The sequence below is a fragment of the Cydia splendana genome, chromosome 27, assembly GCF_910591565.1.
Source record: "Cydia splendana chromosome 27, ilCydSple1.2, whole genome shotgun sequence".
Classification (NCBI taxonomy): domain Eukaryota; kingdom Metazoa; phylum Arthropoda; class Insecta; order Lepidoptera; family Tortricidae; genus Cydia; species Cydia splendana.
The window spans coordinates 2,820,182-3,329,006 of NC_085986.1; the positions used below are offsets into that span (position 1 = coordinate 2,820,182).

General features: G+C 38.1%; 5 protein-coding genes and 1 long non-coding RNA gene across 7 annotated transcripts; 3 read left to right on the forward strand and 3 right to left on the reverse strand.

Moving 5' to 3' along the window:
- Positions 1–1,908: 1,908 nt before the first annotated feature.
- Positions 1,909–352,919, forward strand: LOC134803809 (uncharacterized). The gene is made up of 16 exons (XM_063776646.1): positions 1,909–2,949; positions 36,072–36,204; positions 330,649–330,796; positions 333,337–333,404; positions 335,498–335,645; positions 336,198–336,310; positions 336,904–337,018; positions 338,082–338,209; positions 338,693–338,808; positions 339,224–339,333; positions 339,862–339,998; positions 340,265–340,363; positions 340,966–341,085; positions 343,131–343,253; positions 345,173–345,274; positions 346,023–352,919. Exons 2-16 carry the CDS (start codon positions 36,147–36,149, stop codon positions 346,112–346,114), a joined length of 1,677 nt encoding a protein of 558 aa, XP_063632716.1. The 5' UTR covers positions 1,909–2,949; positions 36,072–36,146; the 3' UTR covers positions 346,115–352,919.
- LOC134803828 (uncharacterized) lies at positions 73,033–107,425 on the forward strand. The gene is made up of 2 exons (XR_010146027.1): positions 73,033–73,085; positions 107,374–107,425. It is a non-coding gene; the product is annotated as an uncharacterized LOC134803828 (long non-coding RNA).
- Positions 352,920–354,426: 1,507 nt separating the features above from the next.
- Positions 354,427–356,493, reverse strand: LOC134803873 (uncharacterized). Its single transcript, XM_063776698.1, has 3 exons — positions 356,431–356,493; positions 355,499–355,942; positions 354,427–354,550 (listed from the first exon to the last, which is right to left on the reverse strand). Exons 1-3 carry the CDS (start codon positions 356,474–356,476, stop codon positions 354,474–354,476), a joined length of 567 nt encoding a protein of 188 aa, XP_063632768.1. The 5' UTR covers positions 356,477–356,493; the 3' UTR covers positions 354,427–354,473.
- LOC134803647 (uncharacterized) lies at positions 356,484–401,177 on the reverse strand. The gene is made up of 12 exons (XM_063776431.1): positions 401,102–401,177; positions 399,774–399,909; positions 363,660–363,731; positions 363,066–363,155; positions 362,548–362,610; positions 361,169–361,273; positions 359,812–359,895; positions 359,401–359,427; positions 358,871–358,993; positions 357,720–357,910; positions 356,794–356,900; positions 356,484–356,490 (listed from the first exon to the last, which is right to left on the reverse strand). The coding sequence occupies exons 2-12, from the start codon at positions 399,886–399,888 to the stop codon at positions 356,484–356,486; spliced, it is 984 nt and encodes a 327-aa protein (XP_063632501.1). The 5' UTR covers positions 399,889–399,909; positions 401,102–401,177.
- LOC134803810 (putative fatty acyl-CoA reductase CG5065) lies at positions 366,877–440,695 on the forward strand. The gene is made up of 13 exons (XM_063776647.1): positions 366,877–367,164; positions 408,895–409,093; positions 418,224–418,340; positions 419,033–419,155; positions 419,539–419,664; positions 422,283–422,436; positions 423,601–423,702; positions 424,518–424,710; positions 425,389–425,495; positions 427,337–427,469; positions 439,279–439,428; positions 439,904–440,011; positions 440,418–440,695. Exons 2-13 carry the CDS (start codon positions 408,983–408,985, stop codon positions 440,563–440,565), a joined length of 1,572 nt encoding a protein of 523 aa, XP_063632717.1. The 5' UTR covers positions 366,877–367,164; positions 408,895–408,982; the 3' UTR covers positions 440,566–440,695.
- A 12,157-nt stretch (positions 440,696–452,852) lies between these two features.
- On the reverse strand, positions 452,853–471,008 carry LOC134803736 (uncharacterized). Of its 2 annotated transcripts, XM_063776553.1 has the most exons (14): positions 470,922–471,008; positions 469,684–469,787; positions 469,280–469,443; positions 465,163–465,336; positions 464,412–464,571; positions 463,525–463,592; positions 460,036–460,087; positions 459,432–459,527; positions 458,599–458,717; positions 456,830–456,929; positions 455,946–456,076; positions 454,969–455,088; positions 453,967–454,121; positions 452,853–453,241 (listed from the first exon to the last, which is right to left on the reverse strand). In XM_063776553.1, the coding sequence occupies exons 2-14, from the start codon at positions 469,769–469,771 to the stop codon at positions 453,172–453,174; spliced, it is 1,497 nt and encodes a 498-aa protein (XP_063632623.1). In that variant the 5' UTR covers positions 469,772–469,787; positions 470,922–471,008; the 3' UTR covers positions 452,853–453,171. The 2 variants fall into 2 exon arrangements, with proteins under 2 accessions (XP_063632623.1, XP_063632624.1); XM_063776554.1 differs by lacking the exons at positions 465,163–465,336; positions 469,280–469,443; positions 469,684–469,787; positions 470,922–471,008 and adding an exon at positions 465,015–465,041.
- Between the last annotated feature and the right edge of the window lie 37,817 nt (positions 471,009–508,825).

The window sequence follows — 508,825 nt, forward strand, 5'->3', positions numbered from 1 at the left end:
TTAAATCCCTCCCAAGAGGTAAATAGCATACCTAAGTAATACCTTCCTTTCTCGGTCGCTCTCAGCGGAAAGTACGCCCGGCGACAGGATATTAATCTAATGACCTCTTCAAGCACACTTATTTTTCGAACTGGCAATGGCACTAGGCCACAGACAAGAAAAAACTAAACTTTCTACAACAGACCAAGATCACCGTAATTTTCTTTCCATAAAGCGTTCTTAAGGGGCTACCCGAGGTTTTCATCGATTTTTGACACGTTTTGAATCGTATCTCCTTTTTTTGCACTACAGATAGAATTATAAGACAAACGGTTATCGGTTTTTCAATCTTCTATCTCCGGTTTTGTCCACCGGATTTTAAAAGAAATGAATACTTATTTTTTTATGATTTTTTTAAACATTGTCTAAAAAACACTTTTTCGTATCTAGTTTGCAGTGAAGGCTTTTACATGTACGAAATTTACATATTTGGGTTCATCTTTGACGCCTCGAAGAACGTGGCCAGGGTTTTAATTTTAAACTAATGAACACAAAAGTTATGGCTATAAAACTGGTTTTCTACCAGTTCTTTAGCCTGAAATTGTTCAAATGCCAAATATCTCGAAGAGAATGAACTTTGAAGTAAATATGGGATACTATATTGCTTAAAGCCGTTGCTGTTAATATAATAAGCTACAAAAAATATTAGAAACCTAAGGGATTCAGATCGAAGGTCATTGGCGTGGGGTAGCCCCTTAAGTCCCGTTTCAGTTTAAAGTTAATTTTTACAAGACTCGAACCCCGAGGCGGGCGCTTTGTGGTGCGATTGCTTTCATTCGCTCACTGGGTTAATTTCTGTGATGTTTCCAACAGACTTTGCGAGAAAAATGCTTTTTCTATATTTGAAAAAGTGATATTATATCACAGATGTTTTTATTAATGAAAAAAGATGGTAAAGGTTGTTTAATAAGGAATTTAGGCTAATATAATAATATAACGACGTTTTCGGAAGATAATTACCACAGATTGGCCAATGTCTATCACTGGAGCAGGTGCTGGTAATTAAGTACCCATTTTTATTTACAATAAAATTAAATTACTCGATAAGAATTTGTATAGATTTTTTTTGTGACTGATGCTTCGAGCGTATTGTTACTTTATTGATAAAAACAAAGAAAGAAATAAACAAACATAATAAAACTTAAAAACCTATTATTGATTTTTATTCTTATGGTATTCATTTGCGCTGCCTAATCTAACAATAAATTATTTATGTCTTATAGAACATTTAATTCGTGAAATAATAATAAAAAAAAAAACATTAAAAAAAAAACAAAAAAAAACATAAAAAAATTCGATTTGATTTAATAACTAACAAACACTGTAGTACGTAAGTGAAATAAAACATCGCAAATACGCAAGTTTTCGAAGAAAATGTGTGCCTTCCGTATCAGATATCAATAAAAACTTTATTAAAGTTAAGTTACAATACCGTCAATAACTAGGGTACCTACCTACTCAAAAATGCGCGATATTCTGCAGTTTATTTTCGAGTTATATTTTATAACAAAACTTCCGTGAGACTGATGTTTGTTTTATTTTATTTTTCTTATAAATAATAGTAAGAAATATTTTTGAGCTGGAATGCCGCTATAACTGAGCAGTTATTTTCTTTGTAAAAATATACAGGTTGATCTAATAATGTTTATCGCTCTCACGTTCATATACCTAATTGTCAAAATTTGACAGGTGTTTTATGTTATCATTTTATCCACAGCGATAAACAGCAATAACGGGATAGGCTCGACGTCAGTAATAAAATATTGCGTTCTTTTTATGATCGGAAATAAAATATCTACAAATTAATTGCCATGCCTCTAAGCTAAAATTCTTTATTGTTATACTAAAGCTTTATACGGCACTGTGTTACTGTTGGTAGTTGAACAATAAAAATAATTTGATTAATCACTTGGATATGGCTAATTACAACATAATCTATATGTCTTATCACGACGTCTTAAGGGCGAACATGCTGTAACGACATTATAGACGAAACAAATTGGACGAGCTTCGCGCACGCGTACTTAAAATATACACGCCTCTCTTACACATATGAGCTAAAACTTGGAGAGAGCGAGATGTAAGAAAATTATAGTAACACTCGAAAAACACATGACACGCTGCTCGTAACAGAAGTGGTTGCGATGTTTTTAAATTAGTCGTGTTATACAATCGAAAACTTCTATAATGACCTAAGGCTGATATTGCAGTTTCAACTGTATTCGAATAAGTTATGGTTGAAATTAGTTTGTCGTGGTTTGACGGTTGGTGTCGGTCGCCATTTTCTATAATGGCGGCGAGTAGTGCGACATCTATCTCGACTTTAGTGTCATCGCTAACTCGCGTAGCGTGCGGACGTCGCGGTTTCCCGTCGTTTCTTATTGTTTGATATATAATCATAGAAAAATGACAACGGAAATTGTTCTAAATACTGAAAAAATGATAAATAACACTGTTAACTCGTTATAAAATGTGTAGTGGCCGTAGCAGGTTATAATACACGACTATTATGTAGTAAAATAATGAATTTCACACACCACCGCAGTCTTGAGTTCGAATTGTAGTGAACTGTGTTGTGGAATCGATTTTTAGGTGTTATTAATGAAATTACGAAGGTGCTTGTGGTTATATTGTTACATAAAAGATCCTGTTGGTTCGGACAACGATTCACGAGCTTTACTTTTGTGGAGGCTCGACTCGCGTAGAATCGATATAACTTAATAAAAAATGCATATTTTCCCTATGGTTTCATAAAGGCTCGGGTCAATATCGTACCGGTTATTGCAATACGAATGTTTTTTTTAATAAACAACGTGTTTCCGGAGGCAGTTAAAGTGATTTTATTTTAGTGAATAGTGTTTGTACTGGAATATTTGTTGTGCATTCAAGTTTTCAATACATCAAAAGCAGGTTAGTAAACAAAACATTATTTAACTTTTATTTATTCATTCAGCTACTTACCTTATCATTATCACATTTTGATTGTCAAGACGTTTGTAAAAAAAAATTCTAAATCATAGATTATAATCTCGTCAGTGTCAGAAAGATGTTTTTTTTTACTAATCTAATTACTGTGTCTAGGTAATATTATAAACAGCCATTGTAACCAAGTAATAAAATAATCGACGTCTTTCGTGTCCCTGTTTTATAAAATAATGAATAAACCCATTGTCACAAAACATGAAATGTCGTGTCTACAATACAATAAAATAGATAAAACACCATTGTGTGTACAAAATCGCGTGAATTTTCTTTTTTATCACAGATTTACATCTTTCTATTGTGCTTTGACATTTGATCGGGACAGCCAACTTTTTAAATACTGTTATTATCGTAGGTGTTTTATAATGTCAAATTCTCAATTTCGTAATCAGATATTAATAATTATCATTCGTTTTCGTCGTATTTAGTGAGAAAGTTTCTCAATGAAATATACGTAAGTCAGCGAACCGGGTATAGCAAAAGGACCTGTCTTGAAACCTGAATAGTTGAACAGGTTTTAAATGAAGCATATTGAATTACATTCCACAGAGATTAGACTGTGCTCTTTATAAAAGGACCTTTTATATCTTTGCCCTTTGAAAAGAAAAGTAATTTGATGCTTAGCAATGAGATTTAAATTAATTTCTTAGTTTATTATCAACTTCCTTATTATTTGTAATGATAAAGGAAGTATTTTCATCTTTATTTTCCTGTCCTTTTAATTCAAGTGTTTTGTTTTCTTTTTTGTATGCATCTATTGTTTTATTATTTGGTTTATATGTTTAGCCAAATTAGGCTGTTCTTTTTTGCCTTGAAATTGAATGTAAACCTTTTTATAAGAAACTTGGAACATGATAAACTGTGTTGCAGATGTTTTTTGCTTGGTTATATTTTATAATGCTTGCATTGTGGATTTTTTCTCTGTCTTGGTAACACAAAACAAATGCCAGTCGGACTCGCACACAAAGGTTCCGTACCATTACGCAAAAAACGGAATAAAAATCACGTTTGTTGTATGGGAGCCCCACTTAAATAGTTATTTTATTCTGTTTTTAGTTAGTTTAGTTATTTAGTTTGTTGTTATAGCGGCAACAGAAATATATCATCGGTGAAAATTTCAACTGCCTAGCTATCACGGTTCATGAGATACAGCCCGGTGACAGACAAACAGACGGATAGACGGACAGCGGAGTCTTAGTTATAGGATCCCGTTTTTACCCTTTGGGTACGGAACCCTAAATAAAGAAAATGATATACAATCTAGATACAGTGAGCTGCAAAATTGCACGGAGAAATAATGAATGAATTCATTAATATAGATAGTCGCCTGAATACAATTCACATAAATATGCCAAAGAATGACTAAACACAAATCTAGAAAAAACTGACTTGGCGGGAGGACAGAACCATAAGCATACCATGAAGTTTGGTACAGAACACTGGACATGTATATTTTGGTGTTCCATTTTATTTTTCTCTCTGACTCTTCATTTAGTCTCTGTCCACTTTAAGCATAATTGCAGCAGATACATAAGAATTATAATTGTTTGTGCAATGGACTTTCATTTGTCATTGCGTGAGATTGGCTTGTTGTACCTAGGTGTAACCTTTTTTATCACAAGTTATCAGTGTTATAACCAAATTGTTTCCTTCTGCTATACTTCTATATAAACAACTACAATTTTAAACTGAAATAGATGCCATAAATAAAAGAAAAGTGATTGAGGCGTCCAGAGCTCAGGGTTGGCAGAACTGTCTACTAAAGGTAGTATGACGGCCTCCTTGCCTAGTCGGTAGTGACCGGGCCTTCGAAGCAGGTCCCGGGTTCGAATCCCGGTAAGGGCATTTCTTTATGTGTTTATCACAAATATTTGTTCCTGATTTATGGATGTTATCTATACTCTGTATCTTTAGGTATTTCAATAAAAGTAAACAAACAATTTAAGGATAATTCAAGGATAGAGAGGAATGGAGAAGGTTGGAGGAGGCCTTTTGCCAATAATTGGCACACAGACAGGGAAAAAAAAATACGCAAGAACTGTAGAAAAAATGAAATTTACTGTCTGAAATAAAGGATTATTACATATTACATTAAACAAACAATTTGTACATTTTCGGGTAGTTATTAACATTTATTGGTTAACTAACCAAATACAAAACCGCTTGGATCAGTCACTGAATGGCCTGACTTTAACCTACATTATTTATGATCATGTAATGTTTTCCTCTACCCTCACCTGGCTTAGGGAGAGGGTAGATTTTGTTTACTTACTTTTATTTAAATACCTTAAATACAGACTATATTTTACTTATATGTATATCATCGCCCTAGTACCCATAGTGCAAGCTTTGCTTAGTTTCGGGCTTGGTTGATCTGTGAAACATTGTCCCCCCCAAATACCTATTTAAGTCGGTCCAAGTTGACTGCACTGAGTTTTATTTATTTATTTTATTAAAAACAAGTTAAAAAGCATAACAGTAAAAATACCAAACCAGTACTAACTTACAGAGAAAAGAAAAAGAAAAAGAAAACAATGGGGTTGGCAACTGTCAAAGGTTTGCCTAGATGGCCCCATCATAGCTCGCCCCTTTTTCTATGAGATTTGGCTTAAAGAGCTGGCATCCAGGGTATTAAAAAAACTAAAATTTGACACAATTCTAGGGATTGACGGGGCAAGCTATGATGGCGCCATCTGCTAAAAACTTCCACCGGCCAACCCCATTAGGCTTTATTTTTCTTCTGGCTTACTCCCTGCAATTTTGCACAGGGTGAATTTGCCAATGTCGGTGTTGACTTTCACACGTGAGGAGAATGTTCGGTATAATAATTTTGTATTTTTGGGAGGATGTAGTTGGGAACAATTAGACTTTGACGTGACAACGTGTATTTTATATAAATACAATTGACGTTTGTGATGATGATGACATTGGCGACATTTCCGCACTTGCAATATCGGATCGGATGGTTTCCAATTCCGGAATTCCGGAACTGGTTCCAAATTAGAATTCATCATGTTTTTTTCCATTATTTAGTAAAAAACAACAAAAAAATTACTTTATGTTGTATACTTTATGTTTATTAAAGCAAGTATTTATTTTTATAGAGGAATTCAATTTAATTTGAAGTATGTTTCATCCAAAATTTTCAAGAAATTGAGTTGTGCCGTCTTTTAACCTCATATTTTAACACCTTATTAATTACTATGGTCTCTTTTATTCACTTATATGATACGGCGTATTTATTTGGGGCAGCTGAGGTTGCTATTTGCAAAGTCTCTGCAAAATCGCCCGCCTGTAAACTATCTCAGAGTACGTAACTCCCCTTTATCCCGAATCGGGTAAAGGGGGTAAAGGTAACGACTTCTACCCGCGTCAACTGTCAAAATGAAACGTGTTCCGTTTCATAGTTACATTTTAACATGTCATTACATGTCGTTTTAAATTTAAGTTGGGATACCTATCGTTGACATGTGAATAGGGAATATTACGCGAAACTATGCGTAGGGGGCGCCACTACCACAATCCATCACAATCTGGGGGTCTACCGCGAAACAAGAAAATCGAAATTTCGTTGTCTAACCTCTCTACCACTCTTGCATATTCGAGCGATAAAGAGGCAGATAACTAAATTTCGATTTTCGCGTTTCCCGGTAGGCCCTTATAACAAACCGCCTTGATTCATCAATGTCATATTTTATTGTCTGTGAAAACTTGTCAAAAACAGTTTAAGGCACAGTATGTATAAGTAACTCTATGGTTTACTACAGGCGCTAGTGCTGCACTCTGGCGGCAGAACATTGCAGTAATACCCCCCTATTGCGGGCTGGTAACACGAGTTAAATTAAGTTTTTGTCAAAAATGTTTTTGTCAGCTAAACGGGAATGAAATGTCGCCCGCGGTACTTTCGCACCGCTACGACCTTAACAACTTCAAGAAGAAAGCGTACTCCCATGTTAAATTCCGATAACGCATTTGTAACCCCTTTGATATTGAACATTTCTGGGGTCCATGGGCGACGAATATTGCTTACCATCAGGCGATTCGTCTGTTCGATTGCCTCCTATATTGTAAAAACTAGTATTAATAATAGGTGATCTTTTAAACAGACTTGTACTTTTCAGTGCCATCATTAAGGTAGTACCTAATTTTATTATTTAACTTCTCCATTAGGTACCAGTAATTCTGTCCAGCACGTAGGCACCTAACGTCTAACTTTAATAATAGATTTCAGTGAAAACGCATCCACCTGGGATTCGAACCCGACGCATTAGCGCGGTATCTGCTTACATTGCATTAAGCAACGCTGTTCAGAATGCTCGCCGAGCGCATTTCCAACAACTATAAAGGCGTCTACACACATGCCGGGCTAGCACATGATAGTCGCGTCAGTATGTCGCCGCGAGATAGACTACCCGTCCCTCTTTAATTAATACTGTTAAAAAAAGACGGGTTGTCTATTTATGTCTATCTCGCGGCGACATACTATCGCGCCAATCATGTGCTAGGTCTTCAGGGCCTATACGGTCGTAAGTATTAATTTATGACCCATTTCGTACCTTGTCACAGTGACAATCAATATGAAAGTCGCTAGAGACTCATACTATTGTCACTGTGACGAGGTACAAAATGGGTCATAAATTAAAACTTTACACTGTATATCGAAAAACGTCAATCGAAAAGTAAAAATGGATCGGGATGACAGATGTATTCGCGTATATCATCATTTCTTAGGCTATACGCACAGATAGGCGGCTGGGCAGGGCACACCGGCTGCGTGCGCTAAAATGTCGGAGCCGCACACGCACACGTCACGCAAGCAGTGTGCCGTCTCTCATAAAGATCTGTATACTACAACGTGCACGTCTACGCACACGCATCCGGTGTGCACAGGCCTTTAGGGCTCTTAAGTACCTTCATCCTTATATAGCATTAAAGCAATGTTTCTCAGAATGCTTACCTTAGAGAGGCAACAACGGCGCCGCAACAGTTATGCAGCTGCAGCTGATATCCGAATGTCACCTTTATACTCATACTCATACTCATACTCATTTATTCATAATATTCTTAAAATATTACATGTCAACATCAGAAAATAAAATACACATTATTATCACATTATTGAGAATAATAAAAAATGTATGTCTAGAATTAAAATTACAATAATCATTATGTTCATTAGATTAAAAATACAATTGAAATAGTATGACAAGATTAAAATAGGTAACATGTCATGTTAGTAGATAGGTACATATTAGTTATAGTTAGGTAATAATTAATTAGTTATTGCATTTTTCAATTTCAAATAATTGCATTACAGTATAAAAGGTTCTATCAATAAGCCATTTTTTAAGTTTGTTAATAAACATATTAGTACTATCTAACATTTTGATGTCATTGGGCAGTGCATTATAAATCTTCGGACCTAAGACATGCATGGTCTTTGAAGACTTGCTTAGTCTGTGGGGTGGTGGAAGCAGTCGTTCCTTGCTACCTAAACGGGTGCGTGTGAGTTTGTTGGTAACAAAAGTGTGTTTGTGTGTGTGTACGTGTTTAGCTATGTTGAATATGAATTGAGAGGGTAATGTGAGTATCTTCATGTCTGCAAATAGATGTTTTGCTGACGTACCTGGTGAGGCTCTGGCTATGATTCTTAGGGCACGTTTCTGAAGTACAAAAACTCGATGCCACTCTGCCGCTGTGCCCCATAGTTCCAGGCCGTAGCACATTATAGAATGGAAGAGTGAGAAGTAGGTTGATCGTAGTTCTTTATAAGGCAGTACGTGAGCAAGCTTACCTAAAGCAAAGCATGCACCGGAAAGCTTCTTACAAAGGGTGTCTATGTGTTGGTCCCATTTGAGGGCGGAGTCCAAAGTTAGCCCCAGAAATTTTGCGTGTTGAATTTGTTCTATGGGAGTGTGGTCAATGTGAATTGATAGAGGCCTAGGAGGTCTACCACCTAAGTTGATGTGCATTACTTGTGTTTTCACAAGGTTAAGGACTAGGCCATTGAGGATGAACCAGTTTTGCATTCGATTGATGTCCTGTTTTACGAGTTCCTCTAGGTTTTGTATGGAGGGTGCTGTCAAAATGTCACAGGAGTCATCAGCGAATAGGTACATGTCACCTTGGACGTATAATAGGGGGTATTACTGCAATGTACTGCCGCCAGAGTGCAGCATAAGCTAGCTAGTAATCCATGGAGTAACTTATACATACTGTGCCTTAAACTGTTTTTTGACAAGTTTTCACAGACAATAAAATATTTAAATATGTCATTGATGCATCGAGGCGGTTTGTTAACAAGGGACTACCGGGAAACGCGAAAATCGAAATTTAGCTATCTGCTTCTTGATCGCTCGAATGTGCAAGAGTGATAGAGAGGTTAGATAACGAAATTACGATTTTCTTGTTTCGCGGTAAACCCCCAGATCGTGGTAGTGGCGCCCCCTACGCAGAGTTTTGCGTAATATTCCCTAATTTGACCGAGTGAAGCTTCAGCTAGCATTTTTGCACAAGCTGAAACGGGGACGCTTCCCACTCGCTCGGTCATTAATTGTGTTTTAAAAATACACAATCTCCTTTTAGTTGAAAAGACAACATTATATAAATTGAATCTATATAAGCCATTAAACATCAGTTTCGTACGGGACCCCTAATTACAATAATTACGGACCCAAATTACCGGATCGATTTACATTTAAATCGGATAGGGTCGGATCGGGTTGAATCTGATAAACAATGGATTTACGTAGGGTTTAAGACGATCTGTTTGTGTTAAATAGTTTCGTCACGAACAATCTACCGTTTAACTCAGGCGGTTGGTAAGAAGTTACAGATTGGCCATAATTTTATTGTTTTCCATCGCATTTTCTCGGAAACGTTCGTATTTGTCATGCTACTTCAGTCAACCTCAGTACTTTTTGTACCGAGACTGACTAAAATAGCAAGACACGTTCGTACGTTTCCGTGAAATCAGTTTTTGGATTTTTTCAAAATGGCAGAGCCATAGGTGTTCTACAGCTCATATTAGAGCCACTAGTACGGCGTACGGGTATTTATATCTATACTCTGTATCTTTAGGTATTTAAATAAAAGTAAACAAACAATTGTACATTTTCGGGTAGTTATAACATTTATTGGTTAACCAACCAAATACAAAACCGCCTGGATCTGTCACTGAACGACGTGACTTTAACCAACATTATTTGATCGTGTAATGTTCTCATCTACCCTCAACTTGGCTTAAGGAGCCATTTGAGGGTAGATTTTGTTTACTTTTATTTAAATACCTAAAGATACAGAGTATAGTCTAGATAGATGTACCTAAAGGTCAAAACTATTCCGTTTTAGCACTCCAACGGAATAACCAACACATGTCGGCTACAGTCGACCGCGTAATAGCTGCAATTAGGCTCAATCTCGCTTATTAGTGGCGTAATGGAGTCGAGTGTACTTGCAACTTTAATGGTGAGATGCGGGGGGTTTCGTTAAAATACTATGAAATACGCTTAGTCTAGGTACAAACCTTAGTTATAACCTATTTTATATTTACTGACGTGTTCGGAAAGGCGTCGTCCAGAAATCAACCTAGCCCCAAACTAAGCGAAGCTTGTACTATGGGTGCTAGGCGACGATATATATATGTAGATAAATATATACTTAAATACATAGAAAACACCCATGACTCAGGAACAAATATGGAACCAGGACCATCGGCTTCGCAGGCAGGGTCATTATCCACTAGGCCAGACCGGTCGTCAAAATACGTTTAAATTTGTATTATTTAATGTAATAAATGTTTTATATCATCATATATTAAATAAAGAAACAACAGTGTCAGTATTAAAAAAAAATGAAAACTAAGGTGTTTAATTCGATTGAGACACAAAAAAAATGTCGTAATATACGAGTGTTTTGCGTCGGTGTTCTAATACGCCATTGGGCGCACGCACACGGGCCTATCTACTACAGTTAGATAATCGCAGTTTCGCGACGTTATAAAAACGACGAAATTTTGAAATGTAGGTACATATGATAATAGATATTTACACGAAAAAAGGGAATTTTATCGATAACTATACAGAGTCTATCCCGCTGCGAGATAAGGTCGCGCCAATCATGTACTTGGCCTACAGTAATGCTAGTGTTAAGGCTTGGCCACACACAGAGCGCGACGCAGCGCCGCGTCCGCGCCGCGTGATGCCGACGCGAAGCCTGGTCAAACAGGGCGCGCGCCGATCGCGCCGGCCTCACGCTCTCAACACGCCCTCAGGGCGCGCGTGAACGCGGCGCGGCCGCGCGGGAACGCGGCGCACCGCTCGCTGCCTAACGTCCGATCCTACTGATGTGACCTTGCGCGACGCGGCGGGCCGCCGCGTTCGCTCGGCGCAGCGCTGCGAACGCGCCGCGCGGACGCAAGGGGCCGCGCGGCGCGGGGCGCGACAGAAGCGGGGCGTGATACCGGCGGGACGCAGTCTGTTTGACGTCGGTAACCTGTTAGCATGTGCCGCGGTCGCGCGGCGTGGACGCGGCGCGGACGCGGCGCTGCGTCGCGCTCTGTATGTGGCCAAGCCTTTATTCTGAATCAGAACGTAAAGAATATACGCCGTAAACATTTTATACGCCATTGGGCGCACGCACACGGGCCTATCTATTACAGTTAGATAATCGCAATTTCGCGAGGTAGGGGAAACGTAAAGATGACGAAATTTTGAAATGTATGACATCATCATATCAGCGCTTTAGCATAGGCCTCTCTTCTAGTACGCCACTTATTGTTCCGGTCCTGAGCTAATCTCATCCAGGTACCTTCTACCTTCAGGTACATCTATCTATCTAGCTAGACTATAGTCTGTATCTTTAGGTATTTAAATAAAAGTAAACAAAATCTACCCTCAAATGGCTCCTTAAGCCAGTTGAGGGTAGATGAAAACATTACATGATCAAATAATGTAGGTTAAAGTCAGGTCGTGCAGTGACAGATCTAGGTGGTTTTGTATTTGGTTGGTTAACCAATAAATGTTGAAGCTACCCGAAAATGTACAAATTGTTTGTTTACATTTATTTAAATACCTAAAGATACAGAGTATAGATATGAATACCCGTACTTATGGCTCTATAAGCTGTAGAACAACAATGGCTCCGCCATTTTGAAAAAAAAAAATTATGACTATAGATCATCATCATCTTCCTCGCGTTGTCCCGGCATTTTACCACGGCTCATGGAAGCAGGGTTCGAAATTATCCACATAATTATAGTATGTGATAATTATCCCGATAATTATCCGATAAATATCGGATAATTATACCAGGTATGGATGGTACAGTCGCCATCATATATATCGGAGCGGCCAAGGTGCTCACAAATATCGGAACACGCCTCTATTGTCAGGGCGTTAGAGCGCGTGTTCAGATATTGTGAACACCTTGGCCGCTCCGATATATCTGATGGCGACTGTACTATATTTATTTTCTTTGAATTTTTTGACAGTAAAAAATAATTATTGGGGCGTTAAGGCACAGAATAAATAGTACTACCGTACAGAAAGGAAACTTCCTACAAAACCGAAGTTTGACAGCGGTTCAGGGTCGAATCATGCTGTCCCTTTCTAATATACGGCACTATCCCTTTCGGCTATTTATAGTCTGTATCTTTAGGTACCTATTTAAATAAAAGTATACAAAAAATTCGTAAATTTTCGAGTAGTTATTTAACCGACCAATTACAAAACCTGGATCTGTCACTGACCGATCTGACTTTAACCTACATTATTTGGTCGTGTAATATTTTCTTCTACCCTCAACTGGCGGAGCCATGTGAGGGTAGATTTTGTTTACTTTTATTTAAATACCTAACTAAAGATACATTGTACATGATACCATGATATCAGTCTGAAAATTCAAATTACATCCTGTGTCAACAAGACCAGTGGACTTTGCGGATGATGAGTGAGTACGCGTACCTACCTACAAAAGTGGCTTCTTCTAAACACACAAGTCTCTGCATTTAAGACAAAGTGTTGTAATACTAACGTAAATACATATTTTAGTTGAAATGTTTTTCTTCTTTGATTGTCACTTAAAGTATTAATAAATAGAAAATGATGTAATTATTTTAATTAAAAAAATATATTAAAATTGGCAGTTCCTTTAGTGCGACGTCCGGTTAGTACGACGTAATATCAGCGGTCCCTTGGGCGTCGTTATAACCGGACTCTACTGTACATACAATTGTAGCAAAGTCTGTCATGTTTGTAAGTATTTCTATAGAAAATATTTTATAAAATTGTAATATGTCACCTGTCGCTTGACAATTGTCGCTCGACATATGTCACTGACAATTGTGGCCGTGGTGAAATTGGGACCTGTCGCGCGGCGTGTCCTCCGCTCGGTGACGCGCCGCTGACTTCGACTGGTATTTCATAGAAATACATAAAAAAGCGGTCGTGTCGCCGCGACATGTCGTCTGCAGTCGCGACACGTCGCCTGGTTCCAAATTGTACCTAGGCAACTGCGGATTAGCGAATAACGATTAGCGAGCTTTTCTTTGTGAGTTTTGGAAAAAGATCAGTCGCTGGTTTGAGGCCCGTTGGACATAGTTTGAGACCCAGGACATAGGATAGTTTTTATCAAGCACCATCATTCCACGCAGACGTAGTCGCAGGCAGAAGCTATAGTTCGTTTTTTTTAGCATTAAAAAGAAGGTAAGCGATCTTGACACGTCTTTTAATCGAAAAACGCTTTTTAAAAATCAATAACTATTACATATGAAAGCAGAAGAATATAAATGATCGTATTAGATTCATAATTGTTACATATTTGCCGCGTGACTTATTTTTCAAGAGTGTTTTTCAATTAAAAGACACGTCAAGATTGTTTACCTTTTTTCTAATGCAAAAAAAAACGAACTATAGTAACGATATGTCTGTAACAGTGAACGGCCTAGTTCGTTCTAGAACGTTATAGCCACAGCCACACTAATGTCGGTTAATTTGAACTAAAAGCTATTTAATTAATCGTAACAACTATGAACCCTTTACGGTAACATGAAAGGAGGTGACCTTCAGGCTATTTAAAATAGGCCATTGTTTAATGACCCTAAGTTATCTACATGGTATAATAATATACTCCGCCTGGTACTCCATTCCCGTCTTTTCTAGGTCACCTAACTGACACAAGCCTACGTCATCATGCGACAGCGCTATATGATAATATGCGATAGTGCTTTATATAGCGGCCATGTTATTGTGACGTAGGCCTGTGTCACTCTGGGAATAGAAGACCGTGATTTATTAGACTATGGTTATCTATAACTATAAGAAATGTGGGTGCAGGTAGTTTGCCGAGGTATAGTTTAATCAGTACCGTCTTTGTCATAAGGGCACATGGGGCCCGTGCCCAGGGCCCCCATCCTCAGGGGGGCCCGAAGGACAGACAGTAACAGTATATTTGATTACCCATAATAAATAGAAGATAATAGTAGAAAAATGTTAGTTTGATTCGCTTTCTTTACTTTCCAAAAGGGCCCTAAATTCTTATCTCAAAGTTAAAGATGGCCCTCTGTTTAATAAGGGACCTTTACTTTAAAGCAGGTTAATGAAACTACAAATAGATAAAATATTTTAATGGAATTGTTATTTTAATGAAATTTTCCGATTGGTGACGAAATAGATAGATAGAATACTCTTTACAGTACATATGGTGCTACTTTACCGCCCTAGGGCGGGATTAAGGACAATACGTGCCTATGTTAAAAATTTAAAGGTCCATTTGTACTATAAAACGTTGTATAATACACGTGCGAAAAGGTAATTCGCACTTGTGTCGTAATATACTATTATTGGCACACTTCAGTAAAAGATACAGCTGAAACAAAAACAATCAATTAAAGATAGAGGCAGACAACAGGCGGTCTTATCGCTAAAGAGCGATCTCTTCCAGACAACCTGAATTTTCGTCACAAATTGGAAAATTTTACATTGAACTTCAAAATAGCCTAAAATAAAGTATGTTTGCGTAAAAATGCTCCCCGGACTGGACTGACATTGTATGATAAGAACCGAGAATTCCCGGTAAAAAGAGCATACCCAATTCTTTAAATTATAAATATATTCAATATTTTAAATGGGATTTAATAAAAAAATATCAACCCGCCCTTGTCCTCAAGTATTATGAATTATCTTTAAACTCTAGTCGCCTATGCCTACTCGTATATGCACAGAAATATGAATATAAGCCTATATGCCTATTTCATTCCATTGTATTTTTTATTACATTTGTCAAGACATAATCATGGGTTTGTTTGTGCTGTAGAGCGTAGGGTATTATTTACCCTGCACTCTATTTTTCCGGTATTGTGAGTCACAATTCGTGACGAGTCATTTCCATTTTGTGACGAATTTCCAGGTGTGTGACGACCGTTAAACGCTCTAACTGTAGAAGATTTTCAAATCTAACTAGACATAAGCTCTCGAAAGCCATAATCCCGATATTAGCTCGGAACTCATATCAGCTGTCGTAAAAGCGTACTATGTCTATAAAAAATATCATAACCCGGGCATATAGCTATAAATGCGCCGTTTGTGAAGATTCCCCGCTAAATATGCATGGATTTTGAATTTTTCAGTTTTCAGAGAGATTTTGGTTGGATGTACGGTATGTATATGATTAGAAACGGTGTGAGCTTGGATGTTATAAGCTGTGTCTTAACTTTTAAGCAACTAAGATTTCGAAGGAAATTCTCAATTCGTCGAGGATTTTTTAGGTACGTTCCTTGATTTCTGTAGAGGGGGTTAACGAAAATATCCTGACAAAATTCCGGACTTCACTCAAGTTCTGATATTTCCTGGATGGACATACATACATACATATATTCACGCCTATATCCCGGAGGGGTAAGCAGAGACCACGGATTTTCACCTGCTGCAATCCTGACATACCTCTTTCGCGATAGATGGACATTTCTCCTAAAATCATACACTTTTGGCTAGCTTGTAGTGGACAGTTGAGGTTTTTTTAAAACCCTGACACTTGACATTTCGATAAGTCCCCCCCTCCCAGAATCCTGACAAAGGACCAAAAATACTGACGTCAGGGGAAACCCTGACATATCAGGCTTCTTGGCAACCCTATTCCCATTGAATACGGATCCGCACACCGCTCCCGAATAGCTATCTCGCTCACACCACACGTAAAGGATTAAAATGATATTCAGTATCACAAAAAGGCAAACGTTCCACTTGACATTACCATGCACACCGAAGTTTACCCTCTGCTAAACGCGAGACACGGCAAGCCTAGTGCACTCAAGGGCCCTTCGAATTATACAGGTGAACAACTAGGGTTGTCCTATTACTAAGTAAATATATCGATATATTTGTCGATACCTTTAGTTTTATAAGCACGTTCGTTCAATTTTCTACTGTCATATTGTATGGTTTTGAAGCGATATCCGTTACGTTACAAATGTTAATACCTAAATTTGATTAAGTGAGCTAAGTTTAGTCATGCTTTATTTACACATAACCATAGTGTCACAAAAAGGTAAACCTGTCACTTGACATTTACCGTGTACCTACACACTAAAATCCTTCTGCTAAACGTGAGACACAGCAAAGCCTAGTGCACTTAGGGTTGCCAGATGGTCGGGATTTGGCGGGATTCTCCCGATTTTTAGCAGGTGTTCCCGATTCCCGACAAAGTGTAAACTATCCCGAAAAACAGCTTCACGTTATAAAACAATAATTTCAAGTTCCGAACTGTCGTCGAGCGAGCGAGCTGACGTAGTGCCAATAATGTAAAATATCGTTGTTTTTAATACAATTACTTTAATTTGAATGTATTTTTTTAGAGATGCCCCGAATAGTGATTTGGCCGAATACCGAATACCGAATATTCGGCCCCTCTCTCGGCCGAATACCGAATATTCGGCGACCGAATATTCGGCATGACATGCGAACATTTTGAGTCACAATTATTATGCAAACTGTTCGCCATCAAATAAAGCACTACGTTTGCTAAGATATATTTTTATGTTGAACAGAATTAATGAATATATATTAGAGTCAATCAAATCAGACCCATGATAAAAATAAAATATTTCGTAATCGATAAATGCTCAAAAACGTGCCTTAGTATTTAACTACTTTCCAAGAATACATTTTAAATATTAAATATACCTAGTTTTGGTATTTTGTTTTGTAATTTTTCTTTTAAGTAGATGCAACAGATATTCGGTATTCGGCCGAATAGTAGGGAACATTCGGCTGAATACCGAATATTGGGCAGTGTCCGAATAGGCCGAATACCGAATAGTTGCCGAATCATGGCATCGTGGCAATCGTGGCATCTCTAATTTTTTTTTCCCGACTTAAGTCCCAAAATCCCGAAAAATTGATATTGTTTCCCGATAATAGCGCCTTTCGATCTGGCAACCCTAAGTGCACTGCAGCGGGCGCAGCATGGTTCAGGTCTCTATGTCCGTCACTTTTGCACTTGTCGATAACTGTTAATCACCACTGATTTGATTCAAATGTAATTGTGCTATGAAAATTTTGGTCTAAATTCCTTCGTTCACACACTACAGCAACTACATTGACAATAATCACATTTAAAGCACAGTTATCCTTACTCAGCGCGCGTAAGGAAAAAAACGACAATCCCATTTCATCGATAACCGCTCCCGCCCCTAGCCACTCGGGCCGGTCGCGATTTTTTCTGCTTACACCGCTAAAAAGGAAAGGTCATGAGGTCACCCGGCTTTCGGATCGTGTGTTTATGCCTTTATAGTTCTAAGATTCGTAGCCGGTTTAGCGGGTACTTTTTGTTTTAATTGTCGCAATGAAAAATGTTTAGTAGGTATTAACCATTATATGTACAATTCATTGCAATAGAGTATTATACTGTATTTAAAATAAATTATTTTACACCATGCATGAAATAAAGCAACAGATAATTATTAGAAAAAAACACAGAGAGGAGTTATTTTTAAACACAAGTTCTATTTAATAAATCGGATAGAAATATAAAAAGTAGGTGAGTTGACCGTGACGTCACGTCACGATGTGTTTCATATAAATTCCATATTAGCAAATCGTTTTGACAGTTCTAAAAAAGTAACTGATTTGACTAGTAGGAAAATACATACAAACTTGACATTGTGTTCATATTTAATTGCACAAACGGGTCTACCGCGATATAATTTCATTGTTTTTACCTTTAATTCCGACGTTTCAGCTGAGTTGAACCAGCTGTGGTCACGGAAAGACTGACGTCCCAGCAAATGTCAACAGAGATATTAATAAAACAACACTAAACTACCCGAAATTAGTTTATAACATCAACATTTGGATCACTGGTCCCCAAGTAGACAATAATTTGTACCCGTCCTCTCGGTTGAAATTTTTAGGGTGTTTTTTAATTTCAATCGCCTCTCTCACGATCCGCGGATAATAGCAATTAAATATGTGTACAAAACGCGAGAGTTTAAAGTGTTATGAATGAATGAATGAAAACATTTATTTTCAGGCAACTATTGGCCCATAGATAAATACCTTAAAACTAGCATACATATTATTACAAAATATATCTTAAAACTAAAAACACAATTATGGCTGCGATGCAGTTCGCAACCCCGCAGTGTCAGTGTGTTATATTGACATTGTGTTGTTTTTACTAGAACCCCTAGTGTGAATTTCATTCGGTAGCGGGACGAGTTTTCACGTTTGTGTTAATGTCTATTTTTGTATGGGATTTTGAACAGCGCGCCAACGGAACGTCTTGCAAACTCAAAATCCCATACAAAATGACATTTAACGCAAACGTGACGTCGCGCTATCGAATGAAATTTACAGTGGTCCGACGGTTTTTGACGGGTACCGAGCTAGCTAACAATGGCGATGACAGCGATGTATGCAGCTCGGGTGCGCGCGATTAAATAGAAATTGTGTGTAAAAATAACTGCTAGAGTTAGACCAAGATAAGTCTGCAACGATTTTGATAGCACACGCAGTGCAAGTGTTATTTTAAACGTCAAACTATGTAATTATGACGTATAAATAACACTTCCGATGCGTATGTTATCAAAATCGTTGCAGACTTTTCTTGGTCTAATTCTAGCAGGTATTTTTAAACACAATTTCTTTTAATAAATCGGATTAAAATATAAAAAGTAGGTGAGTAGACCCGACTGTGACGTCACTATATTCGTTTTCATATAAATTCCATATTAGCAAATCGTTTTGCCAGTTCTAAAAAAGAAGCTGATTTGACTAGGACTAGGAAAGCACCCAATTGTTTATTGTACAGTCAACGGTAAAAATATGGGTGTACAAATCATTTCAAAAATATGTCCCATAACTCTTATGTCAGTGAATTAAGAACTATGGGACATATTTTTGAGTAAGTTGTCTACACCCATATTTTTACCGTTGACTGTACTACATCAACATCTAAGGGCCACCCCACATCTGGCGTCTTTCGAGCGTCGACGTCGCGTCGACGTTGCGTCGAGCAGGGCCATAGAGTTGTAGACGCCGACGAGACGCCGACGCTCGAAAGACGCTAGATGTGGGGTGGCCCTACCGTACCTAGATGGTCATTTACACTTAAACTGCACCTTTAACGGCCGGTTAGGAATCGTTACAAAACTGACGGTCAATGTCAAACCCCATACATTTTGTCAGGAATGTAACGGTTAGACGTTACTGAAACACGACTTAAGTCGCGCTCTAAAGTACAAGTTGAATGAAAATCCCCAGATATTTAATTGTACTTACTTTTTTTAGACCTCAAACTATCAGATGACTCTCCGATTTCGAACTCATCAATATGATATCAAGTACCCTTTTCAATACCACTAAAAAACCCATTTAATCACAATTTATACCAATAAACATTCAAAATTTCAACCTACATCAATATCTACTATTAGAATAACTAAACTTTCATTCGAAAATAAACTCTACTTAACTTGAATTAAAGTTCAAAATTCGTAGTTGCTTAATTCGCTTATAAAACTGTAGTAATCGTCGAAAAGTCGTATCAGTGTAGGATTTTTTATTCAAAAATAAACTATATTTAAATCATTTTAAAGTCCAAAATCCATTGGGGATCAATTCGTCTGATACAAATGTAGTAATTGTCGTAAAGTCGTATCTGACTAGGAGTTTATTAGTGAGATAGGATTTTTTGACAGTTCAATTGGCTCTGATTGGTTAACAATGGGACTGTGATATAGGGTCAATGACAAACAGCTATGAACTCATATAGTTTAAGCCAGAGACTAGTGAATAATAATAAATGTCAATCTCCATAAGAAATTTAGTGATCGCTGACCGTACAGTCAGCAGCGGAAGTTGCTAAGCGGGTGAGGTGTTCAAAATGATCTTGACGCGACTTTATTCTTAAGAGAATAAGAGCGTGTCAAGGTAATTTGAACACCTCGCCCGCCTAGCAACTTCTGCTGCTGATCGTACGTGGCACCAGTATATTTTCTAACGCATTGACTTAAGCAACACTGTAACGCCGTTTTTAGGGTTCCGTACCCAAAGGGTAAAAAAGAGGGTCCCTTTTTACTAAGACTTCACTGTCCGTCTGTCTGTCCGTCTGTTTCTCTGTCTGTCTGTCTGTCTGTCTGTCCGTCTGTCTGTTACCAAGCTGTATCTCAAGAACCGTGATAGCTAGACAGTTGAAATTTTAAATTTTCACAGAATATGATGTATTTCTGTTGCCGCTATAACAAATACTGAAAACAAAATAAAATAAATATTTAAGTGAGGCTCCCATACAACGAACGTGATTTTGTTGCAGTTTAATGGTACAGAACCCTTCGTGCGCGAGTGCGCGAGCAGGTGATCCTGTACGGCTACCACCAGTTTTGACATTGACATAACGCTCACGTTTACGTAACTTACTTTCTATGCATCTCGCTCGTACTCGCATATGCGAGCAATAGTGGAAGCGAGATGTACAGAAAGTAAATTACGTAGACGTGAGCGTTATGTCAATGTTAAAGGCTTGGCCACATACAGAGCGCGACGCAGCGCCGCGTCCACGCCGCGCGACCGCGGCACATGCTAACAGGTTACCGACGTCAAACAGACTGCGTCCCGCCGGTATCACGCCCCGCTTCTGTCGCGCCCCGCGCCGCGCGGCCCATTGCGTCCGCGCGGCGCGTGCGCAGCGCTGCGCCGAGCGAACGCGGCGGCCCGCCGCGTCGCGCAAGGTCACGTCAGTAGGATCGGACGTAGGCAGCGAGCGGTGCGCCGCGTTCCCGCGCGGCCGCGCCGCGTTCACGCGCGCCTTGAGGGCGTGTTGAGAGCGTGAGGCCGGCGCGATCGGCGCGCGCCCTGTTTGACCAGGCTTCGCGTCGGCATCACGCGGCGCGGACGCGGCGCTGCGTCGCGCTCTGTGTGTGGCCAAGCCTTTAAACTGATGGTAGAGGCTCTGGTGTAGATACACAACCTTGCCATCCGAACGTCACCTTTAAGCAAACTCATCTTGCGGCTCAAACCTTGCCAAGCAAAATGAAATTTTATTTTGTTAACACAAAGTTCAAATTAGAATGGAACAGGAGACCTTTTTATAGGTCTCTGGGCGGCTAGAGGTTAAGCAAACTCATCTTGCGGCCCGGGGCTACAAAGGGAAAATCGTCTTTGTAGCCGCCATAAAAAACCGGACAAGTGCGAGTCAGACTCGCCCACCGAGGGTTCCGTACTTTTTAGTATTTGTTGTTATAACGGCAACAGGAATACTTCATCTGTGAAAATTTCTGTCTAGCTATCACGGTTCATGAGATACAGCCTGGTGACAGACAGACGGACAGTGGAGTCTTATGGCTCCTCTACACGATGGGCCAGCGCCGGCCACTCCAAGGGACGCATTTATGCGTTAGAGGGAGCAAGTGATATTGCTATCTCATTCTACCGCATGGCTGCGTCCCTTGGAGTGGCCGGCGCTGGCCCATCGTGTAGAGGAGCCATTAGTATAGGGTCCCGTTTTTACCCTTGGGGTGCGGAACCCTAAAAAAGGTTGAGCATGGCCAGTGGCGTGCACTTCATAAAGGCAAAAAGGCACTGCCTACCCTACTATAATTCCGATGTCTATCCTCTTAAACTACTTAATTTAATTTATACCTGATCGTACTATCAGTAATCGATATAACTTAAAACATTCTAAAAATTAATAAGCGCTCCATCTACCGGTTAAGCTTTGTCATCAAGTCATCATCTATAATAATTCTACGCGACGAAGTTTACACCACGCGGCACTAGCGCCGCTACGTGCCTTGCACGGCAAAGACAGAAAACATTTCCGTCTAAATCTTTCTATGTGTGCCTCCCCGTGAGTCGTCGTTACGCGGTTACAGTGTAGTGGGCCTTCCTATAAGTACGAGCACACAATTATACAAGTAACGCACACATTTAGACGCAATAGGCAGTGTCTTTCGTACCAAACATAAACGAATGACGCCCGAAAGTTTCCGAATAGTTCCGATGTTTACGTGACTATTTTAAAAAGTAGCATTTGCTATGGTAATTTAGTGCAAAAACGAGACTATTTTTTTATTCGTTTACAGTATTTGGTTAAGTTTATTTACATTTTTTATTCGGTCGCCATTGTTTGTTTGTTTTGGTGAGTTTATGAGATAACAGTTAACAGTTGCCGGAAATTATAAAGTGCGATTAGTGAAAAAATGGATAATTTTATCTGTGAAAGTTGTGGGTGTGGGTGTGGGTGTGTGTGTGTGCAAACTATTAAAAATGATGCGTTTTCGAAGCTTTCGTTTAGCCAAAAAGAAGTAATTGAAAAGACTTGACAACAAAATGAAAACCATCACGCAATTTTTTTGGTGAGTTAGTAGCTCTCATTTTTTAAGGTTCCGTACCCAAAGGGTAAAACGGGACTCTATTACTAAGACTCTGCTGTCCTTCCGTCCGCCCGTCTGTCATCAGGCTGTATCTCACGAACCGTGATAGCTAGACAGTTGAAATTTTCACAGATGTATTTCTGTTGCCGCTATAACAACAAACACTAAAAACAGAATAAAATAAAGATTTAAGTGGGGCTCCCATACAACAAACGTCATTTTTGACCGAAGTTAAGCAACGTAGGGCGGGGTCAGTACTTGGATGGGTGACCGTTTTTTTTTTTGCCTTTTTTTGCATTATGGTACGGAACCCTTCGTGCGCGAGTCCGACTCGCACTTGCCCGGTTTTCTGATATAATTTTGCCTACCCAGTCCCAAATCTCTGTGCACGCTACTGGCATGGCTGGCTTAGACGGTCTCTACCAGTCGCTCTTATTTATGTGTCTCTGGTTCACGCACCTTATTGATGGTATGGTATTGATTGTAGATTTATTTTGTATGTCGGTTTATGAATTACTTCTATTTTAAGAGTGTCAGATGTGTTTATGCTTAATTTAATTTTACTATTATAGTCCGGAATTGGGATTTTAAAGTTAATTTCATAATATCATAAAGTTTACGTGTATTGTATTGTAATGTAATGCGCGTTTTCCCAGGATTGCAACCTTGCTAGATCGATTTTTCCCTCCCGAAAACCCCCATGTAGCAAATTTTATCGAAATCATTAGAGCAGTTTCCGAGATCCCCGAAATATTTTTTAAAGTTTAAAGGTATAAGATTTTTAATCAGTGAATTTATAGTTTCATGCAGAAAATCACTATCATCACTACACCTTCATATAAAACAAAGTCCCCCGCCGCGTCTGTCTGTTTGTGTTTGTTCGCGATAAACTCAACTAGGTACTGAACCAATTTTCATGCGATTTTCACCTAACAATAGAGTGATGAGGAAGATTTAAGTGTATAACATGTTATGGTTTTATGAAACCCGTGCGAAGCCGGGGCGGGTCGCTAGTTATGAATAAAGGCCTGTGCACACCGGCTTGCGTGTGCGTGTGCACGTGCGCTGGCGCTAAAATGTTGGAGCCGCACACGTCACGCAAGCGGTGTGCCGTCTCTCATAAGGATCTGTATACTACAACGTGTACGTGCTCGTCACGCACACGCAGCCGGTATGCACAGGCCTTAATTTACACCAGGAAACTATCGGCTTACTCCTTACAGTAGCTGAAACTCAAACAGCCAACAAAAAACGAATATCAACCATAAATAAAATCAATTTCACCGTCGCCAACAATCATTTAACTAGCGATGTCGCGTCAGTCAAAACGAATGATTTATGTAGCCGCCATTTTCTTTTTATGCTGTCATGGCCCTTTCGAGTAGCCGCGGGAAGGATTGTCATTATTCAATTGCTTTTTTTTTATAGTCTGCCCGAGATATGTCCAAACATTTCCGTTACTATAAGAGTGGTTTTGAAAAACTGGACAAGTGTGAGTCGGACTCGCCCACCGAGGGTTCCTTACTTTTTAGGGTTATGAACGGGGGAGGTTGTTCACCTACCTTCTATTCCAAATTTCACTGAAAGCCAAGCTGTCAAAAGTTATAGTCTGTGAAGCCATTTCCGTCAGTGTAAAAAAGCGGCAAATTTAAAAATGTAGGCGTAAAAGGTTATTGTTCCATAAAAAATTAAATATCGCGCCTTTTTCTACTTACAAAGTTGTTTGACCGGCTATAGTTGAGAACATTTGTATAAAAACCGGACAAGTGCGAGTCGGACTCGCCCACCGAGGGTTCAGTACTTTTTAGTATTTGTTGTTATAGCGGCAACAGAAATACATCATCTGTGAAAGTTTCAACTGTCTAGCTATCACGGTTCATGAGATACAGCCTGGTGACAGACAGACGGACAGTTGAGTCTTAGAGTGAGACCAAGGAAAGTCTGCAGCGATTTTGATAGCTCACTCAGTGCGTCATTTTAAACGACAATCTTCTATGATATTATGACGTATAAAAATAACACTTGCACTGCGTGGGCTATCAAAATCGCTGCAGACTTTTCTTGGTCTAACTCAAGTGCCCAATATGGTCCCGTTTTTACCCTTTGGGTACGGAACCCTAAAAACCACGTTTCCATTTTACACATCAATAATTTTGTTGATAAGGCCACCTTCCGAAACAGCACAGATCAAAGTAACGTAATATCACGCATTACAGCACTCCTATAATAAAATCAGTTAATCTTCAGAGCAAAGGAAACCACCATAAATATGAAATATCCGATAGATCTGAGGGAAAATTACCACATTAAAATTACTCTTAACATGGCAACACTTGCTTACGGAAATTCAAGAAAATCCGTCTTTAAGAAAAAGCAATACAGTTGAGTGTTTCAATTCTATGATTTTTGACGAAAAAAGACATAAAGGTGTTAATAAAATAGTATAAATACGTCCTTTTAAAAATATAATGCTAGAAATGCGTTCCCAGAACTTGGCTAAAATACTAAAAGCATATGTCCTTATAAATCAGTTATGCATTTACGTCTTTCCTGTATTCGTTTTACAAAATGCGACAAAAAGGACTTAAACAAGATTAAAAAGTAGTGTAGGTACGCCCTTTTAAAATTAACGGTTAAAACGCGTTCCGTTCTCAGAACGCAACCGTAAATTTAAATTACGAACATAGGCGTGGACACATCAAAGATGTCTGGGCGGAAAAAAAAACAAACAAGACCATGGAGTTAGGAACGGCGGAGGAGGCAGTATTTAATTTGTTGATTTAGTGAGTTGGGTAGTGAGTTTCGTTTGAGGTAGTGATTCAGAGGTGAGGAATTGAGGAATGAGTTTGCGTTGGCTGTATTGAGTTAACGGACGGATTAAAATTGGGGCCGAGCTGACACATACTTCGCTGAATGTGTTATGTTTATAATTTTATATTGTACACTTAGCCGCAAAAATGCATGGATTCTGCCCATAATGTGTCCATGCAATTATGCAGTTCGTTACGTACATATTACGCTCAATGATGTCGTGTTTTCAAAGTCTCTCATTACGATTTACGACAAGAATTAAATTAAACACCTAAGACATCAAATTACCCCACTAGAAAAACGATCCTAAATAAGATTTTTCTTTACAATCCTAATACGTAAAAAAATATTGTTTTGTTATACATATCTTAAAGAGAACAATAATACACTTCTGTATACCCGAACTGTACAATAAAAAACAATTAAACAAACAGAAATAAATGCCAACCCTTTCACGGCTCCACGAAAGGGCGAAGTAAAAACAAAAAACAAGATGGCGGCCCGATAAATCATCCGTTTGACGGCCGTCGGTGGTTAAAGAATCGGTTTTGACTTCGCCGTCTTTATACTTATTAGGTAAATAGAGTTAGACTAAGTCTGCAACAATTTTGATAGCACACGCAGTGCAAGTGTGTGTGTGTGTTTTTTTGGCTTTCCCCTCTTGTGTGTATTGGCAGGGGTGCGAAACTCCTGACTTCGGCCAAACTCGGCTCCGCTCGGCTCAGCATTGCTCCGAGCAATTATTAGGGTTGGCACCACTTGACGTCCTTTTGCGTGCACGACCACAGATAAAATAATCACTTGAATTTTGACAACCCTAAATAGCCGTAAGGGATAGCGCCATATATTAGAAAGGGATAGCATGATTCGACCCTGAACCGCTGTCAAACTTCGGTTCTGTAGGAAGTTTCCTTTCTGTACGGCAGTACTATTAAACTTGGTCAAGCAGATCTTGTCAGAAGAAAAGGGCGGCAAATTTGAAAAATGTAGGCGCGAAGTGATAGTGTCTCATAGAAAATTTGAATATCGCCCCTTTTTCTACTGACAAGATTTGCTTGACCATCTAGATATATTTATTCTGTGGTATTGGCAGGAGGGATTTTGCCAATGACGACGTTTTAAGACGTACCACGCACGATAATAATGTTCGGTGAATAAATTTGATTTGATAATAGGAATTGTGCTGGGAACCTAAACAAAAACATTTATTGTTATGGACATCACAGACAACACATGACATATGTACAGTTTATTAGAAAAAGAGCGGGAAAGGCGATAGTTTTGACAGTTAGGTAGCATGTCAACATAAGGAGAAGTGCAAGTGTTATTTATACGTCATAATTTCATAGAAGTTTGACGTTTCAAATGACACTTGCACTGCGTGGGCTATCAAAATCGTTGTAGACTCATCTCGGTCTGACTCTAGGTATCTACAATTCTACATTAGAAAAAAATTGCAAATTTATCATTCATTTAGAAAAAAATGAAATATTAACATTTTTGGGCTAACACACTCATAGACAAATTTAGAAAAAACGTCAAAAAAAAGGTTAATTACTAATTTTGAAATTACTTTGCCTGTAATCGAGTAAATATACTTGGTCAAGCAGATCTTGTCAGTAGAAAAAGGCGGCAAATTTGAAAAATGTAGGCGCGAAGGGATCTCGTCCCATAGAAAATTTGAATTTCGCGCCTTTTTTTACTGTCAAGATTTGCTTGACCAGCTATAAGCATTTTTTTTGCGTTTCTCTAAATTTGTCCATGAGTATTATACACGGTGGCTAAAAAATTACTACATTCCCGTTGCCAGGGAGGTTTTGGGATTATACTGAGCAATTTTACTATGGGACCAACCCCGAAATCGCGATAAAAAAGAAATTACCTTCCCATAGAAAATGGACCAGCCAAAATGTATGAAACAGACAAAATGTTTTTCGCGATTTCGGGGTTGATCCCATAGTAAAAGTTGCTGAGTATAATCCCAAAACCTCCCTGGCAACGGGCATGGACTTATTTTTTGGCCACCCTGTATGAATAAAAACATATTCTTAATAATGTTCCATGTTACATTAGTTTACTACAGGATACAATATTAACAACCAATAACGAGATTGTTAGATAAAAATGGCGTCCAAATGTCCAATTTACTTCAGTTTGAGTCCACGTGTCTGTGAGAGCCTTTTCATATTGTGCGATCCGATATCGGATGTCGGATACGACTACAAAGAGCAAAGAAAAAAAAATCCTTTTTATACATTTAATTATCGTTTGTTATACATGGTTATACCAAGAACGCGTTACTGCAAAAGTAATACATAAGTTTTTGGCAAAAATTTCATTTTTGGTACAGTCGCCATCAGATATATAGGAGCGGCCAAGGTGTTCACAATATCTGAACACGCGCTCTAACGCCCTGACAATAGAGGCGTGTTCCGATATTTGTGAGCACCTTGGCCGCTCCGATATATCTGATGGCGACTGTACAAGCTTTTATCGCTGACTGTACTTTTTTCCCCAAACACACACATATTGCATTGTCATTCGATTTACATATGTAGGTATGCAAAATTTCAGGTCAATCGGAAATCGGGAAGTGGGTCAAATTTACAGTAGAATTCGCTTATAATGACATCGAAGGGAAGTGACAAATACGTCATACTAAGTGGATGTCATATTAAAGCATAGTTTATTAACTTCTTCTTTTTGTTAATTTTTCCAAATTAATCTCAAATTCCTTTGTGAGAGATGAGTTTTATTAACCTTGTACCAATTATCAACTTGTTACCGAGAATCAAAACTAGAACAACTTACACGTCACGCACGCACTAACGTCCTCGCAGGGAAAGACGTGGGGACGGCCACGAAAACCAGCTAATGTGTCAGTATAACCGGACATAATTTCATAAATATAGGATTTATAGGTCATAGTAAGCGGTTTGTCACTATTAGCGAAGTCATCTTATCCGAATTTGTCACAAAGAGTTTTATATGAAAGCCAAACGTTGCACAGTAATTTCGTCATAGTAAGCGGTTGGTCAGTATAATGCCGGCTACATACGTAACGATAAATCGTTGCGATAAAACTGTGCAGTCCGACTGTGCGATAAATCGAACGTTCCTAGTGCCTCCACACGCCTCCGATATCGGAGCCGATCGTCAGTTCTCCGCAAAGCTCATCAGAAACAACATGTCATCCACAATGGCACTGCTTTGGAGTTAGATTTATGATTTCTCTATTATACAGATGTATAATGTAGGTAAAGCCATACGATTAAATAAAATTATAGTATGAGCGTAGGAAAACATGACAAATCCCGTAAGTACATAAATAAGTTTTTGCCAAAAATTTCATTTTTGGTACAAGCTTTTATTGCTGACTGTACTTTTCTTACAACTGACAACTAATACTCATCAATACAATTATAAAAACCCCTAACACTATTAGGTTGCGTTGTTTTATCACAGAGTTCCTATGGCCACCTCCTGTCTCCATCCTCAGATCAGCTCAATGGTGCCATAATATTGGATTGTCATCCGATTTATACATGCAAATTACAAATACAATGCAAATACAAAAAAAAATCAGCTCAATCGGAAACCGGGAAGTGGATCAAATTTAACTTGCTAGATTTGATTACAGACCGACAAACAGACAGACAACAGTCAGGTGAAACTAAATAAAAGCTTGTAAAAACAGCGACTACGAACAGAGAACCCTACTATAGGGTCACTGGCACTAAATGCAGTACCGTCTTGACCATAAGGGCACACGGGGCCCGTGCACACAGGGCCCCGTTCCTCAGGGGGCCCCGAAGGATAGACAGTAACAGTATATATATTTGATTACACATAATAAATGTTAGTTTAATTCACTTTCTTTACTTTCCAAATTCTAAAGTTTATTTTTTTCATTAATGTACTTACTTGAATAATAGGTAACCCACGTGCGCACACAAGCGAGCGACGTGAAGTACTGCCGAAATGAACGGTCGCCATCCACACGCAACGATAAAACTGTGCAGTTCGCTTCGACAACGATTTTTCTGATATAATTTGCAACTGCCACCGATCAACGATTTATCGTAACGATTTGTCATACACACGGTTCGATTTATCTGCACAGTCGGACTGCACAGTTTTATCGCAACGATTTATCGTTACGTATGTAGCCGGCATAAGCGGAGTCATAATAAACGGATTCGACTGTAGCTGTACAAGATTTGACCCTCACTAACAAAATAACATACAGTAACAGGGCAAGTTAATATAAAAAATACAAGCTTGTAAAAAGACTCGATGCCATGGACTCTTTAGGAGCTTACTTTCTCCAAGGGTCATCCGACATCCGATATCGTACCGGACAATGTGAAAACACTCTTAGGAGAGTTAGGGGTGCCTCTAGGCAACGTTGTAGGTACACTAATGATGTCATGTCGAAATTAATGGTGAAAAATAAACGGTATTTTTACTACTGATATTGAGTCCGGACAAGTCTGGACATGCTTTAAAGGATGACTCACGTTAGACCGGGCCGTGTCCGGGCCGGAGCTTCCGGCGCCTCGTTTTCTATGGAAAGCATCACGTGATCACCTGTCATGTCATAGAAAAGTAAGCCCCGGAAGCTCCGGCCCGGACACGGCCCGGTCTAACGTGAGTCATCCTTAAGGATCTTGTAACGGAAATCTGTAACAGTTTTATATAGTATCAAAAACTATACTCTCTATCTTTAGGTATTAATAAAATAAAAGTAAACAAAATCTACCCTTAAATGGCTCCTTAAAGCCAGTTGTGGGTATAGGCCTCGAGGCAATGTTGTACAAAAATGATCCTTCATGTCGAAATGAATGGTACGAAAATGGATGTTTTTACTACCGTACATCAGTACGGTTACCATCAGTTTCTCACTGACATAAACGCCGTCGAGAACGTAATTTACTTTCTATACATCTCGCTCGCACTCGCATATTAGTGCAAACGGGATGTATAGAAAGTAAATTACGTTCTCGACGGCGTTTATGTCAGTGACAAACTGATGGTAACCGTACAGGTAACTATAGTCCTTAAGTACAACTATGGTTCAGTTGTTAAGGGGTCATTAATTACGTCACACGAATTTCTAGGTTTTTTTACCCCTCCCCCCCCTCCTTGTCACACTTGGTCACATTTGGCAAACCCCCCCCCCCCTGGTGTGACGTCACATTTCTTCAACGAAATCGGCAAATATTTATTTAATAATTTATCAAAATATTTTTGACAAAAGAAATATTAGTAATTTTATAACCCAAAACTGATTAAGAAATAAAATTAAACGAATGAAAACGATTATCGTTTAAAAACCTTGTTATTTAAATGATAATTAGCGTATAAAATAATTTAAATACATTTTCGGTTACTGATGAAGTTAAAGTGACGTCACAAAGTTTATGACCCCCCCTCCCCTTGTCACAACATGTCACATTTTCTTGACCCCCTCCCTCCCCCTAAACGTGTGATGTAATTAATGGATGACCCCTAACGTTGATTCTTAACGAGCCTTTATGATTTGTACTAGTTACATTTATTTTGGAGCTTAGATACACTTTATGCTCTTTCTATATTATATACTCAACATAATTTGGAAACTAATACTTATACATATTTTACTGGAATTTTAATTTGGGCCATAGTTGTAAGTTGTGGACTAAAGTTACCTGATTTTACGGTACTGTAATTTTTGTGTCTGGGCATGCTTTTCATAAAATAGTAAAATAATAAGTTTTTGGCAAAAATTTCATTTTTGGTACAAGCTTTTATCGCTTACTGTACTTTTCTTACGGCAGACAACTAATACTCATCGAGACAATTCTAAAAATCCCTAACACGATTAGGTTGCGTTGTTTCATCCCAGAGTTCCTATGGCCACCTCCTGTCTCCATCATCAGATCAGGTCGACAGTACCATATTATTGTATTGTCATCAGAACTACATACAGTTGCCAATTTTCATGACGCTACGATCCTTGGAAAATGGTTAAATTAGTTACCTTAGATTCCATTACATCGACCTAATAAAAGCTTGTTAAGGCCACCTCCTGTCTCCATCATCAGATCAGCTCGATGGTACCATAATATTGCATTGTCATCCGATTTATATTACATGCATGCAAAATTTCAGCTCAAGCGGAAACCGGGAAGTGGATCAAATTTAACTTGCAAGATTTGATTACATAGTTACATACAGGTCGACCTAATAAAAGCTTGTTAAAAAAATAGAAATATTTTGAACTTTGCTGGTTTAAAATCATTGAAACCGTAAGGATGCTTTTGCTTGCGGTGGTTCTTAGCTGTGTTCGATCCAGCGGTTTGAATAGTATCAGCTCTTTTCCAAAATGATGTAAAGCATTTTTGGCATAAAATGGATTTTTTTTGGCATATAGCGAAGGTTTTTTTTTTATTTCATAGTTATTATTTATAAGTAGGTATAGTAAACTAACCTATTGAGTTATCGGGCAATGCCAGATTATTTTTTTTGTAGAATCCATTGTTTCTACCTATAATTTGAGGTAGAAATCTTTGGTTCTGCCAAGGGAAGATAATTAAAGTTGTATCTGCCTCGGGGACAATACTGGAACCGAGTTTGGTGATTACTGCATTAGCTCGCCCTCTGTTATAGTCCAAGAGCTAGTATTTAGTACAAGTCCAGAGGCAAATTTAAGAAGAAAAAGAAAAGAAGAAAAATATTTTATTTGCCAACACACATAAACACAAATAATAAGGTATAAAACAATAAATTATCTAAGTGTGCCAGCAAAAAGGCTCAAGGTCAGCATAGTGCTATAGTACGGAAACTAATAGAAATAAACCCTATGAAGAAATACAAGAAAATAAGACCGTTTCAAATTTAAATAACTTTCAATGCGTTGGTTACTAACGTTGCCATTTTAATATACTAACGTATTAGATTAAATTTGAAAAGGAATCTTTCTGTTTGTGTTTTTACTCCTGCATATTTACGTTTGTGTATCAAAGCTAAACGATAAAACGCCTTTTTTTTAGTAAAATGATCCTAGTTTTAATTTTTAATTACATTTTGTACAATACGTGTGAGAAAGAAAAATATTCATTAAAATTCTTCGTCAACGTATTTTTGGGGCACTCATACTTAAAATTTAAAATCATAAATTAACTATTAAAAGAATAAAGAATATTATAAGTAAACTAGAAACTTTTCGTTTGTTTTATTGTTTTCTTTTTTTTTTTAGCGCCGTTGATACAGTACGGATGTCTACCATCTCCAATTCTCCCTCAATTGCAACGTTAACTGGAAGAGATCCCTTAAAGGGATAAGTTCGCCTTTGTACTAATGACGAATGTTATTTTCTTGTTTTGCTTTGATTTTTGTACAATAGTGTTTTACTACTGCTACTACTAAAAGAGTGAAAACAGTTAATTCTTTATATTATTCATTATTCTTTATTCAGACAAACAATAGGTATAAGTTTACAGCTGCAGGATGCCAAGACACTTATAATGTTAATACATAGTCAGTATCATAAACATGTATACACTTTTCGAACTACATAGAATCTTAATTTAAACATACATATGTATTACCGTAAAACGGGGTGAGTAGGTTTTGCGGGGAGCTATGGGTTATGAATGGGGAGAGAAGGATTGAGAGGGGGGTGAGGTAGGTTTTTAAGGCTACTGCTACAAAAATAATGTATTCCAATTTAAAATGGAGCTATAGTAATATTCATTAATAAAAAAAAATTGATCCAACAATCTTCCAAAATCACCTTTGTATGAAAAACCCTCTCACCCCAAATACGAGGCACTACGGGGTGAGGTGGGTTTTCCTCTTTATTGTCTAAGTTATGAAATGAACCTACCCAAAATAAAATACAAACTAAAATACAAACGTCCGAACCACTTATTATATACACCATTCAGTTTTCACATGTAAAAATAAAATTTTATCGAGGTTTCAATCAATCAAACAATTCATCTTTATTACAGATAACAATGATCCATATTACATTAAAATCACAAACACAGTTAAGATAATAATAAATAGGTAGGTACATTTAAAAAAAAAAATTTTCAAACAATCAAATAAAAATAAAATAACAATATTAGTCAGATTAAATTAAATTAAGATATTAATTATAATATAACATAGTAAGGCTAAAATTCAGTCAAATCACTACATGAAGGCTATTCCAGTGTCTCGCTATGGGGGAGTCCAAACTGCTAGCGATCACGCCCAGAATGGTTTGAAAGTCAAATTTCACCCAACTCACCCCATTTTACGGTACGAAGTTAAATGAATCCAAGCGCTAGCTCTTGGCCTACCCATCACTAGCAGGCTTATAGGGATACAAAAGTAACTTGATACAAGTATAAATACTCGTTATTCATTCCCTAATGTGGCCCTAAGTGACGCGAAAAGGTATATTTATTGAATTATATTAGTATGTTTGGCATTTGGGGTGAGCTGAAGGGTGCTTTATATCTGTTTGGTATGTCAGTTGGGAGGATTACTATAATAGTATATTATTGATGATTTTTAGGGTTCCGTACCCAAAGAAAACGGGACCCTATTACCTTAGTCCGAGTCTTAACTCCGCTGTCCGTCTGTCTGTCAGCAGGCTGTATCTCATGCTAGCTAGGCAGAATATACTAAATATTTAAGTGGGGCTCCCATACAACAAACGTGATTTTTTTGCCGTTTTTTGCGTATTAGTTTATTCAAGAATAATTAATTACAACTCTAATTATTTTATTAAGAGGGAAGAATAGCTTTGCGAATTTTGCGATCCTAACGAAATAACGGTACCTACTTTTTCTATGAAGCTGCATTTCAGGCGAAAAAGGTTTCCACTTACTAAATCTTAACAAATCACTTTGATATTGATCGTTTCATCATAATATATTCAAGGTTTCACTGGCCTTTGCGTCTATTGCAGACGATTTATGGTGTAACATACATTACACCGCCTGGGACGGAATTAACGAAACGCAGGGATGCCCAGTACCTGCATTACCCTCTCGGCTTCACTGTGTTATCCCACAGGAAAGGCGAGCCAATACGTGTGCCGACCTGTCTCCACTAGAGATGCACCGGATATTCGGTTACTATCCGGTATCCGGCCTATCCGGCCAAATAACTATCCGTTGCATATCTAGCCTCCACACTGCAGGAATCTGCCGCTTATTTCAGGTTGGGCCCTACTCGCGTCTTACGGTAACTCCATTCCGGGTTTTATTTTGGAGTATCCTTCTCCTAGATCAGGGGTCTCCAAACCCCGGCCCGCGACGCGTTCCAATCCGGCCCGCCGACACCCAAAGCGAGTGCCCACTGTCCGGCCCGCGGGAGCCAGGCTCCAGGGGTTCAGCATTCATTGAGAGTGGAACTGTTCCTAACAGCAGCAACCAGACACCCTCCCCCGGCGCAAAAACCGACGGTGGCCCACGCGAAAGTTTCTGAGGCGCAATATGGCCCTTAGGTAAAAAAGTTTGGAGACCCCTGTCCTAGATGGATTGCAAAACCGATGCTACGAGGACCATCTGTCCTGTTCCCTGTTCTAGGTTATGGGTTATTTTGGTATTATTGGGTATTATGACATACTTATCCGTTTTCGTGATACACTCACTGCCGTAATCATAACGGTCTTTGTATAAAAATAGTTGGGTTAGTATTTTCTAATTTGTCTTCTACGACCCTTTCCCAACCTACGCCTACGTATGCTGAGCTGACATTTAGTCTAATACCCCCAGACATTTATAAATCAATAAAAACCGGACAAGTGCGAGTCAGACTCGCCCACCGAGGGTTCCGCACTTTTTAGTATTTGTTGTTATAGCGGCAACAGAAGAACATCATCTGTGAAAATTTCAACTGTGAACTGTCTAGCTATCACGGTTCATGAGATACAGACAGCCTGGTGGCAGACAGGTGGACAGTAATGGAGTCTTAGTAATAGGGTCCCGTTTTTACCCTTTCGGTACGGAACCCTAATAACTTAGGTTTCGAACTAACTTCTACTTTCAATCGGACAACACAAGTTATACAAACTGCCCAGTGACGTTAAATCAAAAACTATTGATCTAGGTTTAGATATTTACTCTCATAATATGAGAGATTGCGATCAATCATCATTTCATCAATCAATTATCGTATAAAAATACCTACCAATTTAAAGATAGGGAAAGCTCCGTTCGAGAATTTAAAAAACTCTCATGTCCGGCAGGTATATTTATACTTACCTACTTAACTTAGTGATTCTTTGACTCTTTACCTATTTATTTTTAGGATTTCTTCAACTCAATATGAACTCATGATGATGATGTATGTAAAACATCATTAATTTCCTAATTTCCTCTTGTTCCAGGTCCCGGCGAATGTGTTCGCCCCGCAGGACTAGCCGTTATGTGATAGTGCCCTTACCGTCGGCCATCTTGTAACCATGGCCGCCATCTTGAGCGCGGCGCTGCTGCTCGCGTTCGCTGTCTATTCCACACAAGGTAATGATTCTAATACTGACTATTTGTGTTTTCTACAATAGTTTATACATACATATGTACATACATACTATCTTGTAACCGGGCATTTTCATTTAATTTGTACTTTAAAGCGCGACTTAAGTCGTGTTTCAGTAACGTCTAACCCTGACAAAATGTATGGGATTTGACATTGACCGTCAGTTTTTAAACGATTGCTAACCGGCCGTTAAAGGTGCACAGTTAAGTGAAAATCCCCAACCATGGCCGCCATCTTGAGGGTTAGTATTATACATTAACTATAACAAAGCCAACGAAAATAGATAAAATATAAGATTTTGAATTCATGAAAGTTTGTTTACATAATTGTGGGTTTCCATCAGAGAAGAGTTCTAATATTCTTTATGCATCGTTATCCCGGCATTTTTGCCACGGCTCATGGAAGCCTGGGGTCCGCTTGACAACTAATCCCAAGGATTGGCGTAGGCACTTAGTTTTTACGGAAGCGACTGCCTTCTGACCTTAACAGACAGAGGGTAAACTAGGCCTTATTGGGATTAGTCGGGTTTCCTCACGATGTTTTCCTTCACCGAAAAGCGAATGGTAAATATCAAATGATATTTCGTGCAAAAGTTCCGTAAAACTCATTGGTACCAGCCGGGGTTTGAACCCGCGACCTTCGGATTGAAAGTCGCAGGCTATTACCGCTAGGCCACCAGCGCTTCTAAACAAAAAAAAGGTGTTGAATACTATAAGTTATTATAAAGAAATGCGTATCAACAGGATAAACACAAGAGGCTAAAATGCTGATGATGATCTTGTAAAATATGTCTGTAGGCAGACATGAGCAAAATTCATTCCAATAACGAATAAGAATAACAAAATTATTCACGAATGGTCATTCGTAGTAGTGTAGTGTGCACCATATATGACACGCACACTCTCTCACATGTACCCTATATATACCCTAGCATTAAGTATCATATATCAGAATAAACCTATACTCCTGAGATAGTGTTTGTCTTTACGTCCCACTTCACATGGCGACTGCCAGGATCGCCATGTAAGGTGTGGCGCCAATGATACTACTTGTTGGTTGGAAGTATAGTTTAATTCTGATATATGTTCCTTAATCTTCGGAATATATAGAGACAAATGTGAAGGTGTGTGTAACTAAACGTACGTAGCGCACACTACAGACCAATAACATTGTCGGATGATTATTTTTATTTGAATAAATTTGTGGAATAATTTATTCGCGAAAAATTTTTTCGTCGACCGATAATTCGAATAATGCCCTATGTCTGCAGGTTTATTTATAGGTATTTTATTATTGTTTATTAGTCTTATTACTGTTTTAGACAAAACATATTCTGTCATAAAAGTGGCTCGAAGCCCCCGTCAGAAATTACATACTTTAACCGACTACAAGTACTACAACTAAGTAAAATGAGTTATGGTTTCAACTTGAAGCGAATTCTAGTTATAATGGACAGGTTTAACAGAAACTGCAAGGTTTTAATTAGAAATTAGCTCCGTCAAACGGTTTTTACTGTTTTTAGTTGGTTTAGTTCGTGGAAAATTATAGTTTTTACACTTGTGGTCGGAGTTTAAATTAAATTTCACTATCTTTGTAGAAATGTTGGAGTTCGCTTTCATTGTTGGTTTTGTAGTTATTTTTATGCAGGGTGTTTTTTTAGTAATGATGCATGTGGTGAATAATGAATATATGTAATTATGTATTACATTTTGGCATCAACAAAACATCTTCAATCTTCGGAATATATAGACAAATGTGAAGGTGTGTGTAACTAAACGTACGTAGCGCACACTACAGACCAATAACATTGTCGGATGATTATTTTTATTTGAATAAATTTGTGGAATAATTTATTCGCGAAAATTTTTTTCGTCGACCGATAATTCGAATAATGCCCTATGTCTGCAGGTTTATTTATAGGTATTTTATTATTGCTTATTAGTCTTATTACTGTTTTAGACAAAACATATTCTGTCATAAAAGTGGCTCGAAGCCCCCGTCAGAAATTACATACTTTAACCGACTACAAGTACTACAACTAAGTAAAATGAGTTATGGTTTCAACTTGAAGCGAATTCTAGTTATAATGGACAGGTTTAACAGAAACTGCAAGGTTTTAATTAGAAATTAGCTCCGTCAAACGGTTTTTACTGTAAAGTTGGTTTAGTTCGTGGAAAATTATAGTTTTTACACTTGTGGTCGGAGTTTAAATTAAATTTCACTATCTTTGTAGAAATGTTGGAGTTCGCTTTCATTGTTGGTTTTGTAGTTATTTTTATACAGGGTGTTTGTTTTAGTAATAATGCATGTGGTGAATAATGAATATATGTATTACATTTTGGTATCAACGAAACAACCTGTATATGGCCGAGTGGGGTAAAAGGAACACTGGACAAGGAATATGCCGTGCGATGCCCCTTTGCCCCAGGCAAAATTAAAAAAAAAATCTTACTAAAATATACGGCAAAATACAGTTTTGATTTAAATCACAGAGAAAAAAATACATAGAGTGCTCACTCCATACATCAGTTTTGGTACCAAAACGACTATTATTTTCGTAGTCGACATCTAGCATCGCGTAGCGGAATTATCAGTACCTACTGCTATACTTGACAATAGATGTTCCGACGACCGAAAAGTCTAATGCTCAACAATTTTCAGCTAATATTATAATATTAGCTGAAAATTGTTGAGCATTGAGCAGCATGAGCAACCGGATTAACCGGAACTCTATTTTCAACTCCTCCTTCTTTAATATTAGTTGTAAATTGTTGTTCAATATAATTTTCGTGAGTCGCGACACTAGTAAATTCTAGTATCAAGTAGCGGTATTGATAATTCCGCTACTCGATGCTAGATGTTGACTGCGAAAATAATAGTCGTTTTGGTATCAAAACTGATGTATGAAGTGAGCACCAGTGGCGGCGCGTCAAACATATCCATAGGCAAATTTGGCTTACATATTTCCTTTACAACTCTGCTCAAACGTCCAATAACAGGCAAGCCGGTGGGAATCGGCTTTTATGGACGCCCCGCCACTGGTGAGCACTCTATTCTTACTATATTTCTCTATGGTTTAAATTAGGGATGTACCGACTAGTCGGGAAAGCCGACTATCCGGCCACATTTGTAGTCGGCGATTAGTCGGCGACTAGTCGGCAAAAATGGCCGATTAGTCGGCACTTTATTAGTGAAAGAAAAACAGAAAAAAAAGAAATCAACAGTCAATACTCAATATTTACCATATGTTTTATGTTTATTTATTATTTTACTAAAATACCTATGTAGGTTTTTGTATGCACACGAAAACTTTTGTTCATATAATTGACCGTTTAATCGTTATCGTATGTTGGTGGGCTGGTGTTATCCTCTACAGGTTGATCTCAACTGATTCTCGTGTAATTTCATGTGTAAGTTCGGTATTATTCAGTATTTGTTTTTTTTAATGGTGGAGCCATGAGGAACTATTAACGTTATTGCAAAATTTAGAGACAGACAGGGCACGTTGCTCGTAAAGATGCTGACCACAGGGGATAGGTTCTTAACTGGCGACTACGTACGGGAAATAGAGCCTTGGAAATACCTCCTACAAGCTGTAGGTACTGACGGTCTGCTCAGGATCGCAAAATAAAAGAACTAAAGACAGAAATTGAACGAGGATTCTTGTGATAGGCCTTTGAACCTGTAAATAATACCTTTTAGCCATGCTAATATGATGAATAGCACAACCAAAGGAGCAAAACTATTGTTTTTCACCTGAACTTATACGAAACTAATGATCTGGCCGACTAGCCGACTAATCGGCCATTTGAGCGCCGATTAGTCGGCTAGTCGGCCAAATCAATAGTCGGTAGGTACATCACTAGTTTAAATATAAAACGTAAAACCTTACCTGTTGATTACTGTTAGCAAAGACATATGTAACTTCGTATAAGACGAATAAAGTCTAAGGAAAAAACGTGCCTCGGAATTCAAGTAAAAGTCATTCTCGAATAGATGGCGCACACACCTTTAGCCTATCCTCGGCTAGATGGCGTGACGACACCGTTTCATATTTAACAATTTTAACACATAGATATCAGTGAATGAACATGGATCAAAATGATATAAAAATAATAAAATCATTTATCCATATATATACATTTTTTGATAACTCTATACGTTTTCATTTTGAGTTTTAGTCGTGTGTCGATAGATGGCAGTAAATTTACAGTGACTACAAAATTTACAATGACAGGACCCCTCTATACTATCTATTCTTTTTGCTGTTAGGTATATTCGGTCCACATAACATAATAGTAAATTCGAAGCCATTAGAATGCAGTCAAAAACGACCACACGCTAATAAATACCGTGGAGCGTGATGAGGGCAATAAAATAAATTAGGCGGTGGTGATACTAGGTATAAATACTTCGAGTAAAAATACTAGGTACAAAAATACCGGGCCTGTAATATGAGCAAAAAATTAAACAATATGCTGTACTCCTCATACTGACCAACGTTTGTTCAGCGACTTTTAAAAATAACTTGGGGTTTGATTTTTAATACACTTTAAAGTTTATTCTAAGACGCAATGTATTGCGAATTTAGTTATGTTTAAGGCGTGACAAGCAACGTCAATCACAATGATATGGCGTGGCGATGGCGTCCATTGAAGATTATATTTATTTTGTATGAAAAAGGGAGTCTAAATACTTCATTATTTTTAAAAGTTGTTGAACAAAAGTGTCACCGCTTGAGGAGTACAATCTATGATTTAATTATTTGCTCATGTTACAGGCCACACCCGGTATACTACCAGTAAGAATACTAGGTAGAAATACACACAAGTCAAAAATTCATGATTCTATGGGCCGGTTGCACCAAACCGTCTGTCAGCGTTAAAGCGTTCGCTAAATTTTATTGCATGGGAATTTTCATACTTTACTGTTCTTTGACGTTAATCGGTCTGTTATGGCTCCTCTACACGAATGGCCAACGCCGGCCAATCCAAGGGACGCAGCCATGCGGTAGACTGCAATATCACTTGCTCCCTCTAATGCATAAATGCGTCCCTTGGATTGGCCGGCGTTGGCCATTCGTGTAGAGGAGCCGTTAAATGTGGTTGGTGCAACTGGGCCTTAATATTCTTAATTCAAGTACTAGCTAGCTCTTTCGAATAGCACGTCGTAAGAACCCATCAACGTGCACACTAGCGCCACTGCGAAATAATCGTGATTATTTAAATTTGACGAAAGATATTTAAAAATCGGGGCCGCTACGTACTGTATTTTGTATTTAAGTACCTCTTGAATACATCGAACTAGTTTTTATGTTGCTGGATTCTATCTATCTATGCGTCCAAAGTTAAAACGGCCGTTTTTTGTTTTGAGTTCATAGATCGACGAATCCCGCAACATAAAAACTAGTTCGATGTATCCAAAAGGTACTTAAATACAAAATACAGTACAGTCGCCATCAGATATATCGGAGCGGCCAAGGTGCTCACAAATATCGGAACACGCCTCTATTGTCAGGGCGTTAGAGCGCGTGTTCAGATATTGTGAACACCTTGGCCGCTCCGATATATCTGATGGCGACTGTACGTAACGGCCCCATTTTTTAAATATCTTTCGTTAAATTTAAATAATCACGATTATTTAGCAGTGGCGCTAGTGTGCACGTTGATGGGCTCTTAACCAAATAACTAGTATTTTTCCCTCTTCTGTTTCCACGACCCGTTCCTATCATACGAGCGCCTACAATTTGTAGACTATTACATATTATTTGTGACGTTATCTATGAAAAGGGACCTTATTGTCGATGGCGCTTACGCCATTATTATCGATGCTCCGATATAAATACAATGCCGCGCTACGCTGTGCGGTGCGGCGTTAGCGCCATCGACAATAAGGTCCCTTTTCATAGACAACGCCCCAAATAACAAGTATTTTTCCCTGTTCCGTTTCTACTACCCGCTCCTATCATACGAGCGCCTACAATTTGTACACAATTACATATTATTTGATATAATTTGGTTCAAGATTTCTGTTTTTCGGAGAGCTAATGGGGCTGGGAAGAGGTTTTGAAGGAATTTTTGGTTCTGATTCACTTCAGTCTGACTTTTTATTTTTTATACTGGGAGTGTCCAGAACGCCAACAATATACAGGATGTTTTTTTTGTCGCCTTCATTAATTTACGGGGTGAGTCATACTGAGCAGCTTTTACTATGGGACCAACCCCAAAATCGCAAAAAACAAATTATTGAGACAGACATTTTTTGGTTAACGGTTTAACCCCTGGTTAGTGAGTGCAAGTGGCGCTTAGGGGCTGTCCATAAATTACGTCATCGTTTTTTGACGATTTTTGACCCCCCCCCCCCCCCCTAAAATCATCCAAAAATCATGCTTCGAATGACCCCGTTTCCTCCTACGTCATGCTACCGTCATCCGATGTCCAGACCCCCCCCCCCCCCTAATTTGAAATGACGTAATTTATGAATAGCCCCTTAGTTGTATCGCGTAAATTGTGTAGTTTTGAACCTACTTTTTCAACTTTACAGTATGTACAGTTGAAAAAGTTGAAAGTTCAAGGTTTATTCGGCTCATTAACGATGGAACTAGTCACAAAACTTCCTACTGCCATCGCTAAAGTATAACTAGTATAACTAGACCCCTGGATTTACCTTATAGTAGAGGTGATACAACCTTTGCGGTCAAAATAATTCCCACAAAGACGGGGTTTGACGTTTTTAGTTCTTATGAAAATTTATAGTTATAATTTATATGAAAATTTGTAGGTGGGGGTCAAAATAATTCCCACCAAGACGGGGTTTGATGTTTGTAGTTCTTTGTGTGTATCTTTTTGACATACTAAAAATAGTTAATAGTTAAAATTTTTGGCGCAAAAAAACGCGTTTAGCATACTTATATTTTAATATATTTTTAGTATGTAAAAAACATACACAAAAAGAACTAAAAAAATCAAACCCCGTCTTGGTGGGAATTATTTTGACCCTCACCTACAAATTTTCATATAACTCCTCTACTATTAAATGTACATATCTTTATTTAAGTGGCCGCCATTACATTTTTATTTTTTAAAACTCTACCTATGTAACTTTTAGTAATACATACTTATGTATGTTTAATTTAAGATTCTAAAGATAGTTCGAAAAGTGTATACATGTTTTTTAGGGTTCCGTACCCAAAGGGTAAAACGGGACCCTATATATTACTAAGACTCCGCTGTCCGTCCGTCCGTCTGTCACCAGGCTGTATCTCACGAACCGTGATAGCTAGACAGTTGAAATTTTCACAGATGATATATTTCCGTTGCCGCTATAACAACAAATACTAAAAAGTACGGAACCCTCGGTGGGCTAGTCCGACTCGCACTTGTCCGGTTTTTTTGTCACGATAATGTTTTGCAATAAAGTTTTTATCTATCTATCTATCTTTATGATACTACTGTCTAGGCATAGGTAGCTGTAAACTTATACTTGTTTTTGTATGAATAATAGTAGTTTATGTTACAAGGGATCAAAATGATATATTTCCGTCAAGGGCGTACATTGAATCCTGAGCGTAATGAGGGATTCAAGTGTTAACGCCCAAGACGAAATAATTTTGATACCGTGTGACACATACTGCTTTTCACATCAACTATGAGGAAAATGAAAAAATCTTAGTGTTGACACAATCTGATTCTTAAACAATGTGCAAAAAAATGTAAAAATAGTGTGCTAGAACAGAAAAGTGTTACTTTGATCCCTCCTAGCAGGGAAGAAAAGTGCCACTTTGATCCCTCCTAGCAGGGAAGAAAAAGCCCTTTTCCGAATAGGTGGTGTGAAAAGAATATTACAATATTTATATTCACTGATTAAAACACAAGATTTCAATATGAAATGTAGCTTTAAACTTTGTTACCCCTTTATTCAATAAAACTTTACGGGCCTGATTTAGTTTCGCCGACCACTGACTAACAGGACGATATCGGCCTGTCAGTTAGAACAAAAATTTGACAGCTCCGAACAACTGACAGGCCGATATCATCCGGCGTACTGGTAATCAGTGGGCCCCTTTAGTTACAGACTAATCTTAAATTGCGTCTAAAGCGCCTTTGTATATGGCTGCTATTTAACTGATCACCAGATTTAGTAAAATTTAATACCAAAAAAATCTATTTTACCACCCTAAAATCATGAATGATCACCAAAATTATAACACCATTTTAATGTGAAATGATTACCAATTTTATTACATTTTACTATCCTTTTAAAGGAAATGACACCAAACTAATCATTATTAACCCAAAAATAGTTCATGATTACCAAATTTCAAACCCCATTTTAATGTGAAATGATAACCAAATTTTTACATCTTGCTATCCTATTAAAGAAAATGACACCAAAATAATCATTGTAAACCCAAAAATAGTAAATGACCACCAAAATAAGAACTCCATTTTAATGTAAAATGATAACCAAATTTTTAAATCTTGCTATCCTACTAAAGCAAATGACTCCAAAATAATCATTGTAAACGCAAAAATAGTAAATAATCACAATAAATTTAACCACATTTTAATTAAAAATGTGCAAATATTTAATAATATATCGTTATCCTATTAAATTAATTAATCCACTTCGTCACCTTTTTCTAGTAGCATTTTATTTCTGTAACAGTCGCAGTTCTAACCTAACCTAACCCACTTTTCTAGTAGCATTTTGTTTCTGTAAGGGTCGCAGTTCAAACCTAACCTAACCCACTTTTCTAGTAGCATTTCTTTTCTGCAAGGGTCGCAGTTCAAACCTAACCTAACCCACTTTTCTAGTAGCATTTCGTTTCTGTATGGGTCGCAGTTCAAACCTATCCTAACCCACTTTTCTAGTAGCATTTCTTTTCTGTAAGGGTCGCAGTTCAAACCTAACCTAACCCACTTTTCTAGTAGCGTTTCGTATCTGTATGGGTAGCAGATGAAACTAAACCTAACCTACTTTTCTAGTACCATTTCGTTTCTGTAAGGGTCGCAGTGCTAACCTAACCTAACCCACTTAACTGATAGCAGTGTAACTTACTTTTCTAGTAGCATAACGAAATGCTACTAGAAAAGTAGATTAGGTTAGGTAGGTATACTAGGTATGCGGTGCGGGCTACGGGGGGTTGAGCGGGAGGGGGCTAGTAATTTTGGCATCAGTTTACTTTATGTGGTAATATGTATAAATTTTTTGGTAATCATAGTGGTTTATTTAGGTGAAAATATCGCATTAATTTGGTCTTCAAGATTTGGTGATCATTAATGATTTTTGGTGATCATTCAATATATTTGGTATTTGAATACAATTTGAAGTGCAGTCGTAATTAAAATGGTGGTACTTTTGTATTTTTAGGCCTTATTTTTTTGGTGTTCAGTAATTTTTTTTGGTAAGCATGATTTTTTTATTTAGGGTACCAAAGTATTTTTTGGTGGTCATTATATTTGTAGCCTTTGTATATTGCAACTTTAACTTCGCCGTAATGTGTTTTGGATGACGCTGAGAACAGTAAATTCTAAAAGGCAAAATTTCTATGGTTTTTAAAGGCGGTTATCACCTTTTAAATATGGAAAGTAGAAATGTCCAGAACTAAGTTGAGTGGACAATTATGTGGCTCAAATGGGTTCACACGTTTAGTGACGGACGCACGGACAGACAGTTACCGATAGCAAAGATATATATAACTCCGTATAAGATGTGGAAAGTTTAAGAAACAAACGTGCCTCGTAAATTACAAGTAAAATTGACACTCGCTCAGATGGCGCTAGTACCTTTAGCCTATTCTCGACTAGATGGCGACCTAGGTGATACTTAACACATTTCAGTGAAAGAACATGGGTTCAATTTAGTCACAAGGCATTCTTAATGTTTTAGGTCTGTATCGAAAGATGGCAGTAAATTTGAAAATGTCATCGTAATGATTGAAGCGTCGATAGATGGCAATTAATTCAATTAGTCGTGTAAATGAATATATAACCTATTTTTATATCGTTTCGTTTTAAAACTATGAAAACAGGAAAAAGGTTTTTAGCTTAATAGTAGCGAGTTAATGGTAACCGAACTACAGCTTGGCAAAAAAGAGTATTAGAAATTCAAAAGTGGCAACACTGTAGTGTCGTCCCGTTTTCTTACATAAATTGGTTTGAAAGGGACGACATTCCAGTGTTGCCACTTTTTAATTTCTAATCTTTTTTGCCAAGCTGTATTTGAGTGTTGAGAGTATGAAACCTGAGACTAAGATAAGGACAAATGATAATAGCGCTATCTCTGCTTCTCCTATTGAAAGTTCGAACTTCGTATTATAATCGGTCAAGCAAATCTTGTTAGTAGAAAAAGGCGGCAAATTTAAAAATTGTAGCCGCGAAGGGTTATCGTCCCATAGAAAATTTGAATTTCGCGCCTTTTTCTACTGATAAGATTTGTTTGACCGAGTATATTATTATTACCTTATCTTCTCTACATACATATTTCTATAATACTTACTTGTTTTTAGGACTAGGTAGACGGTTACTAATGCCCTTATTCATGTTACCTTGAAAATTGTAATCAACGCCAAGCAACAAAATGCACGTAAACAACCCATATATGTAAAGCCCCCTCCAGACTATGCGCGTGAATCGCGGGCGAAGCCGCGAACGCGAGTGTGGAGTCGATTTCGCTGTCTGCGAAAATCGACTCCACACTTGCGTTCGCGGCTTCGCCCGTGATTCACGCGCATAGTCTGGAGGGGGCTTTACATAATTATCAAGTCGTGGCATATAGGGCATAAAATGTAGGTAAAGCGAACAGGGTAAATAAAACATTATACACCGAAGAATATTCTATTGCGTTAACAATTTATTTAAAAGCTTTACTTCAACTCCATTTAATCATATATATGGTACAAAAAACAAGTAAAAAAACAATAAATAAAAATAACATGACCAGGTTACCTCGCTTAACGCTTCAGTCTGGCAGTTCAGCGGGGTAACGCGGCCAGAGCCTCTTGCCTTTTTTAGATGTAGTTTAGTTTAATTTTATTTTATTTTAGAATAGTTTATTTAAAATAAAATAAATAACCTACTTGCAATAGTTTTTGTCAGTCATTTTACAATTTATGTTAAAATTAAAAGGGATCTAACATACCATTTATTTCACAAAACAACCTCTTAATTAAAACTTTTTACAAAAACAAGAAAACCGACTTCAAAAATGGTCAAATAAAATTTTATCCTTTTTAGGGTTCCGTACCCAAAGGGTAAAACGGGACCCTATTACTAAGACTCCGCTGTCCGTCCGTCCGTCCGTCTGTCCGTCCGTCTGTCACCAGGCTGTATCTCACGAACCGTGATAGCTAGACAGTTGAAATTTTCACAGATGATGTATTTCTGTTGCCGCTATAACAACAAATACTAAAAACAGAATAAAATAAAGATTTAAGTGGGGCTCCCATACAACAAACGTGATTTTTGACCGAAGTTAAGCAACGTCGGGCGGGGTCAGTACTTGGATGGGTGACCTTTCTTTTTTTGCATTATGGTACGGAACCCTTCGTGCGCGAGTCCGACTCGCACTTGCCCGGTTTTTTAAGTCTATGCGTTACCAACTGATATGTTTGAAGTCGGTGCCGTGCCAAATTTCGAAGCATACCATGATTTTGTTGCGATTCGATAAGGATGTACGTTGGATTATTGCCTTAGGCCAAGCGCGCACCACGATTTTAATTTTTGCGACACGATTTTAGAATCGCGCTGTAATATATCGCAGAAAATTCACTGCGCGCTCTGCGATGAAAAAGTCGACGATTTGTTCATTCTCAACATGGATTTCGTACCAGTCGTTTGTCAGGAAACGTGTCTTTAATATGCGATCGCCGTATAACTTTGAGTATTTATACCACAAAGGTGATCTCCTTCTATTTCCATAATTAAATGGTCAACATCTAGCATCTCATCTTCAGACTCCATCGGAGAAGCAGGTTCCGACATGTTGAGGCTTGGAGAGCGAAGTGCCGACTGAGGTCCGGGGTGCGATTTTATTATCGCAGTGCGCGCAGTGCCATACAACTCCTAATGCTGCAATTCACTTTGCGACAATCGCGTCGCGAGCAGTCGCGGAAAAATGTGACAAATCACAATTTTAAAATCGCCGCGATTTTTTTGTCGCATATGCGCGCACTGCCATATAAACACATACGTTACATTTCTGCGACTAAATTATCGCGCGACAAAAAGTCGTGGTGCGCGCTTGGCCTTACACGACGACAATGAACGTACTTTCTGTAGGTACAGTCGACGTTAAAAATATGTTTACACTTAACGCCTTATTACAAAGGAGGAGAGAGGAGAGGGAGGTGCAAAAGTGTAAACATATCTTTGACGTCGACTGACCTAAGAACGCACCTCAGAACACACGATCAAACCTTCTTGGCGCAGTCCGTACCATGTTTGTCAGCACATTAGTGTAAATCCAATGCATTTTTTGCCGTCGTATTTTTTAAAGAGCATTTCTTACAAATACAAATAACTTTATTTTGCATGAAATATGGTACAGAAGATGGTCAGACAATATTATACATAGGTAACACATATTTCACGATGGAATGCAAAAAACTAAAATTACAACTAATACTCAGTTTAAACAATCATAATATTCTAATACTCGAACAGTCTATAGCACGCATAGTGTGGGATTGGGACTGAGTTATTTCCCGTCCCTTATCCAATGTAGTCCACATTTCAATTTCCCTATTTGAATAATCCTCGTGTTTAATGATTGCTCTATTTTTATTCGGTTACACTTTAAAATGAATAGATAATAATCTTATAATATCTCTGTTTACGACATTTACTTTTGTGTGACAGTACGTAGAAACAACAGTTGCTAAGTTACAACTGCCACGATGAATATTTGCTATTCACATTACAATCTAAGTAGCCAATGTTCTTTAATATTCCAGATACACATAAAGAATAATGACAAAACATTATGAACTCTAACTACTAGAATTAAAGTTGAATTTTACTAACGTACATATCTTTATGCATCTTTATGTATTTTGACTGATTCTATTTGAATTTGACAGAAGCCACACCGTATTTAAGGTTAATAAATACACCGTATACATAGTTTAATGCAATGAGATTTTATAACTCCTTAGTGAAAAAACCTCACGGTTTGTGTAAGTTGAGCTTTATGTCAATGCTAATAAAGATGTTGACGACAGCAAGGCTTTTGTTAATATATAAATTATAATACATTGATTTACGAAAATGAATAATATAATATCTTTTAATTATGTAGGTATTTCTAATTCCCGTTTTATTTTTACGCAATATTATATTTATTTCATTAATAAAATGCGTATATAATTACTGTAATAGTCTATACCATATTCGTGATGGTTTACTCCGGGCCCAAAATCGACGATCTCCATTGTGTATGAAATTACAAGCAAAAATCAGCCTTAATTAATGAGTTAAGTATTGGATCCGTTATGTTCTTAAATGTAAAATTAAATGATGTTAAACAACTTCTTCTGCAACGCGACATGCTAAAAAATTTGGGGCGATAGAGTCGGACCAAGAATAGTCTGCAGCGGATTTGATAGCCCACGCAGTGCACGTGTTATTTTAAAACTCAAACTTCTATGAAATGATTACGTATAAATGTCACTTGCACTGCGTGGGCTATCAAATCCGCTGCAGACTATTCTTGGTCCGACTCTATCGCCCCAAATTTTTTAGCATGTCGCGTTGCAGAAGAAGTTGTTTAACATCATTTAATTTTACATTTAAGAACATAACGGATCCAATACTTAACTCATTAATTAAGGCTGATATTTGCTTGTAATTTCATACACAATGGAGATCGTCGATTTTGGGCCCGGAGTAAACCATCACGAATATGGTATAGACTATTACAGTAATTATATACGCATTTTATTAATGAAATAAATATAATATTGCGTAAAAATAAAACGGGAATTAGAAATACCTACATAATTAAAAGATATTATATTATTCATTTTCGTAAATCAATGTATTATAATTTATATATTAACAAAAGCCTTGCTGTCGTCAACATCTTTATTAGCATTGACATAAAGCTCAACTTACACAAACCGTGAGGTTTTTTCACTAAGGAGTTATAAAATCTCATTGCATTAAACTATGTATACGGTGTATTTATTAACCTTAAATACGGTGTGGCTTCTGTCAAATTCAAATAGAATCAGTCAAAATACATAAAGATGCATAAAGATATGTACGTTAGTAAAATTCAACTTTAATTCTAGTAGTTAGAGTTCATAATGTTTTGTCATTATTCTTTATGTGTATCTGGAATATTAAAGAACATTGGCTACTTAGATTGTAATGTGAATAGCAAATATTCATCGTGGCAGTTGTAACTTAGCAACTGTTGTTTCTACGTACTGTCACACAAAAGTAAATGTCGTAAACAGAGATATTATAAGATTATTATCTATTCATTTTAAAGTGTAACCGAATAAAAATAGAGCAATCATTAAACACGAGGATTATTCAAATAGGGAAATTGAAATGTGGACTACATTGGATAAGGGACGGGAAATAACTCAGTCCCAATCCCACACTATGCGTGCTATAGACTGTTCGAGTATTAGAATATTATGATTGTTTAAACTGAGTATTAGTTGTAATTTTAGTTTTTTGCATTCCATCGTGAAATATGTGTTACCTATGTATAATATTGTCTGACCATCTTCTGTACCATATTTCATGCAAAATAAAGTTATTTGTATTTGTAAGAAATGCTCTTTAAAAAATACGACGGCAAAAAATGCATTGTATTTACACTAATGTGCTGACAAACATGGTACGGACTGCGCCAAGAAGGTTTGATCGTGTGTTCTGAGGTGCGTTCTTAGGTCAGTCGACGTCAAAGATATGTTTACACTTTTGCACCTCCCTCTCCTCTCTCCTCCTTTGTAATAAGGCGTTAAGTGTAAACATATTTTTAACGTCGACTGTACCTACAGAAAGTACGTTCATTGTCGTCGTGTAAGGCCAAGCGCGCACCACGACTTTTTGTCGCGCGATAATTTAGTCGCAGAAATGTAACGTATGTGTTTATATGGCAGTGCGCGCATATGCGACAAAAAAATCAGCCAAATATCAGCCTTAATTAATGAGTTAAGTATTGGATCCGTTATGTTCTTAAATGTAAAATTAAATGATGTTAAACAACTTCTTCTGCAACGCGACATGCTAAAAAATTTGGGGCGATAGAGTCGGACCAAGAATAGTCTGCAGCGGATTTGATAGCCCACGCAGTGCAAGTGACATTTATACGTAATCATTTCATAGAAGTTTGAGTTTTAAAATAACACGTGCACTGCGTGGGCTATCAAATCCGCTGCAGACTTTTCATGGACTGACTCTAGAATAAAAATGACACTTTAATAAATAAATATATATACAAGAATTGTTCGTTTATAGGTGATATATGACATGTATAAGGCAAGATTCATATATTGGGTACGTATATCATATATTATGTCTTCATCATCAGACCCACTTCATCAAATAGGTGGTTTTCGAGACAAAATACATCCATCAGGCGGGCCGTATGCTTGTTTGCCACCGACGTTGTATAAAAAATGCAACCAAACTACCATGCATTTCTTTAAAATGTTAGGACCTTCACAAAACAATTCCAGTCATTAAAATCATCTACGACTAGGTAATGTAAGTATAGTAGGGCCTGTCAGACGGACGGGATGGGTCACTATTACTTAATATCGAATGATTCCTGTGTTTTTCTCCATCCGCAAGTACCTACAATCTCGATGCATACATACAAACATTCATATAGATAGACAGACGGACGGGATGGGTCGCTGTTATTATCGAATTCTTCCTGTATTTTTCTACATCTGTAAGTACATTAGCATCGCAATGCATACATACAGACAAACATACATATAGATATATAGACAGACAGACAGCCGGTAGGAGTCGCTGTTAATATGGAATGCTTTCTGTATTTTTCTACAAAGCAAGCTACCAAGCTTCCTGCAAGTAAAGTACATTAGTACCTATCTCAATGCATACACACATCAAACATATATATATATATAACTAGCTTTTGCCCGCGACTTCGTCTGCGTGGAATTAGTGACAGCGGCTAAAGTAAGTATAGCGCTTGGCTTGGATAATGCTAATAGCAATCATTCAATTCGCGCATTGCTTACTTCAACTATTAGGCAATTCATTTACTCTTTCAATTCGACCCCCCTTTGCACTCTATTCAGGGATGATTTTTGACATTAAAACTATCCTACGTCCTTCCCTGGACTATCTCTATACCAAATTTCAACTCAATCGGTTCAGCGGCTTAAGCGTAAAGAGGTAACAGACGGACAGACAGACAAACTTTCGCCTTTATAATTAGTATGGATAGATAAGTGACAGATAGACGGACAGACGGACGGTGGGGGCACTGTTAATATCAAATGTTTCCTGTATTTTTCTATGTTCTTCAAGCGTAATAGCATACTAATGCAGACATTGAAACACACAAACACTTATAGCACATTTTTTTCAAGATCGCTTACCTTCTTTCTAATGCTATAATAAGTTTTTTGGCAAAAATTGCATTTTTGGTACAAGCTTTTATCGCTGATTGTACTTTTCTTACGACAGACAACTAATACTCATCGTTGTTTCATCACAGAGTTCCTATGGCCACCTCCTGTCTCCATCATCAGATCAGTTCGACGGTACCATATTATTGTATTGTCATCAGAACTACATACAGCTGCCAATTTTCATGACGCTACGATCCTTGGAAGTTGGTTAAATTAGTTACCTTAGATTCCATTACATAATTACATACAGGTCGACCTAATAAAAGCTTGGTAAAAACGAACTATAGAAAGACATTAGACAGACAGACGGACAGACTGACGATATGGGTCACTGTTAATACTCGTATCGAATGTTTCCTGTATTTTTCTATGCTTTACAAGCACAATAGCATATGTATACATAGGAGTGATTACAGAGCTTCAAGTATTCGGTAGTTACCTAATTGCTAGAATTGGTGTTAGGTAAAGTTAGCACAGCAAACCGTGCTTTCGAGGCCGCCGGTAGCAGTGCGTTCTTACAACTTCAGACTGTATAATTTGGTTATTTTTGCAATTTATATAGGTACGCACATTTCGATGAGATTTTCTCAAAATGTGACAATGACACTTAATGTCTTGGTACCTAACGTCAAATTTAACAAATCATTTATTTTACTATCTATGAAATTGGTCACATTTTAAACTTAGCGCCATCTGACAAAAGTCATTGTCAATAATTGGCTGGGTAAAAAGCTACCGTAACGTGGTGAACGCATGTGAATTCTAAACGCAAAACGCAAACCCAAAAGGACGTAACTCCACAAAAAAGAACTACTAGGGTCATCTAGTGAACTCAGAGCAAATTAAATTGACAGCTACAAAAGTTACTTTGACTTTCGTCCTCTATTACCCTATATACTTTCTGCCGATAGAGAATAGTTATATGTGCAAGAGAGCAAAGTTCGTTTTTGCTGCGAGCGTAAGAGCGTTTTCACATTGTCCGATCCGATATCGGATGTAGGATCCTACATCCGCGTAGGGGCTGTTAATAAATTACGTATCTATTTTTGACGATTTTTGCCCCCCCCCTAAAATCATCTAAAAATGCTTTGCTTCATGCTTTGAATGACCCCTTTTCGTCCTACGTCATGCTACCATCATTCGATGTCCAGATCCCCCCCCCCCAATTTGAAATGACGTAATTTATGAATATCCCCTAGTCAGGCCGGGGGGCGCGCCCGGGCGCCGTCTATAGCGGTCACGCACACTACAATAAACATTATGCCTACACATACGCACACAAACAACTTGTTATGAAAATAAATCTAGTGATTCTTGAGGGTTACCTAAGTAAATGTACTTAAAAAAAAATCTCACATATTTGTATAACAATTATCTATTTATTAATTTGTGTCGCGACGAGAACGACAATAAACATTTTAAAAAGAAATAAAAACGTTACTAATCCGCGTTCCCTCTACATCAGCGGTCGGCAACCTTTTAGCAGCCAAGGGCCAAATAGTAGTTACCGAAGTTGACGCGGGCCGCACTTTGTTAATATTTATGACTTTATCAGACATTGTCGTTTGTTAATATTACATACAAAATAGCCAGGGAGGCTCGCGGGCCGCAACTGAGAGGTACGCGGGCCGCATGCGACCCGCGGGCCGCTGGTTGCCGACCGCTGCTCTACATTGTCGATAACATAAAACACAAAGCGACCATAAACCAAATTACCGCCATCATTAACTCGACCGTTCCAAATTTAAATTTAGAAACTACCGTCTATAAATTAAGTTCTCAAACACTTAACGCCTCGTCGTTTACACACTAGATGGTGCATTTCACGACTCGTGCTCCCTGAAAAACAGGAGCGTAAATAATCGACCGAGAGAGCGCAGAACGAAGGCAAATATACCTATTTAATGACATCATTCGTAATGACTAATGAAACAGTTGATAGAATTGTATAATCACAGAGAGAATAATATGTAGAATAGTATAATATTAAAATGTATATTCACATCAAAATAATACCTACTGACAACACTATTAGCACGTAAGGTTTATCTGTAAGTGCTGATATGTATAAAATAAACAAATAAATATGTGGCTTTAAATCACAGGAGGGTCCTTATGCTTCATGTGCAATAAGGACCATATTATCTGAAATTCAAACAGAAATTCTGATACAATAGTCTTTATTGCACATGAAGCATAAGGGCCTTTCTGTGGTGAATAGCCACATATTCTTTCGTATTTCTGTCCGGATCGGCTGTTCAAACTGTTACCTTCTACGGGTCGCATTTCTCGAACGATTCTCGTGAAGAATTGTAAGCAGATCTTTTTAAATGACTGTTTTTTTTATAGTTTTAAGTTGTGAAAAAATAAGACTCGTTAAGGTGCACAATCTCCTGAAGTCCTGATATACGCGAGGACACAGACACTAACTATACGGACACTAGTTTAATTGTTATTTTCCTAAGTTTTTTTAGTCGCGACCAAAAAGTTCGTTAAAACAGTACGCCGTTAAATGGACTGAATAAATTATTTCCAGAGACAAACTAAGTTATTATGTGATCTAAAATGGTGTAGGAATCAAAATGAGAATGGTTCTGTTCACGATGTGGGTAGTAAATAAGTTCAGTATAAGTGCATAGTAAAAAGTTTAAGTGCGTCTTCGTCATTAATGCGGAATCTATATGAGGACATCTCCCAACTCCTCCCAACCCGTTCTATTTTGAAATTACGTTCTATTTTCAAATTAACAACTGTCATTCGCGATGACAGATGGCGCTAGCGGGCACGTTTTTTGGATTAATTCGTTGTTCAAAAAAACTCGTTGACATTTTTGACACGGCCGTAGGAAATGGTTGGGATTAATCACAGATGTGGTTTAATGATTTATAGTTTTGAGGAAGGAAATTCTGTGTTTGAGAATTTTGACAATTCTGTCTCTGGAAATTTTGACAGTTGACACTAGAGACGGAAACTTGACGCGTGAGAAATGTGCTTGTCAACGGGTTCGGAAATGTTTGTATTTGACGGATGTAGAGTTTTTTAAGTTTAACTTTAATTTCTGTGTTCCTTTGTTAGTTACGGCGCCGAAAATAAACAAATGACTACCAATTGCATTAACTTTAATGATTAATACAATTTATTATAGGACCTAACACAAATATTCCAAATATAAACAGCGATTTTCTTATATTTCCATAATTATAGACGACTAATACATAAAGGTGACGTCACATCTATGTATCATTTAGTAAGACGCGTTTAGATTATGGATTACGTCAGACTTTGACTCTCAATAGGGTATTTGACTACTAGTCAAATCAGTTTCATTTTTCGCACTGTCAAAATATGTTATACCGTGTAACTAATTTGAATAATAAAATAAAAAATTTAAAAAATAAAACGATTCTGCTACTATGGAATTTATATGAAACACTAGCATGTGACGTCACAATCAAATCACCTACTCTTTATATTTTTATACGGGTTTTAAAATAGAAATTATGTCTAAAAATAACTGCTGTCTACGTTTCTTTATTAATCTTCTGGTGCTTTATTTGTTGCATGGTGTAAAGTAAAATAATTTATTTTAAACACAGTCAAATACCCTAATTCAGTCAGTTCTAACTTTTGTATACATTGTTTTAATGCAATTAATCTCATATATGTACACATTTGGTCCTTAATAAAAGGATCAATTGACAAAACTAAAAAAAAGTCAACATATTAAATTATTTTGATAGAAACCAGGACTCAAACCCATTTGTTGACCAAAGCAGTTTAAATAAAGAACATTAATCTTTCACATACAATAAAGTTAATTGTCATACCTAATTATACCTTGTTTAGCTAAAATTACACCAACATTCTACTTCTTTACTAAACGGGGTAGTTTCACACAAAAAGCATTACACTTACGCCGTTTCGTAAATAAATTACGTTTGACAAAGTCGTTGAAATCTGTCGTGTTCTTTTTTCAAATTTCAAATCTGTAAGAACAAAGTAACAGTACGTCTTCCTCAGTAGAAAATGAACAGTGAACTTTGTCCAACGAGCGTTTACTTAATTATATGGCTTAATGTAATTATTTTAAAGTCGCTATTTCACCCAGGAATATAGGATATTTCTCCCGACAACAGTTTACAAGCTTATCTGAGATTTTGTCATTGGATAATAGACTTTATATGAAAGTGATAAGAGTTACGATGGTGTTGTAGTTATGGTGGTGTAACTTGAGTTGTGATTAATATGAGTCATCTTTGTGCGTAATGTCAGTGTCAACATGCTCTTTTGTTAGTTTTTCAGAGATGTTTAGTTTTTCAGAAATAACGCTCACAGTAAGTTTACTACCTACGTAATAAATTAGTAATATTACGCTTTAAACAATAACTCCGAATTTGTGCAGCAATGAAGGTTTATACTCAAATTTCGTCAAGTTACAGCCGGACAAAAACTAGCGCAATGACCCTAAATCAGTATTACCCAAAAGAAAATCTCGAGACGGCTTCGTCATTTGGAAGTTGAACCAGAAGTCCCTGTCAAAAGTTAAACGCGCCATATTTTAACGAAATGTCGTTGCGTGCCCTGTCATTACGTGTTGGCATTAAAAAAATATTCTTAAAATATCGTCAAGCATAATGTTATTTATACATTCATGTTGAGAAAGATTGTCGTGTATTTATACAGGGAGAAACTAAACCGGGGTCAGAAATAGCAAAACAGTAAGAAAAAATATTTAAAACTGAATGCATCAGGTATTAAATTTGCGGCACTGTCCGATAATTGTTGTATAAATTTTAATATAAAGAGATATTAGCAAATATTTAGGCGCAACGTAACTCGTCTCAGTAGATATATGTAGTTAGATATGCATAAAACCCCAGTAAAACTTGGACCAAAACATTTAATAGGTAATTTATTTGTGTGATAAACGATCATGGATCTATTATAGGTAGGTATTTATTCCTGAATTATGGAAATTTTTATTTTGTATTACCTAATACCTACCTATCGTCGGCGTGTAACGCACCTAAGCTTACGTAATCACTAATCATGCACCTTACTGTACAAATATGTAGGTTGATTTGCGTAAGATGATCTCATAAATATTTATTTACTTTAGTTAGATAGTTATTTGTTTTTAGGGTTCCGTACCCAAAGGGTAAAACGGGACCCTATTACTAAGACTCCGCTGTCCGTCCGTCTGTCTGTCACCAGGCTGTATCTCACGAACCGTGATAGCTAGACAGTTGAAATTTTCACAGATTATGTATTTCTGTTGCCGCTATAACAAAAAATATTAAAAAGTACGGAACCCTCGGTGGGCGAGTCCGACTCGCACTTGTCCGGTTTTTTTACTTAATTAATGCAACAAAATTTGTTTCACTTAATGTCATTTCATTACTGGCTGAGCTGTGGAGGGTATCATTTATAAATATAGAAAAACTATGGAAAATGGCGGCCGAAGCGCAATGAAATGGCGTCTATCACTGTCGAGCGAGGACTAATATGGTTTTATATAGTATTTATATTTTTTATACTTACCTCTGTCTATTTTTCATTATAATGTTTTTACATTTTGTTTTCCAGTTATCAGCCGGCTTTTTCGTTCGCTCCCATATTAGCTATCGAATTGGTTGTAAATGTCCTCAATTCCGGGACATGCACATTGTGGTCAAAATTAAGAAATAAAGCCTATTTTAATATAATCTTATGAATTTCCTACGTTCTTTTCCCCGCATCTGGTATTACCCCAACAACAACACTTACGTTTCGAAAATTCGAAATTTACCCTGTATATATGCTTATATGTAGTTTGACATCGAACGTCAATCTGATATATCTACCGAACTTTCCGAAATTAATGACAAACCCCAAATGTCCCAAAACACACCTTATGCATATACAAATTAAGTTCAAAATCTCTTAAATCGATCTGAAAACGTTTATGGAAATAACTTTAAATAAATCCGTGGAGTTAAAATGCAGTTTTAAAAGAACGGGGAGATGAAAGGAGTTGCCTCTCGGTTTGAAGTTTAAGTTTCAAAATAAAAATGGATTGATGGTTAAACTGATACAAAATAGTGTAAATAAGTGGAATGATAAATGGTGTGGGAATTTGAGGTTCCTATTTCGTTTTTTAGGGTTCCGTACCCGAAGGGTAAAAACGGGGCCCTATTACTGCCCCCCTGTCCGTCTGTCTGTCACCAGGCTCTAACTCATGAACCGTGATAGCTAGGCAGTTGAAATTTTCACAGATGATGTATTTTAGTTGCCGCTATTATTAACAAATACTAAAAACAGAATATAATAAATATTTAAGTGGGGCTCCCATACAACAAACGTGATTTTTTACCGTTATTTGCATAATGGTACGGAACCCTTCGTGCGCGAGTCCGACTCGCACTTGGCCGGTTTTGTTTGCTTTTCCTTTGGCTATTCTGACTGCATCATCAGATATAATATAACCTACTGAACTTAAATTATTTTAGTCTGATGCTGTATGTGTGATGCTGCAACCTTTTAGCAGCCAAGGGCCACAAATAGTAGTTAAGGAAGTTGCCGCGGGCCGCACTTTTGTTAATATGTTTGACTTTATCAAACATTGTTGTTTGACAATATTACATACAAAATAGCCAGGGGGGCTTGCGGGCCGCAAGTGAGAGGTTCGCGGGCCGCTGGTTGCCGACCGCTGCTATCCTATGGCGAATATTACAGTTATATTAGGATTGCATGCTAATTAAATATATTACAACTGGTCACTCACGTATTTTAAATATATGAGTGACTCGTTTTAATATATTTAACATGAACACAGAAGTTTATTTAAAAATAAATTAATATATGATTAATTGATTATACATAGTTTAAATATAAAAGTCTCCACATCTTTCTCTGTCCTATTGATTCATTACGAAGCGTGTCTTACAATTTATGACATCGCGAACTTACCCTAAGCTCTACCTTTTCAAATTCAAAATGGCCACCTTCCCAACCTTACCCTCACGGCTTACGACCTTTTAGAAATACGTGCGACACATTAAATATGCATTATGTGACTTAAATACTAGTGAATAAGATTCAAAATCGTGTAATTACGAAGGAACTAATAAACAAAATGGCCGCGTTGTCAACCGTCGCTCTAAGACTTACGACGTTTCGAAAGTTAAGTTCATTATGCGTTTGTGTAGCGAATAAGAGTCAAAATGGTGTAATTATTGAGAAGGTAAATAAAAGTTTATAACTAGGCTTTAGGTTGATTTATTTCTGTTTTTAAAGTGCCGGATTAGGGCAGAAGGTTTCGAGGTTTAGTACTAAGCCTTAATGGTGGATGTTTTAAAGGTAATAAGGGGTAATTTTATTTAAAGTTCATTATAACCTCCTTTTTGTTATTGAGATTCTTAAAAGCCATTTTTTACCCGTATACAGCGAAGCAAAAGGAGGGTTGTGATTTTTACCGGTATTTTTTTTGGAAGTTTGGTAAATGTTAAGTCTTCAGAGTACAAGCAATTGGTAAGAATGTAGTCACACAAGAGTGTTGGTGACCGTTAAGGCGCTGTGAATAGACAACGGCCTTGACAATTCAGGCCTCTGCATTCACCATCTAAAAATCCGATTGCAACGTTAGTCTATAGTCTGTATCTTTTGGTATTTAAATAAAAGTAAACAAACAATTTGTAAATTTAGGGTAGTTCTAACATTTATTGGTTAAACAACCAAACACAAAACCACCTGGATCTGTCACTGAACGACCTGACTTTAACCCACATTATTTGATCGTGTAGTGTTTTCATTGGCTCAAGGAGCCATTTGAGGGTAGATTTTGTTTACTTATATTTAAATACCTAAAGATACAAAGTATAGATTTGAAACTTTAAAAATACAACATGGTTGCTAATAGGATATATTTAAAATAAATTATTTTTCACCATGCATGAAATAAAGCACCAGAGGATTAGTAGAAAAACATGGACGGCAGTTATTTTTAGACACAATTTCTATTTTAGAACCCGTATAAAACTATAAAGAGTAGGTAATTTGATTGTGACGTCACATGCTTGTGTTTCATATAAATTCCATAGTAGCAAAATCGTTTTGACAGTTCGAAAAAAGAAACTGATTTGACTAGTAGTCAAATACCCTATTGTAGACTATGTTTTCTTGTATAGGCGTTTGTGTTTCAGTTTTACAGAAAATTCGCCAACAATAATAGCTAATTTTGAACACATCAGTCGTTTAGTAACTTACGCTTTATTTAGCAGTAAAACAATACCAGCATAAGAGAAGGACCGCATTCCCCGACGTTTATTTTCAGTTGCCACTTGCCATCAATTTTAGTCCGTTCTGGATAATTTGCTACGACGCGAGGGTGGTGATCAAATACTGGTACGCGATATACTAGCTACCGTAAAACGGGGTGAGTAGGTTTCGCGGGGAGAGTTGGGTTATGAATGGGGAGAGAAGGTTTGAGAGGGGGGTGAGAAGGGATTTCAAGGCTACTGCTACAAAAATATACTTAAAATGGGGCTATAGTAATACGCATAATAAAAAGAAATCGATCCAACAATCTTCCAAAATCACCTTTGTATGAAAAACCCTCTCACCCCAAATACGTGGCACTACGGGGGTACGGGGTGAGGTGGGTTTTCCTCTTTATCGTCAAAGTTATGAAATGGAACTACCCAAAATAAAATACAAACGTCCGAACCACTTATTATATACACCATTCAGATTTCACATGTAAAAATAAAATTTTATCGAGTATTGAAAGTCAAATTTCACCCAACTCACCCCATTTTACGGTACTTTGAATATATACCTGGTATCACTAGTATATTTTCTATAATTACAGGTAAGTACTTAGTTTTTTTAAGGTTCCGTACCCAAAGGTAATTTTAAACGTCTAACTTCTATAAAATTATGGCGTATAAATAACACTTGCACTGCGTGGGCTATCAAAATCGCTGCAGACTTTTCTTGGTCTAACTCTATCAAGAGAGAAAAAAGGGACTATGTATGGAGAAAACGTCCTCCGCTTCTTAAACATAACTTGCGAGCTTATATTCACCCAGAATATCTGTATTTACATGAATATTAAGACGCCTCGGGACATTTAGTCCGTGATAATGATATGTCCACACGTGTAATTATATAGTTCATTACCTATGTACATATTCATAGACATATGGTTATCAAAATATTATCTCGAGGACACTGTTTCGGCTGTTTTCGTATATTCATGTATTCGTAACGTTCCTCATTGACTGAGTCCACATATTCTCTTCTAAAGGGGCCCACTGATTAACAGTCCGCCGGACGGTAGCGGCCTGTCAGTTAGAACAAAATTTTGACAGTTCCGAACAACTGACAGGCCGATACCGTCCGGCGGACTATTAATCAGTGAGCCCCTTAAAAGTTACAGGGAATGTTGAGCCATTTAGGGTTTTACATTGTACATTTCATACTGTTAATATTGACAACCAAATTACCTTGAACCCTCAATAACGCAACAATTTAAGTCCGTAACTGTACTTACTTAAAACCTTTTTTTAAATCGAGCATATAAGGTGTCCCACTGCTGGGCAAAGGCCTCCTCCCTAGATTTCCAATACTCCCGATTAACTGCAGCATCCGTCTAGTTGCTGAGAAATGTGTCCAGGTCGTCCCGCCATCTCCTCTTAGGCCGACTTCTGCCGGCGTTTACATTGTGGCACCCACTTCGTGGCTAGTTTACGTCACCCCTGTGGGTGCATACGTCGTACATGGCCTGCCCAGTCCCACTTTAGCCAGGCGGTCAAAAACTTAAAACCTACGATATAAAAAGCAGTCTTCGCTCAAAATGTTTTATGAACGGAATTTTTATAGGTACTGAATACTAATGTTAAACATACCACACTCGAGCCGCCAACATCAATTTCCTTCCAAAATTCCGTTAGAATTAACAATAAACTTGTCTCCGTCAGCCTTGGCTTATTGCCGTAATTCCTTCCATTAAGGCAATTTGATAAACAAAAAAAACTTCCCCAAACTCATTCACAATCTTCGGAAACGTTCTATTTTTAAATCGTCTCACTGTCAACTGTCAAACTCGATGACAGATGGCGCTAACTGCGCGCCGCGGGATAAGGCGGGGATTTGTGGAATCCGCCATTTTGAACATTCTATATTTGAAAAGCAAGGAGGCACGTTTCGGCTATTAGGGCTTAAATATGGGGTTTGACGTTTGGTGCTTTTTAATTTTTTGTTTTAAATATAAAGTGTTGCCAGCGACTAAGTGGTGACTATTAAAAGGAAACGTTAGTTTAATATGTAACGTTTTAAACATGCTTTTCAGCTAAATAGTAATAAATAAACACCTGTTTCTGGAATGGTGTTATGTTACTCCAGTACGGATATGATGGTCGTTCTTCTCTACGTGACAGCGTGATAAAGCGGTGTCCGTCACTTTCTATCCCGCGGTGTTAAAAAGTGACAGCTATTTTATCACGTAGATAAAGCTATCCATAATACGCCGGCTGGTTTAGTAGTTATTAGTGATTTTCAAAATTACCCAATTATCAAGGTTATACCAATGCAAGGTATAGATATATACGTACAATAAATGGCAATATAATCGGTTCCTTAAAATAGATAGCACACAAATTACGTATTTTGACATTGGAAATGTCTTTTCGTTCGCTCCAGTATACGGTCCGATTTCACGAAAAAGTGCGATCCCCTTATATCTCGGAAAGTTGTGAAGATATGATATTAAAAAATAGGCTCAAAAGACGCATAATCACGAGAGCTGTAAGGTGCAAAAATAATTATTCGAGAAAGTCAAAAACAAAAAAAGTTATGGTCGAAATAGTGAAAATAAAATTCAATTTTTTCCGATTTTTTGATTTTGGTGCTCGATAATTTGGAAACGAAGAATGATATCAAAAATTTGAGAAAAACGGCTCTGGACAATTTAGTCAGCTACAATTTGAGTCTAAAACAAAGACGATCGGGTTAAGGGTTTGCCCTGTCGCCTAACCTTAAAATAGTCAAAAAGTAAAACGACATTTTTCACAGGACATTTATGACTTCATGTTTCGCAGAGTTCGTTATCGGTGTTTGTTGTGAATTATCGGGATTATGACGGCAGAATAACACTTGCACTGCGTGGGCTTTCAAAATCGCTGCAGATTTTTCTTGGTCTAACTCTATCTATCCTGTTTGAGACGGGCGTAGATAACGCACTATTCGACAATCTATGCATTCTTGTGGTGGTGGAAATAGAAATAGAGATAGAGGGAGAGGGAGAGGGAGAGGGAGAGGAGAGATAGCTGATGCTAGAACCCTGGCAGTACCTAGTGGAGCTCGGGTTTAATACAACATATACACACGCTGTTTTGGTCATCGGACTCGTCTCGATGAGCACTTAGGTGAGTAGTACCCAAGATAGAGCTGATGCTGAACCCTGGTTGTACCTAGCGGAACTCAGGTTTGGTGCAACATAGGCACACGCTGTTTTGGACACCCGATTCGTCATGATGAGCATTACCCAAGATAGCTGATGCTGAACCCTGGTAGTACCTATTGGAACTCAGGTTTGGTGCAACATAGACAAACGCTGTTATGGTCATCTCTCGTCGCGTCAAACTGCTGTCAAGAAAATTTCATATCTTGCAGCAAATGGGCCGCTGGCGCCGCTGCCGATCACCACTTCTCGAGTTGACTACGGATTTGCCGTGTAATAATTTTCTTGTACTTTGAACATTATATCCTGCTTATTAATCGAAAAATGAAATATGTACCTATACTTATGCGCCACGGCGACAATTATTCAAACTTGGATACGCGTGTGGAAATTTTGCAATTTGTTTGTTCACATGCGTTATGTCCAGGATACTTGTGTTAGTCTAAGAATAAAATAATTATCATTCAACGTTGTAGTTTTATTTTGTAACTTTTTCCTTATCCAGACTTTCTCGTCGCTCAGCGACAATATTTTTTCGAATTCCGTAGATTCATTTCCAATGTGCTCGATAGTCGTGTGAGGCACGAAATCTGTGAATTTTTTCTGACATTCTCATAATTCATTACACGCCAAGGTCACGGCTAAATACATTTGTTTAAAGTTAGGAAAATGGGTTTTGTCATTACGTTTGTTCAAACGAAGCGGAAAGATTACAAACTGTCTCACGCGACGCTTTTTCAGCAATAAAATAATAAATCTTACTATAAAATAAAAACGGTGAGTAATAATTGAAGGGCACAGGGCATTTTGCGGTTTAATAAGGTTTAAAGTTAGTTAGGATTTCCTTAGGGTAAGATTTCCTTTCCAGATCGTCACATTTTTGTATGAAAAGTTTTTTTATTTGTATGAACGTGACGCACTAAAAAATATTTTTTCATACAAAATTTTGAGACACATTTTTTCATGTATGAGGCGTGAATGTACAAATGATTCTGAGTAAAATGAGCCCAAGAAGTCGATATTTTGAAGACATGAATGAAATGTAAATTTTTTTTGGAAAACGCTCAAATGATACCTGAATCCTGATGCATCAATGTCATAGTGAAAACTTGTCAAAAAACTGTTTAAGGCCTAGTATGTATAAGTCACTCTATGGGTTTACTAATGTGTTGCAGAAAGATTTTTGACATATTTTTGTATTGCATAATGTTACTTGGCAGAAATGTCGTTTGGCAGAATTACCTTTCCCATATATCATTTAGCATACAATCATTTCGCAGAGTTTCAAAATCCAGAACCATATTTTGGCATACTGTTGATGATCATAATAGTCTTTTAAACGAGTATTAATTTCGCAGATAAATGTATTGCATAATATTTAGGTAGCATAAAGTTATCAAGATGTAGTCGGGTAATAAAATAATATTATAAAAAAATTGCTCCATTTATTTATAATAGCCAGTACGTATATCAATATTATGCTCTAACCTAATCAATTCTTCTGGCAGTTGTTCGTTTTTGTAGGAGGTCGCAGTTCTAACCTAACCTAACCCACTTTTCTGGTGGCCGTTCGTTTTGTATGAGGTTGCAGTTCTAACCTAACCTAACCCACTTTTCTGGTGGCCGTTCGTTTTGTATGAGGTTGCAGTTCTAACCTAACCTAACCCACTTTTCTGGGAGCCGTTCGTTTTATACAGGAGGCCGCAGTTACAACCTAACATAATCTTCTTATCTAGCACAGGTTCAATTTTGTTTGGGGGTCACAGTTCTTACTTAACGTAATCCACTTTTCTGCAAGTAGAAAAACATTATGCCATAATGAAAGTATGCTGCAGGATGATTATGGTGCATACAATTGTGCTAAACCAAAGTCTGCAAAAGTAATCTTCTGCTAAATAATATGCTGCAAAATGTATTGTATACTTAGTAATAATAATGCAAAGTACCGCCATGTGGGATGTTGACTCGACGATCATTGTTCCGATAGTTGTGTCAGCGAACGGTCGCATAGCGAAGAGTCTCGACCAACACCTAGAGAGACTCTCGCTGGGTGGTTGGATCAAGGGTCAGATGCAGAAGGCGGTAATATTGGACACGGCGCGTATAGTACGTCGGTTCCTCACTCTGCGGCCCTGACCACCGGCAGCTTGGGCCAAGCTCCGCTGCCGGCGGCACCCTAGGTTAGGTTTTTTATAATGTGTTTATATGTATTTTTTATTGTTTTGTAAGTGTTTTTATATTTTACTTTTATATTCATATTATAACAAACCTAACTTAAGACGAAAAATAAATAAAGAGAATAAAATGCAAAGTAATATTTATGCCTAATTATCATTCTACTAAAAGTGTTTCTGCGATACATGTTATGCGAAGTGTATTTCTGACAAACAATATTATGCCAGAAGAGGGGAACCCCACTCTATGGTTTACTAGGTGCACTAGTGCTGCTCTCTGGCGGCAGAACATTGCAGTAATACTCCCTATTTTAAGTTGTATAGGTATAGAGTTACACAGAGACAGACATTGTAGAATTAAATGGCGCTTTTACTTGAACGCGATGTCACGCAATATTATCGTTCCGTTGGTTTCGTCGTGTTTTACAAAGGTTCTATAACATGTAAATTTATGTATTCATTATGAAATTTATTTACAAGGTCGTGTCAACTTTTAATTAATGAGGGCAGCGAAACAGCGTGTTTACCTGAGTCAACTTACAAAGGAGTGTGAATGGGTTTCTAGTAGAAATGTGCATGTTTATGATATCTATGAAAAGGGACCTTATTGTCGAAGGCGCTTACGCCATTATTAACAATGCTCCGATATAAATACAATGCCGCGTGACGATGTGCGGCGTAAGGGTTACATTCCATTTCTGACCGCAGCTGCAGAGCTGGACTACAGAGCTGCAGAGCTGTAACACAAACCTTCATAAATTATACACCTAAACCTTCCCTTTCTATTGATCGGTGAAAACCCCACGAAAATCCGTTCAGTAGTTTTACAGTGCAGTAGGGGGTAAGGTGAAGTGATGTTTGGTGTGAGGACGTTATCCATACTTATTTTACATTCAGATGGCCCTGCAGCAGGTTGCTGTTGCAGACTTGCAGTACATATCTGTATATGACCTGAAAAATTGCGCTGCTGACGATGCTGTCGTTATTGCAACGTTCAACTCGTTCCTTATCGTATATTTTAAACTCTGGAAGTCTGTAGGGATATGATGGTCGTACTATATCTACGTGACAGTGTGATAAAACGGTGTCCGTCACTTTCTATCCCGCGGTGTTAAAAGGTGACTGTTATTTTATCACGTGGATAAAACCATCGGCTGGAGTCGGTTATCTTTGTGTTAAAAGTTATTATTTCTTATTCATCAATGAGTCAGTATTGACAGCTATAAATACGCGAGTATGTATGTATCCCTGTTCCAAAAGTCTCGACTGTATTTTACTTTTTATATGAAGTGTTGTGTTGTGACATCAATAATAGTTCGCCGCATTATCGCAAATTCAATATGGCGTCGATATCGGCATATCTTGTTACTTGTATTTATGTTTTCGAGAATTAAATGTGACGTCGGTTATGGCGTTATGGCGGTTGGCGCTTACGCTATTATTAACGCCGCTCCAGTATTATTGCGGCGCTATGCGACGTAAGCGCCAGCCGCCATAAGGTACCTTTAGCCGTGGAACGTCACAAATTTTGTTTGAGGAAAAATATGACAAAAAATATGTTAAGTCATCGTTTTATTTTGCTGATTAAGAACGAATTGCATAAGTATTTTATTTTTACTAGTTTTACTACCTATCGCTTTTCGGTGAAGAAAATCATCGTGAGGAAACCGGACTAATCCTAATAAGGTCTAGTTTATCCTCTGGGCTGGAAGGTCAGATGGTAGTCGCTTTCGTAAACACTAGTGCCTACGATAGTTCTTGGGACCTAGCCAAGCGGACTCCAGGATGAGCCGTGGCAAAATGCCGGGATAACGCGAGAAATAAGAAGTGTTAGTCTTTTTTTTATTTCAAAATTAATATGTAGGTATATTCATTTAAAAAAATGTTGTTCATAGCTCAAATGTTATAATAATCTTATTGTATAAAATAACAGTCTATACCTATAGTCTGTATCTTTACGTATTTAAATAAAAGTAAACAAACAATTTGTACATTTTCGGGTAGTTATAACATTTATTGGTTATCCGTATTTCTGACAAACAATATTATGCCAGAAGAGGGGAACCCCACTCTATGGTTTACTAGGTGCACTAGTGCTGCTCTCTGGCGGCAGAACATTGCAGTAATACTCCCTATTTTAAGTTGTATAGGTATAGAGTTACACAGAGACAGACATTGTAGAATTAAATGGCGCTTTTACTTGAACGCGATGTCACGCAATATTATCGTTCCGTTGGTTTCGTCGTGTTTTACAAAGGTTCTATAACATGTAAATTTATGTATTCATTATGAAATTTATTTACAAGGTCGTGTCAACTTTTAATTAATGAGGGCAGCGAAACAGCGTGTTTACCTGAGTCAACTTACAAAGGAGTGTGAATGGGTTTCTAGTAGAAATGTGCATGTTTATGATATCTATGAAAAGGGACCTTATTGTCGAAGGCGCTTACGCCATTATTAACAATGCTCCGATATAAATACAATGCCGCGTGACGATGTGCGGCGTAAGGGTTACATTCCATTTCTGACCGCAGCTGCAGAGCTGGACTACAGAGCTGCAGAGCTGTAACACAAACCTTCATAAATTATACACCTAAACCTTCCCTTTCTATTGATCGGTGAAAACCCCACGAAAATCCGTTCAGTAGTTTTACAGTGCAGTAGGGGGTAAGGTGAAGTGATGTTTGGTGTGAGGACGTTATCCATACTTATTTTACATTCAGATGGCCCTGCAGCAGGTTGCTGTTGCAGACTTGCAGTACATATCTGTATATGACCTGAAAAATTGCGCTGCTGACGATGCTGTCGTTATTGCAACGTTCAACTCGTTCCTTATCGTATATTTTAAACTCTGGAAGTCTGTAGGGATATGATGGTCGTACTATATCTACGTGACAGTGTGATAAAACGGTGTCCGTCACTTTCTATCCCGCGGTGTTAAAAGGTGACTGTTATTTTATCACGTGGATAAAACCATCGGCTGGAGTCGGTTATCTTTGTGTTAAAAGTTATTATTTCTTATTCATCAATGAGTCAGTATTGACAGCTATAAATACGCGAGTATGTATGTATCCCTGTTCCAAAAGTCTCGACTGTATTTTACTTTTTATATGAAGTGTTGTGTTGTGACATCAATAATAGTTCGCCGCATTATCGCAAATTCAATATGGCGTCGATATCGGCATATCTTGTTACTTGTATTTATGTTTTCGAGAATTAAATGTGACGTCGGTTATGGCGTTATGGCGGTTGGCGCTTACGCTATTATTAACGCCGCTCCAGTATTATTGCGGCGCTATGCGACGTAAGCGCCAGCCGCCATAAGGTACCTTTAGCCGTGGAACGTCACAAATTTTGTTTGAGGAAAAATATGACAAAAAATATGTTAAGTCATCGTTTTATTTTGCTGATTAAGAACGAATTGCATAAGTATTTTATTTTTACTAGTTTTACTACCTATCGCTTTTCGGTGAAGAAAATCATCGTGAGGAAACCGGACTAATCCTAATAAGGTCTAGTTTATCCTCTGGGCTGGAAGGTCAGATGGTAGTCGCTTTCGTAAACACTAGTGCCTACGATAGTTCTTGGGACCTAGCCAAGCGGACTCCAGGATGAGCCGTGGCAAAATGCCGGGATAACGCGAGAAATAAGAAGTGTTAGTCTTTTTTTTATTTCAAAATTAATATGTAGGTATATTCATTTAAAAAAATGTTGTTCATAGCTCAAATGTTATAATAATCTTATTGTATAAAATAACAGTCTATACCTATAGTCTGTATCTTTACGTATTTAAATAAAAGTAAACAAACAATTTGTACATTTTCGGGTAGTTATAACATTTATTGGTTATCCGACCAATTACAAAAACCGCCTGGATCAGTCACTGAACGACCTGACTTTAACCTACATTATTTGGTCATGTAATGTTTTCATCTACCCTCAACTGGCTTAAGGAGCCATTTTTATTTTATTCTGTTTTTAGTATTTGTTGTTATAGCGGCAACAGAAATAGGTACATCATCTGTGAAAATTTCAGCTGCCTAGCTATCACAGATGACGAGATACGGCCTGGTGACAGACGGACAGACGGACGGACAGCGGAGTCTTAGTAATAGGGTCCCGTTTTACCCTTTGGGTACGGAACCCTAAAAATTACCATCATATAAAATAAAATTTATGAAAATTAATATTATGCTATGAAATACGATTTTTTAATATCTAGCTTTTATTAATTTTTAATTAACGAAGAATTCCCGCTATTAGAGGATCTTTTTATACAGGTAGAAAAATTTAATTTTCAATATTAGTCGTATAATTAAATTAATTACTTCTAAACGAAATGAATCAAGCTTTATATGTATTATTTATTACTTTTCTGGTGGCCGTTCGTTTTGTATGAGGTTGCAGTTCTAACCTAACCTAACCCACTTTTCTGGGAGCCGTTCGTTTTATACAGGAGGCCGCAGTTACAACCTAACATAATCTTCTTATCTAGCACAGGTTCAATTTTGTTTGGGGGTCACAGTTCTTACTTAACGTAATCCACTTTTCTGCAAGTAGAAAAACATTATGCCATAATGAAAGTATGCTGCAGGATGATTATGGTGCATACAATTGTGCTAAACCAAAGTCTGCAAAAGTAATCTTCTGCTAAATAATATGCTGCAAAATGTATTGTATACTTAGTAATAATAATGCAAAGTACCGCCATGTGGGATGTTGACTCGACGATCATTGTTCCGATAGTTGTGTCAGCGAACGGTCGCATAGCGAAGAGTCTCGACCAACACCTAGAGAGACTCTCGCTGGGTGGTTGGATCAAGGGTCAGATGCAGAAGGCGGTAATATTGGACACGGCGCGTATAGTACGTCGGTTCCTCACTCTGCGGCCCTGACCACCGGCAGCTTGGGCCAAGCTCCGCTGCCGGCGGCACCCTAGGTTAGGTTTTTTATAATGTGTTTATATGTATTTTTTATTGTTTTGTAAGTGTTTTTATATTTTACTTTTATATTCATATTATAACAAACCTAACTTAAGACGAAAAATAAATAAAGAGAATAAAATGCAAAGTAATATTTATGCCTAATTATCATTCTACTAAAAGTGTTTCTGCGATACATGTTATGCGAAGTGTATTTCTGACAAACAATATTATGCCAGAAGAGGGGAACCCCACTCTATGGTTTACTAGGTGCACTAGTGCTGCTCTCTGGCGGCAGAACATTGCAGTAATACTCCCTATTTTAAGTTGTATAGGTATAGAGTTACACAGAGACAGACATTGTAGAATTAAATGGCGCTTTTACTTGAACGCGATGTCACGCAATATTATCGTTCCGTTGGTTTCGTCGTGTTTTACAAAGGTTCTATAACATGTAAATTTATGTATTCATTATGAAATTTATTTACAAGGTCGTGTCAACTTTTAATTAATGAGGGCAGCGAAACAGCGTGTTTACCTGAGTCAACTTACAAAGGAGTGTGAATGGGTTTCTAGTAGAAATGTGCATGTTTATGATATCTATGAAAAGGGACCTTATTGTCGAAGGCGCTTACGCCATTATTAACAATGCTCCGATATAAATACAATGCCGCGTGACGATGTGCGGCGTAAGGGTTACATTCCATTTCTGACCGCAGCTGCAGAGCTGGACTACAGAGCTGCAGAGCTGTAACACAAACCTTCATAAATTATACACCTAAACCTTCCCTTTCTATTGATCGGTGAAAACCCCACGAAAATCCGTTCAGTAGTTTTACAGTGCAGTAGGGGGTAAGGTGAAGTGATGTTTGGTGTGAGGACGTTATCCATACTTATTTTACATTCAGATGGCCCTGCAGCAGGTTGCTGTTGCAGACTTGCAGTACATATCTGTATATGACCTGAAAAATTGCGCTGCTGACAATGCTGTCGTTATTGCAACGTTCAACTCGTTCCTTATCGTATATTTTAAACTCTGGAAGTCTGTAGGGATATGATGGTCGTACTATATCTACGTGACAGTGTGATAAAACGGTGTCCGTCACTTTCTATCCCGCGGTGTTAAAAGGTGACTGTTATTTTATCACGTGGATAAAACCATCGGCTGGAGTCGGTTATCTTTGTGTTAAAAGTTATTATTTCTTATTCATCAATGAGTCAGTATTGACAGCTATAAATACGCGAGTATGTATGTATCCCTGTTCCAAAAGTCTCGACTGTATTTTACTTTTTATATGAAGTGTTGTGTTGTGACATCAATAATAGTTCGCCGCATTATCGCAAATTCAATATGGCGTCGATATCGGCATATCTTGTTACTTGTATTTATGTTTTCGAGAATTAAATGTGACGTCGGTTATGGCGTTATGGCGGTTGGCGCTTACGCTATTATTAACGCCGCTCCAGTATTATTGCGGCGCTATGCGACGTAAGCGCCAGCCGCCATAAGGTACCTTTAGCCGTGGAACGTCACAAATTTTGTTTGAGGAAAAATATGACAAAAAATATGTTAAGTCATCGTTTTATTTTGCTGATTAAGAACGAATTGCATAAGTATTTTATTTTTACTAGTTTTACTACCTATCGCTTTTCGGTGAAGAAAATCATCGTGAGGAAACCGGACTAATCCTAATAAGGTCTAGTTTATCCTCTGGGCTGGAAGGTCAGATGGTAGTCGCTTTCGTAAACACTAGTGCCTACGATAGTTCTTGGGACCTAGCCAAGCGGACTCCAGGATGAGCCGTGGCAAAATGCCGGGATAACGCGAGAAATAAGAAGTGTTAGTCTTTTTTTTATTTCAAAATTAATATGTAGGTATATTCATTTAAAAAAATGTTGTTCATAGCTCAAATGTTATAATAATCTTATTGTATAAAATAACAGTCTATACCTATAGTCTGTATCTTTACGTATTTAAATAAAAGTAAACAAACAATTTGTACATTTTCGGGTAGTTATAACATTTATTGGTTATCCGACCAATTACAAAAACCGCCTGGATCAGTCACTGAACGACCTGACTTTAACCTACATTATTTGGTCATGTAATGTTTTCATCTACCCTCAACTGGCTTAAGGAGCCATTTTTATTTTATTCTGTTTTTAGTATTTGTTGTTATAGCGGCAACAGAAATAGGTACATCATCTGTGAAAATTTCAGCTGCCTAGCTATCACAGATGACGAGATACGGCCTGGTGACAGACGGACAGACGGACGGACAGCGGAGTCTTAGTAATAGGGTCCCGTTTTACCCTTTGGGTACGGAACCCTAAAAATTACCATCATATAAAATAAAATTTATGAAAATTAATATTATGCTATGAAATACGATTTTTTAATATCTAGCTTTTATTAATTTTTAATTAACGAAGAATTCCCGCTATTAGAGGATCTTTTTATACAGGTAGAAAAATTTAATTTTCAATATTAGTCGTATAATTAAATTAATTACTTCTAAACGAAATGAATCAAGCTTTATATGTATTATTTATTACTTGGTCTGTGGTTATTACAGATGACTTATATACCGCTTTAAAAAACAAATATATTTATAGAAATAGATTTATTTCTATCATCCGTGTTAAACTATAAAAATTGTTGCCATAAATGTTACATTGTATATGTTTAGTTCTATATGTAAGCGATCAGACCTTCGGTATAAATGTTTTAACTTGTGTATACTTCCCAACCAACCTTTGGTGCATTGCTAGAACTAGCGGTGGTTTAATCCCTGATCCCTATAAGCACAGACTACATATATAGATGAGGCTGATATATTTACTTTATGCTATAAGACAGGTTTACCTAGTTTAGGGCTCAGGACACTATTCCTAGGCTGTCTAACAATATAATACTTTTAAAAATGTAATGCCCTTCTACTATGTAATAAGCTGCATTTTTGATACCTAAATAAATCATTTTTCATTTTCATTTTTCATTTTCAATATGTACAAAAATAAACCGGCGCCGAGCGTCGGCGTCTAGTCAACTCTATGGCTGCTGCTCGACGCAACGTAGGCGCAACTACGCAGCGACGCCATTTCCCATTGACTAGACGCCGACGCTCAAAAGACGCTATGTGAGGTGGCCCTTATCGCTCTACTAATAATATTGAAATTAGTACGGAAGGGCGTTTTGTCCAATCCGATATCGAATGTGGGATACGACCAATAAGTAAAAATGTATAAACCTCCTTATTAAATTTGCCTTATTTATTTATTAATGGTTTTAGGGCACTGTCTAGCAGCTGATTTTCTCCAAGGATCAATATTCGATATCGGATCGGACAATGTGAAAACTCTTTAAAAGATGTATCAAATATTAACAGAAAATAAACATATGCAAGGGATGGAGCTACCCTGTCAAGTGTCATTCTATGGAACTTGCTAACTATGTAAACGTACTAGTGCTCGACATGCTAATGCCCAATAGATGACACCTTGCTGTCACCTCTTTTGACAATGACTTAAGTTTCAAGATGACATGTACTGGGACCGCGTCGAGCACCAGTACGTTTACCTTATGTAAACAAACCGCCATATTAAAATTGTCTCTGAATGATGAATTTACTAGTGACTTATAGTTAGCAAGTTCCATAGAATGACACTTTAAGCAAAAATATGCCCGTGTTGGGTAACACCGCTCTTCCCTAAGTAATATAATGTAGTTATATAATGAAATAAAATGTAATACTTTATTTACACTAAAAACATTGATAAACATTGTTATCTTATTGAAATGTTTGTTTTTTTTAAGGTAAACAACATTACATTCTTCAATACTCCATTCCAATCTGAAGGGAGGTAAGTGGAAAATATTAAACACTTTTTCGAACGTATGTAAATACTCGTATATTATAATGTACTAGCACAGAATAAATAATAGTACTAGGTACAGAAGACTCACTCTCTAACAAAACGCGTCTGTTACGATCAGGACAGATATGGCCGCTAGGTGGCGACAGCGCCACGCGCGGTCTATGGCTAGCCATAGCCACCAAAATTGGTGTGGAACGGATGTACTTTTAGCTACCTGTTGCAAAGCGACGAAATCGCGGAGTGAGCCACGCCTGGTACTAGCGACCCGCCCCGTCTTCGCACGGTTAGTTCAACCAATTTACACAAAACCTTAACAAATTATACATCTAAACCTTTCTCAAAAATCACTATTGATAGGTGAAAACCGCATGAAAATCCGTTCAGTAGTTTTTGAATTTATTGCGACAGACAGACGCGGCAGGACTCTGTTTTTTAAGCTGTAGTGATTCGCCGTTGTTCTAATAGTTCCAGTAAGTACCTACGAGTGTAGCGAGTGGTTCGATAAGTGGAATCTTGAACGTTGTGAGGGTTTCAAGGCACGAGGGTTAAACAAATATTGCCACCGAGTGAAACACAACATTTTTCAAAATCCGCCTCGCGACACTAGTCGTAAAACGCCAATTACGCAAGGAAAGACCCTTAGCACAGAATAAATAATAGTACTAGGTACAGAAGACTCACTCTCTAACAAAACGCGTCTGTTAGGTCGCGTGTAAACGATCAGGACAGATATGGCCGCTGGGTGGCGACAGCGCCACGCGCGGCTTATGGCTAACCACCAAAATTGGCGTGGAACGGATGTACTTGTAGCTACCTGTAGCAAAGCGACGAAATCGCGGAGTGAGCCACGCCTGCCCTTAGGTCTTACCCTCCTACGTGTATATGTACAACACAGCCGGTCAACTCTACTGCCGTGAATGTGACAGAGTTTTTAAGAACAGGTTTGGCCTGGCCAGCCCCATAAGAGCTCATATAAGAGGAAAAACCCTAGATTGCTGAGGTCGCCGTCATCGAAATCGATGTGGAGGACTATACATATCGAAGGTTTGAAGGTTTATAAATTAAAACTTCATCATCATCATCTCAGCCATAAGACGTCCACTGCTGAACATAGGCCTCCCCCTTGGACCTCCATACGTGCCGGTTGGAAGCGACCCGCATCCAGCGTCTTCCGGCGACCTTAACAAGATCGTCTGTCCATCTTGTGGGTGGACGTCCTACGCTGCGCTTGCTAGTCCGTGGTCTCCACTCGAGCACTTTTCGACCCCGAATCGACCTCGAATTAAAACTTAAACCAATCTTTTACCAGCTAACCTGACAGTTTTAACATGTTATCTGTAAACCGGTAAAAGTTCTAAATCAATGTCTTATCAGTCCATAAGATTAAAAGTCGCTAAGTGAAAGGAAATTCTTACTGATAACGTTTATCAATTGGAAAGCCATTAAAGTACACGGCTTGCGTGTTAGATTATCGATACATTTGGTTGTTTATTTTATTAAATTATACTTAAAATACCGATTAAGTTAAAATAGGATAAGTATTTTAACTAGAGATGGGCCGAATATGGACTTGAATACGAATATTCGGCTCAGATCGTACCGAACCGGATATTCGGCCGAATATTCTATTGGGCTAAAACCGCCTAAAACGCTGAAAACAAGTTCACACAGGTCCGCGATCTGCACTACGCACGTGTTCGAACGGAACTATTCGGCCGAATACGAACATTGAAAAATATGCCGAATACCGAATATTCGGCCGATCTCTAATTTTAACCTTTCATATGTGTGAGCTGGACAAAAATCGAGGGTTCCTCCGTCACAGCTTATTATAAATAATAGTACCAACTAGTACTAGGTCACAGAATAAATAATAGTACTAGGTACAGAAGACTCACTCTCTAACAAAACGCGTCTGTTACGATCAGGACAGATATGGCCGCTAGGTGGCGACAGCGCCACGCGCGGCCTATGGCTAATTGGCTAGCCACCAAAATTGGTGTGGGACAGATGTACTTGTAGCTACCTGTTGCAATCGCGGAGTGAGCCACGCCTGACTAGGTACAGAAGCTTCACTCTAACAAAACGCGTCTATAGACCGACAGATATGACCGGTAGGTGGCGTAAGCGCGAGCAGGCGTCCGTTCCGTAGCGGTGCGCGGCAACTACTACTGCTAGACACCAAAATTGGTGTGGCCCGCATCCCGCATGTACTTATAGCGACGCGACGAAATCGCAGAGTGAGCCACGCCTGCCTCCGTTGCGCTGTATAGAGCAGAAAAAATATTTCTCGAAAATCATACAAAAAGGTGACTTAAAATTCAGTCAGGATCCTAATACCATTTCAAATTAAGGCTCCGTCACACAGGCGCGTTTTGCAGGCGGCGCGTGAGCGGGGCGCGCCGCTTTTACATATAAAACGCTCACGCCCCGCCCGGAAAACGCGCCTGTGTGACGGAACCTTTAGATTCCAAATTTCATTACTGTATCTATGGTTTCTGAGTAAAATGGCTGTGACATACAAACGGACAGACAGACATGCATTGATCCATGGCGAAACTATAATGGGTTATACGGAACCCTAAAAACTGAACTCTGACATAAATCAAAATCACGGAACACATGCTAACCCCCCACCTTTTTAACCCTAAAATGAATCAGGAGAGAACGTGATTCATATATTTTGTATGCTATTAATATTTCATTGATATCCTTTCTACGGTCGTGTCTGGTATACACGTGCTAACCATGTGTTGATATAGAACAGGGATGTGTAGAGTAGCTATTAGATAAAATTTATTTTAGATTTATTTCAATAAACTTTATTGTGATATTTAAATAAAATAAAGAGTTTTTATTATATGTTATCACATATATCAGCAGTATGTGATTGGTTTAGGCCAGAAATGCTCAATAATATGAAGATGGTATGAAAAACCTAGACTAAGCATTTAATTCTCACCAAAATTGAAAATACTTAACGGTATGCCAAAAACTGTCTAATAAATCATTTTATTGTACATAAGGTGCTAATTTACCACCCTAGTGCGGTAACTAACACTATACGTGCATATGTCGAAAATTTAAACGGCCATATGTACTGTAAAACGTTGGACAATACACGTACGAAAAGGTAATTCGCACTTGTATTGTAATATGCTAAAATGGCTCACGTTCATTTCCGAAAATACCACAATGACTTGTTCCTCTTATATGACAAAGTCATTGTGGCATTTATTGTTCAATATTTTCTAAGAAACTACGATTATACCTACATAGTTCTGTTCTCAATATCATTCATCCAATTCAAATAAGGTATAATTTTAATAGTGCAATTTTAAAACTGAAAGTCATGCCTCATTTTGTTACATGAATCATTCGATGACTCCTTTTTACATGAAACATCCGTCACCAGCGATTTCGCATATTTTATAACAGTCATATTTTAAAGAACACTAGAGCATATTTACAATTTTTGGTTGGAAAGGTAAAAAAAGGTAGTGTACTTGATTATTGTGATATAGGAAAATTTTATATTATAGATAGGTGTGTCGGATAATAAGTCTTATCGCTTGTGCGGAATAAATAATGATATGTCATATTATATATCAATAAAATACCCACCGTATAGCAGATATTTTATGCTACGTGTAACTATATTTTATAAAAACAAGAAATAGCCAAACACTTCACTTTAAATTGAGACTCGAACATATTAAAAATGTTACATTCAACTATTACAATTGTCGAAACAAACTGCAGTAACCATTAAAAAACCGTTAGCGACTCCACATATTTTAGAACACAGTAATATTTTAATGAACACTCGCGTAGACAGATATAAAGAGCGGAATAACTAATGGGTTAGGGATACATTTTGTTGTAAATTCTTTGATGATGTTTGATTTACGTGCTAATTTAGCTTTAAACATATTATAATGAGGTGTGAAATGAGTTTTATAGCTTGAAATGAAAGTCTGGTATGTGAACGGTAAAGGGGCCCGAAGTTCTTATGTCTTATATTACTTACCCAGTGTGGGGCGGCCCTTAGAAGCCCGCCTTAAGGGGCCCACAGATTACCAGTTCGCCGGGCGATATGAGCTTGTCAGTTGTTCGGAACTGTCACCTTTTGCGTTTAACTGTCAATGACAGGCTGACATCGTCCGGCGAACTGGTAATCTTCGGGCCCCTTTACCGTTCACATACCTACCAGGGTTTCATTTCAACCTATATAACTCATTTTACACCTCATTATAATATGTTTAAAGCTAAATTAGCACGTAAATCAAACATCATCAAAGAATTACCTCCTTTTATAAGAAAATGGGGTAAGTAATATAAGACATAAGAACTTATACTATAATATTTATATTATACAACATATTGTATAAGTTTGTTTTGTATACAGCAATTATGCATATTGGTGTTAGATGTATTGAGTAATATACATTATAAATCTGAGATATTATGAACGTTATACATAATGATCGTTATGTACAATTATATTATACTTAAATAACGTTATACTTAACAAAAATAGATATTTTGATGTTATATCTAACGTTCGTTATACACCTTGAACGGTATACAAAACAAACTTCTACAATATGAGCGTATAATAAAATAAATAAAATAAAATAAAATAAAAAATGTCTTATATGTAGTATTACCTATACTTACCCATAAATACGTCTGCCAAATCCGTAGATGGATCTTGGCGTATATATATGTAGTTATTTTTAACATTACCTTATCACATCACTACACCTTATAAAACAAAGTCCCCCGCCGCGTCTGTCTGTTTGTGTGTATGTATGTTCGCGATAAACTCAAAAACTACTGAACGGATTTTCATGCAGTTTTCACCTATCAATAGTGTGATTCTTGAGTCAATATCAATAGTGCCATTCTCTAAGTGTGTTCCGCGGAACCCTAGGGTTCCGCGACACCCCTGCAGGGGTTCCGCAAGAATTTAGAACACTATGCTTTAGTCGCCTCGAAAAATTTTACTATGCAAAAAACACACTTCTAAAAACTATTGTTTTATTGTAGGGTTCCATCAAGTATTTCGCTTTCCAAAAGGGTTCCGTCAAAAAAAAAGATTGAGAACCGCTGGTTTAGGTGTATAATTTTAATTTGTTAACCCGTGCGAAGCCGGGGCGGGTCGCTGGTTATGAAAAGTAAAACTTCAGTTGAAATTTTAAATAGGTATCCTGCCATGTTTAAATCTCTAGTAACAATACGGGTAGGTATTTCTAAATAAATAAAGCTTTACATTTTAACTAGAATTACTATATTTGTTTATACAAAGAAATAAACACTCGACCTTTCGTGAACTTTGTTGTCATACACAACAAAGTCTTTGTTCTGACAGGCCTTTGTTATTTTAATAATTAAATACTTGTGGATACTTTTTAAGCAGTATCTAGTTATTTTTTACTGTCTAGGTATAGCATTTTTGGTAAACAATTTCTTATAAGCTCTTAAATGTCATACGAATCTAGCCGCCTCCATACAATCGAATTTACACTCTCATTTTATAACGACATTCTGAATTAACATGATTGACGTAAACATAAAAGTATGACACGACATAAAATAGTAGAAATTGAATAAAATGGAACTAAAAAAGTTCCATGCTAAATTGTTGCCATGTTTAAGCATTTTACGTCAAAAATGTGACAGCTAAGTACTCTTAGTTAATGTAATCTGGAGCAGGCGTGGCTCTCTCCGCGATTTCGTCGCTTTGCTACAGGTAGCTAAAAGTACATCCGTTCCACACCAATTTTGGTGGCTAGCCGTAAGCCGCGCGTGGCGCTGTCGCCACCTAGCGGCCATATGGCGGCTGTTCTGATCGTAACAGACGCGTTTGGTTAGAGAGGAGTCTTCTGTACCTAGTACTATTTTTATATTATTTATTCTGTGTCTGGAGTTAGATTTATGATTTCTCTGTATCTGTAAATATAATATGATGCTATACGATTAAATTAAAAAATAATAATAATTTGAGAATGATAACTAAATCACTAAACATAATCAATCCATGACAATCCATGTTTATTAAACCTTTATCTAAAAATAACCTATTATTTTCCCTAATACCGATCGATTTCAATCTGGCAATTCGCATAAATTAATTTATATTCCTTTGATGACTTGAAATAAAGACATGAAAGAAATACTCGAGTAGCAATTTAAATCGGAGGTCGCGTTACCTGTCGTTTTTAGGATTCCTTAAGGTACAAGTTGGAAGCCGACCGCAGACAGAAGCAGCAGACCATATCACAGAAAAAAGTAATAGTATTGCACCGCCCCGCCCCGACTCGCATTACCTCGCCCCGCGACTGGCCGCGACATGAATCTGGCGGACTTCTGACGTCCTCTCAGTAAAGCTACTTACCCACACATATCCGTCTGTCTCTCTGTCACCAGGCTGTACCTCATGAACCGTGATAGCTAGACAGTTGGAATCCGACGTAGACAGCAGTACCAGCAGACTGCGACAATAACATTCGTATAGTCTGTCTAAAGATACAGACTATTTAAAAAGAGTCAACAAAATCTACCCTCAAATGGTTCCTTAAGCCAGTTGAGGGTAGATGAAAACATTACATGATCAAATAATGTAGGTTAAAGTCAGTTCGTTCAGTGACAGATCCAGGCGGTTTCGTATTTTGGTCGGTTAACCAATAAATGTTATAACTACCCGAATACTACAAAATAGTACAAATTGTTTGTATTATTTTATTTAAATACCTAAAGATACAAACTTATAATTAGCGACACAAAATTAATATATATACAGAGAAACAAGTAGGGTTCTGCTTTGTATCTTTACCCCCTTATTCATAAACGCGCTACAAACCTCAATTAGCTAATAATCATTTGTCTTTATCTGTCATTTTGACTTATGTATTTGTAAGAAAGGGATAAAACATAAGGGGGTTAATCTAGCCATGTCCGTCTATCTGTAGTTCTGGATCTGTACTGTATTCTCTGTGAGCTTTCCGGGCATCTCGGACAATCCTATTAGACCGCGGGTCAGGAGCAAATATCGTCAGTCATCGCCTCCCGCCTGATGTTAGTTTAGATGCTATCATGGATTAAAAAAATAGTCAACCGGTTGTATCGCGGTGGAAAGACCGTCAGTTGATCAAATGAACATGTAAAAAAAAATCAGTCATCGCCTCCCGATTGATACTTTGCCAGATGAGAGTTTAGATGCTATTATAAATAAAAAAAACCGGGCAAGTGCGAGTCGGACTCGCGCACGAAGGGTTCCGTACCATAAAGCAAAAAACGGCAAAAAAAAAACGGTCACCCATCCAAATACTGACCACTCCCGACGTTGCTTAACTTTGGTCAAAAATCACGTTTGTTGTATGGGAGCCCCATTTAAATCTTTATTTTATTCTGTTTTTAGTATTTGTTGTTATAGCGGCAACAGAAATACATAATCTGTGAAAATTTCAACTGTCTAGCTATCACGGTTCGTGAGATACAGCCTGGTGACAGACGGACGGACGGACGGACGGACGGACAGCGAAGTCTTAGTAATAGGGTCCCGTTTTACCCTTTGGGTACGGAACCCTAAAAAAACCGTCAGCCGGTTGTATAGCGTTGGAAAGACCGGCAGCTACTTGCATGACCATGTAATTCGTTTTATATGATTGGCATTGAATACTTTATTTGAGGACTTCAGGTAGAGAATCTAACTTTTTCCCCGCAGTCGGTTGAACGAGCTGTGGGCGGAGCGCTGATCTAGTGCAGTTTTTGTCCTTAGGAAGCCGCGAGCCGATATTTCAAGAGGGGGCGGAGACGGCGCACTACACAGAGTTTTACAGTAGGACAGTTATATTTTTGTACTAAGATCGTCCGTTCATCATTATTTGATAGATGAGCTCGAAATAAAGTAACATTTACTAATTACAGTATTTATATGGTTCATATTCATGAAGCCTGTTCAGAACGCATCTTATGTGACGTCATGGACGGCCGATTGCGTCCGAAATTCGAAGATCGGCAACGATCGGATGCGTATATAACGTCCGCCGACAGCAGCCAACGGCAATCTTCCAAAATACGTTGAACGACAAACTCTTACTTGTATTAATTTAATTTAATTTTACAAATATATCTTGTACACAAGTTAAAATTATAAGTCTTCATTGAAGATCCACTTAGGCATCCCTGCACCACTAGAAAGGAGCCTAGGCCTCAACAACTAGGAGATAACACGTTTTGTTATCTTCAAAGAAAATACCACCTTGATTGTTCTCTGAGTGATCTGTCACATAACTTTGAACCATGTTGAATTTATTTTTAAATAACAAATTAAGTAACATTTATTAAATTTTCCTGATTAAATAGTTATAAAAGTTGAACAGGCGTCTAATTTGTTTCGTGATTTTCAGTTTTAATTATAAACTGTTCAAGTTTCCAAACTAACTAACTAGCTAATATGGCTCAGCGATCCAAAGAGGATCTTGGCCTCCGAAACGAGAGCATGCCACTTTTCCCGATTCTGCGCCGTTTCCTGCCAATTATCGGCTTGAAGCTGACGCAGATCCGCTTCCACACAGTCTCCCCAGCGGTATCTGGGCCGACCTACCGGGCGGCTACCAGTCGGTCTTCCCAGGTACGCCCTCTTGGCAGCCCGATCCTCTCCCATTCTTAATAGGTGACCGAACCAGCGAAGTCTGCGGGATTTCGTTTCGCCGATGATATTGGGTCCGGCCACCAACTCCTCCAACAGCTATAAAACTATGGACAGAGTTGGCTGTCGCTAATGCTATACTTTCGGTTTATTTTCTGGGAAACACGATCAAAATTTAGGTACTGCCACTTTTACAAAATTAGTGTCCCCGAAAAATTATTCGTAACAAAAGAAGTGTACTACCATTTTTCTTGTAGGCTGTCCATAAATTACGTCATCGTTTTTGACGATTTTTGACCCTCCCCCCCCTAAAATCATCCAAAAATCATGCTTCGAATGGCCCCGTTTCCTCCTACGTCATGCTACCATCATCCGGGTGTCCAGACCCCCCCCCCCTAATTTGAAATGACGTAATTTATGAATAGCCCCTAGGAACAATAACAACTTCTAACAATGTCTACTTAAGTATGAGCGAGCGCTTGGACAGCGAATCATATGTAATATAATTTAAGAAATTATGTACAGTCAGCAGCAGAAGTTGCTAAGCGGGCGAGGTGTTCAAAATTAGGTACCTTGACACGCTCTTATTCTCTTAACAATAAAGTCGCGTCAAGATCATTTTGAACACCTCGCCCGCTTAGCAACTTCTGCTGCTGACTGTATAAGATGTAAACCTTTTGACCTTAATAAACTTTATCTTATCTTATCTTTATCTTAGATTGACCTACTGTCAACCCTCTGTGCACTGCGCCGGCTCTATCTTTATCAGCGGCCGCCAGTGTAATTTAGTTGTTTGAGAAAAATTGTGAATTCACCACAGCCCCAACATTTTACACTATCTGTCGTGTGGCATCTACGGATACACTATCTGCCAGATAGGTGGCTTAGGACTGGATAAATCAGTGAATATATGGATTTCTAACGTTTTAGATCAGGTATATTTGATACGTAAGCAGGATAGTTGCAGAACGCTTTTTTTTTTTTTCGAAAAAAAAGGGATTGCCTGCCTCGCGTTTTAAACGGCCTCGCCTACAGTGAGGACCTTTTGGCACAAATATTTATGTTCTAAATGAATTTTAGTTTTGTGTTATTTATTATTTGTGCTAATAAACATTTCTTATTCTTACAGTATGTTTAAATTATATTCTATTGTGAATTCCCACAACCCCAACATTCGTTTACACTATCTGTCGTGTGATATCTATGGATACACTATCTGCCAGATAGGTGGCTTAGGACTGGATAAATCAGTAAATAAATATATGGATTTCTAACGTTTTAGATCAGGTATATTCGATTCGTAAGCAGGATAGCTGCGAAACGCTTTTTTTTCGGAAGAAGGGATTGCCGGGTCTCTATTATTTCCCAAATAGTTTTAAGTCATAATGTATTGTTTGTCCGAATTTTCGTTAGTCATAATTGGTTTTTCTCAGAAACGCGTAACTTTTCAGGATTGCCATAAAACAAACCTAACCTAACCTATCCTATCTATAGAATAGCCTTACGAAAATCCTGAAAAGTTAACGGTTTCAGTTTTATGACGAACAATAATATGACAAACAATACATTATGAGTTAAAACTTTATGGGAAACAAAGGGACCCCGGGATTGCCTGCCTCGTGTTTTTAACGGCCTCACCTACAGTATGTTTAAATTATATTCTATTAAGAATTCACCACAACACTATTTGTCGTGTTGCTATCTAGATATGTGGCTTAGGACTGGATAAACCAGTAAGTAAATAAACATATGAATTTCTAACGTTAATAGGTCAGGGTGCCTAGCCAAGGTGACAAACGCTTGCGCTACGACAACGAAACGCTTTGTCTCTCTATCACTCTTCCATATTAGTGCGATAGTGATATTAGTGATAGATATATAATTCACTAGCGACCCGCCCCGGCTTTGCACGGGTTAACAAATTATACACCTAAACCTTCATCAGGAATCACTCTATTGATAGGTGAAAACCGCATGAAAATCCGTTCAGTAGTTTTTGAGTTTATCGCGAACATACAAACAGACAGACGCGGCGGGGGACTTTGTTTTATAAGGTGTATTATAATTAATTGTATAAAAACTTATAAAAAGACTCCTTTTACTTTTTGCTTCTTTGTCGTCGTATCCGACATCCGAAATCGGATCGGACATTGTGAAACGTTATGCGCTATCTATCGTGCGGTATCTGCCAGATAATGTAATGTGGGTAGTGCGTTACGTGGGATTTAGATAAAGGGGAATTATAATGGTGTGATAAAGTCGAAGAAAAATTGGGATGTGAATGTAAAACATATTCGCTAGATACAGTACAAATATACTTACATACAGGTATGCATACAATTTTATTTAAAGTGTAAGGCATATCTTTCAGATAATGCAATTTTGCACAAATAAGACAAATCTGTATATTCTGTATATAGGATAAACTTTTTCCTTCACCTTACTTTTTTGCACGAAAGAAAAAACGTCGTACAAAAAGCAGGCTTAATGCTATCTATAGGCATTCTCTACCAGTCAACCTTTAGTTTATGTCAATGACTGACATGTCAAAGGGGAGTCATCCCCGTCTACGTTAGCAGGTTCGATTCCCGGCGGACCAATGGGGTGCCTGCATCGCAAATGAATTACTAATTAACACGCGTTTGTATAATTTGAGTGTTTTTCGTTAAAGGAAACATTTACGCTCATTTTACGATGTACGGTACATACAATAAAAGTAATAAAACTACATAATATATAAGGGGCTATTCATAAATTACGTCATTTCAAATTAGGGGGGGGGGTCTGGACATCGGATGATGGTAGCATGACGTAGGAGGAAACGGGGTCATTCGAAGCATGATTTTTGAATGATTTTAGGGGGGTGGGGGAAATCGTCAAAAATCGATGACGTAATTTATGGACAGCCCCTAAGACGGGTAAAGGTACCTTATTTGTTTATTTTATTTAAACTTTATTGCACAACAAAAATAACTAAAAATGGCGGACCTTATGGAGCTTAATTATTAACGGCGACGTAAGCGCCAACTGCCATGAGATACCTTTACCCGTGGAACGTCACATATACAACGAAAGGGTCCTCGCACACATTAGTCTAAAACAGAAAGGAATCGTCACTTAATTCAATAACGATGGACTGTAACGAATAGCCAGTATAGCCACGACTGTTAACCAACGCTGACCAAACACTCACTAATGAAACTTGAGATTAGGCGGGCGGCACAAGGGCGACTAGAAGGATGCGATTGTAACAAGTCGACAAAAACGCAAGGAATCGTCACTCAATTCAATAACGATGGAATGTAACGAATAGCCAGTATAGCCACGACTGTTAACCAACGCTGACCAAACACTCACTAATGAAACTTGAGATTAGGCGGGCGGCACAAGGGCGACTAGAAGGATGCGATTGTAACAAGTCGACAAAAACGCAAGGAATCGTCACTCAATTCAATAACGATGGACTGTAATATATAGCCATGACTGTTAACCAACGCTGACCAAACACTCACTAATGAAACTTGAGATTGGGCGGGCGGCACAAGGGCGACTAGAAGGATGCGATTGTAACAAGTCGACAAAAACGCAAGGAATCGTCACTCAATTCAATAACGATGGAATGTAACGAATAGCCAGTATAGCCACGACTGTTAACCAACGCTGACCAAACACTCACTAATGAAACTTGAGATTAGGCGGGCGGCACAAGGGCGACTAGAAGGATGCGATTGTAACAAGTCGACAAAAACGCAAGGAATCGTCACTCAATTCAATAACGATGGACTGTAATATATAGCCACGCCTGTTAACCAACGCTGACCAAACACTCACTAATGAAACTTGAGATTAGGCGGGCGACACAACGGCGACTAGAAGGATGCGATTAAAACAAGTCGCACAGACGCAAGGAGTCGTCACTTAATTCAATAACGATGGACTGTAATGAATAGCTACGACTGTTAACCGACGCTGACCAAACACTGACTAATGAAACGGGGGCCCTTTAATCATCAGATGTGAGAGATTAGGCGGGCGACACAAGAGCGTCTGCCACGAAGGATACGATTGAAAAACGCAAGCCGCACAGGTACAAGTTAATTTTTACCAGAACGAGTGCAAATCTTCAATTTGTCGTTATATATTTCTACCCTTAAACTAATAACGCATAGACAGATAGTCCCCATACGGCTAACCTGCCAAAAGTGAAGCCGAAACACGATCGATGTGTGCGCGGGAGGCTCGTGTTTTACGCTCAGCAACACACACACATATACAAAAAAGTATATAGATATTTCCCTCAAAATGGGGGATTTAACAACATCCTTAACACTTGGTTATTAATAATTTGTGTGTAGATTTAATAGCAAAAGCTTTTTATGTTTATTTAAGGAATTTTTTCCATTTCCCGCCTTTGTGAAATAAGGTTTAAATAAAAAAATTGATATATTTTTACAATTTTTTATTTATAATGTGCATAAAATTACTACATAATTTGAAAAAAAATAATGAAATATTTAAAAATATGTAATTTTTATATAATTATACAATGAACTTCAATTAAGCGTATTCATTTTAGAATGTAAACGTCTTGTCCCATTTTGAGGAAATAATATTCACTACACTGTCAACATTTATAAGAAATGGCGGCTGGCGAAACATTGGATTTTTGTAGTTACGATTACGGAAAAATATCACATTAAACTCTATACTTACGCGTGAAATGTAATGTAAGTCGGTTTGTTTTTATGATATGATGCGTTTTGACACCTATTCAATGCACAAACAACCATTTTTCCTGTGTTTTTGATTTTTAAACGGGAGGTGTACACAAACCGACGTGACCTTGAGTACTGCCAGGGCCGATCGAATACGGTGACACGAGTGCGACGTGACGTCGCACTTGAAATGGCTTCACTAGGGATGTACGAACACTCGATCTATGCCTTATAAATCTATGTTTCTACCTATATAACTACCTATACAGGTTGGCTAAAAAATAAGCACATTTCCGTTGCCAGAGGGAGGTTTTGGGATTATACTGAGCAACTTTTACTATGGAACGAACCCCCTTTTGTTTATATGGATAGTTTTGTCTTGCCAATGAGCCACAAATGTATAATTTGCATATCATCTGTAATTTTTATGTGTAATTAGCTTGTTGTTTGTAAATATTCTGTGTTTTTTCCCGTGCGATTGTGTAATATACTGTACAGCCAAAGTTTAAAGTGGTTTTATTAATTATCGGCGGTCTGACAGCGTACAATGTGGTTAATGATGTCTGTAATAAATAATTTCATAGGTGAATCAACTTTTTCTTGTCACTAGTTGCCATGGTTACGATCTCCTCTTAAAATAATAGTTATTTCGTATTTAAATGAACCAAACGCACAGCACGTTTGTAGAACATGGTATAGCAGCTCTTCTAAGAAACCATGCTACTATTGTCTCCTGGCTGATGGGACAGAATAACAACAAGAAATAGTTGATCGACTGAATGATGAAATCATTATTTATGATCAAAATAGCAATATCTTGTTTTTTCAATACATCTTTTGGAATTGTCACTTATTCTCAAGTCGTTCGCTTGCGGGCGGCCTAATTCCCACCCCTGTAAATGATGGCCGCAGGGATTGGATTCGGTGAATTTATGTGCGTGAGATTGAGACGGTGCACTGTAATTACTTCACTACGTGTGTTGAAACAACAGAGCCGAGTTCACAGAGAAGAGAGCAGGGGTTAGACTCTAAGATGCGCAAAACGCTTCACTGAGTTGAATAGATTGATTCATATCTTTCGCTCGCGGTGATATATATCACTCATTTCGCTCATTTCGCTCAGTGGATCTGTGGACTATATTGTTCAAGAGTTAGTAGAGGGAAATGTCAATCATTCAGATACACATTCGAATCATGAGTGGGAAAGAGCGCGCAAGGAAAACTGAGATAGATGAGCGACTGAGCGAGTTCAATCATCAGTGAGTTTAAGAGTGAGCGAGTTCAATCAAATCACTCACTCGTGAACGACACATGGCTATAAAGGGGCCCACTGATTAACAGTCCGCCGGACGGTATCGGCCTGTCAGTTAGAACAAAATTTTGACAGTTCCGAACAACTGACAGGCTGATACCGTCCGGCGGACTGTTAATCAGTGGGCCCCTTTAGACTCTTTAGATAGTAGTACACCAAACGAAAACCAAAAATTGCCAATCGGGGGAAATAATTTGTGTATAACCGTATTTTAGCAAAGTTGTAGGGAATGGTGTATTAAACAACATACTAAAAGTACCGGAGGGTGGGGGTGAAGCTAACGGGTAGAAGGGGGTTTAAAGGTCCCTTTTTATAGTTTTACGTAAATACGGGTAGGGTAATTTAGTAATGACAAATACGAACGTTTCCGAGAAAATACGATGGAAAACAATTATGCACTGCTGTAATAAATGAATGAAAACAACTTTTTATATAAATGTTTTAACAAGATTCCTACATGCCAAAATACAAATCTTAGCATAATAATTTCCTTTCTATTAACTTAACTAAAGCGCTAGAAAGAAAATGTTTCACATCAAATGTTCTTAAATTTTACGAAGAACGTCGTAACTACTACTTATAATATATTCACTTACGACGTTTTTGAAACGCGTAACTCGAATGTACTCATTAGTAATTCTGTTTAGGAACAGTTTATTATGATAGAATCCCAGAGGTATGGAATTATACAAAATTATATGAATTATACGTTTCTTCGTCTTTGTTAAACAGACAGGCGCAATTTTACTTTGTACACTTGAGAGATATAAAAACCGGCCAAATGCGAGTCGGACTCACGCACGAAGGGTTCCGTACTATTATGCAAAAAGCAGCAAATCACGTTTGTTTTATGGGACTTAAATATTTATTTTATTCTGTTTTTAGTATTTGTTGACCCAGTCTGTGATTAGCTTGGCCTACCGTCCCGGGTGCATTAGTGTGCATTAAGAATAAATGTTTCAAATTTTAAGCTCTTATACCAGGCGTGGCTCACTCCGCGATTTTGTCGCTTTGCTACAGGTAGCTAAAAGTACATCCTTTCCACACCAATTTTGGTGGCTAAGCCATAAGCCGCGCGTGGCGCTGTCGCCACCTAGCGGCCATATCTGTCCTGATCGTAACAGACGCGTTTTGTTAGAGAGTGAGTCTTCTGTACCTAGTACATACTATTATTTATTCTGTGCTCCTACCCTCAAAGGTTTAGACATTGTCTCTGTGCTTGCCTTTTTTGCCTTGCCTCCTTAAATAAATCTTCCACCCCAAAACCGAAAGTATATATAAAAGCCGCCGGCAAAGACAATTCAATTAAGTAGATTAAAAGTACACGAGTGATTTAATTATTCATTTACATTAATGTTAGGATTCTGAATAAAAAATCATTCATTAAGCTTTGAAGTCACATCTGAAGTAATTTCTTCTCCGAATTTATAAGGATGGTAATATTATTTACTTTGGGATAATATGTATCATAATTTCACATTGTTTTGGACAGATATTAGACTAGATTGTAATAAAATTTTGTTTATAGGGTTCCGTATCTCAAAAGGAAAAAACGGAACCCTTATAGGATCACTCGTCCGTCTGTCTGTCTGTCCGACCATCCCCCCCCCCCCCCCCCCTTTATCTCCGAACTACTGGGTCTAAAATTATAAAAAAAAAACATAAAATAGTTATTTACCTATAGATGACAGGAAAACCTATTAGAAATATCCAGTCAAGCGTGAGTCGGACTTAATTACATCGTTTTTGATCCGACCCCTACGGGTTTTTTTAAAGACATTTCATTCACGTTCCATATAAAACATACATTGTTAAAATTTGGGTAATGTACGGAACCCTTGGAACGCGAGCCCGACTCGCACTTGTCCGGTTTTCATTTTTCATATTAACGCCGCGTGCCAAAAATTTACAAACGTAAATTTAGTTTGTAATTAATTTTATTTTATTTATTTAAATACAAAAAAAACTTTTTGGTATTTAACTAAAAGATATCTCTGAACTACAAAGTAATTGAATGGCTACAAGAAAAAAAATACTTATGCAATATATTAATAGGTACAGTCAGCAGCCGAAGTTGCTAAGCGGAAGAGGTGTTCAAAATTAAATACCTTAACACGCTCTTATTCTCTTACCATAAAGTCCCGTCAAGATCATTTTGAGCACCTGGCCCGCTTAGCAACTTCTGCCGCTGACTGTACAGGTATATTAGTAACCTGTGTTGATGTTTTAAAGTTATGACGTATATTAACAAACCAATTTTTTCCAGGTATGTTCATTTGACGACATCGCGTATGATATAAGAAGAAATTGTAAGCTTAGTAAGTAAAAAAAAAGTGGCTTTAAGGATGACTCACACTAGACCGGGCCGTGCCGCTGACGTCTGATCGGTGATCTCGTGGTGCTTTCCATAGTAAACTAAGCGCCGGAAGTTCCGGCCCGGCCCCGGCCCGGTCTAGCGTGAGTCATCCTTTACAGTACCTTCGCAGGCAAAGAATTGAACGCAGTGGGAGTTCAGAAATATGTTTTAATTTTAATTTTGCATTCAGAAATCCTTCGGAAAATATCTAATTGTCAATTTGGCTGTTTCATACATTTTGGCTGGTCCATTTTCTATGGGAGGGTAATTTTTCGCGATTTCGGGGTTGGTCTCATAGTAAAAGTTGCTCAGTATAATCCCAAAACCTCCTTGGCAACGGGAATGCAGTTATTTTTTAGCCACCGTGTATACCTAGTAGAGATTAGAGATGTGCGCCGATGGCAAAATCATCGGCGGCGGCGTCCGATGATTTTTTGACCGGCGGCGGCGGCGCGATCGGCGTGAAATCGGCGTGGCATAATATTTGATACTGCATGAGAACGTGGCTGTAGAAACTCTACATTAAAGCCCTCTGAGTATTTACTAGGCTATCTAAAACATATTATGTGTGTTTTCTAAATTATTGCCGAAAATTATATCCCATCATGTCACTTGGCAACCATTTATTACCAATACCAACCTAACGGTTACCAATGGTATGTTTAAATATTAAAATAAAAAAGATACTTTAAAACGCTACATTTTAGGCAGTATTTTTACTTACTTTGTAAGCGGAATACAAATAAAACTCAAAAAAATTCTTTATAAGTCTTAAATCTATATTGACTTTTCCCAGCCACTGTCGCTTCACTTAGGATTTGTTACGGTTACGAAATAATGATGAACTATACTTTACATTTGTCTGGACTGAAGTTTAACAGAAATGTATGTTAGAATAAAGATGTCATCGTTTTCGAAAGTAAACGTCTCTGGCAGGTTGATTCGCTCAAAAGAATGTCTTTGAAGTGTCCCGTTTTATAGAATATTAAGGTCTACTTAGTTTTCTTTACTGCTAGCTTAGTGATGATACTTGGTGATTTAAGTTCCTATAAGTAGGTATAATTGTTAAGGTATAGTTTATTACGAAGCTTTTACCTGACTTTGATAATTTTGATTGAAATATATATTGTTAAATAAAAGAAGCTGATAATCACCATAAAATGACTATGTATTGAGTGTGTAATTTTAAATTAAATTGTATATTTATTTTTCAATAAAATAACGTAAAACATTTAATCCTTAAATTATACATAAGAATAAAAAACCCTAAAAATAATTCAAATAAAACTTAACCTACACTAAGCTTAAAATAACCCACCCTGCATCGTACCTGGCTCAAAGGTCTCCATAATGCCTGCAGCATTCCCTCGCTGAACTGCTATAGAGACCTGTTGAACTAAGTACGACCCAGAGCGAGGATCACCACCTCTCTCCCGCAAACGCCGGCCTATTTCCCCAAAAAGTCGGCGAGCTTCCACTCCCCACGGCCCCGCTGTCTCTAGTGCTACCGGCACAAAATCGTAAGCAGATGCCAGTGCGGAGTATTTAATGTGCTTTTGCTTGGCAGCAGTCTCCGCCGCCGAACCAGCACAACGCATGGTCTGCCCCAAATGGGATGCAGCGAACGTGCTCACGCAAGTTGCGTCCCACAAGAGGCAGCGTCCTCTCCGCCACGGAACCAACGTAAGGCCGTCCGGCCTCTTCCCATCCGTGCGACTGAGACCCGGCGGCTCCAACACACAGGGAATGTTTTCCGAAACCATGGTCTCCGCACAATCTCATTTATAGAGTGGTGTTTCGGAAAACGGCCAGCGCATCGTCGGCAACTCAGGCCATGATGCCCGTTCTACGCCACCCATGCTCCACACTCCACAGCGAAAGCGGTGAGGCTCACACACTTTTGCCCCCATCTGAGTGCCACAGCTATTCTCAGCGAGTCATTGTCTAGCATGGTACCCAGTTGAGGTGAGGGCAATGCATGGAGCCACACCCCTGATTCTGGCTTCGCTATGGCCTTGAGATGCGCCAGATCTGCTCCCGAGGCACCAGATACCAATGAGCTGTATACGTGTTTGCTCCACACGTCGTCCCATTCCCGCTGGCAGGGTTGTGAGGCCGCAAATCGCCCGGGACTGTGACCGACCATCTTGCCAGCGCTTCAGCAACGAATGGGACCGGGGAAATGCCACCATTCAAAGAAAAAATGCGAGTGACAAGACCCTCAGCTCCAAACGAAGACGCAAGAAACGCCACTAGTCCCACATCCTCCACGCGACGAATCCCCAAACCACCGTACCGAACAGGGAGTGCCGCCTGAACCCACTGTGCTTGACTGAGCTCCACGTTCAGAACTAGCTCCATTTCAAGGTCAACTTCAGCTGTCCATCTAACTCCCTCGCGTCGTCGACAAAAAGCCACGACGGCGACGTCCGTAAAATATAAGTCATCCGCGGAGTGGCAAAACAATTTCGCAACAATGTTAAAGCGTCATCGGACGACAGATACCCCAAGTGCGGGGTGCACTGCTTCAAGAGCCTCTTTTTTAGTCTGCAGAGCCGCACTGACCCCATCAGGAAATATTGGCGCCCCCAGCAAAGAAAGAGAAGCTTTATTGACCTTCTTAATACCTGGTAGCAACTCTTCCAGAGATCTTGACGAGGCATCCGGTACGAGACCACAAGCGTAGAGCTCACACTTTGTTGGGTTTACATCCAACCCAATCCTCAAAGCTGGTATAAGCTTCTTTAGGTCCTCGATTACCGCTTCAGGCGATCCACCAATGGTACCATCGTCGAGGTACCACACATTAAGAGGCGAGTTTAATGCGACAATGGCCTTTTGTATCGCCAAGCAATAAATCAAAGGACCCAAAGGATCGCCCTGTTGAGCCCCAACTTGCGACAAGATTAAGCTGTCCTTGAGATACAAGTTGCTAGCAATTGTATATTACATATGTGATAAATAAATCAAATCATATCGATCATATGATGACCCTTATGCGTGTCACCAGCATCATACGAGAAATCATAAAATACGCAATTATAATCGTGATATGAACCTGCTATTTTCTTGACTTTAGTTCATTGATTAAATTGACAATCAAGAGAGTATTGATGTAAAACAAAATGCGTTCTACAAAAAAGCTGTGCGATAAAATATCAAATAATAACCTGAGATCCAGAAACTAGATCTTGTTTAAATTCACGATAAATCGTTATCACAGCTAACACCGCAATAACAAAAATGATGCTAATTTGTTTAACAGCATAAGGATCTTTAAATTATACCTCTGACACTATCTACTGTATCTACTCACTACGCAACATGGAATAAGACACGATAGGTATCAAAATTTCCCACGCCGATTATACGCCGGTCAAATTCATCGGCGGCGGCGGCGTGGAAAAATCGTCGGCGGCGGCGGCGCGGCGGCGCGGCGCACATGTCTAGTAGAGATGCGCATAATCGTTCACTGAGTTGAAAAGAGTGATTCATATCTTTCGCTCGCGGTGATATATATCACTCATTTAGCTCATTTAGCTCATTTCGCTCAGTAGATCTGTAGATTAAATAGTGAGTAGAGAGAGATGTCAATCAATCAGATTGATTGAATTGTTTGGTTTGATTTGTATTACCTACGCACTTGATCGTTAAAAAATATGCATTATTAGTGTTATATAAGCTATACTATACATACATTTACTACAATATACATATTAAGCAGATTTTCCTTCATACTTGGACAGGCTTAGGACTGTCAATCTAGATTTTTTAGGTTAATAATAAAACGACGGAAAAGCAAAGTTTCTCCTAAACGTACCTCATATTAAACATAAACCCCTCTAATCTAGATTGGCAATTATGATGAAAATCTGATACTATATAGTGTACATTTCATAAAAATATTAGACTATCATTACATTAATTACACTACCTAAGCCCGTCAATTAAATCTTAAACTAAAATTGGTCAACAAACGACAGCCGTAGTCTGCTCTCTCGACATCCAACAGTACTCTGTACATAAAAGTGCGTAAATGGGATGGTTATATAATACGCACAGCCATAAGTGCGACGAAGAAAGCAAATCACACGGTACGGATCCCGCCATGTTTTCCCGGCACCCTCCGAATTCATCCGAAACGCTCCGAAACAGTCACTCCGCATCGTCTCACTCGTTTGGCTGGGCCCGCTCATTCGATCATGAGTGGGAAAGAGCGAGCAAGTAACACCGATATAAAAGAGTTACTGAGCGAAATGAGCTAGTCAAATCTGTACTGAGTTGAAGAGTGAGCTAGTTCAATCAAAAGATACAGTTCATTTGAATCACTCGCTCGCGAACGACACATGTCTAATACCTAGGTAACTTGAAGGTTTATTATCAAATATCACGGATACACAAATGATCTGATTCAAGTATAAGTTAGCAAATAAAGCAAGAACCGCCTGAACGGTAACTTCTGAAACTTGTATTGATAACTCTGTAGGGTTGACACCAGGGAGCGGAACCGGTTTTTTGCAAAAACTTCGAAATAACCAAAAAAAAACGCAAAAAAAACACGCAAATAAAAAAAAAAATATAACTAACTATAACTAACTATGTAAAAATACGCAAGTAAGTATAACGGGTTAGCATTAATTGACTAGCACGTTATCTTTTCGCGGACTAGCAAAGTAATATTTTGGTTCTAATGAATTATTCTACAATCGAAATGTAGGAATCAGTTGTGTATTTAGGTAACCGCTTCTTATTATTAGATTGCCCAATTAGAAATGAAATAATTAACAAAGAACGAAAATAATACCGTTTTCGTTTCCGTACAAAAAATACCGGTATCCGATCCCTGGTTGACACTAGTGTAGTAGTATAGAATGGTATACCCCTTTCTTCAGTGATGAGAATATATTATTTTTCGTTCTATATTGTTTTTGTATAATATATAGTACAATTTACTTAAATATAGTACGATATTATATTATAGTACAGGTGGCAATCTGTAGATGTGTAAAAGAAATTTTAAGACTATCCTTTTTAACAGCCTCCTAGCCAAGATGCACATATGAAATAAACCGTCAGTCAATCATTTTAAATCAAGTGATTTTTAATTAGTCCTATACAGAGATTTGTCCTCGATGTTTCTTGGGCCTTTTCTAAAATAAATATCGAAAACCTGATTCTCACAGATCCTGGTGTTTTTGGGTTCTTTCAACTCAGGATCACTAGCATATTCAATTCTGATGATAAAATAAAATGTCCCAAAAATTCGTATGAAAAGTGTACGTTCCACTACGTCACGCACATACAAGTGAATTTATTTTCATACTAAAACGTGACGTAATGGAATGGACAGTTTGGAGCATCTTTTTTTAATGGTGGGATGGAGAATGCTATTGATTCTGAGTAGAATAGGCCCAAGAACGTCCAGATTTGAAAGAATCAGGTTTTCAATATTTTTTTTAGAAAACGCCCGTCTTATTCAAGCCCCTAGCAACCCTGACACTGTTCATCTCTCAGCCCTGCTAACTCCGAGCCGGTTTGATCCAGTTAAAATCGTACACTAAGAGCTAGCCCCGGAAAACGGTAAGCGATTTCAAGAGCAACGAAACCTGGCGGCCTAGCCAAGGCACAGAATAAATAATAATACAGAAGACTCACTCTCTAACAAAACGCGTCTGCTACGACCAGGACAGATATGGCCGCTAGGTGGCGACAGCGCCACGCGCGGCTTATGGCTAACCACCAAAATGGGTGTGGAACGGATGTACCTTTAGCTACCTGTAGCAAAGCGACGAAATCGCGGAGTGAGCCTCGCCTGGCTAAGGTGACAATCGCTTGCACTTCGCCATCGAATCGCTTACAATGACAAAGTTTGGCAATATCATCATTAATGTCAATTTTTTATGAAAATATGACGTTTATAATGACACTCTCTCTCTTCTCACTTTGTTCTGTTTAAGTCGATGCAAAGTTAGCTTAGACGGACTAGTACTAGGGCCACGGGGAGTTTAAATCATCAAATAGCCTACCGTTTGTATTTATTTGAATCTTCTATTAAGAATGTCGAAAAACCTATAAAAACTAAAAAATCCGCGTTTTCCCGGAGATAAGCCCTAGATAGATTTTTCGCCCCCGAAAAGCCCCGTATTGCAAATTTCATCCAAATCATTGGGTGCATTACATTTGTTATAATTACTTTTCATATATTATAGTTTGCTATATTGTTATTTTGAATAACGTTATAAATGGCATACTACCGTAATACCTACTGAACGGTATATATAATGTTATTATTGGTAAAATGGTCATAAGGTATATTTACGTTTAGTCTAATATACATTGCCATAATTATTACATACTCTAAAGCATATTATTTGTTATAACAAGTGACATCACATAATTATTTGTGTGGCATAATAGTTGCATGACATAAATGAGTTAGGTTAGGTTGGAACTGCGACTCCGCACAAACGAATAACTACCTAACAAAAGGAGGGTTAGGTTAGGTTAGAACTTTGACCCTCCATAGAATAAAATACTCTAGCAAAAAAGGGGTTTAGGTTAGGTTAGAACTGCGGCTCCCGCAGAACGAAAACTGTGAAAAAATTGGTTGGTTAGGTTAGAACTGCGACCTCCCTAGAATAAAATAGCTAGCAAAAACAGTAGGCCTGCGTACTAGTTATAAAAAGTGTGTAAAACTTTACGTTATCCGTAAATGAAATATTACAAAAAATGTTATACAATATATGTATTTATACTTGATAAAATTGTATGAAGTATTACGTTATACAAAAATATAATATAGAGTCTGGCTACTGAAATATTACCCAAAGTTTTGGCGGGAAATTAAAAAAATCTTGGGCTGGTCACACTGTGTGTAGTAGGAATTATAGTTTTGATACTAGAAAATATTTTTTATTTTCTGTGCACACGTAAGGTACCTAAGGAAATAAGTTAAATATACGTTGACTACACTCAAAGTCAGCTCACATTAATTTCTACCACTATGTAAAGTATAGTCAACGACAAACACATATGATTACGTTCCAATGTTTTGTTTTTATTGATATTTTCTAGAACTTCTAGTTTATCCGTTTCTTTTACACACTTGTCCTGTTTATGAGATTCAGGTATTAGTAATTCACATACTTAATCAAAGTTATAGGGAAATGTTAGAAGTTTAGAACTAGTACTTAAAGTATCAAAATATTAATAGAGCACCAACCTACGAAATTGTTTCCGACTTGTAAACATTGCAGTTTTTCGTTATAAAACGCTTCACGTCGACTTTGCACATTGTCGTAATTATTTACGAGCTTAAATAATAGGTTGCGGACGTCACTCGGTATAGTCATTATTAACATTATTTAAGTATTATTAAAAATAAACGCCTTATAAACCGCGAACAATTTGAATGAATGACATAAATTGACAACAGACTTTTAACTTTTTTTAAAAGCATAGACAATTGGTGATGCAACAAGGAAATATCTGTCAACAAAATTTGGCTAGCCAGACTCTAACAAATGTCATTATAAAACATGTCTATATACTATTTGAAAATTATATTACATTAGGCATTATATCAATGACAGTTTAGATGAAATCACAATATAATAAAGGAAACGTATAATAAAAATTACATTATAACATACAATAATATATCAAATGGCGTTATAACAAATGTATGATAGTTTTTTTATAATTATATTAAGCATTACACACCCCAAATCATTAGAGCCGTTTCCGAGATCCCCGAAATATATATATGAATAAATAAATTATACAAGATTGCTCGTTTTAAGGTATAAAATTACGATAGCATCACTGTATAACGTTAATAAGTACTAGTTAGTACGGACTAGTTTAAGCTAAGTCTACCATCCAAATACTTTACTCACCTATACGGTTACCATCAGTTTGTCACTGACATAAACGCCGTCGAGAACGTAATTTACTTTCTATACATCTCGCTCGCACTCGCATATTGGTGCAAACGGGATGTATAGAAAGTAAATTACGTTCTCGACGGCGTTTATGTCAGTGACAAACTGATGGTAACCGTACTAGCCACGGCCCCTATAGTTTCGTTTATCTGAAAACCGTTAGCAATTTTCCGACGCTAGCTCTCTGAACCGGTAGCGACCAATTAAACTGCTGCTAACTTTCCTCCGGTCCCTGTCAGGTACCTTTTGTGACGTTCTCGAAGAAAATGTTACCTGGAAGTTAAGTGTAATTAAAAAGTAATCTTTGAAGCGAGGCTAATTGTTGTCTGTTTCGGGGTTTCAATTAATATTGGTGAAAAGCTTGATTTAACTGTAGTTTAGTTTAAAATATTGGCGACCTGTAGAATACAACTGAAAAAAAAGCTTGAAATATTGTTGTCATTCTGTCGACTTTTGTGTAGTTAAAAGTTTGATTGACCGAGCGAAGGCGACGGTCTCCGTTTCTTGGGCAAAAATCCTTTCATATGTCCGGATGGTCTCGTGTACAGGTTGTATTTTTTAATCGATTCACGTGAAATTTGACGTAAAACCTACTCAATGTTTGATAATTATATGAATTTATTGTTGATTCAGGTTTTGTAATTTTTAAAACGTCGGAGCCATAGGGGATTGCCAGTTGCGAGGTCTACAGCTCACAGAGCCCCTAATATATGACATTACGTAACTATTTACTAGTCATTAGGATCGATGAAAAAACTTGATACTATTAGAGGAGTTAAAATCATCAAAAACCTACTGTTTGATTTAATTAAATTTTTGTAAATGATAAAGAGCCGACCAGCTTAGCCCTGCAGGACCGAGTAAAATGGCGTGCTCTTGTGTTGGAGCCCAAGACTCATTTTGGGTCAAAAGTGCGAAACTAGTAAGTGCCGTAAAATGGGGTGAGTAGGGTTCGCGGGGAGAGTTGGGTTATGAATGGGGAGATAAGGGATGAAGGGGGGGGGGGTGAGATGGGATTTTAAGGCTACATAATTATGTATTCCAATTTAAAATGGAGCTATAGTAATACTCATAAAAAAAATCGATCCAACAATCTTCCAAAATCACCTTTGTATGAAATCCCATCTCACCCCAACTACGAGGGACTACGGGGTGAGGAGGGATTTTGTATTTATCGTTAAAGTTATGAAATGGAACTACCTAAAATCATAAAAAAACTAAAATACAAACGGCCGGAACATTTATTAATAAAGTTAAGTTTGCGTAAAATGTAAAAATAAAATGTTATCGAGGTTTGAATGTCATTTTTGTCCCTACGGGGTGAGTAGGGACAAAACTGATTTTACGGTATAGTAAGTATGTAACAATAACTGTATTGTATTTCCAAAGAATCCCAGGCGGTTTCATCTTAACCTCCGATTTAATCGTATCTACTACTTAAACTTGATAAGTTATTAACTTATTCATTAAGGACATAAGGACGTTTGTTAATCGTGAAACCGTATCGAACACTATACCGGGTGTGGCCTGTAACACGAGCAAATAATTAAAACATAGATTGTACTCCTCAAACGGTGACTTTTGTTCAACAACTTTTAAAAATTATGACGTATTTAGAGTCCCTATTTTTCATATAAAATAAATATTATCTTCAATGGACGCCATCGCCACGCCATATCATTGTGGTTGACGTTGCTTGTCACGCTTTAAACATAACAAAATTCGCAAATACATTGCGTCTTAGAATAAACTTTAAAGTGTATTAAAAATCAAACCACAAGTTATTGTTAAAAGTTGCCGAACAAATGTTGGTCAGTATGAGGAGTACAGCCTACAGTTTATTTTTTTGCTCGTATTATAGGCCACAGGCGGTATAGCAATGTTAGTTTAAATGGTACACCACTCGTTTTAAATTTGGGAATTTTCATATTATTTCTACTCAGAATCACGAACTCTTTTGTACCTGACAGGAGAAAAAAGTGAGGTTTTTCCCCATTCCGTTACCATCTTTCACAGACTTTGTATGACTTTTTAGTTTTTTGGAAGCCTAAGAGTTAAATATAGTGGAACTGTACTTATATATAATTAAAACACTTGCTTGCAATAGTACATTTCAATGCAAGTGTGAAAAGTATGTTATTATTTACGAGTCCCGAGATGTATTTTATGAGCCGTAGCCGAATAAAAGACACGGGACAAGTAAATAATAACACTTCCACACGTACATTGAACGACGTTTTTTAATACATTTGCGAAAAAATCACAGCAAAACAAATATTGGAAACATGAGTATTACACGTACATTTACGAATTTTCCCTTGAACTTGAATGATATTGCAGTAGCGTGCACAGAGATTTGGGACTGGGTAGGCAAAATTATATCAGAAAACCGGGCAAGTGCGAGTCGGACTCGCGCACGAAGGATTCCGTACCATAATGCAAAAAAAGGCAAAAAAAAAACGGTCACCCATCCAAGTACTGACCCCGCCCTACGTTGCTTAACTTCGGTCAAAAATCACGTTTGTTGTATGGGAGCCCCACTTAAATCTTTATTAAATTTTATTCTGTTTTTAGTGTTTGTTGTTATAGCGGCAACAGAAATACATCTGTGAAAATTTCAACTGTCTAGCTATCACGGTTCGTGAGATACAGCCTGATGACAGACGGACGGACGGAAGGACAGCAGAGTCTTAGTAATAGAGTCCCATTTTACCCTTTGGGTACGGAACCTTAAAAAATGAGAGCTACTAACTCACCAAAAAAATTGCGTGATGGTTTTCATTTTGTTGTCAAGTCTTTTCAATTACTTCTTTTTTTGGCTAAACGAAAGCTTCGAAAACGCATCATTTTTAATAGTTTGCACACACACACACCCACACCCACACCCACAACTTTCACAGATAAAATTATCCATTTTTTCACTAATCGCACTTTATAATTTCCGGCAACTGTTAACTGTTATCTCATAAACTCACCAAAACAAACAAACAATGGCGACCGAATAAAAAATGTAAATAAACTTAACCAAATACTGTAAACGAATAAAAAAATAGTCTCGTTTTTGCACTAAATTACCATAGCAAATGCTACTTTTTAAAATAGTCACGTAAACATCGGAACTATTCGGAAACTTTCGGGCGTCATTCGTTTATGTTTGGTACGAAAGACACTGCCTATTGCGTCTAAATGTGTGCGTTACTTGTATAATTGTGTGCTCGTACTTATAGGAAGGTCCACTACACTGTAACCGCGTAACGACGACTCACGGGGAGGCACACATAGAAAGATTTAGACGGAAATGTTTTCTGTCTTTGCCGTGCAAGGCACGTAGCGGCGCTAGTGCCGCGTGGTGTAAACTTCGTCGCGTAGAATTATTATAGATGATGACTTGATGACAAAGCTTAACCGGTAGATGGAGCGCTTATTAATTTTTAGAATGTTTTAAGTTATATCGATTACTGATAGTACGATCAGGTATAAATTAAATTAAGTAGTTTAAGAGGATAGACATCGGAATTATAGTAGGGTAGGCAGTGCCTTTTTGCCTTTATGAAGTGCACGCCACTGTGATATTGTATATTATATATTATTCATCACTATAAACTACGTTCGGCGTTGATTGCCTCAATTAATCACATTAACTCATTTAATACAAAAACACTTTTACACTTACAATTTAAGACAATTATTTTGATACAACTAAATTTCAAGTGAAAATGGCAGGCGCCGGTTTTACTTTTTAATTTTTTCTGTTAACGACAGCCAACGTGGCAATGATAGTTCCATTCAACCATATAATAAAGAAGTTTTTTTGTAAAATATCGTATTTTATAACGTTTTATTTATATAATAACAAATAAATATTTACTTTATATCGTGTAACAATACTTTTACGTACGTAATAAATGTCCAATGTCAAAATAAAAATATATTAAGTTTTTGAACATCCAAACTCTTTGGTGTGGACGTATCAAATACGGTCAGCATTAAATTTAAAAAAGCTGTAAAAGTAAAAAGCACTAGTTCGCGAAAAACAACTTTGCGAACGCTAAACAGCTACGTAAAGTAGCACTTTTTGAGCAGTTGCTTTTTAAAAATTAATTTCCAGTACATATCGTGCTACTTTACCGCCATAGGGCGGGATTAAGAGCAATACGTGCCTATGTCAAAAATTTATAGGGCCATATGTACTGTAAAACGTTGTAAAATACACGATTTAAAACACTCCCTTCGGCCGTGTTTCAATTTATCGCCACTCGTTGTGAATTTCCTACTTTTCGCACTTGTATCGTAATGTTCTATTGCGTACATACAATTCTCGCTCGCTACGGTGTAACAGAAGCCCCTAAGTCCTCAAACGTTTAATATTAAATAACATACCCGAGTATGGTTGATCAAAAATTCCCTTAGACCCGTCAAGGCTTTATAGAGGATTTCATTATTTGCGAGAATAGTGGGATTACAACATTCTAATTTTGGTTGAAATATACAGGGTGGAAAATGAATTGGGAAATATTTAGTATTTTTTTTATTGTTATCAAAATCAAGCTAGTTTTAAACATTATGTTATTTATTATAAAATATTGTTGTATTAAATTTAAATCAAGATTCATTGTAGTGAATACGACGTCTTATAATCAAGTTATGGCTTATATTTTTTTCTAACAAATGCTGTGTAACATTTACACATTACAGTAAAATGAATTAAAAAAATACAACAGATATTTCCATTATTCCATTATACAAAACTAAAATTAAAAAACACAAATTCACTGACTTAATAAGGTGTATATTTATTTATTTAAATAACACAAAAGAAAAATTGTACAACGCGAGGCATATCGGTTCATCAAAAATTCCCTTAGGTACCATACAGAATACGAGTAAGTAAAGGTAGGAAAGCGAGAATAGTGGTATTAGGTAGATAAATTAAGGTGTTTTGTAGAATGATTTTCATGAAAGATTCAGGGTGTGTTTGTAATATGGGCGGATATAGTATTCATTCTAAAGTAGGAAAAAAGCTATCTCTTGTGTTAAGATATAATTCTAAATCATTATTAATTTCCGTGAAATTCACATCGCACGAACTCTCACTAGGGCACAATTCCGCGTCGTGACGACAATCGACAACACACATCCGCAATTTTATTTTACAAGTCGCGATTTTGCCTCGCTTGTTGTCGTATTAAAAACTTCCAAATCAAAATGTCTAAAGCTATCCAAAATATTTCTAGAGCCATCACAAATTCGGCTATATATTCCAATGTCATTATAACAAGTCGAATTCACCCATAATCAGTCAAACACATTCAAACAGCCGTCGGCCATCTTGAATTTTTCCATTGTTTTTCTCGTCTGTTGACACGTGCCTAATGAAAAGCTAACTCTGAAGGCGCTAGAAATTATAATTAGCTGACAAATATTTGCCGACCCCTTGGGGGTTGTTTTTTTCCAATTTCAATTTGCTATCGACGTCAGGGTGGTTTTTTAAGCCGATCCGGTTCGAAGGACCAGTTCGTTTTTTACTTTAAAATATGACGACTAATTTGGATCGCGTTTTGTAATAAGCTAAACAAGCTGTGCTGTATTTGTTGTTATAGCGGCAACAGAAATACATCATCTGTGAAAAATTCAACTGCCTAGCTATCACGGTTCATGAGATACAGCCTGGTGACAGACAGACAGACGGACAACAGAGTCTTAATAATAGGGTCCCGTTTTTACCCTTTGGGTACGGAACCCTAAAAATCATATAAGACTTCTTGCTAAAGGCAATATTGTTGACATTGCTTGAGTGTTTTACTAAGAAATGAGATGAGTGAAGCCGCAATTAGGTAACATCATTAATGGGTGTCACTTAGGATAATTGACCTTGAGACTCCACTTTCATTGATACTGTGTACTTTGTTATATAGGTATAGGTTGGCAAAAAAAATTTGGCTGTTTCATACATTTTGGCTGGTCCATTTTCTATGGGAGGCTAAATTTTTTTTTCTCGAGGTTGGTCCCATAGTAAAAGTTGCTCAGTATAATCCCAAAAACTCCCTGGCAACGGGATTGCAGTTATTTTTTAGCCACCGTGTTCTAGCAATCTTTATGAGTTACTGGAACCATTTATGTAGGTCTACAACTTATCACTGGCGGTTAATAATTAAGAGAGGCGGCCAAAAAATACGTTGTCAAATATTTTACATGCGACATTTTTTTAATAGCCTATATTGTGTCCCACTGCTGGGCAAAGGCCTCCCCTGTCTTCCGCCACTCGACACGGCTTTGTGCATGCTCCCGCCAGTCGCCACAAAGTGAGTTTAGGTCGTTTCGCCATCTCGTTGATTGACAATTTTAACAAACCTTTGCATTTTGCATTTGTGTATCAAACCTAAAGAAGATTTTTTTGAAGATAACACGTTTTAGATTCGTTATAGTTTTTCTTTTATAGTAATAGCTATGTTAAATAGTAAGAAAAAAAATTCTATAGCTTTTTGTCAACGTATTCTTGTGCCAGCCTGTATTATAGCAGAATTGACAATTACAATCTCATTTTATGTAAGTATGTGAGCGTTTCTTTTATTTTTTGGCATTTTTATATATTGTGGCCTTTTTTGCCACTTTTGTGTTATGTCTAGTCAGGATCGCGAGCCCTTTTCATCCTTATAGGAAAGTGTCCTAAAATATCCATACATTTTTCAAACTTTCCTTTTTGTTACCGCCATACAAAGTATTTGGCGAAATGGTAACACAATTCTTTTATCCCATTAGGATCGAAAGAGCTCGTGATTCTGAGTAGAAATAACACAAAAGTGGCAAAAAAGGTCTTAATATATAAAAATGGCAAAAAAATAAAAGAAACGCTCATGTAGACCGATAGGTGAATAGCTGAATGCTACACATAGAAAAATGTATATTTCCATAATTTACATATTTAATACATACAAGTAGGTACAAATTAAGCGCTGGTGGCCTAGCGGTAGGAGCGTGCGACTTGCATTCCGGAGGTCGCGGGTTCAAACCCCGGCTCGTACCAATGAGTTTTTCGGAACTTTATGCTGTATGAAATATTATTTGATATTTACCAGTCGCTTTTCGGTGAAGGAAAACATCGTGAGGAAACCGGACTAATCCCAGTAAGGCCTAGTTTACCCTCTGGGTTGGAAGGTCAGATGGCAGTCGCTTTCGTAAAAACTGGTGCCTACGCCAATTCTTGGGATTAGTTGCCAAGCGGACCCCAGGCTCCCATGAGCCGTGGCAACATGCCGGGACAACGCGAGGAAGATGGAAGTAGGTACAAATTACCTCGAACACGAGTTTCAAAACATTATTGAAATTTCTAATTCAAGCCACCATTTGGAATTAACATTTTAAAACAGGAACGAATAATAAGTTATAATAAAAACCTGGATGCTATTGTCGTGACTTAGCGAGAGAGAGCATTTTTAGACAAAAGCAGTATATTAGGTTGACTCACGCTAAACCGGGCCGGGGCCGGGCCGGAGCTTCCAGCGCTTCGTTTTCTATGGAAAGCACCATGTGATAACCGATCAGCCGTCATAGAAAATGACATGTTGGACGCCTCGGCCCGGGCACGGCCCGGTCTTGCGTGAGTCATCCTTAAGTCTTTTTTGTCGACGAATAATCAAATATTTAAAAAAATCGTCTATACTTGTTACAAGAAATGATACTACTTAAGAGTTAGAGATGACTCATTTTTAAACTGCGCACACCTTCAAAGCACTTTTTTTATGTAATTTTATAGACAAACTTTTTAAGAGCCAGCCAGAACAGAAATTACCAGCTTTAGAAATCGCAAAGAGTCGCAAAGTATGTTTTTAGTAGTGTAAGAACAAATAGTGAGGATTTTTTTATTTTGAGCCGCTGTTAGCCGACTTTTACACTACACCAACGGAGCGGCAGCTGACGTCCACGAGGCTTCATTCTCCCCTAACCCCGTTTTTATCGCCAGTTCTAAGAAATATGGGAACGCCAAAAAATGCCCTCTGCGATGGTTGCCATTCGGAATATGAATGAGCTTTATTCGTTCGATAAACACGACTTTTGATTTTTATTTCAAGTTATTCAAGTATACAATCCTAATTTTTTTTAATAATATGTATTTTCTGTGGGTTAACAACGCACCAACGGAGCGGCGGCTGACGGTCACATGTTTCATTCTTATTAGTTGTCACCGGAAGGACCTTGCGTTTCATTGGTCGCCGAAGCCATTCGCTCGGTCCAATGGGAACACCTAAAATGCCCTCCGCGATGGTTGCCATTCGGAATATGAATGAGTTTTATTCGTTGGATCAACTAGATTTTTTCCTAAATCAGGAGTGGAATTCGAATTTTAGAAATCCGTTTCAGGTATAATAACATAGCTAATTTAACTATACCTAAACAACGTTGAAAGTGTTGAAATGTTGTGAAGTACCGTTATGAATTTAGTTTAATACTAACACTGTGAATACTATAAGACAATTTTACACAGATCGACCTAGTCCCACAGTAAGCTCAATAAGGCTTGTGTTGTGGGTACTAGACGACGATATATATAATATACACACATGTATAAATACTTATATACATAGAAAACATCCATAACTCAGGAACACATATTTGTGATAAACACACAAATAAATGCCCTTACCAGGATTCGAACCCGGGACCTCCTGCTTCGTAGGCAGGGTCACTACCGACTAGGCTAGGAGTTTGCAAGTAGAGTGCGGGCCCTAGACGTCAAAATGAGATCAAATTTAACTTACAAATTGATCCTCGAAACGGCCTCCAGAGATGTTTAGGGTAGACATGTGCGCCGCGCCGCCGCGCCGCCGCCGCCGACGATTTTTCCACGCCGCCGCCGCCGATAAATTTGACCGGCGTATAATCGGCGTGGGAAATTTTGATACCTATCGTATCTTATTCCATGTTGCGTAGTGAATAGATAGTATCAGACGTATAATTTAAAGATCCTTATGCTTTTTCGCTTATTATTTGCCGGTGAACCAAATTAGCATCATTTTTGTCGTTGCGGTGTTAGCTGTGATAACGATTTAGTGTTAATTTAAACAAGATCTAGTTTCTGGATCTCAGGTTATTATTTGATATTTTTTCGCACAGCTTTTTTGTAGAACGTAAATGAAATTGTATATTGTGGAATAAATAAATAAATGATATTTATTAATTTATATAGATTTATATTTAGATATTTATTCTCATAATATTAAATTACATTATAAATTATGCTAGACTAATCTACATGAATTTATATTATGATCGTCATTCATATTTACATAATATTATTATAATAATATACAATATTATATATACAGGATTCTCTGCCTCTGGCTTGCCTTAGCCGGCCGGCCAGAGTGGAGTCGTTAGAGCTATAAGCTCCAGGGGTGGAAGTGAAATATGCATAAGACGCGAGTTGGCACAGTGGCTGTTAACAGCCACTGGGTAGAAAGCGGCGCACACCTCTCGACACCCCTGAGCCGCTCACACCGGTGTTGCCCTTGAGCCATCCTAGATGTCGCTTTTTGTGGGGGCCCATCTTGTGAGGGCGAGTCACCGTCTGCCGGAAATAAAATTGCATACCGTTTTATTAGGCAGGCGTCCGGTTTTTTACCCCATAGCTCAGTTCTTAGTCCATCGCTTTCACCCAATAACCTAGTTCATTTTAGATTCCATCAACTCTCAATAGTCCTTACACCCTGGCGGGTGCTGCCTCTGCGTGCGTCCCATGACACGGGCAAGGGCAGCCTCCGCTCGGTGTACCCCTTACATTTCATTAAAGTGTCAAAAGGGCCTCTACGTGTTGGCTTCGGCTCCGCGCACGCCTCCCAAAGGTCCGGAACACCATTGTTCCGTGATGGGAAAGACATACAATATTATTATGTTATAATATACAATTTCATTTAAAATTACACACGATCAATTCTTAGTCATTTTATGGTGAATATCAGCTTCTTGTACTTAACAATATACAATATTTCAATCAAAATTATAAAAATCAGTCTAAAGCTTCGCAATAAGCTATACTTAAACAATTATACCTAGGTACTTATAGGAACTTAAATCACCAACTATCATCACTAAGCTAGCAGTAAAGAAAACAAAGTAGACCTTAGTATTCCATAAAATGGGGCACTTCAAAGACATTCTGATGAGCGAATCTACCCGCCAGAGACGTTTTCTTTCGAAAACTATGACATCTTTAATCTAACATTACATGTATTCTGTTAAACTTCAGTTCAGAAAAATGTAAAGTATGTAGTTCATCATTTTCGTAACAAATCCTAGGTGAGGCGACAGCGGCTGGGAACAGTCAATATACATAGATTTAAGACTTAACTTATAAAGATTTTTTTTGTGTTTTTTTGTATTCCACTTACAATAGTATTTTATGCAACCGTTGTTTAAGAGAGGTCAAAAAAGGCGAGTGGCGTGAGTAACAATTTGAGGCGAAGCCGAAAATTGTTAATAAAGACGCCACGAGTATTTTTTGACTTAGTTAAACAACGTTGCATACAATACTTTTTCTACGACCAAGCACTTACTTTGAAATAAAATTGTAAATTTAACAAATATTTTTAATTCAAGAAGTAGCAAAAATGGAGGGTACGGGCGGGAAAAGAATGAATGAACGAATGAAAGTAAAAAAAAATGTATATGGTTCACTTATTTGTCAGAGATGACATTTAAAATACGGTTGGCTACACTGTATTTCATTCAATATTTTTTAAGTGGTCATTACACGAAGTATCGTAAAATCGCCAAAAAGATACTGCGTGTATGCACAAATTCTTTTTTGGGGAATAGACTAAAGACTTGTCTTGACAACTATAAGGTAGGGTTTTAAAGGTGTGTGCACGACCCTTTAAATGACAAATAAAAGTACGGGAGTAGAAAAAGTAAGTAAAAATACTGCCTAAAATGTAGCGTTTTAAAGTATCCTTTTTATTTTAATATTTAAACATACCGTTGGTAACCGTTAGGTTGGTATTGGTAATAAATGCTTGACAAGTGTTATGATGGGATATAATTTTCGGCAATAATTTAGAAAACACACATAATATGTTTTGGATAGCCTAGTAAATACTCAGAAGGCTTTAATATAGAGTTTCTACAGCCACGTTCTCATGCAGTATCAAAAAATATGCCACGCCGATTTCACGCCGATCACGCCGCCGCCGCCGGTCAAAAAATCATCGGACGCCGCCGCCGATGATTTTGCCATCGGCGCACATCTCTAGTTTAGGGTGAGGATTAATCAATAACCTTCGCTTGATAGAATTATAACGATATGCAAATTACTCGGGGAATTATAATTTTTTGTACGTGACATTTTTCAGTTTGTCACCGCGGTGCATTGAAGAACTTTGGGCGTTTTCTAAAATAAATATCGAAAACCTGATTCTCACAGATCGTGGTGTTTTTGGGTTCTTTCAACTCAGAATCACTAGCATATTTCTGATGATAAAATAACATGTCCCAAACATTTGTATGAAAATTGTACGTTCCACTACGTCACGTACATACAAGTGAAAAAAATGTTCATACTAAAACGTGACGTAATGGAATGGACATTTTGAGACATCTTTTTTTAATGGTGGGATGGAGAATGCTGTCGATTCTGAGTAGAATGAGCCCAAGAACGTCCAGATTTGAAAGAATCAGGTTTAAAATATTTATATTTGAGTGATTTTAGAAAACGCCCATTTATGTTGTTGAAAATATAATGATACGATAATACTTATATTATGATATTGTATTAATGTATCATCAATACAGGGAATATTACGCAAACCTCTGCGTAAGAGGCCCCATTACCACTATCCATCACAATCTGGGGGTCTACCGCGAAACAAGAAAATCGAAATTTCGTTATGCTATCCCTTTCTAATATGGCACTATCCCTATCGGCTATTTAGGGTTGTCAAAATTCAAGGAATTATCTTATCTGTGGTCGTGCACGCAAAAGGACGTCATGTGGTGCCAGCCCTAATAATTGCTCGGAGCAATGCTGAGCCGAACGGAGCCGAGTTTGCCCGAAGTAAGGAGTGTTTCCCCACTGGCGGAGTTTCACGTCTATATGACTTGTGTCACTTGTGTGGCTCTAAGCCAGGGGTCTCCAACTTTTTTACCTGAGGGCCATATTGCGCCTCAGAAACTTTCGCGCGGACCACCGTCGGCGCCGGGGGTGTATCTGGTTGCTGCTGTTAGGGCTCGCGAGCCGGACGCTTTGGGTGTCGGCGGGCCGGATTGGAACGCGTCGCGGGCCAGGGTTTGGAGAGCCCTGCTCTAAGCTATAACCGCGAATACAAGTTTCCATTTTCCCATTTCCAATTTTCTTACAACAAAATATTTTATTCATCGCCCACCTGACCAACACGGTTTGGCTTTTAGCTTCTGAGTCGGTATTTCTCGGTTTGTAGGGTTCCGTACCCAAAGGGTAAAAACGGGACCCTATTACTAAGACTCCGCTGTCCGTCCGTCCGTCCGTCCGTCTGTCACCAGGCTGTATCTCATGAACCGTGATAGCTAGGCAGTTGAAATTTTCACAGATGATGTATTTCTGTCTAAAAGTACGGAACCCTCGGTGGGCGAGTCCGACTCGCACTTGTCCGGTTTTTTCCTCATGCCGCTCCGTCGATGACTATACAGTGTGGCCAAACAATAAGTGCATTCCCGTTGCCAGCGAGGTTTTGGGATTATACTGAGCAAATTTTACTATGGCAAACCCAAAATCGCGAAAAAAATTTGGCTGTTTCATACAGGCTAGTCCAATTTCTATGGGAGGGTAAATTATTTTTTCGCGATTTCGGTGTTGGTCCAATAGTAAAAGTTGCTCAGTATAATCCCAAAACCTCCCTGGCAACGGGAATGCACTTAATGTTTGACCATCCTGTATTGTATAGGTATAGGTAACAGTTAGACTCCGCAGTATGACAGATTATGAATGTTGAATTAAACTAACAAGAATTTAACTCACACTCGTAAATCTCATAATTCTAAAAGTGAAACGGGACTAGTGGGACTACGCGCACTTAAGGTGACAGTCCATTTCCAACGACAGTAGCACTACAAAGATCGGAACATTTATGGAAAATATACCTTAATGACTTTTTTTTGTGTTGGTATATAAATATCTTTTTTTTTTATAATTTGTTAAGCGACAACCCTGGAAACACCACCAACATCACCAACCTACTAACAACCACCAACAACTAACTTGACAATATTTCACGAAATCGGCACGATAGCGTGATATCAAAGCTATATGACATGTCATATTCCAGCGTTCGTGCATTCGGGCCATAACGCTTTCATATTTCTACCCTAAATCATAGAATGCGGACACCACAAACAAACAGGGAACAGGACAGCCCTGCGTTTCCCAGGACTATGGAATTTAATAGTGGTGGGATAAGTCGATATTCAAACTTATCGATGAAAACTTAGATATTCGATTGACACAAGTATCGATAGATAAAAAATAAATATAATTCAGCCTATATGCGTCCCACTGCTGGGCACAGGCCTCTTCTCATGCGAGAGAGGGCTTGGGTTATATAGTCCCAATGCGGGTTGGGGACTACACATATACCTACTCGGGACTATACTATACATACACATGTATATCCATGTTCGTGCATTCGGGCCAGAACGTTTTCACGTATCTACCCTAAATCGTAGACTATGGACGCCACAAACAGAGGACAGCCTTTCGAATCCCAAGATTATGGAATTAAATAGTGATGGGAGAAGTCGATCGTTCTGAAAGTATCGATAAATGTAATAATCGACAGTTTTGTGTTGTAGGTTTAAGAGTCAACTCCGCCCAAACAAAGTCGCCGCCAAATTGCGACTCCCATATAATGAAAGAAAGAAAAAAGAAAATACATTTATTTAACGCCACAACATATTACATCCGGTTGTCTGTCACCACTCACCAGGCTGTATCTCATGAACCGTGATAGCTAGGTAGTTGAAATTTTCCCATATGATTTATTTCTGTTGCCGCTATAACAACATAGACTAAAAACAGAATAAAATAAATATTTAAGTGGGGCTCCCATACAACAAACATGATTTATTTCCCGTATTTTGCGTAATGGTACGTGTTAGAGTACTTGCTAACTCTAACAGTTACTTGATGAATATCTTGATAGTAATTTGGAACACGAAAGACGATTTCTTGAGATAAACTTGATTTATTATAACTTGATAGGTGTGCACACTTATAGAATAGCGAACGTGAATATGTTTTTAATGAATAGGTACTTATTGACTAATTACGAAACTTTTATATAAAACTAAATGCTGATGGGGCAAATGAACAATATGATGCATGTGCAATTTACTTGTACAGTACGGAACCCTTCGTGCGCGAGTACAACTCGCACTTGGCCGGTTTTTTGGTATTAATCTGATATTAATTTAATAAAACCTTCACTAATTACTAGAGTCCAGTTTGTCATGGATTCCACAAAGTAACGCCAGATCAAATAAAATTCAATCATACTCGACCTAGTTTATTTTTATCTTATTAATTAATTGTCAACTTTGACCCAATCCGCGAGGGATGATAAAAACTCGGGAATTGGTTCAAACCGTCTATAAATAATTAAATATATACTAGCGATCCGCCCCGGCTTCGCACGGGTTGACAAATTATACACTTAAACCTTCCTCAAGAATCACTCTATTGATAGGTGAAAACCGCATGAAAATCCGGTCAGTAGTTTTGAGTATAACGCGAACAAACATACAAACACATACACAGACGCGGCGGGGGACTTTTGTTTTATAAGGTGTAGTGATGATTATATATACAGAGTGGCTAAAAAAATAACTGCATTCCCATTGCCAGGGAGGTTTTGGGATTATACTGAGCAACTTTTACTATGGGAACAACCCCGAAATCGTGAAAAATAAACATTTACCCTCCCATAGAAAATGGACCAGCCAAAATGTATGAAACAGTCAATTTTTTTCGCGATTTCGGGGTTGGTACCATAGTAAAAGTTGCTCAGTATAATCCCAAAACCTCCCTGGCAACGGGAATGCAGTTATTTGTTTGCCAACCTGTATATATATATTTATTTAAAGACGTTTGTTTAAAGGATAACTTACGTTAGATCGGGCCGGGGCCGGGCCGGAGCTTCCGGAGCTTCGTTTTCTATGGAAAGCGCCACGTGATCACCGATCAGCCGTCATAGAAAATTACATGTCGGATGCCTCGGTCCGGTCACGGCCCGGTTTAGTGTGAGTCAACCTTTAAGGGCATTATGTCTAAACTGCGTTTATTTACTAATACGCAGACAAAGCCGCGGGCACAAGTAGATAAAGAGCAGATAATGCCGACGCGGCACTGCGTGTTAAAGAAAATACGGACCCGCCCACATTTAATCTACTTACATCAGCGTCGTATGAAGAGAGGTACGGTTAGTGTTGGTCCCTACTTGAGCAGTGTTTTCTTTAACCTTTCAACCGCCGTAGACTGATATACAGGTTGGCTAAAAAATAACTGCATTCCCGTTGCCAGGGAGGTTTTAGGATGATACTGAGCAAATTTTACTATGGGACCAACCACGAAATCGCGAAAAAAAAATTTGGCTGTTTCATTTATTTTGGCTAGTCCATTTTCTATGACGTCATTGCGCGGGAGAACGCATTCGTATAAAAAAACCGGCCAAGTGCGATTTGGACTCGCGCACGAAGGGTTCCGTACCATTACGCAAAAAACGGCAAAAAAATCACGTTTGTTGTTTGGGAGAGCTTAAATTTTTATTTTATTCTGTTTTTGGTATTTGCTGATATAGCGGCAACAGAAATACATAATCTGAAAATTTCAACTGCCTAGCTTTCACGGTTCATGAGATATAGCTTGGTGACATATAAACAGACAGACAGACAGGCGGACAGACAGACCGACAACGTAGTCTTAGTAATAGGGTTCCGTTTTTACCCTTTGACCTAACCTAACCCTAAAAAACGATTATAAAATTAGATAGGGACCGTGCCCGTTTTAGGGTCTGCCATCTTGTGGCCTGAATCGGAAACATATGTGCACATGTACATTGCCAAAGCAAGTGCTACCATCTACCGTTCTCGTCGGTCTACTATGCACAAGGAAACGTCCTTGTGCATAGTAGGATTAGTAGGTTCTGCCATCTTGTGGGCTAGATCGGTAGCATAAACGACACTTTTACGCCTCGCGCCAAAAATCTGACGGCTCCTATGCTGCCCCCTATAGTTCATGCACGGGGCCTATTGTTCAAATGGCGACATGGCTTGCCACGGCACCCCACCTTTCCACCTATCACGTGCTCACAAAGGGCCCGCTTTGACTAAACTTCCTAATTGGCGCAATTCTAGATATGTGGGTGGACTACGTGTACTTAAAATGCGGTTCGGGATTCTAGACTGACGGCTGTGGATTGGATTTTAGGGTTCCGTACCCGAAGGGTAAAAACGGGACCCTACCCTATTACTAAGACTCCGGTGTCCATCCGTCTGTCTGTCAGCAGGCTGAATCTCATGAACCGTGATAGCTACAGTTGAAATTTTCACAGATGATGTATTTCTGTTGCCGCTATAACAACAAATACTAAAAAAAATGGGTATAATGTAACAAACGTGATACGTTGCTAGTTGCAGTTAGTTGTGTTTTATAATTGTTTATGTATTGTTCTATTATTTTTGCTTGTATGTAAATTCAATGTTCAAAGGCCCTAGATCACGCGGTAGGCCTAAGAAACGCTGGCTGGACGTCGTGACAGCGGACATGGGGGAGAACAATCTCACACCCGAGGATGCCGAAGACCGGGCAAAGTGGAGAAGACTGAGCAGGAAAGCGGACCCCGGCGCCAGGCCGGGAAAACGCTAGGTCGAAGAAGAAGATGTAAATTCAATGTTGACGTGTAAAAGTGGTATATTTGAGCGTTTCTTTTATTTTTTGCCATTTTATATATTGTGACCTTTTTTGCCACTTTAGTGTTATTTCTAGTCAGGATCGCGAGCAGATATTCATTCTTATAGGAGAAAAAAAGCTGTCCTAAAATTTCCATACATTTTTCAAACTTTCCTTTTTGTTACCGCCATACAAAGTGTATGGGGAAATGGTAACACAATAGGAAAAAAACCTCTGGGACATTTTTTTATCCCATTACGATCGAAAGAGCTCGTGATTCTGAGTAGAAATAACACACAAGTGGCAAAAAAGGTCACATTAAATAAAAATGGCAAAAAATAAAAGAAATTTCTATTTGCTGTATAAATGTTGAAGTTTGTAGCTTGAATCGAGCATCGTGTGACCGTGGCCATAATTTTATTCGCCCAGCCATTGCAAAAGTCAAAAATAATAAACGGTGGGCTAACAAGCAATGAAATAAAGTTTTATTAATATTTGATCTGCTATTTATTGCCTTCCGGCTCGGAACGTTTCGAAATACAGTGTTTAATGTTATGGTATGGCATACCTGATATTATTGTACTTATGTCATGTTTGGTAAAAACACAGAAAGAAATAAACAAACACAATAAAACTTAAAACCTTACTTACTTCACTGCTGGCTCAGCGGCCAGGAGTGGATCTTGGCCCCCGACACTAGACTTCGCCATTCGTTCCTGTCCTGTGCGATTTGACGCCATTCAGCCGCTTGGATGTCACACAGGTCTTTCTGGACCTCATCGATCCATCGGTACCTACCGACCGGACGCCTTCCAGCTGGTCACCCCAGATGAGCTCTCTTGGCCGCACGATCCTTTCCACATGGCCGAACCAGCGAAGTCGAGCAGGCTTGCTCTCGCCGATGATGGCTCACCCACCAGTTCTTCCACCTCTAAGTGGCCAGCCCTGTATTCACCCTCACCAGAAGCCTCTATTAGGCGCGTCGACAAGTCTTTGTACAATCGAGGCGCACTTGGCCCGGATTAGAACTACAGTGTGTAAATTCAATACCTATGGGCGAATATTTAAATGGTATTTAGCATATTAGGACCTAAGAAATATACCTATTGAGATAAATTTTGCTTAGAAATACATCATCATTTTCTTTCCCGGTGTCCCATTCCCTTGGGGTCGGCGCAGCATGTCTTTGTCTTCCATACCTCTCTCTCGCCCATCATCTCATCATTCACTTGCGTTCGTTTCATATCATCTCACACAGTCCATCCACCTTTTCCTCGGTTATCCTCTCCCGTTACTTCCCTCCACATTAATTCGTAGTACCTTTCTCGTCACATGACTTTCATCCTTCCGCATCACATGCCCGTACCACGCTAGGACATACTTGCTTAGAAATACAATGAAAGTATTAACCATACAAATTAATTCGGCCCGCAATGTATGACAGTTATTGCAGGCAACTCTACCTACAGAGAGTACAATAAACTGTAGTATCAAATTATCGGGCCGTTATGACATTTGACAAGTGAGATTGTCAAAAGATCGTATTCTTTGGAAACAATGGTTGCTCAAGTTACCATATTTACTTGTTGACCTAAAAATGTATAATAAATTGTCATTGTGTTTTTATTTATTTGCTGTCACTGGTATATTAACTGTCAATTTACACTGTTTACTACAAATGTAAACATACAAAATAGGTATTTTCTTATACAGAGTAAATAACCGATAATGGCAACATTATGGACATTCTTGGCCGCATTTACCTACAATTATAGGGACCGTGCGCGTTGGAGGGTCTGCCATCTTGTAGCCTGAATCGCAAACATATGTACACATGTACATTGCCAAAGCAAGTGCTATATAGTTGCTATCATCTACCGTTCTCGTCGGTACGTTTCCTTGTGCATAGTAGGTTCTGCCATCTTGTGGGCTACATCGGAAGCATAAACGACACATTTACGCCTCGCGCCCCCTATAGTTCATGCACAGGGCCTATAATCTACTAAGAACTACAAATAGTTCTTTACCTGTCCAAAAATCACTTTCTACCAAAAAATATTGGCGTCACATACCAACTTTTCTAATAGTTTCCTTATAGTTTTTCACATTCTTGGTTAAATACATGCCTTTGTTAATCTGTACCTCTGCCCTTGAGGTACGTATAAGGGGATACTCTGACCCTATGAGGTCATCGTCTCACCCCATCCCGAATAATGCCTGCGGCGGCGCGTGGTATCATCCCAATCCCACCCCAAATACATCCTGAGGCGGCGCGTGCAGCGAACACATGATAATCCATACATTGTCCATGTGCAGTTTAATTGTGTACTAACGGCAAAACGTATTTTTCACATCACCTAATCAGAAAATGGATTTTTCTTCCCTGCTAGGAGGGATCAAAGTGGATTTTTCGCCCTGGCGTTGTCTCTAGTTTTAGGAGCCGCTTCCGTTAGCGAGACGGATATATTCATCTAAAATATTTAAATCTCTGCTCCCGTATCCTTTTAAAGGGTACACTACATAATTCCGAAATATTTTATGCCGAATTTTAAAATATCGAATTTTATTATTCCGATTTTTAAATGCTCGACCCATCAAAATTCCGATTGTCGTAATTACCGAACGATGAAAATCACGAAATGTTATATTTCCGAATAGCAAAACCGACGATTTTTTAAATTCCGAACCACATAATTCCGAATATAACAATTCCGATAGGGAGAAACACCGAATTTAACATTTACGATTTTTGATATCACGAATTCCGAATTGTCATTATTCCGAAATTTTGAATTCCGATTTGACGTGATTCCTATTTTTTAAATTCCGAATAACGATATTCCGAAATTGTTGTTAATAAATAAAGGTACCTACGTTTCTACGGGGGGTAGCAGTTCTAACGTAACCTACACCTACTTTTTTAAAAACAGTTATTGACTGTAGGGGTCGTAGTTCTAACTTAACCTATACCTACTTTCCTGTAAGCAGTAAGTTTCTAGGGGAGGGAGGGTCGCAGTTCTAACCTAACCTACACCTACTTTTCTAGTAACAGATGGTTTCTGTAAAGGTCGCAGTTCTAAGCTAACCTAACCCACTTTTCTAGTAGCAGTTGGTTTCTGTGAAGGTCGCAGTTCTAACCTCACCTAACCCACTTTTCTAGTAGCAGTTGGTTTCTGTAAAGATCGCAGTTCTAAATTAACCCAATTTTCTAGTAGCAGTTGGTTTCTGTGAAGGTCGCAGTTCTAACCTAACCTAACCCACTTTTTTAGTAGCAGTTGGTTTCTGTAAAGGTCGCAGTTCTAACCTAACCTAACCTACTCTTCTAGTAGCAGTTGGCTTTTGTGAAGGTCGCAGTTCTAACCTAACCCACTTTTCTGGTAGGTAGCAGTCTAACCTAACCTAACCCACTTTTATAGTAGGAGTTGGTTTCTGTGAAGGTCGCAGTTCTAACCTAACTTAACCCCTTTTCTAGTAGCAGTTGGTTTCCGTAAAGGTCGCAGTTCTAACCTAAGCCACTTTTCTAGTAGCAGTTGGTTTATGTAAAGGTACAATTTTTTTTTTTCGCAGATCAATTTTAAAAACGGCTGACCATTTAATTACTTCCCTTTTAAAAATCACGAATTTCATTATTCCGAGTTTACAAAAGATCGAATTTCTGAATTCCGAATTCTTTTATTTCCGATCGGTCAATGATTTTTCAGAATAGACAAATTCGGAAAAAATATTTTCGGATTTTTTAAAAATCGGAACTTTAAGCTTTCGTTCATATGACAATCGGATTTTAAGTATTCGGAAATAGCGCAGTCGTAATTTTCTTCTTTCGTGGTTTTCAAAGTCGTAATTTCGATATTTCGGACATATAAAAAATCGTGATTATGAAAATCGAGGTTATGAAAGTCGGAAAAACATATTTCGGAATATTTGGGTGTTCCCCCTCTTAAAGACAGCACAATTTATTCTTTATTTAAACAAGTATATACTTTTCAAAGTATACACTTTTCAAACTATCTCTAGGATCTTAAATTAAACATATATGTATATTATTAAGTTACATAGGTAGAGATTACAAAAAATCCTGACACTACGTTGTAAGGACGACCACTTGTCTGCGAATATGTCTGCGTTTTGGACTATAGCTATGAAGTTATTTAGTAATTCTATTGCTCGGTACGTGGGTGCGTTTGATCCGTGATATGTTTAATTGGCAATATAAAGACCTCTAAATAACTAGCAGTACCCACGGCTCCGCCCACGCAGGATTGGGCCTGTCAATTCACCTCCCCCATCGGGGTGGGTTTCCAAAAATAGTTCATGTCCACCTAGGGATGTAGGCTTAAGCCTATACCGTAACAGTTCAAGTGTGTAGTTAAGTATTTCTTATTAAAAAAAAAACCGGGCAAGTGCGAGTCGGACTCGCAAACGAAGGGTTCCGTACCATTATCTATAAAAACGGTCACCCATCCAAGTACTGACCCCGCCCGACGTTGCTTTTAACTTCGGTCAAAAATCACGTTTGTTGTATGGGAGCCCCACTTAAATCTTTATTTTATTCTGTTTTTAGTATTTGTTGTTATAGCGGCAACAGAAATACATCATCTGTGAAAATTTCAACTGTCTAGCTATCACGGTTCGTGAGATACAGCCTGGTGACAGACAGACGGACGGACGGACAGCGGAGTCTTAGTAATAGGGTCCCGTTTTACCCTTTGGGTACGGAACCCAGGCCTTATTGGGATTAGTCCGGTTTCCTCACGATGTTTTCCTTCACCGAAAAGCGACTGGTAAATATATAATATAAAATGATATTTCGTACATAAGTTCCGAAAAACTCATTGGTACGAGCCAGGGTTTGAACCCGAGATCTCCAGATTGAAAGTCGCATGCTCTTACCGCTAGGCCACCAGCGCTCTTAAGGTATTTAATAGTTATGAATCTTATGATTAACCTTTTCGACGCCGTGTCAAACACAAAAGCTGTCACTCGGACGCCACGTCACCCATGACCCAAGTGTCAAAACTGAAATTGAACTTTATGCATATGCACGTAGGTCTATGTTGCTCTGTGTTCTGTGACCGACTAATCGATCTTTGGCGTTGAACCTGCGGTGCGGATATATCGGTCATTGGGGTCCAAAAGGTTAAAATAATTTAATTTGTGCTCTCAAAAGCTCAATGTAGTTCAAGTCCTGCCTATACCTATCATTAGTAGGTACGTAGGTAAGGTTTCTATATGATATTTCACCCTAGAACGGTCTCGGATCGGATATCACTCGGCTCGCTATTTTCTATGAAGCCTTACGGGAAATTGACAGAAAGCCGGTTTGGATGGTAATACGATTAAAATGTAAACTAGGTTGGAAAGTATATAATCCTAAAATAATTTTTTAAATCATTTATTTACATACAATATATATACAGTGGTACTACTAAACGAAATTAATAACTAGCTTAAATCTAAAATAGGCCCTTGAGGCATTGTACCAAGGATGCTGGCGGCATTTCCTCGCTGTATCGCAATGCTGATACGTTGTGCGAGGTAGCCGCCAGCTCTTCGGCCACCAGTTACGTCAACCAGACGCTTCGCGATTTCTGCGAACAACTTGTGCGCGCTGGGACCCCATGGACCTAGAGTTTCAACACCAAATGGTACAAAATGGTACTCTCTACCGAGGCTCTTATATTTGTTACGTTTTAGAATTTCGGCGCTTTCCGCCGCTCCGCCCGCTTTTACAGTAGTCCGTTGGAGGTGGGAATAAAATAATAATTTCAGCCTATATACGTCCCACTGCTGGGCACAGGCCTCCTCTCATGCGCGAGAGGGCTTGGTCTATAGACCCCACGCTAGCCCAATGCGGATTGGGGACTTCACATACACCTTTGAATTTCTTCGCAGATGTATGCAGGTTTCCTCACGATGTTTTCCTTCACCGAAAAGCTAGTGGTTAATATCAAATGATGAGTTTTTCGGAACTTGGTACGAAAATCCTATCGCAAAAATCCTTAAGAGTCAAAATAGTTATTTACACAAGTGCGAATTACCTATTCGCACGTGTATCGTACAACGTTTTACAGTAGGTAGTAGGTACATACTTAATGGCAATTTAATTTTTCGACGTAGTTACGTAATGTGCTTATTATGGCACAGTGTGTCGTAATGGAGCACCAGATGTACTGTAATATATTTAATAGTCACACAAACCTAGCCACCGCTAGTCACGCTAGACCGGGCCGGGCCCGGGCCGGAGCTTCGTTTTTAGGGCTCTGCACCTCAAAAGGAAAAAACGGAACCCTTATAGGATCACTCGTGCGTCTGTCTGTCTGTCCCACCATTCCCCCACCTTTATCTCTGAAAATACTGGGTCTACAATTTTGAAAAAAATACACAAAATAGTACTTTACCTATAGATGACAGGAAAACCTATTAGAAATGTGCAGTCAAGCGTTAGTCGGACTTATGTACGGAACCCTTGGAACGTGAGTCCGACTCGCACTTTTTTTTAAAGAAAACACCGCGTGATCGCCGATCAGCCGTCATAGAAAATGACATGTCGGGCGCCTCGGCCCGGTCTAGCGTGATTCATTCTACGCTCTCAGTTTAATACGTTGTTCTCAGTTTAATAGTAAAGTATCTGTAACGACAAGAAATGCGACATTTTCTACATTTCTGCGATTTTTACTTTTTTACTTTTTCAAAATATGTTTTCACTATATTGTAGCCGTCTTCAAGACGCATCTTTTGAGACCTGGACCATGCACGAAGCCACAAAACTCACGAGACCAGGGCGATGTCTCACTCTGACTGAAATTGGGAGGCTATTACCAGAGAGAATAAAATCTATAGAGACGGATTGTCAAAGTAAATGATGTAGCCACAGTAAATTTACTGCCATCTTTCTACAGAACATAAAACTGTTATAACGCCATTTGACTTTGATCCTTATTCTTTCACTGATATGTGTTAACTTATTAAATATTAATATTCACGCCATCTACTCGACTATAGGCCAAAGGTATAGTTCCATGTTTTCGAGCGATGGCGCCACAACCTTCAGCCTATGCTCGAGTAGATGGCGTAAATATTAATATTTAAAAAGTTAACACATATCATTTAAACAATAAGGATCAAAGTCAAATGGCGTTCAAACAGGTTTAATCTTCTGTCGAAAGATGGCAGTAAATGATATGTACATAATTTACCATGACAGTAACTTTCTACTTTAAATCCTCTTTGGCTATACTGAAGCCAAAAAGAATAGATAGTATAGAGGGGTCCTGTCATTGTAAATTTTGTAGTCACTGTAAATTTACTGCCATCTATCGACACACGACTAAAACTCAAAATGAAAACGTATAAAGTTATCAAAAAATGTATATATATGGATAAATAATTTTATAATTTTTATATCATTTTGATCCATGTTCATTCACTGATATCTATGTGTTAAAATTGTTAAATATGAAACGGTGTCGTCACGCCATCTAGCCGAGGATAGGCTAAAGGTGTGTGCGCCACCTATTCGAGAATGACTTTTACTTGAATTCCGAGGCACGTTTTTTCCTTAGACTTTATTCGTCTTAAGTTACATATGTCTTTGCTGAAGCGATCGAAAAAACATATTCAATGTTAATAAAACGTCCCGTGTGACATTGTTTTATTATTTATTGTTGGTATTAGTCTGTTTCGATAAAATGACTTTAATTTGACACTTTGATTTCTAAATTACACGTTAGACTGTCTTCAAAGTTTGGAAACTTAGAAAACTGTTATACATTTTTAATACAATAATTTAATACCCATTAATACTTTAGGTCCTGCGGCGGTAGCGTGGTCGCATTTTTATCGCTTGTCACGATGCCTGTCACGTTCTAACAAGTTTGTAAGTGCGAAAGTGGCGGGCATAGTGACAAGCGATAAAAATGGCACCATGCTGCGCCCGCTGGATCGGTTTTGGATATTTCTTATTTTAGCCATTTTTTTTTTATTTATTTTTTTTTAAACATTTATTTACATACAATATATATACAGTGGTACTAGTAAACGAAATTAATAACTACATAGCTTAAATCTAAAATAGGCCCTTGAGGCATTGTACCAAGGATGCTGGCGGCATTTCCTCGCTGTATCGCAATGCTGATACGTTGTGCGAGGTAGCCGTTTTAGGCATTTTAACCTTAGATTGCTTAATTATCTAATAATTAAATAAGTGTATTAAGACGACCGGTTTGGGCTAGTTGGTGACCCCGCCTGTGAAGCCGATGGTCCTGGGTTCGAATCCCGGTAAGGGCATTTATTTCTGTAATGATACGGAAACTTTGTTCCCGAGTCATGGGTGTTTTCCATGTATTTAAAGTATGTATATCGTCGCCTAGCACCCATACGTACAGTCACCTGCAATAATATGTTACTCTTCGAAGGCCGCAAAAATATGTGACACGCTCTTATGACACTACAAATAAGATCGTGTCAGATATTTTTGCGGCCTTCGTTGTGTAACATATTATTGCAGGTGACTGTACTAAGTAGTACAAGATTTGCTTTGTTTGGGGCTAGATTGATCTGTGTAAGATGTTCTCTTATATTTTTAGGGTTCCGTACCCAAAGGGTAAAACGGGGACCCTATTACTAAGACTTCGCTGTCCGTCCGTCCGTCTGTCACCAGGCTGTATCTCACGAACCGTGATAGCTAGACAGTTGAAATTTTCACAGATGATGTATTTCTGTTGCCGCTATAACAACAAATACTAAAAACAGAATAAAATAAAGATTTAAAAGGGGCTCCCATACAACAAACGTGATTTTTGACCAAAGTTAAGCAACGTCGGGAGTGGTCAGTACTTGGATGGGTGACCGTTTTTTTTTGCTTTTATTTCGTTTTTTTTTTGCATTATGGTACGGAACCCTTCGTGCGCGAGTCCGACTCGCACTTGCCCGGTTTTTTTTAAATTGGGTTCACAATATTTCTATTTAGATAGAAAGTTTTAAATATGTGTCATACTTCGTTACTATTCAAAGATATTTTATATGCGACATGTTTATGCGAACATTAATTAACAAAAACCAAATCATTCATACTTACTATCATACAATTTACAAAGTACACGTATAACGGAAATTAGACGGAATAATACATTACGATACAAGTGCGAAAAGTAGGAAATACACGTGCGGAAAGGTAATTCGCAACTCGTGTCGATTTAAATAAAACACTCCCTTCGGTCGTGTTTCAATTTATCGCCACTCGTTGCGAATTACCTTTCCGCACGTGTATTGTACAACGTTTTACAGTACATATGGCCCTTTAAATTTTTGACATATTGTCCTTAATAAAAGTAAAATAGCACCATAGGTATGTAATTTTTAACGCTTTTCTGCAGGAACTTCGGAACTAATCAAAAATAAAACGTGAAAAGACAGTTTATTTTCTTTTACGTGATCGAGTTTCCCTTTAATGTCCGAAAACCATGTAAAAAATCATCCGAAACTCCCAACGTCCATTATCAACGGCAAATTAAACATAAAAACCAGAACACCCGTAAAATTCCCTTTCAGATATCAAAGGAAATCTCCAAAATGTTTTGTTTACAAACAGGAATACTTAACTATTCATTGTGGACCTTATTACAGAAGGCATAAGGTACACCCATGGACAGTTAGTTAACAGTGTGGGATGGTACAAATGTGGCATTTCGGACGTCTGAAGCCGTCCTAACGGATCGCTCGTGACGCTAAGAGTGTCAACAAATAATATTTATCTTAAATCAACGCCATCTTGGACGCGTCTAATTTTGAAAAGCGCGCGCGCGTCAAAGTGTTTTTTTTTTGTGGCGGTGTAGTTTGAGCGTTCAGTCTTTTTTGTCATGATTTTGAATGACAAACCTATAAAGGATAATGAATTCTGATTAAGTGGTCAGTTATACGTACAGCTATAGATGGTCAAGCAAATCTTGTCAGTAGAAAAAGGCGCGAAATTCAAATTTTCTATGAGACGATATCCCTTCGCGCCTACATTTTTCAAATTTGCCGCCTTTTTCTACTGACAAGATCTGCTTGACCAAGTATAGTAATCTCCTCGTGACGCTAAGAGTGTCAACAAATAATATTTATCTTAAATCAACGGCATCTTGAACGCGTCTAATTTTGAAAAGCGCGCGTCAAGATTTTTTTTTGTGGCGGTGTAGTTTGAGCGTTCTTTTTTAGCCATGATTTTGAATGACAAAACTTTAATAAAAGATAATGAATTGGGATTAAGTGGTCAGTTATACGTACAGCTAGTAATCTCCTCGCGACGCTAAGAGTGTCAACAAATAATATTTATCTTAAATCAACGCCATCTTGGACGCGTCTAATTTTGAAAAGCGCGCGTCTAGTTTTTTTTTCTGACCGTGGGGGTTTGAGCGTTCTGTCTTTTTAAGCCATGATTTTGAATGCCAAAACTTTATAGTTCGTTTTTTTTTAGCATTAGAAAGAACTTGAAAGAAGGTAAGCGATCTTGACAAGTCTTTTAATTGAAAAACGCTTTTTAAAAACCAGTAACTATTACTTATGAAAGCAGAATAATATAAATGATCGTATTAGATTCATATTTGTTACACATTTGCCGTAACTAATTTTTAAATGTGTTTTTCAATTAATAGACACATCAAGATTGTTTACCATATTTCTAATGCTAAAAAAAAGATAATGAATTCTGATTATCTTATTAAGTTTTCCGAGCAAAGCTCGGTCTCCCAGATATTAGTAGTAAGAGTAAATATCTATTTACAAAAGTCAGTTTTTAGGGTTCCGTACCCGAAGGGTAAAACGGGACCCTATTACTAAGACTTCGCTGTCCGTCCGTCCGTCCGTCCGTCCGTCCGTCCGTCCGTCTGTCACCAGGCTGTATCTCACGAACCGTGATAGCTAGACAGTTGAAATTTTCACAGATGATGTATTTCTGTTGCCGCTATAACAACAAATACTAAAAACAGAATAAAATAAAGATTTAAATGGGGCTCCCATACAACAAACGTGATTTTTGACCAAAGTTAAGCAACGTCGGGAGTGGTCAGTACTTGGATGGGTGACCGTGTTTTTTTGCTTTTTTTTTGTTTTTTTTTTTGCATTATGGTACGGAACCCTTCGTGCGCGAGTCCGACTCGCACTTGCCCGGTTTTTATTGGAAGTCCATAAAGAATCGCCCACACTGACGAACCCCTTAATTAAAGTAGGCATAAAATAGCATAAAAAAACTCCAAGAAAATCTCTCTTATGTTAAAAATAAGAGTTATCCAATACACGTGTTTCGTACTTTTATGCTTTTTATATAGGTATTGTTTAATTAATTATATTTGTTGTTGTTTTATAGCGAATGATTTTATTCATGAGCCTAAAAAATATACAGTACCTAACCGTGTAATCTTTAAGAGCGCTCTTACAAGAAAAGTCGAAATAATGCAAAATTGATGATACTAGTCGACGAAATTCAGGACTTTGCGCTCATTATTAGAAACAATGAGTACGTGTTCCAGTAAAAGCGTCTTCTTATCTTTATAAATATCGTTGTAAATATTAGAAAAAGGACTTATTAAATTAGTAATGATTTTTTTTCTGATGGTCGTTTCCGAAAAACCCCGTGAAGCACTGAATGGCGAGCTCTTATTTGGAAATGTTGAGAATTTTACTCTGCTAAACCTGGCTATTTTGTATTACTAATACCCTGTACTTTAGGCATATCAAACTATATTTTTCCTACATACCTTTGAGAAAGAGAAAATCAAAGTAAAACGAACTCGATTTTCTCTCCGAAACAAGTGTCAATTCCTACGAAAATCTACTTAATATCGAAGTCATTTTCATACTCAAGCAATCTGCAACGTTTGCTTATACTGTTGGTATACATTAGTGTTTATGAAATTCTACTATAATTTTTTGGCAATTTTTTGAAAACTACTCTATATTACCGATGACGCGCGCTGCGCCAGCTCAGTGCCGCGGCAGAGCTTGTAGAGGCAGGACGTGTGTCGGTCGGCTCCGCACATTTTCAACGGCGACGACGAGGTTTTTTATCATTGTGTGCGGCGGGCGCCGTGTAAAACGCTATACTGTGTGCGTGTAAACCGCAACGAGAGACTTTGATCCTAGCACCGTTTTTATAGTATTATAATTTATAATGATACAGTTTAATAAACTACCGGACAGGATTAAAAATATTTGAAACGACCTGACATTCTATATGTATTTATTTGACTCAAGATAGTTTGACTCAGGGTCTGATGATGGAGCCGGAAGGTGGTCACCGGTATCAATCAACCATGCTACTAAACCACTTCGTGTTTGGGCTCGTTTGATTCGGCTCAACAAGATCTTTGACTTAAGATAGTACTCAGGGTCTGATGATGGAGCCGGAAGGTGGTCACCAGTACCAATCAACAATGCAACTAAACCACTTCGTGTTTAGGCTCGTTTTATTCGTCTCAACAAGATCTTTGACTTAAGATAGTACTCAGGGTCTGATGATGGAGCCGGAAGGTGGTCACCGGTACCAATCAACCATGCAACTAAACCACTTCGTGTTTGGGCTCGTTTGATTCATCTCAACAAGATCTTTGACACAAGATAGTACTCAGGGTCTGATGATGGAGCCGGAAGGTGGTCACCGGTACCAATCAACCATGCAACTAAACCACTTCGTGTTTGGGCTCGTTTGATTCGGCTCAACAAGATCTTTGACTTAAGATAGTACTCAGGGTCTGATGATGGAGCCGGAAGGTGGTCACCAGTACCAATCAACAATGCAACTAAACCACTTCGTGTTTAGGCTCGTTTTATTCGTCTCAACAAGATCTTTGACTTAAGATAGTACTCAGGGTCTGATGATGGAGCCGGAAGGTGGTCACCGGTACCAATCAACCATGCAACTAAACCACTTCGTGTTTGGGCTCGTTTGATTCGTCTCAACAAGATCTTTGGCACAAGATAATACTCAGGGTCTGATGATGGAGCCGGAAGGTGGTCACCGGTACCAATCAACCATGCAACTAAACCACTTCGTGTTTAGGCTCGTTTGATTCGTCTCAACAAGATCTTTGACACAAGATAGTACTCAGGGTCTGATGATGGAGCCGGCAGGTGGTCACCGGTACCAATCAACCATGCCACTAAACCACTTCGTGTTTAGGCTCGTTTTATTCGTTTCTATAAGATCTTTGACACAAGATAGTACTCAGGGTCTGATGTTGGAGCCGGAAGGTGGTCACCGGTACCAATCAACCATGCAACTAAACCACTTCGTGTTTAGGCTCGTTTGATTCGTCTCAACAAGATCTTTGACACAAGTTAGTACTCAGGGTCTGATGATGGAGCTGGACTGTGGCCACGGGTACCAGTCTACCATGTAACTGAACCACTTCGTGTTTGGGCTCGTTTGATTTGTCGCAACAAGATCTTTGACACAAGGTAGTACTGAGGGTCTGATGATGGATCCGGAAGGTGGTCACCGGTACCAATCAACCATGCAACTAAACCACTTCGTGTTTGGCTTCGTTCGATTCGTCGCAACAAGATCTTTGACACAAGTTAGTACTCAGGGTCTGATGATGGAGCTGGACTGTGGCCACGGGTACCAGTCTACCATGTAACTGAACCACTTCGTGTTTGGGCTCGTTTGATTCGTCGCAATAAGATGTTTGACACAAGATACTACTCAGGGTCTGATGATGGAGCTGATGATGATAGACAGGTACCCGTCGCCACCTTCGCGCTCCATCATCAGACCCTGAGTACTACCTTGTGTCAAAGATCTTGTTGAGATGAATAAAACGTGCCTAAACACGAAATGGTTTAGTTGCATGGTTGATTGGTACCGGTGACCACCTTCCGGCTCCAACATCAGACCTTGAGTACTATCTTGTGTCAAAGATCTTGTTGAGATGAATCAAACGATCCTAAACACGATGTGGTTTAGTTGCATGGTTGATTGGTAATGGTACCTTCCAGCTCCATCATCAGACCCTCAGGACTGTCTTGTGTCAAAGATCTTGTTGAGACGAATCAAACGAGCCCAAACACGAAGTTGTTTAGTTACATGATAGACTGGTACCCGTGGCCACCTTCCAGCTCCATCATCAGACCCTGTGTATCTTCAGTGTCAAAGATCTTGTTGAGACGAATCAAACGAGCCTAATCATGTTACTACATGGTTGATTGGTATCCGTGACCACCTTAATCATCATCAGATCCTCAGTACCAGTTCGTTTTTAAACCCTCGTTGATACAAACTTTACAACCTATAGGTACCAAATGCAATGACGAAACATGTAAATAAGCGAGTAGGTACCTATAATTTCTTTCGAGTAATATACCTTCATAAGTACAAGTATGGGGCTATTCATAAATTACGTCGTTTCAAATGGGAGGAGTGGGGGGGGGGGTCTGGACATCGGATGATGGTAACATGACGTAGGAGGAAACAGATTCATCCGAAGCTTGATTTTTGGATGATTTGAGGGGGGGGGGGGGGGGGGGTCAAAAATCGTCAAAAATAGATGACGTAATTTATGAACAGCCCCTATATACATTTGCACTGCATTTAGTATTTTCGTACTTACCAAATAACAGTTTTAGAACTTTAAAAGTTAAGTACAGTTAGTGTTGTTATGGTTGATTTCAATATGCTTCGCGAAGGATCAAGAATGTTTAATCCATCATTTTAGTGCGAGTGTGGTAGAAGGGATCGGCGTACTGAGCTCGCACGGCCTGCCGCAGCGCGTAAAATACCTAAACTCGCTCAACGCCGAAATGTAATAGCGCTCTTAACTTTGCCAGTAAGATTGTTCAGAAATATTACTTTGAATAATGCTACTTATTTTCTTGAAATTATGTCTGACGTCTTCGTGCGTCTAGGAGTCAACATTTTCAACCCCATTTTCACCCCTTACCGGACCGGGCCGGGGCCGGAGCTTCCGACGCTTCGTTTTTCTAATGGCATCACTTGATCACCGATCAGCCGTCATAGAAAATGATACGTCGGACGCCTCGGCCCGGGCCCGGCCCGGTCTAGCATGAGTCATTATATGGGTATTATTATTGTAGTGGTGTGGGCCTTATTAAGTGCCACATCGACCAAGCTTTGATCTATTGTGGCGGCCCTTTAATATATAGTTATTTACGATACAAGCGCGAATTACCTAATCGCACGTGTATCGTACAACGTTTTACAGTACATTTGGACCTTTACATTTCGGACGTAGTTACGTTATGCGCTTATTATATCACCTGGTGTCGTAATGGAGCACCAGGTGTAGGTATAGTTCGTAGGTTTCTAATAGAGCCCGACGGCTAATCCTATTGTCTATTGTTTAGTAAAACCGCACGTGCTACTTGCCTGCAAAAAAGGGTCTTAATTATTCTATTTGGCACCTGAGCGCGGGCTAGTCCAACGCTCAAAAAACCAGTGTAGGTGCGCTCTCCGATAACGCGCCTTTGTTACGCATCTCGATGACACATTCTAGACTGGTTCTGTAGCGTTCGACTCGCCGGCACTCAGTAACCGAAGTACTGTACTTCTTATGCAGGTGGTTGTGGCACGTGGCACGAGCGGTTTTACTTAACAATAGACAATAGGATTAGCCGTCGGGCTCTATTAGAAACCTACAAACTATACTGTAAAGTTCTTTACTAATACCCGAATCTAGGAAATTCGATATTAGGCCGTAATGTTTATTATTATATGATATAAATAATATATAATGATATGAATAAGTATTATGATGTAAAATAGTTCGTTTATATTTAATACTGAGATATTTTCCAAAATCGATATATCACTATTTGTCATCAATTCCCAGCTCGGCCGTTAAGATTTCCGCCCGGAAATGCCGTACGTTTCTGGAGATTAGTCGGAATTTTTATAGCTTCCCATGCGTTTGAAGTTTGATCGATTTGGTGGCAATCGTGGATCGCATCCGCTAGATGTAGCATATATGACTCAATTTCACTATGCCTCTTGCGTCGTAAGTTGGTCCTATGCCAGTAAATTTTAAATGGAGTATATACCTAACTGTAAACCTATCAAAATGCAACTCTTGCCTTGCAAATATTTTAACTAAAAACGTAATAATAAAATAAACACGATCGACCTACTTTGTAGATATTATAGTAGACACTGACACAGCAATACTTGGTTACTAAGTGTAAGATAATGCAATGCATATTTATGTCTCTATGTTCATGATTTAAATTTGTTTTAATGTTCTTTAAATTAGTACATTATCTGTTTGTCTGAAATACAGTATTATATTCCTAGTTCAGGCGCACGTAACAATGTACGTAATATGTAACATTAACTTAATATAACGTAAACAATGTACCATTAGCAATTAGGTTTTCTCAATAAAATATTCTTATTTTTAATAAGTAATAAAAATAAGGTAAAACACGTATCTTTCATTATGTTTTTAAATAAAGGCCAAACCTAAAGAGACTTGTAGGAACTGTCATTGGTAACATTATCATTAAGGTGACAGTCCATTTCCAACGACAGCAGCACTACCATTCATTTTACTATGGAAATTGACAATAACACCGACGCGTTCGTACTAGTAGTTTGTAGTGCAGCTGCGGTCAGAAATGGAATGTTACCCTTAGAGAGTATTAGGTATAAGTCTAGTGAGCGCTCTTCAAAATGCGGAATCTACACGAGGTAATCTGCCTCTTTCACAAACTTACATTTGCCGTCGACGCCTATGATGTTAAAGTTATGTGGCATCAAACGATTTTCTCTTCTCCGTTAAAATAAAAGATTTATTTAAACGATAGAAGGTTGACTGGTAGAGAATGCTATGTAGCATTAAGTCCGCCTTTTGTACGTTTGTGTTCTCCTTGGGCAATAAAGATTAAATAAATGTAAAGAACAAAGGGACTGAAATATTGATATTTTACAATCAGGTGCTGATGTGACTGAAGGAAATACCAAACATGCAATAAATATCTTGTAAATACATCAAACAATACAATAATAAACTGTTAATCTCTGTTTTGCTCTGAAGAGAGACTTAAGAATGCTATAAATACTTCTTCTTCTTTATATTTAAGAGCTGTGCTCTTGTCGGTGGAGCAATCTCCAACTCGTCCGGTCCTCTGCCAACTCCTTAACCTTCTGGTATGACACGACCTGAACCTTTTCTTTTATTTGGTTCAAATAATTTATTCTCGGTCTTCCCCTTCTTCTTTTTCCCTCTATTAAATACAAATAAACAAAATAATAATATACTTATCTTTGTTTTATCTATTTAAGGAATTGACTGGTAAAGAATTTCAGGTATTAATTTTGCCTTAGGTACACTTTTTGTTATGCAATTAAGTTTAAATTTGTACCAAAATAAATAAAATCATGGGCCAATGATGACGATGATGATTTTAAATAAAAAACCGGCCTAACTAATTTACATATGTATACCAAATTGCAACTTTATTGGTCCAGTAGTTTCCGAGAAAATGGGCTGTGACAGACGGACAGACAGACAGAAGCACGAGTGATACTATAAGATAAGGGTTCCTTTTTTTCCTTTTGAGGTACGGAACCCTAAAAATACAATCTTATTTTTTGTCGAAGTTGTTGTATGAATATTTCCCCACACTACATTGCCTTACTCGACCCAACAGCAAACATAACCGTGGTAACATTTGATTACTCGCCGGTTTTATATAGTGGTTTTTTACGTGTTTTCAAATAGTCATAAATCTGCGGGTTTTAGTGCCTTGTAAATTATTTTGGATTAGCTAGCCAGTGGTTAATTTCTTGGTATTTGAATCAGATTTGAATGATTAGTAATAAACTCCGTTTTTTATTTATGTTTAAAGCTTTGCTGTTGTCGGTGTGGTTCAAAGTAGAATGATTTAACTGTTTAATTTTTTTTTTGCATAATATACAGGCTGGCTTAAAATTAACAGCATTCCCGTTGCCAGGGAAGTTTTGGGATTATACTGAGCAACTTTAACTATGGTACCAACCCCGAAATCGCAAAAAAAAATTGGCTGTTTCATACATTTTGGCTGGGGTGGTTAATTTTTTTTTCGCAGTTTGGGGTTTGGTCCCATAGTAAAAGTTGCTCAGTATAATCCCAAAACGGCCAAAACCTCCCTGGCAACGGGAATGGAGTAATTTTTTAGCCACCGTGTATATTCCGATCTCATAAAGGGGTAAAAATTCGAAATAGTCAAACGTAGGGGGTTTGTCTATTTCGATTTTATATTATTTTAAAAATTAGAAGCGATTTGATACAAAATTTTAAATGCTCCTAACTCTTATAAAAATAATAATAAATCTATAAAAATCAATCAATTTCGTAGGGGTATACTCGTAGCTGTGGTTGATATACAGCAAATTGTGTCAAAAATATTTTCTTTTTTGCGTCAATCATCATTCGCTTGCCCTTATCCCATTCATTTGGGGTCGGCGCAGCATGTGTTTTACTTCCGTACCTCTCTCTCGCCCGTCATCTCATCATTCACTTGCGTTCGCTTCATATCATCTCTCACACAGTCCATCCACCCTTTTCTCGGTCTTCCTCTCCCATTACTTCCCTCCACATTCATTCGTAATACCTTTTTCGTCACATGACTTTCATCCCTCCGCATCACATGCCCGTACCACGCTAGGCGATTCGCTCTTACTTTTTCTACTATGGGTGCAACTTTTAGGCTTCCTCTTATATACTCATTCCTTATCCTATCCATTCTTGTCACACCACACATCCATCTTAACATTCTCATCTACGCTACATGCAACCTCTTTTCATCCGTCACCTTTAGGGCCCAACACTCCGATCCATACATGACGACAGGTTTTTGCGTCAGTGTCATATTTTATTTACATACCATTAACATTTAATCATTCAAATTTTACAAGGACAGCAAGTTTAATTAAACTAAAGGTTAGATGGAGGGAGGTTTGATGGAGCTCTGGGTTAGGGCTGCGGTAGCGCTGGCCCATTGTCAATTGTGTCAAAATATATTCAATAATGTCAGGAGTGGCTCACTCCGCGATTTCGTCGCGTCGCAATAAGTACATGCGGCCTACACCAATTTTGGTTTCTGGCCATAGTGGTTGCCGCGCACCGCTACGGAACTGACGCCTGTTCGCGCTTGCGCCAGCTGGCGGTCATATCTGTCGTAATGGACGCGTTTTGTTAGTGAATACTTCTCTAGTACTATTATTTATTCTGTGATAATGTTAATATCCAGAGGAAAATGAGGACTACGTTTGTATGAAAAGGCTTTCGCGCGGGTCCTCCACTTTCGTCTTAACTTAACTTAACTTCCGCAATAATGTTTGCATAAACAACCTTAGAAACGAGAAGGGTCGTGACACCAACGCGGCAGAGAGGCTTAAAGGTTTACCCGCCCTGTTTGTTTGGCTGACTATACCTATTTACTGTGGAGGCTGACTGTACAGTCAACATCAAAAGTAAAGGATCAGACTAGGCGACAAAAATTTCTGGGCGTATCAACTTTATGAGTAATACAAATCTGTCCACAACTAAACTTCGTTGTAAAATTTTATATAATGGCTTTCTGTTTTAGTTTATGGTGTATGTTTCATTCTAGGACCCAACCTTTACTCTGTATCTTTAGGTATTTAAATAAAAGTAAACAAAATCTACCCTCAAATGGCTCCTTAAGCCAGAGCGTTGTTTCATTCGCTACTATGTACATTTTCACTTAAAGGTGTACCATTTGTATTCGAAAATCTAACTTTTGGGTTATTTATTTCTACTCAGAATCACGAACCCTATCGATTTAAAAAGAAAAAAAAATGTGTCCAAGAAAGTTTCAGTTTTGTAACACATTTTTCACGTACATTTTGTATGGAGCGTTACAAAACTGACACCCAAAATTTGTATGAAAATTGGGGACACTTTTTTTCTTTGTCTCATTCAATAGTACTCGTGATTCTGATTCTAAATAACCCAAAAGTTGTTGGTTTTTCGAAAAAAAAAAGTAAATGGTGCCATTTTTTCTGAACACTGTATCGATGCTTACTGTACGTAATTGCAGAAAATTGTGTTGGATATACACCTACAGAATGATTTGGGAGATTTGATCAGGTGCCTTTCTCCATGTCTGTATTTATATAATTAATCGCCAATTAATCTGAGTGTGTTGATACGCTGGCCCCATCCCACGTCCTGGGCTCTGCCAGGAGGCCGGGGACGGCAGCAGACGACGCCCAAATTACCAAGTGTCGCAAATACGCATTCTTGAAACCGAATTATGTATTTGCGGCACTTGCAATTGAAACTCTCGGTCCCTGGTCGTCAGACACCAAAAAACTAGTAAAAGAAATTTCTACCAAACTAGTCTGGGTGTCTGGCGACCTACGAGCTGCCCCTTTTCTTGCTCAAAAACTCAGCCTCACTGTGCAAAGGGGGAACGCGGCCAGCGTCCTGGGAACAATGCCACAGGCTAATTTAGGGCTAGATCTATGATTTATATATTTTGTATCTGTTTCTTAATATAAAATGAAAATATAATTAATAATAAATGTAAGGGAGCTCATAAAAAAAAAAAAAAAAAATATAAGCTCTGCTACATTTATAATAAGCAAATTAATCTGAGCGAAAACAAATTTAAGTTTGCAATTATTGAAGTCGACTTTTGTAAACGTAAACTATGTAATTTTTCTATTATTTTCAGGTAAGGGGCTATTCATAAATTACGTCATTTCAAATTAGGGGGGGGGGGGTCTGGACATTGGATGACGGTAGCATGAAGTAGGAGGAAATGGGGTCATTTGAAGCATGATTTTTGGATGATTATAGGGGGGGGGGGGTCCAAAATCGTCAAAAATCGATGACGTAATTTATGGACAGCCCCTAAGCACTTTGAAATATCAGAAGAAACAAAGAAGATGGTAAGTTTTAGAACTTTTTTGAAGTGAAAACTTCTTTAGCGGCGCTTGAGCACTTTTTGTGATGGGGAAAAAATGTTAAACTCGCGAGAGCGTAAGACGTAAGATGTGACGTCACGTGTGACGGACACTGTTACAATGTCATTGAGTTTTTCTTTTTTGATTAAAATGCCATCTAGTGAGTTTCCCTCAAACTGGTACTAATATAACTCTAGTACTCACAGTGATGTGCTTAGAGGTTTCAAGTAATGCGACGAAATAACGCTAGATGGCGGTAACCTCAATTATACATAGTGCTGCAGACATTTTGCACTAGATGGCGCTGTTATTAATATTTTGAGTTACAATGTCATTGAGTTTTCAATTCTGCCGGCACTCCCGGAGTGCAACCCGTTATTTTTATATTTGAAACTAGGGACTCGCCCCGGGTTTTCACGATACATACAGACAGACGCGGCAGGGGACTTTGTTTAATAATATGTATTGAATTAATTGTAGTCGTAGTTCTTGTTTTCCATTTATTAATGAAAACATGGCAGACTAGATATATTTTAAGAGCAATTTTATTACACTTACCTACTTATATGCCACTGCACTACACTTACTTATATCAGGCGTGGCTCACTCCGCGATTTCGTCGATTTGCTACAGGTAGCTAAAAGTACATCCATTCGGCCCCAATTTTGGGGTTTGCCATAAGCCGCGCGTGGCGCTGTCGCCACCTAGCGGCCATATCTGTCCTGATCGTAACAGACGCGTTTTGTTAGAGAGTGAGTCTTCTGTACCTAGTACTATTATTTATTCTGTGCTTATATGCCACTTCGCTACAGTTACACTACACACTTATATGACATTTCTATAGCAAAAGATTCTGTTTTTACAACCTTTACTTACTTCCCCAACTTTAAGATAGTTGAAAGCAGTTAATAACGTTCATGTTACATTAATGAGTCAGCTGTAAGATACTTAACATAAACACTTATGAGCATATGTTTAAATATGTTTTAAGTAAACATTCAGAGCGTTCACCGAGATATAATTAGATTAATAGCCTAAGTAAATTAGAAAAATCTGCGGAAATAATTCGTGTAGTTTTGAAAATTGGTACAGGTATACCTTGTGGTGTCCAGATAAACATACTAAAAGTCCTCGGGGGTAGGGGGTGTGCTGAGGGTGTAGAGGGGGGTTGAAGGTACCTTTTTTCATATTTTTGCTCATATCTCGAATATCTGTACGAATAGCACTATAATTTCTTCGGATAAAAGTTTTAACATAAAATTTACTACAAATTTGGTTATGTTTATTTTTAGTCTGCGATCAATACTTTACGAGCTACAGGTTGTTAAAGTTAAGTAAGTGATAAAAAATAGACGGTTTAAGAAAATGTCATTTTTTTGTATTTGTTCATCATAAATAAAAAAATTAGCTTAGAGTAAGCAAGCTAAGCGACCTGCTGATAAAATATAAAATATAGCGTACCTAATTGGTCTAGCAGTTTTTGAGTTTTTGCAAATAGTCTATTTTGACGGACGGGTAACTACGGAACCCTACACTGAGCATGGCCCGACATGCTCTTGGCCGGTTTTATTATATTTTATCAGCAGGTTGTTTAGCTTGCTTATTTTAAACTAAAATTTTTATTTATGATGAACAATTATGAAAATACGACGTTTTCTTAAACCGTCTATTTTTTTATCTCTCATTTAACTTTAACAGCCCTGAAGCTCCTAAAGTATTGATCGCAGAGTAAAAATAAACATAACCGAATTTGTGGTAAATTTTATTTAAAAACTTTTGTCCGAAGTAATTATAATGCTATTCGTACAGATATTCGAGATATGAGCAAAAATATGAAAAAAGGTACCTTCAACCCCCCTCTACACCCCCAGCACACCCCCTACCCACGAGGACTTTTAGTATGTTTATCTGGACACCACAAGGTATGCCTGTACCAATTTTCAAAACTACACGAATTATTTCCGCAGCTTGCCCAAATTTGGCTTAATTTGACGTGGCTATAAGTAGTGTTCAGAAAAGTTTACTAAACTTACAAAATGGCGGAAGTTCTCAATAGGGTAATAATGGTATTATACTGTATTTAAAATAAATTATTTTACACCATGCATGAAATAAAGCACCAGATAATTATTAGAAAAACACAGATAGGGGTTATTTTTAAACACAAGTTCTATTTAATAAATCGGACAGAAATATAAAAAGTAGGTGAGTTGACCGTGACGTCACGATGTAATGTTTCATATAAATTCCATATTAGCAAATCGTTTTGACAGTTCTAAAAAAGGAACTGATTTGACTAGTAGGAAAATACCCTATTCGTCAAGTTTTTTACTGATAAAAACAATTAGCCGAGCTCATTGAATAATTCAAAAAACCGGCTAAGTGCAAGTCGGAATCGCGCACGTAGTAGGTTCTGTGCCATTACGCAAAAAACAGCAAAAAAATCACGTTTGTTGTATGGGGGCCCCACTTAAATATTCATTATATTCTGTTTGAGTTTACTGGACAATTTCTAAATGGACGAAGTTCTGTGATCTCGCTCAAATCTCTAGGTATTTTTGATCAATTTCAACAAAAGGTGAAATGGTTTGAGAAGCTTTTAATTTGGCGGTTTAACGGTATTTAGTTTAATAACCAAAAAAACCGGCCAAGTGCGAGTCGTACTCGCGCACGAAGAGTTCTGTACCATTACGCATCCTTTTATTACAGACAGAGGCAAAAGTAGCTTAACGTGCCATATGTCTAAAATTTTCTGAGCATTGATTTCTGAAAATAAGAACGTGTCCAGATCATTTTGGACACCTAGCCCGCTTAGGTACTGATGGTGACTACAAAAATAAGCAATATCAATGCATTTTAAATATGTATACACGGTGGCTAAAAATAACTGCATTCCCATTGCCATGCAGGGAGGTTTTGGTATTATACTGAGCAACTTTTACTATGAGACCAACCCCGAATCGCGAATAAAAAAATTTACCCTCCCATAGAAAATGGACCAGCCGAAATGTATGAAACAGCCTAAATTTTTTTTTCGCGATTTAGGGGTTGGTCCCATAGTAAAAGTTGCCCAGTGTAATCCCCAAAACCTCCCTGGCAATGGGAAGGCAGTTATTTTTTAGCCACCCTATATACTTTTTGTGTAATTGCTCAATATCAAAGAATCTCAATGCCCGATAACGAATTTATTTTCAATATGAATATTTGATGAAAGTTTAAAAGTACAGAAAATCTTTAAAAGATTGCTCTCAGATCCTATTAGTATTTTCATAAGTTAGAAACAGAGTACCTAAATATTTTACTAGAAAATCAAACTAAAAATATTTTCAGCAAAAACTAGACAAAATAAGTTAAATAAGTCTAGATTGAAACGAAAACATGTCAATGCTGAGGAACTTTATGGAGCGAGGGAGATTAAGGGCGGCCGCAGACGAACGACTATATGTATTAAATATATTAAGAACGGGTCACTCACGTATTTTAAGTCGAAAAACGCTCGATATGTTTCACTCCGTACCGAGGAGTGTCAACAGGAGCTAGCGTCCGTCACCGTAAACGCAAGCTCCTGATGACACTCCTTGTGGGAAAATACGTGAGTGACCCGTTCTTAATATATTTAATTTGTCTGTGTCTCACGGAAGTTTTTTATTAGAACGATTATCTATTATTAATTCCTCTTTTATTTACAACTACACGCCTCTTCCCGTGACTTTGTCCGTGGCGAGGTCCTTAGGTTAAAACATGAGCCAACCACATGTGAAACTATCAGATCTAGGATTATCAAAGAGCATAATGAGTTGATTTTACTAGTGGTGTTCTAAAAGTGTTCAATGTTTGGGTGCCTTTAACCCTTATTAACCAATATTTAAAAAATAACACGATGCAAGCCTCATCGCCGCCTTATAGTCCTAAAAAGTGTACATAAGAAAAATACATAGATGTTATAAGCGCGTCATATTTGCCATATAAATTATTAATATAAGTATAATAAATAATACATAGGCAAATATACCTACATTGAAAAATTTAGGGTAGAAAAGGGGTCTCAATCGATGTGTGGAAGGGCGGCACCGTCGTCGAACCCAAGCCACCTGGCAGTGGACCTAAAACGGTGGCGTGTGCCTCGGATGCACATGCTGGTGGCGCGTATAATGGCGATACTGATCCCGCAACTCAGCCAGCCAAGTATGGTGCTTATTTGCCATATAATACCTAAGCGCCACTTGCACCATCTCACTAACCCGGGGTTAACCCGCTGAACCGTTACCCCAGTGTCAAATTATACTGGTAAATATGGTAACTCCAGGTTTAACCGGTTAATCCCGGGTTAGTGCAATGGCGCAAGTGGCGCTAAGTGTGCCTTATAAAGGGTTAAGAGTCTTAATTGCAGGTCCAAAGAGCCGAACTATGACCTACATTTACCATTTCGCAGATAAAACTGAACGATGAAAACCAGCCAAATATTTAAAGAAACTTTGAATTAACATAAAACGTACGATAGTACAGAAAATAAACCCGTCAAGTGCGAGTCGGACTCGCGTTCCAAGGGTTCCGTACAATCCGTACATTAACAAATTTTTAACAATGTATATTTTATGTGAAACGTGAATGAAATGTCTTTAAAAAACCCGTAGGGGTCGGATCAAAAACTAAGTAATTAAGTCCGACTCACGCTTGACTGCACATTTCTAATAGGCTTTCCACAGGCATCTATAGGTGCTATTTATTTTGTGTATTTTTTTCAAAATTCTAGACCCAGTAGTTTTGGAGATAACCGGGGGTGGGAATGGTCAGACAGACAAACGCACGAGTGATCCTATAAGGGTTCCGATTTTTCCTTTTGAGGTAAGGAACCCTAAAAACGCCATTCTGCGCCGGCTCTAACGCCCGGAGCGTCTCATGACTCGACAATCTTCATATCATATTCTAAACGCAAATTTCATGAAAAAATACAATTCTGCAGTACCTAGGTAAAATAAAGAGGTATTTGAGCAGCGGAACAGAAGGTTTGAAGTTATTTGAAGGTTGTTCTCTCTATACATATTCGTACATGTTTATGAACGTCACAAGAACATGTATTTTATCTTCAAAATCATTTTTAGACAGACAGAGATAAATCTCAGCAACAAAGTTTAATAAAATAAATGAACTAGTATCAGATATCTTTACCGATATAAGATATTGAAGCCTCAATTTCTGCAAAATGTTTCATATCTCGAAGCTAAATGGCTTGCAACGTGCACAGATGTGGTCATTTGATGTTTGACATCGAGTATGATATACAATTTGTGGCTTTCCATCAGAAATGGGACCTTATGCCTTATGTATAACTAGCGACCCGCTCCGGCTTCGCACGGGTTAACAAATTAAGGGTAACATTCCATTTCTGACCGCAGCTGCACTACTAGTACTAAACGCGTCGGTGTTATTGTCAATTTCCATAGTAAAATGAATGGTAGTGCTGCTGTCCTTGGAAATGGACTGTCACCTTAAGGATGACTCACGTTAGACCGGGCCGTGTCCGGGCCGGAGCTTCCGGCGCTTACTTTTCTATGACATGACAGGCGATCACGTGATGCTTTCCCTAGAAAACGATGCGCCGGAAGCTCCGGGTCGGACTCGGCCCGGTCTAACGTGAGTCATCCTTTATACACCGAAACCTTCCTCAAGAATCACTTTATTGACAGGTGAAAACCGCATGAAAATCCGTTCAGTAGTTTTTGAGTTTATCGCGAACATACAAACACACAAACAGACAGATGCGGCGGGGGACTTTGTTATACTCGTATTAGGTGTAATGATGATAATAACTTCTGAATATTAAAACTGGGTAAATATTTACTGACAGATACTCCAAAAAACCGACAATACACTCAAATATACTCAAAAACGGGTCTTTTTGTATAAAAACTCTACATCCGTATTAACCGTTACCAACTTCTAAATGCATGTTGGTAACACTAGAAGCCGACTACCATTAAACTTTACCGATATCTGCTCGCACTCATATGAATATCGGGAATTGATTTTAAACTTATATGAGCCGTTTTTAGTTTCAAACTAGTTCAGTTATTCTCCTAGTTTAATGAGAGAACTATAAGCGCTCAGAATAAGGCGGTTATCACACTGATGCGGTGTTCGGATGCGGTAAAGTTGGAGTCGGACTAGCGCACGAAGGGTTCCGTACCATTACGCAAAAAACTGCAAAAAAAATCACGTTTGTTGTATGGGAGCTCCACTGAAATATTTATTATATTCTGGTTTTAGTATTTGTTGTTATAGCGGCAACAGAAACAACCACATCATCTGTGAAAATTTTCAACTGGCTAGCTATCACGGTTCATGAGGTACAGCCTGGAGTCAGACAGACGGACAGTCGAGTCTTAGTACCTAATAGGGTCCCCTTTGTCCGACTCGCACTTGGCCGGTTTTTTCGATTTAATAAGTACACAAAGAACTGCGATGGTGACCTAGTAGCTGAATCACTAGGTTTCTTAGTACTAATCTATCATAAGTATGAATAAGTAGGGTAGATAAGAAATTACTCGCACCTGAGTATACAATATAAATATTTTACTGTTGTGCTATTTTTAACCAATTATGGGGGCAGGGACCAATACAAGTAGCCCATGTCTGGAAGAGAAGTTCTTAAGCGATAAGTTTTAAAATTAAAAACCTGTTGTTACCTCTATTGTCTTTTGTTTATGTTACTGTAGGTACATTTCGTCAGGTGACAAGCAAAACTCACTAATAACTAGCACAAGTTAATAGCTATAGTTGGCTATAGTGAACCATATTAATACCGGAATAAGGTTGATTTTTGTCAATTTTTTTTTAGTAAAACTTCGAGTATGTGAGGTGTGCAATAAAGATAATTGTATGGTATTTTTATTATTTTTAACCGGCTAGTGACTTTTCAAATATTTTACAAAAACAACTTTATTCAGCTTTCACGTACCACTTTTAAAAACTTTTCATGTCTCTCCCCCTAGAGAATTCGTATGACGGCAAAATATTTTCCGACACTTAAAAGGGTTAAGCAACACGTGACAGACGTTTTGGATGATACGCGGCGGCAGGGGAAGGGTTAAGATGTGGTGAAACTGGTGAATAGCGTTTTAAAGGCTCCGCTTTTTGAATATCTTATATACCTTTAAACGAGCATTTCTTGTATTTTTATTTATTTATATATATTTATATATATATATCGGGGATCTCGGAAACGGTTTTTTCGATTTCGATGAAATTTGCTATATGGGGGTTTTGGAGCGAAAAATCGATCTAGCTAGGACTTATCTGTGGGAAAACGCGCATATTTGAGTTTCCTAGATATTAAATTAAAAGTATAATTGATCAAAGTAAGTAAATATTCTTTAATGCTCCAATTTTCCAATAACAATACATTTTACATCTAAAATTTACAATGAAAAGTGTGTTTTGTCGTCGGACTTTTTGACCGCAATGTGCAGTCTTTGTATTAAGGAAGGGGGGGGGGGGGGTTATAGCAATCGATTTAACCGATGGAAAAAAGAAACTGATTTGACTAGTAGTCAAATACCCTATTTTGCGTCAGCCCTCTAGTGCATGTCATAAAAAAATATTTGTTTAAATTTGAACTTTAACAGTTGTCAATAGAGTTCAATGTTATAACTGTCATATATTATTATGGCTTCGTATGAACTAAATATAGGGTTAAGAGCTACCTATTCGACCCCCGTGTGTGTTCGTTTGATCCTGAACACGTCTTGTATATGCTAGACGTATATATATGTTGTAGACGTGTATATACGTCCACAGACGTATATACACGTCTATACGATCACGTGCAGCTGGTAATGAAATAAGTTGCGAGAATATAGCGCGGCACGTGCCAGGGTTGGCGCATGAGTTTTAATATTTGTTTGATAAAAAAAAAGATCAATCAATCTGTTTTATTTTATTGGAAACGGTTAGGTAGGTACCTATACATTAATAATTATATTTATCAACAGTTTAATTTTGTATTTTTGAAATTTAAACTTAATTAACCTAAAACTTCGTCTATATGTATTTAAATCTACTTAAAAATGACTTTATTTTATACAAAAACCGTGGCCCAATAAGATTTACATTTAAGCGTAATTTAGCGTAGCACCTAACATAGTTACTTATTGTATGTTCTAATAGTAGAAACATTAGAAACAAAACATTTTGTTTCTTATACACGATATATCTACTCGAGAGAGTTCCGTTCAAGGGAGCTTTTAGGTGTGACAACCAATTATGTCATAACTTCCTAAGGCAAAATATTGCCTGAATGCTTTTAGGGTTAAGTTAAGTTCTTTAAACCTAAGTTTGTGTTAATGAAAATTTGTTAAAAACTACGAGTCGTTTTTATTAATACTTAAGTGTTCTGTCTCTAACGGTTAAAAATGGCGAATAAAATAGTAAAACAAAAAAAAAACTTCTTGGTGTGAACCCTAACCCGTCCGCCGCTCAAGTAACCCGTTTCGGCAAACCTTGCGATACACTTTGTTTATTTGACGTGTGATGCCGCGCCGGGGAATACATTAATATACAACCCCAAGGAATACTAGACAGGCAAAAATAAAATAAAATAAGTTTTTGGCAAAAATACCATTTTTGGTACAAGCTTTTATCGCTGACTGTACTTTTTTTTACATAGGCAACTATAGCTGGTCTAGCAGATCTTGTCAGTAGAAAATGCGGCAAATTTGAAAAATGTAGGCGCGAAGGGATATCGTCTCAGAAAATCGTAAAATTTGAATTTCGCGCCTTTTTCTACTGACAAGATTTGCTTGACCGTCTATAATACTCATCTAGACAATTCTAAAAACCTCAAAAACAATTAGGTTGTGTTGTTTCATCACAGAGTTCCTATGGCCACCTCCTGTCTCCATCATCAGATCAGCTCGAATGGTACCATAATAATGCATTGTCACCCGACTTACATTCTTCTCCGTCGAATTACTCTTGACAGAGCAGTCGTGGTCACGTTGAACGACGAACGATTCTACGCCAGTTCTCCCTGGCAGATGCTTCTCTGGCACATGTGTTAAGTGGGGTGTTGGTAAGGGCTTTTATCTGATCCGTCCAACGCATTGGGCAAAAAAAAAAAAACAAAAAAAAAAAGCAAAAAAAAAACGGTCACCCATCCAAATACTGACCACTCCCGACGTTGCTTAACTTTGGTCAAAAATCACGTTTGTTGTATGGGAGCCCCATTTAAATCTTTATTTTATTCTGTTTTTAGTATTTGTTGTTATAGCGGCAACAGAAATACATCATCTGTGAAAATTTCAACTGTCTAGCTTTCACGGTTCGTGAGATACAGCCTGGTGACAGACGGACGGACGGACGGACGGACGGACGGACGGACGGACGGACGGACGGACGGACGGACGGACGGACGGACAGCGAAGTCTTAGTAATAGGGTCCCGTTTTACCCTTTGGGTACGGAACCCTAAAAAGCTTGTAAAAAATAGAAATAAAGACGTTTTTCTACTTCATAACTTATGAAAGTTATAAATCACATGTTACAATAGTGTGAAAACAACGATTAAATAAAAATCTAACAACCGGCCAAGTGCGAGTCGGACTCGCGCACGAAGGGTTCCGTACCATTACGCAAAAACGGGTAAAATCACGTTTGTTGTATGGGAGCCCCACTTAAATATTTATTTTATTCTGTTTTTAGTATTTGTTGTTATAACGGCAACAGAAATACATCATGTGTGAAAATTTCAACCGTCTAGCTATCACGGTTCATGACACAGCCTGGTGACAGACGGACGGACGGACAGACGGACAGCGGAGTCTTAGTAATAGGGTCCCGTTTTTACCCTTTGGGTACGGAACCCTAAAAAAACGAATGATCATATAGGGCATTATCCATGAAAAGGGACCTTATTGTCGATGGCGCTTGCGCCCCACAGCGTCGTATATTGTATTTTATATTTTTATATCGGACCACCGTTAATAATGGCGTAAGCTCCATCGACAAGGTCCCTTTTCATAGATAACGTCACATATTTGTATGTTACGTTCATATTAAGAAATAGTATATATTTTGGCGTGCGAATTTGCGAAAGTGGAACGAACATTATTTTGACATTTATGTATGAGTTGGCTGTATTAATTTAAATAATTTCACTAATGACTTGAACTCCAGACGGGGTTTAATGTATCAAATAATGTGAGGTGATTAGTACTTATGATGTTGGTGAAAATAAACTTTAGACGGTTTTTTGTTAGAAATTAACTGCCCGATTCGAACTATAAGATACGTCAATAGATGTCGTCCATTAATTACATCACACGTTTAGGGGGGGGGGGGGACCGGTGTCAAGAAAATGTCACATGTTGTGACAGGGGGGAGGGGGGAGACAAACTTTGTGACGTCACTTTATAACTTATTTAAATTATTTAATTCGCTGTACAGTTAAATAACAAATTTTTGGAACACTAATAATTTTTATTCGTATTTTCTTTCCTTATCAGTTTTGGGTTATAAAATTACTAATAGGTACAATTGAGGGGGGGAGGGGTAAAAAAACCTTAGAAATTCGTGTGATGTAATTAATGGATGTCCCCTTAATAGATTTAGAAACGATATGGATTGTCAAAAGTGACGTTTCTGTTTGAAGAAACGTCACATTAGACACTGACATATCTAATCGATATCCTTTCTAGAACTATTAACTGACGTAAGTTCGAATCGGGCCGTAAGTTATCAAAGAAACAGTGGTTGCCAACCTGTTGTCAGATTGGTGGATTTATAATCTACGATAGAGTTAGACCAAGATAAGTCTGCAACGATTTTGATGGCACACACGGTGCAAGTGTTATTTTAAACGTCAAACTTCTATGAAATTATGACGTATAAATAACACTTGCACTATGCTATAAAAATCGTTGCAGACTTCTCTTGGTCTAACTCTATTTATTATTTGGCACGTTTCCACGTGCACATTAGACTGCGATTATTCCGCGATCATTATTTCGCACACGTCACGGTAAAAATGATAAACTCCCGTATTCCTGAATACGTCGATATGAGCGCGGGCGTGACTTGCATTGTCTAACGGTTAGGTCTGTAACACACAACAGCTTTTTTTTTCATTTATGTAACGATAAATGGAAAAAAAACTTTAATTTCAATTCAACGTAGGTAATGAAAAATTCTTTCTCGTCATTTATGTAAAATCTTAAAATAACTTCTTATCCTTAGTCATTTGTGTGACGTTGTGCTATTTGTTCTAGATCAAACATTTACGTTACACAAAGAAATCTACGTACGGTTATAATCGTGCTCAAATATGGAATTTAATTTTTTTTTTATTAGCCTATAGGAGTGTCCCACTGCTGGGCAAAGGCCTCCCCTCTTTCCCGCCATTTGGTCCTATCCGAATTTAATTAAATTAAGTTTTTTAATATAAAAAATGTAATCAGTTTATGCGTCTACAATTACATTATTTCCTTATTCTTTTGTGTAACGATAGTTTCCCGTTAAGTTACAAATTTTAAACATAAACAAATGTTAAGTTACACAAAGGAATCTCAATCGTGCAAGTTTATGCTCAAATATGGCTTTCACTGTGTACAAGAAATGACAACTTCGATTTTTTTTAAGTATTTTTTTTAGTCGGTAATGTCGGTATACCGATACCCTTACATCAAACATCGATATATTATACACGCGTACTCTGTTATGGGTTTACGTGTAATGTATGTTAGTAGCTGTAGCTATTAGTGCTCGAGTGTTATGGCCCTTATTGAGAAATATTACAGTTTCTAATGAACTTAGAACTGCGACCGAAAGTGTAAACATTAAAATAAATGCACTTATACTCGACTGCATTATGTGTTTATTGTATTGTGTCACGAAAGGTTCCCGTTAGGTTAAACATTTACGTTACACAAAGAAATATTTAGTTATTTTAATTGTAGTTAATTTTAATTTTATATTCATTTTATAACACTTATTATACAATAAAGGAGTTCTGATTATAGCAAAGAAATCTATCTAAATCGTGCTTAAGTTAACGCTCAAATATGGATTTTAATTAATTTAAGTTTTTTAATTTATTAAAATGTGTTTATTGTAACTAGTGATCCAAAAGACTCGAGCCTTTGGAGCTCTTTTTTTAGGGCTCGCCTCATCTCTTGACACCTAAAAGGCTAAAAGCCTATTTAGCTCTTTAGCCCCGAGCCTAGTTCTATTTAAGAGCCTAGAATCTTGGGGCTAATAACCTTATTAAGCCCCTAAAAAAAGCCTATTTAGCTCTTTAGCCCCCGACCGGCTCCCCAATCTAGATATTAAATAGAACTAGGCTCGGGGCTAAATAGGCTTTTAGCCTTTTAGGCGTCAAGAAATGAGGCGAACCCTAAAAAAAGAGCTAAAAGGCTCGAGTCCTTTGGATCACTAATTGTAACGTAGTTTTATTCGTCTAAAATTAAATTATTTCTTTATTCTTTTGTGTAACGTAAGTTTCCCGTTAAGTTACACATTTTCGTTACACAAAGGAATTTCAATCGTGCAAGTTTAATAAGCTCAAATATGACTGTCTCTGTGTACCAAAAAATTCGAATGCGGTCTTTACTACGATTTTTTTTGTATTTTTTTAGTCGGTATACCGACACCCTTATATCGAACATCGATATATTATACACGCGTACTCTGTTATGGGTTTACGTGTAATGTATGTTAGCGGCTATTAGTGCTCGAGTGTTATGGCCCTTATTGAGAAATATTACAGTTATTGAACTCATATGAACGATTTGCCAATAGGTACAGATGTAGCGCATAATTGTTTTCTTTCGTATTTTCTCGGAAACGTTCGTATTTGTCATGCCACTTCAGTCAACCTCAGTACTTTTTGGACCGAGACTGACTGAAATAGCATAACACGTTCGTAAGTTTCCGTGAAAATACGATGGATAATAATTATGCACTAATACATCTGTATGTGTTGTTTTTTTAAGCGAAATAGATTCTGCAAGAATGTTAAAAAGGAATTAGAATCGTTTACTTCAAATCACGAAATAATTAATTCATATTAATTTTAACCGATGTGTAAATTTTACATCTACATAATATAGTCTCAATAGTCTGGCAAACACGACTTGTCAGTCATTAAGAACCAGGAAAACTATACTCATCCCTTTATTTCAGGTGCTAGTACTAACTAGCGTAAGACAAAGACAATATGATTCTCTCTGTCTATGTTTGAAAGGATGTCCTGGGCCAAACTATACTATATAATATTTTTTTTTGTTTCAGGTATGTTCAATGCTAGCGCATTCATCGAGAAGACGAAAGTAAAGTAAAATACGTTCGCTTATTTAGTTATTAGCAAGCGGTGGTGGCCGAGTGGATATGACGTCGGACTTTTAATCCGGAGGTTGCGGGTTCAAATCCTAGCTCGTGCCAACGAGTTTTTCGGAACCTATGTACGAAATATCATTTGATATTTACCACTAGCTTTTCGGTGAAGGAACATAGTGAGGACACCTGCATACATCTGCGAAGAAATTCAAAGGTGTATGTGAAGTTCCCAATCCGCATTGGGATAGCGTGGGGACTATAGCCCAAGCCCTCTCGCGCATGAAAGGAGGCCTGTGCCCAGCAGTGGGACGTATATAGGCTGAATTATTATTAGGTATTATTATTTATTATTTATAGTTATATTAGCGCGCACTACGATTTAAATTTTTGCGACACGATTTTGGAATCGCGCTGTAATACATCTTTTTTGACGTATATACGCGTACTGACATATAAACACATATAATATGTTGCATCTACGATCAAATTATCGCACCACAAAAAGTCGTAGTGTGCGCTTGGCCTAATTTCTTAATTGTTTTCAATTTATTTGGGACAAAAAACAGTAACACACAGGGTTCAGACACAGAAATAGAGTACAAAGGATAATAAGGTGTGAGACCAACAACATCGTCCACAGATTACTAGATTACCTACTGATAAATCTACAAGAAATATAGCGCAAGGTAACAATACAAATGATATACCGGGTGTGGCCTGTAACACGAGCAAAGAATTAAAACATAGATTGTACTCTTCAAACCGTGACACTTTTGTTCAACCACTTTTAAAAATATGAAGTATTTAGACTCCCTATTTTTCATACAAAATAAATATTATCTTCAATGGACGCCATCGCCACGCCATTTCATTGTGATTGACGTTGCTTGTCACGCCTTAAACATAACAAAATTCGCAATACATTGCGTCTGAGAATAAACTTGAAAGTGTATTAAAAATCAAACCACAAGTTATTTTTGAAAGTCGCTGAACAAATGTTGGTCAGTATGAGGAGTACAACCTACAGTTTAATTTTTTGCTCATGTTACGGCCACACCCGGTATGTAAAAGTAAAATTTCGCAACACAATGGAGTATATAATTTTTTTGGGGAATTTCAAAGTCCTTGGCTATACAACTGTATGTCTGTCTGTATATCCCATGGGATAACCTTATACTCGCGAGAAGCAATGCAAACTACTCAGCTATATATCACCTGTCAAATCAAACAGACGTCAAACGATGCTTCATGTCAAAATCTACCTTACTGCAGTCATTTTAAAGATGGATTCAGTTTGGCAAAAAATATGTATTAGGGTGAAATTTACTCTACTTGCTTACCGTGTATGTGTGTTCGCCTTATAATGTATTTGATAGAATAAAATTTTTGTTTCGTAATGGATTCATATAAGAGAAAACCTTTTATTTACATAATTAAATGTACAGAGTGAACTACAAAACAAATACTAAACTAAATTAATTTGTCGACAAAAAAAATTTGGCTATTTCATACATTTTGGCTGGTCCATTTTCTATGGGAGGGTAATATTTTTTTCTCGATTTCGGGGTTGGTCCCATAGTAAAAGTTGCTCAGTATAATGCCAAAACCTCCCTGGCAACGGGAATGCACTTATTTTTTAGCCACCGTCTATACTATAACGGGCTATACTGTTTCATGTATGTATAGATATCATTAATAATAGTGTTAGCGTACTGCGGTCCCCTTTAACTGACAGTGACACATATTGAGGAGGCCTTTTGATGTCAAATAGGGGTTCGGTGTCACTGTCACACCTTGTTTTTGGGTATTGGTAACCGATCAATAGTGATTTGCATATATGTATTTCCTTACTTACAGGCCTCATTTAGGCAACTCAGTCGGTGCTGTTATGGGTGGTTCAGTAAAAACCGTTGAAGTGCGAGTAAAACTCGCGCACGAAGGGTTCCGTACCATTGCGCTAAAAACGGCAAAAAAATCACGTTTGTTGTATGGGAGCCCCACTTAAAATATTTTTTTTGTAGTAAGTATTTGTTGTTATAGCGGCAACAGAAATACATCATCTGTGAAAATTTTAACTGTCTATAGCTATCACGGTTCATGAGTTACAGCCTGGTGACAGACAGACGGACGGACAGACGGACAGACCGACAGCGGAGTCTTAGTAATAGGATCCCGTTGCAAATTAATAAGAAAATAAGCATCGATTTTTGAGGAATAGGGAGTTGATTTTTTAACGCAAACAAGAATTTTATAATATGGTTGGCAACCTTAACAGAAGATGAAAGCGTTCAGAAATGATTTTACGATTTTTGTGTTTCGCGGTAGGCCCTCCGACCCGATCGCATGTATGAAGTGTGTGACTCACACTCACTGCTAATGATACTAACAAGATGTGCGGATGTAATAACGGATAAGCTTCATTAGAACTCCAGTGCTATGTTTGGAGAGAAGGATTAATTTGGACGCGCTAATGTAGCTGAGTAATATGACCTACTCTCCACAATAAATAACTATGAGAAAGATCAGACCGAAGAAACCGATAGTTTTTTAGGGTTCCGTACTCAAAGGGTAAAAACGGGACCCTATTATTGACTCCACTGTCCGTCTGTCTGTCTGTCACCAGGCTATATCTCATGAACCGTGATAGCTAGCCTGTTGAAATTTTCACAGATGATGTATTTCTGTTGCCGCTATAACAACAAATACTAAAAACAGAATATAATAAATATTTATGTGGGGCTCCCATACAAAAAACGTGATTTTACCGTTTTTTGCGTATTGCACGGAACCCTTCGTGCGCGAATCCGACTCGCACTCATCCGGTTTTTAGATATTATTTAATCGTTGTTTTCACATTATTGGAACATGTGATGTATAACTTTCATAAGTTTTGAAGTAGAAAAACGTCCTTATTTCTATTTTTTACAAGCTTTTTATTCAAATTGCAATGTACCTATGTAAATATTTAGTATGTAACTATGTTTGTACGGTTCAAATCTTGCAAGTTAAATTTAAACCAATTTCCGACTTCCAATGAAGCTGAAAATTATACATAGGGGCTGTCCATAAATTACGTCATCGATTTTTGACCCCCCCCCCCCCTATAATCATCCAAAAATCATGCTTCAAATGACCCCATTTCCTCCTACTTCATGCTACCGTCATCCGATGTCCAGACCCCCCCCCCTAATTTGAAATGACGTAATTTATGAATAGCCCCATACGAGTATGTAAGTCGGGTGACAATGCAATATTATGGTATCATCGATGGAGATGATGGAGACAGGAGGTGGCCATAGGAACTCTGATAAAACAACACAACCTAATTGTGTGTTGGGGTTTTTAGAATGGTCTCGATATGACTTGATATGAGTATTAATTTTCTGTGGAAAGAAAAGTACAGTCAGCGATAAAAGCTTGTACCAAAAATGGAATTTTTGCCAAAAACTTATTTTATTTTATTTAGAACTTCGGCGTAAGTAAGTACCTACACCTAAAACAACCCTCCATTTTACATAACACCCTATTTGTAATAGATCCAACTAAATATTCATTGATACCTTTTTCCCTTCTAAACTACAAAGGAAATTAGTATCTAAGCCTTTAAAGCCTTTAAGGCTGCGTAACACCTTTATTCAAAGCAAGCCTGTACAGTCAGCAGCAGAATTTGCTAAGCGGACGAGGTGTTCAAAATGATCTTGACGCTACTTTATTAGAATAAGAGCGTGTCAAGGTAATTTTGAACACCTCGCCCGCTTAGAAACTTCTGCTGCTGACTATGTGTTCATATTATAAGGATGACTCACGCTTAGGGAATGCAATCCCGCATGAGGAACTCAATTCCGGTATTCCGCGTGATTGTCATTTTCAGTCCCGCGGGATCCTGGTATTTGCGGGATCCCGCATGTTAGTATACAATTTTACAAATTGGTACTAAATCTGAGGGTTTAAAACAAAAAGTAAACTAGCATTAGTAATATTACATTTTGTATTAAAGGAATACGGTATAATTACGATAATCAAGAATTTTACTAATTAGTGTAATGAAATAAATTGACAAATTCGGGCGAAATGCTCTTCCGTGTCATTACCCCGCCCTTCCTCCCTAGATGCATTTTAGGCTCCGTGAAGAATTTTCATCAGTAGGCACGTGCCCGAGCACATGTAACTTGTAGTAACACGTAAGAACCACGTCGTTCTTCAATCCCGCAAATCCCGCGGGATCCCGCTTAATTTACGAGCGGGATTAATCCCGCAAATTGCATGCGGGATCCCGGTATTTCGGGATCCTGGTATCCCGGTATTGCATTCCCTACTCACGCTAGACCAGGTCGGGGCCGGGCCGGACCTTGTGGCGCTTCGTTTTCTATGGAAAGCACCACGTGATCACCGATTAGTCCACCTTTCATTGCTTTGCTCAAAATCTCGCGAATTTCGAATCTGCTAGTTATACACTTACAAAAGTCATAGGTACAGCCCTTAGAGCATTTAGTAACTGGAGACGCCTTGGCTGTCATTTACTGTACAATACAGTCTGCCGATTTTTGCGGGGGATGGGCACGTCCAATGTATGGCTATTTGTACATGATTTGTACGTAACGTACAAATAGCCATGTCAGATAAACGTCAGTACATACAAAAGTTTGCACAATTGTGCAAGGTTTTCGCCAGAGTACCCCTCTTAAGGGGCCCACTGATTAACAGTCCGCCGGACGGAATCGGCCTGTCAGTTAGAACAAAAAGTTGACAGTTTGAACAACTGACAGGCAGATACCATCCGGTCCGGCGGACTGTTTAATCAATGTGGGCCCCTTTAAAGGCGACTCCGGGTATTAAATGCTCTAAGTCACTAAGGTACAGCCCCGTCTTTGACGCTTACGCCATTATTATATCTTAATAGGGAGTATTACTGCAATGTTCTGCCGCCAGAGTGCAGCACTAGCACCCATCGTAAACCATAGAGTAACGTATACATACTGTGCCTTAAACTGTTTTAATGACATGTTTTCACAGTTTTCAATATGACATTGATACATCAAGGTGGTTTAAAAAGGGCCTACCGGGAAACGCAAAAATCTGCTATCTGCCTCTTTATCGCTCGAATATGCAAGAGCTATGGAGAGGTTAGATACCAGAATTTCGACTCTCTCGTTGACCCTCAGATTGTGAGTAATGTGGTTGGCCGGTGGAAGTTTTTAGCAGATGGCACCATCATAGCTTGCCCTGTCAATCCCTAGGATTGTGTCAAATTTTAGTTTTTTAGGGTTCCGTACCCAAAGGGTAAAACGGGACCCTATTACTAAGACTCCGCTGTCCGTCCGTCCGTCTGTGACCAGGCTCACGAACCGTGATAGCTCGACAGTTGAAATTTTCACAGATGATGTATTTCTGTTGCCGCTATAACAACAAATACTAAAAACCGACTAAAATAAAGATTTAAGTGGGGCTCCCATACAACAAACGTGATTTTTGACCGAAGTTAAGCAACGTCGGGCGGGGTCAGTACTTGGATGGGTGACCGTTTTTATAGATAATGGTACGGAACCCTTCGTGTGCGAGTCCGACTCGCTCTTGGCCGGTTTTTTAATACCCTGGATGCCAGCCCTTTAAGCCAAATATCATAGAAAAAGGGGCAAGCTATGATGGCGCCATCTATGCAAACCTTTGACAGTTGCCAACCCCATTTGTTGACAACCCCAGACGACCGGTCTGGCATAGCGGGTAGTGACCCTGCCTATCAAGCCGATGGTCCCGGGTTCAAATCCCGGTAAGGGCATTTATTTGTGTGTTGACACGGATATTTGTTCCTGAGTCATGGTTGTTTTCTATGTGTTTAAGTATTTATATATTATATATATCGTTGTCTGAGTACCCACAACACAAGCCTTCATGAGCTTACCGTGGGGCTTAGTCAATTCGTGTAAAAATGTCCTATTATACCTATAATACCATTGTGATGGTAGTGGCGCCCCCTACGCAGAGTTTCGCGTAATATTCCCTATTGTAAGCAGCAATATCACTTACATGTCCATCAAAACGTTGTTTGCATGTATAATTTGATAAGAGGCTTTGCAATCTTGAACGAGTTTTGAGGGGAGCATTACGGAGGGATATTTTGGAATAAACGCGTCGTTTATCTTGGCTCATTTGCGAAAATACTGTATAGTCTGTCGATTTGTAGCTGGCCCCGAACTGCTAATCCTTTGTATATTGTTAAGTAAAACCGCACGTGTTACTCACCTGCAAAAAAGGGTCTTAATTATTCTAATTGGCAACTGAGCGCGGGCTAGTCCAACGCTCAAAAAACCAGTGTAGGTGAGCTCTCTGATAACGCGCCTTTGTTACGCATCTGGATGACACATTTTAGACTGGTTCGACTCGCCTGCACTCAGTAACCGTAGAGAATTACACGACCCTTTTTTTAGGGTTCCGTTTTTTCCTTTTGAGGTACGGAACCCTAAAAAAAGGGTCGTGTAATTCTAGGATAGGATCACTCGTGCTTCTGTCTGTCTCTCCGTCTGTCACAGCCTATTTTCTCGGAAACTACTGGACCAATTAAGTTGAAATTTGGTACACATATGTAAATTAGTGACCCAAATTAGTGATCGAAGTTATTTAAGAAAATAGCCAAAAAAATACCATTCCCTCCCTTTTATCTCCGAAACTACTGGGTCTAAATTTTTGAAAAAAATACACAAAATAGTTCTCTCTACCTATAGATGACAGGAAAACCTATTAGAAATGTGCAGTCAAGCGTGTGTCAGACTTATGTACGTAACGGAACCCTAGAAACGCGAGTCCGACTCGCACTTGTCCGGTTTTTTACAGGCAGAGGCACGTGCGGTTTTACTTAACAATAGACAAAGGATTAGCGGCTCGGGGCAGCTACAAATCGACAGACTATATCCCTAGTGTAAATTTCATTCGATAACGTGACGTGACGTACGCGTTTGCGTTAAATGTCGTTTTGTATGGGATTTTGAGTTTCCAAAACGTTAAGTCGATTACGATCACATACGGACCAAGCGCTGTATATTCAAGCCTTCATTACGGGTTTATATTGTTACGCCCACTTGCACCATTCCACTAACCCGGGGTTATCCGGTTAAACCTGGAGTTACCATGGTTACCAGTTCAATTTCACACTAGGTTAACGGTTTAACTGCTTAACCCCGGATTAGTGGGATGGTGCAAGCGGCCCTTAATCTACTTTAAAGAAATATTCGTCTATCGTATTAAAATATATCGGAGCAGTGTTCCGGAAGGTCGCAAGTTGTAGTCTTGCCGGAAACGGTGAATACTTCCATAGTTCCTTAAATATAAAATAAGCCACTGTAAATTTACTGCCATCTTTCGACAGAAGATAAAACTGTTAGAACTAGAACGCCATTTGACTTTGATCCTTATTCTTTCACTGAGGGGTCATCCATTAATTACGTCACACGTTTAGGGGGAGGGAGGGGTCAAGAAAATGTGACATGTTGTGACATGGGGGAGGGGGGAGTCACAAACATTGTGACGTCACTTTAACTTCATCAGTAACCGAAAATTAATTTATATTTTTTTATTCGCTGTACAGTTAAATAATGAGTTTTTGGAAGTAATTTTTGTTCCTAATTGGTTTTGTGTTATAAAATTACTAATATTTCTTTTACCAAAAATATTTTTTCATTAAAAAAAATAATGCCGAGTTACTATTACCGATTTCGTTGAAAACAAAATTGCCTAAAATGTGACGTCACACCAGGTGGGGAGGGATTTGCAAAATGTGACTAAGTGTGACAAGGAGGGGGGGAGGGGTCAAAAAACCTAGAAATTCGTGTGACGTAATTAATGGATGATCCCTGATATGTGTTAACTTATTAAATCTAGACACGCGGTAGCGTGTCCAGCCAAGTTCAAAGAAAAAGGAACTGGCGACGCAGCAACCGTGTGTTAATATTAACGCCATCTACTCAACTATAGGTCAAAGGTATGGTGAAATCTTTTCGACCGTTGACGCCATAACCTTCAGCCTACTCTCGCATAGATGGCGTTAATAATAATATTTCACAAGTTCACACAATGTCAGTGAAAGAATAATGATCAAAGTCAAATAGCGTTCAAGTTTAACAGTTCAACAGTAAGTTCAACAGTTTTAATCGTCTGTCGAAAGATGGCAGAAAATGTACTGCAGCTACATTTTACCATGACAGTAACTCTCTATTTCATATTCTCTTTGCTTTTATTTTTGTATAATGCCCCGCCACTATTGCCAACGGTTTTTCGTGAGTAAACTTCCCGTGTGTCCTCACCAAAGTCGGTCGAACTTACCCGTCCCGGGATACAAACTTAGGTTTAAGTCGATTACGGTCACTTACGGACCTAGCGCTGTACAAGCCTTCATTACGGGCTTACATTCTAAACAATTATAACAATTTAACACTTAGTAAATAAGTAACAACCCAGATCTATACCTAATTCAATATTAATCCCAGGTTAGTCTAATAAGCTGTTTGTCGATTACAAAATCAAGATCAGAATTATTTAGAATTGATTTATTTCATAACTAAAATAACACATACCTAATCTAAACATAAAAAGAATTAAAAACTTATTAAATAATAAATAGTAACCTAAAATTGAAACTATGTACCTACAAAACTCAACTTAAATATAAATATAAACTAAATATGTATAAAATAATTACCTACTGAAGCCCGTCCCGGGCTGCCCCCGACGCAAAGGTACCCATCACGCTCGCTGCCTTGCCGCGTTGGATTGCGAATTGATTTATTGATTCAAATAAGCTTACTTCCGGGATAGAATGCGATTGTAGTTTTGAGCCTTAAATCGTCTCGAAGAGTATAATTAAAAAAAATTGTTACTGTCGCCGATAAAAACTTGTGTCAAAAATAAATTGGTTACACTCATGGACAATTAAAAAGGCACGCAAAAAAAAGTTTTATTACTAATTTTCAAATAACTTTAGGTGCTGTAATCCAGTAATTAAACCTTTTATTGCGTTTCTCTTAATTTGTCCATGAGTATATTGAGTATAGTTAAAAACCGGCCAAGTGCGAGTCGGACTCGCGCACGAAGGGTTCCGTACCATTACGTAAAAAACGGCAAATAAATCACGTTTGTTGTATGGGAGCCCCACTTAAATATTTATTTTATTTTGTTTTTAGTATTTGTTGTTATAGCGGCAACAGAAATACATCATCTGTGAAAATTTCAACTGCCTAGCTATCACGGTTTATGAGTTACAGCCTGGTGACAGACAGACGGACAGGGGAGTCAGTAATAGGGTCCCGTTTTTACCCTTTGGGTACGGAACCCTAATCATCATCGAGCTAGATCACGGATCATGAGTTTACCGCCTGGTGACAGACAAACATACGGACGGACAGCGGAGTCTTAGTAATAGCGTCCCGTTTTTACTCTTTGGGTACGGAACCCTAAAAAGGACCAAAGATTTTACTACTGCCAATTTCCACCCAACGCAAACCTAGTGCGGGTTAAGGACTTCACACAAGAACATTTGTGTATGCCGGTAGCTTGTTCATATATCACACCCCTCCGCGGCTTACAATTGTCAATTTACAATACAACCAGGGGGCAAAAGCAATATATTATTCGTAATTATATTTACAATAAATATTAACTGCATTATTCGACTTGTCGGTTTTTAATATCAAGCGACAACCCTAAGTCATATGTTAAAATTTACGCGTCAATTGAAATGCAACTTTAACCCCTTGTAATACGGTTGAAAATACATTAAAACAACATGTGACGTTGATTATAGTCGACTTAGTTACAAAACGTCGTATGACACTTCAACTAACATGTCATTTACGACCTTTTGTGAGTTAACGTACATTTGATAGGGTTGAACAATTATTTGTTAATATTAAGAATTGAGTTTTATGAGTCGATGATAAAGTTCATATTTGTATAACATCGTTTTTAATATGAATGTGGGACAAGTATGGTTTTTTATTAAGTTCATTTGTATGGAAGTAGTAATAACGCGGGTTTACAGTTGTTTGAATTCATGCTCTTTCATTTAAATTATAAGTGCAAAATATCTAACGGAATTTGTATAGTTTTGAATTTATAGAAAAAGTGCTTAAAATTTTGTCAGGTTTGTGAAAAAGATCTAGATTTTTGATACCTACTTTAAATTTGTCTATCTGAAATCTAAAATATTTATTTATGTTTAATCATCATCATCATCATCATAACTTAAGACCTTTGCTCTTGTCGGTGGAGTAATCGCCAATCACACTTCCTTTTTGTGCCAGCCTTTTAATTTCCTCATAGTCTTTTAATTTTTAATAGACGTAGAAAAAGGGTTGTTTTGCTCATAATTATGTTATTTGTCTGCAAAAATTATCATAAATAAAATAATAGCCGAAGGTTTTATTCGCCCAAAATATTACGCTGCTATAGAAATACACTTTACTTTATATCTGGGGTTCGCAACCTTTTATGCTTTCAACCCCCTTTGGAGAAAACATAAAATTGTGACGTAAAAAACCAAGAAAATCTCAGGGTTTTTTGATGCATGTGCCTTGTATTTGTCAACCTTTCATGGCTGGTGTAAAACGATAAAATGTTTCAATCGTACGTTTTTAACCTCTTTTTCAACACGAATGAATTATATTCGGGCTGTTTTTTTTTATTTTATTTTCGAATTGAATTTCACAGATTTCGTTAAAATTTTCCTATTCTGCACAATATAAGTGCAATTTCACTGTATATCCTAAAAAAAACATCCTCTGAGTTAAGAAAACGCGTGGTAATTTCGTAATACATTTTTTTTCTGGACAAGTTTTGTATTCGTATTAATTCCGTCCAGTATGAGGAACTCTTCAAACCAGCAGAATTTTATCAAAATCTTACAAAAAACCGGACAAGTGCGAGTCGTACTCGCCCACCGAGGGTTCCGTACTTTTTAGTATTTGTTGTTACCTATAGCGGCAACAGAAATACATCATCTGTGGAAATTTCAACTGTAGCTATCACGGTTCATGAGTTACAGCCTGGTGACAGACAGACGGACGGACGGACGGACGGACGGACGGACGGACAGCGAAGTCTTAGTAATAGGGTCCCGTTTTTACCTTTTGGGTACGGAACCCTAAATATAAAAATAGGCATATTCAAAGTATTTCATGAGATGAGGAATCTGATCTATACTCTGTATCTTTAGGTACTTAAATAAAAGTAAACAAATAATTTGTACATTTTCGGGAAGTTATAACACTTATTGATTAACCAACCAAATACAAAACCTCCTGGATCTGTCACTGAACGACCTGACTTTAACCTACATTATTTGATCGTGTAATGTTTTCATGTGTGTATTTTGTTTAATCTTTTTTAAATACCTAAAGATACAGAGTATAATACACAGTTGGAAGGGAACGGGATCTAAAGTGCCCGCATCAGTTCAATTCTGATTGAGGTACATTGACAATAGACCTATCAATTAATTTATAGTATCCGTTACGGGACAATTGTGTCATGTTATTGAAAAGCGGCCGAAATGGTGGCCGAGTGGATCTGAAGGCCTCCCTGTCACACTTACGTACGAATTTACAAGTCGGAAGTCGGACAGAGAGGCAACACGTCGAACGTGGTTCGCGGTAGGCCCTCAGACGTCCGTCATTCGAGGAAAAGTGTCTCAAGATTTTTATTTCAATTCCGTTACCATTTTCCATAGACTTTGTACCTATTACGGTAACGGAAAGGAAAGAACGAAATATGTATGGTTACTTTGCGTCATTTATTCCTATTAGGATCGAATAAGCTCTGAGTAGAAATAACATAAAAAAACCCTGAATCTGAAAAGAGTGTACAACTTTACATAAAATGGCTCAAATCAGATAAAACTTTGACCTAACCTTAAAATTTTTATGCATGCATGCTTGTATCTTGTTAGGGTTCCGTACCCAAAAGGTAAAACGGGACCCTATTACTAAGACTTCGCTGTCCGTCCGTCCGTCCGTCCGTCCGTCTGTCTGTCACCAGGCTGTATCTCACGAACCGTGATAGCTAGACAGTTGAAATTTTCACAGATGATGTATTTTTGTTGCCGCTATAACAACAAATACTAAAAACAGAATAAAATAAAGATTTAAATGGGGCTCCCATACAACAAACGTGATTTTTGACCAAAGTTAAGCAACGTCGGGCGTGGTCAGTACTTGGATGGGTGTACGTTTTATTTTTTGCATTTATTTTCCGGTTTTTTTTTCATTATGGTACGGAACCCTTTGTGCGCGAGTCCGACTCGCACTTGCCCGGTTTTATTTATGTATGTGTGTATGTTTTGCGAAGCTCATATCCCCAGACACGCATCCGCACGGCAGCAATTATTGGCGCAGCGTTCGACAATCAAATAATACATCCATATATCTTGGGGACTAACCTAACGGCTCGAATTACACAATTTTATGGGCCAGTGCAGTGTAATGTGTCGATATATCGATATCGAGTGTTCTAACGCGTCGATGACAAATAATAAAACCAGACAAGTGCGAGTCGGACTCGCCCACCGAGGGTTCCGTACTTTTTAGTATTTGTTGTTATAGCGGAACAGAAATATATCACCTGTGAAAATTTCAACTATCTGACTATCACGGTTCATGAGATACATCCTGGTGACAGACGGACGGACGGACGGACGGACGGATGGACGGACAACGGAGTCTTAGTAATTGGGTCCCGTTTTTTACCCTTTGGGTACGGAACCCTAAAAATGAATGATAAATAAATATTATAGGACTACTTCACACCAATCAACAATAACCTCAAGGCTTGTGAACTTAAGACTACTTCACACCAATCAACAATAACCTCAAGGCTTGTGAACTTAAAGTGAAATAGGGTAAAAACAAAGGGATGAAATTATATTCGAAACGCATAAAATTATTTTACTGGGACTTTAAGAGTCACGGGAACCCACCGCCAAAAAGCCACTCCCATACAATCGATGTTACGCTTACGCACTCATTTTAAAACGACATGCTTAAAATACATGGCACTTGGCATGAACATTTACGTGACATTTGTCTGATACCTACTAGTTTTCGTTACCAAAAATTGGTACATACTTAAGTAAAATAGAGTGCTCGCTGTGATTGTCCCATATTTTTGCGCACAGAAAAAGTAACTGGCTATACAAGCAAAAAATATATTACGCTATAAAAGTTAATTCAAACTTTTATAAGACGCCTAAAATTAAGACTTTACAAAGTTAAAAAGATAATTTAACTTTTGTACCTAATTGGCTAAAAAAACAATTAACATTATATATGTTCGGCATTCTATATATAATTGTAGATATATAGATGTATATTACAAAATAACATAAAATTACTGTTGTAGATAAAAAAAAGCGTTACTTTAGGACCTGCGGAATGTCTGCAATTTGGTTGGTAAAAATGTATGAATCCTTTTTTCTGTCATTTATGTACCTATGTCTAATGGGTGTGTAATGCTTAATATAATTATAAAAAACTATCATACATTTGTTATAACGCCACTTGATATATTATTGTATGTTATAATGTAATTTTTATTATACGTTTCCTTTATTATATTGTGATTTCATATAAACTGTAATTGATATAATGCCTAATGTAATATAATTTTCAAATAGTATATAGACATATTTTATAATGACATTTGTTATATTATATTTTTGTATAACGTAATACTTCATACAATTTTATCAAGTATAAATACATATATTGTATAACATTTAATGTCATATTTCATTTACTGGTAACGTAAAGTTTTACATACTTTTTATAACTAGTACGCAGACCTAATGCTTTTGCTAGTTATTTCATTCTAGGAAGGTCGCAGTTCTAACCTAACCTAACCAATTTTTTCACGATTTTCGTTCTGCGGGGGCCGCATCTCAAACCTAACCTTAACCACTTTTTTTCTAGAGTATTTTATTCTACGGAGGGACAAAGTTCTAACCTAACCTAACCCTCTTTTTGTTGGTTATTCGTTTATGCGGAGTCGCAGTTCCAACCTAACCTAACCCATTTATGTCATGCAACTATTATGCCACATAAATAATTATGTGATGTCACTTGTTATAACAAATAATATGCTTTAGAGTATGTAATAATTATGGCAATATATATGTCGGACCCTGATACCAGAAAGGCGTATTGCAGCGTTATAGTTCATTATTTTAGACGCCTGTATAAAATCGATTAGCAATGTTGAGCTACATATTATTTGGTTGTAACGAAATAAATAAAGTTGCGTAGAGAGTAACGCCGTCTATTGGCGCATTATTGAAATAAAGTTGCGTAAAGAGTAACGCCATCTATTGGCGTGTTGTTGGACTAAGATGACAGGTAGAAGGCTTTGGAACGTCAAGAGGTTTCTCTTGGGGGGAGCGTAGGCATGAGTTGGCATTTTTGTTGTTATGTTGGTAGACTGGTCGAGCAGGTTTGCCAACTTGATTGAGGCGGGAGCGGAGAGGCTCCGCCGCTGGTAGTTCTTCTTGATCGGACCGCGCTAGAGATCGGACGTACTCGTTAGCCAACCTCGTGCCTAACTCGCTACGTTCCTGAAGGCTTATACCTAAAGGATTATTCTGATAGCTTATAAAATCCCGCGTTCTTTAACCATTTAGCTAAGTGTTTTATTTCAAGTGTTATTTTGATTTCTTATGTTTCATTAGAAGCTTACTTTTGTGAAATAAAGAAATGATGTGTTATGTGTTGTTTTAACTTGTTTTGAAAAGATTTGTCCCTCTGAGTTTGTTGCCGGTCCCATATAGGGCTAAATCTTCTCAGGTCAGATATGTAGGGTTGGAGCCGGCCTAGTTTGACTTGAATAAAGATTTAAACGTTTACTTTCATATCGCTCCTTTGAGTTAAACATAGCAATTAGTTCTTTTAAACATTTAGTACGGAAGTATAGTAGGCACTAGTATGGTTAACGAGTCCTAATGTTTATTTCATGCATTGGTAGCATGGTAGCATACTGGTTTAGCTGTGAAGTAATACATTATCGTACTACCCCACGCGCCTACCGCCTTTTAGGACCATCGGTCTCCGCCATCAGCAAGTGGGATGGATGCAGAGTTTCATGTATTGCTTGCACAGCCACCTGGGAGCGTGGTGTATTTCCGTGTGTTTTGGTAACCTACATTCCATAATCTGGACACGTGGCAATGGTAAGCTCACGTGTCTAACCTTCATTGAAAGGTGAGTGCAATTCATTATGTTATTTGGTGAGAATTATTGTGAAATTGTGAATTATGATTGAGGCAGTCTAGCATAACGGTTGTGACGTGACGTCATCTCTGGGATCGTTACGTTTCTTTGCAATTAATTTTTGTAATCCATTTAAATCGAAGCGATCTTGAGTTATTTTGATTTGAAATCCATACTGTTAATTAAAACCAAGTATTAGCTATCACGATGTGATATTATTTTATCGCTCACTTGTGAATCTACCCTCAATAATTGATTTTTTATGAAAATACAATTAATTTTTATAATCCATTTAAATCTAAGTGATCTTGAATTATTTTGAAGTGAAATCCATGTTGTTAATTACAACGAAATATCGGCTATCACGACGTGATATTATTTCATCGCTCACTTGTGCTTCTACCCTCAAAAATATTTTTTTTTTGAAAATACAATGCACCGTTAGAAATTGATCCTGTAATTCCTCTTGTAATCCTGTTTAGTAATTAGTAAAATTGCTACAAATTATTGCCCGTAATGCCGTGATAGATCACAAATCGTGCATACTATGAAAACATGAGCTACGCATATGAAAATTAATGTTACAGTGTCCTGCAGCCCGAGCCGAGCCAACTTACAGACACCATTACGCATGTGACACAGAAGCAGCTGTGCAGTATCGTCTGTTCTGGAGATTTGGAAATAAAAGGACAGGTTTCGTTCCAATTGTTTATTAGTGAATTTTATTTTGAGTGTAATGGCGAAGCATAACAGTCTAACGTAACTAATTAGCTGTCACTTTTCGTATTGGCCCATTTTACCGTGTTACTTATTTTTGGAACACATGTTTGTTTGTTCATAGAATGAAATAAAACGCACTCATTGAAGTTTAAATTTTATTCTGAGATTTTTGAAGTCCCGTATACATTGGAAACATGTTTTTTTTGTCTGCTACATTGCATTTAATAAACCTTTGAGTTTATCCTGCTTACATGATAAACCTGATGCCGTGCTAATGATGATTTCAGTAACAGCCAGCTATGTTAAACTACATCGTGCATCTCGCCATCTGCCGCAGCAACGGCAACTGCAAGGCGGAAAGCATCAGCCTTCGTGCTTGGGTTGGACTTCACCACCACCTTTGACTGGGACGCGTGCATCGTGCTTTATTAATCTGGTGAGCAGTTCCCATTTTGTTGGGATTATTTTGAGAGGATTTACTTCTGCATAGAAGTTTTGAGCGAGTTTCTGTTGTTAAAGCTAAAGTAGAAAGCTGAGTTTCTGTTGTTAAAGCTAAAGTAGAAAGCTGAGTTTCTGTTGTAAAAGCTAAAGTAGAAAGCTATCTTTAGTGATTTTGATCAGTGATGTTCAGTTTCAGTTGATCAGTTGACGCTGATAGTACCAATGGTTCTGAGTAACATGATTTAAAGAACCGTTTTTATTTTGTTTTTTTTGGAATTCACTCTTAACATTGTTTTTGCTTTCGATGGACTGAAAGCTTGTACTTTCGAAGGACTGAAAGTACGCCCGATGGACTGGGCACTACTGTTTTGCTTTCGATGGACTGAAGGCAAGCCCGATGGACTGGGCACTACTGTTTTGCTTTCGATCGACTGAAGGCAAGCCCGATGGACTGGGCACTACTGTTTTGCTTTCGATCGACTGAAGGCAAGCCCGATGGACTGGGCACTACTGTTTTGCTTTCGATGAACTGAAGGCAAGCCCGATGGACTGGGCACTACTGTTTTGCTTTCGATGGACTGAAGGCAAGCCCGATGGACTGGGCACTACTGTTTTGCTTTCGATGGACTGAAGGCAAGCCCGATGGACTGGGCACTACTGTTTTGCTTTCGATGGACTGACGGCACGCCCGATGGACAGGGCACTACTGTTTTGCTTTAGATGGACTGGGTATTGTTTAGTGACCGCATCAGAAGTGCCGGAGCATGTAAGAGGTGCACGTGGTCTGCTTTTTATGTGCAGAATGCTCTTTGCGAGGAGTAGCACTTACGCGGCTGAGATGGTTACTTCTGACGAGGGTCTGGTATCTACTGAAGGACTGGCAATGCACCGAAGGACTGGTGTTGTTTTGTTTATGTACTGTGTTCATATGAGTAAAATTGGCATTATCAAATCAGAATATTATTTGTTTTAAGATGTCTTACAAAAATTTAGATCACATATGACCAAAGATTTTTTTTTAATGCCAGATAATTTCCCCGTAAATTGATATTGATGACAATGGTAGTGATACTGCCGAGCAATGAATTAGAGCTGTTGTGATTTGTGTTTTTGATGTTTGAGATTGTTCTCTTTTCACGTAAATTTGAGAGTATCCGCCAGATGGAGGCGATGATTATTGAAGTGTATCCGCTAGATAGCGGCGATGATTACTGATGACTATTTTTATTTAGTCGTTGCTCGATGGACTATTTTTGACTAGAGAAATGAGGATTGTTTAATGACTTTGAACTATTTTCTGGTTTGATTGATAACAAAGTTTGATTTTAATAGTAATTTGAGTGAGACCCAAATTGTGGGTCAGGAATGACCGAGCGATGAGATACTGTGCTGAGTATTTTGTTACAGAATCAAATGCATACACCCACACACGAGGACGTGTGTAGCGCAGGACGGCCGTGTCGGACCCTGATACCAGAAAGGCGTATTGCAGCGTTATAGTTCATTATTTTAGACGCCTGTATAAAATCGATTAGCAATGTTGAGCTACATATTATTTGGTTGTAACGAAATAAATAAAGTTGCGTAGAGAGTAACGCCGTCTATTGGCGCATTATTGAAATAAAGTTGCGTAAAGAGTAACGCCATCTATTGGCGTGTTGTTGGACTAAGATGACAGGTAGAAGGCTTTGGAACGTCAAGAGGTTTCTCTTGGGGGGAGCGTAGGCATGAGTTGGCATTTTTGTTGTTATGTTGGTAGACTGGTCGAGCAGGTTTGCCAACTTGATTGAGGCGGGAGCGGAGAGGCTCCGCCGCTGGTAGTTCTTCTTGATCGGACCGCGCTAGAGATCGGACGTACTCGTTAGCCAACCTCGTGCCTAACTCGCTACGTTCCTGAAGGCTTATACCTAAAGGATTATTCTGATAGCTTATAAAATCCCGCGTTCTTTAACCATTTAGCTAAGTGTTTTATTTCAAGTGTTATTTTGATTTCTTATGTTTCATTAGAAGCTTACTTTTGTGAAATAAAGAAATGATGTGTTATGTGTTGTTTTAACTTGTTTTGAAAAGATTTGTCCCTCTGAGTTTGTTGCCGGTCCCATATAGGGCTAAATCTTCTCAGGTCAGATATGTAGGGTTGGAGCCGGCCTAGTTTGACTTGAATAAAGATTTAAACGTTTACTTTCATATCGCTCCTTTGAGTTAAACATAGCAATTAGTTCTTTTAAACATTTAGTACGGAAGTATAGTAGGCACTAGTATGGTTAACGAGTCCTAATGTTTATTTCATGCATTGGTAGCATGGTAGCATACTGGTTTAGCTGTGAAGTAATACATTATCGTACTACCCCACGCGCCTACCGCCTTTTAGGACCATCGGTATTCGATATATATTAGACGAAGTGTAAAAATACCTTATGACCATTATACCAATAATAACATTATGAATACCGTTAATTAGGTATCACGGTAGTATGCCATTTATTACGTTATTCAAAATAACGATATATCAAGCTATAATATATGAAAAGTAATTATAACAAATGTAATGCACCCATGTCTAATGTTTAAGTAAGTCTTATACACACTGACATACGAAATCCAATGGGTGTTTGCCCTCCAGTCTCATTCCTCTCAACTTCTTAATTCATCTGAGAAAAAACTGCTTTTATCGATATTTTTCGCCACACTACAGCGGTCCGGTCGCATTATAATAGGCGTTTTGTTTACAATACCAACTCAAGGGGAATCCTGGCACCCTATCGACAAAACATCGTACATACATACCACATTTCACTCAAATCCCAACCCTAAGCTAAACAGCCAAGGTTCAATTTTCATCAACTCAACGCGCACTTTTAGAAAATTACAATCGTCCCTAAATTGAAACGAGTGTCTTTTTACCACAAACCGATTACGATTCTATTGTTTAGATGATAGAGTTGATTTTTGCGTAATGTTTACCGGCTGATACGATCAAATAGTGTTGTGTACAGGGTAAAAGGATCGATAGCACAAATTGAGTTCCTGTCACCTTTTCGTAAGGGTTTTTTAACATTTGTTCTGAACGATTGGATCGAATTTGTTCCCCAGTAATTTTATTTTGTCTTGCGTCGGATGCTAAGTGGATTGAATTTTCAAATAATGGCATTGAAATATCGAAATACGACACTAATGTTTCCATGAAATTCTCAAGTTAATTGACAAATTGACATTAGACATATAAAAAATATTTATTATTTTACTATTGTGATGATAAAACTCGTTTAATATATCCTTACTTACTCTTATTTAATAGTTAATTTACTCGTATTTATTGTGTTAAAACTGTTAAAAGGAGAATCAAAATCGATAATTTTGTAATTTTTCATTAAAGAAGCTTTTCATTAAAGAAGGAATATTGATCATATATGGAAAATATTTTCACATAATTTATTGTATGTTAACCGAATTCGATTTTTTGATTATTATAATAGAGTTAGGAGCGAAAAACGTTTCCCATACAAATTTTTAAATGCTTCTAACTCTTATTAAATAGACATAAAAAAAAAATCAAACGAAGGTACATAGCCGTGGTTGATATACATCAAATTGTGTCAAAATATTTTCAATAAAGTTTATATAAATAGAGGAAAATGGAATGGCGACTACGTTTGTACATTATGGCAGTATGGGACACAAACATACGTAGACTGCTAAAATGATAACCCTTCCCATACATGCCTAAAAAGGGGCTTTTAAACCCAAACTGTACCAGAATTCCCATGACATTTTAGTCTGAAACATTTAACAGTTAACATTAATTATAGTTCCGTCTGGACGGCAGGTTGCCGACCTCTGGTCGTTTTAAAAATTAAAACTGTTCCATGCTTTGTAACTTTGAAAAACTCATATCTATATCCAAAGCTACATTTAAAAATGAACTTTAACTGAGAACCATTATGGTTGATTTTTGTGATGGAATAGTGTATTATGATTATAGTTATAGTGCGTGATAATTTTCGCATGCTCGTATCTATCTTTATAGTCGCATTGAAAAATGTACTTAATACTTAATGTGTTAAGGTCGAATTTGCAAGGGCTGAATGTTTTATAATACGAGAAATATATGCGGCGAACAGATCCCATGATTCCACGTTTCTGAGGGATTTCCCATGGGGTACTTAATCCCAATGTTTTGTATGGAAATGTTAAAAAGACGTATTTTCATACGTTTTGCGTGGCGCTTACGACGTTTTTGAGGGGAAAATGGGCATGTTGTTAGCTTAAAAGCTATGGAATTCTTTAGCGATGCCGAGTGGCTTGGTTTGGTTAGTTTCTGTTTTTGGGTCATAGAAAAGCTAAAAAATAAGTGTCAAATACTAGAAATTTACACAGAATGACCTCTACACGGTGGCCAAAAAATAAGAGCATTCCCGTTGCCAGTAGTCATGCTTGTTATGAAAAAAAAGCTGCACTTTAGGAGGAAATCAAGCCGCATTGCACGATGATAGTGGAGGTCCATTAGAAATTTTTTTTTCGAAGAACCCGTAATTTCGTCCCTTAAAAGTCGAGGTGAAGCGAGGTCTATTAAAAACAGAAAAAAAAATTACAAGTTTCATGGATCATCCGATTTGGTTAAATTTGGTGTCAATTGAAAGAAAATTACATTGTTTGTTATAAAAAAAAATTAAAACTAATTATTTAAAAAAAAGAATAATGTGTAAAGATTTAAAAATATTTTTTTTCCTTTTACGGTTTATTTATGCAAATAGTGTCTTCCACATTGAATGTTTAAAAAAAAGTACTATGCCATAAATTTAAACACATTTTTCATCATATACTGAAAACCGCATCAAAATTGGTTAAGCAGTTTATGAGATCCATGTTTCAGAAGTTGGCTTAGTTTTATTTATTAATTTTATAGATTATTAAGCATGTAAATCATAAGTATTTTGTGGGTATTTACTTAATCTATTTTAAAAATATGTGTATATATTCACAAAAAACCGGCCAATTGCGAGTCAGACTCGCGCACGAAAGGTTCCGTACCATTACGCAAAAACCGGCAAACAAAATACGTTTGTTGTATGGGAGCCCCACTTCAATATTTATTTTGTTCTATTTTTTATTATAGCGGCAACAGAAATACATCATCTGTGAAAATTTCAACTGCCTAGCTATCACGGTTCATGAGATACAGTCTGGTGTTTACCAGTTCTGTCCGTCTGACAGACGGACAGACAGCGGAGTCATAGTAATAGGGTCCCGTTTTTACCCTTTGGGTACGGAACCCTAAAAACGAGTCACATCTTTGCAAATCATAAAAGGAGAGAAGGAGCGGAGGAGGGAGGAGGTCTATTCGCCTTCATTCGTATTTGGCTCACATGGTACGCTGCACGCAACGTATGTTTGTGAAGTGCAGCTTGAGTTGAGGGAAGGTTATAGTTACAAGTTTGTTCTTTACTGTAGAAAACTGTTCTGTGCTCTGCATGTACAACATCATACAATTTAATAAAATGGTTTCTAGAGGACCAAATAAGCTTATAAAGGCAGGAGGTACTTCAGGATGCTACTGGACGCTGGACATCCGACATATGCGTGTTGGAGTCTCAGGGCTGACGAAAAAAGGCCAGATGGTTTGACACTGCTTCCGTGAGCGCGAAAACGCAGCCTCATTTGGGACGCGACGTGTGTAAGCACACGTGCCCCTTCACACCTCAGCCACAGGGCGCGTCGGAGCAGCCGCCGAAAATGCAGCAAAACTTAAATTAGCGAAATATTCCAATTTGGAGCTTGCCTACGAATTTGTACATAGGTACCAGTAGCCGTAGAGACAAGCGGCTCTTAGTGTGCTGAGGCAAAAAAAAAAACTATTAGGACAATTACAATTTACAATTTTGTTGACGAATACACATGGGCCAGATGACATCCTTCGATAATAGGCAGTCCAAGGAATTCGATCGACGCATCGAAAACGCCTGGAAGAGCTTCTGGTCCATCTTCCACTGCTTATCCTAACAACCTACAGCGCATAAATTTGGTCAGTAACAGAAGCCCATCAAAAGTCCCGACTCAAGAATATGACATTACTAAAAATCGCCATGTAAATACATAGTCCAATTCTAAATCTTGAATCTCACAAACGGCTTAACCGATTTTGATGCGGTTTTCAATATACGATAATAAATATGTTTGATTTTATCATTTAGTGTTTTTGTAGACTTTTTTCTATATGGAAAACACTATTTGCAAAAATAAAGTGTGAAAGGAAAAAATAGGTTTTAAATTTTTTTTACATTATTTTTGTATTGACCTATTTTGTTTTAAATTTTTTTACGATAAATAAAGTCTTTTTTTTTTACTATTGACACCAAATTTAACAAAATCGGAGGATCCGTAAAACTTGTAGATTTTTTTCTGTTTTTACAGAATTCGCTTCACCTCGGCTCCTAAGGGACGAAATTACGGGTTCTTCGAAAAAAATTGTTCTAATGGACCTCCACTATCATCGTGCAAAGCGGCTTGCTTTCCTCCTAAAGTGCAGCTTTCGAGCAAAAAATCTTCATAACCAGTATGACTACAGGGAGGTTTTGGGATTATACTGAGCAACTTTTACTATGGGACCAACCACGAAATCGCGTTTTTTTGTTTTTTTTCGGAAAATATATAAACTAAGTGACATTGTTTTGAATTTTTCCGGGCTTTTTCAACCCTAGTCCCTCTATTCTAAAACAACTACGTGCAAACGGAGCCCTAAACTGAGCCGGATGTTAAATCGAGTTTGAAATTGCAAGCTACACTACAAAGTCCACTGGGCAAACAATTACTATTCAAACTAGGAATAGTTCCGACGAAAAAAACACCCTGTTATGTACAGAGCTGCGAAACTGTACGGAGAAATAGTGAATTAATTCATTGATAAAACCGCCATGCACTTTTGCGGCTGATAGTACCTATACAAACTGTTTGGTATTATACTCTGTATCTTTAGGTATTTAAATGAAAGTAAACAAATTCTACCCTCAAATGGCTCCTTAAGCCAGTTGAGAGTAGATGAAAACATTACACGATCAAATAATGTAGGTTAAAGTCAGGTCGTTCAGTGACTGATGCAGGTGGTTTTGTATTTGGTTGGTTAACCAATAAATGTTATATAACTACCCGAAAATGTACAAATTGTTTGTTTATTTTTATTTAACTACCTAAAAATACAGAGTATAGTTGCGTTAAGGGGCCCACTGATTAACAGTCCGCCGGACGGTATCGGCCTGTCAGCTGTTCGGAACTGTCAAAATTTTGTTCTAACTGACAGGCCGATACCGTCCGGCGGACTGTTAAGTCTGTTAATCAGTGGGCCCCTTTAGACTGCACGATTGGCTCGAATTCGTGAGTGACACCGTTGAACTAGCGCCATTTTTAGTGCCCGTAAGGCCAGTCCTGAGATATATATTAATGTATCATCCCCACTCCTTTCAATACAGGTACTGGGTCCAGTTCGGCCCCCAGGGGCCGCAATCGCACAAACAATCTAACTTGTTATTAGTGCATACTGACGCACACAACTTTGTTCATTATTTCGTACGTACAACACAACACAGTTTGATAACAGTAGGACAGATAAAATATGCGCAGTGGCGCTGGGTCAAACGAACTCGTAATTAACTATCGCTTCATATGTGGGTAGCACGATACATTAAGGGGCCCACTGATTAACAGTCCGCCGGACGGTATCGGCCTGTCAGTTGTTCGGAACTGTCAAAATTTTGTTCTAACTGACAGGCCGATACCGTCCGGCGGACTGTTAATTAGTAGGCCCCTTTACACAATACATAGACTATGGCGCTTAGGAGATGTGCTCAAATATAAAATGTTGTTGTTATTATGTTTCTCCATTTTGAATTTCACAGGCCTATAAATCCCGGTCTTTTGATAGGCTTGTGGGGGGATATAATTCCAACACGTAGAGGCTCTTTGGAGAGTTTTAATGAATGCTTTTTGTTTGTTACTTTTACTTGTCTTGTGTATTTGTAAATTTTGATTTTGTATGTTTGACAATTGGCATGTTTTTTCCCATGTCCTTGCGTGGTCTCGGCTGTGAGTCGGACATTTGTTTGAAAAAATAATAATACGTAGATACAGTGGTCCTAAATAGTCCTAGTCAGTCTATATGATGCCTTTCGACACATATTACTATGTCCAGTTCGGCCCCCAGGGGCCACAATCGCACAAACAAACTAATAAGTTATTAGTGAATACTGACGCAGCCAACTTTGTTCATTATTTCGTACAGACAACACAGTGGCGTGATTATAAACAGTAGTGTAAGATATATATTGTTGAGTTAAAGCTGCTTTACCACCAGAGATGTGCGAGGATGCGTAGCGAGTGATGTGTTTGAGAACCAATATAACAAAATCGATTGCAAGATTTGAAACACACATGTGTCAATCTAAATCAGGGCTCTCCAAACCCCGGCCCACGAAGCGTTCCAATCCGGCCCGCCGAGAGCGGTCCAATCCGGCCCGCGAAAGCCAGGCTCCAGGTGTTCAGCCCTAACAGCTGCAACCAGATGCAACCCCCCCTAGGGCGCCGACGGTGGCCCGCGCGAAAATTCTGAGGCGCAATATGGCCCTCAGGTAAAAAAGTTTGGAGACCCCTGATCTAAATGAAACCGTTTAAAATGACGATTCTCGCAGTGCGGAATGGGAACCCCCATTTTTCTTTATTTACTAGACTTTGGTATAATCAAGGTTAGCATACTGTTTTCAAAGTATGAGCTACATTTAAAGTTGCCAGAGTAAAATAATTAACAACGCATTCAAACGAGTACTAAACTAACGAATTTGTTTAGTGTAATTAAGTTTAATTAAGTTTAGTTTAGTTCAGCGCTGGTGGCCCAGCGGTAAGAGCGTGCGACTTTCAATCCTGAGGTCGCGGGTTCAAATCCTGGCTCGTACCAATAAGTTTTTCGGAACTTATGTACAAAATATCAATGATATTTACCAGTCGGTGAAGGTAAACATCGTGAGGAAACCCGACTAATCCCAATAAGGCCTAGTTTACCCTCTGGGTTGGAAGGTCATGGCAGTCGCTTTCGTAAAAACTAGTGCCTACGCCATTGTCTCGGGGTTAGTTGCCAAGCGGACCCCAGGCTCCCATGAGCCGTGGCAAAAAAGATGTGAATTAAGTTAATTACCAATAAATCATAACAAACTACCTACTGAAACCCGTCCCGGGCTACCCTCGACGCAAAGGTGCCCATCACACTCGGTGCGTCGCCGCGTTGGATTGCGATCAGCCTTTGCATCAATTACTAATTCTATTGTTTGTTTTTTGCAGGTAAGCGGACGTGTAATACTTACTTGGTATGTAAGAAGCATGTTAGCAGAGCGAGGGTTGCTTGTTACATCCTGTATACGTATACATGGTGTGCTCTGTAACACGAGCAATAATTTAAAGTATTTAAACATTTAAACTGATGACTCCTTTTGCATATACACGGTTGCTAAAAAACCGGGCAAGTGCGAGTCGGACTCGCGCACGAAGGGTTCCGTACCATAATGCAAAAAAAAAAAAACAAAAAAAAACGGTCACCCATCCAAATACTGACCACTCCCGACGTTGCTTAACTTTGGTCAAAAATCACGTTTGGTGTATGGGAGCCCCATTTAAATCTTTATTTTATTCTGTTTTTAGTATTTGTTGTTATAGCGGCAACAGAAATACATCATCTGTGAAAATTTCAACTGTCTAGCTATCACGGTTCGTGAGATACAGCCTGGTGACAGACGGACGGACGGACGGACAGCGAAGTCTTAGTAATAGGGTCCCGTTTTACCCTTTGGGTACGGAACCCTAAAAAGAACTGTATTCCCGTTGCCAGGGAGGGATCTCGGAAACGGTTTTAACGATTTCGATGAAATTTGCTATATGGGGTTTTTAGGGAGCGAAAAATCGATCTAGATGTCTTCTCTGAAAAGCGCGCTTTTTGAGTTTTCAAAGCTCGGTCTCCCAGATATTAATACATTTATGGCCAAGAACCCGACAGTCCTACGCACTACATACGGCGAAAACGTGGCTACGCTACGAGCGTAACCCGTAGCACTTAGTGGCAAGTCTAATAACTGCAAGTGCTATACATAATTAGCGAATCTTAAACTTGACAGTGAAACATTGTTACCCCTGATTAGGGGGGAGGTAATTATCATTAGGGGAGGGGGAGGGTTATAATATGAACGGTAATAAATAAATATGGCGGCTCAAATATTACTGCGATTAGTAATCATTTTTAGGGGTTAGGGTGAGAGTGTACCGAGGGAAATTTGACTTTAAATATTATACCGTGTTGCGTGTGTATTATGTTGCTTATGTCCATGGGCGGCGATGACCGCTTCCCATCAGGCGGCGCGGTTGCTCGTTTGCTTCTTATTACATAGGGTTATACCCGATACCCATACCGAGGGTTCCGTACTTTTCAGTATTTGTTGTTATAGCGGCAACAGAAATGCATCATCTGTGAAAATTTTAACTGTCTAGCTGTGGTCTAGCTATCACTGTTCATGAAATACAGCCTGCTGACAGACAGCCGGACGGACAGTGAAGTCTAATAGGGTCCGGCTACCCAGGGATCGGAACCGGTTTTTTGCAAAAACTTCGAAATAACCATATTTTTTTTCGTATTATTTTACTTTCGAAATGTAGGACTCAGTTGTGTATTAGGTAACGACTTCGTATTATTAGATTGCCCAATTAGAAATGAAATAATTAACAAAGAACGAAAAAATACCGTTTCCTTCCTATACAAAAAATACCGGTATCCGATCCCTGCTTTTACCCTTTGCCAAAATGATTTTTATTTAGCTTTAAGATTTTTATTGCCTATTGTACGTATGTTAGTTTTTAAGGTTATTTAGTTGCCTGAAAATAAATGATATTTAATTAAATTTTCTGTAGCCCATGTTTCACCACGGTGTATGGTTACCACACGTCAAGTTTACGTACCATACGTAAAAAAAAAAAAAAGATATTGGGTCCTTTGTCACGTTCGAGTGACTCAATAGTTATTTAGGATACAAGTGCGAAAAATAGAAAATACGTACGTGTGAATTACCTATTCGCACGTGTACCGGACAACGTTTTACAGTACAAATAGCCCTGTAAATTTTGGACGAAGTTACGTAATGTGCTTATTATGGGTGTGTAATGTTTTTAATAACAACTAAAATTATTACAACTATAACAAGTAAAATTATTCCAAATGATCGTTATAAACAACGTTTTTATGATTATAGAACATTCTGTAATTTCATTATTATAACCACTGACTTAATATTAGAAATATATCAATGTTATAACGAATAATTAAATAGCTAGGGCTAGGGCTGAGCTGTAGGCTACTAGCGGGGTCCATAGGCGGCGGATAATGGATCGACCATCAGATATGATGGTTAGCTGCGAATACCCAATAAGCAGTCCCCGACCAAGCAGCGGCGAAGTCAACAGGGCGTGGTGGGAAGTCTGGTGGGACAGGCTTGTCTATAAAAAACCACAAAAGGCTCGTTGACGACTTCGTGTCATGGCGAAAAAACGCCGCCATCAAATAAGCGTTCCCCTGGTGGTGGGCAGCAGCAACACCAGTACCATGAAGAGGCCGAGGAAGCAGGTTCCAGTAGGGCTTGAAATGGAAATCAACAGGCATACCCAGGGTTGTTGAACTGCGGTGTGGAAGGCAAGGGGAAACCACCGCACTACACTCCCTTTACCCCGCAGCAAAGATGAATAGTACAATTAATGAAAATACAGTCCTTGACAACGGGCTTCCACGACGTAATATACCGTGGCGGTCCGAGTCCGGCAGGGGCAGAAACAAGGCTGCCTCGGTCGTCATCCCGCGAAACCCTTGTCAGGATATGAAGATAGGAACCTGGAACGTGCGAACTATGCTGCCTGACGGAAAACTAGAAGAGCTTTTGAGCGAAATGAGAAGATTAGAAATAGACATACTAGGTATAAGCGAAACACGCTGGGAAGGAAGTGGAGACTTTTGGAAAGATAATCACAGAATAATTTTTACAGGAGAAGAAAGAGGAAAGAACGGTACGGCTATTATTCTTAATAAGAAATGGGGCCTGCAAATAGAAAACACGATGCATCTTTGTGATAGAATCACAGCTGTGAAAATAAAAGCGGAACCGCAAAATATGCTCATTATTCAGACATATATGCCAACTAGTTCACACCCGGAAGAAGAAGTAGAAAGTGTATACGAGAAAATGGAAACATTAATGGATACAAATAAAGAAAAAGAACAATTGCTAATACTAGGAGATTTTAACGCAGTGGTGGGAGAAGGTAGAGACGGAGAGACAGTTGGTAGGTTCGGGCTGGGGAATCGCAACAGAAGAGGAGAAAAACTGGTACAATTTTGCAAAGAACACGACCTAACAATAACAAATACGTTATACGATCAACCTTATAGAAGACGTTACACATGGAAAATGCCTGGTGACATAGCTAGATATCAACTAGATTATATATTGATAAAACGAGAACACAGAAAGTGTGTAACAAAATGTAAGAGCTACCCAGGAGCTGATGTAAGTACGGATCACAACATGGTTATGTGCAATCTTAAAGTCAAACCAAAAAGATACAAGAGAGTAAATAGAAGCAAGAAAATAGATCTCAGAAAACTAAAATGTGATATTGAAACTAATGTGCAATATAGTAACTCAATAGGAGGAAAATTATTAGAGTATAAGGATAAATATATAAGTGACAATTCGTTTAATGAAATAGATGAAAGATGGGACGACATGAAGAATATAATGACGGAAAGTGCCAGAGCCACTGCGAAGAAAGAGAAATTAATCCCTAGGAAAAAATGGCTCACGGCAGACATTATAAGCTTGATGATAGAAAGAAGGACTATAAGAAACAGAACTGATGAAGAAAGCCTGCAAAACTATAAGAGAATCACAAATAAAATAACGTTGTTGTGTAGAAAATCAAAAATAGAAGATATGGAAAAAGACTGTGAAATTATTGAAGAACTCATAAAAAAGGGAGAAAATGACAAAGCATACGGAATCATAAGAGAACTACATAGGAACCATAAAACCAAATCAACAACAATAACAAACGAGAATGGACATATAATAACGGACAGCAAGGATATTCTGGCAAGGTGGATAAGATATGTAGAAAATCTGTACAAAGGAGATGGACTGGAAGAAAATGATATTGAGATTGAAGGGGAAGTGCCTAAAGATGACATGGGGCCAGAAATAATTAGAGGAGAATTCGATAGAGCACTAAGATCAATAAAAAACGGAAAAGCCGCAGGTGCTGATGAAATCTATATAGAAATGATAAAATACGCTAACAACCCAATCTTAATGGAAGAAGTTTTTAAGCTGGTGTCGAATATGTACGCAAAAGGAAAAGTACCCAAGGACTTTACAAGGACGAAAACAGTAATGTTACCAAAGAAAGCAAACACCATGAAGTGTGAGGAACACAGAACGCTTAGTCTAATATCACAAGCTTCAAAAATCCTACTGAAGATAATACAATATCGCATACGAGATAAGATTGAGAGCAACCTAGGAGAGGACCAATACGGATTCAGGAAGCAGAAGGGTACTAGAGAAGCAATACTGGCATTGAGATTGATCTTAGACCGACGATTAGATATAGGCCATAATACAAGTGTAGCCTTTATAGATCTGGAAAAGGCTTTCGACAAGGTGGATTGGAAGCTGATGATGAGCAGACTTAAAGAAATAGGATTAGACTACAGGGATCGGAAGATAATATATGAACTATACAGACAACAAGAAACAATTATAGAAGTAGAGAATGAAAAGGGAATGGCTAAAATAAGACAGGGGGTAAGACAGGGATGCTCATTATCACCACTCATATTTAACGTGTTCATTGAAGCTGCTATCCTAAAGGTTTTGGATTCAGTAAAAGAGCAGGGCATTCAAATAAATGGAAAGAGAGTAGTATTTGTTAGGTTTGCGGATGATATTGCAGCCTTAGCCAATAACAACACTCAATTAGAAAAGTTGGTAAATACAATGGATAAAATATTTCAAGAATTTGGACTAAAAATTAATGACAATAAAACTAAATTCATGGAAGTGTCTAAGACAGCTAATATAAAGAGTGAGCTAAAAATAAGGGGAAGAGATATAGAACAAGTCAAGAACTTCAAATATTTGGGAAGTATCATAACAGAGGACACAAGATGTACTCCAGATATAAAAGCAAGAATTGCAATGGCTAAGCAGACTTTTTATAAGAAGAAAAACCTTTTTAAATCACGTATATCCTTAAACTTACGGAAGAAATTTATGAAAACATATATATGGTCCATCGCACTATATGCATGTGAGACATGGACGCTAAATAAGAGAGACGAAGAATACCTACAAGCATTTGAGATGTGGTGTTGGCGAAGGATAGAAGGAATAAGTTGGACTGAAAGAGTTACGAATGAAGCTGTCCTAAACAGAGTGAAAGAAAAGAGAAGTCTAATGAGTGTTATTAAAAATAGAAGAGGAAGAATGATAGGCCACCTGCTACGACACGACCACTTCATCAGAAACATCATAGAAGGGAAAATAAATGGAAAGAGAGGGAGGGGAAGACCAAGGAAGAGTTATATGAGCCAAGTAAAGGAGCATGTAGGGGCCGTGTCGTACCAGGACACTAAGGGGCTGGCTTTGGACCGACCAAGGTGGAGACAACTTCATCACGCTGCACCGACAAGAGCCTAGCTCTTAAATTGAAAGAAGATAACGAATAATATTATGGATTTTGTTTCTATACATTATGTTTATTATGAGTTTAAAAAGTAGTTCAATGTAATTATGCAAAATGTTTGTATAAAAATTGAACGGCACCCGCTAGCACAGGCTGCCGTATTCGAATTTCAAGATATTCACAAGAGACGACACGTACTAGATCCATTCTAGATACGTTATAGTTTAGATATCAACTATAGTTCGTTTTTTTAGCATTAGAAAGAACTTGAAAGAAGGTAAGCGATTTTGACATGTCTTTTAATTGAAAAACGCTTTTTAAAAATCAAAAACTATTACTTATGAAAGCAGACGAATATAAATGATCGTATTAGATTCATAATTGTTACATATTTGCCGTAACTTATTTTTAAAATGTGTTTTTCAATTAAAAGACACATCAAGATTGTTTACCTTATTTCTAATGCAAAAAAAGACGAACTATAGTTCTCTTTTGCAGCGCAATTCGGGCAACCAATGTCACTTTTACGTTAGATAGAGTAAGATATCTATTAGATGTGAATTGGATCTCTAAGTCATATCCTGTGGAAATCGTTCAACAGTATCTCCAGAATCGCGCAAATGTCAAATTTGACAGGTTAGATCTTAAACATATCGTTATCGTATCTTGGTGATGTCTAATAGATGTCTATTTCAAAATCCGAATCGGGCCCAATGTGTCGTAATGTGGCTCCAGATGTACTGTAAAAGAGCTCGGTGTACCTAGGACCGTGGCGCCATCTCTCAACATTAGTGTTTTGATGCCTCCTGTGAATTATTCACAAATTCATAATCCACCCCACCCCCCTGCACCCGCGACATAGCTTACTACGGCTATTGCGAGTTTGAAGATTTATTCCGTTATTCATAAAACTAAAAACGTGGACCAACCCCGAAATCCCGAAAAAAAATTTGGCTGTTTCATACATTTTGGTTGGTCCATTTTCTATGGGAGGGTAAATTTTTTTCGCGATTTCGGTGTTGGTCCCATAGTAAATGTTGCCCAGTATAATCCCAAAACCTCACTGGCAACGGGAATGCAGTTATTTTTTAGTCTATTCTAAATTGTCATAAAATGAAAAAACCGGCCAAGTGTGAGTCGAACTCGCGCACGAAGGGTTCCGTAAAATTACCGTACCATTCCGCAAAAATCGGCAAAAGAATCACGTTTGTTGTATGGGAGTCCCACTTAAATATCTATTTTATTTTGGTTTTAGTATTTGTTGTTATAGCGGCAACAGAAATACCCCATCTGTGAAAATTTCAACTGTATAGCTATCACGGTTCATGAGATTCAGCCTGGTGATAGACGGTCAGTGAAATCTAAGTAATAGGGTCCCGCTTTTGCCCTTTGGGTACGGAACCCTAAAAAAGATGTTTTATTAGAAAACGTAGCAATAAGACAATAAGTATTGATTGGAGATTAAAATAAACAGGAAGATTCTAGTGAACTGTCTGCATTTGTAGTCTATGTTTCCACCCCCCCTCCCCTATCCGTCAAATTCAACCCCCAAGTTAATTTTATTTGAGCAGCCGGATACTATTTGTCTTTACTAATATTTCATCGTTACTTTTTAAAAATACCGTTTTAAGGAAATCGTTTTGTTATTTAATAACGTTATTTTTGGGTACGTTAATGAGGGTATTATGATCAATTATTGTTATTTTTAATGGTGATTTAATACTCAAAATGTAAGGTAAATATTTTCTGTCAAGTTAGTAATTGAATATAAAACATGGCAATTGGCAACAAAAATAATACAAATACATACTTGGATTTTTAAGTGGATTTTTTTGCCAAATCGTAAGCGGTTATCGTACTCTATGAGATACAGCCTGGTGACAGACAGACGGACAGCTGATTCATAGTAATAGGGTCCCGTTTTTACGGTTACGGTACGGAACCCTACAAAAAAAGTATCGTGATATTTTTATTGAGCTAATTTTTACCCAGTAAGATTTGGCTGGATTCTGCCCTTGCAAATATGATGTGATTATTTTCAAAGAATTCAATATGAAAATTACAATTTTACATCAGCCTCTCAACCCGTCGAACGCCTTTGTCCCATGTATGTCACAGACAATAAGGACATTAATTTACAATTTGTAGGTTAAAAATTTTAACACGGGCGTTCGAGGGGTTAAATCTTATCACTGTGCACACCTATGACTTTTAAATTTCCACCCCAAACAAAAATCTTCAAGTGGCCTTACGTGTAACGTGAGTGCGTTTGAGTACGAGTATATCACTTACCTTCAACTGATGCCCGCGGCTACAGCCTAATATCAACCTTCGTGCATTTTAATAAGGTTCACAATAACGCTGGCAGTTCAAAGGGATAAAATGGAAGAACCTGACGCGCGCGACTACAGCCGAATATGAACCTTCGTGCATTTTAATAAGGTTCACAATAACGCTGGCAGTTCAAAGGGATATAATGGAAGAACCTGACGCGCGCGGCTACAGCCGAATATGAACCTTCGCGCATTCCTATAAGGTTCACAATAACGCTGGCAGTTCAAAGGACATAATGGAAGTAGCTGACTCGCGCGGCTATAGCCCAATATCAACTTTAGTGCATTCTAATAAGGTTCAGAATAACGCTGGCAGTTCAAAGGGATTGGAAGTAGCCATTGTTGTGCACTGTCGGCCACAATAACTTGACATGTGATTTATTATTGTATGTGCGAGGATTTTAAATTTGAAATATGAATTGAAATTTTGTGGTGAAACTCGATTTTAAGTAGAAATTCAATCGGTCCCATACAATTGAAGTTAAGCTCTCAGTTTATAACGACGACTATACAATAAAAGAAAACAGGGCGATTAACAGTTTTGCATGTCTAACTATACTATTACCACAGAATAAAATATAATAGTACTAGGTACAGAAGACTCACTCTCTAACAAAACGCGTCTGTTACGATCAGGACAGGTATGGCCGCTAGATGGCGACCGCGCCACGCGCGGCTTATGGATACCCACCAAAATTGGTGTGGAATGGATGTACTTTTAGCTACCTGTAGCAAAGCGACGAAATCGCGGAGTAAGCCACGCTTGCTATTACTCGCTCAAGTGCAAGACGTCGGATACGTCATTACCAAACTTAAATGGAGCTGGGCGGGACATGTTGCTAGGCAGAGTGATGGCAGGTGGGCCAAGACGTTAACGGAATGGTGGCCGCTTTCATGGCTCCTCTACACGATGGGCCAACGCCGGCCACTCCAAGGGACGCATTTATGCGTTAGAGGGAGCAAGTGATATTGCTATCTCATTCTACCGCATGGCCGCATGGATCGTGAGGTCTCACGTGTATTTTTCTACAATGAACGAAACTAAAAAAAAAATACTTTTTCTCGGTTTCGTTAAACACAAATATTCACTCCGCATCCGCGCTTCAAAATAGAGTCTGTTTTACGAAATTTTGGAGTGCGTGGTCGAATTAGGTCGAATGAAAAAAATTCAAAAAAATACACGTGAGGTTATGTGGGGGAGGGGGGTAGCCATAAACCTCACCAAATATCACCAAGAGGGAGGGGGGTCAAAAAGTAGCCGAAAACACCTCGCGTGATTTGTGCACAACCCTAAGGGTCTCACTACAAAGTGCATTCTTACGAGCTTAAGCATCTTACTCCCCCCTAAAAGACTCGCACATACCTTTTTGATTTATATTAATTCTATTACTTTGCCTCGCGAATGGCGAATCGAGGCAATAATGTTAATGGTCCCGATCGACATGCCATCATTAATCACCGGCGGGGGACGGTCACCATCGTGTGGACGACTTTTTAGACTCCGCATCCGCATCCGTAGGTGGTCACCATTAGAGCCACACTAGCGTCTCCCGAACGTCGTCTAGCCAACTCTATGGCACAGAATAAGTAATAGTATTATCATACAGAACGGCCACGCACCGCCCCGCCCCGACTCGCATTACCTCGCCCCGCGACATGAATCTGGCGGACTTCTGGCGTCCTCTCAGTAAAGCGACACACACACATACACAATGACGCGTGTACAGACGTGCCGCGCACACATATAAACGCAAATGATTTTTGATGTATGGCGTGTCCGCCTTGTCTATGGCTGCAGATCGACGCAACTGCGCAGCGACGCATAGCGCTGACTAGACGCCGGCGCTCATAAGACGCTAGTGTAGGGTGGCCCTTACGATATCTTATACCGTTAAACGAGCAATTCTTGTACATTTATTTATATATGTCACCGTAAAATTGTAAACACTCGTCAGTTAATAATATCGCTAGTTAAATTATAAACTGACGGTGACGGAGGGAGATTACAATCTAACCTAACCTAACCTACGTTAGATTGTAAACTAACGGGTTCACAATCTTACGGTGTCATATATATATTATATACCGAAACGGCTCTAACGATTTCGATGAAATTTGCTGTATGGTGGTTTCCGGGTGCAAAAAATCGTCTAGCTAGGTCTTATCTCTGGGAAAATAAACTTAAGGCTAAACTTATGTCTGAAGCGTACTACTCTGTTGACGAATTTTTCAACGGCGTGCACTCTTAAACTGGTTCACACCACAATTTAACTTTATGTGCCAACATTTATAATTTGAAAATGTAACATAAATTGAAAATGTAAATTGTACTTAATATTAAATATATAAATGATGTGTTATGATGTAAATAGTTGTAAATATGAAATACTGTAATTGACATGTAAAACTATGTTTTATAAAGGAATAAATGAATGAATGAATGAAAACGCGCATTTTCGGGTTTTTATATGTTTTCCGAGCAAAGCTCGGTCTGTCAGATATTTATACTTAATCATAAGTAGGGATATACGTACAGATATATCTGTTAGATTTTTTTATGATACAAGTACGATCCCCACCGAACGGAAGAGAGAGAGAGAGAGAGACAGATATTTTTTTTATTTAACACCACATTTAACATTTGTCCGGTCGGACTCCATCGCTTCAGCCACAGGGCCGAATGGACCGATTACAGGCGGACTGCAACCCGACTGCAATTTGTATGGGAACTGCACGCCGACTGCACGCCAACTGCGACGTCGGCTAGTAGACATGTACATATGATTTATCTATTACGCAAGTGGTCTATGTCATCATTAAACGATCAGAGAAAAAGGTCGTACATACGTATAAGTTTTATATAATCTTAGATAGATATATACTGTTCCGGAACCGGAACTGATGAGCAACCAGAGTATTGTACTGCCAAAAATTATATTAGGGTTCCGTACCCAAAGGGTAAAACGGGACCCTATTACTAAGACTTCGCTGTCCGTCCGTCCGTCCGTCCGTCCGTCCGTCCGTCTGTCACCAGGCTGTATCTCACGAACCGTGATAGCTAGACAGTTGAAATTTTCACAGATGATGTATTTCTGTTGCCGCTATAACAACAAATACTAAAAACAGAATAAAATAAAGATTTAAATGGGGCTCCCATACAACAAACGTGATTTTTGACCAAAGTTAAGCAACGTCGGGAGTGGTCAGTATTTGGATGGGTGACCGTTTTTTTTTTTTGCTTTTTTTTTGTTTTTTTTTTTTGCATTATGGTACGGAACCCTTCGTGCGCGAGTCCGACTCGCACTTGCCCGGTTTTATATTTTCTAAAACTAAGCGACCCACCCCGGCTTCGCACCGGTAAACCTTAAAAAATTATATACCTAAACCTTCCTCAAGAATCACTCTATTGATAGGTGAAAACCGCATGAAAATCCGTTCAGTAGTTTTTGAGTTTATCGCGAACATACCTACAAACACACAGACGCGGGTTATAGGTGATTTAATGAAACGCGCCGGCAATGGACTTTAATACAACATTTTGCTGGCCCAGGTCGGCAAACCACAAACGGCGCGATTCGGGAAATGAATCAGAGATTCACTAGATATGAAATAATAAAGATATGTGACGTTCCATGGCAAAAGGTACCATTGCCCCGGCTGAATATTGGAGCGGCGTTAATAATAGCGTAAGCGCCAGCCGCTATAAGGTACCTTTTGCCGTGGAACGTGACATATCTTTACTATTTCATATCTAGTGAATTTCTAATTCATTTCCCGAATCGCGCCGAAAGTCAGTCAGTTGCTGACGTACTTACTATTATATTGTAAGCTGTGTTTTATCCCCGGGTTGTTAACCGTTTTGACAGCCGTTTATTAATAAAGCCGTAAGTTGAGTAATTAGCCGTAATTGAGTGAAATACCACTGACCTAAACTATAAGGACTATTCTCTCTCTTCCTTCCTTGCCGTATCCGGCAATGGCGACTCCATCAACAATTCTTATCCGGATTATGAAATGCCCTTATGTGACTCGCAAAACCAAACTTTGTCTTCAAGATGCGGTCACACGATGCGCAATGGAGTTGTCCAGTCGAGTTGCGGGTGTACGTGTAGGAGGGCTTAGGGCGCGTCTTGCGGATATGACGCTTAGCATCTAGGTCTTCCAGACGCTGCTGCTCAAATTGAGCTACTTTCCTATGAACACTAGAACGCCATTCCGATCTTTGTAATGTAATGCCCTCCCAGCAGTCAGGACTATTAAGTCCTGATTTACAAGGGGGTACCCGATCCTCCCGACTGCCCAATGCCCAATGGTCACATACCTCCCCTATTACCTATTTCCCTCTTCTTCCTCGCGTTATCCCGGCATTTTGCCACGGCTCATGGGAGCCTGGGGTCCGCTTGACAACTAATCCCAAGAATTGACGTAGACACTAGTTGTTAGAGGGGAAACTAGGCCTTATTGGGATTCGTCCGTTTTCCTCACGATGTTTTCCTTCACCGAAAAGCGACTGGTAAATATCAAATGATATATCGTACATAAGTTCCGAAAAACTCATTGGTACGAGCCGGGGTTTGAACCTGCGACCTCCGGATTAAAAGTCACTCGCTCTTACCGCTAGGCCACCAGCGCTTTTTCCCTACCTATTTACCCTTACGAGTCTTACGACTGAAATATTTTAACCCGTAGTAGGCGTGGCTCACTCCGCGATTTCGTCGCTTTGCTACAGGTAGCTAAAAGTACATCCGTTCCACACCAATTTTGGTGGCTAGCCATAAGCCGCGCGTGACGCTGTCGCCACATAGCGGCCATATCTGTCCTGATCGTAATAGACGCGTTAGAGAGTGAGTCTTCTGTACCTAGTACTATTATTTATACTCTGTCCCTAGTCGTTTCTCCACTCATAATGGCAGGGATAGATAAAACATAATGCTCGCGCCACACCTCCGGCCATTAAAAACCAATTATGCGACACCCCGGTTAGAATTACAATTATCCGCACGAACTCCGTCTGTCTGTTTGTAAACACGTAACTGGCACCTTAATTGCGAACCGTTCGACGACTTCTGTCCGTTTGCCACGACTAGTAAACTCTTTATTCACTTTTCATACGTAAAGTTGTTTTTTATGCTCTAGTGCATAAAGTAAAATCATCTATTCATTCATTCATTAAAAATAGAAGAGGAAATACGATCGGGCCCGTGCTACCACACGACCACTTCATCAGAAAAATCATCATCAGCCTACTCTCGTCCACTGCTGGACATAGGCCTCTCCTATTGCACGCCATTGATCACAATTTGTGGCAACTCTGATCCAGCTCTTGCCAGCCGCCTTGCGAAGGTCATCGCTCCATCTAGTCTGAGGGCGTCCTACGCTACGTTTGCCGATGCGCGGTCTCCACTCGAGAACTCGTCTACCCCAACGGTTATTTTCTACGGGTAATATGACCGGCCCACTGCCACTTCAGCTTGCTAATCCGGTGGGCTCTGTCGACGACTTTAGCTCTCTGACGGATATGATCAGAAACATCATGGAAGGAGAGGGAGGGGAAGACCAAGGAAAAGTTATATGAGCCAAGTAAAGGAGCATGTAGGGGCCGGGTCGTACCAGGACACTAAAGGGCTGGCTTCGGACCGACCAAGGTGGAGACAACTTCATCCGCTTGGCAGCTAATCCCATGATTTGACGTAGGGACTAGTTTTTATGAAAGCGATTGCCATCTGACTTTCCACCTCAGAGGGGAAACTAGGCCTTAATAGGATTAGTCCGGTTTCCTCACGATGTTTTCCTTCACCGAAAAGCGACTGGTAAATATCAAATGATATTTCGTACATAAGTTCCGAAAAACTCATTGGTACGAGCCGGGGTTTGAACCCGCGACCGGATTGCGGTAAGATACCGCTAGGCCACCAGCGCTTTTTTTAAATACGGTAAAATAACTTTAATTATTTGATATTTCTGTATGTTTTCCTCGCAATAGAATTGAAAAGCAGAGAATATATGGAATGAGAATAATTATTTATTTATTATTATTTATTATTTATTGAAAATACAATTGTAATCGATAATAGGTATTCATTGGAATCGTATTGGTTCAAATTTATTTGTATAGATATACTACTTACGTTGACTATAATATTTAATTTCACCCTGTTATGACGTTTTAAATGGCTTTAATTATATCCATTATGTCATAAAACTTGACATCATCATTCCAATTAAGTCCCAAAATATGCCTAGGATATGACAATAATTAATTAAACCCATCAATTTCAAACTGCAATTAATTTATAGACATAAATTGACGGTAGAGTGCATTGTCGTGTTTATTAAAAACTATAATTGCCCCTCGGCCGGTTTTTGTCCAATGTCCAGCCGACTCTGAAAACCATGTTAAAAAAATATGGTTGTCTGTAAAATCGGTTTACGGACGATAATTTTGCGTGATAACGTCATAAGAAAACATTACCATTACATTACGTAACGTTACCATGGAGATCCGTCCACAACGTGACACTTTTTTGTGCATGCTACCGGTGTTCATCGATTTATAAGACGTTATCACGTCAAAAAAAAACCTTGGCAATATCACAAGCTTCACTACACCTTATAAAACAAAGTCCCCCGCCGCGTCTGTATGTATGTATGTTCGCGATAAAATCAAAAACCGGACATGTGCGAGTCGGACTCGGCCACCGAGGGTTCCGTACTTTTTAGTATTTGTTGTTATAGCGGCAACAGAAATCCATCTGTGAAAATTTTAACTGTCCAGCTATCACGATTCATGAGATACAGCCTGGTGACAGACAGACACACAGTGGAGTCTTAGTAATAGGGTCCCGTTTTTTACCCTAAAAAAACACCCAGGCGCATAAACCATAACTACTATATCTCCCCTCATAATCAACTTTACACAAAAACTGTCATTTCTGTGTCATTTATGAAACAACCCTTAACTAAGCGTAATTAATAATATGGTAATAAACTATTAGTAATAATAAACGGGGCAATGTACTGACGCGTCTAGTTTGAAAAACCGGTCAGGTGTGAGTCGAACTCGCGCACAAAGGGTTCCGTACTATTACGCAAAAAACGCCAAAAAAATCACGTTTGTTGTATGGGAGCCTCTTAAATATTTATTTTATTTTGTGTTTAGTATTTGTTGTTATAGCGGCAACAGAAATACATCATCTGTGAAAATTTCAACTGTCTATCACGGTTCATGAGATACAGCCTGGTGACCAACAGACAGACAGACGGACAGCGGAGTCTTACTAAAAGGGTCCCGTTTTTACCCTTTGGGTACAGAACGCTAAAAAGACATATTTGCATAAGTACAGTTAGCAAGAGAAGTGATAAAATATTCTCTGGAAAGTATGTACTTAAGTCAGTTTGTACTTGTATGTGTGTTTCTATTGATAATTACTGTAGAAACTTCAAAATAGATAATAGAGTACATATTTTATAGGTACGCTCTAAAAAAAATTCTAACTCACAACTCAAAAGTTTTTATTTAGACTTCTAAGACTGGATTATGTATCAATTTTATTAGGTACAGTATTAGAAATGTAATTGGTCTAAAACTTTACGCAGTTTGTATGTGTGTCCTATATTAATATGCGCCATACTTCCCCATTTCAAATTACCCCCAAAAACCGTTAAAATCACTCCTTTAATCCGAAAATGCCTCGTTAAACCATATGCTCAACCTTCGCCTTTGTTTCCACGGGATTCGAACCCGGACCCCCGCGGTCGATCAATTAATACGTCAAGCGGGTGACTCGGCGTTTCTGGCCCTTAGAAATGCAGCCAAATCTATTAAAGTTTTGCTAAGTGTTGTACGCACTGGGCGAGGAAACACCGCGTTTCGCGCCGTGATTTAACGATTAAGAGCCAACAGGAGTGGTCATTTCTCCATACAAACATACTCCTCGTTTTCCTCCGTGGTTTTTGAAGCTAGAGCAATGATATTTTCAACACAGATTAATATTGTCAATATCTGTGTCGGACCGTTTTGTTTTTTTTTTTATATTTTTGTTTATTAAGGCGCTAGAGCCCTTCAAAAATTGCCAAAATGGCCTAATTGACTATGCCGCAATGAGAGGCGTGGCATTCAAAACTGATATCAATTAGCCAAAAAAGCAAAACGGTCCGACACAGATACTTTCATAATCATTTAGATTTCCAAATTTGGTTACGATTGCTTAAGTTTTGGAGGAGGAAACAGAGGAGTACGAAACCTCGATTTTTGAGATTTTTACGCAGGATTTTTCGCCTTGTCCTTATCGCACTACTTTTAGGTGCCGCTTCCGTTAGCGAGACGGGTATATTTACCTAAAATATTTAAAACTCAGCTCCTGTTTCGTCTTAAGCGGTGGTGGCCAAGTCTATATGACTTTCAATCTGGTCACGGGTTCAAATCCTGGCTCATACCAATGAGTTCTTCGAATGTGTACGGAAATTTGATATTTATTTACCTACCACTAAATTTCGGTGAAGGAAAACATCTCGAAGAAACACACACCTGCGTCTGCGATGATTTAGAAAGAAAGAAATGATTTACATTAAACCTAAGATGAACTTAATTATGATCAAAATATCAGTCAAATAACTCAAATAATAAAGGATAAGGTGGTAGACTAAAGCAGTTAACAAACAATCTTCTCGGGGCTGAGTTTTAAATATTGATCAAGATTTTTTATTAAGTATAGTTTTTTTTTGTGTAATACGACATGTAGAGACGGGAATGACTGGATACATCTGTAATAAAGTATCTCTAATATTTCATTGATTCCATATTTGTAATTTTTGGTTATTTTTATTACTTTCTTGTAAAATTTGACCCCCTGTGGCCTATTTGCTGATTAAATATTTGATGTTTGATGTAGATCACATTATAAGGAAACTTACATTGCATTGGTTGTCTTCTCTCTCGGTCTGGATTCTAACCAATGCTATTGATTGAGTAAAAAGGCAGTCTCTAAGAGCGTGGTCAGAGCTAGTAGACTATACTAGCTCTGACCACGCTCTTAGAGACTGCCTTTTTACCATCAAAAATCTTAGATATTTTAAGCAGCGTTTTTTAACCTGCGTTTTTTAACCGCAGCGTTTCCTAACCGAGTGTGTCCCTAGCATGCGGCGCCACAATCTGTCCCAACAATGTATACGTTTTCACGATTGATTAAATTGCGCAAGTCATGGACTTGATTATGATGATTGTATCTTGATTTTTGTTAGTCATTTCGTATGGGGCGACACGCGGTATGGCATATGTTTGTAATAATACTAGGAAAGACACATGGATATTGTAATTAAAAGTCACAGGAACCTAGCGGCCGTATTCTTAAGAGCCCATCAACGTGCACACTAGCGCCTCTGCTAAATAATCGTGATTATTTAAATTTAACGAAAGATATTTAAAAAAGGGGGCCGCTACGTACTGTATTTGTATTTAAGTACTTTTTGAATACATCAAACTAGTTTTTATGTTGCTGGATTCGTCAATCTATGCGTCCAAAGTTAAAACGGCCGTTTTTGTTTTGAGTTCATAGGTCGACGAATCCAGGAAATAAAAATAAAAAACCGGCCAAGTGCGAGTCGGTCTCGCACACATACGAAGGGTTCCGTACCATTATCTATAAATCGGTCACCCATCCAAGTACCTACTGACCCCGCCCGACGTTGCTTAACTTCGGTCAAAAATCACGTTTGTTGTATGGGAGACCCACTTAAATCTTTATTTTATTCTGTTTTTAGTATTTGTTGTTATAGCGGTAACAGAAATACATCATCTGTGAAAATTTCAGCTGTCTAGCTATCACAGATCACGAGAGTCTGGTGACAGACGGACGGACGGACGGACGGACGGACGGACGGACGGACGGACGGACGGACGGACGGACGGACGGATGGACGGACGGATGGACGGACGGACGGACAGCGGAGTCTTAGTAATAGGGTCCCGTTTTACCCTTTGGGTACGGAACCCTAACTAGTTTGATGTATTCAAAAGGTACTTAAATACAAAATGCAGTACGTAGCGGCCCCCTTTTTTAAATATCTTTCTTTAAATTTAAATAATCACGATTATTTAGCAGTGGCGCTAGTGTGCCTTTGATGGGCTCTTAAGTTACCGAGTTAAGAGTCCGCAGCAAGTCTCGGCCGAATTTCACCTACCAATACAAACGAAGTTTCGTCCTCATTTTAAAACTACGTGTTGGATTGTAATGAAACTTTGCATATACAATGACATGAGGTATATCTAGTCCTGTCATTAGTTTATATAGCTCCTGCTTATAAAAGTATTTTTTAACTATGGTATCTGAAGCTATATAAACTAATTACAGACATATATATACCTTATGCTATTGTAAGTACAAAGTTTCAGAGCAATCTAGCTAGTCGTTCTAAAATGAGAGGGTAACTACGTTTGTATGGAGCACCGAGCTTGCTGGGGACTCTTAACTTTGGTCTTATTTTAAGTACCGGTCTCCTAGCCTAGTCGGTAGTGACCCTGCCTACCAAGCAGGAGGTCCCGGGTTCGAATCCTGGTAAGGGCATTATTTGTGCGTTCATCACAAATATTTGTTCCTGAGTTATGGATGTTTTCTATGTATATAAGTATTTTTATATATGAGTATATTATATACATCGTCGTCTAGCACCCACGACACAAGCCTTATTGCGCTTACTGTGGGACTAGGCCGATCTGTGTAAAATAGTCCTATAATATTTATAATATTTATTTATTTTCACTGAATATTATTGAAAGGCGAAGGTTACAAACAATACTATACTACGTTTGTATGGCGAACCGAGCTTGCTGCGGACTCTTAACTTTGGTCTTTAAACTGAATATTATTGAAAGGCGAAGGTTACAAACAATACTATACTACGTTTGTATGGAGAACCGAGCTTGCTGCGGACTCTTAACTTTGGTCTTTAAACTGAATATTATTGAAAGGCGAAGGTTACAAACAATAATATACTACGTTTGTATGGAGAACCGAGCTTGCTGCGGACTCTTAACTTTGGTCTTTAAACTGAATATTATTGAAAGGCGAAGGTTACAAACAATACTATACTACGTTTGTATGGAGAACCGAGCTTGCTGCGGACTCTTAACTTTGGTCTTTAAACTGAATATTATTGAAAGGCGAAGGTTACAAACAATAATATACTACGTTTGTATGGAGAACCGAGCTTGCTGCGGACTCTTAACTTTGGTCTTTAAACTGAATATTATTGAAAGGCGAAGGTTACAAACCATACTATCCTACGTTTGTATGGAGAACCGAGCTTGCTGCGGACTCTTAACTTTGGTCTTTAAACTGAATATTATTGAAAGGCGAAGGTTACAAACAATACTATACTACGTTTGTATGGAGAACCGAGCTTGCTGCGGACTCTTAACTTTGGTCTTTAAACTGAATATTATTGAAATGCGAAGGTTACAAACAATACTATACTACGTTTGTATGGAGAACCGAGCTTGCTGCGGACTCTTAACTTTGGTCTTTAAACTGAATATTATTGAAAGGCGAAGGTTACAAACAATACTATACTACGTTTGTATGGAGAACCGAGCTTGCTGCGGACTCTTAACTTTGGTCTTTAAACTGAATATTATTGAAAGGCGAAGGTTACAAACCATACTATACTACGTTTGTATGGAGAACCGAGCTTGCTGCGGACTCTTAACTTTGGTCTTTAAACTGAATATTATTGAAAGGCGAAGGTTACAAACAATACTATACTACGTTTGTATGGAGAACCGAGCTTGCTGCGGACTCTTAACTTTGGTCTTTAAACTGAATATTATGGTTCCCCTATCTTTGGCATAATTTTTTTTGTAATAATTATATTGTGCATAATACCTTTAGGCATAACATACTGTTAGCATAAACTCACTTGGTACTGGATTGTTGCGCATACATACTCTACGCATAATTTTTATTGATCGAAGTATCTTTTGGCATAAATTTAATGTCCGAATCGAGACCTGGTATCTGTTTCATTTCGCATAATTTTATTTGTAATAATTTGTTTTTGCATAATTCGCCATTAAGCATAAAGTACTACAAGCAAAAAATCTTTTGCATACTTGCAAGAATCATATATGTTGTAGGCCGAATATTTTTTGGCGGAAATTAATTTGCCAAATTTTTCCCAATTCGCAACTATTATTTTCTCATAATTTCATTTCTGGCAACAGTGTGTTTTCGTGGGGTCGCAGTTCTAACCTAACCTAACCCACTTTTCAGGCAACAGTTTGTTTTCGTGGGGTCGCAGGTCTAACCTAACCTAACCCACTTTTCTGGCAACAGTTTGTTTTCGTGGGGTCGCAGTTCTAACCTAACCTAACCCACTTTTCTGGCAACAGTTTGTTTTCGTGGGGTCGCAGTTCTAACGTAACCTAACCCACTTTTCAGGCAACAGTTCGTTTTCGTGGGGTTCCAGTTCTAGCCTAACCTAACCCACTTTTCAGGCAACAGTTTGTTTTCGTGGGGTCGCAGTTCTAACCTAACCTAACCCACTTTTCAGGCAACAGTTCGTTTTCGTGGGGTAGCAGTTCTAACCTAACCTAACCCACTTTTCTGGCAACAGTTCGTTTTCTTGGGGGACGCAGTTTTAACCTAACCTAACCCACTTTTCTGGAAACAGTTTGTTTTCGTGGGGTCGCAGTTCTAACCTAACCTAACCCACTTTTCAGGCAACAGTTTGTTTTCGTGGGGTCGCAGTTCTAACCTAACCTAACCCACTTTTCAGGCAATAGTTTGTTTTCGTGGGGTCGCAGTTCTAACCTAACCTAACCCACTTTTCTGGCATCAGTTTGTTTTCGTGGGGTCGCAGTTCTAACTTAACCTAACCCACTTTTCTGGCAACAGTTTGTTTTCGTGGGGTCGCAGTTCTAACCTAACCTAACCCACTTTTCAGGCAACAGTTCGTTTTCGTGGGGTTCCAGTTCTAATCTAACCTAACCCACTTTTCAGGCAACAGTTTGTTTTCGTGGGGGTCGCAGTTCTAACCTAACCTAACCCACTTTTCTGGCAACAGTTCGTTTTCTTGGGGGTCGCAGTTCTAACCTAACCCACTTTTCAGACAACAGTTCGTTTTCTTGGGGGACGCAGTTTTAACCTAACCTAACCCACTTTTCTGGCAACAGTTTGTTTTCGTGGGGTCGCAGTTCTAACCTAACCTAACCCACTTTTCAGGCAACAGTTTGTTTTCGTGGGGTCGCAGTTCTAACCTAACCTAACCCACTTTTCTGGAAACAGTTTGTTTTCGTGGGGTCGCAGTTCTAACCTAACCTAACCCACTTTTCTGGCAACAGTTTGTTTTCGTGGGGTCGCAGTTCTAACTTAACCTAACCCACTTTTCTGGCAACCGTTTGTTTTCGTGGGGTCGCACTTCTAACCTAACCTAACCCACTTTTCAGGCAACAGTTCGTTTTCGTGGGGTTCCAGTTCTAATCTAACCTAACCCACTTTTCAGGCAACAGTTTGTTTTCGTGGGGTCGCAGTTCTAACCTAACCTAACCCACTTTTCTGGCAACAGTTCGTTTTCTTGGGGGTCGCAGTTCTAACCTAACCTAACCCACTTTTCAGACAACAGTTCGTTTTCTTGGGGGACGCAGTTTTAACCTAACCCACTTTTCTGGCAACAGTTTGTTTTCCTTTGTTTTGTGAGCTAAAAATATGTATACATCCAAAATGCCAATAATATTTTCCCACCCAAAGTTACAATACAATACAATAATAATGTTTTTTTTTTACGAATTATAAACGTAGGCAGAGCTTTTAGTTACGGTTCTGCGTTAATGAGTCAGTCAGCTACATATTTAGGTGTTTTATGCATTGTTAAATATAAATTAGACTTGGATTTTATACAATCTGACGCTTTCTTTAATTTTAACATTCGTCGAAAAAGATTCTGCCAAATGTAGCTTATGACAGATGGGTTTTAGGTCATACAAGTTATACCAAATAGAAATAATCTAAATACGTTTTCTTCGATGTAAATATTCGCTTAAATCCTATTATGCTAAACAGATTATGAAAATCACATTTCGGACATTTAAACAAATGCAAAATAAAATTATTCGTATCAAAATTCGGCCATGATAGTAGTAGTCTATTTAAGATTCGGACTTGAAAACATTCGGGCTATTGCATATTATACAAACTGAAGCTATCTGCAAATTTAACATTCGTCGAAAAATATTTCTGCCAAATAGGTTATGCCAGATGCGTTTCGGGTCACGGAAGTTATGCCAAATAGACGGAACCCGAATATTATTGAAAGGCGAAGGTTACAAACAATACTATACTACGTTTGTATGGAGAACCGAGCTTGCTGCGGAAACTTAACTTTGGTCTTTAAACTGAATATTATTGAAAGGCGAAGGTTACAAATAAACTTTAACAATGTAAACCGAATACTTACAAAGTCAGAGAAACTGATTCAAAGACGAATACGGCTTCCGTTTTTAAGAAACAAATACTTAGGAATTAAAAAAATATTAAATTCTTTGCTTGGAATGGATCGTAACGTATTCTGTAGAATAAATATATCGCAACATTACTTTTTGCTTTTAACGATTTTTAGGTATAATTTTGATAACGTTCACAATGTCACCTGTATGTAAATCAATTACAGTCAAATAATTTAATTTCCTACCCATTTTGTACTTTGTCACACTGACGAAAGTATGAGAAAATAGTTATTTTCACCACACCAGCTCGGAAAGGCTTACTTTGCACTTCAAAAACTGATAGCAAAGTTGCATTTAATTCACTTGTGAGGCAAAGTAATCAAATGCAAATTTTGAGTGGTTTTCTTTTGTTTGCTGGTAGAATTGACTTTTAAATTATGATTTTGGATGATAAATATTTAATAACATTCATTTGGATTTGATTTGGTTTGATATTTTACATTTAGTACCTATTTGCTTTGGGTTGGTGTGGTGAAAAATTTTGTGTTTCACTCGGGGGCAAATTTTGTTTAACCCTCGTGCTTTGAAACCCTCGCAACGCTCAAGATTCAATTTTTCGACAATTTTCAACAATAGTTATTTGTTTTACAAGGGGGCAAAGTTGTTGTTTAACCGCTCGTGCTAATATTGATACCCGAACAAGCGAAAGATTCCAAAATTGAACCACGACCGTAGTCACCTACCGCACCTTAACCTTTTGAACGCCAAGAACACCTAAAGGTGTCGTTACTAGTCGTGCCTAGAGATGGGTCGCGGGTATTTACCCAATTTACCCACCCAGGTAAATACCCGGTAAATACCCATCTACCCGGTATTTACCCGCATCTACCCAAATGGACGGGTAGATTCATTTCTTGTTGCACATGTCGATTTGTGTTAAAGTGGAGATATAAACCGAGTTAATGGCTGTAATTATTGTGTGTCATTTAAAATGAAATGGTTTAGTTGCAGTTGCAGTTGTAACTACGGAATTTTTAGTACAATTTTGATAAATATTAAAAAAAGGCCGTCATAAGAGTATTTTTTTAGACTTGTGTAAATTATCGTACTTATACGTTGATAATACACATTCCAACTTCGGTCGGCGGGGGGTGTGGTTGGGGGGAGGGGGGCAAAAGTGAACTTTTTCATATTTCTTGGAATCTGTCATTAATATCGAAAAGTGTTGTATGTACAAACTAAAGTAGACATAATTTTCTACAAAAAAAGTTATACACATTTTTGTCCTAAAACTAACTGTGTTTGACTTATAAGCTTCACAAGTTGGGATACTGCACAATTCTTTTTTATTATCATTCATAAGTATTCTTTATTTTCATCTTTCTAATGTATATTAAAAGCATTTTAAAACATTTCCGGAAGCCAGGGAATGATTTACACGATTTTTATAATTGGACTGATATATGTTAAAATCGAACTTCACCTCATAGCAACCTTTTCGTAATTAGTTTGAACATACATTTTATGTAACATTATAAAAAAATACTTAAATTAATCTTATTTATACTCACATACCATTAAACACATCAAATTTAGAAGAAAAACTAAAATACCCGCGTATTTACCCGCGGGTAGGTAAATATCGGGTATTTACCGGGTAAATACCCGCTCTCGGGTATTTACCCGGGTAGTTACCCATCTCTAGTCGTGCCCACAGCGCCAAGGACAACTATAGGCTATGGCGGATGCTGTCAAAGTAACCTTCGCACTTACGAGTAGGGTTTACATTACCTCGCTTGCGCCCGGGATGTTGGCGTTTGAGTCATGTTTCTATCTATGACATAAAGCGTTCAAAGGGGTAATGAAGTTCACGATGTCACCCTGTACGTATTTTTTTTGCTAGCCTATAATGGTGTCCCACTGCTGGGCAAAGGCCTCTCCCCTTATCTTCCACGACTCCCGACATAGCGCCTGCTCTGGCCAGTTAATGAGAAAGGTGTCTAGGTCGTCCCGCCATCTCCGTCTGGGCCTGCCGCGTCCGCGCCCTTCTTCTGGCATCCACTTGGTAGCACAGTAGCCCATCTGTCTGTAGGTATGCATGGGGCAGACGTGACCGGCTCAGTCCCATTTGAGCCTAGCAGTCTTCTCGCCGACATCGGCAATACGGGTTTTTGCGCGCAGCGTGGTCCGGTTACGATCGGTCCTCTTCACACCTAAAATACAGCGCTCTATAGCCCGTTGGCAAACCTTCAACTTGGACTTCTGACTCTCTGTGAGTGACCATGTTTGAGCACCATAGGTTAGGACGGGCAGGATACACATGTCGACATGTCTGTACGTATAGGTACCTACCCTTATTCCCATTTCACGTACTGTCCTAAGCGCTAGGTATAATTTTAAACGTCCCTCTTCAGTCGTAAACTCAGCTGAAGCCGCCATAAATAATAATGTATTCGAGTTTCCTATATTCTTTACGGCCACGCCGCAATACCTCTAAGTGACCGGACGGTACCGTTAGCAAAAACAGGTAGATCATTTCAAGATAGATAAGTGAAACCTCCACAAGGATAAACACAAAAACAACTTTATAATTTAACACTTGACTTTATTCTGACTTCGAATAATACGATTGATTCTAACTTCAAATTCATTTTAGGTGTTTACAGTTTCAATCGACGGTGACGACTGACTACTCCGGGTAGGAGGGCCGCGTTTTATACCTGATTCTGGCAATGTTGCCGTACCCGCAAAATTTAATAATAAAAAAATCGGGCAAGTGCGAGTCAGACTCGCGCACGAAGGGTTCCGTACCATAAAAAAAAAACAAAAAAAAAAGCAAAAAAAAACGGTCACCCATCCAAGTACTGACCACTCCCGACGTTGCTTAACTTTGGTCAAAAATCACGTTTGTTGTATGGGAGCCCCATTTAAATCTTTATTTTATTCTGTTTTTAGTATTTGTTGTTATAGCGGCAACAGAAATACATCATCTGTGAAAATTTCAACTGTCTAGCTATCACGGTTCGTGAGATACAGCCTGGTGACGGACGGACGGACGGACGGACGGACGGACGGACGGACGGACGGACGGACGGACGGACGGACGGACAGCGAAGTCTTAGTAATAGGGTCCCGTTTTACCTTTTGGGTACGGAACCCTAAAAATGAAATCAATCAGTAATTATTACTTAAGATGTGGGTAGTCTGCCGTGGTTGTTACATAAGTATTTTTAGGGTTCCGTACCCAAAGGGTAAAAACGGGACCCTATTACTAAGACTCCCCTGTCCGTCTGTCTGTCTGTTCGTCTATCTGTCTGTCTGTCTGTCTGTTACCAGGCTGTAACTCAAGAACCGTGATAGCTAGACAGTTGAAATTTTCACAGATGATGTATTTCTGTTGCCGCTATAACAATAAATACTAAAAACAGAATAAAATAAATATTTAAGTGGCTCCCATACAACAAACGTGATTTTTTTGCCGTTTTTTGCGTTATGGTACGGGACCTTTCAGGTAATAGACAAACAGACAGACGGACAGACAGACGGACAGACAGACGGACAGACAGACGGACGGACAGACATACGGACAGACAGACGGACAGACAGACGGACAGACAGACGGACAGCGGAGTCTTAGTAATAGGGTCTCGTTTTTACCCTTTGGGTACGGAACTCTAAAAATGTCATATATATCAGCTTCGTTTTCTCTGACGCTACCTACGGCGACATTGAGTTTAGAAGCTAGGCAGCGTCGCCATTTCGATGCTACAAATTATTGTCACATGCAATGCCTGCTTTTAGTGTACATATTTATGACAAAAATGCCAGTTTTCGTTTCTAAAAGTCTGTATCTTTAGGTATTTAAATAAAAGTAAACAAAATCTACCCTTAAATGGCTCCTTAAGTCAGTTGTGGGTAGAAAACATTTCATGATCAAATAATTTAGGTTAAAGTCAGGTCGTTCAATGACAGATCCAGGCGGTTTTGTATTTGGTTGGTTAACCATTAAAATTCATTAAATGTTAACTACGCGAAAATGTACAAATTATTTGTTTACTTTTATTTAAATACCTAAATATACAGAGTACATGTCTCAATTCTTCTTATTGTTTAGTCTGACAAACCGGTTTTATCGGTTCAAAATATACTCTGAAATTCAATCATCACATAAAGGCAAATTCCATTGACCAAACTTAGAATATTCATCTAATTAACTCAACAAGACATAAAACGCCCATACACACACACAGTACCGCCTTTACCATAAAGGCACCCGTGTCCAGGGCCCCCATCCTCAGGGGGCGCCGAATGACAGACATTAACAGTATATTTGACTACCCATAATAAATAGAAGATCATAGTAGAAAAATTTTAGTTTAATTAGCTTCCTTTACTTTCCAAAAGGGCCCCAAATTCTTATGTGCCCAGCATAGTTTAAGACGGCCCTGTGAACACACACACATAGACATTAAACGAGGAGATAAAACACAACTTTCTCATTACTTTTTGAACAATAAAGAGAGCCTTTACGTGCTGGTGTGGTGAAAAAGAATATATTAAAGATAGTTTGTTTGCTATCGCTACTCGGAAACGGCGACACGGAGTCCAGTTGGCCGCCATTTTGTATTGAACACTGAAACTGGTGTTTCCTTTTCCGGTTATACTAAACGGTCTTCTGTACCGGTACTTTCACTACTTGCATCCTCAACTAATAATATATTATATATCAAAGGAAAGTGATGCAAAGAAGCACTGGTGCCCTAGCGGTAGCGTGCGACTTGCAATCCGGAGGTCGCGGGTTCAAATCCCGGCTCGTACCAATGAGGTCGAAACTAATGTACGAAATATCATTTGATAATTACCAGTCGCTTTTCGATGAAGAAAACATCGGAAACCGGACTAACCCAATAAGGCCTAGTTTACCCTCCGGGTTGGCAGGTCAGATGGCAGTCGCTTTCGTGAAAACTAGTGGGGTTAGTTGCCAAGCGGACCCCAGCTCCCAACACGAGGAAGACGAAAGGAAAGTGATGCGAGACAGTAACAAATCGCCAAGTGAACACGGAACACTCACTTCGTGAACTGAAATGGATGTCATATATATATATATACTAAAGAAAAGGTTACCTAGCCCATTGGCGGCCGAGGCCGGGATCGAACCAGAGTCCTTCAGGTTACAAAGTAAAGAGGACAAAATAACTTCAAACCAACGTTTGTTTTCGGGCAGATATGATAGCTAGAACTAAATTGTAAGGTGTTAGAATAATCCGAAGTAAATCCTTGAACAAAGCGTCAACAACAAAACATTATATAGAACTAGGGTTTGCAATCCGGATCCGAAATGTATGAAATTATCCGGATCTGGATCCGGATCCGCGGATATTCCCATACATTTCGGATCCGTCGTGCAAACCCTATATAGAACTGATAGCCAGTTGATCCGTCACAGTACGAATATGTTAACAGTATGGTAACTTTAATAAACGATCAACTACGCGAAATGTATAAATTGTAAGTTAGAATCCGAACTAAATCCTTGAACAAAGCGTTAGAACAAAAAATTAGAAGTGATAGCCGGTTGATCCGTCACAGTACGAATATGTTAACAGTATGGTAACTTTAATAAACGCCTAACTACGCGAAATGTATAAATTGTAAGATGTTAGGATAATCCGAACTAAATCCTTGAACAAAGCGTTAGAACAAAACATTAGAACTGATAGCCTCAATCTGTCCCAGTACGAATATGTTAACGGTATGGTAACTTAAATAAACGCTCAACTACGCGAAATGTATAAATTGTACGATGTTAGAATCCGAACTAAATCCTTAAACAAAGCGGCAAGAACAAAACATCCTATAGAACTGATAGCCTTGATCCGTCACAGTGCGAATATGTTAACAGTATGGCAACTTTAATAAACGCTCTACGCTCAACTACGCGAAATGTATTCGTACTAAATCCTTGAACAAAGCGCCAAAAACAAAACATCCTATAGAATTGATAGCCAGTTGATCCGTCACAGTACGAATATGTTAACAGTATGGTAACGTTAATTCACGTTAATTACCCAAACTGATTACGAGAAGAATTCCACTATGTTATACGAGTATTATACAAGTCTGACAGATTCAAGGCATTATCAACATTAAATATGGTAAAACGGCAACTAGTCATCCTGTCGGCAACGGCATCAGTCATTCAACTAGTCAAACTGATCATTTAAACAAATATTAACGAACTACGATGACGTCGACGGATGGTGTGGTGCAAACAGTCGTTAAACATTCACATTTCATTTCAGTCTGTGTACGTTCCACTGCTGGGCACAGGCTTCCTCTTATGTACGAGACGGATTGGGATATAGTCCCTAGGTCCCTATGCTGGCCCAAAGCGGGTTGAAGACTTCATAACTTCACATAGGTATAACTTTAATTATTTTTCAGCGTTTTACTTTGAAGTTAAACTACTGTTCCTAATCTACTAACTGTAACCACTAAGAGCGGAAACCGGAGAAACGCAACAGGGAAATCCTACCATACTTATAAACCGCTATCCAATCTAACTTGACCTCGACCACCATACTGTTTCTTGGTAATGGCGACGTTCCGTTTCAGACTGCACCATACTACTGCAGTATTTCAGTGCGACATTACTGCCGACTGCATTCCTGCCGCAAATGTCGAAATTCGCGGCAGCAACATCGTTTTTGACATTTACGGCAGTAATTTAGTCGGCATTACTGTAGTAATATGCAGTCGACTGCAGCAGTATCGCAGCGCGACATTACTGCAAACGCCAAATTTGCTATTTTCTGGATAAATTGTAATTTTGACGATTTTACAGTGATGCAGTCGATTGCAGCAGTATCGCTGCCGCAAATGTCATAATCGATGTTGTCCATAATTTCGTGATTTTCGGCAGATTTTTTAAGTTGCTGGGTGGCAATTTCGACTAATCTAAATATCTTCCATGTTTTACATTATTAACTAGAGTGCCATATGTGTCCAGATAGCGAAAAAGATGTGTAGTGTGTGACTCTAGGTAATAATGTAAAACATAGAAGATATTTCGATTATTTGAAATCCCCGCAGTCGAAATTGCTCTTGAACCTTACAGGCGGCACTTCGGCAGTAATGTCCCGCTGCAATACCGGAGCAGTAATATTGATGCAGTCTGGATCCGAACTTTACCTTAATGGGACCATGTTTACACTGGTCTAGTTGGTTGCGAACAAGGAGGTTTAAATAGAATTAGATTAAAGGATTAAACCAGTGCACTTGCAACTTTGTACCAATAGTTGATTGAATTTTTAATCAAGTACTCAAGATGTTGCGATGTTGGTTTATTTTGAAATAAATCGATAAAGATTGAGGTTAGGTTTAGTTGCTTAAGTTGCTTTGTATTGGCAAAGAGAATTTAGACTAGAGGTATTATTGTCAAAGTCCTACAAACGTCAAACAAAGTCCCCCGCCGCGTCTGTGTGTTTGTTCTCGATAAACTCAATAACTACTGAAAAGATTTTCATGCGGTTTTCACCAATCAATAGAGTGATTATCGAGGAATGTTTAGGAGTATAATTTGTTAACCCGTGCGAAGCCGGGGCGGGTAATATATAAATGATATGGCCCTACCGTGCATTCTATACTTACTTACTGCTGTGGCGCAACGACCCGAAGTGGATCTTGGCCTCCGACACCAAATACCGCCATGCTTGTCCCAAGCCGTTTCTGTCCAGTCGACGGCGCCGAGTTCGCTAAGGTCTTTCTGCACTTCGTCTCTCCAGCGGTACCTAGGGCGCATTCTATAACTATAATTAACTATACCATATTTAATCTTTACATCCCCTAACTAGGGGTTGAATTTTTGAGTGTCCTCATGATCCCATCGTCACACAGTGGAAACATGATTGGCCAGAAAGGGAGAATGACAATTACATTTTTATATTTTTAAGTGTCAATTTGACCAAACTATAGTAATATTTTCGTTTTAATTAATATGGATTTCCGCAAAGTAACGCCTGATTCTATTCACTATTTCAAACTATAGTAGTTTTAAATCAGCAGATCACAGTTTTGGGCAATCAAATGAGATTTTTTGCAGGTATTAATTCCCAGCAAGCTGGAAATCGTCTTAATACCTTCATTTGGTTCTAAATTAGTATAATCTGAGTTTGTTCCATTCCAGGAGTCTTAGGACCAAATGAAGGTATTAGAATTATTTCCGGCTTGCTGGGAATTAATTCCTCAAAACACTTTTTTTTAATCTAATTTGATTGGCCTAGTTGACAAGCGTAATAGATTATACCTAAGCAGGACGAAAAATGAGATTTTGCTCACTGCCCGATATTACAAAACAATCTTTACACACTTTCTATTTAGAAAAATGCTTTAGTTTGTTTGAAAGGGGTTATATAATTTTATAGAAGTTTGACGTTTAAAATAACACTTACACTGCCGTGGGCTATCAAAATCGCTGCAGACTTTTCTTGGTCTAACTTTATCAAAATGTCACTTTTTTCATCAAGACTGAAACGAATATGACATGTGTCACGTCACATGTCATATTCGTTTCACTTTGGGCGCTAACTTGTACCAAAAAAGAAATTTTTGACATAAACTTATTATTTCACTGTTATAAAATTGTTGACGGACTCTTTTTTCAGAGACTCGAGTCCTTTTGAGTTGCGCTTAAAAATACTCAATTAAGAACTCGACCCGTGACTTAAGACTCGAAACGGAAGCTTTTTAAGCGCCGAGTCTTGTTAAAACGAATCGTGTTTCAAATTTGGACTCAAAATACTCGAGTTCCTACCCTCACTAACTCTAAGACATATACGCCATCTTCGAGTTTAAAGTTCGTTTTATTTAGCATTAGAGAGAAGAGCCTCTACCATCAGTTTTAACATTGACATAACGCTCACGTCTACGTAATTTACTTTCTGTACATCTCGCTTGCACTATTGCTCGCATATGCGAGTACGAGCGAGATGCATAGAAAGTAAGTTACGTAAACGTGAGCGTTATGTCAATGTCAAAACTGGTGGTAGCCGTAAAGGTATACAATATTGACGTGTCTTTTTAGTAAAAAACACTTTTGAAAAATAAGTCACGGCAAATATGTAACAATTTATGAATTATCTACGATTATTTACATTATTTTGCTTTCATAAGTAATAGTTACTGATTAAAAAAAAAGCGTTATTCAATTAAAAGACACGTCAAGATCGCGTAGTCTTTTTCTAATGCTAAATAAAACGAACTATAGTAGTACAGTACGAATTACGTTCAGTTGTATCTCCTAACTCAGATCGGAAGACCGGCTAATCTGACAACTCATCTGATCCGCCGACTAATCTGGCGACTAATCCGACGTCGGCGTGCGCGATCACGAATAATACAGATATCGATAAGCAACGTTTGGACTGTTTTTGTGTACATTAGGGATGTGATTGTTTTGGGAGATAGTCGATATCGGGTATAAGTAGGGCTTGCAAATATTCGAAACTTTCAGGTATTCGAATATTCGACTTTTTCTGACGAGATATTCGAATATTCGAATAATTATTCGAATATTTAAAAAAAATAAGAAAAGGAACGAAAAATCGGTTTATTATCGTTTTATTCAAAAGCTTTTTTCACATATTGCTAAAATTAATGATATTTTGCAGAAATCCACTTATTGACTAGATTTTATCATCCTACTCTGAAATACCCACGTTTATAAAAGCAAGTAAGTACCTAAAACGCAAAAATTAGACATTTTCAATATTTCTTGATAAAACTTTTTATTATAAATGCGTCGTTGCCTGAATTAATATAACTTTAACCATCCAAACACGTATGTAAGAGAGAAAACATTTTAGGAGGTAATCACTAATGGGTCATTCCATAATAAACGCTACCAAGGGTTCAAAAATGAAAAATAGTTTAAGAAGTCAACACTAACCTATTTCCATAGAAAACATACCAAACCTTCATGTCAGAAAAAAAAACCGGAAAAAAATCAATTTTTACATGTTTTTCATGTACTTGATCGCAACGTTTAAATGATAGGCGTAAAACTAATTTTATACAGCGATATTGGCAAGACTAATTAAAAAGAAAGTAACTGTAAACTGTTACAAATTTCCCGCAGTTATTTCAGGTAAAATATCGTAATTTTATAATTTGTCTTTAAAAATATTAAAAAGCATGGATTAATCGGTTTTTAGAAGAGTATTCTAGACTGTGGTCTCAAAGTAACACCCGAAACGAAAAAGAGATAAAAGTATGTGTAACTTTTCCCGTAATTAACTATAGCCAAACATGTTTTGCCAAAGAAAGGCTATGATGTGAACCTATGCAAATGTGTAATAGTTGTTGTTTTAGCGTCTGCTTTAGTCGTATGTTTTAAAGTTTGAAGTTGTGTAACACCCGAAACGTGTTGATCGTCCGCCTGTCATTCCCCGGCTTTTCTCCGTGATGGTCAGTGATAGAAAGCTGCAATTTGGCATGGATACATAAATCAATCATGGCGACAAAGTAGTAACACAAAAACTACAAAAAGATTTTTTTTTATAGGTTTGCTCCTGTACAAAATATTTTTAATTTTTTTGCGACTTTAATCCTGTGATGTGGGGTGTCGTTGGATAGATCTTTCAAAATGAATAGGTGTCATCATCAACCATTTTTTGATTAAGTGAATATTTTCGGTAATATTCGCATCGAAAGAAAAATAATTATGATATCTTCGAGAAACAGTTTTTATTGTTAAGATTAATGTATTTTATAATAATTCAGCATTTATTACTTATGTTTTTAATCGAATTTATTAAAAAGACAATAATTTCAATAAAATGAGCCATAATTTCGTATAAATCTGTCTTAATTTCGTACTCGTAACACCCGAAACGAACCATGAGTAACACCCGAAACAGGTAATTTATTTTATTAAAATTAATTGAAAAGTGATACTAAGTGTTACTTCAGTGTTTCAGTAGGCTATACTAACTATTATTACTTGACATAAATAAAACTGGAGGTTACTTGACAAAATTCGCTAAATTATGCATTTTGGTACTGATGGTCAGAAGGTATAGGCCAATTCCTGTAACGCCCGAAACAGCTACTTTTTAGTGATTCTCTCGTTATTGCTCTTATACTTTAATTATGTGTGTACAGGAAAAGAAAATATTATCAAAGTAGTAGATGAATCAATAGTTATAACCTCCTAGTTCCTGTTACAATATCGAATAAAACCTTATTTTAAGAGTTCAAGTGTAACACCCGAAACTGTGGAATGACCCTAATCATTTTCTGATTTAAATTAACTTCTTGTCGTTAAGAAGCCTGTAAAATGGCCTTTAATTCCATTGTATTTTGAATCTTTATTGACTTTATTAGTCTTGGCAAGTTTAGTTTTGATTCCTAATGGTCGGCTGTTATATAATAAGTTATATAATTGGTATTGGAATATTTAAGGGAAAAAGTTGGCTGACTACGGGGTGGATTATTCGTTAGCTAAAGGTGCATGGTTAGATTACCTAGTTCGGTAGGTTTGGTATGATCAAATTTGTGAATTGCGATAAAGGGCAAGGTTTAGACTTCGAATATTCGCTTAAGGTACGCTTTTACTCAATAAACAAAATGACCCTTTATCTTAAAACTTACGTAAAGTTACTTGTACCTAGAAAAAGCATTAGCCGCACCGTAATAAAACATACTTTTTGATTTCGTTTCCTTTGAAATTGAGTTAGGTTCTTAGGTTTAACTGTATTCATGAAGCCTATTGAGAGGAATACAGTAAAAACATTATTTCCTTCGTATTTGGGTACCTACGGTTCCTCATTCACTGTTAATACCCGGCAAAATACACAGAAACTGTAACTATAACGGATGAAAATAGATTTACCTAGTAATAAAAACTATTCGAATATTCGAAACCTGAGCGGCCGAATATTCGAATATCAAAACAGGTCGAATATTCGACATATTCGAATATTCGAATATTCGAATTGCAAGCCCTAGGTATAAGACATATACAGCTCGTTAAACTTAATACAAAACTTCTATTCGCTCTATTTTCTTTATATAACAATATGGTGGGTCTCCATTGTTTCCCATAAAGTTTTAAGTCATAATACTTACAATTTGATTTTTCTTAGAAACGCGTAACTTTTCAAGATTGCCATAAGCCATAAAACAAACCTAACCTAACCTATATATATGATTACCTTACGGAAACTGAAAGTTAATGGTTTCAGAATTATGTGATGTGATGTGATGTGATGAATCTGACAATCATTCCATTATGACTTTCAATAATTATGTCAAACAAAGGGATCCGCAATAGGGTATTTGACTGTACATAAAACAAAAATATTTCACACCATGCATGAAATAAAGCACCAGATAATTATTAGAAAAACATTGATAGCCAGTCACTTTTAAACACAAGTTCTATTTAATAAATCGGATAGAAATATAAAAAAGCGGCCAAGTGCGAGTCGGACTCGCGCACGAAGGGTTCCATACCGTTACGCATAAAACGGCAAAAACATCTCATTTGTTGTATGGGAGCCCCACTTAAATATTTATTATAAGCATGCTGTTTTTAATAGTATTTGTTGTTATAGCGGTAACAGAAATACATCATGTATGAAAATGTCAACAGCCTATCTATCACGGTTCATGAGATACAGCCTGGTGACAGACAGACGGACGGACAGACATACAGGGTGTAATTTTGATCAATCAATCTTTTAGTATCATCATTTTTTTTCTTTTATCATTTGTTGTGTTTACGGTGTAGATATTAATTAATCAATACTCGGCACTCGTTGATCCAGCAATACATCTCGGCGTCGGCACGCCAGCACCGCTTAGGCTTTAATCAAGGACCGCTAAGCCCCTTCATCCCCTGCCTCTGAGTAATCCCGTGTGTACATTCTTTGCACGGAGTATAGGTGTGTTTCATTATGCTTTAATCAGAGTTCAAATATATTATAACAAGGGTTTATTTCACAGATTTGGAATGACGCTTGCTAACTAACTAATATAGCTCAGCTACCCAAAGAAATATAAAAAACCGGCAAAGTGCTAGTCGGACTCGCGCTCGGAGGGTTCCATACCGTTACGCAAAAATCGGCAAAAAAATCACGTTGGTTGTATGGGAGCCCCACTTTATATGCTGTTTTTTGTATTTGCTGTTATAGCGGCAACAGAAATACATCGTCTGTGAAAATTTCAACTGCCTATCTATCACAGTTAATGAGATACAGCCTGGTGACAGAGAGACAGACAGACAGACATACAGGCCGTAATTTTATATCAATCAATCTTTTGATATCATCATTGTTTTTCTTTTAATATTTGTTTTGTTTACGGTGTAGATATTAATTAATCAATACTCGGCACTCGTTGATCCAGCAAAATACATCTCGGCGTCGGCACGCCAGCACCGCTTAGGCTGTAATCAAGGACCGCTAAGCCCCTTCATCCCCTGCCTGTGAGTAATCCCGTGTGTACATTCTTTGCACGGTGTATAGGTGTCTTTCATTATGCTTTGATCAGAGTTCAAAGTTATTATTACAAGGGTTTATTTCACAGATCTAAAGTCTGTATCTTTAGGTGCGCTAACGTGCGCCTTTCGATCTGGAGGTCGCGGGTTCAAACCCCGGCTAGTACCAATGAGTTTTTCGGAACTTATGTACGAAATATCATTTACCACATACATACACCACCACAACAAACAAACATTTACATTTACAAGTCGCTTTTCGGTGAAGGAATTGTTGTGTTTACGGTGTAGATATTAATTAATCAATACTCAGCACCCGTTGATCCAGCAATACATCTCGGCGTCGGCACGCCAGCACCGCTTAGGCTTTAATCAAGGACCGCTAAGCCCCTTCATCCCCTAGCTCTGAGTAATCCCGTGTGTACATTCTTTGCACGGTGTATAGATGTGTTTCATTAATGCTTTGATTAATGTTCAAAGTTATTATTACAAGGGTTTATTTCACAGATCTAGAATGACGCTTGCTAACTAACTAGTACACGGTGTAACATGAGGAAACCGAATAATTTTAACAGCGTATTCCTGATCATATTTAGAGACAATAATAAACTTTTTTGAAATTCCCCTAGTTTCAGAGTTATTACCAATTTAAAAAAAACAAGTTATTATTGTTACATAGTGCAAAACTCCTTTTTAATGGCGATGTTGCTACTATGGGACGTAATCTAAATATCGTTATTGATAGATGTCAAAAAGTAAAACTTTGTAAATGCTAGGTTTTACGAAAAAAAAAAGTAAAAATCCATTTTAAGTGGCAAGTTTACCAATAACATTTACTTTTTATGTACAAATATATTTAAAAAAAAAAAAGTTTTTTTTGTGGCGAAATTGACCTAATAACTAAACTCATATTACTCTTTTTCCTTCTTTTGACCTGGGAAATTTATTTATTTAAGAAGAAACAAACAGTCGTTTACAAATAGGTTTACAAAAATATTTCTTAAATTAAGACCTGGAGTTTCCTTATTATATGTATACAGGGTGGAAAGGCACGACGATCCTTTCCGGAAATGGGAGATAGTTTAGCCTAAGCTCTATATTTTCTCCATAGAAACTATGTTAATATGGGCAACCGTTTCTAAATTATGACCTTTTAAACATCCACGCAAAAAACTACTTTGTTCTAACCCTAACAGGTGACAGGGTCAATGAACTTACTTGTAAACAATCAGTATTCGACAGGAAATTATGCTAATTTGTTGCCATCTAACCATTTTTAGGTCTGCTTACAGCACGGTAAGAATCATTGCAGGATTTTCGCTTTCTTAGTGGTTCCACTTGTTCAATACTTGAATGAAATAGTTATGTTATTCCTTAATATTAATAATACTAACCACAACATTGTTTACAACGACAGTTCAAATGGTGACATTGACAACCACTCAAAAGTACGCAATCGTCTTATAAATATCTCTGGTTTCCTTGACTGATAAAAAGGTTTTAGTTTCTTAACACGTTTCACAAAATTATTTTCGAATAATTGGAATAATTGGAATTTATTCTAAGCTTAATAGCATCGTTCGCAGACGTTTCTGCTTGTTAAAAATTAAAATTAGTATGGGTAGCACATCGTAACTGGTGAATTTCCAATATGACTTGGAACTCCGGTAGCCGTTTAAGAAGTGTAACACTCTTGCGGTAGATGTCGCTATGGTCCCCTTGACCTATAATATGGTGGAAAGGTTTGCTGGCTATGGATGAGGTCTTGGTGGCTCAGATGGCAGAGCGCTGGAGTATCAATCCAGAGGCCGTGAGTTCAAGTCTCACCCAAGACAGTAATTTTTCCACTTTTAAATTTATTCTAAGCTTAATTGGAAACTATCTAAAATAATTAAAAATAACAAGTAGGTTGTGTTAGTTGCACCAAATGAACTTGCAAAAATTAAATACTAAGAATAAATCAAGAATAAATACTTCTTCAATACCAAACTAACAAACCTTCTTGCGTGGTAGGAAATAGACAAGACGTCTGATGTTTGAAAATAAATTTTCATTGAACTATACTTATTGAATGTCATATTCTTCAAATAAAAATGTTAGATGCTCGTGGCTATTTAAATTTGTGGGGCTGTGTAAAAGATATGGTGTACCAAACCAAACGGAATGTGAAACTGCGGACGAAATGAGACAAAGGCTAATTGGTGCTTTCTGCGGAGGATAAATGACGAAGAGCATACACTATATCGCATGTGCATCGACATACTCGGGTACGGGCTGCGGCGGCGTTGTAATACACGGAGGTACATTTGAACACCGTATGTGAAAAGAAGATAGTATTAAATATTGGAAAAAAGTAATTATCTAAGAAAGTAATAAAATTGTTTGTAATATTTTTGCATGCATTTGATTTATTTGACATTTATGCGTCATTCATACATCATTGCGATACTGTCTACGATCGGAAAAAAGTGTAAAGTCCCGAGCTTTCCCGACGGAGATCCTTAATCTAGCCGTCATGTGCACATGCTATAGGGTTATCACCACAGTTCAAAAGTAGTATTTTTGCAATTTTTATTTTTTACTCAATTAACGATTCTTACCATTACCAATAGTCTCTGTATCACTTAAACGACCTAATACTTCCGGGAAGGATCGTCGTGCCTTTCCACCCTGTATAAAAATTGCAGTCTGTAAAATAAAGTAACATAAACATAAGGTACTAGATTAGTTTGAACATATAGGTATACTCACGAGAGTCGGAGTGAAATTAATGGGTATTGATTAAATTACCGGAAAGAGACATAAGTAATGAAAAATTACATACTTAACTAATTACCGAAAAGCACGTTTTAGTGAATTTATGGAACAGTTAAACAAATCTAAACTATAAAGTTTTTCATTTTCGTTAAAAAGTTTACAAACACGTCTCATAAATACATTTTTTACATAGCATGTTCTACTATAGGGAATGGAAAACATTTTTTTCTTCTGACATTGGCGCTGACGTCTATGAGGAACTCTCAAATGTATTTGATGTAGTAGTGAGGGGACATCTAACACATTATTCAATATTTTGAAAAGTAGGACAGAGTCTACACAGTCTCGTCGACTAGCAAGAGTTTGGAGTTTATGATGTGTTAGAGATTCATTATAGTTAAGGTGAGTATGACCAGTTCTAAAATCGAGGGTTCTAACAAACTTCTTTTGTACTCGCTCCACTCTATCACTATGAACATTATGGTAGGGTTTCCAAACTGCGCAGGCAAATTCGAGGTGGCTGCGGACAAAACTGTTGAAAAGGATTTTGTAAGTGACACTATTTTTAAATGGCTTTCCTAATCGTAAAATGAAACCTAGTTGTTTGTACGCCTTTTTTATAACCGAGTCTAGATGAGGTATAAACGATAGTTTTGAGTCCATAATAACTCCAAGATCGCGAATTTGTGTTACTCTACTCAGACGATGCGTGAAATGCGTGGTTAAAGTCTTTCGCATTCCTCGTGAGCACCATGGTATAATAATATACTCCGCCTGGTACTCCATTCCGAGATTCGCGTATGACCTAACTGACACGCGCCTACGTCATCATGCTGTTTACAAGTTCTCAAACTTTGAAATGTGGGAGAATTTTAACCAACGGTGAAAATTATTTTAACGGCATTAATTTTAAGTTATTCATGTAGAAACATAGTAAAATAAAACAAATCTAATGTATTAAATTAAACTTTATTTATCTATACAAGACAAACGTTTGAAAAACTAATTCACAGTTACACATTAATTACCAAGCTTACGGCGTGAAAAGTTTGGAAAACACTGCGACTGCTGACACTGAGCGAGAAGGAAATAACAATTAACACGCGTTCGACAAGGATGACGGTCAGGGCATGAAGTTATCTAGATCCGAATTGTCAAATGTGCACAGCGCTATCCTGTGTTGCCAGTAGTATAAACAGAATTACCCGAAAGTCTGAAATTTCTTTCGTGAATCGGAAGATATTGCTAAAGGCTTGGCCACACACAGAGCGCGACGCAGCGCCGCGTCCGCGCCGCGTGATGCCGACGCGAAGCCTGGTCAAACAGGGCGCGCGCCGATCGCGCCGGCCTCACGCTCTCAACACGCCCTCAAGGCGCGCGTGAACGCGGCGCGGCCGCGCGGGAACGCGGCGCACCGCTCGCTGCCTACGTCCGATCCTACTGACGTGACCTTGCGCGACGCGGCGGGCCGCCGCGTTCGCTCGGCGCAGCGCTGCGCACGCGCCGCGCGGACGCAATGGGCCGCGCGGCGCGGGGCGCGACAGAAGCGGGGCGTGATACCGGCGGGACGCAGTCTGTTTGACGTCGGTAACCTGTTAGCATGTGCCGCGGTCGCGCGGCGTGGACGCGGCGCTGCGTCGCGCTCTGTATGTGGCCAAGCCTTTACGAGTAATTAAAAATGACGTGTTATTGTAAAATTTAAGCTAAAATACATATAAATGAAAATTATAAAATTATAAAGAAATATTTTAACTTATTAACCATAGGTATAATGTACCCATGTAACATGTTATGTTGAAATAAAGTGGCAATGTTATTGTGACGTAGGCCCGTGTCACTCTGGGAATGGAAGACCATGTTTTATTAGACCATGGTGAGCACCTAGTATACCTAGCTCAGCGACCTAAGGTGGCGTTTACTCATCACTGCACCTTATAAAACAAAGTCCCCCGCCGCGTCTGTCTGTTATGCTAAAAAAACGAACTATAAATAAATAATATTTTTTAATAATAAATGATTTCTGACTTAAGATTACCTAAGGTAAGGTAATGTAAGGTAGGGTAAGGAATGTTAAGGGTATCTAAAGCGAGCCGATCTCTCGAACAAGTTTGAACAAGATCGGCTCACTTTATATGTCGTCAACTTTACCTACTCATTAGATTTTTTTTAGTTTTTACAATTTGTTTAATTAATAACAAAATTAACCCTCCCATCTTCTAGTTGGTTAGAAAGTGTTGAAACGTGACAAAATTAGATAGCTATGCATGCCTCAGTAGCTACCCCTTCACAACCCCTAACCCCTATTCTATTAGTCGAGATAAATGCATCGGTGCATCCGTGAGTGTAAAAGTGCCATCTAGGGAAGCTGAAACGAGATGTGTTTTAAAAAATTCATGCTAGAGAACACGAGAAAATGTCACCCTTAGAGCGTTTTCACATTGTGCGATCCGATATCGGATGTCGGAAAGAAGTGACTGTATTTATTTATGCACTTAATAAATCATTATTACTAAAAAACGATAACTAACGCAAAAAAGTCGGACTTAATGCCAATGGCACTCTCCTGCAGCTATTTTTGCTATACCTAGGAGCCGTCCGATATCCGATATCTGTCTGTTCGAGAAACGGAAAACGGTGAAAAATAGAGATAATACTCCTAAAAATACGTGTGATACCTCATTAGATTCGTAATGATGTCTAGAAAAATGTATTCGAAGCGTGTATTAGCACACAAAAAATATCAAAAGTTATAAACAAAAAAAGGGGGAAATAAGTAGATATTTTTTATTTGCCTAAAATCTCAAAAAATATTAATATTTAAGAAACCAAAATTAATATTATAAAAGAGGAGGATATTTCCAATCAAACATTCCATGCATGAAGAACTGTATCTCCATTATTTATACTTTTTATTCAACGCTGAACACAGCCCTCCGCGCCTCATTTTCGAGAATCGCGCGCGGCATGAAAAAACGATTACGTAACATTAAATATAATTTTATAGATATTAAATATAGATTGAAATTAAAAAAAAAATGTTGTATTTAAAACATGTTATCAAATGTACAACGTGTATAAATTTATCTTAAAGTTATTTTTTCAATAAGTTATGCAATTGTTAATCAACAAAATATTCTCGAACTAAATGTATAAAAAATTTATAAATAACTATTGTAAAATTGTGTTGCTTTCTAGAGCCCTTCTCATATACATGCTTAATAAGATCACATTATAAAAGTTTTAATAAAGTTAAAGTTTGCTTAAAATAAGTTTTAGAATAACATAGAAAATTGACGAAAAACGAAAAATCAAGGTAAAATTGAAAATATAAAACAATATTATAACCAAACTATTATTTTTTCCAGAACTTTTATAACGTGATCTTATTAAGCATGTATATGAGAAGGGCTCTAGAAAGTAAGGAAATTTCACAATAGTTATTTATAACAATTTTTTCGTTTTTAATAAAGAAGGAATTTCGAGAAATTTTTTTCATTAACAATTGCCTAACTTGTAGAAAAAATAACTTTTAAGACAAATTTCTAGAAGTATTACATTTGCTGACATGTTTTAAATATACCATATATTTTTTTTTATTTTTAATGAATATTTAATACCTTTAAAATTATATTTAATGTTACGTAATCGCTTTTTCACGCCGCGCGCGTTTCCCGAAAATGAGGCGCGAAGGGCTGTGTTCAGCGTTGAATAAAAAGTATAAATAATGGAGATACAGTTCTGGAAGTATGGAATGTTTGATTGGAAATAACCTCCTCTTTTATAATATAAATTTTGGTATTAATACTTAAGTATTAATACTTTTTGAGATAGGTATTTGGGAAATAAGATAAATCTACTTTTTTCTTCCTTTGTTTGTTAATAACTTTTGTAATTTTTTGTGTGCTAATACACGCTTCGAGTACATTTTTCTAGACATCATTATGAATCTAATGCGTATTTTTAGGCGTATTATCTCTATTTTTCATCGTTTTTCGTTTCTCGAACAGACTTAAGAGCCAACAGGAGTGGTCATTCCGCCATACAAACGTAGTCCTCGTTTTCCTCCGTGGTTTTTGAAGCTAGAGCAATGATTTTTTCAACACAGATTAATATTGTCAATATCTGTGTCGGACCGTTTTGCTTTTTTTGATATTTTTGTTTTTTAAGGCGCTAGAGCCCTTCAAAAACGGCCAAAATGGCCTAATAGACTATGCCGCAATGAGAGGCGTGGTATTCAAAACTGATATCAATTAGCCAAAAAAGCAAAACGGTCCGACACAGATAATTTCATAATCATTTAGATTTCCAAATTTGGTTACGATTGGTTAAGTTTTGGGGGAGGAAAAAGAGGACTACGAAACCTCGATTTTTGTCATTTTTACGCAGGATTTTTCGCCTCAGCTGCAGTTGTCCCTATCGCACTAATTTTAGGGGCGGAGTCAAGTTTCTAAATACGTACACAGCCAGAAAAGTGATGGGCAATAGTCGACATTTAATGTCGATAATCTAGTGATGTAAGAAGTTATCGATAAACCGTCTTGTGTGAAAATATCTAGATCCTAAGATACAAGGGGTTTTGGGTTGAGAGTAGGGAACACATTTTTGTAGTTATGATATACAATCTATTATGAACTTTTTGATACTAATATTTCAAATTAGAAATCAAAATCAAAAATATTTTATTGCATGGTTAAAATGGGTTAACAAAATTTTTAGGTACCTACAGGCACGCTTCGTAATTGTCGAGCAATTTAGGGTCCTAGCTGAATTGGTTGTTCCATACTTACTCGTGCTCTATGGAATGTCCAATTTAGCTAGAACCCTAAATGGCTCAACATGACGTTATCATGAATTCTTTATAAGTAAGTATCATAAGTAGGTACCCTACGTACAACACAAATGTCATAATTATTGTAATATTATAACCAGAAGTTTTGTAAACAACACGTAGGTATAACAAAAGGTATAGGTACTTACTTGAATAAAGGTAGATGAATTGCGTGCGGTCCAATAGGTAACCACAACTCACGGAGTCCAAAACAATAAGCTGATCAGCAAAGTCAAGTAAACAAAGCCAAGTCACAGTAGTAGAAAGATTATCGAGTTCCGTAAACGTAAGCCGGGTCAAAAAATTCAATCGCAACACAGTAAGTAATAAGTGAACGCCTCGTGGCAGTAACGCACGAAAAATAACATTGCAAATTGTCGGCAATGAGGCGCGCGCGGGTGCAAGCGTACGCATCTGTGTGCGTGCATTACACACACAAATACAGTCTCTCACGCCCCGTCAGAGCGACGGGTATATTCAGCTTGAAATCTCAAAATTGACTTTTAGCTCAGCTCCCGTTTCGTCCCGGCGCTTAATTTTCTATGACAGCTAGGTGATCAGTGATCACGTGATGCTCTCCATAGAAAACGAAGCACCGGAAGCTCCGGCCCGGACCCGGTCTGGTCTACCGTGAGTCATCCTTAAAACCTAAGAAAACCCAAAAATATATTGTGTTACAAGTATTTTTAAATAGGTAAAGAAAAAGACTTTTGACATTTATCTTATTAAAAAGTACTAATACCAGTAATAGTATAAATCTCTTAACATTTGACCCTTTGCTCAAAAACAATCAGTTAATGTTTTTTCAAACTTTCAGAAACTTGTCACCCCTAGAACACCACACTAGTACAGTCAGCGGCAGAATTTTCCATTCGGAAAGCATAGGGAATATTACGCGAAACTCTGCGTAGGGGGCTATTCATAAATTACGTCATTTCAAATTAGGGGGGGGGGGGTCTGGACATCGGATGACGGTAGCATGAAGTAGGAGGAAATGGGGTCATTTGAAGCATGATTTTTGGATGATTATAGGGGGGGGGGGTCCAAAATCGTCAAAAATTGATGACGTAATTTATGGACAGCCCCTAGGGGGCGCCACTACCACAATCCATCACAATCTGGGGGTCTACCGCGACACAAGGAAATCTATATTTCGTTATCTAACCTCTCTATCACTATCAAACTGCACAACGGGACTTAATCGCGTATTTAAGTTTTAAGATTTACCTCCAGGAGGGAGGAGGGAGGTAAATCTTAAAACTTAAATACGCGATTAAGTCCCGTTGTGCAGTTGGATAATGTTTAATAATCGTGAAAGTTTAAATCAGTGTCTCTCTATCACTCTTGCATATTCGATCGATAAAGAGGCAGATAAATAATTTCGATTTAATAAACCGCCTTGATGCATCAATGTCATATTTTATTGTCTGTGAAAACGTGTCAAAAAACAGTTTAAGGCACAGTATGTATAAGTTACTCTATGGTGTACTAGAGGCGCTGGTGCTGCACTCTGGCGACAGAACATTGCAGTAATACCCCCTATTTGTTGAATTGCAGTAGTTGTAAGATATCACTATACTTTTAAGGTTGACTGGTAGAGAATGCCTCATGGCATTAAGTTCGCCTTATGCACACTAAGTTTTTCTTTTGTGCAATGAAATACCCTAAATGAAATAAAATTATACTTAGTTGAAGTTATAGAAAGTTAAATCTTTATATACATATGTATTATATAATAATAATTTAGCAATCTCAGGCACGAGAGGCTTTGGGCTATAGTCCCCACGCTAGCCCACGCGGATTGGGGACTTCACATACACTTTGAATTTCTTCGTATTAGATGTATGCAGGTTTCCTCACGATGTTTTCCTTCACCGAAAAGCTAGTGGTAAATATCAAATGATATTTCGTACATAAGTTCCGAAATACTCATTGGTACGAGCCAGGATTGGAACCCGCGACCTCCGGATTGAAAGTCGGGCGTCATATCCACTCGGCCACCACCGCTCTACATATGCGGGTTGGGGACTTCACATACACCTTTTCACCGAAAAGATAGTGGTAGAAGAATTTGGTTGTAACTCATAATTTAATTAGAATATTAGATGCCCGCTATTTTTGTTCGGAGACGGATCCCCACTATTTTAGTTTATCATTTGTTTATTTTTCTTTAGATTATTTCCAATTTTTATTATAACAAGAGCATTTAAAAATTGGCACGAAATTTGTGTTTCGCTCTTAATTCTTATGATTTTCCATATTGTCAATATCCAGAGAGGAAAAAGGGGACTACGTTTGTATGGAAAAGACATCGTTTCCTCTTAACAGTTGTAAATGTTGTAATGTAATGTTTGTGCTACTGACTGTACACCACAAGCATTTAGGGGACAACCCTAGCCAATAGTTCATACCGTGACATTTCAATTGCCATTGAAATTTAAACCTTAACCTCGTAAAAATTAGATCTAAATTCAATATTCACATAACGCAATATTTTTAAGTGGCGATTACTCTTGTTAAAATGCCGCTAACATCGGATATACATCAAAATCGAAACGTAAAATGTCGATTTGAGTAAAAAGTTGAATGAAAATGGAAGTAAAATTGCGTTTGTATCAATTGCTTATACAGACATTGAATGTTTTTATAAAATTAATGTTGGGAAATGGATGGATAAGCAGAAAATGGATTACTCGTATCATTAATAGGTACTGAAAGTTTTTTGGATCGAAACACACTGTCACATCTATTGACAATGACTTAAGTTTCAAGATGACATGTACTGGGACCGCGTCGAGCACCAGTACGTTTACCTTATGCAGGGTAACGATATACCTATATTTGAAACACAATTCAAAAGACATTATTCGTGATTTTTGAAGTGAAAACTTCGTTAGGGGCGCTGTGCACTTTTGGTGATGGGGAAAAAATGTTAAATTCACGAGAGCGTAAGACGTAAGACGCTTCGTAAGACGGACACGTGACCTGATCGAAAAACTGTTACAATGTCATTGAGTTTTCACTTCTGCCGGCACTCCCGGAGTGCAACCCGTTGTTTTTTTTTATCAATCCAACTTTAACCTTGTAAGGTTTTGTTTGGAGTCCGCCTTTGCAAATATAGTTTAGTTTCCGTGTGAATTTTGTTCATGGCGTTTGCCCGTAGGTTTTTATGTAAAAAACATACCCTCCCTCCTCCTCCTTGTGTCGTATTCCTCATTGCTGAGGGTCGTGGCCTCCACGAATTATTTTGTGGACTAACTCCTTCCACTTGTTGCGATCTTCAGCAGTGTGCAGTGCATCGTGGATTTTAGATCTAGTGCCTTCGCGGATCTGATCTGTCCATCGCATTGGGCTTCTTCCACGTGGTCGCCTTCCCTGGACTTTCCCCGTTACCAGAAGCATTTCCAGGTTGTCATTTTTCTTTCTGGCTATGTGTCCAAAGAATTCAAAAATTCTGCGAAGACAGATGGTTGACAGCCAGATGGTTGTAAAAAACATATAAATACTACAATTTTGCAACTGATGCGGGACTTAGACGCGTAAAACTTACGTTTATTTATGGCCTAAGGTTTCGAAGGTTTCCATAGAAAACGAAGCGCCGGTAGCTTCGGCCCGGGCCCGGCCCGGTCTAACGTGAGTCATCCTTAAATCAATATACAATTTTCGTTAGCTCTTTTAACGGTTAACCTCTGTTTTGAAAATCGATAAAACTTTCGATACTTCTCAACATTATTCAAAAATATGAATAACAATAATTATTCACTCGTCTGAGCACGGCTCTGTAATAATAAAAAAAATAAACCGCGTTTTGTACAATAATAGATTGCTTAATGAAAATATGGTTGAGTGGGCTCGAATAATTTCTATATTATTCTTGTTTGGGATAAAAAATGTAGGGGAGAAATATTAGGGAGAGTATAGTAAAACTATTCTATTGGGTTTAGAGTGCCTAGTTTTTAGGGTTCCGTACCCAAAAGGGTCAAAGGCAAAGTCAAATATACTTTATTCATGTAGGCCTAGCAACAAGCACTTATGAATGGTAAATTACATATACATATAACATATATGTAAAAACGGGACCCTATTACTAAGACTCCCTGTCTGTCTGTCACCAGGCTGTATCTCATGAACCGTGATAGCTAGACAGTTGAAATTTTCACAGATGATGTATTTCTGTTGCCGCTATAACAACAAATACTAAAAACAGAATAAAATAAATATTTAAGTGGGGCTCCCATGCATACAACAAACGTGAATTTTTTTGTCGTTTTTAGCGTAATGGTACGGAACCCTTCGTGCGCGAGTCCGACTCGCACTTGTCCGGGTTTTGAACTAAAATTTAGTTTTTAATAATCTATTTTATTTTTTACAGGTACGTACATTAAAATAGAAATATATTGTACATATTTCTATATGCTACGCTTCAAAAATATATCGTAAGTACTTATTCTAATGTGAATCTCCAACCTTAAAACTTAACTAGATATTAGGTTCAAATCCCAACTAAAATTTTCTGGAAATTGTTATACTTTTAAGGATGACTCACGCTAGACCGGGCCGTGGCCGGACCGAGGCGTCCTACATGCCATTTTATATGACGTCTGATCGGTGATCACGTGGTGCTTTCCATAGAAAACGAAGCGCCGGAAGCTCCGGCCCGGCCCCGGCCCGGTATAGACTGAGTCATCCTTTAAGGTTCTGTCACACAGGCGTGTTTTCCGGCCGGGGCGTGAGCGTTTTATATGTAAAAGCCCCGCTCTTTAGTTAACCATAATAATCAATATAATCATATATAGGTACTCATTAATTTAAGAAGTTGCCAATTTACTTAAGTTATCTATTTTAAAAATAAGTATGATAAATCGCTCGTCTTCACAACAGATATAACACAATACTATGAAAACAAGTATTTATTCGTAAGCCCGAAGACCGGCTAGCCGCAGCACAGATTAAATATAACAGTATAGCGGACACTCCACTCTGGAAAGGGTTGGCCACAAATGGTACCATCACGTCACGAGTAATATTGAATGAGACAAAGAAAAAAAGTGTCCCCAGTTTTTCATTGTAGCGGTCCATACAAAATGTATGTGATAGCGTTACAAAACTGACATTTTTGTTGGGACACTTTTTTCTTTTTTAATCGATAGTCCTCGTGATTCTGAGTAGAAATAATCCAAAAGTTGATGGATTTTCGAAAAAAGTAAATCCGTCACCGTCAACGCAAGCTCCTGATGACACTCCTCGGTACGGAGTGAAACCCGCGACCTGAGGTTTGAAAGTCGCCTTACCACTAGACTACCAACGCTACTTTGTTGCTTGCTGTTCAAATTAGTTCGTGTATTGAAAGAGTAAGAAAAGTAAATGAAATTTACTTTTTTATAAACGTGGCGTATCTCCTGTACCGCGTAATCTGTACCCTTGGAGATATAAAACAAGATGGCGTCTACAAATGGATCTGTCAACGGGCAGACCTCTAGGGGCTCCCAGCATCCTTCATATTACTGTTTATGGTAGTTTTAGCCACAGGAAACGTATTTACGATATTTTGGTCTGTACTCGATAATAGATATTTGTTTTACAAGGGGGCAAAGTTGTATAACCGCTCGTGCTAATATTGATACCCGAGCAAGCGAAAGATATCAAAATTGAAATCTTGAGCCTTGTGAGGGTTTCATGGCACGGGCGTTAAACAAAATTGCCACCGAGTAAAATACAACAATTTGTCACTTCACCAACTCGAAGAATATACTAACTGTAAAATATCAAACAAAATCAAATCCGAATGCACGTTATTAAATATTTATCATTCCAAATCATCATTAAAAAGTAACTCGCCAACATAAGGAAACACCTCAAAATTTTCATAAGATTACTTTGCAACACATGTGGATAAAATGCAACTTTCTCATCAGTTTTTGAACAATCAAGAGATCCTTTACCAGTTGGTGTGGTGAAAAATAATAGGCGTTACTAGGCCTGTGCTGTACAACTCTCCGCGCCACTTTGGATTCATACCTACGCGTCGCACACCGCAGTCGGTGCTATAGCCAATAGGCTGCCACATGGACATTAGTAAACGGGTGGGCAGGTGTTTGCTTTTTCAATGATATATACTTGTATATTCTTAAGAACTATTAATCTTTGGCGTCTACAAATGGATGGGATATAAAACAAAATGGCGTCTACAAATGGATCTGTCAACGGGAAGACCTCTGGGGGTTCCCAGCATCCCTCATATTAGTCATCCCTTAGTACTTAGAAAATATACTTTTGATTTACATATTTTTTAATAATAAAAAAACAAAGTCGAATTTAAAAACTCTCTCACTCTTCCTAGCTATCTAACATGGTGGCGGGGTCAGCTTTCCTGGTTAACCTTCTCCACTTTGCCCTATCCACGACATCGTCCTCGGATAACCTGCCCTGCACTCACTCATGTCCTTTAGCACTACATCCTTCCATCTTTTTCTGGGTCTGCCCCTAGATCTTCGATCTTTCGAGTCGGATTTAAAAACTATTCCACTAACATACCAATGTCTCAGTTCTGCAATGGAATTCCGCTTGGTGACCATAGAATGAAATGAAGTACATAGAAATAGGTACCTATCTAATGATCTCATATTTCTGTTGGTTTTTGGACTAGGCTTTACACAAAGTTGCCCATGGTCCTTTCTCATTCATTTTATTTCAGTGAACGAACGCTTTAAAGGTGGCAGAACTGGCAGACGGTTTGGTGCAACCTTCTTCTTCCTACGCCTTATCCCGGCATTTTGCCACGGCTCCTGGGAGCCTGGGGTCCGCTTGACTAATCCCATGATTTTGACGTAGGCACTAGTTTTTACGAAAGCGACTTCCATCTGACCTTCCAACCCGGAGGGTAAACTAGGCCTTATTGGGATTAGCCCGGTTCCGTCACGATGTTTTCCTTCACCGAAAAGTGACTGGTAAATATCAAATGCTATTTCGTATTATACGTACCTACCGAAAAACTCATTGGTACGAGCCGGGGTTTGAACCCGCGACCTCCGGATTGAAAGTCGCACGCTCTTACCGCTAGGCCACCAGCGCTTCAGCTTTGGTGCAATGCAACCGACCCTAAGAAAAATGTTCCTGTAAATTGTTTGTCAATTTATTTTTGCTCTGTATATGATTTTGTCAGATATTTTTGCGCGCATCGCCGTGTAAGACATTATTGCAGTGACTGTACGTACACTGGCGTTCAAAAGTGCATGGACATGTTTCAACCGTAATATTAAGGCATTACGGTCGACATCTATCCATGCACTTTTGAGCGGCACTGTACATGCTATATCCAATCAAAACGCGGAATGCAATCGCAGTGCGAGTAACTTAGTTGACCCAATTGAGCGCCATCTATGATTAGTTACAGGAAATTTTCACTCGGATACGAGTATCAACGATTTGTGCCTAGTTTTACTTGAATTCAACTTTGTTTTTTCCATTTTTAACAAGTTTTTTTTTTACTTTGTTTATTTATGTATTATGTTGATTTCGGGGTTGGTCCCATAGTAAATATTACTCATGACGTCATGACCATACATCGGATTCTAGGGGGCAAATTGTATGACGGATAGGGATCCCGTCATACAATTTGCCCCCTAGAATCCGATGTATGCTCATGACTCATGACCTATATATTCATACTATTAGAACATATTAAATTATTTTCAGAAAATATTTCCCGGCCTGGTGGCCGAATGGCTCAGGCACCTGCCGCGATAGCAGAGGACGCTAGTTCGATTCCAGCCTGGGGCATTAGAGGCTTTAGTCACTTTTTCTTAGTACATATATGACATTTATTTAAGTCCATATATTCATCTCACAAAATATGGATCAAGGTTGAAATGGCACCCTGTATACAACCTTGTATATACAGGGTGCATGTTTCGTGCGATCCAATCAGAACAGTGTGAGCCCTAACTGAGTTGACCCAGTTCCGCCATCTGTGATTGGTTCCCGGGTATTTTGCAGGAAATTAACGTATTGTGTTAGATCGAGTTCGGACTCAGTTAGGCCGTGTGTAGCGAAAATTCTGTTTTAGATAAGTAAGTGGGTAATAATGTAAGGTCAGAATTCATTAATCATTCATTCATTTCAGCCTGTATACGTCCCACTGCTGGGCACAGGCCTCCTCTCACGCGCGAGAGGGCTTGGGCTATAGTCCCCACGCTAGCCCAATGCGGATTGGGGACTTCACATACACCTTTGAATTTCTTCGCAGATGTATGCAGGTTTCCTCACGATGTTTTCCTTCACCGAAAGCTAGTGGTAAATATCAAATGATATTTCGTACATACGTTCCGAAAAACTCATTGGTACGAGCCAGGATTTGAACCCGCGACCTCCGGATTGAAAGTCGGACGTCATATCCACTCGGCTACCACCGCTTAAGCTAAGGTCAGAATTATCAGAAACTTATTTTTGCACAAAAATAAGCATTGGTTGCCTAATGGTAAAGCGTGCAACTTTCAAAAGGTCTTATTTATTTGACTTTATTGCACAACTAGCGATCCGCCCCGGCTTCGCACGGGTTAGCAAATTATACAACTAAACCTTCCTCAAGAATCACTCTATTTATAGGTGAAACCGCATGAAAATCCGTTTAGTTTTAGAGTTTATCGCGAACATACATACAGACAGACGCGGCGGGGGACTTTGTTTAAAAAGATTTAGTGAAATGTAAAGATATACTGATACATATTATAGTTGCTCTTAACCAATGGAGATCGAAGCTTCGGTTCAGTTCCATATTCCCTTTAATTATAAAAATATATAAACGGTGGCTAAAAAATAACTACATTCCCGTTGCTAGGGAGATTTTGGGATTATACTGAGCAACTTTTACTATGGAAGCAACCCCGAAATCACGAAAATAAAATTACCCTCCTATAGAAAATGGAGTAGCTAAAACGTATGAAAAAGCCAATTTTTTTCGCGATTTCGGGGTTGATCCCATAGTAAAAACTTGCTCAGTGTAATCCCAAAACCTCCGTGGCATTGGGAATGCAGTTATTTTTAGCCACCCTGTATATAAGTACTTTGTGCAACCAATAGGCAATATACCCAAAATCAATTAAGTTAATAAACCTACAGATATTCAATTTACATCAAAACAAAAAAAAAAACGCCGAATCTACAAAACGTTTTGTGATACCGAAACAAATCTAAACCTAACCCAATATTTCACATACACTGCAAAATCAACCATAACTACACAACATAGGGTCCATTTTCGATCAGAGCGGTCGATATAAGAATTGTATTGGAACAATTTCCCGTCCGATCGGCTAATGGCCACCGGAAAGAGCCTCGATGACGTCACGGCACTTCCGGTCGCCATGTTGGCTTGTAAAAAATGCAAAGCTGTGGGACCACTTAGTGTGAGGAGATGTAAATAAAGTAATGTATACAGGGTGTCTTGAAATATGGTATTAAATCGAAGTTTAGGACGATTTCCTTTTTTTCGTATGTAACACTTCTTTTTAGGGTTCCGTACCCAAAGGGTAAAAACGGGACCCTATTACTAAGACTCCGCTATCCGTCTGTCCGTCTGTCCGTCCGTCTGTCTGTCACCAGGCTGTATATATCGTCGCCTAGTACCCGCATACCCACAAGCCTTAAATAAAAGCTTACCTACTATGGGACTAGATCGATCTGTGTAAAATAATATTTATTTTTGTGTATGAAAGACTTTTTTTTCGAAAGAGTCATATCAACACGACAATTTTGGTCCATTTTGACTTGGTAACGGGTAAATGCGGCATAAAATATAAGTAAAATATAAGTCACTTACTCTGTTAAAATTCTGTTTTTATGCCGGCCATTATTTTTTTTAAGACTACCTACTTCGCGTGGTTTTAGTATGTTTACGTTAGTACTATTTTATTTCTTATTTTATAAGTTTAACACATTGCCACTAAGTGCTACGGGTTACGCTCGTAGCGCGTAGCCACGGTTTCGCCGTATGTAGCGCGTAGTCGCTACGAACAGTGTACCCGACAGTCGGGTTCTTGGCCCTGAATGTGTTAAGGATCCACGGAAAACTAGCGTCGTTGCAATAAGTGCTCCGAGTCCGACACATGCTGAGTGGTATCCTCTTTGGGACAACCAATTACATAACTATATCACATGTTTATCATATAATAAGAGCCCATCAACGTGCACACTAGCGCCACTGCTAAATAATCGTGATTATTTAAATTTAGCCAAAGATATTTAAAAAAGGGGGCCGCTACGTACTGTATTTTGTATTTAAGTACCTTTTGAATACATCAAACTAGTTTTTATGTTGCTGGATTCGTCGAGCTATGAACTCAAAACAAAAACGGCCGTTTTAACTTTGGACGCATAGATTGACGAATCCAGCACTATAAAATCTAGTTTGATGTATTCAAAAAATACAGTATGTAGCGGCCCCCTTTTTTAAACCTATACTTAGTTAAATTTAAATAATCGCGATTATTTTGCAGTGGCGCTAGTGTGCACGGTGATGGGCTCTTATTATATGATAAACATGTGATATAATTATGTAATTGGTTGTCCCAAAGAGGATACCACGCAGCATGTGTCGGAGCACTTAGTGCAACGACGCTAGTTTTCCGTGGATCCTTAACACATTCAGGGCCAAGAACCCGACTGTCGGGTACACTGTTCGTAGCGACTACGCGCTAATTTTAAGATTGTGTTGTTTCAAATAAATTGTTTTCATTTCATATCATTTCATTTTCTAAATTGCGTTTGTAACAGTATAAATGACTATATTAGCTTAAAAACCTTTTCCAAATCTCACATAACAGTCAGTTACCCTCACAAAAAGCGCCCCAGACGGAATCGATTCGACAATCGAATTAGAAAGCATATTTCTCGATTGGCCGGATACTGGCATTCGATTATCGCAACAGAGTAGGGCACTACTGTTCGTGGAGACGTATTCGATACTTTTACTTTTACTACAGGGTAATTAAGCATAAGAATAATGTATTGATAATAATTGGGAACACAGTAGATGCACAGGAGGTGTCTGGTAAAGGTGGCCACTGACGAGCCTTCCAACAATCCAAATAGCGTGGCTGCAATCCAAAATTGGTCCGTGAATGTCAAAAAAGTACAATGTATAATATTAGGATGCCGTCCATTTGGATGAATCCATTGTAACGCCATCCATTTGGAAGGCTCGTCAGTGGCCTGCTTAAGCCCCAAACTAGGCTGAGCCTGTGTCTTGGGGCTTAACAAAAAGAGTATGTAACAGTTGGTTAAATTAAATCTAGATAACTTAAAAATATGTGAAATGTGGGTGTGTGAGTGTGTACTGTGTGTGTGTGTGTGTGTGTGTGTGTAAGGTGTAGCAGAGCGAAGCGAGCGAGTCAGTTCATTAAGTAATGTATTATACGAGATACGAGGTAGATTTTTAACCCATAGCCAAATTTTTGCGAGCCAACTTTTACTATGGGACCAAAGTCAAATTTGCAATTTTATTTGATTTAGGTTTGTTTGACTAGACTCTAGAGGTTGAAAAAACAACCTGTATGTGTAAATAATATATCGTATTCTGAGATCTGACTATTTAATTGGAGACCTGATATGTACCTATCAATATTGTATACAATACTTTTTTTTTGAGACATCCGAAAATATTAAACCAATACTAATGGTTAATATAAAGTCCCAACGATACGAAGTTCAGTATTGTGCCAAGAGCTCGTTTATGTCTTGTTACATTATCGGAAATGCAAGTGCAAATTCATTATTATTCGCTGAAGTGTTGTATATTAAACTTATTATAGTTGAGTCGAGAGCTCCGTTATACAAAATCAATTTATTTATTTCATAAAGATAACAATGATCTTATTTTTGTTAGTACATACTTAAAAATAATGTCAATACTTAAAAGCTAAATTTGACTTTACATTTAAAATTATTTCATTAATTACAGGACAACACACATGATCAGCAATCATCTTTAGGATGCTGAAAAGCTTTTTTGTTAAAGCTTGAAATGCTTTAGAAAAGTCTGTGTTTATAGTTGTTGAGTAGAAAAATAAAATTGTTCTTTATTCAGAAATATATTATCCACTTTTCATGTCACTAGTGTTTTAACCGAGTTAAGGATGACTCACGCTAGACTGGTCCGGAGTCGGGCCGGAGCTTCCGGCGCTTCGTTTTCTATGGAAAGCACCACGTGACCACCTCAGCCGCCATTACATGTCGGTCGCCTCGGCCCGGGCACGGCCCGGTCTAGCGTGATCCTTTATTAAGTTACATGTCAGTTTTAAAAGTTAAAGTCAATCATCTAATTCCATGCAAAGTTTCATACATACAACAGCGTCCAATAACGTGGTCGTATCAGAAACTTGAACTAAATAACTACGCTGGGGCGATATTTTAATTTAGGCGAGGGCCCAGGTATGTACGGTTAGCAGGCAATCAGGCTTAAATCTCTCAATTTGTATTTTTTTGTACTGTCATGCTAAAAAACCGGGCAAGTGCGTGTCGGACTCGCGCACGAAGGGTTCCATAATACAAAACAACGGCAAAAAAAAAAACGGTCACCCATCCAAGTACTGACCCCGCCCGACGTTGCTTAACTTCGGTCAAAAATCACGTTTGTTGTATTGGAGCCCCACTTAAATCTTTATTTTATTCTGTTTTTAGTATTTGTTGTTATAGCGGCTACATAAATACATCATCTGTGAAAATTTCAACTGTCTAGCTATCACGGTTCGTGAGATACTGCCTGATGACAGACGGACGGACGGACAGCGGAGTCTTAGTAATAGGGTCCCGTTTTGGGTACGGAACCCTAAAAAGAGGCAACTTATTTTGTGTACCGTCGACACAGTTAACCCTTTACCGCATATGCAGTCATATCTGAATATGACAGTTATAATATTCAACTCCATGGACAGCTATTAAAGTTCAAATTTAAAATATTTTTTTTATTACATGAAGTAAGGGGTTAACTTTTATGCGGTATGTCACGGCTTGTGTCTGTTTTCCCTAGAAAAAAAAACATGGGCCCATTCTTTTTTTATCACTCATCACACATACATCTCTCATAAAAAGTAATAAAAACCCTCATATTTTACTTTTAAGTAGTTCTTTTTGATGCTAAAAAACGAAGTAGTCTATTTACAATAGGTACAATATGACGAAATTATTCCAAACAAACAACAAAACAAAAGATAATTTCAAATTTAAAAGTGGAAAAATTACAGTCTTGGGTGAGACTTGAACTCACGACCCCTGGATAAACCTGGTTCAAGTCTCACCCAAGACAGTAATTTTTCCACTTTTAAATTTATTCTAAGCTTAATAGCATCGTCCGCAGACGTTTCTGCTTGTTAAAAATTAAAAGATAATTTGTTTCACCTATCTAAGGCCCATAAATATATCGTCAGGCCACAAGCAAAACTCACTAATTACTACCACAAGTTAATAGCCATAGTGAACCATATTAATAACTAAATAAGGTTGATTTTTGTTTAATATGTATTTAGTAATTAATGAGTTTTGCTTTTCACCCGACAATATAATAGTTATTTACGATACAAGTGCGAAAAATAGGAAATTCGCACGTGTATCGTACCTACAACGTTATAGGCGCTTAAAATTTTCGACGTAGTTACGTAATGTGCTTATTATGGCACAGGGCGTCATAATGGAGCACCATATGTGACGTTCCACGGCAAAAGGTACCTTATGGCGGCTGGCGCTTACGTCGCATAGCGCCGCAATAATATTGGAGCGGCGTTAATAATAGCGTAAGCGGCAACCGCCTTAAGGTACCTTTACCCGTGGGACGTCACATATGTACTGTAATAGTAAATTATAGACCAACTACTTTGATATCGGCTATTTAGTATTTTTGATACAGATCCGATGGTTTTTCTGACGGTACTGCTGTTATTGGACTCCGCCCCGGGCCCGGGCCGATGGACATTGCTCAGCCTTTGAAGCACTAAACATAGTAAATATACCTATGATAGTTAAAACAATCAACTAAATCATTTTATTAGAAAATAAAATAACTGCAAACAGGGTGCAGGGTTATTAAGATAATTATCGTCTTTGATAAGATTTTTTTTTAGAACACAAACAGTCATAATAAACATTTTGATATGTTGTACACAATGTACAGAAACTGAGAGGTGACACAAACAGACCTGGAGGTTCATTAAACACAATATTAATAAAATAAAAAGGTAGGTAAGAACAACGTAGTATAGTAAGTAATTTAAAAATACACAAATAACATACAAGTTCACGAAAGTATGATTTTGAAGTAATACTAAGCAGGTTAACTCAATTAATTCCAGTCTATTCTTCTGTATCTATTTAGTGTGTCAGACTAATTGTATTTATTGATTGCTAAAATAATAAATTTTATTACTTGATTGGCTTGATTCTAGAACCCCCTGCTTTAAAAAAAACTGTGTATTTTATTGGAGTAACATCTGAGAGACCGAGCTTTGCTCGGAAAACTTATAAATACTCAAAGATGCGCGTTTTCCCAGAGATAAGTCCTAGCTAGATCGATTTTACGGCCCCGAAAACCCCCATCTACCAAATTTTATCGTAATCGTTAGAGCCGTTTCCGAATAACGATGATGTCGTTAAACGGCTTGCACTATTACTGTTACATCCTGTATGCTTTCAACACTCAAGACCAACGAAAACGGGGTAGTTTGTATGAAGATTTCCATACAGAGTGACTTGTATTGGTATTCTGGGCCTGATTACATACAGAGTGTGTCCTTAGGGACGGAAGGCAATATGCTTGTTTCCTGTGTATATGTTGTGGCGAGGCCTGCAAGCACAGACCATCTCAACTAGATGGAGCAAATAAGACAATAGACGTCACCACACATAAATAAATAAATAAATATTATAGGACATTATCACACAAATTAAGTCCCACAGTAAGCTCAATAAGGCTTGGGTTGTGGGTAGGTATACATACTTAGACAACGATATATGTAGATTCATCTCGTTCGTATTGAGATTATTAGTGCGAGATGTTTATAAATCGGCCAAGTGCTAGTCGGACTCGCGCACGAAGGGTTCCGTACCAGCAAAAAACGGCAAAAAAATCACATTTGTTGTATGGGAGCCCCACTTAAATATTTATTCTATTTTGTCTTTAGTATTTGTTGTTAATAGCGGCAACAGAAATACATCATTTCAACTGTCTAGCTATCACGGTTCATGAGATACGGCCTGGTCACAGACAGACGGACAGTGGAGTCTTAGTAATAGGGCCTCGTTTTTACCCTTTGGGTACGGAACCCTAAAAAAATAAATTACGTAGACGTTAGCGTAAATGTCAGTGTGGACACTGTCAGTGACTCGCGGTAAGAGCTCAGATGCGGTGTCCGTCCTGTGTAGTCTGTGATCTATCCTCCTAAGGCCCAAGGTCCTACCTAAAGCACTTTTTCAGTTCGATGAAATTTAAACCATATTCAATTGGAACAGAGTTGCATTTCTTTTGTTTCGTTAAATTTTCAAACAAAAATCAACCCTTTTACCTGCACTATAGGTTCAAATTTCATTGGCAAATGTAAGGGGTTTGTACTTGTATGGCCGGGTTAGGAGGCTATTTAATAGCAAAGTATAATCACAAAATAAACTTATACTTAGTTCATGGTCTAATAAAACATGGTCTTCTATTCCCAGAGTGACACGGGCCTACGTCACAATAGCATTGCCACTTTATTTCAACATAACATGTTACATGGGTACATTATTACATTACATTACATTATACCTATGGTTAATAAGTTAAAATATTTCTATATAATTTTATAATTTTCTTTTATATGTATTTTATCTTAAATTTTACAATAACACGTCATTTTTAATTATTCGTTAGCAATATCTTCCGATTCACGAAAGAAATTTCAGACGTTCGGGTAATTCTGTTTACATTACTGGCAACACAGGATAGCGCTGTCACATTTGACAATTCGGATCTAGATAACTTCATGCCCTGACCGTCATCCTTGTCGAACGCGTGTTAATTGTTATTTCCTTCTCGCTCAGTGTCAGCAGTCGCAGTGTTTTCCTAACTTTTCACGTCGTAAGCTTGGTAATTAATGTGTAACTGTGAATTAGTTTTTCAAACGTTTGTCTTGTATAGATAAATAAAGTTTAATTTAATACATTAGATTTGTTTTATTTTACTATGTTTCTACATGAAGAACTTAAAATTAATGCCGTTAAAATAATTTTCACCGTTGCTTAAAATTCTCCCACATTTTAAAGTTTGAGAACCTGTAAACAGCATGATGACGTAGGCCCGTGTCAGTTAGGTCATACGCGAATCTCGGAATAGAGTACCAGGCGGAGTATATTATTATACCATGACTTAGTTCAATTTTCCCTCTTTGAAAGGTTAGATAAATTTTCTGGAAAATTTGCGCCTAAATACATTATATTAGTGATGTACAGACTATTGATTTGGCCGACTAATCGGCGTTCGGATGGCCGATCATTAGTTTCGATATTCGTCGCCATATTCATTATATTATAGTAAAGCTAAAAAATATAATAAAATAAATAAAAAAATATTAGGCTATATTTCATATGACAACCAGACCATGGGACATAAAAAACGACTACACGGTCAATAATTTCTAAAAAATTTTTCGTAAACACTCTAAATAGGAATTTGGGTAAAATAGGTGAATAGCTTATGGTGAATGTTTTTCCGTTTATTTCTCTTTGTCTTGTTGTTCTGTCACTTATAAAGTGCCGACTAATCGGCCATTTTTGCCGACTAGTCTCCGACTAATCGCCGACTAATCGCCGACTACAAATGAGGCCGGATAGTCGGCTTTCCCGACTAGTCGGTACATCTCTACATTATATTAATTTATGTAATAATTGCCAGTTTTAAGGCTTGTAGGAGTATTTTATGTAGGAAGAAAGGTCTCTTATCTACGCAGGTACACATTTAATTAACTTATCATTCCAGCCCTCCCAGCCAACCCACATAACAAATCAGAAATAAACTTGACTTAATGGAAATACAGCGAGGAAATGCCGCCAGCATCCTTGGTACAATGCCTCAAGGGCCTATTTTAGATTTAAGCTAGTTATTAATTTCGTTTAGTAGTACCACTGTATATATATTATATGTAAATAAATGATTAAAAAAAAAATGGAAAAATCGACTATTTATCTTTTCGATTTTAGGCCGAGCAAAAGATTTTGTATGTATTTTCTTTCTTTATTTCTGTCGTTTAGTATTTATTGTTATAGCGGCAACAGAAATACATCATCTGTGAAAATTTCACGGTTCATGAGATACAGCCTGGTGACAGACGGATAGACGGACAGCGGAGTCTTAGTAATAGGGTCCCGATTTTACTATTTGGGCACCGAACCCTAAAAAGACCTCACGTATTTTCCCTACTATTCAACATTCCTTGTTGTATTGTATCAAGCAGACAACGCACGTTTAACCCACCGCTGCCGCTCGCCAACCGCAGGACTATTAAAACATTATCTCCGCTCCGCTCCTCGCTCCTCTTTTTCCAAAATTGTGTATTTTCCCTACACTCCGACATTCCTTGTTGAATTGTATCAAACCATAGAGAGAAAAATACTGAGTGCTGACTCCATACATCAGTTTTAGCAAAGACATATGTAACTTCGTATAAGACGAATAAAGTCTAAGGAAAAAACGTGCCTCGGAATTCAAGTAAAAGTCATTCTCGGATAGATGGCGCACACACCTTTAGCCTATCCTCGGCTAGATGGCGTGACGACACCGTTTCATATTTAACAATTTTAACACATAGATATCAGTGAATGAACATGGATCAAAATGATATAAAAATAATAAAATCATTTATCCATATATATACATTTTTTGATAACTTTATACGTTTTCATTTTGGGTTTTAGTCGTGTGTCGATAGATGGCAGTAAATTTACTGTGACTACAAAATTTACAATGACAGGACCCCTCTATACTATCTATTCTTTTTGGTTTTAGTATCAAAACGACTATTATTTTCGTAGTCGACATCTAGCATCGAGTAGCGGAATTATCAGTGCTGCTACTTGTAAATAGATGTTGCAACGACCCAAAAGTCTAATGCTCAACAATTTTCAGCTAATATTATAACCGGATTAACCGGAACCCCATTTTCAACTCCTTCTGCTTTAAATATTAGTTGTAAATTGTTGTTCAATACAATTTTCGTGAGTCGCGACACTAGAGAATTCTAGTATCAAGTAGCGGTACTGATAATTCCGCTACTCGATGCTAGATGTCGACTGCGAAAATTATAGTATTTTTTGTACCAAAACTGATGTATGGAGTGAGCACTCTATTCTTACTATATTTCTCTATGATCAAACAGAGAACGCACAGTTAACGCACCGCTGCCGCTCACCGACCGCAGGACTATTAAAACATTACCTCCGCTCCGCCCGCTTCCTGCATTGTCTGTAAGTGGGGCATCGCGGGTCAGAGGGCCCGTCGAAATAATGAGTAAAAGAGTGTTTTAGGGTTGAGCGTGGATATATCTACTGGGACTCATTCACTGGGCTAAGCCCGTGGACAATATAGCGGAGTCTTAGTAATAGCAGGCGTGGCTCACTCTGCGATTTCATCGCTTTGCTACAGGTAGCTAAAAGTACATCCGTTCCACACCGATTTTGGTGGTTAGCCATAAGCCGCGCGTGGCGCTGTCGCCACCTAGCGCCCATAGTTGTCCTGGTCGTAACAGACGCGTTTTGTTAGACAGTGTCTTCTGTACCTAGTACTATTATTTATTCTGTGGTAATAGGTTCCTGGTTTTACCCTTCGGTTATGGAACCCAAAAAAAAAACTGTTCACAAAATTTCACGAGAATCGGTTGAGAAATGTGACATAGATGCACATCAGAACCTTCAATCGTGGATGACGAGGGCTTTCAATGAAATACGATATTCAACTCACGGCCTTTACTGGACAAGACTGATTACAAATCATAGCACACGTTACATTACTAGAGTCGGACCAAGAAAAGTCTGCAACGGATTTGATAGCCCACGAAGTGAAAGTGTTACATATTTATACGTCATAATTTCATAGAAGTTTGACATTTAAAATAACACTTGCACTGCGTGGGCTATCGAATCCGCTGCAGACTTTTTTTGGTCTGACTCTAATCTTAAGGAAAACAGTGGATTTGACCCAGGAACCGCCACAGACGTCATCTTCTCCCGTTCTCATCTGAAGATTGATTGACAGCATAACTTCAATTGTTCTGGATTTCATTTGTTCTGACAGCGCACTCTATGGCTCCTTGGCGGAACTGCGCCGAACGCCACTCAGATGTGTAACACCCTAGTTTGCTCTATTTGTCAAGGTTTGCATGATAAAAACAGCTTTGATATACCTACTGGGACTCTTTGACTGGGCTAAGCCCGTGGACAATATAAACATTGTTGTATTTGTTTGATATGACTAGACGAGCAAATAATGGCTGAATAATTGCTCGTTTATTATGTTCCGCCATTTTGGATTTTCCCTTTTTCATTATGTATTAAAATAGGTTCGATTTGCTAGAGACTTACACAAATAGACTTAGTTCTATAAGGATTGTTACTGTTTAACTGAGGCGGTTGGTATGATTTTATTATGATACTTTGGCTGCATGAAGCTTATTTGTATTATGTTGACAATTTGACAAATAAGTAGAGTCTAGCTACTGAAATTTTACCCAAATGTTTGGCGGGAAATTCAAAAAATCTTGGGCTGGTCACACTTTGTGTAGTAGGAATTATAGTTTTGATACTAGAAAAGATATTTGATTTTCTGTGCACACGTAAGGTACCTAAGGATATAAGTTAAATATACGTTGACGTGCACTCAAAGCCGGCTCACATAATTTCTACCACTATGTGAAGTACAGTCAACGATAAACACATATGTTAACACTTTCTCACCATATACCATTGTAACAAGGCGAAAAATGAAATGTAGTGTAAATAAGACTTAGCTCGATCATACCGTAATATTAATGCATCACCAAAAAAATACACAAGTACTATGCCAAATATGCTAAATGCTAAGTATCAAAATATTTATAGAGCACCAACCTTCTAATTTGTTTACATTTGCTTAGAAGTTGTAAACATTGCAGTTTTTCGTTATATAACGCTACACGTCGACTTCGCACATTGTCGTAATTATTTACGAACTTAAATAATAGTTTGCGAACCTCACTCAGTATAGACATTATTAATATTACTTAAAATAAACCCCTTATAAACCGCAAACAATTTGAATGAATGACATAAATTGTCAACTGACTTTTAACTTTTTTTTCAAATCATAGACAATTGGTGATACAACAACGAAATATCTGTCAACAATTTTTGGCTAGCCAGACTCTAAAAAAGTAATTTATGTGCATATTAGATTCCACCTAAAACTTAAACTTTCTACTAGAAAATCACCGCGGACGCACGTGGATTGGTAAAGACCAATCGCCTGAGATAAAGCTGCCTATCCAGTGAAGCGGAGCGGGTTAGCGAAACGGTGAGCGAGATAAAAATCCACCAATATAATTGCGTAAAATCCCCGCTCTTTGCGCTATAGCTGGATTTTTACCTCGCTCACCGCCCCGCTACATCTCCGCTACAGCAGATAGGCAGCCTAAGTGGTATACCTGTGTTCATTCATTCATTCATTCACCATTCTTTCCATTCGCTCTCTTTAAATAGGGGATATTACTGCAATGTTCTGTCGCCAGAGTGCAGCACTAGCGCCTCTAGTACACCACAGAGTAACTTATACATACTGTGCCTTAAACTGTTTTTTGACAAGTTTTCACAGCCAATAAAATATGACATTTATGCATCAAGGCAGTTTGTTAACAAGGGCCTACCGGGAAACGCGAAAATCGAAATTTAGTTAGCTGCCTCTTTACCGCTCGATTATGCAAGAGTGATAGTGTTGTAAACAATGTAATAAGGTGGTATATGTTTAGTGCGAGATAGGTGTATTAGCTTCTCGCTCTATCACTCCTTGTGTCATGGCGCTGCTAGGCAGCCACGATATGTTCTGTGTTGGTTAACAATAAATTATATTTATTCAATTAAACCCATATTTTATTCTTATTTTATCTGGTTATGGGCCCAGTCCACTAACTAGAATGAATTGAATAAATATAGGCTTAAAAGGTCGAAAACTGTAGCGCAAAAACGTTTTTGAAAATACCGGTTTGCGGGGCGGCGACCATTTTGAATTATCGCACCGGGAAGGAAATTACTTGGTCGAAGTTTTCGTTCAAGGAAGGAGGGCCTACAGGATGGAAGATAAAACGGATCCTACACAGATCGGGGCAGTTGGGGCTGCAATTAAATTGGAGGGTTCCAAGAATTGGAACGTATGGAAGTTCCAAACGTCGGTATCGTTGAAAGGGCAAGGTCTTTTCAAGATAATAGACGGGACGACAGTAAAGCCCGAAGATGAAAAACAACGTGTTCGTTGGGAGTCACAAGATGCAAAAGCACAGGCGCTGATAGTGAATAGAATGAAAGAAGAAGTAATGTTGCACATCATGTCATGCGAGACGTCAGCAGAGATGTGGACGAAGTTACAGAGTGTGTACGAGCAGAAATCTGAAACTAGTATTCATATAGTTCAGCAGCGTTTCTTCCAGTTTAAGTATGAAGAAGGTACGGAAATATCCGTGTTCCTGTCAAAGATACAGGAGATGAAGAACCACTTAAAACAGTTGGGCGAAACTATCTCAGACAAGTTTGTAATAACGAAGGTACTCATGTCTTTACCTGAAGACTACAAACATTTCGTCTCAGCGTGGGAGTCTGCTCCGGACGACAAGCAGACATATGATAACTTAGCTGCTAGACTGCTAATAGAGGAAGAGAGAATAAAAGAGAAAGATAAGAATTTGCCATCAACGTCGGCTTTTGTGGCAAAGAAGGTAGATAAGAAGAATGTGCGGTGCTTTTTATGCAACAGGCTCGGACATTATCAAAGTGAGTGCGGGTATAATAAAATAGAGAATACGCATCATAACAAGGACAGTCGTCAAGATTTACGGTGTTATTTTTGTGATAAACCGGGGCATGTGAAGAGCCAGTGTCATTTTAAAAAGGACAAAGAGAAAAATGCTTTTGTGGTCCAAAGTGTGGACGATGGTGAACATTTCCAAAGTGCGAGATTTCTTGTCGATCAAGGTGCGAGCGAGCATATGTGCCGTGATATTGAACTATTTTCGTCGTATAAGCGCGTAAAGAATAAATTCGTGGTCGTAGGAAACAACGAGAGATTGACTGTACTCGGCATCGGACAGATGGCAGTGCAAGTATGGAACGGTACGGATTGGATTGACACGACCATAGAGAACGTACTTCACGTTCCGGAATTGAAAACTAACTTGTTTTCTGTCTATTGCGCAACGTCAAAAGGTTATGTTGTTGTTACCGGCGAAAATAAAAGCAAGTTTTACAAGCGAAATAAATTGATGGCTATTGCTGAGAGATGCGGAAGGATGTATTATTTTGATTTTCGTTTTTTGAATACATGTGCAGCTAATGTGGCTTATGTGGCTGGTACTAAGAGAGCGGATGTTCACGAGTGGCATGAAAAGTCGGCTAACCAAAACATGAAGTGTGTGAAGGATGTGCTCAAGAAATACAACATTGAAGCCCAAACCCAAACTTGTGAGGACTGTTTAAAGGGCTTGCCATATCCATCGAGTGAAAATGTTAGGACGAGAACATGCGAGGTTGTTCATGCAGACACTTGTGGACCTAGCTCGAAAGGTTTGGTGATACCATGTAAAGTACCAAGTCTAGACGGACAAGAGGCTCAAGAGCAGGATGAAAGCGCAGTGAGTGACTCGAGCCATCAGGTACAACCCACAGATGATTATACTCAAGTAAGTACAGAGATATTCTCAGGTTCCGATCAAGATTGTGTGTATCAGGAGGGTGAGGAAAGTATCATACAGGTGGACAACAGTGATGACAATGTCGAGGTTAGAGAACTTGAAGAACTTCTAGGTCGAGGTAAGCGGATTAAGAAACCACCTATTTTCTGTAATTGTAACAATGTGTTGAGTGCCAAAACGGAGTACTCCAGTAATACTCCAAATGTGTATGAGTGGAAAAGTGCAATGCAGAGGGAACAGCAAACCCTAAAAGACAATAACACTTGGACAGTCTGTGATCATAAAGTCAGTGATAAGGTAATTAGTAGTAAAGGGGTTTTCAAAATGAAACCAAAGCGGTTCGTCAAATGGATGTGACAGGGGGCATTTTTGTATGAGATATTGTAGAGGATGTTTTTATTAGATTGCCAGAGGGTGCTATGGCAAGAATATTGTAAAATTAAAATATGTTGATGATATGTTGATTTTTGGTACTGATGAAAAGCAGGTCATGGGGTTAAAAGCAGTGTTGAAAAAGGAATTTGAAATGTAAGAAGGCTTCATTTCAGATTTATGTGCGACTACAACTTCAATGCTCAAGTGCTTGAAGGTGATAAATGTATAGGTAGCACAGTAAATATTTGTAGGCAGATCATTGGGTGCTTGATGTACGCGGCTTTAGGTACAAGACCCGATATTTGTGCTGCTATGTCCATACTAAGTAGGTATCAAGATTCAGCAAGTGACATGTTGTTAGCGGCTTTGAAAAGAGTACTGCGGTACATCAAACACACATTGGATTATAAATTGGTGTTTAAATGTAATGATGAGATGCTTGTAGGGTTTTGTGATGCTGATTGGGGCGGAGACCTGAAGGACAGAAAATCTACCACTGGGTATTCCCATACAACCATCTCCAGTCGCCGTTACGACGCGGTGTTGACACATCTTGTGTCGACACCGTCTGTTTCGGTCACAATTCCAGTCGCAGAGTCGTCGCCGTGTCGACACAGTTACCAGAAATGGGGAAGGGTCGACACATGACACAAAGTGACATAAAGTGTGGTCGCCGTGTGCACACATTGTTTCGGGTTTGCGACTACTTTATGCCAAAATCATTCGTTCATTCGTTCATTTTGTTCCTGTCAAATGGAAACTGTCAGATGGAAAAATACTTAAATAAAAATAAGTGACATTAATACGCCATCTCTAAAACGGATTACAAGACGTAATTATATATTGTTTGCATTTATATTACAATAGGACTTAAATTATTATGGGGAATTAAACTGCTCGAGTGATTTGATAAACTAAGTGTAATATAATCAACGCGCCACCACATTGTTTTAGTTTAGCCGGAAATGAAATTGTTTACTTCTCAGTGCCTGTGTTCATAACTATATTATTTGAAGCATTTTTAGTACTTCGATGCGTATACTATACTTAAATAACAGAAATAACGCTTTACATACTACGAAACTTGTTAATTATGGTGTATAAATATGGTTTAAGGCTGAGAAATATTGCAGTCACAAAGTAGTTGCAATGTTTCGACTTTGTGTCGACTCTGTGTTGACACATGACACGCGCTGTCAAAAGTAATAACAAAGTTACTGGTATGTTACTGGATTTGCAAAATGGCTCCTTGTGTTGATTTGTTTTCAGATATTCTCAAAGTGTAAAAATGCCGTGGTCAGAGATGGGCATTAATCGATTAACTGTTTATTCGACTAATTAATGGAATAAAAAAAGTTAATTCTCAAATTTTAATCGCGATTAGTTTAGTCGACCTAACATAGATTGAAATTGAATTAATCTGAATATTAATCGAATAAATTATCGATTAAATCTCGATTGAAAGTTGACAGGGGGCCATTTTTGTACGTATAAATAATAGAAATGTCTTGCATGCAGATGGTAGCAAAACACTTTGTCATAAAAGTCGAGATGGGTGTCGATATATAGGTTTTAGGGAGTGCCGATTTCGAAAATAATGACCATTTTGGAATCCGAAATGGCGGCCATGCACTGTGTCATAAAAGTCGTCATGGGTGTCGTTTTATACGTTTAAGGGGGCCCCAATTTTGAAAATGATGACCATTTTGGAATCCAAAATGGCGGCCATGCACTATGCCATAAAAGTCGTCATGGGTGTCGTTTTATAGGTTTTAGGGGGCGCAGATTTCGAAAATGATAACCATTTTGGATTCCAAGATGGCGGCCATGCACTATGTCATAAAAAGTCGTCATGGATGTCGTTTTATAGGTTTTAGGGGGCCCCGATTTAGAAAATGATGACCATTTTGAAATCCAAAATGGCGGCCATGCACTATGTCATAAAAGTCGTCATGGGTGTCGTTAATTAGGTTTTGGGGGGCGCAGATTTAGAAAATGATAACCATTTTGGATTCCAAAATGGCGGCCATGCACTATGTCATAAAAGTTGTCATGGGTGTCGTTTTATAGGTTTTAGGGGGCGCAGATTTCGAAAATGATGACCATTTTGGATTCCAAGATGGCGGCCATGCACTATGTCATAAAAGTCGTCATGTCGTTTTATAGGTTTTAGGGGGCGCAGATTTCGAAAATGATAACATTTTCAATTTAAAAATGGCGGCAATGCACTATGTCATAAAAGTCGTCATGGATATCGTTTTATAGGTTTTAGGGGGCGCAGATTTCGAAAATGATGACTATTTTGGATTCCAAGATGGCGGCCATGCACTATGTCATAAAAGTCGTCATGGATGTCGTTTTATAGGTTTTAGGGGGCGCAGATTTCGAAAATGATAACATTTTCAATTTCAAAATGGCGGCAATGCACTATGTCATAAAAGTCGTCATGGATATCGTTTTATAGGTTTTAGGGGGCGCAGATTTCGAAAATGATGACTATTTTGGATTCCACTTTTATGACAAAATACGTAGCCGCCATCTTGGATTATAAAATGATCATCGTTTTCGAATTCTGCACTCCCTAAAACCTATAAATCGACATCCGTGACGACGCAAGTTATCTTTATTTTCAGATCTAACAAATTGCTACAGAATACAAAGGACAAAAAAGAAGCGAGGAGGTAATGAAACAAGCAAAAATACAGATGATTCCTCGACGCAATTGGGTGATTCTTAAATTGTGTCCAGATTTTTTTTGTCATAAAAGTTTTTATTTTTCACATATTACTCTCACAAGTTCCGTGACATTTCGACCTTGTAATTTTTTAAGTAAATGTTTTTGTTTATCTATGAGGATCTCACTAGAATAGTATAATCAAGGTATGTTTATATTTGATGAATGAAATAGTAACGCAAAAAAAAATATATTTGTGTCTTATATTCCTGCCGAAGACTTTTATTTTACCTTTTCCTTCTACACAAGTTTGGCCAAGTAATAAGAATTTAGGGCTCTCAATTTTATTTTGACTTCTACAACAGTAAAGCTATGAGGCCATGTTTGGTATCGTTTTCGTATAAATTCGCAGTACCAAATTTAGTTAAGGTATCACATTGACACCATTCTGAAGTAAAAACATATAAACTTATTAAAATACTTTCTTTTAAACTCCTCTTCACGCTTAAACTGCTGAATAGTTTTAATTTAAATTTGGTACACATATATTTTGAGTCCCGGAGAGACAGGATATAATAAGTTATCTCAAAAATCATCCTTTAAAGGTGTGAAATGAGGTGTAGGGGGGAATTCAGAATTGACTTCTTGAAGTTAATACTGTTTAAGTTTAGGTTTGAAGTCATGTTTTTTCATCATTTTTAACTAAATCAAAGATGTAGACCATCCCAAATTTCATATAAATCGGTTCAGCGGTTATTGATTTCCCGTACAAATTGCCACGCCACTTTTCACACCTTCAAAAGATGATTTTGGTTATAAGATCTATCCTATGTCCTGTTCCGGGACGCAAACTATTACTATACCAAATTTCAACGAAATCGGTTCAGCGGTTAAGCGTCAAGAAGAGTTTCAAAAAAACCGGCCAAGTGCGAGTCGGACTCGCGTATTAAGGGTTCCGTACATTAAGTCCGACTCGCGCTTGACTGCACATTTCTAATAGGTTTTCCTGTCATCTATAGGTAAAGAACTATTTTGTGTATTCAGACGGACATACATACAGACGCACGAGTGATCCTATAAGGGTTCCGTTTTTTCCTTTTGAGGTACGGAACCCTAAAAAGATTTATTTTTATTTTGTGGAATGGTGTCAATGTGATATCTTAAATGGATTCAGCACCCCAGATTTATACGAAAACGATACCAAACACGGCCTAGCACCTTCACTGATATAGATATATCAAGATAAAATTGAGAGCTCTAAATAAACTTTCAAGAGCGGATATCTCAAAAACTATTCAACATATCGAAAAAATTGACTGAATAAACTTGTAACAAATTAAATTAACTTTCATTTTGTATAAGTGGCCATGTCGCTGAGATGCATAGTTTCCGAGATATAATCGAAAAACGGGAAAATGGGACCTTCAAAGCCCCCTCTCTCCCCCCCGCTCAAGGGCTACGGCCGGGGACTTTTGATATGTTCACCTCCTAACTTGTCAAACCGAGTTACGGAGTCAAAAATTGTGTTCCGAGCATTTCCCTCTACAACTTTTGGAGCATTCGTTGCCTGACCTAAGTAGCTTATTGAATTTCTTTAAAAACTTTTCTGTAAAAGGTTGACGGGTGTTGGGTGTTTATATGGTTTCGGTCGATTATTATCATTTGCATTGCCCATGATGACTTACTAGAATTACGAGCACACGAGACACTAATAGTAGTTTGACAAACCTTGGTTTTCAAGAGGTATTTTATATTGACATTTGCTGTCACAAATTTGCTGTCAGATTTAGTCGCAAACCGCACGCAAAGTGCACACAAATGTGTCGACACCTTGTTACGGAAAAGTGTAGACACGGCGACGACACTTTGTTTCGAAACAATTCTAGACACATTGTGTGGACTCTGTTACGACATATCTGACATTTAGTTACCACTTTGTGATTCTGCGACTGGAATGGTTATATGGGTTGTTTTACTATTGCTAATTGTTTGATTTCCTGGTGTTCTAAAAAGCAAAGTATGGTCAGTATTTCTTATACGGAGAGTGAGTATGGATCGTTGACTATGGCAGGTACTGAAGCTTGCTGGCTGATTAATATCTGTCATGATTTAAATTTGAGAAATGTGTCCCCAGTTGTGATTTTTTTGTGACAATCAGTCCGCTATTAAAGTGGCTCATACAAATAGTGTGAAAAGATTGAAACACATAGATATTAAACACCATTTTATTAGAGAAATAATTGAAAATAAAAAGGTAATTGTTAAATATGTCAAGACTGAAGATCAAGTGGCAGACATGCTCACAAAGTCCCTGAAAAATGACATGCTGTTAAAGTTTGTGAAAATGTGTGGCCTGGTTAACTAAGTTTATGTTTTTTGTTCATTTTGAAAGTGTTTCAAGTTAAAAGAATTTTATGTTGGTTAAAGAGCTACCTAGTTGTTAGTGTGTTGTTAGTTAAACATTATTACATTGAAAGGGGGTGTTGTAAACAATGTAATAAGGTGGTATATGTTTAGTGCGAGATAGGTGTATTAGCTTCTCGCTCTATCACTCTTTGTGTCATGGCGCTGCTAGGCAGCCACGATATGTTCTGTGTTGGTTAACAATAAATTATATTTATTCAATTAAACCCATATTTCATTCTTATTTTATCTGATAGAGAGGCAGAAACCGAACTTTCGATTGTCGTGTTTCACGGTAGGCCATGTGATTGACCTACTGACGCCCTTTACACAGAGTTTTGCGTAATATTCCCTATTGACTTTTTTCCCTCGCTCTCCGCCCCGTTACCTCTTCGCTCCAGTGGACTGGCAGCCTAAGTGGTATACCTGTGTTCACTCATTCATTCACTCACCACTCCCATTCTTTCCATTCGCTCTCTTTAAATCGTCACCTAAGTACGAGCAAGCGATGCGTTAACAAATTAACAAAGATGTCTTGTTCAACAATGAATGAACGACTTAATTAATGAGTGAATGAGTTAATTGAATGGATCTAGAATACTTGATATATGACTTTGACTGTTTGCACTTTGAAATGGGGTTTCGACTGTAATTACGGTTTTGAGTGAGTGAATATTTTTATTCAAGTAGCGTAGAGTAATCAAATAACCTAAATATTAAATATGTATTCAATGATATCAATGAGTATTTACATATTTGTACATATTTGAGTATCAATAAAATATGCAATATATTCGATATATTTGCTCATCATTGTACAGTCGGCATCAGATATATCGGAGCGGCCGAGGTGCTTAAAAATATCTGAACACGCACTGTAACGCCTTGACAATAGAGGCGTGGTCAGATATATCTGATGGCGACCGTATACTCTGTATCTTTAGGTATTTAAATAAAAGTAAACAAAATCTACCCTCAAATGGCTTCTTAAGACGAAACAGGAGCTGAGTTTTAAATATTTTAGGTAAATATACCCGTCTCGCTAACGGAAGCGGCACCTAAAAGTAGTGCGATAAGGACAAGGTGAAAAATCCTGCGTAAAAATCTCAAAAATCGAGGTTTCGTACTCCTCTGTTTCCTCCTCCAAAACTTAACCAATCGTAACCAAATTTGGAAATCTAAATTATTATGAAATTATCTGTGTCGGACCGTTTTGCTTTTTTGGCTAATTGATATCAGTTTTGAATGCCACGCCTCTCATTGCGGCATAGCCAATTAGGCCATTTTAGGCCATTTTTGAAGGGCTCTAGCGCCTTAAAAAACAAAAATATCAAAAAAAGCAAAACGGTCCGATACAGATATTTACAATATTAATCTGTGTTGAAAAAATCATTGCTCTAGCTTCAAAAACCACGGAGGAAAACGAGGAGTACGTTTGTATGGAGAAATGACCACTCCCGTTGGCTCTTAAGCCAGTTCAAGGTAGATGAAAACATTACACGATCAAATAATGTAGGTTAAAGTCAGGCCGTTCAGTGACAGATCCAGGCGGTTTTGTATTTGGTTGGTTAACCAATAAATGTTATAACTACCCGAAAATGTAGAAATTGTTTGTTTACTTTTATTTAAATACCTAAAGATACAGATAGTCAGTTGCAAAAATAGAAAATTGTAACATTTAAGAGAAAATTAGTTTGAATCTGAACGAAGTCCCCTGCAATAATATGTTACTCTCCGAAGGCAGCAAAAATATGTGACACGCTCTTATGACACTACAAATAAGATCGTGTCAGATATTATTGCGGCCTTCGTTGTGTAACATATTATTGCAGGTGACTGTACCTTTAGTCAAAATCGTTTTTATTGCTAAGTGAACCTGTATGTTAGTACCAGGGATGTTGCAAATATTCGCATCCGCATCCGCAACCGCGGAACTTCCGCATTAACGCTGACGTCCACTAGACTCGCCGAGGCGAATCGAATCGAATCGCAATAATTCGCCTCCTATATTTTCTATGCAACTGCGTCCATTGGATCGTCCATCGGCAGTGCAGTTGCATAGAAAATATAGGAGTCGAATTATTGGCATTCGATTCGATTCGCCTCGGCGAGTCTAGTGGACGCCAGCCTTTATTTTTAAAATCCGCATCCACATAAAATCGATGCGGAGCTTAATGCGGATGCGGATGTCGAACAAGTCGGTACTGGAAGGTTTTAGCAGCGGCGTAAGTTCTAGGTAATTTCGTCATTACCTATAACGAAATCGTCTAGATCTCGAAAGCTCGGCCAAGTTACTGTTTATTAAATATAATGCACCTATATTCTTGCTCAAATACTAAACGTTTCGTTTTTTTTTTTTAATAAAAATTTCAAAAAGGTAATATTTGAAGTTTTATGAGTATCTAATCTTGATAAAAAAATCTGCACCCGCAACATCCCTGGTTAGTACTCCGTACCTGAAGCCTAAACCTAATAAGTCTATCCAAGACAGAGCTAGGTAATACATCTATAAAACACTATCCAATGCAATCCCTGTTTACGTCCTATCGGGCCCGGCCGCACGGTTGGGCCACGGTACCAAGCGGTGGCGGTAAGCGGTAGCGGAGAGCGAGTCATGAATGGAAGACATGTATTGCTAGCGTCCTAAGACAAGTTTTGTGTATGTATGTTTTTTGTTTGAAAAATAGCCCATAAATTGATTTATTGAGTAATAAATTATAGATAGATAGATAGATAGATAAATAGATTTATTTATTGGTACTGATCATACACTGTCAACATTGGTTAAATTTAAAATTTACAATGAGATTAAAGTGAATAACAATTAATGACTTCATAGTAGGTATATAAAACTTCAATTAAATATCAATTCAAAAAATAATACAAAAGCAAATTAAGTCCGTACAGTAAAAATTAGAATAAATTAAAATTAAAAACGATAATAATGAATTAAATACAATAGATTTATAATAATAATAATGTCAATGTTAATTATGTTAATAAATAATAAAACGATACAAAAATGTTAACATAATTATTTATTAAAACAAAAAAATTGAAACGAATTGCATGTTTACACCGCGCCATCTTGCGAGCGCACTGAACTGAATTGGCGTAGGCACTAGTTTTTACGAAAGCGACTGCCATCTGACCCTCCAATCCAGAAGGTAAACTAGGCCCTATTGGGATTAGTCCGGTTGCCTCACGATGTTTTCCTTCACCGAAAAGCCACTAGTAAATATCAAATGCTATTTCGTACATAAGTTCCGAATAACTCATTTGAACCCGCGACCTCCGGATTGAAAGTCGCACGCTCTTACCGCTAAGCCACCGCTTTCCGCTACCGCTACCGGACAAACTCATGGCCCTACCAGTACCGTAAAACAATGATATGTAACGACCCAGTTTTATTACTCGTAAAACGGTGGGTAGTGTTGAAAACGAAACCTAATTCTAATGAGATAGACAGGTGACATATAAAAGTCAATTTTTAGGGTTCCGTACCCAAAGGGTAAAACGGGACCCTATTACTAAGACTCTACTGTCTGTCTGCCTGTCTGTCTGTCTGTCTATCTGTCCATGTGTCTGTCTGTCATCAGACTGTATCTCACGAACCGTGACAGCTAGACAGTTGAAATTTTCACAAATGATGTATTTCTGTTGCCTATATAAGTGGGGCTCCCATACAACAAACGTGATTTTTTTGCCGTTTTTTGCGTAATGGTACGGAACCCATCGTGCGCGAGTCCAACTCGCACATGGCCGGTTTCTGATTTAATTGTATCCTAAACTTAGGTGTGTAGTATAAGTGTAAGCTGAGTTACGGTATTACTTATATAAATGAAATCAGATAAAATATAATTAACTAGCTCTAGCTTCTGCCCGCGACTTCGTCTGCGTGGGATGATGATGATCTATAAAAACTATCCTATCTCCTACCCCATGCCTCAAACTATCTCCATACCAAATTTCATCCAAATCGGTTCAGCAGTTCAGAATTTTGATAACAAAATTGAATCAGTTAAAATGTAGATGAATTAATAACTAACTTCAAGCCTGAAGCGCCTTGCCTAACTTAAAAAAAAATTACACAAACGGGTCTACTGCGATATAATTTCATTGTTTTTACCTTAAATTCCGACGTGCAACTCAGCTGAAACGTCGGAATTTAAGGTAAAAACAATGAAATCATATCGCGGTAGACCCGTTTGTGTAATTACATAAATATGTGTACAAAACGCGAGAGTTTAAAGTTTAAAAAAAATGCCCATGACGTCACCGTAAAAGTAAACTCCCCTGATTTTAACGGGGTCTGTAAACAAATTAATTAACAGATAATAGTGTTTACAATTGATAACATACTGAGTATCGCCACAGAGTAGATTACAGCTAGTTCACTTAGAAATAAACGCTTGGTTTATGTCGAGGAGCTGTCTGGGAACTTCGCAATTAAATATTGAAGGTCGTGTATCTGAATTTCTATTGCTCTAGACTAGAGTCTAGCATCATTATAATGACCGAGATACATATAGGAGAACATAAAAAACGATTTTAGATTTTCCATACAAATATACCAATATAATCTCGCTTGGCACATTTTCATGAACGAATTCATGCTGGTAAATTATGTAATTAATAGTATTAGGTAATTAATTCCTGTTTCGTTATGTTATTACATGACGAAACACGACGGAATAGGATCTTATACTGCCATTTTCTACTTCGTCCTAGACTGTAAAAATTACGTTACATATTTCGAGAATTATAATTGACTTTAATGTACTGCAGATCGTTACAAAGTGCTCCTAATTTAATTAACCGTTCAATCTTTACACAAACTTATTCATTCACGACGATAATTGCATTTACATTTGATAATATTCTGAGTACTTGTATAGAATAGATCGCTGCAGCTCGACCACTTGATGAAAATAAACGCGGGGTCTCTAAAATTCAGAACAAGAGTTTTTGCTGCAGTATTACAGCGCGACCGTACTGCAGTAATGCAGCCGACTGCATTGGTGCAGGAACCGACAAAAACGTAATTTTATCGATATGTTTATATTAAATATGACGTTTCCTTCAGTAGTGCAGTCGGCAGCAATACAGCAGCAGCATTGCAGACTCATCTCAGCAAACTGTGTTCGTGTTTTTATTCTATAATATAAAATGTATCAACCTATACCTATGTGTATATTTGTGGCATAGTTATTCCAAAAAGGATGAACAAAATTGAGTGCGCCTTTTTAATCTTGTCTGTCGAGATGGTTCTTAGTTATCTCTTGTGGAAATCTGTCGGAATTATAATAAACTTTTATATATTGCGATTTAATTTCGTGCGATCAAACGATTTGTTTTGATATAGGAAACCATTTGAACACTACATTAATGAGTATGCGTATCTAATAAGAGATGCCTTTTCTCTGTTTAAGTTATAGTGGCCTTGGAATAGATTATTGCAGGTATTGGTTTGAATTTCTTAGCCGTTTTCATAGCAAAGCTGGAAGCAAAGCGTTTAATGCGAATTAGTGGCAGAGAAGAGAGTGAGAGTGGAGAGTGTGAGAGTGAAGGAAGCGAAAGAGATATGTCAGGATCGTAGCAAGTGGAAATCCGTGGTCTCTGCCTACCCCTCCGGGAAATAGGCGTGATTATATGTATGTATGTATGTAGTGGCAGAAGACAACGCAAGGGTGGACTTTCTTCTCCTGCGTAAGCTGTGTTCACACACCTCACACACGGGCCGAATACCAACCAGGGCCCGCTCTAATCAGCCCCATCCAGGGGCCCCTTTGTGTGTTAATTGATTCGCAACGTGTGTTTATTCTGTAACTCCCTTTACAAATGCGACCTTCCGCGGGTAAAGGTACCTTATGGCGGTTGGCGCTTACGTCGCAATTAGTATTGGAAAGTCGTTAATAAAAGCGTATGCGCCGACCAACATTAGGACCTTTAAACGTGGAACGTCACATATTTTGATATAGGGTCATTGCGTCAGTTTACCGCCCAGTGCCTGTTTCCGTCCACTTGGCGTAGTTGCTACAAAGAATTGCGTATCATTTGAATAAACATGTATATATTCTAATTATACGCAATTCTGAAACAGGCACTGGGCGGTAAACTGACGCAATGACCCTACATGTATGCCAGATTTTTAAAGACTCGCTGGAAGTTTCTTAAGAGGAAAGGGGACAAAATCACCCGACCGTTTCGTCATACAAAAGTAGTGCCCATTTTACTCTCTGATGGAACATTATATAAAATATTTTTTGCGCAATTTGATATAGGTAATATTAACTCATTTACTGCCAACGTTTTCTTAGCGCTACGCCAGTAGCCGATCCCAGCGTTTTCCCGCTTTGTAGAGGAAAGCGCCTACGAGCAGAGCGCCCGCCGGTTCCCGGCACTCAATGTGTTGGAAATGTGTTAGAGTTAGACCAAGTTAAGTCTGCAGCGATTTTGATGGCCCACGCAGTGCATGTGTTATTTTAAACGTCAAACGTCTTTGAAATTATGAGTTATAAATAACACTCACACTATAAATCACACGTCTTTACCATAAGGGCACACGGGGCCCGTGCCCAGGGCCCCGATGGGCAGACAGTGACATTATATTTGATTGCCCATAATAAAAAGAAGATCATAGTAGAAAAATGTTAGTTTAATTTGCTTTCTTTACTTTCCAAAGGAGCCCCAAATTCTTATGTGCCCAAGGGCGCCAGCATAGTTTAAGACGGTCCTGTGCGTGGGCTATCAAAATCGCTGCAGACTTTTCTTGGTCTAACACTAATATTCAGAGAGGAAAATGAGGATCACTTGTGTGTACAATCGGTCGTCCACTATCCCCTTAAAGGAACATTAGACACAGGGACTCTAAACAGCAGATATCGTGCACTTAGTCGCAGATATGGCCCTTTCTGTTTACTTACGGCCCGATTAGAACTTTAATGGGGCCCACTGATTAACAGTCCGCCGGACGGTATCGGCCTGTCAGTTGTTCGGAACTGTCAATATTTTGTTCTAACTGACAGGCCGATACCGTCCGGCGGACTGTTAATCAGTGGGCCCCTTAAGATACGTCAAAAACGTGTGACGTTAACAAGTGAAGTTGTTTTAAGAAACGTCACTTTTGACACTGACACATACTCACCGAGCGGGTTCCCAGCACTGAATGTGTTAGAAATGTGTTAACACATTCATTGCCACTAAGTGGTACGGGTTACGCTCGTAACGCGTAGCCACGGTTTCGCCGTATGGAGCGCGTAGTCACTACGAACAGTGTACCCGACAGTCGGGTTCTTGGCCCTGAATGTGTTAATATCCAGGGAGGAAAATGGGGACTACGCTTGTAGAAGCGGTCGTCCACTATCCCCTTAAAGGAACATTAGACACAGGGTCTCTAAACAGCAGATATCGTGCACTTAGTCGCAGATATGGCCCTTTCTGTTTACTTAAGGCCCGATTCGAGCTATGCAGCCGTATTCGAACAATGAGATACGTCAAATACTAGATATTGAAACGATATGGATTGGATATGTCAGTGTCTAAAAAGTGTCAAAATTGACGTTTCTTCAAACAAAAACGTCACTTTTGACACTTGTTTGACACTGACATATCCAATCCATATCGTTTCAATATCTAGTATCTCATTGTTCGAATACGGCTGTTAAGATACGTCAAATATTACGTCTAGATACGTTATGGATTAGATATGTAATATCTGGGAGACCGAGCTTTGCTCGGAAAACATCAAAAAAGCGCATTTTCCCAGAGATAAAACCTTGCTAGATCGATTAATCGCTCGGATCGCTCCCCGAAAATTTCGGCGATCTCGGAAACGGGTCTAACGATTTCGATGAAATTTGCTATGATCGATCTAGCTAGTCTTATCTCTGGGCAAACGCGCATTTCTGAATTTTTATATGTTTTCCGAGCAAAGCTCGGTCTCTCACATATTATCTATAATGTATAATTATAAAAACAATATTTTCAAAGTCAAGAATAAATAACTTGTAAAAAAAAACTATATCGTATTTAGACGTCATATTTGACGTATCTTAAAGTTCGAATCGGGCCGTTAAAAGATAGTTGTGTTTCTTTATACTGGTGAACCGGGGCTACTTTGATTCGTGGGGTGACATTGATCATTTAGTTTTGGATTAATTAAAAAAAGTTTTTTTTTCAGGTAAGCTTCAGAGAAAATACAGATCATCAATCAAACTTCATAAGTAAGTAGTGAGACCAGTATAAGTAATTATATTAGTAAAGAATGGAATCATTAATACTTATAAGTAATCAAGATGAAATATCATTAAAATCACTTAATTAAATCGTTGTTAAAAGTTTTTATAACATTGTTTTTTTTTTAATAGAAATAGTTTATTTGCTGTAAAAATAAAACCTAACCTATAATACATCTTATTCTAATACATTTTAACACCAAAATGAATGTTATTCTCAATAACTTTTTATTTTGATAGCAAATAATTAAAATTAAATAATTAAAATACTACGGTTCGGTTACAGTTCAAAGGCCTCAAGGGGTTCTGCTAGTACGTAATAGAACTTCATAGGAACTACCTATACCTACTTCTTTTTAGGGTTCCGTACCCAAAGGGTAAAACGGGACCTTATTACTAAGACTTCGCTGTCCGTCCGTCCGTCCGTCCGTCCGTCCGTCCATCTGTCACCAGGCTGTATCTCACGAACCGTGATAGCTAGACAGTTGAAATTTTCACAGATGATGTATTTCTGTTGCCGCTTGTAGCGATGCTACATAATTTCCTATAGCAAACATATACTTTCTCATACAACATAACCTGTACAACATTAGTGTCGCATTTTCGACAGAATAACATACACCAGAGTATGACACTTATGTAAAACTGTAACGTACCTTCCTAGCTGCAGGTGGATTAGCATATCCAGCCGCATGGCTAGCTTGTTAGGAAGAATCAAGCCCAAACAACCATGCCACTTTGGCGAAACTTGTCATCCAATTTGCATGAAAAGTGCTGCACAGAACTAGACTTTATGCACACGAAAATGATCCTTGCAATTAACTGTAACTGTTTATATCGATCACATCCTGATTTAATTAGTATTTTAGAATCATTTATGAAACTATTTAGAAACATAAAAAAGACTTTCGTTGGGTAGTTGTCAGTGTCAAAGCGCAATGACAGCCATAAAATAACGCGTTTAGTTACGGCATAAGCAGGGGATATTCCAAAGGAAATAAGGTAGAAACGTACAATAAAAATGTAATTATTGGTAATTATTATTAAACACTTAAAATACTACAAGTATTAATGAACAGTAATATTTTTCGAGAATCATTTGATTTGGAAAAGGTTTAAGTTGGCTTGACGTTTAATGTGTTGATGTGAATCGAAACGCGACGTGACCGGTAGGTGAAGATTTGGAACTGTCACTGACACTTGGAATGGGAATACGCTAGCATGTAGATGGCTCCTGGTTAAAGATTAATAGGAATTGCCTCGTCTCCTTCCGCCGCCTGGTCCGGCTGGTGGGAGACCGATTTGTAATGTGCGTATGTCGCTGTGCGTGAATTGTGCGCGTAATTTACCCAGTGCGTCCCGTGTCGCCGATGGACATGAGCACGGCTGGTGGTCGTGTCTCCTGGCGCGTCGTTGCGCGCCCCCGATTCTGCTGAGCGTCATGTTGACGCTGCTTCCACGCCGTAGGACGCGGCCCTGATCTGCAGGCCGTGTGTCGGATGGCTATGCTGCCGTCCGACGATTCCAAGGTGTCTTCGCGCGGGTCCTTCCCGTGAAACTCCGAGCGCCGCGGGTTGTTCTCGCCTTAGCTTGTCACAGCTGGGGCTCGATGAACGCCTGCCGCCGGCCTACAATGTTCTACCTGCTACGCTAAGTTCCAGGATGAAAGCTACACCCGGTATCCGTGAGTGCACTAGACTTTCGTTTTAGGTTTTGGCCAAAACTCCGCGTTTCGCCCGTCTCGCGATCGTAGGTTAAGAATTACCATAGCGTCGGCCTGCAGCCGCCGATGGCTTGCACAATTATATCACATTGTTCCTAGCACCCGCTTAGGCGGTGTGCCATGTACCAAATTAGTATACATAATTAAATTGCATGTTATTTATTTGGCCTTATCTTTTCTCAACATCCCACTAGGCTCCCAATAACCAGGTTGATTCAACAAGAGGACCCTTGTACTCCAAAAGTCCAATGTTTTACGGCAGATCCTACCCGTGACATTATTTCCATTAATTATTAAAAACATTATGAATTATTACTTTTCCGCAATACATCGCACTCCACTTCAAATCTTATTTTTTATTCACTACAATGTTTAAATCTTATTTCTATTCACTACACGCTATAACAACAAATACTAAAAACAGAATAAAATAAAGATTTAAATGGGGCTCCCATACAACAAACGTGATTTTTGACCAAAGTTAAGCAACGTCGGGAGTGGTCAGTACTTGGATGGGTGACCGTTTTTTTTTGCTTTTTTTTTTTCGTTTTTTTTTTGCATTATGGTACGGAACCCTTCGTGCGCGAGTCCGACTCGCACTTGCCCGGTTTTTATTACTACGAACGATTTTTGCTGTATATAAAAATACTGCTACGGGCTACTACGGCGGAGCGATCGTAGCGATGCTACGCCGCTACATAATTGGACCACGTATTTTTAACCGACTTCAAAATTCCAAAAGGAGCAGACCCTTATTATGTTTTAGGGTTCGTACCCAAAGGGTAAAAACGGGACCCTAAAACATAATAAGGGTCTGCTCCTTTTGGAATTTTGAAGTCGGTTAAAATACTCCACTGTCCGCCTGTCCGTCTGTCTGTCTATCACCAGGCTGATTTATCTCATGAACCTAGGTACCATCATAGGTACCTATTTAAATAAAAGTAAACAAAATCTACCCTCAAATGGCTCCTTAAGCCAGTTGAGGGTAGATGAAAACATTACACGATCAAATAATGTAGGTTAAAGTCAGGTCGTTCAGTGACTGATCCAAGCGGTTTTGTATTTGGTTGGTTAACCAATAAATGTTATTTGTTTATTTTATACATACCAGCACTTACAGATAAACCTTACGTGCTAATAGTGTTGTGAATATACATTTTAATAAGTATTATACTATTCTACCTATTATTCTCTCTGTGATTATACAATTCTATCCACTGTTTCATTAGTCATTACCAATAAATGTTATATGTAACTAACCGTCGGTGTGGTATTCCTTACAGGGTCTTTGTTTAGCAGCATTAATACACTAATTCTCTTATTAAGCTTATCAATTTGTTGTTGTTGTTCACTATTCTCTATGTTTAACCTGGCAACTTCCTCATGAGCACACGATAACTCAGTGCTCAATTCTTCTACTTGTACTTTCAATGCTACAATTCGAGAATTGTCCAAAGTAGACATATTTGGAAGGCTACTAGGACTATGAAACGTACTATCTTTCAAAGTAGAGTTTATCTTATCTTCGCTGTCGTTTGAAATTATTGACAAATTTTCACAGGAAGGAGATCTAAGAGGCATTTTGCACATTTGTTGGGATACTTCATCTTGTGGTGTAGTGGTATTGTCAGTACATGCGGCTCGTTTCCTATGCGTAACGTTTCTTTCTGGCGTAGTGTTGTTTTGCTCTGCCATTGCTGATGAGGTGCCAGATTCCGCTAATATTTTTGGCGTGCTGGTTAATTTAGATGGCTGCGGGACGCTGGAAGCGCTTTTTGGTCGTACACAAGATGAGCATTTCCAATTATTTTTATTATCATTTGTCATCAAGTTAAAACGAGCTTTTGTCACGTTTGTACACGTCAGGTCAAAGTAATTTTTACAATTTTTGCAGTTGAAGAAACAGTCCTTAGGTTTTATTGTTTTCTTGCATTTAAAACATTCCATCTTATTAAATAGTCTATTAAAAATATCACCAAATTAATAATATTATAAAACAAAAAAATTAAAAATGTAGAAATAAAAAATACATAAAGTCAACAGTCAGGCTGGGCTCGAACCTGGTTTCGCCGCTTAACAGACATAACACATTTCACACCACTAAGGCGACTTGAACGAAGTAGGCGAAATTCGGATTGCTAATCAGCCGACAGTATTGTGCTTTCGTGGTAGATCGGCAATGGTCGGTAGGAATAGGAATGATACGGTGGCGTACTCGTTCTGACGGAGTTAACCGAGGGTTCAAAGTTCATGTCATTTTAAATATTGAAACGGTCACTTTATTATAGTTTTTACGTATTATTTGTCACTTGTATGTTTTGATTTTTCTTAAGTTCGGTTTATAATCACATTTAAATACGTACAGATCCTCGTCCATTGAGCACTTATTGGTTAAATAACGTGTAATCAATCTAACCGGTCCTAAGGATTGTTGTAGTATTTTTTCACCACTACACTGAGAGTTATACTGCACTGAGATAATAATTCCATAGTCGCCACTTATTGTTTGTCACACGTCAAGTCTAGTTTTTATCGTTTTTGTTCATATAAACTATTTTTATCACATATAAAACACGGAGCTTATTGTTTACATGACGCGAGCGCCATCTATATCCAACTTCTTTGTTTACTTTTTATTTAAATACATAAAGATACAGACCATGGTCTAATAAAACATGGTCTTCTATTCCCAGAGTGACACAGGCCTACGTCACAACAACATGGCCGCTATATATAGCGCTATCGCATATTATCATATAGCGCTGTCGCATGATGACGTAGGCTTGTGTCAGTTAGGTGACCTAGAAAAGACGGGAATGGAGTACCAGGCGGAGTATATTATTATACCGTGATACAGACTTTAGTTTTTGCTCAATATGTGTGACAGTGACAATACCTTATTAGGGTTCCGTACCCAAAGGGTAAAACGGGACCCTATTACTAAGACTTCGCTGTCCGTCCGTCCGTCCGTCTGTCACCAGGCTGTATCTCACGAACCGTGATAGCTAGACAGTTGAAATTTTCACAGATGATGTATTTCTGATGCCGCTATAACGACAAATACTAAAAACAGAATAAAATAAAGATTTAAATGGGGCTCCCATACAACAAACGTGATTTTTGACCAAAGTTAAGCAACGCCGGGAGTGGTCAGTACTTGGATGGGTGACCGTTTTTTTTTTGCTTTTTTTTCGTTTTTTTTTTTTTGCATTATGGTACGGAACCCTTCGTGCGCGAGTCCGACTCGCACTTGCCCGGTTTTTCCTATAAATATTATTTATATCTTCACAAAGCCTTAAAGCTCAGTATCAGAGCTTCCTATAAAGCATTATGCTAAGTTGCACGTTCTTTGATATGTAAAGGCCGATGCAGCGAGAAATGCATTCAATGGTGCAAGTGCATGCTGCACACTTTATGAGCGTATGTTAGGGATATATCATACGGAATGAAAAGACCGCATTGCGAAGAGATTTGAAATCTAGAGCTCGCAGGTTCGAACCCTGATGAGTACAGTCAAGTGTAAAAAACCGGGCAAGTGCGAGTCGGACTCGCGCACGAAGGGTTCCGTACCATAATGCAAAAAAAAAAAACAAAAAAAAGCAAAAAAAAAGCAAAAAAAAAACGGTCACCCATCCAAATACTGACCACTCCCGACGTTGCTTAACTTTGGTCAAAAATCTCGTTTGTTGTATGGGAGCCCCATTTAAATCTTTATTTTATTCTGTTTTTAATATTTGTTGTTATAGCGGCAACAGAAATACATCATCTGTGAAAATTTCAACTGTCTAGCTATCACGGTTCGTGAGATACAGCCTGGTGACAGACGGACGGACGGACGGACGGACGGACGGACGGACGGACGGACGGACGGAAGAACAGCGAAGTCTTAGTAATAGGGTCCCGTTTTACCCTTTGGGTACGGAACCCTAAAAATATGGGTGCATACAACTTACTCATAAATATGTCCCATAGTTCTTAATTCGCTGACATAAGAGCTATGGGACGTATTTTTGAGTATGATGAGTGTACACTCACATAATCATATTTTTACACTTGACTGTACAAAATAATGTGTGTCTCGCAAACAGACTGTCTGTCTGTCTGTTTGTTTTATAAGGTGTAGTCATAGACTGGGAATCCTCTAGACTAGTCTAGACGGAGTTTAGAGCAATTATTACATGAAACCGATGCTGCCAAAAATACTGGGGTGCGGGGGTCGAGGTGAGCGAGGTCCCGTGCCGTGATTGGTCCATTCAAAGACACGGACGTCACACAAAGACACTTTCGACTCGAAAATGGAGTAAAACTACCATGTATTGTGGCAGAGGGGGTAGAGCTACTATGCTCAGTCTGGAGGATGTCTTGTCTGTGGGTGTAGAGAAACGGACAAAAAAAATCAGCCCATGTGTCAGCTGCTTTTTAAAGTTTTCGTTTTAAATCACCGTACCGTAGTTTAAATTTTAAAACTTAAAAAAATCGTGCATAAACTGTGCAGTAATTTTCCCATAAATTAATAACCAGCCATTCTTCATAACGACCTAAAGAAAACAAAAAACGGAAAAACAAAAGCATTGTCAAAGCTACTTAAAAGTCAAACTTTAATAGCACCTAAAGTACTTATTCAGTTCAATGAAATTTGAATCATATTCAATTGGAACAGAGTCGTATTTGTTTTGTTTCGTTAAATTTTCAAACAAAACCAAAATCAACTCTATTCCCTGCAGTAAAGGTTAAAATTTCTGTGGCAAATTATGGGTTTTTCATTTGTATGGTCTTAATTCGGAAAAAAGCCCGCCATTCAGGTGACGTGGTAAACAATGGTCCTGTTCACGAACAAAGCGATATCTTAAGACAATGACATCTGTCGGTCAAATTGGTAATGATGGTTTTTAAGAGGGTTCAGTAGATTTTAGGGAGTTTTTACTAAAAAAAAATACTTTGCTCGTTTTACGTTACAGGTCACACTCGGTCTATCACATACTTTAATTCATATATTATGGCATTAATATATATGGCATTGATATATTGTACGCTAGAAATGGGCAAAATTGTTGATATCTTTAGATATATAATAGAATAAATAAATAATAAATATTATAGGACATTTTTTACACAAATTGACTAAGCCCCACGGTAAGCTCAAGAAGGCTTGTGTTGTGGGTACTCAGACAACGATACTTAATCACGTTAATATTTCTAACCGTTTTTAGGGTTCCGTACCCAAAGGGTAAAACGGGACCCTATTACTAAGACTTCGCTGTCCGTCCGTCCGTCCCTCCCGTCCGTCTGTCACCAGGCTGTATCTCACGATCCGTGATAGCTAGACAGTTGAAATTTTCACAGATGATGTATTTCTGTTGCCGCTATAACAACAAATACTAAAAACAGAATAAAATAAAGATTTAAATGGGGCTCCCATACAACAAACGTGATTTTTGACCAAAGTTAAGCAACGTCGGGAGTGGTCAGTACTTGGATGGGTGACCGTTTTTTTTTGCTTTTTTTTTTGTTTTTTTTTTTTTTTTTTTTTTTTTATATGGTACGGAACCCTTCGTGCGCGAGTCCGACTCGCACTTGCCCGATTTTTGAGATATGGTTTGTTAAACATTAGTGCACAAATCAGTGTGTTTCAACCCTAGCAAATAGATCCTATTGAACGACATGACATGTGTCAATTTAAAATGTAAATAACTTTGTAGGGTTGTCACTGATATAAAAATACTTAATTTTAATGATTTTGTTTTACTTTTTAATTCAGTTTTACGATTATAAAAACTCGATTGTAGATCACTTAGATAACACTATCCTTTCAGCTCAGTCCCTAGAAATGTTCCACCCTGTATAATATATAAATACTTAAATACAATCAAATATCTGTATCATCATACAAATAAATGCCCTTACCAGGATTCAAACCCGGGACCATCGGCTTCATAGGCAGGGTCACTTTACCCACTAGGCCAGACCGGTTGTCAACAAATATTCAAATATTTATAACATGTTATACTTTTTACACAATTTTTACACAATCTTATCTTATCTTAAATACATAAATATGCGGGTATAATATGTTATTGCGATTAAAACATAAATTAAAGCAAATACAGTGTACCTAGTGTAACCAAGGGGCTGTCCATAAATTACGTCATCGATTTTTGAAGATTTTTTTGTATGCCCCCCCCCCCCCTAAAATCCAAAAATCATGCTTCGAATGACCCCGTTTCCTCCTACGTCATGCTACCGTCATCCGATGGCTAGACCCCCCCCCCCTCTAATTTGAAATGACGTAATTTATGAATAGCCCCCAAGCTGCGCTTTAACCCGTCGAGCGTCCACCGTACAACAGATTGATGCAAAGCAATTTGACGTCTGATACTGAGTCCCTACGACCCAAATTGAGTTAACACCACACGTGTGACAGTAGGGCGCTCCACGCTTTATGGCGCTGGCCAACGCCGGCCAATCCAAGGGACGCAGCCATGCGGTAGAATGAGATAGCAATAAGCCAACCGACACCAATACCCCCTCCACACGTGTCCCAACATATTGGACCAATAGGTTGGGCCAACGTGTAGAGGATTATTAAAGACCATTAAAGATTGCGCCGACCGTGATATGGTTGCCAAAACATTCCATGCGCCCAATGGCAGAAAATGGCCGAAGACCGACCCATGTGGCGTCGTCCTATTAATGATTGTCAATCCAAGCACGACGATGCCTGGTTTACCTCAAGAGAAACGCATGAGGCGCCACGAGCAGGCCTCCAACCCCCGCCCATCTGGGGGAGCATACACCTGCCGCGTGTGTGGACGAGGGATCAAAAATCAAAATCAAAATCAAACTCAAAATATACTTTATTCATGTAGGCCTAGCAACAAGCTCTTATGAATCGTAATTAATCTTAATCTAATTATCAGAGCAATTTATTGATGTTAATATTATTCCATAATAAAATTGGATTATTATACATATCAAATTTAACACTAAGAATTTCACAAAAGGATCGTCAAACATTAAAAAGATTGTATAAAAAAATACTAGTTTAGAATTTCTAGAATAAAATCTAAATGTCATAAAAAAAAGCATAAGTAACAATCCTCTCCCGCATAGGGCTTTACAGCCACGAAAGCAAGTGGCGTCACCGGGATGCTGCTTAAAACATCTGACACAGATGAAAAGGCCTATTATATAGTGCAGCGGTCGGCAACAAGCGGCCCGCGAGCCTCCCAGGCTATTTTGTATGTAATATTGACAAACGACAATCTGCCGTATTCGAACTTCAAGATATTCACAAGTGACGACACGTACTAGATCCATTCTAGATACGTTATAGTTTAGATATCAACTAGTTCTCTTTTCCAGCGCAATTCGGGCTTTCACTTTTACGTTAGATAGAGTAAGATATCTAATAGATGTGAATTGGATCTCTAAGTCATATCCTGTGGAAATCGTTCAACAGTATCTCCAGAATCGTGAAAATGTCAAATTTGACAGGTTAGGTCTAATAGATGTCTATTTCAAAATCCGAATCGGGCCCAATGTCTGATAAAGTCATAAATATTAACAAAGTGCGGCCCGCGTCAACTTCGGTAACTACTATTTGGCCCTTGGCTGCTAAAAGGTTGCCGACCGCTGGTGTAACCGGTAGAGACTCGTATTGAAAAAAACAGCAAAAAGGGTTTCATCACTTCCATCCGCCATCGGACCCCTGAAATATCGCCTCGCGGCAAATTTGCATAATTGGGTGTTTTTGCACAGTAATTGATGGCACACCGCGGACACCTGGGTGTTCTTATAGCTAGTGAGAGAGTCGAGTTCCCGGGTCCACCAGGGTAACCCTAACTTCGCCGTTAGTGCCCAACTTCGCCGTTAGTGCCCAACTTCGCCCTAGTAAAATATAATCCTATCCTGTGCCATAAATTTGTGTTTTGTGTTTTGTACGATAAAGAGTTTATATACATACATACATACATATAATATTGTTTCCAAGATATAGATATCTGTTGTTTCAGAATAAAAAGAGCTACGTAAAAATAGCTTAAAAGAAAAAAGTAGTACTCTAAAGTAAGCTAATCACAGCAAATTTGCATAATTGGGTGTTTTTGCTCAGTAATTGATGGCACAGCATGGACACCTGGGTATTCTTATAGCTAGTGAGAGAGTTGAGTTCCCGGGTCAACCAGGGTAACCCTAACTTCGCCGTTGGTGCCCAAGTTCGCCCTAGTAAAATAATAAAATAATATTTTTTCCAAGATATATCTATTGTTTCACAATAAAAAGAGCTACTTTAAAAATAGCTTTAAAGTAAAATAGTAGAAATTACTGAGTTTTGAACCCAGGGCCATCGGCTTCACAGGTAGGGTCACTACCCACTAGGCCAGACCGGTCACCAAATTGTATTGTAAAGTAGGTATATGAAATTATTTGAGTTTATTCATATGTATTTTTCTTAGAAAAATCACTTATAATTGTTTTTAGAAATTACTTTGCTAAGTACCTAAATACATATCGCTCATTCTGCGTATATAGCTGTTATTACTACTATCAGTTTTGTTTCAAGGTCTATATTAATTTATCTATATTGCTTTAACTTAAATAAGTATAGAATAACAGTACAGGGTCCAATTCGAGTCGTCAAAATGACAGGTGTGACGTTGCTGTATGTCCGGGCATTTATATTGTACCTTGTAGTTTAAAGCGCGACTTCAATCGTGTTTCAGTAACGTCTAACCGTCACATTCCTGACAAAATGTATGGGGTTTGATATTGACCGTCAGTTTTGTGACGACTGCTAACCGGCCGTTAATGGTACACAGTTAAGTGACAATGCCCGTCCATGCTGTCCTACATAATAATGTCAGTTTCATAACATCCGTGACTGATATTGGAAAATTTGGGTGAATAAAATAATACTAAATAATTTTACACAGATCGACCTAGTCCCACAGTAAGCTCAATAATAAGGCTTGTGTTGTAGGTACAATATATAGTTATATATAAATACTTAGGTATATACATAAAAACATCGGTAACTGGGAACAAATTTAATATTTGTGATAAATACACAAAAAATGCCTTTACCAGCGTAGCATGGTTCCATTATTATCGCCTGTCACTTTCGCACTTACATACTTGTTAGAACGTGACAGGCATGGTGACAAGCAATAAAAATGCGACCGTGCTACCGCCGCAGGATTCGAACCCAGGACCTGCTTTGTACCCAGGATCACTACCGACTAGGCTAGGAGGCCATCAAACATGCAATCAATCAATTATTTAGTACTTAGTCAATGATCTTATTCTTTTAAACGAGCATATATTGTATACACCGTGTTTTTTTTGATTTCCGTTAATTTCAAGGGTGCATTCCTGAGCTTAAATCAAGTAACTTTCTCAAAGACACCGATGTTCTAATTAAGTCCATTTCGGAGATAATCCATAATTTATTTTTTTCCTATAAGGCCTCTACAAGCGTGTACGCTTGCCTTAGGGCCGGCTTACATATTGATTAGTGTTTAGAATGAGTTCATACATTTGCTACTAAACTTAAGTACAATCTCGGTCGATTGATGTACGAAATGACATTATGTCACAGACTTCAATTGTTTGGTTGAGGTAAATGTAATGCCCGTGTTACAACAACGCTATATGCTACATTTAATTACTTTTTAAACAAAAAAAAAACAAAAAATAAAACAAAAAAAAATGTTTTTTTTTTTTTAATTAACTATGCCATTTAGTTCTTATAAACGTACTTAACTATACCCCGAAGTTAACGGAATTCAATAAAAACACGGTGTATATATTTATATATTTCGGGGGTCTCGGAAACGGCTCTAACGATTTCTATGAAAAATCGATTTAGCTAGGTCTTATGTCTGGGAAAACGCGCAATTTCGAGTTTTTATGCTTTTTTTGTTTATCTCCCAAATATATAGTTCCTATGAGAAATGAAGACGGCCATGTCACGCCTGATACTTACACAAGTCGAATGGGCCCCTAGGACAGGGGGCGGAACGTACACAGGATTTTGTAAATTGATGAGGACCTATGTCAAGTTAGGGCCCAGTTAATTTGCGAGGGTTTTGAACGATTGCTAGCAATTTAGGTTTTTGACGACCGGTCTGGCCTAGTGGGTAGTGACTCTGCCAATGAAGCCGATGGTCCCGGGTTCGAATCCCGGTAAGGGCATTTATTTGTGTGATGACACAGATATTTGTTCCTGAGTCATGGTTGTTTTCTATGTATTTAAGTATTTATGTATTATATATATCGTTGTCTGAGTACCCACAACACAAGCCTTCATGAGCTTACCGTGGGGCTTAGTCAATTCGTGTAAAAAAAATAAAAATGTCCTATAATATTTATTTATTTATTATTTATTTATTTAGGTTTTGTGTCCACGTTGGTATTGAACATGGTATAATAATATACTCCGCCTGGTACTCCATTCCCGTCTTTTCTAGGTCACCTAACTGACACAAGCCTACGTCATCATGCGACAGCGCTATATGATAATATGCGATAGCGCTATATATAGCGGCCATGTTATTGTGAGGTAGGCCTGTGTCACTCTGGGAATAGAAGACCATGTTTTATTAGACCATGGTATTGAAATACATGTTGGTTAGGTTATGAAATGTAGAGTGGTTATTTTATTATCTAAATTGAAACGTGTTATACAAAAGTATTTGAGATGTAAAGAAAATTTCGCATAGGTTGCATATTATTTGACTGTATTTAAAATAAATTATTTTACACCATGCTATGCATGAAATAATGCACCAGAAGATTAATAGAGAAACGTAGACAGCAGTTATTTTTAGACACAATTTCTATTTTTAAACCCGTGTAAAACTATAAAGAGCAGGTAATTTGATTGTGACGTCACATGCTAGTGTTTCATATAAATTTCATAGTAGCGAAATCGTTTTGACAGTTCGAAAAAAGAAACTGATTTGACTAGTAGTCAAATACCCTATTGAAAAGAAGGGAAATAAAATAGGTATATGTATATATACATATACGAATTATAATTCGTCAGAGTTAAGTAGCTGGATGGAGACGGGAAGTGACCGAAAACGCGACGATTCGATGAAGCGTTTTGACGGGTACAGCGTTTGGAGTGTTTTGATACTTTAGGGTTTAGATATTTCCTTAATATAGTATATTACATGTTTGATATTAAGGAAAACACAGTAAAGTGCAGGGTACGTGCACAGTAAAGTAACTTCGAAAGCGAGATAGTTTTGAAAATGGGCAATATCTACATATAAAACCAAAGGCACTTCATACTTAAGCAACACTTACGCTACTGCAATGCTTACTATAGTTCGTTTTTTTTAGCATTAGAAAGTACTTGCAAGAAGGTAAGCGATTTTGAAAAGTCTTTTAATTGAAAAACGCTTTTTAAAAATCAAAATTTAATACTTATGAAAGCAGAAGAATATAAATGATCGTATTAGATTAATTAGATTCATAATTGTTACATATTTGGCGTAACTTATTTTTAAAATGTGTTTTTCAATTAAAAGACACATCAAGATTCTTTCTTACCTTATTTCTAATGCTAAAAAAAACGAACTATAAGGCATCTTGCTTACTGTTTTCTACGGTAAAAAGTGTTGTCTAGTTTAAAAGATAAAGATAAGATAAAAAATTTTTTTGCCACAACTAGAACTCTTACATTCTTACAACTAGAAAACTTACAATTAGTACAAAGAGAATAAACACCTTAAACATAGTAGGTAGGTAGTAACATTAATTTAAATTTCACATTGTTATAGGCAATGGGTACCAGTCTCAGCCTGTGCTAGATATGTGATATACATATATCCAGCGCTGATTTTAAGCCTGGTCCCTTTATATTTAGCCCGATGCACCTAAAGCTCTGGTTTCCTAGGATAGCGGCCGCAATATTACGGACGCAAAATGAATGTTCCTGCAATCACCGTCCTCTAGGAAACCGCGCCATCTTGTTTACATAGGCAACGTTCTAATGACGTCAATTCACCTTTGTATTACGGCCGCTATGTGACGGTGCCGCTATCCTAGGAAAACGGACCTTTAAAGAAAACATTTGACTCCTGAAATAATACTATAATAATCGCCATGCATGTTTGCTTTTCGAATAATATGTATTTAAGTTAAGTTTAGTATTAAGTGCATAGTGCATAGCATAATATTATGTATGTTTAAAACGTAAAAATGAGCGCGATCTCGCCAACAAACTGCAATCGCAGTTTGGCGATGAATATCATTTGTTACAAAATTGTTGTGTACTTTATGATAGATTAATTAAAATTAAAGATCAATACCTATTGAAAAAACTTTTTAGCAAATATCAAAGTATCAAGATCACACCATCAGCGTAGACCGTCACTAAGCGTCGTTAAGTGATTGGGTGTCATGGCTACCAAACATGCCTATACCCATTTGACCATTCGTAGACCTTACAGCCTTCCAATAAAGTCCATGTTCGGTCAGCAATCTCTGTAAATATCAGACTTTGACTTAAAATAGACTTTATTTTGTAGTATTAAGGTTCATATTCAGTTAGCACAGGCGGTTATCATGGATGCGATTCGCACGTCGGCGACGATGTGCGAGCGGGATGTCGCTAGAGTACGCGCATAGCGTTGTCTCGCTCGCACATCGAAGCGACGTGCGTATCGTATCCAGTGTCACCGCCAAACGAAATATGTACGAATACGTAAATATGGTATTATTGACATCTGTAGTGGGGAGTGGTCAAGCTTCTGACAGATGATAAATGGCCTGACATTTACGAATTCCATTTGAAATATCTGATCTTAGTCAGTGAATGAATGACCGATTGAACAACACAAGCACAGTGTAAAAAGACAGTGGCACAGAATAAATAATAGTACTAAGGTACAGAAGATTCACTCTCTAACAAAACGCGTCTGACACGATTAGGACAGATATGACCACTAGGTGGCGCAAGCGCCACGCGCGGCCTATGGCTAGCCACCAAAATTGGTGTGGAACGGATGTACTTTTAGCTACCTGTAGCAAAGCGACGAAATCGCGGAGTGAGCCACGCCTGCCTCTGTCGAAATCCTTGCACAGTTTGTGGAAACTTTTGTATGGACTGACGTTTATCTCACATGGTTATTTGTACGCTACGTACAAATAATGTAGAAATAGCCATACATTGACATGCCCCTCCCCCGCAAAAAAAAATCGGCAGACTGAATACAGTCTGCCGATTTTTTTTTGCGGGAGTATTTAGTAACTGGAGACGCCTTGGCTGTCGTTTTCTGTACAATAGTACAGAAAACGACAGCCAAGGCGTCTCCAGTTACTAAATACTCTAAGACCTCGAGTAATGTCACTAATGTCTAATCGTTTATACATTTCTTTGATGAAATGAACAGCAGAAGCAACAGTGTAAAAAGTAACATTGGACCGACGCCTTTGATGTTTGCATAAATGCCAACACCGCACAAGAACACATTAGGGTTGTTACAGACTTTTACACAACTGCCCAAAATAATGTGCGACAATTAATAAGACACGCTAGCCCTGTAAGTAGTACCGAGCTACTAATAATGGCGATGTAGTAGCTCGGGTGCGCGCGAGATTTTGAATCTGAGTATTTCCGGACCGAGACGACCTTCAAACCTTCTCTGTTCTTAAAGTCCGGCAACGCACTTGCAACCCCTCTAGTGTAACAAGTGTCCATAAGAAACGGCAATTGCTTACCATCAGGCGATTCGTCTGCTCCTTTTGCCTCCTATATCATAAAACCGGCCAAGTACGAGACGGACTCGCGCACGAAGGGTTCCGTACCATTACGCAAAAAACGGGGAAAAAAACACGTTTGTTGTACGGGAGCCCCACTTAAATATTTATTTTATTTGTTGTTATAGCGGCAACAGAAATACATCAACTGTGAAAATTTCAACTGTCTAGCTATCACGGTTCGTGAGATACAGCCTGGTGACAGACGGACAGTGGAGTCTTAGTAATAGGGTCCCGTTTTTACCCTTTGGGTACGGAACCCTAAAAAGGATTTAAGAAGACCTATAATCAGCCTATATACGTCCCACTGCTGGGCACAGGCCTCCTCTCATGCGCGAGAGGGCTATGGCTATAGTCCCCACGCTAGCCCGATGCGGATTGGGGACTTCACATACACTGAATTTCTTCGCAGATGTATGCAGATTTCCTCACGATGTTTTCCTTCACCGAAAAGCTAGTGGTAAATATCAAATAGGGTTGCCAACCGTACTATATTATATAGTATTGTACTATATGTTGGCTCTCTGTACTATATACTTTTGAAAAATACTATATAATATATAGTACGCTAAAATACTATATTTCCGATTAAACGTATATTACACTCATGTTTAGTATTTTATCTAAAAGTACTATATTTTTTTGAAATGTACTATATTTTTGATGCCTTATGCTGGAAAATACTGTGTTCCACCAAAAAAAAATTGGCAACCCTAATATCAAACGATATTAACGAAACGAAATTAAAGATACCTAAACCCTTTAAAACTTTTTTGTGTGACATAAATCTCTTGCAAAAATCGAAACTTTGATATAGAGCATAAAAGCACTGCAATAAACAAAAACCTCCATACTATGTGCCAGAGACTAGTGAATAATATAGATTGATAATACTTATCGTTTTATATCACAGAATAAATGGATGCTGATAAGCAATAATGTGTTAACCCACATGAGCACCATTTTGAGAAAATGGCGTCCAAAGGTTTTTCTTGGTTTTTGGGTGTTTGTTCTAAACATTAAAGATTTTGTTCCAACTGTTGAATTTGTCAGTTTAAATACAATGAGTACTAGTCATTTATAATTATAATATTCGTAATAATTCTAGATTTGTCGCAATAATCCCATTTTTGTTTATTGCGAATTGCATGATGACGTGAAACTTTCTCAAGAACGTGTCATTATACTTAACACAGTTTTGCTAATTGTGTTAATCTGCCTTTGAACTTACTTATAATCAACATGTTATAGCACATAACTTGTTGTTGTTTAATACTATGTAATTTAATATACATGTTTTGCAATAATCAATTTAGCCTCATAATGCATTGTTATGATAAGTTTTTCGATTTGCAAGAATGATTCAAGTCTAAAAAGTTATTTAAAATCATTATATTTATTAATATAACATTATTTTACGATTGTGTTTACATTCAAATTGTTGAACTTGGCATTTAAAATGAATTGCTAAGAAAAACTACAGCATTTTGCGGTTTTGTTTAATTTATTTCGGCAAACTTATCTCAATAACAAAACTCTTCAAAACTAGTGTGATTACGCTTTATAAATACGTTATTTCGATCAGCTTTAGTATTTATCTTTTGAAAACCGCTAGAATTAAATGATTTGTACACTACATTCTTAAAATCATTTATTATAGACACAATTTTTAGTACACTTACCTTCATAGCACTTCTGGTAAAACAGAACGAATGGAATGTGATTTCCGCAATAATGAGTTAACCTCTCTTAAGTCATTATTGACATTTTAGTATGCGTTCTGCCCATTACTGCAATAAGTTAAGGTACTAAACGCATTAATGCAAAACAGAAAACACGTGATAACGGATTTGTGTTAACCTTTTTTCCTTATTTTGGTATATTTATAAATTTTCAATCACTAAGGTCATTTTTGCAAAATGAAGTCGAGCGGACCAGCTACAATATGGCATTAAAATATATTTTTTTTTTGTTTTTGTGGGTTGACACATTATTGCTTATCAGCATCCAAATAATAGTACTAGGTACAGAAGACTCACTCTCTAACAAAACGCGTCTGTTACGATCAGCACAGATATGGCCGCTAGAAGGCGACAGAGCCACGCGCGGCTTATGGCTAGCCACCAAAATTGGTGTGGAACGGATGTACTTGTAGCTACCTATAGCAAAGCGACGAAATCGCGGAGTGAGCCACGCCTGATTATATTAAACCTTTTGAAATTGCTAAGGCGCCTATTTTTGGTCGTGGTAATGAAAACCTTGATTTCAATTCGACTTTGCGGAAATACCTAGAGCATTTACGATTAAACAGTTTTTTTATAGATGTCGCTTGATAGCGTTGCACTGTTTTCTAGTCCCAATACATAATTTCTTGCTATCTATAATTGCCTCTCTGTCGCGCTTGTAAATTCGTACGTAAGTGTGACAGGGAAACAACTCAGACAACCGTCGAACGTGGTTCGCGGTTGCCCCTCTGGGTAAAGGACGACTCACGTTACACCGGGCCGTGTCCGGGCCGGAGCTTCCGGCGCTTACTTTTCTATGACATGACAGGTGATCACGTGATGCTTTTCATAGAAAACGATGCGCCGGAAGCTCCGGCCCGGACACGGCCCGGTCTAACGTGAGCCATCCTTGATATTTTTGGAACGATGCCATACTTGTGTTTGGACGTTAGTAATTCAGTAAATTCTTCTTTTCGGCAATAAATTTTTATCGTCCTAATAAAAATCTATAAAATTTAGTAAAGATCTTGGGAATCTGTTAAGGACTATACCACCAAAATTTTACGACTCTTTACAAACACCATAAAAAGTTATCATCGAATAAATTTTTGGCAAAAAAAAAACATTTTTGGCACAAGCTTTGATCGCTGACTGTACTTTTTTTTCCACATTCCACATTCCATAATCGAGAAATTCTAAAAACCCCAAACACAATTAGGTTTCGTTAAATATTTTACCACAGCGTTCCTATGGCCCCCTCCTGTCTCCATCATCAGATCAGCTCGATGGTACCATAATATTGCATTGACACCCGACTTACATATGTATGCAAATTTTCACTTCATTGGGATTCGGGAAGTGGGTCAAATTTAACTGGCAAGATTTGACCCTTACAAACATACATAGGTACATTGCAAGTCAATAAAAAGCTTGTAAATACAGAAAATTCTTATGTATTAAGTATAAAGTATGGCGTCGTTCCACAGTGGGACAGTCTCACAGTCTTTACTCATACTCATTTATTCATAAAGCCAACTTACATTGTCAAAATAAAATTAGAATTATACAGTTAAAATTGAGATTAAAATTAAATATACAATTATAATTGAAAATTATATAAATGACATGCGAATAAGCTTTTGTTTTAAAGCTTATTCGCATGTCGAATTAAAATTAGAAATACAACTAGTCTTTATTATCAACTAGTCTCTGCCGGGTACGTAGGTTGTATCCCAACGGGGGCACCCAAATGGACGATCCGTGTTGGGCCCGGCGGGTTCTTTTACCTACCGAATAGTTTTTTTAAGGTAAAGAGTTCTGTAATGGTCACTTTTGGTAATTATGACTCGGGGGAGATGGGTTTAGTTACTAAACTTCTGAAATTGTTGAGTTTTTGTAGCTCGACATGCTAATGCCCAAATTGCCCAATAGATGACACCTTGCTGTCACCTCTATTGACAATGACTTCACAAGATGACATTTACTGGGTCCGCGTCGAGCACCAGTAGGTACGTTTACCTTATTTCTTCTCTGATATATTTCACTGTATCTTTAATATGGTGTTGATTTTTTTTTTTTTTTTTTTTTACATACAAAATATATACAGTGGTACTACTAAACGAAATTAATAACTAGCTTAAATCTAAAATAGGCCCTTGAGGCATTGTACCAAGGATGCTGGCGGCATTTCCTCGCTGTATCGCAATGCTGATACGTTGTGCGAGGTAGCCGCCAGCTCTTCGGTGTTGATTAGTTTGTAATATTTCCGCTTAATTGTAAAACATGCTGTGTACATTGTTTTGGATCTCGTGCTAGATTTAAGCCATAATGTGCAATTGTATTACCCATGATATTGTACCATATCTGGGGCCCATTTCTCGAAAGATATTAGACTAATATTATTAGTCCACGAACTGTCAAATCGTATGGGTTGTCATGACAACACACTAATAATATTAGACTAATATTGTCCGAGAAATGGGCCCCTGTTTAGGGTACCTAATAATAATATTATTTATGTATTTTATTTACTTTTGGACGTTTTGGTTAGTTTACTTTTAAAATGTTACTGTGCATTCCGTAAGTTTGTCTATCTAATTTGAATTCTCCCCTCATCTACTCGAAGGTTAGCTGGAAGAGATCCCTTACAGGGATAAGTTCGCCTTTGTACCTTTATTTCTGTAAATATTATGTAAACCTGTGTTGTGTACAATAAAGTGATTACTACTACTACTACTACTAATAAAGTAAAATAAAAAACCGGGCAAGTGCGAGTCGGACTCGCGCACGAAGGGTTCCGTACCATAATGCAAAAAAAAAAAAAAAAAAAACAAAAAAAAAAACGGTCACCCATCCAAATACTGACCACTCCCGACGTTGCTTAACTTTGGTCAAAAATCACGTTTGTTGTATGGGAGCCCCATTTAAATCTTTATTTTATTCTGTTTTTAGTATTTGTTGTTATAGCGGCAACAGAAATACATCATCTGTGAAAATTTCAACTGTCTAGCTATCACGGTTCGTGAGATACAGCCTGGTGACAGACGGACGGACGGACGGACGGACGGACGGACAGCGAAGTCTTAGTAATAGGGTCCCGTTTTACCCTTTGGGTACGGAACCCTAAAAACACGGAGGTTTTTTTGTGTGTATTGGATTGAGCAGAACAATGTTCTATAGTTAGTAAACTAGATATCATAGCAAGTTATGGTTAGGTAATAATAATAAAATATTCTAAGCTTATTGCCGGACATGTCCTGTCTGTGTGTCATCGATTGAGGCTGTGGTTTAACCGTCAGCGGGTATAAAAGCGCAAGCGGGAGCGGGTTTCTATTGTTGACAGACGCTATGAACTTATAATAAAGGATGAATAAATAATAGTACTATACTACGTATAAAGGATGACTCACGTTAGACCGGGCCGTGTCCGGGCCGGAGCTTCCGGAGCTTCGTTTTCTATGGAAAGCATCACGTCACTGTCATCTGTCATAGAAAAGTAAGCGCCGGAAGCTCCGGCCCGGTCTAACGTGAGTCATCCTTAAAAAAGTCACTGCCATAAACTGGCCGTTTTAATACAATTCCTTAGAAATATTTACTCCAAATCATAAATCTTTAACTATTTTATCAGCAATCAATAATGTTGTATTTGGGCCATTTCATTTTAACTTGCACTTTAAAGCACGACTTAAGTCGTGTTTCAGTAACGTCTAACCGTCATATTCCTGACAAAATGTATGGGATTTGACATTGACCGTCAGTTTTGTAACGATTGCTAACCGGCCGTTAAAGGTGCATAGTTAAGTGAAAATGCCCATTTATGAGACTGATAAACAATAGATCGTCCATGAAATACCAGAAACTTGTAACACATTTGTCAATTCAGTCATGTAATTGACTAAATTGTAGTGTGTAATTTAAGTAGTGTATTTTGTTCGTCTCCTGTATGCCTAGCAAATGATTGGCGCGACAGTATCTCGCCGCGAGATAAATTACCTGTCTTTTTCTAACTGTATTAATTAAAGAGGGACGGGTGGGCTGCGATAGAAAATAAACTTTTAAACATCAGTACGTCCCAGTGCTACCTTGGGAGCACAAAATCAATCATCATCATCAAGCAACGAGTTAAGCTGGGTGTGCATGTTAGCAACGATGAGCATGTATCGTATGGAGTTCCGCAGGGTAGCGTCTTAGGACCAACACTGTTCTTGGCCTACATAAACGATCTTTGTGACATGGCAATAACTAATGCTAAAGTATTCTCATACGCTGACGATACAGCCATAGTCTTCTCCGGTAAAACCTGGATGGAAGCAAAAACAAGTGCTGAAAAGGGTCTAGCTCAGATTCCTAGATGGTTAAAACTAAATCTGTTAACGCTTAACACAGATAAAACAAAATACATGTGTTTCAGCATCACGAATTTCACACAACCCAACTTTGATGTAAATCTCAAAATCCACACTTGTGACAGTACGAATCTCAAAAATTGTAGCTGCCCAATCATTGAAAAAGTATCAACAATTAAATACCTAGGAGTCACCTTAGACGAGCACCTAAATTGGTACACTCACATTGACCAGCTAATCAATAAGGTCCGTAAGCTGCACTGGATTTTCAGGACACTAAGGCATATTGTACTAGGTAGATCACAAACAGCCCCGTCAAAACAACGGAATATACTAACAGAGATTTACACATCCCTGGTACAGTCTGTCTTGGTTTACTGTATACCTGTCTGGGGTGGGGCGGCTAAAACGCGATTCATTAGTCTGGAAAGAGCTCAGCGTGCACTCTTAAAAACAATGTATTTTAAAAAAATCCGTTACCCTACAGAATCATTATACCAACTAAGCGACGTATTATCAATAAGAAAACTATATATTTTACAAATTACTTTAAAAAAACATAAAACCCTTTCCTACAGTGCCTACTATTTCTCTAGAAGGACAATAAAAAACGTTGCTAATATAACTAAAACTAAAACCAAGTTTGCACGCTCACAATACAATTTGAAGTCTAGTCACATTTACAACAAAGTAAATAGGTGCCTAAATATTTACCCAAAACTTTACTACGATTGCAAATCAACAATTACAAAATGGTTAAAATCAAAAAGCTACAATGAAATAGAAGACTTACAAAACTAACCAGATACTATAACTTACTAGAGATTCACACATCAACTTTATAAACTAAGTAAATACATACAATCCATACATACATATACAGCCACAAACACACACACACACACGCGCACGCACGCACACACACACACACGCACGCGCGCGCGCACACACACGCGCACACACACACACACACACACTTACTGGCTCCTTTATTCCTTTATTTATTACTGCATGTCTGACAACCCAGATATTTACCTAGTTCTATAAACAATTGTTATATATGATCTTAATTGTATCCATATGTTATACTATTAGACTTACTTAAACTAGTATACTTGAAATTTTCGTGTAACAATCTGTTAATTAAGGAAGAGCGGTGTTGCCCAACACAGGCAAATTTTGCTTACCGGGCAGCACTATCCCCTACTTTATAAACACGTGTATATTTTACGAAAATAAATAATTTTAATTTAATTTTTTTTTTAATCATCAAGGCTCTATAAGGCACATTAAGGGCTCATTTAGATGGTGCGAGAACTCGCATGTGAGTTTCATTACATTGCGTTATTTGATCGGTCGGCTGAATTGATGTAGCCTCAATGGTCCGCAATGTAACTAAAAGTGCATGCGAGTTCGCGCGCCGTCTAAATGGCACTTTTGATGGTGCGAGAACTCGCATATGACTTTCATTATATTCCGGTATTTGATCGGTTGGCTGAATTGGATGTGTCATCAATAATAATTTCCGCAATGTAACTAAACTCGCATACCTATTACCTACGAGTTCGCGCACCTTCTAAATGAGAACTAAATCACTTTCCGCTCCTCCTAAGAAAGACCCCAGCCTAACCCTAGACAGCGGATCGGTCATCAATATTCCGGGGCACTGCCTTTGACAGCCCATCGCTAATTGATAGTATTATCACAAAGTTGCATTAATTTTAGGGGGGGGGGGGGAGTACCCCCCCTTTTGAGCGGGAAGTTTAATTATAAGTAAACTCAAAAAAGCACTAATACTATGGCTGTTTAGATGGTCCATTTCTTTTGAGATTTTGGAGTAGGTACCGATTTACTCGTAAGTGTCAAATAGGTAATAAAACTTCGTAATTCTTTCATGAATCCGTTAACACATTTAGGGCCAAGAACCCGACTGTCGGGTACACCGTTCGTAGCGACTACGCACTACATACGGCGAAACCGTGGCTACGCGCTACGAGCGTAACCCGTAGCGGCCGTAGCACTTAGTGGCAATGAATGTGTTAAACTCTCGTATAACCTAAAGGGGTCGGCAACGTGCATGTTACACCTCTGAAGTTCTAAACGTCCAGAGGCTACAGTGTCCATTTACCATCAAGCGGGCAATACAATTACACATATTGCAATCACAGAATAAATAATAGTACTAGGTAAAGAAGGTTCACTCTCTAACAAAACGCGTCTATTACGACAGATGTGACCGCTAGGTGGCGCAAGCGCGAGCAGGCCCCAATTTCACCACGGTGACAGGTGCGACAATTGTAAAATCACTGTTGCTGACGTCACAGGCATCCATGGGCTACGGTTACCGCTTACCATCGGGCGGGCCGTATTCCTGTTTGCCACCATCATTGTATTATTAAAAAAAACTTTATTATATCGGAAAAAAACAGATATTTCTTTTGCGAAGTTTCTGACAACTGTCAAGATTTAGAAGAGATATGTCGGAATTTCGTGACAATTGTAGTGTTTCTTGTGACAATTGTCATAAACTTAGCAAGAGAAATATCTGTTTATTTCCGATATAATAAAGTTTTTATATAATATAATAGTCATAATATAATAATAATATACTCCGCCTGGTACTCTCTTCCCGTCTTTTCGTGGTCACGTGACTGACACAAGCCTACGTCATCATGCGACAGTGCTATATGATAATATGCGATAGCGCTATATAAAGTGGCAATGTTATTGTGACGTAGGCTTGTATCACTCTGGGAAGAGAAGACCATGTTTTATTAGACTGCTACTACTGCTAGACACCAAAACTGGGGTGGCCGCATCTACCTGAAACGACGCGACGAAATCGCGGATGTTTTTTTGGTACTTTTCTAAAGCATCAGTAAAATCTGTTTTCTAAAATTACAGTTAACTCCCTAAACCGTATCTATTTTTATTGCAACAGAAAAGTAAGTATTTGAATAAAACCGGGCAAGTGCGAGTCGGACTCGCGCACGAAGGGTTCCGTACCATATTAAAAAAAAACAAAAAAAAAAGCAAAAAAAAAACGGTCACCCATCCAAGTACTGACCACTCCCGACGTTGCTTAACTTTGGTCAAAAATCACGTTTGTTGTATGGGAGCCCCATTTAAATCTTTATTTTATTCTGTTTTTAGTATTTGTTGTTATAGCGGCAACAGAAATACATCATCTGTGAAAATTTCAACTGTCTAGCTATCACGGTTCGTGAGATACAGCCTGGTGACAGACGGACGGACGGACGGACGGACGGACAGCGAAGTCTTAGTAATAGGGTCCCGTTTTACCGTTTGGGTACGGAACCCTAAAAACGAGATACCTATAGTATTTTTGTGAAATTGACTTATTACCTAAAGCAATGTTTTCGGAAAAAGCTTCCCTAAATCCGTATTGCATCCCCTCGGACTCGGACACCAATCGGAAACTCACCGGATATCCGTGACGTCCGGTAACTAGCAAACAATGTCCGTAACAAAACAAGGAAAACCACCAGGTGGATTTGTGTTACTTACGACCCGATTCTAACTTTAAGATACGTGAGTTAATAGATCTAGGAACGATATGGATTAGAAATGTCAGTGCAGTGTCAAATGTGACGTTTCTTCAAACAAAAACGTCACTTTTGACACTGACACATCTAATCCATATCGTTTCTAGATCAATTAACTGACATATCTTCGAATTTTCGTATTCGTAATAAGTTCGAATCGGACAGTTGGTTTGGTTTACCAAAGCGTTGCTTAACTACACGGTGGCCAAACAATAACTGCATTCCCGTTGCCAGGGAGGTTTTGGGATTATACTGAGCAACTTTTACTATGGGACCAACCCCGAAATCGCGAAAAAAATATACCCTCCCATAGAAAATGGACCAGCCAAAATGTATGAAACAGCAAAAATTTTTTTCGCGATTTCGAGGTTGGTCCCATAGTAAAAGTTGCTCAGTATAATCCCAAAACCTCCCTGGCAACGGAAATGAAGTTATTTTTTAGCCACCGTGTATTCCCTTTTATCTCGTTAAAATCGATACCCGAAATGCCTAGACTACAGTTAAAGCTACATACAGTGTGGAAAAATAAATCGGGCCCTGGAGCAACTACCTTAAATCCTTAAGTTTGCTCATTTTACTTAAAGGAGACAGTCCTTTATTTTTAAAAAGAAACAAAACTGTATTCAAAGATTTTTTTTTCTTTAATTTGACTTTAAAAAAAAAATCTTGAGTACTAAATATTAGATTTTTAATTTTGTACGACAGACGAGTGTAAGACCTAATGTTTCTTGGAGAAATGTTATCATTAACATTAACTGTATCGACTAGTGGAATAAAATTGCGAGTGTTTATTGTTTGGAATTTTTAGTCGGTTCGAGTCTCGGGCTAGGCAAGCGAGTTTTAGAAAATCATTGAATGCAGTTTTGTTTCTATTTAAAAATAAAGGAACGTCTCCTTTAAATAAAATGAGCCAACTTAAGGATTTAAGGTAGTTTCCCTCCAGGGCCTTATTTTTCCACACTGTATATATTCGTGAACATAAGTGCCTTGTGAACATATAAAGTGCCCCAACTGGTGGTTGTTGGGCAATACAACTCATCGGCTGAAAACATACTAATGCCGGCCGGTTGTGACGCGAATAGTAATGTGGCTCCGTAATATATTTACGACTAGCTGTGGGGTAAGATATGGGAGGTAGCGGTGTAAAAAGCCGGACAAGTGCGAGTCGGTATCGCGCACGAAAGGTTCCGTACCATTACGCATAAAACAGCAAATAAAATCAAGTTTGTTGTCTGAGAGGACTTAAGTATTTATTTTATTTTGTTTTTAGTATTTGTTGTTATAGCGGCAACAGAAATACATCATCTGTGAAGATTTCAATCACTGTTCATGAGATACAGCCTGGTGCCTGCCTGGCCTACCGTGAAACCCGACAATCGGAAGTTCGGTTTCTGCCTCTCTATCACTCTTGCCTAATGCCTATTCGATCGATAGAGAGGCAGATATAGACATTTCGATTTTCACGCTTCGCTGTAGGCCGCCTGTAAACAAACCGCCTGGATGCATCAATGTCATAGTGAAAACTTCAAAAAACTGTTTAATGCCTAGTATGTATAAGTTACTCTATGGTTTACTAAACAAATTAGTGCTGCACTCTGGCGGCAGAACATTGCAGTAATACTCCCTATTAGCAGGCGTGGCTCACTCCGCGATTTCGTCGCTTTGCTACCGATAGCTAAAAGTATATCCGCTCCACACCAATTTTGGTGGCTAGCCATAAGCCGCGCGTGGCGCTGTCGCCACCTAGAGGCCTTATCTGTGCTGATCGTAACAGACGCGTTTTGTTAGAGAGTGAGTCTTCTGTACCTAGTATACTATTATTTATTCTGTGCTGTTAGGCTGCCGCTCATAACTTGCAGCCGCACCGCGGTAATGGCGGCTCGCGCGGGTGAAAGGAACGCCATCTTGTTTACTTACTAGCTCTATCCCTTCTCGAATCTCGAAAGGACATTTACTTGGCCACTGGACATAATGGCGGTCAAATTAAAGGTTTTACATTACCCATATGTTTCGCATTTAGCTGTGTTCGTATCTTCTTCTTCCTCGCGTTATCCCGGCATTTTTGCCACGGCTCATGGGAGCCTGGGGTCCGCTTGACAACTAATCCCATGATTTGACGTAGGCACTAGTTTTTACGAAAGCGACTGCCATCTGACCTTCCAACCCAGAGGGGAAACTAGGCCTTATTGGGAATTAGTCCGGTTTCCTCACGATGTTTTCCTTCACCGAAAAGCGACTGGCAAATATCAAATGATATTTCGTACATAAGTTCCGAAAAACTCATTGGTACGAGCCGGGGTTTGAACCCGCGACCTCCGGATTGAAAGTCGCACGCTCTTACCGCTAGGCCACCAGCGCTTCGTATAGCGGTCAAATTTAGCTGTGTTCGTATAGCGGTCAAATTAAAGACCATTTCCCCACATTATGTCCCCATATCACAATCACGCCTTAAGATATCCATAATACCTGGTAATAGAATTTGAGTATTATTATTTACCAGCGATCCGCCCCGGTTTCGCACGGGAATATTCCAGCTGATTAGCAGAAATCTTTTACAAATTATACATCTAAACCTAAGAATCACTCTATTGATAGGTGAAAACCGCATGAAAATTTGTACAGTAGTTTTTGAGTTTATCGTGAACATACAAACAGCGGTAGGGGGCTTTGTTTTATAAGGTGTAGTGGTAGTCCCCACCATGGTTTGATTTATGGCACATGCTTATTACCTCCACAACGCAGAATTTTAAAACGTTTGGCAGGATCACAAGATATGCCAAGAGTACTCTTGTTTAAACTTTTGCCCGTCTTCCAAACTCACCATGTATATTCGGATACGCGACGTAATGAAATATACAGTCTATACGGCAACGGCTCGTATTATTTATTGCATATGATTGTACCCGAGCCTGGCACCAAATGTGACCACCTTCGCCCTAGCATGACTTCAAAAATACTAATACACTATACTTTGTATCTTTAGGTATTTAAATAAAAGTAAACAAAATCTACCCTCAAATGGCTCGTTAAGCCAGTTGAGGGTAGATGAAAACATTACACGATCAAATAATGTAGGTTAAAGTCAGGTCGTTCAGTGACTGATCCAGGCGGTTTTGTATTTGGTTGGTTAACCAATAAATGTTATAACTACCCGAATATGTACAAATTGTTTGTTTACTTTTATTTAAATACCTAAAGATACAGAGTATAGCTTTTTCCCTCGTATTTGCTATGAAGTAATTAAGTTTCTCTCACACTAGTTATATTTTACAGCATGAAATTTAATAATGTCAGAAGTGATGATGCAACACCTAACATTACCCAGCCAGTGTTGGGTAGATCTAGATGTCTATGGGTAAACGCCAAATACAGATTAATGTTGTTTAAATTTTCGGATTTTACCCTAAAGACTCGTTTAATTTTTAGGGTTCCGTACCCAAAGGGTAAAAACGGGACCCTATTACTAAGACTCCACTGTCCGTCTGTCGGTCTGTCACCGTATCTCATGAACCGCGATAGCTAGACAGATGAAATTTTCATAGATGATGTATTTCTGTTGCCGCTTTAACAACAAATATTAAAAACAGAATATAATAAATTTAAGTGGGACCCCCATACAACAAACGTGATTTGTCGTTTTTTGCGTAATGGCACGGAACCCTTCGTGCCCGAGTCCGACTCGCACTTGTCCGGTTTTTTCTTTTCTGCTTATCTGCCTACACAATTTTGCCGGTTCATGTTAGCCCCGATTCCAAAACTTACCGTCACGCAAGCTTAAAGAAATATGGCCGACATCGACATACATTTGTACTACGTAAATTTGTGACCGACTACGTTACATAATTTATGTATCACACACACTGCCGTATTCGAACTTCAAGATATTCACAAGAGACGACACGTACTAGATCCATTCTAGATACGTTATAGTTTAGATATCAACTAGTTCTCTTTTGCAGCGCAATTCGGGCAACCAATGTCACTTTTACGTTAGATAGAGTAAGATATCTATTAGATGTGAATTGGATCTCTAACAGCTGTATTCGAACAATGAGATACGTCAAATACTAGATATTGAAACGATATGGATCGGATATGTCAGTGTCAAACAAGTGTCAAAAGTGACGTTTTTGTTTGAAGAAACGTAAATTTTGACACTTGTTTGACACTGACATATCCGATTCATATCGTTTCAATATCTAGTATTTCACGTATCTCATTGTTCGAATACGGCTGTAAGTCATATCCTGTGGAAATCGTTCAACAGTATCTCCAGAATCGCGCAAATGTCAAATTTGACAGGTTAGATCTTAAACATATCGTTATCGTATCTTGGTGATGTCTAAAAGATGTCTAATAGATGTCTATTTCAAAATCCGTAAGCCCACAGTCGCTATCAGATATCCTCCTAAGTCCCTGCGTACAATTTTTTGTACATATTCCAAAATCTATTTTGAACTTTTATTGTGTAACTAAGGGTTCCACTTCCAAAAACAAAACAATTGCTTCTGGGTCTCAGGATATATTAGAGCGGCCGAGGTGTTCAAGAATATCTGAACAGGCACTCTAACGCCTTGACAATAGAGACGATATTTGTGACCTTGGCCGCTCTGATATATCTGATGACGACTACTGTGAGCCCTAACAGCCCGACAGTATTACCACTAGAGATACCCTGAATAGTGGTTATGGCCGAATACCGAATATTCGGCCCCTCTCTCGGCCGAAGCGCCGAATATTAGGCATGTAATGCGAACATTTTGAGCCACGATTATTATGAAAACTGTTTGCCAACAAAGCACAACGTTTGCTAGATATATTTTTGTTGAACAGAATTAATGGATGTAGTTAGAGTCAATCAAATCAGACCCATTATAAAAATAAAATATTATGTATTCAACAAATGCTCATAAAACGGTCTTTGCATTTAACATATTTCCAAAAATACATTTTAAATTTAACTAATAGTCACTTTAATAGTTAATATTCAGTTTATAACTAATAGTTTTTGCTTATTTTTATTATGCAATTTTTCTTTTTAGGTAGGTGCAACAGATATTTGGTATTCGGCCGAATAGTAAGTAAAATTCGGCCGAATACCGAATATTCGGCAAAGTGACGGAATAGGCCGAATACCGAATAGTTGCCGAATATCCGTGGCATCTCTAATTACCACGTAGTCCCGACGTCTAAAAATAGTACCTAAAATCTAAACCGTAATGACAAAAAGCTATCCTGAAAAAAGTGAAACTAATATCACTTTCTTTCGCTCACTGACATAGGGTTGAACCAAGATAAGTCTGCAACGATTTTGATAGCACACGCAGTGCAAGTGTTATTTTAAACGACAAACTTCTATGAAATTATGACGTACCTATAAATGACACTTGCACTGCGTGTGCCATCAAAATCGTTGCAGACTTGTCTTGGTCTAACTCTATACTCTGTATCTTTAGGTATTTAAATAAAAGTTAACAAAATCTACCCTCAAATGGCTCCTGAAGGCGCCCACTGATTAACAGTCCGCCAGACGGTATCGGCCTGTCAGTTGTTTAGAACTATCGAAATTTTGTTCTAACTGACAGGCCGATACCGTCCGGCGGACTGTTAATCAGTGGGTCCCTTTAAGCCAGTTGAAGGTAGATGAAAACATTACATGATCAAATAATGTAGTAGGTTGACGTAACTGGTGACCGAAGAGCTGGCGGCTACCTCGCACAACGTATCAGCATTGCGATACAGCGAGGAAATGCCGCCAGCATCCTTGGTACAATGCCTCAAGGGCCTATTTTAGATTTAAGCTAGTTATTAATTTCGTTTAGTAGTACCACTGTATATATATATTGTATGTAAATAAAGATTTATGTAGTTAAAAGTCAGGTCGTTCAGTGACAGATCCAGGCGGTTTTGTATTTATTTGGTTAACCAATAAATGTTATAACTACCCGAAAATTTACAAATTGTTTACTTTTACAGACTAAAGTAAAATGGCTTCACTACGGTTTGCATAATAATTATTCTTCTTCTTTGTCGTCACACTCTTGTCAGAGTGGTCGTGGTCGTCATATCAGGGCCTGTGGCAAGCTTCACAATCCCTCGCCATTATTCCCTTAGGTACTGTAGCCCTTCTTGTACATTCATGGAGTGGTTCATTGAGTGCATTTGTGACCAGGTCTGACCAACGCATTGGTGACCTACCGCGCCTTGTGCCTTCGACTTTTCCCTGCACTACAAGTCGTTCCACAGATGTGTCACCTTGACGTGTAATATATCCAAAGAAAGTGAGAATACTACTCTGGACGATGGAAGAAATAATTATTATAGGCGTTCTTTGACGTTCGCATTGTAAATGCCGACGCCGCCTCGTATGGTCTACTCACATGGCCCACGATTGCCCAAATACACGCTCGCGAAAAACATCGCAAATACGACCTGGCTGCAGAAGATCTCAGAGCCTCATTCACTCCTCTTGTGGTCTCCTGTGATGGCGCTGTTGGAACGGAATATGAATCCTTCATAAAAAGAACATCCCTTAAGCTCCATGAAAAATGGTCGAAACCATACTCACAAATAATCAACTGGATCAAAGTCAAAATACAAATATCAATCATCAGAGCTGTCTCTCTAAGAATTAGAGGAACGAGAAGAAGGATAGAAAGATTTGGATCTGAAGACGGCTGTGGAATACCCATCCTTGAAGATTAGATTTCTCTTCTTGCTACCACACAACTGTATTGAAATAAGCTTAAAATTGTATTATTTAACGTAATAAATGTGTTATCATCACACATCATCATTATTATATTATGAGTAAAAAGGTATCAAATTGGTCCAATATTATATTTAAACTTTCGCGTTTTGAACACATATTAACACACATTTGTAGACGCCACCACCACGACCACGACCAGGTCGACCAGTGATACCTGTGTCGAAACGTCGGTAAATAAAGGTAATAAAATAATTTCGCGATAGCCCCGCCCCGTCTATAAATGTGAGTTAATATGTGGTCCAATATTGCCATCATTTAGTCATTTTCTGGCACAAATATATTTATTTTTATCTAGTAGCTTTTTCTTTTTATAAACCCATCATTTTTGGTTTCGCTATGGGGGTAATAAAGATTGATACCTGACGGCGAGGAGCTTATGGCTTTAGATTGATAAAGATGAATTTTTCTATAGGTACCGTAAAATCAGGTAACTATAGTCCTTTAAATACAACTATGTTTCAGTTTTTAACGTTGATTCGGTCGTTAAAAAACGAGCCTGTATTATTTGTACTCGTTACATTTATTTTGGAGCTTAGATATGTCGTAGGCCGATCGTAAAATCAGGCAGATCGTAATGTTCCTGTGTAATGTTTTGACGATAGTCACATTAAACCAATACATAGGTAGGATAGGTTCGTTAGGTTGCTTCAGATGGCGAAGGGCAAACTGACCAGAAATAGGAGCCCCGCGTAGCGGGGCTCCGTCGACTCAGGGAACGAGTCAAAGATTTTCACGTTTCACGATATGCCTAGGAATTTCACGATATGCCTGATTTTACGATCTGCCGCCGACAGATACACTAATGGTCTTTCTATATAAGTATTATTTACTCAACATAATTTGAAAAATACTTATACATATGTATTTTACTGGAACTTGAATAGTTGTAAGTTGTGGTCTAAAGTTACCTGATTTTACGCTATTAAAGTTGGTCCTGACTAATGGCCAAATCTATTTGACCCCACCACGTAGCCCACGTAGGTACAGTCAGCGTCATATAGTAGGTAGCATCCATAGTATTCAAATAGTTCGGTACACCATATTATTTGTATGGCGTATCGAACTACTTTTGCTTTGTTGACCTTGAGAAGGCGTTCGACAGTGTCCCCCGTGAAGCTCTGTGGATAGTACTAAGAAAGTTAGGGTGCACTGATAAGTTCGTTCGACTCCTGAGACTTCTGCATGACAATATGGAATGCTGCGTTGCTGTGGATGGCGAAGAGTCTAGCTTCTTCCCCGTTACCTGTGGGGTGAAGCAAGGCTGCGTCCTAGCGCCAACACTCTTTGCTCTCTACTTTGTTGTGGCTGTCCGTGAAGTCTTGCAGAGGCAGAGCTCGTCGAATGGAATTCGCATCCGTTTCCGCACTGACGGTAGTCTTTTCAACTTGGCCAGATTTAAGGCTCGCACTAAGGTCTCGTACGCTGTGATCACCGAGATCATGTATGCGGATGACTTGTGCTTCATTGCGGAATCCCCTGGTGACCTACAGCAACTTTTGACCGACTTTCACGATTCCTGCTGCAAGTTTGGACTGAAAATCAGTGTCAAAAAGACGGAAGTAATGTCATTAGACATCCATGGTCGCGAGACACTGACTGTCAGACTTGGGGAGGATTTGCTGAAACAGGTAGATAAGTTCCGGTACCTGGGGAGCACAGTAACTTCTACGTGCGACCTTGACGCTGAGATAAACATCAGAATCGGTGCCGCTGCTGCGGCGTTTGGTAAGTTGGATGGAAAGGTCTTCCGTTCACATGACCTGACATTGGCGACAAAGATCTCCATATATATGGCTGTTGTGCTTACTAACATATTGTATTCTTCGGAAACGTGGACCATATACCGTCGTCACATCCGCACTCTAGACCGATTCCACCTAAAATGTCTTCGCAAAATCTTGAACATCAGCTGGTCCGATCGAGTACGGAACACCGAAGTTTTGCGAAGAGCTAAAGTGGGTGGGATCGAAGTTTATATTATGCGACGACAACTTCGTTGGGGCGGCCACGTTTCAAGGATGGCAGAGGGTCGGGTGGCTAAGCGCATCTTTTACTCGGAGCTGGAGGAGGGCAAGCGAAAGCATGGCGGGCAACTTCTCAGGTATAAGGATGTGCTTAAGCGCCACATGAAGACCTGTAACATTGACCCGCTTCTGTGGGAGAAGCAGGCAGCCGACCGCCCTGTATGGAGATCTTTCATCTTTCGTCTTTAAGCAAACGAATGACTTTGAATCCCGTCGACTTGTGGAACTCGATATCAGACGGGATGAGCTGAAGGCCCGCCCACCAGCGGCTATTAGGTATAATTACGTCAATGGTGTGCTTTCCTGCCCGTCATGCGCACGGGTCTTCGCAAATAAAATCGGCTACGCGAGCCATATGCGAGCACACGAACGCATACAACAACGGAGCTGAAACAGTCGCCGTGGTCGAAACCGGCCGGGAGAGTAGAGTATAATATTTGAATACTCTGGATGCTACCTATAAGACCTATATACTATATGACGCTGACTGTAACACTACCTATTAAATTACCTAACTATAAATGTTCAATAATGCAATTTCTAGGAAACAAAATGAATTATTTTATGAAAATATTTTTTATTTATGTTATTTCAAGTAGAAACATATTATTATTTCATTTTACTAATATTTTTGATTATTTTTTGCTATAATATTTTATAGGATATATCTGAATACGACGTAGCACGGCTTTTTTCTGTATTGGTCTGTCATTCTTTCTCTCTGTCCTTTTTTGACAGAAAAAGTACTTTTGTGTGAACTTCCGGCTTATCAATTTTTCTTCGAAAATTGATACCAATTTTTAACACCACATGTGACATATTGTTCACCAGAAGCACTATATCATCCAGCTATCACACAACTATAACCAACATATCTTGACCTCTACATACATTACAACTAAATATAGCCAGAGCTCAGACTTAAACTGGTTTTTGTTTGACTGACAGCGGCTTCAAAAGCAATTTGGAGTTCGATACGTTGATTGGATTGGACTAACGGAATTGATCAGAGATGAACCGTATGTGTTGGTAATAAAGTCTATGAATTGTTAGTGAATATTGGTCAGTTTTAGTGATACGTCGACGGTTCGTCATTCACGGGAGCTTAACTCGTTTACCGACTTTAGATTGGCGATATTCAGTTAGCGCGCGGTTTTGTTTTTTAGTGAATGCAATGTTCTGCCGCCAGACTCGCCAGAGTGCAGCACTAGCACCTATCGTAAACCATAGACTAACTTAATTAAACATTCCGAAGCTGTTTTTTTTTTAATAAACACTAAAACAAACCAATCTTGTACTAATTTTTTCCTTAAATTCTTACGTAATATATGGTAATGTAGGGGGGAGGGGGTCAGCCTATTCTTATTTTTTCTTACATATTTCATTTATTTCATTTATTTATTGCATAGTCATGAACATAAATTACATAATAAGATGTTACAGTTAAGTTGGCCAATTCATGACACCCTGTTAGGGCACACAACATTTAACTTACTAGCTAATACCTATTAAACATTTCATTATAATATATTTACCGTATAATTAGCGTGTATAAGAAAAACAAAAGTCTAATAATAGTAACATTGTAAAAGTCAACAAAAGATAAATTAAATAACATTCCATACATTAAGTTTTTAGCAATAGTCAAAGTAATATAAAAACATTTCATGCAATAATTTAAAATTCAATGTCACAATAAATAATAATAAAATAAGAATTATAAATGCTATACTTGTTTATATAAACATAAACATAGGGGAGGGAAGGAGTCAAAAACTGGCAAAAATCGTCTTACGTAATAAATAAACGGGGCCTAATTAGAAATTGTACTTGTGACATTGTGTCATGGCGCTCACGTGTAGCGTCTAGATATCTAATAACCTAATAAGAGATGCCGTCACAGACTTGCGGACACTCGAGCCTAACCGCATTATAACCATTCAGGCCGCGTCTGGCTGCTAACTCGATCACACACGGAACGTATCTGTTCTACAAGATTATCTAATTTGACGGTAGATGGCGCTGTACACAGCGTGAGTTCTACATCGCGCTAGCGATAGTTTTACGGCGCATATATATAGGAGCTAATTTATATATATATATGTACATATATATATATATAGGAGCAAATTTGTTAAATATTGCAATTTAGTTCGTATTATAATCGTGTTGTAACCATTCAGGCCGCGTCTGGCTGCTAACTCGATCACACACGGAACGTTGTACAAGATTGTTTAGACGACAACGGTTTCACTCATTTGAATTTCTAGTCGCTATTGGTGCACGAAGTGCAGCCGCCGCGAGCACTCGAGTCTGGGGACGGACCCCCGAAGGGCCCGAAACATGTCGCCAATAGCGACTAAAAATTCAAGTGAATTTTAACCGTTGTCGTCTAAACAGCTTAAAATATGTCTCACGAAAGTTTAATTTCAAGTTAAAGTGTATTTGTGTAGCGGTTGTACAAGATTATCTAATTTGACGGTAGATGGCGCTCTACACAGCGTGAGTTCTACATCGCGCTAGCGATAGTTTTACGGTGCATGTATATAAGGATAGGCGCAAATTTGTTTAATATTGCAATTTTGTTCATATTATAACCGCATTGTAGCCATTCAGGCCACGTCTGGCTGCTAACTCGTTAGGTCGCTCTAAAGTACAAGTTAAAATTAAAATGCCCTTATATGGAAATTTGGTCCGTTATATTAGTTTATGTGACTGCTACAATGTATTATGTCATAATGAAAGGCATTTAAATACGAGCGTGGGTTTATGAAATGAGCTGAAAGCGAGTTTCATAATATTAGGTCCTTACCTATGAAATTGGCGTTTTTGTTCATAGATATAAGTCTGATCCTAGTTTTTTTTTTTTTACAAAAGTACATACACAATTACAATAAAACTACAGTGCACTCAATAAACAACGATTTTACATACAATTAATTGTTATTTTTTATTGTTAAGTGTTCAGAATTAAGCCTTGAAAATAGGTCTTTTCATGTGCTGTCGGTTCGAGTATTAAAATTACTTATATTTTTCTAATGGTACCAATTTTCAAGAAATGGAGATATTGAAAACATACCTTAAAGGTGTCAAAAATTACTGGAAAAATTTTGTTTGGTTTGAATTAGCCATCAAAAAAATATCCGCAAAATTAATTGTATGGAAATTCGTGTTTCGTTGAAATTCTCCGGACAAAACGCCAATTTCATAGGTAATGACCTAATAATAAAGACCAGTGTTTTAATGCCTAATTATGTACTGTTACATAATTACATATACTCTTTTATCTAATGTTACACACATATTATAAGCTCTCTATGGTGTGATCGGGAATGGAATGCTACGACCGCCATTGTTTGCAATTGGCATTTTATTTAAATGGCGGATCTATATAGACCCAGGACCAGGAGGGGGGGCTGACCCTCATGACCCCCTCTGGGTCCGCCTATGTCAAAAATATCTGAACATTCATTAATCTCTTGATAATAAAGGCTTTGCTATTAGAAGTATTAGAACATATTAAATTATTTTCAGAAAATATTGAACACACAATTGCACAGGCACCTGCCGCGATAGCAGAGCCATTCCAGCCTGGGGGACTGGAGGCTTTGGTCAGTTTTTCTTAGTATATGACATTTATTTCAGTTTATAAAAGCTTGGTTTGGATATTTGTGACCACTTTGGCCGCTCCGATTTATCTGACTGTACCAGGCGTGGCTCACTCGATTTCGTCGCTTTGCAACAGGTAGCTACAAGTACATCCGTTCCACACCAATTTTGGTGGCTAGCCATAAGCCGCGCGTGGCGCTGTCGCCACCTAGCGGCCATATATGTCCTGATCGTAACAGACGCGTTTTGTTAGAGAGTGAGTCTTCTGTACCTAGTACTATTATTTATGCTGTGACTGTAAGACCTAAGGCATCTCAGCAGGACCTAACCTCATCTAGACTCCACTCGACACCTAACCGCATTACTATCATTCAGGCGGCCACACGTCTGGGCACTAACTCAATCAAACAGGGTGCCATTTGAGACTGGGCGCCTCCTGTGTAGGACTCTGTCGCATTACAATCCTGTCTGAAGATTGAGAAAAGATGGAATTAATTCAGTAACTATTAGTGATATTGCCTAATATTAAAGTGAGTGGGTAGATATGCCATGTTTAGGGTTCCGTATCCAAAGGGTAAAAACGGGACCGTATTACTAAGGCTCCGCTGTCCGTCTGTCCGTCCGTCTGTCTGCCACGAGGCTGTACCTCATGAACCGTGATGGACAGTTGAAATTTATGCAGGTGATGTATTTATATTAATAATAATGCTTCAATTAAAAATTTAATGTATTTTAAGCATGTATTTCTAAAATGAGAGCGTACAACTTCCACCTATTGTATGGGAGCGCCTTTTTTGCCGGCTCGTTCGTGTTGACTCTCAACAAAATTTGTGATTTCAGCATACACCTGTGTGTCTACCACCAGTTTGGCACTAACATAAACGCTAGCGTGAACGTAACTTACTTTCTATGCATCTCGCTCACTGACATATTAGTGCGAGCGAGATGTATAGAAAGTTAATTAGTAGATGTTGGCGTGTATGTCTGTGTTGACACTGTCGGTGACTCATGGTACGGGTACTGAGGCAATAGGCGGCTTTCTGAGGGCAAATTTTAAGCTAATAATCTCTATTAAGAAACTTATGTTTTCTTCTAAATCTCAAATAAACTGAAACAAGGGTCCGTAACAAGATTTGGAAGCAATTTATTTTTACTGCACGAAAATTAACACTTAAATGCTCCGGTCTGCTTAATTATGTTGTTTTACTTTAATGTTAATTGTTTGAGATGGAAATTAGGCTTCTGAGGTAAGTTCAGGTTGGAGGGAGATGATTTAGGACTTTACTATAGTTCGTTTTTGAAGTGAAAACTTCTTTAGCGGCGCTGAGCACTTTTTGAGGTGGGGAAAAAATGATAAACTCGGGACAGCGTAACGCGTAACGCGCTGACGTCATGTGTGACGGACAATGTTATTCACCAAAGAACTTTAGTCATATCGTATCATAATCCGGTCAATTATTTAAAACTGGACTTTTATATTAAGCAATAAAGCTTAATGTTCTAATCTTGTACGGGCTGAAATACGAGGATCTCACAGTTACATAACTTTATATCACTCCAATATAATTCAATAAAGCTACATCTTGATGAAATCGCTAATAAAAGTGAACTCTAGTACTGGTGAATAAAACTCAAAATATCATGTCCAAATTATATTTAGATGCGAGGTCTGCAAGGTAACTTTACAATTTCTATTCGAATTTTAAATGGCCAGCAATTTCGGAACTAAAGTTTTTCAATAGAAAGGAGGATGTGTCAATTATACATAGTGCTGCAGACATCTTGGACTAGTCATTGAGTTTTCACTTCTGTCGGCGCTCCCGGAGTGCAACCCGTTGTTTTTTTTTTAGCTTTAGGAAGAAGGTAAGCGATCTTGATTTCGGGGTTGGTCGCATAGTAAAAGTGGCTCAGTATAATCCAAAAACCTCCCTGGCAACGGGAATGCACTTACAGCCGTATTCGAACAATGAGATACGTCAAATACTCGTATATCGTTTCAATATCTAGTATTTGACGTATCTCATTGTTCGAATACAGCTGTTATTTTTTAGCCACCCTGTATAGGTACTAAAACAGACGAAAGAATCTCTCGCATTGAAATCTCGTCACAAGATAACTTTGAGAATTGAGAGTCTTATATAAAACCATAGAGTAATATAAGTAAAGATAGAATGGTAACTCCATACATCAGTTTTCTTACCAAAACGCGCGTTATTTCGTTGTCGACATCTAACATCAAGTAGTGGAACTATCAGTACCGCTACTTGACACCAGATGGCACAAGTGTCGCTACTGACGAAAAATGTACTGCTAAAACAATTTACAACTAATATTATTAGAAGCAGAAGGAGTTGAAAATAGAGTTCCGGTTAATCCGGTTATAATATTAGTTGAAAATTGTTGAGCATTAGACTTTTCGGTCGTTGCAACATCTATTGTATTAGCAGTACTGATAATTCCGCTACTCGATGCTAGATGTCGACTGCGAAAATAATAGTCGTCTTGGTAAGAAAACTGATGTATGGAGTGAGAACTCTATCAATTTATTTCTCTATGGTCTTATATAAAATACAGTGTATTTATTTAGCAAGAATGGAGGTAAAATAAATTCATAGCGCACTTGCTGTTATTCAATAGTCTACGTTTTTCTTTTAAACTTTATAAAAATATGTTTAAAATCCTTCTTGCACGGCATTCGCAGTGCACAGTTATTACGCAGTAAAAATAAAATTAATATATTAAATAATATATTTCGGAGTAACCTTTATGAAGACCGTTGGTTGATGTTTGAAACTGGTAGATGTTTGAAAAATTAATTAAAATTATAACTCGGATTCGGACCCGAAAACACAAATCGGGGAGTTGGCAGACCCCGCCGGCGATGGTAGGATGAACTAGACTCCTTTTTGAAGGAGTGGCCAGACACAGGATCGGAAAGAGATCTGTGGTGAAATTGGGGGAGGCCTTTGCCCAGCAGTGGGACACGTAAGGCTCCAAATAATAATAATAACTCGAATTTCAAACTAAAAACCAACCTGTGAGAATTAATCAGTTATCCGGTATTCAATTTTATGGACACTGTTATATAATAACATTATAAACGAATAAAATAAATAAATAAATAAATATTATAGGACATTCTTACACAGATTGACTAAACCCCACAGTAAGCTCAAGAAGGCTTGTGTTGTGGGTACTCAGACAACGATATATATAATATATAAATATGTACTTAAATACATAGAAAACAACCATGACTCAGGAACAAATATCTGTGTCATCACACAAATAAATGCCTTTACTGGTATTCGAACCCAGGACCATCGGCTTCATAGGCAGGGTCACTACCTACTAGGCCAGACCGGTCGTCATTAATAACAAAATACAGTTTACAAAATTTAACAAATTATACCTACTTTTGGTCTAGTGGATAGTGACCCTGTCTGCTAAGCCGATGGTCCTGGGTTCGAATCCCAGTAAGGGCATTCATTTGTGTGATGAACACTAATATTTGTTCCTGAGTCATGGTTGTTTTCTATGTATATAAGTATGTATTTATCTATACAAGTACGTATATCGTCGCCTAGTACCCATAGTACAAGCTTTGCTTAGTTTGGGGCTAGGTTTGATCTGTGTAAGATGTCCCCAATATTTATTTATTTATTTATTTATTTTCTTATACCTACTTATGCATGTTTATGTAATATGTAGTTTAATTTATGGTGTGTCTATAAAATATTATCTTTTTGTTTACAGGTAAGCTCCAAAAACGGTGCAGGCCTTCAATGGTAGTTTCCATTTGGTAAATGTGAAATCGAAATTAACTATGTAAGAAATACGGGAGTGATTTCTCAGTCCGTCTGTAGCGAGGTATCACAGTTAGATATATCGTTCCAGATACTGATGCCCTTGGAGTAGGTATACTGTAGTCATACTAAAATTGTCTTTGTCATACTTTTTTACAGCGCGTTTGATGGTGTACTGTTACAAAACTGGCGACTTTGCAAGTATTTGTTCAACTATAAACTTAAATACTAAAAACCACATTTTCTCATTGTTTCATATTTTCTCTACTCATTCCCATATTAAATATACATAGATATTCCCATATTTCCCACATTATATTAAGGGGGAGGCCTATGTTCAGCAGTGGACGTCTTATGGCTGAGATGATGATGATGATGATTCCCATATTTGTGAATTGTGATTCTTTGATATTCTCTTTCGTTGTCGTACTGTTACAACACTGGTGACTGTGAAAGTCGCTCCCTGGCTATAAATCCGTGCCCGACCAGTGTATACTAAAAACAATATTTGTCATACTTTGACAGAATACCGCGATAGGGTTGTGACGATATCGATATTATTAAACCTGTTTCATATCGGTATTATGTAAATCAATACAATATATTGTATATTTGAAGAATATGTACTTATAATTTATAAGAATTTTGTATGTTATTCTAATGGGCTACAAATATAATGACCACCAAAAAATACTTTGGTACCCTAAATAAAAAAATCATGCTTACCAAAAAAAATTACTGAACACCAAAAAAATAAGGCCTAAAAATACAAAAGTACCACCACTTTAATTACGACTGCACTTCAAATTGTATTCAAATACCAAATATATTGAATGATCACCAAAAATCATTAATGATCACCAAATCTTGAAGACCAAATTAATGCGATATTTTCACCTAAATAAACCACTATGATTACCAAAAAATTTATACATATTACCAAATAAAGTAAACTGATGCCAAAATTACTAGCCCCTCCCGCTCAACCCCCCGTAGCCCGCACCGCATACCTACCTAACCTAATCTACTTTTCTAGTAGCATTTCGTTATGCTACTAGAAAAGTAAGTTAAACTGCTATCAGTTAAGTGGGTTAGGTTAGGTTAGCACTGCGACCCTTACAGAAACGAAATGGTACTAGAAAAGTAGGTTAGGTTAAGTTTCAACTGCTACCCATACAGATACGAAACGCTACTAGAAAAGTGGGTTAGGTTAGGTTTGAACTGCGACCCTTACAGAAAAGAAATGCTACTAGGAAAGTGGGTTAGGTTAGGTTTGAACTGCGACCCATACAGAAACGAAATGCTACTAGAAAAGTGGGTTAGGTTAGGTTTGAACTGCGACCCTTGCAGAAAAGAAATGCTACTAGAAAAGTGGGTTAGGTTAGGTTTGAACTGCGACCCTTACAGAAACAAAATGCTACTAGAAAAGTGGGTTAGGTTAGGTTAGAGCTGCGACTGTTACAGAAATAAAATGCTACTAGAAAAAGGTGACGAAGTGGATTAATTAATTTAATAGGATAACGATATATTAAATGATTGCACATTTTTAATTAAAATGTGGTTACAATTTTGTGATCATTTACTATTTTTGCGTTTACAATGATTATTTTGGAGCCATTTGCTTTAATAGGATAGCAAGATTTAAAAATTTGGTTATCATTTTACATTAAAATGGAGTTCTAATTTTGGTGGTCATTTACTATTTTCGGGTTTACAATGATTATTTTGGTGTCATTTTCTTTAATAGGATAGCAAGATGTAAAAATTTGGTTATCATTTCACATTAAAATGGGGATTGAAATTTGGTAATCATTGACTATTTTTGGGTTAATAATGATTATTTTGGTGTCATTTCCTTTAAAAGGATAGTAAAATGTAATAAAATTGGTAATCATTTCACATTAAAATGGTGTTATAATTTTGGTGATCATTCATGATTTTAGGGTGGTAAAATAGATTTTTTTGGTATTAAATTTTACTAAATCTGGTGATCAGTTAAATAGCAGCCATTCTAATGTGATAAACTAATAAAACTATTTATCTGATCAAAAATAATAATTAAAAGAATTAAAAGGTTAACAAGAAGAGATCCCTTAAAGGGATAAGTTCGCCTGTGTACCTATCCTGTGCCATATTTGTGTTTATGTGTTTTGTACAATAGAGTTTATACGTACGTACTAGAGATGTGCGCCGATGGCAAAATCATCGGCGGCGGCGTCCGATGATTTTTAGACCGGCGGCGGCGGCGTGATCGGCGTGAAATCGGCGTGGCATAATTTTTGATACTGCATGAGAACGTGGCTGTAGAAACTTTAAAATAAAGTCTTCTGAGTAATTACTAGGCTATCCAAAACATATTATGTGTGTTTTCTAAATTATTGCCGAAAATCATATCCCATGATGACACTTGGCAACCATTTATTACCAATACCAACCTAACGATTACCAACGTGAAGTGGTATTATGGCCTTGTAGAATAAAGCTTGGACAAACAATAACCTTGACCACACACCTCAGAGGCACTTCCTCACGGACAGAGCCTGAACCACTATAATTCGTGTTCGTCTGGGACGAAAGTAATTAATTCTCGACCGGTATCGCGTCCGACGCCGGTGGAGGTGCGGAACAATTCTTCCTAAGCGTAAGTGAAAAGTGCTGGGCAATGCAGTCTCTGAGATACCAAAGCTTCTAGAACTGAGTCCGTTTATACGACTTGCGTAGAACAACCTGTGTCTACCTTATACGAGGCGCCGAGGGTTGGCTTAGTGGCCACTCACAAGTAATACTAAAGGTATACCGTTTAACATCAAATAATATTACAATCCAACATCACATAGTGCACCTGTGCACCTGCTAACCCTCCATACGAAAATGCTAGCTAGCTTACACACTTATTAGACACAGGCCTCTACGTGGGTAGCGCAATATGCATTTACGTTCTACAAAAAAGCTGTGCGAAATAATATCAAATATTAGGTTGTTGCATAATTTTTTTCCCACTTCAAAATTTTCTTGATATTTTCAGTAGTCTCGGGAATATTCTAGAATAAATCTAGTGTATAGTAGAATGTTCTCGAATCTTTCACGTAGGGTATATAAGCGCGGGCTTGTTACAGGGATTTAGTTAAAATCGAAAAAATGGACCAACAACATCTTCGAGTGATTTACTTATACGAACACCAATTGGGAACCAGTTCGAGGGAAACAGCAAATAAGATTAACAATGCTTTTGGCCCAAACACTACTACCGATCGCACAGTACGAAATTGCTTCCAGCGCTTTAATGAAGGAGACACAAGTCTAAAAGACATTCCTCATACTGGTCGCCCCGTCACGTTTGACGAAGAAGCATTGCGGCGCGAGCTTGAGTTGCATCCGGATTCCACTACCAGGGATTTAGAGAAAACTCTTAAATATCACTACAGTACCATAGATCGCCATCTGCAGTCGATGGGTTACCGCAAAGTTTTGTCGAGATGGACGCCTCATGCTTTGACCGATGCTCAACGTGCATTACGAGTCAACATTTGTGAAAGTCTGCTGTTGCGCCCCCAAAGAAAGAGCTTCCTGCAGTCGATCATCACTGGAGACGAGTCCTGGGTCTTGTACGAGAACGTTACATGAAAAGCCTTTTGGATGCCTTCCGATAAACGGCCACCAACACAGCCGAAAAGCAGTCCGCATGGCCAGAAACTTCTCCTGTCAGTTTTCTGGGATTCGCAAGGAATGTTCTTGTGGGAGTTACTGGACGACCATCAGACTATTAATGCCGAAGCCTACGTGAATCAACTACAAAAGTTAGCGAACGCTGTTAAAGAAATAAAAACCGGGCAAGTGCGAGTCGGACTCGCGCACGAAGGGTTCCGTACCATAATGCAAAAAAAACGAAAAAAAAGCAAAAATAAAACGGTCACCCATCCAAGTACTGACCACTCCCGACGTTGCTTAACTTTGGTCAAAAATCACGTTTGTTGTATGGGAGCCCCATTTAAATCTTTATTTTATTCTGTTTTTAGTATTTGTTGTTATAGCGGCAACAGAAATACATCATCTGTGAAAATTCCAACTGTCTAGCTATCACGGTTCGTGAGATACAGCCTGGTGACAGACAGACGGACGGACGGACGGACGGACGGACGGACAGCGAAATCTTAGTAATAGCCAAAACGACTCGAAGCATCATTACTTCATGATAATGCAAGACCACATACGGCGAAAATGACCTGTAAATTTCTAGCGGAGCGCGGTTGGACAACAATATCTCATCCACCTTATAGCCCTGATCTAGCACTTTCCGACTATCATCTTTTTCGGGCTTTGAAACAGCATCTTCGTAAAAAGAAATTCGAAAATTCCGGCGACCTAAAAAATTACCTTGCCAACTTCTTTATCTTTGGTATTGAAACTTTGCCTAGCAGATGGTTACATGTTCTAGATAATGATGGTGATTATATTGTCGATTAATTGTTTCAATAAATAATTACTACAAAAAAAAATGTTTTTTTTTTCCAAAGTGGGAAAAGAATTATGCAACAACCTAATAATAACCTGAGATCCAGAAACTATACATCTTTTTAAATTAACACTAAATCGTTATCACAGCTAACACCGCAACGACAAAAATGATGCTAATTTGGTTCACCGGCAAATAATAATTAATAAGCGAAAAAGCATAAGGATCTTTAAATTATACCTCTGACACTATCTATTCACTACGCAACATGGAATAAGACACGTTAGGTATCAACATTTCCCACGCCGATTATACGCCGGTCAAATTTATCGGCGGCGGCGGCGTGGAAAAATCGTCGGCGGCGGCGGCGCGGCGGCGCGGCGCACATGTCTAGTACGTACATACATTAATGGAATAAAAAAAATCCTTTTACTGAAATATGTAAGTCTTATTGCAATAAAATCCACAGGAGATATTTGTGACGTTTTCAACCAAAAAGTACCACATTGTCGGTTGTCGATAAGGTTGATTTAAAATTGAAGCTATATGGAAATAGCGCCTTATTGACAACCGACAATAAGTACCCTTTTGGTTGAGAATGGCACATTTTTAGGGTTCCGTACCCAAAGGGTAAAACGGGACCCTATTACTAAGACTTCGCTGTCCGTCCGTCCGTCCGTCCGTCCGTCCGTCTGTCACCAGGCTGTATCTCACGAACCGTGATAGCTAGACAGTTGAAATTTTCACAGATGATGTATTTCTGTTGCCGCTATAACAACAAATACTAAAAACAGAATAAAATAAAGATTTAAATGGGGCTCCCATACAACAAACGTGATTTTTGACCAAAGTTAAGCAACGTCGGGAGTGGTCAGTACTTGGATGGGTGACCGTTTTTTTTTTTGCTTTTCTTTTTTGTTTTTTTTTTTTTTATATGGTACGGAACCCTTCGTGCGCGAGCCCGACTCGCACTTGCCCGATTTTTATTATATAGATTTATACTCGATATGTTCCCCTATAAATTTAGCTGAACCTTTTTGAGCGCAAATGTATGAGTTATTATGGAAAATATGTAACAAAATTGCTTTAGGTGTGCCTTTATCATTGAAAATTTTGGCGATTTATATTTAAATTATAACAAAAAGCCTTTTAGTTTAGTAACCTGGAGTTACCATGGTTACCAGTACAATTTAACACTGGGTTAACGGTTAACCCCGGGCTAATGGCTACCCCTGACTGGTGCAAGTGACCCTGAAATCTGTGCATTAGGGATGATAATGGTTTCTTGCTTGTAAGATTATTTATTACAAAAATAATATACAAAAAATCTGGGAGACCAAGCTTTGCTCGAAAAACATATAAAAACTCAAAAATGCGCGTTTTTCCAGAGATAAGACCTAGCTAGATCGATTTTTCGCCCCCAAAAACCCCCATATAGCAAATTTCATCGAAATCGTTAGAGCCGTTTCCGAGATCCCCGAAATATATAAATAAACAAGAATTGCTCGTTTAAAGGTATTAGATACAAATGCATTTATTTCAATACTTTTTTACAGCTGTCTATATATATCATATCGATATGAAAATAAGTATAAGTGACATCACTAAACGGGGACTTAAACAAAGAAAACCATCTCGAGGACGCACCTGCGCGCCGTCTTGATACTTGTACAAGATTTACTTCGCTCGGTTATGTACAAAGAGAATAGATAGTATAGAGGGGTCCTGTCATTGTCAATTTTGTAGTCACGGTACATTTACTGCCATCTATCGACACACGATTAAAACTTAAAATAAAATTGAAAATGTATAAAATAATCAAAATATGTTTACGGATAAATGATTCTTATTTTTTATTGTTCCATACTGACCCATGTTCTTTCACTGATATGTGTTAAAATTGTTAAATACCAAACGGTGTCGTTAACGCCATCTAGCCGAGAATAGGCCAAAGGTAATGGCGCCATCTATTCGAGAATGACTTTTCCTTGGCCGTCCGAGGCACGTTTTTTTCTTAGACTTTATTTATCTTATACGGAGTTATATATATCTCTGGTTATGTATAAGAGGATTGGCCGTGTAACTTGTAAGGTTACTTTAAATCAGGTATTTTCTTTCAACTTAAATACACTTTTATTACAACACTGATTTAAACTTTCATTTTTACACGTACTTATTTGAACTTAAATATTCAATTCAATTCAATTCAATATTTTTATTTCGAATAAAAAAATCCATATTATTGTTAGTACAAGGCTCAACAACACTTATAAATTTATGTTAGTGATAAATATACTCGTTCAATTTTTTTTTGTATTACTAGTAAAAACTAGTACCAGACATAATCATAATCATAACTTTATTTCATAGAATATGGTATATACAATGTTGGTGTCGTTGTTTTTTGGCACACACAACACACACACACACACAAACACAGCATTTTCTGCCGATATAAGACACACTCGTCAGATTCCTTTTTCGTCAAAATAAATTATAGCCTATTTTTTGTCGGACGAAAACGGACTTTTGGTCAAATTCCGCTTTCGTCATGATAAATTATATCAAGCGGAAATCACTGGTAATACATCACTGGCATAGGATTATATAAGTGTACTAGCGACCCGCTCCGGATTCGCACGGCCAGTTCAACCAATTTACACAAAACCTTAACAAATTATACACCTAAACCTTCCTCAAGAATCCCTCTATTGATAGTTGAAAGCCGCATGAAAATCCGTTCAGTAGTTTTTGAGTTCATCGCGAACATACAGACTGACACGCGGCAGGGGAATTTGTTTTATAATAGACCGGGAGATAGTGACACATTTTACTGGGTCATTTGTACCAGTATGGCGGTTCGTCAGGGGTCTAAGTACGTAATGAAGGAAAGAAAAATGATGGTTATAGCGCTGGTACCGGCGGCCCAATCGCGTGGGCGTTAGTCGAACGTGTCGGATAAAATACGAGTGTCGAACGATTTGTTCCACAAAAATCCTCGTATTTTCCGATAGTCCATAAAAAAAAAGTAGGCGGTAGCGTAATGCCATACTACTCCGGTGTGACTTACAGCCCGCCATACTGAGGCGAAGACATTAATTAAAAAAAAACAATTCAATCAATTGTGCCAAGCTAATTTTTGCACAGGTGATCATCGTCGAGCAGCCATTCATGGACATCACCATGCCATACTTTTCGGATGGTTCCAAATGGCCGCCATACCGCCGCAAGGGAGTTAACTTTTTTTTTTGCTAAACGATTTGTACCATCTTGAAATTTTTTTTCAACACTTTCTGTGTGATCATAAATGGAAATCTCATAATGCCATACCTGTAGGAGGTGGCAAATGTGTACAATATTTGTTTTTTCAAGTATGGTGACCCTTTTTCCCCCTATTAGAAGTATGGCAAATATAATAAATTAATAATGGTCACATTGCATCATATAATTTCCAAAAATCCAAATGCCATACTGGTACAAACCGTCAAAAAGATTTTTTTTTAAGTCTTGGCTTAAGTCTCACAGTCGTCCGCCCCGTAGTTATACTCTGGAATATTTTTTTTTAGGTATAATTGTATCCAAACAAACAGAATATGATGCCATGCTGTAAAAAAATATTTTACGTATTGTATAGTCGTATTTTTGAAACGTGTCGATTAAATAAGTTTTTCAAGTATGGCAGCACTTTTTCCCCCTACTATAAGTATGGCAATTATAATAACAGTCACATTTTATCAAATACTTTCCAAAAATGTAAATGCAATACTGGTACAAATCGTTTAGCAAAAAAAAAATTAACTTCCTTGCGGCGGTATGGCGGCCATTTGGAACCGTCCGAAGAGTATGGCATGGTGATGTCCATGAATGGCTGCTCGACGATGATCACCTGTGCAAAAATTAGCTTGGCACAAATGGTTGAATTGTTTTTTTTTATTAATGTGTTCGCCTCAGTATGGCGGGCTGTAAGTCACACCGGAGAAGTATGTCATTACGCTACCGCCTACTTCTTTTTTATGGACTATCGGAAAATACGAGGATTTTTGTTGAACAAATCGTTCGACACTCGTATTTTATCCCACACGTTCGACTAACGCCCACGCAATTGGGCCGCCGATACCAGCGCTATGACCATCATTTTTCTTTCCTTCATTACGTACTTAGACCCCTGACGAACCGCCATACTGGTACAAATGACCCAGTAAAATGTGTCACTATCTCCCGGTCTATAATGTAAAATTTCAAGTTATTTCAGTACCCAGTGTAAATGTCATTAGATATCGTGACGTGACGTACGTGTTTGCGTTAAGCGTCATTTTGTATGCGATTTTGAGTTTCCAAAACGTCCCGCTTGGCGCGCTGTTCAAAATCCCATACAAACAGACAAAACGCAAACGCGAACGCTCGTCACGCTATGGAATGAAATTTACACAAGGGGTTCAGAATGTCATTAAAAAAAAACACAAGTGCGAGTCGGACTCGCCCACCGAGGGTTCCGTACTTTTTAGTATTTGTTGTTATAGCGGCAACAGAAATTATTGTGAAAAATTTAACTGTCTAGCTATCACGGTTCATGAGATGCAGCCTGGTGACAGACAGACGTACAGTGGAGTCTTAGTAATAGGGTTCCGTTTTTACTAGTGATGTACCGACTATTGATTTGGCCGACTAGCCGACTAATCGGCGCTTGAATGGCCGATTAGTCGGCCGACTAGTCGGCTAGTCGGCCAGATCATTAGTTTCGAATAAGTTTTGCATATATAGCATTGTCATGTACAGTCGCCATCAGATATATCGGAGCGGCCAAGGTGCTCACAAATATCGGAACACGCCTCTATTGTCAGGGCGTTAGAGCGCGTGTTCAGATATTGTGAACACCTTGGCCGCTCCTATATATCTGATGGCGACTGTACATTGTACATAATAAGGTATTACAATTTAAAAGGCCAGTTCATGACACCCTATAAGGGCACACAATAGTAGGTACATACTTATTTACAGTTTTATACGATTTAAACAAGTCTATATGGTGATATAGTTCAGGTGAAAAACAATAGTTTTGCTCCTTTGGTGGCGCTATTCATCATATTTGGTTGGCTAAAAGGTGTTCTCTACAGGTTCAAAGACCTATCACAAGAATCCTCGTTCAATTTCTGTATTTCTTTTATTTTGCGATCCTGAGCAGACCGTCAGTACAACTTGTAGGAGGTATTTCCAATGCTCTATTTCCCTTACGTAGTCGCCAGTTAAGAACCTAATATCCCCTGTGGTCAGCGTCTTTACGAACAACCTGCCGTCTAAGTCTCTAAATTTTGCAATAACATTAACAGTTCCCCATGGCTCCACCATTTAAAAATAAAACCAAAAACTGAATAATAATAAAATAATTTAAGTATCGAACTTGGCCATGAAATTACACGAGAATCAGTTGAGATCGACCAGGGGGCCGATTTTTGAAATTCGATCACTCGATTTCGTGTATTTCGTTAAATGATATCTCCACTACTAGGCGTTTAAATTCTACTAATAGAATTGAAATCGAGTGGTCAATACCACTAGATTCCAAATTTCGATCGCTCGTATTTCAAAAATTAGCATTTCGCCGTTTTCCACCGATTTTCGAGTGACGAAATCGAGCGATCGAAATTAAAAAATCGGCCCCCTGTAGAGGAAACCACCAGCCCACCAACATACGATAACGATCAAACGGTCAATTATATGAACTAAAGTTTTTGTATGCTCCCTGAATAGGTATTTTAGTAAAATAGACATAAAACATATGGTAAATATTGACTGTTGATTTCTTTTTTTTTTTGTTTTTCTTTCACTAATAAAGTGCCGACTAATCGGCCATTTTGCCGACTAGTCGCCGACTACAAATGTGGCCGGATAGTCGGCTTTCCCGATTAGTCGGCGACTAGTCGGTACATCCCTAGTTTTTACCCTTTGGGTACGGAACCCTAAAAACAATACAAGTACCAAGATTTTATATTAACTTGCTCAAGACCGCAGGTGGCACAAACAGTTACCCTATTAATTTATATTTATTCTCCTTATTTTATTACCTTTTATTGGCCCCCGCAAATCTTAGGGGGGGAAACGTTAATTTTGCGGCCTTAAGTGACTGGGAGGGGATTTGCTGTTTTTGTGTCGTTTTTTAAAGTGTCACTCGGAAAATGTGGGCATTTACCACCTGGGACACTGTAGTCTGTATCTTTATGTATTTAAATAAAAGTAAACAAACAATTTGTACATTTACGGGTAGTTATAACATTTATTGGTTAACCGACCAAATACAAAACCGCCTGGATCAGTCACTGACCTGACTTTAACCTACTTTATTTGATCATGTAATATTTTCATCTACTTTCAACTGGCTTAAGGAGCCATTTGAGGGTAGATTTGTTTACTTTTATTTAAATACCTAAAGATACAGAGATAGAGGAGCAATGCAATTTGACAAACTGGGAATATTGTTTATTGTATAGGACAAAAATACGCTCAGAATTTTTTGAATTAAAGTATGGAAATGTTTACTCGCGGCACAGTTTTACAGCGTGCGTGAGTTATAGGGGGCAGCATAGGAGCCGTCAGATTTTTGGCGCGAGGCGTAAATGTGAAGTTTATGCTTCCGATGTAGCCCACAAGATGGCATTAGCACGGTATTAGCACTTATCTATCTAATACCTTTAGACGAGCAATTCTTATTTATTTATTTATATGTGGGTATATTTATTTATATGTATATTTCGGAAACGGCTCCAACGATTTCGATGAAATTTGCTATATGGGGGTTTTCGGGGGCGATAAATCGATCTAGCTAGGTCTTATCTCTGGGAAAACGCGCATTTTTGAGTTCTTATATGTTTTCCGAGCAAAGCTCGGTCTCCCAGATATTATTTATTTATTTAGTAACGCTGGTGAAGTCTGGATCCAAACGTCACCTGTAAGTTACAAAAATCACCCCTACTCCCCTCCCCCCCTGTCATTTACATCGTGGGAATCCTTTCAAACTGTCAAGTTGTCAACTCGGTCAAATTGATCCACAATTGTATTTGGCAGACACAATTGTATAATGTCAGTCGACGCGTGTCCACTTAACACGTTCGGCCCAGCAACGTTTTATAACGTCAATATTATATCATAATAATAGACACAACGTCTATTGACTTCAACTTTAAATGTTCATTAATTCTCACTACGTCGTATAACGCCAGGAGCCCTTACTATGACCCTATTAGCCAATTCCTGTGCCACAACGCTTACAATTATCAAATGCCTACCGCCACCATTTATCAAGTTTTGTCGGTATTTTGAAAAGGACTTTGACACACGCACACATGACTACATTCACACACACAACGTTCATTCCCGTCGCCCAAGGTGTCGGTGCGCCCCGCAGTAGTCGCTGTGTGCCGCATCGGAGTCCGCTCATGTAATAAAACAAGGCATCTCTGAAACTGTTTGAAGACTTTTCGTCCAGAGAAGGTTCGCCGGACCCCTTTAGTGATGACGGGGAATACGGTACCGACGAGGATTATGATCCTGGACCGGGGGCTTCTTCAGAAAGTGACAGCTCTGTAAGTTACACGCGACCTTCTACTTCAAAACCACCTACATCTAAAATCGAAACTTCGGCTTCAAATTATTCCGATTCTGGCGATTCCTTTAGTTCTGGAAGCATATTTAATTTACGCACGACACGTAAACCCACCATAAGGGCTAGAACTTCGTCGGCTTTTAGTACAAATGCGGCTGGGGCAGATACCATGTCAATTGAATCTCTTCCTGGATTTCCTTTAGTGGTTGAATTTTAAAATAATATACTTCGTGCATCACAGTCACCTGGAGAAATGGCAAATATGCCAACGCCTCCTCTTTCACCACGACCTGCAGAGAGGAGTGTTTACCAGCTTCCTTTTCCATCAGCGCCTATCGCTGAGGTGAACCCAGATATGAACTCAGGATCGTTATCGCCGCTGCCTGAACAGGTACAGAATAACTTAGTGCCGATATTGCCAGTAAGGTCCCCTTCAGATAATCACTTGCTGTCTCCCGATTTGCCACCTGTAGAGGGCATGGATCACTCATCACTACCAGTTTCTTCACCAGCTGCAGAGATACAAGGCCGCTTACATCATACTCCTATGCCTACTTTAGAGGAGGTGGCACCTGTCGAGGTAGAAAACCACTAACCGCTGACTGTCGAGACAGTCAGCGGTTAGTGGTTAGGAGAGCCTCAAACGTCAGACTTCACTAGACGTTGTTCTTATAAACTATATACACTATATGCGACACAACGTATATATGCGTCAACGTGTCGAGACGTTGTGTACTAATTTAATACTAAAATGTTGACTACGTAAGGCACAACGTTATTGAACGTTAACGTCTTTTGACGTTTGTGTCGCATTTCAAAGCAATTAGGTTTGTGTAAAGAGCAGAACGTTTTTCAACGTTCAAATTTTTTCTATGAAAAAATATTGTGTCGTGAAGTGAACACCTGATCATCGCGGCGGTGGGCCGAACGTGTTAACTGCACGGTACGAGATTTAATATACTCTGTGGTAATGAAAACGGGAAACCCGATAAAAAAAGAAGACACGCTTTCGAGATAGATTTAATTTCGTACATTTACCTACACTGCTATCTCTATAGACCCCGTGCATGAACTATAGGGGGCAGCACAGGAGCCGTCAGATTTTTGGCGCGAGGCGTAAATGTGTCGTTTATGCTTTCGATGTAGCCCACAAGATGGCAGAACCATGCAGAACCTACTATACACAAGGAAACGTACCGATGGTATAGTTCGTTTTTTTTAGCATTAGAAATAAGGTAAACAATCTTGATGTGTCTTTTAATTGAAAAACACATTTTAAAAATAAGTTACGGCAAATATGTAACAATTATGAATCTAAAACGATCATTTATATTCTTCTGCTTTCATAAGTAAAAGTTATTGATTTTTAAAAAGTGTTTTTCAATTATAAGACATGTCAAGATCGCTTACCTTCTCTCAAGTTCTTTCTAATGCTAAAAAAAACGAACGGTAGATGGTACCACTTGCTTTGGCAATGTACATGTGCACATATGTTTCCGATTCAGGCCACAAGATGGCAGACCCTCCACGGTCCCTATTGCATGCGCATAATTATTATTACTGTCAAACTCCCACAGTGTCATTAAGAACCGGCATCATGGGAGGGACAGCGATATAATTAAGCGCGTGCAATAGAGATAGCAACAGGCAGGTCAATGTACGAAAATCTATCTGGAAAGCGTCTTTGCTTTTATCTAACCAAAAAGAATATAGTGTATAGAGAGTAACTGTCATAGTAAATTTTGTAGTCACAGTAAATTTACTGCCATATATCGACATAGAATTAAAACTAAAAATGAAAATGTATTAAACAACAAAAATGTATTCATATGTGGATAAATGATTTTTTATTTTATTTAGAACGCCATATGATTTTGACCCATGTTCTTTCACTGATGTGTTAAAATTGTTAAATATCAAATGGTGTCGCCAACGCCATCTAGGCGAGTATAGGCCAAAGGTGTGGCGCCATCTATTCGAGTATAACTTTTTCTTGATTTCCGACGCACGTTTTTTTAGGGTTCCGTACCCAAAGGGTAAAACGGGACCCTATTACTAAGACTCCGCTGGCCGTCCGTCCGTCCGTCCGTCCGTCTGTCACCAGGCTGTATCTCACGAACCGTGATAGCTAGACAGTTGAAATTTTCACAGATGATGTATTTCTGTTGCCGCTATAAGAACAAATACTAAAAACAGAATAAAATAAAGATTTAAATGGGGCTCCCATACAACAAACGTGATTTTTTACCAAAGTTAAGCAACGTCGGGAGTGGTCAGTACTTGGATGGGTGACCGTTTTTTTTTTTGCTTTTTTTTCGTTTTTTTTTTTGCATTATGGTACGGAACCCTTCGTGCGCGAGTCCGACTCGCACTTGCCCGGTTTTTTCCTTAGCCTTTACTTATACAGAGTTAGATATATTTTTGCAAATACGAACGTTTCCGAGAAAATACGATGGAAAACAATTATGCTCTACATCTGTAGCTTCGTCTATATATATATATAATATATATATATATATATATATATATATATATATATATATATATATATATATATATATATATATATAATGCGCGTTTTCCGTCGCTGTATGAAAGTGAAATATGAAGGTTGACTGGTAGAGAATCGGCATTAAGTTGGCCTTTTGTACATTAAGTTTTTCTTTTGTGCAATGAAGTATAAATAAATATGAAACGAGTTGGGACTCTAGGTCCATGGGGTCCCAGCACGCATAAGTTCGCAGAAATCGCGAAGCGTCTGGTTGACGTAACTGGTGACCGAAGAGCTGGCGGCTACCTCGCACAACGCATCGGCATTGCGATACAGCGAGGAAATGCCGCCAGCATCCTTGGTACAATGCCTCAAGGGCCTATTTTAGATTTAATCTAGTTATTAATTTCTTTTAGTAATACCACCGTATATATCTTGTTTGTAAGTAAATGATTCTTTTATAAAAAAATAATATGAAAGTACCTACTATGTGAATGCGGTCGAAGTCGCGGGCAGTAGCTATTTAGGAATAAATTGACCTGTTACATTGCTCTCGAGTGTACGTAGGAAGTGATTATTTCATTAGGCTCGTTGCTATTGAGTGGTTAAACGTTTGAAATGAATATGATAGTTAATAGCTTTTAAACTAACATATACCTTCTTAAATAATAGAGCCCGGAATTTTTGCGGCAAAACAAAAGACTAGCAATCTTGCTAGAGTTAGAAACATTTTTCTGTCGATATCGATACTTGTGTACCGTAAAATGGGGTTACTTTGATTCGCGGGGTAACATTGGCTGTCGATTTTTGAGGAATAGGGAGTTGAGATTTTGAACGCGATCTTTAACATGTTCTGACGTGGTTGGCATGCTTAACAGAAATAGATGATGAAAGTATTCAGAAACGAATTCCTTATAGTTTAAAAATCGATGATCAATGTTATCCCACGAATCAAAGTAACCCCAGTTTACGGTAATAATAATATAATAATAATTTCAGCCTATATACGTCCCACTGCTGGGCACAGGCCTCCTCTCATGCGCGAGAGGGCTTGGGCTATAGTCCCCACGCTAGCCCAATGCGGATTGGGGATTTCACATACACCTTTGAATTTCTTCGCAGATGTATGCAGGTTTCCTATCGATGTTTTCATTCGCCGAAAAGCGAGTGGTAAATATCAAATGATATTCCGTACATAAGTTCCTAAAAACTCATTGGTACGAGCCAGGATTTGAACCCGCGACCTCTGGATGGAAAGTCGGACGTCATATCCATTCGGCCACCACCGCTTTAATAGAAGAATAAAACGGTCAATCAAATAAAAACAATATTTAATAAATAAAAATTGTGTGGTTTGTATAAAATTATGTAGAAACACATACAATTAGTATACGTAACAGCACTTGTCCGGTTTTTTACCCTTTGGGTACGGAACCCTAAAAGTTAGAGCCACGTGGCGTGTACCGGACAAAACTTCGTATCATTAATGATTGTTCAATAGCTATCATTTGTAAACACAATAGCGTCTTGTCACAATATAAGTATGCCGTATTTTAACTAAATCAAACATCCGATTTGGGCGGTAGGTGTCAGTTTCGACATAAACCAGTTGAGATTTTGGACAAAATCTGGATAAGTCTGACTCTAACATTGCCAGTTTCTCATTATTTACAGTTCTTAGTAAGTATGAATCTAGCTACGTCATTTTTTAATTTAATTAAGTTCTTAAAACAGATTAATTGAGGGCGAAAAAAAATCTCTCGGGAAATTGTAACTGTAGTACAGACTAATACATACGTGAAAAAAGAGATGCATATATTTTTTTTAAATTGGGATCCTGTAGATACATTTTATTATCTGCATATACCTAACCCAAAATAAAACGTCATAATCTTTGACAATGACAGTTGTTACGATTTACTAATATGTTTAGGTAATAAATAAATAAATATTGGACAATCTACACATTCTACAAAAATTTACCTACCAACCTACTACCAACATAGGCTATGAGGCCGTTAAGGTATACATAGTATCTTTCGCTAGACTACCCGTCCCTTTATATTGACTGTTACTGTATAGATGACTCTGTTATAACTTTGTCAGAGTTTGATGACTGGAGTCTTTATATATTATATTATAAGCCTATACGGTGTCCCACTGCTGGGTAAAGGCCTCCCCCCTCGATTTCCATTCGTCTCGATTTTGAGCAATTCGGAGTCTTTATCATCATCATCATCATAGCAATAAGACGTCCACTGCTAAACATAGGCCTACCCCTTGGACCTCCATTCGTACCGGTTGGCAGCGACCAGCGTCTTCCAGCGACCTTAATAAGGTCGTCTGTCCATCTTGTGGGTGGACGTCCTACGCTGCGCTTGCTAGTCCGTGGTCTCCACTCGACCACTTTTCGACCTTTGGAGTCTTTATACCGTTTAATATTTAAATTGTGGTCAATCATTAATGACCGAAGTAATCATCATTACGAAGTGTCATTTGTTTAAGTAATTGTTTGGTTTCGTCCCTGATTACATGTTTCAGCCAATTATGGCAAGGTAGTTTAAAAAAAAACCGGACAAGTGCGAGTCGGATACGCGCGCGAAGGGTTCCGTACCATTACGCAAAAAAAAAAAACGGCAAAATATCACGTTTGTTGTATGGGAGCCCCACTTAAATATTTATTTTATTTTGTTTTTAGTATTTGTAGTTATAGCGGCAACAGAAATACGGGACCCTATTACTAAGATTCCACTCTCCGTCTGTCTGACTGTCACCAGGCTGTATCTCACGAACCGTGATAGCTAGACAGTTGAAATTTTCACAGATGATGTATTACTGTTGCCGCTATAACAACAAATACTAAAAACAAAATAAAATAAATATTTAAGTTGGGCTCCCATACAACAAACTTGTTTTTATTGCCTTTTTTGCGTAATGGTACGGAACCCTTCGTGCGCGAGTCCCACTCGCACATGGCCGGTTTTGTTACGTAATGGTACGGAACCCTTCGTACGCAAGTCCGACACGCACATGGCCGGTTTTTTACCAGTCGATTTGAGTCTTATAAAAAGAATATATACTCTACTTACTAATTAGTAATTACTAATTATTAGGCCAAACAAGCAAAAATATCGTTAAAAGCATTCTATTTTCGCTGCCATGATTCGATTAATGGTATAATCAGCTCGGAGCAATAAAACTACTGCATACAGGGTGGAATAATGGGCTTATTATTTTGTAGAGATGCACCGGATATTCGGTTAATATCCGGTATCCGGCCAGATGTTAAAATAACAGCCGGATAGGCCGGATACCGGATAGTGATTTACTATCCGGCCGGTTACCGGATAGTGAAATATTATCCGGCCGAATACCGGATAGTGATATATTATCCGGCCGGATACCGAGTTAGTAAATTTGCTTGATTTCAGAGTAAACTAATTGGATTTAAGAAACAGTCACGGTTATAATCGTACTCGTTTATTATTTAAAACAATTTAATCATTCCACTCACTTGCACGCGCACTCATCGTACCTACAAATGAGTCCGCGCGAACGTTTACTACGAAACAGGTCAAAACCTGCACAATGCGCACCTGTAAAACCGAAAAGTAGGTATAGTTCCGCCGGCCGGATACCGACTATTCGGCCGATGGTCAGGCCGAACATCCGGTATTCGGCCAAACAACTATCAGTTGCATCTCTACTTATTTCAGCTGAATTTGATTAAACTTTTACGAATTGAACGTCATTAACAAAATTAACAGCAATAAAATATGTTTTGTACAGAATTGCAGATTGCTTGCAGCTGAATTCATTTCATGATTTTCGTTGGGCCATTTCACTTAAAAGTGTACCATTTACTTTTTTTCGAAAATCCATCAACTTTTGCGTTATTTTTACTCAGAATCACGAGGACTATCGATTTAAAAAGAAAAAAAATGTGTCCCAAAAATGTTAGTTTTCTAACGCACATCACATGCATTTTGTATGGACTGTTACAAAACTGACACCCATAATTTGTATGACAGGGACACTTTTTTTCTTTGGCTCATTCAATAGCACTCGTGATTCTGAGTCTAAATAACCCAAAAGTTGATTGTTTTCCGAAAAAAAAGTAAATGGTACCATTTTTTCTGAAAACCCCTAGATTACATTATATAATATGATTATCTGGCAAACCAATTGGTAAATAACAAAAGACACTATATTTAAAAAATAAGTCAGTCACTATATTTATCATGCGGTGGCCGAGTGGATATGACGTCCGACTTTAACTCCAGAGGTCGCGGATTCAAGTCCTGCCTCGGACCAATGATGTACGGAATATCATTTTCTATTTACCACTAGCTGATCGGCGAGGGAAAATATCGTGAAACTTGTATACATCTGCGAAGAAATTCAAAGGTGAATCTGAACACCCCAATCTGCAATGGGCCAGGGGACTATTGTCCAAGCCTGAGAGGAGGTCTGTGCCCAGCAGTGGGACGTATATAGGCTAATTATTCATATTTGTATGTCTCTCTAAAGTCAGTAGAATTCATTCACAATTTTTCCAGTGTAAGAATAATATTTTTGACACCTTTATTCTCCATCCTGTATAATTAACTCCAAAATAAAAGTAAATATAATACCTCGTTTCCCTATTTCTATTTTTAACTTATTTTCCGATAATTACCTAATCCTATTTTAAGGGTAATTCGGGTCGGGTGAACAAGTCCGCCATCTTGGAATAGTAAACAAACACTAATTGGTAAACAGGCTTAAGTGTTTTTCGGTATATTAGGTTGGATATCAATTAGGTTTAATGTATGAAATAAACAATATGGGTGACATTTTGGGATAGTTGTGTGAAAATAGGAAAATAAATAGAGTACCTACGGTCTACGGCTAGGGGTATTCAAGAGGCAAGTCGTTAAGGGGCCCGCTGGTTAACAGTCCGCCGGACGGTATCGGCCTGTCAGTTGTTCGGAACTGTCAACGTTTTGTTCTAACTGACAGGCCGATATCGTCCGGCGGACTGTTAATCAGTGGGCCCTCTTAAGAGTTCTTGGCCACAATTCACATTAAGCAATTTTGCGTGTTACGATCATTAAATGTAATTTTATAATAGTATGTTTTTAAGATTTTTTATTTATTTTAGGATAGTTTTTGCTCATTGTTCATTATTTTTCTTGCTGTGCCGTACCTACTTATTTTGAATGGCATTCCTATATAAAGCCTACCACTTTTAATCTTAATGTAATCATTTTTGAATATTGTTTGTATGGTGTGCGTTATAAAAAAATATGGATGTTGTATATATGTTATAGTTCAAAGCTTCGGTTTTGATTACGGTTTCTGCAGGTTTCGGCATAAAAATTAGGTTTCGGCCGAGGGTTCGGTGTAGGTTAAAAAATTGCCGAAAATTTAGCCGACTGCCGTGATTATATTCGGTACTGTCGGTCGAAATTTTGGTTTTGGTGTCAGCAGGTTTCGGCCATGGACTAATACCTACTTATGAGCGGATATTGCATAATTACTATATCATTTTGATATCAAAATGTCTGTTAGAATAGGAGATATTACTGCAATGTTCTGCCGCCAGAGTGCAGCACTACCGACTCTAGTAAATTCATAGACTAACTTATTTATACATACTGTGCCTTATTTGACAAGTTTTCACAGACAATAAAATGTGACATTGATGCATCAAGGCGGTTTGTTAACAAGGGCCTACCGGTAAACGCGACAATCGAAATTTTGTTATCTGCCTCTTTATCGCTCGAATAAGCAAGCGTGATAGAGAGGCAGAAACCGAACTTTCGATTGTCGTGTTTCACCGTAGGCCATGTGATTGACCTGTCGCATGATGTGTCATTGATGATGTCAATGAGGTTTGTTTACTGTATGTGCTAGTGGTGACACCTACGCAGAGCTTTGTCTAATATTCCCTATTGGCTTCAGAGTTCTTTTTACGGCTAGCACGGCGTAGCACAGACGTAGCGCGTAGCATCAAACAAGACAATAATTTATAGCTCTACGACATACGGCGCGATTCGGGAAATGAATTAGAGGTTATCTAGATACGATAGGCCTCGTCGAGGCCTCGGTGAAGGCATTTCAAGACAGGCATGACCTTTAGTAATGAAGAATACGAAGAAGAAGAAGATACGATATACATAGTAAAGTTATGTGACGTCCCACGGGTAAAGGTACCTTATGGCGGCTGGCGCTTACGCTATTATTAACGCCGCTCCTATATTCAGCCGGGGCAATGGTACCTTTTGCCGTGGAACGTCACATATCTTTATTATTTCATATCTAGGTGAATCTCTACTTCATTTCCCGAATCGCGCCGTTAGGCGGTTCGTAAAGAAGTTCCGCGGTGATTAACAGCCGTATTCGAACAATGCTAATAAGATATCACAGCGGTACCATACCGATCTGTCAGTGTCAAAAGTGACATTTCTTCAACTATAAACGCCACTTTTGAAACTGACAGATCGTTATCGTGTCGCTGTGATATATTATACATATTGTTCGAATTGAGCCGTAGGAAAAGCAAGTCTTTCCATATCTTCATATCAAGTCTTTAAATATTTCCATATCGTTACTAATATCAAAGACATATGTAACTTCGTATAAGACGAATAAAGTCTAAGGAAAAAACGTGCCTCGGAATTCAAGTAAAAGTCATTCTCGAATAGATGGCGCACACACCTTTAGCCTATCCTCGGCTAGATGGCGTGACGACACCGTTTCATATTTAACAATTTTAACACATAGATATCAGTGAATGAACATGGATCAAAATGATATAAAAATAATAAAATAATTTATCCATATATATACATTTTTTGATAACTTTATACGTTTTCATTTTGAGCTTTAGTCGTGTGTCGATAGATGGCAGTAAATTTACAGTGACTACAAAATTTACAATGACAGGACCCCTCTATACTATCTATTCTTTTTGTCGTTACTAATGTGAATGTTATTTTCTGACACTGAAAATGTATAGATTATAATAATAAATTGTAAATGTTTAACAATAGTTATTTGTTTTACAAGGGGGCAAAGTTGTTGTTTAACCGCTCGTGCTAATATTGATACCCAAGCAAGCGAAGGATTCCAAAATTGAACCACGAGCGTAGCGAGTGGTTCGAAAATGGAATCTTGAGCGTGGCGAGGGATTCAAAGCACGAGGGTTAAACAAAATTTGCCCCCGAGTGTAACACAACATTTTTCACCACACCAACCCGAAGCAAATATTAAATGTAAAATATCAAACAAAATCAAATCCAAATGAATGTTTTTAAATATTAATCATCCAAAATCATCATTTAAAAGTCAATTCTACCAGCAAACATAAGAAAACAACTCAACATTTGCATTTGCTTACTTTGCCTCACATGTGAATAAAATGCAACTTTCCTATCAGTTTTTGAAGTGCAAAGTAAGCCTTTCCGAGCTGGTGTGGTGAAAAATATTTTAAAAACCTTGCAAAGTGCGACTCGCGCACGCAGGGTTCCGTACCATTACGCAATAACGACAAAAAATCACGTTTGTTGTATGGAAGCCCCACTTAAATATTTATTTTATTATGTTTTTAGTATTTGTTGTTATAGCGGTAACAGAAATACAACATCTGTGAAAATTTCAACTGTCTAGCTATTATGGTTCATGAGATACAGCCTGGTGACAGACAGACAGCGGAGTCTTAGTAATAGCGTCTTGTTTTTACCCTTCGGGTACGGAACCCTAAAATGAACCAGTTTCATTGACAAATTTGACTGATTTTAACTTAAAACAATTTTTTACCGGTATTCATTCCGGATTTGTGGTATTGCGGGCCAATATCGTATTCAATACCGGTATTGAGAATCATCCGATATTGCCTTAGAGCATTTAGTTTAGTAACTGGAGACGCCTTGTCTGTCATTTTCTCTGCAAAACAGTCTGCCGATTTTTGCAAGGGAAGTGGCACGTCAAATGTATGGCTATTTCTACATGATATGACATAATGTACAAATAGCCATGTCAGATATAGTCAGTCCATACAAAAATTTGCACAAATGTGCAAGGTTTTCAGCAGAGGGGTATAAGCTCTTAAAGGCGACTCCTGTTATTAAATGCTCTAAGGATTGCATGTTCTACACCAGCGGTTCTCAATTTTTTTTTTTTACGGAACCGTTTTGGAAAGCGAAATACTTGATGGAACCCTAAAACAATAGTTTTTAGAAGTGTGTTTAAAAAGAAGTGTGTGTGTGTGTGTGTGTGTGTGTGTGTGTGCATAGTAAAATTTTTCGAGGTGACTAAAGCATAGTCTTCGAATTCTTGCGGAACCCCTGCAGGGGTGTCGCGGAACCCTAGGGTTCCGCGGATCACACAGAGTATGGCTGTTCTACACAATTTTAACCGTCTCAAAACATCACTAGATGGCGCTGTACTTATCGCAAACTGTTTCGCGACTAGGAAAGGCAAGTCTTCGATATTTCCATATCGTTACTAATGTAACACATTCTCATGTGAGTGTTATTTTATTATTTCGCTTAATCGAATTGCCGGCACTCGTCAAAGCTTTGCTTAATCGGGTTCCGGGCGGGCGGGGACGGCCGCATGCCGAAAGGAACCACGCTGAATTAATTTAACCTTTTTGTTAAATGTTCATTCTAATTTCGAATATCGCGTCTTATTTGAATCCGTCTCGCACTTGACGGTTCTTATGCCAATGTCACTTCATATTCTTATACTCCGTGACCCATGTATTTTACGAGTGCTTTTTATAGAAAATTAAAGCAATCTTTTCTCTCTTTAGATTCCTGTTAATTTTCGTTTCATTTATCACGAACGCCAAACGGCGCATCCATTTGCCGTGCCACTTACGCCACGGGGGTAAAATTTTGTTTTGTGAATAAATAATGCCTACCTTAAAGTGGGGTGTTTTTCAGTAGATTTTCATCAAAAATCGATCTACGTCAAATGCCGTCCCTTTCGTCGTTGTCACGATTTTGCGTTGACATCAATCAAAGCTTCGTCGTTCAAAAGGTTAATCAATTCATTTTCAATTTCATTTTTTTTTTAATCTTTATTTAACGAGTTTAGTCTAAAAGACGATGCCGCTCAATAATACATACAAGAAATGTTCTTACAATACAATTAAAAGCTAAACAGTACATTATTTTCGTCTTCGGATGCCCACCATCACCATACTGTACAGAGCTCTCGCTTCCCTTGATTGAGGGTAAGCCAAGAATTTCATTTATTTAAGGACCATTTGAGATCATTTTTGTTAGTACATACTTACGACTATGACTTATAAAATATTGTTAGTATTATTACTCGATATACTATACAATGTCATTCTGTTGTAATCAAAGATAAATTAATTAATTGAAATTAAAAATAAATTAAATAAAGAAACTGAAATATAATAACAACGAGCATTAATTAATAGAACCAGGAGATTATTTTATATCTTCTAGCCGCCCAGAGACCTATAAAAAGTCTCATATTTAATTCTATTTTGAATCATTCGGCCCGATTCCAACTTTAAGATACGTCAGTTAATGGGTGTAGAAACGATATGGATTAGATATAGATATGTCAGTGTCAAATGTGACGTATCTTCAAACATAATCGTCACATTTGACACCGTCACATCTAATCCATATTGTTTCTAGATCTATTAAGTGGCAGTTTATTTAGGCAAGTTTTGGTGTGTAGGCGGCTAGATAAATAAATATTTCGGGACAATCTCACACAGATCGACCTAGCCCCAAACCAAAAAGAATAGATAGTATAGAGGGGTCCTGTCATTGTAAATTTTGTAGTCACTGTAAATTTACTGCCATCTATCGACACACGACTAAAACTCAAAATGAAAACGTATAAAGTTATCAAAAAATGTATATATATTGATAAATGATTTTATTATTTTTATATCATCTTGATCCATGTTCATTCACTGATATCTATGTGTTAAAATTGTTAAATATGAAACGGTGTCGTCACGCCATCTAGCCGAGGATAGGCTAAAGGTGTGTGCGGCATCTATTCGAGAATGACTTTTACTTGAATTCCGAGGCACGTTTTTTCCTTAGACTTTATTCGTCTTATACGAAGTTACATATGTCTTTGCCCCAAACTAAGCAAAGCTTATACCAGGCGACAATATACGTTTCGGACCAACATTTTCTATGGGAGGGTAAATTTTTTTTTTCGCGATTTCGGGGTTAGTCCCATAGTAAAAGTTGCTCAGTATAATCCCAAAACCTCCTTGGCAACGGGAATGCAGTTATTTTTTAACCACCGTGTATACAGTATGTATCTGAATGAAAAGCAATTACTCAAACCCGTTAATGTTTAGGTCATACTAAGCAATTTTTACTATGGGACCAACCCCGATCGCGAAATAGGAAATTTCAACATCAGACCAGCAAAATGTATGAAACATCAAATTTTTTTTCGTTTTCGGGGTTGGTCCCATAGTAAAAGTTGCTTAGTATGACCTAAACATTAAGGTGTTTGAGTAATTGCTTTTCGTTCAGATATGTATCTGAACGAAAAGCAATTACAACAGCAATTACAGTATGTACTGTATATACAAAAAGTTATATTATTTAACTTCATTATATATGAATGTCAGTCTTCTCACTACTGCATAACGCCATCCACTCTAAACGCGTCGAGAAATAATATGATTGAGTTTCATTTTATGAATGCCTAATGAACTTCGCTCATTTGCGCCGCATTCTTCCGTCTCCCTCGCACTTACGGTACACCTTGCGAGAGAAAGAGACGACTGTAGTTTAACTTAGTTTGCCAAAACGAGGGCGGTGCAGTGGAATCCGTATTATTAAGGAATTCTTTTATTTTTCATAATATTTTGTTTGAGTATATCTCATTGTGAATGCAAATAGTTCGATATCATTATGTCAATTTTTGCTTTGTTTTGTCTTATCTGTTTAACCCATTCATTGCCAACAGTTTCGTATCGCTACGCTCGTAGCCGATTCCAGCGTTTTCCCGCTTTGTAGAGGAAAGCGACTACGAACAGAGAACCCGTCGAGCTTAGACTTTGAGCTTACTGGTGGGGCTTGGTCAATTTACGCGAATAGAATTCCTTTTTAATTAGGGTTCCGTACCCAAAGGGTAAAACGGGACCCTATTGCTAAGACTTCGCTGTCCGTCCGTCCGTCACCAGGCTGTATCTCACGAACCGTGAACAGTGAACAGTTGAAATTTTCAAAGATGATGTATTTCTGTTGCCGCTATAACAACAAATACTAAAAACAGAATAAAATAAAGATTTAAGTGGGGCTCCCATACAACAAACGTGATTTTTGACCGAAGTTAAGCAACGTCGGGCGGGGTCAGTACTTGGATGGGTGACCGTTTTTCTTTTGCCGCTTTTTGCATTATGGTACGGAACCCTTCGTGCGCGAGTCCGACTCGCACTTGCCCGGTTTTTTTTAATTTAGGGTGGCCAGTTACTAACCCGTTACTGGTGAATTACCCTATTACTGGTCAGGCTTTAAAATCGTATCTATTGTGGATCTCGACCAGTGAAAACTGCGTTTGACGAAACGCCAGAAATAAGGGTAACAAAATAAATTCGCGATGGACCCGATGTTAATACCGTAAAATGGGGTTACTTTGATTCGCGGGGTAACATTGGCTGTCGATTTTTGAGGAATAGGGAGTTGAGATTTTGAACGCGATCTTTAACATGTTCTGACGTGGTTGGCATGCTTAACAGAAATAGATGATGAAAGTATTCAGAAATGAATTCCTTATAGTTTAAAAATCGATGATCAATGTTATCCCATCAATCAAAGTAACCCCAGTTTACGGTATATGTTTTAATATGTGTTCAAAACGCGAAAGTTTAAATGTTACATTAAATATAGATATATTTATATATATTTAAACCACAATGGCTTACATTTTCGACAATCCTATGACTGATGCATTAATTAACGAAACCACTAATAATATCCGTAATTAATATAACGGTTACGTTAGTATAATAAATTATCAGCAGCTCAAATCATTCTCGAGAACACAATTAATTATATTAATTATTAATTTTCACATCTAGACGTCGAGCGGTGTAGGTAATGTTGGAATAGGGATGTGCCACGACTTTAAATATTGGTACGTTTTTTAGCATTAATTTTTTTTTTCCGATTTAAAACATTTATTTACATACAATATATATACAGTGGTACTACTAAACGAAATTAATAACTAGCTTAAATCTAAAATAGGCCCTTGAGGCATTGTACCAAGGATGCTGGCGGCATTTCCTCGCTGCATCGCAATGCTGATACGTTGTGCGAGGTAGCCGCCAGCTCTTCGGTCACCAGTTACGTCAACCAGACGCTTCGCGATTTCTGCGAACAACTTATGCGCGCTGGGACCCCATGGACCTAGAGTTTCAAGTTTCAGTTTCAGTTTAGCATTAATTTATTTGTAACAATAGGGAATATTAGGCAAAGCTCTCCGTAGGTGGCGTAACTAGTACACATACATTAAACAAACATCAATGACACATCATACGTCGCATGGCCTACCGTGAAACACGACAATCGAAAGTTCGGTTTCTGCCTCTCTATCACTCTTGCATATTCGAGCGATAAAGAGGCAGATAACTAAATTTCGTTTCTCGCGTTTACCGGTAGGCCCTTGTTAACAAACCGCCTTGATGCATCAATGTCATATTTTATTGTCTGTGAAAACTTGTCAAAAAACAGTTTAAGGCACAGTATGTATGTTAGTCTATGAATTTACTATAGTACTACTGCTGCACTCTGGCGGCAGAACATTGCAGTAATATCCCCAATTGATTTTGTGTTAAACATTGATCACGTAATATTGTTAATTGAATTACGCTTGTCTGTATTATTTTATATTGTAGCGAATAAGTACTTTGTTTTATTACCCAAACGAAACGAAATGTATTCTTAAGAAAGTAGGTAAACGCGAAAAAGGACGGAATTTGAAAATTGAAACGTAATATCATAAAGAAACAATTGTAAATATGAGCAAGATATAATAAATGTAAACAAAGAAAAACAATACAATTTCTATTATTAAAAAAAATAAAAAATAAGATGCGAGTGTTCTTACAATACTTTTCTTTTTGTTTAGTCTTATGTCATGTTTTTACAAATAGGCAATTACATAGACACGATTTAACAAATTAATATGAATATTCGCGAATACTCGAATTGAGATATGAGTTTTAAATTTACCTAATAAAATATAAACTTCTCGATTAAATAACCGATTTGATGCTTCCTGCAGGATTGCAATCGGCTTTGGGCCCGATTCGGATTTTGCAATAGACATCTATTAGACATCTTTTAGACATCACCAAGATACGATAACGATATGTTTAAGATCTAACCTGTCAAATTTGACATTTGCGCGATTCTGGAGATACTGTTGAATGATTTCCACAGGATATGACTTAGAGATCCAATTCACATCTAATAGATATCTTACTCTATCTAACGTAAAAGTGACATTGGTTGCCCGAATTGCGCTGCAAAAGAGAACTAGTTGATATCTAAACTATAACGTATCTAGAATGGATCTAGTACGTGTCGTCTCTTATGAATATCTTGAAGTTCGAATACGGCAGTTTATCCTCCTAAGACCCAGCCATACAAATGAAAAATCCAAAATTTGCCACTGAAATTTGAAACTATAATGCAGGGAATAGAGTTGATTTTGTTTTGTTTGAAAATTGAACGAAACAAAACAATTGCAACTCTATTCTAATTTTAATATGGCTTAAATTTAATTGAAAAGATTAAGTACTATAGGTAGGACGTAGGGCCTAGGAGGGTATTACTGCAACAGTATTACAGGGCGACATTCCTGCCGCCTACTTTGCTGTCGCAAATGTCAAAATAATAATGCAAAAAATAGTAATGCTGGTGGAGTCTAAATCCGAACTACACTATACTTTACTGTATATTGTAATTGTACCAATACCATCAATATCGGTACATGTCCCAATACTATCTTAGTACCGCTATCGATACTTCTCCCCTCCCTAGAGGCAGATTGAATGATTAAAATTCAGGCCAATTAGTTCCAGAGTTGCAGCAAAACAATTGGTGGTGACGGACGGACGGACGGACAAATTAGATTCTGTCTTTTGTTATAGAGCGATGGGTTCGCGACGGAAACGAAATATCAATAAGTTTGGAAATTTGTGACGTTCCACGGGTAAAGGTACGTTACGGAGGTCGGCACTTACGTCGCGTAGCGCCGCATTAGTATTGGAGCGTCTTTAATAATAGCTTAAGCGCCAACCGCCATAAGGTACCTTTACCAGTGTAACGTCACATTTGTTTGGCTTTCTTCGTTTTGGTAAATGCTTGGTGGTAGACACCGTGGCACAAAAAAAAATAGTACTACCGTACAGAAAGGAAACTTCCTACAAAACCGAAGTTTGACAGCAGTTCAAATCATGCTGTCCCTTTCTAATGTATGGCACTATCCCTTTCGGCTATTTAGGGTTGTCAAAATTCAAGCCATTATCTTATCTGTGGTCGTGCACGCAGTTGTGTCAACCCTAATAATTGCTCGGAGCAATGCTGAGCCGAGCGGAGCCGAGTTTGGCCGAAGTCAGGAGTTTCGCCCTGACCGTGGCCTATGGATACAGTGACGGAATAAAGGGACCGTGCGCGTTGGAGGGTCTGCCATCTTGTGGCCTGACTCGGAAACATATGTGCACATGTACATTGCCAAAGCAAGTGCTACCATCCACCGTTCTCGTCGGTACGTTTCATTGTGCATAGTAGGTTCCGCCATCTTGTAGACTACATCGGAAGCATAAACGACACACGTTACGCCACGCGCCAAAAATCTGACGGCTCCTATGCTGCCCCCTATAGTTCATGCACGGAGCCTATACACGTGGGTTATTGAGCTCTAGTTAGACTTTTATAATTATTCTAGTTCGTTAGATAAACTTAGGAATTAAGTTGGTAGAGCGGTGAACCGGTTTTCTAAAGCAGTTAAAATCTCTCGATACGGTCGATTATTCATTTATTCTTTATTAGTAAAAGGTCGGCTAATAAAAGCAAATCAAAACAATAGATTTAAACTCACATAGCAACCATCTAAGTCTCTATAGAACCCTAGGTAACCTAACAAAGACTTTTGTTTTAAAATCAAAATGGCGGCACACAATGGTTATGGAATCATGCGTGAGCCAGGTGTTTTATAGGATATCCTGTTATGCTGATGTGAATTAAATGTGTTCTGATAAACGTGCTTTGTTTATATCGACGACCAACTGATTGGGAAATGAATTTTTAGTGTCCGAGCCCGAGCGAAAATTCGATTTCGGTAGGTGCGGTTTCGGCCAAATAGCTGTCGAAAAAAATTAAGATTAAGGAATTATGTAATTTCCTATCAAAATAACGATATTTATCCAGATCTAAATATTTTGTTAATTTAGTATTTAAGAAAATTTGCTGTGCCCTAATAGGGTATCATGTACTGACACAGAATAATTAATAGTACTATCGTACAGAAAGGAAAGGCTACTTCCTACAAAAACGAAGTTTCACAGCGGTTCAGGGTCGAATCATGATGTCTCTTTCTAATATATGGCACTATCCCTTTCGGCTATTTAGGGTTGTCAAAAATCAAGTGATTATCTTATCTGTGGTCGTGCACGCAAAAGGAAGTCAAGTGGTGCCAACCCTAATAATTGCTCGGAGCAATGCTGAGCCGAGCGGAGCCGAGTTTGACCGAAGTCAGGAGTTTCGCACCCCTGGTACTGACTAAATTTTATTTAACCCCTGTATGTAGGTAATGAACATGATTGCAATAAATTAATGAAATGAAATGAAGCTTTTGGCTGCACCGAAACTGTATTTTCGGTAGTTTTCGGCCGACGTTTCGCGGGTTCAGTTTCGGCATACATTCACTTCATTTCATTTCATTTCGGTCGAGACTAGAGCAAACCGAACCTTTGGTTTCGGCTAAAAATCCGGTATCGGTCGGATGTTAGAATGTGTCTTCGTAAACTGAAAGAATCTTGTTTTATAGGTAACTGCATAAACGCACGTGGAACAAGTTTAACCCTTAAATGCATGATTTTTTCTTTTTGCCCGAAATTAATATATGTATCACATAATTGTTTGCCGATTCTAGGAAAAATAGTAAAAAAAATATAACTTCGATTTTTACGGCGAAATCAGTGTTAGAAGTTGAATTGGCTAAATCATATTTATGTAAATATGTAATTTTCAGTAATAGATATATGGTTTTTTTAGGGTTCCGTACCCAAAAGGTAACACGGGACCCTATTACTAAGACTTCGCTGTCCGTCCGTCCGTCTGTCTGTCACCAGGCTGTATCTCACGAATCGTGATAGCTAGACAGTTGAAATTTTCACAGATGATGTATTTCTGTTGCCGCTATAACAACAAATACTAAAAACAGTATAAAATAAAGATTTAAATGGGGCTCCCATACAACAAACGTGATTTTTGACCAAAGTTAAGCAACGTCGGGCGTGGTCAGTACTTGGATGGGTGACCGTTTTTTTTTTTTTGCATTTTTTTCCGTTTTTTTTTATTATGGTACGGAACCCTTCGTGCGCGAGTCCGACTCGCACTTGCCCGGTTTTTTACTACCATTAGAAAGGTACACTATTTGTGATATACCTATGATAAAGTTTTCAAATATAAAATAATTACAAACCCCGAAAACACCGTTCAAAATCACATACTAAAAATTATCAACTTCTGGATTTTTCCAAGCTTTCCGACTTTTCGTCTTAAAACGAATGTAATTCTTATAAATAAAAAATATTGCGTAAATTTAACCCTTAAATCATCACCCTACTACTTGACTTTTGGTATGAAGGTGCGTTCAAGAACGTAAGCCCTTTTTTTAATCTGTGACTGTGTGTGTGTGTGTGTGTGTGTGTGTGTGTGTGTGTGTGTGTGTGTGTGTGTGTGTGTGTGTGTCTGTGGGTCTTTGTAGACATTTGGCAACACTATGCATTTAAGGGTTAAATGTTTGGATATACTACAGCTTTTGTTCGCGTGTGTGATGCCGTCACTTTTTTTCGACCTTACTGCTGAATAGACTAACCCCCTTATTCATACAAACAAACAAACCTCGTGTTACAAACCTCAATTAACTAATAATCGTTTGTCTTTATCTGTCATTTTGACTTATGTATTTGTAAGAAAGGGAGAAAACATAATTTGTATCAGTGCTTGTCCTCTTGACAATATATATCTTCGCCACCAGTTTTGACATTGACATATTCACTCACGTCTAAGTCACTTACTTTCGATGCATCTCGCTCGTACTCGCATATTAGTGCAAGAGAGATAGATATAGAAAGTAATTTACGTAGACGCGAGCTAATATGTCAATGTCAAAACTGGTGGTAGCCGTATATACTGATCTAACTAAATAAACTAAACTATTTTTTAATAAACTATTTTTATCTACTTTTTTTTACTATTTCTATTTTTTTTTATTGTTGAATAAACTATTCTTTTTATCTTTTTAACATCGGAGACGAATTATTTTATTACAATATGATTACATTAGGATTCAAAGCACGTCAAGGTTTTGGCTAGAATCTGCGCTTGCAAATATAGTCTATTCTCCATGTGATTTTTTCATGGTATTTTCCTTTGTAAAAACAACAATTTAATACAAAAAATTAAGTTTTTCATTTGTTTTAATTTTTGTGTTTGTCTGTTCCAGGTGGAGGCTGCACGTTCCCCGAGTCCTGGACGGGCGCGTGGTTCCAGTCCGGCGTTCCGGGCCTCGTGTCGATCAACCAGACACACATACAGTCCAAAGGAGAGTGCTCCGAGACGGAGAGCTATGACAAATTCCTGTTATATGACAGGTGAGTGCAAGTCGGATACAGTGAGTCAGTCGGACACACTGAACCATGACTATTTTTACATAGAACAGCAATATCTACAATGGAGTGATTCTAGTCCGGAGTTCCGGGCCTCGTGTCGATCAACCAGACACACATACAGTCCAAAGGAGAGTGCTTCGAGACGGAGAGCTATGACAAATTCCTGTTATATGACAGGTGAGTGCAAGTCGGATACAGTGAGCCAGTCGGACACACTGAACCATGACTATTTTTACATAGAACAGCAATATCTACAATGGAGTGATTCTAGTCCGGAGTTTCGGGACTCGTGTCGATCAACCAAACACACATACAGTCCAAAGGAGACTGCTCAGTGACGGGAGAGCTATGACAAATTCCTGTTATATGACAGGTGAGTGCAAGTCGGATACAGTGAGCCAGTCGGACACACTGAACCACGACTATTTTCACATAGAACAGCAATATCTACAATGGAGTGGTTCTAGTCCGGAGTTTCGGGACTCGTGTCGATCAACCAGACACACATACAGTCCAAAGGAGAGTGCTTCGAGACGGAGAGCTATGACAAATTCCTGTTATATGACAGGTGAGTGCAAGTTGGATACAGTGAGCCAGTCGGACACACTGAACCATGACTATTTTTACATAGAACAGCAATATCTACAATGGAGTGATTCTAGTCCGGAGTTCCGGGCCTCGTGTCGATCAACCAGACACACATACAGTCCAAAGGAGAGTGCTTCGAGACGGAGAGCTATGACAAATTCCTGGTATATGACAGGTGAGTGCAAGTCGGATACAGTGAGCCAGTCGGACACACTGAACCACGACTATTTTTACATAGAACAGCAATATCTACAATGGAGTGGTTCTAGTCCGGAGTTTCGGGACTCGTGTCGATCAACCAGACACACATACAGTCTAAAGGAGAGTGCTCCGAGACGGAGAGCTATGACAAATTCCTGTTATATGACAGGTGAGTACAAGTCTGATACAGTGAGTCAGTCGGACACACTGAACCACGACTATATTTCATAGAATAGCAGTCTACGAGTGAGTGAACAAGGGAATGGTTCTTGTCCGGAGTTCCGGGCCTCGTGTCGATCAACCAAACACACATACTGTCCAAAGGAGAGTGCTCCGAGACGGAGAGCTATGACAAATTCCTGTAATATGACACGTGAGTGCAAGTCGGGTACAATGAGCCAGTCGGACACACTGAACCACGACTATTTTTACATAGAACAGCAATATCTACAATGGAGTGGTTCTAGTCCGGAGTTTCGAGACTTGTGTCGATCAACCAAACACACATACAGTCCAAAGGAGAGTGCTTCGAGACGGAGAGCTATGACAAATTCCTGTTATATGACAGGTGAGTGCAAGTCGGATACAGTGAGCCAGTCGGACACACTGAACCACGACTATTTTTACATAGAACAGCAATATCTACAATGGAGTGGTTCTAGTCCGGAGTTTCGGGACTCGTGTCGATCAACCAGACACACATACAGTCCAAAGGAGAGTGCTTCGAGACGGAGAGCTATGACAAATTCCTGTTATATGACAGGTGAGTGCAAGTCGGATACAGTGAGCCAGTCGGACACACTGAACCACGACTATTTTTACATAGAACAGCAATATCTACAATGGAGTGGTTCTAGTCCGGAGTTTCGGGACTCGTGTCGATCAACCAGACACACATACAGTCTAAAGGAGAGTGCTCCGAGACGGAGAGCTATGACAAATTCCTGTTATATGACAGGTGAGTACAAGTCTGATACAGTGAGTCAGTCGGACACACTGAAACACGACTATATTTCATAGAATAGCAGTCTACGAGTGAGTGAACAAGGGAATGGTTCTTGTCCGGAGTTCCGGGCCTCGTGTCGATCAACCAAACACACATACAGTCCAAAGGAGAGTGCTCCGAGACGGAGAGCTATGACAAATTCCTGTAATATGACACGTGAGTGCAAGTCGGGTACAATGAGCCAGTCGGACACACTGAACCACGACTATTTTTACATAGAACAGCAATATCTACAATGGAGTGGTTCTAGTCCGGAGTTTCGAGACTTGTGTCGATCAACCATACGAGTACACACATACAGTCTAAAGGAGACTGCTCAGTGACGGGAGAGCTATGACAAATTCCTGTTATATGACAGGTGAGTGCAAGTCGGGTACAGTGAGCCAGTCGGACACACTGAACCACGACTATATTTCATAGAATAGCAATGTCTACGAGTGAGTGAACAAGGGAGTGGTTCTTGTCCGGAGTTTCGGGACTCGTGTCGATCAACCAGACACACATACAGTCTAAATGAGAGTGCTCAGAGACGGAGAGCTATGACAAATTCCTATTATATGACAGGTGAATACAAGTCGGGTACAGTGAGTCAGTCGGACACACTGAACCAGAACTGCTTCATCAGATCAGCTCGATCTTATTATAATTTTTCACTGTCACCTGTCTGTCATAAATATATATATGCTATTCAGGAAGTTATTTTCAATTATGTTTTCTTATTTTCCAGGAGTGACGACTGCTACAGATGTATGGTGATACACGAAAAGCACAGATATGTGTTGCAGTATAAAGAAAGTAAGTGCCCTAATATTGAATGTAAATATTTTTAAATGGCGCCATCAATAAACATTCCTGTGTGGGATGATAGAAATAGAGTAGACTTAGACCAACAAAAGTCGGCACCGATTTCTTGGTCTACTCGTAACAAAATTGTATAAAACCTGCCAAGTGCGAGTCGGACTAGCGCATGAAGGGTTCCGTAACATTACACAAAAAACGGCAATAAATTATTAATAAGTACTTAGCAAGTTTTACCGTAACACTTATTATTTATTAAGTGAGAAAAACCATGTATAGCTAGTTTGTTAGTGCACGACACCTTGCACTTTGTGACTATGCGCTGAAACTTGGCACAGTTGATTCTTAGCTGGTCATGAGCAGATACAGACCGGGAGACCTCGAGAGCCACGTCTCATTTAGTGGGGGGGAGGGGGGGAAGTTCGACGCCGCCGCGCTTCACTTGGAGCAACATTTCTCTAAAACTATACCTATTAGGGAATGTAATATATCATTTTCGGATAAATTAAGGGTGAGGAATCTAGTTTTGGAACAAAAACAATGCACTTTCTAACAAAAAAAAAGCATAAAGTAGAAAAGACTAAAAAACGTATTTTTGATTTTTTCATAATTACCAATTTTTTTTTAAAGTATAGCAGGAATCTGAAAACAAAAAATACAGTCGTAAAGCTACACTTATTACGTTTAAGAAAATATATAGTTTAATATACAAAACTGTTGATAAATGGGAGATAAAAAATAATATTAAGCGTGGGCCAGAGTGATCTCAATACATAATATTATGAATGTGGGAAAGTTACTTATAATTTGTTCTACAATCGTTTATTTTTTAATAATTTCGTAAATAACTCGTAAACGGTAGCCCACAGCAAAAAAATATCTTTTACGTAAATAATCTGTTTAAGATTTCTTATAAAATAAGTGCTCCTTTTTTTCGCTAAGGTCAATATTAAAAAAAATATTGAAGGGAGAAAATAAATACTAAGGTCCTCTTTTTTAGTCATTCGTAAATAACTCGTAAAGGATGTCCAATAGCAAAAAATATTTTAACACAAGAATAATTAGCATAAAACTTCCTACAAAAAAGGTTATTCAAACTTTTTCGCTAGGATCAATATTTAAAAAGGGGACCTTAGAATTTATTTTCTCTCTTTAATATCGTTTTTAATATTGATCCTAGCGAAAAAGTTCGAATGACCTTTTTTGTAGGAAATTTTATGTAAATTATTCATGTACTAAAAATTGTTTTGCTATTGGCCTTCGTTTACGAGTTATTTACGAATGACTAAAAAAGGGGACCTAAGTATTTATTTTCTCCCTTCAATATTTTTTTTAATATTGATGGTACCGATAAACAGTAGTACTTATTTTATAAGAAATCTGAAACAGATTATTTACGTAACAGATATTTTTTTGCTGTGGGCTACCGTTTACGAGTTATTTACGAAAAACAAGAAAAATAAACGATTGTAGAACAAATTATAAGTAACTTTCCCACATTCATCATATTTTGTATTGAGATCACTCTGACCCACGCTTAATATTATTTTTTATCTCCCATTTATCAACAGTTTTGTATATTAAACTATATATTTTCTTAAACGTAATAAGTGTAGCTTTACGACTGTATTTTTTGTATTCAGATTCCTGCTATACTTTAAAAAAAAATTGGTAATTATGAAAAAATCAAAAATACGTTTTTTAGTCTTTTCTACTTTATGCTTTTTTTTTGTTAGAAAGTGCATTGTTTTTGTTCCAAAACTAGATTCCTCATCCTTAATTTATCCGAAAATGATATATTACATTCCCTAATAGGTATAGTTTTAGAGAAATGTTGCTCCAAGTGAAGCGCGGCGGCGTCGAACTTCCCCCCCTCCCCCCCACTAAATGAGACGTGGCTCTCGAGGTCTCCCGGTCTGTATCTGCTCAAGACCAGCTAAGAATCAACTGTGCCAAGTTTCAGCGCATAGTCTCAAAGTGCAAGGTCCCCATACAACGGTGTGCAGTAACAAAGCAGCTAGTATGGAGTTGAATCTAAGCTTACTTATTGATGTAATAACTATAACAAAACTGTAACCTTTATTTTTCAGCATACTGCTCACCAAAAGAGACCCTGTCGTCGCTCTGCGACACAATCACAGGCGACGCGGCGCTGTACTCCATGTTCCGCAAGGACCCCGCGCCGACGCCGCAGCCCTGCCCGTTCAGACCCGCGCCGTTCACGTTTACATATAACCGGTAATTTACTATCTCAACATCAGACCCCGACTTCTCAACATGAAACCCCGACGCCTCAACATAAAGCGCTGAGCTCTCAATATTCAACCCCAACCCCTGAACATAAAATCCCGACAACTCAACATGAAACCCTGACCCCTCCATATCAAAACCCCAACACCTCAACATCAAGCGCCAACCCCTCAACAGCAAACCCTGACCCCTCAAACCCTAAAATCTCGTCTCAGAACATCCAAACTCCGAACCCTCAGCGCCCCAACCCTTGCTTTGGTTGTTCTTGGGTTGTTGCCCTTGGGTTGTTCAAAGTGGTTAGAGGTTATACTCGTAGCTCTGTCAAGTTTTTTGTATTTGTATTTATTGTAAGTATACATGTACAGTACAGTGATGCATCAGAATACATGGTGTTAAATATAATTTCTTAGTACATAATAGTACATGCCACCCTGTGAGGGCATTACAATGACGTTAGCGATGAAGTTAGCGTAGCGCGCTACCTACTTCACTCGATTGCATTTAAGACAAGCAAATTTAAACTCTATTCCGTCTCAACAGCGGCGCTGGGGACTGCACGAACCCGCCATCACGAGCCGAGTCGTGTACGGACGACTCGAGGCTGCTTCTGCGGTATATGGCATGCCCGGACGTCCAGGCCACTGAGAGTAATGGTAAGGGACTTTAAATATTTAATATAAGTCGTAATAAGTTAGTTATTATTATTTATTTTGTTAATTATTTATAATCTCTTACAAAGAAAAACCACGACCTTCATAAATCCCAAGAGTTTTTTCTATGCCCATTTTTTTTCTTTAATCCATATAGGTAGTCAAGGTACCATATCATACACACATACTCTATGCGATATCTCGTCCGTTGGACTCTGGGATTAAAAGTGCCACATGATTACTTTATTGTCAATTTAAATTACTTAATATTGAAGCCAAAGCATATTTTGATTTTAAAACATCTTTAGATGCGCTTTAGTATTCATTAAGCCCTTACATCTCATAGACTACAATGACAGTTTTATTGACAAATTTACTTAATAATCGCTGGTTTTACACTAAAAATGTAGTGTTGGATTGGGCAGATTACATTACATTGGCCAATCGTACTGTCATTTTAGTATCTGGGATAAAATATAACAATTATGAAGTATAGCTAATTATAAAGGTAGATTTTTGGCAGATGGTATGGGTGATGATAAAGATGATGCTGGTAATAATGTTAAAATTGACAGTGATGATAATTTCCGTTACAGTGGAGGAGCTAGTGTGCCTAGCGACGTGGAAGGAAGGCTCCACGAGATACTTGGTGGGCAAGATATCGCAAGTGCAGCGACGGAACGCTTTGGCCTCCGACGAAGACACATACAGGTACAGAAATTTGGAATATATTTGGTATATGGTTTTTAAAGAGGAACGAACGGACTTCAATTCTTGCAGCATTTAGGGGTCAAGATATTTGGTTGCTTAATACCTACTTACACTATAATGACTCTCCAGCTAAACTGTTGTTCTTTACAAAATAATTCACTCACATCTAGATGTTCCCTCGCTACTTCAAGAGATTTTGTTCAAAGTCCCTCGCAGCAGGCAACGTATGTGTCGCAAAAAGGAGCTATTCGGAATACCTAAAACTAGAACTTGTTATGCACGTAATAATTATATTAGGCGTGCTTGTAGGTTATTTAATAATAATTCAAAACTGTCTGAAGTCGACATATTCAATTGCTCGATATATGATGTTAGGAAAGCATTCAAATAATAATTAGGATCATTCCCCTTTAATTGCATTTAATAAATAAACATATATTATATAGGTACCTATATGTGAGTGTGCAAGTATATTACAACTACTTTATTTTGTATACACATTATACATATGTATATATATATATTGAAGTTGGTACAGTGAAGGAATTAATGAATAAAACACTAATAATAATGTAATTTTTGCGACTTCGACTGTACCCTGATAAATAAAATTGCTATAGCTCAGATATTTTTGTTTAAAGTAATTATAACTGTAATTAGCTGTCGTATTTTTAATTGAGGAAACTGTAGGTTTAAGTATACTATCATATCTTTCTGTTTAACTGTAAATGTATACAACCGTTTGTTTCTTAATAAACAATAAATAAAAAAATAAAATAAAATAAATAAACTCCAAGCCAGTACGGGCACAGCTAGTTTTGTAATACAAGTTAAAAAAATGTCACAATTGGAAATTTTATAACAGATGAAAAAAAGGACGTTTAAAAAAAATTAAAGAAGTAGTGTCTTATGGTGCCTTAAGCAGTGTCTTAAATAATTTCTAATAAATATCACAAAAGACGTCAAAGTAGGCATTTTACCATAAAAGACAAATGTCCGGCAGTGGGACGGTTATAAATTGATGATGATAAATACACAGTTTCAATGTCTTTCTTCTCCACAGATGCTTCATCTATAAAGGCCAGCATAGCGACAAAACTATGACGTACTACATAGCTCAGTCCGGAGATGCAACGTGCAACGGGCTTTCGTCACCGACCGACGGCAGTCGGACCATGAGGCTGACTAATAGTAAGTAGAAATAATAAACGTTTGATATAAACTTCTACAAAAAAAAATGTCTAAAGTTAAAACGTTTTAGGACAAAGAATAAAACCCTGGGGTACTCCAAACACAATTGTTCAACCAACCGTAGACTGAGTTTGAGAGATGATTACTCGTTGTGTTTTATAAAAATTATATTATGTCGATACAAGGTCAAAAACACAATTTGTTTATTTCATACAATTTAATTTTAATAAAGTTTTCATGATCAACACTATCAAATGCCTCCGACAAGTCATATAAGTTTTAGAACATATTTTTAGTCTTGTCTAAGAAATTGTCAATCAGGCATTTGTTTATTTTATACCAAACCCGCGGCTCTCTCAAAATTACATTTATTCAGGATTTGACCTAACTTTTGACGTATCTTACTTGGGCATACGATGACCATATGCTTTTCTTTAATGTTTGAAACTTTTGAAACGAATCTACAATTAATATTTCTTTCAGGTGACGACGAGCACAACCGGTGCCACTTCCCAAGTTGGATAGTGGACCACCACAAGTGGTACAGTTTGGACCACACCCATCAGTACCATTTTACAACCAAGAATGCCACGCTAAAGGTATGTTTTCTACAAATACCTACTATTTTACCTTAAGTTATTCTCTTTCAAAATTTTTGGCTGATTGTGTTTGCAGAAAAGTTTGCCTACTAATTGAGCATTTGCTTAAAACTTGTACAAAGTGTTCAAAGTTTATTTTGCCAGTTCCTTAGGTACTCGTCGTACGTTGTTCTAGTTGATTTTCTGTTTAGCTCGTTATTCTCAGTAGAAAGGACACAAATCGTCAGAAAAAACTATGCTTAATAAACAAATAAAAATATAAACTAGTAGGATGATCTCCTAGATTGGAAAATTCATTGAAAAATGTCAAGGTAAAGACCAATATTATGAGTTGTGTGGTGCGTCTAGTTTATTAGAAGAAGAAGGAGAATTAGTTTAGGCATTAATAATAAAAAAATATAATGTAACATTGCAGATAGCGAACGCGGATGGACAGTTGGAAGAGAAGCGGCTGGTGTGCCACTCCATCCTGGAACAGAAGGAAAAGAAACATATAAAACTTGTAGCACACGTCACTAAAGGATGGTGAGGATACGATCAATTTTGTTTTTATATTTGTTACATGTACATTTGGTTAGAACTAAAGTCGTCGACATAGCCCACCGGATTAGCAAGCTGAAGTGGGAGTGGGCCGGTCATATTACCCGTAGAAAATAACCGTTGGGGTAGACGAGTTCTCGAGTGGAGACCGCGCATCGGCAAACGTAGCGTAGGACGCCCTCAGACTAGATGGAGCGATGACCTTCTCGGCTGTAAGATCTGGATCAGAGTTGCCGCAAATCGTAGGTACTCAATGGCGTGCAATAGGAGAAGCCTATGTCCAGCAGTGGAAGAAAGAAGGCTGATTGGGTACGATGCTTTACACACACTAGCACCGTCCCCCCCGTCCCCCCCCCTTTAGCATGAAATATGTCTCGTATGACAGTTTTTTTTATTTTTCAGCCCAATCATAATGACCTAAAATCTTAAAAGACCAACCCGTTTTTGTTTGTGTTTCAGTACCAGGGACCGAAACACAGTGTTTAACTTGAGTTTCTATTTGTCGTGTTCCAGTGAGTCCGGGCACGTGTGCCTGGTGTTCCACCGGCGCTCCGCGCACGTGCTGGAGCTGCGCTCGGGCTCCGGGCTGTGGGAGTCCCCGCAGGACGCCTGTGCTGAGCCGGAACACGACCCATCCATCACACTCATCAGTAAGTCCACTTGTCTTGACTATTTCTTATTCATTTATCCTGTTATTTCTTGTGCTAGAAACGCACACTACACATACTGGTAAATGAGTCCTGTAAATAATAGATATACAATTTTTTATCTCTGTTCGCTGTTCATACTGTCAGCCAGTACATTCGAAGAGGAATTACTATACACGAAAAACCTCTCCTATCGCTACATCCTATTCGTCAGAAATCTGCTTCAAGCAGTCTCCGATTTGTATTGATTTTTTATCTGTCTGTTACAGCGACCACTTTGACTCCGGAACGGTGTCCTATCTTCGGCCGCTACAGTGTGGTCAGCTCTTTAGCTGACTCCAGGCGGAGACGGCAGCAGATGACTATAGGTACGTATATTGTATACAGAGTAGTATATATTTAAATTATAAATTGTGGCTTTCAATCACAGGAGGGTGCTTAAGCTTCAAGTGCAAGAAGGTTCATTCCATATGAAATCCCAAAAGGAATTCTGATAAAAAGGTCCTTGAAATATTGGCATGCCTTGAAAACTGAAGACGCGGGTTCAAATCCCGCCTTAGCAATAGCAGCCTTTCTAGTTTTTTTCCTTCGTTAATTATTTATGTTATTAATTTATAATATAAACGGTGGCTTACTTAAGCCACAACATAGATTTAAATCTACAAAAAAATCCTAGGCTTCGACGACGGTGCAGTCCACAGACAAGACATCCTCCAGACTGAGCATTACTAGCTCTACCCCCTCTGCCACAAATACGGTAGTTTTACTACCGTAGCCCTAGCCCAGAACTCCACCATTAACCAACCCTCCTCATATATGTAGTTTTCTTTTCTTGTTTTAGTTTAAAACTTGATGTCCTTGTAAAATTTGAAAGATTAAATGTTATTGTCAAGTAAAAAATATATATACAATATAGATATAGACCTTCACGAGAAGGTTAATAATTAAATTTAAAACTTGAATTTTTCAGGAGACGCTGAAAGCACGGAAATTGAACCAAAATGCGTTCCCGGCGTTTATGACAGCGCGAGTATAGGGTGCGGCGCGGCCCAAGACAGCATCGAGTTCAAGTCCGCTTGCCCCAGTACTGGTAAGTTTATTAAAATATTTACATGAAATTTTATACAATCGTGATATAAGAGAGCTTTTCAGTCGAGTACCGTCCAAAGTATACAGCTAAGATACGCGAGCAGCCGCGATACCTTCATACACGTACGCGACCCGCCCGCCGCGGCCTGGCAGGCTGGTCAACGACACCTTCTCGTAATTCATGAGGCCCTGGTACTTGTGCAGCGCTAAATTCAATTACTAAACAGTTTTTTCTCGATTTTGGCCACCGTAGCCTATGGAGACTAACAAGCAACGCTAAGTGGTTTTCGTAGTCTATGGATGTTGCTATATTAAGGGTGTCACATGAGCGTTTCTAACTTATGAAGAAATTGAACCAAAATGCGTTCCCGGCGTTTACGACAGCGCGAGTATAGGGTGCGGCGCGGCCCAAGACAGCATCGAGTTCAAGTCCGCTTGCCCCAGTACTGGTAAGTTTATTAAAATATTTACATTATAAATAGTATTTTATACAATCGTGATATAATAGAGAGCTTTTCAGTCGAGTACCGTCCAAAGTATACAGCTAAGATACGCGAGCAGCCGCGATACCTTCATACTCGTACGCGCCACGGCCGCCGCGTTGGTCAACGACACCTTCTCGTAACTCATGAGGCCCTGGTACTTGTGTAGCGCTAAATTCAATTTCTAGACAGTTTTTTCTCGATTTTGGCCATCGTAGCCTATGGATAACAAGCAACGTTAAGAGGTTTTCGTAGTTTATGGATGTTGCTATATTAAGGGTGTCACATGCGCGTCTAACTTATGAAGAAATTGCACCAAAATGCGTTCCCGGCGTTTACGACAGCGCTAGTATAGGGTGCGGCGCGGCCCGAGACAGCATCGAGTTCAAGTCCGCTTGCCCCAGTTAAAGTTTATTAAATAGGGTATTTGAAATTTTTTTATGAATGTTATCTGTCGATCAGGTTTGCTTTGAGGATCAAATGTCTGTATTTGACCCATAGTCTTAGTTCGGTCGGACATAACAAAATCATTCTGTATAATTAGATATTTACCTTAAAGCAATACAAAAGTCACAAATGATGGTCAAAGTCTAGCACCCGCACTTTATTGACGAAACGCTTCGATCAAAATGGCAATACATCGTGACGTTAGCATGTAACGTTAGAAGCCGTTTAGATATATTGAAAATAAGGAAATTGCTATTTTGTCGGTGAAATATTGCGTTTATGTATATAGTTGCCATACAATATATTTTTAAATAAAATGTAAGTAAAAGTAATCGAATGGGTACCATTTTTTTCCTCTTTGGAAATAAAAAAAAAATTTTTTTTGAAACTTTGAGGTCTTGTATTTTTTTATTATTCCCATATATTTTTTTAGTTTTCAATTTATTGTTATGAACTGCACATCTTCTACCTTTTTAACTAGATTTAGTTATAAAATTCAACATGTGTCAACAACCCTGGCCTATTGTTGACATAAAAGATATATATAGGTACAGTGGTACTACTTTTCTTCCTTGCGTAATGCGTTGTCCCGGCATTTTTGCCACGACTCACGGGAGCCTGGGGTCCACCTGACAACTAATCCCATGATTTGACGTAGGCATTAGGTTTTACGAAAGCGACTAGGCTTTATTTGGATCAGTCCGGTTTCCTCATGATGTTTTCCTTCACCGAAAAGCGACTGGTAAATATCAAATGATATTTCGCACATAAGTTCCGAAAAACTGAATGGTCGGACAGACAGACGCACGAGTGATCCTATATGCGTTCCGATTTTCCTTTAGCTCTCTTGCTATGCACTGTGTTGGTCTCAGAGCAATAATATATAGCTGACTGAATGAGATGGTTTTTTGGAACTTCCTGTAGAAGTAGCAGAGAAAGCGCTATTATTGTTTTTCTCACTACGCTCGTGGTTAAATTTTGGAATCTTTCGCTTGCTCGAGTATCAATAGCACGAGAGGTTAAACAACAACTTTGCCCCGTTGTAAAACATATGACTGTTCTTTTTTTTTAGTGTATACCTGCCGCCTTTTAAAACAAATGACTGTTCTTTTTTCAGTGTATACCTGCTATGGCAGCTGGCAGTCCGGCGGCACCGGCTACGTGGTAGCGGCCCCAGCGCAGCCGCGCAGCACGCGCCTGCGCACAGTCTGCATCGTTTACGAGCACCACAATAACAACGGTACGTATTTGTAACGTTATCTATGGAAAGGGACCTGAAGCACTACCACCAGTTTTAACATTGACATATTCACTCACGTTTAAGTAACTTACTTTCTATGCATCTCGCTCGTACTCGCATATTAGTGCAAGCGAGATGTATAGAAAGTAATTTACGTAGACGCGAGCTAATCTGTCAATGTCAAAACTGGTGGTAGCCGTACTTATTGTCGATGGCGCTTACGCCATTATTAACGATGCTCCGATATAAATACAATGCTGCGCGACGCTGTGCGGCGTAAGCGCCATCCACAATAAGGTCCCTTTTCATAAATAATGCCCCATTTATATTACGAAAATAACTCACAACTTAGGAACAAATCGGAAATCAAACTAGGCCCTCCCGAGACATCTAATTTTGTCCTCGCCATTAAGTAAATATTCATTCTTATGTCATCAATAATAGAAAACAAATTTACGAACAGATTAAGAAAGTAAATACTTAGAGTAATTAAGAGGTGGGTAATTATTATATAGGTATGGGCATTTTCACCAAAAAGTGTACCATTTACTTTTTTTCGAAAATCAATTAACTTTTGGGTTATTTCTACTCAGAATCACGAGGACTATCGATTTAAGAAGAAAAAAAATGTCAGTTTTGTAACGCATTTTCACATACATTTTGTATGGATCGTTACAAACCTGACACCCAAAATTTGTATGAAAAACTGGGGACACCTTTTTTCTTTGTCTCATTCAACAGTACTCGTGATTCTGAGTCTAAATAACCCAAAAGTTGATGGTTTTTCGAAAAGAGTAAATGGTATAGGTACCATTTTGTCTTAAAAAACCCACATATGTACAAGGCGCTAACAAATTACCTATTATTAGCGCCAAATTAATTATTATATTATTATAGGTGATAGTACTCGGCTCCTGGAGTATATTTAACTATTTAACGTTTTATGATGTTTTGCCCCGATTCAAATAAAACGAAGTGAAGGAGTGACATTATAAACATCATATTTTTATAGAAATTTTACATTTTTGATGACAATACCACACTTTTTCATTGCAAATGCCATGCAGGCTTGATCTGACTCTATATGGTACTGACCTCTGAAAAAATTGTGAAAAAAAAAGAAGATGTATTTATTGCCACAACAGCGAATACAGAGCACACAATATTTAAAGTAAAAAAACCGGGCAAGTGCGAGTCGGACTCGCGCACGAAGGGTTCCGTACCATAATGCAAAAAAAAAAACAAAAAAAAGCAAAAAAAAAAAAACGGTCACCCATCCAAATACTGACCACTCCCGACGTTGCTTAACTTTGGTCAAAAATCACGTTTGTTGTATGGGAGCCCCATTTAAATCTTTATTTTATTCTGTTTTTAGTATTTGTTGTTATAGCGGCAACAGAAATACATCATCTGTGAAAATTTCAACTGTCTAGCTATCACGGTTCGTGAGATACAGCCTGGTGACAGACGGACGGACGGACGGACGGACGGACGGACGGACGGACGGACAGCGAAGTCTTAGTAATAGGGTCCCGTTTTACCCTTTGGGTACGGAACCCTAAAAAAGAAGTTACTTAACCTATAAACGTTATATCTATAATCTATAATCTATGGTGGATGTATCTGGTGGATGAGCTATCTGTATGGTGACGAAGCCTGCGCTGTGGATCTGAAGGTACTGTTATTATTATGTTTTTTTTTGTGGGGGAAATAAAATGGATAATCTTAACTAGACTATTGTAACTTAATAACTAAACATTTTCTGTGACAAATGGTTTGGGCGTCAGCATAATGCTGCCAGCATCAACTCAGCGTTAGTGACACTGCAGCGCTGTTTTTCAGCCCAGACCAAGTTAATTACCAATTAAAATAAATTAAATTAGCTCTATAAACACTATGTTGATATTGTTATGTTACAGAGACCCACGGAGGCACGCTGTCTTTGAGCATCGTGTCGCACTCGTGTGATCGCTCGGCGTCGCCCGGCCCGCCTGACAAGGCCTACAATCTGACACTCAATGGTACGTTATAGACGGTCAAGCAAATCTTGTCAGTAAAAAAAGGCGCGAAATTCAAATTTTCTATGGGACGATATCCCTTCGCGCCTTCATTTTTCAAATTTGCCGCCTTTTTCTACTGATAAGATCTGCTTGACCAAGTATACTTTACAGTACTTACCTACATAATGGCAGGGGTGCGAAACTCCTGACTTCGGGCAAACTCGGCTCCGTTCGGCTCAGCATTGCTCCGAGCAATTATTAGGGCTGACACAACTTGACGTCCCTTTGCGTGCACGACCACAGATAAGATAACGGCTTGAATTTTGACAGCCGAAAGGGATAGTGCCATATATTAGAAAGGGACAACATGATTCGACCCTGAACCGCTGTCAAACTTCGGTTTTGTAGGAAGTTTCCTTTCTGTACGGTAGTACTATTACGTATTCTGTGATAATGGTGCTACTTTACCGCACTAGTGCGATAACTAGCACATTACGTAACTATGTCGAAAACTTATTAAGGGTCGTATGTACTGTAAAACATTGTACGTTACATGTGCGAATACGTATTTTTCGCACTTGTGTCGTAGTACTATTTCCTTCCGGTATAGGAGCATTTCACCATTAAGTGTAGCTTACGAAATTATTTTTCTTAATATAATGTTGTCGGTTACCAAAACCAATTTTTGGTTTAATGATAATTGATGCCTGAGTTTTAATTAAAAATTTACATCAAAAATTGGATATAGAAAATGTCTCTTTCCTTCCAGGTACATGTGAGCAGAGCAGCAAGTACAACAGCCTCGCGGAGCGCCTCGCGCCCGCCACGCTCCTGCTCGCGCTCGCGCTCACTGTCAGATGATACGGCGGCCGCTAGAGGCCCAAGGGGAGTTCTATTAACCTACTTCATGTCTAAACTACATGCTGTTTACTGATTATCGACCTTATTTGCAAAGATATTAGGTTCAAAATTTCTCAGTTATAACTGAAGTTACGATTTTTGTGAGAGTCTAAGGTTGGTATTCCACCTGTGCAATTTCTTTGTACAATGTCATTGCGTCTCACTCTATCATTAAGCAAAATGTGAGACGCAATACATGTTTGACAAAGATATTAGATGGAATACCCCCCTAAGGTGACTCTGCACCGACCCGAACAGAATAATGCGATGGAGTGTCTTAATAAACGTCATATTTCATATAAATTTGACATTAATGATGACATTTCCATCCCTTGTCATGGTAGCGCTGGTGGCCTAGCGGTAAGAGCATGCGACTTTCAATCCGGAGGTCGCGGGTTCAAACCACCAATGAATTTTTCGGAACTTTTGTACGAAATTTCATATGATATTTACCAGTTTCTTTTCGGTGAAGGAAAACATCGTGAGGAAACCGGACTAATCCCAATAAAGCCTAGTTTCCCCTTTGGGTTGGAAGGTCAGATGGCAGTTGCTTTCGTAAAAACTAGTGCCTACGTCAATTCTTGGGATTAGTTGTCAAGCGGACCCCAGACTCACATGAGCTGTGGCAAAAAGCCCGGACAACGCGAAGAAGAAGAAAAAATTACATACTTTGTCATGCAAATTCCATGCAGAGTTAGGTTGGTCCGACTCTAAGGTCGATGTGGTCAGTCATAACTGTCAATTTCGTAATCTTAATTGCAAAGAGAAGAACCAACATTGGTCAGTCAAAAGTAACATTTCTTAAAACTTAAATACATGAGGATAATCAGTTAACAGTCACAACACAAAAATTGGTAGAAAAGGCAGATTGGTCACACTTTGGAAACCTAGACAAGATATATTTTACTTATTCAAACATATTACACAGTATTACAGTGAGACACTAAGGCACTGTGGAATGCATACAGTATTATTATTATCCTAAAACGTTAACATAGAGTTGTGTTATACAATAACAATAATCTTAAATATTAACTGAAGACAGGTTATCCATCGCCTCACATAACTTCTTACATTCGTCACATAACATCTTCCAACTACTGGCAAAAACATATATATTAGTACAGAATTTTTGGTATGGTCTTTGGTCGTCCCATTCGTTTTTCGTCAAGTTCTTAAATTAGTCCTATTCTGCTTTCGTCACTCATTCTACATTGAAAGCCACCGACGATTGTGACGAATGCAGAATGAGTGACGAAAGCAGAATAGGACTAATTTAAGAACTTGATGAAAAACGAATGGGACGACCCAAGACGATACCGAATTTTTAACGTTCTAAACCTTCTGCGATCTCCTCTTTTGTGATTGATGTAGAATTTTTATCTACGAGATGAAAGTGTAGGTCATACTCAACGACATTTTTTGAAACAGACCTGAATTCCCGATAAATTTTTACTGTCACACAGAAAACGTCGGTATCTGGCACCTATTTCACCATGCTGACCACCGTGATCACCAATAGGGACCGTGCGCAGAGGGCCTGCCATCTTGTGGCCTGAATCAGAAACATATGTGCATATGTACATTGCCAAAGCAAGTGCTACCATCTACCGTTCTCGTAGGTACGTTTCCTGGTGCATAGTAGGTTCTGCCTTCTGCCATCTCGTGGGCTACATCGGAAGCATAAACGTCACATTTACGCCTCGCGCCAAAAATCTGACGGCTCCTATGCTGTCCGTCCGTGCTATACGTCATGCACGCCCCCTATTGCTTAGTAACGACAGTACCTACATAGCGTCAATGTTGTTGTTGAACAATTAATGTATGGTGAATTGTCAATGTCGGGCGTTAATTGTTAGCGTAGTTTCGAACAAAGATTTTTTTCTTCGTAACGGGTTGCGAACGGAGAATTATTTTCTACGTAACGGGTTGCGAACGAAAAATTATTTTCTTCGTAACTGGTTGCGAACGGAGATTTTTTTTTTAATAATTATTCTTAACAATATTATACAACTAATTAATTTGTACATGAACATATCTGCCTGATGTCTTACAATGCTGATTTATCCTATGAATCTTTGTGTAAATGTATTTTAATAGAACTCCTTTCTAATGTACCTATTTGACACTAAAATACTTGTAGGTAACAAGTAGATTGCTTTTTGTGATAATGTTATTTTTATTTCGGCAGCTATTTTTGGGTAGGTTTTTTTTTTACTTTTTTTAATGGTTCTGAAGCTATTCTGTTTAAGATTAATGTTTTTTGGGAACTTTATTTTTGGATTTAAAAAAAAAACAGTTTTTTTGACAGATTTCGGAATTAAAAAAAACTTTTTGATATTGTATGTACCTTCGTTATTTACAATACTCATTAAACTGTATTAAGTTAAGAGTTAATTGTAAATAAATTAATTGTAAACAAAGCTTCCGAACCATACAAAAGTGTTGTTTAGGTATTTATTCTCATTTTTAATGCTTTTATTAGTTATTATTTTTTCTATAAAATAGTCGTTAGGATAGGCCAAACAATACAATGTTGAAAAGAAACGAAGTAAAAATAAAGTGTGTAAATAAAAAATGGTATAGAATTTGATTAAAATGCGATTTTTAAATAATGTTACTTACGGAATTTGTATCTTAATGGGATGTTTTATTTTTTAAATTTAGACCCTGTTTGTTCTCGCCTAATAAATAAGAAAAATGTTAAATGTTTTGTAATTTTTTGCTCATCACCTACGTAGTTACGAAAATGTAATAATAGTTACGAAAGTGGAAACTTTTCAAAATATTAATTTTATATCGATCCCTCACCTGACTCAATCAAGGTGATATTGTTGAGAGTTTTAACCTTGAATTATAGTTCGTGTTTTTAGCATTAGAAAAAGACTACGCGATCTTGACGTGTCTTTTAATTGAAAAACGCTTTTTAAAAATCAGTAACATAAAATAATGTAAATAATCGTATATGATATGATTCATAATTGTTACATATTTGCCGTGACTTATTTATCAAAAGTGATTTTTGATAAAGGGCTGTCCATAAATTACGTCGTCGAGTTCGGACAATTTTTGACCCCCCCCCCCCCCCCCCCCTAAAATCATGCTTTGAATGACCCCGTTTCCTCCTACGTCATGCTACCATCATCCGATGTCCAGACCTCCCCCCCCCCCCCCTAATTTGAAATGATGTAATTTATGAATAGCCCCTAAAACGTCACGTCAAGATTGTTTACCTTTTTTCTGATGCTAAAGAAAATCTAACTATAAATATGTCTTTTACTTAATTGTATATTTTTAGTAAGTGCTCAGAAAACGTCCTGCTATGTAGCAAACAACTGATAAAATTTTAAATGTGAGTGATACAACTATTACGATTTATCACTATCGCATTTATTGATGAAACCTTTGAAAAGTTAGTTAAAAAGTTTTAGGCGAGAACAAAACAAGATGTAATTATACTATAGTATCATTTATTTATAGACAAAAACGCTTTAAGTATACACTTTGTACTGTATGCTTGGTATATCGAGCGGCAGATGTTATATCGGTGTCGTCTTATCATGTCTTTTATCGAACGATATCTTGTCATCGATAAAATAAGAGACATGAAGACTGTTGTTCAAATGTCGTACTGTTTTGATACATTTGTGCTGTTATTGTGAGGAAAATTGTATTTTATATAGAAAGGCATTATATTAGTGTCAATTATAAGCTGTTTACACAATTTCACTTAAAAGATTTTTTATTATTGTGAATTAAAAATTTACGACAGGCAAGTTTGGTCCCTGACAAAATGGAAAAATTACAAAGACGATGTTTTTGACGTGATAACGTCTTATAAATCGATCAACACCGGTAGCATGCACGAAAAAGTGTCACGTTGTGGACAGATCTCCATGGTAACGTTGTGGATAAATCTCGATGGTAACGTTACGTAATGTAATGTTAATGTTTTCGTATGACGTTATCACGCAAAATTATCGTCCGTAAACCGACTTTACAGACAACCATATTTTTTTGTTAGAATGTTTCTGTAAGTGTTTAAATTAGTTTCCTTAATATTTTCCTCCTTTGCCATAAACTTTCAGACATGTTTCGATATGGTACGACATTTCGAGTAATGAAAACCGTTCATATTGGTTTAAGTGTAATATAAATTAGATAGGCATAAATTTAGAGAAATTATGCTCAGAAGGAAGACCGTGGTTTTTTTATTTATTGAAACGTCCGTAAACTTTGTTGTGCGTCCATAAACTACGTAGACGGGCACAGTTTGAACATTCTAGTTATATTGTATTCTTTTTTATGGAAATTATGTAATAATTCCTTGCCATATAAAAAAGTTACGAAACTATTATAGTTAGTTACGAAACTGATTTTTTTTATTATAATTTTGGAATACTTTTTTTATTAACAAAAAGAAGTTATAATGTTCTGTAGAGCAATCAGTATCAACAAATCAAAGTGTGCCCGTCATTAGACTTACGCATTTATTATTTTAGAAGAAAAACGGCGCAAAAGTGGCTTTTTCGGTTTATAAATAAAACCGGGTAAGTGCGAGTCGGACTCGCGCACGAAGGGTTCCGTACCATAATGCAAAAAAAAAAAAAACGAAAAAAAAGCAAAAAAAAACGGTCACCCATCCAAGTACTGACCACTCCCGACGTTGCTTAACTTTGGTCAAAAATCACGTTTGTTGTATGGGAGCCCCATTTAAATCTTTATTTTATTCTGTTTTTAGTATTTGTTGTTATAGCGGCAACAGAAATACATCATCTGTGAAAATTTCAACTGTCTAGCTATCACGGTTCGTGAGATACAGCCTGGTGACAGACGGACGGACGGACGGACGGACGGACGGACAGCGAAGTCTTAGTAATAGGGTCCCGTTTTACCCTTTGGGTACGGAACCCTAAAAATGAGTATTTCAATCAAATGCTCTAGTCGACTCCTAAAATGCCACTTTTGTCTTGTTCTTTTCCAATTTGGTTTTCAGAAAGAAATCTTAAAATAATTGAGTCGCGAAGATCATATGAAATTATGACATAACCATCAGTATATGTGTCAAACCAATGACCATTTGTATTGTGCAGAATTAAGTTCAAATACCCATTTAATTGAATGCATTAATGAGTGCATTAACTGGCATTTTAAACAAATACACGATTGATTGATTGATTATTCGCGGATCTTCTCTTTGTGCTTTTAATACATATAACTGTTCTTTTGACATTTACTCGTAACATAAAATTGACCTTTTCGTTAATAAAAAGACACTGAGAAGGCCTCGATATGTAAGAATATTTATATGCATTAAAATCACTAAGTCGGCAAAACAAATGGCTCAAAAACAATCATAATTTAAAATCAAATTGATTAAGCAATTGTTATTAATTATTATTACTGTTTTAAAGATTTCAAGAAGAAAACCAGATACTATCAGCTATTATTATAGGCTTTAGACTTATAATTTACCAGTTTTTTTTACAACCAGTGCTTTTCCTCGTGAATCTTGACCAATAGTAGTTAAAAGTATACATATTTGCTCATAATTAACAAAAAATAGCGCGGAATTTTATTTGTGATAAAGAAAATATTATAAGAAAAAATGTGTAAATATTGACTAGACTCAAGTTCCTCACTTTTGTTTCTCTGACTCTGATTTTTGTGATACTCTGAGTTTTGGTTGGTTAGATTTAAGTTTGGCCTTTGGCCGCCACAACTACTCTCAAAAAATCAAATGAAAAATCTCTCGATATCAAATGATTTAGTTGTGTACTACTTATTCTTTCGCAATTTTTCATAAGGGCACTTTCGACTTCCGACAACATCTCATAAGTAGTTACGAAAGTTACAAAAGTGGAATAAATTTGTTTTCGTAACTCAAAGTTCTTCAAAGGATACTTTAATGTTAGTAGTAACTTTATGTTTTTAATAATGCTTTTGAAATATTACGAGAAAATCAATAAATCAAAATAAAGTATGGCGGCCGAAGGTTGGAATTGACGATGTCTGTGCTTGCCTACAATGAACCTATTATTTTAAAAGAAAGATTTAAAATATAAATATGTAGCCGAAAAGACTATTGTACATAAAACTAGCTGGATAACTTATATAACTATACATACAATCATATTTTATAAGTATAAACACATTTTTAAAATAAACTACAGGACAAAAGTATTAATTTTAAAAAATAACCGACGATAATAAATAGCGATAGTATTATGAATAGATTTAAAGAAGCGGTCTTTAACATTTTCGTTAAAAAAGTGCACATTAAAAAGTAAAACACTGTAGCACTTAAGACGTTTTTTTAAACAAATTTACAATGTGAATAAAACGCACTAAGGATTTCTGTAAAAAATATGATGTAATACTCTATGGGATTGTAATTTATTGGCATGTAAATATTTTGTTTTTTAGGGCTAAATGTGGTTTCTTCGCTGTTTTGTGTATTTAAAAAACGTGTCAGTCAGCTGGGAAGCGTCGCCGATAAAATTCCTTTTTCTGACAGCTGCTTTTTTTAACAATTGTGGCCTAGATGCTATTCCTTTAAGCCATCTGACAGCTGTCATCGGAGGCGTTTATCAGTTGTCTAAGCGCGTTAGGCGTTTTTCCTTCGCCAACTGTATAGAACGTTTTGCTAATCCGGATCCCCGCATTCGCCATTTTGGAAAACTTCACGAGAAGAGATACGATTTGTAACTATTACCGTGTAAGCCTATTATTATATTTTGATTACTGAAATATATTTGAAAATCAATTTTAGTTTTATTTATTGGTGTGTGTGTTGTCTTCTTGCCCAGGTTCATACATCTGGAACCCATTTCATACAAGTAAATGGGGCATTTTACAAGTTTAACCTAGCAACATTTATGGAAGTGACACTTGCGTCATGCATGGCGAATGACGAGTCGGTTTTTGACGGTGTATTCCCAATTTTCCATTTATCCTCGCACCACGTGACCGCTGCCATACATGAGGCGGGGACAAATATGAATGCACCTATTCCCATATGTGCCCGGTGGGGACAAATGGGGCCCTTTTGACCTGTGTAGCCGGCTTAAACTTGTATAATTGACCCCGAAATACCTAATATATTGTGTGAAATCCTCAGGTGACAACCAAAACTCACTACTAAAAAATGATTAAACAAAGATCAACCTTATTTTGGTACTAATAAAGTTCACTATATACTTGTGGTTGTAATTAGTGAGTTTTGGTTGTCACCTGACTAAGGGGCTATTCATAAATTACGTCATTTCAAATTAGGGGGGGGGGGGTTCTGGACATCGAATGATGGTAGCATGACGTAGGAGGAAACGGGGCCATTCGAAGCATTATTTCTGGATGTTTTAGGGGTGGGGGGGAGGTCGAAAATTGTCAAAACTCGATGACGTAATTTATGGACAGCCCCTAAATAGTCATTTCTAATTTAATTTAGACCCTTTACCGAACTGCGCAATAATTATTATAACTATGTATACACGGTGTAACATGAGGAAACCGAATAATTTTAACAGCGTATTCCTGATCATATTTAGAGACAAAAATGTTCTATAAACTTTTTTGAAATTCGCCTAGTTTCAGAGAAAATATTAATTAAAAAAAATACAAGTTTTTATTGTTACATAGTGTAAAAGGCCTTTTTGATGGTGATGTCGCTGCTATGGGACGTAGTCTAAATATCCTTATTGATACATGTCAAAAAGTGACAAGTAACACTTTGCAAAAAGTAGGTTTTACGAAAAAAAATGTAAAAATCAATTTTAATTGACAAGTTTACCAATAACATTTATTTTTTATGTACAAATACATTTTAAAAAATTGAAAAAACTAAACAAAAAAAATTTTTTTTGGCGAAATTGACCTAAACTCATATTACATTTTTTCCTTCTTTTGATCTCAGAAATGCGTGGTTAAAATTATTCGGTTTTCCTCATGTTACACCGTGTATGTAATAAACTGCTCCAATGAAGGAATATTTATAATACTAGACCAAATATAGGAAATTAAGATTTTTCACTCAGGAAAAAACAAATGACATCATATATAAAGCTTTTTAAACATCTTAGATGAAGACGCACAATAATTACATATAAGTCATAAGTTGACGGCCACACCTAAAAAACCTACGTATCCTACAAATGAATCCTATTATTATTATATCGTCGGGTGACAAGCAAAACTCACTAATTACTATCAAAAAATTAAATAACAATGCACTTTATTGCACTTGTAACACGGATTATTGTCCAATAATTTCAATGATGTTAGTTAGTGACTTTGCTTATCACCCGACGATATTAACTCTAGTCTACATATTGTATATGTTGTATTGTTCTAGTGGTTCGTATGTCCATTCTTCATCATCTTCCGCCTCTGGTGTGTCATCTGAAATGAATATAAATATATATTTTTGGTAATAATTTAAAAAACTTACATCTGTATACTAAGCTTGAAGAGAACAATTTGACTCGGTGATTTATTAAAAATGCAGATATGAGAGACAAAATTAATTTGTTTCCAAGTTTCTGGTTGCGATATTCATATTTTATCACCCCATTTCGCAACTAGTTACGAAAGCGTAAATTAAAAAATACAAGTAGGTGTAGTCATTATAACAATATCGCCTCTCTCTCTCTCTGCATATTATTTAAAAGCCAACATTTTTTAGCTGTTAAATACAATTTAGCTTCTAAAACTTTTTAAATTTTTTTTTAATATTCGACGATCTTTTTGTGAAATTCTTAGTACTAAATTTGATCTGTATAATAATAATAATTCAATTTTATATCATAATTTTGGACACGGCGCGTATAGTACGTCGGTTCCTCACTCTGCGGCCCCCACAAAATAGAAATGTAGTATCTATTTATGTGATGCATACAGAATTACTACCTTTCAACTATGAATAGGGTTGCCAGATCGAAAGGCGCTATTATCGGGAAAAAAAACAAATTTTTTCGGGATTTTGGGACTTAAGTCGGGAAAAAAACATTCAAATTAAAGTACCTAATTGTATTAAAAACTACAATATTTTACATTATTGGCACTACGCTCGACGACAGTTCGGAACTTAAAATTATTGTTTTATAACGTGAAGCTGTTTTTCGGGACAATATTCACTTTGTCGGGAATCGGGAACACATGCTAAAAATCGGGAGATTCCCGCCAAATCCCGACCATCTGGCAACCCTAACTATGAATAGCAGTGTGAGATAGAGTAGAGGTACGAGATTTTTTCAAAGTAGCGCCGATATATGTATGTAATACCTATCTATTCATAAGTGCTTGTTGCTAGGCCTACATGAATAAAGTATATTTGAACTTGAAAAATACCTTCGTCAGCCATCTGATATATTGGCATATCATCATCCTCTAGAATCGGATCCGGCGGTAACGGTCTTGCATCAGGTTTTGGCAACGGCCTTTTCTGAATCGACTTTTGGACTTTTTGTTTCACAGGAATCAACTTTGGCGCCTGTTGTGTTTCTGTTAAAACAGGAGGCCATTTTGAATTTTGTGAAGCGTTCGACACTGTTGGCGGCGGTTTTTTCACTAAAGGAGGTTTCTGTGGTGATATAGTAGTTTTTATAGGTTTAGGAGATTTTAAACTCGCTTCTATCTTTGGTAGAATTAGTTTCATTTGATTTGGTTGAACGGGTTTGGAGGCGATTGGTGGTTGTTTTGGCTGAACTGGTTTTGTTGGTTGCATCGGTTTTGTTTGGACTTTTGGTGGATTTTTCTTTTCTATTGTGGCGTTCGGGGAAGATGTTGCTGTATCTGAAAATAAGTCAAATAATCGATTAGCTCTCTGCAAAGACTGCAAAGTACCGTAAAATGGAGTGAGTAGGTGCAAAACTAACATTCAAACCTCCATAACATTTTATTTTTACATATGCAAACTGAATGGTGTATATAATAAGTGTTCCGGACGTTTGTATTTTAGTTTTTATTTTATTTTGGGTAGTTCCATTTCATAACTTTGACGATAAACAGAAAATATCACCTCACCCCGTAGTCCCTCGTATTTGGGGTGAGTTGGGTTTTAATACAAAGGTGATTTTGGAAGATTGTTGGATCGATTTTTTTTATTATGAGTGTTACTATAGCTCCATTTTAAAATGGAATACATTATTTTTGTAGCAGTAGCCTTAAAATCCCATCTCACCCCCCTTTCATCCCTTCTCTCCCAACCCAACCCAACTCTCCCCGCGAACTCACCCCATTCTACGGTAATTAAAATTTAAAATCAAATAAAGTGAAAATACCTTTTCCAATGTTTCTGTTCTTGAATACGTTTTTCAATTCTGACATTGGAGATTCAGTAGCTGGAATATAAAACAAATATTAGGCATATGTTTGGCATATTACTAGACTGTCGGTTTCCGATAAGCCCGAATTTTAATCGAGTTAATTAATTACCCAATTACCTAATAGACTTTGACAATAAAAGCGCCACTTGCACCATCCCACTAACCCAGGGTTAACCGGTTAAACGTGTGGTACTATACAGCACGTCCACGGATGATTTTATTATTTCTTTTGCGGTACATATTCATGAAAAGAAATGTACTTTTATGTACTTATGTTTTAAAAAAATGTACTCGCACGGTTTTGGCATAGCGACATACAGGTCGTGGTCGTGCTGGATAGATACTGCTTGGCACGACCACACTATATTTATGGTTAATTTAATGTCCTTGTAAATGTGCTTGTAAATGTACTCAAATTGTACTATCTACAAGCACATCAAAATGTGACAGTCATACTGCAAAAATCGCTGTCATGATTAAAAAAGGTGAACCTAAGGGCTGATTTAGACGGCGCGCGAACTCGCATGCGACTTTCATTAAATTTTTTTTTGATCGGCTGGTGGCATCTTTTCCGCCATTATAAACGATGCTCCGATACAAATACAACGCTGCTCGTCGCAGTGCGGCGTAAACGCCATCGACAATAAGGTCCCAGGTTCTTACATTGATGATCCCACATTTAGACATTATGCGCGCGCGAACTCTCATGAGATTTTAGTTATTTCAACCAGCCGTTCAAAAAAAATGTAATGAAAGTCGCATGCGAGTTCGCGCGCCGTCTAAATCAGCCCTTAGGTTCACCTTTTTTAATCATGACAGCGATTTTTGCAGTATGACTGTCACATTTTGATGTGCTTGTAGATAGTACAATTTGAGTACATTTGTTTTGTATTCATTTGACATTAAATTAACCATAAATATAGTGTGGTCGTGCCAGACAGTATCTACCCAGCACGACCACGACCTGTATGTCGCTATGCCAAAACCGTGCGAGTACATTTTTTAAAAACATAAGTACTTACATAAAAGTACATTTCTTTTCATGAATATGTACCGCAAAAGAAATATTTAATAAAATCACCCGTGGACGTGCTGTATAGTACCACACGGTTAAACCGTTAACCTAGTGTCAAATTGTACTGGTAACCATGGTAACTCCAGGTTTAACCGGTTAACTCCGGGTTAGTGAATGGTGCAAGTGGGGCAGGTACGTTTTTGCTTGAAAACGGTATGAAATTGTTTACTTTGCGACATGTCCACATGGGACATGTGATGTGACACATGTCTGCGTTAGTCTTACCAGTATTCTCAGGTATGGTGCTGGGCTTGAAGGCGGAAGAAGCAGCGGGAGCGGAAGCGGGCGCGGGTTTCGCTGGTCGCTTCAGGGACCCAGGAAGGCTCTCCTCGTCTATCTGCTTCGGTGGACGGGCGGGGGCTAAGGAATACAAAGAACAATATAAACAAAAAGCCATCTACAATTTACGAGAAAAATGTTAAAACCGAAACGATTATTTGAAAATAAACCAGTAATTAACGTAGTGTGTGCAAGTTAAATAATATACAGACCAGAAAACAGAATATAAGATAGTGAAACTACTTTCAATGATTATTAGCACTTCCATAAAAGAAATCGTCCAAAACGCAACTTCTGTTAACGAGAACCTCTATAAGTGAAACAGCAGTTGCATTTTTTAGAACCTGGATATTTTGATTAGATTTGGTAAGTACTACCTGCACAAATGGAAAACCAGGTTAATTAGCACAATTGCCGGCCCCTTCATCATCATCATTGGCCACAGATGATACTTGCAGCGCCTAAAGCTTGTAAAGAGGTATTTTGAGGAGCCCACAGCCTACATCGACTGGGAAGACCGACAGTAACAGGACAATGGCCGATCGGCATTTCTTGCCGCATCGATCACATATATGTGTGTTACTCTGGCTGGACCAACTTAAGCAGAATCGAAATGGTATGGCCACATAAGCAGGAGACCACCAGACTACGTCGGAAATTTGGCACTACGACTTTCCATTCCCGATAAAAGAGGCAGAGGTAAACCGAAAACAAGATGGAAGGACGTAGTGCTAAAAGATATGATTGAGTGCAAAGTGTCCGAAAACGACGTCGAGGATAGGGCGAAGCGAAAGACACGGAAAGCTGACCCCATCACCATGTGGAATATACAGGGTGGCCCATTTAGATCGGTCAGTATTGGAAAATCTGAAACTATAAGACATACGACGATCTCTTCTTAGGAACCATGTCATCAATTTTAGTAACAAGAAAAACTGCATAACTCGCCAGCTTGTATAGCTCGGAAGGGGGAGAGAGAGAGGTGCCGGACCACCCCAGGAGCCAGTCCCTTGAGATTTCAATTATCCAGGTTACACTTACCTTTCTTAGAACTCTGCGCAGGCGGTGGGGGTAGCTCCTTCTTCTTGCTTCTCCGATTGCTGGAGCCGGTGATAGAAAGCCTCAAGTTCGTAGCCATGGACGCCATGCGTGACTGTTTTTTACCTGCACACGGGGATGAGAAGCCGAGGGTAAATCTGTGGCCCTAATGAATAAAGGTGCAAGTCTCGGGCAGCGCAGGTGTAAAAGGGTGTAAGTTCCATGTACCACTTATGCCCTAACACCTAACCTGCGCGACTTGTACCCTTTCTCACTAGGGCCACAGAAATAATAAAATAAGTAGCCTAATTTAGCTTTGCTCGTCGTCATAGCTATTAAGGTGGTGGTACTGGTGCTCGACGCGGTGCCAGTACATGTCATCTTGAAACTTAAATCATTGTCAATAGCGCAATGTTGAGGTGACAGCAGAGTGTCATCTATTGGGCATTAGCATGTCGAGCACTAGTACCACCACCTTAATCACCTTAATAATTTCCCGCTTCGTGACTCTAGGTGCTGTTTCCATAACTTACGTGGAATAGCTTCGGCTGGTTCCATTTCTGAAAAAAGAAAGTTGTAAATGTCACCGACATACCCATATTTACAGGATGTAACAAAAGAGAGAGAAAAAAAGCGCTGGTGCCCTAGCGGTAAGAGCGTGCGGCTTTCAATCCGGGGGGTCGCGGGTTCAAAGTTCGAACCCCGGTTCGTACCAATGAGTTTTTCGGAACTTATGTACCTACGAAATATCATTTGATATTTGCAGCAAGTCGCTTTACGGTGAAGGAAAAAATCGTGAGGAAACCGGACTAATCCCAATAAGGCCTAATAGTTTTCCCTCTGGGTTGGAAGGTCAGACGCAGTCGCTTTCGTAAAAACTGGCAAAATGCCGGGATAACGCGAGGAAGAAGAAGAACAAAACGAGAGAGGGAGAGCTGACTAACCATGTGGTAGGGGTAACGGAGGTCTGTCTCTGATGTTCCGTACGCTTGCCTCGCTTTCAACCGCTGCGGCCAGCTCACAGGCCTCTGAAAACAGGCATTAAAATATTTTTCTGCCCTCCGGCCGGAAAGCGTCAACTTTCGACTCACGCGCTAAACGAAGTTGCCGCTATCCGGCTCCGTCGAACAGAAAAATAACAAAACACTAAATAAATAACCTCAGATCACACGTTTGTCGACCTCGGCTTCGCCTTGGCCGACAATTACATGTGTCTTGAGATATTTCTTACTTTACTGCCCTAGGTGTCTAATATACTATTACAGTACGTATGATGCTAATTTACCGCCTTAGTGCTGTAACTAGCACTGCGTGCGTATGTCGAAAATTTAAAGGGCCATATGTATTGTAAAACGTTCTACAATACACGTGCGAAAAGGTAATTCGCAACTCCTGTCGATTTAAAACACTCCCTTCAGTCGTGTTTCAATTTATCGCCACTCGTTGCGAATTTACGAATTTTCGCACTTGTATCATAATGTACTAATTTCACATCACTACACTGAAATGTGGCAATCTGGCAATAGATGGTCTAAATCTATACTAGAGCGCGTATAGTTGTAGTTAGTGCACCAACAAACAATCCATCGGCGCGATTCGGGAAATGAATTAGAGATTAACTAGATACGATATAGTAAAGATATATGACGTCCCACGGCAAAAGGTACCTTATGGCGGCTGGTGCTTACGTCGCAGAGCGCCGCAATAATATTGGAGCGGCGTTAATAATCGCGTAAGCGCCAACCGGCATAAGGTACCTTTTATACCGTGGAACGTCACATATCTTTAGGTACTATATCGTATCTAGATAATCTCTAATTCATTTCCCGAAACGAGCCGCATAAATGTTTTTTAAATGCGTTAGGTTGTAAACTTGTAACTACGCTTTTACATTCCATTAACTGATTGGTAGGTAATTTATGGTAGTACCTTTAATCCTATCAAAAATAAGAAAGGTTGTTTATAACTGCAGAAACTCGTCGTATCAGGCGCTTTTAAGCGTTTAATAAACGCCTTTGTCTATTTTTAAAGTACAAATGTTTTCCTTGCATGGCGACCCTGTGTACTCATACAGTAAATACTTATAGTCGGACCTAGCTAACTCTGCATCGCTGTAATGACAAAGTCTATGAAATTAGGAACTTTATAATGGCATTCCCTCACTTAGTTATATTCAAGACTTTCAAGTTCAAGTTTAGGGTGGTATTCCACCTTGCAATTTCTTGGTCCAATGTGCATTGCGTCTCACTCTCTCATTAACCAAAATGTGAGACGCAAATACACATTAGACAGACTACGTACTGTTGTAGTTTCCGTTGACAACCACCAACTCGTAGATATGGCTGTCTCTGTCACACTCTGGAACTGGGTCTTTGCTCTTCTTGCACGGTGGCGCGCTGTATCTTGCTAAATCAATCAATCAATCAATCAATCATTCAATATTTTTTATTTGTTAAACAGAGATTTTTGGAGCTTAGACAACATTTTTTCAAGCTTTTAATTAACTTGCATTGTCTAAGTTAACTATGTAGGGTCATTGCGCTAGTTTTCGTCCGGCTCTAGTTTTCGTCCACTTGACAAAATTTGAATATAAACCATCATTGCTGCACAAATTTGGACTTATTGCACTTCTTAATATCTAAACAATTTATCTATCTACATAAAAAATATATCTCGCAAGTAGCAAATTAATGAAATGTATTATTTGCTAATCCGTCAAGTGGACGGAAACTGACACTGGATGGTAAACTGACGCAATTACCCTATGTTTGTTAGGGTCAAATCTTGCAAGTAAAATTTGACCCACTTCCCGCGGTTTCCGATAACGCTGAAAATTTGCATACGTGTGTAAAGGGGCCCACTGATTAACAGTCCGCCGGACGGTATCGGCCTGTCAGTTAGAACAAAATTTGGACAGTTCCGAACAACTGACAGGCCGATACCGTCCGGCGGACTGGTAATCAGTGGGCCCCTTAAGTCGGGTGATGATGCAATATTTTGGTACCATGGAGTTGATCCGATGAAATACATAAAATAGTTCTTTAAGACCTATAGATGACAGAAAAATCTATTAAAAAATGTGCAGTCAAGTGTGAGTCGGATTTAATTAGTTTAGTTTTTGATCCGGCCCGTGGGTTTTTTAAAAACATTTCACTCACGTTTCACATTGAAAAAATACATTGTTAAAAATTGTGTAATGTACCTACGCTACGGAACCCTTGGAATGTGAGTCCGACTCGCACTTGACCAGTTTTTTTTATTTGTATTGCTTTGAGGATGACTCACGTTAGACCGGGCCGTTTCCGGGCCGGAGCTTCCGGTGCTTACTTTTCTATGACATGACAGGCGATCACGTGATGCTTTCCATAGAAAACGATGCGCCGGAATATCCGGCCCGGACACGGCCCGGTCTAACGTGAGTTATCCTTCATCGTGAGATGTGTTTGTGTGTGAATTACTTCAATTACATAATGTGTTACGCCTTAAATCTTAAATCAATGAAATGTGACGTTATTATGAAAAGGGACCTTATTGTCGATGGCGCTTACGCCATTATTAACGATGCTCCGATACAAATACAATGCCGCGCGGCGCTGTGCGGCGTAAGCGCCATCGACAATAAGGTCCCTTTCATAGATAATGCCCCAAATTTACTCATGTAACATATTATAGCCACCTACCTCGGTCACCTCTGTCAAATGTACTGCTAGGTGTCATCTTGTCCATCCTGCGTTGTGGTTGTGCTATATAACACGCAAATGTATTATCCATCATTGAAGTATAAGTAGTCACAGTGACAATAGTATGAGGTCTCTAGCGACTTTCATACAGATTGTCACTGTAACAAGGTACGAAATGGGTCATAATTGTCATAAATTAATAGGTACTTTCGACCACACATATTTCGGTTTATTAATTAAAAAAACCGGAAAAGTGCGAGTCGGACTCGCCCACCGAGGCAGTCGTGGCTCACTCCGCGATTTCGTCGCTTTGCAACAGGTAGCTAAAAGTACATCCGTTCCACACCAATTTTGGTGGTTAGCCATAAGCCGCGCGTGGCGCTGTCGCCACCTAGCGGCCATATCTGTCCTGATCGTAACAAACGCGTTTTGTTAGAGGGTGAGTCTTCTGTACCTAGTACTATTATTTATTCTGTGACCGAGGGTTAGTGGTTTAAGGGGTTTAAAATATGTCTAACCTTTTTTTCTGAAGTAGCACAGAGCTATAGTCTGTCCGATAATGATCAAAAGGACGATGATACCTACTCCTCCGATGATGTACCATAAGTCTGAAAAATAATAAAGTCTAGGTATTTAAAAAATAATGAAGAAGTGTTAAAAAATATATCGGTGCGATAAAAACACCTCAAACGTTGTACAATACACATGCGAATAGAGTTAGACCAAGAATAGTCTGCAAAGATTTTGATAGCACGTGCAATGCAAGTGTTATTTTAAACGTCAAACTTCTATGAAATAAAACTTGCACTGCGCTATCAAAATCGTTGCAGACTTTTCTTGGTCTAACTCTAGGTAATTCGTAGGTTCGGTATGTCGTGTTTCAATTTATCACTACTCGTTGCGAATTTCCTACTTTCCGCACTTGTATTGTAAATAACTATATATGTGACGTTATCTATGAAAAGGGACCTTATTGTCGATGGCGCTTACGCCATTATTAACGATGCTCCGATATAAATACAATGCCGCGCGACGCTGTGCGGCGTAAGCGCCATCGACAATAAGGTCCTTTTTCATAGATATTACATATTACAAATCTGTATTAAACCTACTAGGATTATTGATATCCATGACCGATTTATTCTCTAAGGCGGCAGGAGATGGCGTTGTAGACGCATTTGAATCTGAAAACATAAAATAAAACAATTTAAATGAATTGTAAAGCGTAACTCGTGTGCCAACGTCCTGTAGCGGGAGTGACATAAAATGAAGATGACATATGATGACATATGACATATGAAGATGATATTATGAAAGTTTGTTGACGATACTGATTAACTGTAACCAATGAATAAAGTCTAAGAAAAAAACGTGCCTCGGAAATCAAGAACAAGTCATTCTCGGATAGATGGCGCACACACCTTTGGCCTATGATCGGCTAGATGGCGTTGACGACACCGTTTCATATTTAACAATTTTAACACATAGGTATCAGTGAATGAGCATGGGTCAAAATGATATAAAAATAATAAAACCATTTATCCGTATATATAAATTTTTTCGATAGTTTTATACGTTTTCATTTTGAGTTGTAGTCGTGTGTCGATAGATGGCAGTAAATTTACTGTGACTACATAATTTACTATGACAGGATCCCTCTATACTATCTATTCTCTTTGACTGTAACCTTTCGCGATTTCGGGTTTGGTCCCATAGTAAAAGTTGCTCAGTATAATCCCAAAACCTCCCTGGCAACGGGAATGCAGTTATTTTTTAGCTATCCTGCCGGCCTAGCCAAGGTTACAATCGCTATCGCTTCGACAACGAAAAGCATTATGTCTCTCTATCACGCTTCCATATTAGTGTGACAGTGACAGTTGCGTTTCGATCGCTACGGAGCGTAAGCGATTGGCATCTTGGCTACGCGGCCTGTATAGTCGGTGTACAAATAGTTGTGAACATTGGTTTTTCCTAGTATTTAACATATAACGAATTACAAAAAGCAATAACTGTGAAAACTTACCGTTTAGATTTGACGCCATGTCTGTCCATTGATAATTCCTCTGACAATATTCACGTCATTGTAATAAAAAAAATATTGACACAATACACACTTACAGAATAATAGTTATTGTCCAGTATTAAAATAATTTACTTACAAACATTAAGTAGCTAATATATACGTATTTAATGTTTGCGTCGGGTCCCTATTGTTTCCCAAATAGTTTTAAGTCATAATGTATTGTTTGTCCGAATTTTCGTTAGTCATAATTGGTTTTTCTCAGAAACGCGTAACTTTTCACGATTGCCATAAAATAACCTAACCTTACCTAACCTATTTATAGAATAACCTTACGAAAATCCTGATAAGTTAACGGTTTCAGTTTTATGACTAACGATAATATGACAAACAACACATTATGACTTAACACTTTATGGGAAACAAAGGGACCCCGTTTGCGGCACAGTAAAGGATGACCCAGGCTAGACCGAGTCCGGCCGGGCCGGAGCCCCCGGCAGCGGCACTTCGTATTCCATGGAAAGCACCACGTGATCACCGATCAGCCGTCATAGAAAATGACGGACACGGCCCGGTCTAGCATGAGTCATCCTTTAAGACGAAACAGGAGCTGAGTTTTAAATATTTTAGGTAAATATACCCGTCTCGCTAACGGAAGCGGCACCTAAAAGTAGTGCGATAAGGACAAGGCGAAAAATCCTGCGTAAAAATCTCAAAAATCGAGGTTTCGTACTCCTCTGTTTCCTCCTCCAAAACTTAACCAATCGTAACCAAATTTGGAAATCTAAATGATTATGAAATTATCTGTGTCGGACCGTTTTTCTTTTTTGGCTAATTGATATCAGTTTTGAATGCCACGCCTCTCATTGCGGCATAGTCAATTAGGCCATTTTGGCCATTTTTGAAGGGCTCTAGCGCCTTAAAAAACAAAAATATCAAAAAAAGCAAAACGGTCCGACACAGATATTGACAATATTAATCTGTGTTGAAAAAATCATTGCTCTAGCTTCAAAAACCACGGAGGAAAACGAGGAGTACGTTTGTATGGAGAAATGACCACTCCCGTTGGCTCTTAAACAACAACTCTATATCTATATGAAGTTTCCTAAGTAAGTATGTGGTATTTACCCACCTACGACAGGATAAAAACACGTCACAACGGTTTTCCTGCCGGCGTATTATGGATGGATTTATCCACGAGATAAAATAACTGACACTTTTTAACACCGCGGGATAGAAAGTGACGGACAACGTTTTATCGCGCTGTCACGTAGACAAGAACGACCATCATATCCGTACTGATGTCATTTGTACAAATCGATGTAAACAATGAAATTGTGTCACATGTATTAACCGCGTAACAATTCTTTAGCTATAAGTTTTAATTTAATACTTGTGAAATTTCATGTAATAATGTATGTGTAAATACTGTAAATATTTAGTTGTGTGTAAAAATAGCTAGAGCCTTTTGTTCTGCATATGTATATCATTTCCAAGTTTCACATGCCAAATGGCAGAATAAAGTATATAAGTGCATGCGCTGTATAATGTATTCGAGTGAATAAAATCATTCATTCATTCATGCATTCATTCATTCATTCATTCAGGGCCCAATGTGCATAATAATGTCCACTCAGTTACAATCTAATTAGAACCCAGGAAATTGCTCGGATTAATCCCAACCGCTTCATTCCGCCATCGCTTGAAGGATCACGCTAGACCGGGCCGGGCCCAGGCCGAGGTGTCCATCATGTCATTTTCTATGACGGCTGATTAGTGATCCATAGAAAACGGAGCGCCTCCGGCCCGGTCTAGCGTGAGTCATCTATCACACGGTTTTAAAAATTTAATAGATAAAATGTTGTTACTTTTAAGTACTTTTCTTAGAAACCGTTTTGGAATTTCATTAAAATCTACGATATTGACAATACCAAATGCTTTTCTGCCCAAGTTTTTTGCCCTAGCAACAATTAGGCCGCCCGCCCTCAAGACTGGGCGAAACGCAAACGTAACTTTTTTTTTATACGATGGCAAACAAGATACTTATTTTAATAATGACTATAATACGCTTTATTTATTAAGCGTAGATTAAAAACCATAGTAAATAACTTATCATAAATCATAGATATAAAAGTTACATTCATTTGTTTTTACTCATATGCAAACCCATCAATACAGAGCTATCCTATTTTTTCTCTCCTAGCAATAAATCTCGCGATTCTTACACGTTGGCGTTCGTTACTAACTTTTAAAATACTAAATACAAATCACAAATACATCCACATGCAGTTTTGTTTTTTTAATACATCAATACGCTTTCCCAGTTTTTCTTCCCTAGCAATATATCACGTGATCCTTGCTTTGGGCGCATGCGCGGACCCAGTACGGGCCCGGACAAGATGGCTACCGCGAGCATTTCACCGAATTGATCATCTAACCCGTCTCCCGACAATAATTAGTACAAAACCCAACTCCACAACACGACAAGTTATTTATAAATGTGCACAGTTCATTTCGCGGTCCGAAATAGCCACCCTACTTTCTAACCTATGAAAATATAAAATGGTTTAACAGTGAGTGTCCGCTGGATTTTTTCGGTAAGTCTAGTTTCTAGGTGTAGCCGGTTAGCGGCAGTATGACCTAATGGTTAATCATGTTAATAGTTCACATGTCATTATTTTATAAGCTTAATCATATAAGCGGAGATAGGCGGTGTACTTCAAGTTAAAAAGCTTAAAAATCTAGAAACTAGTTTAAACAATATTTTAATTATAAAAAAAAAAACAAATGAACATCGTTTTCGAACGTCATAATTCGAAATTTAAAACAAATACTGTGATAAAATGATATAACGTTCTGAAAATCATGTAATAGGCAAGTTTTCCCTGATTTTTTGGTGATGTGTACCGCCTCGCTCGCTCGTATGAGTGTGTCTCGCTTTTGGGACTTTCCTGAATGGGCGGCGTACATGCGCATTAGAGTTCGGACCCTCTTAAATATTTTATCATCCTTTTTGCGAGAATAGCGGTGTTTAACACCTCGTATAAACGTTATTCCTTTTTTATATTGGATAAAAAAAATTACGGCAAAGGAATATATTTTTTATTACTTTTTTTTAAAGAATAAGTGAGTTTTTTGACTCTAAACGATTGATTCTACACATTCACATGAAATTATGTCAGACATTAGTTCAAGAACATAGTATCTATTGAGCTTTAGCTCTGTTCGGGCGTAGAAAATGCTTGAGAGCAAAAAAAAAATCAAAATAGCTTATAATCGTCAAAAATATCAATATTTAAACACAAAAATTGTTTATTCTAGTAGCTAATATTTTGATTTATATTAGTGTTAACCTAAAGGAAATTTTTTATTGAATAATTTTACGGTTTAGACTCACTTGTTTTTAGTCACTCAATTAGTCAGTTATTCAATGTTAGTATGTCTACAAGTTTAAATTCTATATTTTTTATTATATTTGAACATCATTTCAAATGAATTAGCATTTTTTATGTGAATTAATTTACTACTAAACCAAGTACTCCAAGTAGTATATACAACAATCAATAAAAGGCCTTAAAATAAAAATTACAAACTATTTTTTTTCCTTTTGATTTGTTTGAACGAAAATAAATATAGAGTTAATGTACAAACAGCAACACTCCTTATTAATGGACCTTATTACAAAAGGCATAAGGTCCGAATTTTACCCTAGGGCCATCCGGGCCATGGCCCGGGGCGCCAATCCGCCAGGGGCGGCATATGGGCCGTATGGCGCCCCTGCGTTGCATTTTGCTTTTCTTCCTTCTGGGGCGGCGAAACGTATTGGCCCGGGGCGCGAAATTTCAAAATACGCCCCTGGGTCCGATGTACAGTTAACAGCGTAAGCGATGGTACAGTCACCTGCAATAATATGTTACTCTTCGTGGGCCGCAAAAATATGTGACATGCTCTTATGGCTCTACAAATAAAATCGTGTCGGATATTTTTGCGGCCTTCGTTGTGTAACATATTATTCCAAGTGCTTGTACATAGAAAAAAAAAATCAATGTTATAGGACATCTTTTACACAAATTGACTAAGCCCCACGGTAAGCTCAAGAAGGCTTGTGTTGTGGGTACTCAGACAACGATATATATAATATATAAATAGTTAAATACATAGAAAACAACCATGACTCAGGAACAAATATCTGTATCATCATACAAATAAATGCCCTTACCAGGATTCGAACCCGGGACCATCGGCTTCATAGGCAGGGTCACTACCCACTAGGCCAGACCGGTCGTCGAAATAGAAAGTTTATGGGATGGGGCACGTAGGACGTTTGCACTATTACATTTTCGAATTATCATATTTCTAATAAAAACAATAGTTACGTTTATCTTTTATTATTAGTTAGTGTATTTTGTAGTCTATTGTTTAAAGAAATAGAGTCGTTAATCTATACTAACATTTCAAAGCGGTTATAATCTGCTTTTACTACGAGGGGTTTATCCTAATTTGTGGTTTACCACTCAATGGTATTGTATTCTTGAGACTCTTTGAGTAAAGGCCTTGTGCACAAATCACACGAGGCTCCACAGGGTAGGGGGGGTCACGAAAAAATCACGATAGATCACGTTGGGGGAGGGGGGTATAAGGAAACCTCACGTGTATTTTTCTACAGTGAACGAAACTAAGAAGAAAAAATCCTACCGCATGCGGAGATACTTTTTCTCGGTTTCGTTAAACATAAATCTTCACTCTGCACTTCAAAATAGCGAGTCTATTTAACGAAAATAGAAAAATAAACAAGATTTTCTATATACAATACTATTTATGTTAAAATTAGGTCGAATGAAATTTTTTTTTAAAATACACGTGAGTAGGTTGTGTGGGGGGAGGGGGGATAGCCAAACACCTCACCAAATATCACCAAGGGGGAGGGGGGGTCAAAAAGTAGCCGAAAACACCTCGCGTGATTTGTGTACAACCCCAAACAAGCTCAGATCATTCAATTCACACTATACTAGCGACCCGTCCCGGCTTCGCATGGGTTACACAAATCCTTAATAAATTATACACTTAAATCTTCATCAAGAATCCCTCTATCGATAGGTGAAAACCGCATGAAAATCCGATCAGTAGTTTTTGAGTTTATCGCGAACGTACATACACACAAACTGACGGACGCGGCGGGGGACTTTCTGCCGTATTCGAACTTCAAGATATTCACAAGAGCCGACACGTACTAGATCCATTCTAGATACGTTATAGTTTAGATATCAACTAATTCTCTTTTGCAGTGCAATTCGGGCAACCAATGTCACTTTTACGTTAGATAGCGTAAGATATCTATTAGATGTGAATTGGATCTCTAAGTCATATCCTGAGGAAATCGTTCAAGAGTATCTCCAGAATCGCGCAAATGTCATATTTGACAGGTTAGATCTTAAACATATCGTTATCGTATCTTGGTGATGTCTAAAAAATATCTAATGGATGTCTATTTCAAAATCCGAATCGGGCCCTTTGTTTTATAAGGTGTTTGTGATATTTAATATTTAAACCTGTTTAAACGTGTGTCTTTCTCATTACTTGTACCATACACTAACCCGAGGTTAACCGGTTAAACCTGGAGTTGCCATGGTTACCGGTACAATTTGACACTGGATTAACGGTTTAACCGGTTAACCCAGAGTTAGTGGGATAGTGCTAGTGGCGCTAACTTAATTAGTTATACCTAAATTACCTACTCTCGCGTTTGCCAAAAAACGTTGGCAACTGGAAACCAAGTTTAGTTTATTTCTGGAGCAATTATTATGTAAGTGTTTAACAACTGTTGTTACTGGCATAGGTAATTATACGGAAAAACCTATTATTTATAGAAAATCACATTTTGGTTTATATATGGAGCATTATCTATGAAAAGGGACCTTATTGTCGATGGCGCTTACGCCGCACAGCGTCGCGCAGCATTGTATTTATATCGGAGCATCGTTAATAATGGCGTAAGCGCCATCGACAATAAATAACGTCACATATATATATTTCGGGGATCTCGGAAACGGCTCTAACGATTTCCATGAAATTTGCTATATAGGGGTTTTCCGGGTTGATAATCGATCTAGCTAGGTCTTATCTCTGGGAAAACGCGCATTTTTGAGTTTTTAGGGTTCCGTACCCAAAGGGTAAAACGGGACCCTATTACTAAGACTTCGCTGTCCGTCCGTCCGTCCGTCCGTCCGTCTGTCACCAGGCTGTATCTCACGAACCGTGATAGCTAGACAGTTGAAATTTTCACAGATGATGTATTTCTGTTGCCGCTATAACAACAAATACTAAAAACAGAATAAAATAAAGATTTAAATGGGGCTCCCATACAACAAACGTGATTTTTGACCAAAGTTAAGCAACGTCGGGAGTGGTCAGTACTTGGATGGGTGACCGTTTTTTTTTGCTTTTTTTTCGTTTTTTTTTGCATTATGGTACGGAACCCTTCGTGCGCGAGTCCGACTCGCACTTGCCCGGTTTTTTTATGTTTTCCGAGCAAAGCTCAGTCTCCCCCATATATTATATATTAAACTCTATTAAAATGGCCTTGGCTGGTGGAGGTATTTTACAAATGGCGCTAGCATAGGTTTTACTTGTCAATCCTACGATAAATGTAGTTTTTTGGGTAGGTTCATCATCATCATGATGATGATGATGATGGCAGGTTCAGTAATTAAATTTGTTAAAAAGGTTTTATGTAACCCATGCGATGCGGTTAAATGAAACAGTCAAGCACGAACATTGAGTAATAATCCTAAATCGGACCGCGAAATTTCTCAATGAAAATTTTCTCATGAAAGTTTCCAGAAATTTTCGGATTGATGATTATTGAAAACCATCCTATGTCCTTCGGGCCTCAAACTATATCCGTACCATTATATATATATCAGTTCAGCGGTTGAAGCGTTAAGCGATAACAGACAGACCGACAGTTACTTTCGCATTTACATAGAGAACAAAATACATAGAGTGCTCACTCCATACATCAGTTTTAGTACCATAACGACTATTATTTTCGTAGTCGACATCTAGCATCGAGTAGCGGAATTATCAGTACTTTCTGCTACTTGACAATACATGTTACAACGACTAAAAAGTAAAGCTCAACAATTTTCAGCTAATATTATAACCGGATTAACCGGAACTCTATTTTCAACTCCTTCTGCTTTTAATATTAGTTCTAAATTGTTGTTCAATACAATTTTCGTGAGTCGCGACACTAGAGAATTCTAGTATCAAGTAGCGGTACTTACTGATAATTCCGCAACTCGATCGATGCTGGATGTCCAGACTGCAAAAATAATAGTCGTTTTGGTATCAAAACTGATGTATGGAGTGAGCACTCTATTCTCACTATATTTCTCTATGGCATTTATAATATTAAGTAGGGATGGCCCTACTTTACAAACAGTATCATAATGCATAGCAGGATATCCTCAATCGGGCCTATTTAAGCCGCATAGACAGCCCTAATTCAATTTCTAATGTCGAAGGATTGTCACACTTGTCTGACGCCCACCGTACAAAACTATTGTGTTACACTGAGAGGGTAAAAGTGACTGGAATTGGCAGTATTGTCATGCTGAAATACTGCTGCAGAAAACGTCAAGTATAACAAGTGCAAGTCGGACTCGCGCACGAAAGGTTCCGTACCATTACGCAAAAAACGGGAAAAAAAACACGTTTATTGTATGGGAGCCCATACTCCGACTCGCACTTTATTTATTATTTATTTATTATAATGTCACTTACAGTATACACCAAACATAACACATAGGAATATAAGCATTAAATTGAATTATACATAACTATAATAATTAATAAATTATTAACGAAAAAAAAACAGTATGTCATAACTTAAATAATATTATTATCTAATCAGTACTAATGGTGCTCGGGGCGACTATAGCCTCGAGGTAGCGCCCGGCTGTGGCTAAGAATCTCGGTTCAGGAGTCGAAAATAAGTCCAATGAATCGTCTTGGGCCAATATGGCGTTAATAAGCTTTAGAGCTCGGTAGAGAGGTGAGTGGGAATTCGACTTGGTACTGGTGTTTGGGAGGTTGAGTAAGGGTAGTTTACGAGGACGGAGATTGTGCCTTGAAACAGGTGGAACGTTGAAAGATACTTGTCCAGTTCTTTTTCTGTTAACAGTATCGAGCGATATAGAAATAACTAGTCAATAACAGCGAGTCAACAACGGCTCCTAGTATGTAATTACTAGTCATTACTATTTTGGTGGCCTCTAATTTTACTAAAAGAGTAAAATATGAACTGAAATAGCTCTCATAAGTTAAACAAAAGTGACTAAGACCCTCCAACGCGCACGGTCCCTTATAATAGCGATTATATGGGCACCACACCTATAATAGTAGGGGAGCCCACGATGCTAAATCGGGATTTACTCGAGCGTCATACAGACCTATTGGAATCGAAATATTAAATAAGAAGAAAAAATATATATAAAGTTTTTTTTTTCCAGCGAGCCGGAAAGCGTCTCAATTTTTTTCTAAATTTCGGGAGGTTGGTGGAGGGTTAAAATATCGTTATAGCAGTTTGTGGGGTTGGTCATTTTTGTCCACTTTGATGCTATATTTTTTCTATAACTTAATATAACACTTATTTGTAGGCATTTTCTTAATCTGACGAACACAAGTTTGACGCCTAATTTTAACATTGTAACCGTCAGATTAAGGAAATGCCTGCAAATAATTATCAGATTTAGTAATAGCACAATTATAGCGTTAATTTGGACTAATATGACCCAATCCACAATCTGCTTAACAATTTGTTGAACCCCCCACCAACCCCCCACCAACCAAGGGCTCAACATAGATGGCTAAAAGGGGTAAAGGTAGACTAGACGGGGTAGCAAGATATCATTCATATCTTAATCTGACGCGCTCGAGTAAACACAAAAATCCGCTCTTGGGCTCCCCTACCATAAGTCCTATTCTCCTAAGGCCCAGCCATACAAATGCAAAACCCAAAATTTGTCAATGACATTTTGAACCTACATTGCAGGTAATAGGGTTGATTTTTATTTGTTTGAATATTTAACAAAACAAAAGAAATGCAACTCTGTTCCAATTGAATATGGTTTAAATTTCATCGAACTGAAGAGGTCCTATAGGTAGGACCTTGGGCCTTAGGAGGATAGTACCTAGGTCAATCAACTTTAATTCAGTGATCTGTACATTGACCCTGACACAGCAAATACAATACAGAACAATGAAAACGGATCACTTTGTGTAAAAAAATGGATTGAGAATGTGGTTTTAAAATGAGAACGTTAACTTCGAGTGCGGCATACAATAAATAACGGAAATAGCGATAAAAAATGACACTCACATACACGACTGGCTGATGTTGATATTTTGTATGGGAGAGTCCATTTTTATTCGCGATTACGGGATTGGTCTCATAGTAAAAGTTGCTCAGTATGACTTATATATTCACCCCATAAATTATTTCTGATGACTAAATCTACAACCTGTATATGTGTGTGGTGGTCAAAATCGTGGGATAATTGTGCTCGGTTGTAATTGCCTCGCCTCGCCCACCGAGGGTTCCGTACTTTTTAGTAGGTATTTGTTGTTATAGGGGCAACATAAATACATCATCTGTGAAAATTTCAACTCTCTAGCTATCACGGTTATTAAGATACAGCCTGGTGACAGACAGACGGGACAGTGGAGTCTTAGTAATAGGGTCCCGTTTTTACCCTTTGGGTACGGAACCCTAAAAAGATGACTAAAAATTCGGTTAGGATCCAGAGTCTAGACCAAACTGACCCCAAATGGTTAACCACCTCAAATGGTGACCATTTTGAGGCCGGATAACGCCGGTAAGCGCAGGTCACTGACCCATTGTCAACGGGACCCCAAAATAACGAGTGACCCCGATTCTAGCCCAATCAATGAGGTCTTCGGAATAGATGTGACCCAAATTTTTATTTTAACCTGAGACATTTTAAAATATAAGATTAACTTATATAAAACCAGGAAAAACTGGAAAAAGCATACATCGAGTATCTTCTTCTTGATCGGGACACTCTTGACAGAGCGGTCGTGGTCATCATTGGAAGTCTCCCTTTGTGACACGTTTGACGGCTCACCTGCTCACCTCCACTCCTCCCTGACGGCTGCGCGTTTAGCGCATTCGTGCAAGGGGCCGTCCATTGCTGCCTTTATTTGGTCCGTCCACCTCATGGGCGACCTTCCTCGCGCTCGGGTACCTTCTACTCTGCCCTGCACCACCAGTCGCTCTATGGATACATCTCCACGTCGAGAAACGTGTCCAAAGAAGGTGAGGATGCGAGCTTGAACGATGGAGGATAGAAGCTGCTTGATGCGGAGCTCTTGGAGTATGGAGACGTTGGTGCGGTGTTCGGTCCACGATACCCCAAGCATTCTTCGCCAGCACCACATTTCCAGGGCATCCACCCTCTTCCTCTCACTCTCCCGCAGGGTCCACGTCTCAGCGGCGTAGAGAAATATGGGGAATACAAGTACTCCAACGAGCCGGATTTTTGTGGCTTTTGTGATGTTACGATTCCGCCATATTTTTCGTAACTTGTCCATAGCGCTTCTCATTCATACATCGAGTATGCTTAATGTAAAATTACCCGTTTTATTAGTATGTAGATAACAAAATGAAGCTTAGTAATACAATAAAGTGGGATAAGGTCACTGTGGCGAAGTCCGGCATACTTTATTTTTTTTCGACTTTGGAGTGATCTAGTTCCGTTAATTATTCACCTATGTTACTGCTTGTAATCGCATACGATGAAGAATTTAATAATTAATAGTTGAGCCTTAGTGACAGATCATTTCAATCACAAATTAAGCAAAAACAATGGCATTTTTTAAAATTCGGCGAGTAGACGGACTTCCCGTGCAGTTTAAGGGAAGTCCGTCTAGTTATGATATCAGCCAATCTATGGGTGCGTATATGTTCGTAGTTAAATTCCTAAAAAGAACGGATCAAGACAATGAAAAGTGTATTTTAAACTTGTTAATATACGGTTCAGATTCGAAATAAACACCATTTTTCTAAAACAAAGGCAAGTCCGGCATATACTACCAAAATGGGGTGGTAAACCTTTTTTGGCAAATAATTAAACATATATTATTTTTTTGATTTCCGAAATAAAAGAACAATAGTAATTTTAAAATGAATTATAATCGTTTCTTTTAATTTACTGAGATCAAAATTTAATAAAGTAACATCATGCGCAAAGTCAGGAGGATTTTTTGATACCTTATCAAATCGTTATAATATTAAAGTCGCAAAAACAGTTGGTAATCTCTGATTTAACGAAAGTCCGGCATATGACGGACTTGCCTTGAACATAATAGACGGACTTTCCAACTTAGTCAAATTTTAATATGATAAATTGTGGAACTTATAATTACAAAACTAAGCTAATTTCTGATATTTTAAAAATAGAATAAAGACAACTGGTTCTTATGCTACCTACGTAGTTACTTTCTGATGCACAATCTTTTCAGAAACTATTTTTAACAATTTTTTTTCGAACGGCTGTCGCACTATGACTTCGAGATCAAAACACGAAATGACTTGTTGAGGCGGATTGCTCTGAAGTTGGTTGTCACAGCGCCATCTGTTTTACAGTGACGGAACTAGCGCGAAAAACTGGTTAATCAACTGGACTCCAAAGTCGCATACGCCTTCAAATTCAAAAGTTATAACGTGTTGACGGACTTGCCTTGTAGACGGACTTGCCCACAGTGACCTTACCTACTTCCCACTTTTAAAAATATATTGAAATTACATTACCTTTCTCTGCCTTTATTTATAAGTAAGTACATAAACAAGAATAATCATAATAACACAATATTAAAACTCAAGTTAAAACTAGAAATAAAATAAAAATACAAACTATAAAATATACTTCTTCTTCTTCTTCCTCGCGTTATCCCGGCATTTTGCCACTATAAAATATACTTACCTACAAAAAACCAAACCAATTATAAAAAGAACACCCCGTCCAACAGGTCGGACTGCGGCATGGACCCCATGACACTGGCGGCGTCACCTTTCTGTATCTACAGGCTCCTGCCGCGAGCAGAGGACGCTGGTTCGATTCCAGCCTGGGCCACTGGAGGCCTTGGTCACTTTTTCTTAGTATATGACATTTAATTCAGTTTATAACTTGCACATTGCTAAACACAAGTAGGTATATAAAAGTGCGGAAACGGAACTTCCGCATTATTTTCAAAATCCGCATCTGCATCCGCATCCGCATAAAATCGGCGGAGCTTATGCGGATGCGGATGTCGAACAAGTCGGTACAGGAACGTCTCAGCGGCGGCGTAAGTGCTAGGTAATTTCGTCATTACCTATAACGAAATCGTCTAGATCCAGAAAAGTCGGCCAAGTTACTGTTTATTAAATATAACGCACCCATATACTGGCTTAAATACTAAACGTAAATAAATATTACTAAAAATTGTGATATTTTACGTTTTTAAGTACCTAATTTTGACATCCGCATCCGCGTCCGCGGATGTGAGCCTTTAAATATCCGCATCAGCGGATGTCAAAAAATCTGCATCCGCAACAACCCTGACTCAGACCATCACATATCAGTAAACATAGGGTGAACACATCTTCACGAATGCGGCCAACTTTCTAAGTAAACGGATATACTTTATCTTATGTCACGTTAAATATTTCCCAGCAAATTTTAATATTGGACTCGATCACGTAGACATTTCTTGAAGTTGGGGGTCAAAATATGTTGGTTATTAAATTTGGTACAAATTGGTAAATTGTTATTTAATCTGATTACGAAAGAAATCAAGCCATTTGTAATCTCGCGGAATAACTTTTACATAAATTAAGCACTTAGGTACATTTACCTAATATGAATTATAATATTCTTCTTTTTTTTTTTACAATATTATAATATTCTTCTTAAATGGGCTATATTCACATATACATACAGGAATACTAGCGACCCGCCCCCGCTTTGCAAAGACACAAATACACTTAAACCTTCTTCAAGAATCACTCAGAAGTATCAATTAGAGATGCAACGGATAGTTGCTGGCCAGATACCGGATACCGGATATTCGGCCTGATCATCGGCCGGATATCCGGTATCCGGCCGCCGAATATTCGGCCGACGAAATTATACCTACATTTCGGTTTTTCACGTGCGCATTGTGCAGGATTTGATCTGTTTCGTAGTGAAAGTTCGCGTGGAATCATTTCTAGGTTCGAAAATGAGTGCGCGTGCAATAGCGGAATGTTTAAAATGTTTTAAAATAATAAATGAGTACGATTAGGACCGTCACTGTTTCTTAAATCCAATTTGTTGACTCCAAAATCAAGCAAAATGATTATCCAGTATCCGGCCGGATAGTAGTTCACTATCCGGTATCAGGCCGGATAGTAAAAAGAGGGCCGGATAGGCCGGATACCGGATAGTAACCGGATATCCGGTGCATCTCTAGTATCAATATCCCTACACTACACCTTATAAAATAAAGTCCCCAGTGTCTGTCTGTTGTGTTTGTATTCGCGATAAACTCGAAAACTACTAAACGGATTTTCATGCGGTTTTCACCTATCAATAGAGTGATTCTTGAGGAAGGTTTAGGTGTATAAGTTGTTAAGGTTTTGTGTAACCCGTTCAAAGCCGCCGGTCGCTAGTACTATTAAAATCCACCTTTTAAGAAGCAAAGGAAATTACTATAGTCTGTATCTTTAGGTATTTAAATAAAAGTAAACAAAATCTACCCTCAAATGGCTCCTTAAGCCAGTTGAGGGTAGATGAAAACATTACACGATCAAATAATGTAGGTTAAAGTCAGGTCGTGCAGTGACAGATCCAGACGGTTTTGCATTGGATTGGTTAACCAATAAATGTTATAACTACCTACCCTAAAATTCACAAATCGCATGTTTACTTTTATTTAAATACCTAAAGATACAGACTTGACTGAATCCCACGCAGACGTATCCACAGGCACCAATAATATGCACAATTCGTCATATGGGGCATTATCTATGAAAAGGGACCTTATTGTCGATGGCGCTTACGCCGCTCTGCGTCGCGCGGCATTGTATTAATATCGGAGCATCGTTAATAATGGCATAAGCGCCATCGACAATAAGGTCCCTTTTCATAGATAACGTCACATATGACCGAGTTAATACGGCATTATACTTTCTGACCGTTTCTCTTCATTCACTATCTCAGTGTACCGAGTACCGTCTCAGCGTGCGTACGCGCTTCGGACCAGATATTTCGGTACATGTACCGATAACGAGTGTACCAGTAGACCAGGTTTGGATTGGGTGTGTGATAGTGTTGTGAAAAAATATATTTTTTGGAGCAAACAAGTTTTGTGATTACGGTAAGGATTTTTTTTTTAAATTATTATTTTTTGGATTAATTTTATCTTTATATATATTTGATGAATAATAAATCAGGGTTTATGCTACATATTTTTGAGTATAAATACCAGTAGTATGGCCTGGAGATCTTTTTTGACAACTATTTAGGTAGATACCTATATACACTCTAGATTAATCTAGATCATATTCAACGTTTAGGATTTAGTATTCTAAATCTAATTTATTAGTTTTAATATAATTTTCATAATAGAAAAAACATATAAGGTCAATAACCATTAATAAATAACCATTTCAGATTTTTTTTTACTTTTAAACTATTTTTACGCATCTCTTTTTATTGTGAATTGAATGGGTAAGTATCTATTTCTTGGTAAATAAAAATATTAATTTAATATTCTACTTAGGCAAAGTTGGTCACAAACGGCGAAGTTAGGGTTCCTTACGGTAGGATACTGTTGCCAACCTTGATTTTCAATTAATTGTAACATTGATACGGGTTTGGTGATATTACAGTCTTCCTGTGACCAAGATTACGTAATATTACAGTGTGTGTAAAAGCCAGGATATATAAATATCACGCATGACGCGTATAAGTTCTGTTTACATAAAATAATGTGCGAAAACGAATATAGAGAAAGTTTATGTCAATATATTTGTGAAAGTTAGCAACGATTCTGCGATACATATACTTACTTTATAAGTTTCAAACCGCTCAGCGGCTATGTACTCGTAATTTGGTAATTAATATCTGGGAGACCGAGACACGTATGAACATATAATTATACACTTAAAGATGCGCGTTTTCCCAGGGATAAAACCTACCTAGATCGATTTTTTGCCCCCGAAAACCCCCGTAAAGCAAATTTCATCGAAATCGTTAGAGCCGTTTCCGAGATCCCCGAAATATATAGGATGGCTAAAAAATAAGTGCATTCCCGTCGCCAGGGATGTTTTGGGATTGGATACCGGGACCTCCTGCTTCGTAGGCAGGGTCTCTACCGACTAGGCTAGGCCGTCAAATGGGTTATAAAAATTGAAAAAATTACAATATTTTATTTCATGTGCTTTACACACAGATATACAAAACAACACAACACATAAACACATTAAAAGTTGACAAATATATACAGTATGGCTAAAAAATAACTACATTCCTGTTGCCAGGGAGGTTTTGGGATTAAACTGAGCAACTTTTACTATGGAACCAACTCCGAAATCGCGAAAAATAATCACCCTCCTATAGAAAATGGACCAGCGAAAATGTATTTTTTTTTTTCAATTTATTTACACATCACAAAAACATAATACAAAGAACTTAAAACTAAGATGCGCCACAGAAACTTGTGAAAGTTTATGCGTGGTGCAAATGCATCTCTACGCTCAAACTGCATGTTTATATACCTATGCCTTTTTTGTATATGGTACTTATATACTAGACACACAGCCTCGCACAGCCAAACTGTGGAATGAACTGTCGCCAGCGGTATTTCCGGACCGATACGACCTACAAACCTTCAAGAAAAGAGCGTACTCCCATCTTAAAGGCCGGCAACGCGCTTGCAACCCTTCTGGTGTTGCGGGTGTCCATGGGCGGCGGTAATCGCTTACCATCAGGTGATCCGTCTGCTCGTTTGCCTCTTATTTCATAAAAAAAAAAAAAAAAAAAAAAGACAGGAAAAAATAAGTTCGTAAGTAAACAATTATCAATTAAGTAAACAAGCATGCAAAGCTCTTTATGCAAGGAATAGACTCCGGCTGGAGCAAAAAGCTTTGGAAACTTAGCAAAAGACAACTCCAAATCATAACGGGGGTGTTTACTGGCCATTTGACCCCGTCAAAGGATTTCTGGCCAAGATGGGACACTCTGACAACACCGATTGTCGTATGTGTGGCGAAGAGGAAGAGACAGTAAGACACTTAATGTGTGAATGTCACGCCCTCGCCAGACAAAGAATGAAGGACTTTGGAGCAGGATACCTGGAACCAAAGGACTTTAAAACGCTACCCATGAGCTCCATCATCCGACACATGGATATGGTGGGAAAAGCTCTTGAGTAGTTGACGGATCTCTTCTAGGGGGTAACTGCACAAAAGATCCCTATGGGTCGAAGTGTATCCGCAAGGGCCCCCGAAAACAATAAGATAAGATAAACAATTATCTGGTAACACCTGTCATCACACATTCCCATCCGAGTAATATTTCTTAAACGCGTTTTTACATTTAGTTTTATTTTCGATGGTATTTTTATATATTTCTTCTTGTATAATATTTAGTATGCTAGGTAGCATATATTCCCACGTCCTCCTGCCATACACGTTTACGTACTTCGGTAGAATATATCTAGATTGAACAACTGTGGTACGTAATTTTTTATGTCTATGTTTCATTTCTAATAGTTTTATTTTATCATATTCATCGTATGAAACAGCCAAATTTTTATTTCTCGATTTCGGGGTTGGTCCCATAGTAAAAGTTGCTCAGTATAATCCCAAAACCTCCCTGGCAACGGGAATGCAGTTATTTTTTAGCAACTATTAAATTTTTGCTACCACTGTACCACACTTGTAGGGGAATGTAGTCACAGTGGAGCATTATGGGACAGTCTGGTTTTTCCGTTATCATTCTCAAGATCGTGTTGGGACTGTCCCGCACTCAGCGCATCAGGGATGCGGCACGCCCACGCAAGGTCGCCTGAAAACAATCGACGCGCGCCTCAGCAACCTGACCGAAAGGAACGAAACTGACTAAACGAAAGGTCCGATCGCTGTGTCTCGCCCCAACCTATATATAGTTGTCGGCTTAGACGAAGCCAGTCGCGCACTGTCTTGGCCGGGCCTGAAGAGTGAGTGAGTTCAATCAAAAGATTATAGTTCATTTAAATCACTCACTCGTGAACGACACATGTCTATTGAAGAGTGAGCGCGTTCAATCAAAAGATATAGTTCATTTAAATCACTCACTCGTGAACGACACATGTCTATTGAAGAGTGAGCGCGTTCAATCAAAAGATATAGTTCATTTAAATCACTCAATCGTGAACGACACATGTCTATTGAAGAGTGAGCGCGTTCAATCAAAAGATATAGTTCATTTAAATCACTCACTCGTGAACGACACATGTCTATTGAAGAGTGAGCGCGTTCAATCAAAAGATATAGTTCATTTAAATCACTCACTCGTGAACGACACATGTCTATTGAAGAGTGAGCGCGTTCAATCAAAAGATATAGTTCATTTAAATCACTCAATCGTGAACGACACATGTCTATTGAAGAGTGAGCGAGTTCAATCAATATATACAGTTCATTTAAATCACTCACTCTTGAAACGCATGTCTGCCAGGCGCTACAGAAGCGGAACGCATTATCCCCTAGCCGCCTAGAGACCTATAAAAAGGTCTCCTGTTCCATTCTAATTTGAACTTTGTGTTGACTAAATCAAAGTTTCATTTTGCTTGGCAAGGTTTGACGTATGAGCGGCCAGAGGTTATGCTACTACGCTACTACTACGTTATGACACGTAATTTTTTTTGACGGTTGATCGGTGATCACGTGGTGCTTTCCATAGAAAACGCAGCGCCGGAAGCTCCGGCCAGGCCCCGGCCCGGTCTAGCGTGAGTCACCCTTAAAGGAATACTTAAAACCTACTAAAATATATATATGAACATCTACTAACCTAGATTAAATTAGTGCGATTTTTATCACAATTAACACATAACGCATAACTTTATCAGGTTAATGACATAATAAGAGGTTGGAGCGAGACACAGCGATCGGACCTTTCATCCCCACCTATGGTTTTCGCGTTAGCCGAAGCCAGTCACGCAATGTCGTGGCCAGGCCGTGATGCGCTAGAAGTGAGGCAGTCCCATCATCATCATCGTCATGCTACCGTGAGTTGCGATTCGTAGTCACGTTTTTGACACACTTTCGGATTTCCGGTCCCAAACGTGCACGTGTCTGTGGTTCCAATTACGAAAGAAAGTGTTGTCTTGCGTGTTACGTATCATATAGGTCGTATTTTAAGATGAGGTTAATAGACGAATGATGAATAAATAATGCGTAAAATTTATGGCGAAATTAAAAATGTTAAATGCCGCTAACAGATTGTATAATACTCTTATTCTTATATATCGACCCGCCCCGGCTTCGCACGGGTTACACAAAACCTTAACAAAGTATACACCTAAACCTTCCTCAAGAATCACTATTGATAGGTGAAAACCGCATGAAAATCCGTTCAGTAGTTTATGAGTTTATCGCGAACATACATACAGACAAGCAGACAGACGCGGCGGGGGATTTTGTTTTATAAGCTGTAGTGATATCATAGTGTAATATTAATCAAAAGTATTAAGAATCTGACGAAGTCAATTTATGTTATTCTGAATTTCATTTTGAATGTTATGCATGATTTAGCCTAAGTTTATTTTTATTGTATACAATTTTGCATGATACTTGTATATTATGAAGCAAAAAAAAACAAAAAAGTTGCTCCCACACAATCGGAGTTAATCTCTCATTTTAAAACTACGTGGTGATATAACATGAGTCTTGGCATGAACATTATAATGTATAACATATATCTATGTCTGGTAGGTACTAGTTTTAGTTGCTAAAAATTATCATACAATATTTGTACCTATGTGAAATATTAGTTGTAAAACTTTAAACTCTCGCGTTTTGTACACATATTTAATTACACAAACGGGTCTACCGCGATATAAAATCATTGTTTTTACCTTATACTTATTCCGACGTTTCAGCTGGGTGCCGTGACCACAGCTGGTGCAACTCAGCTGAAACGTCGGAATTTAAGGTAAAATAATAACAATGAAATTATATCGCGGTAGACCCGTTTGTGTAATTACTACGTCAAATCATGGGATTAGTTGTCAAGCGGACCCCAGGCTCCCATGAGCCGTGGCAAAAATGCCGGGACAACGCGAGGAAGAAGAAGAAGAGACCCGTTTGTGTAATTAAATATTTTAGTAGTAAATTCACTAGGTAAGATACTACATAATTATTTAAATGTCCTTGTCAAATTTTATTGGACTTTGGACCTATATATAAAATAATTCGGTATCCTACCACTGTGGGCGATGAAAGTATGATTAATATCATTATTCATTCAAAACGACAGTGATACTGTATTCAAGGCTAGGATTTGATAACTTATCAGTTACAGGCTTACAGGGAAAGATATTTGATAATAATTCATGATGCATATTTTTTCTTGGAATTCGTTTATATTTTTATTAGCACTTTTGACTTGATAAGGATTGGCTCACACTATAACGGGCCGGGCCCGGGCCCGAGGCGTCCGACACTTCACCCATATAAAACGAATTGTCAGGAGCCTCGGCCCGGACCGTTCTAGAATAAGTTCTTTATGGGTCTTTTTTAGGGTTCCGTACCCAAAGGGTAAAACGGGAGCCTATTACTAAGACTTCGCTGTCCGTCCGTCCGTCTGTCTGTCACCAGGCTGTATCTCACGAACCGTGATAGCTAGACAGTTGAAATTTTCACAGATGATGTATTTCTGTTGCCGCTATAACAACAAATACTAAAAACAGAATAAAATAAAGATTTAAATGGGGCTCCCATACAACAAACGTGATTTTTGACCAAAGTTAAGCAACGTCGGGCGTGGTCAGTACTTGGATGGGTGACCGTTTTTTTTTGCATTTTTTTTCCGTTTTTTTTTTGCATTATGGTACGGAACCCTTGGTGCGCGAGTCCGACTCGCACTTGCCCGGTTTTTTTATATTGTGGACATCTCACACAGATCGACCTAGCCCCATACTTAAAGCATAGCTTGTATTATGGGTACTAGGCGACGATATAAACATACCTACTTAAATACATAATTACATACTTATACCGGGTGTGGCCTGTAACATGAGCAAAAAATTTAACTGTAGGCTGTACTCCTCATACTGACCAACATTTGTTCAGCGACTTTTAAAAATAACTTGTGGTTCGTTTTTAATACACTTTAAAGTTTATTCTAAGACGCAATGTATTGCGAATTTTGTTACATATGTTTAAGGCGTGACAAGTAACGTCAATCACAATGATATAGCGTGGCGATGGCGTCCATTGAAGACAATATTTATTTTGTATGAAAAATAGGGAGTCTAAATACTTCATAATTTTTAAAAGTTGTTGAACAAAAGTGTCACCGTTTGAGGAGTACAATCTATGTTTTAATTATTTGCTCATGTTACAAGCCACACCCGGTATACATAGAAAACACCCATGACTCAGGAACAAATATCTGTGTTCATTTCACAAATAAACGGCCCTTACCGGGATTCGAACCTAGGGCCATCGGCTTCGCAGGCAGGGTCACTACCCACTAGGCCAGACCGGTCACCGTGGGTCAAGTATTTACAGTACGTCCAAAGCAAATTCTCGATACAATTCTCTTTTTTGCGTATTAACTCCTACCCTTTCCTATTTAAGGCCTGTGTACACCTGCTGCGTGTGCGTGACGTACACGTGCGCTAAAATGTTGCAGCCGCACACGTCACGCAAGCGGTGTGCCGTCTCTCATAAGGATCTGTATACTACAACGCGCACGTGCTACGCACACGCATCCGGTGTGCACAGGCCTCTAATCGAGGAAGTTTTGGCGACTGGTCTGGCCCAGTGGGTAGTGATCCTGCCTGTGAAGCCAATGGTCCTGGGTTTGAATCCCAGTATGGCCATTTATTGGTATGATGAGCACAGATATTTTATGTTCCTGAGTCTTGGGTATGTTCTATGTATTTGAGTATGTATATATTATATATATCGTTGTCTGAGTACCCACAACACAAGCCTTCTTGAGCTTACCGTGGGGCTTAGTCAATCTGTGTGAGAATGTCCTATAATATTTATTTATTTATAAGTTGGTCACTATTAATAACACTAATAATACTTAGCTTATTAAATGCATATATTGCATATCCCTGCCAATACATGCCTATAAAATTATCTTTAGAAAGAAAGAGTTGGAAGTATGAGTAACGAAAGAGAAAGCACATCGCATCATCCACACAGTATGACCATACATAAATCTTATCGCAATGTTATAAGGTCTACTTTCGCTCAGTAACTTTTATTAGTACGTAGCCGGCATAAATAAGAGGCTACCGGTTTCTTTACCATAAGCGCATGTAAAGTCTGAACACGGTAAACGTACTAGTGCTCGACATGCTAATGTCCAATAGATGACACCCTGCTGTCACCTCTATTGACAATGAGTTAAGTTTCAAGATGACATGTACTGGGACCGCGTCGAGCACCAGTACGTTTACCTTACAGTAGAAATGTAACGTGTTTAAAGTTGTTTTACCTCAATAGTATTAATATACAATTATACACGAAATGAGGAAAACAATCGTTATAAATATAACACACAGGATATACCAATTACAAATGTAATTGATATAATATACAGGGTGATTCAGGAGACGTGAGCAGGACTAACACTGCGCATATCGTTAATTATAAGCAACTGTTTCGTATCAGTATTAGTGACGTTAACGTTAATTTTCTAGTCGTGTTGAAAAAAAAAGTTATTAATTTATTTACGACATGCGTGGTCACCCTAAAATTAGAATACTAAACTACCGATATTCTGTGTCAAATTGAATGTCATCACTGTCATCACGGTCTGGTTACTTTTGAAAACTCGTATCTCCCTCAAGTTTGACAGTTTATTACATGACGATCATTAAGAGATGCTCGTACTAAGTTATTACCGTATTTTGTTTTGACATGAATGGATAAATTGTTGACATAAGATTAATTATTGCAAGACATTTTTTAATTTGTATGTATTAAATAATATTATTTAAATATGAATGACGATCATAATATAAATTCGTGTAGATTAGTCTAGCATAATTTATAATATAATTTAATATTATGAAAATAAATATCTAAATCTAAAATCTAAATCTATTTTCTTCGTAATCAAAATGCCATTACGGTTAAAGAGGTTTTATGTGTATTAATTAGGTCCTGTAGGGTGACCATGATTGGTGAGGATTAAGTTTGCTCTCACCAAAAAGTTAAAAAATAGGAAAAAGTGTGGTTGTTTCTCCTAAATGCGACGGTGATCGATCAATTATCAGTTACTGAGTGTGCAGGATTAGTCCTGCTCACGTCTCATGAATCATCCTGTATAACGTGTCACTTGATAATATGACATTTACCTACCCGTAAGTTTATCGTAGTAGGTAAATTAATTTCATTAAGTACTTAAAACAATTTAAAGGATGACTCACGCTAGATCGGCCCTTAGCCTTCGTGCCTTGAAACCCTCGCAACGGTCAAGATTCCACTTGTACAGCTACAATATTAGCATAATCGGTCAAACAAATAACAATTGTATTTCCGTAAATTATATTGCATGAATATTGTGAAACAATTTAATTAATTATTCTTAACTACAATGGTTTCTTAGCAAAGAATAGTAAACTAGTATAGTCTGTCAAATTATTTTGTCAGTAGAAAAAGACGCGAAATTCACATTTTCTAGCCTACATACATTTATTTAAATTTGTCGCATTTTTCTACTGACGGTAATGGCTTGACAGACTATACAGTATTATGTAATATAGAAGATTATGACATTTATGACTAAAGTTGTTAATATTTGATCAGATGACTTCAAAATCTCTAATCTTTACCAAAACCTTCTTTAATTTTAGAATACATACGGTTATTGACTATTTTAATTTCAACTCTATCGTGTATGTCTTTAGGTGCTTATTGCAATGTCATGTTAAGCCGAGTTACGATATTTGGGAAGTAACGGACGTGTCGTTTCTGTTCAAACAATATGTACCGTTAGAAATTCGTCTCGAAAGTCACAGTGTAAGAAAAACAGTGCGTCATTTTATACCGGCTACCACCAGCAGGGATCGGATACCGATATCTTACAAGCTTTTATTTAGTTTCACCTGTCCCGTGGTCTGTCGGTCTGTCGGTCTGTAATCAAATCTTGCAAGTTAAATTTTATCCACTTCCCGGATTCCGATTGAGCTGAAATTTTGCATGCATGTATAAATCGGATGACAATGTAATATTATGGTACCATCGAGCTGATCTGATGATGGAGACAGGAGGCGACCATAGGAACTCTGTGATGAAACAACGCAACCTAATTGTGTTAGGGGTTTTTAGAATTGTCTCGATGAGTATTATAGTTGTCTGTCGTAAGAAAAGTACAGTCAGATATAAACGCTTGTACCAAAAATGAAATTTTTGCCAAAAACTTATTTTGTATGTGAACGAAACCGGTATTTTTCATTCTTTGTCAATTATTTCATTTCTAATTGGGCAATCTAATAATATGAATCCGTTACCTAAAAACACAAGTAAGTCCTACATTTGAAGTATAAATTAATTCGAAATGTATGGTTATTTCGAAGTTTTTGCAAGAAACCGGTTCCGATCCCTGACCACCAGTTTGACAGTGACATATTCGCTAACGTCTGCGTAACTTTTACTTTCTATGCATCTCGCTCGTACTGACGTATTAGTGCGAGCGAGATGTATAGAAAGTAAGTGACTCAGACATTAGCGAAATGTCAGTTTGACACTGATAAGGCAGTCACGGTAAGGCTAATGCCTGCAATAGGCATTGGTCTGAGACTAGCATAACAAGCAAATAAGTCGAAAATAAACTATAAAAGTCTGACTAGAGCAACACAAATTGTTTATTTCGGACCAACATAATCCTTTAAGAACAAATTAGATTACTTTCTATCAAAATATTTTAATTTATGATGATATCTATGAATCGTTTGTCTTTATCTGTCATTTTGACTTAACACATTCAATACCACTAAGTGCTACGGGTTACGCTCGTAGCGCGTAGCCACGGTGTACCCGACAGTCGGGTTCTTGGTGTTGAATGTGTTAATGTATTTGTAAGAAAGGGATAAAACATAATTTAACTAAATCAGGCCACTTAAAGTTTTATGAATAAAGGACAAACTCTTCCCTTAAAAGAAGAAGATAAGTTCGCCTTTGTACTGCCTATCCTGTGCCATAAATTTGTGTTTTGTGTTTTGTACAATAAAGAGTTTATACATAGGTACATACATACATACAAACTCTTTAGCGCTTGGTGTACTGTCATTATTGTACTGTGCCTTGTACCGGTCAGGTCACTTTCACCCATTTCGTCGCTTTCCATACAAATGGGCCAAGGTTGGATGTACAAAATACATACATACATACATATAGTGTGTATGAACTCATCTGTGTAGGTATTTTCTCTTTTTCTTGTCGGATGTCGATAAACCCGAGAAAAAAATACGTTTAAAGGTGACGTTTGATATAAATTTGTTGATATGTGATATAATTTATTTATCTCACAATATAGAATTTCCCTTAAAACTACGCGTGCACTCTTAGGTGTTTATATTGTGATCGTCAGTTTGCTTTACTGTGTTAAACTGTAAAAGAAATTTAAAAAATATCGGTGATACCTAATTAATATTTAATTCAAAATTACTAAAGTTATTAAATTACAATAGGGGGTATTACTGCAATGTTCTGTCGCAACCCTCCAAAACCTCCCTGGCAACGGAAATGCAGTTATTTTTTAGCCACCCTGTAGATATATCTTCATAGCATCCGAAACAATGCATAAGCGATAGAATCCGAAACGAGGAGGCGGCCGGCGACGGACCAAAGTAGTAGACATCGGCCGACGGATTGCTACTCTTAAATGGGCCTGGGCCGGGCACATATGTCGCAGAGATGTTGGATGGATGGAGCAAGCGTATCCTAGCGTGGAGGCCTCGTTCAAAAAGACCAGATCACAGACCTCCAACCAGGGACCGTATAACCGGTTTTATTAAATACCTGTATAACAACTGTCAAACGAATACCGGTTAAAATGTTATACCTATATTCGCATTAGAGGTATTGCTGTCATTCCGTTTTTGTCTTTATCGCTATTTGTACACTAATTGACATAATGAAATACCGGTATTCATTAATACCTCAATAATAACAGGTATTCAGTATACCGGTAATGGTTTTCGTATTTAATACCGGTATTCATTGCACTTGATCAAAGAGTAACCAAAAACTTTGCGACAAGAGGTTAAAGTTGTTGTTAAGTCCTCATGCCAAAGACATATGTAACTTACTATCTATTCTTTTTGCTCATGCTTATATTGATCGCTGTACAAGCGAAAGATTTCATGATTTAACCACGAGCGTAGCAAGTGGTTCGAAATCTGTAAAATTGAGCGTTGCGACCGTTTCAAGGCACGAGGTTAATGAATGAATTAATGAAAATAATTAATCCCAGAAAACATTTCCATATGAAATATGAGCGCCGCGCCGCCAAAATTTTCGCGCCGCCGCCGCCGCCAAAATTCTGCGCTATCGGTGTGGCATCGGCGTGACCTTGTTAGATATTAGAGTCTGTCTAAGCTAACTTTGCACCGATTTGAACAGAACAAAGTGAGGGAGTGTTATTATAATATAAACGTCATATTTTCATAGAACTTTGACATTAACGATGATATTTACACACGTTGTCGTTGCAAATGCTATGCAGATTAGTTTGATCGGGAATTTATTGCTTTTATATAACGTGCTAACAAATTAGGTACCGATATTTTAAGAGATGGTACTTTATATAAAAACAATTAACTTTAAATAGAAATCAAGAAAACTTTTCATATCATATTTTTGTTTTATTTACCGAACAAAAATATAAATTAAAATTATATCTAAAAATAATTATTACGTGCATTTAACCACATAAAGAAAAAAATACATAGAGTGCTCACTCAGAAAAGTCTAATGCTCCACAACTTTCAGCGAATATTAAACAAGGATTAACTGGAACTTTATTTTCAACTCCTTCTGCTTTAATATAGTAGTAGTAGTAGTAAAACACTTTATTGTACAAAAATCAAAACAAAACAGGAAAAATAACATTCGTCATTAGTACAAAGGCGAACTTATGCCTTTAAGGGATCTCTTCCAGTTAACCTTTGAGCAATATTAGTTGTAAATAGTTGTTCAATACAATTTTTGAGACATTTTTGAAATTAATATTCTTTTTAGGGTTCCGTATTTCGTACCAATATCAAGTTGATATCAACTGCAAAAAAGTTTCTTGAAGGGGTTTTTATATGTAGGCTTTTAATATCGTACATTTAAGTCACATTCACTCATTGATTCATTCATACTATTTTTGCGATTACTAGGTGGTCTGTGCGAGCAGTGTGTGTAATCATTCACCTCTCCTGGCGATACGTACATATAATAACTATTATATTTGACTATAGCTACCCGCACTGACTTCGCACGGATTACACAAAACCTTAACAAATTGTACACCTAAACTAAAGCTTCCTCAAAAATCTTTCTATTGATAGCTGAAATCCGCATGAAAATCAGTTGAGTAGGTTTTGATTTGAGTTCATCGTGAACACACATTCATATAGTTACAGACAGACGCGGCGGGGGACTTTGTTTTATAAAGTGTAGTGAATTAGTGATAGATTCAATTAACAGTAACCTCACAATATAAAGAGATGTTCATTATGCTGCTTATCTACAGTTAATGCCATGAAAAACTTTTTTCCTACCATAATTCAATAAATTAAATGAAATTAAATTAAATGAATTAAGGTTTGAATTCTCTTCGCATAAACCAAGTTTTCAAGGCTACGCCGCCGATTCGCCGCCACCGCCAACCAATTTTGACCGGCGAACCGCCGCCGGCTAAATGCCTATTGGGCGGCGCTAGACGTGCGCGCCGGTCGAAAAAAATTGGGTGGCGGCGCGCCAGAAAAAAATCCACGGCGGCGGCGTGGAATTTTTCAACTTTTCAATATTAAGACGTATAATGAAAAGCCATGCTTAACCCTTAAATCGACAAGGGAAAAAATCTCAAAAAACTGTGTTAGTATCATTTTTTTGGTGTTATTATCTTATTATGTGGTTGTTTATTGTAGAAAAATCATGAAAAAAATCTATTTATAATAGTTTCGATAAAAACATAGGTATGTCAAATATGTTGGATGTTGCCAGTCGGTGTAAATAAAAAGATACGCCGCATAATGAAAAGACGTCTAGTATTTTGGACGTTGCCTAGTTAGTATACAGCAGAGTTGGGCAAAAAATAACTTGAATAAGAATAAAAATAAAAACAGAAATTTTATTCTTATTCAAATCGATTTGAATTAGAATAATTCTTGCACTAGTTATTTTAGAATAAAATTAAGGTGATTAAAAGTTATTAAAATAAAAACAAAAATTGTCATCTTGGCTAGGCACATTGGGAGCGTAGCCAACATGCCAAACGTTTGCGCTACGACAACGAAACGCTATCTCTGTCTCTCTATCGCACTAATATGTAAGAGTGATAGAGACAAAGCGCTTCGTTGTCGGAGCGCAAACGATTGGCATCTTGGCTAGGCCCCTAGATCAGCTAAATTGAACTTAATGATTTGGTTAGTAAATTAAAAATAATACGGTTACTGAAACTATGCGTTATGCGACAGTCAATTTGTAAGATTTGATTCCATAAAATAGGTATAAATTAGACAAGAGACTAACTACTGTTACATCTACCTAACTATACGTAAGTAATTAGTACCTACCTATACGGTACCCGGACTATATTTTTATTCGTGGAATATTATTTCGATTAAAAATCATGATTATATTTATTTGATTAAGAATAAGTTATTCTCATTCAATTTTTTCTCCTATGAATTATTCCCGACCAAAATTATTTGAATATTTTTGACGGGAATAAAATGGAGATAGTTTTATTCCTACGAATTCTTATTCAAATAATGATTTTATTCTTGAATGCCCAACACTGGTATACAGTACTTTATATGCATAAGGTTTTTTTTGTAAAATTCATATTTTTTTTAATAAATATAGAATAATTGCATTTTTAATTACAAATACACTTACTGATAATGTCAACTTATGTTATGAACTAAAGTAAAACCTATTATTTTTATATTTTTCCAAAAGCTTTATAGCTCGTAGGTGGTAAAATTTTACCAGTCATTGGCGTCATTTTATTAACATTAAATCAAACTTAGCGGGGTATCGTAGGATTCAGCAACATCTGAGCAATGGTATACAACAATGCATGCAATTTTATCAATATTTTCGTAAGAAATTTCTCAAATGAAATCGGGTCTGTCTCTTGATGTCTTGATGAACGCACAGGAAAAAAAAACCGTAATAATATTTTTTTATCTATTTGGTTCATTACGTTGCAATACGACAAGTAATGACTTTTTAAAAGGTTTTGAAACACCGAAAATCCCTCTGTTTAATTCATATTCATAAAAACTACCAGAAAACGTGATAATTTTACTCTTCGCATACTTGGCACAAGTGCCCTGTAATCGACAACGGTTAAAACACTGGACATTATACTTTGTAAATGTGTTTTACCCATAGGTACATGGTACATACAACACATTTTTATGTAAATCGTACTGCCACATAATAAATAGTTAGTATGGTGTTGGTGCGACATAAAATAGTAGAAATTAAATTATATGACCAAAAAATTTCCGTAAGTACGTAATTATTGCCATGTTTAAGTAAGTATTTTACGTCAAAAATGTGAGAGTTACGTAGGAAGTGGCGCCTATTTCAACTATTTCTTATCGGACTATAACCTATTACATATTTTAACGCTGCATAATACTGTCTTATAAAAAATATTCGGCGCGCATTTTAATCTACCGGCGGCGGCGGCGGCGCGCGGACTCCTTATGGCGGCGGCGCGCACGTCTAATCGGCGCTCATATATTTGAGATTATAAACTACATACGTAATAAAATACAATTAAATCAACAAAAAAAAAACAATTAAATGAATCAAATGAACGCTATTAAATATTTATCATTCAAAATCATCACCTAACAGCTAATTTTACCAGCCAACATGAAAACGGGCATTCTAAGATCCGGATCTTAAGTATTTACAACTTTACAAGCGGGCCGGACAACGTCCTTGACGAGTAGCGAAGGAACGAATCGTGGTACTACTACAACCGGTATTGGCACTTACTTATTACCGGTAATAGCTTTAGGAGTAAACTATCAAATAGTGGTATTTGTTGTCAATTGGCTAAACCGATAACACTATTGAATACCGGTATTCGAATACCTCTATTCGGAGCTTAAGTGATATAAATACCCAAATTCAAATTACACCGGTTATACCTCAATAATAACCTGTAGTCAGAATACCGGTAACGGTCCCTGCCTCCAACAAGATGGGAAGATGATATTAAAAAGATTGCAGGCCCACTCTGGAGGAGACAAACAGCAAATCGGGCTGCTTGGAGGAGTTTTGGAGAGGCGTATGCCCAACAGTGGGCGCATACTCGCTGAGGAATAAGAGAAGAAAAGAAATGTTCATGCCAAGTTTTATGTAATTTAAGCATGTCGTTTTAAAACAACTTCGTTTGTATTGGGGGCGGCTTTTTGTTAGATTCGTGTGACTTTTAATAACAGTTTAAGACGATCTCGTTTAGAAAATACTACTTTATACAAACCTGTATTCGAACCAATGATCCACGGAAATACTTAAACTACAACAATAGATCCATACCAACTCATTGTTGTCACGTTTTGTGACCACATATGTGACGTTATCTATGAAAAGGGACCTTATTGCCGATGGCGCTTACTCCATTATTAACGATGCTCCGATATAAATACAATGCCGCGCGACGCTGTGCGGCGTAAGCGCCATCGACAATAAGGTCCCTTTTCATAGATAATGCCCCAATATGTATAGCCCATTGATATAACCGCCTTTTATAGGAAAAACTACTCGTAAATTATTATTGTACTTTTTGATTAAAAAAAAAATAGTCTAAGCTAACTCTGTACCAACTTAGACAGAACAAAGTCTGGAATTTGAAAGCAGCACGTGATCACCGTCATATAAAATGACATTACTTCGGACGCCTCGGCCCGGGCCCGACCCCGTCTAGCGTGAGTCATCCTTAATGCAACTTTCTTGTCAGTTTTTAGGGTTCCGTACCCAAAGGTAATAACGGGACCCTATTACTAAGACTCCGCTGTCCGTCTGTCTGTCACCAGGCGGTATCTCAGAACCGTGATAGCTAGACAGTTGAGATTTTCACAGATGACGTATTTTTGTTGCCGCTATAACAACAAATACTAAAAACATAATATAATAAATATTTAAGCGTAGCTCCCATACAACAGACGTGATTTTTTTGCTGTTTTTTGCGTAATGGTACGGAACCCTTCCTGTCTGTCTGTCACCAGGCTGTATCTCGTGATCTGTGATAGCTAGACAGTTGATATTTTCACAGATGATGTATTTCTGTTGCCGCTATAACAACAAATACTAAAAACATAATATAATAAATATTTAAGCGTAGCTCCCATACAACAAACGTGATTTTTTTTGCCGTTCTTTGAGAAATGGTACGGAACCCTTCGTGCGCGAGTCCGACTCGCACTTGGCCGGTTTTTGAAGTGTAAAGAGAGCCTTTACGAGCAGGTGTGGTGATAAGAATATTATAAGATACCTATTTAATTTGTACAAAATGTCCAAGTGTGAAAACTGTGTTAAATTTTATCGATCATATCATAAAATAAATGTTTGGTTAGTCACAATTTGGATATACTCGTGATTAGATAAACTTTGTATGGAAACCTGATTATTATACACTCAAGTACAATCAAAACAGGGCAATTTGCGTGGAGTTTCCATGTAGAGTGACCGATTTTAATTGATATTGTGTGTACATTTCATAATTTTATGTTGTGACTCGGAATTGGATTGTAATTAAATCAAAATAATATGTTAGAAATGTAATAAAATTTCATACAAAAAACATATCTAGCATCCAATTTAATTTAATTAATAAGCGAGAATTACATTAATGTACCTAGCATTAAAATGTATTAATTTTATCTATCAGTAAAAATGACATTTCTTCGTTTTATTTAAATTTTTCAAATCATCTCATTTCAACAACTTCACAGTCTTTTTAAGTAAAAACTATATTTTTAGTTTGTGTATTGAAAAATTCTTCGATATAACACAGTACATTTTTTCTCGGTTAATCAAATTTATAAAAATAAATATGTTTGCATTAATTTAATATTAACCTAGATTATTGAATAGGGAATATTACGCGAAACTCTGCGTAGGGGGCGCCACAACCACAATCCATCACAATCTGGGGGTCTACCGCGAAACATGAAAATCGAAATTGCGTTATCTAACCTCTCTATCACTCTTGCATATTCGATTGATAAAGAGGCAGATAACTAAATTTCGATTTCCCGGTAGGCCCTTGTTAACAAACCTCCTTGATGCATCAATGTCATATTTTATTGTATATGAAAACTTGTCAATAAACAGTTTAAGGCACAGTATGTATAAGTTACTCTATGGTTTACTAAAAGCGCTGCACTCTGGCGACAGAAAATTGCAGTAATACCCCCTATTCTAAGATAAGAAGTATTAGTTAATAACCATGTAGCTACTATATTGTAAATGTGAACAAGTAACAACATAATAACACCCAAGGTGGTGTTAATGCGATTTAAACGCACGCGAGGTGCGCTTAGCAACTCTATATAAATACAACGGCTTGCATCAAAAGGCTTAAGCGACATGATTTTTGTATTGGGACGACCGGTCTGGCCTAGTGGGTAGTAGGCTTGTGCCTGCTCGGTCACTACGGAGAGCGCTCCGCTCTCGGTCAATCGGTCAAACGAACTAGTTCGGTCTTTTAGTTCCTTTAGTTCAGTTCGGTCGTTGAGGGCTGGAATGAATATGAATCGATTTTGCAGTAGTTTTTTAAATTTTTTGACAACTGAATTACGATTTAAGTTGTACACTATATGACGGTTAAACATTAAAAAGCTTGACACAATAAAAACAATAACAATGATTTTTCTTCATACTTTTCAGGTTTAGGACTGTTTCTCACTCTTTTATGTCGTTCGCACTCGTGCCAGCGTCATTGTGAACCATTTCGTGCCGTCTATTTTCTGTTTGACTTCTGTCAAGCGCTCACCAATCCCACTGAACTAAAGGACCTAAAGACCGATTAAGAGCGTGCAAAAAGATTTAGTTCCTTTCGGTCCTTTATGGGATTTCATTCTTAACAGTTCTTCGTTCATGACCGACACAAGCCTAGTGGGTAGTGACCCTGCCTGTGAAGCCGATGGTCCTGGGTTCGAATCCTATTAAGGGCATTTATTTGTGTGATGACACAGATATTTGTTCCTGAGTCATGGTTGTTTTGTATGTAGGTATTTAAGACATTTAAGTATTTATATATTACATATACATGTATATATCGTTTTCTGAGTACCCACAACACAAGCCTTCTTGAGCACTGGAACTTGGTCAATCTGTATAAGAATGTCCTATAATATTTATTTATTTAAAGATCTTATTTGATAGAGTAGTTAAACACTTTCAGGGACCAGCATTAAGGCCCACTCGCACCATTCGCCTAACCCGGGGTTAACCGGTTAAACCTGGAGTTACCATGGTTAGGTACCAGTATAATTTGACACTGGGTTAGCAGTTTAACCGGTTAACCCCGGGTTAGTGGGATGGTTCAAGACGTGCAAGTCGGCCTTAGTGATATAGTTAGCAGAGGGATCTGACTAAATTTCAATAAGTACCTATAAACTAAAAATTTAGACACATATACAGGGTGATTCATGAGACGTGAGCAGGACTAATCCTGCACACTCAGTAACTGATAATTGATCGATCACCGTCGTATTTAGGTGAAACAGCCAGATTTTTTCCTATTTTTTAACTTTTTGGTGAGGGCAAATTTAATCCTCTACAATCATGGTCACCCTACAAGACCTAATTAATAAGCATAAAACCTCTTTAATTTTTGATTACGAAGAAAATAAACTGTCAAACTTGAGTGAGATACGAGTTTTCAAAAGTAACCAGACCGCGATGACAGTGGTGACATTCAATTTGACACAGAATATTGGTAGTTTAGTATTCTAATTTTAGGGTGACCACGCATGTCGTAAATAAATTAATAACATTTTTTTTCAACACGACTAGAAAATTAACGTTAACCTCACTAATACTGATACGAAAGTGTTGCTTATAATCTACGAAATGCGCAGTATTAGTCCTGCTCACGTCTCCTGAATCACCCTGTATATTTTCAGATTACCTAATTGATATAGGTATAAAAAGTAAGAACCCGCGCGATGGCCATACTTCTGTCGCAAGTTCTGTTACCTTTTTTTCTTTCTAATTTCCTGGCATTACGCATCCCTCTTAAAGTTGGGATATAATAATTTGTACATTAATTGCATCAGGGCAATGGGAAAACCGTTATGGACGTCACACTTACAGTTCCTTTGTACGGGTACCTATAGTTATTGTTCACTATTTCTACTGAAGTCACGATTCTGTGACATATATGTATATTGTTACACAGTACGAGGCCACACATATGAGGGTCGGTCGGGCCATGCCCCAGCGTTTTCGCATTGTCCGATCCGGTATCTGGTGGTTAAGAGCGATTAGACCGGTGTTCCAAAAGTTTGCAAGATCGAATATTGCTTATACACCTTATACACTTTAGGGTTAAGGTCGCAAGTTCGATACTCGCCCGAAGCGCTGTTATTCCATTTTTGCTTTTATTTAAAAAATGTAGTGTCTCTTGCAGATGTGTTTACTTGATAAAAAAATATGGTTGTCTGTGAAGTCGGTTTACGGACTATAATTTTGCGTGATAACGCCATATGAAAAATTGCCATAACGTTACTATGGACATCTGTCCACAACGTTACCATGGAGATCTGACACTTTTTAACCGACTTCAATTTTTCGTGTATGCTATTTATATTCATCGATTTATAAGACGTTATCATGTCAAAAATTGTTTAGTTTTTTCACGCCTATGTTCGGAAATGTGGCAATAGACGGTCTAAAACCAAGCTGGAAAGTAGGCAATAGCTGTAGCACCTGAACCACCACTACTACAATGTTTCATTGTTATCATCATCTGTCATTGGTGACGGTTCGCTACAGCAATGAGTATCATTTAAAACATAAAAATCAATAAAAGGTCTTTTTTGGCGCAACATTTTCCTTCACAAATAAAATTAGGTTATTTATAGGACCAATTTCTTGTTTAAAAAAAAAGAAATGTCTAAACCATTCATTCATTCAGTCAGATCATTCGATTCACGCTTAAGGCGTTTTTTACTTTTGTAGTTGTTTGTGGTTTTTTAGCAAAAACGCTTCTAAGTTTAGAGCCGGTTTGAAACAAACAACAGAAAAACGCCTCTTAAAAGTGATAAAAAAGTAAAAAAGGCAGGATCGGAAAATACTCTGGATTGGATAGTGTAAATTGTGTTTGACTAAAAAATACAAGAAACACGTATCTACGCTCGCTATAAAAATGAGTTCTTCTAGTGATAAGAAAATTATATTTTTACGCTGACGCCTACCGAAATTCAAGAGACACAGCACAGGCAGTGGCTAGTAATTTGCTACCAGAGAAATCGCGGGCTAGTACCTACTTATAGTTATGCAAATGTTTTCGTATTTACTCGCAGTAATCGTGAAAAGCACTATGTAATGCCTCGGCCGGAAAAGCTAAAGATGGACTCGTATTATTTGAGGGCTATTACTAACGTGTCGGCCCTCAAACTCACTCGTCCATCTTTTTGCGGTTTTCCGTCCTCTCCTACAATGTACTATACTTTAATGGGCACTTACCAGGGTTTATCACGGTGATATTGCACAGAACAAAAGTGTACCCTTGATCTACAGGGTTAATGTTAAGATGTGTGTTACAGTTAAAACGTAACCTGCAACTCCATTTTCCATACATCGATTTAATTACTTCGTGTTCCTGAAATAAACTTCTTAGGTTGAATAATCATTTATTTACATACAAGATATATACAGTGGTATCACTAAACGAAATTAATAACTAGCTTAAATGTAAAATAGGCCCCTGAGGCATTGTACCAAGGATGCTGGCGGCATTTCCTCGCTGTAGGTATCGAAATGCTGATGCGTTGTGCGAGGTGGTTAGGTTAGTTTATTAACGAACTAGATAAGATTAACTATATTATAAGTCCGACTATACTTCGTTTTTTTGCCTTAGTAAATTACTCTTCCTATGGCCACCTTCTGTCTCCATCATCAGATCAGCTCGATGGTGTCATAATATTGCATTGTCACCCGACTTACATATGTATGTAAATTTTCAGCTTAATTGGAAGTCGGGAAGTGGGCCAAATTTAACTTGCAAGATTTGACCCGTACAAAGTTACAATAGTTATTTGTTTTACAAGGGGGCAAAGTTGTTGTTTAACCGCTCGTGCTAATATTGATACCCGAGCAAGCGAAAGATTCCAAAATTGAACCACGAGCGTAGCGAGTGGTTCGAAAAACGGAATCTTGAGCGTTGCGAGGGTTTCAAAGTACGAGGGTTAAACAAAATTTGCCCCCGAGTGAAACACAATTTTTTTCACCACACCAACCCGAAGCAAATATTAAATGTAAAATATCAAACAAAATCAAACCAAATCAAATCCAAATGAATGTTATTAAATATTCATCATCCAAAATCATCATTTAAAAGTCAATTCTACCAGCAAACATAAGAAAACAACTCAAAATTTGCATTTGATTACTTTGCCTCACATGTGAATAAAACGCAACTTTGCTATCAGTTTTTGAAGTGCAAAGTAAGCCTTTCCGAGCTGGTGTGGTGAAAACATAGTTACATTGGTACATTGCAAGTTAATAAAAAACCGGCCAAGTGCGAGTCGGAGTCGCGCACGAAGGGTTCCGTACTATTAGGCAAAAAAACATCACGTTTGTTGTATGAGAGCTCCACTTAAATATTACTTTTATTCTGATGTTTTTAGTATTTGTTGTTGTAGCGGCAACAGAAATACATCATTTGTGAAAATTTAAACTGTCTAGCTATCACGGTTCACGAGATACAGCCTGGTGACAGACAGACAGACGGACAGCTGAGAGCTGAGTCTCAGTAATAGGGTTACGTTTTTAGCTTCCAAAAATTGACTTACCTCAAACCATGCGTCATTATGTAGTTGTATGTCATATTCATCAGCCAAATCATGTGGTCCTGAACCATTATTATATGAGCAACTGAAAAAAGTATACGAATATTTAGTATTTCATTTATACATTATAAGGTAAGTACCGAAATTACCGAACCACCCAAATACAGTCGAAAAGGGGTTTTTCAATATCCTTACCAAAGGGAATAGATAGTATAGAGGGATCCTGTCATAGTAAATTATGTAGTCACAGTAAATTTACTGCCATCTATCGACACACGACTACAACTCAAAATGAAAACGTATAAAACTATCGAAAAAAATTATATATACGGATAAATGGTTTTATTATTTTTATATCATTTTGACCCATGTTCATTCACTGATGTGTTAAAATTGTTAAATATGAAACGGTGTCGTCAACGCCATCTAGCCGACCATAGGCCAAAGGTGTGTGCGCCATCTATCCGAGAATGACTTGTTCTTGATTTCCGAGGCACGTTTTTTTCTTAGACTTTATTCATCTTATACGGAGTTACATATGTCTTTGATCCTTACCATTGAGTTGGTTGATTAAGTTTTGACACTGACATATTGGCTAGCGACTTCGTAAACGGACTCACGATGCATCTCCCTCGTATTGAATTGACATTGGTGCAAGCAAGATTCACTGGGTTTGAGTTGAAAGTGAAAAGTAAACAAAATCTACCCTCAAATGGCTCCTTAGGCCAGTTGAGGGTAGATGAAAACATTTCATAATCAAATAATGTAGGTTAAAGTCAGGTCGTTCAGTGAATGATCCAGGCGCTGATCCATTTGGTTGGTTAATCAATAAATCTTATAACTACCCGAAAGTGTAAAAATTTTTTGTTTACTTTTATTTTTAATACCTAAAGATACAGGCTATACGTATATGGTTAATTTTTCAATACTTAGTATTAATTACCTATAGGCATTTGCACTTAAAAGTGTAAGTACCATTTTTTTTTTTCGGAAATCCATCACCTTTTGGGTTAACTACTCAGAATCACGAGGACTATCGATTTAAAAAGAAAAAAAATATGTCCCAAAAAAAATGTCAGTTTTGTAACGCAGTTTCACATAAATTTTGTATGTACCGTTACAAAACTGACACCCAAAACTTGTATGACAAACTGGGGACACTTTTTTTCTTTGTCTCATTCAATAGTACTCGTAATTCTGAGTGTAAATAACCCAAAAGTTGACGGTTTTTCAAAAAAAAAGTAAATGGCACCATTTTTTCTGAAAACCCCCTTATAACAAATAAGTTAAAAACTTACTTAGCTTTTTCAATGTGGCCATAAATTGTCTGCAAGCCAGCATTCAATATAATCTTTTTACCAGTTTCTATGACCACTTGGTGGGTTCTTTTAGTGACATTTCCATTTGTTACTTCCGGGATACAATGCGCTGTGTCATCACTTATTCTAATGTCGAAATGAACTGCTGAAAAAGGATAGAGTTAGACCGAGAGCACAGAATAAATAATAGTACTAGGTACAGAAGACTCACTCTCTAACAAAACGCGTCTGTTACGATCAGGACAGATATGCCCGCTAGGTGGCGACAGCGCCACGCGCGGTTTATGGCTAGCCACCAAAATTGGTGTGGAAAAGATGTACTTTTAGCTACCTGTAGCAAAGCGACGAAATCGCGGAGTGAACCACGCCTGCCGAGAGTTAGAAGAAAAGTGTGCAGCGATTTTGATAACATACGCAGTGCAAGTGTTATTTAATACGTCATAATTTCATAGAAGTTTGACGTTTAAAATAACACTTGTGTGTGCTATCAAAATCGTTGCAGAATTTTCTTCGTGTAACTCTAGAGGTATTACACCGTGTTTTTTTTGATTTTCGTTATTTTCAAGGGTGCATTCCTGAGCTTAAATCAAGTAACTTTCTCAAAGACACCGATATTCGAATTAACTCCATTTCGGAGATAATCAATAATTTATTTTTTTCCTATAAGGCCTCTACAAGCATGTACACTTGCCTTAGGGCCGGTTTACATATTGATTAGTGTTTAGAATGAGTTCATACATTTGCTACTAAACTTAAGTACAATCTCGGTGGATCGATGTTTGAAATGCCATTGATATGTCACAGATTTCAATTGTTTGGTTGAGTTAAATGTAATGCCCGTGTTACAACAACGCTACATGCTACATTTAATTACTTTTTAAACTTAAATATTTTTTTTAAAAAAAGCAAAAAAATATTTTTTTTTTGAAAATTAACTATGCCATTTAGTTCTCTTAAATGTACTTAACCATACCCCGAAGTTAACGGAATTCAATAAAAACACGGTGTATAAGTATATAAGTACTCTGACGGCTGCAATTGTCGAGCGTGTGGCGAAGAGGAAGAGACAGTAATGCACCTAATGTAAGATTGTCACTCCCTCGGACTTTGGATTAAGCTATCTGGAACCGAAGGAATTCAAAGTACTGCTCTTGAGCTCCATCATCCGATACATGGAGATGGTCGAAAAAGCTCTTTAGTAGGCACAAGGTAGCTCTTGAGGGATTACACAAAAGATCCCGGTTAGCAATGTACCAAACTGAATTTGCAAAGATCCCATGAAATGTTTTAGGTATTTTTAGAGGCGCTGGAGCGCTGGTGGCCTAGCGGTAAGAGCATGCGAAGTCTTCAATCCGGACTTCCGGAGGTCGTGGGTTCATCGCATCGCTGAGTTTTTCGGAACTCATGTACGAAATAATATCTATGATACTTAGCTTTTCGGTGAAGGAAAACATCGTGAGGAAACCGGACTAATCCCAATAAGGTCTAGTTTACCCTCAGGGTTGGAAGGTCAGATGGTAGTGACTTTTGTAAAAACTAGTGCCTGTGCCAATTCTCGGGATTAGTTGCCAAGCGGACCACAGGCTCCCATGAGCCGTGGCAAAGTGCTATGATATCGCATCGCATATTAAGAAAATTTATTGCCAAACCTTTTTACACCTAGTTTCGATTTCTATGACTCTTGAAATGGACGCCAATGAGCGACGTAATTGTTAAATGAAACAGTCGTCATGAGTTAAAAACATTAAGTAATATTCTCTAGCCGCCCTTACGTCAAACCTTGCCAAGCAAAATTAAATTTTAATTCTGTCAAAACAAAGTTCAAATTAGAATGGAACAGGAGACCTTTTTATGGGTCTCTGGGTGGCTAGAGGATAATCCCTAATCTGAACGGGAACTTTCTAAGTGGAAACATTTTCTCATGAAAGAGGAAATTTTGAGAATGTACTGAAGTTGAAACTTATACATTGCTAACCCCTATGTTGTTATGCGGGCTGTAGGTACACACTCGTCGAGAGACCCCGAGACAGCTCCGAAAACGAGTCATTCCTAGAGTCATATTTAGTCGATTCCTAGAGTCATATCTAGAGTAATTCCTAGAGTCATTCCTAGAGTCATTCCTAGAGTCATATCTAGAGTCATATCAAGAGTCATTCCTAGTCATATCTAGTCATTCCTAGTCATATCTAGAGTCACATCTACATAGAGTCATCCCTAGAGTAATATCTAGAGTAATTCCTAGTCATATCTAGAGTCATATCTAGTCGAACCTAGAGTCATATCTAGAGTCATTCCTAGAGTCATATCTAGAGTCATTCCTAGAGTCATATCTAGAGTCATATCTAGAGTCATATCTAGTCTCTTCTCGCCTCGCCGTTACTCGTCTCGTCTCGCCCTTCTTCGATTGGATCGGAGCGGTGCCAAGACTCTCGGCGAGAGGCTCTCGACGAGTGTGTACAGCCGACATTATTAAGTAACACTTAATTCTAACGAAAATAAATAAATATACATACTGGTCACATTTTCACCATAATTTCCGCACACACAACACAATAGAAAGATAATAACTTTCATTTTAATTTATTTTACACAATTCATGGCGTATTCGTCCAACTTTCCGGTCAACTGAGTCAAGACTGAACGTTTACGTCACAGGTTATCATACATGACTAATTGTACAGGGCAAATTACATATTATCCTTAAACTACTGTGTTTACCCCATATATAAATACAATTGAATAGCTCGGATTATGGGGCTCCCCCACGCCAATGATCTTCTATCTGAATCCCTTACTTTTTTGTAGCTTATCAATCTTATCATAACAACAGCAACGGCTTTAAGCAATATACCATCCTATATTTACTTCAAATTTCATTGTCTTCGAGATATTTGGCATCAAAATTGAAAAATTTTAGGTTAAAAACTGGTTTTTTTGGCCATAACTTTTGTGTTAATTAGTTTAAAATTAAATTCCTATATACGTTTTACGAGACGTCAAAGACGAACCCAAATAAGTAGTTTTCGTATTGTAAGATCCTTCACAGCAATCTAAAAAAGTGTTTTTTTAGACAAATCATTTATCTTTCAAAAAATCATAAAATATAAGTATTCATTTCCTTCAAAATCCGGTAGACAAGAATGAAGAACCGATAGCCGTTTGTCATATTGTGGAAAAGTAGGAAATACGGTTCAAAACTTGTCAAAAATCGATGAAACCCGCAGGTAGCCCCTCTTCTTTCCGCCATTGCTCAACGCGACAACATTTCTATCTTCACCACCTAGAAGGTTGACAGTCCTCAACTGTGCGTTTCTCCCGAAACTTCCTGCTTCGCACAGCAAAACTGTGGAATGAACCCCAGATCTGTCCCAGCGGAAGGGTGCCCATAAGGCTGGCTATATTCCCACGCTGAATAGCTATGCCTATTCTTTGGCCTAGGAATGAGCCAGCCCTAGAGGGTCACCCGTGGTTTCAAACAGTCTTTTTTTTTAGGCCCTGAAAAAGATTCTGAGCCTCACGACTCCACAGCCCAGGGTTTCTACCGCGAATGCCGCAAATATGTGGTTGTTTGTAAGACCTGTACCCTGTTTAGCAAAAGCTTGTAACTTGTAATACAAGTGGAAGTCCCTTTCTAACAAAAGCTGTCAAAAATGGACTTCCACTTGTATTACAAGTTACAAGGTTTTGGTGAACGGGGCACAACACCATTTAATTTTAATAATAGTTTATAAGTTATGTTATTTCATTAAAAAGGCAATATAGGCTGTAAGTACTTGTAAATAAACTAGTATTTTTTTTAATATCCTGATTTATACATAAAAAAAAAGTTTATTAGAAAATACAACTAGTAAATTGACATAAAACCTTCAAAAAGCTTTAACCTCCTTTAAGTACATTGACATGCCTGCCACTAAAAACCGAAAACGACATTGACGTTTCAATATCTAATATTATCGTACATTTTATCAATTTTATAAGTAATCGGATTGATAAACTTATGAGCCGGTATTTTGAGGTGTTATATATCGTAGGATTTAGTTGGTAATCATGATTTTACGTGAAAATACGTAAGAATTACGTAATATATGACTTTAGTGGTATGAATGGTGAACTAGTGACATTCAGCTGTTCAAAAGAAGTTTTAAATATTGAGGTAAGAAAAAACGATATTACAAAAAAATAGTTACAAAATTGTACGGCTAGCACATCTATCCGTTAGTCGCAAGTCGCGCACAAGAAGTCGTATTAGAGCGTTTCATATTATCCGATCCTATATTGAATGTCGGATAAGACCGCAAAGAAGTGAAAAGTTTAATAAGCGCCTTTTTTATTTATTTATTTATTCATTGTTAACCTTAATATTATTGAAAAGATAACCTTAAGCCAAAATACTTGCCACAGGGCAGCAGCTACTAGCTGCTTGTCTCTAAGGATCATCCGACATCCGATATCGGTTCGGACAATGTGAAAACTCTCTTATCCTTATTAGAAAGATGTGGATGGTATTTAAATCACATTACCATGACATTTAGCTTACGACTACTCCGCCAGAAAGTGCGAATATCGGTACATGTATGAATATGTACACATGTAAATACATAAAATGTCGTAAGCTCAACCGTAGCGTCAAAACTAGTAGGCCGATTTCGTGAATGAGGAGTCAAATCGATCAACCACCAAATAGGCGTGAGTACATATGTAAGTAATATGAACTATGAAATCATGGTTCTAAATTTTCCCGATTGCTGCAAAGTGCAACCCCAAAGGAAGACATGATTTAACACTGTATACAGTGTGGAAAGATAAGTCGGGCTCTGGAGGGAAACTGCCTTAAATCCTAAAGCTGGCTCATTTTACTTAAAGGAGACATTCCTTTATTAAAAAAAAAAAAACAAAACTGCATTCAAAGATTTTCTAAAACTGGCTTGCCTCGCCCGGGACTCGAACCGACTAAAAATTCCAAAAAATAAAAACTCTCTTTTTTATTCTACTGGTCGATACAGTTAATGTCAATGATAACATTTCTCCAAGAAACATTAGGTCTTACACTCGTCTGTCGTACAAAATATCCATAAAATGTAATATTTAGTACTTAAGATTTTTTTTGACAAGCCAAATTGAAGAAAAAAAGAAAAATAATTTGAATGCAGTTTTGTTTCTTTTTGAAAAATAAAGGAGTGTCTCCTTTAAGTAAAATGAGCCAGCTTAAGGATTTAAGGTAGTTTCCCTCCAGGGCCCGACTTATCTTTCCACCCTGTATACCTAAGTATGTGGTTGAGTATAAACTGTGTTGTGTGTAACACCATATCACCAAACTATTTAGCCGACTTTTGTGTATGAGATGACAATGGATTCGTCTGTATGTCCAGTGTTAAGATGACTGGTATTTTAAACGATTCCCATACAGCCTGGCCTTATATTTTTTAGGATAAATGGTATTAACCGTTAACTTATTTTATTACGCAATGTAGGTTAGAAGCAACATAATTTCGATTCTCTTTTTGTATTTTTTCCATACCAGAATCAAATAATCATTCAGGCAATTGAGCATTAAGGAGGCTTGAACTTGGCAATTTTATTGCTTTTTAACCCTTTACTTTGCAATGTAGGTTACATTTAATTCAACATAACTTTTGACCCTTTTTTGCATATTTTCATACTTTTTCCAACGTTTTATTTGTACTTTATTTACCTGTAACTAAAGATAATTTTTCGCTACAAAATGCAATACGATAATGGAAAGAAATGTGTATATAGACTCTAATATTTACAAACTTACCATGTAACCTGCTCCACCTATCTCCAAAGTGCCGATTCTAGGGCACCTAAGAAGCCCTACATCGAGGGGTCGCGCAGGTTACACCGATGCTCTAGTTTTCTATAATTCCGTTCAAATCCTAGTGTTTTACTGATTACGGTTACAACAAGAAACAAATATCAAGTACAGTCACCTGCAATAATATGTTACTCTTCGAAGGCCGCAAAAATATGTGACACGCTCTTATGACTCTACAAATAAGATTGTGTCAGATATTTTTGCGGCCTTTCTGTGAACATATTATTGCAGGTGACCCCTCCCTCCGCGTCTGTCTGTGTGTTTGTATGTTCGCGATAAACTCAAAAACTACTCAACGGATTTTCATGCGGTTTTCACCTATCAATAGAGTGATTCTTGAGGAAGGTTTAGGTGTATAATTTGTTAACCCGTGCGAAGCCAGGGCGGGACGCTAGTCTAAACTAAATCTTATGTATAAAACAGGCGCGTTATAGCAATAATATTTAGGGTTCCGTATCTCAAAATAGGATCTCCGCTCCGCGTATTGTATTGCTGTCGATTCTCGTTAATATTTGTGCCACAATGTATTGACCTATTTTGGGTCGGTAACACTAAACTAAACGGTTTGTTATCGTTAAAATGTTCGCAAAATTTTAATGTACGTAAATAAAAAAAAAACGTAATTTTATCTCTTGTTTCAGAAACCCATATCCGCCATGTTAAAGAAAACCCACAAATAAGAACCCTCTCTGTTGTATCTGGCCGCTGTGAACGATTGAAGAATCCAACATGGCGTCTTGTGTGAACGGACATTTCGGGAGTCAGGAGTACGTGCCCGTGGCTGAGTTCTACGCGGACAAGTCCGTGTTCGTTACGGGGGGCACGGGCTTCATGGGCAAGGTGAGGGGACACACACACACACACACACACACACACACGCACGCACGTACACTCACACACACACACACACACTCGCTCTCACTATCACTTGCACTGTCATTCATTCTCACTAACACTCCCAACACCCACTCTTACTCTCATTCTCACTTTCATTCACCGTAATTCACAATCACACTCACAGTCTCACTTCCACGCTCATTTTCACTCATACACTCACATACTCTCAACGAAGAGAATTGATTGTAATAGAGAGGTAAAGTCTAAGAAAAAAACGTGCCCATTATAATATATTTCAAACTCGAAGGATAGGATGACACCTGTCATCTCCATATAATTTGTGTCGCTTAACTTCAAACTCGGGTAAATCCATTCGACCCTCTGAGCCAAGATCTACCCTATTACCTTTTCTTAATACCAAAATCGCATAATCTGACAGATGTATTTACCCGAGTTTGAAGTTAAGCGACTCATTTATAACCTAAAAAAGCCAAATCTCGCTAAATTGTATTGAAATGACAGGTGTCATTGTCATTGAAAAATATTATAGTTTGACATCCAAAACAGATGGCGCTGTACTGCGCCGTGTATTTTGCGGTCACTGAATTGTCAAACGTCAACTTTTGACAATCAGAGTTACCACAAAATGTATAAAGCTGTACAGCGCCATCTCGTTTACCTGTCTAAGGGGTTGTGCACAAATCACGCGAGGTGTTTTTGGCTACTTCTTGACCCCCCCTCCCCCTTGGTGATATTTGGTGAGGTTTTTGGCTACCCACCTCCCCCCACACAACCTCGCGTGTATTTTTTATGATTTTTTTTCATTTGACCTAATTTTAAAATAAATAGTATTGTATATAGAAAATCTTGTTTGTTTTTTCTATTTTCGTTAAATAGATTCGCTATTTCGAAGTGCAGAGTGTTCAGTCTCTTTGAAGTTACTTGTCAAATGTACTCTTTGGTTTAGTTGATGAAATATAAACACGTCAGTCAATAAAGTCATGTTATAATAAAATTACGTTTTCTTTACAAAAATAATATAGATATTCACAAAAATAGAGTAAACATGGTCCAAAACGAACCGGATAATTAAAATAAAGAGAAACAGTGAAGTTGTGTAAAAAATTGTGCAAATTATATTTACGTATTTTAGATAAATTTTCGAAATTCACAACGAACATGTCGACAGCCGAGAAACTTATAAGTCTTATAGCACTTCAACAAGACAACTTAGAAATAACAGAAAAGGCACACGTGAATTTCAAAAAATCACCAAAAGAAAGAATTACTTTAGGATACGTACAAGGACGTTTAGAAACATTGGAAAATAACTACAAAGAATTCAAAACCATCCATCAAAGATTGATTACCGGCGTTTCAAAGGAAGACAAATGCAAATTATCATATTTTACGGAAGATTTATATGATACCTTTGAAGAACGTTATTACACGTATAAGGGTGAGTTAAAGACAGTTTTGCAGAAATTTAATGCCGAAATAAAGGACAATATAGAAAATAGTTCAGGCATTCAAACGTCAAACAGTGAGATAAAATTACCCCGAATCACTATACCGACATTCAGCGGTGAGTACACGGAGTGGCAATCTTTCCACGATTTATTTAACACCTTAATTCATAAAAATAACTCGCTAGATGATGTGCAACGCATGCACTACCTGAAAGTTAACCTGAAAGGTGACGCAGAATACCTATTAAGACAATTTTCGATTACCGCCGAAAATTACCAACAAGCATGGAGTATTTTGAAGAAAAGGTACCATAACAAAAGGTACATCGCAAATTGCCATTTTAAAAGGTTTTTTGGCCAGAAGACAATTGTCAAAGAATCAGCCACTGCTTTGAAACAACTGCTCGATACGTCTGTAGAATGTCTGAATTCTCTCAAAAATCTCGGTTTACCAATAACTCAATGGGATGCCATTGTAATTTACATCATCATTCCAAAATTGGACCCTGATAGCCATAAACATTGGGAAGAGTTGATAAATGGCGAAGATTCATCAGTGTTTCCAACTGTCGAAAGATTGAAGTCGTTCCTGGAAACTCGGTTTAGAACTTTAGAAATGGTAGAACCAGATAACAAGAGTTGGAAACCAGCCGCTCCAAGGACGTTTCATGTCACAGCCAGCGATGCTTGTTTAGAGATACAATGTGCATTTTGTAAAGAAGACCACTACATTTTCAGTTGTAAACAATTTGCAAAGCAACTATTAGATGACAGATACAACTTTGTTCGAGAAAACAATCTCTGCTTTAACTGCCTCATACCCAATCATGCAGTGTGGCGATGTAGACAGAAGTCGTCATGCCAAGTGTGCAAGAGACGTCATCATTCTTTACTGCATCGAGATTCAAAACCGACAGAAGAAATGCAAGAAAACAATAAAGTTGACACGACCTTAGATGACTCAAAGGTAGTTGCACACGTTAGACCAAATGAAGACGCAACTGAGAAAAACATTATGTTAGCTACAGCGTTAGTAGATGTAGCATCGAAGTGTGGACAGCCGCAAATGTGTCGAGCGTTCATTGACCCAGGATCCGAAATATCCTTCGTCGCAGCTCGAGTAGTCGAGATGTTAAACTTGAAGAAAACAACAATTAGCGGAGTAGTCTCAGGAATTGAAGAAGGTAGCGTGTGCATAAAAAACAAGGTGGAACTACAAATCTCGTCGAGGTATGAGCCCGATTTCGTCGTCAAGGTAAATGCATATGTACTTAAATCTATAACTCGTAGTTTACCAGCTAGGGAAGTAAATTGTGAACCGTGGCCTCAACTTGATGATGCAAAGTTAAAGTTAGCTGACCCTACCTTTAATATTCCGGGTAGAGTTGATATTCTTCTTGGTGCAGATGTTTATGGCAAAATTCTTGAATCTGGGCTTATGAAGGGACCGGGCTATTTAGTAGCACAATATACACGCCTAGGTTGGATTGTGACAGGTGACACTAATACAACTTCTTCCAGACCTAGCAAACATGCGAGCTTTCATGTTATCCGTCAAGTAGAAGACGACAACAATCTTTTGAAGAAATTTTGGGAGGTTGAAACACAAGGTTATACAAACATGAAGGGATGGTCAAAGGAAGAAGAATTATGCGAAGAAATTTACAAAACAACTACAACGAGAGATGACACTGGAAGATATATAGTGCACTTACCGTTGAAAGAAAGTGTGGAGGATACGGTGAAATCATGTGGAGAGACCAAACAGCAAGCAACCTTGAGATTCAAACAGCTGGAAAGGAAGTTTGAGAAAAATGATCATTTGAAGAAAGAATACGCAAAGGTCATACATGAATACCTGGAATTAGGGCACATGAAGAGAACTAAAGTGGAAGACGATGCTGCAGCAGTCTACCTTCCTCATCATGCTGTTGTCAAGGAAACTAGAGACACTACGAAGGTTCGTGTGGTTTTTGACGCTTCAGCGAAAGGCTCTCGTGGCATCTCGTTAAACAGCGCTATGATGATAGGGCCCACACTGCAACCGGGCTTACGAAGTCTAGTAATTCGCTGGAGAGCTCATAGAATCTGTGTGATTGGAGACATTGTTAAGATGTACCGACAGGTGTGGATGACAGACGAACACACAGACTTACAGCGGATTGTTTGGAGAGATACACCTTCTGAAAAAATAGAGAGCTACAAATTACTTACTGTTACATTCGGAACTGCTGCTGCACCTTATCTAGCTGTTCGGACACTCAATCAATTGGCCGATGATGAAGCACACACTTACCCACGTGCGGCATCGATAGTAAAAAACAGTTTCTACATGGACGATTTAATGACCGGACATGAAGATAAGTCTGAAATTAAGAAACTGTGCCAAGATATTAATTGTCTGTTAAAGGCAGGCGGGTTTGAAATGCAGAAATGGTCAAGTAACTCTGAAGAGCTGCTCGAGTTTCTCCGAAACGGGAGAACATGTAAAGAACCTGAGAACAAAATTGAAATTAAATTAGACAAGGTTATAAAGATATTGGGACTTACGTGGGATAGAAAAGAGGATGTATTCAAAATTACAGTAAACTTACCAAATTCTAGAATCCCGACAACGAAGAGACAGATAATATCAGAAGTCGCAAGTCTGTTCGACCCATTCGGATGGTTAGCTCCTGTAATAATAACAGCCAAGGTGATGATACAACGATTATGGCTGTATAATCTGAGCTGGGATGATGAACTGCCACCCGAAGTTGTCGAGGAGTGGCGAAATTACCGAGAAGAATTAAGTGAACTTCAATCAATACAGATACCACGTTGGATCAAGATAACTTCTCGTAGCAAGGATATTCAACTTCATGGTTTTGCGGATGCATCATCAGTTGCATATGCAGGTGTAGTCTACCTTCGAGTGACAGATGAAAATGATATTATACACATTAGTATGCTTGCAGCAAAAACAAAAGTAACACCTTTGAAACAATTGACTATACCAAGATTAGAGTTATGTGCTGCGGTATTGACAGCGAAACTTCTAAGAGAAATGGCAGATTTATTACAGGTTTCGATGGACAATGTATATGCTTGGACAGATTCAATGGTAGTGTTGTCTTGGCTACAGTCTCAACCAAGTCGATGGCAGTTATTTGTCGGTAATAGAGTATCCGACATTATACAACTTATTGACCAAGACAAATGGAGACATGTTCCGTCAGCAGACAACCCAGCGGATCTCGCTTCAAGGGGTGTAAGTTCAAGAGACATGGCGGACAGTGATATATGGTGGACGGGACCTAAATGGCTTAGATCAGAGAATGTAGATTTTGAAAGAATCAAAATACCAAGTACTGACCTCGAGATGAGAAAGACGTTTCATGTAAAATTGGATGACAACCCAGTTTGGGAAAGATTCTCATCTATGTCCAAATTGAAGAGAGTCTTAGCATGGTGTTTTAGATTTCTAGATCATACTCATAGCTCAAATAGAGAAAGGTTTTTGACAGCCGCGGAACTCAATACTATCGAAAACAGATGCATCCAATATTATCAATGCCTGGTCTATGATCAAGAAATAGAAGATCTGAAAGAAAACGGTAAAATAAAGAACAAGAGCTCCTTAATTAGTCTCGGACCTTACTTAGATGAAAATAACTTATTACGAGTTGGAGGGCGGCTTAATAATGCACAAATATCAGAAGACGAGAAGCACCCTATAATTATTCCTTGTAAACAACACATAACAAGATTATTAGTAAATGAAGCTCACATAAAAAACATTACATGGTGACATACAGCAGATGATGACATACCTGCGCAGCAAGTACTGGATAGTAAGCTTGAAATCAGCTGTAAGACAAGTTACAAGAAATTGCAAAATCTGTATTATAGACAAAGCAAGAACACAACAACAATTAATGGGTCAGCTTCCTGCTTCAAGGGTTACATCTCATCGCGCCTTCTTGAATAGTGGTGTCGACTACGCTGGACCTGTATAGTTGAAGACTTCGAAAGGGAGAGGTTATAAGACTACGAAAGGTTATATCTGCTTATTCGTTTGCATGTCTACGCGAGCTATTCATTTAGAAGCGGTTACAGATCTTACAGCACAAGGATTTATCGCAGCATTTAGAAGGTTTGTTGCCAGGAGAGGTCACTGTGCTCACCTTTGGAGCGATAATGGTACAAATTTTACAGGAGCAGCCAAAGAATTAAAGGACATGTTTTCCAAAGGTAAAACAAACATAGCAAGTGAAATAGCAGAACTGCTAGCTAACGATGGAACTACCTGGCACTTTATTCCACCAAGAGCACCAAATTTTGGTGGTTTGTGGGAAGCTGGTGTGAGATCGATGAAAAAACACCTCAATAGAGTAAGCAGTACTACAAAAACGACATATGAAGAAATATCAACATTATTGGCTCAAATCGAAGCGTGTTTAAATTCTCGACCTTTGTGTAAAATGGACGAAACATTAGCAACATTAAATCCACTAACACCGGGTCATTTTCTAATTGGCGAACCGTTAATCAACGTACCTGGGATAAACTATGAAGAAAGAAATGTGAATTTGCTTACTAGATGGCAGTTCATACAAAATAGAATGCAAGATTTCTGGCGTAGGTGGAGAGTGGAGTATCTTAACACTTTACAACAACGATATAAGTGGCACGACACTGTGAAGTCTCCCTGTATTGGAGATATTGTTATTGTCAAAGAAGATATGCCTCCAGCCAAATGGCTATTGGGTAAAATTAAGGAGCTACATCCGGGGGCGGACAGTTTAGTCCGAGTTGTTACCCTTCAGTGTAAGGGTGATAATGTCATTAAAAGACCTTTATCCAAATTAATTTTATTGCCAAGTAAAATGACATAGACCGCTATAGGTTCATGGTGGGCGGTTAACTTTGCAATACCATAAAGAGGATTTATTGTTATCGCAATAAGCTGATTGAATTCTTTCTTCTAAGCTAGGTACTTTATGTGTATTACATGACCAATATTGATCAGTTACAAATGTTATGTTGTTATTTTACATGAAATGTATACTAAGTTGAATATTTCATTTCATTAGGATTTGTGACAAGAGTTAATTGCTATTTATGTTAATGTTTTTTTTTTTGACAGTAAGTCAAAGCTATTTAAGTATAAAATAAGTATTTTGGTGGGCGGTATGTTCAGTCTCTTTGAAGTTACTTGTCAAATGTACTCTTTGGTTTAGTTGATGAAATATAAACACGTCAGTCAATAAAGTCATGTTATAATAAAATTACGTTTTCTTTACAAAAATAATATAGATATATTAGATATTCACAAAAATAGAGTAAACACAGAGTGAAGATTTATGTTTAACGCAACGAGAAAAAGTATCTAATCATGTGGTAGGTTTTTTGTTCTTAGTTTCGTTCACTGTAGAAAAATACACGTGAGGTTTCCTTATACCCCCCTCCCCCAACGTGATCTAACGTGATTTTTTCGTGACCCCCCTCCCCCTATCGAACCTCGCGTGATTTGTGCACAAGCCCTAATTCGTAGCACGAAATTGTCTTAGATTTTACGTATCTTACTCAATCAATGTATCTTTGCTCTCACTCATGCATTCACACTCACTCTCACTCTAACTCATACTCAATCTCACCCGCACTCTAAAAGGAAATGATAAGCCTAATTCCGCTATTGGGGTCCGCTTGGCCACTTAATCCCAAAAATACAATTGTTTTTACACACATTCGGTATTCGCCCACTAAATGCTGAATTTAAAAGATGACTAATTGCTACAATAGTAGTCATATTTTACATCCCGTTTTCAAATAGAGATGATGTAATGCTAATATTTTGGGTGCGTCCCACGAGATATAACTACTTAATATATAATTTCATATTAATAACGTTCACAAGATATAATGAACGTTTGCTATAACATCAAAATCAATATTTTTATTAGGAATAACGGTCATTTAACATAATACTCATTTTGTATAATGATTTTTTATATAACACTCAAATACTATAAATTCAGTTTGTATAACATACATAACGTATATCGATCATAGTATATACTATCTTTTAGTATAATGATTATAAAATACAATAGCGTATGATATACTAAATAGGTTATAACTGCTGCCCCTATACAAAACAAGCTGTTGCCAGAAAAGTAGCTTAGGTTAGGTTAGAACTGCGACCTCTACAGAAAACAAACTGCTGCCAGAAAAGTAGGTTAGGTTAGGTTAGAACTGCGACCCCTACAGAAAACAAACTGCTGCCAGAAAAGTAGGTTAGGTTAGGTTAGAACTGCGACGCCTACAGAAAACAAACTGCTGCTAGAAAAGTAGGTTAGGTTAGAACTGCGACCCCTACGGAAAGCAAACTGCTGCTAGAAAAGTAGGTTAGGTTAGGTTAGAACTGCGATCCCTACAGAAAACAAACTGCTGCCAGAAAAGTAGGTTAGGTTAGGTTAGAACCGCGACCCCTGCAGAAAACAAACTGCTGCCAGAAAAGTAGGTTAGGTTAGGTTAGAACTGCGTCCCCTACAGAAAACAAACTGCTACCAGAAATGTAGGTTAGGTTAGAACTGCGACCCCTGCAGAAAACAAACTGCTGCCAGAAAAGTAGGTTAGGTTAGAAATGCGACCCTTAAAGAAAACAAACTGCTGCCAGAAAAGTAGGTTAGGTTAGGTTAGAACTGCGACCCCTGCAGAAAACAAACTGCTGCCAGAAAAGTAGGCTAGGTTAGGTTAGAACTGCGACCCCTACCTACACAAAATAAACTGCTGCCAGAAAAGTAGGTTAGGTTAGGTTATTCTATACGAGCATTATGCATTTTGGTGTTAGATGTATTGAGTAATATACATTATAAATCTGAGATATTATGAACGTTATACATAATGATTGTTATATACAATGATATTATACTTAAATAACGTTATACTTAACAAAAATAGATATTTTGATGTTATATCTAACGTTCGTTATACACCTTGAACGGTATACAAAACAAACTTATACAATATGAGCGTATATAATATGAATATTATAGTATAAGTTCTTATGTCTTATATTACTTACCCTAATATTTTTAACCGACTTCAAAATTTTAAAGGAGAGTCTTAATTCATCGGGATCTTTGTTTTTTAGAGTCGTGTACCAATAAGGATCCCTTATGGTACGACTTTGTCCGTCTGTCTGTCACATAGTTAAATATCTCGAGAACTACTTACGTTATCGATTAAAATTCTATACCTATTGTTATGAACAAGGCTAACCCAGACTCGTTGAAAGGGTTTTTTTTTGTATATATATTCCCCATTTCTTGAAGACGGTTATATTTGATAGTAATAACTAGTACATTTATTCTCGAGCACTTTTTGGTGAACTGTTTGGTAGAACTGTTAATAAATAGTATAAATACCATTTATTGATATGCCGTGGGAAATTTCCACCTGAAGAAATATCGGCAACACCTCACACCTCTGTATGGGAATATTGGGAATCGAAAGTTTCCATTTCCAAAATGAAAGCTTCCTTAATGTCCTATGAAATCTTTTTAAAGTTTCCAAAAAAAAATTCAATTTTTTTTAAACTTTCCGCACGTCTATAATCTTGCAAAATAGTTTAAGCAAATTTGCACCTTATCTCTAACTGCTTACGTCTTATTTTCCAGGTGCTAGTCGAGAAGCTGCTCCGTAGCTGTCCAAAGATCAAGAACATCTATCTTCTGATGCGACCGAAACGGGGGCAAGATGTGGCATCTCGTCTCACTGAACTCACACAGTCACCGGTGAGGGAAATTAAGCCTTAAGTTTAATGCAGTAGAGTTGCTTTTAGATCGGGTGTGAACATCTGCTGATGCGACCGAAGCGGGGGCAAGACGTGGCATCTCGTCTCACTGAACTCACACAGTCACCGGTAAGGGAGATTAAACCTTATGTTTAATGCAGTAGAGTTGTTTTGGATTGGGTCTGCTCAACCCTATCAGTAATAAAATTTAAGCCTAGAAATAAATTAAAAGTAGGAAAAATTACTGTATTGTGTGAGACTTGAACTATATTAATTTCGTTTAGGATAGTGCATCGTTAATGGTGAATTTCCAATATGACTTGGAACTCCGATAGTGGTAGAAGTGTAAGAGTCTTATGTCAGATGTCGCTAATAGGGTGCCTTCCTAGAAGGCCCATATGGTGGGAATATTTGCAGTGTTGGGTAAGGTTCAGATGACAGAGCACTGGGATAGTACTCCAGTGGCCGTGAGTTCAAGTCACACCCAAGACAGTATTTTTTCTTTTTTTAATGTATTTCTAAGCTTAATAGCATCGTTTGCAGACGTTTAATGTTTGATACAAAATTAATTCAATAAAATTTAGCTGTTTCAGTTATCATGCGGTTTTCACCTATCAATAAACTGATTCTTGAGGAAGGTTTAGGAATATAATAGATAAGTAAAATAAATAATGAAAACGTCTATGTTTTCAGCTGTTCGAGACATTACGGAAAGAACGGCCGTTCGAGCTGAACAAGATTGTGCCCATCGTCGGCGATATAACGGAACCCGAACTTGGAATCAGCGTCTCCGACCAGGCCATGCTTTGCCAAAAGGTAGGTCATATAACTTATTCCTTAAGGGTATATTTGGGGAAAATTGGTCCATGAAAAGAGTCCCTTTTTCTGCGCATTATGTGTAATTTTCCCTCATGTCCCAATTTTGCCCACTGAATTACAAACAAGTAGCTATTTTTAAATAAAATCGTGCCCAAGGTAGTTCATAAACCATAAACCATGGGTTAATATTTTGGGATTTTTTCCCTATTTATAGACCTCCTTTTTCTATACAATTGAGTCCAATTTTCTCCCGTTTTCCTTTTTTTCTGATGAGTTACAAGAACGTTTACGTTTTCGTAAAGAAAAGAGATAGTGCCTGGCAAAGGTTCTAACATCTTGTGGCCTAAATCGAAAATCTAATTAAATGTATTTTGTTTTAGGTGTCCGTGGTATTCCACTCCGCAGCCACAGTGAAATTTGACGAGAAACTCAAACTGTCGGTCACCATCAACATGCTTGGCACCCAGCAGCTCGTCCAGCTCTGTCATCGCATGCTCCTTCTAGAGGTAAACATTCTTCTAGAGCTACACTCTTCCACTCCGCCACAGTGAAATTCGACGAGAAACTCAAACTGTCGGTCACCATCAACATGCTTGGCACGCAGCAGCTCGTCCAACTATGTCATCGCATGCTCCTTCTAGAGGTAAACACTTCCACTCCGCCACAGTGAAATTCGACGTGAAACTCAAAACTGTCGGTCACCATCAACATGCTTGGCACGCAGCAAGTCGTCCAGCTCTGTCATCTCATGCTCCTTCTAAAGGTAAACATTCTTCTTGAGGTAAACACTTCCACTCCGCCACAGTGAAATTCGACGAGAAACTCAAACTGTCGGTCACCATCAACATGCTTGGCACGCAGCAGCTCGTCCAGCTCTGTCATCGCATGCTCCTTCTAGAGGTGAATATTCTTCTAGAGCTAAACTCTCCCTCTCCGCCACAGTAAAATTTGATGAGAAAGTCAACTGGCCGTCACCATCAACATGCTTGGCACGCAGCAGCTCGTCCAGCTCTGTCATCGCATGCTCCTTCTAGAGGTAAATATTCTTCTAGAGTTAAACTCTTCCACTCCGCCACAGTGAAATTCGACGAGAAACTCAAACTGTCGGTCACCATCAACATGCTTCGCACGCAGCAGCTCGTCCAGCTCTGTCATCGCATGCTCCTTCTCAGGTAAGCATTCTTCTAGAGTTAAACTCTTCCACTCCGCCACAGTGAAATTCGACGTGAAACTCAAACTGTCGGCACCATCAACATGGCACGCAGCAGCTCGTCCAACTCTGTCATCGCATGCTCCTTCTAGAGGTAAACATTCTTCTAGAGCTACACTCTTCCACTCCGCCACAGTGAAATTCGACGAGAAAGTCAACTGTCCGTCACCATCAATATCGTTGGCACGCAGCAGCTCGTCCCGCTCTGTCATCGCATGCTCCTTCTAGAGGTAAACATTCTTCTAGAGATAAACTCTTCCACTCCGCCACAGTGAAATTCGACGTGAAACTCAAACTGTAGGTCATCAATGTCATCATCAACATGCTTGTGACGCGGAAGCTAATTATAGAGGTAAACGTTTTTCTTTTCAATAAAACTGAATTGACAAAACTCCCATGTTAACCCTTAAAAGTCCAATAGAAACCCATATTATGGGCTACGACATAGCACTACTACGTAGCGCAGCATTGACCCAATGCTCAGGGGGCCGATTTTTTTAATTTCGAGCGCTTGATTTCGACACTCGAAAATCTGTGCAAAACGGCGAATTAATATTTTTGTAATACGAGCAATAGAAATTGGGAATCTAGTGGTATTGACCACTTGTTTTCAATTCTATTAGTATAATTTAAATGTCTAGTACCTAGTGGAGGTATACTGAACGGAGTCACACGAAATTGAGCGCTCGGAATTCAAAAATCGGCCCCCAGGAATGTTCTAATGTAAACAATTTATTAATTAGAACAAAGGAAAACAAGTTGAATTTTCAAACAGAACTTTAGCCTAATATTTAACAACAAACAGTAACATACTGTATCAGTATTTGACCTGACATCACATCGCGTAAATATGTCGCTTAACTTCAAACTCGGATAAATCCATTCGACCCTCTTAGGAAATATCTACCCTATTACCTTTACTTAATACCAAAATCGCATAATCTGACGGCTGGATTTACCCGAGATTAAAGTTAAGCGACTCAAATGTGCTATCTCACTTAAAAATTGGCTTGACTGTATCATAGAGAAATATAGTAAGAATAGAGTGTTCACTCCATATATCAGTTTTGGTACCAAAAAGACTATTATTTTTGGCAGTCGACCTCTAGCATCGAGTAGCGGAATTATCAGTACCGCTACTTGATACTAGACTTCTCTAGTGTCGCGACTCACGAAAATTGTATTAAACAACAGTTCACAACTAATACTAAAAGCAAAAGGAGTTTAAAATAGAGTTCCGGTTAATCTGGTTATAATATGAGCTGAAAATTGATGAACATTAGATTTTTCTGTCGCTGCAACATCTATTGTCAAGTAGCAGTACTGATAATTTCGCTACTCGATGCTAGATGTCGACTACGAAAATAATAGTCGTTTTGGTACTAAAACTGATGTATGGAGTGAGCACTCTACGTATTTTTTTCTCTATGACTGTATGCATATTTGCATATTAGTGTATGTAATAAACTGCCATACTAACCAGTTTCACGTTTACATTTCTTGTACTCACATCGTAGGTTCGCAAAACCACACATACTAAATCTATACGAATTCTTGGAAGCTCTCATTATGATTACAATCTCCGTAAATTAAAATAATATTTATTTAATCATGAACAGAATGATGTTATTTAAATTAAACTGAAACTAGAGGCCTGCCCTGGTTTCGCACGGGTTACCCTTAACAAATTACACACCTAAACCTGCCTCAAGAATCACTCTATTGATAGGTGAAAACCGCATGAAAATCCGTTCAGTAGTTTTTGAGTTTATTGTGAACATACATAATACATACAGACAGACGCGGCGGCGGGAGACTTTGGTTTATAAGGTGTAGTGATAATACCTCAATAATTTAGCCAATGTTCAGTCACACTAATTATTCATTAAATTTATTTTTTACCCTCAATTTCAGGCCCTAGTCCACGTCTCGACTGCATACTGCAACTGTGAGCGCGAACGCGTAGAAGAAACGGTATACGCGCCTCCAGCGCACCCTGAACACGTTGTCACCCTGGTGCAGACCTTACCAGATGAACTGGTGGATAGAATCACTCCTGATCTCGTTGGTAAGTGTGAGACAATCTTTGAAGCTAGTGAAAAAAGGGTTTACGTACCTCCAGCGCACCCTGAATACGTTGTCACCCTGGTCCAGACCTTACCAGATGAGCTGGTGGACAGAATCACACCTGATCTTGTTGGTAAGTGTGAGACATCCTTTGATGCTAGTGGAAAACCGGCTTACGTGCCTCCATCGAACCCTGAACACGTTGTCATCCTAGTGCAGACGTTACAATACAATACAAATACTCTTTATTGCACACCGCAATAAAAGAAGACAATACAAAAGAAAACAGAAATACAAGCAGAGGTAGACAACAGGCCGTTACCAGATGATCTGGTGGAAAGAATCACTCCTGATCTCGTCGGTAACACCCTTTGAAGCTAGTGAAAAACCGACTTACGTACGTGCCTACAGTGCACCCTGAACACGTTGTCACCCTGGTGCAAACCTGGCCACATGAACTGGTGGATAGAATCACACCTAATCTTGTTGGTAAGTGAGGAAAACCCGTATGAAGGAGACTGTCCAGGCAGATTTTACAACAATAATTTCGATGTTTGCTGTTTCTGTCGCTGTAAATTCTTTCTGACTTTTTTAATCCCTCAAAGTCCTTTTTTTTTTCAGAGCCCACTGTGTCCCACTGCGGGGCAAAGGCCTCCGCCCTCTTTTTCCACTCTGTTTAGGGCTATATAATCTGGACAGCCTCTAAAAAGGAGTCCAAGTTATCCCGCCATCGCCGACGAGGTCTGCCGGATCCCCGTTTAGACTTGTGGGATCTCGTGGGGTTATAGATGATATGATGTTGTTGTACGAAGCAAAAAGCTATTTCGTCACAGGGGAGATGGTCTTCTTAGCATTGGTTTGCAATCCATCTAGGAGAAGTATACTCCAAAATAAAACTAGGAATGGTTATAGTTACCGTAAGGCCCGAGTAGGGTCCAACCTGAAATATGCTGCAGATTCTGCAGCCGACCTGTCTCCACACGTATTGGCTCGCCGTCCTGTGGTATAAGACAGTGAAGCCGAGAGGGTAATGCAGGTGCTGGGAATCCCTGCGTTTCCTTAATTCCGTCTCAGGCGGTGTAATGTATGTTACACCATAAATCGTCTGCAATAGACGCAAAGGCCAATGAGTGACGTTGATGATGATCATGTTTTTTTTTTGCAGGTGACCGGCCGAACACGTATACATTCACGAAGGCGCTCGCGGAAGACATGCTTATCAAGGAGTGTGGCAAGCTGCCTGTGGCCATCGTTCGGCCGTCCATCGGTGAGCACAACTATTATACTGATTATGCAACGATTTGGTGAACTAAAATGTTCGTTATGCAACACTTACTCAATATATAGAACAAAAGACATCAACGAGCTTCTAACCCACCAGAGCTGCACTTCGTTTCTCCGGGACTTAAGTTGGTAACAGTGTTTTATGTTAAATTTAGAAAACTTATTGTATATAGGGTAATTCGCCAGTAACAGGCCACTGTTAGTAATTGGCCACCCTAAACTAAAAATGAATTTTATTCACCTATAAACAGAATTAATTTCAGTATAATGTTTAAATAATCCTCTTTTTAATTTTTTTAAATAATGTTTTTAAATTTCGTGTTTAAAAAAAAAAAAAAATAAAAAAAATGTTTATTGCCAAAAAAACGAAATCTTACAGTATAAGTACATTATAGCTTATAATAGACAATTATTAGTACTAACAAGTTTTACAAGTGCAGGACAGCCTTTCTTTTGGTACATAGGCAATCAATTTCTACTGCTGTTACCTCGTATGTCTTTTATCTTGAATTTTTTGTACTTAACCCAAAAACATTAAATATTGCCCATTTTGATAATTCCAGTCACAAGGCGGACACGCCATACATCAAAAATTATTTGCGCTTAATATGTGTGCGCGGCACGTCTGTACACGCGTCATTGTGTATGTGTGGGTAAGTCGCTCTACTGAGAGCCGAGGACGCCAGAAGTCCGCCAGATTCATGTCGCGGCCAGTCGCGGGGCGAGGTAATGCGAGTCGGGGCGGGGCGGTGCGTGGCCGTTCTGTATGATAATACTATTACTTATTCTGTGTTCCAGTGCTGTCCTCGCTCCGAGAACCGGTCCAGGGTTGGGTGGACAACTGGAATGGGCCGAACGGCATCATTGCTGCCGTCGGCAAAGGCATCTTCAGGAGCATGTTGGGCACCGGGGCTCGGGTGGCCGACCTGGTCCCTGTGGACACTGTCATCAATCTGATGATCGTGTGCGCGTGGAGGACAAGCCAGAGACGGTACAACTGTTCAGATAACTCTAACATTCATTATACAACGATTTAGACAGCTATAATATTCATTATATGTATAACGATTTAGGGAACTATAATAATCATATATGCACAACGATTTAGTGAACTATAATTCACTATTCAACACCTACTGTGTTGGACAAAGACGCTCCTTTAGCCCGCACCACACTCGTGCGCGATTCGCGGCCCGAAGCCGCGAACGCGAGTGTGGAGTCGGATTCGCTGATCTGCGAAATCGACTCCACACTCGCGTTCGCGCCGCGATTCGCGCACGAGTGTGGAGCGGGCTTTAAATCCAACATTGTATTTCGTTTCTACAGGACGGGAGTAGCCTTAGAGTATAGAAACAATAGACATTTATTTAGAATATAAATCAGATATCTTCTCTGTGTCCTTGAAGTTTAAAAAATGTACCTATGTTGAGAATTGCACAATTAATGTTGCCTGATTTGGGTCTCGCTATAGATGAAAGAAATAAGTATAGTCGGTCAAACCAATTTGTCAGTCTGTAAGAACCAGGAAAACTATACTTAGGTAGGTACTCATCATTTTCTTTTGGGTGCTAGTACTAGTGTAAGACAAAGATAGTATAATTCTCTCTGTCTATGATTGAAATGAGACAGACCTTTGACAAACTATTTATAATAAAATATTTGTCCACAGGAATGACGGTGTGCTTGTTTATAACTGCTGCACTGGCCAGCAGAACCCCATCACGTGGCAGCGGTTCGTGCGGACCAGCTTCAAATACATGCGGAAACATCCCTTCAGTAAGTATACTTAAGATTCATTTTCAAACGATTCAGTAACTGTAAATACGACCGTTTTGAAATGACGTGCTCGGACGCGGACGAGCTTCTATGACGTTCGAAAATCAATCTAAAATGCATAGAGATGCGGTCCATTTTCGATTGATTTACAATAGTTACGGTTTGCTTGATGTAGGCGCTCAATGGTGTTAGGATGAGCTTCTACATTTGAAAATATGTCTTCAATGACTAAAGATAGGGTGCATTTTAGATTGGTAACGTTTAGTAGATCATCACGTGGCAGCGCTTCGTACGGACCAGCTTCAAATACATGCGGAAACATGCCTTCAGTACGTATACTTAAGATTCATTTTCAAACGATTCAGTAACTGTAGATACGACCGTTTGAAATGACGTGCACGGACGCGGACGAGCCTCTATGACGTTCGAAAATCAATCTAAAATACATAGAGATACAGTCCATTTTCGATTGATATCCAATAGTTACGGTATTGCTCGATGGTGTTAGGTCGAGGATTAGCAGTGCTTCGTACGAACAAAGAGAATATAGCGTATAGAGAGTTACTGTCATGGTAAATTATGTAGCCACAGTACAGCTTGGCAAAAAAGAGTAGAAATTAAAAAGTGGCAACACTGTAGAGTCGTCCCTTTCAAACCAATATATTTAAGAAAACGGGACGACACTACAGTGTTGCCACTTTTTAATTTCTACTCTTTTTTGCCAAGCACATTTACCTTTCGACAGAAGATTAAAACTGTTAGAACGCCATTTGACTTTGATCAGCATTATTCTTTCACTGATATGTGTTAATTTGTTAATATTAAAATTAACGCCATCTACTCGACTAGGCCAAAGGTTATGACGCCATCGCTAGAAAAAAATGCACCATACCCTTGACCTAGTGTCGAGTAGATGGCGTTAATTTAAATATTTAACAAATTAACACGTATCAGTGAAACAAAGGTTTTTGTTTAGCGGATTAGAATCGGAGACCTAAAAATCATTTGAGTAAATGCATAGTATATTAATATATGCGTGTCTCTCTTTTTGTTTCAACACAGATCTTTTTTGTATGTGTGAGTAATTTTTTGCATACGTATTATTTCTTCACCTCCCCGCAAAATTTGGCAGACATTTTTAGGGTTCCGTACCCAAAGGGTAAAACGGGACCCTATTACTAAGACTTCGCTGTCCGTCCGTCCGTCCGTCCGTCCGTCCGTCCGTCCGTCCGTCCGTCCGTCTGTCACCAGGCTGTATCTCACGAACCGTGATAGCTAGACAGTTGAAATTTTCACAGATGATGTATTTCTGTTGCCGCTATAACAACAAATACTAAAAACAGAATAAAATAAAGATTTAAATGGGGCTCCCATACAACAAACGTGATTTTTGACCAAAGTTAAGCAACGTCGGGAGTGGTCAGTATTTGGATGGGTGACCGTTTTTTTTTTGCTTTTTTTTTTTTTTTTTTTGCATTATGGTACGGAACCCTTCGTGCGCGAGTCCGACTCGCACTTGCCCGGTTTTTTAATGCAAATACGACTTAAAGCTAGTCCAGTTATGTGCCTATGTATGGTCTAGGTTAATTTCAGAGTTATAGATGGTCAAGCAAATCATGTCAGTAGAAAAAGGCGCGATATTCGAATTTTCTATGAGACGATATCCCTTCGCGCCTATATTTTTTTCAAATTTGTCGCCTTTTTCTAATGACCGCAGATCTGCTATATATATATAAGGCAACTGCGACATAATTTAAGGCTCTTTTTGGAAAGAGTAACCTATTGACTCCACTACGTACGTAGCCAATATGTTTTAGTGATAATCTTTATTTTTTCTCCAGGTGAGGTTCTCTGGTACCCCGGCGGCGATATCACGAACAACCGTCTCAAGCACTCCACTCTCTCGCTAATCGAACACCGAGCACCCGCCTTCGTGATGGACACCTTTGCGAGGGCCACTGGAAAGAAACCCATGTTAGTATGCAATTAGAGTTGATTTTAGATTGGCTGTGTCTTGGCTCATGCGACGTTTCTTAAGTTTTTAAGCGCCACTTCTAAATCGAACACCGAACCCCTGCCTTCGTGATGGACATTCGTGAGTGCCACTGGAAAGAAACCCATGTTAGTATGACATTAGAGTTGATTTTAGATTGGCTGCGTCTTGGCTCGTACGACGTTTCTTAAGTTTTTGAGCGCTACTTCTAAATCGAACACCGAGCCCTTGCCTCCGTGATGGACATTCCCGAGTGCCACTGGAAATAAACCCATGTTGGTATGACATTAGAGTTGATTTTAGATTGGCTGCGTCTTGGCTCGTACGACGTTTCTTAAGTTTTTGAGCGGAACTTTTTAAATAAGATGGAACTGAAAAAAATCCATACTAAAGACCCATTTACATGGTGCGAGTTTCTCGCCTCGAACGCACGATTATCGTAGCACGAGAAAAAATATAGTATCATGTAAACTAAACATACGATATCGTACCTACTAGAAGGAGCGATAATCGCCTCGCCTTTGATGATTGGATGTCTCCGTGTAAACAAGATTTTAATGCGAGAATCCTTTTTCGAGATTTTCGAATTCATGTTTGTTGGAGTGCCAATTTTATGTGTTTTTGGGACATTTAAAATGTTTTATTAATAGCCAAAACGCACAACAATATTTTTTATTAAAATTAAAAATAATGTGAGAAACAAGAAATATTTACTAAGAATATTGACAATATAGTGAAAATATTAGTAACTAACCACGTACTTAATTTGACAGGTAAAATTCGTATGAAAATCGGTGTGTGTGTGTGTGTGTGTGTGTGTGTGTGTGTGTGTGTGTGTGTGTGTGTGTGTGTGTGTGTGTGTGTGTGTGTGTGTGTGTGTGTGTGTGTGTGTGTGTGTCCTGGCGATAGTCTTTATTCCAGTATCGCATGACATAATCGTAGGCGAGTTTTTATTTCTCGCATGAGTGTAAACATTTTTATACGATAATCGCCTGACGGTTATCGCATACGATAATGTCATACGATTTCTCGCCCCAAAACGTGCAAGAAACTCGCACCATGTAAATGGGCCTTAAATTGTTGCCATGTTTAAGCATTTTACGTCAAAAATGGGACAGTTAAGTAGGAAGTGGCGCCCTCAATTATTTTCTACAATTTCTTGTCGCACTACGAGTATGCGTACTTAGAAATGTTAAAATAGTATCGGTTTTTACCGGTTTTTACATACTAGCTTTTATCCGCGACTTCGTCTGCGTGGAATCAGTAACAGCAGCTAGTGTAAGCATAGCGCCTGAATAAAGTGTAATAGCAATCATTCAATTTGAGCATAAGTTTCAATCAGTGATTAGGCAATGCATTAACTCTGTCAATGCGACCCCCCCCCCGCCCTTTTTCACTCTCTTTAGGGATGATTCTCGACAAAAACTATCCTATGTCCTTCCCCGTGACTCAAACTATATCTATACCAAATTTCAACTAAATCGGTTCAGCGGTTTAAGCGTGAAGTGGTAACATACAGACAGACAGATAGACACACTTTTTCGCATTTATAATATTAGTATGGATTTTTTGGCTAGTTTAAAACATTCCCGCACCAAAAACTCCAAACGTTTAGTTCCAACATTTGCCGCTAGATGTCTCTACGTGTCTCTTAGATGTCGCTATCGTTTGTCTCCCGCTGTTCAGATAAGCCAGTTCCTGACATTACCTTTAAACCGAAAAAGGGTTTGATCGCCTAATCGATAGAATTTTTGTATTAGTTCTTGTTAATACCAGCAAGAACGATTAATATAACTATACAGGTTGATTCGTGAGACGAGCAGGGGGCCGATTTTTGAAATTCGACCACTCGATTTCGTGTATTTCGTTGAATGATATCTCCACTACTAGGCGTTTAAATTCTACCATAGAGAAATATAGTAAGACAAGAGTGCTTACTCCATACATCAGTTTTGGTAGGTACCAAAAATATTAGTATTTTCATAGTCGACATCTAGCATCGCGTAGCGGAATTATCAGTACTGCTACTTGACAATAGATGTAGCGGCGAACGAAAAGTCTAATGCTCAACAATTTTCAGCTAATATTATAAAACGGATTAACCGGAACTTTATTTTCAACTCCTTCTGCTTCTAATATTAGTTGTAAATTGTTGTTCAATACAATTTTCGTTGGTCGCCACTTGCGATACATCTTGTATCGAGTAGCGGTACTGATAATTCCGCTACTCGACGCTAGATGTCGACTATGAAAATACTAATATTTTTGGTACCAAAACTGATGTATGGAGTGAGCACTCTTGTCTTACTATATTTCTCTATTATTCTACTAATATAAATGAAATCGAGTGGCCAATACCACTAGATTCCAAATTTCGATCGCTCTTATTTCAAAAATTAGCATTTCGCCGTTTTCGACCGATTTTCGAGTGACGAAAACGACCGATCGAAATTCAAAAATCGGCCCCCTGGACTAATTCTGCTGACTCAGTAACTGATAATTGATCGATCACCATCGTATTTACGTCAAAAAACCACAAAATTTTCCTATTTTTTACCTTGTTGGTGAGGGCAAATTTAATTCTCTACAATCATGGTCACCTTACAAGACCTAATCAATAAACATAAAACCTCTTTAACCGTAATGACAGCATTTTGATTACGAAGAAAATAAACTGTCAAACTTGAGTGAGATACGAGTTTTCAAAAGTAACCAGACTCAACCGTGATGACAGTGATGCTGATGGTGATGACATTCAATTTGACACAGAATATCGGTAGTTTAGTATTCTAATTTTAGGGTGACCATGCATGTCGTAAATAAATAAATAACTTTTTTTTCAACACGACTAGAAAATTAAACGTTAACGTCACTAATACTGATACGAAGCAGTTGCTTATAATTTACGAAATGTGCAGTGTTAGTCCTGGGGCCTATACCATGAAACTTACAATTACAATTTACAAGTGACAAGTTACAAATATGTATTTAGTACAACTGGGCATATCACAAAATTTACAAATGACAAAATTGTAATGGAAAATTTATACAAGTATGTAAATTGTCGCGACAAATCTACAATTACGCGTATCACAAAATATTACAATTTACAAGCAATTTTCCGGAAAACTTGACAACTTTGTAATTGACAACTGTACGTAAAAGGTTTGTGTTACAACTAATTGTAGAAGAAGGTATACATATTTGTGGAAATGTAAATACAAGTTGACAATTCTCTCGGCGTGACTGGCGTGAGTCAAGAGATGCAAGAGCATAATACAAATATTGTAGATCCATTCTACTGCAGTACTTTTTGTTTCGTTAAAATGTTTAGGACCAGTGATAGTAGTAGCGAAGAAGAATTAGTTGTTAGGCGTCATAGGACGTACAGCGATCGCATAAAACTGTAATTTTGTCTTGCATAAACATTTTCAACCAATTTTAATGACAACGTAAAAAGTTATGCTATTTATGCTCGTAAGGTATTTTTAACGATAAAAATGGAATACTCTCAGCATACACTAAGTGAGGAATATTAATAAGTACATATTTGTCAAAATGTAATAAATACAATTCTACGTATGTGACTATATTATTACGTATTTGTCACAAAACTAAATTGTAATAAATACAATTTTACATTTGTCACAATTATGTATGTTATCTTGACATACCCTCTATGTTTTGTGTTACAGGTCCTGAAATGCAAAATATTTGTAAATTGTAGAATTGTACATGTGACATATGTAAAATTATTGTGGTACGTATATTTGTTTACAATTTAACAATATTGTCGAATTGTACACTTGTAAAGTTTCGTGGTATAGGCCCCAGGTGGAAAATAAAATAAAATCACATATTTTATAAGTTTTTAATTTAATAAGTAAAAGAATACTTTTAAGAAGAAATAGATTTAAAATTTTATCTTTTATAGCATTATATAGATTTTTTGGCACTCTTTGGGGGAGGCCTATATCCAGCAGTGGACGTCATCTGGCTGATATGATGATGATGACATTTTAATACCCGTATATTTTGTTTACTCAAAAGAATAGAACGCAAACGTGTATTTTCCTTTTTTCATCATACCACAAATCATTAATATCTTGCTAAATATTGATCGTATGGGTATGAGTGTGGTCTCATTCGATTCAGCGCAAAAAAATACACGAAGATGACACCTCACTTACCTAGTTTGTGAAATGTGATTGTTTTTAAATGTACCACTTGCACACACCCCCCCGAAAAGGGGTTAGGACGCCTAAATTTTTTTAGGACTCGGCAGATCCTCATTTCTAGTGCCAAGATAAAGGTCATAAACTACTTTTAATTGATGTACATATTTTGCCGTCAAATGGCCATATTTAGGCTTATTTTACCCATAGTAAAAGAGGCGGATTGTCTAAGTAAGTTATGTAGCCACAGTAAATTTACTGCCATCTTTCGACAGAAGATTAAAACTTTTAGAACGCCATTTGACTTTGATCCTTATTATTTCACTGATATGTGTTAATTTGTTAAATATTAATATTAACGCCATTTACTCGACACTAGACCAAAGGTATGGTGTCAGCTTTTCGAGCGATGGCGTCATAGCCTTAAGTCTACTCTCGAGTAGATGGCGTTAATTTTGATTTTTAACAATTTAACACATAACAGTGAAAGAATAAGGATCAAAGTCAAAAAGCGTTCTAACAGTTTTAATATTCTGCCGAAAGATGGCAATAAATGTACTGTGGCTACATAATTTGCCATGACAGTAACTCTCAACCTGAGATGGATTCGCTTCGCTCGCGCTATAATTACCAAACTATGAAATAAAAATAGGTAGTAAACTCCAAATGTATAGTGCGACATAAAATAGTAGAAATTTAATAAAATAAAATTTAAAAAAATCCATACTAAATTGTTGCCATGTCCTTTTACGTCAAAAATGTGACAGTTACGTAGGAAGTGGCGCCCTCAATTATTTTCCACATTTTCTTCATCACTATACTTAGAAATGTTAAAATAGTGTCGGTATTTACATTTATTTACTTACATATTTTTTGGCTAGTTTAAAACATTCCCGCACCAAAAACTCCGAAGTATGACGATTAGTTCCAACATTTGCCGCTAGATGTCTCTGTGGTTTTGTATTTTTGTATTAGTTCTTGTTAATACCAGCAAGAACTATAAATATACATTATATTGGTAATATATTTAAAAAGTCATTTATTGTCGCAAAACATACAGTAACAGAAAAAAAAACAAGCAAAGAAAAAGGAAAAATACACAATAAGCACAATATTTACCTATGGGTGGTATTCCACGTGTCCAATAGGGATGATGACAAGTTTTTAGAACTGTATTCATTTTATAGATAGACACGTAATAATTATTACAAAAAAATATATTTAAAATTTGTATTCATTAATTTTAAATACAAAATAGAGCCTAAACGCTGTCACGTGACGTCACGAACACATAATTATAAACAAACTGCTGCCAAAATGTCAGTCCTAGCGTAGATCAAAAGCTGTAGTATTTCAATTATCTCTCTTTCTAAAAGATAAGTATTACGTAAATTGTATTTTAAGCTAACATAATGAATAGCAAGTTTTACATGTCTTATGCAGTGCCTATGTGTAAAAGAACAACAATCAAGACCCTAGAGTATACTTAAAACAAATATTTGTTACATGACACTTACGTTGCAGTTACGAATTTTGACTTGAATGATATTGTTAATTGCGCACTATATGTATACATATTACGTTCAGCGATGATTTCACACAAAAACACTAACGGTTACAATTTAAGATGAATTATTCTGATACAACTAAAATTTTGAGTGCAAATAGCGGGCACAGATATAACTTTTTAATTTTTTTTTGTTTCTGACAGCCAACGTGGCAATGATAGTTCCATTCAGCCAAATTATTAAAAATATTTTAGTGAAATATATATATATATATATATATATATAGTTATAGTATCGTATTATATAACATTTTATTGCTTTAATAACAATTTTTTTGGCTATAATATACATATATGGAATATACTTTATTTCAAGCTACAAGGCTATGGTAAAAACATAACATGTTATATATTCGCGATTCATGTCAACATCCGCCCTATTTCTTTGTCCAATGTATATTGCGTCTCACATTTTTTTAAGAGCCCATAAACGTGCACACTAGCGCCACTACTGAATAATCATGATTATTTAAATTTGGCTGCTATTTAACTGATCACCAGATTTAGTAAAATTTAATACCAAAAAAATCTATTTTACCACCCTAAAATCATGAATGATCACCAAAATTATAACACCATTTTAATGTGAAATGATAACCAATTTTATAACATTTTACTATCCTTTTAAAGGAAATGACACCAAACTAATCATTATTAACCCAAAAATAGTCAATGATTACCAAATTTCAAACCCCATTTTAATGTGAAATGATAACCAAATTTATACATCTTGCTATCCTATTAAAGAAAATGACAACAAAATAATCATTGTAAACCCAAAAATAGTAACTGACCACCAAATTTAGAACTCCATTTTAATGTAAAATGATAACCAAATTTTTAAATCTTGCTATCCTACTAAAGCAAATGACTCCAAAATAATCATTGTAAACGCAAAAATAGTAAATGATCACAAAAATTGTAACCACATTTTAATTAAAAATGTGCAAATATTTAATATATCGTTATCCTATTAAATTAATTAATCCACTTCGTCACCTTTTTCTAGTAGCATTTTATTTCTGTAACAGTCGCAGTTCTAACCTAACCTAACCCACTTTTCTAGTAGCATTTTGTTTCTGTATGGGTCGCAGTTCAAACCTAACCTAACCCACTTTTCTAGTAGCATTTCGTATCTGTATGGGTAGCAGTAGAAACTTAACCTAACCTACTTTTCTAGTACCATTTCGTTTCCGTAAGGGTCGCAGTGCTAACCTAACCTAACCCACTTAACTGATAGCAGTTTAACTTACTTTTCTAGTAGCATAACGAAATGCTACTAGAAAAGTAGATTAGGTTAGGTAGATATGCGGTGCGGGCAAACGGGGGGTTGAGCGGGAGGGGCTAGTAATTTTGGCATCAGTTTACTTTATTTGGTAATATGTATACATTTTTTGGTAATCATAGTGGTTTATTTAGGTGAAAATATCGCATTAATTTGGTCTTCAAGATTTGGTGATCATTAATGATTTTTGGTGATCATTCAATATATTTGGTATTTGAATACAATTTGAAGTGCAGTCGTAATTAAAATGGTGGTACTTTTGTATTTTTAGGCCTTATTTTTTTGGTGTTCTGTAATTTTTTTTGGTAAGCATGATTTTTTTATTTAGGGTACCAAAGTATTTTTTGGTGGTCATTATATTTGTAGCCTTTAAATTTAACGATAGGAAATTAAAAAGGGGGCCGTTACGTACTGTATTTTGTATTTAAGTACCTTTTGAATACACCAAACTAGTTTTTATGTTGCTGGATTCGTCAATCTATGCGTCCAAAGTTAAAACGGCCGTTTTTGTTTTGAGTTCATAGATTGACGAATCCAGCAACATAAAAACTAGTTTGATGTATTCAAAGGGTACTTAGCGGCCCCCTTTTTTAATTACCTATCGTTAAATATAGATAATTACGATTATTTAGCAGTGGCGCTAGTGTGTACGTTGATGGGCTCTTAAAAATCTTAAAATAGTGTCACAGAGACATATTTTATGGCTAGTTTAAAACATTCCCGCACCAAAAACTCCGAAGTATGACGTTTAGTTCCAACATTTGCCGCTAGATGTCTCTGCGTGTCTTTTAGATGTCGGTATCGTTCGTCTCCCGCAGTTCAGATAAGCCAGTTCAGGAACTTGAGTAATGGGTCAGTAAGTTTTTCTGTTTTCTATTTTTGGACTAGTTCTTGTTAATACCAGCAAGAACTATAAATAGGTACATGGTGTTCACGACTTTCACGAGGAATGCGAAAGATTTTAACCACGCATTTCTGAGGTGAAAAGAAGGAAAAAATGTAATATGAGTTTAGGTCAATTTCACCAAAAACATTTTTTGGTTTGTTTTTTTTTTTCAATTTTTTGAATGTATTTAGTACATAAAAAGTAAATTATTGGTAAACATGTCACTTAAAATGGATTTTTACTTTTTTTTTGTAAAAATTAATTTTCAAAGTGTTACTTTGTCACTTTTTAACATCTATCAATAAGAATATTTAGACTACGTCCCATATAGGGTTTGCAATATCCGCCCAGTTTTCGTATCCGGATATTTCGGATATTAATTATTTTACTATCCGGATATCCGGATAAAACGGATAATTCGAATACTTACTTTTTATTTAAGAAATCTCTCATGAACTCAATAAAAATTGTAATATAATACAATTTTACGTATACAAGGCTATGTAACAGCAAGTATTTAAGCTATTTTTGGCGTTCTACCTTTTCGCCGATGCTTTTAAGTTGATGTGCAAGTGCAAACATGTATGCAGCTGATGTAACCGTGAGGTTAGGTTAGTTAAGTTGGTACGAGTTATTGTGTTGAGTTGCCACGTGACGTGATAATGGCAAAATGCCATTAGGCAAAAAAATATACTCACCAAGAACTAAAATAATTTTCGGCAAAGATTTCTTACACAAGCTTTGATTGCTTGGTTAGATATGGTCGAACGGGTGACACAAACTATATTTGCAATAATGTTAATAACGATAGGTATTTAAAAAAGGGGGCCGTTACTTCTGTATTTTGTATTTAAGTACCTTTTACATACATCAAACTAGTTTTTATGTTGCTGGATTCATCAATCTATCATCGTCCAAAGTTAAAACGGCCGTTTTTGTTTTGAGTTCATAGATCGACGAATCCAGCAACATAAAAACTAGTTTGATGTATTCAAAAGGTACTTAAATACAAAATACAGTACGTAGCGGCCCCCCTTTATAATATCTTTTGTTAAATTTAAATAATCACGATTATTTAGCTGTGGCGCTAGTGTGCACGTTGATGGGCTCTTAAAAATCTTAAAATAGCGTCAAAGAGACATATTTTATGGCTAGTTTAAAACATTCCCACACCAAAAACTCCGAAGTATGACGTTTAGTTCCAACATTTGCCGCTAGATGTCTCTGCGTGTCTTTTAGATGTCGCTATCGTTTGTCTCCCGCAGTTCAGATAAGCCAGTTCCTGACCCATTAAACCATAAATTGATCCTATCAGTAAAGTATTTTTGCATTAGTTCTTGTTAATACCAGCAAGAACTATAAATATTATACATTATACAGTATGTATCAGAACAAAAGGCAAAGAAAGAGACCCATTAATGCTTAGGTCATACCAAAAAGAATAGATAGTATAGAGGGGTCTTGTCATTGTAAATTTTGTAGTCTCTGTAAATTTACTGCCATCTATCGACACACGACTAAAACTCAAAATGAAAACGTATAAAGTTATCAAAAAATGTATATATATGGATAAATGATTTTATTATTTTTATATAATTTTGATCCATGTTCATTCACTGATATCTATGTGTTAAAATTGTTAAATATGAAACGGTGTCGTCACGCCATCTAGCCGAGGATAGGCTAAAGGTGTGTGCGGCATCTGGGGCCAATTTTTGAATTCCGATCGCTCGATTTCGGCACTCGAAAATCGGTGGAAAAAGAGAAATGCTAATTTTTTAAATATGAGCGATAGAAATTTGGAATCGAGTGCTATTGATCACACGTTTTCAATTCTATTAGTAGAATTTAAACCCCTGGTAGTGGAGATATTATTGAACGAAATATACGAAATCGAGCGGTCGAAATTCAAAAATCGGGCCCCTATTCGAGAATGACTTTTACTTGAATTCCGAGGCACGTTTTTTCCTTAGACTTTATTCGTCTTATGAAAAAAATTAAAATGAAAAAAGTTTATTGTATAGAATTAAACATACAGTAAATCACGTCCCTGTGTCCTGATCTAGGAAACCCTGTGTTACAGGACCGTCAGGACCCAGTTTCGTTACTTATACTAGTTTCTTAATCTATATACCTATTGGTAGGTACAAATTGTACAGAGAGTTACACTGAAACCATAGTCTAATAAAACATGGTCTTCCATTCCCAGAGTGACACGGGCCTACGTCACAACAACATGGCCGCTATATATAGCGCTATCGCATATTATCATATAGCGCTGTCGCATGATGACGTAGGCCCGTGTCAGTTAGGTGACCTAGAAAAGACGGGAATGGAGTACCAGGCGGAGTATATTATTATACCATGCACTGAAACTTATAGCTATGCCTCTTTTAACATGTAGGTATATTGTTTTTATTTGTGAACTGCGTGTGTACGAGTGTTTGTTAATTTGTGAGTGTGTGTATATAATGTGTGTGTGTGTGTTAGTGTGTAAAAGTGCATACTATAATATTTATGATAAGGGAGTATTATTTCAATGTTATTATTATAATATGTAAGTATTGTAAATATTTAGTTAATTATTTTATTCTAAGACGTTTAGGAGGAGTTCAGTGTCGTGGTAATCTAGTTGGGTAAGCCAATTAGTTAAATACCGTTAACTAGGAGGTCTCTTGATGGGATGTAGCTTGCAGAATGATTTAATTACTAGAGCTGAAATGAAGGGGTGAAATCTTTGGGCAAATTTTGTACGCGTTTTTGTGGTTTTCCAGCGCTGACGGCGTCTTGTGTCTGCTTCAAAAATCTTGTCATGCATTTTTCCATAATTGTACATGATTTTTTTTTAGATATAATTGGCGAACCGAGAGAACATTGGCAAGCGTGTATAGTTCTTTAGTACTGTATCGCGATGGTTTCCGGTAAATAACTTTGAGAAGAGACCGTTGAGCTCTCTCTAAAGTAATGAGGTGCGTCTTTGCCGCCCCTCCCCACACAGAATTGCAGTAGCATAGCACGGATTCACAAAGAGCGAAGTAAACTGTCCTCAAGAGTTCGGGATATGCAATATTTCTTAAAGTTCGAAAGACATACATAAGCTTACGAAGACGGCTTTTGAGTGACTCGATGTGTGACTCGTTGAGTGACTCGACTGCCGCCAAGTGAGGCGAGTATCGAGCAGTACACCAAGGTAACGCATGGTGTCTGAACGCTCTAAGAAGCTAGCACTAGTTAAATTAGAGGACCCTGACAACACGTCATTCTGATGTCTAACCGTAATACAAAATCCGTCATGAGGCATGAATCCGTTATACGAAGTTACATATGTCTTTGGTCATACAAAGCAACTTTTACTATGGGACCAACCCCGAAAACGCGGAAAAAAAATTGACTCTCCCATAGGAAATTTCAACATCAGACCAGCGAAATGTATGAAACATCCAATTTTTTTTCCGCGTTTTCGGGGTTGGTCCCATAGTAAAAGTTGCTCAGTATGACCTAAACATTAATGGGTCTCTTTCTTTGTCTTTCGTTCTGATACATAATGTATATTGGTAATATATTTACCTAGGGGTGGTATTCCACCTATGTAATATCTTTGTCCAATGTGTATTGCGTCTCACATTTTGCTAAACGAGAGAGTGAGAGGCAATGACATTGGACAAAGTAATTGGACAGGTGGAAAATAAAATAAAAATCACAAATTTTATAAGATTTTAATTTATAAGTACAAAAATACTTTTTAGAAGAAATAAATTTTATCTTTTATGGCATGATATCTGATATGATGATGATGAGATTGATGAGATTGTAATACCCCTATATTTTTTTAACTATGTTATTTATACATGTTGATAATTATGACTTTTGGTTACAGGATGATGCGGGTGCAAAATAAGCTTGAAAAAGCGGCAGCATGCCTTGAATATTTCACCACCCGCCAATGGGCGTTCGCGGATGACAACGTGCAAGCCCTGTGCACGGCTCTATCGCCAGAGGACAGACGCATTTTCGACTTTAATGTCAGGTCAGTAAAGTTGAAAGTTACATAACAACGTGGCAGCTTGCCTTGAATATTTCACCACCCGCCGATGGGCTTTCGCGGATGACAACGTTCAAGCCCTGTGCACGGCCCTATCGCCAGAGGACACACGCATTTTTGACTTTAATGTCAGGTTAGTAAAGTTGAAAGTCACATGACGACGTGGCAGCATGTCTTGAATATTTCAACACCCGCCAAAGGGCGTTCGCGGATGACAACGTACAAGCTATATTATATTTATTTATTTTTATTTAAAAACTTAAAACTAAACACTAGTTATTTAGTCGACAAAACGGCGTGGCTCCGTTGCATCGGCTGCTCTTGTGTCGGATTCGGCAGTTTGCCCCGGAACCTCCGAAACACGACACCTTTCGGCCAGAAGTCGGCACATATGCACGGCCCTATCGCCCGAAATTTAATTAATTTAATTAGAAATTTAATAAAATTGTTTTGTTTACAGAAACATCGACTGGGACGCCTACATAGAGAGCTACGTGCTCGGCATCAGGAGGTTCTTGTTCAAGGAGAGTCCGGACACGCTGCCAAGGTCCAGGACTCGTCTCCGGAGGTAAGAATAACATTCAACAGGTGTATAGATGGCAGCACCATCTATCTCGCTATTAGCTATGTGATAAGTTGGTGGTGGAAAAAATACAAGCGACGCCAACGTGGTGAAAATATGAACTTTCATGGTCACTAAGTAGTTTACGCTCGCTTTCTTTATCATTACTAGCCCCGGCTTCGCACGGGTTACACAAAACCTTAACAAATTATACATCTAAACCTTCCTCTAGAATCACTCTATTGATAACTGAAAACCGCATGAAAATCCGTTCAGTAGTTTTTGAGTTCGCGAACATACATAATACATACACAGGCTGACGTGGCAGGGGACTTTGTTGTATAAGGTGAAGTGATGTTGACATTTATCTGGCTTCAATGAAAAGTGTACTTCAAATATGTGTTATTTACAGGTTACACATAGTCCACATCCTCACCCAAGTGGCGGCCGTCTTCTTCCTCTGGAGATTCCTCTTCTCTCGCTCCAACGCGTTGCGTAACTTCTGGCGGCGCATACTAGACTTCATAACACGCGCGGCGAGAATGCTCGCCATAGCCTGATGCATATAGCCTTAACCTCAGGCTTAGTAGTTGAGCGACGCTGTTTGATTCACAAAACGCTAGCGATTAGCGTAAAACTGTAAACGCTCGAGCGGCGGCGATCAGCGGAGCGTTGTGTTAAACGAATAATTAGTAGTTTAGCGAAGAGTATCCGTCCTCTAAAATTTGTCATTTAAATGACAATTCTTTTTGACAGAAAGTTCTAATTCTAATGACAGATTTTTGTGGATTAGATCATTTTTACTAAATTACGTTTACATATACGAGCGGCCTCAGTGCACACTCAAATTCCCACGCTTACAGATGTGCACGTTGCGGTTAGTTTTGAAAAGTTCTCGGGAATTTCAGGTCAACCCTGAGTTTCTGAAATCTTACCATGTTTCAACTTCGCATTTTTGGAAATTTTCGGACGGCAGAACAGTAGTTATGTTAAACAAATGCAAACATACAAGCGTGCACACTCCATTTCTTACGCTTGACGCTCTCCGCTGGACGCTCGCCACTGAGCGTAACTAAGTGGAACTCACACCTTTAGGTTCGTAACTAAGCGTAATTATATAAGCGCTCGTTTTGTGAATCCCTGCTGTTTTTGCTGGTTGGATTGTGAACGGTGTTAGTAAGCTTGCGTGCTCGATGCATTATGTTGTTGATTTTTCACGTAATGTTATGAATGAAAGTGACACAGTGGAGCGTTTGAAGTAAGAGACCCTACACTAGCGTCTCCAGAGCGTCGGCGTGTAAACTCTATGGCTGCTGCTCGACGCAACGTTGGCGCAACTGCGCAGCGACACTAATTTCCATAGCTGACTAGACGCTGACGCTCAAAAGACGCTAGTGGGGTTACTCTAAAAAGTGTTGATAGGTTTCTTGTATGTGAAACGAGAGTAGACTTGAGACTCCTGTTCCCTTTTGAGTAAGAATGTTAATGCTATTCACATACCTACAGGGTAGCTGCTAAAAATAAGTGCATTCCCGTTGCCAGGGAGGTTTTGGGATTATACTGAGCAACTTTTACTATGGGACTAACCCCGAAAACGCGAAAAAAAAATTGGCTGTTTCATACATTTTGGCTGGTCCATTTTCTATGGGAGGGTAAATTTATTTTTCGCGATTTCGGGGTTGGTCCCATAGTAAAAGTTGCTCAATATAATCCCAAAACCTCCCTGGCAACGGGAATGCACTTATTTTTTGGTCACCCACTATAATAAAGCAAATTAAGCTATGCAGTTAAATCAAAATATCCGCCTGGTTGTTTTGTGCAAAAGTGTTGGGAAACCTATTCTACTCATTTTTATTTAGCATTCACAAACTCACTTAAAGCCAGGGGGGGGTACACTAGGCGTCAACTGTCCCGTGACACGTCGGGCGAAGTGGCGCGACGTTGCCGGACTTCGCTCGACATGTCTGGACCAGCGCGCGATATATGTCGCCAGTGTGTGTCATTAGCAGTGCGATGTTGCCAGTATGTCAAGAGTTGAATAATGTATCTTGTGTCACTTTCGTTCGTACATAGCGCTCTCGCTCTTTCTTATTACGAGAAAGGGATTCGATAGAATTTTTAAGAACACAGCGGCGTAATAAATTAGATTGGTTTTCTCAATTTGTAAGCTTCATTCAATGGTCTGATACCGCTTCCACTGACACTATGACATACATGACATCCATACAGGTGTGCAAGTTGCGGAAAGTTTCGAAAAAGTTTCGGAAATTTTAGGAAACTTCCACAGGAAATAAAGGAAAATTTTCATTTTGGAAAATGTTTAATCCTTATATAAAAATATGAGGAATTTCCGTAATGTTTCCATGTGGAAATTTCTCAATTTTGAAAACTTTTTGATGGCACATCAGTAGTTGTCCACTGAGTAACGGTTAGTAAAATATCTAAGAACAAAGTTTCGTATTTCAAAAGAAATATATCTCATACACAATATCTGTTAATCGTATTAGCCTATTTATGTACGGGTTGATTTTAAGGCGTCACTCAAAAGACTTTACTTTTTCCTTTTTTAAACAAGTCTATGTGATCTGAGTAATAATAATCCAAAATTTGATATTGTTTATAAAAAATTGTAATTGCTACATATTTACTAGACTAATATCGACCGGGATATGAACCGTGATTACCTTTTGTATTGTTTTCGAGCTCGATATTTCGATATAAGTCTAGTGAAGCTAACCGCGAATCATTCAAAACCGCTACATATTATTGGTTCTAAATACCCTTCATTCAGTTACGACAATTCTAATCAAAATATGTCATAGTGTCTTTTCTTAACACTTCCGCTAGGCTCATAAGGTAATGTTATTGTTACATTAAATAATGGTTATTTCAAATATTTTGTACCAATGTATCAGCTCAATGAAAAAAAGTAAAAGTTCAAACATCTCGCTGCCCCAATATTACAGGGTTCTATGTTACATTTTCAACATAGTTGAAATTCGACTTAATGTCACTATGACAAAGTTCAAATTACAATTCGATAAAAGTGAAACATAGAACCCTGTAATATTGGGCCAGCGAATTCTGTTAATGGGTAGAAATAAATATTATGTACCATAGTATAATTGCTATGTCACGATCCTATATTTAAATAATGTTAGGATGATTTTCCAGGTCATTGCACGATTTCGCCTAATTTGAGAAGAAACAATTTAAAAATTAATCCGTAAATTGCTTAAAGCCAGGGATACACTAGGTGATTGATTTCCCGCGACACATGTCGCCAGCTACCAGCGACGTCGAGTGAAGTGGCGCTACGTTGCCCAAATTCACTCGACATGTCTGGCAACATCTCGCGACTGACATGTGTTCGCCAGTATGTGTCATAATCATATTCGTGCGATGTCGCCAGATATGTCAGGCAAAGTTTCGCGAACTCGTACGACTTCGCCTGACGTGTCGCCGACACCTGTCAAGGGACATTTGTCCCCTAGTATATCCCTGGCTTAAAAACTAAGTGGCTTTACACTTTTTACCACTCAACCATATTTTTTAATTTGTTTGTTTTCAAATTATGTGATTACTGCAATTCTTTTGAATGTCCATTTTGACATCCAGTCGTAGAACGCGACTGGAGCGTTGAAATTGTCGTTTGTCTCGCTCGCACGCAAGCAACGCTTATGGGAATGAGCGTGTTGGCAAGATGCAATGTACTGTGTCGCTATCAATTTTAAAGATGTCGCTACTGAGAAATTGTATACGCTTTTAAACATAGTATTTAAACACTAATCAAAAGACAATATATTATAATTATTGATTTAACTTTTCATGTGTAGTGGAGAAAAAACCTCGGTTGTGCTGTGGATAAATCGTTCTCAAGAAAAACGCAAAAAGTTGACTAATAATTTGGCCAACCCTTAGGTTCTTGTTATACACAGACGAGAGGTTAAACACAAATCAAAAGACGAAATAATATTAATTTTCGATATCTTCAATAGGTACAACATTTGTAACATGTCCACTGAGTTACGTTACATGAGTCGCTTAACTTCAAACTCGGGTAAATCCTGATGTCAGATTATGCGATTTTAGGGTCGATATTTGCTGAGAGGGTCGAATGGATTTACCCGAGTTTGAAGTTAAGCTACACACATGATGTTCGTTATTTCACTGGCGACATCTATATTTTTGAGCAGGTACTGTAAGATGCCATAGGTGCAAACGCGGCATCTCACTTGTCACTTGTATATGCCTGGGCACAAAATGTTAACTTATCGACAGATCGCAAAATGTCACTATAAAAAATTGTTTTAAGCGAAATAGTTAGCGCGTTACATAATGTATTTACTGGACATAATTGATATAAATACGGTAAATACCTCGGTAATCGGGTTGGCAACTATCAAAGGTTTGCATAGATGGCGGCATCATAGCTTGCCCCTTTTTCTATGAGATTTAGCTTAAAGGGCTGGCATCCAGGGCATACAATTCCATTAAAAAAAAAAGACAAAATTATGGATTGACAGGGCAAGCTATGCTGGCGCCATCTGGTAAATACTTTGACCGGCCAACCCCATTTAAATAGTTAATTTTACGCCACCTACCGGGTGATAGTGAAACTAGCTTGGTCAGTAAGTAATAGGTTGAGAGGTAATGAGTAAAGTATGAAAAATTGTGTATGACATGGTTATGTAGAATATACTGATTAATATTAGCATATAATATCACGTAAATTCAGCAAATAACTGATGATTAATATATGCATTAGTCTTGTAACGGATGTAATATTATGATATTTATTTTGTCATTGCAGATAAATTCTAATCTACAGTTTTCTTGAATACTATTAATTAATATACAAAATATAATGCAGTATTTTGACATAACACTTATTTTTTCGGACGAAAAGGTAATATCTAAATAATTATCAACGTACATTATATGCTAATATTACACAATATAAATATAATTATTTGAGCGTTGCCAACGGATAATGTTTGTGTATGAAATTATTTCAAATGTAACGTTTATGTAACAATTATCAGACGATTTTGTTTGTTAATTGGAATTAGAGAAAGACATTATTTTTGTCTCGTAAACTTCATAAATATATACGCAGTACCCGGTCCATATTGACAAAAACGAAATCCATAACCTTAAGCCAGGGATACACTAGGCGACAACTGTCCCACGACACGTGTCCCCAGGACGTCGGGTGACGAGACGCGACGTTGCCGGACTTCGCTCGACGTGTCCGGCAAGGTCCCGCCACTTGACGTTTCGTGGGACAATTGTCGCCTAGTGTATTTCTCGCGTTACATACTTATTTATGTCTTCCTCTTAGGAAAAAGACAAAAAACAAGAAGTTTAGATTTTTCTGGTCTACCTGGTCTAGTTTTAATCCAATATATTGAAGACATAAAAATAAATAATACAAATTCGTAATAAAATAATATATTCAGACATTGCTAAGATATAACTAGGTAAAAAATGTTAATTATTATTTCTAAAGCGATGCCTTTTTTAATATCCAAAATGTACTAGTCACAGGACGTTGAAAATAAAAAAATAAAATTAGTTATTGAAATTTAAAAACATAATTATGTTAAAAACCGCATACTTTGTTTTAAATGGATAAAACTCTGTTTTTTTAATGTTTCCTAAATATAAATTAATAACATTAGCGTAGGTATGTCATACAACAAAGCTAAAGCAAAAACAAAAAGTCGTTTAACAAATATTTAGGTACACAAATGTAGTGCAAAATTGTTTTGTCGGAAACGTTCGTATTTATCATGCTACTTCAGTCAACCTCAGTACTTTTTGTACCGAGACTGACTGGAATAGCAAGACACGTTCGTACGTTTCCGTGAAAATACGATTGAAAATAATTATGCACTACATTTGTACTCGTAAAGGCATAAAATTTGTAAACACAACGTGTTCAATTAATTTTGTTCAATTTTGAAAAAAATATCATCCATTATACCATTTTATTCATCCAAACGTCAAAGCTAAATTATAAAAATATGCTTGATTTTTTTCTGCTTAAATAATCTCGCTAATGTTATTTATTATTAAAATAAATAATAGGTCTGTTTAAACCTCATTTACGATGTTTTATATCGTGAAATTAAAATAAAATGCAAATGTCCTCTTCCCAAACGTCCCGCGAGGCCTACTACCTCTAGGTTTAGGTTATCTGTACTTCTCACAAAGTTGACAGATAGATAGAGCGGTCGCTGACACAAATATGTGACTTCATGGCAAATCGATTCTGCACGCACATATCTTATCGTGAGTTCACTATAGATGTAGTGGATAATTGTTTTCCATCGTATTTTCTCGGAAACGTTCGTATTTGTCATGCTACTTCAGTCAACCTCAGTACTTTTTGTACCGAGACTGACTGAAATAGCAAGATATGTTCGTACGTTTCTGTGAAAAATGAAGGAAAATAATTATGCACTACATCTGTACTTAGTTTTGATTCACCTTATGAATGTGCGCGTGTAAAACATAGTGTTGGTAGGAACTCGAGTATTTTGAGTCCGAATTTGAAGAATTCGACTCGTATATAAAAGGCTTTAGAGTATTTTGAGTCCAAAGTCGAGTTATACGTTGAGTCTTTTTTAAGAGCAACTTAAAAAGACTCTTAGAGCTCATGAATAAGGACTCGGACAGTAATTTTATAGGTTTTATCTTGAATTTTACATAATAACAATGATTTAATTTGTAAAAAAAATGAGTGTTAAAAATATTCAAGTGTCTACAAAAGAGTCGTTTTTCCAAGAAGTAAAAAAAAACGAGTTTCGATTTAATTTTAAGAGTTTGAAAAACTGAGTCGCGTCTTAAAACCGAGGACTCAAAAGATTCGGGTCTTAAATAACATGAGGTAATTGTTCTTAACGATCCTACGTCATCCTATCTGTCAACTTTGTGTTTACTCCCTTGCGTTACTATATTGATTTAGGCGGAAATACTATTATAATTAATCTATATATAGAACTTATTCCACGTCTCGAAAACCTTATTTGAAGCTACGTTTATCTTTATTATAGTCTCGTTAAGTTACATAAAAGTGTGTTCAAAAGACACGCACACACACCGTAAGAATGATCGTGGTGTTGCAAATCAAAGTCTAATCAGTCTTCAAGATATTGCCTAAAGTTATCAAAACTACGAGAACCTTTAAAAAATGAGAGGTACAGATCTAGTGTATAATTATTTTCCATCGTGTTTTCTCGGAAACGTTCGTATTTGTCATGCTACTTCAGTCAACCTCAGTACTTTTTGTACCGAGACAGAATGAAATAGCAAGACACGTTGGTACGTTTCCGTGAAAATACGATGGAAAATAATTATGCACTACATATGTATTTTTACTGAAAGAAAAAGGTTCAAGTGACTGCCAGTCGAGAGAAATGTTAGTCAATAATGGAAACAAATATATTTTTCCATGGCAAAAACGACGGACTTATATTGAAATAAAAACTTGATTACAGATGAAGTGCATTATTATTTTCCATCGTATTTTCGCGGAAACGTACGAACGTGTCTTGTTATTTCAGTCAGTTTCGGTACAAAAAGTACTGAGGTTGACTGAAGTAGCATGACAAATAATAACATTTCCGAGAAAATACGATGGAAACAATTATGCACTAATCTAATACCTACTCGTTTTTGTCACGTGAGAATTATTTTTCTATTTTCTTAAAGGTTTAGTCATTTTGATACCTTTATAGGCATGTCCTATTGTATGTTTTAGTTTCTAAGCTATTCCAGAGCAGCTACCCGTGTAGATTTCGACTATTCACTAGTTTTCCAACGCTACGCTAGTATTTTTATCTAATTTATGTCCGTAATGTTGACAGATAGGCAGAGTAACAGATGTAGTGCATAATTGTTTTCCATCGTATTTTCACGGAAACGTACGAACGTGTCTTGCTATTTCAGTCAGTCTCTGTACAAAAAGTACTGACGTTGACTGAAGTAGCAAGACACGAACGTTTCCGAGAAAATACGATGGAAAACAATTATGCACTACATCTATATTCTGCACACACAGATTTCACACGTATATTAAATTTTTGTTTAATATAGGACACACACGAAGTGACAAATCGCCTGATGGTAAGCAATTGCCGTTGCCCATAACACTTGCAACACTACAGAGATTGCAAGTGCGTTGCCGACATTTAAGATGAGAGTTCGCTCTTTTCTTGTATGTTTGAAGTCGTATTGAGCTCTGCCTATATTTTAAGTCTGTATATATTTTATTATCAATTTCATTCGCGTAACGCTACAAAAAAGTGATTTTGAACTGCGTGACGATGAAAATATTTCAAATTCCATTGAAGAAGTTCAAATGTCAGCAAAATTGCATGGTCACATTATGAATGGAATCCATTCACATACTGGCCGTGCACTTTTGGCAGATTTAAAGTTGCCAGAAATTGAAGTTGTTAATGGCAAATTGTGCTCTCTTTTAGTACCAATTGAATGATAAAAGTTTTTTTTAATTCTACTTTTTTATATGGTGGCTATGACAGACTAAGGCAATGACGAACGATTGGTTAAAACGTTTGCAAATCGTGTAACTACTGATTTGTCCCTTTATTCCAATATAGGGTCATTCTCTGAGAATATGTCTGCGTTTGCGTCTAATTACCACGACTCTACATATTTTGTAAGGGTCGCAGAAACTGTACCGCATACATATTTTTTTTAAATGACCGTTTGGGCATTGATATAAATTTTATCCTTGCTTTTTAACTATAGGCTACTAAAGTTACTCTTTCTTATGTCATGACGCTTCCTTAAAATTATGTAAGGTGTTTTTATATTTTAGTGTTGAAATTTCAAATTGTAATAATTTTTACGCGTCCTTTAGTGATTTAGATGTTTCTGATATATTCGGGTGGATCAACTTTTTTTTATTGTTATTCTATTCTGTCGAAAATAGTAGCATAGTTTGTTAGAAGAAATGTTATATAGTTGTAGTGCAAAATTATTTTCCATCGTATTTTCACGGAAACGTACGAACGTGTCTTGCTATTTCAATCAGTCTCGGTACAAAAAGTACTGATGTTGACTGAAGTAGCATGACAAATACGGACGTTTCCGAGGAAATACGATGGAAAACAATTATGCACTACATCTGTACTGCGTTCTACTAATAATATGCAAAGTAGATGACCCATTATGAAAGGGGCTATTAACGGCCATAAAAATGTATGTTTATTTCCAATGCTATAAAACCAGGGTTTTAAGGGTGTCCCAGGAGACCGTAACCATGGCAACGGGTGACGAGAAAAAGTTGATTGACCCAATTAAATTTTTCCTAAAGCTCCGCTTTGGTCCTAGGTATATTCCGCCGCTTATTCTTCTCCAATCATGTCATGTTTGGGTGTAAGTTGTACTTGTAAAGTAATCGCCTAAGTTTATACGAAATGTTATTTAAGTGATAGCATTTTTCTTAATATTTAAGTCAAATCATAATGCTTTCGCCAATATATTTGACCACGCAAAGAATGGATACAGGTTGGATGCTTGTTCTAAAGCCGGGGATACACTAGGCGACAAAATGTTGCGTGACACGTCGGATGAAGCGGCGCGACGTTGCCGGACTGCGCTCGACATGTCTGGCAACAGCGCGCGACACATGTCGCCAGTGTGTGTCATAAGTCGCCAGTAAGTCAAGCGAATTTCGTGTAATCGTACGACTTCGCCTGACGTCGTTACCGAGGTACGTCGCGCGTTGTCGCCGACACATGTCGCGGAACATTTGTCCCCTAGGTTTCCCCTGTAAGTCCCCTGAGTTACATTATGCTATAATTATGCGAGTGTAAATTATGTGAAATTCCGAAACGAGTATCCGTCTGGGGCTTTCTGAACTCTTCCAGTGTTAAATATTTTTAAGTTCCCTTAGTGTACATTTTGACTTTAATATTCCTGAAATGGTTTATGGATTTGTGAATTATGAATAGTGATTTGTTTTTTTGCTTGTAAGTAATATTTATATGTACATTTTGAACATTCGCCCTTTCAATAATATTTATTGTTTTAGTTTGTAAAAAACATTGGTTAGTAAATGCTTTTATAATTAAGGTATTGTTTGGAAAAAAACAACGGGAAAATGTTTGTGCGGTATATTATTATTGTGTATATAGAATTTAGTTATCCAAAGTTAAATCCAAATACATTAATGCGAAAGTATGTTTTTATTTATTTTTTCGCTGTATGTATGTAGACTTTTGGAGTGTAATAGTCGGTTTTCGAACGAAATATATACATTTCTATTTGAGATAAAAGTAGTATATATATTGAACGTAATCCGTTCAGTACTCAATAGATCTTATTTAGTTTGTCTTTTAAGCCAGGGATACACTAGGCGACAAAAAGGCGACACATGTCGCCGCGACGTCGGGTATAGTGACGCGACGTTGCCGGACTTCACTCGTTACTGGCAAAATCGCGCGACACGTGTCGTCAGTGAGTCATAAGTCGTGCGATGTTTCGCGACCTCGTACTATCGCCCACACTATCAGTTCATGAACCTTATTACAAATGGCATAAGGTCCACCGATGGACAGTTAGTGTTGCTGTATGTACCACCTCGCCTGGCATGTCACTGACACTTGTCGCGGGTTGTCCCCTAGTGTATCCCTGGCTTAAATAATCACAATTTATTTCGCCAGTTTCAATGTGACCGCCATCGTTCGAAAACCGAAAGACGTGCTTTGAAATTGTGTTGTTTAGGCCAGCAATATTGGCTGCGATATAGAAATAGGTGGATTCCTGGAGTGTTAAAAATATAGTTGGTTCAATAAATGCTCAAAGAATGATAGTCAAAAGGGAAAATGCCACCGTCACTTATGAGAGAAAAGATAGGTAAATTAGTCGGAAATTTCTTCACATTAAAGTTTTTTTTAAACAATCCCTAGTTTTTATTGGTTAAGTATTTTCCGCTACAGGGAATTCCTGTAAAACCTTTTTTTCCCATTATTTCAAGCTTTTCACTATCCTTCTTTTAAAACTATGTTTAAAACTTCACCTCCATTGAACTATTACTAACGCAAAGCAAAGAGAATAGAGTGTATAGAGACGGATTGTCAAAGTAAATTATGTAGCCACTGTAAATTTTACTGTCATCTTTCGATAGAACATAAATCATAAATCATAAATCATAAATCATCTCATTTATTCGTGATAAACTATAACATACACAAGTAAAGAAATAACAAAGAAAGTTGAACATAAAAATAAATAAATAGTTTACCACGAAATGGTACATAAAACTGTTGAACTATAGGCCGAAGGTATGGTGCAATATTTTCGAGCGATGGCGCCATAACCTTCAGCCTATTCTCGAGTAGATGGCGTTAATATTAATATTTAACAAGTTAACACATATCAGTGAAATAATAATGATCAAAGTCAAATGGCGTTCTGACAGTTTTAATCGTCTGTCGAAAGATGGCAGAAAATGTACTGTAGCTACATAATTAACCATGACAGTAACTCTCTATTTCAAATTCTCTTTGCTATTACCTATTACTAACGTTTAGGTAGAACCGGCACAGAGAACCAGTATTTTGCGCCAAGAGTTGTTTTGATAACAAACCATAGAAGCGGAGCGCGAGTCTCGCGACCTAAACGCGTAAGCGCCATGAACTTTACGGCGCTTACACATTTAGGTCGTGTGGTACAGGTTGTGATTGCGACAATTTCATTATGTATGGCTTCTCTATATCAGATATATCTCTGTCTATAGTAATAATAATTCAATGCTTTTTTCTGAATACATTTTACTGGACGAAGATGATGATTATTTCTCGTAAAGCCAGGGATACACTAGGGGACAAATGCGCTCCAACGGAGCCGAATTTTTAAAATAAGTATATTTTCAGAGTAATTGAGATAAAAGGTAAGAATCCGCGCTACGGCCATATCTTCCGTCGCACCATACCAATGAATTATCTTCCCTCACAGAACAATGAAACGAACTCTGTAGTAATTAAAGAATTTAATCAAGTAGGTATTACAGTGCATCAAAAAATATATAGACTACAGTGACTACAATACAAAATTGATAAGAGGAAAAGGAACGGCCGTATCTGCATACAAACGTAGTCCTCATTTTCCTCTCTGGATATTGACATTACGGAAAATATTTTAATAATTAGATGTAGGTATTTACAATCCGTGGGATTGTAAGACGTCACGGCAGACCTCGTCTGACATGGCGGGACGAGCATGACGCCTATGATAGAGACTTCAGGGGATAAGGATACGTGGAGAAAAAAGAGGGAGGCCTTTTCCCAGCAGTGGGCCAATATAGGCTCATAATAATAATAATATAAGATGTATTTAAGAGCCAACGGGAGTGGTCATTTCCCCATACAAACGTACTCCTCGTTTTCCTCCGTGGTTTTTGAAGCTAGAGCAATGATTTTTTCAACACAGATTAATATTGTCAATATCTGTGTCGGACCGTTTTGCTTTTTTTGTTTTTTAAGGCGCTAGCGCCCTTCAAAAATGGCCAAAATGGCCTAATTGACTATGCCGCAATGAGAGGCGTGGCATTCAAAACGATATCAATTAGCCAAAAAAGCAAAACGGTCCGACACAGATAATTCCATAATCATTTAGATTTCCAAATTTGGTTACGATTGGTTAAGTTTTGGAGGAGGGAACAGAGGAGTACGAAACCTCGATTTTTGAGATTTTTACGCAGGATTTTTCGCCTTGTCCTTATCGCACTACTTTTAGGTGCCGCTTCCGTTAGCGAGACGGGTATATTTACCTAAAATATTTAAAACTCAGCTCCTGTTTCGTCTTAACCATAGATATCGTACGTTTGACTTTTCGATTTTTTGATTATCGTAAAAATAGTAGCGAAAAACGGATTTCAAATTTTTTTTATAGGTACATATATAATAAACTGATCGGCGATGTTTCTATCTTTTATAATAATTAAAAATTCGGGAAAAATCAAATGTAGGGGGGCATAGCTGTGGTTGATTTACAACAAATTGCGTTAAAACATTTTCATTAATATTAATATTCAGAGAGGATAATGAGGACTACGTCGGTATAAAAAGGCGAATTCCACTTTCTCTTTTTTTTTATGTGGATACACAGTTTGGTCGTCCACTTTCGTCTTAATTGGTAAATACACCAGAACAGGCGAGTTCTTCTTTCTTATTCTCCTCATATTGGTATTCCTCGAATCTGAAATATAAAAGTGCCATTTTAAATGCAAAATGTCTGCGAGACCTACATGGGTATTAAAAAAGTAGAAAACCGACTTCAAGAGGTATCCCTTGAGATTAGATCTTGTATTTTTGGATGGGGTTAAACTGGCTAGGCTAGACACTTAGCATTTTTTTACACGTGGAGCCAATCCTCCAACATATGTAAGTATTAAGTATCTACTTTTCCTACTAGCAAAGAGAATGGAGTGTATGGAGAGTTATTGTCATGGTAAATTAAGTACCTAGGATCAGGATCAAAGTCAAATGGCGTTCTAAAAGTTTTAAGTTTCTGTCGAAAGATGGCAGTAAATTTACTGTGGCTACATAATTTACTTTGGCAATCCGCCTCTATTTCAAATTCTTAACAAGCTTTTATTAGGTCGACCTGTATGTAACTAACTATGTAATGGAATCTAAGGTAACTCATTTAACCATCTTCCAAGGATGAAAATTCTTCATGAAAATTGGCAGCTGTATGTAGTTCTGATGACAATACAATAATATGGTACTGTCGACCTGATCTGATGATGGGGACAGGAGGTGGCCATAGGAACTCTGTGATAAAACAACGAAACCTGATTGTGTTTGGGGTTTTTAGAATAGTATCCATGAGTATTAGTTGCCTGTGGAAAATAAGTACAGTCGGCGATAAAAGCTTGTACCAAAAATGAAATTTTTGCCAAAAACTTATTTTTTACTTACTTTTCCAAAGGCGGACTAAGGAAATGTCTGAAGTTCCTCGGCATGACCATGTCAGCTTGGTTCTTGCTGACATCAGCTATGTACTCTTCAATATCGCAGATCATTTCTTCGGGCACAGGCGGACCGATGCCGGGTACCGCGTATACCACCACGATCTGAAATCAAAGGCTAATTAGTTATTTGTTTCACAAGGGGGCAAAGTTGTTGTTTAACCGCTCGTGCTATCGAAAAATGAAATGTAGAGCGTTGCGAGGATTTAAAAGCACGAGGGTTAAACAAAATTTGCCCCCGAGTGAAACACAAAATTTTAAATGTAAAATATCAAACAAAATCAAACCAAATCAAATCCAAATGAATGTTATTAAATATTTATCATCCAAAATCATAATTTAAAAGTCAATTCTACCAGCAAACATAAGAAAACAACTCAAAATTTGCATTTGATTACTTTGCCTCAGATGTGAATAAAATGCAACTTTGTGTATCAGTGTTTGAAGTGCAAAGTAAGCCTTTCCGAGTTGGTGTGGTGAAAAATAAATAAATAAAATATTGTCAGGCAAAAAGGGCTCATAAATGCATACCTTACATACTAGAGTTAGATCAAGGAAAGTCTGCAAGGACTGCGACGAGTCACTTTTCGATGAAGGAAAACATCGTGAGGAAACCGACCTAATCCCAACAAGGCCTAGTACCAAGCGGACCCCAGGCTCCAATGACACAGAATAAGTAATAGTACTACCGTGCAGAAACGACACTTTCTACAAAACCGAAGTTTGACAGCGATTCAGGGTCGAATCATGATATATTTCTAACTTATGGCACTATCCCTTTCGACTATTTAGGGTTGTCAAAATCCAAGCCATTATCTTATCTGTGGTCGTGCACGCAAAGGGACATCAAGTCGTGTCAATCCTAATAATTGCTCGGAGCAATGCTGAGCCGAACGGAGCCGAGTTTGCCCGAAGTCAGGAGTGTCTCCCCACTGGTGTAAGGTATTCTCACCTCTGGAATAGGTAGCTCCTCTTCCTCAACCTCCTCGATTTCCGGCACTATGATGTCCAGATTCTCATCCAGGAAATTGTAGAGGAGATTTCTGACCATCTCCACTTCTTCCGGCTTAGCCTGTTTAGTAAAAGAATGGTTATGGTTTCTGCACAGTGTAGGTATTTACAGATATATCTCTGTCATTTTGAGTGCCGGCTAGATATTTTTAAAATTAATTACACACAATTTAACCCGTCAAAATAGCTGTTGTATTTTCTGATTTCATGAAAGGTACTGTACACGAGTACACGAGTAATGTAATCCTCCCGAGACATGATGTCATGAATATTAAAACTGTTTCATTGATAATAAATTAATAATAATTCTCATTAAATCTCAACAATGATCTTCCTCATTGCCTATATATCACAATCAGTTTGGCATCTTTTTGTCCTGTTTGATGACAGGAGACAGTCAGTAAGTTATCAGCCTCCCGGGTAATGGCGTTATAAACGGATCCCTTTGATTGACTTAATTATCGACAGTCATAATAAAAAGATAAAGATAAAGATAAAAAATAGTTTATTCAAGTAGGCATATTACAATGCGCTTATGAACGTCAAATAAAACTATACCGGCTCCAACCCTACACCTCTGCCTCGAGAAGATTTAAATCCCCCCTCAATTGGTTATTAATGTAATGATTGTCAGATTTACACTAGTCATAAATCTTTGAAACCGTTACTTTTCAGGATTTTCGTAAGGTTATCCTATAGATAGGTTAGGTTATGTTTGTTTTATGGCAATCATGAAAAGTTACGCGTTTCTGAGAAAAAAACAAATTATGACTAACGAAAATGCGGACAAACAATACATTATGACTTAAAACTTTATGGGAAACAATAGAGACCCCGTTATAAGCATGAAGTATGAACAAATGTAATAGCTACAAAAAAAATCGGGAAAGAAATCTAAGGAGTGTTATTGTGTCAAACCTTCTTCTTCTTCAAATCAGGGTCGGGCAGAACAGCTATCTGCTCATCAATATAGTCCAAAATCTCTTTCTCAATGTGCTGCACAATGAACTCCCCGCTGGTGATGGACATCTGACGACCAGCGACCATCCCTGACAACAAGCAATCACCATATTATGCACTGTAAAACCAGTCGAGCAACTATTGAAAAAAAAAAGCTAAATCTCTTTATACTCATTCTTGCCCTTGTCCCATTCATTTGGGGTAGGCGCAGCATGTCTTTCTCTTCCATACCTCTATCTCGCCCGTCATCTCATCATTCACTTGCGTTCTTTTCATATCATCTCTCACACAATCCATCCATTTTTTCCTCGGATATCCTCTCCCGTTAGTTCCCTCCACATTAATTCGTAATACCTTTCTCGTCACATGACTTTCATCCCTCTATGAGGGATGAGAGGGTTAGCTAAATCTCTTTATACTAAGAACAATATTTAATTTCACGGAACTCATATATTTTTAGTTTTTAGTGCTTGAAAAAGGATATCTCTCAGAAGCGCGCCAGTAATTAAAAACACGTAAGTTAAACCTTATATGTTTTTGGCAAACATGTCATTTTTGGTACAAGCTTTTATCGCTGACTGCACTTTTCTTTCCACAGGCAACTAATACTCATCGAGACGATACTAAGAACCTCAAAAATAATTAATTTGCGTCGTTTTTTTACAGAGTTCCCATGACCACCTCCTGTCTCCATCATCAGATCAGCTCCTCATCATAATATTGCATTGTCATCCGATTTACATATGGATACAACATTTCAGCTCAATCGGAAATCGGGAAGTGGGTCAAATTTAGCTTCCAAGATTTGACCCACACTAAGATAACTTTAACAAAAGACTAACCAAGGTCATAGCTGGCCAATTGGAACCTATCCACGATGTGAGCTATATCGTCGAAGGTCTGTTCCAGGTCTGCCAGTCTCTGCGCACGCGCCTCGTACAGCTGGGTCAGGGAAAAACAGGTTAGGAACAGGAAAGGGTTATACCTATCCCTCGTACAGTTCTATCAGGGAAAAACAGGTTAGGAAGGATAAAGGGTTATACCTATCCTTCGTACAGCTGTATCAGGGCAAAACAGGTTAGGAACGGGAAAGGGTTATACCTATCCTTCGTACAGCTGAAAAACAGGTTAGGAATGTGAAAGGGTTACCTATCTCATCTCCGAAAACTTTAAATCCCTTCAATTTTTATGTCACCAAATTAAGCTAGCTTAAGAGGGAAGTATAGCTACTGACAAAAGATACTTTTTTCATACAATTTCCATTTCGGAAGAAAACGGTATCCACTAACTAAATCTTAACATACCTATTAGTTTGATATTGAGGTCGATCGCTTCAGCATAATATATTCTAGGTTTATAGGATTCGCTTTAAAACAAAAATGGACCTACTGCAAATTTTGAAAAACCGAAAACCTATAAACCTAGTTTTTCATCTTGTTAATAACATACTAAAAATTCATGGAGAATGGAAAATATGTAGAAGTTGAAAGGAGTCTTTTTGTATGGAGGAGTACAGGACAGGCTTCAAGAGTTTGGAACAGGGTTCGCGCGCACCCAAGCTGCATATATGTTAGTAGCTCGGTACTATTTACTTACAGGGCTAGCGTGTCTTATTTAAAATGTTTGGTATGTTTGTGTTGGTGTGTAAAAGTCTGTGACAGCCCAGGCATTTACGCAAACATCAAAGGCTGTCCACTGTTACTTTTTACACAGTGTCTATGTCGCAGTCGGATCGTATAATCCGCCGTATTACATTACGGCTAGCCGTTTTCAAAAACAGGGGCGTTTTGAAATGCGGCGGTTTAACGATTAGCCGGATTGAATGCGGCTGAATGAGAATCCGCCGGAATGTATTCGGCGCCATACGTTCTTCAATACGGCTAGCCGTAATGTAATACAGCGAGTCATTAGCCGCCGCTTTGACAGTTTTTAGTTCCCATTTTTAACACCCGTGGCGCTGCCTGACAAACGCTGGGGTGTCCATCAAATCTGGAGTTCGTCGGACTGTTTCTTTTCAAAAAACATTTCTTTCGCAACTTAACTAGACGGAGCCCCGCTTCGCGGGGCTCCTATTTCTGAGCGGTTTGCCCTTCGGGCATCTGAAGCTACCTAACGAACCTAACCTACCTACCTATTGATTTAGTGAGACGTCCGTGAAAACATTACACTTTGGGGAAAAAAGCGTAGGTAGGTAAGTAGGTTAGGTTCGTTAGGTAGCTTCAGATGCCCGAAGGGCAAACCGCCCAGAAATAGGAGCCCCGCTTGCGGGGCTCCGTCTATTTAAGTTGTGAAGGAAATGTTTTGGAAAAGAAACACATGTAGTGCGGTGGGACCATGGTAAAAATAAATTAAATTGCAAACATTGTCAAACTCCGGTTACGTAGGCGACCGAAAGAACTGGTCACTCTACAATCTAAAATAGTAGTACGATGCGGCTAAACGTTGGCCGCCTTATTGAAGAACGTATCGCAATGACAATCCGGCTAATCGTCGAACCGCCGCATTTCAAAACGCCCCTGTTTTTGATAACGGCTAGCCGTAATGTAATACGGCGGATTATACGATCTGACTACGACATCTATACTACGTAATTATAAGTATCATTATTAACTTCATCTATCAGCTCTTGTATAACATCTTCTTCGTTCTCCGCTTCTTGTTTCAACTCTTCCTCTTCTGTTGCTTCCTTCGTTTGTTCTTCTAAACTCTCTTCTTCGATTTTAGGTTCACCTGGATTTATTTATAGTTTTATTTATTTTAAGAATTTTTTAACTTGAATATTTTTTAACTTCGAGCAACACCGGCTTCTCGGTATCGTCTTGGGTCGTCCCATTCGTTTTTCGACAAGTTCTGAAATTAGTCCTATTCTGCTTTCCTCACTCATTCTACATTGAAAGCCACCGACGATTGTGACAAATGTAGAATGAGTGACGAAAGCAGAATAGGACTAATTTAAGAACTTGACGAAAAACGAATGGGACGACCCAAGACTTCGCTCGCTCGCTTCGCTCTACTTTTCTTACTGTATATTACCCTTTTATCGCGGATCAAAACCCAAAACTAATTAGGTAACTAGATTATTTACATAATCTAACTAGACCTACTAACTACTTTTGTGTTAGAATTGGGACATTTTATATTATTTCTACTCAGAGTCACAAGATTTTTCTGTTTTTACTGAGAAAAAAACGTGCGTCTCTAAAATTTTTGGTCCTTTTGGTTACGGTTTTCAATACAACCTTCTACTCGTATGACCGGCTGACCGTAACAAAACGGACAATTTTTTCTGTATGAAACATATGATTGTATATGGATCGAAAGAGCTCGAGATTCTGAGAGGAAATAATATAAAAAAACGTTGGGTGTACAACTTTATATAGAAATACTAAATGACCTAAAATACTGTCAAATGAACTAGTTGTAAGCAAGGAATGAAAGTATAACCGTAAAATTCAAAAGGGATTTCATTGCCGTCCTCGTCCCACACTCGGATCGGGTTGAATTCTTCTTTTTCTTCTGTATATTCTTCTTTCGCTTTATCTGATTTAAATAAAGTATTTATATTTCCTGTTTATTTACAGTACAAATTATGCCTTAGGTATTATTGGCGACACTGTAGTCTGTATTTAAATAAAAGTAAACAAAATCTACCCTCAAATGGCTCCTTAAGCCAGTTGAGGGTAGATGAAAACATAACATGGTCAAATAACGTAGGTTAAAGTCAGGTCGTTCAGGGACTGATCCAGGCGGTTTTGTACTTATTTGATTGGTTAACCAATAAATGTTATAACTACCCGAAAATTAACAAATTATTTGTTTACTTTTATTTAAATACAGAGTTTTTATAAAATCGTCACTTTGTTTGGCCAGTGATGATTTCTACCCAGTGGTCCCAGTATTCTGCCCCATGACAAATTCGTGTCTATTTAAAACACTCCCTTCGGTCGTGTTTGAATTTATCGCCACTCGATGCGAATTTCCCATATTTCGCACTTGTATCGTAAATAACTAATATGTATTTTTTTATGAAAAAAAAACGTATTCTTACCAACTTCAGCTTTCTCTTGCACTTTGTATGAACTTAGCTGCTTCAACTTTGCCTGGAAACATTGGTAATATTATATTAGGTAATATACACCGTGTTTTTTTTGATTTCCGTTAATTTCAAGGGTGCATTCCTGAGCTTAAATCAAGTAACTTTCTCAAAGACACCGATGTTCTAATTAAGTCCATTTCGGAGATAATCCATAATTTATTTTTTTACTATAAGGCCTCTACAAGCGTGTACACTTGCCTTAGGGCCGGCTTACATATTGATTAGTGTTTAGAATGAGTTCATACATTTGCTACTAAACTTAAGTACAATCTCGGTCGATTGATGTACGAAATGACATTGATATGTCACAGATTTCAATTGTTTGGTTGAGTTAAATGTAATGCCCGTGTTACAACAACGCTATATGCTACATTTAATTACTTTTTAAACAAAAAAAAAAAAAACAAAAAAGAAAACAAAAAAAATTTTTTTTTTTGAAAATTAACTATGTCATTTAGTTCTTATAAACGTACTTAACTATACCCCGAAGTTAACGGAATTCAATAAAAACACGGTGTATATGTACCTATAAAAATTGTTATTTGTTTTACAAGGGGACATAGTTGTTGTTTAACCGCTCGTGCTAATATTGATACCCGAGCAAGCGTAAGAAAAAAATGAATCTTGAGCGTTGCGAGGGTTTCAAAGCACGAGGGTTACCTATACAAAATTTGCCCCCGAGTGAAACACAAAATTTTTCACCACACCAACCCGAAGCAAATATTAATTGTAAAATATCAAACAAAATCAAATCCAAATGAATGTTATGAAATATTTATCATCCAAAATCATCATTTAAAAGTCAATTCTACCAGCAAACATAAGAAAACAACTCAATATTTGTATTTGATTACTTTGCCTCACATGTGAATAAAATGCAATTATGCTATCAGTTTTTGAAGTGCAAAGTAAGCCTTTCTGAGCTGGTGTGGTGAAAAAAAAATTGCTGTCTAGACACAATACAGTTATCTAGAGAAAAGCTATTTATTAGCACGATTTAAGCTTATGCTTCAGAATTGAATTGGGTCAAAATTCTTTTCCTCGTCTTATTTCTCTCCCCAAAAAATGTGACGGAGTGGAACTTTTTGTGTGGGGTGAAATTTAGATTTTAATTTTTCTCAAGAGAATTATAATCTACAGCTAGAATAGACATGCAATAGCACTCAACTTTTTTTATTTATTTGATAAAAGACAAAAATAGACGCGTGACAGAAATGTGACAGAGTGGTCAGAAACAAGACAATGACAAGAATTTCGACCTAGGTATATTTTTCTCTTAATACTTATACCTATCCTAGGTATAAAGAGACGGGGCCTAAATAACGTGAAGGAAAGACTTAGGGGGGAGAAAATTACGATATTTTGTTAATTTTCCATAATTACTACTAAAGAATAAGAATGATGGCAGTCGCTTTCGTAAAAACTAGTGCCCACGCCAGTTCCTGGGATCAGTTGCCAAGCGGACCCCAGGCTCCTATGAGCCGTGACAAAATGCCGGGATAACGCGAGAAAGTTCATGACTACTATAGAATAAGAAATAATATGGGGCATTATCCATGAAAAGGGACCTTATCGTCGATGGCGCTTACGCCGCACAGCGTCACGCGGCGTTGTATTTATATCGGAGCATCGTTAATAATGGCGTAAGCGCCATCGACAATAAGGTCCCTTTTCATATATAACGTCACATATAGAGCGTAAAAACAAACTAACTTCAACATCTTCATCCAATATAGCTCTATCTGAAAGAAATTATATTAAAAGTAAGAAGGGATAGGATAGGAGGAAAAATCGTATTCACGGAGCTCTAAGATTTTAATTTCAACAATACATAATCTACGATATAATTAGACCAAAAATGTAGAAATTCAAAATGGCGGCGCTGATTTTTTTTCAGTGTTGACCAAAGAGTCATATAAACAACTCTAGGTTCACCATTTCCAACTTAATCGCATTAAAAACTACTCTTACATGAATGCAAGATTATTTTTATTAAATGATGACTATGACTACTTCTTAATAAAATGTAGATGTGACCTTTTCTCTCCCTCATATAATTATCCCTCTCTATCTGCGCCGCTCTCTCAGCTGACAGCGACCTGGCGATTCGCCCTATAGGTGGCAGGGCCGATCTCTGGCTGAGTTTCGGATTGTTGGTGACAGAGTCATCGACGAGGCTTAGTCGGCGGAGGTGGCCAGCGCCTTGCCAGAAATCGTCAAGGGAAGGCTGGGAATTGGGGTAAGATGGGAATTGGGGTAAGAAGGAAAGTAGGATTAGGTTTAGGATAAAAGGACCTGTATTTTATAACTTTCATAAAGAGCGTTTCTTTTATCGTTTGCTATTTTTATATATTGTGGTTTTTTTTTGCCATTTTTGTGTTATTTCTACTCAGAATCACGAGCTCTTCTGATCCTAATGGAAAAAAAAAATGTCCCAGAGTTTTTTTTCCTATTGTGTTACCATTTCCCCATATACCTTGTATGGCGGTAACAAAAAGGAAAGTTTGAAAAATGTATGGAAATTTTAGAACACTCTTTTTCTCCTATAATGATGAAAAGGGCGCGCGGTCCTGTCTATAAATAAAACAAAAGTGGCAAAAAAGGTCGCGCAACGCTACGCTCGTAGCAAACTCTAGCGTTTTCCCGCTTTGTAGGGGAACGTCGAACAGAGAAGGATCATTCTACAGTCTCATTCCCCTGGCTGATACCCAGGAGATTCCGCTCAGCAGTTATGGTTGTAGATAGAACTTGGCACGGGTTACATTTTAAAACCTTATTTTGCTAAGCCCTATCCGGGTCCTAGTAGTTATGTATGTGCCTACCTAGCATTAAGTTGCATGTGCCCACTATACCTACTTGGATGCAAATAAACATTGAAATTGAAATTGAAATTACACAGTCACCCAAAAACCGGCTAAGTGCGAGTCGGACTCGCGCACGAAGGGTTCCATACAATTACGCAAAAAACGACAAAAAATTCACATTTGTTGTATGGCAGCTCCACTTAAATATTTGTTTAATTTTGTTTTTAGTTTTTGTTGTTATAGCGGTAACAGAAATACGTCATCTGTGAAAATTTCAACTGTCTAGCTATCACGGTTCATGAGATATAGCCTGGTGACAGAGAGACAGACGGACAGACGGACAGTGGAGTTTTAGTAATAGGGTCCCGTTTTTACCTTCTGGGTACGGAACTACGGAACCCTAAAAATTATCATCATCATCATCATCATCATCAGCCTACTCTCGTCCACTGCTGGACATAGGCCTCTCCTATTGCACGCCATTGAGCACAATTTGTGGCAACTCTGATCCAGCTCTTGCCAACCGCCTTGCGAAGGTCATCGCTCCATCTAGTTTGAGGGCGTCCTACGCTACGTTTGCCGATGTGATGTGTTTGCGTTTGCTAAAAATGATATTGGATGCAAATAAAACACTCACATCAACAGTGGCTTCACTTAGTGTTTCTTCTTCTTCTATCTCCTCCTCTTCTGGTCTAGGAGTCTCTCCTAAAAAATTTTTATACATGTATTTAAAAAAATATTTTTTACACAAACACATTTGTAACACGTTTCTTCCCTAAAATGCGCTTGAATTCGCATCATTAGATACGAGAAGTAAACTTTTCTGTAAGCCGATCTCAAATAAAAAAAATCTAATTCTACAGATTGTTTTCCATCGTATTTTCTCGGAAATTCGTATTTGTCATGCTACTTCAGTCAACCTCAGTACTTTTTGTACCGAAACAGACTGAAATAGCAAGACACGTTCGTATGTTTCCGTGAAATTGCGATGGAAAATAATTATGCACTACATCTGTAAAAGGTATTTGAAGCCACACTAGACTGATGGCTCCTCTACACGTTGGGCCAGCGCCGGCAACTCCAAGGGACGCAGCCATGCGGTAGAATGAGATAGCGATATCACTTGCTCCCTCTAACGCGCCATAAATGCGTCCCTTGAAGTGGCTGGCGTTGGCCCATCGTGTAGAGAAGCCATGAAAGTGTTGATACTTATAGGTAGCGATCATATAAATCAGATAAGAACAATAGATGGCCATAATTAGGATTAGAGTCGGGTCAAATTTCTATAAAAATATGACGTTCACTTTCACACACACCGGGGGGTCAGTTATCTCTGCAGCTGTACATGGCCAGAAATGCAACCAGAAAAATATGAAGATGTGGGTAACTATGATGACCCTACCTTCTTTTTACCCGTTGACGTATCGCACATCCCTGGAAGCGTCCATTCTGGTCAGGAACAGGTACATGGCCAGAAAAGCGACCAGGAAAGCATGTAGATGCGGAGAACCAAGATGATCCTACCTTCCCTATACCCGTTGATGTATTTGATATCCTTGGAAGCGTCCATCCTGGCCAGGAGCAGGTACATGTCAAGGAAGTCATCAGCAGGAATGGCAGCTGAACCGCCATCTGGTTCCTTGGTCAGGACTTCGCAGAGGAGGATCATGGTGTAGGTCAGATTCTAGAACGAAATATATGCTAAGAATGATAAGGGTGGAAAAACATGAGTAGTTAGATACATTGAGTACAGTGGTCTCGGCACCGAATATTACTGTATTCGGTGTTGAGACCGTTGGTCCACAAGGATCATGGTGTAAGTCAGGTCCTGGAATAAAATAATTAATTATACAAGTTGTTGTCATTACAGTGGAGCTTACAAACGCTATTCTTTTAATAGTACTTTTGAAAATGCTTGTAAGCTGATTTCGGATCCCTTTACACACCTCTCCACTCCTCTTCTTTTCTCCCCCATCTTACTCCTCTCCTCATTTCTACTAGAACTGTTTCACTGCAACCATTTTATGTTACGGCTTTCTTCTTTAATTCACACAAATACTTTCAAGATATTTGAGTTCCTCTATCATAATATATTAAGTCCACGAGTTGCATTGTTCCTTAACTTACCTTAGTCAGCATCCCACCAGCCACGGAAATAAAGACCTCACAGAGGCAGAATATACTTCTCAACTCGTTGGGTGCACGACCCAAACCGCGCCAGGCTTTCCTGATGAGGTACAACGCCAGATTCCTGCCAATATTGACAATGACGTACCTTAGTCAGCATCCCACCAGCTACGGCAATAAAATGCAACAACGGAACGTAATCCTGCCTCATGTAGACCTCACAGAGACAGAAGATCCTTCTCAACTCGTTGGGGTCCAGGCAGAAGCCGCGCCAGGCTTTCCTGATGAGGTAGAGTGGGAGGTTCTTGCCGATGTTCAGCAACTGAAAAAAACATATTGTTATCCTCCTAAGGCCCAAGGTCCTACCTATAGTACTTATTCAGTCCGATGAAATTTAAATCATATTCAATTGGAACAGGGTCGCATTTGTTTTGTTTCGTTCAATTTTCAAACAAAACCAAAATTAGCTCTGTTCCCTGCACTAAATGTTCAAATTTCAGTGGCAAATTCTGGGTTTTTCCATTTGTATGGCTGGGCTTTAGGATGTTAAAATTAGTGGGTACGCTTCGTCCACGTGGAATTAGGTTTATTTCAGCTGAAAGAGGCTCCATAAAATAACGTAGCCTTTATAACTAGGGAACAAAATCAAGCTTACTTAGTTACTTACTTACTTGGTTGGTACGGGTACGGTATTCCTAAGTACTATTGAACAAATCAAACTACTAAAATCAAATACAAATTGTAGTGTCTAAATTATGGGAATGGACCGGACAAAGCCGTTTAGCTAAGGAGATACTTCTGCGGAAATGGCGCTGGATAAGGCATCTTTTACGAAGGCCAAACAACCACCTATCCAAGCAAGGGCTGACTTGGAAAATTCCCGGAAAGTGGGGACAAGTGTCCTGTTTATCAAAAACTTGGAAAAGGTGGAAGTCCCTTTCAAACAAAAGCGGTCAAAAAGGGACTTCCACTTGTATTACAAATTACAAGCTTTTGATAAACAGGGCAAAGGTCACCCACGTACCACCCGGAGGCGCACAGTGGAAACGGAGGCTGCACCAGTTGGCCTCGGCTGGGCAGAGCTGGAAGAGGCCGGGCTGGACCGTGAAAAATGGAAATCCCTTCTGAGAGCCCTATATCCTTGATGAGGGATAACAGGACACCATCCTTATCATAATAAAGAAAAAGTGAACAAGCTGTCCGATGGCCGAGGCCGGAATCGAAGTGTCGTCTACAGCTTACGTGGCTAGCGTACTAACTACTAGTCCAGCAGTCGGTTACACTTTATCTCAAGGGAAGTTTTTAATTTTTTCTTCTTTTTAGGGTTCCGTACCTCAAAAGGAAAAAACGGAACCCTTATAGGATCACTCGTGCGTCTGTCTGTCCGTCTGTCACAGCCTATTTGCTCCGAAACTACTGGACCAATTAAGTTGAAATTTGGTACACATATGTAAGTCTGTGACCCAAAGACGGACATGTAACGTCAACAAATGAATTTTTAACATAGGGGCTACTTTTGGGGGGTAAATAAGAAAATTAAAAAACAAAGTTTAGCAAACTATATCGTATTATATATCAAACAAAAGGGCTCATTGTGAGAATGTCAAGCATATTTTTTTTATAATTTTAGGATAAATAGTTTAGAAGTTATTCAATAAAGTAGACAAAAAATTACCATTCCCCCCCCCCCCTCTATCTCCGAAACTACTGGGTCTAAAATTTTGAAAAAAATACACAAAATAGTTCTTTACCGAAAGATGACAGGAAAACCTATTAGAAATCTACAGTCAAGTGTGAGACGGATTTAGGAACAAAAATGTGTTTAGATAATTTTAGGGACGCAGCAGCAATGGTTTAAGTGAAAAGTGGTGTAGACAGCTATTGCGAAGGCCCTAGGCCGATATCTGCATAAGGCCGAAGCTTCGAAGCGTCCCGAAGAAGTGTGCCTTTAGGTTCAAGCGTGAGTCCGATTGAAGACAAAAAATGTCGACTAGGCTGTATCTGGCACACAGCCGCAATGGTACTTGTACTATTGATTGATTAGGTAATTGTACTGTTGTTTTAGCACTAACATCTGGGAGACCGAGCTTTGCTCGGAAAACATAAAAACTCAAAGATGCACGTTTTCCCGGAGATAAGACCTAGCTAGATCGATTTTTCGCCCCCGAAAACTCCCATATAGCAAATATAATCGAAATCGTTAGAGCCGTTTCCGAGATTCCGAAATATAAATATAAATAAATATATTAAATAAATAAATATTGGGAGCATCTTACACAGATCGACCTAACCCCAAACTAAGCATAGCTTGTACTATGGGTACTAGGCGACGATATAAACATAGGTACTTATACATATATTATGTACATAGAAAACACCCATGACTCAGGAACAAATATCTGTGTTCATCACACAAATAAATGCCCTTACCGGGATTCGAACCCAGGACCATGCACAGAATTGCTCGTTTAAAAATAAATATAAGATATAAACTGAAATAAATGTCATATACTAAGAAAAAGTGACCAAGGCCTCCAGTGCCCCAGGCTGGAATCGAACCAGCGTCCTCTGCTATCGCGGCAGGTGCCTGAACCACTCGGCCACCGGGCCACAGCGACATTAGTCAAATTTTCCAAGTATATGCACTTCCTACTGAAGGCTTGTGGCGCCCCCTGGCCATCTCTAAGGTAGAACAGTATGGTTCGAACCTTCTATCTGGATCATTCTCATGATGATACCGAGCTAGCGAGAGAGATGGCGCTGCCAATCAATACTATGAAGTATTTGAACAAATTAAATTATTTTTCAGAAAATATTTTAATTTGTTTTTATCAAGTAGAAACACTACTATATAAATTATAAACTGAAATAAATGTCATATACTAAGAAAAAGTGACCAAGGCCTCCAGTGCCCCAGGCTGGAATCGAACCAGCGTCCTCTGCTATCGCGGCAGGTGCCTGAACCACTCGGCCACCGGGCCACAGCGACAGCGACCTGCCGCGATAGCAGAGGACGCTGGTTCGATTCCAGCCTGGGGCACTGGAGGCCTTGGTCACTTTTTCTTAGTATATGACATTTATTTCAGTTTATAATTTATATAGTAGTGTTTCTACTTGATAAAAACAAATTAAAATATTTTCTGAAAAATAATTTAATTTGTTTAAATACTTCATAGTATTGATTGGCAGCGCCATCTCTCTCGCTAGCTCGGTATCATCATGAGAATGATCCAGATAGAAGGTTCGAACCATACTGTTCTACCTTAGAGATGGCCAGGGGGCGCCACAAGCCTTCAGTAGGAAGTGCATATACTTGGAAAATTTGACTAATGTCGCTGTGGCCCGGTGGCCGAGTGGTTCAGGCACCTGCCGCGATAGCAGAGGACGCTGGTTCGATTCCAGCCTGGGGCACTGGAGGCCTTGGTCACTTTTTCTTAGTATATGACATTTATTTCAGTTTATAATTTATATAGTAGTGTTTCTACTTGATAAAAACAAATTAAAATATTTTCTGAAAAATAATTTAATTTGTTCAAATACTTCATAATATAAGATATGTTTATCTCTTTTCGACCTTCGCTTTTAAAACACTTGCGGAAGTTTTGGGAAGCGCGAATCCGCCGGACGCTCCGAGCTTTCAGCTCTACGCGGAGCTCGGCCTTCAGTCTGGACACTTGTACTATTGTTCGGCATTTAATATTCCTATCCAAGCTACTTTGCTACTTTGCTTAGTTGCAGAGATATAAGCCATAGCGCCATTTCGGGTATTTCAAAGTTTCACTCACGTTACACGTACAAAAAAAATGCTATAAATTGTGTGATGTACGGAACCCTTGAAACGCGAGTACGACTCGCACTTGACCAGTTTTTTTTTATTAATATTTATTTTCATAAGACACAGTACATAGGTATTACATTAAAATAGGACTGCCAAACTGCGAAACAGTTTGATGGCAGTTAGTAAAGCTCTTCTTAGTCGTTATACTCTTTGCAGAGCGTCACGGTCAACTGCTGACATCAGGCACAGATGTTGCTTGCCGTACGATTTCTCGCCATTTTCCGCGGTTGGATGTCATTCTGGCAAATGCGTTCAGGGGTCCTTCCATGGCAGATTTAATTTGATCAGTCCATCGAATAGGTGGTCTTTTAGGCGGTCTTGTTCCGTTTGCTCTACCCTGCACCACTAGACGCTCTATGGAGTAATTGTTTCGTCTCGAAACGTGACCGAAGAAACTGAGTTTTAGTTCTTTAGGCTGATATTATACCTGATGAGCGATGACCTTGAGGCATCCACGAGTGAGCCCACCCTCGGTACTGTAGACGGGATATTCAAGCCTCAACTTGACTGGTGGGGGACGGTTTTCTGCCAGCGCCTTGAAATATTCGAATGACCAGCGGAGAAGATCGTATGGCTGAGTCTTGATTGCCGCTAAAGAAGAAGAAGAATCATTTATTTGTTTAAAATTAGGAATTATTAAGGATCAGCAAGATCGATAAGTTTCTCTTGAGACCGAATATTACTTTAAGATATTTATTTACAAAAAAATGGATGGATGTGCCTCGGTCGAAAGCGTCGTAAAATTAACACGGATCTTACAGTCACGGATTCAAAAATCGGTAAATGAACTTTCTTTTTGTATTTACTGACTAAATGTTTAAAATTTCTTACCTTTACAAAACCTCTTCAATATGTAAGGGAATTTCGGGGGAATCACAATCTGCTGAGAGCAGTACATCTGCTCGACTAACTCCGGCATTTCGTTTTCGTTTTATCTGCAAATATAACATACATAACATAAATATCTAATATGTTTCCTAGACTCACCAGAGTAAAACTATTATTAAGAAACATATGATAGATTTGTTTTACAACGGGCATAAGTGTAGGTGCTAGGTATACTTTCGTTTTTTTAGCATTAGAAAAAAACTACGCGATCTTGACGTGCCTTTTAACTGAAAAACGCTTTTTAAAAATCAGTTATGAAAGCAAAATAATGTAAATAATCGTATATGATTCATAATTGTTACATATATCGAACCGATTTCGATGAATAAATTGATTGGTTGACTGGTATTTGGTAGAAAATACCTTTTGGCATTGAGCGCCATTTGTGCCGTAGAAAATACCTTTTGGCATTGAGCGCCATTTGTGCCATAAGGTGTAAATAAATAAATAAATCCTCAATCTATTCTTCTTTATAGCCCGGCTGAAATAAAACTATATTTATTAAATACGGCAGTTGGGTTATAATTTTTAGCCATTTCCCTTCTTCTTCTTCCTGCCCTTATCCCACGTTATGTGGGGTCGGCACAACATGTTTTTCTCTTCCATTCAACTCTGTCTTTCGTCACCTCAGCACTCACTCCTTTCTTTCTCATATCCTCTTTCACACAATCCATCCATTTTTTATTTGGTCTACGCTCCGTCCGTCAACATTCATCCCTAACATTCTTTTGCTTATGGCATTCATCCCTCCTCATTACATGCCTATACCACGCTAACCTACTAGACTCTGACTAGACTAGACATTTTCCTATTTTTAATATGAGCGTATTCCAAATAAATGTATATTTCATTCATGTCTTCAAAATGTTGACTTCTTGGGCTCATTTTACTCAGAATCATTTGTACATTCACGTCTTATGCATGAAAAAATGTGTCCCAAAATTTTGTATGAAAAAATATTTCCCCAGTGCGTCACGTTCATACAAATAAAAAAAATATTCATACAAAAATGTGACGATCTAGAAAGGAAATCTTGGGACACATATTTTCATGTATGAGGCGTGAATGTACATAGAAGTTAATATTTTGAAGACATGAATGAAATGTACATTTTTTTTGGAAAACATTCATATAAACTATTACTTCTTTCTTCTTCTATCTTATAGGAGAACCAAACTTACTTTTTTGTATTTTCAAAAAACACTTCTCCACTAAAATACAGATTTTATGTAGCACATTTTAGTTAAATTTTATAGTTTCATCAACGCCACTCGGGTTGAACTGTTTTGACAGAACGGTTGTCACGGATACCGCTGTTTTGACAGTCCCGTTGTCATGGTTACCGCTGTCGTTGACTGTATTCAAGGTTGTCCAGGTTGTCATAATTGTCACGTGACAGTGTACGTAAGAGGTTTTATTTTGGGAATAGGGTAATTGCGTCCCTTTACCGTCCAGTGCCGGCAGTGCCAGTTTCCGTCCACTTGACGGATTAGCAAATATTACATTTCATTTTTAAAATACTACTAGCGAAATATATTTTTATGTAGATAGATAAATTGTTTAGATATTCAGGTGTGCAATAAGTCCAAATTTGTGCAGCTATGAAGGTTTATATTCAAATTTTGTCAAGTGGACGAAAACTAGAGCCGGACGAAAACTAGCGCAATGACCCTATATCGTAGAAAGAAAAGGTAACTTATTGTACAGACAGCAACAGAGGTTGCTAAGCGGGCGAGGTGTTCAAAATAACCTTGACGCGCTCTTATTCTCTTAACAATAAATTCGCGTCAAGATCATTTTGAACACCTCGCCCGCTTAGCAACTTTTGCTGCTGACCACCATGTAGGTGGTCGATAAGGGGTCAATGACAAACAATAATTAGAAAAGACCTTATAAGAACCAAGAGTTTGGTTCCTTTTGCAAAAAGTCACATTACATTATGATACAAGTACGAAAAGAAGGAATTACCTTTTCACACCACCTATTCGGAAAATAACTTTTTCTTCCCTGCTAGGAGGGATCAAAGTGGCACATTTCCTCCCTGCTAGGAGGGATCAAAGTAACACTTTTCTGTTCTAGCACACTATTTTTACATTTTTTTGCACACTATTTTTTTAGCTTAAATAATCTGTTTAAGCATCAGATTGTGTTAATACTAAGATTTTTTTATTTTCCTCATAGTTGATGTGAAAAGTGCAGTATGTGTCACACGGTATCAAAATTATTTCGTCTTGGGCGTTAACAATTGAATCCCTCATTACGCTCAGGATTCTACTTTAGAATCCCTCACTACGTCCTCAGAATCCATCGCTTCATTCAGGATTACAATACGCCCTTGACGGAAATATATCATTTTGATCCCTTGTAACACAAACTACTATTTCGCACGTTTATAGTCCAACGTTGACACATGGGTACTGCTTTTCACATCACCTGTGAGGAAATCATTTTCATTTTTATCATGCAAAAAAATGTCCTAGAACAGAAAAGTAGCACTTTGATCCCTCCTAGCAGGGAAGTAAATGCCCTCTTTCGAATAGGTGATGTGAAAAAATATAAACACATTTCCTCGCGTCATCCCAGCTTTTTGCCACGGCTCATGGGAGCCTGGGATCTGATTGGCAACTAAACCCGAGAATTGGCATAGGCACTAGTTTTGACGAAAGCGACTGCCATCTGTGACCTTCCAACCCAGAGGGCAAACTAAGCCTTATTGGGATTAGTCCGGTTTCCTCACGATGTTTTCCTTCACCGAAAAGCGACTGGTAAATATCACATGATATGGGAAAAAACATGTCATTTATATCGTAAAAATGTGTCCAAATCAAATCGTAGTAAAATTAATCAATCAAAATATATAGGAATCGACATGGTTAGATACACTCTGTGAACAATTTAATTAACTTTGGAATTTTAATTACAGCGCCATCTAGTGGCAAGCGGCAGCAGCTTATTAAACGTATAAAATGTCATCTGGGATGAGGCGCTCTGAAGATTAAAAAAATAGACATGATACATATTTTACAACAGATATATGTACAGTCACCTGCAATAATAAGTTACACAACGAAGGCCGCAAAAATATCTGACACGATCTTATTTGTAGAGCCATAAGAGCGTGTCACATATTTACGGTGCCTTCGAAGAGTAGTATTATTGCAGGTGACTGTACTTATATATGTATTTAATTATCTCAATCAATTCTCTAATGTACGAGTATAATAATTATCTAATAAGTGATAAATAATAATACTTAGCTACCGACTCTACATTATAGTCATTACTAAATTCTAATTCATTATATTTTTTTAGATAATCATTAATTTTTCAGTCCATTAATCATTCCATTTTAATTATCAAATTAAAAATAATGTTATTAAAATATAACTCTAATTTCTAACTTCGGAGTTAATTTTAAAGTTAACGTTTACGCAATTAAGTCGTAAGTAAAAACCGGGCAAGTGCGAGTCGGACTCGCGCACGAAGGGTTCCGTACCATAATGCAAAAAAAAAACAAAAAAAAAGCAAAAAAAAAACGGTCACCCATCCAAATACTGACCACTCCCGACGTTGCTTAACTTTGGTCAAAAATCACGTTTGTTGTATGGGAGCCCCATTTAAATCTTTATTTTATTCTGTTTTTAGTATTTGTTGTTATAGCGGCAACAGAAATACATCATCTGTGAAAATTTCAACTGTCTAGCTATCACGGTTCGTGAGATACAGCCTGGTGACAGACGGACGGACGGACGGACGGACGGACGGACGGACGGACGGACGGACGGACAGCGAAGTCTTAGTAATAGGGTCCCGTTTTACCCTTTGGGTACGGAACCCTAAAAATGAAAATAATTTTATTATTTTCTGCTCTACATTTCAAATTTGATATTAGCGTCATCTAGCGGCGAGCGGCGGAACTTTCTAGTAACCATCACGTGGTGCGTCTACGCAAAGCAATGTAAACCTGTTTGGTTCAGTGACGGTCCGACTGTTTGTGTCGACAAGTCCTAGAATATTTAGTGCTCGTTCCAAATTCTAAACGCCAATTTCGCGTTATAGCATTGTAATCTCGAAGTGTGTTATAGTGATACAAAGTGGGTGCGTGTTATCATTATCAAGTGTAACCAGATATGTTATAGCAGTATGGTTTAATGTATCAGTGTCACCATGTTTTTAAGAGACAGAATGATGACAATATAGGAAAGAGATGGGGGGATTGAATCCTGTTGTGAAAAAGGACTTACTATGGATTTGATGACGGATCTCTCTACGATATGTAAGTATATATATGTATATAATATTGTCATACAAAGCTGGGTACATGATGTAGGATTATCTTGTTAACGTGTTATTTCCGGTCACAATAATAACAAAGTCTCTACATTATTAGAGTTTTAACAGTGATTTTCCAATTAGATTTTCTCGTATTTTTCCCATTTCGCTACCAATAGGATTTTGAAAGTAAACAACAATTTAAAAGATGGCCTCTCTACTTGTTCTAAATGAAATTGACAATGCAAAATAATATTTTGCGAATAACGGAGTTTGGCCAGCAGTGGGAAATTCGCACGGGCCAAAAAACCCCTTTTTCTACCTTCGACCAAATGTTATAAATGTTGGTCCTCTTAACCGGATATTTTTGGGAACTACAAAATATTTAACAAATTAAAAGATGGCTAACTCTATACTTGTTCTAAATAGAGGTAACATTGACAATGCAAAATAATATTTTGCGAATAACGGAGTTTGGCCAGCAGTAGGAAATTCGCACAGGCCAAAAAACCCCTTTTTCTACCTTTGACCCGGATGTAGGACCAGATGTTATAATAAATATTAGTCCTCTTAACCGGATATTTTTGGCAACTACAAAATATTTGGCTGAAAGGGCCAAGAAAATATAGGTTTTAATTTCATATTGTACCATCTTACAAATACAAATACAAATACTCTTTATTGCACACCTCAATAAAATATGACAATACAAAAGACAACAGAAATACAAGCAGAGCTAAACAACAGGCGGTCTTATCGCTAAAAAGCGATCTCTTCCAGACAACCTTACAATTAAGAAAACAATTTTTTTTTTCATAACTTTACCTAATAACCCTGTAAAAAGCCGGGAGAAATATTTAAGTATTATATTGGTCCTTTGAACCGGATTATTTTAAATAACAAAATAATACTCTTCTTAAATTTAATTTAATGCATTTTTGGGACGACAAAAACATCCATATACATAATCTGCGTTATTTTTAGCCCAATATAGTTTTGACCCCTTTTGAAACACTTTCATTATGTAATTATAATTAAGTATTTTATAAATATCGTTTTGTTTAATCTACACATTAATAATGTCATGCGAACCATTCTTTTGAACAATGGATGTCTCACGCAAAACGGCTCTACCTTATAGCCAGTAGGGAGACACTCCTGACTTCGGGCAAACTCGGCTCCGTTCGGATCAGCATTGCTCCGAGCAATTATTAGGGTTGACACAACTTGACGTCCTTTTGCGTGCACGACCACAGATAAGATTATTGCTTGAATTTTGACAACCCTAAATAGTCGAAAGGGATAGTATCATAAGTTAGAAAGGGATATCATGATTTGACCCTGAATCGCTGTCAAACTTCGGTTTTGTAGGAAGTGTCCTGTCTGTACGGTAGTAGGTACTAATTTATTCTGTGACAGTGTGGAAATAAATTATGAGCCCTGGAGGGAAAGTACCTAAAAACCTTAAGGGTCCACACCAATGACCTTCGATCGGAATCCCTTAGTTTTCTAATGTTATTTGTAGCTTAAAATAAATTATTAACAACAACGGCTTTAAGCGATATAGTATCCCATATTTACCTCCAAGTTCATTGTCTTCGAGATATTTGGCATCAAAGTTGAACAATTTCAGGCCTAAAACTGGTTTTCTGGCCATAACTTTTGTGTTAATGGGGTTGACAACTGTCAAAGGTTTGCCTAGATGGCGCCATCATAGCTTGCCCCTTTTTCTATGAGATTTGGCTTAAAGGGCTGGCATCCAGGGTATTAAAAAAACAAAAATTTGTCACAATTCTAGGGATTGACAGGACAAGCTATGATGGCGCCATCTGCTAAAAACTTCCACCGGCCAACCCCATTATTTAGTTATAGGTTATAGATAATATCGGCCTCCTAGTGTCAGGCCGGTAGTGACACTGCCTACGAAGCAGGAGGTCCCGGTTCGAATCCTGGTAAGGGCATTTATTTGTGTATTCATCACAAATAATTGTTCCTGAGTTATGGATGTTTTCTATGTATATAAGTATTTGTATATATGTGCAGGTATATTATATATATCGTCGTCTAGTACCTACAACACAAGCCTGAGCTTAATGTGGGACTAGGTCGATCTGTATAATATAATAAAATAAATAGTTATAATTAAAATACTAGACACATTTATCGAGACGTCAAAGACGAACCCATATGTTGATTTCGTATATCTTGTACCTTTTGCACAAAATACTACAGCCAAAAAGAATAGATAGTAGTATAGAGGGGTCCTGTCATTGTAAATTTTGTAGTCACTGTAAATTTACTGCCATCTATCGACACACGACTAAAACTCAAAATGAAAACGTATAGAGTTATCAAAACATGTCTATATATGGATAAATGATTTTATTATTTTTATATCATTTTGATCCATGTTCATTCACTTATATCTATTTCTAAGTTAAAATTGTTAAATATGAAACGGTGTCGTCACGCCATCTAGCCGAGGATAGGCTAAAGGTGTGTGCGCCATCTATTCGAGAATGACTTTTGCTTCAATTCCGAGGCACGTTTTTTCCTTAGACTTTATTCGTCTTATACGAAGTTACATATGTCTTTGCTACAGCGTAACTGTGCAGCTGTGAGCTTTCAAATTTAATAATGTCATAATATTTAAATCGTGCACAGATATTTTAGTGAATTGGTCGAATCTTCAGTCGCCATCAGATATATCGGAGCTGCCGAGGTGGTCAAAAATATCTGAACACGCACTCTAGCGCCTTGACAATTGAGGCGTGTTCAGATATTTGGGAGCACCTAGGCCTCTCCGATATATCTACAGCTGTACATAAATGGCCTTGCTTATATCTCTGTTGTTTTTATATTCTTTTATTAATTTCTTTTAGTAATAGCACTGTATATATCTTGATTAAATTTTATAAATGATTTCCTCTCTGTTGTTATCTCAAATTTGGAATGCCATTATATTATGTATTATCACAGAGAAATATAGGTAAGTAAGACAAGAGTGCTCACTCCATACATCAGGTTTGGCACCAATAATATTAGTATTTTCAAGACGGAAAGTCTTATTTTGTTGAGATTAGAGTTTCCAGTCGGTGCTACATCTATTGTCAGTTGACAGTGCTACTATACTGCTACTTAAAGTACTGATAATTCCGCTACTCGATGCTAGATGTCGACTATGAAAATACTAATATTTTTGGTGCCAACACTGATGTATGGAGTGAGCTCTCTTGTCTTACTTATATTTCTCTATGGTATTATGTAACTGCAATATTTTACATAAGAATGTAGTAAAAACTCAGTCAGTGCTATAAAATACCCATTATACGTATTATTGCTATGAAAAGAATGTGATTTATTTCTAACTGGAATAATAATAAACTGAAATAAGTGTCATACCTATAGGGACCGTGCGCGTTGGAGGGTCTGCCATCTTGTGGCCTGAATCGGGAACATATGTGCACATGTACATTGCCAAAGCTAGTGCTACCATCTACCGCTCTCGACGGTACGTTTCCTTGTGCATAGTAGGTTCTGCCATCTTATGGGCTACATCGGTAGCATAAACGACATATTTACGCCTCGCACCAAATATCTGACAGCTCATATGCTGCCCCCTATAGTTCATGGGGCCTATCTATATATATATACCTACATAAGTTTTAACGAAAGTTTGTGCAACTGTATCCCCTTTATCGTCACAATGGGACCAATTGGATAATCTAGAGATCGGATCGGTGTCAAGGAAATGTACGGGACATATACTATTGTCAGCCAATAGACGCGCAGGACTATTAGGGTTCGTCTGGACACTCACAAAACCTTTCTAGAAATACATTTTCGATTTACTCATTCATTCAGAGTCATATCCGTTCGCTCTTTCCTATATTTCTCATTCACACATTGGGGTTCCTCTGTGGAATGATAAAACACAGCTACAAAATTCACTCTAATCACATATCATTCACTCACTCAGTTGCTCACTAATATTTTGACTCACTCATTCATTCACGTAATCTTACATTCACTCGTTCATTTTATTTCTCAATCAGTTGGATTATTTGGATAATCTAAAACTAAAGATCAGAACGGTGTCATGTTAATGAACGGAATAAATTGTAAGCCAATCAGGACTATTGGGGTTCCTCTGAAGAATGATAAAACCCATCTAGGAACACAGCTACAAAAGTCACTCTTCGATTTACTCATTCATTCACCATTCGCTCTTTCACCATATGTCTCATTCATTCATTGGGGTCCCTCTAGACAATTATTAGTTTAGTATAGTCAGTTTCTTTTATTCCTACCGTAATTTGTTTAATAATATATGTACATGCTTAATCTTATTTGTGTGTGTGATTTCATTAATCATGCATTCACACCTCTCTAAAGGGGCCCACTGATTAACAGTCCGCCGGACGGTATCGGCCTGTCAGTTAGAACAAAATTTTGAGTTCCGAACAACTGACAGACCGATACCGTCCGGCGGACTGTTAATCAGTGGGCCCCTTAAGTAGAAGGTCATATTAAGAAAGACAGTATAGTGATTAGAGTAAAATGAAATAATCTGACTTTTGATTTTTTCTATATGTGCACTTTAATATTTAAGAAAGAACATACAGACAGCAGCAGCAGCAGTATTTAGCAGTAATGACTCTTTACTGCACATAAAAAAGCTCACACAATTCAATAAGACAAAACAAAGTAAAAGATGAAGGTACAGATGCAGTGCATAATTGTTTTCCATCGTATTTTCTCGGAAACGTTCGTATTTGTCATGCTACTTCAGTCAACGTCAGTACTCTTTGTACCGAGACTGACTGAAATAGCAAGACACGTTCGTGCGTTTCCGTGAAAATACGATGGAAAATATTTATGTACCACATCTGTAAGTATATGTACAAAGGTAAAGTGATCTCTTAATTCCAGCTAATCTTTAATCATCAGTTTTAGTAATATTAATATTTGTACGGAACCCAAAGGTTATTGCGAAAGGAGCACTTCACGGTAAATTCGTCGGGCGTCCATTATCTACTTCACACACGTCAACGCGGGCAGGACTCGACGGTGTACGGTGCGAGCGGATAGCGGGCTTGTTCATTCATTCATTCACTCATTCATTCATTCATTCATTTGTTAAATCATTCAATTATTAAAGAGAATATTCTCGTTTGTTCATTCATTAAATTATGAACAATTTACTCATTCATTCATTTATCTGGTTACTAACTCAAGTATTTTCATATATTTTATAAGGGTTCTGTACCCAAAGGGTAAAAACGGGACCCTATTACTTACTCTACTATCCGTCTGTTCGTCTGTCTGTCTGTCACCAGGTTGTATCTTATGAACCGTAATAGCTAGCTATCACACTGGAATTTTGCACAGATGATGTATTTCTGTTGCCGCTATAACAACAATACTAAAAAAGTACGGAACCTCGGTGGGCGAGTTCGACTAGCACTTGTCCGGTTTTTTTCTTACTTATTAATCCATTCCGCAGACAGATCTAACGAACACATCTATGTACGATATTTTTAACGACCTCTGACGACAAAAAAAGAGCCTTAGTATAGCTGGAATTTTCTGAGGTGATTTCTTGAGCGCAATCCCCTAATCTGTTAATCAAAACGTATTGTTCCCTTTATGCAGTGGCTACTTCTGCCAATAACCCGTCATAAGTAAACGGAACAAGCTCGTTTAAAAATCAGTTGTATCGTCCTATTTATACGGCTCAAATTCATAAAACAACCTTTTTGTTATCTACAAAAAATGTTACCTCCATGCCGCGGCTGATTGTTCTATGAGCTGTTACATAAATTGAACCTTAATGTCCTTAATACTATCATGATAGCACAGAATAAATAATAGAACTAGGTATAGAAGGTTCACTCTCTAACAAAACGCGTCTATTACGACAGATACGACCGGTAGGTGGCGCAAGCGCGAGCAGGCGTCCGTTCCGTAACGGTGTGCGGCAACTACTACTGCTAGACACCAAAATTGGTGAGGGCCGCATGTACTTGTAGCGACGCGACGAAATCGCGGAGTGAGCCACTTCTGACGATAGTTGTTTTTTAAACGACATTGATGCTTTGGCACGTGCCGAAGACGGCTTTGCATAAAATAAACAAAGGTTTTTGTTTTGTTTAACAAAAAGCCGAAAAAAAACATCCCAGAAAATTTCTAGCTGTATAAATTATAACTTAGACCACACACCAGCTCGTTTATCAGTCGGCCACACCATCCAGTCAGGAGGGTAAAGTTCAAGGGAATACAGACCTTAATGTAAACAGAATTGAGTTCAAACTCGATGCAGGTCAAATGTTGGTGTGAAAATTAGATTAATATCGAATGCGCATAGATTTTATGTCGTTTTAATTCAAATCGGCGGGAATAAAATCTAAGGGGTCCACTGATTAACAGTCTGCCGGACGGTATCAGCCTGTCAATTGTTCGGAACTGTCAAAATTTTGTTCTAACTGACAGGCCGATACCGTCCGGCTGACTGTTAATCAGTGGGCCCCTTTAGTATCGGTTTTTGACTATGAAAAATTGCAGCAAAAAATGTTTCCACTGACAATCAATGCCTAAAAAAAGACCCTTAAGTAATTTCATTGCATGTTTGAGAAAAGCACATGTGAAAATGGGTTGCCGGCCTCATAACTATATGTACTCGGCCAGCAACCCCTGACTTCCCGGCCTCTGTAGTAATGTATTATTGGAACATTGGCTTGTAAGATATTAAGCTTAGAATAAATTTTAAAAGTGGAAAAATTACTGTGGTAGCCGTTTAAGAAGTGTAACACTCTTGCGGTAGATGTCGCTAAGTGTCCCCTTGACCTATAAATATGGTGGAAAGATTTGGATGAGGCCTTGGTGGCTCAGATGGCAGAACACTGGAGTATCGATCCAGGGGTCGTGAGTTCAAGTCTCACCCAAGACAGTAATATTTCCACTTTTAAAATTTATTCTAAGCTTAATAGCATCGTTCGCAGACGTTTTTGCTTGTTAAAAATTAAAATTTGTAAGATATTTGTAATAACTCCACTGTGCCACGGCACAGAATAAATAATAGTACTAGGTACAGAAGATTGGCTCTCTAACACAACGCGTCAGTTACGATCAGGCGGCCTAGCCAAGGTTACATTCGCTATCGCTTCGACAACGAAAACCATTATGTCTCTCTATCACTCTTCCATATTAGTGTGACAGTGGTAGTTGCGTTTCGATCGCTACGGAGCGTAAGCGATTGGCATCTTGGCTACGCGGCCAGGATATGACCGCTAGGTGGCGCACACCCCACGGGCGACTTATGGCTAGCCACCAAAATTGGTGTGGGAGTAGGGTTGACAACCGTACTATATTATATAGTATTGTACTATATTTTGACTCTCTGTACTATATACTTTTAGAAAAATACTATATAATATATAGTACGCTAAAATACTATATTTCCGATTAAACGTATTTTACACTCATGTTTAGTATTTTATCTAAAAGTACTATATTTTTGATGGCTTATTCGGGAAAATACTATATTCCACCAAAAAAAAGTTGGCAACCCTATGTGGGACGGGTGTACTTGTAGCTACCTGTTGCAAAGCGACGAAATCGCGGAGTGAGCCACGCCTGACCACGGCAAAATACGATAGAAGATTCTCACATAAAATAAACCATAATAGCATTAATTTAACACGAATCGTGACTGAATCAAGGCATTCGAGGTCTCATGTTTCTCCCATTACACGAAATCAATTAAATATACGAAATTAGAGTTTAATGGAGAAGTAATAAGAGTTAAAGTCGATTGTGGTGAACGAAAGGTTCAGGACTTTTGAACTTGTCTACAAGATTAAATACTACTGTAGTCCGTATCTTTAGGTATTCAAATAAAAGTATACAAACAATTTGTACATTTTCGGGTAGTTATAACATTTATTGGTTAACCGACCAAATACAAAACCGCCTGGATCAATCACTGAACGACCTGACTTTAACCTACATTATTTGATCGTGTAATGTTTTCATCTACCCTCAACTGTCTTAAGGAGCCATTTGAGGGTAGATTTTGTTTACTTTTATTTAAATACTTAAAGATAGACTATAGGTTTGCTGTTTGTACCTATGTACCTACGTCGTAGCTCTGAGGGCCTACCACGAACCACATTCGACGTGTTGCCTCCCTGTCACACTTACGTATGAAATGACAAGTGTGACAGAGAGGCAAGGCAACACGTCGAACGTGGTTAGACTCTATTACTACTAGTGAGCTGTAGATCGGAACTTAGCAATTTATCTAAAATTGTCTTTGGCACATTGCTACTCATAGGCTATAGTGCCAGCTTACTAACCATGTTTAGAGTTAGACCAAGATAAATCTGCAGCGATTTTGATAGCCCAGACTGTGCAAGTGTTTTCTAAAACTCAAACTTGTGTGCGGTTTAAGATGGGTGCTAGTGCTGCACTCTGGCGGCAGAATGTTGCAGTAATATCCTCTATTGTCGCGTTTTTATCGCCTGTCATGTTATGCTTGTTAGACCTTGTTAGAAAGTGACAGATGTGGGCAGACGATAAAGAGGCGACCGCGCTAACGCCGTTAGAGTTACCGGGAAAAGTGTGCAGCGATTTTGATAGAACACGCAATGCAAGTGTTATTTTAAACATCAAACTTCCATGAAAATATGACGTATAAATAACACTTGCACGGAGTGTGCTATCAAAATCGCTACAGACTTTTCTTGTGTTGTATCCAAATCGTTGCAGAGATATCTTGGTCTAACTCTACCACTAAAACCTCACCATAAGACGTCGTATCGCACATAACTACATACTTAGGTACAAAACGCAGGTGTTTCATTTATGTACTCACAATAGCTCTGACTTAGCCTTTTTTCCTATTGTCTAGAACGTGGGAACCATTGTGCAAGACATCTCTGTGAAACCCCACAATTTTCTAGATAATGTAAGCTATTTTAAACTTTATTGGTTTAGCAATAAGGAGTATAATGAATGACAATCCTTTGGATGTTAAATCTGAGATTCAAAACAGGGTTATTTAAACAGGTAGTTTACACTATTTTAGGCTTTATGAATCCAATCCAAAATCTAAACTATGTATAAACTATCTATAGGGACCGTGCGCGTTGGAGGGTCTGCCATCTTGTGGCCTAAATCGGAAACATAATGTGCACAATGTACATTGCCCAAGCAAGTGCTACCATCTACCGTTCTCGTCGGTACGTTTCCTTGTGCATAGTAGGTTCTGCCATCTTGTGGGCTACATCGGAACCATAAACGACACATTTACGCCTCGCGCCAAAAATCTGACAGCTCCTATGCTGCCCTAGTTGATGCACGGGGCCTATATCACATATATGTGGTTGTACATAGTTTTTCTTTCAAGTGACATAACATAAGCAGGTGTTTTCACGGGTCACGTTCCGATACCCTCTATCTTGACCCACAAAACAGCGATAAGCTATGTTTATAAATATCTCGGAGCTGTTTGACCTAATTTCAGCGTATCAAACATACAACAGAGAATTACTATAAGGATTTTGCACTATTTCTGCACAGTTTAGCAATTTTTTTTAAACTGAATATCTTTTACTGGTTAAACAAGAATAATCATAATAATACAATATTAAAACTAAAGTTAAAACTAGAAATAAAATAAAAATACAAACTATAAAATATACTTTAGCAAATTAGTTTTAAGTTAGAGTCGGACCACAAAAAGTCTGCAGCGGATTTGATAGCCCACGCAGTTCGAGTGTCATTTCTACGTCATAATTTCATAGAAGTTTGACGTGAAAAATAACACTGACACGGCGTGGGCTATCAAATCCGCTGCAGACTATTCTTGGTCTGACTCTAGTATCAGGTTATCAGAATCTTTAGCTTACCTTACGGTTTATTTTATAAAAAAAAACCGAATAATTGCGTGTCGGACTCGCGCACGAATGTACTAAGGGGCTATTCATAAATTACGTCATTTCAAATTGAGGGGGGGGGGTCTGGACATCGGATGATGGTAGCACGTAGGAGGAGTACGGAGTCATTCGAAGCATGATTTTAGGATGTTTTTAGGGGGGGAGATCAAAAATAGATGTCGTAATTTATGAACAGCCCCTAAATTGTCTCGAAAACGTCAAAACAATAACTAATTATTATATTGTTTTAAATATAGACTCGAAGACACAAACTTATGAATTATTTTAGCCTAGGTACCTATTTGGGGCATTATCTATGAAAAGGGACCTTATTGTCGATGGCTCTTACGCCGCACAGCGTCGCGCGGCATTGTATTTATATCGGAGCATCGTTAATATTGGCGTAAGCGCCATCGACAATTAGGTCCCTTTTCATAGATAAAGTCACATTTAGTGTTTTTGCAAGGCCTGTGTTCATGTATGACATGTACTTTGCCTATTCGTATATTATTTATTCGTCATTATTTACCCAGGTGGATTATTAAAATATGCATAGTTATAATATGCAATAACAGATATACATAAGACACTAATTGTTTATTTCTTTAGTAGAAGGGGAACGAAATTTTGCATTCTAAATTTTCTAGAATTTACCTGAAATTTTCTATTATTTACCTAAAAATTACCTAATATTTTCTAGAATTTACCTAAAAATTGCTAGAGAATTTGCTTGAAATTTTCTAGAATTTTCCAAATTTTGTAGAACTAGTAAAAATGCATATCAGCTCTGTAAATTTACTTATTTTAAGCGACCACTAAAACTTGAATGAGGTGAAACTGCTTAAACTACAACCTTAGCACATTTTAGTGACCGCTCGTGCGTAACCCAAGTTCACAGTGTTCGTGGTCAAACCTAAATCGAAGGCTATCACAGTTATTATAACATTATTTGATACAGTATTTTATCTTTTACGATTTTGTTATTTCAAGGGTCGATACAGACGGAATTCAACCCGACTGCAATTTGTATGGAAACTGCACGCCGACTGCACGCGAACTACAATGTCGGCGTGCAGTTTCCATACAAGTTGCAGTCGGTTTGCAGTCCGTCTGTACCGGCCCCTAGTATTCACTTAAAATAACAATATCGTAAACTACTGGCCCTAAAACTTCGGTCAAGTGCAACTGATTAAACTACAACCTAGCACATTTTAGAGGCCGCTCAATCGCTCATGCAGAACCTAAGTTCACAATTGTCGTGGTCGAACCTAAATTGAAGGCTGAATTGAATCACAATAATGTTATTATAGTCTGTCAAGCCATTTCCGTCATTAAAAAAAGCGACAAATTTAAAAAAAATGTAGGCGCGATGGGTAATTCTGTCATAGAAAATTTGAATTTCGCGCCTTTTTTAGGGTTCCGTACCCAAAGGGTAAAAACGGGACCCTATTACTAAGACTCCATTGTCCGTCTGTCCTTCTGTTCGTCTTTCTGTCACCAGGCTGTATCTCATGAACCGTGACAGCTAGACAGTTGAAATTTTCACAGATGATGTACTGTTGCCGCTATAACAACAAATACTAAAAAGTACGGAACCCTCGGAGGGCTAGTCCGACTCGCACTTGTCCGGTTTTTACTGACAAAGTTGTTTGACCGGCTATAGATAATAATATTTTATTTATTCAGTAAAATGTAAATAAAACCGTAAAAAAATATTTTTGTTGTCGTTACAAACTGTTACTTACCCATTCAGCGCTAATCACGACACGTTGTCGTTTTGCCTTTACGAAGGATTTTCGCTACATACCGGGAAACTCATGTTATCGGCTACGACGTAGCGCTACCGACGTTCGGGAGACGCTAGTGGGGGGTGGCCCAAGCTTATCGCGGTGTCTCCATCTCACAATTAATATAGATGTAGTGCATAATTGTTTTCCATCGTATTTTCTCGGAAACGTTCGTATTTGTCAAGCTACTTCAGTCAACCTCAGTACTTGTTGTACCGAGACTGACTGAAATAACAGGCACGTTCGTACGTTTCCGTGAAAATACGATGGATAATAATTATGCACTACATCTGTATACAGGGTGTTCCTAGCCATTTGACAAAGCCGAAATGCACATATGCATTAGGGTATTTAGAACAAGTATACAATGTATTATAGCAATCGGTGTAGCGGTTACGAAGAATTTAACAAATTACGATTTTTTTACTTTGGAGCAACCTGTATGTGTTAGTAGCTCCTGAGGTATAGGTAATGGGGTCCCAGCGCGCATAAGTTGTTCGCAGAAATCGCGAAGCGTCTGGTTGACGTAACTGGTGACCGAAGAGCTGGCGGCTACCTCGCACAACGTATCAGCATTGCGATACAGCGAGGAAATGCCGCCAGCATCCTTGGTACAATGCCTCAAGGGCCTATTTTAGATTTAAGCTAGTTATTAATTTCGTTTAGTAGTACCACTGTATATATATTGTAGGTAATAAATAGTATGAAACCTTCTTCGACCGTTTTGATTATCTTTTTTATTTATGACATTAATCAGACTTTTGACAAATGTCATCATTGCCGCACATTTTCAAACAAATTGTCAAAAGCACTGCCAATACAGTATGTTTATTTTTGTTGTCGATTATTGGAAATAACTTTTGGTTAATATTTTTTTTATCTTTATTCTAATTAAAAAAATATTACCGTTAGAGCTTTTCTGAGAAGTAACCCTACGTGAGATTTCAGGGTTTGTCCAATGGCTAGGGTCATCATGTATATTATTTAGGGTAGAATTCAGAGACATATCAAAACTTACAGAATCTGTTTGTTTGTGAACAATACATTGTTGTGACTCCATTATTGATAAAGGCCCTTAATGAATTCGATAGCGGTTTAATATAGAAATAAGATTACGTTTCAAGGCGATGTAATGGCACTGATCTCGGACATTACTCAGAATTGACGGACGGACGGAATCTTTCCACCTCGCTATAATTATGTTATAGATAACAGAACTTTCTCTCTTTCTCCCTTAAAGGGACCGTGCGCGTTGGAAGGTCTGCCATCTTGTGGCCTGAATCGGAAACATATGTACATTGCCAAAACAAGTGCTACTATCTACCGTTCTCGTAACTTTCCTTGTGCATAGAAGGTTCTGCCATCTTGTGGGCTACATCGGAAGCATAAACGACACATTTACGCCTCGCGCCAAAAATCTGACAGCTCCTATGCTGCCTCCTACAGTTCATGCACGGGGCCTACTCGTAAAACTTCTCAACCTTTTACAAACCTCTGTTAAAGGTCCTTTTCCAACAAACTGAAATGTCAAAATGACGGATAGGGACAAACGATTATCGCGATATGTCAAATGTTAAATTTAACAAACGTTTATAAATAACACAATTTAGTCCTTAATTTGACACGAACCACTGAATGTCAAATCTCTTGAATGATTCTAGTTAGAAAAAAAGTCCAAAATACTGGACATAACCTTTAACCCTCAAAGGTTATGTCCAGTATTTTGGACGTTGTCCAATTAAGGGTTAAAGTTTCCCCGGATGCGGTTGTATGGCAATTAAAATCTGTTTAAACAGATTTCTTGGAAAGAAAAATCTCTGAAAATCCATGCTTACAGCGTGTCCTGTCCCTGTTTCGACTATTCGTATTAAAAAACTCAGTATACTGTTTTATATATAAACTATGAAACTTGAAAAGACTACAGACTTTCAAGGCTTCTATTGACCAAACATACATAGCGACCCGCAAATGGGCGGGGCCTAGCTAGGGGTGGTCTCGACCAATCAGGGCGCGGCATTTGAAATAGGAACGCGTGCCAAATTCGTGCGTTGCGGGAATGACGTATCGTCAAAACAAAACGGGTTGTGTACAGGCTGATTTTTTATTATCTATAATATTATCTTGGATCTTGAGTTTTTTATTATAAATAATATTTTCTTGGAATTGTATAGTAATCATGTTTTGTACAATACGATGCGTGTGAAATATGATGCTTTTATGGCTCTACAAATAACACTGTCAGATATTTATGCATGCTTCAATGTTTTTAACATTTAAAGTTATAGGAGACCTACAGATGTAGAGCATAACCTTCAAGTGCATAAGGACCCTTCTCTGATGGAAAGCCACATTTTATCAAGTGTAACAATTAAGATTTAAAGTAAAAAAAAAACTATTCTGAAAGCGCCCGTTGAATAATAGTTATTTACGATACAAGTGCGGAAAAGAGGAAAGTCGAATTACCTATTCGCACGTGTACCGTACAACGTTTTACAGTACATATGGCCCATTGAACTATTGACATACGCACGGAAAGTGCGCTTTCCCGCGCTAGTGCGGGAAAGTAGGACCATAGGGTATTTTCCTACTAGTCAAATCAGTTACTTTTTTAGAACTGTCCAAACGATTTGCTAATATGGAATTTATATGAAACATTACATCGTGACGTCACGGTCAACTCACCTACTGTTTAATTGTTTATATTTCTATCCGATTTATTAAATAGAACTTGTGTTTAAAAATAACTCCTATCTGTGTTTTTCTAATAATTATCTGGTGCTTTATTACATGCATGGTGTAAAATAATTTATTTTAAATACAGTATAATACCCTATTGTACTGTAAAATAATTATTACGAAACAACCTGTATTCCAATACTATGACAACGCTGATGCGTTCGTCGCTCGCGTGATTCCCAAAAATTATGGCTCCCGATATTCAAATGAGGTTATATAAATTATATGCCTTCATTTATGCCATGTTTATTCGTAATCAGGTTTTAAATGCTATTGTGTTGTATAAATCCGGGGTATTTGTATAATTACAACGCATACCTTTTTGTTAAGAATGGTATTCGGAATTCGACGCGTGATACGACTTTTTAATACAAAAAAACCGGACAAGTGCGAGTCGGACTCGCCCACCGAGGGTTCCGTACTTATTAGTATTTGTTGTTATAGCGGCAACGGAAATACATCATCTGTGAAAATTTCAACTGCCTAGCTATCACGGTTCATGAGATACAGCCTGGTGACAGACGGACGGACAGCGTAGTCTTAGTAATAGGGTCCCGTTTTTACCCTTTTGGGTACGGAACCCTAAAAACAAATAAATAAATAAATAATAAGAATAGAATAGAATAGATTTATTCGTAAGCACAAACAATCGGAACAGTACATAGTATAAAAGAAAACACAAAATAAGATTAAAGTGCCACGAAATGGCCCCATCTCAGCATGTTGCTGGTGGCTAAGAAGGAAGTAAGTATAAGGGCTTAGAAGTAAGGTGTTAAAACCAGGAATATATGATCAGGGGCTGTCCATAAATTACGTCATCGATTTTTGACGATTTTGGACCCCCCCCTATAATCATCCAAAAATCATGCTTCAAATGACCCCATTTCCTCCTACTTCATGCTACCGTCATCCGATGTCCAGACCCCCCCCTAATTTGAAATGACGTAATTTATGAATAGCCCCTCACGCGCCATGTTGCGGAATTTCACCGGCACTATTTTTTTCATACTATACTGAACTGTCGCCACATACCATGGTATAATAATATACTCCGCCTGGTACTCCATTCCCGTCTTTTCTAGGTCACCTAACTGACACGCGCCTCCGTCATCATGCGACAGCGCTATATGATAATATGCGATAGCGCTATATATAGCGGCCATTTTGTTGTGACGTAGCCCCGTGTCACTCTGGGAATGGAAGACCATGTTTTATTAGACTATGTGCGCGCCGACCTAAAATTTGCCGGCGGCGGCGCGCCGGCATTTTAGGTCGGCGCGGCGCGGCGGCACCGGCGTGTAGCTATTTTTTTCATTTAGGTATTACCTACTAAAAACTGCATAAATTAAGTATTTATAATTTTTCACTAGCATTATAGTCACGCACACGCTGTTCTTGTACATACATAGTTTAGATTTATTGCGTAAGTGTGTTGTTCAATAGTTTACTTTAATTGCCATCTTGGTGTGGTACTAAATAAGGAGAGAAAAAACAACAAAGTAAACAGATTTTTTATTAATAACATGCAATTTTCTTTACATGTTGCATAATTGTCGTGAATAAAAATAATTTTATCCACCCAAATCGGGCTTAAACGCTCAGTTGCCCGTGCAACGGCGCGCTGAGTGGACGAGCCGGCGGCGGAGGCGCGTATGAATGGCGCACGTCTACACCACATACATGAGAATAACAGCGCCCTCTTGACAATAATCACATAATCAGTGCCATTATTTCATATATTTATTATTTTATATTTCACCACGGTGACAGGTGCGACAATTCGACAAACGTCACCGTTACTGAGGTCACAGGCATCCATGGGCTACGGTTACCGCTTACCATCGGGCGGACCGTATTCCTGTTTGCCACCATCATTGTATTATTTTAAAAAACTTTATTATATCGGCAAAAAACAGATATTTCTCTTGCGAAGTTTAAGATGATGATGATGACAATTGTCACAAGATTTAAAGGAATTTTCGGTAATAGGGTATTTTCCTACTAGTCAAATCAGTTACTTTTTTAGAACTGTCAAAACGATTTGCTAATATGGAGTTTATATGAAACATTACATCGTGACGTCACGGTCAACTCGCCTACTTTTTATACTTCTATCAGATTTATTAAATAGAACTTGTGTTTAAAAATAACTCCTATCTGTGTTTTTCTAATAATTATCTGGTGCTTTATTTCATGCATGGTGTAAAATAATTTATTTTAAATACAGTATAATACCCTATTCTTGACAGGAAATGAGTTCTGTGTCGGAATCTCGTGACAATTGGGTACTTTCCTCTACTTAAAATAAATTATTTCACACCGTGCACGAAATAAAGCACCAGATCATTATTAGAAAAACATAGATAGCAGTTATTTTTAAACACAGTTTCTATTTAATAAATCGGATGGAAGTATAAAAAGTAGGTGAGTTGACTGTGACGTCACTACACAGGTTTTCATATAAATTCCATAAGGGGTCATCCATTAATTACGTCACACGTTTAGGGGGAGGGAGGGGTCAAGAAAATGTGACATGTTGTGACATGGGGGAGGGGGGAGTCACTAACATTGTGACGTCACTTTAACTTCATCAGTAACCGAAAATTAATTTATATTTTTTAATGTGTTTTTGGAAGTGATTTTTGTTCCTAATTGGTTTTGTGTTATAAAATTACTTAAGTACTAATATTTCTTTTACCAAAAAAATTTTTTTATTAAAAAAATTATGCCGAGTTAGTATTGCCGATTTCGTTGAAAACAAAATTGCCTAAAATGTGACGTCACACCAGGTGGGGAGGGATTTGCAAAATGTGACCAAGTGTGACAAGGAGGGGGGGAGGGGTCAAAAAACCTAGAAATTCGTGTGACGTAATTAATGGATGATCCCTAATAGCAAATCGTTTTGACAGTTCTAAAAAAGAAGCTGATTTGACTAGTAGGAAAGTAGCCAATTGTCGTGTTTCTTGTGACAATTTGTCATTAGAATTTACGTGAATGACCATCTCTCGACTTACAATAAATATCTACTCAAAGAGGCGAAACAACGAGCCAAACAGAAAAAATATCAATTTTGCTGGGTTCGCAATTGCACAGTCATGGTTCGTCGCGATGAAAAGTCCCCGGTTTTGTATATTGGGTCGGAAGAGGCTTTAAACAAAATTTCATAGGCGTTACAACTTTAGCTTTGCATTTGTGTATCGAAAACCTTTACCTCTATATTTTATTACTTAAATTGTGTGTAAGTGATATTAATATTTGCAGAAACAAATTATATCTTGGTTGTATTTCTTGCTATAAATTAGTTCATGGAATATTTATTTTCGATTTATCTAAGAACATTATTTCTTGCATATTATTGCTTATTATTGCTGGAGCTTGGCTTGCTATTGAAATGCTTTTTGTTCTGAGATCCAAATACAAAAATATTGAATTAAATATTAATTTTATCTTTAAATAATGGACGGTAATATTAGTATATATTATCAAAATGCACGGGGCTTAAGGTCAAAAACAATTGAATTTCTCCGTAACGTATTAAGATTTGATTACGACTTTGTTTGTATTACGGAAACCTGGCTCCTGCCTGGAATATTTGATTCTGAACTTTTCGATTCCCGATACTCGGTTTACCGTACTGACCGTGATTATGAGCGAGTAGGTATGACGCGGGGAGGAGGTACGCTTATAGCCGTGCATCGTAAGTTCAGAGCTGAAGTACGCGATCTTCACCCATTCGTCGATTTACTTGACGCTGACGTCACCTGGATTGATGTACCTATCTCTCAAGGACCTACTGGTAAGAAAATAAGATTGTTAACTTGTTATTTTCCACAAAGTAAGTTCCAGATAGAGTCCCAATCATCATTTTTTGAATTTTTATCTAACATTTACACTGATTTTCCTAACGATTATTTCGTAGTGTTAGGTGATTTTAACATCCCGGGAGCCTCCTGGATACCTAATGTACCTAGCCAAAAAAAGTTCAAGTTGGAAATCCCAAATTACGATATTTTAACGACTCAGTTGTCTGCGTTTATGTGTTTTACCGACTGGTATCAATTCAACGATATTCCCAATCAGAATGGTAGACAATTAGATTTAGTTTTATCAAATATTGACTGTAGTGTATCAAACGTTGAAGCCTTGGTTCCTATAGACTATCATCACCCGGTCTTTTGTGTAAAGACTTGTATAGGGTCGAGTGATAATTACTTAAAACCAGCGCGTCGTATAGTACGGCGTTTCTATGCAGCTGACTACGACATTGTAAACGCAGAATTGGATAAAGTGGACTGGGAACGTTGTCTTCCAGAAGACAGCATAGAAATAGCTGTGGATACTTTCTATGATATTCTAAACCGAATTATAGATGATCTGATCCCTACTAAAATAATAAATTCTAGCCAAGATAAATTTCCCGTATGGTACTCCCGACCATTAATAAAATTGATTAAGAATAAAATAAAGACCCATAAAAAATGGAAAATTTATGGACGACTCGCGGATTACATAGCATTTTCAAAATTAAGGGCAAAGATTAAATCCATGGAAAATTCATGCTACAAATTATTCATCTCACGATCTGAAAACAACATTCGTTATAACTCAAAATCTTTTTGGTCATTTTTAAAGTCTAAGATGAGCGTTAACGGGATACCCAACACACTTTTCTTGGACAATAGTGTTGGTAATAGCGGCAAAGAAGTCGCTGATTTATTTAATACCTATTTTCAGTCAGTTTTCGTCAATAATGTTAACTCTCAAGCACCTTGCCAATCTACTTCAATTGCATTAAATAACACTGTAAATAAATAATAAATAAATATTAGGGGACATCTTACACAGATCAAACCTAGCCCCAAACTAAGCAAAGCTTGTACTATGGGTACTAGGCGACGATATACATACTTGTATAGATAAATACATACTTATATACATAGAAAACAACCATGACTCAGGAACAAATATTAGTGTTCATCACACAAATAAATGCCCTTACTGGGATTCGAACCCAGGACCAACGGCTTAGCAGACAGGGTCACTATCCACTAGGCCAGACCGGTCGTCACTGTGTTTCCTAATTGCCTAATAAATAATGTTAATATCACTACCTCTCTAGTTGAAAGCTACCTTAAGGGATTGGTGACTTCTAAAGGCTGTGGACCAGATGGAATACATCCAATATTTTTAAAGAACTGTCGGGCAAGGTTAGCTTTTCCCATATGCCTACTATTCAATCTTTCTTTAAGGACCGGGACATTGCCATGTTGTTGGAAGAGATCCATCGTAGTTCCAATCCATAAAAGTGGCAATAAACATGACATAAAAAACTATCGGGGTATCTCTAAGTTGTCGGTTATCCCTAAACTGTTCGAAAAAATTATCTACGATTCACTTTTTTACGCAGTTCGACCGAAATTGGTAAATCAGCAACATGGGTTTATCAATAGACGTTCCACTGAGTCCAATTTATGTCAGTTGATTGATTTTGCGACGAATGCAATGGATAAGGGCTATCAGGTAGATGTTATTTATACCGACTACTCCAAAGCATTCGATAAAATTTCTCATTCTTTGCTTATTCAAAAATTACAAACTTTTGGAATTCACGGTAATCTTTTGAGATGGCTTACCTCCTACCTGCGTGACAGAACGCAAGCAGTTGCTATAAAGGGGTACACTTCTAGCTTTGTTCCCGTATCTTCAGGCGTACCTCAGGGATCCCATTTGGGTCCATTATTATTCAATATTTACATTAATGACGTTGTTGATTGTTTCAAATTTTCTGATTTATTATTATATGCCGACGATACTAAAATTTATAGTATTATAAAAAATAGCGATGATTGCATGAAACTTCAAGCTGATCTTGATAGACTGACGTTATATTGTTCTATGAATGAGCTGTACCTGAATGTAGAAAAGTGCTGTGCTATATCATTTACAAGAAAACGCAATAAAATACAGTATAATTATTCTTTAAATAACAAAACGTTAAGAGTTGTATCTGAAGTGAAGGATCTGGGTTTAAATTTCGATAGTGAACTACAATTTATTTCACATATTGACAAAATTTCAGCGAAAGCATACAGAATGATGGGATTCATTTTCCGCCAAAGCAAGGATTTTACAAACCCTAAGACTCTGCAACTTCTATTTAACGCATATGTTAGGTCAAACTTAGAATACGCGACTACAGTCTGGAATCCTCATTTCAATGTTCACATCCACACAATTGAAAAAATTCAGAACAAATTTATTAGAACAATGAAATATAAATTTAAATCTTTTAGCACTGACAATTTAGAGTCTCTTCAAACACGTAGAGAAATTAGAGATCAAATTTTTTTGTTCAAAATCTTACATGGCCTTATTGATTCACCTAATCTTTTATCTAAAATTTCAATTCGCTGTCCTAATCGGCGAACTCGCTCCACAAACCTTTTTGCAATTGACTTTGGGCGCACTACATATGCAAGAAATAGCTTTTTAGCTAGAGCGTGTAGAACTTATAATGAAAAATTTTCTGATATTGATATATTTCATTTATCATTACAACAGTTTGTTTCTGCAATAAAAAGTACAGTTAATGGTAAAAATAATATCCATTAGTAATTATGTTACATCATACTTTCCAATGTTCGCATGTTGTTTTTATGTGTGTTATTACATCAATTCAAGTTAGGTATTCGAGTTATGCATGTTGTAAATAAATTCTATTAATGTTAAAGTAGGTTTAAGTTTGAATTGTTTTAATGTTAGATTCTGAGCAACATAACTGTTATTATTCATTAGTGGAAACTGTGTGGCTTGTGAATGTGTTATCTGATTTACTATATGTGTTGTTTTTGCCTGTTTGTTTCCCAAAGGTTTAAATAAATTAGCTTCGCAAAATAAGTATTTATTTACTGGCGATATAATGGAGTTTTTTTAATTAAAATGTTGGTGGCAAACAATCACGCCGCCCATCCGATGGTAAGCGGTTACCGTAGCCTATGGTCCAAACTAGAAACTGTAATAAAAACAAGTAGCAATTAAAAGCATTGTACTATGTGTAGAGTTATAGGTGACTCAGCTCAGGCTCCAATTTCACCACGGTGACAGGTGCGACAATTGTAAAACATCACTGTTGCTGCCGTCACAGGCATCCATGGGCTACGGTTACCGCTTACCATCGGGCGGGCCGTATTCCTGTGTGAGTGCGACTCGCACTTGGCCGCTTTTTTATTTTATTTTCTATTACCTGCTTAATATTTATAGCTCACCTGCAATAATATGTTACTCTTCGAAGGCCGCAAAATACCTGACACGATCTTATTTGTAGACCCATAAGAGCGTGACACATATTTTTGCGGCCTTCGAAGAGTAACATATTATTGCAGGTGACTGTATCTATGCTAGTCAATACTCGCCACCGTCTCTTAGGCCAGAACCAATGAACTGTGTCATATATGGACTGGATTTGGGGTCCGCAGGCAGGTGGGGACCAATGGTGTGTGACGGCAGCTGTGCTATACTGTGTCCATATATTATCGTATGTTAACGTCAATCCGGGGGCAAGGCAGTGCCCCTGCCAAGTCCAGCAAAACAGAGAGGCACGGCTGTACCATCCTTGCTATTCAGGCCATTTTCAACGTCCTGTAATTTTCTCATGACTAATGCTAGAACCCTGAATTTTCAGTGAGGTATAGAGCATAACATGATTTAGATATATTCTCAATAACATGTAATTTGAACTTGTAGTTTAAGAATTATTACACGTTAAAGTTCCTTAGTTTTGTCACTGACCGATCATCATAATTCTAAGGTACTTCTAGCAGACCCACAAGCTTCAAATTTTAAACATAAGTAGTTTTTAGCTTATGAAGCCATAATGAACCTTAAAATATTGCCATATCAGTCACGTTTTAAAGATTTTAGAACTGTATAAGTAAGTTTGTAGTCCCATATAAATATATGCTATTACAAAGTTACTTTTGCAGTTCCTAAAAATAGTAGGTAAAGTAAAGGTGTAAGATGTACGATGTGAGTATGAAGATGTGTCATATATGGACTGGATTTGGGATCGAGCGTGACGGCAGCTGTGCTATACCGTGTCCATATATTATCGTATGTTAACGTCAATTTGTAGTTTTTTAATGGCAAATAAGCTGGCATGACTTGGAGATAGGCGCCGTGTGAACTATAGGGGGCAGCATAGGAGCCGTCTGATTTTTGGCGGAGGCGTAAATGTGTCGTTTATGCTTCCGATGTAGCCCACAACCTACTATGCACAAGGAAACGTTACGACGAGAACGATAGAGGGTAGCACTTGTTTTGGCAATGTACATGTGCACATATGTTTCTGATACAGGCCACAAGATGGCAGACCCTCCAACGCGCACGGTCCTTATAGGCACTCGACAAACCAAAGCAAAGTTAGATCAAGATTTAGAACGATTTTGACAGCACATACTGTGCGAGTGTTATTTATACGTCATAATTTTACCGAAGTATGACGCCTAAAATAACACTTGCACAGTCTGGTCTATCAAAATCGCTGCAGACTTATCTTGGTGTAATTCTAACGCACCTAGCGCTTAGCAGCTTACAAACAGAAGCTCATGGGCCTGGGGGCGATTCGTACGCTATAATCTTGTTATGAAAGGTTTATAACAAGAAATAACTGTCTGAAGAGCCTCGGCTCAGTCCAATAAGTAATTGTGTGCATAAATAAATAATTAAATTGTCATTATTACACAAACCAATTTTTAGGGTTCCGTACCCAAAGGGTTGAACGGGACCCTATTACTAAGACTCCGCTGTCCGTCCGTCTGACAGTTGAAATTTTCACAAATGATGTATTTCTGTTGCCGCTATAACAACAAATACTAAAAACAGAATAAAATAAAGATTTAAGTGGGGCTCCCATACAACAAACGTGATTTTTGACTGAAGTTAAGCAACGTCGGGCGGGGTCAGTACTTGGATGGGTGACCGTTTTTTTTTGGCGTTTTTTGCATTATGGTACGGAACCCTTCGTGCGCGAGTCCGACTCACACTTGCCCGGTTTTTAAACAAGCAGATATACGTCCGCGAGCGATATTACAAATTTTATATTAAAGGAAAAATGGAAAAAATTACGCTTCCGGCAGGACTTGAACCCGCAACCAACGCAATCCGTGCGTTTGCTCTTAACCAATTGAGCTTGCGGGTTCAAGTCCTGCCGGAAGCGTAACTTTTTCCATTTTTAGGGTTCCGTACCCAAAGGGTAAAACGGGACCCTATTACTAAGACTTCGCTGTCCGTCCGTCCGTCCGTCCGTCTGTCTGTCACCAGGCTGTATCTCACGAACCGTGATAGCTAGACAGTTGAAATTTTCACAGATGATGTATTTCTGTTGCCGCTATAACAACAAATACTAAAAACAGAATAAAATAAAGATTTAAATGGGGCTCCCATACAACAAACGTGATTTTTGACCAAAGTTAAGCAACGTCGGGAGTGGTCAGTACTTGGATGGGTGACCGTTTTTTTTTATTATTTTTTTTTTTCGTTTTTTTTTGCATTATGGTACGGAACCCTTCGTGCGCGAGTCCGACTCGCACTTGCCCGGTTTTTTTCCTTTAATATAAAATTAATAAACTCAAAACTACTGAACGGATTTTCATGCAGTTTTCACCTATCAATAGAGTGATCCTTGAGGAAGGTTTAAATGTTTAATTTGAGAAGGTTAAAGGATGACTCACGCTAGACCGGGCCGTGGCCGGGCCGGAGCTTCCGGAGCTTCGTTTTCTATGGAGAGCATCACGTGATCACCGGGGCTCGGACGTGGCACGGTGCGGGCCCGGCCCGGTCATAGCCCTGACGTCCCGGAGGCTCCTGCCAACCCGGAGACTCAATTTTTCTCTTCGGGTGGTATTCTACAAGCCGGGACGGGTCGCTAGTCATTTTACTATATTTACCACCGAAGGCACATAATAAATAATAGTCCGTCGTGAGAAAACCGGACATACATTAACCCCTTACCGCATACGAAGCCATATATGGCGGATATGATATTTAACTCTATTGACAGCTATTAAAGTTCAAATTTCAACAAATATTTTTTATTATATGCAGTAAGGGGCATACATACAATTTTCCTGGGTTGCCCAGCTCGCCTAGTTGGACGCCATCTTGTTATGAATTTTAGTTTTGTGTGACTTATTTATTGTTTGTGCTAATAAAATAAACATTTGTTTCTCCTTTTTGGAATTCACGGGCCTATAAATCCCGGTCTTTTGATAGGCTTGCGTGGGGATATAGATCCAACACGTAGAGGCCCCTTGGAGAGCTTTAATGTCATGTAGAACGCCTCTGGAACCCGTTCACAGGCGCAACAATAAACACCCATGAACCGGTCGCAGCAGGCATTGGGACGACTGTAGAAAAAGTGAATAGTATACCGGTCTATGGATTGAAGTTTGGGTGGACTATGAGACTGGGCTATTGTAAAAGAGGTCCGGACACCTGCCATAACAAAAATATGTACATTAGTTACATTTGTTATTCTTATCTTTAGAAAATACTATTTTCTAAAGATGGCGTCGCAACTAGGCGAGCTGGTGAACCCAGGAAAAGTGTATGTATGTATGTCCGGTTTTCTCACGACGTCATAATACTAAAATTAATTAGTTTAATAGCAGTAATATACAAATTGCCGTTCTCATAGCCCCGGGGTTAACGCGTATATCCGGATCCATTGTGCTTTGGGAGCGTGGGTGAGGTTAGAAATAGAAAATATAGGGTTAAACTAACATTCTATACTTAGTTCAGTTTTCTTTTAGGTATATTTACTTACTATAACGCGACATAGAATAGAATAGAATACTCTTTATTGGCACATCTCAGTAAAAAGACATATTTTGGAGAGCTAGGCTCAAGATTAAACAAATTATTGAAATTGGGTTTCCGAACGGATTCCAGGTTCCTTTTAAATACAATTCTTCATTTAGGTGTGACTTTCATTTGAAAATCGTAGTAAGTAGTATGGCTAGATATTTTTATGAATGGAAGGAAAAACTCAGATAAAACGAAGAATTGGTAGGTATTGATAGTGAGTATTATAATATATTCTTTAGAGTCTGTGCGGAAAGAGAAGAGTCGTGGAATGTATGGGGCCCAATACATTCCACGACTCTTCTCTTTCCGAACAGACTCTAGTAATAGACTACGTACGCCTCAGATTATATAGTTTTACTTATAAATCGAGCCTGTGGACCATACTGGACTATAGTATGGTATAATAATATACTCCGCCTGGTACTCTATTCCCGTCTTTTCTAGGTCACCTAACTGACACAAGCCTACGTCATCATGCGACAGCGCTATATGATAATATGCGATAGCGCTATATATAGCGGCCATGTTATTGTGACGTAGGCCTGTGTCACTCTGGGAATAGAAGACCATGTTTTATTCGACCATGGACTATAGTTAGATGTTTTAACAGTACCTATAGTCTGTATCTTTAGGTATTTAAATAAAAGTAAACAAACAATTTGTACATTTTCGGGTAGTTATAACATTTATTGGTTAACCGACCAAATAACCAAATACAAAACCGCCTGGATCTGTCACTGAACCTGACTTTAATCTTCATTATTTGATCATGTAACGCTTCCATCTACCCTCAAGTCCCTCAACTGGCTTAAGCAGTCATTTGAGGGTAGATTTGTTTACTTTTATTTAAATACCTAAAGATACAAAGTATAGCTAAGCTAATATAGCCACCAAGTGGATGCCGCAAAAGAAGCGCGGACGTGGCAGACCCAGACGGAGATGGCGGGACGACTTAGACGCCTTCATTAAGGGGCCCACTGATTAACAGTCCGCCGGCCGGTATCGGCCTGTCAGTTGTTCGGAACTGTCAAAAATTTGTTCTAACTGACAGGCCGATACCGTCCGACGGACTGTTCATCAGTGGGCCCCTTTAGTAACCGGCCGGAAAAGGCACTACAACGGGAGTTGTGGAAATCAAGGGGCCTTTGCCCAGCAGTGGGACACTACAACAGGCTAATAAAAAATAAAAAAAACCGGGCAAGTGCGAGTTGGACTCGCGCACGAAGGGTTCCGTACCATAATGCAAAAAACGGCAAAAAAAAAACGGGCACCCATCCAAGTACTGACCCCGCCCGACGTTGCTTAACTTCGGTCAAAAATCACGTTTGTTGTATGGGAGCCCCACTTAAATCTTTATTTTATTCTGTTTTTAGTATTTGTTGTTATAGCGGCAACAGAAATACATCATCTGTGAAAATTTCAACTGTCTAGCTATCACGGTTCGTGAGATACAGCCTGGTGACAGACGGACGGACGGACAGCGGAGTCTTAGTAATAGGGTCCCGTTTTACCCTTTGGGTACGGAACCCTAAAAAAGATACAGAGTATGTAAAGTGCCATTATTTCACACCCTATCCCACCTGTCCCTGTTTAAATATTGAAGCTCCCACAACTGTGCGGAGGTGACCTTTAATCGGTAGACATTCGTAATTGCTACTAATTTGTTTAGTTTAGGGGCAATCAATGATATTGTTAATTGGTTTTACCCGCCAACAACATAGATAAACGAAGGGTTATGATTTTAGCAGTCATATTTATCATTTATTTACAAACAAGACATATAAAGTGGTATTACTAAACGAAATTAAAAAACAACGGGTTACACTCCGGGAGTGCCGGCAGAAGTGAAAACTCAATGACATTGCACAGCGCCGCTAAAGAAGTTTTCACTATGTATAATTGAGGTTAACGCCATCTAGCGTTATTTCGTCGCATTACTTGAAACCCCGAAGCACATCACTGTTAGTACTCGAGTTATATTATACCAGTTAGAGGGAAACTCACTAGATGGCATTTAAATCAATAAAGTAAAACTCAATGACACGTGACGTCACGTCTTACGTCTTACGCTTTCGCGAGTTTAACATTTTTTCCCTATCACAAAAAGTGCACAGCGCCGCTAAAAAAGTTTTCACTTCAAAAACTAGCTTAGATCTAAATTATAGTGTAAATAACATTATTTGCGGTATTTGACGTCTGTCACTCACAACAGCAATACTACGTAAAATGTTTTGCACATCGAAATCACAAAGGAAAACAACTGCACTGCGAACGTTTACGTTCTACGTCTTTTTTTTTTTTTATTTTAGGGTTGGCCGGACACCACCGTTATGAATCGGTAGTCGTCTAAGTAAATCGATATGAATTTTTCATTTTTCTTTTAATAAAAATAAGGAAAAGGTGGATAATTAACTGTAAATATGGATATATTTATCGTCACTTAAGAGCGCTCTTACAAGAAAAGTCGAAATAATGCAAAATTGATGATACTAGTCGACGAAATTCAGGACTTTGCGCTCATTATTAGAAACAATGAGTACTTGTTCCAGTAAAAGCGTCTTCTTATCTTTATAAATATCGTTGTAAATATTAGAAAAAGGACTTATTAAATTAGTAATGATTTTTTTTCTGATGGTCGTTTCCGAAAAACCCCGTGAAGCACTGAATGGCGAGCTCTTATTTGGAAATGTTGAGAATTTTACTCTGCTAAACCTGGCTATTTTGTATTACTAATACCCTGTACTTTAGGCATATCAAACTATATTTTTCCTACATACCTTTGAGAAAGAGAAAATCAAAGTAAAACGAACTCGATTTTCTCTCCGAAACAAGTGTCAATTCCTACGAAAATCTACTTAATATCGAAGTCATTTTCATACTCAAGCAATCTGCAACGTTTGCTTATACTGTTGGTATACATTAGTGTTTATGAAATTCTACTATAATTTTTTGGCAATTTTTTGAAAACTACTCTATATTACCGATGACGCGCGCTGCGCCAGCTCAGTGCCGCGGCAGAGCTTGTAGAGGCAGGACGTGTGTCGGTCGGCTCCGCACATTTTCAACGGCGACGACGAGGTTTTTTATCATTGTGTGCGGCGGGCGCCGTGTAAAACGCTATACTGTGTGCGTGTAAACCGCAACGAGAGACTTTGATCCTAGCACTGTTTTTATAGTATTATAATTTATAATGGTACAGTTTAATAAACTACCGGACAGGATTAAAAATATTTGAAACGACCTGACATTCTATATGTATTTATTTGACTCAAGATAGTACTCAGGGTCTGATGATGGAGCCGGAAGGTGATCACCGGTACCAATCAACCATGCAACTAAACCACTTCGTGTTTAGGCTCGTTTTATTCATCTCAACAAGATCTTTGACACAAGATAGTACTCAGGGTCTGATGATGGAGCCGGAAGGTGGTCACCGGTACCAATCAACCATGCAACTAAACCACTTCGTGTTTGGGCTCGTTTGATTCGGCTCAACAAGATCTTTGACTTAAGATAGTACTCAGGGTCTGATGATGGAGCCGGAAGGTGGACACCAGTACCAATCAACAATGCAACTAAACCACTTCGTGTTTAGGCTCGTTTTATTCGTCTCAACAAGATCTTTGACTTAAGATAGTACTCAGGGTCTGATGATGGAGCCGGAAGGTGGTCACCGGTACCAATCAACCATGCAACTAAACCACTTCGTGTTTAGGCTCGTTTTATTCATCTCAACAAGATCTTTGACACAAGATAGTACTCAGGGTCTGATGATGGAGCCGGAAGGTGGTCACCGGTACCAATCAACCATGCAACTAAACCACTTCGTGTTTGGGCTCGTTTGATTCGGCTCAACAAGATCTTTGACTTAAGATAGTACTCAGGGTCTGATGATGGAGCCGGAAGGTGGTCACCAGTACCAATCAACAATGCAACTAAACCACTTCGTGTTTAGGCTCGTTTTATTCGTCTCAACAAGATCTTTGACTTAAGATAGTACTCAGGGTCTGATGATGGAGCCGGAAGGTGGTCACCGGTACCAACCAACCATGCAACTAAACCACTTCGTGTTTAGGCTCGTTTGATTCGTCTCAACAAGACCTTGGACACAAGATAGTACTCAGGATCTGATGATGGAGCTGGAAGGTGGCCACGGGTACCAGTCTACCATGTAACTGAACCACTTCGTGTTTGGGCTCGTTTGATTTGTCGCAACAAGATCTTTGACACAAGGTAGTACTGAAGGTCTGATGATGGATCCGGAAGGTGGTGACCGGTACCAATCAACCATGCAACTAAACCACTTCGTGTTTGGCTTCGTTCGATTCGTCGCAACAAGATCTTTGACACAAGTTAGTACTCAGGGTCTGATGATGGAGCTGGACTGTGGCCACGGGTACCAGTCTACCATGTAACTGAACCACTTCGTGTTTGGGCTCGTTTGATTCGTCGCAATAAGATGTTTGACACAAGATACTACTCAGGGTCTGATGATGGAGCTGATGATGATAGACAGGTACCCGTCGCCACCTTCGCGCTCCATCATCAGACCCTGAGTACTACCTTGTGTCAAAGATCTTGTTGAGATGAATAAAACGTGCCTAAACACGAAGTGGTTTAGTTGCATGGTTGATTGGTACCGGTGACCACCTTCCGGCTCCAACATCAGACCCTGAGTACTGTCTTGTGTCAAAGATCTTGTTGAGACGAATCAAACGAGCCCAAACACGAAGTTGTTTAGTTACATGATAGACTGGTACCCGTGGCCACCTTCCAGCTACATCATCAGACCCTGTGTATCTTCAGTGTCAAAGATCTTGTTGAGACGAATCAAACGAGCCTAATCATGTTACTACATGGTTGATTGGTATCCGTGACCACCTTAATCATCATCAGATCCTCAGTACCAGTTCGTTTTTAAACCCTCGTTGATACAAACTTTACAACCTATAGGTACCAAATGCAATGACGAAACATGTAAATAAGCGAGTAGGTACCTATAATTTCTTTCGAGTAATATACCTTCATAAGTACGAGTATGCCCCTATTCATAAATTACGTCGTTTCAAATGGGAGGAGTGGGGGGGGGGGGGGTCTGGACATCGGATGATGGTAACATGACGTAGGAGGAAACAGATTCATCCGAAGCTTGATTTTTGGATGATTTGAGGGGTGGGGGGGGGGGTCAAAAATCGTCAAAAATAGATGACGTAATTTATGAACAGCCCCTATGTACATTTGCACTGCATTTAGTATTTTCGTACTTACTAAATAACAGTTTTAGAACTTTAAAAGTTAAGTACAGTTAGTGTTGTTATGGTTGATTTCAATATGCTTCGCGAAGGATCAAGAATGTTTAATCCATCATTGTAGTGCGAGTGTGGTAGAAGGGATCGGCATACTGAGCTCGCACGGCCTGCCGCAGCGCGTAAAATACCTAAACTCGCTCAACGCCGAAATGTAATAGCGCTCTTAACAGACAACAAATTTGACACAGAAATAACATAAATAAACTTTAAAATAGATCCCCAGTTAGTTTCAATTTTGACAATGGGTGCGACCTACTCGGTCGGTGTATTAAATACACCGACCGACCGGTAGCTTGCGGGAAAACCATATAATTCTAGCTTTATTTAAATCTCAAATAAAAATTCATTATACGTCACAATTCGATACCTCAGTCTACGTGCCATCCAATCGTAATCGCTTGCTGTGACAATCGATTTGCGTTAGTTACATCTCTATATACGTCAGTCATAATGTGTCAAATACCGCAAATAATGTTATTTACACTATAGGCCCTTGAGGCATTGTCCGCAAGGATGCTGGCGGCATTTCCTCGCTGTATCGTAATGCTGATGCGTTATGCGAGGAAGCCCCCAAGTCTTCGGTCACCAGTTACGTCAACCAGACGCTTCGCGATTTCTGCGAGCAACTTGTGCGCGCTGGGGCCCTATGGACCTAGAGTTTGAAAAATCGTAAATGTTACTACATTAAACTAACCTCATCTTAAGAAACTTGTAATATTAATATTACATTACGAGTGCGAAAAGTAGGGAATTCACAACGAGTGGCGATAAATTGAATCACGACCGAGGGGAGTGTTTTAAATCGACACGAGTTGCGAATTACCTTTTCGCACGTGTATTGTACAACGTTTTACAGTACATATGGCCCTTTCATGCTTAAACTTTTTACCTCTGGTGGTAGAGTTAGACCGAGAAAAGTCTACACCGATTTTGGTAGCCCACGCAGTGCAAGTGTTATTTCAAACGTCAAACTTCTATGAAATTATGACGTATAAATAATAGACATGTACCGGATATTCGGTTACTATCCGGTATCCGGCCTATCCGGCCTTTATTTTAATACTCGGCCGGATACTGGATAGTGACCTACTATCCGGCCGGATACCGGATTCCTAGTAACTTTGCTTGACTTTGGAGTAAACAAATTGGATTTAAGAAACAGTCACAGTCATAATCGTACCTACTCGTTAATTATTTTAAAACAATTTAAACACTACACTCATTTCGAACCTAGAAATGAGTCCGCGCAAAGGGCGCGATTGGCGCGAACGTTCACTACGAAACAGGTCAAAACCTGCACAACGCGCACCTGAAAAACTGAAATGTAGGTATAGTTCCGCCGGCCGAACATTCGGCCGATGGCCAGGCCGAACATCCGGTATCCGTTGCATCTCTAATAAATAACACGTCTTGCACTACGTGTGCTGTCAAATCGCTACAGACTTTTCTTGATCTGACTCTAGCCACATTAGGACTAGAACTTTCTGGAAAACTCGATGAAATACGCCTTTGTGGTTTAGAAGATCGATTGTACATCAAATGGAAAAAGGTTGTAAGGCAAAAAATCTGGGTCTGGGTCTTTAGGTTTAGTACTAAGACTAAGATTCGTTAAATTTCTCTGAGGTTCTTGTAGGACTGACAGAAGAGAATGTCCAATAAGAAAATGAGAGGGCGATAGGTAGGTAAGATCAAATAAAAATGAAAATAAAACAAATAAATAGGTAAATTAATCATTTATTCAGGCGAAATAAACCCTAATTGTACATTTTTTTCTTTTGCCAAACGCAGGATAGTTTGTTGGCAGAGGGAACTCCCTTACGCATAAGGGTAGACTTAGCTAATTGCCTAGTTAATTGTTAAGTACATATGTTTTATTGCTTATAGTAGTAACTTCAATTTAATTTCGTTTAATAGAAACATGGATAAAGGTACTGATTTAAACTTTCACGATTTTCACACATCAATCAACAATCTAATAATATCGTAATAAAGCTGTTAGAGGTCTAGACCTCTACAATTAAGGATACCTTCTATCCGTATCAGGCAAGCCTTTATTTCTTCTTAAATTAAAGTGCTTTAAAACGCTGTAACTCAAGTTACGGTATTCTGTCATTTACCGCACTTTAGTCACGAGATGGTTGCCATAGTTCGTTGAATCAATGAAGATTCGGGGCTAACCATGTTTACTATCCTGTATAGTTATATTATACCGTGTATACAGGGTGTTTCTCACCCTTAGTCATGGTTTACTAATGTGTTGCCGAAAGTTGTATATTAGAATTTTGTATTGCATACTGCAGTATGAGGCTGCACTAAAAACGTCAAATGATTATAACCTTTTTTATTATACATTTATGTTACGTGCCCAAACCTAATGTTACTACGTGCCTAATGTTACTTGGTAGATAGAAATACAATGTACTATTGGCAAGGATCCCGCAATAAAATTTGCTCAGTAGGTGTGTCCTATATTGTCCTATATAGTGGGCGTCACTTTCTATGTAACTGTAACATTTTTGACGTAAAATGCCCCACGCCAATGACATTCGATCTGAATCCCTTAGTTTTTTAATGTTTTTTGTAGCTTATTATATTAACAACAACGGCTTTAAGCAATATAGTATTTACTTCAAAGTTCATTGTCTTCGAGATATTTGGCATCAAAGTTGAACAATTTTAGGCTAAAAAACTGGTTTTCTGGCCATAACTTTTGTGTTAATTAGTTTAAATTTAACACCCTGGACACGTTTTTCGAGACGTCAAAGACGAACCCAAATATGTAGATTTCGTACATGTAAGATCCTTCACTGCAAACTAGATACGAAAAAAGTATTTTTTTAGACAATGTTTAAAAAAATCATAAAAAAATAAGTATTCATTTTTTTCAACCTCCGGTGGACAAACCCGGAGGTAAGAGATCGATAAACCGATAACCGTTTGTCTTACAATTCTATCCGTAGTGCAAAAAAAGGAGATACGATTCAAAACTTGTCAAAAATCGATGAAAATGGGTAACCCCTTTAAACATGGCAAAAATTTTGTGTGGAATTTTCTTAGTTCCTATTTCATGTCGCATTATAACTATTCATATCGCAATACATAGGTAGTAAATAAACACCCCGTATATATTTTATACGATTTGGGGACAGAAAGTGGTGGTTTACACGCAAGGGGATGAAGGAACTTATTGTTTATGAATTATGTAAATAGTTATAGTTATAGGAGAATGTGGATTCGTGTGTATATTTTGTTAGTTTAACTGGTTTTATATTTCCTATTAGGGGCTGTCCATAAATTACGTCATCGATTTTTGACGATTTTTGACCCCCCCCCCCCCTATAATCATCCAAAAATCATGCTTCAAATGACCCCATTTCCTCCTACTTCATGCTACCGTCATCCGATGTCCAGACCCCCCCCCCTAATTTGAAATGACGTAATTTATGAATAGCCCCTTAGCGTAATTCGCCAATAACTGGCCACCGGCTAATAACTGGCCACCCTAAACTAAAAATGATTATATTCTAAACGGAATTCATTTTAGTGTAAGGTTTCAATAACTGGCCAGCCTTCAATAACTAGCCACCTTATACTACAATTAATTCTGTTTATAGGCGAATAGAATTCATTTTTAGTGTAGGGTGGCCAGTTACTAACATGTGGCCAGTTACTGGCGAATTACCCTATAGCCAAAAAAGCATAAGTATTTGTTGATAGAGTCCGTCTATACTAACTTTGCACTGATTTAAGTGAGGGAGTGTCATTATAAACGTCACATTTTCAAAGAAAATTGACATTTTGTTATTGCAAATGCCATCAAAAATACTTTTTTTTTCTTTTATTCCCGTTAAACGAAAATCTCTGTCTCTATCTATTGTAGGTTTTCGTACCCAAATGGTAAAAACGGGACCCTTTTACTAAGACTCCACTGTCCGTCTGTCTGTCACCAGGCTGTAGGTGTCTCATAAACCGTGATAGCTGGACAGTTGAAATTTTCACAGATGATGCATTTCTGTTGCCGCTATAACAACAAATACTAAAAAGTAGTAGTGGTAGTAGTCCGAATCCCTCGGTGGGCGAGTCCGACTCGCAATTGTCCGGTTAATTGCATATTTGGACAGTTCGTCGTTATCGAATTTAAAATAATAAAAATAGCAACAGTTTTTTTTTCTAACGTACA

What these genes read in the sequence shown, in the direction of transcription:
- LOC134803809 (XM_063776646.1), top strand. Translation starts at nt 36,147, where the DNA reads ATGGCCGCCATCTTGAGCGCGGCGCTGCTGCTCGCGTTCGCTGTCTAT. An exon ending in TCCGACGAAGACACATACAG is followed by an intron (nt 337,019 to 338,081) that starts GTACAGAAATTT and finishes TCTTCTCCACAG; the next exon opens with ATGCTTCATCTATAAAGGCC. An exon ending in CTACAATCTGACACTCAATG is followed by an intron (nt 345,275 to 346,022) that starts GTACGTTATAGA and finishes CTTTCCTTCCAG; the next exon opens with GTACATGTGAGCAGAGCAGC.
- LOC134803873 (XM_063776698.1), bottom strand. Translation starts at nt 356,476, where the DNA reads ATGTCAGAATTGAAAAACGTATTCAAGAACAGAAACATTGGAAAAG. An exon ending in GAACAGAAACATTGGAAAAG is followed by an intron (nt 355,943 to 356,430) that starts GTATTTTCACTT and finishes ACTTATTTTCAG; the next exon opens with ATACAGCAACATCTTCCCCG. An exon ending in ATATCAGATGGCTGACGAAG is followed by an intron (nt 354,551 to 355,498) that starts GTATTTTTCAAG and finishes TATTCATTTCAG; the next exon opens with ATGACACACCAGAGGCGGAA.
- LOC134803647 (XM_063776431.1), bottom strand. Translation starts at nt 399,888, where the DNA reads ATGTATGGAAAATGGAGTTGCAGGTTACGTTTTAACTGTAACACACAT. An exon ending in TATCACCGTGATAAACCCTG is followed by an intron (nt 363,732 to 399,773) that starts GTAAGTGCCCAT and finishes TTATGTTTTCAG; the next exon opens with ATTCAAATGCGTCTACAACG. An exon ending in GTGCTACTTCAGAAAAAAAG is followed by an intron (nt 362,611 to 363,065) that starts GTTAGACATATT and finishes CGTGTTATATAG; the next exon opens with CACAACCACAACGCAGGATG.
- LOC134803810 (XM_063776647.1), top strand. Translation starts at nt 408,983, where the DNA reads ATGGCGTCTTGTGTGAACGGACATTTCGGGAGTCAGGAGTACGTGCCC. An exon ending in ATCGCATGCTCCTTCTAGAG is followed by an intron (nt 419,665 to 422,282) that starts GTAAACATTCTT and finishes CCTCAATTTCAG; the next exon opens with GCCCTAGTCCACGTCTCGAC. An exon ending in GCCACTGGAAAGAAACCCAT is followed by an intron (nt 427,470 to 439,278) that starts GTTAGTATGCAA and finishes TTTTGGTTACAG; the next exon opens with GATGATGCGGGTGCAAAATA.
- LOC134803736 (XM_063776553.1), bottom strand. Translation starts at nt 469,771, where the DNA reads ATGCCGGAGTTAGTCGAGCAGATGTACTGCTCTCAGCAGATTGTGATT. An exon ending in AATCCCTTTTGAATTTTACG is followed by an intron (nt 458,718 to 459,431) that starts GTTATACTTTCA and finishes AAATAAATCCAG; the next exon opens with GTGAACCTAAAATCGAAGAA. An exon ending in CTGATTTGAAGAAGAAGAAG is followed by an intron (nt 455,089 to 455,945) that starts GTTTGACACAAT and finishes TTTACTAAACAG; the next exon opens with GCTAAGCCGGAAGAAGTGGA.